Source organism: Danio rerio, chromosome 6 (genome assembly GCF_049306965.1).
Source record: "Danio rerio strain Tuebingen ecotype United States chromosome 6, GRCz12tu, whole genome shotgun sequence".
Classification (NCBI taxonomy): domain Eukaryota; kingdom Metazoa; phylum Chordata; class Actinopteri; order Cypriniformes; family Danionidae; genus Danio; species Danio rerio.
This window is the reverse complement of record NC_133181.1, coordinates 14,995,001-15,452,500: the sequence shown is the minus strand read 5'-3', so window position 1 is coordinate 15,452,500 and position 457,500 is coordinate 14,995,001. Positions and strand designations below refer to the sequence as shown.

Here is a 457,500-nt window from a genome sequence, read left to right as displayed (position 1 = left end):
ACACCATACACCAACTAATTGGTGGAGAGGGAACAAACTGATGAAGCCAATTTATGATACAGGGATGGTAAGGAGGTCATGATGGACAGAGGCCAGTGGGCAAATTTTGCAAGGATGATGGAGTTATACCCCTACTAACAGAGCGTCAGGACCTCGATATAACGTCTCATATAAAAGATGGCGCTAAATGAGCAGTATAGAGTCCCTATCAATATACTGGGGCATTAGAGCACACAGCCTGCAGGTTGAGCGCCCCCCACTGGTCTCACTAACACCTCTTCTGGCAGCAACTAAGCTTTCGCCCAGGTACTGACCGGGTGCAGGCCTGCTTACCTTCGGTGTGCGACCATGTGAGAGTTGCAGAGAGCTATCTGCCAGTAAGGTCGAAACAATTACATAATGACATGCAAAAGTAAATAAATAAATCTTCGGTTCCACCTTTTAAGGTAAGCAAAACATTGGATATAAAGCAGAGGAAAAAAGAGTAAAGTCCTTGCAAATTTGGGTGAATGTGAACATGATGCCACATCAACAATGTATTAAAAATGGGCAAAAGTAGGAAAGTATTGTACTCAGTGATGTCACTTTATAAAGAAACACACAAACAGTTCAGTTTTTTTCAGCACTTAGGCAAACCTTTAGAATAAATAAATAATAGACATGATGCCATGTATAATAATAATAATAAATCTTATTTTTTTATTTTTTTTTTTATATGAATGGAATGATATTTTGAATGTATATATATATATATATATATATATATATATATATATATATATATATATATATATATATATATATATATATATATATATATACAAAAGCTGTGTCTGGTTTTCGAATCTTCAATATCTGAACTCCTACAGCCTCTTTACTATTCTGTATTACTCCTCCCACATAGAGTGACAGCAGATTAACAAACTCACCACAGTTTGACAAATTTTGAAGCTGTTGGATAACAAAATGTACATTTGAGACTTTTTTAGGGGATAATGTAGTTGTTTAGGTTGCATCTGCACTTTATGTATAAGGAGAGTGCCTATTTTAAATATTTGTAATTTTTGAGAGACAGCAGAGCATACACGGTTCACATTGTTCATCCACAAGATGGTGACAAAGACCGAATAATAAGCCTTTAGATGAGAAAAGATTGCAGTATTTTTAAACTACAGCATAAATTGGTAAGTGACATTCTAAGTCGATCTCTCTTTTTTGTATGTTGTATTGTTGTATTTATACCACAGTAATTGCAGTGTATTGAGTGTGTGATGGAACTCACATATCAGGTGTATGTATTTTGTGTTGGCCACTCTTTGTATAAACTGGAGTTACTTTTTGGTTGACAATCTGTTTGTTTTTAATGAGTCTTCTGGTCTCCAGAAATGCCCGCATGTATTTAGTGTTTTTCCTTATCACAAACACAACAGTTATCTAGTAGTGATTGTGTTGTTTTGACTTTTTTTTTTAACTATTGATATATCCCGATTGCAACAGAGAAAAACTGTAAAATCTCTGTAGACTGATGGCATGTCATGCCATTCAGCTGTATAATCTTAAAATGTGAGCAAAATCATCTGTTTTGTCATCACTTTAGACATTACGCTAGAGAATCATTCAAATACAAGCTCTAAAGTGACGTTGGTGAAATAGTTACGGCTTTTGCTGTTCTGATGTCAGCTGCAGATGTGAATAAATGACGGAAGAAAATAGTTCCAGATACAAAAGGATTTTTAGACTTTCCGTGTTTGTCGTTGAACTGTTGTATAAACACAATAATACATTGAAGCATGGCGATATGGCTGTATATCATCACTGGTAAGACACTAAGGCACTCGTCCTGTGGCTTCGTGCCGATATACTGTATATAGAACAATAAATATATATATGTATATAATAATATATATATATATATATATATATATATATATATATATATATATATATATATATATATATATATATATATGAGCAATATCACACGAGTAGCAGTGCGATATGGCTGTATATTGGCACTGGTGGGAGCCGTTACAGGAACAGTTCAGGTTATGATTTAAATAATAATATGTAACAATATCGCAGTGGTTACATTAAAAATATCAACTTGTGTTTTTATTTGGCATGAAATTAAATTTGCAAAACGAGATGATGCAAATAGTAATGTGTGATTCCCCTGATGCCTTGTTGTCACTGTGCTTTATACAATGCTTGTATTCACAGAGTGTTTTAGCATATTGTGCAAAAAAAAAAAAAGCTTGAAAACCACACAACAGCTTTTAGGCATGTTTTTTGTTCTAAAAATACCCAAACCTATGTAGAAAGTTATTTCTCCTCTTGAGAATAAATGAGTGCCTTTAGTAAGAGGGATTTGTTTTGCCTTTAGCTTAAACACAGGATCTATGCTTTCAATAAACTTGAGCTATCACATGATTTAACTAACCAGCCAATCAGAAGAAAGCAGAAGTAGTTCCTATTGATAGCTGCATATCTGATGCATCTAGATTATGTGCAGCAACAAGATCAGCGGGTCAAGCAAAAATACAAATAATGTTGATACTTTTGTATGACATTTGACATTTAAGGAATGCTAAAGTAGGTAGGGGCATGGCCTAACTTGGCATATTGTTTTTTTTAGCTATGCTCTTGCCCCGTTACGTTTCCCTCTTTCTGAACTTTGTGAGGGATCATGAGGAAAAAGCCTGCATTTAGTTATAATGATACGCCTGTATAAATAATGTGACATGGGTAAAAGCTACACACATTTTAACTCACTCGATTCTATTGTTTTGGGTTTTTAATTTTGAGTTTTAAATAAATAAATTGTGAGGAGACCAGCAGATGTGGCCGCTTGTAACTCAGCGCAACATGATTGTTTCCAGCATGTTGCTGCTTGCTCACACACATGCTCGCACTCACACTAATGCCTCAAGACCCTTTCTCGACCCCCCATGTGTGAGACAAATTTTAACGTTAGATTGAATTTTCGTGTTTTTAAATGGCCAGACATGTCTGCGTTACAAGCCGTATGAGTGTCTGCTGACAAGAAACTCACGGTATCATCCTTAAAAAGTCTTAAACCTGCTGGAATATTGTGTTGTAGGTCTTAAATCTTATTTTTCTTTGTTCTCACTCAATATGGCCATTAAATTCGTTTTCATTCATAATGGTTTTAAAATGTCTTAAAATATCTTAAATCTCAAAAGCTAAATTTTAGGCTTTAAAAAGTCTTAAATCTACTGAAACATTGCGTAAATCTACAAAACATTGTTAAATGTTTTTTTAACAGGTCTTATTTATTCTTTCTTCGTGTATAGCTAACCAATCTGGCCATTAACACCCATACAATCACCAATAATCCCAATCTCAATAAAACTTTTGACATTTTATTTAAAAATGGCATTTAATTACTTTCCTTACAGTAGTTTGGTTAAAAAATTCTCAATTTATTTACTGCTAAAGATACTGACCAGATTTTTTATTATTAAATTATTATTATTGCATTATTAAACACATTAAATTTATAATCCTTTTTGATAGAGCAAGTGAAAATATTTTTTCAATTGGCACATTCGAATAAATATCTTTTGCATTTATTCCTGTATAAATCAAAAATTTCATTTATAATGGTTTTAAAATGTCTTAAATCTCACATTTTAGGCCCTAAAAAATCTTAAATCTACTGAACTACTACTATTAGTACTACTACTACTACCTACTGTTGTCGGTCTTACTTTTTTTTTTTTTTAACCCGTCTTAATTTTTCTTTCTTCACGTATAGCTACCTATTAACACACAAACAATCACCTACAATCCCAATCTCAATAAAACTTTTAACTCTTCACTTAAAAATAGTATTTAATTACTTTCCTTACAGTAATTTCTCCATTTATTTACTGCTGAAGATACTGAACAGATTTAATTATTATTAAGTTATTATTATTGTATTATTAATTGTATTAAATTATAATAATTTCTTGAAAGAGCAAGTGAAATCCTTTCTTACTGATATATTCGAATAAAATCCTTAGCATTTAGCCCTGTATAAGTCTAAAACTTCATTCAAAATGGTCCTAGTATGTTTTAAATTTAATCCTGAAACTGTGTCCAGTACTTCTTTTTTTTTTTTTTCCAAACATGCAATCGAACCTCAATGCTCCCGCAAGGGTAAACAATCTGTCCTTTCAAAAGCGAAGCTGTTATGCTACATTTACAGCACCTTCGGCCCCTCATTAAAAGTCATTATAGGATAAAAGGCTCTTGTGTAGTTTTACAATGTATAGCGTTATGAATGACTAGTGGTTTCATACAGAGCTGACCACTGGGATCATTACAGGCTTAGACTTTCAGCACTTAAATCTCTCTCTCCATCCCTGTTGTGCTGCTAACAGGATAATTTGCCGTAGCGCTGAAACATACGTTTCGCCGGTATAACTTTATGAGGCAGGTTAATCAGATAAAGATTTAAGCCTGAGCTCAGTTAATCAGAAACAGCACTAACCTTGTTGCCGCCACCACAGCGCAACGTGGGAATCAAAAAGCAAGTCAAAGGGTAAGTTTGAAATTAGCGTGGTTTTATTTAGTGTCGCTGACCTGCACAGGTGCTCCCTTCAGTTCACTTCCTGCGACCCTCCCTTCATATTTGACGCACTCACCCTGGCGGAATGCTTTCAGCAAATACTTTGTAGTACATATAAAAAAAAAAAACAAGTCTTTCCCATGCAGTGTGTTTGGGGTGATAGTATAAACGGAGGTCTGAGGAGCGCCGGGTGTTGTTTTGTAGGCCGCTACGCCGTGGCCCCCCACTGCTGTGCCTGTCACATGTAATTAAACATTTGGCCTCCACAATTACTCAGCAGAGTACACATGCCAGCGTTCAGCAGCCCTGAATATGCATTTCAAAGCTTCAGCGTTCCCCTAAAGTGCTGAACTGACAGGAGCAGAGAGGAGATGCCTGAAGGGAGGGACAGAAGCAGAAAACGAGAGAGCGAGACCGTAGGAAAAGGGGAACAGAGGGCATACGCTGGCAGGTTTGGAAGGAATGATTAAAAGAGGGCTGGGATTGGGAGGGCAGGATTTTTTGTGATGTCAGCAGGGTCTAGAGCGAAGCCACATGGTGGAAGAGGGAAGAGGAATCGCAACATCAAAACAATCTTTAAACTGTCACCCACCCACCCGCACGTCAACAGCTTTCTATGCGCCCGAGTCTTATACCTTAACCACTTATACCACGTACGTATAGATACACACGCTCGCGCTCTAATGAGATCCACAGACTTGTCTTGGTGCTCTGGAAAGACATGCAGTGTAAACATTCACCTCGGTATGTGTGTTAGTTTGTGTGTCCGTGGGTTATAAGGTCTTTAATTGGATGCTGCCAACAACTCAGGAATTTCACTTATTTTTCTTTAAGAAGAGTTTTACTGTCCCAAACCGGGGAGATTCTTGTAGGTGTTACCTGTAGTACGGTAAAATGGATTTATGTGCTTGTTTATTTACATTCTAGCTTCTTTTACAGAGATTTGACGTCCTCTCTCAGACAGCATTCGGGGTGTTGCTGTCACGTCGCTCCTCCTGCCCCAACCAGGTCTGTTTATCTGTGGTTTTTGCTCAATGGGTTTTCTCAGTTTAGCCTTACAAATGCAAACCTGTCACCTTCGCTCAGTGCATAAGATCTAACTGGAGGAGAATTTTCGCTGCTTCCTTGGAGATGCACACGGTGCGATTGCCCTGACTAGATAAAGGAAGAAAGCGAAAGATGGAAAAAACTGTGGACACCCACCACTTTGCTCTGATGTTTCAGCAAAGTTTTTATGACCATTCATATTTAGTTTTTTGGTTTAACCTATTTAATCCCAATTTCTTTCTTGCATTTTGAGAATTTCAACATAGGTTCATTCTGAAAATGTAGCCCTAAATACATTTCTGGAGATCATGAATTATGTAGCCAGAGCTACGTATGGCTGCATTTCATCTATAAAAGGGGGTATGACGCCGGTCCTATTCTCGTTTATCAAATGTCACAATGTCACAATTGCAATAAACTTTATAAACCCATGAACCATTGTGCTTTGGGCGCATTATAGGCATGTGTTTTTCTTGTAGCGAGCAGATTGGTAGAATATTTTCTTTACTCAAAAATAATTTTAATGTATTTTAAATGTGGGTCAAGAAAGGCCAAACGTATGGGGCCCACATGTCATTTTTTAACATCTGGACCAAATACTACATTTGACAACTGGCCCATGTATTGTGAGAGGCCTTGAAAACGATTCCACTTCTGCCAAACCTGGGCCATGTTGGGCCACATGCGATATGCAAGTGTTGAATGAATGCCTGCTGTGCCAGCTTCATGCCAAATCTGGGCCAGATTACTTTACTACCTGGCAAGTCATACAGTGCATATTTGGTAAATGTAAACTGAGAAGGGAACACATTCTGGTTTAAATCCCACTAAAGACTAACTTCAAAATATTATCCGGATGAAATTTTCCAACTTAAAATTATGTTTACATTTTATGCCACGTTAGAGGAGGATGAGTAAATATTACAATAAATTATTTCTGGGTGAATAAAAGTAATTTTAAGTCAGAATTTGTCAGGGGTATGAATGATTTCAGGCTTGACCGTATATATGTAAATTCATTCATTCATTCATTCATTCATTCATTCATTCATTCATTCATTTTCTTTTCAGCTTGGTCCCTTTATTAATCTGGGGTCCCCACAGTGGAATGAACCACCAACTTTTCCAGCATATGTTTTCTGCAGCGGATGCCCTTCCAGCTGCAACCCATCACTAAGAAATATGTCAACAAATGATGAAGAAAACAATCATAACTCTAGTTTGCTGGTCTATTTTAGACATTCTGTGTATATAAGCACCATTGCAAATACATTGTTTGTTTGTTTGTTTGTTTATTTGTTTGTTTTTTCTTAGAGTTTGACTTGTACTTGTGGAGCTGCTGAAAGCACCTGTCATTTTGCTGCACTGGGCTCTTCTATGCCACTGGGGATCCTCATACTTTAGATCTACAGAGGGTTTTGTGCTAGGTCTCGATAGCATGGTCAATGTCATGCCAGCTGGCGTGCAGGACAAAAAAAAAAACAATGCCACGCTCTGTGCACAATGGCTCACTCGGGAAAACTTTGTTGTTAAAAGACATCAATGCCAAATAAAGAACTTTGGAGGTTCACACTCACACATGCTTAAGGTTTTGTAATTTGTGAGTACTCTCCATAAGCGTAGCAAATTCATTCATTCATTCATTCATTCATTTTCTTTTGGGCTTAGTCCCTTTACTTATCAGGGGACGCCACAGCGGAATGAACCGCCAACTCATTCAGCATACCTTTTACGCAGCAGATGCCCTTGCAGCTGCAACCCAGCTCTGGGAAACACCCATACACCTTTGCAGTCACACACATACACTACAGACACTTTAGCTTATTCAATTCATCAATAGTGCATGTCTTTAAACTGTGGGGGAAACCAGAGCAGCCAGTGGAAACCCAGGCGAACATGAGGAGAACATGCAAACTGCAAACAGAAATGCCAACTGACCCAGACAGGACTTGAACCTTTTTGCTTTGAGGTGATTGTGCCACCCACTGCGCCACCTTGACATCCCTCCATTAAACAGCATTTGAGAAATATTTGAAAATAATAATAATAACATTTTCACAAGATGGCTAATGAAAATGGTATCAGTTTGACAGATCCAATGAACCTAAAATGCCCTGAAATAATGGGACTGATCAATAAGAAATTAGGTCTACATTTTGATGCTGAGGTTAGCTGATTAAAGTTGATCATGTATGTCTATGGTTACTCTCTTCATAAGTTCTGTCATGCCGTTAGTTCACACGAAGGTCAATCACTTCAGCTTCACAAGCTTCTCTTTGGTTTTGTGCTTCTCATCACTCTCTCATCACTCCTCATCTTCTTCAATGTCTTCCTCCCTCGTCTTCATTTCTGCAGGCTCAGCATCTGTCCACGCCTTTGAAGTTCTGAAACACTGCAACTAAATGAATTATTCCTACAATCAAATCTGGGTTAATTAGAGAACAGAAGAGTCCCTGCTCAGAAGCCAAGAGAATGAATGAATAAAGGTGCTGGAGTGTGAGCTTGCATGAAGAAAAACACACAAACACACATACACACATGCGCATACACCAACAAAGGCTCATTCTGAATACCTATGGCTGCGTTTCTTCTTTAAAACGAACACTATGGGGCAGTATGACGTGATTTCTTTCACGCTTACCAGCTGACTGCTTACCTCCATATGAACTGTTTTCTCGCTGTTGCTGTGCCTGTTTGTTTAGTAGCTTGCCATGTACATCGATGGACTTGAGATGCAGAGAGCAGTTGACCGTGACGATGGAATTCGTGTGGTGAAGAATGGTTCCAGAAATTGGGTAATACAAAAACAGAAGCCAAAAAATAAAATAAACAATTAAATAACAGGGTGAGAATGTGGTAAAATCTGAAAACATGGTAAAAACCAGGCGATAGCTTTTTTTTTTCTGGATAGATTTCGAAACACTGCCGGTTAGGTTTAGAGAAGTGGGTGGGCGGGTTAGTCTGTGCTTTTATAAACACTTGGTTGAGTTTAGGGAAGGAGGAGGTTGAGTCAGTCGATCAGTCAGTCAGTCAGTCGACAGTGGCCTCTGGTGGATTTACGCGAGAAAAGCAGGTGCAAGTGGCACTAGTGAGAGGAATTTGAGATCTCAAAAAGCGTACACAGCAGCCTCTGGTGGATTTACGCGAGAACAGCAGGCGTGAATGGCACTTGCGAGAGAAATTTGAGATCTCAAAAAGCGTACACAGCAGCCTCTGGTGGATTGGCGAAAATAAAAACTGCAAAAAACGTACCTCCTTGGACGTATTTGACACTCTCCAGAAATATATATAGTGGTACATTTTCAGAATGCACACACACACAAACTTGTATACGAGGACTCTCCATATGTAATGTATTTTAAACTGTAATAACTATTTGTTATATGACCTTAGGCTACCCTTACCCCTAAACTAAACCCTGACAGCAAACCTGTGCAAAATGCTAATGTCAAAAGAACTTGTTAAAGTATTATTTTAAGTGTTTTGAAAATAAAAGAACACACTTAAAAAAACGATTCATTCGATTTACAAAAAAAAAAAAATGTTTAAGGGTAATGGTAGCAAATAAATTATATGGGCTGAATTTAGACAAACAAATCTAAGTATATTACTAAATTGAGCCAATGTTGTTTAGAACCAGTTACCTTACAAAAATCTAATAAATCCAATTAATATTTTGACCATGTCATTATACAATTACATTCAATTCAACTCATCTTCATTTCTACACTAAAATAAAATTGTAACTGTATCAGTCCAGTTTTCAGAGTTTAAGTTCAGTTTAGTTCAGTACAGTGTGGTTAATTTTTCACTGCTGAAAGTTCAAACACTGAAGAGCAAATTCATCAATGCGCAGTTCCACCAATATCAAACCATGCAAGATAGTGGCGACAGTGGAACAAATAGAGAAGAAATGAGAGAAACCATCTCACTTCTTGTGCAGAGCTGCAGTCTAGGCACCTGGGTCTAGAGAACGCTGGATGTCCATCGTGGAGAAGCTACAGGTCTGAGTAGTGTACAGGCTGGCCCAAAGAATCAATGCGATGACTTGTATGTCACTGGGGTCTTTCAGGAAACAGTATCATGCTCTTCATTCTTCCGTGACCACCACAGCATCATCTCAGGTTACAGCCTAGTCCAGGGTTATGGAGATCTCTAGAAGTTCTCTATGGTTGGCATCATCTCTTCACAGGACTTGGATAACATCAGTCGCGCTGCACAATCTCTAGAGGCCTCTAGAAGGGTATCTGCAGGTGGAAATAGAGAACAATTTAAGTGCTTTCAAAATTAGTGCATTAACGCATGCAATTACTTTGAAATATTTAACACGTAAAAAAAAATGAATGCAATTAACGCAGTTGCAGGAATTTATTTTTTTTTTTTTACTTCCTGTTGTGGTGGACGTGTCTTCAACATGCAAAGAAATATGGATAAGACCAAGGAAGCACTTTTTAAAGTAAAGTTTCAGTGTAAAAAAAATTTAATGTTGCATCACCAAGCTATCCAGAGTTTTATGCAATTTCGGGTGTTTCATTTTTAGCTTTCGACTTTTTTTTAATGGAATTTGATACCGCATGGCGAACGGAAAGAAAAACCTCTGCATTTCGTGACTCAGTGGTCCTTTAAGGTAATCAAAAATCGCTGCTTACATGGTACACTCTTAGTAAAAGTATTATCTTAATCATATTAAAATCGGAGTATTAGTGTCCATGTAAATGTACTCAGAAAGTGTCAGGTGAAGTCAAGAGCTTTCAAAGACCTCCTTTCAAAGCATTCCTCTGCCTTTTAGCATGCACCCTCCAATGTTTCATTAAGTTTGATGTGTTTTCTCCAAACGAAACGAAAGCGCATGCTTCACGTTGTTGTGTCAGAATCCTTGTGAATCCCCCGTAGCCACTAAATCAAATAGTTACGAATTGCTGTGAGATTGCGTTGCACTCTCAGCTCACATCATTCAAAAGAAAAGGTCCACATTGTACCCCGATATTTGTCTGTGTTTTTATTTCTGTAATAAATATGGCTGTCAAGCCAGGATCTTGATGGTTTATTGTGGGTTTGTTATTTACATGAAGAAATCTGTGTAACAAGTTAAACAAAAATTCTACTAAATAATTATATTTTGAATTTAAATAGTTTTTCTCTTGCGTTTACATTAATTTTACATTTGAATAGTTTCAGTCTTTTAAATGTGACTAATTGCGATTAATTTTCAAAATAAGTGTGATTAATTCGTTTTTTTTTTTTTAATCGATTGACAGCACTAATATATTTGTATTATTTGTAGATAAAAGTTATATTATAGTTATATGTATGCTTGTAAAACACATAAACAAGAAGAATTAAGAAGCCACTTGAAAATAATCTTTCATTTATTCATTTTCTTGTCAGCTTAGCCCCTTTATTAATCCGGGGTCGCCACAGCGGAATGAACCGCCAACTTATCCAGCACGTTTTTTATGCAGCGGATGCCCTTCCAGCTGCAACCCATCTCTGGGAAACACACACACACACTCATTCACACACACACACACACACACACACACACACACACACTCATACACTACAGACATTTTAGCTTACTCAATTCACCTGTACCACATGTCTTTGGACTGTGGGGGACCCGGAGGAAACCCACACGAACATAGGGAGAACATGCAAACTTTACACAGAAACACCAACTGAGCTTAGGTTCGAACCAGCAACCTTCTTGCTAAGAGGCGACAGCACTACTTACTATGCCACCACGTCGCCCAAAAAAATTCTTGATTATTTAAATTATTTGGTAATTGTTAAAGGGCCATGAAACCCCCTCGTTTCAGCAGGGTGTTTTCACACCTCTACTTTGGAAAAAGTCAGAAGTCAGAAGCGTGTCCAGCTCTGTTTAGGGGGGTGTGTCGGAGGAACTAAAGTGGGAGGGTGTGGGAGTGTCTATTTGGGCATGCACGAGTTTCAGAGTCAAAATACACAGACAGGAGAAAGTGATGGTGTTTAACCTACATGGACATCTGTAGTCGAATTATTTGCCAAATTATTAAATGGTGGACTTTAACTGCAGTTTGGCTTTTTCATTCAGGGAATTCATTCATGCCCCTCGCGACAAACGAGATATTTGATTCGAGGAACTGCTCTAAGCGTGTATTTTTCATGCAATGTTTGATATCGCACGGCGAATGAGAGAAAAAAAACCTCCGCATTTCCCGGAAACTTAGATGCACACGGCAGGTAGCGTCAGAAAGCCGCGTGTGTTATTCCGGTCACTAAATGCGGTAAAAACCCTACACAAGGTTAAAGTTTGGTTGTGATGCTAACGCGTTTACACTGGGTGACTCGGTGCAATAGTTAACTTAGTTCGATACGAGCAAACTGAATAAACAAAGAGTACTGGTCGCTCACTTACCAAATCTGTAGAGACAGAACAATCACCAGTAACTAGAGCCGCGTCTTTATGAAGAGAAGACTACAAGCGAATCCAGATCTCAGCGTTTGGAGATGAGAACAGCTCTCAGGTAAACAATAATCCTCCTTAGACACGTACGTTATTGTTGTCGAGCGTCATGTACACTGTTAATCCACACGTGACGCCAGCTGCGCTCTCACAGAGAGAAAATAAAAACAAAACTTAACGGCAGCAAACTATAAAACAACACTTCATGCTTGTTTTGCCAACACAACGTGGCGTCTCTGTCGTGAAAACACTGTGACACTAATGAATATTATTGAAGTTGCACAATAGAGCGCACTGATTGGTTTGAACCAAGCCTTACTCATGCATTAATGCAACACACTGCAAGACGTAATAAGAGTCACTCTGGCACAGACGCCCAGTCTGCACGCTGGAATACAACGCTATTATGTCATGACCGTGACGCAGCTTGAAAAATTCGTTTCAAACCGGAAGTACGAATTTGCTTGAAATAACGCAAAAACAACCAATTTACACTTTTTAGTGAAATATATAGGTGTCCTAATAGTGTTTTTAGCAGTGTGGGACACATATACAACTCTCAACAGCTCAAAAAATGTGTTTTGGTGTTTGGTGACCCTTTAAATTGTTGCATTCAATCAGTTTATAACAGTCAATAAAGGATACCAAATAGTGAGAAAAATACTGTGATAGGAAAATATATTTTTAATTATATATTTAAGTTTTTGCATTCCCTCTCAAAGATGTTTTGCATTATTTCACATAGATGTTTTGCGAGGTTTTCCATAAACACTTGTTCACTTCATACATGTCAACCCTCATGTTTTTCCAGGATTCTCCCATATTTTACCATTCTATCCCGCTATTATCCATTTAGTATTTTCCAATATTTTTCAAATATTTTTAATCTTGAAAGCACGCTGACATTAATACAAAAATGTCTGCATTCACTTTCTTTCTATTAAAGCTGTGCATCGATCACCACCCTCAATATGCAACCTCTGAATAAGTGAATGCTTGTATAAGCGCTGACTGACGGACGCGATCCGTATGATAAACTGATCCCAGATTAGCTTCTGTGCGTGCAATTTAAAGTAATACCACTGTTATCAAACAAGTGAAAAGCAGCAAATAAATCTCACGTTTTGTTTTGTTTGATTACAGAGGTGTCACTGTAAGAATGCACATATCTAAAATGAAAGTATTTAATTACTTTAGTAACTGTTTGTGCTCATTTAAGAGAAACTTAGTTGTGTTTAAAATAAAACATGCAGGACGGGCATGTTTAAATATTATTAAGCAAATTTGTCTGTTTAAACACACACCTGGATCCCAAAGTGTCATGCACTTTCGTTCCTCTTTAAATGGGGTGTACAGAAGCTGATCTGGGCTCAGTTTATCATACGTCAATTGGCACTTATACAAGCATTTGCTGATTCAGAGGTTGCATAAAAAGAGTGATGATCAACTTTAATGGAACAAATGGAAAAAAAATAAGTCTTTTCAGCTAATCTTGTTAACTTACAGTATACACTCAACGGCCACTTTATTAGGTACACCTTACTAGAACTGGGTTGGACGCCCTTTTCCCTTCAGAGCTGACTTAATCCTCAGTGGAATAGATTCAACAAGGAACTGGAAATATTCCTCAGGGATATTGACATGATAGCATCACGCAGTTGCTGCAGATTTGTCAGCTGCACATCCATAATGCGAATCTTCCGTTCCACCACATCCCCAAGGTGCTCTATTGGATTGAGATCTGGTGACTGTGGAGGCCATTTGAGTACAGTGAAGTCATTGTCATGTTCAAAAATCCAGTTAGAGATGATTCGTGCTTTATGACATGGCGCGTTATCCTGCTGGAAGTAGCCATGAGGGGTACACTGTGAGGGTGTACATGGTCAGCAACAATACTCAGGTAGGCTGTGGCGTTGACACGGTGCTCAATTGGTTCTAATGGGTCCAAAGTGTGCCAAGAAAATATCACCCAGACAATAAAACCACCATCACCAGCCTAAACCTTTGAGACAAGATAGGATGGATCCATGCTTTCATGTTGTTGATGCCAAATTCTTACCCTACCATTCGAATGTCGCAGCAGAAATTGAGACTCATCAGACCAGGAAACGTTTTTCCAATCTTTTATTGCCCAATTTTGGTGAGCCTGAGCGAATTGCAGCCCTAGTTTCCTGTTACTAGCTGACAGGATTGAGACCCGGAGTGGTCTTCTGCTGCCCATTCGCCTCAAGGTTTAACGTGTTGCCTGTTCAGAGATGCTCTTCATACCTCGGTTGTAACGGGTGCTTATCTGATTTACTGTTGCCTTTCTTTCAGCTGGAACTAGTCTGGCCATTCTCCTCTGATCTTTGGCATCAACAAGGCATTTGTGCCTCACTGGATATTTTCTCCTTTTTGGACAATTCTCTGTAAACCCTAGAGATGGTTGTGCAGGAAAATCCAAGTGGATCAGCAGTTTCTAAAATATTCAGACCAGCCCATCTGGCACCAACAACCATGCCACATTCAAAGTCACTTAAATCACCTTTTTTCCTTATTCTGATGCACAGTTTGAACTGCAGCAGATTGTCTTGACCATGTTACTTGCCTAAATGCAATGATTTGCTGCCATGTGATTGGCTGATTTGAAATTAGCAAACAGTTGGACAGGTGTACCTAATAAAGTGGCCGGTAAATGTACATAAGACATGTTAAAAAATAAGTTAATAAAACATTAAATATTTTTAACCAAGATGTAATTTAATTAGCAATTATTTCATTTATGTTTACAATTTACAGATTATTCAAACAATCCTGTTAAGTTTTACCGTGTTGTGTCATTTATTAACTATTTATTTTTAAATAATACAAACACAAATACAACAAAAACATCATGTAACATTAATGAGATGATCATTTCATAATGCACGTGTATGCCTCAGTTTGCTAGGAAGTTCTGTTAATTAAAGAGGCCAAACAATTCATGTAATCTAATGATGTGATTCTACCAGAGGGGGGAGAAAACCTGCCAAAATGTGAGGGCGAGTTCCTGATCCTTAGCAGAAGCGGCAGTTTGATAAATGACACGCACTGGTAGAATTAGCATGCAAGTAATCAGGCCGTCCAAACAGGAGAGGAATATTAACTTTTGAAAGTGTTTGTTTGTCTTGCCGTCATGGCCGCCCATCTGAAGTGGCAAGTTTGTTAATGGTTCATAAGACCCTCCCGTGGGACCGCATTACTCAGAAGGAATCTCTCTGTATGCGGGCTGCGTTCAAATAAATAGAGCGCTTGACTGTGAGTAATTCACGATTTTGTGGGAGCTCGAGTTTTATTGGCTGGAAAAACAACGGGTTTAGTAATGAAACAGGATAATGAAAGCGTACTAACTAGCGCTTCTGACCACACACTGGACAGGAAAAGGAAATCACTCTTAATCAGGTGTTGCCATTAATCTTGTTTGCTTTAGACTTTCACCCTTCATTTAACTTGACCCCGGTGCGCGGTAGAAAATGAGAGCTGCAACCTGACTGCTGACACCAGCTTGATGAATGATAGAAAAACACAGACTGCCATGTGCAGCTAGCACAGCTAGCAATGCAAGCTAGCAGCTCAGACATATATAGTGTGTAGCTATATAATCACAAAATTTCATATTGTTTCTTCTTATTTTATTTTTTATTTTTTTTAGTTTGGCTAGAATAAAAGCAGTTTTAATTTATGTATTTATTTATTTATTTATTACAAAAAAGGCAATATTATTTTTTAAAACCTCTTTAAATATTCTTTTTTCATTAGCTACAGACCAACTGTGACTTAACTAACTAACCTAGTTAACCACACTAGCATTTAAATAGCACTGTATACTAGTAAATAAAGCTGTATACTAGTTTCTTGCAAATAATACATAATTTTTTTATAAATGTTTTTGTATTTTTTTACAATTAAAGAAATGAGTTATTAAAAAATATTAGCTTCAAAAATGTGAAAAACCTTCGTTCCATTAAACAGCACTTGGGAAATATATGTAAAAAAAACTAAATAATAATAATAATAATATCAATAATAATAATAATAATAATAATAATAATAATAAAACACATTTATTTTATGTAACATTTTATATAATTAAAAAAAAATTATTTACTTACTATAGTTAAAATATATGCTAAATATCTGCCTAATATTTAAAATATAAAAAAAAGATATTTGAAATAAAAAAATATGTTGAATTTTATCCTTCAAATACCAAAATATATTTCAAAATGCATTTCCAACCCAAAATTTATATGTGGATAGAGATGTGGTATAGAGTATCTATTGTTGTTGTAAATAATAATAATAATAAAATTATTTACAAGAATTCTGTTTTAAAATAGAGTAACAGTAAGAGTCATTGCTTTTTTTTTTTTTTTTTTTTTTTTACAAGAGAAATCAAGAATTTGGCAATCAAGAATATTTTTTAAATTAGTGTAATAATTTCATTGATTTTCATAAAAAAGCACCTCAAATATATTTGTGTATGTATGTATGTATATATATATATTTATATATATATATATATATATATATATATATATATATATATATATATATATATATATATATATATATATATATAAATATATAAATATATATTTATGTAATTATTATTATTATTATTATTATTATTATTATTATTATTATTATTATTACTGTTGTTGTTGTTGTCTATGTATATGTTTACCCTATTTTTGTAAAAAAAATAAATAAATAAATACTACTATAGAAATTAGTTATTAAAACATTAGCTTTAAAAATATGTTGTAAAATCTTCTCTCCATGAAAAAGCAATTGGGGCATACTGTATATAGAAAAGAAATAAATAATAATGATAACAAAAATACATAAAATAATAATAATAATAATAATAATAATATTAATAATAATAATATTAGTGTTGTTGTTGTCAATAATAATAATAAGAAGAATAATAATAATAAATAAATTAATTAATTTGTGTTAAATATCTGACAAATATTTAGATATATTAAAAAAAATATTGGAAATGATAAATATTTTACATTTTATTCTTTTAATACCAAAATATATTTCAAAATGCATTTCCAACCCAAAAATGGATGAAGATGTGGTATTAAGTATCCATTGTTGTTGTGAATAATTCTAATAGAATTATTTATAGAAATTTGTTTTAAAATAGAGTAACAATAAGAGTCATTGTTGTTTTTTACAGTGCATTTCAAGAATTTGGCAATCAAGACTATTTTTTAATTTAGTGTAATATTATCATTTCTTTTAAAAAAGAAGGCATTTTAGGCAAATATATTTGAGGTGCTCTTATACACATCCACACACACACACACACACACACACACACACACACACACACACACACACACACACACACACACACACACACACATATATATATATATATATATATATAATCACCTTAGCATTATAAAGTTCTATCTGACATTTTTGTCAAAACTGAGTTATTGACATATTCTTATTAAAGACGACTTATTTACATTATGGGATTTTTTATAAGTTATTTACATTTTAAGACTTTTTATTTAAAAGCAAATGTTACACACATAATGTTATCTATATGAAATGCAAAAACTTTTAAGTTAAATTTTTTAAAATCATTCAGAACGCAGATAGAACCTTATTATTCCAAGGTGACGTGATGTATGTATGTGTGTGTATATATATATATATATATATATATATATATATATATATATATATATATATATATATATGGGATCATCATATGGGATCATCATCACATTTTTTGTGTATTTTACATGTATTATTATTATTTTTTTTTTTAAATCTTATGGGATCTTAGGCAAAGGTGCTTTCTGAGAGACATCTGGCTGTTTTGGGGGTGAATGGAGCTGTTTCGGGGTCAGAGCTCGGGGCCTGTGAATGCCCCAGTGTGTGTCTCCATGGCTGAATATTTAGCTTTTTGTTTTCCTGTGTGGAGATTTCAGATTCTCGGGGCAGAGGCCTTCACACCTGTCAGTGTTTTGTGACTCTTTATTACCAGTGAATAGACTCTGCTAACACCCAGCACCTTTAGCCTTGACCTCGCAAGCAAACTGTCACACCATTTTCTAGGGTCAAGACTGTTCGGAAGTACGAGAAGCCTAACCCTGATGTAATCTGGTGCCTTTCATTTAAGTTAAAAATGAAACGGTTATTGGCTGTATACTTTGTAAGTACATGGATTAGAATGTGTTTCATCATGTTGTCTTTTTTATGTAATCAATTTGAAGAGTTAATTCACCCAAATAATCATGTGATTATTAACTTGTGTTGCCCCTAAAGTACTTTTGTTCATCTTCTAAAACGCATTTTGGTGTCCACATCAAATGAAATGTACAAAGGTGATTTTACATGCATAGAAAGCAGTTCTAATTCAATTAGCTTTTGAAAATAAAATGTAAAAATAAAAACATATAATAAAAAATATTGTAAAAAATGAAACATTTATTCGGAAACAAATTTCACAAAGTGATAAAGTATAAAATTTTTTAATTACGATTAATGTTTTGGGTCATCACCCCTTAAATAGACTCTTAATACTGTATGTCATCAAATGATTCTTACTATGTCTTCATGATAATATATTAAAATCATTCGTTCATTCATTTTCCTTCAGCTATATTAATCTGGGGTCACCACAGCGGGATGAACTGCCAACTATTCCAGCATATGTTTTATGCAGCAGATGCCCTTCCAGCCACAACCCAGTTCTGAAAAACATCCATACACTCTCGCATTTATTCATTCTTTTCGACTTAGTCCCTTTATTAATCTGGGTTCGCCACAGCAGAATGAACCGGCAACTATTCCAGCATATGTTTTATGCAGTGGATGCCCTTTTAGCCACAACCCAGAACTGGGAAACACCCATACCCTATCATATTTACACACATACACTACGGCCAAGTTAGTTTTCTCAATTCACCCTTAGCGCATGTCTTTCCCGAAGGAAGCCTACGCGAACACTGGGAGAACATGCAAACTCTACACAGACATGCCAACTGGTCCAGCCGGGACTTAATATGCCATCAAATTATTATAGTTTTCACATGCATGGCAAGAATTTTTGGTTGATAAACAATTGCTATACTGAATGACTTTTTAGTGATTATCTTTTGTAGTTTGAGGTAAAGGTGTATGATATGTCACAGGATTAATGTACCATGAAAAACACTGCATTACGCTTACCATTTTCACACGGGTTTTCTGCCAGATCTAAGATGGTTTGTTGCCACATGACAAACAAGTACGGATGAGCTGTTAACCTTTTTATTATGTGTTTTATGTTTAACTTTGAATTATTTGATGTTCATGTGTAAATCAGTTCATTATGTAGTTATATCAAAGACTTAGATTAAACTGCTCAGTTCAAATTAATTTGTTTTATGATGTCGTTGTGAACTTTTTTAAAGCCTTGATGGTATGGATTTTCAATGAAAAGAGAAACCTTTATGCACTTTAAAAATATTTGTTCAGTAAGTTTTTTCATTTTGTGATGCACATTTGATATTTAACAAAGTGACTTTTATTGACATAGTAGTACTTACTTTTGAAAAATTATGATGTATAAGTAATTATGTTTAGAGAAATAAGTCTGTAAAAACAAAATATGTTTTGTACAGTAATATACACCTCCAACCAAGACAATATATCACTTTAAACTCTTAGAAATGCTAATAAAAGTCACTTTTCGACCTTTTTAAGGTTAAAAGTTGTTGAAAAAAAAGCAAGGTTCAATAATGCAATTCATAAACATAAATAAATGAGGGAAAATCAAAACATTACTCACAAATACAGATTACTGCTAATTTCCGTATATTTTTACAGTGTGGTTTTCAAAAAATAGTAATAACCAAAAAAAAAAAAAAGATATTTTTTTGATTAGAATTGATTTATATTGAGAGGAACCTTTTAAAACAAATACTAGGGGGACTGTTACCCAAATATTCTGGCATTATTCACCCACCCTTTTCTTGTTCCAATTGTTATTAAGGTTCTTTCTCCTGTTCAACACAAAAGACGATGTTCTAAAGAATGTTGGCAGTTGTGGTTGCCGGAATACTGTATGTTTCACTTTCTCCACAAACAGAGAAGCATACTAATATGTAGAAGCCACCCAGAGTGCTAGAACTACTAAACGTCATGATGATAACATGCATAAAATTAAAATAATGGAATTAACATTATTTATTTTCAATAGATGTAACATAAAACTCTGAAGTACAAAATTTGAAGTGCCATGCAGGAATTTTTGGGAAAGTCAAGCAACAGTTATTCACTGTATATATTAAATAAACTTACTGTTGATTAGGTTGTGTATTTTTACTGTATCGGTTGAAATCACAGCCATTTTACAGTGTAGAAACAAGATGGCAACATAAAGTCAACTCTGTTTTATTGGTGATACTTTAGTATGGGGAACAAATTTTCACTATTAACTACGACTTTTGCACCACAAAACTCCTAATTTAGTGTTTGTTAATAGTTGGTAAGATAGTTGATGTATGGTGTAATTTTGTCAATGGATCACTGGATGTAGAATATACTGAATAAAGCAATAATATATGCTTTATAAACAACCGATTTGCCAACTAATAAGCAGCAAGTTAAAAGTTAGAGATTTTTCCCCTAAATACTGAGATACAAGAAGTTGTCGGTTTCTGAGTCCAAGAGACATAAAAGTAGTGCCAGTTTCCATTACTCACACTACACTGCCATGGACAATGGATGGCACAAATATCAGACTGCTGGATGACACAATTGATCAATCAGAATCAATGAATCCAGAGAGCCGCATAATCATTTGGAACGCCATCAGTGAGCCGATGTTTATTTTTGCTTTCCATGTACAGTTTCCATTGAAGAATGCCTAGCAAAATAACTCGGTTTACTAAACTCTGGTACCCCGCTGTCAAGAACCACATCCAGTTGGCCCAGAGGAACTCAAAATGCTTCAATTCATCGTATGATGTCCGTTCCAAAGAATGCAATGGACAGAATCATTCCCTTCAGGAATTTCTCCCACAGATCACTGTCCATATCAATGAAGCGCCAACACAAATAAAGTGCTTTTGAATTAACTATCTGCTCGCCGTCTGAATGGACGGCTTTAATCTCTTTACTTGGATTCTCCTCCCTACATCTCTTCATCATGCCTGCTTTCTTCTCTTCTCGTTTCGGTCCCTCCCTCCTCTCCTCATGCCTTTACAACCGTTAGTTTCATTGAGAAAAACTCTTTTTTTTTTTCTAAGGCTCACGACGGCGAGGCGCATCCACCGGCGGCCACCCAAACCTCTCGGTTCCTCTCGGGCTCCTCTCGAAGCGCTGTTTCTGGAGCTTAAGATTTTTTTGGCAGGTAGAAGATTAGTAAAGAGCTCTTGGCAACAAAGCATTCAATCACTTCCAAGTAGCGTGGTATCAAATGTGCCCTCCGCCCTCCTCACTTTGGGAGAGCGAGTCTTTCTTCTCGTCTTTTTTTTTTCCGTTCCTGGTTGAGCCGAGTGGCCTTTGAAAGAGTCTCCTCTGTTCCTGCGTCTCTTGTCAATCGGAGAGAGGCAGGAAATGAGCCTGCTTTGTAGGATTAATTAATAACAGAGGTTGGTCAACGCATGAGAGGGGATGTAATTGCTACTCTGTGGAAGGAGAGGAAAGGAAAAGTTTGGGTTGCAGTTTTTTTTTTTTTGAGGAGGGGGCTTCTGAGGAGGGGAAGGAGCTTTGAACTGAAGGGCCTGTGTGCTCCTGGATTAAAGCGAGATGCGAGTGGGGGGGCCTTTGAAGTCTGAAGAGAGGTCTAGGAGAAGAAATAAAGTTGGGAGGTATAAATTCTGGCTGGCAACATCAAAAGCTCTTATCACCCACTCTCACCTGTTGACACCCAGGGGTGAAGACTGGAGATACTGCACCGCAGCTGCAGGAAGCTGCACGTGGGCTACTTATGTACACCTCTCGCTCTCACCCTCTGTCTATATCTGCATTTTTTTCTTTCCATCAATCTCTCTCGAGTCTCTTCCATTGAGAGCCGTGGCTGTCCGTGTGGATCATCTCATTTGAATGCCAAGCTATTGCAGTTGAGTTCAGTTGTGTTGCTATTTATGTTACAATTGTTAAGTTCTATAAATACACAGTAAATGCTGGGTTCCACACAATCAATTTGTGTTGGAAAAACATAAAGGAATTAGGTTAACTTATTTATTTAAGGTGATTGTACGTAAGTAAGTTTCATGAAAATTTAATTTAATAAAGTATTATGTTGTTTACAGCTTTTTTTTTTTTTAAAAAAAGCAGTTTGATCAAACAGCAAATGTAATGTATTTGAGTTTACGCTATGTCTCTCATTCATTGATTCATTTTCTTTTTGTCTTAGTCCCTTTATTAACCAGGGGTCGACAAAGCCAAATGAAATGCCAACTTATCCAGCATATCTTTTACACAGTGGTTGCCCTTCCAGCTCCCATCACTGGGAAACACTCTCATTCACATGCACTACAGACAATTTAGCTTAGCCTATTTCACCTATAGCGCATGTCTTTGGACTTGAGGGGGAAACCGGAGCACCCATAGGAAATAGTCATAGTTGCCAGCCTTTTTATTAATCAACAACAAATCAGACGTGAGGTTTTATGCCAGAAAATAGACTTCATTAACACATAATAAAGCAGAGAAAGTGCAGAGCAGACCACAGAGCAATCTGAAGTCTATCCTGGGGCCTAATGTAACGACGCTGCGTACGCAAAAAAAAATGCCAGGTAGGCCAGGTTTCACGCTCACGTTTGGATTTACTAACGATGAAATTAACATGAGAATGTGCGTTGGTCTGCTCCAACTTTTCTTGTGTGTGTTTGTTTTATTTGCAGTGGCGACTCCTAGAGGCAATCATGTTAAACTGCACACTACAAAGTATCGCACCAACACGTGAAAAACATTGCTAATAATTTATAATTGATAAAATGGGTTAATTGACACAATATATATATATATATATATATATATATATATATATATATATATATATATATATATATATATATATATATATATATATATATATATATATATATATATACATACACACATATAAAAGCATTTGCAAATGTATACAACCTTAGTCTATGGCAAAGTCAGTGTTGGCCTTATTAGAGGACATTGTCAATGGTCAAATCCGAAGGCTTCAAGGTGGCAGGGTGCATGATGGGTGGACTCTTGGTAAGTGATGTATTTAAAGATATTTTAAGTTTTTATTTTATTTATTTATTTTTATTGAGGTCTTTTTGAGTAATTATTTAACTGCACATCAAGAGAACGCGGTTATCCATTAAAGACATGGCTGTTAACGTCCCTCAACAACCCACAAAATGACCAAGAGCACAGAGTTGTAGAGCGGGCAATTGGCCAGCTGCTATACTACCCTAACAAAGTGTTCCTCTAATACATCTGTGTCTTCCACAGACATGGATACTACTCCAGACAGTAAAGTGTCACCCACAATTGAGACAACTCTCTCCTCACAGGGTGTTAGTTCAGCATCCCCTGTTTCCCTGCCTGTTCGGTCCACACTGTGACGATGCGCAGCTGTTCTCCTCTTAACCTGCACCTTTACATCGGACCATTTCTTTTTTAATTCACTCACAGTGCGATGTTTAGACCCCACTACATTAATCGTTATTAATTCCGTATAGGACAAACTTGCAAAAACACAGTTCTTCTCTAGTCTACCTCCAATAGGAGCACCTCCAATTCACATTCTGTGAAGTTTCTCTTCTTGCTTGCGTTTGCCATTGCTTTTTCGTTTGGTTTTGCCAAAGTAGAGTCATTACCATATTTATACAGTCGAGGAGGTAGGGAGAGGTTTTGTGCTTGTACATGTGCGCTCAGTTTCACGTTAATTCGGATGTACAAAGAGAATATGCAAAGGATAGCGCATACGCAGTGTTTCAAACATCTGTTTTTTTACTGCGTACGCACATTTACAGCTTTGTCCGTAAGCAATGTTTTAGTATTAATTTAACGTAAATCTTTGTGCATGAGGCCCCTGGACAATTCCTAAGTGTCTGTGTTCTTCACAATCTTTACAGTTTCTTTGACCCACCCCTAGGTGTTTTTAACTCAGGTGGTCCTGTAATTTCTGGCTCTAGGTCTATGTAAGCAACTGCTTTCAAACTAGAGATGTCACTTCATAGATGCAACTTCTTATAAGTGTTTACATACATTGTCATGATGGTACATTAACTTAATAATATGTTACTCTCCTGAATACTTCTCACACACAGCTTCATATTAATGTTTAACACAAATTTGAAGTCAAAATTTTTAGCCCCCCTGAATTATTAGCCCCCCTGTTTATTTTTTCCCTGTTTTCTGTTTGTCAGAGCGCAGCTTTTTTCAACACATTTCTAAAAATAATCATTTTAATAACTCATTTCTAATAACTGATTTATTTTATCTTTGCCATGATGACAGTAAATAATATTTGACTAGCTATATTTCAAGACACTTCTATAAAGCTTAATTTGACATTAACTAGGTTAATTAGGTTAACTAGGCAGGTTAGGGTAATTAGGCAAGTTATTGTATAATGATGGTTTGTTCTGTAGATTATCGAATAAAAAAAATGGTAAAAGGGGCAAATAATTTTGTACCTAAAATGATGTTTAAAAAAATAGAAACTGCTTTTATTATAGCCGAAATAAAACAAACTAGACTTTCCCTAGAAGAAAAAATATTATCAGACATATTGTGAAAATTTCTTAGCTCTGTTAAGCATCATTTGGGAAATATTTAAAAAAGAGAAAAAAATCAATGGGGCTAATAATTCTGACTTCAACTGTATATAATCAGTGCTTTCGATATTCAGTTATTTTACATAATACAAACTGCTTTACACTTAGAGAATACTTTTAGGGAATAAAAATTTGTCCGAAACCTACGTGAACACAGGGAGAACATGCAAACTCCACACAGAAATGCCAACTGACCCAGCTGAAGCTCGAACCAGTGACCTACTTGCAGTGAGACCACAGTGCTACCCACTGCGTTTATATTCATTTTTGAACAACACAAAACACTTTTTTTAACCAATAAACAAATTAAAATTTATATATTCAGATAAAGACATTATTTATTGGTCTCAAAAAGAGTTAACAATAAAAAAATTACATCAAACTTGGAACATTAGAAAATAATACAGCAAAATAATACAGCAATGGTGTTACAATATGCATATTACATTTTAAAGGGAAATGTTATTTTTTCCCTCATAAGATATTTTTGTTGTTTTTTTATGCCCATTAAAGATCAAATATATGACTCATAGTCCACAAAAAAATAGCCAGTATTGAAGTCTTTTTCAAAAATGTACAATCATGAATAAAAAGATTAACAGTGTACTGAATGCAAGCTCTAGAATTTTAATAAATGAAAAGTACAGTATGTCAAAAGTATTTAAACAAATGTAAACACTAATCTTTTTTGAGAGATATGTACATTATTCATTCCAATCCAAAATATTTGTACATAAGTACATTCACAAAAAAGATGATCAATGGTTTCTTCCTATATATATATGTGTAATTAGAAACTAGCCACCTTGAGAAATAATTGTTTTGACTGGCTACAGAAACACCACTGTTGTGTTAACCTATAGTTAAGCCTTTAAGTTGCACTTTAAACTGAACACAATCTTGAAAAATGACCAGTAAAATGTAGCATCATCATGGCAAACACAAAAGAAATTGGTTGTTAGAAATTAGTTATTAAAACTATTCTGTTTAAAAATATGTTAAAAATTATTATCAGTGTTAAACAGCTCTTGGGAAACATTGGAAAAATAATTAAAATTACACAGAAGAATAATTTTGCCCTCAACTGTACATACACACGCACACACACACACACTCACCAGTAGTTGCAGTTAATGACAATAACTTTATTCTGTGTTTTAAAAGAGATAAACGTAAAGCCATCTAACATGGGTCAGTAGCTTGAATATGCAATATTTTAGCTATAATAGTAGGACAAAAAATAATTAAGCAATATTTAATGTCAGACCTTCTCAATAAACCCATGTAGCATCAATTAATATCTTTTATTTTTGAAGAGTAGACCTCAATTACACAACTGCACGGAGTTATACTTTGCCATCAAGGTAGCAATGTGTTGCTGGAGTGTGTAATTACAATTCGCTAAGGTTAAATAAAAATTGAAGGGGAAAAAATGTTGCATTTCTAAATACAGACAAATTATAGTTTACCTTTGACAGGTGTGCAGAGGTCAGATAATTTGTAATATGAAGATGAATTGTTTCTAATTGGACTCAGAAACGTCTTATGATTGGATGAGCGTGTGGAATTACCTAAAGCAATTGCAGGTTAAAGGCTAAAGGGTTAACTGTGGGCACAAAAAAAAGTATAAGTATCTGGACAGTATCCTTTTTTGAGTAATATTTCAAACATTTGTAACTCCATCAGCTTGTATACTTCAGTTGTTTTGTTGTTTTAATTCAAGAGTGTGTTTCCGAAAATTGGTTTTCTCGCTGACAGGATAATTATGTGAATAATCTCTCATTTGCATTTCTCGGAATGAACTTGAGTTATTTTACAGAATCAATAACTCATTCTTGCGTGCAATGTTCATTATACACAACATTTACGTGTTGGAAACTTTATATCAGATCCAGAATCTTTCATGTCTTCAAGTTTGCTCCCCAATGAAGCGCGGCACTAAGTACATTGTTTAATGAAATCTCATTTCGGATGCCACAGGCAGCCTATAGATCGCTTGCAATCCTGGGTTTGAGCGCAAATAACACATTTCACAATATTTTTACGGCCATATGAAATCTCCCCAGTCCTCAGCTGATATATCGTGTAGTTTTCTCATCACAAACTCAGAGCTCATAGCTGTGGGACAAAGGGGTCTCGGCTCTGTTATTTGTAAATGTCAGTGAGCTGTTGCGTTCCTCAGAGCAGTCATTATCCCCCTGAGCTCAGTGCGCTTTTTTTTCCCTCCACATTCTCCATCTCTCAGCTCCTCTGTCCTTCTCCTGGAGGATTTACTGTACACCGTGTCACGCCGCTCTCAATACTGATATATGGAGGTGTGTGTAAACGTGTACAGGTTTATCCCTTGTGGACATGCAGTGGGGCTTGCACAGTGCTGTCATGATGTGTTTGTGAGAGTGAGACATTTCATCTGACATATTTATAGTCATGTGCAATTTTGTACCATCAGATTACATCTCAGTGACAGCTGTTTGTAACTGTTTTAGATTTTACCACATTTTTGGCACCAATTGGTATGAATTTTTAATAATAATAATAATAATAATTCCTGACATTTATATAGCGCTTTTCTAGGCACTCAAAGCACAATGGGGGGATCTCCTCATCCACCACCAGTGTGCAACATCCACCTGGATGACGCAACGGCAGCCATTTTGCGCCAGACCGCACACCACACACCAGCTAATTGGTGGAGAGGAGACAGTGACGAAGCCAATTGGAATACGGGGATGGTTGGGAGGCCATGATGGACAGAGACCAGAGGGCAGATTTGGCCAGGATGCCGGGGTTAAACCCCTACTCTTTTCGAAGGACATCCTGGGATTTTTAACGACCATAGAGAGTCGGGACCTCAGTTTAACGTCTCATCTGAAAGACGGCGCTCACTGAGCAGTATAGCATCCCCCTCACTATACTGGGGCATTAGGACCCACACAGACCGCAGGTTGGGCGCCCCCTGCTGGCCTCACTAATACCACTTCCAGCAGCAACCTAGCTTTCCCATGTGGTCTCCCATCCAGGTACTGACCGGGCGCAGCCCTGCTTAGCTTCAGTGGGTGACCATGTGAGAGTTGCAGAGAGCTAGCTGCCGGCTAATATGCTTTTATGAGCATATTACATTTTTATTTGATCTGCTCGTGCCTCAGTGAACAATTGTAGAAATTGAGTAAATTGTATGATTTAGGGGAGACCAGGTATAGTTGAAACGCAGGGAGAGTTGTAACACTACCAGTTTCACGAATCAGGCATTAGATAGGGGTTATGTAACATTTTCAGTTTCCTCAGGTATCCTTAACAACTACAATGGAGATTTTCCAGTCAGTCTTGCAATCTCTCCAGAAGCTACAACAGAAAATCTATTAAGTAAAATAAATAGCAAGATAATATTTTGTTTAGTACCTCTACCATTGTAGATGATGTTATATGAGTTATATCAGGTCAAATTGTAGTTTCTCTAGTAAGGAATGGTGTATAAACCTCCTGCTAATTTCAAAGCACCATGCTAATACAGCTAGCTAAACAATAGATGACTGTGGTGGGGTAGGTTGAAACACTTGTTTTGAAAGTATAAAAACACTTATACACACATACATATGAATGTGCACGTACAGTACAGACATGCACACATAAACGCACATGAGCATGCTCAGTGACACACAATATGCACATACACTTGCAATATCCACATTTATTGTATTGTTGAAGTCATTTATTTATTATAGTACGCTTAGTTTTTGTGCATTTTGTCTACCTGTTACAACTTACCCTAGTATGAGTTACAACCTATCCAGTAGTGGGGTAGCTTGTAACAAATGACCACTTTGTATTTGTCATCATCTCACACAGTCTGTGATAAAGTTTAAGAAATTGATTGAAATAGTATCTCATTCCAACGTTTTCCATCGATCTTTTACACCACAATGATGCCAATTTAAATCTCTTTTTTTTTGACCACTTAGTGATTATTTTGTATTCATTTTATCAATCTACAGTTTCTGTTTTATTTGCTCATGACCTACTCTGTAAAAATGAAAAGTTCCTGGAGGCACCTTTTGGGGTTCTTCACGTTGCCACACCGGTGTAATCCTCTTTAGGACCTCTAGGGACTCTATCAAAAGGACCTTCAAGGGTTTCTGAAGGAACCCTTTTATTAAGAATGACCAGGAACCATTTTACAAGTTTACAGATTTTACAGTATCTCTTTTTTTTTTTTTTTTGGAATTTGAGTTCCGCAAATAACTTTCAAAGTGCTCCGAGGTTTCAGTGAAAGGAAACAGTGACTCCAGAACCTCAGTATTAAAAAAAGGTGCTTGAAGGATCCCAATCACAGCAAAAGGGTCCTGCAAGTACTACAAAAACTGCCAGTGTTTTTTCCAGGAACCCCTTTATGAGAGAAAGAGCTTTGAGACACTTAAAATACATTTTGAAGTTCCTTGAATGCTAAACAGGGTATTTGAAGCACCTTTATTTTTTACAGTGATTGAGATGGCGTTATATAACTTTTTACAATCTGGGAACTTGGTAGTTTATTTGAATAAATTCTTACTACATGTATCTCATTCTTATGTTTTCATACACACTGCTATTTGGTGACCTACTCATATGAATTTATTCAATATCAGTCCTACATTTTTGTTCTTATAATTTGTTTATACCCCAGTCCTGGCAATTTCGAACTATTACGAGTTTTGGCAAATTGTTGACTTATTTATATAAATCACTATGATCTTATTTTTACTGTTTCTATTGAATTGCTAATACACTAACAGTGATGGTAATTTCATTCATTCATTCATTCATTCATTCATTTTCTGCCGCTTTTCTGGGGCTGGGTCGCGGGAGCAGCAGTCTTAGGACAGAACTCCAGACTTCCCTCTCCCCAGACACTTTCTCCAGCACTTCCGGGGGAATCCGGGAGTCCCTCCAGCCTGTCCTGAGGACTCCTTCCGGTGGGACATGCCTGGAACACCTCCCTAGGTAGGCGTCCAAGAGGCATCTGAAACAGATGCCCGAGCCACCTCAGCTGACTTCTCTCAATGTGGAGGAGCAGCGGCTCTACTCCGAACTCCTCTCTGGTGTCAGAGCTCCTCACCCTATCCATAAAAGTGTGCCCTGCCACCCTTCGAAGGAAACTCATTTCGGCTGCTTGTATCTAAGATCTTGTCCTATCAGTCATGACCCAAAGCTCATGACCATAGGTGAGAGTAAGAACCTAGATTGACCCGTAAGTCGAAAGTTTTGCCATTCGGCTTAGCTCCTTCTTTATCACAACGGACCGGTACACCTGCCACTGCACCAATCCGCCAGTTAATCTCACATTCCATCATTCCCTCACTCGTGAGATACTTAAACTCCTCCACCTGGGGTAGGGACTTTCCTCCAACCAGAAGATGGCAAACCATCTTTTTCCGGTGGAGACAAACCAATAAATTGTTTTAAATTACCCTCACCTCCACCGGAAAATAGGTGATGGTGATTTGCAACAATTTATTGTTTTGTTTTTCTATAATTCCATGTGACCTACATCTGTCGCAGTTTAAAGCACATTTTTTGGCAAATTGTGGGCTAATTTATATGATTTGTGTAACATCTCATTCCTATGTGCAATCCACCGGTCCTATAGCCCTCAAACCGGTCTGAGCTGGGATTGAACTGGTGATTTTTTCTGTATGAGAGTTGGTTGCTCTAACAAGGAGGCTAAAGACTAGGGCCTCTAGCGTCTGTTGCTAGAGCACTTTTAGAGGGTAAAGTCTAGATAGGATACAGCTGCAGATACGCACATCAATATAGCATCATTTTTGTGAGACTGTATAACAATAATTAATATTTTACAGCACTGTGATAGTTGGGTTTAGGGTTGTAGGGGTAGATGTTAAAAAATACAATTTATTAGGTAATTTAATAAATAACATAAATAACAATCAGTACAACTACTGTTTTGACATTACTGTGACGGCTAAGGTTAGGGTTGGGGTAGGGGTAGACGGTAATAAAATACAATTAATGGGAAATTTATAAAATAAAATAAATAATTCTCATAAACTCCGGCCGCAACTGTATCTGATAACAACAACCCCTTTAGAGGTCAGAGAAGTGAAGTTTACTTGCATAGCATTCACTAGCTGGCCCCCTCACTACCATCCCAGCCGAGCCCCCAAATGAAACCCACTGTTCATACTGCACCCAACCCAGTCTGAGCTGGGATTGAACCAGCAATTCTTTGTCAGTTGCTCTAACAAGGAGGCTAAAGACCATGGCATCTATCATGTCACTAGAGCACCTTTAGAGGCGTGAGGAGTGGGGTTTACCTGCATAGCACTTTGCTAGCTGGCCTCCGTTACATATGTTTTTGTATAATAGTTGCTTATGACTATCATAGTCTATATAAGTATTTTTCATTTTGATTAGATGAATTCAGACTAATTTGCAACCTCATTCCTATGTTTTCTAATGATCTGTTTACATTCCAGTGATGCCAATTCAAAACAGATTGTTAATGGCTACTTTGTATGAATCTGTTCAATCCCATTCCAACATAGTTGTTTGATTTGCTTATTCCTATTGTGATGGCAATTTATTTGTGCTTTGGGAAGACTGTGGCTAATTTTTATATACTCTTATCATCTCATTCATGCAATCTGCTTATTGATGACATTCATATTATTTCAACATCATATTATTTCACATACAATATTTTGTTCACACCCCATGATGGCAGTTTCAAACTATTTAAGTTTTGTCAAATTACTGGCCAATTTGTTTCAATACTTTAAAGGTAATTTGCAACACTTTTATCTTCTGTCAAACTGGTGAGTAATTTAAATTAGACAGTTTTTACTGTTTCACGCTTTGGTTATTGTTGGTTAGCTTGTATGAGTTGTATAACATCTCGTTTCCCTGATTTGGTACAATCTGCTTATGACAAGCAATTTTAACAATTTCCAGGCAGTTTCGTATTTGGTGTTTTGATTCATTGAATTCATACCGTTTCATTCCTGCATTAGTAAATGATGAGATTTGGTCCCTAATTGGTTTCTAATTCAGATAGGTCAGTAAGATCCCATTCCCATCTGTTTACATGATCAGCTTTTCAGTTAGTTAGTGACTAATTTAAATGAATTTGTTCATTCACGTGCCTACATTTTTGTACACTTTTGGAAATTGGTGGGGCGGCTAATTTGTATGAAATATTACCATCTCATTCCTATGTTTTCATGCAAACCGCTAATTGGTGACATCTACATATTAATTCAACACCAGTACTACATTTTTGTTCAGTTTGTTTACACCCCAATGATGGCAGTTTTGGCATTACATTTTCATTTGAACTGCTAACACTTCAGTGATGGTAATTTACAACCTTTTTTATATTTTGTCTGGTGAGTAATTTGATGAATTTGGTTCTCATTGCTACATTTTCATATGGTCTGCTTATGGTGCAGTAATGGAATTCACTATTTAACATTTTGGCAAATTGTTTGCTAATTTGTATAAATTCCTATTATTTCATTCCTACATTATGAATGGTCTTTCACACCAGCAATGACAATTAAAAACTGTTGTATGCTTTGGTTAATTTTATAAACATTTCATTCATACAATCTGCATTTGTTTTATATCTGCTAATGTCCCATAATGGCAGATTATGAATATTTTATTATGATAAATCAGTTGGTAATCTGGAGGAATTTTTTGTATGATGCCTATGTCCTGGGCAATATATACAATGAAGAACTCCTTTATCATGTGGATAAGTATCTTGAGTCATCATTGTTTTTTTGTTTTTTTGTTTTTTTTTGTTAAGAAAATAATGTCTTGTCTTAACAGTAACTTCCAAAAGCCCAAGCAAAACCAAGGCAGAACATCGTAACACCAGTTACTGCTGTTTGACTTGGTTTTGGTATTGCACTGCAAACAAGCAAAGACCATAAATTGCAAGCAAAAAAATGTAAAGTTTTTTTTTTTTTTTTTTTTCATAATTCATATTTTCACTTATGCAGTCAGGGGCTAATGGTTGCACTAAGTTAGCCCACATGGAAAGAACCTACAGTATATAAACATATATGTTTTATCATAGGTTTTGATGTCGGTTTTTAATATTTGTGGCATATATAAAATTGGCAGTTTTCCTATATTATATGTACATATTTGCACATGTATATATGTACATATATAGGTATATATATGTATATATCAACATTATCTCATGGCAATTCGTAACTTTTTCATTTAGTGGCTAATTCGTACAAATTTGTACAATCTAATTCGTACATTTTAGTACGATTTGCGTATCCCCCAATGACGGTTGGGTTTAGGGGTGGGGTTAGGTGCCACGCCTCCTTTTTAAAATCGTACATTTTCTTACGACTGAACTCGTACGAATTTGTACGAATTAGCCACTAAACTGCCAAAACGTAAAATACTTACGTTTTCTCGTGAGATCAGGCTGATTTATATATATATATATATATATATATATATATATATATATATATATATATATATATATATATATATATATATATATATATATATATATGCATGTATACTGTATGTATGTGTGTATATATATATATATATATATATATATATATATATATATATACAGTATGTGTGTGTGTGTGTGTGTGTGTGTGTGTGTGTGTGTGTGTGTGTGTGTGTGTGTGTGTGTGTGTGTGTGTGTGTGCATATATGTTACACATTTATGCATGTATATACAGTTGAAGTCAGAAGTATTAGACTCCCTGTTTATTTTTTCCCCAATTTCTGTTTAACAGAGAGGAGATTTTTTTTTCAACTCATTTTTAAACATAATAGTATTAATAACTCATTTCTAATAACTGAATTATTTTGTCTTTGCCATGATGACAGTAAATAATATTTTACTAGATATTTTTCAAGACACACCTATACAACTTAAAATTACATTTAAAAGCTTAATTATGTTAATCTGGCAGGTTAGGGTAATTAGGCAAGTTATTGTATAGCGATGGTTTGTTCTGTATTGAAAAAAGATAGCTTAAAGGGGCTAATAATATTGACATTAAAATGTTTTTTAAAAAATTAAAAACTGCTTTTATTCTAGCAGAAATAAAACAAATAAAACTTTCTTATTTTTTTCTTATTTTTCTTATTTACTTATCTTAAATAAAAATATTTTCAGACATACTGTGAAAATTTCTGTGTATAAATATATTGTCATATATGTGCATATATGTTTCATATATATTAGCATATATCCTGATACGGGTTCTTTCCATGCGGGAGTTGACTGGAATTCCATGACAGTGTTAGCATGCAGCATGATCACACATAAAATCAGTACAGTTTGCAGTTAAAATCCTTCCCTACCTTTTCTTGTAACCTATCGCAATTAATGTTGACAGGGTTGTTTAATCCACAAGATATTGATCATTATTCCAACCTGCTGGCTTTCGGTCCAGTCAGGTTATTTTTGTGAATGATTTATTTATTTATTTTATTTTATTTTATTTTATTTTATTTTATTTTTTTACAGTAAATGAATTGTGTGAGTCAATTCATTGACCTATTCATAATTACAGCCATTGCTTTCTTACTGAATAAATGTCTTAGAAGTGTGCCTTACTAAGCATTTTTTTCTTTTTTCTTTTTTTATGTATCCAAATGTAATTACTAAAACATGCATTTGCCAATTTTCTAATGTCCTATGCATTACTAATTTGTCAGGGCAACAAAAAATCTTTGAAGTCATTTTTTATCTATTCAAAACTCGAGCGAATTAAAGTATTTTGCCTTTGCAGAGCAATATTGTGTATCTTCACTGTAAAATATATAGTAATTTTCACTGTGCAACTTTAAAATATAGTAACATACTGCAAAACTGTCCTACAGTAATATACCGTTCTTACTACAGTTAAATACTGTGTACAAAATCGTTAACATTATATGGGTAACACTTTACAGTAAGGTTCATTAGTTAATGCATTTACTAACATGAACTAATCATGAACAACATGTGTACAGCATTTATTAATCATAATTGAACATTTACTAATGCATTATTAACATTTAAGTCCATGCTTGTTAATATTATTTAATGCACCATGAGTTAACATGAACTAACAATGAACTACTGTATTTTCATTAACTAACGTTAACTAACATGAACAAATACAGCAGTAAATGTATTTTTCATTGTTTGTTCATGTTAGTAAATGCATTAATTAACATTAACTAACGAACCTTATTGTAAAGTGTGACCATTGTATGCTTACACTCATATGGCAATTCAGAAATATTCTACATTCTGCCAAATTGAAACTTCATTCATTCATTTTCCTTCGGCTTAGTCCCTTTATTCATCAAGGGTCGCCAAATCGGAATGAGCTGCCAACTTATCCAGCATATGTTTTACACAGCGAATGCCCTTCCAACTGCAACCCAGTAGTGAGAATGGTGGCTAATTTATACTATCCTATTCATATGTTTCCTTTCTTGGTAATTTTTTAAAGATAATCAATTGAAGTAAAATCATCTCTTTTCCATGGAATCAGGTTAGAAAAAACATCTTGTAAGCATTGTTAGCCGAATCAGAAGAGAAGTTTGTCTCCACTGTTTGTTTCAAAGCATGAATACACTCCGATTTCCTAGATGACTGTCCTCTCTCGGGACACCCAGGCAAATAAACTCTGCCAAAAGCAGCAAGCGAGAAAATCAAATGAACACCCCAGATAAAAAAAACCCGGGACCAAATTAGTGCCGCAAACATACGCAGGCTAATGAATTGTAAGTGAACGAGATAAAGAAAAGGGGGAAAAAAAATCAAAGATGAAGTGCAGACGCAGTTTCATGCATAACTATCGGAGCGAGGCGCTCACTCATGGAGATCAGCCAGATTTCTTATACGACACATCTCCGAATCGCAGAAAACCTTGATTTTATGCAACGGCAGATCAAATTCAACAATCCTTGAGGCGCTCTTGTGCAACACTTTGCCCATGTCTGGAGGCCCGTAATTGTGCACACACATCAATTATGGATCGGCCTTAGCTTTCAGCCGCTCTGCCCTCCAATCAGACGCCCACCCTGCCGGTCTCCCTGGGCGCTTTTTGGAGCGGTTTGATTACAGGTGTTGTACAGGCGGCCTTGTTAGGCCTCTTTTTCGCTGGTTGAGGGAATCCTCTCTCCTGTCCGGACGTGGGGCGAGGGGGGGACGCGGGGGGGAGGGGGACGTCTGGGGCTGACGGAGTCGGCCATCACATCCAGCTAACAATTTCTGTCAGGTCCCGAGAGGCCGGCTAATGAGGCCCGCCGACACGGCCGGAGGCAAGAGCCCCGCGCCGAGCCACTGGAGTGAGAAGCGAGATCGGCACCTAGCAGCCTTGCAATAATTAATCGGACCCTTCTCTCTCCCTTTCACCCTCACTCTCTTTTTTTCTCCCCCTTTTTCCTCTCTGTCTCTTACTCATGTCTATTCATTGGCACTCAAACGGCTCCCTCTTTTCTCTAACCGTCAGCCCTTCCCATTGTCGGCGGCTCTTTTCCTTTCAAGCCCTGGGCCTGTCTCGTCCCCCCGATCGGCCATACAGATGTGCTAATGAAGGCGGGAGAGTAGAGGTATGTCTGAATCTGAGCCATTCAGTCGGCTTTTTTTTAAAGAGACGAGATGGAGGAACAGTGGCAATGACAATGGCCGTGTGCTCTCGTGCTCACCTATCACAGCCTGTTAGAGAGACACACAAACGGGCCGACCTGGCAGACTCATAAAGAAGCCTCCCGAGCCCTTTTGCGTGCAACTGTTAAGGAGCTTCTCCCCGTTTCTCTTTCCAGTAAGTGTCTCCCAGATGCTGAGTCAGCCCGAGGCAGCGTGTGACCTGTGCACCGCAAAGGTGAGATGCTGTTTTCTCATTGGTTTAAGACAAATATGTCCAGAAGCAATATTTTCCTCCTCTTACATGTCTGTTTTTCTTGTTATGCTTTTTCTCTCTCTCTTCATCCAGCTTTATCTGTGTGTCATTCTCACAGGGTTCTTTTTTTTTTCCTGTAAGGGAATCTGCTCAGGCATCAGCTGCTTCAATCACCTCCACACGGCCACGGATCGGTCAGTTAAGATACACAGAGAGAGAGATTGGATCCTCAGGAGCCAAAAGGTCAAGGTTTAAGGTCAAGTGTGTAACCCACCAAGACAGAGCAGATGGGCCTTGACCTCAAAAAAATTGGTTTACACCAGATTAATATATCTCTTTATTCTGACACCAAAGCGCTGAGGATAAGAAACAAGTTGACAACAGGTTTAATAGATATATCAACAAAACAACTGTGTGATGGGATCTACCATCCTGTCCCTCTAGGGGCAATCTTCTCACATCAGTAAGGCTTCAGGTTTTTTTTTTTTCTCGCTCTCTCTCATGGTGTCTGTTTTTAGATGAAATAAGAATTCTAAAGCAAATATTTGCTTGCAGAGAATGTGAACTAAACTGCTTTAATCAAATATATATATTTGAAATATATATATATATATATATATATATATATATATATATATATATATATATATATATATATATATATATATATATATATACAGTTAAAGGCAAAATTATTAGCCCTTCTGTAATTTATTTTGTTTGTTTGTGTCAAATATTTCCCAGGTGATGTTTAACAGGGAAGGGAAATTTTCCCAGTATTTCCTATATATTTTTTATTATGGAGAATATATTATGTATTTTATTTTGGCTAAATTAAAAGCAGCTTTTAGATATATATAAAAATTAAGGTCAATATTATTAGCCCATATCTCACAAATAGGCTGTAACTATGATTTTTATTTAGGCAAGTTTGTAAGCATGCATTAACTTACACAAACAGTAACGGCTAAAAACATCAAACATCTTTTGTGTGGATACTCGACTGTTTTGCGTGATTGGAAATGACCCATTTATTTCAGCAAAATCATATTTGCTGTTTGTTTATTTTTAATACCTTATGTAGTTTGAGTTAGCTTTACATTTCATTATTTTATTAAACATTTAAAATAAATCGCACAAGTTGCAAACATAATGGTCTATTTTTCATGATTAAAACTATAATATTACTGTCCTACTTACTGTACATTGCGAGTCACCTCCAAACAGCCAAACCTGTATGCAGGAAAAGCTGCCATTTCAAAGTTTTCCCAATGATCAGGGTTCTGCCATTTCCAATAGCTATTTTTCCACCCACCTATTTTTATGTGCATTTTGAATATGCAAATAAAAAACTGTTGATGGAAAAAATGTATGCGCATAACTGAGTAGGACAAACTTTTTATGCGATAAGAAAATATATGCATAAACTACAATGGAACACTTTTACAGAACAAATTCCAGTATGCGCAATAACAAAAATAAAGTGATTTTGGTATTATATTATATTATATTATATTATATTATATTATATTATATTATATTATATTATATTATATTATATATTTTATCATGTGATGATAAACATGTGTGTGAATGGACTGTGCACATTGTAAAACTTCTGAAATGTTGTTTTGGTCATTCTAAAACGCCTTAACCCCTTCGGTGTTATTAAAGTATTAATTACCTCCAGAATCAAGAGCTGTGCTCCATGTCTTATGAATTCAATCACCATTGTGCAATCACTGCGTTTCAGGATTGTCTTCTGAGGCACAAGTCATTTATTAAATGAAGAAAAGATTTATGGAGCTTCTCCTACTGCAGCAAATCCTGTTTTTGCTGTTGATGTTAGTTAATCAGGAAGTGACGAAGTGGAAACGCTGCTTTATTCGCACGTCTTTTATGTGATAATCCAGTTAATTCACATTTTTAGATGGAAACAGCTATTGACATCCTGGGGATAAATCAAGGAAACAGTTAATTTTGGTGTAACATATTTATAAGACACTTTGGTAGATGTCTATGAGATATGTTGCATTTTACTGCCACATGTGTTGTCTCTTAGATTATTTTGCCTGGCTTTAGAATGTTTATAATCTTTCATATGGTATGTTCTAAAAAAACGGGTGAAGCCAAACTCTGAAAAATGGCTCCTGCATGTTTGGCATTCCAAGAAGTTTTTCCTTGTGCGCATACTTGTTTGGGCCTGACTGTTGGCATAGCCAGTACACACACTCTGTAACTTTTTGTATATCATTTAACATATACAATATTTTGTGTTTAATTTTGTATATCATTTTAATAAGCTTTATTTTTGCCACAGTTTTTATTTTTTGCTTTGCACTTAAACACCTTGGACTGAACTTATCCCTTGTCACTGGTTTTGTGCATCTGCAACCTGATACATGCACCCTACAGTATATGCACGATTTTTCAACTGGCTACAGAACAAAGTACTGGTATTTATTAACTTGCCTAGTCAATCTAATTAACTTAGTTAAGCCTTTAAATCACACTTTAAGCTGAATACTAGAATCTTGCAAAATAATTAGAAAAATATAATGTACTTTCATTATACAAAGACAAAAGAGATTAATTATTATAAATTAGGTATTAAACCTAGCTATAGAAAGTATATAGGAAAAAACAAACCTAAAGGAAATCTATGAAAAAGCAGTAGGGCTAATAATTTTGACTTTAACTACAGTATATACAGCATTTACATCTGGCAACCCTTAATTTTAAGTACTGTATAATTTTAATGAACCACTTATAGTACTGTTTGGTTAAAATTGAGGTTTGGATTACCACAATATGCACTTAACAAGTGTGTAATAAAGTGTGACTGTTTTTACATTTAATCACAGAGTGCACAAAAAAATGAGGTGAAATAACACAACAGTGTCTTGTCTCTGAATGCGCTGCTGCTAAGGGTGCTGCGTGTTTTGATTAAAGGAACTTAGAGTCTTTGATGACATCGTTTGAAAAGCAGAAAAGACACGCAATTCAAAAAAGGTTTCCCCCCGTATGAAGAAGAAGCAAAACTCTCTGAAAGGAAGCATGCAGGGAAACTTCAAAGATACAGCTAATATAGATGTTTAGTTAGCATTACATCATTAATACATATTTAAACCAATCTAGATTAAAAAGAACATTGATATTAAGTATTATCAATAGATTTTAATATACAGTTGCAATCAGAATTATTAAAGAATTATTATTTGAATTATTTTTCTTTTTTTAATATTTCCCAAATGATGTTTAACTGAGCAAGGAAATTTTCACAGTATGTCTTATAATATTTTTTCTTCTGGAAAAAGTCTTATTTGCTCTATTTCGGCTAGAATGAAAGCAGTTTTTACATTTTTAAAAACATTTTCAGGACAAAATTATTAGCTGCTTTAATCATTTTTTTTTAAGTCTACAGAACAAACCATTGTTATACAATAACTCGCCTAATTACTCTAACCTGCCTAGTTAACCTAATTAACATAGTTAAGCCTTTAAATGTCACTTTAAGCTGTATAGAAGTGTCTAGAAAAAATATCTAGTCAAATATTATTTACTGTCATCATGGCAAAGATAAAATAAATCAGTTATAAGAAATGAGTTATTAAAACTATTATGTTTAAAAATTTGTTAAAAATAAACCTTACAGATACAGAAATAAACAGAAATTGGGGGAAAAAATAAACATGTGAAAGCTAATAATTCAGGGGGTTTAATAAATCTGATTAAAATATATGTATTCATTATTAATTATAATGTTATACTCTCTTTTTTTCAAATGAATAAATTATTTAATTTAATTATATGCAGTAAATATGTAAATCTCATGTTATGCAGCATTTTTATTTCAATCAGTTTAATAATGTATAAATACTGTTAAATCTGAAATCAAATATTAACACTGGGAATTTTTTTTCTGCATGGCAAAGAGTGACAGCTCTATAATTGTGTTTGTTTACCATGGCATCGTAATAATGAGGATAGCTGCTTTTTAAACATTTAAACAGAGGTAATTGAATGTTTGGAGGGATACCTTCAACAGGCAGAAATAGCTTTTCAATTTTGTTTCTTTCTGCAGGAAATGAGAACAAAGTGATACAGCTATTGTTAAACACCTTTTGAATGGCTTTTTTCAGAACAAAAAAAAACTGCATTAAAAAAAAATAATAATAAATTAAAAAAAAAAATATATATATATATATATATATATATATATATATATATATATATATATATATATATATATATATATATATATATATATATTATTGCTGTTTGTTCAAACTACTTATGTGGAATTAGCTTAAACAACACAATTATTTATATTTTTAGGGGGGAACTTGTTTTCTGTTCAATTGTTTTATGTTCAATCCTCTTAAATTTGTTAAGTTAACTTAATCTATTCGTGCTGAATGAAAAGTGCGAACCCTGCATTTTTTACTAAAATAACTGTAGTAACAATGATTAATGTAATAACAACTCATTATGCATAATAACATTTAACTAACTTTAAACCTAACCCCCATCCTAATCCTAACCATTTACTGTTGTACACTGTAAAAAAAAATGCTGGGTTCCACATAATTCCTTCATGTTGTCCCAAAACAAATCGATTCAGTTCACTTAATTGTTGTTACACATTTAAGTGTAAAAGGATTGAACATAATACAATTAAGTTGTCCCAAAAAAACTCAAGACTTGTGTTGATTCAGCTCGTTTCAAATAAGTAGTTTGAATAAAAAGCAAAACTATTTTTTGAGTGTAAGTACATGTAGTTAATTAATATTACTCAGTACTTTAATGTATAGTGATACACGATACAGGTACAAAACTGAAAAATAAAGTGTAACCACTGATTTAAATTTAAAGATTTGTTCTAGTCGTTTGATGACATTCAGTTAATAAAAATATACATTTATAATTCGCTATCTTTTCAAAATATCAGATTTTCCCCCGCAGTGTTCAATCTTTTATTCAAATGTGTTCTTGTGTGGATTACCCAAAGAGCAAATACTGTACGTCAATAATCGAGGAGATCTTGATTTTTGGAATCTCACAAGAGTTTTGCATCTCTCCATCCATGTTTATGTTCAGCATTTATTAGCAAGCAAGGAGTGAACAAGCAGTGGTAGTTGCTCTGTATTATACAGTAAGTACATGCAACTGATCCTAAACTCATGCTAACCCCAACTATACAGTGAGTACAGTTAGTTAATTACTATTACTCATACTCAGGGCCAGACGGAATCTGCGGACGTTTCTTATTATTTACTTAATTATTTTGGGAGTATCCAGCTGAGTATCATAACTAAAACCTTAATATATTAAATAAAAAGTGATGAATTCATGAATAAAACTGAATAAATTTAGATTTACACATTTACTCAAGTAAATAAACAGAATTAATGATGGGCTAAAATTCTGCGGAATTCTGCGCGCGCAGATTCCGTGTGGGCCTACTCATACTTAAATGTATAGTTACTGCATACTGTAAACAAGTAAAACAGCTTACATATGTAAAATAAATTGTAACCACCACTTGCAATTTAAATGTTTTTTTTCTACTTTCAGAAAACATTGTTTCAATAAAAATTATGGGTCACAGTTTACACAGTTTAACTATTAGAATACTTTTAGCTCAATAAACTACTAAGCTGCTAATTAATATTTAATATTTAATGGGTTTAGGTATTGATTTCAGACGTAAAATGAGATAATACTTTATAAGTTCTAATAAACAGTTCTTATCTTAACAATAGGCAGGTAATAAACCAGTACAAATTGTTAATTATGTTAATTACTCAAACTAAAGTATAATTTACTAGATAAGTACAAAATAAAGTACAAGATATCAAATTATTTCCATGTTCATTCCTTTGTTGATGGGCACTTTTGCGTAGAATAGCCAGAGAGGAAATATGTTAATGATTTTGCATTTCTCCTTCAATGTTTACAGTCTGCATTTGTTAGTGAGCAGAGAGTGAATGCAATTAAACCTAAATCCTAACCTAATTTAATCATACACTAAGAAAAGCGTAGTTAATGAACTTTCCTCACTAATTACAATTGTAACAAAAGCGCCATAAAAACTGCACCATAAAAAATGGGTCTGTAAGATAAGCCACTAGTTTATAGTAAAAAATTGTATACTACTGTTACCATTTTCTTCTCAACATTCAATTAACGTATTTGGCAATCTTTTTATTAAAGACAAAACTATTTCCACATTTTTCCTTTATTCATTACTTTTTAAATACCCAAAAAGAAAATATATTAATAATCAGAAAGATCTATTTGAGCCTGTTACTTGGAACCTCAGAGGAGTTTTGCATTTCTCCATTAATAAATTATTACTGTTAATTAACATTACTCACTACTTAGATATATAGTTACAAAAAAGTCACCATAAAAATAACCACTGATTAACTGATTTTTTTTTATTCACACTTAATTTGAATGTATAATTCTTGCTATTCATAAATCATTAACTATGACTTTTAGCTCAATAAACTTCATATTTGCTGCTAAATAATAGTTATTAAAGTAGTAGTCACGTTTATATTGGCTGGATTAGGGATGTAGTATTAGATTGTGCAGAATATGTACTTCATAAGTTCTAATAAACAGCTAACATGTTAATAATTGGGAGGTAATTAGCCACTAATAGAAAACATTAGCATACTGAAGTGTTTGCATTTTCTTCTCGACGTTTAAATTAACGTATTTAGCAATATTTTAAACATATATATATATATATATATATATATATATATATATATATATATATATATATATATATATATATATATATATATATATATATATATATTCCATTCTTCCTTTATTCATATTTTTTTTTCAGTAAAATACCCGAAAAGAAAAGAAAATATATAAATTATCAGGAAAATCTTGATGTTGAGCCTGTTATTTGGAACCTCAGAGGAGTTTTGCATTTTTCCTTAAATAATTATTTGTTAATTAACATTACTCACTACTTAGATGTATAGTTCCAACAGTCACCATAAAATAAACACAGATTTAAATTATTATTTTTTTCATTCACACTTTATTTTAAGATATAATTTTTGCTATTACTACACTATTATGACTTTCGATTTAATAAACTCCTTATACACTGCTTAATAATAGTTACTAAAGTAGTAGTTACGTTTATATTGGCTTAGATTAGGGATGTAGATTAAGATTGTGCAGAATATGTACTCCATAAATAATAAACAGCCAATATATTAACAATGGGTTTGTAAGATAACCCACTAGTTTATAGTAAAAATTTGTATACTGTTACCATTTTCTTCTCAAAATTCGATTAACATATTTAGCAATCATTTTTTAAAGGTAAAAATATTTCCCCATTCGTCCTTTATTTATGATTTTTTTTTAAAAACCCAAAGAGAAAATATATTAATAATCAAGATCTTAATATTTAAGCCTGTTATTTGGAACCACAGATGAGTTTTGCATTTCTCCTTAATTAATTATTACTCTAACAAAGACACCATAAAATAATAAGTAATTGAAATTAGCTTATTTTAAAGTATAACTCTTGCTATTAATAAACCATAAGCTATGAATTTGGCTCAATAAACTCCATTGCTGCTTAATTAGTTACGAAAGTAGTAGTTAAATTTATATTGGCAATTATAAGGGATGTAGAGTATAAGATTGTGCAAAATATGTACTAATAAACAGCTTATATTAATAATAATTCACTAGTTAATAGCAATAATTAGTCGACTGACCAAAATGTTAAGATTATTTTCTTCTCAATTGAAGTGAAGGCATTCAGTTAAGGTATTTTGCAATTTTTTTTAAATACCGGATTATTCCCACGTTTATTTCTTTAGCCTATTCACTGATATTCTTGTGTAGATTACCCAAATAAAAGTGTATTATAATAATCAATGAGATCTTAAAATTTTGAGCCTGTTATGAGAAATCTCACATGACTACTTTTGCATTTCTCCTTTGATGTTTATGTTTAGCATGTATTAGCGAGCCACGGGTGAATTAGCGGTGGCAATAGCGCTGTACTACGTGCCCGTGGAGTTGGTGACATTGGCGGGGGAAGGGTGGTCCCGCTGGTCGGCCATACGCTCCTCTGTCTCTGAGTTTCAGCCTGAATGGACAGGGCTCATTTGCATGTGGCAGTGATTTGGCTGGAGGCCTGCGTCTCCTGCCGGGGCCGAGCATGAGGGACACCGGAGGGGGGCTGCCGGGGTAGGTGATTTACCAGAGAGGACGAGTCATATTCACAAAACACCACTAATCAGCCAGTCCGCACGACAACATGCTCATATATTTTTAGGGGGGATTACACAAAGTAGGTTTCTTCGTAGTTAACTAAACATTTTGAGAGGGAATCGGGATGTATGTGTGAACTCGTGCGTCCACAAATTGTCCTGCCGTCTAATATTCTGCAATTTAGTGAGGTACTACTGACCCCTATGGGCAAGATTTCCTCTCCAGGTCGGGGTTTACTTAAGGTGGTAGCGTTTGACAATTAATTTGAAGAATAATTGAACCAAGATTGAAAATGTAGTCTTTTCTAGATTCTGTTATGGAAAGAACTTTTTTATTTAGAAAAAAGTTTTTATAAAGTTACTTTATAGACAAAAATACGTTTATATAAAAAAAAATAATCAATCAATATATAAATTGAACACATATGTACATGCATCTAAATACTGTATATAATCAACCTTATATAATGAGTTAGAGCAGTGGCAGAAGTTTCTTCCTTGCAAACGAAAATCTGCTGCGAGGAGACATGTTTTTAATGCCTGAAATGACCTATAATAACATAGCAACTCTGACTAAAAACATGGTATTCTTGAAATGCATTAATTAATTAATTAATTAATTAATTAATTAATTAATTAATTAATTAATTAATTTATTTATTAATTTATTTATTTATTTATTAATTTATTTATTTATTTATTTATTTATTTATTTATTTATTTATTTATTTATTTATTCAGATGCAGACTGAGATATGTATGTTCTGCTTTGTTTGTGTGCCCCAAGGTTTGGATTTGCACCAAAGATTGGTAAAATCGAACCTGGTTGTACATTGCTTCAAAATGCAATAAAATGCTAATACAAATATAATGTTTTACCACTACAATGTTAAAATAAAACTGTAAGACAATATATCACTTCAAATTACTACAAAACATCAATAAATTTGCCTTGATCTTGATTTGGTTAAATCTGTATTAATTATGTAATATTAACTAAACATCTATATTGCAAATGTTGAAAAATAACTGTAAAATATAACTTTCATCTTTATTTTTAAGAACATTTTTTAAAATCCTAGTTGCAAATTGTAGTGCTTGCAGATGTGAACAACATGAGGGTGAGTAAATAATTAAATAAAACTCAATTTCAAGTAATGTTAGTCTGGCTAAAGCTTAAAGTATATTTCATTGTCTAAACATCTATTAGTCTCTAACACAAATAAATACACAACCTTTTTTTAGTGTCCACAAACTCACAACATATACATTACAGTAAGCACTATAAAGGTGATACGTTACCTTTTTATTTCCTCATACAAGCACTCATTCATGGTGGCATCTATATACTGTATTGTTTTGCCATCTTGAAGAGATGTTGTGTCTAGTTTTTTTTTTTTTTTTTTTCTACTCTAAAAAGTTTGTGGGTGAGCACCTTTCTGTAAAACAAAGTATAAAAAGCAGCTTGTACATAATTCCATTCAATGCTGTATCATCTAGAATAACTTTTATGCCAAAATTGTTCTTTATGTGAGTTTAAAGTTCTTTATTTCCCAACTTTTTTATTTAGGCACAAAAATTCACTTTTTGGGGGGTTTAACACAGCAACTATATTATATACCATCCATTTTTTTGGCCTTTATAAACAATCGTGTGCACCAAAACAAATGTAAGAGATAGTGTATCTTCAAACTCATTCGTGTATTTCAGTTTCTGTGATATCTTCTATCATCTGCATAAAGACATAATCATAAATACATACACGCATTATAGAGGATTGGGACAGGAACGTTATGTTTTTTTTCATTATGCATTAATTCATGTTCAGTATCAATAGTCATTTGTTAATGTGTTCACTTAAAAACTCTTGTATATACAGAAGCTGCACTTTTAAGACCATTCCAATAATAATAATATTATTAATAATAATAATAATAATAATAAATACTAATAACAATATTAATAGCAATAATATTAGCAATACTACTACTACTAATAATAATAATAATAATAATAAATGTAAAATAATAATAATAATAATAATAATAATAACAATAATAATAATTATTATTATTAAAACATATTAATAAATAACTTAAAAATAAACCTAATATTAATAATTATAATGTTAATAAAATTAAACATTTATAGTAATTTGTTAATGTATTCAACTAATAACTTTACATTAATGTCATTTTAGTACAAAATTATATTATAGTTCACATCAATCAAAAAATAAAAATTAAATAACTGAATAAATAAATAAAATTACTGATTACTAATAACTGATACATGCTGTTGGGTTTTTGTAATGTTTTTTATTTTATTTTTTAACATTAACAGAAGCTGCAACTTTTAGGACCAATTAAATAGTAATAATAATAATAATAATAATAATAATAATAACTATTATTATTAAAATATATTATTAAATTACTTTTAAATCTAATATGAATAATTATAATATGAATAAAATTAAACATTTTTAGTCATTTGTTAATACGTTCAACTAACAACTTTACTGCAATTTTTAGTACAAAATATATTCTACTTCATAACAATAAATAAATACATAAATAAACAAATAAAAAATAAAATTACCAAACTTATACATGCTATTGGTTTTTTGTAATGTTTTGATTTCATAATTATTTGTCATTTTTTAAACATTAACAGAAGCTGCATTTTTAAGACCAGTTAAAAAAAAAAAAAAAAAATAATAATAATAATAATAATAATAATGATGATTAATAAATATTATTATTAAAATATATTATTAAATAACTCATGCACCTAATATTGATAATCATAATATTAATAAAATTAATAATTTAAAGTAATTTTTAAATACTAATAGGTGAAGCAGTGGCGCAGTAGGTAGTGCTGTCGCCTCACAGCAAGCCTCGTTTGGCCTCGGCTCAGTTGGCGTTTCTGTGTGGAGTTTGCATGTTCTTCCTGTGCTTCGCGTGGGTTTTCTCCGGGTGCTCCGGTTTCCCCCACAGTCCAAAGACATGTGGTGGTGAATTGGGTAGGCTAAATTGTCCGTAGCGAATGAGAATGTGTGTGAATGTGTGTGTGTGTGTGTGTGTGTGTGTGTGTGTGTGTGTGTGTGTGTGTGTGTGTGTATGTTTCCCAGAGATGGGTTGCAGATGGAAGGGCTTCGGCTGTGTAAAAACCTGCTGGATAAGTTGGCGGTTCACTCCGCTGTGGCGACCCCGGATTAATAAAGGGACTAAGCTGACAAGAAAATTAATGAAGAAACTAATACTAATATTTATAAAAGTTATTATTAAAAATAATTTAAAGGTCTTACATAAGACTTCCAAAGCATGGTTCTTCATGGAAACTTGTAAAAAGAGTTCTATGTAGGACCAAAATGGTTTCTGCTATTGCTACAAGCTGAAGAAACCTAATTTATCACTTTTTAAATCCCCCTGTTTAGATGATGCGAGTACGCTCACAGCATACAGTACACTTTAAAAAAAGGTTCCAGGAAGCACCAAAAATATGTTTTCACAGTGATGCCATAGAAAAACCATTCAACTGAAAGTTCTTGAAAAGCATCTGCAATTAAAAACTTTTCCACTCAAAAGAATAAGCTTCCATAGATGTTAAAAGTTCTTCATGGCATCATTGAAAAAATACCTTTATTTAAAAAAATGTAGTGCAAAAGGAATTCATGCGGGTCGTGCGTTTATAGTATGTATCCAACACAACACACAGACCCAAGCATGAAAAGTGAAGTATACTTTGGGTATAAGTCCTCTAGTGTTAAGTCAGTTCCCCAGCAGTGCGAGAGACACAACAGCAATAGACGTTGTCTGCGGCCCAGATCCAGGCAGCTGTGCTACAGAGAAGTGTCATCAGCTGCTTTCAAAAGGCCACTGACAGCCATGGGAGAGATTCAGACAGACTCGCTGTCAGTTTCCCCCTTCTCTGCTTCCCCCTTTATTCTCTGAGCAGTGTTTTAGCACATTCTCATGGCGGGTGAAAAGGCTACAGAGAGAGAGATAGGGAAGGAGTGACAGCAATAGCATCTTTGCGGCACAGCCAAGCTCCTTACTCCATCCGCGCAGGGGTCCCCAAAGGAGCTTCAACCTGGCAACATAATCCATTTTACTGTCCACAAACAAAAGCGAGAGAGAGCCCAGGACAGCCTCTGTAACTCTGCCTGTGTGACTGCTGAAGTCCCAGAGGGTTTGAGTGACAGGCGCTGTTGTCGGGACTGTGGTGACAGCTGGCGAGGGCTCTCTGTGAAAGAGACCGGCCTGCACTCTTGTCCTCTGCACTGGGCGCCACGGTGAGGGGCATCGTGCCAGCTGGGCTCCACCGATACAAATGCGCACAAACAGGTAGCATCTCCGCGGTGCCTGCTTAACACGGCCGGGCGAACTACCATAGACTACCTGAGATCTTTTAATGTTTTTAAAAATGGTATTTGTTTTTGATAAACAATCATTTTTATAAATATTAGTATTACACTGTTAACAATTTGGACAGTATGGTGTCTTAGTGGTTAGCATTGTCACATCACAGCAAGAAGGTTGTTGGTTCTAGTCCTGGCTGGGCCGGTTGGCATTTCTGTAGATTTCCTCTGGGTGCTCCAGTTTCCCCCACAGTCCAAAGACATGCGCTAGGTGAACTGGATGAACAAAATTGGCTGTATAGTATGAGTGTGTGTGAATGCGAGAGTGCATGGGTGTTTCCCAGTACTGGGTTGTGGCTGAAAGGGCATCCGCCACGTAAAACATATGCTGGAATAGTTGGTGTTCATTCCACTGTGGCGACCCCTAATAAATATAGGACTAAGCCAAAGGTAAATTATTGAATTAATGAATTTTAACAATTTCCTGTAGAATATACAAGAACTTACCGTTAACTAGTTACAGCAAAAATACTGTATTTACATTTACAGCATCATTTATCTTGCTGTGCATTTTCAGTATTGACAGTCCGTCCGTGGATCCGTGGATCAATTGGTACCGAGCCGCACAATAAATCGTTAATTATTTCCATTTTTATCTATTATCTGAGTCTGATCGATCTTTTATTTTGAAAAATCTTTTATTTTGAAAAATGACTATTCCCTCGCCTGTGGAGCTAACAATATGCCAAAACAACTTGTACTCTCACAACGCCCTTCTCTGTTAATGCACACATATACATTGTCTTATATATGCTTTGTTCTGTACACCCATGATTTTTTTTCTCCATTTCTTTTTGTATTGTTCTAAATGCTGTTCTTGAAGCATTAATAAAAAAATTAAACACAAAATATGCCAACACAATCTGAATTTAAATTGTGTTTATTTGAATAATTGGCAATTGTAACTTAAATATTGAACATCTGAAATTTAAGACCGCTGAACGTCTCAAGGATGATTTATTTATAGACGTATTTCTATAAACGTATCGTATTTATTCGTACTTAAGGATGCACGATATATTGACGGCCATATCGTTATCGGCCGATAAATGCTATTTTTAAGATTATCGTTATCGATCCGATGTCTAAATTAGGCCGATATGTTTAAGCCGATAAATTGCGTAGTTGTACAAAACTGCCTGCCTCGTTCATACGTGGGAAGAACATGTACAGACTTGTCCTGTGCACTATAATGGATCTCAGTAAGTAACCATATTCCTTTTCATTGTATATATGTTTGAGTGTCATTGTGTTATTTGCTTTAAATGGCCTCAGGAAAAAAATTACATGTGTAAACATAACAGCAGCGATGCACACGTGCTAAACAACTTGTTGGTTTGTTTGTAATCTAATATGATTATTTGTTATTATCAACAAGCGGCTTGCCATGTGTTGCTGATGTAAGATTGTATTCAGTTTGATCAGAATATTCATATTGATTATAACGAGCGCATGCACACATACACACACACACACACACACACACACACACACACTGATCTGACAGCCTTCACAGCAGCACGGTGGAGAGGTGCACCGATCACTGAATCCAGCATAGGGGCTCTCAACTTGCCACACATTCTGTCTTTATATTAGCCTCTGTGTTTGTCTGTGTTTGTCCCAAAGTCAGCTGTGCTCAATGCTCAGGTAATGTATCAAAATCTGACTCCGAGGGCAAATCTGCGGCCGCAGTTAAGTGAAACGCACAGCGGTTTATCATAAACTTTTCATCGATAATTTTTCCCGCAATTGACAGCAAGGACGGACACAGAAGCGTTGTCTGATTGACAAGCAGCAGCTACATGTGTTCAAAAGAATCTAAAACTCCAAACAGAATGAATCTATGCCGCATTTTCTAAAGTAATACAATCTGTATCTAGCTTTTCGATTGTACGGTGGCTCAGAGCTGTCAAAACACCTCTAAAAAGGCTTTTTCTGACATTAAATTTTTGTATATATGTACATCACTGTAACACGTTTTATTCAAGAACATTTGAGCTGGTTTCAGTCCTTAGCTCTTTCATTTTCATTTTATTTAAAATATGTTTTAACTTGCTTGTTGATTAAATCCCGTTTTGTTATTTAACCTATTATTTTTTATGCAACAGTAAAGTTACATGTTAATTTGCTATGAGGAAAAGGAAATCGTTTATTGTTTGCATGCTGATTTATGTGAAATCGTGAATATAGGTCTGAATAATCACCTTTCAATTTTGAAATGATAGCTTTTTTGCTTTGAGTATTGACTATTCAGTTCATAAGAGCAGTTTAATCTTTTATGAAGTTTGCTGTATAAAAATATAACATTTTGAAATATTTATAATTATCGGCCTATATATATATATATATATATATATATATAAAAAAAAATATATATATATATATATATATATATATATATATATATATATATATATATATATATATATATATATATATATATATATCAGCTATCGGCCTCCTAAGTCTGAAAAGTTATCCGTTATTGATATCTGCCAAAAAATCCATATCGGTGCATCCCTAGTATTTATAAATGTATTTCTTCAGATTTTTTGTGTTCTGAATCCAGACTTCAGATATTTAGTTTGTAAAAATGCAGTTTCAAATTTTCAAGATGAAGAAATTCAGAACTTTAAATTCAATATACTGAAATTCAGATTGTGAAATTCAGATTCAGCAGAAAGTAGGTCAGGGGTGATCAACAGTGAAGACTAGACGATCACTGATAAGTCAAACTAAGTATTTTTGCTAATCACAAAACTGTGCGAGTTTGCTGGTGTATGTGATGCAATTCCTCTGCTAACTGACTATCTGAGGTTATTTTCAGCAGTTTGTGTAACTCAAGAAATTCAAATTCAACAATTTTAACAGCATATAAAAATTCAGATTTATGAAATTACATTAGTCAATAATTCAAATGAACACAATTTAAATTCAAATTGTTTTGGCATATTATTAGCTCCATTCTTGCCTACATGTCGGTCACTTGAGTACCCAAATTTAACCCCAAGCAGCAAAATGAGTAAGAAACAAATGTCTTTGAAAAGTTTCTTTGCTAAGAGAAAAAAGCCCTGTGAAGTTTTTGCAAACTGCTAAGGAATAGATCCTTAACCTATTTTTCAACAAATCCGTTGAATCCACCATGTCTGTTCAAGAAGATCAACTGCTGAATATTGCAAATGACGTTCACATATCGAGTCTTTTATAAAGTTCACGAAAGTTTGTTATTTCCAATGGAGGTGTGCGGCGTAACGCGCCTGCACCTTCCAGACAGATTCAGTCGAATGAATGCAGCGAGTGCAGTCACGTGACAAGAACTGATCAATCATACTTTGCATGGAATATACACATTTCAGTAGACTAATTATCTCAGACAAACACAGAACACCCAAACACTGCAGTGCTTTGTAATTCTCTCCATAAACAAAACTTGTATCAGAGTAACAGCAATGTTTTGTCAGCTTGTCATCCTCTGAGAAAACAGTTGATGGTTGCCTAGCACCACCTACAAACCCCCACTGTTTATTTTTTAAATTTCTGTTTAACGGAGAGAAGATTTGTTCAACACATTTCTAAACATAATAGTTTTAATAACTCATCTCTAATAACTGATTTATTTTATCTTGGCTACGATGACAGTACATAATATTTTAGTAGATATTTTTTAAGACACTTCTATACAGCTTAAAGTGACATTTAAAGGCTTAACTAGGTTAATGAGGTTAATTAGGCAGGTTAGGGTAATTAAGCGAGTTTTTGTTAGATGGTTTTGCTTTGTAGACTATCAAAAAATATAGCTTAAAGGGGTTAATCATATTTACCTTAAAATGATTTTAAAAAATACAAAAAACTGCTTTTATTCTAGCTGAAATAAAACAAATAAGAATTTCTCCAGAGGAAAAAAAAATGTATCAAACATACTGAAAATGTTTTTGCTCTGTTAAACATCATTTGGGAAATATTTAAAAAAGAAAAAAATCAAAGGGGGTTTAATAATTCTGATTTTTTTTTTTAATGCAGTGTTAAATTGACCCCTGATAAGGTGAAAAAAGACACATTTTCTGTGTGTATTTCTGAAGTTCAAATGAATGTGACATACTGTAGTACTAAAAATGCTAAAATTAAGGTTTAGTTTGCAGCTAAAATTAACGTATGGAACATAAAATTAACAGGTTCAAATTGACCATAAAAGGGGCAACGCGGTGGTGCAGCCGAGGTTCGACCCAGTGACCGTCTTGCTGCGAGGAGATCATGCCTCCCATTCCACCACCGTGACAGCTTATCTTGAAATAATTATTCTTAATTGTAAAATTTTCTGTAACATTGCTGCATTTTAAATCAAACAACTGCAGCTTTGCTCTGAAAAATCTTTCAAAAACATCTAAACATTCTAAATACTCCAAACTTTAAATCAGTGTTGTTTTCGGTCAGAATATTAGCATCTTGGAATGTAAATGTCTTACTAGTCCCAAAGAATTTTAAACCACAATCAACTTTTCAATCCTTGTTCAAGTACGTTCAAGTCATACTTTTGCCTTTGCAAATGTCAAGTAAGCTTGTGTGCATGCGTGTTTGCATGCGTGTGTGTGTCTATACATGCACAAATGTGTGTGTTTATGCCCCGTCTGGTGCTCCCAGTGCTCGGTGCCCATGACAGGATGTTTCCTCTTTCAGACTGGTTAACGAGGGCCAGCTCTCTGTCCCATATGTGCCCCTCATTACCACCCAGTACCATCACACACACACACGCACACACACACACACACACACACACACTCCTCTGAATACTGTCAGCACAAACCCTTTCAAGTAAAGGCTTGATCACCATCTCTTCTCCCCTCCCTCTGTCCTCCAGTTGCTGGTAGAAAACAGACGGGCGCTGGCATTATTAATGGCCCACAGTGGAAGCTCTGCTGTTGTTGGCTGGTCAGCTGCATGGACAGTTGTGCTAATAAAATGGCAAAAAAAAAAAAAGAAAAAAAAGTGAGGTGAAGAGTTAGTGTGATGAAAACAAACATTTGAAGAATTACCATTCAGACATTGCAGGTCAGATGGAGGAGGAGCTGGAGGAAGAACTGAGTTCATTTACAGTAAAAACCTGCACTGTGCCATACACAATTACAAATTCTTTTTTAAAAGAATTTTGAAAGATTTTTCTAACAAACCAATGCAATCTCAAGGCAGTTTGTATCTTTTTAAATTAGTGAATAATTTGTTTTCATTTGTACAATCTTATTTGTAAATTTTAGTTCGATTTGCTCATCCCCAAATGAGGGGTAGTGGTGGGACTTTGGGGGCACGCGTCATTTTAAAAATCATACGTTTTCATACAAATTAAATTAGACACTTTTTAAAAGTAGTTTCCACCTTTAAATTGCTAAGTGTGCAAATATACTCTGATCTATCATGGGATGCCCACGTTAAGTACATGATTTCAAAGGTGCGTCACAGTATGTACCATCATTGCGAAACCAAAAAAGCTGGTCTTCCTTGTAATGTTCTAATGCAAGTATTAGTATTTTTAATTGTCAAATATGGATTTGAGTGTGGGTTTGATGCATTTAGGGGCATTGAGCTGAAATACCCTGTCCTGAAACTAAACTAAAACTAAACTTTTTTGACAATATGTAAAATAGTTTCCTCGTTAAATAAGGCTGAACAGACATGAACTAAGAAAAGTATTCAAATTCTATTCTGTTTTTTTTAAGAGTATATAAATTTAACATTTAATTTATATTTAAATTTATTAAGCAATTAGTTTTCTTTTTATTATATTCATCTATTGATGATTTGGGAATCCTGGGCCTCAATAATAATGAACGATTAGAATAATCGATTATTGGGTAAATAAAAAAAAAATTTAAAAACACAGTGTAGATTTCTTGATTCACGATTTACCAAATTCTATACTTCCATCCACATGTAAATGATGTGTAAAACATCTGAAAATGCTCAGAAAAACTTATGATACTGCATTAACTGAACAATTGATTTACCATCATAATATAAAATAACGTCAGTAATTAAAAAATTGTTATTTATAAAAATAAAATAAACAAAAAACAATTAAAAAAGAATTTTATTGACTGAAAACATACAGTAGATTACACCAGTAGTACACTTTTAACGGTTTTTGTCAATCACACAGTATTTACAGTCAAGTCCATAAATATTAGGACATTGACACTATTCTAACATTTTGGGCTCTGTACACCAACACAGTTGATAAAATAAGTGCTTTAACTGCAGACTGTCAGCTTTAATTTTAGGGTTTTTACATTTAAATCTGGTGAGCTGTGTAGAAATTACAAAAGTTTGCATATTTGCCTCCCACTTGTTAAGGGACCAAAAGTAATGGGACAATTGGTTTCTCGTTCCCGGCCCAGGTGTGTGTTATTGCCTCATACCCCAATTACAATGAACAGATAAAATGTCCAGAGTTCATTTCCCTGTTTACTGTAATTAAAGTGGCCATAGTGTATGAGTGTGTGTGTTTGAGAATGAGTGTTTCCCAGTACTGGGTAACAGCTGGAAGGCCATCCATATGTAAAACATATGCCGAAACGGTTAGTGGTACAATCCACTGTGGCGACCCCTGATAATCAGGGACTAAGCAGAAGGAAAATGTGACCATGTTACATTCATTTATTTTCCTTCAGCTTAGTCCAAGATGAATGTTAGTTACCATGTTACTATTAATTTAACTACTGAATAATAATGACACATTACATTTACTTACTATGGTTTGGGTTAGAATGCAGATTAGGTTTAAGTTTTAATTACCGTAGTAAGTGCATGTAATACTGTATGTGTAACAAAGAGACCTTAAAAGTTAAGTCCCTGCTTGAATTCATTGTAAAATAAATAAAAACAAACAAGTTAGATGTCTGAAGCATTTTAACAGGAAAACAGATTCACTCAAAAATGAAAGTCTGCTGTTGATTTACTTGGTTAATTAAAATTTGGGTGAACTTTTTTTTTTTACAATATTATTGAATTTCAGATATATTTAATTAACTTAATTAAATTAATAAAAAAATCTGAATCTAAAACAATTCAGATGACTAAAACTGAATCAGAAATTGCTGTCAGAATGAACATTGGCTCTTCCCTCTTCTGCAAACCCCAAATCCCACTAAAACTCATTTGTCACCAATTTGCAATTCCCCTCTGAAACAAGCCACTTTACCAAAAAAAAAAAATAATAATAAAAAAAACATTATTTAAAAATCATTCATTTGTAATTTTTTAATCTGTAGTCCTCTCGTCTGCTTGCTCAACCTTGACAAAATTACACCGGTTTGAGCTGCACCCTTGGCATAAGAGCTCAATGTTTTGCATTTTTCAACCAGCAAAACAGCCCAACTCTTGAATAATAAGATTTGTCAGATCATTTTAATGACAGAACATTGCATGAATATTATAAAGATGCTTCTCCATGTGTTCTTTCCAATAACTGTTCTTTAAAAAATGCTAACTGTTTATAAGACTGTCTTTGACACATGTTATAAATGTGAATAAGATTTTATGCAGGCTGACAACTACTGTACCATTAAGTGTCATTCACTCAGTCATGACACTTTAAATACAAAGTTGACATTGCTTTTTTTATGACAACTTAACACTCAATTCAATTTAATTCACCTTTATTTTATAATGTAGATTGTGTCAAAGCAACTTCACATAAAAGATCATAGTAATTTGAAACTGACAGTAAATTGTCAGTTCAATTTTCAGAGTTTAGGTTCGGTTTAGTTTAGCTCAGTTTAGTGTGGTTTAATAATCACTACTGAGAGACCAAATAGTGAAGAGCAAATCCATCGATGTGTAGCTTTACAGATCCCGAACCATGCAAGTCAGTGGCGACAGTAGCGAGGAAAAAAAAAACTTCACCAATTGGGGAAAGTGAAGAAAAAAAACCTAGAGAGAAACCAAACTCACTTGGGCAGTTGGGCATGTCCATTTCTTCGCTGGCCAAACGTCTTGTGCAGAGCTGCAGTCTCAGGCTGAAAGCTGAACCTCAGTGAAGACTTGTCTGTCCCTGGAGCCTCACAGGAATCAGTCTCATGCTCTCCACTCCTCCATGACCACCGCAGCAGCTGCTCAGGATATGGCCTGGTCCAGGATATGGAAACCTTGGGATCATCTCATCGCTGGTCTTGGATCAAATCAGTGATGCTGCGTAGTCTGTGGCCCTCGGGGAGAGTATCCTTAAGTGAAATAGAGAATAATTAGCGTAGCTGCTGTTCATAGTGTATATAAACAATATGGTAGATTCACGAAAACAAAAGCAAATACATCCAAACATCCGAAACATAAGCAAATACATCCATCCCAGGCTCATTATTAATGCATACCTCTATCTACATTGCTGGAGATCACAAAATACATCCCAGGAGGTATGTTTTTTTTTTTTTTTTTTTGTTTCGTGAATCAACCAACGGCCATTGTGTATGTTTTGTTTTTTCAGATTTCAATTTGTTTTCTCCTGAGTGCCATTCGCACCTGCTCTTCTTGCGTAAATCCTCCAGAGGCTACTGTCGACTGACTGACTGACTGACCGACCGATATCCTCACCCACCCCCTTCCCTGAACCTTATCAACGGTGTTTTCAAAAGCAACCAGAAAAAGAAAAGCCTTCACGGCTGCCTTATTGTTACCACGTTTTCAGACCTTACCACATTCTCACCGTTATTTACTTGTTTATTTTATTTTTTGGCTTTTGTTTTACCTGCTTTCTGAAAACCATTCTTCGAATTCAAACCTTATCGTCGTGGTCAACTCCTCTCTGCTTCTAAAGTCTGCTGATGTACATGGTGAGCTACTGGGTAAGCTGGTAACAGCGGGAAAGCCGTCCACACTGAGGTAAGCGATCGGCTGGTTGCGTGAAAATAAACAGAAGCCGTCGGCAGCATCATGCCACCCCACAGCATTTGTTTTAAAGACTCTGACTACATAATTCACGGTCTCTAGAAAAGTTTATGTGGGTACATTTTTTACAATAAGCCTGTGTTGAATACATCACAACCTGTTTTTGTCTTTTTCTTGACAACTTAGCGTTGCCAATACAACAAAACTTGTTATAAATCCGTAATAAACATGATGCCATAAAGCCATATAAATGGGTTGTAAATTTTATAATAGCATCATATAAAAAATTTGAACTCAACTACAGTATTACAACCTGAATTTGTCAATAAAAAGTCATTAAATATTAATGATGCCATTAAAAAATATTTGACAGAGTAATGACACTTTAAATGAGACGTTATAAAGACAAATGCTATTTGTTCCACTGAAAAGGGGATCAGAAAAATATTTATGGATTATAATACCTCATGACAATCATTTTTATGTTTCTGTGTTTCAGCTAGCAGAATGAGTTTTGGTGACAAATCCTATTTTGACACATATTTTGAGAAAGTGCATTGAAATTTTTAAAGAAATCAGTAATACACTGTGCAAATTGACTACCCTTTTGTTATAAACTGTTGAAAACCGCTGTAAAAATGCATCATATATATATATATATATATATATATATATATATATATATATATATATATATATATATATATATATATAATTTATTTATTTATTTATTTTTTTTGATAAATCAGTTAATTAACCTCAGTCCTGACTACTAATCTACTTAGAAAAATACAGTTTTTACCCTTTAATTGCCAAATTCATAAATGATGTCACTGATTTGGTGAAAATGATGTATTTTTAATATAAAAGTCTTGGACATGTAAAACAACATTGCCTTTGATACATTGTTTTTGATTGATTCTCATTTTCTTCTCCCTAATTTACTGTTGGTGGCTTTTTTTGTCTCATTGACTTCCATTTTAACAAAATGTTTTTGATCACAAAATCATGACACCATATAATCATGCTTTTTGATTGTTGGTGGTTTTACCTGTTGGGAAGAGGTCAAATTTGTCTTTTTTTTTTTTTTCGTTGATCAACAGTTGGCACCATTGACCCTTTAGATAGGCCTGTGCATTATTTCTGGATTTTTTTATGGAGTGTAACAGCAAATTAAAGTGTGTGTATGTGTGCCTGGTGGTTGATACCGCTGTGGTGACCCCAGATTAATAAAAGGACTAAGCCGAAAAGAAAATGAATGAATGAATGTATGTGTGCCTGTGAGTGTGTGAAAGTGACCTTTACGCACTTACCTTGATGTGTCTGAAAAAATCAAAATATGCATCTCAGCTCTCAGAACTACATGGAGTAAAACAAAAACAAAGACATTCAAATGTGGTTCTAATGGAAATCAATGGGGCAAAAACAGCCACCAACAGTAAATTAGGGTAAAAAATTCTAATCTAACAATGCATCAAAGCCAATGCTGCTACTAATCGTTCACATGTCCAAGACCGTGATAAAAGCTTAAAAAAATTCAGTCTACAATAAATTTTTTATGTTGAAAATACGCGTTTTTTTCCACCAAATCAGTGACGTCATTTATAAACTTGGCAATTAAAGAGTTAAAATCCTCTAATTTTCTAAACAATTTAGTAGTTTTGATCAGGATTGAGGTTGATTGACAGATTGATGCAAAAACAAAAAAGAAAAAATATTTATCTGATGCATTTTTACAGCAGTTTAAGTCAGTGGATGTTTTCATCTTTAACATAACAAAAGGGTAGTACATTTGAACAGTGCATAAGGGTTAAGGCCCAATCCCAATTCTATTTTTGTGCCCCTACCCCATCCCCTTGGCCCTTACAACCGAGGCTTAAGGGGAAGGGCTTCAAAATGTAGCCATAAGAATTGGGACAGCTCTACAGCACCTGCAGACACCATCAGATGTCATCGTCGTCTCTTGCTTTATGTGAGATCAAACGATGGCGACTGCTGTAGTTATCCCAGTTGTGCTATTTTTTGGTATTTATCTTCAGGAAATCACTGAAGGCATATATGATGTTATCACAACGATATAATGTGGCAATAAGATCGTAACTCTACTGTTTATTTACACAGTGGCCATATTCATCTATGTAAAAACACAAAAACAGCATTAACATTATAGCAGACACTGTAGAAAAGCTCAGCCTCTAGACATTTCTGACAGGGTATTCGAGTGTCATCAAGTGTCAGAATGTTGTGGGACAGCTGTACAGAAGTTATTAAAGGGATTATAGATTGCAAAATTTAGCGTTTTTTTTTTTTTTTTTTTAATGCATGATGGTAAAACATGAACACTGTTATGAATACAGTATATAAAAAACATGTTTGTCATAAAAAATCATTAAAAGAAAAAAAATACTAATTTGTGAATCTCCTTACTTTTAGGTTTAGCAATGCTGCCGATGTGGCTGGTGTTTTCTGGGAAATGTTCTTACCCCTTGGTTTTGAGTGTGGTCCTTAAAAATCTTTGTTCTATTCACCTCTTCCCCTTAGCCCTACGCCTTCAAGCTGAAGAGAATTGGGACACCCCTACCCTTGGTGTGCAAAACTAGGGGTAGGGGTAAAAGGAAGGGCTAAGGGGTAGAATTGGGATTGGGCCTAAATGTCAGTCTTATGAATACCCCTTTAAGTATTGTGTTTCCAAAAAACATCTACAGTAAAAAGTACTATATATATATTTATATATATATATATATATATATATATATATATATATATATATATATATATATATATATATATATATATATATATATATATATATATAAAATTATCACAAAGTGATCGCAACATATATTTAATGTTAATTTAACTTATATGTATAATAAGTGAAAATATGTACGTTTCAACTTAATTTATTTTAAGCTGTTTTAATTGTAGGATTAATTAAAAAAAGTTTGACATCCTCTCATTTTTGAAAAGAAAATCAATTTCTTTATAAACAAAAATAATTCAAGTTTACTGTAAACATCTCAAAAAGAGAGGGCAAGAGTTTGTGTTTAATTAAAGCGCGTACAGTAGTTTGATCGGCACATGTGCATTAATAAACAGCATCGGATGCCTGTGTAAGGAACCGGGTGAGTGTTTGCAGCGCAAACAACTAGCTGGTTCTAGTTTGCAGTGTATAAGGTTGAGATTGATCCTGACAGCTCTTCAGGTTTCTGGGCATTAATTAGAGCGCCTGGGGCTGAGAGAAAGAGAGAGAAACAGAGGCCACCTCTACTCTCCGCACGTTTCTTTTCCGCTGGAGTAATTGCTAGCAGGTGCGTCGCCACCATATGTAAGAGAATTCTACCTCTCACTCTTTTTTGTGATCTGCATGTGGAAATACATACTGTTGTTATTACTGACAGACTCCAAACACCTCTCCAACTGGACTGATGCTCACACACACACAGAAAAAGAGAGAGATGGTTACAGTTACAATTCGCTTTCTCTCTCAATTAAGTGTTTTATTTTGAAACATTCAAAGGCACTTTATCTTAAGTAAGCTTCAGATTTATAAAGTTGGGGTCTGAGGATGCAGTGTTTAGCAAGGCTGCCAGATTCATGAAAAAAATAAAATAAAAAGGATGCATGAATATTGAATACATTAAAAATATAATAATTAACCATTTGCAGATGCTTTACTGAAATATCATATAATTTAATGCATAGTTTTATAACATGTATCTGTTTTAAAAATATATTTTATACTTACCAGTGTTGGTTAAGTAACTTTAAAAAAATACAAATTGTTGATTACTACTGGAAAATTGTAATCTGATTACATTACTAATTACTTAATGTAAAAAGAAATCAAATTACTAATTACTTTATTTTTAAGTTACTTTTAAAACTTATAAAATGTACATATAAATATACTAAATAAACTGCAGCTCTTTCAGTACTTTAATATTTACTGATAAACATTATAATGGGTTGATCACAGCAGCTTGTTGTATTCTAAGGACTTAAAGAGTTCATCCAATACTTAAAATTCTCTCATTATCCACTTTTTTAAAACTTCCAGCTTTTTAACCCTTCATCCTTGTGTATTATTCTGTTTACATACAGCAACAAGCAGAGGAAACAGTTTCTGCTGTTCTGACGTCAGCTGCAGATGAATGGCGGAAGAAAGTAGTTCCTCGTACAAAAGTTTTTTCGAGACTGTCCATGCCTGATTTTCTTTTGTATACATACGATTATGCCGCCGAACTGTTGTATAAATGCAATATCACACACGTAGCAGTGCGATGTGGCTGTATATCGTCACTGATATACAGCCACATCGCACTGCTACTCGTGTGATATTGCTCATATATATATATTTTTTTTTTATATATATATTTTTTACTCAATATTTTTTTTGAGTAGTTAGTAGTATATCCAGAGAGGCAATTGCAGATTAGGAAGTGAAGTGGAGACTAAATAGTTGAGTTTTTAGTCGTTTCTTGAAAACAGCGAGTGACTCTGACGTTCTGATGCAATTAGGGAGTTCATTCCACCAACTGGGCAGATTAAACGAGAGCGTTAGGGAAAGGGATTTTTTCCCTCTTTGGGATGGAACCACGAGGCGACATTCATTCACAGAACGCAAGTTTCTGGAGGGCACATAGATCTGCAGAAGTGAGAGCAGATAAGAAGGAGCAAAGCCAGAAGTCGGTTTGCAGGCAAACATCAGAGCTTTGAATTTGATGTGAGCAGCAACTGGCAGCCAGTGCAAACGGATGAGCAGCGGAGTGACAAGTGCTCTTTTATGTTCATTAAAGACCACTCATGCTGCTGCATTCTGAAGCAGCTGAAGAGGCTTGATAGAGTTAGCTGGGAGCCCGGCTAGTAGAGAGTTGCAGTAATCCAGTTTAGAGAGAACAAGAGCTTGTACAAGGAGTTGAGCTGCATGTTCAGATAAGAAGGGTCAGATCTTTCTGATGTTATAGAGTGCAAATCTGCACGATCGAGCAGTTCTAGAGATGTGGTCAGAGAAGTTTAGTTGGTCATCAATCGTTACTCCAAGGCTTTTCACCATTTTGGATGCAGTAATGGTTGCCCCATCCATCTGGATTGAAAAGTTATGGTTTAGAGTCGGGTTGGCAGAAACTACAAGCATTTCCTTTTTCGCGAGGTTAAGCTGAAGATGATGATCTTTCATCCAGTGTGAAATGTCCAACAGGCAGGCTGAGATGCACAATTTACAAATATATATATATATATATATATATATATATATCAAAATCCTGTTACATGGACTGTAATAAATGCTAAATTTACAAATTTAAGTGGATTGAAAGCAATTGATAAAACAATTAAACAAAACAAAAGCAAACATCTTGTTTTGAGAGTATTAGAAATGATGTTCCCACAGATAGAAGACCAGACGCTTCTGCTATTTCATAAAGTATCTTAACCTATGCATTTATACCTGCATGTATACATGCATAGATAATCAAATAAATAAAAATTTTTCAATTGAATCACATGTATGCATGATTGTTATATTCGTTTGAGAACATCTTTGAAGTATGATTTTCGAATGACACAGTTCAACAAAGACTTCTAAGGTTTCCCACCTGAACCAGACAAACGAACTGCACAGTTTCATTACAGAGAAAAAAAGATGATCCAAAACTTCCTTTCTGACACGAATAGCCCATAAATGCTGTGTGCACAAAGCAGAAAAGCCCTCACTGGTCTTCAGGATTATCTCACCCCGATTTAAACAGGATGAAGTGCCACTGCAATTTTAATTAGCGTTTTATTCTCTGTTTAATATTAGAGTCTATGAGAGAAGGCTGCGAGCTTGCATTTACAGGCACAAAGTACAGAGAAATCACACCGTCTGTCAGTGAGAGAAAGACAGAGACAAGGCCAGATGAACATGGCTGTAATTACAGGCAACAATAGCAGTCAAGCACATGTCTATAGATTCATTACCTTTAACAACCCTTCCTTCTCTTTCATGCCTCTGTTCATCACGTTTCTCTACACATCTCAGACCTGCCGCAAACTCTTCCACGAGACTGCTGGCAGATGGCGTGGAATAAAAAAGTTACAAAAGAATCAAACTGCAGCACAAATGGGCAATGAATTAAAGCTTACATGCAAAAACGTAATGTAGCACACAAATTCAAGCAGTGCCATGGCTAAAAAAAAATCACCGCGTGTGTTTTTGGGGATATTCATTTTAGTTCAAATGTGCTAATACTAATGCTAACACAGTTAATGAATGTTTTGTTGACATTCTACTCTGATAAAAAAAAACTGTGTTTAACTAACACATTTATACTGGGACTACATGAACTGTTTGCTTTTATTAAAGTGGTCACGAACTTTAAAAAAATTCCCTTGACCTTTCGACATGTAAAAACAGTCAAATCAGCAAATCACTTGGCAGCAACTCAATGCATTTAGGCATGTAGACATGATCAAGACGATTTGCTGCAGTTCAAACTGAGCATCAGAACGAGGAAGAAAGGGGATTTAGGTGATTTTGAAGGTGGCTTGGTTATTGGTGCCAGACAGGCTGGTCTGAGTATTTCAGAAACTGCTGATCTACTGGGATTTTCCTGCACAACCATCTCTAGGGTTTACAGAAAATGGTTCAAAAATTAGAAAATATCCAGTGAGAGGCATTTCTATGGGCACTAATGCTTTGCTGATGCTAGAGGTCAGTGGAGAATGACCAGACTGGTTCAAGCTGATAGAAAGTAAACAGAGTTATGCAGAAGAGCATCTCTGAACACAAAACATTGAGATGGTAGGGTCAGAATTTGGCGTCAACAACTTGAAAGCATGGACCCATCCTGCCTTGTGTCAATGGTTCAGGCTGGTGATGGTGGTGTAATGGTGTGGGGGATATTTTCTTGAAACACTTTGGGCCCATTAGTACCAACTGAGCATCATGTCAACCCCACAGCCTACCTTAGTATTGCTGCTTACAATGTCTATCTCTTTATGACCACAGTGTACTAATCTTCTGATGGCTACTTCTAACAGGATAACACGCCGTGTCATAAAGCACAAATCATCTAAGACTGATTTCTTGAACGTGACAATGAGTTCACTGTACTCAAATGGCATCACAGTCACCAGATCTTAATCCAATAGAGCACCTTTGGGATGCGGTGGAAAAGGAGATTCGCATCCTGGCTGTGCAGCAGACAAAATCTGCAACAACTGCGTGATGCTATCATGTCAATATGGACTAAAATCTCTGAGGAATAATTCCAGTACCTTGTAAAATCTATGCCATGAAGGATTAAAGCAGTTCTGAAGGCAAAAATGGGTGGAACCTGCTATTAGTAAGGTGTATCTAATAAAGTAGCTGATGAGTGTATATGGTGATAATACTCTATATGTAATTTTAATAACCTAATCTGTCATCATGATACCTGTGAACTGCACAGCTTGTGTAAACATCTCCATATCACTTTGATCAGATGCTTTCTTATCTGTTGTTTTCTTATTGCTGCCACTTTTGCTGTAATTATTTTGTTACTGAGAATAAAAATGTATCACTGCACATGTATTTCCAACTTTTCTTTTCTAAGTAGAACTTTGCCACAATATCTGGGCATGGAATCATGTTCAGTAACTTATACAAGCAAAAAGTTGTTGGCTGCATTTCACATAATGGCCACCAGTGTCTCTAAAAACTTGAGTTTTTCAATTCTGAATTCCCTTTTAAACGTATGTTAAGCTATAAACAGGCTGTCTGGGTCACCTGTGTGGGAAGAGTAAGTTCCTTGCAATGACAAAGAACATGTGGCTATTCTAAAGTACACAGAAACACTTTTAATCCAGAGCATATGCTTATATCGTATGTCACCTTCTGTCTTTAATATGATGCTGTGGACATTCAGCAGCATTATGTGAGTGTGAAGGAGGTCAGTTGTGGTCTACTTCATGTTTCTCCAAGAAGCCGCTCTATGCTAATGTATCGATCACCTCCCACTCCTGTCCTCTGTGAGTCTTTTATCCAGCTCATATCCACTAGCTCTGGGTCTGAGCTGACAGCCTCACTGGCCACAGGCTTCCAGAGCCACGCATCATAACGCCCTGTCTTGAACTCCACATGCTTTCAAATAAAAATAAAATAAAAAACTATTGCTTTAAAGCTTGTTCTGAGATGCATGTACATGTACACTGGAGCATGAAAGGAAGCATGCACAAATCTGCCCCAGGCCTTTGCTGAAGTAGGACATGCTGGTTGATTTCTATTATGCGATCAGATTTTAAAATTAGTTTTTGTTTACTACATACTGTAAAGTCTGGTCGAAAATCAGTAGCATTCCCAAATTTGTGCTAGGTAAAATATTTTAGTCAATGGCAGACTTATGGATTTAGGGGCCTTGAGCAATTACCAGGTATAAGGCCCCACCATGCCAATTATGTGTTCTTTTACCTTTGTAACCTTTAATTCAAGGGTGGTCAGATTCAGTCCTACAGAGCCGCAGGCCAGCAGAGTTGCACTTACACCCTAATCAAACACACTTGAACAATCTAGTGTAGGTAAAAAGAGCACCTATTTAACGTCCTTTTCAAGATTTAATGTAAGTCATTTGTGTCTCCAGAATGTGTCTGTAAAATGTCAGCTCAAAATACCAATCAGATAATTTATTATACATTTTTAATCCTACAAAATTTGAGCTGTTATGACATTTTAGCTGTTTTTGTTGACTGTACCTTTAATGCAAATGAGCTGTTTCTCCTCGCCCGCCATTCCCTTGTGTGTGTCAGAGTGTGTTCATGTAGATAAACAGCACAGCGACAGACAAGAATGAAGCAGATCGTCCTTACTACAGTAAGACTTTTCCAGACTGTTATTTGATATATTTGTTGTGGAGTTAATTCAAGCCTTTTTGCAACAATGAGTCTCACACAATGTCATTATTGACCTTATTCTAAAATGCGGAAGTGCGCCTGTTTTCGTGATTGTTTTAGAACTTCCGATTCAGTCGCCTATGGGAGAAATGACCAGGAATAATAAAACAACTTGCTATACAAACAAATGTTTGCATGATTATATAGACCAAGTAGAATAATATAATAAGGAAATATCAGTTTGCAACATCAAACAGCGAAACGAGCAGTTTTTAATGTCTAAAAATGAATGGAAGTGAATGAGACCGGAAGTCTCGAGCGAGAAAGATTCAAATGGCTTCGCGCCCACTCATCGGCGAAAAATAAGGTAAATAGAGGTTACACACGCACATGTTTTTGCACGGCAAATGTGACAGAATACACATTAATACACTGCTGTATGGACATTTGTTTTGTTAATGTAGAAAATAAACCTGTTTAATGTCCACAAATTGAGATTGAAGTGTCTTCTTTTATAATTGTACTGACACTATGCGGCTGAGGTGTTTAATTCTGTAGTGATTTTACTGCCTTTATTACAAACATGCACTGTTTTAAAAACGTTTTAAACTTGTGAAACTCATTCTTGATCACATTTGTTGATGATCAAAGAGAACTAAACAGATCTTTTAATACCAGTTGTCTTGTCGATATGATTATACGCATTACTACGAAGACATGTTAACACCCGGCTGTCAATCAATTTAGTGAGCGGGGAAACCCCACTCCTACGACATGTTTCGGTGGGCCTCAAAATAGAAGGAATTTGGATCCTATTTTAACATCAAGAAATTTTAAAAAAAGAGACTTGGTGTGTATTTTTATTACTTCAATATGACTGAGGACACACACAGTTCTGTTCAGACAACTTACAAAAGTTGATTTTCATCATAGGTGCCCTTTAAAGGCAGATAAGTTTTATCAAGTTTGGTTCAAAACTCTCCAGTACAGTTTCTGTGCCTCTCCAGGACATAATGTGGCCACCCTTGTCTTTTTTGCTATGACATTGTTTGTAGCTATTAGAGTTACTTGTATATTCAGTACATTAAATGGGCTATATGCACAGCTAGTGTTTTTCAGCCACCAATAAACTTCCGGTGATAGATTTATGTTACTCTTTTCAATTTCATAAGGTTCCTTTTACAGCATTGATGTAGTGTAACTGAAATATAATCTAATAATAGTTTCATAATCTATATAGATAATCTAATTAAATGTTTTGACATCACTAGAGAAACTCTTGTTGCTTAAGATAATTTAACTGAAAACCCCCTCGACCACTCATCAGCAGGAAAGACCAGACAAACTTTTGCTGAGGATGTTGGGTGGACTAAAAACCCATCAAAAAGAAGATATGTGTGAATGTGAGAATGTATGGGTGTTTCCCAGCACGGTGCTGTATTGTGGCTGAAAGGCCATACACTGCGTGGTCATTCTGCTGTGGTGCCCCATGGTAAATCAGGGACTGAGCTGAAAGAAAATGAATGAATTGCCATCAAACTGTTGAAACTGCAGATTGAACCCAGTCTGAAGTTATATAAAGTGGAGGAAGTGTCATGGCTCGGCTGAGTTTTCTGCAGCAGGAGTTTGGCCACTTGTAAAGCTACATGGCAGAATACAAATGTTATCAAAAGTTCCTTCTGCTCCTTCCCTGCATTCAATGCAGGCGATTTCCATGCAGGACAATTAGCCTCCATCACACAGCAAAACAGGTAAAGCAGTTTATTGAAGCTAAAAACATTGATTAAGTGAAATGACCAGCCCAGAGTCCTGATCTAAACCCAACTGAAATTCTCTGAAAATGTATTAGTGACAAGAGTGTGAGTAAGAAACTCCATTCAGTAAACCCTGGAAGAAACTGGAAATCATGATCAGAGCAGAGACTATGTGCTGTAAGAGACCAGTGATGCCTTGTGAGAAACTAGAGATGTCCTGTAAGAAAATAGTGAGAGACAATACTGTCGCTCATGTGGGGAGTCCAGTGATGTCCTGTGAGAGAATGCCCAGTGAGAGATTAGTGATGTACTGTGAGTGGAGACAGTAGTTATGTCTGTGAGAAACTAGTGATGTCCCATGAGAGAATGGCGATGTCCTGTGAGAGAATAGTAATGTTCTGGCTACACATGTGCCAAAGTCGTTGAAAGTAAGGGCCTTTTTACTTCTAACACATTTGTGCTGTAACCAATGGACATTTTTAGCCTAAAATGTAAGGTCTGAAAATACTTTATTAACCTATTTTCTGATATTTACTGCAAATAAATGCTAAAAAAGCTAAATTCTTATTTGAAATTTTTGTAGAGCTTCACAAATTAACGTTTCGCTCCTGTCACAAATTTTTGCCAGAGCTGTATTTTGGATCCTGTATGCTGGTACACCAGTTCAGCTCTTTGATTTCCTCACCCCACACACATTGTCTACTTCTCTATATCACACACACACACACACACACACACACACACACACACACACACACACACACACACACACATTCTAAATCTCCGACTTGTCAGTCTTTCCTATGTCTTTATCTTCACACACACCTCTCGTTCGTTCGTCTTCCTCCACCCATCTTTCCATCTGTCAGTCTGTCACTCTCCAGGTTTTATATTATGTTCTTCCCACTCTGCAGCGTGAGCAGATCGCTGTTACTGTGATTGTTTCCAGTGTCATGTCACCTGACGCTCTGAGGTAATTTAGCCACATCTGGTGTGACACGCTCGCTATTCCACTGACGCTTTCGTTTGCTACAGTACACATATAAACACACGGCGCGACGACACACACAAACACACACTGTGTCAAACCTAGCTGTCAAATAGCTGTAATTTAGACACTATACCATGAAATAATTAATTACCCAACACCAGGCTCATTTTGAAAGCTTCAGAAACAGAGGTCATTCTGAGCGCACACGGGGGGGAAAACGCGCACACAGAAGCAGGAATATATTCGCATTGATTTTGTGTCACCGGTTGGCTCTTGCGTGTGTCTGTGTGGGAGTGCTATTGAAATGCAGAACGTACGTAAAGTAATTGCATTAGACACCTCCTAACACGACGTTATACACATAATGAGCGTGTAATCAGCCTCTGTGGAAGAAGGCCGATGTGCTGAGTCATGATTATCACGTATGATGTCATGTCTGGAGGAGGAAGATGGACCACAGGGGTTTGAAAGAGGTGCTAATGCTATATGGCACTGCATGTTCGCAAGACTTATAGAAAAATGTTGGATAGGTATAGTCACAAACACACTATACACACAGTCTGCTTGCGTATATACTGAAGAATAAATGTTTAACTAATTGATTTTTAAAACCTTAATCGTCATAGTCATATAATCATGATGGCTCACATTCAGAGCCAGATCAACAATAGATTGGGGCTGAAGCCCTACGACCCGTGAAAGGAGAAGGCCTTTGATTGGCTGAAGAATTAATTTGTTCCATGATGTGGGAAACACCTCTTTGCGTTATACTTTCGCATGCTGATAATATGAAGAATTCCGTTCGGATCACTGCTGTTCAAAAACACAGGCTCGGAGTGGTCTTTTTTTCGATTAGCACTGTTTTAGGGTGTATTAACACCTGCCTTATTTAGTTGGGTTGAATTGTACAAGAGTTTGTTTTGTGAGATTCATTTGGACAGGTTTGAATGTAGCAATTGCACTGGAGTGTGCACCAAAAATGTGTATTGATATCTCCTTGAAGAGGTGGTCTTGGTACGCTTTCAAACAAACCCAAGAGCGGATCATTTGTGGTATGAATATGATCTGGACTTGAACAGACCCAACCGCAAAAAGTACCGCTTTTTCAAACTAATCCAGCTGCCATAGGGGTGTGGAGTAGGCATGGGATGATAACTGGTTTCAAGGTTTACAGAGGTATGGAATATTTAAGGTTTTAAAACTGCTAAAATGTTCTGTCATACCAGTGCTAAGGTACAGTTAGGTCCATAAATGTTGGGACATCGACAAAATTCTAACATTTTTGGCTGTATACTCCAACACAATGGATTTGAAATGAAACAAAGATTTGCTTTAACTGCAGACTGTCAGCTTTAGATTGAGGGTATTTACATCCAAATTAGGTGAACAGTGTAGGAATTACAATGGTTTGGATATGTGCCTCCCACTTGTTAAGGGACCAAAAGTAATTGGACAGAATTATAATCAAATAAATCAAATTTCACTTTTAATAATTGGTTGCAAATCCTTTGCAGTCTATTACAGTCTGAAGTCTTGAACGCATAGACATCACCAGACACTGGGTTTCATAGTTTGTTTTTTTACCCAGGCATTTAAAAAGAACTTATTGTAGAGCAGTTATCACAATACCGTGAGACCATGAAACCGTGATATTTTTATCCCAGGTTATCATCCCGTCAAAAATCTATACCAGCCCTAGTATGGGGGAAAAATGTTTGTTGACAGCGCTTTACCAACAATTTTAAACAGAGAGAGAGTGGGGAAAACATGACTTGCGATGCGCCTTTGCCATTTTCAATGCATTTAAACATTGTTTTGCAGCCGTAGCCTATACTAACTATATAGTATTCTACCAACAGGGATACAGTCAGCCAACGCAGTCTTCCCTCCATAGTAAAAGGCAAAATTTTGTGTCCGATGGTTTGTTTACTTGCGGGAGTTCCTTTGGCATTTTCCTGCATGTTAGTTCTGACCAATCGAGAAGCAGTTCAGGAAATATGTTCAATAACATCTGGTCAATGAGTGATGTGGATTTTGTCACATGACTGCATTTTGGTTCTTTTCAACTGGTTTAGACCAAAGCAATCAGTGTGGTGTGAAAAAATGCTACAGTGTATCATATGTTGCTCTTGGTCCAGACCAAATGAACCAAACCACAGATTTGAAAGCACCCTTAGTCCCAAGTAAGGGTGACCAGATGTTTTTCCCCAGAAAAGTCCCTTATTTCCTGGGACAGTTCCTTATTTAGGCTGTATCGCGAGAACGGTTCAATCAAAGGTAGGCTAACCAACTACATTGCAGAACAAAAAATTTCATTTAAACAGTGCCTATTATTAATGTGTACTAAGAAAAGTCGGGCTGGAAGAATCAGGCTGTATAATGGACTCATAACTGAAGTGCCTGCACAAACCTGCCCTCAAATAATATAACCAAGACAGTGTGTGAATAAATCAAACAGCGTACACAACAGTTATCAAAAGGTCCACATTGCATTGCATTGTATTTATCGCAAGAAAATACATGATTTTAGTCTAACTGAACCACTTAGAAAAAACTTTGAATTTAATGAATTTACCCTTTTATAAGACGACAAACGAAATATTGGCACTGACCGGCTTTCATGAGACAATATATCTGAGGGAAAAAAAAAAACATGCTAACCTTCTGTATTTAATTGACTCAAGACCACATGGGAAATAAAAAGCATGGCTTTTAAAGATATTTTAGGGATTTCTGCTGAGCTAGAGTCTAATGTAAAGTTTTTTAAAAATATACCTATTTATTGTATTCATTGATAAGGACCCATTAAGGAGGTATTGCAAATGTGTTTTGCTTATTTTGGCATTTTGGATTAATTTTTGTACGCAAACTTTAGTAAAATAGAAAACATTCATTCATCTTTCTTTTTACACAGCGGATGCCCTTCCAGCTGCAACACAGTACTAGGAAGCATCCATACACACACATACACTACAGCCAATTTAGTTTATTCAATTCACATATAGCAAATGTCTTTGGACAATGAGGGAAATAGGAGCACCCGGAGGAAACCGATCCCTGCTGAAAAATCCAGCTTAAACCAGCCTAGGCTGGTTGGCTGGCTTTAGCTGATCGACCAGCCTGGTTTTAGAGGGGTTTTGGCCATTTCCAGGCTGGTTTCCAGCCATTTCCAGCCTGGTCTTAGCTGGTCAGGGTGGAAAATGACCAGCCAAATCCAGCTAAAACCAGCTTGACCAGCCTGGTTTAAGCTGTATATAGCTGGTTTTGGCTAGGCTGGTCAAGCTGGTTTTAGCTGGTCATCTCCCAGCCAGACCAGCTAAGACCAGGCAGGAAATGGCTGGAAACCAGCCTGGAAGTGGCCAAAACCGCTCTAAAACCAGCCTGGTCGACCAGCTAAAGCCAGTCAACCAGTTTAGGCTGGTTTAAGCTGGATTTTTCAGCAGGGATGTGAACATGGGGAGAACATGCAATCTCCACACAGAAATGTCAACTGACCCAGCCAGGACTCGACTCAGTGACCTTCTTGCTGTGAGGTAACCACTGCTAACCACTGAGCCATCGTGTCGCCCTTACATCATAACATTAAAAGCATTTAAGAGTCCCAATATTTTTGAAATTCTGTGTGCAAGCCTACAAATAATGTTATTTAAACAAATAATCTACGGCGAAATTAGCATACATTGCAAACAGGCCTTTAACCTTGTCTTCTTGCCACAGATCACTACTTATTTTGAGCACTTCGGTCCGTCTTTGTCTCAGGTTTGAAGTCTGTGTCTAAAAGCCACAGGGAAGAGCCTGAAGCAAAGTGAAGGATGTCCTCGTCGTCCTCTAAAGTAAATCAGTCAGCAAATCCTCCTGTTGAAGCCTCAAGACTGAATCGAGAGCGTCTACAGGTGCAGTGGAGCTGAGCAAAGCCACTTCCCCAGGGCTGGACTGGGCTGATGGGGGTCTGAGCTGATGCCAGGTGTGATGGGACGCCCCCCTGCAGAGCGACAGGGGTCAGCGATCCGCAGTATGGGGCAAAAGCTCAGTGCGCAAGATAGAGAGAGAGAAAAAATGTGTGTTTGGTTGATGGCATGAATTATGTGCAACCAGAGTCAGTAGTGTGGGACATTAGAGGAGAGGTCAGGGCCGGTGAACCCTTAAACACGAGCCCTTAAATAAAGGCTTTCAACTTCCGCTTCACCAAATACAAACGCTGCATTCAGGGACAGAGAAATGACGAGATATTGCAGCTGTTTCAATGCGAGCGCACAGAGAGGTCAGACACCGTAAGATAGAAACAAACAAAGAAAAAGAATTCAAAAGTCAAAGCAAAGAACATAAAGAAAGGCTCCTTTCATGAAACGGCTCAAGTGTGCAGTGAATCGGTTGTACTAGAAGGAATTCAGTGAACTTAAATGTCTATGACACTATATGTCTCAAGTATCTTCAGACGGGTGATAACCAGGCCTGCACAGATTCTGCACATCCACTACTTCACAGATGATTCCTCAACAAGTAACATTTATGTTCATTTGTGTTAAATATTTGGAAATTTGATGACGTTTTTGGTTAATACTCCCTGCACAGATCCCATGTTGAAGATGATCTCACAAATTTGCCACACTGACTAATAGGAAGCTGCTTGACTGCATCTTAGGCCCTGTTTACACTGCCAGTTAAATCTGACCCAAATCCAATTTTTTGCTCATATGTGACACAGATTGGATCTGTTCTATGACCGGGTAAACATGAAAAAAAGAGCTTGCATTTGGATATTCAGAGATCGGTTTCAGGCCTCCTTCATATGTGGAAATAAATCGGATATAAATCAGATTTGTGACTGTTACATGCCAGCACGTATTGGTTATTTATGGTTGTATTACTATGTGTCTCATTGTGTTTTTCTTTTTATCACTCCAGTTCACTTCCTTGTTTTTGCTTACTGCTGTTCCTGATTGGCTGGTTAACATCCACTTGATGCAGCAAATCCTGACACTGCTTTATGCTGATTGGTTCCTCTGTGACAACTCTGTTCCAGTTTCAGCCAATTAGATTACTCCAGCTCTGTGAACCTGTGTTTATATACCCATTTTGTTAAGTTTTGTTGTGATATATTGTCCGTCTTATCCTTTATTTACACTGTGTTGTTATTTTGCTTTAGTCACTGTCTAATCTTACCTGTGTAATCATTCATTCCCTTTCCTCATGTTTCCCTACAGAGGTTTGGTAGAAAGACTGGTAGGTAAGTAGGTCACGTGACATACATTTCAACACATAGGAGTTCAACTGTCTAGAGATACACTAGGGAAGGGGGTGAGCGCTAACCCTTGTATTTTTGGTTAAGTGGATAGTTAGTGTAGTTTAGGTAAGACGTCTTAGAATGCGACTATCATGTACACAGGCAGATCGGATTTATTAAGGCATTCAGTTTTGTACATTATTAAACTTGCAAAAATAAGGTCAAGAATCTTGGTGTGATTCTGGAGATAGATCTGAGTTTCAATAGTCATTTCAAAGCAGTTAGTAAATCAGCATACTATCATCTCAAAATCATTGCAAGAATCAGATGCTTTGTTTCCAGTGAGCACCGGAAACTTGTTCATGCTTTTATCAGCAGCAGGGTTGATTACTGTAACGGCCTCCTCACTGGCCTTCCCAAAAAGACAGTCAGACAGTTACAGCTCATCCAGAATGCTGCGGCTAGAATTCTGACCAGAATCAGGAAATCAGAGCACATCACACCTGTCCTCGGGTCTTTGCATGGCTCCCAGTTACATTCAGACTGGATTTTAAAGTATTGTTTTTGGTCTATAAATCACTAAATGACACTCAGATCTTTAGGATCATATAAACTAGAAATTGTATGGTAAGTATAAACACATGAATCGAATATGGGTCACAATTAAAAGAACGTGTAAACGGACAGGCAAACAAAAAATCAGATACAGGCAAGAAATCAGAATTGGGCGACAAGACCTGACAGTGTAAACAGGGCCTAAGGGACCATATGTAAGTTTAGCCATTAGACGGCATGTATTTACAACAAACAAAGGTGTAGTTTGATGACACCGTGGAATCACGGGGGTCATCCTCATTACATCCAATGAGACTCCTCCAGAAACTATACTTGTAGGCAAGCTAAAGCAGGGTTTGTCCTAACACAGTTCCTGGAGGGTCGTAGCACCGCGGAATTTAGTTTTAACACAGTCGGTTGAACACAAAAGTTGGTTGAACACACAATATCACACTCAATCTGTGTTATTTGATTGAAAGCAACAGACAGGTGTCTTATGTCTCCATGGTTTTTTGTTTACCATCTTTTCCAGTGTTGGGAAAAAAAGAAATATATTACAATATGTAGTCAATCTGTAGTCACTAAAAACGTAAATAAATGTGTTAGTTTCTTTTTAAGGCCGCAATGTGAATATGTGCCATGTTATTTTATTGTAATTTGCATTTTTACTTTTTTTAAATAAATAAGGTAGACCTAAAATTGTTATATATTACTTTTTTTTACCCAACACAGGGAACTACAGATAACTCAATTATCTAAACCGTTTTTGACAAAAAGATAATGGTCAGATCCGAATAAATTCAATATTCTGAGCTAAGTTAAAATGACCCTGCCAGAACAATAAAAATCTGCCGAGTGGATTCAAAAAGATTCAAGTCAATTGTTTAACTCTAGACTTAAAATGAGCCTTAAAAAAAAAAAAAAAAAAAAAGGTGGAGTGTTCCTTTTAAATCCAAAGAATTCAAGACTTCTGAGGGAAAAATAAACATTTGGGTATTTTGTAACACTTGGGATAATGTGAGTACAAAAGTCAGCAAAATATAGAACACTGTTTAATTGATTTTTAGAAATTTCAATGAACAAATCTATTGTCCCTTTCAAGTTTGATCTATGATGATAACATAAGGCATGTTATTTGAATTATGTCATCTGTATCAATCTTGTTCATTTAAAATAAAATATCTACACAAATTGTAACTAGTTTACAAAACTGAAAATGTGTGAAACAATTACTGCTAACTCAATTTCACCAATCAGATGATATTTAAAGCCACTATAAATACCCTACGTTTTATATAGCAGCCATCTTCGTTTTGAAGAATCCCCCCTTCCACCCCTACTCCTCCTTTCCTAGATGGGTGGCACGGTGGCCCAGTGGTTAGCACTGTTGCCTTACCAAGCCAGCCAAAATTTCTGTGCAGAGTTTACACGTTCTCCCCGTGCTCATGTAGGTTTCCCCTGGGTTCCCCGGTTTTCTTCCACCATACAAAAACATGCAGCTGAAGTTAATTGACTAATCCAAATCAGCACCACAGACATGCCCACTAAATGGTTATCTCTTAAGTGAAATCACTAGCTTTTCATCAGTTACTACAGCAGGGGAGTTCTCGAGACCTACCTGTGCTCAAACTACCCTATCGCCTTGAAAACGGGAGGGAGCCCCGGGCTCGAGGATCTTTATAATCAATCATCAGCTAAGTGTGAACTCTTGAAATGCACTCTAAATATATTCCTCAGAATTCTGCCACAGAATGAATCATTAAATTTTTTGCAGATTCCTTCTAATGCGTAGTGGTAGCATTGTGCATGTCACAGGTCACAAGGGTTTGAAATGTAGATTGCATGAGCTGAGCATTTTTTATGCGATGCATTCAAAGGCTTGATGACTGACAGTAGTTTCTTTACAGGAGTGAAGATATGATTCTGCCGCACTGGCCTCTGCCAGCATCCAGCTGTCACTGCTGGTGACACCATCACATCATGAAAAGCCATTTTGCGTTTGAATCATCCGCATCTACTCATTAATCACTAGCTCAGGTACGGCAGAAGAGAGAAAAAGCGAGAAATGGGGCTGACTTCATCTCTGAAATATACAACCGGTTTTCACAGGGAGCTGCTCAAATGTTGTGGCGACAGAGTAAGGTGATCTGTAGACTCAACGCGCAATTGTGATTTTTGCATTCCTTTGATGGTTGTCATGATTTGTCCTTTGGGCAATCATACACTCGCACACACTCTTTCACACACTCGCTGGGAGGAATTAATCAGAACCGCATCCTACCTGTTTGCCTTGATGAGAGATGACAACGTAAAGATTTGGCAGCTTTAATCAAGGTTGTAATAATGCACGCTCTCTGATTAAAAGGACAGTCTCCTCGCCTTTTAATCACAAAGACAAACAACCGTGTCTCTATCGCTCAGATCTAAACGCTGCTGGTGGAAAAAACAGAATTAATGCTTACAAAACTGGTTAGTGACAAATTTACTGTACACATTAGATGATTACACAAGACTGTGACAGTGCCACAGAGGTCAATTCATAGAAGAGGGAGGACAAATGAAGTGCCAGAATGTTCCTCAGATTCTATTTTTGTGTCCACTCACCATGTTTTCTCAGCTTTCTTAAAAGCAAATCTATAAAAATTTTATATTATCCAGTCAGTATTTAATATGTTTAAGCTAGATTGCAGCACTTTGGGAGTCAAAGAACCAACAGGCAAAACAAAATAATACCCATGGCTCTGTGATGCTCACTCTCCAGGGAGTGTGCTCAGTGCCATCTGCCAAGGCTGTCGATTAAAAGTAATATTATTGTACATAATGTTTAGTTTATTGTATCAACGTAACATCAATGTTGACCTCAAAGTAACAACAGAAGCCACAGAAATTAATTTTGTTTTTGCTGCAAATTGATAGTTGATTATTTGGAAAAGTGGCAGAAGGTAGATTTTAGTGATGAATCATCTGTTGAGCTGTATCTCAGTCATCACAAACACCGAAAGAAGACCTATTGAAACCCACATGGACCAGAGACTCTCACAAAAATCTGTCAAAATTAGTTTAAGGAAAAATCATGGTTTGGGGTTTAACTCAGTATGGGAGCATGTAAGAGATCTGCAGAGTGGATGGTAACATCAACAGCCAGAGGTATCAAGACATTTGTGCTGCCTATTACATTAACAACCACAGGAGAGGGCAAATTCTTTAGCAGAACAGCGTTCTTTCTCATATCTCATCCTCCACAACAAAGTTCCTGAAAGCAAAGAAGATCAAGGTGCTTCAGGATTGGCCAGCCCGGTCACCAGACATGAACATTATTGAGCATTTCTGGGGTAAAATCAAGGAGGAGGCATTGAAGACGAATCCAAAGAATCTTGATGAACTCTGGGAGTCCTGCAAGAATGCTTTCTTTGCCATTCCAGATGACTTTATTAATAAGTTATTTGAGTCATTGCAGAGATGTATGGATGCAGTAGTCCAAGTTCATGGGAGTCATACACAATATTATTTTCCCACTGCACTATGACTTTATATTCCAAACTGTACATTATTTCTGTTCGTAACAAAACTTTTGTCAAAACAAACGTCAGACCTCACTGTCCGAATCAAATAATTAAAAATCAAGACATGATCATATTTTATTTTGGGAAAATCTAGAGGCCTTTGCCTTTTATATAAGCCACTTCTGATACCAAATGATTAACTAAAAGTAAAGTTATTATTATTTCTAAAACTTGGATAGGTGTCAAGACTTTTGTCAGGTAGTGTACATCTTAAGTTGCTTTTTCGGTAAACAGTTCCAGTAGTTTTTTGTTTTTTGTTTTTTTTTTTTTTTTTTGTTTTTTTTTTTACAAAAGCTTGGAATAGCACGGAATGACAAACTGTCCCCGGCCCGGAATTCTAGGCAAGGTTAAACGACTTTTCCACTATCGGGCCAAATGGTGTTGATTTCTTAACCATTCCATTCCCTTCCAATAAGATACAGTCAGCACAGAAATGGTTACATTTTCCACTGTGGTGCTGATAGAGGTACTCTTTGGAATGTCACACAAATGTGTAAGTCTTGCTTTGGTAAGTGTAATGTAAACAGTGATATGACCAATGATTACACATTCCTGTTTTTTGGGACTCCTTTTTTACTTTGTTGAATGATGAAATTAAACAAATAACTAAATAGTGCTCTGTTGCCCCACTGCCGAATTCTCCATAGCTGGCTAGGTGAAAGCGTTTTATCTGTCGGTATATTTCTTAATTGGTTGTTATTCAACAAAGTAAATATAAAAAAAAAAGTCAACAAAACAGAAATACCCTATGACAGGGGTCTCAAACTCAATTTACCTGGGGGCCGCAGGAGGCAAAGTCTGGGTGAGGCTGGGCCGCATAAGGGATTTCACAAAATAAAAGTCCTCAAATGTCATCATTAACAGTTTTAATTATTTCTTCTGAACATGAAGTGTCCTGAACATTAATAGAACATTGAGTGAAGATTATGAACAGTTCTTCTGAACATGGCATCTTTTGCATACTCCTTGCTGCCAGAGACTTGACAGCGCTTCTTCTAACAAATCTGAACCACATTTGGCTTTAGAGCGGAAGCAGTTGAGACCCTCAGTATGGCTTGAAGATGATCATCATTAAGTCTAGACCTGTACTTTGACTTATTGAAGTTCAAGGTGGAGAATAACTTCTCACAGAAAAAAGTGGGGGAACTCACTCAAACTTCCATTCCCTCACCTAAAAAAAAAGCGTATATATGTATAAATAAAACACCCCCACCCCACTCCAGTCACATCAGTCTGTACCAGTCTGTATTTACCTATAATATATACAAGATGCAGGCTGTAGCTAGGTAGGTGGCAGGCTGCAGATAGGTAGCTAAGTGGCAGGCAGGGGCGGAAACAGCTTACCTTGGTTCTGGCCGGCGCGAGTTCCCTCCTAACACTTCCCGCCCGTCACAGCATCTAACAAAGGGGCGGGGTGCGTGTGCTTTGTTTACACGGCGGGCGGGGAATGCCAGTGACCGCTGTGTACGGATAGAATCAACTGATTCTGTCAGTGTACAGCGGTCGGCGCGGGCCACAAATTATTGCACTGAGGGCCGCAAATGGCCCGCGGGCCGCGAGTTTGAGACCCCTGCCCTATGATATTGCGGTTTCATAAAACCTTCATTATGCCGCAGTCACGCTAGAGTTTGTGTATGCGAAACTCTGTCTGATGGTGCGGTAAAAAAAAGTGGCGAAGTGAAAGATTGGTACAAATTGGAACAGTAAAGCAAACAGAATAAATCAAACTTATAGTGTACGGGCAGTTCATGGCCTGGGTTAAATGAATTAAAAGTGACTTTACATTGTTGTGTGAACATCTATGTTATTTATCTACATATTCCTGGCCTCTTCTACCTTATGATATAGAGGCTGAACAAAGTTTTGACACTTTTTCCTGTCTGCAGCCATTTTTCTGGCGCAGTTTGGGTCTACTCCTATCCTTTTGGAATTCTGGGTTAAGTGAGTCCATCCGCTTCATTCGAGGCCTAACTCTTGGAGGTCTTCCTTAGGTTCTTGCCTCTAGCACCTGCTTTGGAGCCCTGTGATTTTCATCCTGTAACATGACCAAACCACCTCATCTTAGGCCTGTCAATTAGTTCAGTCAGTGATTCGACTTGTAGGTTTGTCCTGATGCTCTGGTTCCTTACCCGGTGTCTGCAAGTTTTTCCACGACTCGTCTAATATACCGCATCTTCATTGCCTAAAATATGTTGTTCTTGCTGCTAGTAAGTGCCCAACACTCCCACCTATATGTAAGAGCAGGTACATAAGTTATAAACAGCTAGCTTTGTTCCTGTGGAGATTTCTCTCTTTTCCAGAAAAGCATTTTAAAGTGTGATATAGTCTGCCAGATGCGGCGACCCTCGCGTTGAGATCCTTATCGGGTGTTTTATCCTCACTCAATGTTCCAAGGTATTTGAACACTTACACTTGCTTCAAGACAATATTGTCCAGCTTTATGGAATGTTGGACTTTTTTTTTTTTTGCTCATGACCATAGTCTCGTTTTTGGCTAGGTTAATGTTCAATCCTCGTTTTTCCTCTGAGTTCGCCATGTGTATCACATCAGCATATGCTAGAACCGTCAGCTGTACTGGGTTCATGCGGCAATTTCCTACATTGACTGGGCATTCTTTTATTTATGTTTTCATATATGTTGTAGGATTGAAATGAAGTCGACTACAAACTGAATTTTTCTTTTTGGAATAATATAGTCTAAGCATATCATGTAAAAATGACAATTTATAGCTATTTAACAGCCTTAATTATATTACTTATTTATTTGGTCTATCCCTCTTTGTCGCATTAGCAGGGTACTTACACATGGGCGCAGTGGGATCAGGTGAGTTACGGCAGACTAGCAGCAGCCGTGACTTGTCTGTGAGTCTGTCAATCAACAGCAGGTTGGCAGAGAAGCAATCAGTGCAAGATGGCAGAAGGGTTAAACATGAAGACGTCTGTGCCCCATCATCCATCACCATATTTCCCTGGATTCATTTACATCAGAACAGATTCACTCTTCCCAGAAAACGGTCACACTGATTAGGGAAAAATTATTTCATAGACAAAAGAGAGAGCGTCTCTTTAGAAGTGCTATAAAATATATTTTTATGCCAGGTTTATGAGGAGAGATAGTCGGAACAATTGATACGAAAAGATTTTGCATGGTTCTTTAGGAACAGAGCTGAGTATTACAACATAAGAAAGTCACTGCTCTCTATGATTAAAAAAAAGCTCATCTAAATAGTAAAATGTCACAATTTACTCACCCTTGTGGCTTTCCGAACCTATATAATTCTTTCTTCTGTGGAACACATGGTGAATTATAACAGCCTAATGTAAGAAACCATCCTCTGTGTAAAACATTTGCTGGATAAGTTGGCGGTTCTTTCTGCTGTGGTGACCCCCGATGAACAAAGGGACTGAGCCGAAGGAAAATTAATGATATAAGAAACCAACCAAAATTTAAGCTGTTATTTAATGTCAATTTTGACATTCACGTTAGTTTTCCGTAAAAGTAATTTCTGATTTTTGAGAGATTAATTGTTCACCAAGACATCTGGAATGATTTGTTTTACTGAACTCAATGAGTTTGAAGAGGTGGTTTATTAATGAATAACTAATTGCCTGTACATCAACAACAGCAACAACAAAAAAACTTCAGAAAGATAACCAGATGTTTTCTTCTGACAGTCCATTACAATGTACTGTATCAGCTTGATTTTTAGTGTTCCAACTTGTCACTATTATGGCCCATTTCCACTCAGTATGGTATGGTATGGTCACCTTTATCAGGCTTGTGTTTCCACTTCCAATGGTACTTTTTTGGTACCTGTAGGCATGGTGTATGACAGAAAGTTTTAGTCAAGCTGTGGGGGTCATTCACATATCACATGCAAAGCACTTCTCACAAAACATACATACTTGTGTATAAATGTTCATTACTCATAAACCGTACCATATTACTTTTTGGGTACCCTTTAAAAGGGCACAACAAAAGGGTACCAAAAGGTGGAGCTAGACACCCACCATTGGTACCCTTTTGACAGTGAAAACGAAAGCATGATAAATTTGACCTGTACCAAACCGTACCCTACCACTCAGTGGAAACGGGCCAGAAGGAACCTCAACGTACCAATGGTCAGGTCTGTACTTTTAAAAATATTAAGATTATCATTAAAGATCATAATCTTTATTTTTTGTCTGAACCCTAAATGCTAAGCTATACTCAACCACATACGCAAATCTGTGGTTTCAACCACATAAACATGGTGTCTAATAAGGTTGTACAGTATTTGACACATACAAACACACTGATCCATTAGGGGTCACCACAGTGGAATGAACCACTAATTACTCTGGCATATGCCCTTCCAGCTGCATGACACATAATGCATAGAGTATATACAATACATTTACCTCATTCAGAAATTCAAAAATTATTTATTATACAATACTCATGATTTTGAAATAAAAATAAATATAGTGAGAAGCATTTTGCTGAGACATAATCACTATTTTACATTATATTTAGCTTAACCTTTTGGGAAACAATACTGAAGAATAGTCTGCCCATTCCACATTCCAGTCTGAGAAATGTTGTTAACCTACCTTCAGAAGAACAAACAAAAAAAAGGACAAGTTGTAAGGAGTATGATACCTTTATGGTGTATATGAATGTTTTTAAGAATAGAATCTCCATTTCTATTCACTGCACACAAAAAAAAAAAAAATATGAATCTCCTTTAGTGGCTTGTGAGGTCAAAAAATTTGTTAGGTTTGGAAGGAGGATGAGTAAAGGATCTTTTGTACAATAATATTTTAAGGCATTGATTCATGAGGATTCTGCTGAGATGTACATCTCTGAGGCTTGGGCAGTACTAGAGTTAGAGCTCTCAGACTCTCTCTCTCTCTCTCTCTTTCTCTCTCTCTCGCTCTCTCCATCTCTCCGAACTGTCTCTCCTTGTTATGCATTCTCTTTGAGATGCAGTGGCTGACAGTAGGAAGGCTCCTGTTTGATATGTGGTGCACGCATTAATTTAGTCGTTGGGTTCCTGCAGATGTCAGCACAGTGGTTCATTAACAGTGTTTGTTTTATCAGAAAACTTCCACACACAAACATACCCGCACACACGCTAACACGAATGCAAATAGAAAATACAGATGAAATCCAGTAGAGAAACAGTCAGTGCTGTCCAAGGGTGGAGAAAATGACCACATGGACTTAAGTGTGAAACAGTAGCAGCAAACAGTTTAAATAAGTGGTCCCAGTAATAGGATGAAGGAAGGGGAGTGAGGGAGAGTTGCTGGATTAGGACTGAAAGGAGCAAGTGACTGTCTTGAGAAGTGGCAGAACAAGTGAGAGATGGGGGGAATGACGGAGGGAGCAGGACGAGCAACCAAGTGAGACCCGTGAGAGAAGGTGCTTGGAAAAAAAGAGGGAAGCTGAGAGAGAGGCAAAGGAAGCGGTTTCATTCCAGAAGATGTCATGCTGTCAGGCCAGCCTGAGTCTGCTGCTGGCGCCGCCACCCCCTCTGTACCCTATGCGCCATGTGTGCCAACCTTGTGCCAACCTCTTGCCAACAGGCAGGCCGGCCCTTTCCCTTTACCCAGCAGATGCCACTCAATCTAGTCTAACAGACAGCCATCACCCTGCCAGCACACACCCGGCGTGTGAAGAAGGGGTAGCAGGGCCAGATACAAGGGGCAGAAGCACACACAGAGATGCCAAATATAGCGACAATTTTCACCACCCCTGTGTAACTTACCCCCACCCCCAAGTCTCAGAGAAACAGACACACTTTCCTCTCCTGCGCTAACACCCCCGCAGGCTTCTGAAATATTCTAATTCTGCTTCCTGACTCCCATTATCCTGCGAGTGTGACATGTGAATTGTAATTAGTATCTGTGGGGTGAGCAAAGAGCGAGCCCTCCACACTCTGGGGGGCTAGATGCAAACTCCAAGAGGCTCGGGTCCGTCTCCAAATACGCTGTACGATTCAGCGGGCCCCATCCTGTGGTGCGTTCCCTCCCCAGACTCTCTGTGAAAAACACCCTTCCCTTACGGACCTCCTCCCTTTTGTTCCTCGGCTTGTTCAGGCCAAAACTGGGCCAGTCCAGAACTAGGCCAGAAAGACTCTTGGCATGCCTGCATGCACACCAAAAGGGTTAAAAAAAAAACACCGAGTTGAGCAAGCATCCTGTATTGATAACCCTGCAGTGAGGTATGTGCGCTCCGTAGTGCAGGTTGGCAGGGCTAGACTTCAGGGATTGGGGATAATGGGATGGCGCTGGTACTTAAATCTCAGTGAACCACGACAGCACAAGTAATTAGCACCGCAGATCCATACTGGAGGTGCTAATCAGAGCTAATGTAAGGGTGCTCGCAGCCACGGCCAACCCCGCAGTCCAGGGAATCCGTTCGCCATCCTTTCCTCAGTGTAGCTCGGGCAACGGTAAAGCTGCTAGGACACGCTCATCTCCCCACTGCCCTCCAGAAACAGCGAGAGAGGGAGGGAAGGAGGAAAGAAAGGAATTCTAATTTAGCCGTGGTGTCGAAGGACAAAGATGGGGCTGTGTCCTGTCATTGAAGGTTCATTAGAGGAACAATGGTGTCCTAGCGATTTCATTAGGAGAGGTTAATAAGCAGGAGCGGGGCAATTCATTACCCAGAATGCACTCTGTTGTGGGGAGAAAGGGCCAAGAGGTCTGAGGATCAGTTGCTCGTCATTTTACCTCCTGCTGCATCTACAAAAGAAAAGATCAGCAGCAAATGTTAGGAGAGGGAACGTTGCTCTTTTGTACGCAAAGAAGATGGAATTGAAAGGTACTTTTAAAGTAAGTATTTGGCAGAAGCGTCTATCCAACTTGCATTCATGGGATACACACTTTGGTGCAGCATCCAGTTTACTTTGACTGTCACAAGGAATAAATCCCTTCTTTTAAAGACCCAAGTGGGTGGGATTTGTAACCAAGCATCTTTTAAGTGAATCAAGACTATTAAACTGCGAATCATTCCTCGTCATACAAGCCTGCCTGTTTTATAGTCACAGATTGCTAAACAGAATCATAATCTGTACAACTAGCCTATCCCCCAACGGCTAATTCAGAGAGTCACTGAGATATTTTGCCAAAACCATTCCAGAATGCAGTAATGGGCCCAAATAGTTCTGTTTTACCAGAGGTCTGGCAGACACCAATTGATGAGGCAACATTAGCAGTCTGTGTCGCTTTCACGCTATATGCTAACGGTAGCCTTTATGCTCGAAACCCAGCACATTAGCACGGCTAAAACAGATTTGGCTACAGTCGCATGGGGAGCATATTTTAACGTAACTACCTGTAAAAAGCCTGTTTCATGGAGCGAGGCTCACCTAAAGCAGAGATAATGATAGACTGATTCAGCACCATGGGAAATCAAATAGCAGAAAGGTGCCGAAGTGCACGCTTGACAGCCCTGTTGTGAAAAAGAGAAATTATTAATGCTTTCAAAAAATAACAGGATAAAAAAAAAAGTGATTGCAGATTAGATCCATTTAGGTTTAGCTTACACACCTCGATGACAGGCATCAGTCCCGTTCTGCGGAGCTGGAGTTTACTGTGTATGTTATAAAAACTCAACGATCAAAACATTTTATGGGCAGAACAGAGACAAGGCGTCTTTAAACACACATGCATTAATGCAAAAACAATGAGAATTTTCATCCGTCAGGCACGTCGGCGCTGACAAGAAAAAAGAAAGTAAATATTCTTAACATGTGTATCTCAACAGGAAAATAACCAGCACTTTAATAAAAGAAGTAGAGTCATTTCCTTGTGTCACAGATGCATGCTGAAAGCTCATTGTTATACCTCAGTTGTGTTTTCTCCTTTCTCTGCTGAAATGTGTGTGTATAATGGTCTGTCATTACCACCTCTCTCGCTGCGTGCTTCTGTCCCCTGTGTTCAGACTTTGAAGAGAGCGGTTGTGAGCGCGTTATGTGATTTTCACAGTAGCCTCTGATGGTTGAGGTAATTTAGTTGTTTTAAAACAACAGAGCGACAGGACATTAGTATTCTCCTGATCTGTGCGTGTGGAAAGGTTACTACTTTAGCGGCTGAATATCACTGATGGACAAATACGCACATATATGCAGTGGTGGATGGAGCTCTGATGTCCACCTTATTTAATAAACAAATGGCGGGAAAAGCTTTGACAGGCCTAAAAAAATATGTGACTCTTACATTATCAAAGCAAATGGAGGCTCCAAGGTTACAAGGGAAGTTGAAAACTAGGCAGTTAAAACGAGTTTTTTTTTTTTTGTAAAACAATTTTTTAAGAAAAAATAAGTATATTTAAGTAATTTGAAGTCTGGCGGCATGGTGGCTCCATGGTTAGCACTAGCCGCATATCAGGCCAGTGCGAGCCAGGGCTTATATCGGGCCAGGCCGGGCCAATCGCCCGGGAGGTTGAGCAGTGAGGCCGAAATCATGTCGCGTTTCTACTGTGGGGCTAGTAGCTCGCAGCGCGTCACGTAAACCCCGCCCCCAGAACATCCCCCGAATCGAACGTCACTCAAACCGCCCACTTCAGCGAGAATCATGCAGATAAAGCACATCATCACGAAACTATTAAAATTAGGACAACCAAAACAAACAAATGACACGTTACTGTACAGCAGTACAACGCATGTCTATACGCACATGCCTGTGTGTTTTCATTCATCATATTCATTTACTCGCCGACCGACTGGCATCGAAATCCAGTGGTCTTGCCACCAACGGAGGGACCCGGAGCGCAGGGAGCGCACACATCCATAATATAACACCACATATATAAAATTCTCCGTTAATAACTCGATATAAAATGTTTTTTATAACATCCTCTAGACAGAATCTGTCCAACATTCATCCCAAATCCTCCGGAGAGAACTGAAACATGATTTCCCCCCCCCCCCTATAGGCTTTATGACACTTAATAGGTGATTCCCTTTATTTAAAGATGTTGCTTATTATATCTAAAGTAAAGGAAAGTGTTCAGTGTTTCAGCACATAAGAGCAGCACGTAATAAAATATAGCCTATATTTCGTTGCGCTCAGCAGCTATGCACTAATAAAGCTCTTTATGTATTTAAAATGTCCTTTTTTAATTTTACCACGTCATATAAAAACACACACATTTGTTTGAGGACACAGAACACATTTTGAACTTGCAGTTTTCCCCGTCAAAAAAGTGCTGCGCGGCTGCAGACAGAAAAAAAGGTCGCCTATTTCTGCTTTCACTCACCCCGAAAATGCTCAGTTTGCATGATTTGATTAATTTCATCGTATACAAATACTTTATAAATAATATTTAAAACATTTTCCGGTGTTTATTTATTTTTGTTTTTTTAGAAAATATCTAAAATCTTTTTTTCAAAGAGGCTTTTGAAAAATGAAAGTTTAATATAAATTTGAAACAGTTTGATATAGTACCTAATTGTTATAGCTATAGCTTTTGTTAGTTTTATATTGGTTTATTTATTTAATGTGATTTTATTATAGGCCTATCTAATATTTGTAATTCTTTAAATTATTTCAATATAGGGCTATTTTATCTAGATATGACACTATTGTTTTGAGCCTACAAAAGTGGGCATGAAATTTGTAAAGTTTAATGTCCTACTGTTGTATTCATATAGTGTATTATCTCCAAAATAAATTAAAACAATAAAAAGAAAAGAAAAAAGCCGCTCGCGGCATCAACAGAGCTATGAATGGAGCGCTTTTTTCGGTCTCACACACATACACAGGCATCTAAACGCGCAAAAACACACACAGTATTAAACTTGACAAAACCTCTTGAAAACTACTGTCTGCTGTGTCTTTAATATGGTGTAAAGATTATTATGCGTTATTGAAACATCAAAGATGCAGCAAAGAAAGATCATTTTATGCAACAGCCTTACATTTAAAAGAGAAACTTAAGGGCGATCATATGCAAAAAAAGACCCCAGCCTATAATTTGTTCCAGATGTTTTCTTTCCCTTATTTATTTATTTGTTTGGCGCATGTACTCGAGTGCGATCGGAAAACTGTGCCCGCCTCTCCTTTCACTCCGCCCCGAAGCCCCGGCTGGCCCTCCTTGGCCCAAGGTATTCGGCGGGCCGAAAAAGGCTGGCCGTTGGCCCCGAGAAAGCCCCGCTTTGGCCCGATTAGGCCCCGGAAGTGACAGTGGAAACGCCACTGGCCTTGGCTCGCCCTGGCTCGCTCGCTTTAGGCGCGATAGTGGAAACGCGGCTACTGTCACCTCACAGCAAGAAAGTTGCTGGTTTAGGTCCTGACTGGGCCAGTTGGCATTTCTGTGTGGAGTTTCCTCCGTTATTAACGTGAGCTAAAGAATTTTATTAATTCAGATATAATCTCTTGTGAAAGTGAAACCACTCATGCCTTAAGTGGCCATGAAAACTACAGGACATAGGGTAGATTCTGCTCTTCTTCTTGGCTTTGTGACTGTTCAGCAAGATGATGACAAGGTTTGTTTGAGCTCGAGTCAACCATGGCTTGTTATCATATGTATATATTACCATGATGTAATGTCTCGGCTGTGTATTTAAAAATGGTGCTTCCTTTGTTGTCATTCTCCTGGCTTGTACACGCAAGTCACGTATCTCTATCTCTGCCTTTTGATACTCTTTTGTTGTGTTAGGTGCTTTAAACGGTTACACAAAAAAGGTATGGTACGGTTTGGTTTTTTGTTACCTTTTGACAGTGGAAACGGACATAAAAATATACCGTACCGTACCACTCAGTGGAAACGGGCCTACAGAGGTGTCACACCAAAGGACAACAAAACTTAATTCCATAGTGATCTAAAAAAGTTTAATATAAAAAAATTCTGAGGAAAAAACAGGTGAATGACATGGGCGTCACAGGGGGCTTTAGTTAGGGCTGGGCGATTAATCAAAATAATAATCGATCAAATTTTTCAAGGCCAATTTTTTCTATTACTTTCCCTATCGCAGGTGGAGCCACGCAACCTCATTATTTTAAGCCTTTTTTATACTTCTGCAGTCACTGATCTCTGGTCATGCAGAACAATGGACCCATTCTTGAGCCTTACTTTGCACTACATTGACGATGATTGAAAGCTGCACCAGAGATGCCTTGAGACGGCATATTTTCCATTCCATTCAAATTATGCACTGTTTAAAATATTATTTTTACAGGAGTTATTTTCTACTTTTATTCTGAAAAACACTGAAAATGTAAATTTTCTATAAGAAAAAAGTGACTAGGTTTTAGGCAATGTGTGTTGTAATTTTAGTTGTTTAACGTTGATGTTCAATAAATATTCATAGATTGTAGATATTCAGTCAATTATTTTAAAAATCAATTAATGCATCCTCCAAAAATCTCTCTCTTGTAATATGTGAGCATATTTACTGTACAAAACTTGTCAGCGAACTACGAGGGCAAAAAAATACATTAAATAATCGGTCATTAATCGTATTCGAGTTAAAATTTTCAATTAATCGAGCGTCAGTCACACGATATTGAATTGGGTCCAAATAAAGTTTTCAGATTAATTGCCGATTTAAATTAGCATAGTGTCACACTAGAGACGATGGTTTTCAGTGACAAAATGCATCAAGTTTATGTGTTTTTTAGAAATAGATAGATAAAAATAGACACTTGTAAAATGAAGCCTGATATAATTTATTACAAATTTTACAATTTTTTTAAAAGAGCTGTAATTTATTAAACTATGCTTGAGACGCACCATTGAGAAATCACTCAAAAATGCAATAACAGCAGTTTTATAGATAAGAGGTGCCCAAACTCTTTCCTATAAAGATTAAATTTCATATTTGGAATCAACAATAAAATTAAACAACAACGACCTCTTTAGTTTCATTTCTAAACGTTTGAATCAAACAAAATCTGAAGAAACTCACATGTAGTCCAATCCCCTCCCCCCGAGGAATCTTCAGCCATTGCTGATTGGCTCTAGTACTTGAAGGTGGGGCTTTAGTTGCTTTATTGACCGTTACACTCCTCATTCAAAACTATACGAGTGTACTGTATATCTTGTGTATTCTTAAGTCTTTGACCAAACCGTATATATTCAATTTGCCATGGATAATTTCCAAATGTATTATTTAATATTTAAAAATAAATGGAAAATGTTGCTTTAAATCATATTAACTAATGCAGTGTCATTTGTAACATTTAATAATGAACTTATAACAGTAAAAACATAAACAATCCCACCTATAACACAATGGTGTTCAATGCAGAATATGCTAGTCGAGCTGCTCCTGCCTTCACCTTGATTTGCTCGCAGGTATATTACGTTTTAAAAGTCTTATTCAGTTACAACATTTAATTGAATCATTTAATTTTAGTTTGTAGCTTAGCATTAAAACAAAGAAAAGTTAAGAGAAATTAAAAGGTTACATTAAATTCGAAATGACCAACCACCTCCTAATGATTCTCCCTCTCTTTTCAGATGGGATGGCAGGCTAAATCAAAGGTTACCATGGGCCAACTTTGGCCCGCGGGCTCTACTTTGGGCATCCATGTTATTAATGGAAGACAAAACATTTATTTAGCTTATTTTAATTAATGTCAATACTAATTATATTTCTGTCATGTGTAAGACTGAAAATGCCACATCACGTCAATAACCAGTGTCCATTTTTTTCTAGAGAGTAAAAGTCTTTCCATATAAAGACAGACATCGTTTCTTAAGTGTTTACGATCAAATAGAAGAATTTGGTGTTCTCAGATGCTCTGAGGCAGGTTCGCTTGGCCCTTTAAACCGTGAAGAGGAAGCCAGTAACTGACACCGCTGAGATGATGCTAATCAAACAAGCTTCTCTCTTCTCCTCTCCTAGCCAAACACGTCGAGGCAACTTCCCAGTCACGTCAAAGTGACAGCGCAACAAAACACAGACTGATTCTGTCTCTATTTTCATTCTGCTGGCATTGGCACGCTAGTTTGTTGTGCATCGACATCAGAAGTTGGGAGGAAATGATGGTGTTTTGTCTGTCTTTGCAGGCTTTAGTTTGATATGCCGTGCATTCCTTTCAAGCTATTTGTTAGAGTCAATTTCCCCCCAGTCTCTCCTCTCCATGCATTTTATGCTGCGATCTCGCAAACAGAGAATGGAGCATCAGAACATTAGAAAGGGATGAGGGAAGCGAGAGAAACAAGAAAAAAAGAGAGAGGAAAGAGGAAGAAAGGCTTAGAAAGGACGAGTTGAATGCATAAGTGAACCGGGGAGCACTTCAAAATAAAAAGTTGTTTCTATTTGTTTATTAGAAGGGCTTAAAGGAATAGTGCATCAAAAGCTACCAATTCTGTCATCATTTACTCATTGTGACACTTTTTTTCTCTCTGAAACACTAGAGGAGAAATTTTGATGAATGTACTGGTCATCTACTTTCAGGCACTTACAGTGAATGGGGACTGAAGCTTTGAAAGCACCATAAAAGCATTATACAAGTAGCCCACGTGATATATTGTGATACATTTAAACGCTTAAGAATGAATACAATTTAAAAATGTATACTCTTAAAAAAAGTTCATTACTAGGATTGATGGTTGAACTTCATGAAGAACTTGGAGCCTTAGTCTGTTAGATAGTCAGTCAGTCAGTCAGTTAGTTAGTTGTTGCTTTTTTTATGATGGACACACTTTCTGTTTTTAAAATGTTATTCACACTAATAAAAAACTTGTTATTTTACTGAAAGGTTTTGTGGGGAAAAAAAATATTCTTTTATGAAATCAGTGCAAAACATTATAATAGATTAGCAGTCTTTAGTTGCCTGTAAATCGCTGTAACCAGATTCTTTTGACAGTCTTTTGAAATCTAGAGCCTGATCACTTCAATTCATCACTCAATCCTTCATTAAACTGGTTATTTAGGGATCTGACTCGACAGAAACATTTGTTGAGCTGAAATGGAGCTGATATCAAGATTCCTCAAAGATCTTGAATGAAATCAGGACATTTGGAAAACCTCAGCTAACAAAAACATGTTCTCAGAACCATCCACAGGGTTTCTGCAGGTTTTGCATCAAACTTAAGACTTTTAAAGACCCTTTTAAGACTATTAAGAGTGAAACTTTAGGCTTATGCATTGTTAAGATTGTTTCTAATGGCCTGGTATTAACATGAGAAATCATGTAAATGTTTTTTTTTTTTTTCCTGATTAGGGAATTTAATATGTAGAATTTGCTGTAAAAATTTCTCACAGCTGTTGTAAACTGTATCTCTTTGCAATAATAATATAAAAAATAAATAAATATAAAAATTGGTGATTGGATGGTTGGTGGCCCTATATTGAGTAGCTTTACTTGGACAAACAAAATTAAGGCCTGTTTAAAATGATTTAAAGCCTAAAATATTTTGGAAATTTAAGATATCTTAAGACATTTAAGACCCAGTGGACACCCTACATCCAGTTTCCTTCATGTTTCAAAAGGTATTTATTTGTTTTGGTGTGTGTGTGTGTGTGTGTGTGTGTGTGTGTGTGTGTGTGTGTGTGTGTGTGTGTGTGTGTGTGTGTGTGTGTGTGTGTGTGTAATAACACTTTTTATTTATTATCCTTAAATATTGCATTAGCTAAAATGACAACAATAAATTTTTATGATGTTTATTTAATTTTTACTAATAATAAATGAGTTAGTTCATATTAGCTTATAGTGCGTTAACTATAGCAATTATAACTCTCACTAAAAATGCCAATTGATAAAAGGTTAGAAATTTAGAAGTAAACTAATATTATGACTTGGGTATAGTAGACACTTTATATTAAATTTAAACAAATGAACTTTAGATACAAATGGTGTCGTTATTATAATATTTTTAAAAAGTTAGAGTTTAGCCAACTTTAAAAGACTAACAATTGAAAAATATTATAAATAGAGAAAATTGTTTTGTTTTGTTTAAATCAAGGGAATTAGTTAGTAAAAAACATTTTATCATGCAAAATAATAATAACAACATGTAAAGCATCTCGTAAAACTTTTTAATTTATTTTTTTTCTTAAAATGGAAAAACAACTAAAGACTTTACATAAAATATTTCATTTTTATAACTCTTTACCTTATTTGACTGCTGGACTTCTCCATGATTGAGGGATGGGAATACATTTGGACAGATGTAATAAACATTAAACTATTATTTTTTTGACACTTATCATGCAAAATATAGAAAATTATGTTATACAATTGCAATCAGAATTATTAAACCCCCTGAATTATAGCCCCGTGTTTATTTTTTCCTCAATTTCTGTTTAACAGAGATTTTTTTTCAACACATTTCTAAACATAATAGTTTTAATAACTAATTTCTAATAACTGATTTATTTTCTTTTCTTTTATCTTTGATGACAGTAAATATTATTTCTCTATATCTTTTTAAGACACTTCTATAAAGCTTAAAGTGACATTAACTAGGTTAATTAGGTTAACTAGGCAGGTTAGGGGTAACTATGCAAGTTATTGTATAACGAAGGTTTGTTCTGTAGATTATCGGGAAAAAAAAATTTGCTTAAAGGGGCTAATAATTTTGACCTTAAAATAGTTTTTAAAAACTTAAAAACTGCTTTTGTTCTAGCCAAAATAAAACAAATAAGACTTTCTCCAGAAGAAAAATATCATCAGACATACTGTGAAAATGTCCTTGCTCTGTTAAACATCATTAGGAAAATATTTGAAAATAAAGAAAAAAAAATTCAAAGGGGATTTATGAATTCTGATTGCAACTGTATATAAATTATAGGTATAAATTATACTTTTAGTTATTTATTTAAGGGCCATCAGATTTCCTGGGGCCCTAAGCGGCTGCTTAACTTGCTTATTAGTTCAATCTGCCCCTGGTTATAATTAAATAATTAACTAACAAATTAAACTGTAAAAAGTTGCGATATATATATATATATATATATATATATATATATATATATATATATATATATATATATATATATATATATATATATATATATATATATATATATAATTTTATTTTTATTTATTTTTTGTGGAACAAAAAAACAACATTTTGCAAATGACAGAAAACCAATTAAATCTGAATGAACCTTCCATTATAATTGCTAAATTAATGTTTGCTCGAAACTTTACTCAAAAATCCTGGAAACACTGGAACAAAGCATAGGCTCTTTCATGAGGCTTTTGCATCCTTTTGAAGAATAATTGTCTTAACATAATTTGTACTTCTTCACTATTTGTGTGATCATGTCATACAAATTTGGAACAATACCAGGTTGGAGGGAACTCTGTGAGTTTTCATTATAGCAAACTATGTTAGAGGGAACTATTCATGAGTGAGCTCATGCGAGCGGGACAGTGTAAGTTGTCTCTTAAGGCTCTTCAGTCTGGACTCTTCTTGGAGAGGTAAAAAAGAGAGAGAAAGCGAGGGATAAAGCGAGAGCCGGGGCTTTGTGTCAGGTGCTGCTGAAGTGGGCAGCTGCACTGTACACTCCTCCTCTACACTCATTCATTCTGACATTGGGATGATTACTGTAATCAAGACTCACTTCTTCCAGCGAGGGCTGTCAGACACACAGCTCTGAAACACCGGACTGGACACAGCATGTGTTGAAGAGAAACTCCATGCCTAGACAAAAGACTTCACAATTTCAACAACAAAAAAAAGAAGGAGGGAGGGTGGTTAAGCTAATACGGAGTACTCAAAACTCTCAAAAGCGAGATCTATAAACTGACGTGAATAGTGCGTGTTAATAGTATATGTAAATAATGGTGAATCAAAGCACATGTCCGTTGGTTTGTCTCTGAGGCCTTGTACTGTGTCTGTACACGTTGTGGCAAAGAGAACAATTTTAATCTCTACCCAAACAGAAACAATAGCCAGCACAAACCTACACCGCCATCTAGTGGATTCAACTTATTTAGATTTTCTGACCTTTACACGCGCCAAAATTCAAAACACTCTAAACGTGCTAAGTTGCTTTGATACAAATATCCTGTTAGTCAAAAATAGACAAACCCACACACTGGGTTAAAATATATTTTGAAGATTTAAGCCAGCTGTTGGGTGTATCCAGTATTTACTAACGAATTTAGGCTGAAACATAGCGTTTAAATTTACATTTAATAACTTTTCAGACACTTTTATCCAATGAGATTTACAAATGAGAACAACAGAAGCAAAACAACTAAATATATAAATTATGTAAATAATATGTTAATTCACAGTTAGTCTGATGCTAGTTATTTCAACACAATGTGGGTAAAATATGGACAAAAACAGATATTGGGATATATTTGGTCCTAAAAATGTAATAAAAATAAAATAAAATGAAATAACCGAGTGGTTGGCTTTGTCCTTGTGTTACCAAAATTATGTTTAAAACAACCCAGAATTTTTACATTATTCATTTATATACTGTTGAAGTCAGAATTATCAGCCCCCTTTTGAACAGTTTTTTTCTTTAAATATTACCCAAATGATGTTTAACAGAGCAAGGAAATTTTCACAGTATGTCTGATAACATTTTTTCTTCTAAAGAAAGTCTTATTTGTTTTATTTCAGCAAGAATAAAAGCAGTTTTTTTATTTTTATTTTTTTGCAAACCATTTTAAGGTCAAAATGATTAGCTCCTTTAAGCTATTTTTATTTATTTATTTATTTATTTATTTATTTATTTATTTATTTATTTATTTATTTATTTATTGGATAGTCTACAGAACAAACCATCGTTATATAATAACTTGCCTAATTACCCTAACCTGCCTAGTTAACCTAATTAACCTAGTTAAGCCTTTAAATTTCACTTTAAGCTGTACAGAAGTGTCTTAAAAATATCTAGTGAAATATTATTTACTTTCATCATGGCAAAGATAAAATAAAACATTTATTATAAATTAGTTATGATAACTAGTATGTTTAGAAATGTGTTGTAAAAAATCTTCTCTTCATTAAACAGAAATTGGGGAAAAAAATAAACAGAGGGGTTAATAATTCTGACTTCAACTGTAAATTATGTAAATAATATGATAGTTCCTAGTCAGTCTAATACTAGTTATTTCAACACAATTTAGGTAAAATATAGACAAAAACAGATATATTTGGTCCTAAAATGTAATTAAATAATTAACCCAGTGGTTGGCTTTGTCCCTGTGTTACCCAAATTATATTTGAAACAACCCAGCATTTTTACATTATTCAGTTATATATGTTTTTGCATTGTATTTAAAGTGGCACTGAAAAAGATGGAGAGTTGCATAGATTGAAAGAAGCTATTTTATTCCAACAAAAAATGTATAGAATTCAAATAGAGAAAGCATTGCTAGTGTTAGAAGATATTAGAAGTAATATTCATATAAAATATAATATACAAAGATTAATATATATATATAACGAAGGCAAAAACAAAAGATTAACAGATATAACAGTTTTAGCATTAGATTTATTTTATAACAAAATGATAGATTATAATTATACATTAGAAGGTGATAGTTTTAAAGAGTTGGATAAATTTATTATATGTATTTTTAAAATGGAAATAGATTAGACAATGATAGTATTATAGCACCAGATATTGTAATAAAAAGTTATAGGTTAAAAATCAACACTTTACAATAATGTTAATTTCAGTTCATGTATTTACTAACATCAATAAACAGTGTTGAATACATTTATTACACGGTTTATTCATTAGTTAACGAGAAAATAAATAAATAAAGTAATCCATTGTTAGTTCTTGTTAACTCACAGTGGATTAACCAATGTTACCATGCATAATTTTGTAATTTAATACTGCAATATTGAACTACGAATAATAAAGTATCAATCTGTCTTCTAGTATAAATGTTAGTATAATGTATAATGTATAATCTTGTTATACTGTAATGAATTCTCAGAATTTCACAACATGTTATTTTAATTTTTCACAGTAAATTACGTTAGTGTCACTTTACAGGATTTAACTGTAACATTTTACTTATTCAGAATTTTATGGTAAAATTAAGGCAGGCATCATGATTACAGCAAATTACTGTAAACTCTTTTGCAAGTTAGTTATAGGAATTCAAATACTGTTAATATTTTATTCAAGACAGAAATGAATACACATTAATTTTTATGTTAGTACAGGTTATTTATTGAAATTTTGAAATATTTACTGAATTAATTTTATTATGAAGTATACCTTACAGTAATTTACTTTAAATTTAAGGTCAAATATTTTAGATTGTAGTCTAAATACTATTAACTAACATTAACCAATGAAACTTTATTGTAAAGAGTAACTTAAAATCCTTTTTAAAGTGTGTAACATTAGAAGCTTCTTCACTTAAAATGTAAAACAATGTGTTTAAAAAGTTAAACGAGTTTTTAAATAACAAAAAAAAGACATTAGCATTATATTTGCAATAGAAATTAATAATAAATATCTAAAACTAAATGGCATAAATCTATTCAAAAGTTCTACAGGTATAAAGTGACAAGTTTGTGCACTTCATTTGTGTGTGTATCTGTGTGTCTAAATATCTGAATGGTGGGTGTTTCTAAGCATTTGTCTGTGTCTGTGCGTGAAGTGCGGCATATTTGCGTTTGTTACTATCTGTTTGTGTTTGTGGGACATGCATGTCTGTGTGACCCCTTCCACATGGCAGATGAGGCTTACAGCTCATGTGTGTGTGTGTGTGTTTATGCGCGTGTCTCACCTCTCAGTAATGAAATCATACGGGTCATTGGGAGCAGGCAAGCGCCACCGAGCAGGTCACCCAGCGGCTTGGAACTAAGCTGGTTTGACCCAGCCTGGTACTGCCTGCCAAACACACACCGATACACATACATGTACAAACACACACACACACAAGCTGAATAAAACAATGATCCCATTGTACAGCAGCAGACATGGACAGTAAGGTTCGGTTGCACTGGGAGAGTTAAATCATTTGTCTGTCAAAAATGATGGTACTATAAAACTTAAAAGAATGTCAAGTTGTTTACTTGTGTCTTCATTAATGCTGAATAGATTTAGAAACACTCTTCATTTAATTTACAACTTATTTACAACAAATTATAATTTAACATATTATTATATGTTATATTAAACATATAATTATAAAACTAAATAATTAATTATCAAACAAAATAATATATGATTATTAAACAATTTAATAATTACAAATATTCTCAAATATTTCTTAAGAAATTGAAAACAAAATTTATCATACAAAGTGTTGTTGCAAATAATTTAGCCCATTTAGTTGTTGTGTTACAATTAATAATATGGGTGTGTTATGAACATATTTGTGTAGAAGATACTGTGTAAGTATATTATTATTGTTATTCATTCATTCATTTTCCTCTGGCTTAGTCCCTTTATTCATCAGGGGTCGCCACAACGAAATGAACTGCCATTATTATTATTATTATTATTATTATTAGTAGTAGTAGTAGTAGTAGTAGAAGTAGTAGTATAGTTGTTGTTGTTGTTGTTGTTACATATTATTATTATTTTATTAGCATCATCATTTTTGTTGTTATTGTTGTTCCAAACAAATATAAATATATTTAGAGTATTACTGTTGTTTTAACATTAATAATATAGTAATACAAACATAATTATACAATGAATACTATTGCATAAGTGTAATGTTTTTTATTTGTATATTATTTGTTGTTGCTATTATTATTATTATTATTATTATTATTATTAATATGGTTAAAGTTAGGGTTAGGTTAATTTTAATAATAATAATAATAATAATAATAATAATAATAATAATAATAATAATAATAATAATAATAACACAACGAAGAAGATGAAGAATAAAATAGAAAAGAAAAAAAAAGAATGATATTCTGTATATTATTACTATTATTATTATATTTCCTTTATTATATTATGATTATCCATTAAAAATATTTCATTAACTATAATTTAACATTAATAATATGCGCTAATATTTAGACTTGTTTTAGATATTGTTGTTAATGTAAATGAATTAATTATCTGACTTTGCCAAAAGCAATTTTACTGTATATAAGAATATATTTACTGTATATATTTCTGTAAGCTATTCTTCTTCTATTATTATTATTTTTTGTATTATTATTATTATTATCATCATCATCATTTAGTAATTTTAGAGGTAGTTATGTAAAAATGAATAAAACGTTGTTGCATATTTTATAGGCAAACTTAAAATCTCCATGTTGGATTATTGTGTTGTTTGACATTATTTTGTTTGCAAGTCACTTGTGACTAAAATAATATGTAGTTTAGCACTAGTAGAACCAGTATAAAATATACTTAATGTAATAAATGCATAATTTACACATTTGCCAAGAACAAAATCCAAACATCTTGTAAAATGATTCCATCTTACAGGTTTTACAATACAATCATTAACATAAACACACAGATTTTGTATAGTCCCATCAGCATCAACAGAGTCTGTCTGTATGGCAGTGAATAAGCAGATCCTCAGCATGTGCCTATTAATAAGAGCTGAACCAGGTCTGGTGGTAAACACTCCATTCCCCCGTAAGACTGTGGGTGGGACACAGATTACGCACACAAATATTACAAATGCAATTGTCTCTAGAACACGGGCAGGCAGCGGTTCGGAAATTGACTTTTTGATTATTCAGTTAGTACGATAATTAAATATTCCATGCCCAGGGTTCCGAAAGTCACTGAACCGTGCCAACGATATTTAACAGGCCTTGACAGATGTTTTAAATAATGTTTATTTATCAATACAAATATAAAAACGCCCCAAACTGAAACTCCACACCCTCCATGCAAGCTCTGCGATATGGATTTCTATTGTTGTACTGAGAAAAGTTTGTAGAGAATAGTCAGCTATTGTATAGAGAAAGAAAGTGCACAACAAAAGTGTATTAAATTACAAATAAAGTACATTTAAAAAGCTACAACTGCTGCTGACATTAAGGTAAATGTGCAAAGGTAGTGGTTATTTGTGCATATTTAGAAGGACCAAAGAAAAAACTGAATGTCAATGGAATTAAAATATGTAAATTTATGTAATCCTGAAAATATAAGAGTAAATTATACATATACATCATTGTAATGATATTTTAAAAAATTTTGATGGAACATAACAAATCAACTGAGGTATCTATTTCCTGCACAAAAAAGTAATACATAAAATACAAAAAACTAAGCAGCAAAAATATATTCAAATGTATGAACTATAAATTAATAAATGGGCATATTTAATCATCCAAAATCATCCAAGGGAAAATGTTGTTATTCTAATTAGAGAAACTATGCATCACAACATGCAATATCTTTATGTATTCCCATCTAAAACTGCCAATGCTGTTCAAAATCAGCTCATCATTTGCAAGTCCAACAAAACGGCAGTGAATATAAGAGCAAAAACAGTGTCTTTGGCTCTAAAATTGCTCTTTGGAAATAGATGGATGCCAATACAAATGGCTAAAGAAACTATATCTGACTGGACCTGAACAGCAAAGATAACGTCCCGACACACAAGATGAAACTTCATGATGATTTGATGTATTTACTGAACTGGATGGGGAAAGTAAGCCTAGCATTGGTGAGTATCACTGAACAATGATCCTCTGAGCTCAAAAACGAAACCGTTCTTTACTGCTTCCGAACAAGTGCTGTAAGATCTGTCACAACTGTCATTGGATTAAATAATATGATACCATTTCAAATTATTGTTAAAAGATTTGCATTATATGTTAAAGTTGTATATTGTAAAATAGTATATATATATATAATATGAGGTGACTCAAAAATTGCTTTTTGATAATTAGTGATTAATAACTCAAATGTTATTTTTATTTTCAAAATCAAACAAAAAGTGCTCAGGGGCAGCTTAAATAATGTGTCGGTGCTCTTTGGGTGAGGGATTCATCAGATTAAACAGCAAAAGTCAGTCCAAGGTACTCAAAAATGTGGGAAAATATTTTTTAAATAATAATTAAAACATTTTTTTTTTCACATTTTTCGAGTGCCTTGGACTGATTTTTGCTGGATATCTTTTGTTTTTAGACAACTTTGATTAAAATTTTGATCTAGTTTCGATTTAATTAAAATGATGATTTAGAAATATTTAACAAACTTTCTCTTTTAATACTTTTGCAATTAATAGAATTGTTTTATTAAAAATATAAAGAAATGAAGCAATCAATCAATGAATATAAAAATAATAAATCATTGAATACTTAAATGAATAAAATAAAAAACAGCATTCTTATTTTTCCTTTTTTTAAGTAAATATGCTAAAATAATTGCAAGTTTATATTATATTATATTATATTATTGTTATTTATTTGTGTTATTTGTGCTCTGTTTATGTTTTTTTTTACTTTCTCTCTCTCTCTCTCTCTCTCTCTCTCTCGCTCTGTTCTATTATATTATATTATATTATATTATATTATATTATATTATATTATATTATATTATATTATATTAATTTACAACCTTTCCTGCAAAAAAAATGTGAAAGATTAAATCTCTTATAGATGTTTGACCAAATTGTTTTGAATACTTATAGTTACCAACAACATATTTTGAGAAAAATAAAATCATAAATTAAATTCCAAGGTATCATCAATTTTATTTTTCAGTCTAAAATGCTAAATAACATATAACTCAACTTAGTGGTAACAGGAAATTTTATGTAATTCATATTAGCTAAGTTATACATTATTATTATATTATATCATATTATAATACATTATATTATATTATATCATATTATATTATTTTATATTATATTATATCATATTATATTATATCATATTATAATACATTATATTATATTATATTATATTATATTATATTATATTATATTATATTATATTATATTATATTATATTATTAACAATATTTCCTACAGAAAATGCAAGAGATTTGATTTCTTATACAACATGTTTGACCATAATATTTTGAATCCTTATAGATCCCACAACACATTTAGAGGGAAATATAATCATTAATTAAAACCCAAGGTGCTTATCAATTTTATTTTTCAGTCTAAACGCTACACTTTAACCCAACTTATTGGTTACAGGAAATTATATTTAATTCATATATATATATATATATATATATATATATATATATATATATATATATATATATATATATATATATATATATATATTATTTTATATTATATTATATTTTTGAGATGTATGAAGAAATGTCTTCTTTTTTTTTTTTTTTTACAAAAGCTATTTATATAATGTCAAGTACAGTGTGTTTGGTTGTGCCTTTTTCAGTTTTTTAAATAAACACTACATAATGAAAGGTGATTCAGTAGCACTCGTGTTTGAATAAGAGCATTTGTGCTGTTAATGTCAAGCGCGGGAAGGACCGGTGGCGTGTTTTTGCGACGCTCTGTTTTCAAAAATAAACAGATCACAAACTATTAAGACTGAACTCATAGAATATTCATAACTGCTCTGTTGGCCCTGTATGACAAGCCGTCACAAAAGCCTCAGCACATTCTCCTTTTCTATTGCTCATGTCCCCAACACACGGAGTCCTGGCTGCCACTTAAATCAAATTAGTAATTAGCAAATTGAATCAACAATTAGAGCAAAAGAGCTACATGGAATTAATGTCAGCACAGTCATTTTTTGTCAGGCTGTCACTTAAAAGTCCAAAAAGCTTTTCCTGTGGTGGTGCTCGCCGTTTTTTTCCCGAACTGCTCAAAGCTAAAGCCCAAAGTCCAACAAGCCTCTGTGTTTTTGAGAGACAAACGTAAGTGTGTGTGTGTGTTTTGTGTGCGCGCGCGCGTGTTTGTTGAGCTCTGTGTGACCTACTCACACACAGAGACATTGCCCGCTGCTTTCACTCCTTTTTCTTCTCATCCCTATCGACGTTTTTCACTTTGCTCGAGCGCAGCTCCAAGTTGGAGATGTCAGAAATATCGCTAGCAGAAATGGAAGTCTCCTCATTATGCAAATTGGGGCTCCACTGATGGGCATATTCTGTTTTAGGAATTACATCCCCTTGTCACAAGTCAGATTGCATTTGAGTAACTTTACAAGGAATTGTCACCGAGATTTGAAAGTGGGTGTCCTCTACGCCAGTCTCGATTTTATCAAGGAATAAAAATAGACGAGTTTAGTTTTGTTTATTAATTCTTTTTTTTTTCTCCACAAAACAAGATCAAATGTGAGGTCGTCAGTGGGTTTGAATGGAGTGGGTTACAGTTTCAGTGTGGACATGTGAATAATCAAATAAAGAAATGTTTAGAATTTGATTAAATGTTATTAATATTATATTATATTATATTATATTATATTATATTATATTATATTATATTATATTACATTATATTATTTTATATTATATTATTATGACATTTTTACAGTCAGCGAGATAAAGAGATTTAATCTGGAAAAAAATATGTTTGGTTATGCCATATTGAATTTTGTGTAAATAATTTGTTGTTATATTATATTATATTATATTATATTTTATTATATTATATTATATTATATTATATTATATTATATTATATTATATTATATTATATTATATTATAGTAGTTCCATGCAGATTTCAACTTTGCCATGAAAAAAAAAAAAATGTTTTCACCAAAATAGCGAAAGCAACATTTTTTTAGTGTTAGCAAGTATTATTAGACAGTACTTTGAAAATACTCAACAACGCCCTGTCAATGTTTTCAAACTGTTCTTTTTGATTTGAGTCACACAAATTGTCACCTTAAAATTATAAGGTTCTGTCTGACATTTTTGTCAAAATTGAGTTATTGGGATATTCTTATTAAATGACAACTTATTTTATTTTTTTATAAGTTGCTTACATTTTAAGACTTTTTTATTTAAAATACAAATGTTACACACATACTGTTTGCTATGGAATGCAAAAACTTTAAAGCTCAATATCTCAAAATCATTCAGTGCGCAGATAGAAACTTTTAATTCCAAGGTGACGATATGGAAATTTCACATCTGTCACATCCATAACAGAGAGATATCACATCCATAACAAAGATTTTTCCACATAAATACAAAATTGTACAATTAAATAACAATTAATTATCCTTTTGATTTGCATCCATTCTTTTGGGTTGTGTAGTTTAATTCACAGAATTTCAACTAAGAGTTGTATACTGAATTCAAACTTTTTTGCTCACATCCATAATGCATGTTTATTTTCCTCATTTCAAATGAGTATTTTGGTGAGCAGTTTTGGAAAATATAAACAGATGTTTCAGTATGACGTTAACATACTTTCTCTGTGAATTTATGCTTTGAATGTTTACCGCAAATTGCTCTATATTATATTATATTATATTATATTATATTATATTATATTATATTATATTATATTATATTATATTATATTATATTAATTATAATAATTATATTATATTATATTATATTATATTATATTATATTATATTATATTATATTATATTATATTATATTAATTATATTATATTATATTATATTATATTATATTACATTATATTATATTATATTATCCGGTCTTCATTAATAGGGCTGCACGGTGGTGCAGTGGGTAGCACGTTTGCCTCACAGCAAAAAGGTCACTGGTTCGAGCCCCGGCTTGGCCAGTTGGCATTTCTGTGTGGAGTTTGCATGTTCCCACCGTGTTTGAGTGGGATTTTTCTGGTTGCCCCGGTTTCCCCCACAATCTAAAGACATGCTGTATAGGTGAATTGGGTAAGCTACATTGTCCAAAGTGTAGCTGTGTTAATGGTTGTTTCCCAGTGATGGGTTGCAGCCGGAAGAGCATCCGCTACGTGAAACATATGCTGGATAAGTTGGCGGTTCATTCCACTGTGGTGACCCCAGATCAATAAAGGGACTAAGCCGAAAAGAAAATGAATGAATGAATGTCTTCAATAATGTAAGAAATGCAAAAACTCATATATTTAAAATTTTACCCAACCCATTCTATCACACTTTGCCAACTAAGAAAAAAAATCAAAATTAACTTTAGATACTTTTGCTGATTTTTAAAACATAAAGAAAATAAAAATAATAATAATAAAAAAACAAGTTTAAAAATGTGTGTCCTTCAGCCAGTGTCAGTTTTATTACAAGGAACAAAATGAAACATGTAGTCATCGAGATGAAGTGGGTCGCAGTTGGTTGTGTCGGTGTGTGGAGTGTGGACATGTGAATAATAAAACAAAGGAATGTTTGGAATTTGAATAAATGCATTTCAATTCAACTGTTTGTAATAAAATATGGTAAAGAGCTCAATTTACTGTATATTTTAGATTCATTTCAACCTCCTCATGTGTTCAGCGTAGAGAAACATGACAGCTCCTCCTGCAAGGGAACATTAATAATCATGTTCCATTAAAAGTCACTAAACAAGGCAGCGTCAAAATGAACAATTTTTCTTCTCTTTTCTTCAAGAAGTGTGTTAGATTTCAGGTTCAAATGCACAGACAGACAATCTCAGCCTTCTAAATCATTCATATATGACTAAAAAGTCAAAACTTTTAAAATTGCTCATATGAATACAGTAAAAATCTTAAGTTCATGATTATTGAAGAGGAATCTCTGTTTAGGTGTATATGTACAATTTACAAAATGTGAAAAAAGACCCCATGTGTCTATGACATTTACAGAAAATGAGTGCTGCCAGAATTCCCTAAATTTGTTCAGGCTTATTTCAATATTCATTACATTTTCTGTGATGTTCAGTTCAGCAGTTTTGATTAAGCATTAATTAGCAGCCAGGGGGGAAACCAAACAAAATAAGTCGCTGAATTGCTAATGAATGTTATTTGGATATGGGTAAGATCCTGCATCTAGAGTTCAGGAGTTCTCCAGTCACCCTTGCTTCAACCAATGTTATTATTTATTAATTAGTATTATTGTTTTAAAACCTTTCAAATAGTTTTCAATCTAAAACTCAGAGAGTGTGCTTCGTTTAATGATTACTTAGACAATTATGCATATCACATCATGCTTCATTTCTATATTTTCCCCTTTCTCTAATTATTTTGCACTACACTCTAAAAAATTAAGATCCAAAGAGAAATACTTTTACAAATTACTTCTTAAAAGAATTATATTTCTTGACTTTTAATAATCTACATTTTAATAATCTAATTTTTAAATTTTACTCCATAAAGACCACACAAAAAAATGATTCATTGAATTTACTAATTTTTCTTTAAGGTAACTGGTTGAAATCAATTTATTTGAGCTGAAATTAATTAAACAAATTAAATTTATTAATGTTCAACTTCATTTGTTGGTTTAAATTCATTGATGTTCTATGATATTAAAGGATTTCCATGAAACCGTAACACCAGTACAAGCACCTTTATGGTCAAGACTACTATAAAAAAGAGTTCATCTGTAAAACTAAAATTTCTTCTAAGTCAATAGCGTAAGTTAAAAAGTTTGAAATTATCAGGCAATACATAACTGATATGCACTATCCAACATGAAAACAACCTAAATAATCTAAAATAAGCAAGTTACTAGACAATTAAATTTTTTGGCATTTTAATTTTAATTGCTATTATTATTAAAACATTTATAATAACATAATATTTTTAGATACCAATAATAATAATAATAATAATAAGCATAATTATTATTATTATTATTAGCATATTATAGAGCACGGCTGAAACCTTTCTGAATACTGTATTTGCCTTTAAGCTTTCATTTACATGTAACACCATTAATATGGAATATTATTCATTAGCAAAGTTCAATGCATATTCAAAACCTTTTTATACTTTCAAAAAATGATGTATTTCAAAACATATTATGGTTTTTGTAACATATAAATGCAATATGTAAATAAATACATAAACATTTGCATAATTTACCACTACCTCATGTCATGAAGAAATTAAATAAATGAATTAAAAATAAATAAATAATAAATAAATAAATAATAAACAAAATAAATAATAAACAAAATAAATAAATAAATAAATAAATCAATAAATAAATAAATAAATAAATAAATAAATAAAAGTTTAATTTAAATGATATATTTAACAAACTTAAGTATAGCAAACTTTACAAAACTTTATTTTTCCAATAATTATAAAAAAAAAGAGCACATTTTTGTTGCCTCAGCTGTAAACTAAGAAACAATACGATGGCGTTATTTGATCTGTTTCTGTTTGGTGAAAGGGTTTAGAGGCTCAGAGCCCAGTAAGACATGGATAAAGACTACAGGCAGAAAATAAATGATACTGTTACCACGGCATTAGCCTTAAGCCAGGCTACGATATTTGAATTGTATCGGTGAATTGTAATCAGGTATTTTAGCTTAGTCAAGCTCAACCTAGGCATCAGCCATCTGGTTCGGGTAGACGGGTTGACAGAGGCAGCGTGTGTGACGGCGTACGTGTGTGTGTGTTTGTATATGTATGCGTGGAGAAAGAGAGGGTGAGGGGAACGTCTCTATTCTCCTGCTGCAACTTCCTTTAAAATCTCTAAATCTGCGTATTGTGATGTGTGTCCACGCAGCCAAAATCCACAGTAAACAGCAAACGGCGGACCGACCGCTGAGCAGAGAGCCTGACTGCCCGCATCTGCTCTGTTTATTTTGTGTCTTAAGAAGAAGAAAACATATGACATTTTCATTTGGATTTTGCTTATATATATCCTACAGAATAAGAAGTATTACAAAGCAGCCTGCATAGTCCTTAATCCAGGCTATAAGGGAAAGAAGCGTGTGTGTATGTGTGTGTGTTTGTGTTGACCCAAGTGACCTCCAGCATCTGCTGTTGCCCCGTGTCCATTAAACCTGCTTCCTCCCCCACAACACAATTCCACTGGAGGTTTTTTTTTTACCACTAGAAAAGGACCTGTAACACATTTCCCATTTTAGAGCAGCACACAAATAATCTTGAGTTTTAAAACTGTTTTAAAGTTTGATGTTTTTAAAGAATTATCCATTTTTCAATTGTCCTTTGCCAACATAGACATCTGCATTATTTTCTCCAGGTCAAATATCATGTGAGGAAAATGGAAAACCTGCGCTGTAGTCTTAAACAGTAACAAACTATGGTTCTTTTGCCTTGTAACAACAGCAGAAGAGTTTCTGGTGCTAAAAAAAAACCATGGTTTAGAAGGGCTATAATAGTTTTGTTTACTTTTTGTAATACTAGTTTTATTATTATTATTATTATTGGCATAATAATATATTTATTTTACTAGAATAAGTATTATTATTATTATTAATGCTACATATAATTTATTAAATTTATCTGTTGAATATTTTATCAAATTATCGTAAAAAAATGAAACATAAATAGTCAGTATTTAAATAGTTGTATTTAATAGTTTAAATAGTTTTTTGCAAAAATGACTGTTTTAGCTACGGTTATTAGCTGAATGCATGAGAGTAAATAAATGAAACACACACACACACACACACACACACACACACACACACACAAAACAAAGTTGATGTAATGACGAACTCTAAGATGCCTTTAGGTCCAAACAGAAACCTAAAGAAGAGTAGTCAGTTTCTCTGCAGACAAGGAACTTATATGATGTGACAATAAATAAAACACCTTTTCTTAACTTAAAAATAACAGTGTGTTTCATCCTTTTGTTTATGTAAAAATAGTATGAATATGCCAAAGTAGGGGGAGAAAAGTACTTTCCAGTGAAAAAAAATTTGTGATTTAGAGTCATGGAATAGCTTTCATATTTTTTGTGATTGGCCAATGCAATATCACAGCAATTCATTAAATGTTTTATTTAGTGGCTAATTCGTATGATTTTGTATGACCTAATTTGTACAATTTAATATGATTTGCTCATCACCCAATGACGGCTGGGTTTAGGAGCAGGGTTGGGTGCCACACCTCCTTTTTGTAGGACTGAACCTGTACGAATTTGTACGAATAAGCCACTGTACTGACAAAACGTATTATTGTTACGTTTTCTCGTGAGATCAGGATAGAATGACACGTTTATGTAAAAATTCAAGTCCTAAAAATAATAATACACTCTCGAAGATAAAGGTAGACAGTTGTACCTAAAGGGCCTATATTTGTATCTCAATGGTATCAGTACCTAAAAGTATTAAGTGTACCTCCTGACATGGTTAAGTAGTAATACCTTTTCTTTACCAAATGTATACCTTTTAAAAAAATACCACCCCAGTGACATCTCTTATACCTTTATTTTTGAATGTGTATTATTTATAAATTTAATAGAAGAGAAGTATATTCAACACAAAATTATATATATATATATATATATATATATATATATATATATATATATATATATATATATATATATATATATATATAAAACATTTTAAGAAAGATCTTAAATTTCCCTGTTGAGAGTCTGTGTTTCTGTGTTGAAATCCAGAAAATGAGGCACTTTGACAGTTACAGATTTGAAACACAAAAAGGCGGGAAAAAAGAACTCTAAACTCTAACACAAACCATTTCAAGACAATAGTTTTAAGAAGAACTGTCACTATATATGAATAAAGAACCATTTATTTTTATAGAATATATTGTTAGCTTAAATAAAAGCCGAGCCATTCTCCTTCTGGCTCTCTCTTTCTTTCTCTCTACCTATCCCCTTACACCCTATCACAATCCATTACCACAAATTAGGGTTCAATAAAATTGCTATTCAGAGATAATTAGTGGCTGGTTTTGTGTAGCAGGGTCGTGAAGGGGGTGTTAGGGCCTCTGCAGCTAGGGGGGGGGGGGGGGGAGTGAAGTGTGACACAGTCAGCCACGGCAGCCTGACCCCAGCCCTGCGGTCCAGCCGGGCCCCGGAGCCCTCATACAGACCGGCCTCACCTGCTGAGACACTAAGCAGCTCCAAATTAAACAAATTATTTCAATCTCCCATCTCCCCTTTCTTTCTTTTTTTTCCCCCTTTCATTCGAAACCCCAAGCAACAGCGAACTGCCACACAATGAACTCAGTTTCACCGCTGATTAACGAGGAGAAGACGGGAGAAAATCTGCACTTAATTAGGGAAAGCTTGTCTTTCATTAATTATCACTTTTTAGCAAACACAAGTCTTTCTTCGTGTTTGCTAAGGAGTGAAATATTTTTCCAGGCTGGCAGGGTTTGTAATATTACAACAATGCATTCAATGTTCATTAAGTGGCCATTTGTCTCAAATTACACTTTTATTTATTTATTTTTGTTGTAAAAAGTAGCTTTAACAAAAATAATAGTACATTTTTTATGCTATTATAATTTTTTATCTTATACTTTATACATGTTTGAACTGCATGTATTTTGTTGTTGTTTTGCTTGTCGTTGTGCCATTAAATTAATTTCTATAATCCTCATATTACTGCATTCAGTAATTCCAGTGAATGCATTTCGTTCAGTGCATTTTAAGCAAACGACAGACAAAGCAATCACTTGTGATCTTTTGGGGGAGACATTTAAATTTCATGAACCATGATAAATAGTTTGCACTTTATTGTGCAAAGCTGTTAACTGCTCAACATTATACTTTTAACAAATTTTAAAATCGCAAGGCTTCAATATGCAAGACACATTTATGGAGTTTGACTTTACAAAGAAAAGTAATACAGTCCAAATTGCCTTTTTTTTCTCCCCCTTCATTTTTTTACGCTCAAAATTATGATTGCACTTAATTAACAGAAGAAATAGCTGCTCGGTGGTGTTATATACCTGTTAGGTTTAAATGAGCATCAGACGAGTGTCGTAAAAGTCAGATCTGATACCTATAATGTCTTTGTGTAAAAGCATCTATTAAAACACTTTGAATAATCAGCAGTATGGAGGAGACCATTAAGAGGTTTCTGTAACCAAAGTAATTTATAGTTGTGAGCCAGAGGCTGTGGACGCAGCGGTCACTATGCATCAGCAGTCAAGAGGAATGTTTACCCTAGTCAGATAGAAGGTGGAGGTGGTGCGTCTAATAAGGGCAGAGCGCCACCTTTACCCTTGTGCCCAACGGACACGCAAACCCCTGTGGGCTACCCGTCCTAGAGGTCATAAAAGGATGTGGTGCCATGCAAAGGACAGCTCTCTGCTGGAGCCAACAAAATACTGAACGCAAAAAGAATGCTAACGGAAGTGCAGTGTAACTTTCTTTCTGACAGAGATTTTCTCGCATTGGAAAAGCACCCCGATCAGCAATTATGCACTTACGAGATCTCACACACAACAGAGAGGAACTAATTCTCCAGAGAGCCAGAACAGTGCATGAACAGACTTCCCTCTGTATGAACTGGAACAGAGTCAAGCCATTAATGCACATTAGTCATACATTAAATACAAGTCAAACAATTACATGCCACGTAGCAGCATTAAAGCTTGCCGTCTGACTGACTCTTTAGGTCACTGGTACCTGTTTTCAAAAACGTGCCTTTCACTGCAGAGCTGTACTTTTTTTTTTTTTTGTATGGGAAAATGTACAAGTTTCTCCTGTCTTCACCTGAGCAGGGGTCAACCAATTTCTGCTACTTATTTTGGCACACCGTGTTGATTATTCTGCCAAATTAAAGCACATTAGATTTTAGCTAATTATGAGACCACTCCACAGTTCAAAATATGCAAATTGCTATTCATCTCTTTTAGTGATGTGCTAATTTACTGCTTTTTAAAAATGTATATTAATGTGGGCAAAAACTCTGCAAATGGCTCTGTGGACAGAGAACAGGTCAAAAAAAAAAAGCAGAGAAATCAAGAATCACCAACCTTCAAAATGTAACTCGCTTCGAAATAGTGCGCAATCAGAAGACCCGTTTAGAACATCTCGCCTGAAAGAAAAAAAAAAAAAAGAAAACACTGCAAAAGATCAACACAAACAAGAATTTATTTGATGAGCAATAGTTATGCAGTTGGCATTTCTGTGTGGAGTTGGCATGTTCTCCCAGTGTAGGCGTTCCTCTGGGTGCTCCGGTTTCCCCCACAAGTGCAAAGAAATGTGGTATACTGTATGTGAATTGAGTAAGCTAAGTTGCAGTAGTAGTAGGATTATAGACAATTAATAAAACAATTTAGGACACAGCTATAATATTAAAAGCATTATATCCATACAACATTTTTTTACTCGTTTTAAACTGAGGAAGATTAGTATTGTTATTATGTTCTTGATTCATTTTTTTACATCTGAAACCAGGGACATAATACTACACTGTCTTTAAGACTTTGTTTTTTTAATTCTTTGTTCTCCTTTCGAATGGTCCCGAGGGCTCCTCAATAGTTGGCAAAGAAATATAAACTCTCTTAGATCAAGTTCACTTTGAGTCTCTTGAGAGTCTCTTTGTGCCTCGTCTGAATACATTTGTGTATTTAATGCATGACATTTTTAAATCAAGATTTGATATAGACGTTTGTGTAAAGGTCACACTTTATAAAGTTTCATTAGTTAATGTTAGTTAATGTGTTAACATGAATGGTCCCACTTTATATTAAGTGGCCTTAACTAATATGTACTTACATAATAATTAATAGTTTGTTACAGTGTACTTATTGTACAAATACATGTATTTACTGTGTACTTGTGCTTGATTAAATACATGTATGTAATTACATCTGTAATTAACTTTTGTAATTACATTTGTAAATACACTGTTGACCATCCCTTACACCTTAACCCACCCTTAAACCTACCCATACCACCAAACCTGTCCATAACCCAACCTCTATCCCAATTCAAAAGCACCACAAGTGTTCTCAAATACATTGTAAACACAGTAAATACATTGTATTTATTTTTTTGATGTAAGTACATAGTAGTTAAGGACACTTAATATAAAGTGAGACCACATGAATTAACTATAAACAATACATGCGATTTTTTAAATCATGGTTCAACATTTACTATTGAATTATTACAATACAAATTTAAGCTTGTTAACATTAGTTAATGCACAGTTTATTAACAAGAACTAACAATGAACAGCTTTATTTTCATTAACTTTAACAAAGATGAATGAATGCGCTACCTGACAAAAGTCATGTCGTTGATCCATTAACAAATTATAACTTGACTTCTAGTTGGTCATTTGGATAAGTGGCAGTAGCTAGATTTTGCTGATGATTCATCTGCTGAACTGCATCCCAATCATCACAAACACAGCAGTAGACCTATTAGAAACCACAAGAGTCTCACAGAAATGTCAAGTTTGGTGAAGGAAAAAATATAGCTTGGGGTTACATTTAGTCAAGGCGTTCCAGGATTGGCCAGCACAGTCACTAGACCTGAACATTATTGAGCATGTCTGGGGTAAGATGGAGGAAGTATTAAAGATGAATCCAAAGAATCTTGATGAACTCTGGATGTCCTGCAAGAACACCTTCTTTGCCCTTCCAGACTTTATTAATAAGTTGAGTTATTGCAGAGATGATTGAACGCAGCCCTCCAAGCTTATAGGTGTATTCAAAGGAGCAATATTCATTCTTTTTCCACTGCACTGTGACTTTATATTTAATACTGTACATCATTTCTGTTAAGTGACAAGGTGACAAGACTTTTGTCTAAGTAAAGTCAGACCTTAATTAAAAATCAAGGCATGATCATATTTTATTTTGGCATTTGCCTTTTATATAAGCCTATTCTGATACCAAATGATCAACTAAGTCAAGTTAGTATTTGTTTTTCTCAAAACTTGGATAGGTGACAAGACTTTTGTTAGGTAGTGTACTGTAATAAATATATTTTTCATTGTTTATTTGTGTAACTATATTAGTAAATATATTAACTAACATCAACAACAGCAACCTTATTGTAAAGTGTTACCAAGGGAAAAATACACATTTTAGTAACTGTGAACTGCCATTTTAATAGGTTTAGCTATGTAAACATAACAAAAGCTGCATTTCTGCTTATTAATGAGATCATAAATAATAAAATAGGATAAAAATGTAAGTAATAACTTTCCCAAATGGCTGCCGGTTGTTTAAAAAAAACTAAAAAAACATACACACATACATAAAACAACGTAAAGTATTGTTTACTTTAAAGTAAATGTTATAATTTTGCAATTTCAGATGTGCATTGTGCAATATTGACCTTAATCTAAAATGTGGATGTGCGCCTGTTTTCGTGATTGTTTTAGAACTTCAGATTCAGTCGCCTATGGGAGAAATGACTAGGAATAATAAACAACAGAAAACGGTCAAGCTACTTGCTCTACAAACAAATGTTTGCATTACTATACCGACCAAGTAGAATAATACAATAAGAAAATATCAGTTTGCAACATCAAGCTGCGTAACGAACAGTTTTTAACGTCTAAAAATGAATGGAAGTAAATCAGACAGGAAGTCTCGAGCCAAAAATATTCAAATGGCTGCACCCACTTGTCGGCAAAGAATAAGGTGAATACAATAAAATTACCTTGATGACCTTTAAAACTACATAGTTATAATACAAAATTTTTAATTTTTTAGAAAATCTTTTAACATAGTATGTTATCAAAAACCGAGAAGAGAGTATCTAAAGTTCCCGAATACAACATGGGCACTTTCACGTCTCCAAACAGCCTCTCCGGCACATGTTCAGTCACCCAGGGCACCTTCATCAAGGAGACTCTCATAGACATGGAGATGAGTGACAGCAGACAGTCACTGCGTGCAGCAGCAGACTGTAGTGTCAAAAGCACCTGTCAAAAAATCACTCATCTGCCATTATCAAACAAACACCTCGCCCAGTTGTATCACTAGCAAAGTGCCAAAGATGCCCAGGGTTTGCCTCAGTCTCCGAGCTCTTCCTGACAGTCTCCAAACCAGGGCCTGCTCGTATTTACATAGCAAAAGGTCACAAATAGCCTCCAGGCCCTTGGTTAATTAGAGACTGCTTTTAAAAAGAACAGAGAGAGAACGAGAAAGACAAAAAAGAGAAAAGATGCAGTTATATAAGACATTTCATCTGCAGCTGATAAAGAAGCATGGCTTTCTTTGGAGGGAGAACGTGTCATGTTCTTCTGAGGGGGTGGTAAGGCGCCGAACAGAATGGCAGGGTTTGGGCGAGTGTGTGACGTTAGCACAAGGCCAAGTCAGGCTGTGAAACATCCCCAGATTTTACAGATTTTTCCGTTGTTTTTTGGGGGGGTGGGGGGTTCATTTCACAGCGTCTGTTCAACAGCGCCTTCTGCATCTCTGAAGTGTCTTCCGATGCGCTCTTCGGAAGACGTTGACCATGCAATGATATTCAGATGACCGGGCTCGTATGATCCCGCTTAGCCAGATAAGCGAATCAACCTTTATAATTCAATGTGACAAGCTGACAAGAAAAATGAGTGTAAAATTTTATACTTATATGAATTTTTGTGTCAGTTCGCCGTCTGTGCACTTGTTTTTCTCTGAGTCCATAGCCGAGGGCTTCTTTGTGCCTGGTTCGAGCGCACTTTGTTTCCAGGCCTTCAAACAGATCGCCCTTCGCCCTAGTGAATTTGCTGATTAATTTCGGATGCTCCCCTTAATTAGCACCCCAAAGGAAGAGTGCGTTTCCTCGCCTGTGTTCTGTGGATGGAAAAAAAAGTAAGTCTGAGGAAGAATGACCCTGAGGAGACAGACGTGCTGATGTCCGAAATGACATTACAGGAGCCACCTCTCGCCTTCGCTCTCTCCGAGGACGTGTAGACCTGGATCTAGGCAATGCCCGAGGAACTCCTAGGCCTTTTAATCAGTGGCTGGAAACAAGCCTCCTATTAGTCTAATTTCATTCTCATTCCCGCTGACAAAGACCAAGCCACACAAGATGCCACCCGACGCCTGAAACATGCTGCGCTTGTGCCAGAGCTAGTGCCGCTGGGCAGTAATTGGTGGCACTTTAACTTCCAGGGAAATTGGCAGATGACGGATGGGGGGTGAAGTAAAAATGTGATTCGTTTTTGAAATCAGATAGAATTTTGCTAATTGGGTTTGTAAAGCCACCATCACTTCCTCTGACAGCCAACTCAACTGCACACTGAGCTCCAGGCGAGGTCTTCAGCATCATGCCAACTTTGAAGACAGTGACATTGTACGGAAAAAAGACAGAGACGGAACAAAATCAGACAAAGGACCTGACCGACCATCCGTTGCACCTAGGGGACCATTAAGCTCACTGAGAACTAAGACATAGTCTATGTTGCTCGGTTGCCATGCTCACATTGGCTTCAGAGATACAGTAGTTGCCTTTAAGTTAAGCTAAGTAAATGAAACTTTACCATCATCAACGAGATACCATTTTATATTGATAGCTAATTGTCGGGACACTTCATAAATCAAAGACCTAATTGGAATGATTTACCTATGCAACTTCCAAGAAACCCAATGCCTAAAATGTTCAGTCAGTAGGACGCAGCACTAAATGGGCAACCTGTTTAAGTCCCACAATCCCATAATGAGCTTGCTGCACATGCTTCCACCATAATATTGTGATTTGGATTAGTTTAAATGGGAGCCGAGAAAGGAACGCAAGGAAGTAGTTGTAAAAATGACAGTTTACATAACTTTGGGCCTCTACTGGGGGCCATTGAAAGCTTTGGGCAATTATCAACACATACGATCCGCCGGCTTCCTGTAAAACAGACATGCCTGTTTGGGCCGCTGCTTGAAGTACAATCAACCCCTTTGTGGTACAGAGAGGAAAGTAAGAGAAATCCTGTTACAAAAGGACATGAAGTGCCGGTGTAATTGGGATATTTGGGAGCGTCCTGTTTCAGGGCAACGGCAAGCACTCCTGAAATAAAGCCGGTAAGAGTAGAGGGGGAGCTTGCTTGGGTTGCTCGCCCTGGTCCTGCTCCCCCCCCTCCCGAGCAACCCATCACCTTGTCGTCACAGTGACACGGCGGGACCATCCGTGACGGGGCTGCGGTGATAGCAGTCTGATCGAGAGGTATAAGTAACAAATGAGATCAATTAAAGACTCAGAGAGGGGCACCTGCCTAGAGCTCCGGTTGCACTAAAACGATCCCACCATCTTTGTTTCCTCCAGCAGGATTCCATTTGCAATCTCATCACTTCCACGGCTAACAATGCAGGTGATTGTTCCCTAATGGAGAGGGAGCTCCAGAAGGATAGCCTCTTCTCTAGACCTGAGGGTATCACTAGCATCAGGGCCCCAGGCCAGGGATGAGGGGCAAGCTCAGCTACACTCATCCAAACTACTTCAACCCTTTCTGTGGCCCCGCTCAACTCCGCAGGATCTCAACAAGCTTAATTTGTAACAAATTTGTAACTTCAACTCTCCTTAATTGAGTCGAAGAGGCCCAAACAAGAGACTGATTGAGGTGGATAATGGTGCCACAGGGGAAGAAAGGGAAAGGACCAAAAGGACTGACCTGTACCTCTCTTACTGACAACACTGCGGATGCAAAGCACACATTTTGACTTTACCTTTTAGCTGTGACTTCTAATCTTAACCAGTGTGGACATTGGCAGCAAAAGTCTAGTGGTTAAGTGTGTCGATATATAGCATTAAGGTGATCCCAGCGAGTGATTCCCGACTCGAGGTCCTCTGCTGATCCTTCCCTTCTCTCTGCTCCAGATACAATCTCTACTATATGTTAACAAGCAAGTTAATCCACTGAAATAATTTGTTAATCTTGGTCAAAGTCAGCTTGACAGGTTCATTCATAATTTTCTTAACCACAAACCTATTACCATTAGTTTGCTTTGAGAGAAAAAAAAGCCCCATCCCTACTCAATATTCCATTTCCATCAAAAGTACATCAACATACTGAAATAAAAGTCTCTGCAACCTCAGATTCACACTGACTTTAAGAAAGACCTGAGAAACATTTGTTCAGATGTTACAGGTGTCTCGTGAGCTCTAAAAATCACCATTACATCCCGATGTTCAGAAGGTCACGTCTGTCACGTAACACCAAGTCCAATGTAGGGTCAAGGCAGACGGCATTGTTGTACAACTCTACAATTACACTTCCAGTAATGTCAGACAGAAACACAATGCGCAGGGCCCCCCGGCTGCAAAATCACTGAAGTTGAATACACAATTATGAGGGATAACAGTAACTGCGACAGCCTCCACCGCATCTGAGTGCATCTGTCTGAACCACCGGGTGATTGTGATGGCCTGTCTGTTCTTCTCCTCAATTCATCCAGCGCCGTCTGACTGCTCTGTTTACCATAACCTTGCAATCAGCCCACCTGACAGTGTACCATTACCCATGGTAACAAGCCTGGCGTAATTTCAGGCACAGAGTAGGCCACGGAGGAGACCGGGGCTGATGGTGTATTGATGGTGCGCGGCTCTGTTATCTTTCCCCTTAATTTGTTTTCAAGAACTGTGATTTACATTTCAGTTGGATTAAACCTTTTAATGTATCGCCAGCGTGAAGAGGGCCTCTCTGAACATCGCCTCTCCCCCTCCATCTTCCGTCCAGATTTCAAACGGCACATTTTCAGCCCTCAAGTGGAGAGGATTACAATTACAATTAAAAATCAAAAGCCCGAGTGTCCACCTAACGACTGCCCATCACCCTTTGTGCTGCTCTAAACAGCGCGCGGCGGGAGAAGAGAGGCAGGCAGATGTACCTCCGCACTGGAGCATCAGTAGGTATTTCTGACACAGTTCATCTTGTTATTACGCAATGAGTGTTATTTTAGATGAAAGTAGGGACGGCCAATGACATGCAAATGTAAGTCATTTGGCAGCAGGTAAAAGAACATCCAGGCAGGCCTTTTTAAAACAATAGTGCACAGTTTAATACAGAGTTCAATTATCCGCCTTGATGTTCTTTAGCGCTCTGTAGATCCAGCCTGTCGTCAGTGTTAAGGGATAAATTCTGTATGTTTATGCAGGTCTTTAACTTTTGCTTGTCATTTTAGAATATGCCTTTTATAATACTGAAATAAATGTTGAGATTAAACTGATGGCTGCTTAATGTCAACCATTTTACATGATGATAAAATAACAGAGGCGTTTGACTGCTTTCTGTGCTTGTTTGTTCTCTGAAAATTAGATGTACACCAGATGTTTTTATGAACTGTCTAATCAACCTGGTGTCGAAAATTCTTTAAAAAGAAAATGTTCAATATGACATGCAATTTATAAAAGAAAGAAAGATTAAATACTAAACATCCTGTTTTCTATTTGTTATTATTAATGAAGTATACCATTATAATATGCAGTATGAAAATGATATAGGGGAGTTGAATCTAAATCCACTCTCCTCCGGTAATATAATAGAAGCAATATGCTGTGATAACCCATAATGTAAATTATGATATTTAGGCAAATCTTATCTCTTGGTTATTCATTATCATTTTGCATTTTTACTATGATTTTTCAAAAACAAAATGCCAATGCAAGAGAAACAGGCAGCATCATTTGCACATGATATTATTCAAATAAATTCATTTTCTCCAAGGCAAATGATATCAATGTATTTTGCTTCTGTGACACTTATTGTTAATTTCTGCAATCATTTATGCTCAGATGTTGATACTTAATTCTGCATTATTAAGCATATTGCTGTTTTTTTTTATCAGTGATGATGATTTTCGAATTTACAATGCATAATCACACACTGAGTGCATTATTAACTGCTGTCTAAAAGTAGGTTGGCATATTAATGTCTTTCTAGAATTATTTTTACCATAAGTCATCAACATTTCTTTTAGTGATTAATTATAGTTCCTATAAAGTGGAACATGTCTCAAAAAATACCATAAAAACTGAAGCCCTTTGCTTTTAGTCGCATAAAAAGAAAACATAATACAAGCTCCCGCATAGAACTCAAATCTCTATATAGAAAGAAATATTAACATTATGCATATTGTTCAAACATTTAATTGACTGCAAATATTGTGTGAAATTGTAGAGAAATAAAATCTTTCTTTTGGTTATAATTTTTTTCATGAATTTTAAATTAAACTGTAAAATTTACTTACCACTTTGAATAGTTTTATATTTTTAAAAACATTACCAGGGTTTCCCATATGCAACAACAAAAACAACGTGATTAACCTAGGGCCATTTAATAAATGTCTATAATTTCTGGTTTGTTAGATTTCTGTCTGTTGCAGGTGAAGAGGATTTATGTGTTTTCAATTCACCAGGGGGCGCAGTCTTTACAGACTTTGTCATACCTAAAAGAATATTCCTTCGATTTCCAGTTTATAAACAACTTTGTAAAACCCCTTTTATGGTTTAATTTCATAATATATTTTAAAGCTTATCGGGTATTTGTTGTGTCTAATAGTTACAGCTCCTTCTTCAAAATATATTTGACACAAACTGACAGGAGATCAGAAAAGTGTACAAATTTCCAGAAAGTAAACACTAGTTTAGCGTTATCAAATACTCTAGCGGCATCTAGCGGTCATGTATGTCATCGTTCACCTTTTATTCGGACCCAAACGAATGCCAAACTAGTAGTCGGGACTTAGAATCCATGATACCTCATTAATAGCCGACAGTTTAATTATTTCGGTTAAATTTACCCTTATTTCGGAAAACTTACCTAACAGATACTTTGGTAGGCTACATAAACAAATCGATAATCATATGGACATTTGACGTGTTGGTCTTTATCTTTCTTATTTTATTTTAAAAGCTGGCGAAAACATTAACTGCAAACGATTTAGTGTAACAAAGCGCCGGTTGGTAAAGGCGGTGCGGGCACTTCTCCGTGGTTTGTCTTTTATTCATTGAGCTTTTGTCGCGTGTGGTACTAGATGAGGTTCAAAGACAAGTAACAACAATGTTTCATTTGGAGATGCGGAGCTTTTGATGTGCTCCACTTGTGCAGCACCTGTAGCTTTGATAGTGAAGCTCTTGGACCACACTGAAGAGACCACACCGGTGTTTTGTTATGGTTTTGTAATAGACTACTCGCCTACTCGCTCAAATTCTTCTTTCTTCATCCACGCATGGAGACCTTCTCTGACCGCAGAGGACGCGGCACAATACGGTTTTGTTTATCTGGTATTGTGCAGTTGATGAAGAATTGGTTGCAGGCGATTTTATCTTGCTGAGAAACTAGCTCAAAGGAAAATGGTTCACGTATCAAATTAGTGTTTGATTTAATCTTTTAAATATGTCATTCACATGTTAAAATACCAATGAAAGATTTTAAGCTTGGTCTTATCTTTATCAATCTTGTTTCATCTGCTAAAAATGCCTTTCATTTCATAGCTTCATTTATATATAAATGAGCAATTCCAGCTTTATGGATGTTACATTTTCAGTAAAAACAATACACCGAGAAAGTTAACATTATATTGAAACAAACATCTGTTTATATTTTCCAAAAGAAATAACCAGAGTTACGGGGTCAGAAAACTATCAATCTGTAAACGTTTTTTATACTTTAAATGAGGAAAATAAATATGAGTTGTGGATGTGACCAAAAAAGTCTGCGAGTTTACACAACATACTTTGTAGAACTTCTGTGAATTAAACTACACAAGACAAAATTAACAATGCTAAAAAGATCAAATTTGGCTCACTATAAAACAAACATGATTTATTTTATTTTATTTGACATTTTTTTGCATTTTTGGGCAAAAAAAAGCTTGTTATGGATGTGACACCTATTTGTTATAGATGTGACTGATGTGAAAATGCCACTTTTGTGACTTTGGTAAATCAAATATTAATTCATTCATTTATTCTTTTCGGCTAAGTCCCTTTATTAATCTGCCCTTCCAGCTGCAACCAGTCACTGGAAAACATCATTCACACACATACGGACAAATTTAGCCTTCCCAATTCACCTATGCCGCATGTCTTTGGACTTTGGACATGTCTTTGATGGGTGAAACCAGAACAACTGGAGGAAACCCACATGAACATGAGGAGAACATGCCAACTCCACACAGAAATGCCAACTGACCCAGCCAAGGCACGAACCAGCGACCTTCTTGCTGTAAAAATAGAAAAATAGGAATATTAAAAAAGTACGTTTTCAGGAAAGTTAACTTTTTAATCACCAAAATTTTTCAGCAGAGAATAAGTTAGTATATATATATATATATATATATATATATATATATATATATATATATATATATATATATATATATATATATATATATATATATATATAATTTAAAAATAAATATTTAACATTTTGGAACATTTCACTAATGGTCTACAATTGATGGTCTCATATATCTCAAGAAAAAGTGACTATTAAGAGTGCTACAGAACTGTTTAAACATGGCATTTTCTCCTAAAATTTATGGTAGACTTAATGTAAACACTTAAAACAGGCAGTTAATGCTTGTCTTTCAACACTTCAGGCCAAGGTTCAGACTTTGAACAAGGTGCAATTTAAAGATCCTTCAGATCCCACATTGAAAGACAAAAGATTTGCTGATGTCTTCTTTTGGGACTCTTAAAAGCAATGGACCGCAACCATCTGAAAGACAAGACACAGCGAGACAGAGATGAACACAGGATATGCATTCTTTGGCTCTTTGACTTAGTATCAGCGTATATTACCGGTGACGCAAAATCAAAGCAGAGTTCTGCCATTGTTCTTAATGTCACTTCTCTCCAATTCACCTTGTCCTTTCTGCTTTTCTAGCTTTTGTGTAGAAAATCAAACATAGAAGCTCTGCAGAGAGAAAGAATGATCTGGAATGAAGTGCAAATCAATGATTTGTCAGGACATTCAGAAAAAGATGGAAACTCCTGTCGGCGGTGCACAACAGCATACCTCTGAGAAACGTATATGTGGCCTAATGTTGGCTAGCCTGCCTTAAGTAAGTTTGGTGGATGGTCAGTTAAAGCTGCAATGCATGCAAAAGGAAGTATTTTAAGGGGTCCTTGAGTATGACTGAACCTTTTTAACTTTAGTTTGTGTTAAATGTTGCTGATTGAATATGAACTGAATCTGCAAAGTTACAACACTTAAAGGTCAATGTAAAGAGAGATACTGTCTTTTACAGAATTTGTCCTTAGAAATGGCTGCTAGAATACAATAAGATTCTTCTTCAGTTTGTGACATCATGAAACCTAAAAATTACACAAAACCTGCCCCTATAGGGATGACGTTTTTATACACATGCACTAGGCCAGTAGTCCTCAACCACCGAGCCATGGAATGAATTGGTACCGGCACAAGAAATCATTAATTATTTTAATTTTATCTATTATCTGAATCTGAGCAATCTTTTACTTAAAAAAAATCTTTAATTTTGAAAACTGACTGTATTCTCTCGGTTACAGCTTGGTCTCTTGAGCACCCAAATTGAACCCACAAGTAGCAAAAGGAGTAAGAAAGCTTTTGGAAAGTTTCTTTTCTAAGGGGAAAAGGCCCAGTAAAGGACCCGCAAACTGCCAAGGAAATGATCTGCAACCAATTTGTCAACAAATCAGGTGAATCCACGATGTCGGTACAAAAAAATCGACTGTTGGAGTTTGCAAATGACGGTGGTCTTTTAGGGGAAATTCGCATATCGCTTTTATAGAGTTCACGCAAGTTTGTTATTTCTAATGGAAGTGTGCAGCTTGCGCGTGCAAGCGGCATGACACATTCAAACCTTCCAGACACACCCAGTTGAATGAATTGTGTAAGCGCACAACAAGTCATGTAACAATAACTGACCGCTTCATACTTTGTATGGAATATACACAATATGGTAGTCTAATTTTTTTCAGACAAACACAAAACAAGGCGAAGCAGTAGGTAGTACTGTCGCCTCTCAGCAAGAAGGCCGCTGGTTCGAGCCTCGGCTTGGTCAGTTGGCATCTCTGTGTAGAGTTTGCATGTTCTCCCTGCGTTCACGTGGGTTTCCTCCAGGTGCTAAGGTTTCTCCAACAGTCCAAAAACACACGGTACAGGTGAATTGGATAAGCTAAATTGTTCGTAGTGTACGAATGTGAATGAGGGTGTATGGATGTTTCCCAGAGATGGGTTGCAGCTGAAAGGGCATCCACTGCGTATATCATGTCTTTCTCTTGTAAAAAAAAAAAGTTATATTAAAAATTCATGGATAACAATAGCCTGATTAGTATTAAAACTAACTTTAATATTGGCCGCCTTTGGTGCCATTACCCCCCCCCCCCCCCCACCCCCCACCACCACCACCTTTTAATTGATCATTTTTTCTTTCATGAATAAGGTCCAAGATATAGAAACAAAGTTACTTGTAAATGTTTTCTATATTTAACAACAATGCAGTAGGTCAGTAGTAAAAGGTGACTTAATTTTTGTTAGATTGTATGTTTTCTTGCACAGATGTTGGACTCATGAAAAAGCATTGGGCTATTTTCACAATTTATGATGGAATAGCAGTCAAAATAGAACGAATGAGCTCCTGTATGGGACAAATTCTGGACCTTCGTCAGTGGGGGGTGGGTCTTTTGAACCACCCAAACCCCTACGGGCCTGAAAGGTGAGCATTAACAATGCCATTTTTGCTGTCATACAAGCTCATATGCATTTTTTTCCATTGGGAGAAATCGTGAAAAAAAACGCTGATGCTCTTATATGGTCTTGACTTGTACTGTTTGAGAGGAACTTATGAGCCAAGCTAGCCCACAAGCTCCCAATCCTAATTATGCATGTCAACAAAGTTTGGGAGCAGTCAGATTAAATTAAGTGAAGTGTGCAAGCTTGAACACAATCTATCTGAAGTTGACCAATCAAGATATACTTGCTGAACACAGATTTAAAAATAAAAATATATATTAATAAAGAGGTTCGAGAAGACATTAATAACATTATCATCCCTCTTAACCATATATGGTTCGCCCCTGCCTAGATCATGTGTGCTGAAATGTGTGTGGGTCTGCGGGTCTGCAGCTGGATGTTATTGCTGAAATGAATGACAGCTAGTTCACAGCGAGTGAGCAGCTAGTTCACAACGAATTCATCCAATGTTTCCTTTACAAATATTGAGAACGTTACATTTTCTACTCTTAAACATAAAATCACTTGCAAAAACTAAGACGTATTCTAATCTCATATAATTCATATAAATAAATAAATATTTAAATAAACAAATAAATAATGAGACTATTTATTAAGAAATTAAATTTAATATTTATTATTTATTAGGAAGTCAAAAAAAATCATACTTTAATAATAACAATAAAATTAATGATAATGATGATTATTATTATTTTTATTCTTGTTAAGTGGGATATTGTTTATTTATTTTGTATTTTTTTTAAGTCCAATTTTATCATTTGACACATGCAAACCACAGCAGAAATGTTCTAACCTGCAGGCCCATGTCATATACAGTACAGATACATAATATATAACCTACTCGAAATGAAACGCATTAGTGAATGCTATGCTTTTTGTTTTCACAAGATTTGGAGACGTAACATAAGTTCTGCTTTTAAATAATAGGTCACGTATAGCTTTCGTCATGAGGCTGTGTTCAAAATTACATTAATTCGTAGGAAGTTTTCAAAGTGCACTGCGAAGGGAGCGCAATTGTAAACATGAAGATCGCTAAAACTGAACTGTAAAATACTTTGGAAGCAAATTACACTTAAGAGTGTTGACTTTATTGCTTTTCTTTTTTAAATAATTCCAAGTTTAAATATTAGAATGTTCTACATGAATAGGGCATAGGGGTCTAACTGGGAATAAAACACAGCCAGGAATTATGTTTCTAAGTGAAGTTTATTCATAAACTAATTTCGAGAGGATCACGTGCTTATGATTTATCACGGCCGGTCTCGCATTTGCTAATCACTAATCTTCCAATCATATGAGCCCTAAGCCACTATAAATAGCCTCAGTTTTCAGTTCACTTTATCTTCGTTTGGAAGAAACCCCCCTCCTCCCCTATTCTCCTCCTTTACCTGTGATTGGGCGGCACGGCGGTCCAGTGGTTAGCACTGCGAGCCACACAACAAGAATACTGCCGGCCCTAGTTCCATAGGACCGGTGGGTGTTTCTGTGGGGAGTTTGTATGTCCTCCCCGTGTCCACGTGGGTTTTCCCCGGGTTCTCCGGTTTCCTCCCACCATCCAAAGACATTCAACATACATAACAATCAAGCTTGTCTAATCCGTTACGTTCCCTTAGCTACAGCAGCAGGGGAGTTCTGAGATCCACCGAGCTCGGGCTCCCTTCTTGCTCTGCCAACGGGAGGAAGCCCCGGGCTCGAGGAGCCCTTGAGCTCGGGGCTCTCTCCCGGGACAGCATGTCAAATAAGCTTTGTAAATCATCAGCTAAGTGTGAACTCTTGAAGTATATACAGCTACAGAGGTGTAGTTGCAAGCGTACAAGTTTGTGACGCAGTTTCCGAATGTTCATTGGAACGACACATTTGGTAAACGACAAATCTACAAACTATGTTTATAACGACGGAACTTGCGACCTTAGTTGGGTAACGTTGATTTTCAGAAACGCACCCCAGGCTAGTTTCCCAGCATAAGTTTCCAGAGTAACTGAGTTTAAACTATCATAATCTGGATTTATGAAACCGAATCCGCCATAAATAAACCTGACTTACCAAAATAAGCCTGGCTTTTTCTCTAAACTTGTTTTATGGAACAGCACCCTGGCATGCATAACGCACTTTATTTAATAGTCTCACAGGTCCTTGTAAACAGAGATAATTTTTTCCAGTTTATTGTTCAAATGTGAAAGTGCGGGTGATAAAGTGCTATCTATAAGTTGCTTTGCTAAGAAAATGGACATAGAAATTGTTGTATTATTTCATTTTTTTAAATAATTTTGAACCTTCTAATAAATTCAACTTGTCAAAATATTGAGTTATGACATATGCAAACTCTAAACTTTGTTGTGCAGTGTGGATTTTCAGTTTTATATTGTAATGAATCATCTGAATATTTCTCCCAAATATTTCCCTCATTGGTTAACCAAAAGATATGCAGGCAATGCAAATTCATTGGTCAAAGTTGAGCTAGATGCTTCACCACTGATAAGGCAAAATCCGTCAATGGCATTACAACAGCTGTGAAAGTGCCACAAGAGTTCAAAAAGTTGCTATTCCTAAAGCTTGACTTTGACTTTTTGCACGTGCCTGTAGACAATGTGTGTATGTTAGTGTTATGCTATGTGATATTGTAAGAGGGAAGGTGTTTGGTGTAATTAGGGCAATATCAGCGATATCGCCTTACTCTCTTCTCTCTGCGATGATGAGCTGTACTGCCGGGTCTGTTGTTGCCTAATTCCTGCTAACAGCAGCCGGTGTAATCACACACCCCAATTAGCCACCCCTGCGCCCCACTTCCTCTGCACGCCTCTCCTCACCACGCTGCGTAATGAGCTTTCATCTGTCGCTGCAGTCCTTATAGGAGAACAGCAGAAAAGAGCACCTCAGTCACAGTACAATCCGTTATTCGCGAGTTTACAGACTTGTGTTCGCTTGGCTAGACTTTTTGGCAACTTATTGCTGCATTATTATGTGTTGGATTATTGGGTTTTTAAATCTTAAAGTGAACTAAAGTTCACCCAGAAATGAAAATGTACTCACTGTTAACTTACCCTCAAGTGGTTCCAAACCTTTATTAGTTTCTTTATTTTGTTGAAGACAAAAGAATATATTCTGAAGAAAGCTGAAAACCTTTAACCATTGACTTCAATAGAAGAAAAGAAATACTATGAATTTCCAGCTTTCTATAAAATTTCTTCTTTTATGTCAAACAGTTTTGGAACAATTGAAGGGTGAGTAAATGATGACAGAATTTTCAGTTTTAGGTGAACTGGTAAATTAAATTCACAAGAAAATTGTTTTTAAAAGAAGCTACTATTGTTGTGTACAATAACAGTCAAGGTATTTACATGGACTACAAAACTCTGACATTATCCCGTGTGCACTGTTTAAATAACTACCTTTTGTTATGTTAGGAATGAAAACATCCACTGAATAAACTGGTTTAAAAAGCATCAAATATATATATATATATATATATATATATATATATATATATATATATATATATATATATATATATATATATATATATATTTTTTTTTTTTTTTTTTTTTTTTTTTTTTTTTTATTCTTTTTTCATCAATCTGTTAATTAACCTTAATCCTGATCAAAACTACTAAATTGTTTAGAAAATTACAGGATTTTAACTCTTTAATTGCCAAGTTTATAAATGATGTCACTGATTTGGTGAAAAAAAAAACACACAAAATAACATATTTCCAATATAAAAAGAAATTATGGACTGGATTTTTTTAACCATTTATCACACTCTTTAACATGTGAATGATTAATTACAACATTGGCATGATGCATTGTTAGATTTTCATTCTTTCTCCCTAATTTACGGTTGGTGGCTGTTTTTGCCCCATGCATTGACTTCCATTATAACCACATTTGATGGTGCATAAATACACAGTTTTTGTTTTTGTTTACTCCATGTAGTTCTGAGAGCTGAGATGCATATTTAGATTTTCTCAGACACATCAAGGTAAGTGCGCAAAGGTCACTCTCACACACTCACAGACAAAAAAGGGTTTAAAGGGTTAATGGTGACAACTGATGATCAACAGTAAAAATGACAAATTTGACCTCTTCCCAACAGGAAAAACCACAAACAATCAAAAATGCATGATTATATGGTGTCATGGTTTTGTGTCAAAAAAAAATATATATATATATATAATTATAATGGAAGTCATTAGAGGAAAATAGCCACCAACATTTAGGATCAACAAATAAAAATTAGTAATAGTGTGTTTTTTTTTCACCAAATCAATGAGATCATTCATGAATTTGGCAATTAAAAAGTTAAAATACTGTAATTTTAAAAGCAATTTAACAGTTTTGATCAGGACTGAGGTTGATTTAACAGATTTATGCAAAAAAAAAAAAAAATATCTGATGCATTTTTACAGCAGTTTTTTTTTTTCAGTGGATGTTTTCATCCCGAACATACAGTAAGAAAAGGTAGTAAATTTGCCCAGGGTGTATAGCCATTTTTTTTTTCTAATGCAAAGCATTTTCTCAAAATACATGTCAAAATAAGATTTATTCCCAAAAATTATTCTGCTAGCTGAAACACAGAAAAAGTCATGGCCAAATTAAGACTCAAATACACCCCAGAGTGGATGAAAACATCCCCAAAAGTACATAAGGGTTAATATGATTAAGACAATGATCTGGTTAAGAATTTTTGATTACCTTAATCTAGCTATTTAATTAAGATGAAGACGAATTAAGATGTGGAGTATTCTTATTTTAGTCGCATTGCACTGTATACATTTACACACCTTAAATCACACTCTTGTGCTGGACTTTTCTCCACATTTTGCGACAAGAGGCACAAATGGCAAACAAAAAAATGTTGCATTTAAATCTGTCTTAAAATAAAATCAAACTCCCAAATCTGTACCATATCGAAGACAAACTGTATTTTGTTCTGGATGTAAATTTGCTTAGCATATTGTGGGGACATAATGCATGCCATCAAATAACATGCAAAACGGCAACATAAAAGGAATTTTCTAAAAACAACTTACGTAGAGACCTTAATCATATTACTGTCTTACCTAAAATAATATAATTACATTATTGATGTCCATGTAAATGTACCAAGTGAAATATTTAAATTTTAGTTATCGTATTATTGTTTTTGATATTTTTTTTCCTTTTCTGCAAATAATAATTGTGAAGTATATAATATTTTGATTCTCAAATATGTGTTCCGAATAGGTATTATAATGAAAACAGCTTAATGATAAGCATATTATTTGATCTATTATTGGTAATGGACGCCGCCATGTTAGTCTGCACTTCAGTAGAGAGATTAGAGCTGCTGGATTTACAACATGATAGTTAATCAATTTAATTCATCAACTAACAAAATACACGAACGTAAATGGCTGTTTAATTAGGAGAAGGACAGTGTAAACATTCTAGTAAGCTAAACATTGTGTATCTAATATGAATAAAAAAATCATTGCTTATATTTAAAGGTGTGGCTATCTACATCGACATCGGTGTGTATTTTATAAGCCATAAATGTTGTGTTTTGCTATTACTTGTGTATTTAAATGTTTGAAACCTAAAATACATATTATTCAAAAACATTTTTGATTTCATATTTAAGTAAAGTGATGCAATCTTTATCATTATCATTGTGAGCCATTGCGAGAAAGCAAATTTGAATTTAGCAGCTGATCACATGATTGTTTGAAAATTCGAATCACACCAGTGTGATCAGCCAAGACTGATCACACCAGTGGGATGGTATGCATCAAAGCCTTAAAAAGAAAACACCCAAAAATGAGCTATTTGAATTTCTAGAGGGAACATCAGATGGCATTGTGAGTAGATGTAACAATGTGTATCATTAATAAAACTTTATTATGTAAAACAGGAACATAATTAACAGAATTAGGGATGTCAAAAGTACAAAATTATACCAATCAGTAATGTCAATTTAAAAATGTCCCGCTAACACCTAAGCATTCTTCAATATGCTTTAAAAACACTGCTGAAACACAACAGATATGACTGCGATTGTCACTTGATGCTCTTCACTTCTTACTGTTTATACACAGATACACAAACATGAGAACATTTGAAAGCTGCATACATCTATGAGCAGATGTATTAGTGATCAACTGATAGATTATCTGATAGACGTAGCTTTCAAACACTCTTGTATACGAGTAAATGTGTATGAGGTTGGTGAAGTGCATGAAGGAATGATCATTGTAGCTAATCACAGTCTTACTAGTTCAGCGTATGAACACTATAGTCAATAGGGGTGTCAAAATTAATTGTTTCTTCAGTGCACCAAGATGCAGATGCGGACAATTTGGTATAGGTTCAGTAATAATCTTCACCGGTTATTATGTACTGACATCATTTATCTCATGCACTATGTCACCGTAGCTTACTATAGCGAGGGAGGCAAGCGTGAGTATTTACAATGCTCCAACTACTTAAAAATGCAGAAACTGTGCACAATTTCACTGCGTGTGTTTGCTGGACAGTTTTTCCCTGACACTTACAGCAGAAGCTCCTATTTCCAACCCAGGCTCATTCTGAAAACGTAGTCCCGCGGACGTTTCTGGAGACCGCAGAATACGTCCCGGGAGGTACGTACGGCTGCAGTTTTTGTTTTTGCGAATGCGCGAGAGGCCGCTGTGTGCGCTTTTTCGCATCTCAAATGCCTCTCGCGAGTGCAGTTTGCGCCCGCGCTGTTCTCGCGTGAACCCACCCGAGGCCGCTGTCCAAGTGACTGGATGATTGACTGCGCGACCGGCCAATCTGCTGACCCGCCCTCCTCCTTCCCTAAACCCAACCAATTTTATTGATTGACCTGCCCGCCCGCTCACTTCCCTAAACCTGACCAACAATTTACCAAAGCCCATCCAAAAAAAGAAAAGCCCTGTTTTTTGGGGTTTTTTTTACCGTGTTTTCAGATTTCACCACATTCTCACCCTGTTATGAAACTCGTTCACTTAATTTTTTGGATTCTGTTTTTGTCTTACCTGATTTCTGGAACCGCTCTTCCCCGAACTCGAAACCGATTGTCGTAGTCAACTCCTCTCTGCATCTCAAGTCTGCCGACGTACACGATGAGCTGAGTGGACAAACGGGTTGTAGCGGGAAAGCCCTCCACAAGGAGGTAAGCGGTCGGTCGGCAAGCGCGAAAGGGAACAGCGTCACACCGCCCCGTAGCGTTCGCTTTAAAAAAATAAATGCAGCCATACGTACCTTCTGGGACGTATTCCGCTGTCTCCAGACTACGTTTTCAGAATGAGCTTGGGTTGCCTATTTCACAATGACTGAGAGAATGTAAGTAAACTCCCATCTCTCTCTCTCTCTCTCTCTCCTCTCCTTTTCCTCTCCTCTTGGCTGTTATAGCAATACTTCCGCATAGAGCTGCAGGACCCGACCAGATTTCTTGCAATGCAGGAATAAATTTTCGATTAAAGCGCAGGAGCGGTCGGTAACTGGTGTAATTTGATTGGGAGCGGGCGGTCTAACAATAACGCTCCCGAGCGAGCAAGCACGCATTTGTGTGTGCGTCTGTGTGCGTGTTTATGTGTGCGGATGAGAGAGAGTGTGATGCTGTATGCCGCTTGTCGCTCTAATAGTCAATCAGTTATGTTCAAGATTACACACAGCAGTGCTCAATTTATTTATTTTTTATTTTTTTACATTTTAGCGCCGATTGGTCCTGAAGTTGGTACTTTGGCATTCCTAAAAAAGCAACACCTTAATCACAATCGTGTCTCATACAGAATAAGGTACATTATTAGATTACTGATGTCTATGTAAATTTAGCCCGTGTGCTCGTTTTGAAGTGTAAAGCGAGTGAGTTGAGCCCTCGAGGAGGGAGAACCCCAAAGAGTGATCAATATCAGCTTGCTCATCTGTATTCCAGAACCTCCTCCCTTTTCACTGTCTGTTTGTCCTCTTATCTCAGCATGTCTTCGACAAATCAATGAGCCAGTCGTTAGTACAGAGCCTGCCTGTTCAGCACATAGAAACGTCCCATATTAGAACAAGCTTCATGAATCTTCATGATTGTGTTCTAGTGTTTTCTGGCTCATAGGTGAATGGCTGGATGGACTGACAGACAATGGCTGAAGGAGACTATTATTTATATTTTGATGTATGTATGCAGTGCTTCTGTTTGAAGTTTATTTAAAAATGTAATAAAAAACTATGTATCAAAATAACCAGTAATAAATTATTAATCTGTAAACTAAACATTACTTTATTATGAACTAATGATGAGTTAAGGCGCATACTAATCATTACTTAACTTTAACTAGAACATGATTCACAAGAGTTCATGTGTGAATAACGGCTACCTTAATTACTTGTTAGTACATGTTGTTAAAATAATGTATTAATTAAAATTTAATTTTAAGCTAAATGTAACCAACATGAACTGAGGAGCTGTTATTGTATAATTATGATGTGACTTTACTTGGAGGGGCACATCACCATTAACTCATCGTGAACTTGTGTTTTAAAACTGTTCATGTTGAAGTTGACAGAACACTTTTGTATTGTTATTCAGTGTAAATGCACTAGTACTTCGTGCAGGAGTAGTTCATGAGTAGTTAAGAATGGGTTAATGATGATGTGCCCCTCTAAGTAAAGTCATGATATAATTCTATATTAACATATCATGAGTTCACAATGGTTAAATTAAACAAACGGATGTGGTAATGAATACATTAACAAACAAGCATGTACTAACAGGTAATTTCGGTAACCGTTATTCACACATAAACTCTTGTAAATCATGCTGTAGTTAAGGTTAGTTCATGATTAGCGTATAGATTAACTCATCATTAGTTAATAATAAAGTAATGTTTAGTTTACATATTAACCCATCACTATTTATACTGTTATTGTAAAGTGTTACCAAATAATCAATACATATAGTAGATACCTCAGGATCACTAGTGAAACTGTTAAATTGCTTCTATTTTTTTTTTCTTTTGATAAAAAATGCTTCTTGAGAAATTACTCTAACTTATCAACATTATTAAATTAGATTTTCTTTTAAATTCAATTGTCAAAATAATTTCTATGTTTATGTCAAGGTTTAAATAAAATGCCCATTCAGTGCCCATGTTATATGGCGAATTGAACTTATGCTTTGATATTTTAATGAAAACTTCTGCCTAGAAAAAAAAAAAAAAACATGTGATTGGTTAACCACAGGCTGATTGTTGCTCATTCCTGATTGGCCTACAGAACTTTAAAAGCTGTGACTTCTTGTCACTCTTGCCTTTCAGTGATTTGAACAATTTGTCTTTCTAGTGCAGAGCTGTGTGTATGTGTTGAAGTTTGTAACAAGAGATTTGTGAATAATGTCTGCTTTGTGTTTGATTATTAGTTTTGATCTACCAGTTTATTTGACCTTTGCCTGTTTGACAATGATTTATGTAATGTCCTTTAAACATGTTAGCTTCTCCTTTTAAATATTGTACATACTAGATTGGGATGGTAAGAAGTCTGTTGCCAGTTTATTCGTCAAAATCTATAGATTTTTTTTGTCAGGTAATTATTGTATTTTTTTTTCTCTTTTGTTCATTTTAACGGGTTGGTTACACTCAAAAAATTATGTTTGCTGTCTAAACGTAAGCCTAAACTTATCACCTTGGTGGCATTATTAGCATTAATACATCTTCCACAATGGCTATTTATGAAATTATATTTTTGTATGTCAAGTTAGTACACATTTGCACTGAAATAACTAAATGTAATGTAATATAACTGTTCATAATTACAATGACTATAACTGTGTTCATAATTCACTATTTTATATAATGCAAATAGCCCTATTTGCATTTGTTTGCAGTGATTATATTTATAGGTGCCTGGTTTGGTTTGGAAAAAAAGTATTTTAAAGATTCTTTAGGCTTAGAGGATTTGCTTCACCTTCACCTAAATACGTTCAAACATAGAGTGGAGTGTTTTGTTTGAACATTCAGTTTGTGCTCTGCGTGCATGCTTAAAAATAATGTCATGAGTACAGTGCATGTTATAGATGGCTAAAGTACACTTTTTGCTTAACAATATCACTACTCAGTTTTTGCCCCTTTATTTTACCCTCAAAATTAAGAGTAAAAAAAGATTTGTCAAAACCTATTGATTTTTTTTTCTATTTTTTTTTCTATTTTTTTTCCCCCATTTCAAAATATGAAATTTGCTGTTAGTTTAGACTAATTATTTATGTTGTGCATCTTCCCTAACCACAAACATCTTGGCTAAAACCAAATCTATATTTGCTGTCAGTAAAAATCTAATAGTATTTCTGTAAAATTCAATAATTATCTTACTTTAAAAAAATCCTTAAAAGTGACAAGTTGACTTTACATAAAAAGTGTGCAAACACATTGTAACTTGGAATTAAGCTAACAATTTGTATGTTTATGCACAAAGTTAATTTACTTGATGTTTTTTAAAGCAACAGATTTACTAACTGTTTAAAGTCAACTAATCACATTTTAAAGTTTAATAATAGTTAAAAATAATAATAATAATTCCTTGCATTTATATAGCGCTTTTATATACACTCGTTAGCTGCGTCCCAAATTGCATACTTATGCACTATTCTACGCTATTTTGTAGTATAAATAGTGTAAGTAGTGTGTTCACACTGAAAACTCTAAAAATAATAAGTGCACTTTAATTACCCAGATGATGCACTCATTCAGCCGCTAAAATGAAGTGTGTAATGATGGACACTTTACACACTCAATGACAGGTTTGCTTACGTAGCGGAAGAGGCGGAGCTATCGGACGCACATGTTGAATAACTTTATTTATTTTGGATGGTGAAAGCAAAATTCTCCTACGAGAGTGATTATAGCGCCTCCCGATGGTGAATGCGGCAATACTCACGGCAGGTATTATTTGATAATTCGGTCGTTTATTTCACTGATTTGGCAACCGTCAAACATCATCAGGGAAACGGTTTGAATTTCCGCTTAGCAAAAAAACATTAGTGTGCCATTTGGGACGCCACTACATACATATACTATCCTGTTGAGTGTGTAAGTGCATAAGTACAAAGTGCATGAGTGTATAGTGTATAGTGTGCCATTTGAGACGCAGCTAAAGTGCTTTACACAATGGGGGATCTGCTCATCCAACACAAGTGTGCAGCATCCACCTGGAAGACGCGACGGCAGCCATATTGCTCCAGACCGCACACAACACCAGCTGATTGATGGACAGGAGACAGAGTGATGAAGTCACTTATGATATTGGGATGATTAGAAGGCCATGATGGACAGAGGCCAGTGGGCAAATTTGGCCAGAATGCCAGGGTTAAACCCCTACTATTTTTAAAGGGCATCCTGGGATTTTTAGCGACCACTTAGAGTTAGGACCTCGGTTTAACATCTCATCTGGAAGATGCCGCTCACTGAGCAGTATAGAGACCCCATAAAAATACTGGGGCATTAGGACACACACAGACTGCAGATTGAGTGCCCCTGTTGGCCTCACTAACACCACTTCCGGCAGCAACCTAGCTTTCCCATGTGGTTTCCCATCTATTGTTGGACTATTGCTATCAACGTCTATCAGATTTTCACTGAGAGCCCAAGTTTAGCCTTGTTTTAGCCAAAACTTCTATGTTTAGATGTCTATTAGGCATCTTTTAAACACAAAAGTGCTTGGTGAAAAGCATCTACACCATTAAATCTTTATGCAGGGACAGAGTTAAAAATTATTAGGTCTCCGGACAATTTTGAACCTCTTCCCAACTGTCAACTATGTATTTGTGTACTGTATGTTGGTAAAAGTGTTGCCTTATAATACCTTTTTTTTTTTTTTTTTACTTCTATGGCCAAGTTCAGTGCTGTGAAACTGTATGTTTTACATACAGTAACCACCACTACTTGAAAACGTTCAGCGATATAATAATTCTGATACTACAGCCAAGCCAAATGTTGTAGACCCTCGCACATTCACATCTGAAAATCTTCAAGCGCAACAAATGGTTATATTAAAATGATATGCAAACATTAGATGCTGAGGGCCGGGTTTTGTCATTTGTGCGAAGATTGAGTGAAATGATCCAGGAATCATTTTTCTTTGATTTGTGTCATGAATATGTATTTTCTGAAAACATTATTAATGACTCCTTGTTTACATATTCAGGCTCATATAAATGCCATTTCACTAATAACGTGTGAAAAAAAGTTTGTCTGTCAAGTTTGAGACTATGTTGTCTATCAAGGGTAATGGTGGTTAACGGATATGGATGAAGAAAACCCACATTAATCTTTGAGAACGTTTGTGGCTATTTCTACAGACAATGTAGTTGTTCTAAAATAAAAATTAGCTTAAACTAGGCACCATTTTTTATAAGTAGTGTTATTTTAATTTTGTCTTTCTCTATGGAATAACAACTTTCTCAGCAAAACTGAAAGAATAACACAACCATTTGGTTGCATAGAAGAATGAGAACAAAGAATGGGCTTACATACCTGCAGTGAAATGCAAATGAAAGCACACTTCTGTTGGTCAAGTTTATGCCCCGTTCCTTCTTAGCTTCTATCATATGTGCACACAACGACCTCTAAACATGTATACTCCACACAGCATTAAACCACATTAGGGTCATTTTAGAAGTTTAAAGCCAAACGGTCACAATCGAATGAGTGCATTAGAATGCAAAAATATATTTTGTTGTCTTGGTTGATTACTGTGTAAAGAAGAATAGTGCATTTTGTTTATATGCTTCAGCCAGTTTGATCTATGTTTCTGTGACAGAAGTGTGCAATTTCAGCTCAATTTGTGTTACTTTTTTGCCATCATTTATTCATCCTTATGTCATTCCAAACAAATAGATGAACAAGATGTCTGTTCATCTTCAGAACACTCAAAGAAGATACTTTTAAGACTAGAATGAGGCATTTCTTTTATTTGTAATTTAACAGCTTTAATTGTTCATTCTAGCTTTGTAATTTTAATAAAATTTACAGAACATCCCAATGCAAAGAAACCAACAGAAACAAATGTGAAGTAAAAAAAAAAAAGAGAAAACTTCAATGTACCACAAACTCAATTTACTGTAATATTAATCTATATTGACCTGAATGAAAACGTTAATTAAAATATGTTAAGGTAGTAAAAGATAATGATTGGCCCGGAAACAACATTTTACCAACTGTTTTATAATTTGCATTGAGTTGCATTTAAATCTATCCAAACACACTCCAAATATATTGGCTGAGAATTAAATTATTATTGAGTTAGTTTAATCGCAATAGGATTAACGTTGAATGAGGTTTCTAGAAACACTAGCTCCTAAAGACGCTATCCGTTTTTTTTTTTTTTAATTCAGCCTGTTTAACCTTTGTTTCTTTAATCTGGCTTAATGATGTTTGTCTATACTATCTTTTATATTTGAGTTTTATATTTATTCATTCATTTTCTTTTCGGCCTAGTCCCTTTATTAATCTGGGGTCACCACAGCGGAATGAACCGGCAAGTTTTTCAGCATATGTTTTATGGGAGCTGAGCAATCGCCTCTTCCCTTCTTGTATGGGAAACATCCATACACTAGACCAAGGTTCACCAACCCTGTTCCTGGAGAGCTACCTTCATGCAGAATTCAGTCCCAACCCTGATCAAACACACCTGAACCAATTAATAGTACCTAAAGCAGCACTTGATAATTATAAACGGGTGTGTTTGGTCAGGGTTGCAACTGAAATGTGTAGGAAGGTAGCTCTCCAGGAACAGAGTTGGTGACCCCTTCACTAGACAATTTAGCCTACCTTATTCACCTGTACCGCATGCTTTTGGACTGTGGGGGAAACCCACGTGAACACTGGGAGAACATCCAAACTCCACACAGGAACGCCAACTGACCCAGCCGAGGCTAGAACCAGCAACCTTCTTGCTGTGAGGCGATCGTGCTACCTACTGCACCACTGTGTGGCCCCTGAGTTTTAAATTTCAACTCAAATTCTGCATTACTACTTATCACCTTGGCTGCATTACTTAGCATTAATACATCTTTCATGCATGGCTATTTATGCAATTATATTTGTATGTCAAATTAGTACTTGGATTAGTACTTGGCGACGCGGTAGCGAAGTAGGTAGTGCAGGTTTATACAAATCTATTTTATAATGCAAATAGCCCTATTTGCATTTGTTTGCACTGACTGTGCTCACCGGTGCCTGGTTTGGTTTGAAAACGAGTATTTTAAAAAGTCTTTAGGGTTAGAGGATTTCCTTCACCTGATAAATACCTTCAAACAACTATTTTGCAAAGAGGTGACTTTGTCACATTCACAGTACCACAAAGTGAAACATCTTGTTTGAATGTTCAGTTTGCCTGGGGTGCATGAAAATTATGTCATGGGTACAGTGCACACACTGTTGCAGACTGCTGAAGTACACAATGGGCTTAACAATAATAAATAGTAATAAACTCGTTATTTCAAACCTCAATTTTACCCCCAAATAAACAGTAAAAAGTAAATTAATTAAAAATACACAGGGGCCTTAAAGCTAACAAACTTCTAACAACAATCCCTTTTTTGTTTTTGCAGGTTACGCCACAGCCAGTCATCCACCGACACCAGCTAAAGCATGCACACACAGACTCACATCCCCGCACAACACACCATCACCTCCCAGCCCTCTGCTGAGCTGTTTGTTTAGGAATCTTGGCCTGAAAATTGTATTCCATCGACCATGCTCGCTATCAACACACAATTATCTGGGTTAATCATGTGGAACAGTGGCAAATTCACCTGGGGCTTAGGAACTAATGACATTCGCGTCTGGCCTGCTTTAGTGAAATAGCCCCACACCTGCAGCAGGAGAGACGAGATTGCCAAAGAAAATTTGGTCTCATTTTGTCCCCCTCCCATCTACCACTGCACCCTCACCCCCGTTTGTGCAACTCTCTCTCTCTCTCTTTCATTTCCCTGCTCTCTTTCTTATTTTTAAATCTCCCTTTTTTTTGGCTCGTACGACTGTTTACTCTCCCACTTTCTATTCGTACCTGCTCTTTCCTTCTGAGCTTCTCACTGTTTTTATGCTGTCACCTTTCCATTTTTTTTTTGATTGTTGAATCTGCCTGTCATTCTTTCCATCTCCAACCCATTGCTTTCCCTCAGGTGTCGCCTTCTTTGTTTCCATTTTTATACAGTGAGTCCGCCGGAATACATCAGCAAAGGCGTCAGAGTTGTCATTGTCAATAGGGCGAAGAATACCATTCTGATCAGCGCGTCAAGCCTCATCAGATAGCAAATGCATAAAACACCAGAACATCAGACGAAAGCCGAGATGCTCACATGCGCGCTGGACGGCGAGATGTGCTCACACTGCATAATCATGGTGCGATTGTGAGCGGGCAGAAAGATGCTGTCACGACATCACCTCTCCCACAATCCCCCGGCTTTATGAAGTCATTTCAGCCAACTTCCAATACAGGAAGAGAGTCTCATCGCTCATAATTATTTATCGATACTGTGACATACTTTTCTCATCACAGGCCGCATCCATGTGTGAAATAGCAGCGTGCAACTGGGAGATTATTACCTGTGTGATTGTGATAGGCTCCCTGTGTGCTTGGGATAATCAGCAAGGCGCCGCCACAGACAAGGCTGCCAATCAATGCAGCACCGAATCAACTCAACTCTTTCACTCAATCATATTGCATCTAGATCTGGGTAAGTTGGCACACTGTCTTACACGCAAACTGCACTGCCAGCACCCATCGCTTCCACAAAAGAAGATGTGCATTTATGGTAATCATTACGTTGGGTGCCAAGGAAGTAAGAATGGAAAGCCATTGTATGGCGATTCAGTCCTAGAATGCGGAGTACGCCATCGAGCGCTCTTGAATGTATGCACTCAAACAAACACATAAAGACCTTACAAGTCAACTCCTCCACACCGGGCCAAGTTAATTGAAAACTAAAATAAATAATCAAATTTAAGGCTTAAAGGTGCATTTTAGCACACGCGACACCACATAGGACCGTGGTGGTGTTATCCTCCAAAGTCCATGACATGGTTTAACAGTCTCATAGAATTTATAAAACGCCCCTGAAGGCCCACATAATCTCTCCTTTTTTCCGCTTAATGGGAGATAATACAGGAGCGTACCCTGATGAATCAACACGCAACAGCAGCTTTAGTTTGATAATTAATACCGACGTTGGAAATAGATTTGTGATTTGGCAGCGCAGGTCTCTCAGTCTGATACGGCACAAGCCAAGCCCCCCGTTCCAGCCGGATCTGCATCCATTCAGCTAATCTCATTTTTTCAATAGTGTTAATTCTTCGACTAAAGCCTGTTATCTCATTAAGAGCCCTGCCATGGGATCCGATGGCACCCTGACATCTGTATTCATTCGCCTCAAAATTAGTCCTGACACAAATTTAATGAAAAAATAAAATAAAAAATTCTCCAAACACAGGAGATTAAAAGACGGGCCAGGAATATCAGAAAAATTCCTTTCTATAGAAAGGGTTGTTTTTGCTAATTTTTTTGGTTTCCCTTCAGAGGTGGTTTAATAACATTTTCATGCTGCCTCTGTATTCGGTTGTTTCATTAAAACCTTGTGTGTATTGAGGTCAGACGTAAATCCCTCCTTCTAAGATCCTTAAATCTTGGTCTTTTCTGCCACGAGTCTGGGATGCTTTATGTGAGCGCTCAGTTCTGTGATCAATGACATATTTGATTAGACTGTCGCATCACTTTCTTTATTAATCTTGTGACCAAAACAATAGAATTGGATGCTAAGTAAAATCCCTCTTCATCAGGCACCTTTACTTCCTCATTCTTCACACCTCCTCCTCTTTCTCCCATCGGTCCCTGCTGCACGAGTACCGGTGCTGATAATTCTCTGCTTGAAAAAAAAAGACATGAAAGCACTCATGGATGAAAGAAACTTGGATTTAATCTTTCTCTCGCTCACACTTTCAGTACACTGTGTCGATCATTTTTCTCAGGAAGAGTGTGGAGAGGCTGGGACGTGAAGAGGGGAGGACAGAGGAAGACAAGAGGGAATGCAAACTCAATCTGATCATTAAAGAGAAGCTAAAGATTTTCCGCCTCTAATTGTACATGGTGACAAATAATGAATGACAAATCAAGCTGGAAAAACTTAACCTTTCATTAAAATTTACTATTTGGACATGGGTTATTTCTAAGTTTTAACAATCCAACATATTTGCATTTTAAATGTAATTGTCAGTGTAACTATGCTCTTTATTTATTTTTTTTTTTTTGTGTAATTGTAATTTGCTAATTTATGGGGGAAGGGTTGGAAATGATATTTGTTTGTTTCATCCAGCAATTTTCAAAGTTAAATAAAATACTATTTGACTTAATATTGGCTTTATTTGGTTCAAATAAATGTTTATCATGTAATAATGTGTAGCTTTTTTCAAGAAATATAATAATTAAGCCGTTAAATGTCACTTTAAACTGTACAGAAGTGTCTTGAAAAATATCAAGTAAAATATTTACTGACATCATGGCAAAGATAAAATAAATCAGTTATAAGAAATAGGTTTCTAAAACTAATATGCTTAAAAATGTGCTGAAACAATCTTCCCTCCATTAAACAAAAATAAACAGGGGCGCTAATAGGTCAGGGGGGCTAATAATTCTGACTTCAACTGTATATATATATATATATATATATATATATATATATATATATATATATATATAATGACTTATAGCTGAACATTTGGTATCAGAAATAGCTTATTTGAAAGGCAAATGCCTCTATACAATTATTTTACCAAAATAAAATATGATCTTGCCTTGATTTTTAATTATTTAATAAGGACAGTATGGTCTGGCTTTGCTTAGACAAAGGTCTTGTCACTTACGGTAACAGAAATGATGTAAAGTATATAAAGTCATGCTCCATTGGAAAAATAATTAATATTGTGTATGACTCCCACGCATGAGCTTGGAATACTGCATCCATACATCTCTGCAACGACTCAAATAACTTATTAATAAAGTCAATTAAAGTCTGCAATAACTCCTCCATCTTACCCCAGACATGCCTAATAATGTTCGTGTCTGGTGACTGGGCTGGCCAATCCTGGAGCACCTTGACCTTCTTTGCTTTCAGGAACTTTAATGTAGAGGCTGAAGTATGAGAAAGAGAGCTCCTGCTGAAGAATTTGCCCTCTCCTGTGGTTTGCGATGTAATGGGCAGCACAAATGTCTTGATACATCAGGCTGTTGATGTTACTATCAACTTTGCAGATCTCTCACACACCTCCATACTAAATGTAACCCCAAACCATGATTTTTTTTTCCTTCACCAAACTTGACTGATTTCTATGTGAATCTTGGGTCCATGCAGGTTCCAATAGGTCTTCTGCAGTATTTGTGATGATTCGGATGCAGTTCAACAGATGATTCATCAGAATAAAACTACCTTGTGCCACTTTTCAAAATGATCAGCCAAAAGTCAAGTTATTATTTGCTGCTCTTACAACTGGGATATATGACAAGACTTTTATCTGGTAGTGTATATGTAACTATATATATATTTAACTTTTGTTTATTTGTAATAGACTATTTTTAAAAAAAAACAAGATTACTGGAAAACATTAAGAAAATACAATTCTATAATATAAAATAATTCAATTAAATAAATGTTTAATTCAAAATGTCAAGTATTTAATAAGGTTCTCTATTCAAGCATTACATTCTATAAATGAGACCTCCCTTCATATTTTTTAACAACTTTTCATTTAATGCTCCTCGGAAACATCTAAAACAAGTTTATTCAATAATTAAAACCATTCTATGAGTATTGAAGTCATTTTTAAATTTAATTTCCAGACGAAGACCTAGGGCCCTATCATACACCTGGCGCAGTGTGGCGCAAGGCGTGGCGCAATAGTCTTTTGGTAGTGTCAGCTTGGCACAACAGTCGTTTTGAGGCGTTGCGCTACGCCGTTTAAATAGCAAATGCATTAGCGCTCATTTGTGCGCCCATAGGCGTTCTGGTCTAAAAAGGAAGGCGTTCTGAGGCGCACTGCTGGCGCGTTGCTTATTTGAGAAACTATAATAGATTTTTCATTAGACCAAAACTAACCCGGTCTAAACTCCGGCGCAGAGTTGTGCCTCGCTTACGCACTGCTTAATACGCACAAGAGAGCAATAGGCAAATATCTTTACATATGAAAAAATTTAAATATTAAGGATATATATAGGATATAATAAGAATAGAAATATAATATAAATATAAAGGATTAAAATATTACAAAACATATTATTTTCTAGCCTACATAAATATGAAAAACCACTGCTTTTATGTCTTCTTCATCTCGGGAGGCTTTTTCAGTTCATTCATAACAATTTACTTTTGTATAATGTTATTATTATTAGCAGTATTATTTATTATATCCATATTTATATGTGTTTTATTAAAAACAAGCTTAGATTTGCCCACCTGTCAGGTTTTAGACCATATGGGGCACAGCATGTGTTTTAGGATATAACTCAGGTTTTTGAGCACATTTTGTTATTATTATTCATTTATTCGTTTGCTGGAAATTAGAACAGAATTTAGAAATAGTTTTGAAACGAATATTTGCGCTTAACAAACAAAAGTATTGATTTATAGACTAATTGATGTCTGTGCGTAAAGGTTTACCTATCCAAGAGTGAATGTGAAAGTAGATCCATTATCTCTCATTCTCACGCAGTAGATGCTCTGTTTAACAGTTTTCTGTTAAAAAACTGTTAACAGTTTGCTTTTGAAATGCTCATCTTTTCCACTTAGACTTACTTTGCATCCTGTAAATAGCGAATGCGCTCTTGGCGCGACGCAGCTGGGTCTTAAAGGGAATGGGAGATGAGACTCTAATTGGTTTATTTTCAAAACACACCTATAACTCATTAAGAAAATAAACTCAACCCTTTTAGACCATGCGCTCCGTCCTTAAATTAGCAAAAACGCGTCCTGACACGCCCTGAAAATCTCAAAATATAAGCAGAGATATGGGCAGACTTCAATTTGAATGTATCAAAGGCTCAACAAATAACAGCAAATAATAAAACCCCCAAAACAAAGACAGCACAATATGACGCTCTACATATGCAAATATTATCTCTTCTGAAAACAGTAGCGGGCAGGATTAGAGCGAGGAGGCTCTGCCAGGCTCAGTGCCAAAGATGGACAGGGGTTTGTTCAACACCTCAGTGTGTGTGACATGTCTAACAGCGGCATGCTGATCTCTCCGATCCTCATTAACCTGCCGCAGAGCAGAGAGGGGAAGCACGGGGCACAGGGGCGCACAGCAATCACAGAACTCATTATGGACCCTAAAAGAGCTGGCCAGCGCCACTGAGAAAAAGAGAGAGAGAAAGGCAGAGAATAGCCGAAGGAATGAGAGTGCTGCCTGGGCATCACTGGAAAATTAAAGAAGAAGAGTTCTCGGTAAATGAGATATAAGAGGGATTCGCACAATGCAGAAGACATGCCGATTGCGGCGGCCCAAAATTTGATTCAAATCAACTGTCTGTTTTCCTCCCTCATAATATAAAAGCAGCCATCCAATGCCCTCTCTCGGGACAAACATGTCAGGCCTCGGGCCCTTTGAGCAAAAGCCCAGACAAAGCATCATCTCAGAGTATGACCTCCGGAGGGCCGCCTCATAAACAGGCAGTGCTCAAAGGAAGGAGCGTAATTGTGGAGGGGACAGTGGTCCAACACCGGGTCCCCCTGGTTGAGAGGTCTTGAATCGAGAAACAGTCATTTTCTCTTGTTGGCGAGCATGTGTAGGAGGTAATTGTGCCCCCTGGGTGTGTCCTCTAGATGAGCAAAGTGATCCAAAAAAAACGTGAGCCATGTATACAAGCTGGTTCTGAATAAATTGTGAGCGCAGTTTCAATATAATTGTCAGAATAAATATAAAAATATATATTTACAAAGATTTCTGTTGGATGTTTTAAAAGATTATTTACTACAAACATTCATGTTTTAATTGAGTGTTACTTGCCATTAATTTGTAATAGTTTGTGAAATTTACTAGCTATTGTTTCTAAATCAAATAGGTTGCTTTCATATGATGTCATTGATGACGCGCCAGACTCAGATGAAGGGCAGGAAGTGATTCTTTTAGATAGAAATTGCGGTCCCACTTTATATTAAGTGTCCTTAACTACAATGTACTTACATCAGAAAAATAAATACAATGTACTTACTGTGTTTATAATGTATTTGAGAACACTTGTGGTGCTCTTGAGTTGGGATAGAGGTTGGGTTAGGGACAGGTTTGATGGCATGGGTAGGTTTTAGGGTGGGTTAAGGTGTAAGGGGTGGTCAACAGTGTATTTACAAATGTAACTGCAAAAGTTAATTACAGATGTAATTACATACATGTATTTAATCAAGCATACGTACACAGTAAATACATGTATTTACACAATAAGTACATTGTAACAAACTATTAACTCCTATGTAAGTACATGTTAGTTAAGGCCACTTAATATAAAGTGGGACTGAAATCGCAATCAGAGCGTCAACACGTTTCTGTTTTATGTTGTTTATAATTGTGTAAAATAAGAAACGCTGAAGAGCTTTAATGAACTTCCAAAAGTTTTTGGTCATAAAGGGGGGAAAGTTCAAGAAATTGGCTGAACAATGGAAGAAAAGGCGGCATGTAATCAACATTTATTCAATAAATCCATGTGTACAAACTTTTTTGGAATGTGATAATTCGTTTGACAGCACTAATAAAGAATATATACAGGCCTAGCTACTGTATGTGTATGGTAATGTGTTATATAAAAATCAGATACAAACATCACCACACTTTTACTAAATCCAGGAGAATATAAATAACAAACTGCCATATAATCGCAGGAGTGAAATCTACTTACTTTACTGGTGTTTGGTCGAATAAACAAACAAATAAAACTAGACTGTTAGTATTGTGGAGCACTTTTCCGCTATAAATAATAATGTAGATGCATTCAAGCTTTTGTATGCTTTCATCTGTTATTTTGTGATGACTGGAAGATATCCGCATGGGGGGAAAACTAAAGGTAATTTATAATAAACAAATCTTTGAACCACATAGTAAAGTTTATAATGTGTAGAACTCTTAAGAATGCTACAGAATACTGTAGCATAGTAAACTGATAAACTGTAATAAACACTGTAACATTAGTGTAAACTCTGCTGCGTTGTGAAAGTGTATAATTATAGCGTACAAAACTGAAGCATATTGAAAAATTTGTTTATTACTACCGTTTTGTCATACCACAGCAAAACTTTAATTACTACGACAGATTAGTAACAGTTTAATTATCTATAGTATGCTTCCAAACACTATAGTACCTATTTTTTTATGTAACGTGATAGCTTATACAGTATTTTCCGCCTCGATGACAGGCAAATATATTTAAGTTCAGAAGGAAACTCCTCCCTCTTCATAATATAATGATCACGCCGAACATATGTGGTTATTTTGTATTTATATCTCCTTTGAAATATGGACTTTCCTCTATGTCTTTTATTTTACTTCTTGCCCTCCATCTGAATTTTGCGTGTCACCAGAACCAAGTGATTGAAAACAACCTATATACGAATATTACTCCATTCATTAATTTTCCTTCGACTTAGTCTCTTATTTATCAGGAGTCGCCACAGCGGAATGAAACCACCAACTATTCCAGCATATGTTTTACGCAGCGGATGCCCTTTCGGACTCAACTCAGTACTGGGAAACACCCATACACACTCGCATTCACACACACACTCATACAATTTTGTTTTACCCATTTCACTTATACTGCATGTCCTTGGACTTTGGGGGAAACCGGAGCACCCGGAGGAAACCAACGCGAACATGAGGAGAACATGCAAACTCCACACAGAAATGCCAACTGGCCCAGCTGGAACTTAACTTATCTATCTTCTTTTTGTGAGGCAGCAGTGCTAACCACTGAGCCACCGTGCCAACCTATATTACTCCTGATATATTTCAAGCTTTTTAATTTCAACTTTGTTTGTTTACCCTAAACTGAAACGAAATACAAAAATATATAATTTACAATAAACTGAATCTATAATTAATGTACATTAATTGAAAATGTGATCAAAGGCAATGTGACAACGGGTAACTCATTGACAGATTGTTCACTCATTCAAATGAGAAACAAAATAGCTTTTTGTAAGAAAGAAGAAGCCCTCACTTGTGAGAAATGCTTCCGTTCTTTGAATAACTGTAAACGCAAGAGTCGTCAATACCATTGATCAATTCGAACAATCTCTCTTCTTCCCATCTCTTCATACCCTCCAACCATACCTTAGATCGAGCCTCTATCTCAAACTCTATTATTTCTTTAACTCTATTATTTCAAGAGATAAATTTGTGACTATATTATTTCGAAGTGTGGTAGGTGATTTAAAGGTTCAAGACACCATGGAGTACTTTTTAAAAAGAAGATTTGTACAAATTTGTGTGTCTTGAGCATCCGTTAAGACAACAGTAACACCTGTCAGCTTTAATTGTGGGGAAAACTGCATAATTTTGAGCTTTTGTCAGCTAATTTAATCTTCCGGGTTTAAAATAATTTTTGGGGCAGGATCAAAATTAGTAACGTTTCTGCTAGTGGAGTGATGACGCGTCAGTTTCTCATTAAAATTCATAGCAGAGTTTTCTTATCCAATGAAAATACCTATCTTAATTATTCATGAAAGTATGTGCTTTCTGAAGGCAAGGCAGACTCCCAAACTGTGAGACCCAATGACTGGGTGAGACAGCGTATGTGGATGGTCGTATGTATTTGTCTCCATGATCCACAGAGTTTTTTGTTGCATGTTTTCCCCTCGATTCTGTCAGAGCCGATACAGCAAAGCTGTTGGTTAGCAGCAAGCATTTTTGAAGAGAGAGCTGTATGAGAATTGTAGAATGGCAAACTTTGTCTTTTATCAGTTGAGTTTGTTACCATTCAGACACATCGCCTATATCCGTGTTGCTGTGTTCACACGTTTAAAATCCTCTAGATTACCGGCAGGGTTAATGGTTGAAATAGACAGGGCAAGAGGCCTGCTGAACTGCTATCCACTGTGTCTGCATTCAGACCCGTGGACTGAGGAGGAGAGAAGTCCTCCTCATTTATAGTGTTTATATAAACATGATTATCTTTATAATGATATAACAAATTGTGGTTGTGTATATAAAAATTACGAATAACTTGTTTAGCAGGGCATTAAATTACTTACTGTTTATTTCTTTGCATTTTAACTTTGGAAACTATAAAATCATACGTCTCCTCATGGTTTGTGTCTCATTTTGTGAGTCAACTAACAACAGTTGTTTGCTCCCCTCCTTTTTTACTGCTCTGTCGGCCACGCTCACTCCTCCGTCTTCTCTACGCCCATCTCAAAGCATTTTTTGGTAGACTTGAACAAAAAGGGGAGTTTCATGGCCCTTTAAGGCAGTAAAAGGCCATATAAAGGCCATCAGTGATCCATTCAAAGTCTCTGACTGGTCTTCAGTCTTCTTCCCATCTCTTTATACCCTCCCACCATACCAGAGATCAAGGCTGCATTCCACTTTTTTTATTCCCTTCCCTTGATAGCTTCTCTCTGTCTCATTGACTCTGATGCATAGCATTGATTATCCTGCACATGCGACATATGGGAATACCCTAAGCCCTTGATCACTTGATCTGCTGAGGATGTGCCATTTTAAATGTCTACATGCTTGCTTTGACTATTTTAAATGGGGTAAAATAAGTATTGAAGATGTCAACATTTTTCCCTGAAAAAAATTTCACCAGATGTCAGTAACAACCAAAGTAATCCATAAATACAAAGAAAACAAAACTAATTAGTTTAGAAAAATGAAGTTATGTGCAATGAAATAAAATGAATATTTCAAATAAAAAATGTATTGAATGCATGAAGAAGGGTGGGTGTAAAAAGCCATGGAAGGCCCAGACAGCAGCTGAAATATCTCAGTAGAAAGCAACCCTGCCCCTCATCAGTGTAAAAAATTATAAGCTGCTACAGTTCCAACACATTTCCAGATGATGAAGATGAAACCAGCTTGGACATTTCAGCAAGTCAGTGATCTCAAATATAGCCAACCAAACTGCTAGGAAAGCTCAGCCAATCATCTGACTTGATAGAAAATAAAAAATAAAAATAGAAAGATGAGACCACAACTGTCCAAATATGAAAACTGAAAATGATAACTAAGCAATGCGTGTGATTCTTTAACAAAAAGCTTTTCATTCAAAGTATTAAATACATTTCAGTAATTTCTCCTAGTGGTATTCCTTTGTTATCAATGGTCATTCATTCATTCATTTTCGGCTTAGCCCCCTTATTAATCTGGGGTCGCCACAGCGGAATGAACCGGTAACTTATCCAGCATTTGTTTTTATGCAGCGGATGTCCTTCCAGCTGCAACCCAACACTGGGAAACAACCATACACACTCAATTTAGCTTACCCAATTCACCTATACCACATGTCTTTGGACTTGTGGGGGAAACCGGAGCAACCGGAGGAAACCCACACAAACACGTGGAGAACATGCAGATTTCACACAGAAATGCCAACTGACCCAGCAGAAGCTCAAACCAGCAACCTTTTAGCTGTGAGGTGACAGCACAACCTACTGGCCACCACATCGCCCTGTTATGAATGGTATTTTTTTATAATTACTTATCTGTGGTGACAAAGTACCACACGTCTGGCAGCAGAGTATATTTAAATCCATTAATGCACAGCTAGCCTGGATTATCCAGCTTATACCATTTATATACAATAATGACAATTGCCAGAATTGACAAGTTAACTGTTTATGATGTTTGCAGCACATCAGTTATTTTCATCTGTTATGACAAGCTGCACCAGATTTTCACTTCGAACTGGACACAGATATGAAGTGCTCGAGAATCACGTTTGATTGAATTAATTACAGATTTATTTGATTTAATTATCTATGTCTCTCAACAAATGAAGATGCAGTGTGTTTAGCTGCAGACCCGTGAAATGCCCTAAATTTACGGACCCAATGCAGACACGAACCCGGCAAAATAACCCGGGCAGACACAGCCCCAACTGCACCTAATCATTACATATTGACAGCAAATTACTTTAAACATTATATCACTTTATTCATTATATAGTCACTTTATTATTCAGGGGTCACCACAGCAGAATGCACTGCCAACTTATCAAGCATATCTTTTACACAGCGGATGCTCTTCCAGCTGCAACCCATCACTGGGAAACACCCATTCACTCTCATTCACACACACACACTATGGACAATTTAGCTTACCCAATTCACCTATACCTACACCTACACCTAGAGGAAACCCACACCAACACGGGGAGAAAATGCAAACTCCACACAGAAATGCAACCTTCTTGCTGTGAGGCGACAGCGATAACCACTGCGCCAACACACCAAATGCACTTTTCAGTTCTGAAAACCCGAGGCACACTGCACTGCTTTTTTGTTCAATTTGTAAAAGAGCAGTGCGCTGCATTTTTTATGTTGCTAGGCAACCACTGTATCAATGGTACTGGTGCTGAGCACATGATATTGGGTGCTTTTTTGCATAGAGTTGACTTTAACTATTATTTTAACTGCAGGCGTCAAAAACACGAGGTGTAACAGGTGGATTAAGGCAGTAAACGGCCGCATAAACAAGTAGTGCGCAGAATACTCCCTGCAAGTGGAAAACTATATATTTAAAGAGCACCTATTATGTAACAGCTCTAAGTGAGGCGAAATATCCAGCTGATGTTTAAATTTGAAAGTGCACCATGTTTAAAACTATTGATTCATCTATAAAAGAGTCGACTCATAGTGGTTTGAATGAATCTTCACTTTGACAAGTCTTTAGCCGTGTCTGCATTATGCCGCAAACACTGTAGAAAAAAAAAGAAGATACCGGTTGAATTAAATCGTGTAGACTCTGTCCTCTGAAGTGTGGGAGAAAGTTTTATTTTCACTACCTTAAGATGAGGCTGTGAAGAGTCAGTGGTTAAAGTTTGTTTTTGCAAAAATACCTCCGTATTATAGCCCCAGACATGTGCTGTGTTCCTGTCATTTTTCTGATGAGTGCTTCAGCAATCTACACATTTACAACAGGGGATTCGTCAGCCGATTATTAAAGGAAGGATTAGAAAAGACTATTGATCTATAGGACTTTGTCAGAGCTTGATAGAAACTTTACAGTACACAGTTCATGGCCACTGTCAGCTGTGCGGAGGTCAGGTTTCCAAATAGTTCACCTTTTGCCACTGTGTGGATTAATACTGAATGTGTGTCACTGTTTTTACTTATGGTTAAGAGTAGAGTAATATGCTGGTGTTAAACTGCACTGCTTAAATGCACTCCAGCACTCGGCTCGCACATATACACTGCACTCTGACTACTTCAAAACTGTTTATAAGCCGGGGTGGGCATTTTTCTCTCTCTCGCGCTGAATGCAGTCGACCAATCACAACAGACTGGGTCATCGGAAGAATCAGAGCAGATTAGCATCGTGCTAAAGAGGGGTTTGGGAATAAATTAATCTCTGAACGAATCATATGGGAGTCGTTGGGATAATTAGGTAAAAATAAATGCATCTTATAAGACAATGAAAAGTGTTTTTTGACCTTGTATACATATCAACCTGTTGTTGGACTACCCAAAAACCAAAATATAACCTATTTTAATGCATAATAGGGGCTCTTTAAAAAAAAAGGCACCTCTCATCACAAAAAAAGTGCTCTGTTATTAAATGAAACTGAGCTCTCCTTCTTGTGGATCAGGACATCTCAGTGTATGTTTTTTTAACCATTGTATTTTCTGTTTACATCTCTTCCTAACTGTACAAGTTTCAAGTGACAAAGCACATGCAAAGTGCTGCCGAGTGACTACTGGTAAATGGGGTGTTGATCAACTCGGGTATCAGACACAATATATTATATAATATATTGAAACCTGACCTGGACCTGGCTGAGATGTGGCATTTGAAATATAGACCCAAACATGCATGGCTCTGGTACATTTCTGCCTTGGATCTCATTTTCAAATAACATACATCTCTAGGTCATTCCATGCAGCACATTTACAGGTCTCTTCAGGTTCAGGTATAAAATTTTGCACCATGAAAACTTCTAATATGAAGTCTTAACAGTATAAACAGTGCATTAATATAGAAATCATTAATTATTTCCGTTTTATTTATCCGATGTCGGATGGATCTTTTATTTTTAAAAATAACGCATAATCTCACTTAAATCTCAGTTAACTAAGGGCCCAAATTCAACCTACAATCAGCAAAATGAGTAAGAAACAGACGTCCTTGGAAAGTTTCTTTGCTAAAGGAAAATAGCCCAGTGAAGCACCAGGGAACTGCCAAGCAAGAGATCCGCAACCCATTTGTCAACAAATCAGGTGAATGCACCATGGCTGTGCAAGAAGACCAACTAATGGAGATTGCAAATGACAGTGGCCTTTTAGGGTGTGTCTTTTCTAGAGTTTGCACAAGTTTGTTGTTTCCAATGGAGGTACGCGTGTATGCACAAGCGGCATGACTCGATTGCGCCTTCCAGACCGGACGCACCCAGTTGAATGAATCCTGCGTGCGCACCGCAAGTCACGTGACAAGAAATGACAGATTGGCTTCAGCTTGAATGGATACACATTTCGGTAGAATAATTAATCCAGATAAAAACAGAACACCAAAACACTGCAGTGCCACCACAACACTGCATTGTCAGCTTGTCATCCTCTGAGAAAATGGTTGATGGTCGCCTAGCAACCTACAACCTATGAAACAAGTGTTGACTGATGTGTTGCCCTAACCTAACTTAACTTAAACCAAGGCTAACATATATATATATATATATATATATATATATATATATATATATATATATATATATATATATATAGAGAGAGAGAGAGAGAGAGAGAGAGAGAGAGAGAGAGAGAGAGAGAGAGAGAGAGAGAAAGAGAGAGGTGAAATCTGATCCGGCACCTCATTTTACTGATCCCCCTGCTCACCTGTCCTCCTCCCCTGTCCACTTTTACTTTGTGCCGCAACTCCCCAAAACCTCTTCACTTTTGTCCACAACAACCCACCCCTGCCCCTGATCTTAACTTACGTCCGCGACACTCCTCCGCTATCCAATGGCCCGCTATAACCCACTTCACTTTCATGCGCGACACCTCTACATCCTCAGGTAGTATGCCGCATCCGTTACCCCGATCTGTTCTGGGACCTTACAAATCACAAATTAAGCACTGATGTTAACATATTTACTGACAAACAGGAATTTCGAAGTAGCTACCTGGATGAGCCTGTGACATTTAGCAGCTGTTACCTTAGAATAACATTCCTTGGAACGTCATGACCGACCGATCAGAAACAAAGATTCTGGACAAACATGTAATAGTCCCATATATATATATATATATATATATATATATATATATATATATATATATATATATATATATATATATATATATATATATATTAGTGCTGTCAATGGATTAAAAAAAATTAACTAATTAATCGCAACTTTTTTTGAAAACTAATCGCGATTAATTATGATTAATTACATGTAAAAGACTGAAATTTGTAATTTTGCACATTCAAATGTAAAATTAATGTAAACGCAAGACAAAATCTATTTAAATTCTATTTAAATTAAATATAATTGTTTATTAGAATTTTTGTTTAACTTGTAACACAGATTTCTTCTTATGAACAACATACCCACAATAAACCATCGAGATCCTGGCTTGACAGCCATATTTCTTGCAGAAATTAAAACAATCAATGCCAATAAAGAATAAAAAGTATTTCCAAGTTGGATTTTAAGTGGACTGCAAAAAAATGACAAAATACAGGCATTGCATATATATATATATATATATATATATATATATATATATATATATATATATATATATATATATATATATATATGTGTGTGTGTGTGTGTGTGTGTGTGTGTGTGTGTGTGTGTGTGTGTGTGTGTGTGTGCGTGTGAGAAACTCATAATTCCATTTTTAGCTGTAATTTTTGACATGCCAGGTTCTTAAGTTTGAGAGAAGGCACAGATTATATTTCACAATGACAAAATCTCTTAGTCCCTGAGTTAAGCCTACTTTTACAATCTTTTTTTCACCAAAATAGTAAGAATCTTTGGTGCGAAAACAAATAATACAATTAATAAATGTGTTTAAAACATCATTTTAAACTCACATTGGGCTTTGTATTGATAGACTTACAAAGAGGTCTTTGTGCTTACCTTGCAGTAAACTTTGACACATAGTTTTGTATAGGTTGTTTTATTTATTTAATTGGAAGCCTGTAAGAGTTTACAGTCTCAGTTCGCGTCTCATCACCTCTTTTAACCGCATCTGCAAGAGAAGCTGTGAAGAGATTAAAATGCTTCACCGGCTGTCGTTAAAGCTCCTGAGGTAATTGTTTTAGACACTTCTATCTCTCTGGGACAAAGACCCTCAGTGATGAGGGGGACGAACAACTGCGCGAGCCCGTGCGGGTGACAGTCGAGCAGCGGGAAAATATCGCGCGGGGGGTTTGTGGGCAAGCACCGGTAATGAATCTGCCAACAGACGCCGCGGAAGAAAGAAAAAAATTGAATCTGAGGTGATATGACCGAATCTGACTCCCGCTTATTCATTAAAACCTACCTTAAAACATCAATTCGTGGCGGTGGTTTGACGAGGGTCGCCACTGACAGAGATGTTTAAGTTGGTCGCGGCGGCGGAAGCGGATGTGACAGGTTCAGGTGTAATTATACAGCGCCGAGCTCGCGACTCAGATTAACAGTCGCGTCAAACATTAAAGACAGATCTGCACTGATGAAGTCAAATTCCAGCATCTCTCAGGGCTCTGTTTGCCTTTTCCAATTATAAAGGTGTGACAATAGACCGAACGGATGTATTGTAATTCTTTCATGCAAGAGTGCCTGTAGAGGAAAACGAGGAACTTTGAGGTTTAGATCAAAATGTGCCAATTTGATTCATGTTTATTTCAAATGTACAGTTATTATCGGAGCTCCCGTGTCTTATTCATAAAACAGTGATTTATTTTTCAATCTCAGCACTGTTGTTTCAGCTATCTGGGATCAGCTTTTGGATGAGTCCCGCAGTTCCCTGGGGTGAGCGCTTCTTCCACGTGAGGAGATCATTAAGATCTGAAGCAACACTGCTCTCTAGTGGGGACATTTTAGAAAACACAGGTATTCTTTAACCATTATCACTGTAAAGTGCTTTAGATGTCCATCAAGATTGAATCTGTCCTATATGAACATGATTTGAAATAATGACATTCTGTTGTTTTAATATAATAGGTTAAACCTTTACACAAATGCAGGTAGAATTGTACGTGATTTTATTTATGTTTTTGTCAATGTTTGCCATATTCTTTCATTAAATGGATTTGATTTTGTCATGTCACTGGTCAGCCAACTTCAGCGAGTCTAAAAAGTGGGTAAATTAGATTAAATTAAAAAGATTTTTTCAAAATATTCTTATTGTCTTTAACAAGTTATTTGATAAAATAAGTCATGTTGAAAACTTTTATTTTGTTCTCATAATATTATTAATCATTTTGCATGTGTCCTTGAAACTGCTGTCCACCCTGTCATGATGTGGTAAATGCCCCTTTAAGAAACCCTCTGATGTACTCATTGGGATCCCCATGCCCACTTTGCCTTTCTTGAGAGGAGGTTAATACATCTGCTGTGCACACAGTAATCTACACTTATGTTTCCTATTTTTCCTCATATTGTGTTTGAAGCTGAATGTTATTAAGCTTAACCCATTCCTTACACATCCTTTTTGAAATAAAAACCTATAAATAAAATATTTAGTCAAACTTTCAAATAATAACTGGCCCTTATTGGTTAATTAAGAAATCACACAAGATGTTGCTGCAAGATTGCTGAGGTTATAAATAATTTGTTTATTTTCATAAAAGTTGAACATGATGTGGAAAACAAGACAATGGACATTGGCATGTATTTTTTCAAACAGTCAATGAGCTGCATTATATGGATTTTAAAAGGATATCCAATGTTGTAACATAAAAACATTAACTAATTAACTATAAAATATTAAATAAATAAAAATATAAAGTGTCAAAAACCATGCATATGTCGACCCTGTCAAGGAAGGAATTGTGACAGGGTGGACAATAACAGGGAGGACATTTTGGGCTAAAGATAGCATTTATTTAACACATGTACTGGTGGCAGGTAAAGTGTTTCCCTATTTAAGCTCTTTGTATACAGCTACATTTTGATTTCTGATTTTTTAAATATTAATTAATATTCCACTATGACAGGGTGGACATGTTACTACAGCAGTTTGTATTGTAGTTTTGCAGAATTCCTAAAAAAAAAAACGATATTCTAGTCCAACCATTCCTCTACAATCTTATACCAAAAATGTAAATAAGGGCAGTATTAATAGCTAAAAATGTGAGAGAGCATTGCTGTTATGTGATTGTATTGTATTGCAATACAGTGTTGATGTTAAATCAAAAGTAATTCACAAATACTTGATAATGAGATGGTTTAATGATCATAATTCTCTATGGTTACAACTGAATTAGTTACAAAATTACTGTATAAAATTATAAAATATGAAACAATAAAAACATATGATATTAATTGTGCCCAGCTTAAATGTAAAAATAAAGTTACCTGACAGAGAGAGAGACAGGGGAGGGAGAGAGAGAGAGACAAAGAGAAAAAGGGAAGCCTCAAAGAAAGCCTGAGAGCAGTAGAGCCAGAGATGATAGCCTCCAGAGCAGGAGCGGAACAGAGCAGGAGAGAAGCAGAGCAGGAAAAGAGGCAGAGCAAAGTTTACCAACTATTTTGTATCTTTCTTGACCGTGTGACCAAAGCCCAACTACTGAGACATTAAAACTGACCAATAAACATATGACCTCACCGTAAAACCCCCAAAGTCCCAGTCCCTGTAGTATCTGCCTTTAGAGTCATTGGAACCTCTTTGGTGAAAAAAAGACATGTTTTGCCATATAAACAAATGCATATGATAATTTGGAGTTTTACGATTGCATATTTTATTGAGAAATAAATGTTTTGCCCATTATTTCATTAATATAACAAGCTTTTTTACATAATCTATAGTTGGGTTGGTAAAGGGACACATTATCTTCTGAAAATATATATTTTATAATCACACCTAAATAAAAATATACTTATACTTTGAATTTGTCCATGACAGGGTTGACACAATTTGAGGTTTGTTTACTGTTTTTCTGCTTGCAGAATATTTATAAAAAGTTTAGGAGCTTAACCAACATTAATTTCTTACAGCATGATATCTAATTAATACAACAACTACGTGGTTAAATAAAAATCTCAAACTTAATTTTTTTTTAACTCTAAAAAGGCACTTTATAGTGATCATGACCCCAAATTAAATGCGCACAGCTTTTGCAAATGCACCTGTAATCTACTTTTAAAAATCTTTTTTCTCTGCAAATCATTTATTCGATAAAATGTAGTAAAATAATTATTTTAATATGATATATGTGAGATATTTTTCCAGAAAAGTACATTATCTGTGCCTGAATTAAAAACATAAATACAGGGAATAAAACAAAAATTCATCACAAAAAAAAAAAAAACTTCTAAAATGGACTCTTGGTTATTTTTTGTGAGTTGTTCTGTAACAGAATAAGTCATTAAATTGGTTCTCAGATTAAAAAAAAAAATAATAATTAAAAACACTTTATAAATTTACAAACTCTGTCATTGTCCTTGTCCTCTGCCCAATTGAACCTACAGCTTTAATAGTTTTGTTATGGTAAAAACTGTTATTTAGAGAGAAAAAAATCAAGAAATAGCAAGTTTAAGTTGTTATCATTCACATCAATTGATTTAAAACATGAGATTATAAATCAATTCTACAAATAAATATTACAAATAAATGACACAAATAAATTTACAATTGTCCCAATGTTTGTCAGTTCTGTCACATTTGCATTAAATTTACCATAACATGAGTACAATACACCATTAAGCCTATGACTCGGAAGTGACATCATTTAAAGGTGGAGAAGCTGACAGTGATCAAGGATGCGTTCTATCATTAAATTGTATGATTGTATGCTTGTTTTGTTTTTGTTTTTTTGTTTTTTGAAGACGACAAGCTTAAAGGTCAGGCCCTGTCACATTTTTCATAAGTGAAAATGTACGTGTCTGGTAGAATGTCCCATGTATTCTATTTTAATATATAATTATTGGGATTTTTTTGAGTGGTAGTGGATCGTAGAGTTCACAAAATATATATTACTAAATATGTTTCAGATTTAAAAATTCATAATAACACAGACAAACATAAGCCCATCAACATATTAAATTGTGTTCTCATTTAACATATATTAAATGTTACATGATATATATAACATTTATATAACATTATATATTACATATCTTTAGTAGACATATACTTATATATTATATTTTTAAAATATAATAATATGCAATACTACTGTAATTTTGGTTTCAAAACTGCAGCATTGGTAAGCACAGAAGAGTTGTTTAATTAAATTTATGAAAAAAAATTGTCCTGTCACTTTCAAAACTTTTTTTTTAAAACATGAAAACGCTAAAGGATTAATAATGCTGTTTTTAGTTGTCTTATCACTGGAATAAATACAAATGTACACTAATAAAATAAGTAAATAAATAGACAGCAAAATAGTGAAATAGAATTTCCATTTTTATTTGTTTATTTTATTGTTGTGTGGCTTTGGTGAGCATAAGAGACTATGATTTAAAGATATTAAACATTGTAGTGCATTTTGTACATTTACAAAAATTACATTTACAAAACTACAATCATTTACAATCAAATTTACAAATAATTACACCAACATTCACTCCACATATGTAATATCACAATAAATTCACAGTTACAGATAACATAAGTTCTCATCAGTATAGTTACTACGCAAGTCACAATTTAAGGATTTTAATAATTTATAAAGGCTTAATTTAAAGTCTAAAGTTGACCAGAGAAAAAAATAGCAATATGTTGATCGTGTGTACATTAAAACATTAAAATAAACATTTTATAAAGTCTCAGTTTTTCTGTAGATCCCCTAGCATCCTCTTGTGGCCCCTTTGTGTATAACTTTTTGGTTTAATGACAAATCAATTGCACTTTTTTTACAGTATGGGAATTAATGTGTACTTTAAGTGTCTAGATTAACTACAAGGATTAAGGCTGGGCTTAGGGTAAATTTTATGTATAGCACCTAGTATATTATATGGTAGTAGGCTACATGCACATTTGAAACACAGTAAAATAATTTGCTACAAAACAATTATATTCATTAACCCTTTGATGCACAAGCTATAAAATAGATATAGAAAAAATAAACTTATGGGTCAATTTAGACCCATGTAGTGCATCAAAGGGTCAAAGATGCAGTAAAAAATATTTGAAAAAATGCTTTTGTCTTCAGTGCAAGCTAGGCCAAATTCCAAAACCAACTTCAGCCAATTAGTATCTGATAGTTATGGAGATATTGAGGAATAAGGTTGTGGGTTATGGCTTATGCGTCTGTTTTGGTGCATTCAAATGTCATAACATTGTTTGACATTGTTTCACTTGGTGAACCCATAATTGTACTTTGTTCATTTATACTTTAAAGTCCCCATGATATCAAAACCAATATGATTCTGTTAGTTGCTAGTTTTGTGGTGAACAATTCATCTGTACATATTATTAAGAAATAAAAATTGTTTGCCCTTCTAATCTGGCGACAAAGTGGCGAAGTGGGCAGCACGTTCGCCTCACAGCAAGAAAGGTCGCTGGGTGGCTGGTTCGAGCTGTTGGCGTTTCTGTGTGGAGTTTGCATGTTCTCCCTGCGTTCGCGTGGGTTTCCTCCAAGTGCTCCGATTTACCCCACAGTCCAAAGACATGCGGTACAGGTGAATTTGGTAGGTCAAATTGTCCGTAGTGTATGAGTATGAGTGTGTGTGGATGTTTCCCAGAGATGGATTGCGGCTCTAAGGGCATCCGCTGTGTAAAAACTTGCTGGATAAGTTGGTGGTTCATTCCGCTGTGGCAACCCCAGATTATTAAAGGGACTAAGCCAACAAGAAAATGAATGAATGCCCTACTAATCTTTCATTGAAATCTGAAAATGCATTTCCTGTTGTTTTTGTTTTGTTTTTTAGTTAAATTGTCAGATTACGTATGTCTTAAGAATTGGTGGGGCTAACAAATTTAGCCACACCGCTCCAACTGTCAGTTTTGACAACAAACAGAAATGGTGGTCTGTTGGGTTGTAATAACTCTCCCCAAACCCTTTACCTGATCTTTCCGAATGAAATGATTACTTTAAAACAGCTCACAGAAGAAAAACCAAACCACACCCACTGTTTTCCTCATTCAATATTCCGTTTCCCTAGGAACTATGCTGGCCCGGATTGGCTAATCGGGAGGACTGAGAGTATTCCCGATGGGCCGGTCCGTTTTTTTGGCCAAAAGGGCCGGAGTCCCTAGCTGCCTGCACTCTGAGCAGTCACACTTTCTTTATTCATTTATTTATTTGACTATAGCCTCAATCTTTTTATTCATTATTTTGTTGCGCCCTTCTTTTTATTTATTTTCTCGCAGCCCCAGTAGCAGAATGCAGCCGGCATGTTAATGATGTCCAATAAAGAAATCTATGAAGTCCGTTTCTTGACTTTTAATCTTCACTCAGAGATACATAAACAAATTAAAATAAACTAAACAAAACATAACCTCAAATTTCAACCATGACAGATGCGGTAAAGAAAACTGTGTGACTCCGCTGTCTTCTAAGGAACGCACTGCCGTCAGATTTGACAGACGCAGTTCTTAAAGATCCCGCACACAATTTTTAACAACGCCAAATGTACAGAACATTAATCTGAACAACACATACGAGTATTCTCAAGTGCAAACAATTCAAAACAAAAATATTAAAAACTGAAATACAAACATCAATTATGAAATCCAGCATATATTCAGATATTGCAGAAAAGGACATTGTGATGTTTTAAAGAATATAGTGTTGAAGATTTAACCTTTAATGTTCTCATATTTATGATAAATATTTGAAGTTTTAAAGTGGCTGTTTCCTTGAAAAAGACATGATGGTGTCAATAGAAAATTTAATTTTACATTTAATTTTTTTCTTTTATACATGTAGCTTACTTCATATTTGTACTTATTTGATATTTTTTCATTTACATGTTTGGATATTTATGAGCACTAATTCTTACAGAAAATAGATTCTGATACTGTTAAACATTACATTGTGTTAACTGTTCAAATAAATCTTCACTGTGAAGTACTGAATTGAAAATGACGTTATTTTAGAATAGTCAGTCGTAAACTGAAGTGGGCCAGTCTAAGGCTTGAAACTGAAGAGGAGTCCCACTTCGGCCTTGGAATTACATCACAATGCGAGGGGAAAAAAAAAAGGTTGCAGCTTTCACAGACACCAAAACTTAACTTTGTGTGTTCATAATGCTGATATTAACTATCATGGTGTTTCTGAAGCTTGCAAAAGCAGAAATACGTTGTAAAACTAACCCATACACTCCCAGGGGATAGTACTGATGCGTTTTTGTAGAAAAAATATTTATAATTTTTAAATTATAAACTCAAATCACTGACCTCTGGCAGCTGTCGAATTCTTAACAATTTCTCAAACTCTTTTTTCTCTTACAATAAAATCCTTTTTTTTAAACTTTCTGTTTTTACATCTAATGTCATGCATCATGCGTCGATCAACCAAAAAGTTGTCAAGAATGTGCATGCAGCAGCTGCCGAAAGTCAGTGATTTGACTCTATAATGTATAAAAAAACTAATATTTTTGTTACAAAAATACATTACTCTACTTTATAAGACATGCATTACCCCTGGGAGTGTATGGGTTAAGGCCAGCGAAGGAAAGAGTACTGAAAAATCATAAAAGTACCATTACTTGCCTAAAAATGTAGTGCAAATAGAGTAAAAGTATCTCTTGTAACTATTACTCAAAGTATGAGTAAAAAGCAGCCCTTTTAAAAGTACTCAAAAGTAGTGTGTATTGAGTATTACACTGTTAAATCTGATGCATTTACATGTAATTTGTGCTTGTGTGTGTAAACGTAACATTCGATATCGCATTTAGTTATTGCCAAGCAGCCACACAACGTCATAGGACATTAATATTAGCTTAAGGTCTTGATGTCAGGTGACCAAAATTCAATCTATAGCCAGCCTAGCCAGTGTAAAGACAATGTTATTTTGATGCCAATAATGATGTCAAATAATTGTTAGAAAGTGACTAAAATCAAACGTCGAGCCAACATCTTAAACCAACATCATATTCACATCAAATACTGACATTTATTCATCAGGTATGGCAATCCAAATCCAACATCTGATAGACGTAATAGTGGGAAAGTCCACACAACATCAAGCTGTAACATCATTAGATGTTGAAATTTGGTTGGTTTTAGGTTGGACATTCGACATTAATGTTGGCCTGACACTGAGTTTTGACGTCAACCTGATTTTTATTTCCAAGCAAAATGTAACGTCCCCATGACGTTAGGGTACAATGTCAATCTAAAGTTATGTTAATGTCTTGTGCCTGCTGGGTGTTTAAGGCCATAATACAGTAAACATCTGCCATCTTCTCATCAGTAAAATGCATCTAAACGGTCTGTGGGTTAATGCGTGTAAAGATTTTGGACATCTTGGAGATTTTTAATGCTTCCAAACAGTTTGCAGCATATATAAACACACATGTTGTCGGTGCCAAGAGCCTAGTGGTTAAGTGCGCCAACATAAAGCACCATGGTGTTCACGGCGACCCGAGTTCGATTCCCGGCTCGAGGTCCTATGCCGATCCTTCCCCTCTCTCTGGTCCTAATACTTTCCTGTCTGTCCTCCACTATCCTATCCCCATAAAAGGTGAAAAACCCCTATAACATAATTATAAAAAAAAAAAAAAAAACGGACATGTCTTGATGTAGTTCATTCATGTGCGATTTAATTGGACAGGAATCAAAGGACTGATTTTTCTAATACCCATAGACAAGAAAAAATAAAGTAGTGACTGCAAAAGTAGTGACTTTTGAAGGAAAGTAGTGGACTAAAAGTACTGATATAGCACTAAAGATGTACTCAAGAGAAAGTAAAAGTACACATTTTTAAAACTACTTAGTAAATTACAATTCTTGAGAAAAACTACTCAATCACAGTAATTTGAGTATTTGTAATGTTACTTTACACCACTGGTTAAGGCTGAATTATACAGTACTTCTGCGACGAGTGATCCGTAATCCACAACACTTGTCTTGCATGTACAGTAGTCATGCATTTATACTGCTGTGTTCTGTTTTTGTTTTGTTTTTGCTCTGCAATAACACTTCCGAAATTGTAGCACACAGTGGGGTCTCTATGTTTCTCGGTCTTGAGATTCTTCAAAGGTGTTTTGTCTACACCAGTAATATGTGCAATTCTAATTTACTTAACAAGAAGCTCAAACTCACTCATTCAAGGCAGATAGAGGTGGACAACTTTAATCACAATGTAAACAGACAAAAGTTTTCATCTTGAGTTCCTCCGCGGAACACTTGTTAAACAATCTCGCCACCAGACTCGCTCCTCTCAGATGGCTCTCGGCCCCGCTCACACTCATAACCACAACCAATCACAGCTCTTGCGCTACACATCGTTGCTACATGTAGCAAATATTTTTGAGAGGTGTGCATTAGGGTCCACATCCAATCCAGGCTTATTCTGAAAACATACCGCTATATACATTTCTTAAGAGCGCCAAGTACATTCCAGGAGCGACGTTTTTTTTTTTTTTTTTTGTAGTTCTTGTTCTCGTGTAAATCCACCAGAGGCCACTGTCGACTCGCTGACTGACCGATCGACTTACCCACCCTCCTCCTTCCCTAAACCCAACCAACAGTTTTTTTCAAAAGCCTGATTGACCCGTCCACCCCCTTCTCTAAACACAACCGACGGGTTTATAAAGCAATCCAGAAAAAGAAAAGCCCTCATCTGATTTTTACCATGTTTTCAGATTTTACCACATTCTCACCCTGTTACCTAATTATTTATTTACATTTTTGGCTTCTGTTTTTGTCTAACCTCCTTTCTATAACCGTTCTACGCCAGACTTGAACCCTATCATCATAGTCAACTCTTCTCTCTCTCAAGTCCGTCAAAATTTTATGGCGAGCGAACTGGACAAACTGGTAAAAGTGAAAAAGCCGTCCATATCGAGGTAAGCTGTCCCCGGTTAAGCACAAAAAGGAACAGCGTCATACCGCACTGTAGCATTTGTTTTAAAGACGAAATGCAGCCATACGTACTTCTGGCTAAATAGTTTGTGATCTCCAGAAATGTATAGGGCTACGTTTTCAAAATGAGCCTATGTTGTCCGCATCAGGCTGCGAAGGGGAATGCTGTTGAGCAAAGACACTGCCAGATCATATACACACATTTGACACAGAATAATAAAGTGACCTTAGGTTTTACAATATACCTTTGGAAGCTCAATCCACATATTTAAATTCGATTTTCTAGAAAAAAAAAGCAACACTCTTGATGTACGAGCGGGTGCAGCCAATGGAATCTTTTTGAATCGAGACTTCCCCTCTTATTCACTTCCATTGATTTTTAGGCATTAAAAACGGCTTGTTATGCTGCTTCATGTTGCAAACTTATATTTTCTTATTACATTTACATTATATTACATTATTATATTTTATTATTATTAATCTACTTTTTATGTATAGTCATAAACATACTTGTTTTTTAGAGTTTGTTAGTCTGACAGTTTTCTGCCGTTTATTATTCCTAGTCATTTCTCCCATAGGCAACTGATTAGGAAATTCGAAAACAATGACAAAAACAATAAACAAGTATAAGGTCAAGACAGTAAAGTTGGTGGAGTCAGGAAAAAATGTATAAATACTATATAAAGACCGTTTTTGTATCTAAAAAAAGGTCATAAACACAGATGGTGGCTTGGGGGTGAGAGGGGATTTTTTCCATTTTTGAGTTCACTATCCGTTTAATGATGAAAGAATCTTGATTGTCATGAACATTGGAAAAGAGTCACCGTCATGTCCACGAGACAACACTACACATCGTCTTCTCTGAGTGCTGACAGCCGGATCTGTGTGTTTGTGTCTGATGCTCTGCTGGCTGAGGGAATAAGCAGGAGAAGCAGGCCGGTGAGCAGGCAGAGGAAAGCAGCGGTGGGAGCCAACATAAAAGACGGACCATAGTGAACGTGGAGCTGCAGACTAGGGCACACGAAACGCCTGCGCTGGAGGCCGTACCGCTCCAAAGAGTCCGAGACCTGTACCCACACAGCAAACAGCAGCACTACAGACATAATTAAGACACCTGTATTGTAAAAAGAGAGAGAGAGAGAGAGAGAGAGAGAGAAATCACTATGCGTGCTTGTTAAGTCTTTGATTGGTTGTGTGTCACGGTTTCCTCAAAATATATTATAAATTATATAAGTTATTCTAATAATAAGAAGAAATAGATCCTGAGCAGCAAGTCATATTAAAATAGTTTTTGCCAAATCATGTGTTACTGAAAAAGTAATGGTGCTGCTTTCAGATTTGCCATTACTTGAATAAATAAAAATGTACAATAATAAAATTTATATTTAAGTTATATTTATAGTTATATTTTATATTTAAGTTATATTTATATTTCTCTGTTTTTAACATGATTAAGAGACCTATATGACAAAATGAGAATATTTGAGATTTGTTACCTAATAAAATATGATGTCATGCAACATTTTGTGTCCAAACTCTTTATAACAGTGGTCACCAAACTTGTTCCTGGAGGGCCGGTTTCCTGCAGATTTTAGCTCCAACCCTAATCAAACACACCTGAACAAGCTAATCAAGGTCTTACTAGGTACTTGAAACATCCAGACAGGTGTGTTGAGGCAAGTTGGAGCTAAACCCTGCAGGGACACCGGCCCTCCAGGACCGAGATTGGTGACCCCTGCTCTATAAGGTGCCAAAAACAAATAACAAAAGTTATTGATATATGCTCACATGCTGTAATCAAGGATGGGCAAAAGTACATTAAAGAGCCCATATTATGGGTTTTAGAAAATTCCCCTCCATGTAGTGTGTAACACAGCTCTAAGTGAAGTGAAGTATCCAGCTAAGGCTTAAATCTGTAAGTATACAGTGTTTAAAACGGTTGATTCATCTATAAAAGAGTCGACTCATAGTGCTTCAAACGAGTCGCCTTGATACCGATTCATTAGGTGTTTCGCCATGACGTATGAATGAAACCAGGTTATTCACGTGCACGCGCAAACCCGGGAGATTTCAAACCTGAGGCCCCGCCCTCTGACGCAGAAACCCAGACACACACACACACACACACACAAACAAACATGTCGGTGTTTATATTTGTATAATATTACAAATATTTGTATTTGTGATTTGTTACTTGTAACCGCGTGTACTGTATCCGGTTAACTGGCTATATTCTCTTATCGCGTGCAAAGTCACGTTAAAAACGCGATGCGTGCTGCTTTGTTTATGGAGCTCCGTGGTAGAGTTCTGCATTCTGTCCCCGCGCCAGATTTCTGCGGCGCGGGAATAAATTTCCGAATAAATCGCGGGAGCGGTTTAATTTGGGACGGGAGCGGGCTGTCTAGCAATATCACGGATATTGCTATGCGAATGAGAAAGAGAGAGTCTGCTTGGTGCTTGTGTGTGTGTGTGTTAGTGCGCACGCGCGCGTATGAGAGAGAGAGAGAGAGAGAGAGAAAGAGAGCGAGCGAGAGCGAGCTTTGTGTGCTTGGTGCTGTGTGTGTGTTTATACAGACATCTTGGTTGTCTGGACTGTATAGCTGGGTGACTTTTGGTTGTGTTCTCCCCCGCTCTAGCGGGATGGGGCGCGGCGGGCAGAAAACGGAGCGGGTTCTCAGGCTAAAACCTGCCGGGTGCGGGCGGAAGCGGGAGCGTTGTCGTCCGTAGGTGTGTGTGTGTGTGTATTTGTGTGTGTGTGGCAGCTAAAATCCACGCCTACACTATCGAGCGTGTATGAACTGTGATTACTTTTTATATTGCTGATTAGCTATTGGCCATTTCACTCTCTGACTGAAGGCAGTCGACCAATCGCAACAGGCTGTCATTGGTCCAATCAGCGCAGATTAGCTTCGCGCTAAGGAGGGGTTTGGGAACAAATGAATCACTGGACGATTCATACAGGAGTCGCTGGGATAATTAGGTAAAAATAAATGCAGATTATAAGACCATAAAAGTGTTTTTTGACCTTGCATGCATATTAGACTGTTGTTGGAGACCCTTACAACCAAGATATGACCCTATTTCATGTATAATATGGGCTCTTTAAAATGTATTTTAAAATAAGATACCAAATACCTTAGTGTTACATTTATCAAAATAAACTACAAAATACAGAAGCCACAAATGTATCAGAATAAAATACTGTATTTTGAAAATACTAAAAAATACTTTTACAAAGGAGCAAGACATTTTTTGCAAACCTTTCATCAATAGGCATGTTTTCACCATTAAACTGATTTAGTGAAGTGAACAATGATTGATAACAACAGTGTTTCTCTGATCAAGTTTAGTCAGCTTCTCTGCACCTCATTCACTTCTACTGCACATGAGGAGTTATTCATAAAAAAAGTAACTTGTATAAGTTTTATTCAGAAAAACTTACATTATGTGTGAATAAAAATGTAAGTTTTATATATAAAACTTGTTTTTATCTTTGATTTTAGAAAATATTTTGTACAAGTTTCGTACAGAAAGAACAGGCCTTGAAGATGATCTCTTTAGTCCCTGTAAAAACTATTTAATGCAGATAATGAGTTGGAATATACTACTGTATATCTATTGATTGTGAAAATTGCTTTTAAATCTCTTAAAAGTGTTATAATTCAAATTTTTGCAATTGAAATCTTCATAACTCAATATAAAATCACAATTTCTGAAAACTACTAAAATTTTCAGTTTTAGTAATTTCCATAAATCATGTTTTTTTGCAATTGTACTCGTCAAAACACAATGTAAACACGATACCTCAAATATATTGAAAGTTTTTGACCAGTAGATTGGGATAATAATTAATATTTTTGTCTCATACTAATTAACAATGTCCAAGTTTGTAATGAACAAAAGAGCACCTGCAGATCAGCTACTGGCACTTGAAACAGCCGATTTATTTTCTGTAGGTATCACCACTGTAGGACATTATGTTGTTTGTCTTTTTTTCTTATTTTTTTTAAAGGCCACATTTTTATGATGTAATCACATAGACTTCTTACAAAGTATTTTAAAAATACAAGACACTAAAGTATTCTGATACAAATTGTTGAGCCATTTTCACAAACCCTATCAAATACAAATGACAAAATACTGTTTTGTTATTAAAATACATATTTGAAATACTTTTATCATGAATACTGCCCATGCATGGCTGTAATACTACTGAAAATCATGAGGTTAATGTCCATAATCTCAGGGTCACAGGGCGATTTTTCTTTTATACGTAATTGAAATATTGGTGTCGGAGAATCAGCAAGGCCGGATACTATATTTGCATCTTTTTTATTTACAACCCCAAATTAGAAAAAAAGTTGGGACAATTAGGAAAATGCAAATAGAAAAAGAATTTCTAAATTTACTTTGACTTGTATTTCATTGCAGAGAAAACAACAGCGCACCATTTAATGTGTTCCTTGTGATTCTATTTTTTCTTTTTTTTAAATAAACGTATTCCTATTTTGGTTCTTACAACTAATTTCAAAAATAAGTTAACAGTAAAGCATTTACCACTTTGTGATACAGACACCAAGTGATTCAGTGTTTCAGCTGTAATTTTGTCCCGTTCTTCCTGCAAACATGTTTGCATTTTGCACTTTGTTTCTGGTAACAGTCTTGGTGTTTCTTTTCTTCTTTGGTCTGGAACACACAGTGTCAATTTCTCTCCCAAAAAGAACCTGAAAATACTGATTCATCTGATCACAGTACACATTTCCACTGTGTGATGGTCCATCTCAGATGCCTCTGAGCCCAAAGAAGTCGACAGCGCTTCTGGACACTGTTAACATAGGGCTTTAGTACAGTTTTAACTGGCATTTGTGGCTGTAACTACGTTTTGTGGTACTTGACATTAAGAGTACTTGTCATTAAGGGCACCATCTAGTGTCCAGTATGAATGACACAGGAACTGGAATACAATATTTCAATGCATGCTCGAGGTCTTGAACTTTGCACACTGTCCAATAAAGTTTATTTCCTGCTTCAGCAGATCTGCTTGTATTTATGTTTTTTTTAAAACATTTTCTATACTGTCCCAACTGTTTCTTATTTGGGGTTGTACTTTTAATTATTTATTTATTTTTTAAAATGTTTCTGCATATAGTTTTCAGTTTTATATATATATATATATTATTTCCATGATATCAATAAAAATGCTGACTATCAAACTTGTTCTTGTGTTTCTTCATTAAGTATCAGGGAGTGTTTGACTTGGGAATTTGGAGAATCAGCAATTGCTACTTTATTAATTGGCAATTATTACAGTTTACATTAATGTCCTAATGAAATAAACAAGATTAAAATGCAGTATACAGAAAGTAATCACTCCGGTAATTAAAAATAATTTTCAGGTATAATTGTAATTTTCTGTAAAAAAAAAATAAAAATAAAAAAAAAAGATAGAAAAGATATTCTAATAAATGTTGGAAAGCAGCGGTCATTGACTTCCATAATAATTGTTTTGTTCCTAATATTAATGGCTAATATTGGCTGCTGGTCTCCAACATTCTTCAAAATATCTTGTTTTGTGTTCAACAGAAAAAAAGAATTCATAAAAAGTTTACAACCACTCGAGTGTGAGTGACTTTCTTTTTTTTTTTTTTAACTATCCCTTAAAGCAGATATAAAATGTGTGTCATGACAAACTTATTTCTCACCACCGGTTATAAAGAAAACCCCTCCAGCCTCATAAAGCCGGCGGCTGGTTCCTGGTGTTGCACAGATAGTGATGAAACCACCAATCATCACTAAGAAGACACCCACCACAAATATAGCACACCAGAAGGCCCTTTGCACTAAAAATGGAAAATCAGGTTATGTTACTTTGTTGACTTCATACATTGTGGCATATTGGCAACATAAACCAAAAACATATACCTGTGACAGAAACTGAGGTTTGAATGCTGTTGAGATGTCCTGAACTGGGAGCATGAGACAAGTAGGCTGGGACACAAAGTTTCTGGGATGGCAGATTAGCTGGTGGAAAATAATGCAGTATGTTTACAAAAAAGAGCAAATAATCAGGTGTTGCAGTTGCAGAAAGTTCATTTGCATTAATTTAAAAATAAGTGCCTTACTATCGGTAGAAAAGAGGAAGTAAAAGCCAGATGTGATGTGATTTGAAAGTACATTCAGAAAGCAGATTTCTTTAATTTTAAGTTTTCCATTGTATTGCCACCTCATGCTGTTTATTTTCCTGCACACAACATACAGACAAAACCAAATTATCCAAATTTTAGGAACAACAAATAGTAATGTGTCTTTTAGTTGATCATTTGGTATCAGAAGTGGCTTATATAAAAGGCAAAGGCATCTAAATTACACTTATTTTGCCAAAATAAAATATGACCATGCCTTGATTTTTAATTATTTAAACAGGACAGTAAAGTCTGACTTTGCTTGGACAAAAATCTTAACAACAGAAATAATGTACAGTATAGAAAAAAAAGTCATGGTGCAGTGGAAAAACAATTAATGTATGACTCCCATGAGCTTGCATCCATTCATCTCTGCAATGACTTAAATAACTTATTATAAAGTAATCTGGAAGGGCAAAGAAAGCGTTCTTGCAGGACTTCCAGAGTTCATCAAGATTATTTTGGGTTTATCTTCAATGCCTCCTCCATCTTATCCCAGACATGCTCAATAATGTTCATGTCTGTTGACTGGCTGGCCAATCCTGGAGCACCTTGACCTTCTTTGCTTTCAGGAATTTTGATGTAGAGGCTGAAGTATGAGAAGGAGCACTATCCTGCTGAAGAATTTGCCCTCTCCTGTGGTTTATAATGTAATTATAGACAGCACAAACATCTTGATACCTCAGGCTGTTGATGTTGCAATCCACTCTGCAGATTTCTTACATGCCCCCATACTGAATTTAACCCCAAACTAGGATTTCTCCTTCACCAAACTTGACAGATTTTTGTGAGAATCTTGGTCCATGCATTTCCTATAGGTCTTCTGCAGTATTTGTGATGGTTGTGATGCTGTTCAACAGATGATTCATCTGACAAATTTACCTTCTGTCACTTTTCCGAATGATCAACTAGAAGTCAAGTTATTATTTGTTGCTCTTACAACTGGGATCGACAACAAAACTTTTGTCAGGTAGTGTATTGTCAGGTAGTGTAAGACACTTTGTTAATTCTTGGACTTCACCAGTGGTAAATTCAGACAAATGTAGAAAACAAATATTCAAATATTTGATCATAAATCAAAAAGAATTTTAGTTAATAAATGTAAAAAAAAAAAAAGAAAAAAACATTTTAGCTCAAGAAAAAAAAATTAATTCTAAGGTACTGTCATCTGTTTTTATTATATATCTTTTTTGCTTGTTTTATTTGTTTCTCATTTGCCAAATGTATAAAAAAGAACAAAAAAAAAAAACATTTCTCAAATATCACATATCCATACTTTGTTTTTAGTCCTTATTACACTTTAAGATATTTATGTTTGATTAATTAATAAAACATTTTTGCACAGGAAAAAAAAAAGTTTAAGAAAAAGAATTCAAGCTAAACTGCCACTGATATTTTAAGTTACTATATTACAATACCATTTTGTTAAATATTTCTCTCATTTTTTTTCACTTTGCCAAATTATATATATATATATATATATATATATATATATATATATATACATATACTTATACACACGAAGACGCAGGTCGAGTGCCTTAGTGTCCTACTAGTGATGATATACAGCCAAATCGCACTGCTATGAGTGTGATATTGCGTTTTTACAACAATTTGCCGGCATAATCCTGTATATGAAAAAGAAAATTAAATAGAGAGAGTCTAAAAACCCTTTGTAAAAGGAACTACTTGGTACTTCACAAACATCACTTTAGAGCAAGATAGATTATATAAATGAATAGATGGATGGATGGATGGATGGATGGATGGATGGATGGATGGATGGATGGATGGATGGATGGATGGATGGATGGATGACAGACAGACAGACAGACAGACAGACAGACAGACAGACAGATCAAACACTGTAAAATATAAAGCATTTTATCATGCTATAATGTAGGAATCTAAATTCAATGTATATACAGTATAAACACTGCACAATTTATGGGTCACCTTTTACGAAAGAGGTTTAATTATATAAAAATTATCAAGACTATGGGAAATGTGTGTAAGAGTGTGTGTATGCAGTTGTTCATTATATGTAAGTTGCATGCATAAAATAAATAGAGTTGACCTACTGATCCACAAAGCCAACATGCTGTCCTTCTCTCCAAATACTCTGCTATGGTAAGAACATCTCCAAAAGAGACCCTCATGATAGAACAGAAGGGGGTTTTCTGTCTGTTCTTTACTGCCTGGGTATGTTTGAGAGATATCCTAAAGAAATAAAACAAAAATCTAAACAGAGAGAAAATTCTTAAATTTTTCTTTCAAATTAATCAGATTTTATAAAAGTCCTGCTGATTCGATGCTAAAAATGTCTTAGCAAGCAGTTTCAAATGAATGATGAAGCATTTTTCCTTTGGTTAAATGATGTGCTCATCCACAAACTAGACCAGCACACAAATGTTTTGACTGTTTTACTGACTTTTAACATGTTTTTTTTTTTATGTTATTCATACAGCTTTAATCTTGTTTACTGGACATTTAAGATGTTTACAAATTAAAATGTTTGTTTTTGAGCAATATTTTCAAGTTAAAGGCACGGTATGTGATTATCTTCACTAGAGGGCACATATTCATAACGAACAGACATAAGTTTGATAGCGCTCAGACTTTGTGGAATCATTGGAGTTGCAGCCTTCAAACAGAAATCAGATTCATGGATGAGCTAAAGTATCCAAAACGTAATGTCATGCTAGAATAAAGCTGAAATTAAGGCTGAAAGCTGTCGAAGCAAATCGGGAATACTGAAGCAATTGCTGATGAGAGAAGAGTGCAAAGTGAAAGAGGCAGAGCTTTTATTGTGCCACATTCAACCGCTTCTGGTTCTTCTAGTCGTGATCACATGGGGAAGAAGCAGTTTTTCTAAATAAGAGAACGTTTGTTTAAATCCGAAAACACTATCGGTTGGGTTTAGGGGAGGACGTGGGTGGGTCAGTTTGTCAGTCAACAGCAAGCTGGCCTGGAGTGCATTTTCCAAACAATGACAATTCATGGCTGAACTATCATAGTATAATGCATCGTTTGGGAAAAGAACAATGTAGTGACGAGTGTTTCCCAAAACCCGTAGTTTTTTCTGTCGCAAATCAATCGTTTGAACCATGTATAAACCGCATAAAAAGCCCTTATGCTTAGAAGATTATAACAGTCTGATTTCTAACATACCTGCCAACACTCCTGTTTTTCCTAGGAGTATCCCGTATTTTAGACCAATCTCTCGCAAACATCCCGTTTTTTATTTCTTCCAGAGAAGTCGTGTAATTTCACCCACCCCCCTCTTTGATAGTCTGTAAACACCCCTAGGTTGCCAACTTTGGTACAGTTCCCAATCGAAGCGGCTGCCCAAAACCTACTGCATCATATCCCGGTTCTCAACAGTGTCAGAGATCTCACCTCCGAACACCCCCTACCCCCAGTCTCCTGGATTTTCAGAGACATGTTAGCAGGTATACTGGTAAGTGATATTCTAAGTCGGTCTCTCTCTTTTGGATGTTGTAGTGCTGTATTTATACTAGTTTACTCGCATATCAGGAATGTGTGTTTAGCGTTTTTTCTTATCGCAAACTCAACAGCAGTCTGGTAGTGATTGCGTTGCTTTTTTCAGGGTTAATTATATTATATCCCGATTGCAACAGAGAAAAACTGTAGACTGTAACACTGTAAGAAGATATTTCTGATGGCATTTCATGTCACGTTCAGCCTTATAATCTTAAAGTGTGAGCTAAATCAGCTGTTTTGTCTTCACTTTAGACATTACACTACAGAGAGTCATTCAAACACTAGCTCTAAAATGACGTTGGTAAATTAGTAACGGCTTCTGCTGTTTTGATGTCAGCTGCAGATGTAAATGAATGGCGGAAGAAAGTAGTTCCTACTAAAAAAGGGTTTTTAGACACTCTGTGTTTGATTTGCTTATTTATAAACACGATTGTGCCATCAAACGATTGTATAAATGCAATATCACACTAGTAGCAGTGTGATATGGCTGTATATCAGCACTGGTGGGACGCTAAGGCACTCGGCCCGCAGCCTTGTGCCATGCAGGCCTCCCACCAGTGCTGATATACAGCTATATTGCACTGCTACTTGTGTAATATTGCTCATATATAAATATATATATATATATATATATATATATATATATATATATATATATATATATATATAAAGAAATGAAAAAATCTTCTTAATAATGATATTTATTGAATATTTATTATTATTATTATTAATAGTTATTATTATTAGGTAGCATATTATTTATTTATTTATTTATTTATTTATTTATTTGTGAAAACAAAAACTGCAAGTAGACATAGCTCTGAGTATGTGTTTCATGCTCTTCAGAAATGTAGACTGGGGTAAGTATCCACAATAAGCCTGGTAAGCCTGGGTTGGATTTTGCACAACATTCCCTCATAGCAAACTAAAGGTAAGAGGGGGCGTGGTTAAAAATATTGTGGCTGAAGTCATCAAACTGACATCAACAGAGAAGGACTGCCATTCCAAGTGCAGGAGCAGATCGTCAGACTTTGATTCAAGATTACCAAAACCAATTTTTATTTTCAGTGGATTAACTTGCATGAATTAATTATTCACCTAATGTTTAAAAATGGGCACTAGTAAAATAAGCATTGTTAAACTTTGTACATTTCGACTGTACAAAGACTTTTAAGGTTCTGTTAAAATGCCAATCTGTGCAACATATGAAAGCAGCTGCGGTGTTTTTATGTTTTCTGTAAAATCAAACTGAATTTTTTTTATTAAAACATGGTATCTTCTGGTATTTGGTTTCTTCAAAACATTTGGAATAACATAAATCAGCAAACTACTGTTTATATAACTCTTTTTAAGTGGTTTCTAAATATTTTAAAGAAAAAAAATGTACATATCTTGCCTTTGAATTTGTAAACATGTCGTTTCTGTGAACATTAAAGAAAATAACATTTTTTAATATTTCTGTGAACATTCAAGAAAAAAAATTAACTTTTGAATGAAACAAGTAATAAATGCTAAAATAATTACTTAATATTAATTTATTCCTTTTCTTTTTGGCTTAGTCCCTTTATTAATCTGGGGTCGTCACAGCTGCAACCCATCACTGGAAAATTGATGACTTAATAAAATGTCAAAAAATGTGCATTACCAATAAATTAATTTATAACTAACATATTTTAGGGTTAACATTTTCAGACCATGACATTAAATAAATATACTGTTAATATTACTATTACCACTTTAGCCAATATTCTGAGAAAGGTCAGATAAAAGATCTGTATTGTTTTTTTGTTTTGTTTTTTCATTAATCACTATGAGGTTAAAGTAATCAGACACATAGGCTTACCTCAGTGGCCGAATCACCACACGATTCAAACACCATAAGCCAATAATCAGACCCAAGAGACCCCAGGAGGAGCACTGAACTTAAAGCTCCAAAAAATCCAGCCAGGAAGCTTAAAACTACCAGATGCATACTGCAAACTCTAAACAGCCACTCGCTTCAAAATGCTCATTACTTTTTAGTTTGTGTTACTAACACTGTCCAGCTTTTCTTTTAACAATCGGTCTACATTATATGTATTCCTTCAGGCAAAACGCTCTACTGTATCTTCCACCAGTGTGGTCACTATGACCAAAGACTAAAAAAAAACCGGATGCCACTATTTTTAGAGTCCAGGACTTCAGGAAGTCTGACACAGTTCAACAAATTTAAAAGACAACTAATAAAATATTGTTTTAAGTGACTGAATTCATTTTTGATCTCAATTTTCTATCCTGTTACTGTAGTGATATCAGGTTACACTGTGCAGACGGAGCACATTGGATTTTCATGAACTGAATCTGGTGCGTGTACTGGTGAGGTAATGCTAGAAAATAGTATCTGTCATCGTGTGTTGCTCAGTATTTAGTTACCTTCTTTTATAAAAATAGCTGTGCGTCTACGTTTATTAACAGTAAAATAGATCTGTACATATCTTAGAATACTAACGTCTTCATTAAATCTATTCATGTTTAAATATTAGTACTGAAGTATTAATTTTTATATTTATTTAGTTTTACATATTTACAATATTATAAATAATAATAATAGGTTTCATGATGGCTCAGTGATTAGCACGATCGCCTCACAGCAAGAAGGTCGCTGGTTCAAGCCCATGTTGGCGTGGGTTTACTCCAGGTGCTCCTGTTTCCCCCAGAAGTCCAAAAACATGCAGTACAGGTGAATTGGGTAGGCTAAATTGTCCATAGTGTGGGTGTGAATGAGTGTGTGGGTGTTTCCCAGTGATGGGTTGCGGCTGGAAGGGGATCCGCTGCGTAAAACATATGCTGGATAAGTTGGTGGTTCATTCTGCTGTGACGACACCAGATTAATAAAGAGACTAAGCCGAAAAGAAAATAAATGAATGAATGAATGAATGAATGTCTCTGTCTACACTTTCTCCGGTTTTCCCCACAAGTCCAAAGACATGCTGTATAGGTGAATTGGGTAAGCTAAATTGTCCATACTGTGTGAATGAGTGTGTATGGATGTTTTCCTGTGATGGGTTGCAGCTGGAATGGCATCTGCTGCATAAAACACATTTTGGATAAGTTGGTGGTTCATTCCGCTGTGGTGACCCCAGACCCCAGGGACTAAGCCAAAAAGAAAATAAATGAAAAAATGAATGAATAAATGAATGAATAATAATAAAAATAATAATAATAAGGGAACATGGTGGCTCAGTGATTAGCACTGTAACCTTACAGCAAGAAGGTCGATGGTTCGAATCCTTGCTGGACCAGTGGGCATTTCCGTTTGGAGTTTGCTCTCCCTGTGTTCAAAGACATGTGGTACAGGTTGAATTAGCCAAATTGGCCGTAGTGTATGTGTGTGAATGAGTGCGTATGGATGTTTCCCAGTGATGGATTACAGCTGAAAGGGCATCCGCTGTGTAAAACATATGCTGGATTAGTTGGGGGTTCATTCCACTGTGGCGACCCCTGATGAATAAAGGGATTAATCCGAGGGAAAATGAATGAATGAATGAATAATAATAATAATTTATTATTATTATTATTATTATTATTATTATTATTTATTTTTATTTTTTTTATCATCATCATCTTCATTACAGTGTCTATTAAAATTAGATAATTAAAAGATTTAACTTTACTCAAAACATACACATTTTCCACGTTTATTTATTGTGCATTCCTAAAATGTTTTAATTGTTATTTTTGACAACACTGTAAATCATTTCTGACCAGGTCAGTTTCAGTGCACCACACAATTCTGATTGCAAAAAAATAAAAAACAAAAAATGCGTATAGGTGAGTGTATCTGAAACACCATACTCACTTATTTTGCACACTTTGACCTCTGCTATAGTGTATGAATTTTTCAAGATTGTTCTATGACACAACATCTGAGTCTACAACCCTCAGGTTTGTAAAAGACAGTTTGTTGAGTGCATGAAGTGTCCAACATTTTTTTTTTCTCCATTTAATTAAGTGCATCATTCAGATTTTTGAAATTGTACTTTTTTTAAAAGTGTCTATTTTAACATTTCATTTAAAATTATATAATGGTTATAAACAGTTGGAGTCAGAATTATTAGGCCCCCTTTTAATTCAAAATATTTCCCAAATAATGTTTAACAGAGCATGGAAATTTTCACAGTAAGTCTGATAATATTTTAATATATATATATATATATATATATATATATATATATATATATATATATATATATATATATATATATATATATATATATATATATATATATATATATATATTTTTTTTTTTTTTTTTTTTTTTTTGGAGGGGGAGGGGGGGGGGTAAACAAGGGGGCTAATAATTCTAACTGTATATTTAAACAAATACTTTAATTGTTATATGAATGTAATGGGAACATTTTATTCCATAAATGTTATTGTTCATTGCTTCATATCTTGCCAGAACATTAACCACAGTACTGAGAATGTTTCCTGCAGGTGCAAATTTTGTAATTTGGGGCACTAGGCAGGTCCAGCTATGGGGCCGAACAGCCCTAGAGAGTATATTTGTTTATTAATGTCTTCTGATTCTGATTAGCTGTCATTTATAAGCTAGAAAACAATTTGTTCTGAAAATGGACTGTTGTACACATACAGAAAGTTCTTGCTATTTATTGGGGCCGCTTACATTTCATATTGGTTAGGTCCACCCATGGTATGCTGTGAGCTGTGCTCATATACTATAGCTGCCATGACACATGCTATGCAAAATATGTCTCTGGTTTAGTTTTAAGCAGATTACGCTTGTTTTCTATGAACAGCCATGAAAATAGGAATTATAAACACATCCATGTTTTGCACATTTTGACAAAGACACAAAATTACATCTGTCAGTTTTATTCTAGTGATATTCCACAAAAATGTTCTGTTGTTATTATAAATGTCATTTTTACATACAGTAGCTGCACTTACAGTTAATCTGTAATATTTATAAAATGCTAAAATCACTTGATTAACATTATTATTAACATTATTTTGAGGTCTAATAATTGCTGACCCTCCTACAACATGGATATCCACCTAAAATAGGATTCATGACCCAGTTTAGGCTATTTATAGATAAAACGAGGTTGAAGTATTAATTTGATCTAGCGGCAATACGGACATTTATCTCTTCCTCCACAATCTATTATTGAGTTCATTATTGATTCACTTGTTATTTCAGATGAGGTTTGAGTTTTCTGATGTCCTTAATGAATCAGCTGCTGTTTTACATTGATAAATTTGTATTTATCAACATGCATTGTCATGAATTAAATACATTTACTATTAGCTGCATTTTTGTCAGTTAAAAATTATTTATAACATGTTTTTATTTGTTTTTATGTACTGTAATTTGATTCTTTTTGTGAATAACTTAGCAATGTGTTGTTATATTGGTAAACTAGTCAAACCAGCATTACTTAAAAGCAAAGGGTTAACAATATACAGTTGGAGACAAATGGTTTAGCCCTCCTGTGTATTTTTCATTTTTATTTTTTTCTAATATAACTTTGACAGTATTTCTTATTATACTTTCCTTTTGAGAAGGTTTTATTTCTTTTAATTTGGCTGGAATAAAAATAATATATATTTTTAATGAAGAATAGATAAGGTCAATATTATTAGCACCTGTGCCCGGTTTTTCAAAAGGTTTAATCCGGATAAAATTGATCCGGATTTAGTAATCCTGTTTTTGCGATCCGTGATCACGTAATCCAGCTAACTTTTTGAGCCAGTTTTCAAAGCAACATCGGATTGGATCAATCTGATCCGGATAGGAACTTTTCAGGATCACTAAATCTGGATTACCAGTGCTCAGTCATAATGTAGATGGATAGATAGACCTATGTAAAGAGATACAAGTAGAATAGCCAGTGTGGGGTCAATATAACTTTATTTTTATTTGAAATGAAAACTAAGAACATTTTATAAATAATAAAATAATTATAATGATAAATAATAAAAGCAAGAAAAACCCCACCCCATCCTCTTCCAGCAGTCCGCTCATCTGAGATCTACAACAGTGGTTCTCAAAGTGGGGGTCGGGACCCCTTGAGGGGTCGCGGGACAATGAAGGGGGGGTCGCCTGGTGATTTCCAAAAATCTACTTATTATTATTAGACCATAAGAATTACCATATTTTATCCATAACCAACTGTAGAGAAAAAAACAGCTGTTTATAGTTACTATAGTAGCTTATTTTACTTGTTCTATTGGATTGTGAGCTCTGGGGTAATTACATTATATTAAAGACAGCAATAGCGTCAGATGCAGCAGATTGATTTTATTACACCAGGTTAAAGTTTTTGGCCCATTTACAGCACTGAAATACATTTAAAAAATTAAACGAAGAATAGACTTTGGTCTATTGGTGTGTGTGTGTGTGTGCCATTGCATGCAAGTTTTCTGTATTTATAACCACCTCAGGGATATTGGGGGTCGCGAGTCACTGGTATTGTTATTTTAGGGGTCGCGTGCTGAAAAGTTTGGGAACCCCTGATCTACAACACTGTACATTGAGGATATTTATAATAAGTTTCAAATATAGATGTATTGAATAAAAAAAAAAGACAATGTTAAAACCTCCACAATAATGTCAGACTTCCTCATCTGATGTGGAGAGAGCAGCTTGTCTGAGCGTATTCTTTAGGAGGCAGATCTCAAGTGTGGTCTTGGTTTGCTGCAGTTTGGTCAGAGTCAGTTGTTCTTTTGCCAGATGAAGCTGAACTTCTGCCCAGTCTCTATTTAGAATTGTATATAAATATAGTAACAGAATAAAATGTATTGTTTTTGGTCAGTTTTGACAGCTGTTTGGGGGATTATTTTATGAGGCCAAACTCTTTTTTATTTTGCTGTAGGCCTATACTGAAAGGCTAAATACGTTAAAGCCTATACTCACCATAGCCTGACAGATGAACAAATAAAATTAAAACCTTATGAATAAATAGTATATCTCGTACTGCATGATCCAAATATAGTTTTATTTAATAATTTTTTTGAGTTTTCATTCCATTTTGGGCATGAAATCAATGCTAAATCTACCCTTCTGGGCCCAGTTTTTCAAAAGTAATCTACGAGGATTTTGGATAAGGGATTGGATCAAATCTTGAAAATAGTTTTTTCAAAAGAAAAAACGGATTAATCGGATTAGATCACATAATCCAATCTTGGTTTTGATCCGGATCAAACCTTTACTTTGGGTTTTTCAGACCTTTTTTGTAGGATTTGGATCACTTTGATCCAAAAAACATGGATTAAACTGATCTCATCAGAGGGGTGGATTTAGTGTGGATTTCATGCCCAAAATTTAATAAAAACTTAAAAACTGTATTAAATAATTTTATTTTTGGGTCTTACGAGATATACTATTTATTCATAAAGTTTTAATTTTATTTGTTTATCTGTCAGGCTATAGTGATTATTGGCTTTAACGTATTCAGCCTTTCAGTATAGGCCTACAGCAAAGTAGAAATAGCTTGGCCTCATAAAACAATCCCCCAAACAGCTGTCAAAATTGACCTAAAACAATACATTTTATTCAGTCAATAATTGATATATATATATATATATATATATATATATATATATATATATATATATATATATATATATATATATATATATATATATATATATATATATATATATATATATATATATATATATATTCATCACAATGGAAAATATTTTTGTTTTTAGAATATTTATTAGTGATGCATGCAATGATTACAGAATAACCAAAAAGAAAATGCAAAGAATGGCTATCACTGATTTTTGAAATCACTTTCAACAATTGCAAAAAGATACTGAAAGAGCAGAAGCGCAGCTTCATCTGGTAGAGGAACAACTGACTCTGACCAAACTGCAGCAAACCAAGGCCAGACTTGAGATTCACCTCCTAAAGGCTTTGCTCAGCAAGCTGGTCTCTCCACATCAGATGAGGAAGTCTGAACTTATTGTGGAGTTTTTGACATAAAGTCTTTTTTTATTTACATTTATATTTGAAACTTATTATAAATATCCTCAATGTACAGTGTTTGTGTTGTAGGTCTCAGATGAGCAGACTGCTGGAAGAGTATGGGGTGAGGTTTTTATTGTTTTTAGTTTTTAATTTTATTAAATTTTTTTAAATGTGCAGGTGTTTTCATCTAAAAAAAAAAAAAAGTTATAATGACCCCACACTGGCTATTCTACTTGTTGCTCTTTACATAGGTCTATCTATCCATCTACATTGTGATTGAGCACTGGTAATCCAGATTTAGTGATCCTGAAAAGTTCCTATCCGGATCAGATTGATCCAATCCAATGTTGCTTTGAAAAACTGGCTCAAAAAGTAAGATGGATTACGTGATCATGGATCGCAAAAACAGGATTACTAAATCCGGATCAATTTTATCCAGATTAAACCTTTTGAAAAACCGGGCCCTGATGAGATCAGTTTAATCCAGGTTTTTTGGATCAAAGTGATCCAGATCCTACAAAAAAGGTCTGAAAAACCCAAACTAAAGGTTTGATCCGGATCAAAACCAAGATTGGATTATGTGATCTAATCCGATTATGTAATCCGTTTTTTCTTTTGAAAAACCCAATTTCAGGATTTGATCCAATCCCTCATCCAAAATCCTAGTGGATTACTTTTGAAAAACCGGGCCCTTAAGATTATTATTTTTTGATTGGCTACAGAACAAACCATTGTTGTCCAATGACTTGCCTAATTAACCTAGTTTGCAAAATAGCTCAACAAATATTATGTACTCTTATCAAGGTGAAGACAAAAAAATATGTATTAGTTTATTAACTATTATGTCTAAAAATGTGTTGAAAAAAAATCTCTGTTAAATACATTTTCACATAGGAGGGCTAACAATGTTGCCTTCAACTGTACATGGTATAATGAAGGTCAAATTTAGCTATACTGTAATGTGTAAACGCATTGATCATATGTTTGCTTAAAGTCCCCAGTTAAATTAAAAAGTTAAAAGCAAACCAAGCTAAAATTGTTTTGACAATATATGTCTTATTCTGGAGTAATAATTGTAGACTTTGAACAAAATAGATTATCTTTTAGTATGTTGTTTTAACCCAAATTTGAGTAAATTGAAGTTCATATTTTACCCAGATTTGGGTGAATGATTTTTAGAGAGTAAATTCATCCATTTTCCTTCGGCTTAGTCGCTTTATCAGGGTTCACCACACAGCGGATGAACCGGATGCTCTTCCAGCTGAAACATCCACACTCATTCACACACATACACTACGCCAATTTAGTTTATTCAATTCACCTATACCACAATTCTTTGGAATGTAGGGGATACCCACGCGAACACAGGGAGAACATGCAAACTCCACATAGAAATACCAACTGACCCAGAATTTGAACCAGCAACCTGTGAGTCGACAGTGCTGAGCCACCGTGTCACTTAGAGAGCACATATTTATATAAAAAATAAAAAAATAAAAAAATAAAAAAATTATACGTAGGCTATTTTGTAGCGCTGAGGTCAGATGTTAAGCATAGTCCTCCAGTTTCAAAAACAACGTTTAAGGCTAGTCAATATTAAATTACATGTTTGAGCTTTCTCAAGTCTAAATAACTTGCAGTGAGATGTCTTAAAATACATCAGTGTAATTTTTTTCACCAGGTGCACACCAATAATATATTTTTCCAAGGCCATTTTTATAAATTTGGCTTAAATAGCCTAATTTAACGAAGGCCTAGTCCTGGCTTAATCTAAGCCCTGTTTGTGAAACTGGGCCAGTGTGTTTTATATGTTATGGAGGGAGGTGTCAGGAAAAAGAGGGGGAAGCGTATGAGAGGATAAAAAACAGGGAGGGGGAGAGATAGCGCGCGGTTTTCCTTGTGTTCATGAGAGGATAGGAACACCTCCCAATACTCACTGTGCTAATTTTGTAAAGAAATAAAGAAATTAAGCTGTTGGTTGAGTTTTACAGGATCACCGTCTCCTGTCTTTTCAATTTGGGCACATCTATATTATTTATTGATTGATTTATTTATATTATACTCATATTCATTCTTTTATGGTTTTAAAAAATATTTTATAAGGAATTTAACTAAGACTTTACACGTGTTTACATTTTGCTACAATTATTTTGTTACAATCTTTTGTTATTGTGCCTGAAAAAAAATCACCGCAAAATGAAAGTGAAATTAAAACTGTGCTGTATTTCTAAAACCCTCCGCATGATGGCAATATAGATCCTGCAAATTAATAATATCAAACATTAGTCGTGCTACGAAATAGACTTGACATTGCAGAAACATTACGCCATGCAACAGACGATCAAATCTACCAACACAAGGTATTAATAACATTTAATCCGATAATAATCAAAGAAACGTGCACAAACTCATTCATAGACCAAATTAGCCTATTGTTCAAATACTATGTATGCCTTTCTTAATAATTATGGAGACTTTCATTGAGGGATTAATTTTTGTGCAACTAAATTGATAAAAAGAGAGAATATTTAACCCCTTAACTACCCCAAGGAAAAAGCTCCTATATCGCTAGTTGGCACTCAATTCATTTTTTTTCAACACATCCCATAATTTCTAAAATATCAGCCTCTAATAAATGGTTGATGTCGGTTTATGATAAAAGTATCGGAATTAATACAGCTACTATAAAATATCCGAAAATATGAAGTGTAAGATTAATTTATTTAAAATCATCTAAATCATCTTTATTTTTTGAAGTATGCCATAAAAATGTCAGATTCTCATTTAACATGCTTTCTTGTTTTGTTTTGTTTTACAATAGGCTAAAACCAAAATCAATTGTAGTAGTATAACATGCTTATGTGTGTTTGATTTTTTTGTAAACCAACAATGCTGTAACCATTATTTAAAACAGTCATTTTTTAAATTAATTTAACAGTCAATATTTAAAACAGTCAAAACATGGTCAACAATTTGGTAGAGCAGGCAGTCAAAGGAGTAATATGCCCTTTTAATTCCATAACAAATAATAGCCTAAAAGGGATTTAGATCTATAAAAGTTCACACATTCACAATTAAATGAATTAGAAGCAAGTCAGTTTGTTATACTCGTATACTGTTTTATTTTCTGTGACAGCGTTGTCTTGATTAGCCTAATTATTTAATGTTTTCCCTTGCACGTGTAGTTGCGGGCAGAGCGCGTGGGGAAGGCGGGGCCAGACGCGGCGACATCACGCATCAGGGCGGGGCCACTCTATGCAGCAGCGCAGCGAGGAAAAGCGAGAGGCAGCGCACTGGAATTTGGCAACACAGATTCGCATGCACCACAACTGTGCCGATGATAATATGGATTGACACAGCGCTTTCTGAGACGTGAGTACATCTGATCTGTGAAACAATCCGAAGGATGAGTCTGGAGTTTCTTTACTGGTTGCACAACCAAGATAAAAGACCATATAAAGAAATGTGTTGTTTGGTTGGTGTGTTGTGCGCAGAAAGGCGAACTGGGGATAAGTTACATTTGCGAGCTGTTTGAATGACTTGGCTGCTATGCCATTTTATAATCGCTTTACCTTTGCGAGTTTCTGCTATGTATGTATAGAAACAAACATAACTCTGACTGTCAAATCGAAAGCTAAAGCACAAAGGTTGCTTTTTGGGAGAAAACGATGTCTTTCATTGGCAGAAGAAGGTGAAAGTATGCATATGCGGTGCGACCTGACAGGCCGGTGTTTGTTTTTCTTGCGATTATTTTGTAATTTATTATGTTGACTGAAGTTTCCGAGTTGTTCATGCTTTGCCTTACTCATCTATCCATCTAAGATTTGGCTTGTAACTTGTCAACATTCTCAATACATGTCATTAGGCTGCTTAAAGGGACAGTACACCCACAAATGAAAAATAAATAAATAAATAAATACTCTCTCTCACACACGCACACACACACACGCACACACACGCACACACACACACACACACACTTAGGCCATCAATATATATATATATATATATATATATATATATATATATATATATATATATATATATATATATATATATATATTGAATTAAAGTTGGTTTTGTATTCGCACATTCAGAATTTTCTAATATTATATTTTCAGAAAAGTATGTTCAAATTTTAAATAGAGAAATCATGTTTGCAGCCAAAGACTATCAAAGTACAACATTGTTCAGTCAATTAAATAGTGCTAATGTTGTTTTGAAGTAATTTCTGACAGAATATTCAAAGTAGCATGGTAAACAATATTGGATAGGGACCCTGTCACAAGTAGTCACAGAATGAATGTGTGAATATAAAACCAACTTGACCTCAATAACCTAATCATAATTTCTTTAGTAGAGGATTAATTGACATTTTTAGCTGATACGGTGGTCTTTAGTGGATTTAAAAAAGGAAGACTATAGCTATTGGCACTATGAGAGCAAATAAAACAAAACAAAATGAATACCTTTGGGTCTTATGAAAGATTGAGGTCTTATGAAGCAAAACAATTGTTCTGTGAAAGAAGCTGAACATTAATTACACTTTAATGCCCTTCGCAACCTTAGTAAACAGTCTTTAAACTCACACTAAGCTCACATTGTTTACAGCTTTTGTATACTGTAGGTTACAGCATCTAGGATAAACACAAGTACAATTTTAATGTACTCGAAGCAACATATGTGTCCTCCCTCTCTGTTACTAACACAGTAATCTGTTTTAATAAATCTTACAAAACACATTCTAGATTATGTAGTTCTTGAAAATCTGGTGATTTTGTTTTAGATTAATGATTTTCAATATATATTTTATTGTTGAAAGAAGAAATGAAAACATTACAAGTGTCAGTTAAAGTAAATTCTGACTGTAACATAAAGTGTCATTACAAAGAAAAAATTCTAAAAGCATAAAGCATTTATTTAAAAAATAAAAAGGCAAACAAATATCGCAAGCAGTAATTATTGGGCTAAACATATTCCTTATTTGAGTGTACATTGGTTTTACTCTTGAATCAAAATCTGATGTGTTTTGGACCAGGCTAGAACTTTTGGTGACCAACTCTGTTGTTTTATAGTGCTACAAAATTCACAGCTTTGGCATTTTTATTACAGTTGTATAGAGAAATATTGATGCAATGCAATGCAATGTCAGTTTTTGTATTTGTTACAGCTAGTGGTCTCACAGAAATGGTCTCCAATAATAAGTGTTTGATTTATTTTGCTTACACATAATAAATAACAAATTTCTCTCACTGATTAGTGTTTATTTTATTCCCAAACACCCCTTCTATAAACAAAGCAAGACCTAATAGGGTTTGGCTGATTTACTCCTGATTGGAGTTTGATATTTCATGAAGCAGGCAGGCTGTTGCATAAGCACAGTTCAAGTGCAGTGTGCTCGATCACGCATTCGTTTGGGGATTTGTGGCAGTTTCACTCAGCTGAGATGGAAACAAGGACCATGTGCAAGAACCACACAGCAGCTTGTATTAAGTGGGATTTACATTAGGACTTTGTGACTCTAATGGCCAGACTTGTTAATGTGTGTTTACAATAGAGGTGGGCGATATGAGCTAAAACTCATATCACAATATTTTTCAATGTCCACGTTTCCATCCATCTAATTTCTAATATCTAAAAGATCTAATATCCAAAATGCGCATAAAAAATTTTGGTTAATGGAAATGCCAAGATGCGCATATATTTTGAAAATTCACATAAAAAACATAACTGTGCATAACTGAGTTGGATAAACTTTTATTTGATAACAAAAGATGCGCATAAATTACGATGGAAAAACTTTTACTGAACAAACTCCAGTATGCGCATTAAAAAAGTCATGTGATTTTGTCTTAAGAGATTATGTGGTGGTAAAAATGTGTGCGAATGGACAAACCAGCTGGCTGAGCACACTGTAAAACATCTGAAATGTTGTTATGGTCTTTCTAAAATGCCTTAACCATTTCAGTATTAGTGTTATTATATTATTAATTACCTCTAGAACAGTCAAGAGCATCTGTCCTCCGTGTCTGAAGCCTTCAAATGCCACCGCGCGTTCATTGCATGTCAGCATTTTTCTTCTGAGGTGCAAGTCATTTATTAAATGAAGAAAAGATTCGCTCAGCTTCTCTTACCACATCAAATTCCATTTTTACTGTTGATAAATGGCACCAGTTAATCAGAAAGTGACGATTTTGTTCATTTTATCTCATTGGATTGACACGCTGATTTATTCGCCCATCTTTCATACCATATTCTAGTTTTGCACATAAAATTAATTTGCATTTTTGGATGGATTGATATTATATCAGCTATTGATATTATATTGCGATATGACAAAAAAACTGAATCACATTTTAGTAGCCCTTAGCAACAGGAAGTACAGTTGGCCTGTAGTAAATGCATTAAATATTACATCAAATCAAATGTTTAATGTTTAGGAGATAAAAATGAATTATATTGCTTTCTACACAGAAAACATGGAAATTACAAACTCAGACGTTGAAGAGTAGGTTTAATGATGTATGCCTATGAACGCAGATAACCTCTCTTTTGGTTCCTTAAACAGAGGTAACTCGCAGGTTAAGTAGTCATAGCAGTTTATGCACTTAAGGATCTCCAGAGTAGGTTAAGGTTTTGGTTAAGCAGGTTTGCATTTCTGAATGTCTTTAATCATTTCTTAATAAACACTATCATAAAATAATGGCACATTTTTGTAACAGAACTTTTTTTTTTTAGTAAAATGTATTGCATGTGCAATTTTATTCTAAAACATACTCCTCACCATAAAAAGTGTAGATACAATATTATTAAATATTGAATATAAAAAATAGAGTATTTTATATTTATGATTTCATTGTAACATATTAACCCTTATGCTCATGGTTTCCTCCTTCAGTGTGTAAAATAGACAAAGACAGTTAAAACGCACCCACAGAGAAGCGCTAATCTGGTCACAGTTCTAGTTAGAGTTCTGGTCACAATTGCTGACATTTTAATAACATTCGTAATTTCTGAAGACTCAACAGGGTGTTTTCAAAACATTTTGTTTTTGCTGGTCAAAGATGCAGAAGTTGTGTGACACCATGCGTTACACTTTTAAAATGAACTAGTAGCAAGCAGGGTACAGCTGTTTGTAAAGCAGACATTGTCAACTATTGGTAAAAAACTAAACACAGAATAGATTCAAGCAACGCAATCTAACGACAAATCATAACCTTTTGAATTAGTGGCTAATTCGTATGAATTTGTATGATCTAATTCGTATACTTTATCAAGATTTGCTCATCATCCAATGATGGTTGGGTTTAGGGGCAGGGTTGGGTGCCACGCCTACTTTAAAAATTGTAAATCTTCAGACGACTGAACTCATATGAATTCGTACGAATTAGCTACTAAACTACCAAAACGGAAAATACTTATGTTTTTTTTTTTTTAGATCAGGCTGATACAAGAGAGAATTACGGTGTGCTCTTGATGTAGAATTGTATCTCGATTGGATTTATTGCCTCAACTCTGATGCCGAAAGTACACTGTCTTCAGCAGAGTTGCTTATAGCTAAACTTTATTAGTTTCATAATTGACATTTTGTAGAATCTTTTCAATATTGATCTAAACTGAATCAACATTGAACTGAATATTGAACATTGCTGTCTACTATAGGTCTCTTATATACATTTACATTATTAGCCAGGTTTCCAACTTAACATGAAGCAAATCTTTTTTAAAGTTTGCAAAAATGACAAAACAAATAAAAAAACTAATGTAAATTAGGTGCATATGTTGGTTAGATTGGGTGACTGTACTATTGGTAACCTAGTAACCAACATTAAACAAGCAAAGCATAATGGAAACAGCTGATTAGTCATATGAGTGTAACATTCGCTATGTCAAAGTTGATTCACCAAATATATTTCCCTCGTTATTCCAATGCTATCTTATGCCAATTTGTAACTGTTTGTTTCAGTGCCTAATAATCCGTCTGAATTTGTATGATCCCATTTGTAAGTTTTTGTACGATTTGTTCACCCCCCAATGATGGTTGGGTTTGGTGTCACGACTCTTTAAAAATTGCTCATATGAAATTATATGAAGTTAGACAAAGTAGACACCAAACCCGGAAAATATAAAATAGTTCAGTTTCCTCATGAGATCGGGCTGCATTATTCTAATTAATCCTTCCAAAGTCCAATTCACCTTAAGTGACTGTAAAAACTTGCAAATTAAGGAATTTTTATTAAAAATTTGGCATTTCATCACTCGATTCTGATGGAAACCCTGCTATTGATTCTGTTGTTTTTAAAGGGTGCTTCTTGAAGCAACCTGAATAAATCATTATACAATACATCAAAGTGGCCTGACGAGATAAAAAATGTTTGTTTGGATCTGTTGTTTTTTCGATGGTCGGAAAAATGACATTTTCATCCTCATTATCAGCATTGCTTTGTCTCAGGTCACATAGACCTCTGCTGTTCTATCTCATGTCACAATCAGTTACAATCAGTCATGTCTGTGACTCAAACATAACACATTCCTCCGGCAGTGTGAGCTGTCTGATTATTCCCCTTCATTACCTGAAAAGGCACCTTCACAAGATTTACAGCCTGAGAGTTTCAATCACAGAGACAAGTTTTTCTCTTAAAGATTGGCAGCATTCTCAAGAAATGTTGTAGCCTTATGCCAAGATTTTAGAGCATCAATTTTTTTTTGCCTTATGTCTCCTAGAGACAGACCTAGACTATATATACATGGAAGCACTTTGTCACTGAGGTTATGTAAACAGTGTATTTCCTCATACACTGAGGAAAAAACAACAACAACTAGTTGAGTGTGGAACACATTGCCTTACTGTTAGCAAGTGAATTGCAAGTGAATTAGCTCATCATCACATCATTGAGTTAAAAACAGTAAAAATTAGCGACTGTAACTTGAGGTGGTAACATTTTAGTGGACCATTTCTCACTGTTAAGTTGCTTTTTAGCATGCTTATTATTAAGATATTGCCTGCTTATTATTACATATAAAGCACATATTCTGTATGATCTTATTAATTCATTCATTTTCCTTTGGCTCAATCCCTTATTTATCAGGGGTTGTGGAATGAACCACCCATGATCTTATTACATCCCTATAATCCTAGACAATACATCAACCCTAAATTACCTTAATAACTATTAGTAAGTAGCAAATGACTACTTTTATTGAGCTAAAAGTCTTAGTTAATTTGTTAATAAAGATGCTTGTACCTTAAAAGTTGAATAAATGTTAGAAACCTGTAACTATTAATTTTTATAGTAGTAAAACACAAATACTATGGAAGTCAATGGTTACAAGCTTTCAGATTTTTAAAAACATCTTGAACAAAAAAAAAATCAACTTAAATTGTTTGTCACATGATGGCAGTATTTTTAAATGAGTTTTGAATAAACTATTATGTAGTTGATGATTTTAGTTTTAAATGGTTACATTAAGTTATGCTGAAGAGACCTAAAGTTTTGAACAATATAAGTTCAAATAAATCCATTCACGGTTCATTGATGTTATCAGTTAGTAATCCGTATACACATTTTTTTTTTATAGAAATGTAAACAAACTTGTTAGTAAATTGAGACTAAGGATCCAAGTTGTAAAACAGAGTTACCAATACTGAACTGCGACAAATTACTATATTGAAAAAAAAATAGTTTGATGGTTTTATCAAAGCAGAAATGATGAGCTAATTTACTTAAGCCAGTCAGTTTGCAGACGTTTCCTAATTAAAGGGACAGTTCACCCTGAACTCAATATTCTGTTGTCATTTACTCAACCTTCTCTTGTTAAAAATATTTTTGAATTTTTTTCTTCTTTTGAAAACAAAAAATATTTCAAGAAAATGTGGAAACCGGTAACCATCGACTTCCATAGTTCACTCAAACAATATGGTTTGCTGTTTGTTTAAACTACTTGGGTTGGGTGATGTCAACCAATTTGGCATCATACGATGTCTAATGTGAAACATTGCAATGGACGATGGCATCATTGTCATAGGTGGTGGTGAAATAATAATTTATGAATTATTAATTCATTCATAAGGAATTATTTATTTGTAGCCAACCTAGGCCTGAGCTTTATAGGCAAAATATCATATCCCGGTATTTTTAGGTGGAATGATGGTATATGATATATATTCTGTATTTTCCCATAAATGATTACTTAAGAGTTAAAGCATTTATTAAAACTTTATTAAACATTTTTAGAGCAAAATATTATTCAAACACAGGGGTTTACGAATAAATAAGTGTTACAAAAAATAACCACTGCACAAAATCTTTGATAAATAAAACACGGTACATGAATTTCTCAGGGTCACAATACTCTGCTGTTGTGGAAATAAAAAAGTAAACAGAACTAAAGAAAACAAAGCTATATTGTCAGCTCAAAAAAAAAGGAACACACTTAAATAGTAACACAACAAAAAGTATCGAAGGATAGAAAAGAACCACATTGAATGTAAATATGAAACACACAGTATTTTGTCAAAATTACTGTGTTTTTATATGTAATCCTGTATACCACAGTTGTGCGATTTACAAACAACATCTAAATCAGCTGTATATGCTTTTTAGTTACATGTTTTTAGTTATTTCCCAGAGATGGGTTGCGGCTGGAAGGGCATCTGCTGCGTAAAAACTTGCTGGATAAATTGGCGGTTCATTCCGCTGTGGCAACCCCGGATTAATAAAGGGACTAAGCCGACAAGAAATTGAATGAATGAATGAATGTTTTTAGTTACATTTACATGTATGCATTGTGCACAATTATTAAACAGTGCACAAGTCGAAGATATCTAAAGATGAGTCTTTTACTCCATGTAAAAAATCCTACACTTTTTCTTTTGTTTTAACTAAACTTGTTGTACTAAATATTAAATAATAAGATGAAAACGAATAGACTTTAGATATGAGAAGTAACGAAATTGTTTCAAAGTACTGTGATGAAATGCTGGTTAAGCTGGTTAAGTCATTATAACAGACCAGAACACAGAGCTAAATGTGTTATAACATAAATGTAAAGAAGAGATCATTGTTTAATAAATACTGAACTTATAATCGGTGAATATGAGGTAGTTTCACTTTCATAATGCGGTACAAATTCGTCCCATTTTGGCGCTTTTAATTCTTTTGAACACATTCAGGTGCTGCTTGTCAATTTGACAAGGCTTCTACGTTCATTCTTGCTGTCAATTGCGGAAGAAATGATGGATAAAAGGTTTCTGATAAACCGCTGTGACAGCTGCAGGCACTGTGTGACATGCGTGCATGCGAGGGAGCATCAGATTCGTTCTTTTTGAACAAAGCATTTGTTTGACTTTTGTGATTTGAGTGAATCATTTATTTGCACATGCGCACATAGTGGAGTTTGCGTGCTGCTACCTTGGAGTGGTCTGTTTCATGCAGAATATGCAAGTGTGACCTCAAACCATATCGATATGAACGATATTGGATAATACCACATCGCGTTGGAGAATCATAATGATATATCCTCAGAAACCGATATACCGCCCAGCCCTAACCGTATCGTTTCAACAACCTGCATGGTCTTTGTTTTACCCATAAGTAATCAAATCATAAATAGATAAAGATATGTTACACACACAATTACCACCTGTCAATCTTTTTTTTTTTTTCCGTGGGGCTCTGGCATAAATAGGCAGAGTAATCTATGTTGTTGTAATGGTGTCGACAAACTTGGTTGGTTAAAAAAAGTGCAAATCAACAAAAACCAACTTACAGTATCTAAGGTTTTTGCTAAAATTACAAAGTACAAGCATGAAAGCGAAAGATTGAAGCAGTGTACTGACGCGATATGGGCTAAATATCAAATGTCAACACCATGGCACTTCTCGTGAAAGAGCAGGGGTTTAACCCTGGTGTCCTGGCCAAAGTCCCTCTATCTGCCCTTACGATCATGGCCTCCCAATCATCCCCTTCCACCGAATTGGCTCTATCACTGTCTCTCCACTCCACCAATAGCTGGTGTGTGGTGAGCGCACTGGCGCCGTTGTCCTGTGGCTGCCATCGTATCATCCAAGTGGATGCTGCACACTGGTGGTGGTGTGGTGAAACCCCCCCCCTTCATGATTGTGAAGCGCTTTGGGTGTATGGCCATACACAATAATTGCGCTATATAAAAACACATTACATTACATATCCCGGTATTGACGCTGTGACACGTTACATGATCGATAAAAAAGACAGAAGAGTCGTTAAAGCTACTGTAAGACGTATTAGTGTAAACAGGGCCTGAGTGTGTATTGTTCGCGAGCGGGTTGTTGCTGCGACTGGGGCGGAGGATCAGCTCTCGGCGATGGATGATGGTATAACCTATTGACCCTACCCTACAAACTACTTATTTAAAATGAGCTGAAACTACACAGTTTTTGAGATTTTTGGGGCGACAACTTAATTGTTTTATGTTCAAACCACTGAAATTTGTAAAAACTAATAAGTAAACTGAATTATTTCATGTTCCCACAACAAATTGATTGTGTGGTTGTGTGGTGAAGCCAAATATAAATTTCCACTTGTAGACAATAGGCCCTTATAAGAATCTGACGGTATGATAACCTTGGATAAAATATTTCATGGTTTCACGGTATTGTGATCACTGCTCTAAAATTTGTTCTTTTTATAAATGTCTGGGTAAAAAAACAACACCTTTTAAAACACAATATTTTATTTTCAGAAACGTTTATAATACTTTGGAGCAGTAAAAATGTCTGGCTAAATAATTCAACTGAATCATTTACTTTTGCTGTCTTCATTAGTTTCAAAAACACAAACTGCTGGAGATACTGGGCCTGTTTAAGTAAGGAGGTTTAACCAACTCAGAGTTTAAACTTGGGTTTTCGGTTTCAGAACAGCTGATCTATGTTGGGTCAATCAACTTTGAGTAGACCAACTCAGAGTTAAGCGCATTATCTATGGAGCGCAGATATAATGAGTGACCATGGCAACATCAGCATTTCTTTCTCCAGCTAAACTTGATGTGCTCATGCAAAGCAAATATGATCATATACTTAAAAAAGCAACACTGGATCAGTGAAACAGAAACAGTTAGCGTAGGAAAACATAGCTGCTCAAGATTTACATTTAAAGTATTTAAATATTTTAGTATAATAAAATAAGTAATGTCATGTGTGACATTTTTAAAAAATTATACACAATGATCAGTTTTAATAGATTTAAAGGTACACTTGTGTGTCTGCCTTTTTTATTGTCCAAGTGGTAGAGGTTGATAAGACATTTAGAATGTAAGCATAACTAAAAAATAGTTTTTAGAACGAGTAATAATCCCATTAATCTAATTACAGTATATGTCGAAGGTCAGTGAATTTAAGCAAATTATTTATTAAAAATGGACGAGCCATTTTCGTACTTTTTTGTGTGACTGAAATGTAGGCAATAGCTGTTTCCATCCAAAAATATTAATTAAATTTATGTGCAAAACTGGAATAACTCATAAAAGATGGGTGAATAAAGCAGCATTTTCATCTAACGAATCAAAGAGAACAAAATCGTCACTTCCTGATAAACTGGCGCCAAATGTCATCAGGAAAAACAGAATTTACTGCTGTAGAAGAAGCTGCGTGAATCTTTTCTTTATTTAATAAATGTACTTGCGCCTCAGAAGACAATGTTGACACACAATGAACACGTGGGTTCGTTTGAAGCTGAGACACGGAGAACAGACGCTTTTGACACTCTGGAGGTAATTAATAATATACATTAATACTGAAAAGGTTAAGGCATTTTAGAATGACCAAAACAACATTTCTGATGTTCTGCAGTGTGCTCAGCCTGCTGGTTTGTCCATTCACACACATTTTCATCATCATCATCTCTTATAACAAACCTTTTTTGAATGCACATACTGGAATTTGTTCAGTAAAAGTGTTTCCATCGCAGTTTATGCACATCTTTTCTTATTGAGTATAAAGTTTATCTTACTCAGTTTGGTGCATGTTTTTATGCATATTTAAAAAAAAAAGTTTTGTGCATCATGACATTACCATCAATTGTTTTTTTTATGCGCATAACCAAAATGAGCATTAAAATTGGATGGAAATGTAAGGCTAAGGCAAGAAATATCGATTTGTCTTTAAAAAAGAGGAGACTGACAGAAACTCAGAGTTTCCGAGTAGAGAAAAAACCTGCTCCTGACCAGGTTAGGTTCAGAGTGTAAGTTACCACGGTAACTGACTTTGAGTTAAAGTTACCTCTCTTTCAGAAACAGGCTTGACTTACCCTGCATCTTACACAAACCCTAGGAACAGTATATCAGACAATTTTGGCCGTTTTAAAACCTTGACTTTTCCAAACAGTGGTATACCTTGAAAACGGTTATCATCCCATGCCGAGTGGACAATAAAGAAAGTTAAGTTAATGGATTTAGAGTATAAATCCAACTTGGGAAGAAATCACTTTGATTTATGCTTCTAAAGATTTTAACCAAATTGATGACGTTAAGTTTGAGAAAAGAGTTCTTTTTTTCTTTATCTCTCTAAACTAGTAACATTTTATTCTATAATTCTGATGCATGATGAGCAGCACCACGCTGAGTTTAGATGCCTGATGGGATGCATGCTATGGTTCACACAGAGTGGAATTGGGATCTCTCTCATTTTTTTATAGAATGTCTCGGCTGCTTTAGCTCTGCCTTGAGGCTGAAGCAAATCACAACTGATCTGTGGAGCATTTGTATCTGAACTTATGCTTTGGTGCTTCCCAAGCCTTACCCGCTAGTTATGCAATGCAGACCTGCATTATTGATATTTTCTAGGATATAAGATATTGCGAGGCTAAAAGGTCTGTCTGCTTCTATTTCTGAACATGAAAGGTGCTCGTATGGTTGTAAACGTGACTTTGTGGAAAGGTCCTGATCCATGTGCTACAGTACAGTATGTTGAGGCAAAGATGTTATATAATTGTAAACCTGATGCAGAGTATTTCCATGGAATGTTCCTTCTCCGGTCATGTGGATGATGGAAAGCAATCTGGGATGAATAATACATGCTGCGCTAGAAAAAAAAGTGGCTGTGCTTGTAATGACCAATGATATACTATTTTAGGATAACAAATAGGGCTGCAGGATATTGAAAAATATGACATTGCAATATTTTGCTTGCTGCGGTACAAAATTTCACCGGATGATTTGAATAGCACTATTTGGAAAGATTTGAGTTAGTCATTTGTGTCATTTTCTATGCAGTACATCTGTATACATTCTAATTAATAAGCAAAAATAAATAAATAAACAGTGCTTTATGGTTTTATGCACAGTCTAACAGTAGGTGCATATATTGAACAATCAAATGTAAAATAACATAGTCATGGTATTGTATAAATATAAAAAAAAAAAAAATATATATATATATATATATATATATATATATATATATATATATATATATATATATATATATATATATATATATATATATATAAAATCTGTTAATGGTGACATGGTGGCTCATTTGTCGCCTCACAGCAAGAAGGTCGCTGGTTTAAGTCCCGGCCTGGTCAGTTGGCATTTCTGTGTGGAGTTTGCATGTTCTCTCCGTGTTTGCGTGGGTTTCCTCCGAATGCTTAGGTTTCCCCCTCAAGCCAAAGATATTCGCAATAGGAGAATTAAATGAACTACATTGTTCGTAGTGTATGTGTGTGAATGAGTGTTCATGGATGTTTTCCAGTACTGGGTTGCAGCTGGAAGGACGTCCGATGCGTAAATAAGTGCTGGATAAGTTGGTGGTTCATTCCGCTGTGGTGACCCCTGATTAATAAAGGGACTAAGCCGAATGAAAATGATTGAATGAATGAATATCATTTAATCTTTAATAAATATTCTAATCATGCTATGTGAGTATTGCATATACACATATTGCAATATTGATACTCAAATGATATATTGTTCAGCCCAAATAACAAATTAGCGAAAGGAAAGACATTGCAATTTATTTGTTTTAAATTTTGATCTGATTTCTGTAAATATAGTTAATCATCTACTTTTTTTTTTGCCCTGTTGCAGGGTTTCCGCGGGGTCTTAAAGTCTTAAAAAGTGTAATGCTGTGTTCACACCGGATGCGGAATGCGCGTCAAGCGCGAGTAATTTACATGTTAAGTCAATGCAAACACGCGAATAGACATCCTGCGGCACGATGTGCGAATGGCACAGTGCGAATGGCGCGGGGCCAATTGATCGTTTTGAAATCGCTCAAGTTTGAAAATCTAAACTTCAGCGGACATTCGTGTCACCTTAACCAATCAAGAGCTTGTTCTTGTGTGGGCATGAATATTACGTATCGCCTGTTGTAGGTGTCCCGGGGGAAATCCTTCCGCCGATACCGACAAAAAATTCATCAAACTGGGCTCGGCTCAGTCAGAAGCACTGCTGAAAGCCTTCGTCATCCAGGAACAGTTTCTGGAGAAGTTTATGAGCTCACAGAGCTGGATGCACCTCTGAAACAATCTAGTGGACTCAGACACAGCCCTAAGCGTATCGACGCTGTTTTTCAGCCTTCATAAAGCACATAAACACTGTTATTTTCCTAATAAAATCCATGTTAGCCATTTTGAAACGAAGCTAGAGTCACCGAGCAGACAGAAGCCCTGCCCATCACGCAAATCCGCGTCTGTTTTGAAGTAAATTTGACGCGCGAATAAAGCGGATTTGACGTGCGAATGAAGCAAGGTTTGACGCGCTAATGAAGCGAGTAAACTCAAATGTTTACACAGCTATTTACCGCATCTGGTATGAACGCAGCCTGAAATTAAAAAATTGACATTTTAGGCCTTAAGTCTTTAATTTGCTTTTCTAGGTCTTAAATATTTTGCACAGGTCTTATTTTTCCGATGTCCATTTTTGTTTTTGTTTTTGTTGTTTCTTGGTTTTCGTGGTGTTGTAGTTTGTTATTTCACTAGTCCTATTGTAATTTGGAACTACAATATCACATATTAATTTCAAAACTACAAATGAGACCAACATGCAATAGCCAATCAGCTTTCTGTTATTGCAAGCGGCGAGTCTGATGTCATTGATGTGTTTGCGGAGGTTCACTTTGGATGCGTGCGACATGATTTCGGCTGGCGGAGCTCACAAAATGTTTTGAGACTTCAGCTAACAGTTCACGCGGCCCCGCGTTTGATTTGAGTTGAATATGAAACACTTTGAAGAGATTTTGTCTGAAACAGGTACGACTGTACAGACATCTTTATGATCCGTCCATGCGTCAAAAAAGAGCCCATGGCAAAAGTAGATTTACAGAATGTGTTTTTCCACTACTTATAGGTTTTACACTGACGTACTGTATTACAATTTTGAATTTAAAACAGTTTACAAGTTACAAACTAAAATTAAGTAAAACATTATGTCATTGATAACTGGAAAGGAATATATGAACCTATCAGTTTACAATATATTGATGCCCAATTTCTAGGCTTTATTGGTGATAATGGTCCGCAATGTTGGACCATTATTGCCTTTTAGCTTTAAAGTAGACGACAGAAACTAGCCAGACAGTAATGTGAGAATTGTTGAATGGGCAAAAAAACAATGTCAGTATTTTTAGTAAGTGTACTATTTATTTATTTTATTTTTTTTGCTTTTATTCACGCCATAATAAAAATATATAATTGTAGCGCAATCCATGCCATGTTCCCATTAATATTTAATGTTCATAATACGTATAACTGTCCGAGATATGAACAAAAGCAAGTGATGCATCAAAGTTTGATTTAAAAAATATTGAATGGTTCTAAAAATCTTCATAATCATTATAATAAATTATAAAAATAATAAAAAACAATTTGTTTAAAAATCTTTAATTATATTAATGATATGACCTAGCTCCGGAAACATACTACTTTGTTGTTTATTCGTCTGATTTTACTGTCTTTTCTTTAGACCACCCCCTGTCATTCAAAATAATATCTCAATGGCAAACGCGTCAAGTGTAAAAGCCTCGTCCGTTTTGTGAGGTGCGCAATGAAGCGCCAGGCAAAAGTATAAATTTCCCTTAAGATGTTTGTTTGTGTGTTTTCTTCTGTAGTTCAATGGTGCATTTAACCTGTCTTTAGTACTGTTCAGTTTGACTACATTTAATATACTACTAATTTTGTGATTTTGCATTTTCTCTTTATGTGTATGCATATTTTTAATATTGTGATATAATAGGTCTTAAATTTAATACTTAATGGTCTTAAAAAGGTCTTAAAAAGTCTTATATTTGACATTATGATATCTGTAGAAACCCTGTGTTGGAACATTTAAGTCCTGCTTTAACACGTTACCATGCCATCAAATGGAATGCTGATGCAGCTGTTGACAATTTGATTATTCTGTTTTAAGAATTTCCTGTACTTTTCTAGAGTTTCCTGTACTTTTCTGTACTTTAAGTGTCATGAAACCCATGTTTCAGTACTGGTTTTAAAATATGTTTTAAAAACTTGATACTTTTAGGCTGCAAAAAGTTAAATTTTGCTCTTACTGAGTTAAAACATCGGTGTATATGCATAATGCATAATGCTGTTGATCATTGCATGCAACAAAATGAATATAAATTTTACACTAGTTTGTAAGCTCACTGTGCATACACTGACATTGTAGATGGGTCACATTTAGTAAAGGCTATGTGTATAGACAAAAATTATGCTATACAGAGAGAAATGTGCAATCTCTAAACATGTCTCTCAGTTCAATGTTTGAAGCTCATACTCATACATTTATAAATAATTAAACAAAGCGTCTTCTCATATAAGAACATTCAGCTTAATAAGCAATTGTTATAGTTATGATAGTCATTTACCATGTCACAAATTCTAACATCAACAAAATGTAGATTTTAAACCCGCCGGTCAAGGTGGGTAAAAATAAAAGCTAAAAAGCAAATCTCCTAAGATTGCTGTTAACATTGTCTTTTACGATGAGTGACATGAACACCTCAGAAAATGTGTTTTGTGTTTTATGACACTTGGATCGGATGGATCTGAATGGAACAGCATAAAACTGGAACAAATATTTGGATAACAAAGAATGTAAAGAACACAGTGTGTAAAATATAAAGTTATTAAATCACTGGTATACATTATGTGTGTGTGTGTGTGTGTGTGTGCATGTGGATTCTAGCAACAAAATCAGCAAGTACTACCTCTTTAATTTAAACAAGAAATCAGTGGTACAAACAACATTTTCCTCACTAGCTTTGTTGATTTGTTTAAATAAGGAAAATATCAGGGGCTAAATACACAAATGTTCAGAGTGATCCATTTGACAGCAGAACAGCAATCTCTACATTTCACTCAACCCCCATTTAGATGCATTTCTGTGAAATCGGAGCTCAGTATCTAACAAGCACCTGTGCACCAGTGGAGAACGATGTCATTTCCTGCTGACCTTCAGAGTCGTCGTCCTTGTCAGTCATAGAAAAACATGCTGAACAAGTGTTTTAGATTCTGGGGTTGGTAAGATCATTTAAGCTGTTTTCTTTTTCATGAGCTAGTTGGTAATATGCAAAGCCCAATAGTTTGTGAGCTTTTCTAGCTATATATATATATTTGTGTTTATGAACATCTTCGTTCAGTACCTCAATTCATCTTTATCTACTTCCTCAAATTGAGGTTTCCACTGCTAGTGAGAAACCACTTCCCTTAAGAACTCTTTAAAATTGCAAATCAGCTGTTAATGCTTGCACTTATTCGCAATACCGCCCTCTCAGTAAACACTTCTAGAGGTCGTTTTGAAAGAGTCTTTAATTGCAATTTGTTTGGCAAGTGCTAATTCTTAAGTGTATACCTCTCATTTGTGTCAACTGAAGTTTTAGCCTAAGCTTTAAGCTAAATCTCATGCTTTGTGGCAAGATTTGCAGAGAGATAAAGAGGAAACTACAGTATGTACTGTATTTTTATGACATCAGCTGATGAACTAACCAGATTTATCAGAATAGAATAGAATAGAATAGAAATTATCTTTGCATTCTCTGAATCTTTAGCTACAGGTGTCATCCAAATGAACTGCCAAACCCAAAATGTCCTTTTATTAAAAGTAACACATTTACTATGTACAGTATTAGATATTATCTATAAATAATTGTCTTTGTTTTTTAGATTTTTATCTTAGTTTTTTAATCCTTGTATACAGAGACGCAGTGCCATGAGAGGCCCCAGGGGAGAAAAAAAATAAAGAAATTGGGCCCACTGGAGTAAAAACAGAAAAGAAAGCACACAAAAATACAATTGTAATATTTAAGTGTATACATTTGTATTAACTGTTACATATTTAAACTATAATACACATGTAAAAATATTTACTCCGATTTAAACAAACAAGTTTGCAAGCCCGAAAACACTCATTTGAAAAATAAAATAAGTATGACAATCACAAATAAAACATGAATCAAATGCATTTGTTGTAAATGAATAACATACAAATATATACATAAATAACTCGAAGTGCAGGAGACATTTTAGCTTGTTTTTACACAGAGATTTACACAAATAAAACTGCATTAGATGTTGGACTGGGTAATATTAAATTGACAAAATAAGGGGGAAACCTGTTTTTTTTTTTTTTTTTTAGCAGGGTGTATTAGTGGGATAGGTGTTTCCTAGTGATGGGTTGCAGCTGAAACGGCATCCGCTGCGTAAAAACATTTGCTGGATAAGTTGTCAGTTCACTCCGCTGTGGCGACCCCAGATTATTTAAGGGACTAAGCCGAAAAGAAAATGAATGATTGAATGATTTAGTGGGATAGGTAATTAATTATTTAATGAAACATGCTGAATGTGGCCTGTTTTTTCTCACATATAACACAAGTATTTGTTTGATCATGGGCATCGTAGCGTTTAATTAGTCTTAATACTGCACTACTGAGTAATGTATTCTGCTTAGCAGAACATACCTTTAATTTGAGCTTGCTTTTCTTCCTCTGCTTTTCTTTTCTTTATTTTTCGGCTCTGGAAAGATGCCATTTGGGCACCATTTCATTTTAAATTAAAGTTGGATTAAGATCGATTAAAAATAGCAATAACACTTGTGACTAGTGATATGACGTTGTGCGCCAGGGCTTCGAAGCATGTATCAAAAAAACGATACATCTCGCAGTGAAGCAGTGTACCGGAGCTTGATTCGTTTTGCCATCATCACGTGATCAGTGACGTCCGAAGCTTCATTTTCGCCTTTACCCACGTGACTGCTTCGAATTTTGATTCAAAGGTTTAAACACCCTCATAGTAAAGTGTATAGCGAGAGAATTGGCATCTATTACATACATTTGTTTCAAAGCACTGCACCAGTCCCACACACCAGTAATTAAACTAAACTACAATAGTAGTTTTTAGTAAAAAGGTTTTGAACAATACAAAAGTGTATTAGCGTATTTTTTTTTATGACTATCTTTAAAGAAAATCAACGCATATCGTAGTATTGTGTTTAACAGAGAGCATCTGGTGAATGCTACCCTGAAACATCGTTCACATAGCATCCTCATAGAGCACTCGCCTCCCAATCAGGAATCGCTGGATCGATTCCTGCTTAGAGCGGGATTAATTGTAATATGTTAAACTTTTGAATACCTTGGATTTTACTACAATCATCAGTTGTGTAATGTAATATATCTTGTGTAAAAACTACAGTAATTGAGTAATTTGTTTATATTGCTGTTGTTGTATTACTACATGAATAAGTTGGTCAGTTGTGAACATTTGACATTATGGCAACACAGTGCTTTCCCACACTTTCACCAGAAGAGGTCCTCATCGAGCTCTGATTTAGAAAGCTTCGAGTAACGAACCTTTTTCCGATACAATTGAGTCGAGCGCTTCACTGGTTCAGAAAGCTTCATTTCACCATCACTACTTGTGACGTTATATTACTTGAGACTTTAAGAGCCTACTCGCACTATGCTATCTGATCTGTGCCCAGGTCCGTTTCCCGGATTGTTTGAGTGCTCTGAATCGGGCTCAGGCATGGTTCACTAGGCCGGGCCTGGCCTGTTTGTATAAAACGGTATAACCAAAGCAATGTCCACTGTCTGAGCAAAAGCGCTTACTGAAGAGCACAGCATCAATGATGTAAGCGTGCCCAAGCCCGAATGTAATGCATGTGCAGGCCGTCGGGGGAGACGGGAGGAGGAACAAGCATGTTTTGGCCCGGTTTAAGGCAACTGTACATAATGTGAGAACACCAGAGAAGAAAATGAATGTTATATTGAGAAAAATAGTTTGTCTTTTAAAGCAGTTTCTCAACTGGTGGATCACTGAACCGTTCTGAGTGTGTAACGGGGAGACTGACACGGAGGGATCCATTTTGCAGTATTCAATAGACACAGTTCAATCACAAACATACAACACTCACTAAAGTGCGAACTCACATCAACAGCATTCAATATAGATCATGGGGCTGGCGGCTGACAGACACAGAGTGATATACCAGGCATGGATCAGTGACAGGCGGCATGGTTCAGAGTCCGTTTAACTAGCGTGGGTCGAGGGCAGGCAGCGTGGTTCAGAGTCCGTATAACAAGCGTGGGTCGAGGGCAGGCAGAAGACAACTCAGAATCAGAAACAGTCCGGGGTTAAGCACAGGCGATCAGGCAGGGACTAACGCTCAGAAATGTTGACCGTGGCTGAACAAGACTTCGCAAAGAACTGGTGTTTGAGTGTGGCTTATATAGGGAGCGTGGGTCGTTAACGGGATTCAGTTCAGGTGTGTGCACAATCAGTTTAGGTGGATGATGTAATGCTTAGAATTCCGGGGATGGCGGCCTCTGCTGGCGAGCGAGGGGAATGACTAGGACCGAGTCGGTGACAGAGTGGTTGAGTGGACGACAGCAGGGTGTTTTTATTATGCATTAATAAACTTTAAGGGGTGTGGGAGTGAAATACACCTTTCTCATAATGACCTGCATTAATCAGAAGGGTCTAGCTATTTACCAATAAGAGAAATCTAGAAGGGGTGCGTCATAGAGGACCTACTGTAAACCCCTTCCACCATCATGAGTACTGCGCTTAAATGCAATGTATGCTGTGATTTGGTTCTCCAGGTAAACACAGCACAAATGTGTTTAATGCATAACAAAACAAAAATCTCACCAAAGAAAAGTAAACATTCCCGACCTGTCAGCTGTTCTCACATCGACTAACAAGGTAGTTACACCAATACAGTTCATTCATTTTGTCCCAACACAAACAAATTACATTAACTTATTTATTAATTTATTTTATTTTATTCTTTTCATTTTATTTGTTTATTTTTTAGATTGAACAAATCGCCTAAAATTAAACCTTAAAGCACAATAGGTTTCATAAAGATGAAAAAAACCTGTTATACATGTTACACTTACCAGAAAAAAATGTTTTGTGTGTGTGTGTGTGTGTGTGTGTGTGTGTGTGTGTGTGTGTGTGTGTGTGTGTGTGTGTGTGTGTGTGTGTGTATGAGCTCACGCTGAGGGAAGGATGGCTGTTGCTCATTTTCATCTCAAAGGGTAGCATCTGTGGTTGTCCTCTAAAGAAATTATGCAAGCTCCGATTGGATGAACAAACCATCCTAATGGAGGGGCAGTTGTTTTGTTCTCAAGCACAAAAACACATACACGCTCACACAAGGGGTCTCTCTCTCTCTCTTTTTCCCTCTCTTTATCCCTCCATCACACACAGTGCAGTGTTTGCTATGCCAACCCATAGATCAGTGTCTCCCTAATGCTAGTGAGGCCATCTGGAGAGTTTACATGCTGGAAGTTTCTCAGGACGTCACTCTGACAGAAAACATTAGGTGAGGACTATTATTATCCAATGACCTTACTGTTCCCAGTGGATATTTTTCTGGCTCTCCGACATCCATTATTACCACAAATAGTTGAACACACTGATTTGTTTTGACACCGCGCTATAAAGCTTGTGGCAATTTATGTTTTTAAGGGAGCTTCGGTGCTGGACACTAGAACGTTCTACATTTTGTCTTTTAGGGCTGCACGATAATGGGAGAAGTTGACATTTCTGCAATATATACAGTTTTCTGTAATGAATATCATTTCTGAAGATGATTATAAACTCTATTTGGGAAGAATTCATAATTTTAAAATGGTTTGAAATGTTTTTTTCTGTGGAGTAAGCAGTAATGAGGTACAGAAATTAAATAATCATACATAGCACTTTATACAGTAATCAACATTTGAAGGGGATCAAAACCGTTCATCAAAGTTGTCCTAAAATTACTGAACCACACTCATTCTTGTCTTAGGACAATTTAGAAAAACGTATTTTAACCCACTTCAAATGTAGTCATCATTGTGTGTATGGTGATTTTGCAAAAAAAAAAAATCATGTTTAATATCGTTCGATATTTATAATTATTCAATATTTTTTAACAATCCATTTAGAAATATTAGGATTTTATTTATTTAACCACTTATTTATTATTTTTATTTAATAACATTACTAAGGCAAATCGTTTTAATAGTCAAGAACAAAAATATTTAAACAAAATATTTAATTACTTTATAATAAAATGAACACAAGTGTTAAAGAGACTCTTAAACATGATAAATATTAAGGGCTCTATTTTGACGGTCCATGCGCAGAGCGCAAAACGCAGGACGCAAACGCTTTCAGGGCGTGTCAGAACGCATTTTTGTTAATTCAAGGATGGGAAAACCTGCTGTGCGCCAAGGCGCATGGGCTAAAAGGTTGAAGTTTATTTTCTTGATGAGTTATAGGTGTGTTTTGAGAATAAACCAATTAGAGTCTCATCTCCCATTCCCTTTAAGAGCCAGCTGCATCGCGGCAAGAGTGCATTCGCTATTTACAGGACGCAAAGTAAGTCTAAGTGGAAAAAATGAGCATTTCACAAGCAAACAGTTATAAGTTAACAGTTTTTTTTTAACAGAAAACTGTTAAACAGAGCATCTACTGCGTGAGAATGAGAGATAATGGAACTATTTCAACATTCGCTCTTGGATAGGGAAACCTTTACACACAGACATCAATTAGCCTATAAATAATTAATTATATTTGTTAAGCGCAAAGATTTGTTTCAAAACTATTTCTAAATTCAGTTCTAATTTCTAGCAAACGAATAAATGAACAATAATGACCAAGTGTGGTCAAAATACTGAGTTATTTCCAAATACACCTGCCATGCCCCATATGGTCTAAAACCTGACAGGTGGGCAAATCTCAGCTTGTTTTTAATAAAACAAATATAAATATGGATATATTAAATAATACTGCTTATAATGATAACATTATACAAAAGCAAATTGTTATGAATGAATTGAAAAAGCCTCCCGAGATGAAGAAGACATAAAAGCAGTGATTTTTCATATTTATTTAGGCTAGAAAATAATATGTTTTGTAATATTTTAATCCTTTATATTTATATCCTATTTCTATTCTTATTATATCCTATATATATCCTTAATATTTACATTTTTTCAAATGTAAAGATATTTGCCTATTGCTCTCTTGTGGGTATTAAGCAGTGCGTACGCGAGGCGCAACTCTGCGCCGGAGTTTAGACCGGGTTAGTTTTGGTCTAATGAAAAATCTATTATAGTTTCTCAAATAGCAACGCGCCAGCGGTCAGCCTCAGAACGCCTTCCTTTTCAGACCAGAACGCCTATGGGCGCACAAATGAGCGCTAATGCATTTGCTATTTAAACAGTGTAGCGCAACGCCTCAAAACGACTCTTGCGCCAAGCTGAAACTACCAAAAGACTATTGCGCTGCGTCTTGCGCCACACTGCGCCGGGTGTATGATAGGGCCCAAAATGTTACAAAGTGAACAAGCAAAGCAACCAGCCATTGTTAATTTCAAGGGTTAACATAATGTCAGCTTCAAATATCTATCGAAATTAACTACTACTTTATTGAACAATGTAGAAAAAGGCGTAGTAGCTTCAAATGTCTATTAGAGTAAACTACTACCTTAATTTTTTGTTTTTTATTTCATTACTTTAATATTTCATTTGTTTATTCGAGTGGTAGTTCATTGAAGCTGACAAAATGCGCTACCCCTGTTTTTACACCCTTCTTTAAGTAGGTAGTTCATTCTGATAGACATTTAAAGCTGACAAGATGTGCTAAAACTGTTTTTTAAGCTGAAATATGACCGATTGAGCTACCGGTAGCACATTCTGAGGAGGTAGCACAGATCGCCAGAACACCAGCATCATATTTTGTTCCTTTTTACATTAATGATATTTACAGGGGAATACTATCAATAAATAAAGAAGTATTTTCATAAAGTTATTTGCACAACACCAAATAAATACCACAAAACAACTTAAGGGTGTCTATGATTTGTAATCAAATATGTTTGACTTACCTATCTATCTTCATAAGGACAGGTACAGAGCAGTCGTGTTCGAGTCCAGTGAAGCACAGTTCCACAAAAAAGATACAAGCAATGTTAAATCAACAACGTATTCGCAGTGCATTTTTCTGTAACATTTGATTTTGAAAACATTAATAGTTGGGTTTAAAGAAGGCTTTAAGTCAATTCATCTTATTTCTTTTACAGTGTAGATTGTGTCAAAGCGGCTTCACATTGAAGATTATAGTAAATTGAAAGTGTCAATCTAGTTTAAGTTCAGTTTAGTTCAGTTCAGTGTGGTTTAAATTTCACTGCTGAAAGTCCAAACACTGAAGAGCAAATCCATCGATGCGCAGCTCCACAATTCCCGAACCATTCAAACCAGTGGCGGCAGTGGCGAGGAACAAACTTCGCCAATTGGTGAAAGTGAAGGATAAAAAACCTCGAGAGACATACCAGGCTCAGTTGGGCATGACCATTTCTCCTCTGGCCAAACGTCTGGTGTTGAGCAGCAGTCTAGGCGTCGGAGGCTGAAGAACGCTGGTCGTGCATTGCGGAGAAGCTGCAGATGGAAGAGGCACCGGCTGGTGTACAGGCTGGCCCTTCGCGATCAGGATCAGGATCGGGCCTACAGGAATCAGTCTCATGCTCCTCACTGATCAATGACCACAACAGTAGCTGCTCAGGATACGGCCTGGTCCAGGATTATGGAAACCTCTGGAAAAATAAAAACAGACTAACATAAGCGCAGATGCTGTTCAAATTATAATGTCTTTTGGGAAGTGTTCCTGGCTCCGGTTGCCCTGAATAATGCAGACTAACAATCCCTTAGAGGATTTGGATTTCAAAAGCATTTGTGTGCTTTAGGCCAGTGTTTCACTAGTTGATCTGTACAACAAGCTTTGCCTTCTTGTGGATGTGTACAAGGACGTGGATCTGAAACACAACAAAACCCACAATAAGTAAAGTATTTCCGATTTGCAAAAATTTAGCTAGTGCCCTCTAGTGAATTCGTCATTTGAAACATGCAACAAAACATACCCAGAGCAATGTGTATATTACGTTTCACCGCGATGCACATGAGAACTATTTGGTATCGTCTCAGTAATAATCATAACCGGTTATTGTTTACTGACATCATTTATCTCATATGCGCTCTGTCGCCGTAGCTTACTATGGCGAGGGAGACGAGCACGAGTATTTACAACGGTCCAACTACTTAAAAATGCAGAAACTGTGCACAATTTTGGGTAAGTACAAGATTGCATGTGTGTTTGCTGGACAGTCTTTCACTGACAATTACAGCAGAAGCTCCTATTTCACTGCGATTGAGAGAATGAAAGTAAATTCCATTTCTTTTTCTCTCTCTCTCTCTCTCTCTCACTGTGGCCATTTGACCTGCTAGTGTGACTTTTCCTCTCCTCTCGGCTGTTACAGCAATACTTCTGGATACAGATACGAGCGCGTGTCTGCAGAGTTTTCTCCAACGTGTCTATCATGGATCAGCCGTGATCGCCACTGCCGTTTATCATTGTCACTCATCTGTGAAGAGCGCCAGTGCATAATTAGAGCCAATCGCAGCACTTTCTGTTGAGCGCGAGACCAATCAAAGAGGGTGTAAGAACTTGGTAGACAAGACTCAGAAAGCAAGCAGGATATTTATGTTTGTTTATTTGCTATAAATACTTGTGTTGTTTAAAGGTACAGTTTACAAATCTGACTATTTGTATTAAAGGACAAAATTGTATTACAAATAGTATATAATTATAAATATATTCATACATTTTAATGCAAGAATTGCTGTGCTGTGAAGAAAATTTTAAAAAGCATCGTCAATGCACCGTGATGCATCGAGATATCGAATTGAACCGAATCGATGGCATGATACGGTGTTGGTTCACACCTCTGTCAAAAATGTTGGCAAAGATGCATATTTCTAGTAAGCCTGCACTGAAAATGAATTATAAATGTTGTAGTGGCTTATTTGATTGTCAAGTCTATTGATAAACGCAATTTTGAACAAAAAAAATCAATTGAAGTTGACAGCGCTTGAGAGTGGGTTAAAAGCAATTTTTTTTAAAGCAGAGAAAGTTTTACCTGAGTATGTGTGTAGGAGTTAGTGATGCAGCTGTAAATGAGCGGTGTGTGGGAAGAGGAGAGACACTGATGTGTTATAGAGATGATCGCATTGAGCTTGGTTTGTTATCTCTCTTTCTGTGTGGGAAGTTTAACTACTGATGCAGCAGAACATATCACCTGCTTAACTCCTTAATGTCATTATAGTGTATGTACTGTACTGTGTGTGTAAGAGGGAGCAAGAGAGAGTGAGAGAGAGAGAGAGATCTTGTCAGTGTAAATGGAGGAGGTCTACGGGTTTGAGGTTTGGCAGTCAGACAGAAAGCAAAAACTGGGAAACTAGGTTTGTCCTTTTACGGTCTGCAGACTCTGCTCTCTTTTTGACTCAGTGCCTGTGGAAAAAAGTCCTTAAAACAAACAGTTTTTTTTCCCTCACTCTTTCAGTCCATTTTTCTTGTTGGCTTGTGGATATTTTAAGAGTGGTTTTGTTTTGATGACACACTTCACTTAAGTAAAATATTTGGTCACGCTTTATAGTTTTCCTTTTAGCTGTGAACTTATATGGTAACTAGATGTGCAAGTATTACAGTGTATGTACACATTGGTACATACTCAAAAAATGACTTTTGCAGCTTGTTTAAACGACTTATTTATAATTAGTTAAAACAATAAATTTTTTTAAGGTTTTTTGGGGCAACTTAATTGTTTTATGTTCAATCCACTTAACTTAAATTTGTAACAACTATTAAGTTAACCTACAGTTAGGGTGTTTTCACACTAGTGGCTTTATTTTAACGATTTTGGCACAAAGTCCAAAGCGCAGGGCGCAAAAGCATTAAGGGCGTGTCAGAATTCACTTTTGCCATTTTAAGGATGGAAAAATCCACTTTGCGCCACGGCGCATGGTCTTACAGGGTTGCGCTTGTTCTCTTAATGAGTTATAGGTATGTTTTGAGAATAAACCAATCAGAGTCTCATCTCCATTCCCTTTAGGAGTCAGTTGCGTCATAGCGCATTTGCTATTTATATGACAGACTTTCTAAGTGGAAAAACTGAGCGCTTCACTATTATGAAAACCGTTAAACAGACCATCCGTAGCGCGAGAATGAGAAAATGAGCCTCCTCATTCTTAACTTTCACGTTTCACCTTTTCATCTTCCGTGGATTAGAAAACGCGCACAGACATCTATTAGCCTACATAATTAATTTCGTTTGTTAAGGGCAAAGATTTGTTTGAAAACTATTTCTAAATTCAGTTCTAATTTCCAGAAAACGTATAAATAAACAATAATAACAAAGTGTAGTCAAAAAAAAGGAATTTCCGAATACACATGCTGTGCCCCAAATGATCCAAAACCTGACAAGTGGACAAATCTAAGCATGTTTTCAATAAAACAAATATAAATATGCATAGAATAAAAAAAAAAAATACTAATAATAACATTAAACAAAGCAAGTTGTCATGAATAAACTGAAAAAGCCCCCCCGAGACGAAGAAGGCAGTGGTTTTTATATTTATGTAGAAAATAATCATTTTTGTAATATTTTAATCCTTTAATTATTTTTACGTTGAAGAGATATTTGCGAATTGGTGTACATCCTGTGTGTATTAAGCAATGTTTAAGCAAGGTGCACAACTGACGCGCTTTGCGCTGGACTTTAGACCTGCTCTTAGCTGGTCTATTGAGCGGTCTATTTTAGATCCTCAAAATAGCGACGCGCCAGCAATGTGCCTTAACACGCCTCCTTTTTTAGACCAGAACGCCTATGGGCGCACATATGAGCGCAAACGCATTTATATAAATATATGTATTAGGCTCATTTTAAAATTTACCTAGTCTATTAGTTTTTACTGTTTTTGAATACATTCAGATGATCTCTGGTCTTAGTTCTTCATTGATCAGTCTTTAAATAGGAACAGTATTGAAAATAATTTTAAATTTGAGTGAGATGCTAATGGTCAAATTCAGTGATTTATGCTGAGCTAAGTTAAAAGTGCTTTCACCGGACCTGAATAAATAAACAGGACCTGAATGAATAAATAAATGAATTAATAAATGAAATAAATGAATAAATAATAAAAAAAATCGTTAAACAAAGTGAAATATTCCTTTAAATGCATAGTCTCCTTTCATATTTAATTTAGAAAGTGCACTGTAAATTCTAACATGTTTAGTTTACTTAAAAAAAGTTTGGAAACCGATGGCCTTATTTTTGCAATATAAACTTACAAGGAAATCTTAAGTTAAGTTTAATTATTGCCTTAAGAAAACTAAAACTTATAAAGTAAACTAACTGTTAAAAATCAAGTAAGTTTAATAAACAATTCTAGTTAACACTTGTCATTATTTAGTAACCTTACTTAGGGTTTTATAGAAAGATTACTTTATTAACTCTATTTAAATAATACTGTTTTACCATGTTCAGTTAACATCTTGAATGTTAGTAGTCTCAGCATTGTTTTAATCCACCATTTTAAGTAATGAATCTACGTGCAATCGGTTTCCACATTTTCTTCAATTAAACTGAACATAAAATCTGTAGTTCAACTTACAAGTAATGACATAATACAGGTCTTAAATGTAAACATTTTATTTACAAAAAGAGCAGAGTTTTGCAATACACTTGTGATATTTTAGTATCACAAAACACTGGTACACAATACAGTTTTGTAAAAACCTGTTGTGAAGTGCTGTAATATACTGCAAACAGCATAAACAAGATGATCTCAAGCTTGCTGCTGCCTTTACAAGTATATCTAACAAAAAAGAAAATATCTGACTATTCAAGGGGATTTAGGGTAACCAGCTAAAGTCTGACCACCTTCCTGTGTGTTACGCACGAGAAATGCTTTAACCAGCAAGAGAGAAGTGAAGAAGTGCTTTCACTTCAACTCTTCTTGCCCTTGCAGGAAACTAACACTGCTGAAGCATCCCATAGTACTGTTTGAAACGACGCTGGACTTCTTCAGGGTTTTATACTTGCTTGGAGGAGACTGATTGAATTTGTGTGCCATTTTCAGCAGGGCACGTGAAGAAAAAGTGTGTCAGGTAGTCCTCAGGGATTATCTGAAAAAGCTCTCCCAGTCTCCCTGTTCCAGTTCATGTAACTTGTAAATCTGGTGGGGTCTTTAGGTCCTATATACTGCTCTCAGTGTTAGTGTTAATGGCTTCTTCTAGTCCACCGGTTAAGAACAAGAAGTTTCAGCGTCGGTCAAGTGTTGCCTGTTTGCATCTTCCTTCTTCCTTCAAATAACTGCAACTGTAAACATCCATCCATTTTCATAAACTTTATTTTTAAGCCTTTCTGTTCGTGGAGCACTAGAACCAGTTTGTGGATTGAGCCTCATTTTGACCCTTTTTCTGAAATGATCCATTTTTAAGGAGGTGGCTCCTTTAAGGTCTGTGCTCCTATTGGCTTACATCATTGCATAAGAAAACAGTGCTCGCTTTCTGTTGCATGACCTTGAAAAGATTGAATCTCTTTATTGTAATTGCATGTTAATGTACAATAAAATGTATTTGTCTCCTAAAAAAATAAAGAAATAAAATAATAATAATAATAATAATAATAATAATAATAATTATAATAATAATAATAACAATTATTTTCCCTGAGATGGGTTGCGGCAGGAAGGGCATCCGCTGCGTAAAAACTTGCAGGATAAGTTGGCGGTTCATTTCTCTGTGGCGACCCCGGATTAATAAAGGGACTAAGCCGACTAGAAAATGAATTAATGAATAACAATAATAACTACATTGTAGATGTATCCCACTTACAAAGGGATTATTCACACAAAAAGGAAATTCTGCCATTATTTACTCACCCCTGACTTGTTTCAAATCATTTGGAGTTTTTTTTTTTTTTTTTATGTTGAACACAAAATAGGATATTTTCAAAAATGTTGAGAACCGGGCGACACGGTGGCTCAGTGGTTAGCACTGTCACCTCACAGCAAGACAGCCGCAGGTTCAAGTCCTGGCTGGGTCAGTTGGTATTTCTGTGAGGAGTTTGCATGTTTTCCACATGTTTGCGTGAGTTTCCTACACAGTCCAAAGAAATGCAGTATAGGTGAATTGAATAAATTAAATTGGCTGTAGTGTATGTGTGTGAATGAATGTGTATGGATGTTTCCCAGTACTGTGTTGCAGCTGGAAGGGCATCTGCTGTGTAAAACATATGCTGGATAATTTGGTCGTTCATTCCGCTGTGGCGGCCCCTGATGAATAAAGGGACTAATTAATGGACGAAAATTAATGGATGAATGATTGTTAAAAACCGGTAACCATTGACTTCAATAGCATTTGTTTTCTCTACTATGGATGTCAATCTTTACAGGTTTCCATGTGAGTTTTCATTTTTGGGTGAACTATCACATTTAAGATAGTGGAACGGGCTTATCTTTGTCAAAAGACTGACATAATAGTCACAAATTATTTGAAAATGTTAAAGGTATTATTTTAATGTTGCTAAACAAAATGCAAATATGAATATTTAATTTATAGTTATATTATTATTATCATTATTATTAATTTAATAATATGCATTAAATAATATTAATTATAATTCCAAGCAAATACTTATTTGAGAAAATCATCTTTAATTTTGATGCATCACTACTTTCCTAACTTGTTTATGCAGCTTTTTGCAGACGCTCTAGAGATGGGTCACAGAGGTTTTGACAGTAGCAAGAGGAAGTTTGCACTTTGCTGCCCTCTTTAATAATACCTCATCGCAGGTCTTGTTTTTTGTATTTCTGCTGCAATGAAGGAACAGTGCTGTAGAGATTGATAAAACCATATAACCTCATCAGAGGAATAAAGTTTAGGTAATTTTCTGTCACATTTCTAAAAAAATTGTAAGGTTTATTTTTAACAGCAATAGACCATTACAAGATTATTCATTAAGACAAAAACTTATTACATTACATCATGGTCCTGATGCCTTGTATTATTAAGAAGGATGGTAAATAATGCAAAAAATGTGAGCGGGAAGCTGAACTGAACCAGGGGTTCACTCTCCTTATCATTTTCGGTGTTCTCATGTGTAAAAAGCACAGACACGTGCTTTCAGTTAACAAGCTGCCACAACATACTACAGCCAGGCACTACACACTTTCACCATTCACACGTGCCATATTACTGATGCTATTTTGCAGTATGTGGGTAATTCTATATAGATTTTTCATTGGTTTTTGTTCTAATTCAGTGCATCATTTTAAAAAATGTGCATGATTTTCAGATTGTTTTTGTTTTAGCCTTTTGTTTTTGTTCTTTTGGTAAAATAACTTCCACTTGCTCATAGGAATAAATTGTAGATAGCAAATGTAGTCTCAGACCTTTGGACCTGAATTTTGAATTGAGGTGTTTGTTGAGATTTGTCGCATCTGTGTGTTCACTTCAACGTCAGCTCTTATTGTTAATGTTTGACTCACAGAGGATGATGTGGGCAGGAGTGGTTCTGTTCACCAACCATATCATGTAAAGCTGCAAATGTCTCATAGAAGGTCTTTTGTAGCTAAATGGATATATAGATGAACAGAATCTCCCTATGCAGTATATGGATTTAATTGAATAATAAGTAGGCAGTTCATTCCGCTGTGGCGACCCCAGAATAATAAAGGGACTAGGCCGAAAATAAAAAAGAATAATAAGTATTGCCTAATAATGTTTCTAATAGTGACTGAAGGCTTAATGCACGTCTGGCCTTTTCAGTTGCAGTTAAACTCATATCTGACTCCAATATATTATGTTATATTAATTTATTAGTGAATTTAAATAAATGTTTAATCAATTTTGAGGGACCTGAACCACAAAATCAGTCATAGATGCTGGTTTTGTTTTTATTGGAAATTTATAAATCAACCTAAAGCTGCATGTATACACTTTCAAATATGTTTGTTAGGGTAGGACAATATTACATACAACTATTTGAAAATCAAAAAAACTTAAAAAAAAAAATTCAAATATGTTTGTTAGGGTAGGACAATATTATATACAACTATTTGAAAATCGAAAAAACTTAAAAAAAAAAAAACTTCAAATATGTTTGTTAGGGTAGGACAATATTACATACAACTATTTGAAAATCGAAAAAACTAAAAAAAAAAAAACTTCAAATATGTTTGTTAGGGTAGGACAATATTACATACAACTATTTGAAAATCGAAAAAACTTAAAAAAAAAAAAACTTCAAATATGTTTGTTAGGGTAGGACAATATTATATACAACTATTTGAAAATCGAAAAAACTAAAAAAAAACTTAAATATTGAAAATATTGAGTTATTTGAGGCATTGCAGAGATGTATAAATGCAGTCTTCCAAGCTCATGGGAGTCATACACAATATTCATTATTTGTCCACTGCACCATGTGTCAGGTGTCTGCCACTCTGGTCGTGTGAATTCTTGTTTTGGTGACAGAATCTGAACACTGGCCCTGTCTTGTCCTGTTTCTGTCATTGTGTGTGTCTCTGTGTGCGTGTGCGCCATTGTGGGTATGCGGAGAGCTAGTGTTTGTGTTTGTTCTGTCAGCATCACGCTGCTTCATTCTTGGCGCCTCCGTCTAGTTGGTTTCAGTTTTGGTTGGCGCTGAGATGAAGCATGCGCGTTGCATATGTGTGAGCCCACGGTAAGGTGTTTATCTATCGTGTGCTCGTGCATTGCGTCTCTTGTCAAAGCACGTGGCTCTGTGTTTACATTGTGGTCGCGTGCTTTTGTTGTGTGCTTCAGTGTTGTTTGTCTTGTCATAAGAACACGCGGTAAATGAGTTCTCTCATTGGCTGTGTGTTCAGCCTTGTTTTATGTGAGCGCATGGATTGTGTTGTCTTTGTGTCATGTGCTCTCGCGTCTATTGTCTAGTCCCACCCTCCTTGTTAACCCATTATCACACTGAAAAAAGTGTTGCATGCAGAACTGTTGCAAACTATTTATTTGTGTTGAATTTAAACAAACAAATTAAGTTTAATAATGATCAACTTAATTTGTTTGTTTAAATCCAGCCCAAATAAATTGTTTACAACCACTTAACGTAAAAAATTGAGTAAATCTAAGGAATCATCTTTGAATATTTTTTTCAGTGCAGTTTCTCATGTTCATCTGTTTGTGTCAATTTACTTCTGCTTTATAATCCCCTCATGTCTGCTGTCCTGTGCCAGTTCGTCGTCAGTATTTCCCTGTCTTGTGGTATCCAGTCCTGCTTTGTCGTGCCAGCCCAGCCAAGTTTGTCTGTTTGTTTTATAGTTACGTTTTTTGTTGTCCTTTTTGTTTTATTTTAATTAATAAATACCATCTTCTGTTGCATTTGAGTCCTCGCTCACTCATCCTTCCCGAAACCGTGACACCATGACTTTATAATCTATAATTTACATTATTTCTGTTAAGTGATAAGACTTTTGTCTAAGCAAAGTCAGACCTTACTGTTTTTATTATATAATTAAAAATCAAGGCATGATCATATTTTAATTTTTTAAGATAAACGTAAGAAGCCTTTGCCTTTCATAAAAGCCACTTTTGGTACCAAATGATCAACTTTGATAACCGACAAGACTTATGTCAGGAAGTGTATGGTAAAATAAGGCAAGGCAAGGCAAGGCAAGTTTATTTATATAGCACATTTCATACACAATGGCAATTCAAAGTGCTTTACATAAAGAAGAATAAAAGAAACAAGTAAAATAAAAATAAAAACAAATAATAAAAATGCATAAAAACAAAACAAAACATAAAAACAGGTAAAATGTGATATAAAGAATGAAGAAGAAGAGAAAAACATGATAGTGCAATCTGTCGGACGCAGCACAGTGCTCATTCAGTAAAGGCACAGCTAAACAGATGTGTTTTCAGTCTTGATTTGAATGTGCCTAATGTTGGAGCACATCTGATCATTTCTGGAAGCTGATTCCAGCAGCGAGGGGCATAGTGGCTAAAAGCCGATTCACCCTGCTTTGACTGAACTCTTGGAACTTCTAGTTTATATGATCCTAAAGATCTGAGTGATCTGTTAGGTCTGTATTCAGTGAGCATATCTGTAATGTATTTAGGTCCTAGGCCATTTAGTGATTTATAGACCAGTAATAATACTTTAAAATCTATTCTGAATGTAACTGGCAGCCAGTGTAAAGACCTGAGGACAGGTGTGATGTGCTCTGATTTTCTGGTTCTGGTTAGAATTCTGGCTGCAGCGTTCTGGATGAGCTGCAACTGTCTGACTGTCTTTTTAGGAAGACCAGTGAGGAGTCCATTACAGTAATCCACCCTGCTGCTGATAAAAGCATGAACAAGTTTCTCTAAGTCTTCACTAGAAACAAAGCATCTGATTCTTGCTATGTTTTTGAGATGATAGTATGCTGATTTACTGACTGCTTTGACATGACTGTTGAAACTCAGATCTGACTCCAGAGTCACACCAAGATTCTTGACCTTATTTTTTGTCATTTGACCTTTAGTGCCAAGGTACGCATTTACCTTGAGAACCTCATCTTTGTTTCCAAACACAATAATTTCAGTTTTCTCTTTGTTTAACTGAAGAAAGTTTTGGCACATCCAATTGCTCACTTCATCGATGCATTGGCAGAGGGTGTCAATGGCGCTGTAGTCATTAGGCTGTAAGGCTAGGTAGATCTGAGTGTCATCAGCATAGCTGTGGTAGGAGATTTGGTTCTTTCTCATTATTTGGCTCAGAGGGAGCATGTAAAGGTTGAACAGGAGAGGTGCCAGAATCGAGCCTTGTGGGACTCCACACGTCATGGGTGTCCACCTCGACCTATGGTCACCTATACTGACATGGTAACCTCTACCTTCTAGGTAAGATCTAAACCATTTTAGGACCGTGCCAGATAGCCCAACCCAGTTTTCCAGCCTATCCAGAAGTATGCTGTGATCGACAGTGTCAAATGCAGCACTGAGATCCAACAATACCAGCACTGTTATTTTACCTGAATCTGTATTTAGGCGTATATCATTGATTATCTTTATAAGAGCGCTCTCTGTACTGTGATGTGATCTGAACCCCGATTGAAAATTGTCTAAACACCCCCTGAAGTTTAAGAACTTGTTGACCTGGTTAAAAACAACTTTTTCAATGATTTTGCCAATGAAAGGGAGATTTGAGATTGGCCTGTAATTGCTCAATAGGGTGTTATCCAGGTTGCTCTTCTTCAAGAGGGGTTTAACAACTGCAGTTTTAAGTGAGGTTGGAAAAATCCCTGATAGAAGTGAAGCATTTACCACTTTTAGAAGATCCATTTCTAAACAGGTAAACACCGTTTTGAAGAATGATGTGGGGAGCGTGTCAAGACTGCAGGTTGATGTTTTCATAACTTGCACAGTCTCTTCTAAGATTTTGCTGTTAATTGCCATGAAATCAGACATAATGTCTGATTTCTTAAGTTGTGGTTGAGCTTGTTTGATATCGACACAACTTGGCTGATTGGATGAGCTGATTGCCTTTCTGATATTATTGATCTTATCAGTGAAGAAATGAGCAAACTCATTACATTTGCTTTCAGAGAGGAGCTCACTTGGAATCTGACTGGGGGGGTTTGTGAGTCTCTCTATTGTTGCAAAGAGTGTACGAGCATTATTTAAGTTGCTGTTTATAAGGCTTGAAAAGAAAGTCTGTCTAGCAGTGTTTAGTTCCATATTAAAGGCATGAAGACTGTCTTTATAGATATTATAATGGACTACTAGTTTCGTCTTTCTCCACATACGCTCAGCTTTTCTGCACTGTCTTTTCATCATTTGTACTCTCGGTGACCTTGTCCAAGATCCCTTTTGCCTGCCAGTCATCTTCTTGACTTTAACAGGAGCGATGTCATTTATGACATTCTCAATTTTAGAATTGAACAAATCAAGGAGAGAATCAACAGAATCTGCAGATATACTTGGTGCTAGCGATATGGCCTTCATAAACTGCTCACTAGTGTTCTCATTTATGCATCTCTTTCTGACAGAGACAGATCTGTCTTTAATAGCTGGAGTGATCAATATATCAAAAAAGATACAGAAATGATCAGATAGTGCCACATCCTTAACAACAGTTGATGAAATGTGTAAACCCTTAGTTATAAGTAGATCAAGAGTGTGTCCACAATTGTGTGTGGGTCCTTGAACATGCTGAGTCAGATCAAAAGTGTTAAAAACAGTCATCAGTTCTTTTACAGCATTGATTTCTGGATTATCAATGTGAATATTAAAATCCCCAGCAATACTAAAATAATCAAATTCAGAGGTTACTATTGATAACAGCTCTGTAAAATCCTCAATAAAAGCTGGAGAATATTTTGGAGGTCTGTAGATAATGATCAGTAAGATGCGTGGAGCACCTTTTAGTGCTATACTCAGATATTCAAAAGACAGATAATCACCAAATGACACTTGTTTACATTCATACACATCTTTAAACAGGGCAGCGATGCCTCCACCTCTCCTATTAGCTCTGCAAACACTCAAAAAGTCAAAGTTTAAAGGAGCTGCTTCATTCAGAACTGCTGCGCTACAACTGTCATCTAGCCAAGTTTCAGTTAAAAGCATAAAATCAAGGCAATTTGTGTTGATAAAATCATTGACTAAAAGAGACTTATTATTGAGTGATCTGATGTTTAAAAGCGCTAACTTAACAGTTTTAGCTGTTTTTTCTATAGTAGTCTCAGATCTACATTTAATAGACACCAGATTTGAATGATTTGCTAAACGGCCTGATGAAGTCTTTGGTTTTCTGTCACTTAACACAACACAAATCTGCTTAGAGAAAGCTACAGACACACTGGGTTCCTGCTTGTTCTGAAAACATTTGATAAAGACACTGTTATCTAAGCAGGTCCCCGACACACATCACAGAGAGCTCTTGTGTTCACCAGCTGAAGATGGGGCGTTGTTGTTTGGGCCCTGGCGGTGTGATCGGAGGGCTCTTCCAGGTGGGCTCATAGGTGGTTGTGGAGCAGGCCGCTTTTTGGTTGGTAACTGGGGGCTTGCGGCAATGGAGTGTGAAAGTTTAGTTCCAGCACACACCAGTTCCTCCATCTTTTTTGAAAAACCCAAGAGTGGTGAACATTGTGACAATGAGAACGTGTCCGGTGACAGAGGCTGTGCATCTGGAGATTCTGTCTGCAGAAATATGTTTTCCTGAGGATCATTTTTGAGTGACGAGACTTGATGCTGTTCTGATGCGTCACAGTCTGCCTGTGTTGAGCAGAGGGCAACTGATAGTGTCTCTATCAACATTGGGTGTTTTGGCTGCGTGGCATTATCACTGTCCTTGGGTGATTCGTCAGCCACAAGTCCACTCAGGAGCTGATTTGAGGTCCTGTGGTCATCCGGACATTTGCTAGGTGTGTGTTTGCAATTCAGTTCAGTGGCATACACAGCTGATGGATGATTGAGGGAGAAAAAAATATTGTCCTTTAGCACCTTTGCACCAAGCTTGTTTGGATGAAGGCCGTCTGATGTAAACAGCTGTCTTTGGTTCCAGAAGAGATTGAAGTTGTCGATGAAATTCAGTCCTTTCTTGTTACATGTTTTCTGTAGCCATACATTTAGACCAAGAAGCCGTGAAAACATATTTGTCCCTCTTGCAGGGAGTGGTCCACTTATGAACGCCTGAACCTTCAATCTTTCAGCTGTTTCCAAGAGCTCACAGAAATCTTTCTTGAGCAGTTCTGACTGTTCTTTCCGAATATCATTCTTCCCCACATGGATGATAATCCGTTTTGCCGACTTGTGCTTTTTCAGAATTTCCTCAAGCTCTTTGTTTACATCAGAAACTGTTGCATGAGGAAAGCAGTATGTCATTGTAGATCTGCTCCTGAAATTCTTGATTATTGAATCTCCTACGACTAGTGTTCTTATCTCCGGTGTGATCAGAGCAGAATGCCGGTGTCTAGTCGGCCTTGAGCCTCTGTTCCATGCAGAATTAGTTGCTGAATCATGCGATCTCTGTCTGACTACATTTGGGGATTCTTCACCCATATTATTCAAAACTTCATATCTGTTCTGAAGCTGTATTTGAGTCCGAGCTGTATTTGGGGTAGAAGACGCTAATGCGGCAGCGTATGATCTGACCCCTCGAGTACCCTTTGGTCTCGCACCTTGTTTATGCCAATGCTCATTTTCCACAGTTCTTTCCTGTTTTTCTGTGCTCAAAACAGTAGCAGGAACAGATTTATGGGACTCACCGGCTGTGTGCTGAGAGAATCCACAATGAAGCTGAAGTTCTGGTCGGATCGCAAGCAACTTCGTTTCAAGAACTGCAATCTTTTGTAGAAGTTTGTGGCAGTTTGTACAGCAGTGAGAATCTGAATTAATCCGATCCAGAGGCATTTTCACAGCCGTGTCTTCCCGTCTCCGGAATGTAAGCAGCTGATAGCTGGTAGCGGGAGGATTGTTTAGACGGTAATTCCTTTCTTGTTAGTAAAGCTATATTCCAGAAAGTTTGTAGAATCGATGCTGATCTTCAAGCCGTGTTGTTTGAGCACTGTGCTGATAGGCTCAAGTTAAAATTAGGGTATAAGATATAAAAGCAAGAGTGCGAAGAGCGGAGCAGTGGGCAAAGACGTCCGAACAGTAGCAAAGCAGGAAGTAGTCTGGAGACATTTCCCAAATAAGGCTATTTCTGAAAAAAAAAAGTATGTATTTGTCTAATGCCTCTTTGATTAAAAGATAAATCTGACACCATGCTTTACTTTCTTACAACTAATGATCACTTCTGTTTTTAACTGTTCTTATAGAGCTGTTAACCTTCAGTCTAGAGTTGCACAATATTGGAAAAACCTAACATAATGTTATATATCGCAATGTAATCCTGCGATTACATATTGCGATATGAAAACAATTTCACTAGATGAATTGACTATCTCTATTTGGAAAGAATTTATTATTTTCGATTGACTGAAGTGACTATAGGGGAGTGTATCTGCAGAAAATACAATAAACAATCTACAAAGGAGTCTGTAAGACTATCATTTAGGTATACAGTAATGGAATAACTGCATAGTTTTCCATGTGTAAATAATTCATTCAAATGAATCAGTATGTAAAGTTATACATACCATGAAGTTATATACAGTACAACTTTTTACACCTAAATGCTTTTAAAATATTTATACTGTCACAGGCCTCAAAAACACATGCAAAAAAGATCAGTTACAATCCAGGCTCAACATTGCATGTCCTGCAGTGTAACTATTGCAAATGATCACATTGTAATATCGATGCTGAATCGATATAATGTGCAACCCTACTACAGTATTCTCTTTCAGAGCTAGCATCTAGTTTAAAAGTGCATACAAGCCTGTCGCAAGTGCTACTGACACTAATTTTTTGACCGTACTTTAAGATTTTCTGAATTATTGTAGTAGAGAGCACTGTAATCCACTGGTTTTTTTATAGTTTGTAATAGCACCCATATAAACAATGCATGTAATAGCTGTTTGTGAAACATTAATGCTAAATTTCTGTATTTACGCCTGATCTGTTATAAAGTGGTGTGTCTCTCTGTGTATTTCAGATAACAGAGGAGGAGACGGCCACACAGGAGTGTGTCTGGCTGTGTGTGGGTTGCCACCACTCCTGTTACTCAAGCTTCAACACACACACACATTCTGCCACAATGTCACGTAGGGAGCGGCCATGGTCAGTTTACAGATCCAACACTTTAGAGCTCGCTTCAGAGATGCTCGGGCTGGCATTGGAAGGTAAAGAATACTTGTCTGTTTTGATGTTCTCTTGCATTACATTTTACTTTACATTAGGGGGTAAACAATATATCCAAATATTTCGAATATTCCAAATAAAATCAAATAAATAAGATACACAAATTAGGAATGGACGATACCAATTATTTTCCATCCAATACCAAGTATTTCAAGACAAGTATCGTCGATACCGATACAGATATTTTAATAAAATATGTCATTATGTATGTTTTATCCAATGTTTTTTTTTTAAATCCCCTTCAGTTTTATTATTAAATAAAATGCAACAGACATAATTCCTTTTTAAAATTTATTAAAAACACAGTGCATTATTGATTAAACACAAATTGGCTATATAAAACACCATACTGTATGTAAAAAAAACACACATTGCACTAACCTTTCTTCCCTTTAATCTTAAATTTGAGCCTGTTTTTCACACGTTTCACAGCGCCTCATCATTATTAGCTGGAGTGAAATAACTCCAGATTTTGTTTCTTTTTTGCTCAGTCATGACTGCCTGCGCTTGAGTTTAAAACCTGTGCTAGGTGTGTACTGCGCTTTGAAAGTGTGAGGCTGTGAGCAAACGTTGACCCAGTAGCAGAGATATTGTTGTTATGCTTGTTAAAGACTTTTTAAATGTTTTTTATTTTAAAACACAAAGGGTAGAGTATTCCTGTGTATTTCTTATTTTGTTTTATTCAAGCCAGTTATACCCTATTAGTATCATTTTGTAATGGATTGACCAAAAATGTGTGTTTTTTTTTTTTGTGCACTTCACAACACAATCACCCCACTCATTTTTACATTTAATAAATATTTTCCAAATATATTTGAGTCACCCACAACAATATATGGAAAAATAAATTAGGAGATACCTTGGAAATTATGTTTGTCTGTATTTACACTTTGCAGTAATGTGTTTGAATTAAAAATAATAATTTTTGTTTTGGTATAATGCTGATGAATATAAAAGAAAAATATTGTGTATTTAGAACATATTCATTTTCTTTTAGCTTAGTCCCCTTATTCACAGCGAAACTTATTCAGCATATGTTTTACACAGTGGATGCCTTTCCAGCTGCAACCAAGTTCTGGGAACCATCGATATACACTCATTCACACACTCATACACTACGGCCAATTTAGTTTATTCAATTCACTTATAGCACTTGTCTTTGGACTGTGGGGGAACCCGGTGCATTCAGAGGAAACCAACGCGAACACAGGGAGAACATGCAAAACCCACACAGAAATGCCATAACCGCTCACGAAGAGGTGTTTTATTTTAGATTATTTAAAAAAGCTAAATTTTTTGGAATAATAAAACTTTTCAGTCACAACAAGCTAAAATGTTTTTTGTGTAGCCTATTTAAATTTACTTGAACAATAAAACTAACAATAAGTAATAGAGATGTCCAGATCTGATCGGAAATCTGGCCTGATCACGCGATTTCAGACTTGATCGGAATCGAATGTTACCTCCCGATCAGGACTCAGATATATATACAGTTGAAGTCAGAATTATTAGCCCCCAGTTTATTTTTCCCCCTAATTTCTGTGTAGCGTAGAGCAGATTTTTTTCAACACATTTCTAAACACAATAGTTATAATAATTCATTTCTAATAACTAATTTATTTTATCTTTGCCATCATGACAGTAAATAATATTTTACTAGATATTTTTCAAGACACCTCTATACAGCTTAAAGTGACATTTTAAGGCTTAACTAGGTTACTTAGGTTAACTAGGCAGGTTAGGATAATTAGGCAAGTTATTATATAACGATTGTTTGTTTTGTAGAATATTGAAAAAACTATAGCTTAAAGGGGCTAATAATTTTGACCTTAAAATCATAAAAAAAAGACATAAAATAAAGAAATAAAACAAATAAGACTTTCTCCATAAGAAAAAAAATGTAATCAGACATCAGACGGAAATTTCCTTGCTCAGTTAAACACCATTTGGGAAATATTTTTAAAAAATAATTTAAATAGTCAAAGGGGCTAATAATTCTGAATTCAACTGTATATATGTAACGCCTTGATTTATCAAACACGTAGATTTATTTACAAACACTCACTTGGAAGGACATCAATAACACTGGAGACGCAGGAGCAACATGGGGTGACGACAAAGCACAACTGAGAATACCGTATGAAGCATATTATAAATACACTGTGGATGATTAAACTGATTGCATACAGGAGTGAGACACAGGTGGAAATAATGAACATTAACAAATGGTGGGAACTGGAACAAGGGTCACATGATGAAAACAAGCACACATGGAGCACAGGACCTGACAATATCCATTCATTCATTTTCTTTTCGGGTTAGTCCCTTTATTAATCTGGGGTCTCCACAGCGGAATGACCTGCCAACTCATCCAGCATATGTTTTAAGCAGCGGATGCCCTTCCAGCTGCAATGCACCACTGGGAAACATCCACACATGCACTATACGGACAATTTAGCTTTCCCAATTCACATGTACCGCATGTCTTTGGAAGTGGTGGAAAAACACCCAGGGGAAAACTAGGCAAACACAAGGAGAACATGCAAATTCCACAGAAACATAATCTGACCCAGTCGAGACTTGAACCAGTGACCTTGCTGTGAGGCGAATGTGCTATTCACTGCGCCACTGTGCTGCCGACCTGACAATATAAATATATATATATATATAATTGCATATATAAAATATATGCAATCCCTGTGTAAATTATATATATATATTCATGGCACAGAGTTAGACCTCTTTCTTGACTTCACAGAATCACACAGGGATTCCCTGCTGGAAATTCATGTTGAGGTGCTATTTGTTTTTATATATAATAACATCCTGGATCTGTTTCTTCACTCTTCTTTATATTTTTTATGTATTATAGAAGTATCGCATTAAGTTTCGATATTAGCAGATACTCAAAATTAAATGATTCTGACATGAAGGCAAAAAACACCTGATCGGGACATCCCTAATAATCAACAATAAACAATAAACAATATCAGACCTTTGTAGAATAAAGCAAATATGAACTTTTTACTCAAACACAAACAGAGAAACTAAGAATTTCAATGGATGTTTTTGTTTAGTTTTTTGTTCTATACATATTCAACATTTTGCTGCAACATTTCACATTTATAAGAGACCATCTCTTTCTTTCTCTTTCTCTTATCTGTAGGAAACAGTCAAGATCCAGATGAGCCAGTTCTGGAGTTCAGTCTTGGTCAGTCTTTTTTTTTCTTTCTTTATTTAAATCGATCACACACTCAAGATTTTCTAAAGCAGCAAAAATGGCAGCAGAAATGAGCTATTCTCCATTAGCAGCCAAGATTATCAGGCTATCAGGTTTGATCTTTAGACTGTAAATGACACTGAACAGTAATCTAAATATTTCAGCGAGAGCTCTGCCTCCTACTGTATGCTTATGCGAAGGTAATTGCTAATGCAGCTGCGTTTGGATTTAGTGACTGCTCCTATCTCTCATCTGCTGTAAATAAAGTGCTATAACCGTGGAGCTCTGATTATATCTCTGAGAGCCAGCAGGGTTTTAGCTAATAACACTTAAGGTACTCTGTAGCTCATTCATATATACAAAGCTTCTTGTGGAAAATTCATGACCCCGAGTGTTGGTTGTGTAGTCTGCAGTGAGCTGACCACACCGTCTCTGGACCGGAAACCCAATAGTTTTGTTGCTGTGAGCTGTACAACTCCTCCTCAGGCTTTCTGGACCAAACACGCACAGACGGAGATTATTGAGGTGAGGCGGACCAACATGATCCAGGTTTAAAGGGATAGGTCACCTCAAAAACAGAAATTGCTTTAACATTTACTCTTTATTTTTAGATTTTATTTGAAACCTGTTGAAAACAATAGATATTTCAAGTGGGTCCAAGCAACCAACATTCTTGGAAAATCTTCTTTTTGTGTTTAACAGTAGAAAGAAACTCAAATAGGTTTTGAACAAGTGAGGGATGAGTAAATGAAACGGGGGTTTGGGGGGGATGAATATCCCTTTTTTTGACTTTTACAAATAATTTGTTTGCCAAAAGAATAACAATGTGGATTAGCAAAATAACATTATAAATTTGGATTTAAAATGAACTTAAACCATATTTTAATTATTTTTTTTTGATTATAATCCAGTTATTTGAGGTGTGTTTTATTTGTCACTCTTAAATAAAGCTATAAATTATGTAGAAAACTTTCGAACTTTTTAAAAATATTGATTAAAAAGAAATTATATGAAAGTGAAACGTGAAAGATGAACTCATTGTGACCCATGCTTGGAATTTGTGCTCTGCATTTCCCCCATCCAAGTGCATACACCCAGCAGTGAACACACAAACTGTGAACACACATCTGGAGCAGTTGTTTAAATTAATAAACACTAGTAATATTAATGTATTGTGGACATAAATTAAAAACATTTTGTATACGTACACTTATACAGTGCATCCGGAAAGTATTTTATGTTACAGCCTTATTTCAAAACGGATTAAATTAATTTCTTTCCTCAACATTCTACGCACAATAACCCATAATGACAATGTGAAAAAAAGATTTTTTGAAATTGTTGCAAATTTATTAAAATTAAACCTGAATAATCACATGTACATAAGTATTCAGAGCCTTTAGCGTGAAGCTCTAAATTGAGCTCAGGTACATTCTGTTTCCACCGATTATTCTTGATATGTTTCAGCAGCTTAATTGGAGCTCACCTGTGGTAAATTCAGTTGATTGGACATGATTTGATACACCTGTCTATATAAGGTACCAGGGTTGATAGTGCATGTCAAAGCACAAACCAAGCATGAAGACAAAGAAATTGTCTGTAGACCTCCGAGACAGGAGTGTCTTGAGGCACAAGGCTGGGGAAGACTACAGAAAACTTTCTGCTGCTCTGAAAGTTCCAATGAGCACTGTGGCCTCCATCATCCATAAGGCGAAGATGTTTGGAACCAGCAGGACTCTACCCAGAGCTGGCCAGCCATCTAAACTGTGTGATCAGGGGAGAAGGGCCTTAGTCAGGGAGGTGATCAATAACCCGATGATCACTCTGATTGAGCTCCATCATTCTTCTGTGGAGAGAGGAGAACCTTACAGAAGGATAACCATTTGTGCAGCAATCCACCAATCAGGCCTGTATGGTGGAGTGCAAGACGGAAGCCGCTCTCTGCCTGGAATTTGCCTGAAGGCATCTGAAGGACTCTCAGACTATAAGAAACAAAATTCTCTGGTCTGATGAAAATAAAATTGAACTCTTTGGACTGAATGCAGGCGTTATGTTTGGAGAAAACTAGGCAACGTTCATTACCAGAGCCCTAACCCAAATCCTGTTGAACATTTCCAGAGAGATCTGAAAATGGATGTACACCATCACTTCCCATCCAACCTGATAGAGCTTGAGAGGTACTGCTAAGAGGAGTGGGCAAAAATTCCCAAAGACAGGCGTGCCAAGCTTGTGGCATCATATTCAAAAACAATTGAGGCTGTAACTGCTGCCAAAGGTGCATCAACAAAGTATTGAGCAAGGATTGAGCATACTTATGTACATGTGATTTTTCCGGTTGTTTGTTTTTAATAAATTTGCAACAATTTCAAAAACTCTTTTTTTCACATTGTCATTATATGGTATTGTGTGTAGCATTTAAAGGAAATAAATTAATTTAATCCATTTTGGAATAAGGCTGTAACATACAAAAATGTGAAAAAAGTGAAGCGCTATGAATACTTTTCCGATGCACTGTAGATATTTAAGCTTAAGTATTGATAGTATAATAAAGTTTTTGAAAGAAGCTCCCCAGCAAACACACAACATCATAAGACGTTCCTTTTAGGTTAGATTGAGGTCGCAGTGTCAATTAGTTTGTCATGGGGGCCAGTGCATGAAAAGCATCCCAAACGAGGGGCTGGAGAGATATGACTTGCAATATGAGTGATGACACAACAGCATATAAGAGCCCATATAAGGACAACGTTATTTTGACATCCAATAATGAATTGAAATGAAGTTGACATTTGGTTGATTTTAGGTTGTGTTGGAATGTGACCAAAATTCAACGCCGAGCCAACATCTTAAATCAAATCAAATACTGACATTTATTCTTCCGGTATGGCAACCAAAAACATCTGATAGATGTCCTAGTGGTAACGTCAACACAACGTCAAGCTGTAACATCATTAGACAGTGATATTTGGTTATTTTTATGTTGTGTTGGAAAGATAACCAAAATACAATGTCTGTGTGACATTGGACTTGACCGTGGCCTGACGTTGGGTTTTGACGTCAATCCCATTTTTATTTCCAAGCAAAATGCAATGTCCCACGACATTGGGGTACACATCAATCTGACGTCATGTTAACGTACTGTGCCTGCTGGGTTATGATCACCATGGCTTTAATTATTTGATCAAATATATACAGTGGTCCCTCGCTATAACGCAGTCCATCTTTCATGGCCTTACAGTTTTGCAGTTAGTTTTAGTGCAATTTGCACTTCGCATTGTGTTCTGCATCCTGATTGGCTGTAGATTGGCATTGTCAATCAATTTCCTCTGTGTCTCATGTATAGTACAGAATGCGTTCAGCTTGCCAAATTAACATAATGCTTACATTAACGCTAGCTATGTGAGTTTCAACAAGTATGCAAAAAGAGCTGTAACTGTCCGCAGCAAGACTATCGGAAAAGGGGGTCGCACACCAAATGCAGCGCCATTCAAACATAGGTTTATATCAGGGTACGCACACCAATGCCGCAAGTTGGGGGCTGTCTGTGGTGCCCAGCTACGACTCGGGACACTGTTTGTATTTCTGCCTCGCCATCTGAATTATTTCATTTAAAATAACATGCGAATATGCGCCTCCGGTGTGTGTTACTTCCAACTGTTATATACGCGGTGCATCAGGTGTGCGGCTACTTTAAGGATGGAGTCTGTTTTCACTTTGTGGATCAGTGACTGCGGGAAAAAAGAACATTAAGCTGCACAATAATATTTTCAGCACTAAAGCTAAAAAGCTTTATGAACTTTGTGCTGACAGCGATGAATGTTTACACCTGGCAACAGAACCTTTGGTTTCATTCTATAATACTGGACTTATTTTTCTACGAAGGTTTGAACTTTGAGGGTGTTTAAACAAGAGAGAAAAGTGTAAATATGTTAATGCCTGTCTGAGAAAAGTCTATAAATTGAGTAGTGATGGATTTTACAGCTCTACAACATCCGTAATAATTGTAAAAAATAAAGCTTACTACTTTGAAGATTTCGCCTATTGCATTTATTTTTAGAATGTAACTCCCGCAATAAACAAGGGACCTCTGTAGTTAAAAAGTAACACTAAAATACTATCATAACACAGTTTTTTGTTTGTTGGAGATGGCAGAATGTAGCACATCACTATCTGATGTTTGACCACAGAGGGAATGCATGTAAATGCAAATGTAAGGTGAACGCAATACTCACAGAACTGAATGTTGTTATTATTATAAAAAGTATATGACCAATTTGTATATGTGATTATATATGATATAGCACATATAATTATACAACTATAAATATATCTATTTTTAATTGATATAACTCATTGTTAAATCAGAAAATGTTAAATGACATCAACGATTGGACTTTTTTTTTTTCATTTTTCATAAAAAAAAATCAGTTATTCTGCAGCCAAGAAGGTTTTATTTAAAATATAGCATGAACCCGCATTCCAGCGGATACAATGTGGCTTATTGAACTAATAAAATATTGGGCTGTTAGAATGTTCTACAGCAAGAATTAACAGAGCTAAACCCAATACAATCAAAGCATGGTCTGATTTAATTGAGAAAATGTATTATATAATAACTAGATAATTTTCACCCAAGAGTTTTTCTTCTCCTCTTCTCCTCTGTATTGCTATTTATTTATTATTTTATTGTTCTTTATTAATTTATATATATATATATATATATATATATATATATATATATATATATATATATATATATATATATATATATATATATATATATATATATATATATATATATATATATATATATATATATATATATATATATATATATTAATTTCTTTATGTATTTTCATTTAATGAAAACGCTCTTTTATATATAGTTGTCGCTAGCAATGTATGCTGGCTTTGTTCTGCAATAAATAAATAATTACAAAAAAAAATCAGTTATTATTATGTTTCTTTTTTTTTGTTTGCTTAAACATGTACATTTTTTGTTGGATTGTATCTTTAGACTGGTTTTGGTATTCCAAGAATCATTTTCAAGATTAAGTTCAAATTAAAGACACGATTAAACTGAAAATCTGTATTTTTACACAACCCTAGTATTTAGAGCTTAACATTTGCGATCACCAAAGATTGTTGTTGATTTTTCATCATTAATTCAACAATGTGGACTGTTAGGGATGACTAAGCGAAGCAAACGTTTTGACCTCTGTTTTGCAGGGTACAAATAATCCCATGTTCCTCAGCAGCGTGGCTTTCTTCCAAGACTCCCACATTAACCAGCACACACAGGTCAAGCTCTCTGTGTATGATGTGAAAGATCGTTCACAAGGAACGGTGAGATACAAATACCACGCACAACAAAATAGACTGGCAGTAAGCTCTGAATATCAGACTTTGTTTTTCTCTTTTGATTCTTGTATTGTGTTTCTTTCTTTTGTCTTTTTCTAGATGTACCTCCTTGGCTCAGCGATGTTCCCAGTGAAGGAGCTTCTGCAGGAAAAGAACCACAGACTTAATATACCTCTCAGGTGATAGATCTGTATTCGAAGTACACTGTATTTGAAGTGTATTTGATTGTTTGGTACAGTATGTCTTCTATAGCCAGGCTCACACTTGTGTCCAGCTGCATGAAACACCCTAAGGGTAATTTTTCCTTTAAAATGCCCTTATGTTTCTGTTAAACTAAATTCTATTAAAATAAATGCTACTTAAGTGTTTCTGTCAGTGAAATGTCATAGAGCTTTTACAATTTCCCTGGATGAACTGGAAGTTGCAGAGACTTTTTTTTTCAGTACAGTATGTTAATGCAGGGGTTCTCAACTGGTTTGGCTACAGGACCCACATTTTTACATGGTCATCAAGCCGCGACACAAATTTTTAAGAACTATGAAACAATTTTAGGAATGATAACTAATTCGTATTTATTTGTTAACATACACAAGTAGTGACAGATAAATCATAAGAAATTCACCAAGACTTACAAATAAACAATATTTTACTGCTTTCGTTTAACAAAATGTATCAAATTATAAAAAATATTACAAAGTAAAAACGTCAAATACTGTAAAAAGTGGTTAGGGTAAGGAAATGTTCAGTTACCATGAACTAAACTGAACTGTTAATAAAACATGTTGTCTGGTTTCTAAATGTCGTTTTAATTCTTTTTTTGTCATCAAAATATGTAAATCCATACTTTACATATTCGTGGTTGCACTTGCGCTTCGACATATTTGTTTCTATAATTAAATGAAATTTCACATGTAAAATGGTAGGGTTGTCGCGCATGCATTTCAAAATAAAAGTCTAGTACAAGCAAAATAAGTAATGAAATAAAACTTTTGTTGTTTTTTTGACCAAACTCTCCGCGACCCACTGAAAATGTTCCCACGACCCACTTTTGGGATGCGACCCACCAGTTGAGAAACACTGTGTTATTGTACTGCCAACTAAAACGGAATAGGTGCAGGGCTTTCTTTTGCATATCATTCCCTCAAAGTAAACTTAAGGGTCCCATGAAATTAAAATAACAGATATTAGTTTAAGTCTGTTAGTTTGTGCTGTAAAACTGTGAATAAATTTGCATTTAGAAAATATAAAACTGATATAAACATGCAAGTTTTTTTCAACGTCAACTTATACTTCAGTTTGTCATCAAACCTTGACCAATCAAATGCTCTCTAATGTCTGACATGCCCCGCCCCCTTTAAGACACTATTCATTTGCTTTTCAATTGATGCTCTTGAGCTCAACCACTCTCACTGGCAGAGCTGTGATAAAACAAAACGCTATTGGTTGTGTTTTTCTTAAAGGGGAGGAGCTACTCTATCATTCACTTTTAGAACAGCATTGTGAGCTAGCAAAATAAACCTTGTCAATTTTTATTTTAAGGAGACTTTAAATGTCTATTTAAGGATGAGAAAACTCCACCTTAAGAGTTTCTAAAACAAAATTAATGATGAAAACTGTTGATAGAGAACATGCATTCAGTCAAGCTTTCGTCATGTTTAAAAGTGTGTCTGCTTGTAAACGTACACGTCCAGATGCGTGTCTGTAAGACACTAGACTGGCTGAAAGAGTGCTCGCATTATGGTACTACAAATGCGAAATGAGCAGCAGCCTCTTTGTTGCGTCTTATTTTGGAGCGTTTAAACTGCAGTGACGAGAACAGGATCACTCCTGTCTAGTGCCACACACAATAAAATCACAGCTTATTTTGACTTATGATGATTCTTTTTTGCTGTTTGCATCCAAGAGTTTTTTTTCTGTCAAGCCGCTACTGCATTAAAATAAGAGTAGGGTGTCTATGGCCACAATATATATTTTTAACAACAAACCCTGTGTCGATGTTGTGAAACACCTAATGATTTCCCTTACCTAATAGAACCAGTTAATGGGTTATATTCAAGACCTTTTAATTTATTTTCATAGCTAAGTGAAAAATACCCCCTACTGTAAGTGTCATATTTAAGAAAGATTTAAGGAGCTTCATGCAACTCGCTACAGGACTTTTAAATGTTCCCACATTTACACCTCATAAAATATTATTGTCCAGGACCATGGCCCTTTGGAATGTTTGGCCTAGTATAAACCTCTCAATTAATTTAAAAACACATAATGGACTCCCCGAATACATAAAAAAATAAATAAATAGTTCACCCAAAAATGAAAACTCTGTTAGTCTCACCCTTATGTTGCTCCAACCCCCTGAGATCTTTGTTCGTTTTCGAAATTCAATTTAAGATATTTTAAATGAAATCAGAGAGCTCCCTCATCCTCCACAAACCCGAAATCCCAAAAAGTCTAGAAAAATACAACATTAACAAAAAAACTATCTTCAAAACAAGATCATATGCCTTCAGTGGTTCAATTGGAATATTATCCACCTACAAGAATGCTTTTGTGCGTATAATTCAGTTAATACATTTGTAACAGTTTGTTCGCCTCAGTGTCAGTATATTTCGCACGTAAAAAAAAAATTCAGTTATCCTTATGTGCATGATACAAGCAGATTTCATAATTGTCAACCAATAGAAAACATGTGTGAACCCAAAAATGAAAATGTACTCACTATTAACTTTTTTTTTTAAATAGTTCCTTTACTGTGCATTCCGCCGGCGATTGTCAAAATTTGCTGCATTGATCTTGTTTTTAAAGGAGCTGTAGCAGCATATCAGCAAATCACTACCTGCGCACATAAAAAGATGCTTTCCAGCATTAAAATGTTGCGCGCCTTTTATCAAATTCATGCAATTATGGAAGATCAAGTTGTTGCATGTGGTATGGCTTTCCTCCACTCATCCAATATGTTCATATGTCTGAAATATTCTGAAGCAGCATTACTGTTTTGCTCTGTCATATATAGTTAGCATGAGATTCCCGCTTAAAAAAAAAAAAAAAAAAAAAACATATTACATTTATGCACATTAGGAACTTGTCAGTAACTTCTTTTTTTTTTACATATGTCCCTGTAAGAAAACATCGTAAATAACTGGAAATCCAGCGGCTGCAATATTCAAACCCTTGGGAGCAACTGTGATTGGAACCATAGTTCACAGGACTGTGTTCTCTGGAATCCATTGTGGACTTTTACTTTTCGACTGGTTGCCGCTGAACCACATCATAGCCATAAAGTTGGCATGATTTCAACTCTCCTCGACTCCCACACTGGCAAAGAAGTACCGCACTGCTCATAGCTGCCGGCTCCCATTGAAATTTAACAACTTTCGGCTACTTTGATGCTATCGCCGCCTATGGTGTGAACGCGCAGTAATTCTGTTGAACACTAATGAAGATATTTTGAGAAACGCCGAAAACCGGTATTCATGACATCTATAGTAAGAAAAAGAAATACTATGGAAATCAATGGTTACAGGTTTACAACTTTTTTAAGCTATCTTCTTTTGTGTTCAACAAAAGAAAAAAACACTTGAAAATATACATTTGCTACTTGTGCAAACTACTTATATAAAATTAGTTGAAACACCACAATTCTAAATTTCTTTTGGACAAATTTATTGTTTTATGTTCAATCCACATATATTTGTAAAAAATAAAAAGTAACTTAATTGCTTTGGGTTGGGACAACATGAAGGATTTGTGTGGAACTCAGAATTTTATACAGTGCACGTGTACAGTAATACATTTTAGAATTAAAATCCATACGTTTTGCTATGTTGACGCCTTCCGTCCACACTACCGCGGAGTTTTCGAGCGCCGAAAACAGAGCGTTTTGAAAATGCTGCTGCTCTGTGCCAGTGTAGATGGGGAACTTAACAAACACCAAAAATGTTAAGGTGTCGTGTAGCTGCATATTATATGAAAGTCATCTTCATTGTATGCATATTTATAACAAAACGCAGCCCACAACATTACTCTAACATCACTGCCTCCTTTCATTTTCATCGAAAATACAAAACATACCCTCTCTTTTGCTGAATATCAGTTTTAATAACCAATAATGGCCATTATAAAAGTACTGTATAACACACACTAAGCTTCTAAATTAGGAAATAAAGGCAAGCAATCAGTCAAATGTGCAGAATCAGTATATGTGATTTACATAAATTAATACATTAACTTATCTTTGCACTCAGCCAAAACATGTTACCTGAGAACAATTAATAGATTCAAAGATAGTAAGTCAGCGAGTATGTCATTAGATATTGACAACAAGATGAAGTAAAATCTTGTTTAAAAAATATAGTGAGATGAGATCCAGATGGAGATCCTTGATGAAACGTCCGATGTGCTCAGCTCTGACCTGGGGTTCTGTGGTCAAATCACCTGCTGATTGCCTGGAGCTCAGATGCGCGCATACTCTGCTGCGCATGACAGAGTGTGTGTATGGTTTTCAACGATTTAGTGTGGACGAAGAGCTGCTTAAAAACACTAGGTGAAACACCAGTGTGGAATGTGGATCGTTTTCATTCTAAAACGCCGTTTTAAAACTTAAATGTAGAACAAGTAAACGTTTCAGTCTTGGGTGAACTATCCCTTTAAGATGCAGCTTCTAGAACAGTCTGCTTTATCGCCGAAAAGGACCGCAAGCATATGCAGTTTGGATGTATTGGCATCTGTTGTCTCTTTTTTTCCCACAGGTCAGCAGAAAACAAGCATGTGGGTAGTATTACAGTCATCGCCTGGCAGCTCGAGGAGAAGAGAGATCATCACACACCCATCAAACAACTGCAAGACACCTTCAATGGCAGGGTAAGCCTGACTTTGGCACAGCATCTCAACCATTAGCACATTTGTTCACTAGTTTAACTCATTCTGACATGTGCTTGATTCGTTCTCCATGTTGATACAGACTGTCCTCCCTGTGGATGAGAGCCTGACGGAATCTGTGGGAGTCCGAGCAAAATACGCCTCTCTGTGGAAAGACTCATTTCTACGATCTGGTATGAATGTCAGCCAATAGAAGAACGACTTGTTTGGTGTGATGGAAATGCACTGTGTGGCCAAATGATGTAAGGCCGAAAACTGTAGGATTGATTTCAAAGGTGCACATTTCACTGTTTTTGGATAAGATGATTCACTGCACACGTCAAACTGGTTCACACCAATTGCAAATTGAAGTATTTGTTTATTGATTACAAATGAAGTCGATGCACACTGGGTTGCACGAATGAACCGCAATCGCATCTTTCACGCAAGTTCAAGATAAGTGTAAGTGTAAAGTTAGTACAAGGTGAAAAGGTTCCTGCAAGTGATCTAGAGTGATTGACGCGGTGCTTTATGTTTGGCCTGAGCCCAACATCATTAAGTCCATGCTGCTTTATATTGTGTTGACTACAAACTCCCATAATGTGTGTTTGTACACTACCTGACGAAAGTTTTGCCGCCCATCCAAGTTTTAGGATTAACAAATATTATCTTGACTTCTAGTTGATCATTTGGTATCAGCAGTGGCTTATATGAAAGGCAAATGCCTCTAGTTCACGCATAATTTACCAAAATGAAATAGGGGTGTCAAAATGAATTGTTTCTTCAGTGCACCCCGATGCAGATGGTGACAATTCGATATTGGTTCAGTAATAGATCATAACTGGTTATTACGTGATTATGTCGTTTATCTCCTATGCGCGATGTTCCAGTAAAATACTATGGCGATGGAGGCGAGGGCAACTAAATAAAATGCTCCTACTAAAAGGTAGATAATTATGCACGATTCAACTGCTTGTGAGTTTGCTTGAAAGTCTTTTTAATTAACAATGAAGAAGGCAAAGTGCACGAGCTGCATTTCCTTTACTAGGGAGCATTACAGCATTACAAATGCTATAAAACTCCATCCCCGCCTCTCTCTCACATTTTGGACATTTGGCCCGCTGTGCTGACCTGTTTGTGTGGTAACTTTTCCTCTTCTCTCGACTGTTAAAGCGATACTTGTGGATCCAGACATGAGCGTGCCTGAGGTGCAAGTTTTCTCCATTGTGTCTATTATGAATTACCTGTGATAACCGCGCATTATGCTCATATAAACTGTAACCGCGGCAGTTCTTCACGCGTCACTCATCGGTGAACATCGCTTTCATTTCTAAAGCCAATCGCAGCCCTTTTTGTTGAGCAGGTGAAGACAATGACCAATCATAGGGGTGCAATACGCGCTTAAAAAAGCAAGCGGGATAATATTTACATTTGTTTATTTGTTATAAATGCTCACGCTATCTTCTGTGTATGTATTAGAGTTTTGTTTTATACATTCAAAAAGAGTGTTTTCTTTGAGCAGGTCAAATTAAAGGTACAGTTCATATATCTTAATGCTGTATTAAAGGACAATATTGTATTACAAATAATACAATATGATGATTGTATTTTAATAAAACAAATTCTTGTTGTGAAGAAAAAATCTAATTATGTATGCAAAGCATCGTCAATGCACAGAGATATCGAGTTAAACCGAATCGATGGCATGATAATCGTAACTGCACTGAACTGTGAGACCAGTGTAGGTTCACAACCTTTAAATGAAATATGATCATGTAGGGATTTTTAATTATTTAATTTGCATAGTTAGGTCTGACTTTGCTTAGACAAAAGTCTTGTCATTTAACAGAAGTAATGTACTGTAAAGAATATAAAGTCATAGTGCAGTGGAAAAATAATGAATATTGTGTATGACTTCCATGAGTTTGGAATAACTAATTATCTAAGTCATCTGGAATGGCAAAGAAATCATTCCTGCAGATATTCTGGAGTTCATGAAGATTATTTGGATTCATCTTCCCATACTGAATGTAACCCTAAACCTGATTTTTGCCTTTGTCAAACTTTGATTTCTGTGTTAATCTTGGGTCCATGCGGGTTCCAATAGGTCTTCTGCAGTATTTGTGATGACTGGGATGCAGTTCAACAGATGATTCATCAGAAAAATCTACCTTCTGCCATGTTTCATATGATCAAGTAGAAGTCAAGTTATTAGTTGCTCTTACAACTGGGATCAATTACAAGAATTTCAGGTAGTGTATTGCGACGCAGCTCGAAATTAGGTTAAAACTGTGAAAGAATTTTGGAGAAGAGTGATTATTTGTGTCTGGTGATATTGATCTTTGGTATTTAGGCTACTTTAATGAGAATAATTTGGGTTTCTTTACAAAGTTGACTTTTTAATCGGGCAGCGTTACTGAAGTCATCAATGTCACTTTTCTTTAGAAATCACACTTATATGCTGGTTCATTGTTCTCAAGTTAAAAACATAGCATTTTTGATGAAACAAACAGTACATGTATTCATTTTAGAATTAATTAATTTCATTAATTTTAAATTTAAAATATATACATTTTGATTTATCAATAGCTATGTTTGCATTTAAAGATTAAATTTATGCTTTTTTATTTAAAACTGAAATATTGCATAAAAGACATGTGAATAAAGCAGGGTTTTCATCCAAGGGGTCGAAGAGAACACTTCCTGATTAACTGGCGCCAAATATCAAAAGTAAAAATGGAACTTATTGAGGTAGGAGAAGCTGCGTGAATCTGTTTGTTATTTAATAAATTACTTGCGCCTCAAAAGACAATGCTGAAACACACTGAACACGTGGTGGCGTTTGAAAGCATCAGACGTGCAGCACAGATGCTCTTGACAGTTCTGGAGGTCATTAATAATATGATATGTAGGGATTATTTACAGTTTTAACCCAAAGAATGAGCAGTCTGTCAGATGAAGAAGAGCCAGAGATTCAAATAAATAAATTAAGTTTACTGAAGATAGTTTCATCAGCAGAAGCCAGCTTCAACACTCGCAATTAGTTCCTAGGCCGCTCTGCCTACGATCACAAATCAATAACAATTATACTCTCACATAACATCATTAACTGCATCATACATATAGGTGTTTTAACCTGATTCGTTAAAACAGAGAGACTAGGAAAATTTCTATGTGGGTGCGTGCGTACAATTCTGAACAATATCTTAAGCATATAAACGTCAGGCAAGGCTGTTTAGAGCTGACTCCAGACCTGTGAAACGGATCCACAATCAAATAGAACACACATACTGTACTTACAGTGCAATCCGTTTCTTACCCAAGGCTGAGTGTACTTTCAGCAGTCTTTATCAAAACTTGGTTAAAAACCGGTATAATCTACATTTAGACAGTTATATCCTCAATACACAAAGTCTAACTTAAATAAAAAGTAGAATCACTTTAAACAGAATTAACACATAATAATAATAATATCAAAATCAATGTTAATAGGAAAACAGTTGTACAGTTGTTTTTAATCATCAAACCCTTCAGTTCCACTCGAGGTCTTCATGACCTCTGACCTAATTTGGTGGCTCCTGAAAATAGTTACAAAAAAAAACAGGCAAATGCAATGAACATTCTTATATTAAGCAATGTGTTAACTTTATGAATTATTCCAGCAATCATGTTAATAAAGTAATGAGAAAAAGGATAAATGTTGATCTATGCTGGGACGGATTGGAAGGCAGAAATCCGAATCCATTAGATCAGGGGTTCCCTTTTCAGCCCGCGACCCCCAAAATACCAATGCCAGTGACACACGACCCCCAATATCCTCTGAGGTGGTTATAAATACAGAAACCTCGCATGCAATGGCGCACACACACCAATAGACCTAAGTCTATTCTCTGCTTAATTTTTTTAAATGTATGTCAGTGCTGTAAATGTGCCAGAAAGTTTAACCTGGTATTATAAAATCAATCTGCTGCATCTGACGCTATTGCTGTGTCTTTAATATAATCCAATTACCTCAGGGGTCGCAATCCAATAGAACTAGTAACTTCTTCTTCTTCAGCCTTAGTCCCGTATGGTTTCGGGGTCGGCTCTTTGGAACAAGTCCTCGACTTGTCCATATGATAATGACTTTTTTACACCTTCCAGCCGGCCTGTCGTCTGGGCCTTTCACCCTCATACATTCACACACTCGTACACTACGGACAATTTAGCCTACCCAATTCACTTGCAGCATGTCTTTGGACTGTGGGGGAAACCGGAGCGCCCAGAGGAAACCCACGCAAAGGCAGGGAGAACATGCAAACTCCTCACAGAAATGCCAACTGAGCTGAGGTTCGAACCAGCGACCTTCTTGCTATGAGGCGACAGCACTACCTACTGCGCCATGACCTTCACTTTGAGAACCACTGCATTAACAGTAATACTGAAACGGTTAAGGCATTTTAAATGACTAAAACAACAATTCAGATGTTTTACAATGTGCTCAGCCATTTTTATCATCGCATGATCTCTTATAACAAAATCACATGATTTTTTTTTATGCTTATATTGGAATTTGTTCAGTAAAAGTGTTTCCATCATATTTTTTGCGCATCTTTTCTTATTTGATAAAAGTTTATTCTACTCAGTTATGCACACATATGTTTTTTTATGCGCATTTTTAAAAAATTGATGCACATCTTGCCAATTGAATCAAATGTTTTTTATGCGCATATCCAAAATGCCCATAAAAATAGGTGGACGGAAACATAGCTAATGTTAAAGTCTTTCCAGTCACTTTTGACAATGCATGGCTGCTAAATAAAAAAAAAAGATCAATAATCTTACATATCCTTAACTTTTGAACAGTATTTCACAGTAACTGTCTAGGTAGGAGATACATATGCAGTAGTAACTCTGTTATCATTTAGTGACATTTTAAAAGGTTTTTGTACAGTATATTACTATTTATGAATCATTCACAGCTATTTAATAATTGTTTTGAAAAAGTTTGGCAAGCAATTTATTTTGTAACAAAATTTGCACATCTTAATTATCGTTAATAAAAAGTGATGAGTAACATCTTTGCATCCTTTCTCTTAAATAAAATAGCATTGAGCATCACTTTACAATGTTTAATGACTCTATAGGAAATATTGACAGAGTCATTGCAGCTACTAAGAATAACATATGATAATTGTGTTTTATTGTTGTAATAGTGCTTTCCCCAAGCTCAATGCCACTTAGTTCCATTTTTATTGACAGAAGTGAAATCCAGAGCCTGGTCGTAATGTAGTAAAAGCACACAAATTCAGTTTTAATGCCACGGCCTGGCACAATTGATTTCTCTTCACAGTTTAATTGTGTTTTTGTGTCTCAGTGTTTGGTGGCACCATGTCACGGATGTACCGTTTTCCAACCACTGATGGGAATCATTTACGAATCCTGGAACAGATGGCTGAAAGTGTCCTGTCACTCAACGTCCCACGACAGTTCGTCAAACTCTTACTGGAAGAGGATTCAGCAAGGTGTTATTCACAATCTTAGAAATGCACACTGAGTTGCATGCACGGTGATCATTTTATTTATATGGATTTAATGGAGATTAAAGTTAGAGTATTAGAGAACCTACAATTTCCTAAACTTTGTTATATTTTAAGTTATCTTAAATGGAGTTATTTAGCAACCAAAGGTCTGTTCTAGGGGTGTAACGGTACACAGAAGTCACGGTTTGGTACACACTTCGGTTTTGAGGTCATGGTTCACTACTCGTATGGTACAACAGAAATAACAAATCTTCAGTGCTTGTTTATTTTGAACAGGCAGAAGTGTTTTGTCACAATCAACTAAAGAACTCAACAGCTACTTGTGGCTAATAGGGCTGGAAGATTTGGCCTAAAATTAAAATCTCAATTAATTAAGCATTTTAACTGTATTAGGATTAATTAACAATTATTTTATTTTTATTCATTTAAATTTAACATTTAAATGCCAACTGAACCAGCCGAGGCTCGAACTAGAGACCTCTTGCTGTGAGGTGACAGCACTACCTACTGCATCGTCCCTATTGTATTTTTATGTATATATATATTTGCCTTCATAGTTCACTGACAAGTTTTGTACAGTAAATACAGTATGCTCACATATTACAAGTCAGAGATTTTTGAATGAAGTGTGCATTAGTTGATTTTAAAATAATTAAAGGAAACACATCTACGATCTGCAGGGTTCATACGGTCTTGGAAAACCTGGAAAAGTCATGGGATTTTGACACAGCATTTTCCAGACCTGGGAGAGTTTTGGAAAAAACAGAAAAATTTACAAGGTTTTGGAAAAGTCATAGAAATTACATTTATATTTAATCGTTCATTCATTCATTCATTTTCTTTTCGGCTTAGTCCATTTATTAATCCGGGGTTGCCACAGCAGAATGAACCGCCAACTGATCCAGCACGTTTTTATGCAGCGGATGCCCTTCCAACCACAACCCATCACTGGGAAACATCCATACACACACAATCAGTGCGGAAAATTTAGCCTACCCAATTCACCTGTACCGCATGTCTTTGGACTTGTGGGGGAAACCGGAGCACCCGGAGGAAACCCACGCGAACATAGAGAGAACATGCAAACTCCACACAGAAATGCCAACTGACCCAGCCGAGGCTTGAACTAGCGACCTTCTTGCTGTGAGGCACAGCACTACCTACTGCGCAACTGTGTCTCCCTACATTTAGTCATTTAGCAGACATTTCTGTCCAAAGCGACTTGATTTGCACAATTCTGTCGTGTGGCGCTGCCAAGGGGCAAGGTTGAACTATATGATTAGACATTAATAAAAGTGAGCGATTGCTCCATATTTTTATTTTCTTATTTTAAATGATCGTCTATTAGTCTCAAACAATCACCGGATGTGATTTTGCAGGTAAGAATTCACCAAGCTTGAACTTTTCAATGCAGTGAAATGCGAAACTAGTCGTTCTGGGGCCTCATGTATCAACGCTGCTTACTCACAAAAACTTTGCGTACACCAGGTTTCACGCTCACGTTTGGATTTACTAACAATGAAATTAATGTGAGAATGTGTGTTGGTCCGCGCCAACTTCATGTCTGGTGTACGTGTATTTCTTGTGTGTGTTTTTTTTTTATTTCTATTGGCGACACCTAGAGGCAATTATGTTAAATTGCACACTACAAAGTTTGGCACCAACAATGCATCCTGGCAACTGGTTCTTTCCAAAGGGAACTGGCAGACCGCTTGGTGTTAAGCCAGTCGTCTTTGAGCCGTGCAAAGCCAGCTGTATGGGACGGGATCATCTGCATGTCTAGCAGGTATATAAAGTTTCCATACCATGCAGTTGACCAGCCAAACATAGAACTAGTAACTTCTTCTTCTTCTTCTTCTTTGGCCTTAGTTCCGTATGGTTGCGGGGTCGGCTCTTTGGAACAAGTCCTCGACTTGTCCATATGATAACGACTTTTTTACACCTTCCGGCCGGCCTGTCGTCTGGGCCTGTCACCCTCATACACTCACAAATTACGGACAATTTAGCCTACCCAATTCACCTGCAGCATGTCTTTGGACGGTGGGGGAAACGGGAGCACCCGGAGGAAACCCACGCGAACGCAAAGAGAACATGCAAACTCCTCACAGAAATTTTCTTATTTTAAATGATCATCTATTAGTCTCAAACAATCACCGGATGTGATTTCGCAGGGAAGAATTCACCAAGCTTGAACTTTCGAATGCAGTGAAATGCGAATCCAGTCGTCTTTTAGCCGTGCAATGCCAGCTGTATGGGACGGGATCATCTGCATGTCTAGCAGGTATATAAGGTTTCCATACCATGCAGTTGACCAGCCTAACATTAAACCGCAATTGGCAGTGATTGCCGGTTTTCCCAATGTGATCAGAGCGATCGACTGCACGCACGTCTGAAGATGAATTTGCATATGTGAATCGGAAATATTTCTATTCAATAATTGTGAAAATAATATGTGATGCTCAAATGCGATTGGCCAGCTAAAATGCCGGTGGCACTGCCTTAATAAGAGCAGAGGGGTGCTGCTATACCGCCCAACCAAATTGTTCCTCTAATACATCTGTGTCTCCTACAGACACGAATACTACTCCAGACAGTAAAGTGTTGCTCACAATTGAAGCAACTCTCTCCTCGAAGGGTGTTAGTTCAGCATCCCATGTTCCCCTCCACAGTTTGACGGTGCTCTTAACCTGCACCTTTACACCAGACCATTTCTTTTTTAATTCACTCACAGTGCGATGTTCAGACCTCACTGCGTTAACTGCGTCAGCTAAACTCTCCCACTCTTTTCTTTTTTTTTATTTTTTTGGTTATTAATTCCGGAGGACAAACTGCAAATAACACAGTTTTTCTCTGGTCTACCTCTGATAGGAGCACCTCCCGTTCACATTCTGTTAAGTTTCTCTTCTTACTTGCTTTTGCCATTGCTTTTTCGTTTGGTTTTGCCAAAGTGAATCATTACCATACAAACTATTGAGATTATCTAAAACTACTTTGACAAATATGTGTATATTGGAATTTAGTTTTTTTTTTTTTACTGGTCTCACATTATTAGGGCTGTGTAAGCATTATCTATTTTGCATAGATATAAAAATAAGTTGAAATTATTGCGTGTTTTATGATATGCTGTAAAAAATTTTAATGTTTCTTATGATTTACCACATATATGTAGACATTACATGAAACATTAGGTCATGAAAATTGACTTAAAAGTCCTGGAATTTTTGTTGTGAAAATGTGTAGGAACCCTGTATCTGTTATTATTTATTGAATATCAATATAGAACAACTAAAATTAAAACACACATTGCCTAAAACCAACAGTCACATTTTTCTTATAAAAAAGTGACAATTAATAATTTGTACTTTTGGATACAAAATAAATTTTTTCATTGTTTTTCATATTAAAAGAAGAAAATAAGCAGTATCTCTTTAAAATAAAATAACTCTTGCATATCCTGTAAATAATATTTTAGACAGTGCATTTCTTGCATCTTCTGTAAACAAATATATTAATGTAAGCAATAATTTGAATGTGGCGAGGCAGTGGCGCAGTAGGTAGTGCTGTCATCTCACAGCAAGAAGGTCGCTGGGTCGCTGGTTCGAACCTCGGCTCAGTTGCCGTTTCTGTGTGGAGTTTGCATGTTCTCCGTGCCTTCGCGTGAATTTTCTCCGGGTGCTCCGGTTTCCCCCACAGTCCAAAGACATGCGGTACAGGTGAATTGGGTAGGCTAAATTGTCCATAGTGTATGAGTGTGTGTGTGGATGTTTCCCAGAGATGGGTTGCGGCTGGAAGGGCATCCGCTGCATAAAAAGTTGCTGGATAAGTTAGCGGTTCATTCCACTGTGGCGACCCCGGATTAATAAAGGGACTAAGCCGAAAAAAAAAAGAATGAATGAATGAATAATTTGAATGTAATTGGAAATATGCTGTCTCAAGGCATCTCTGGCACAGTTCACAATCACATCGTCAATTTTGTGCAAAGTAAAGTTCAAGAATGGGTCCATCATCTTACTTGACCAGAGATCAGATGTGGCTACAAAGTGGTCAGCAAAAGGCTGATTTGTACATCTGCATCGAGTGATCAGCGTGACCAACAGTGCTTGCCTTGCGCGTAGCTGTGCATTGCTATACTTCAGCATGCTGTATGTGTTGCTCTGTAGTAACACTTCTAAAACACTAGCTGGCAGCAAGTTTTTATGTTCCTTTTTATGTGTCGAGTTTCTTCATGGGGGTTTAGCTTTTTCTGAATGCTGCCTTAATGTATGACATCCTAAAACTTGCTCATTCAGAGGCGGGAACAGGCAGACGTGGGAAAACTTTAATCATAAGGTAAATTAAAACAGCTCCTCTAAGTTTCAGTTTGATCAACGCTATCAAACTGACCAATCACAGAGCTTGCATTAGGCGTCTTCACCACATTTAGTTACATTTTTGAGAGGTGCATGGGTATGTGACCGTGCGAAGGTTGTGCTGGACCATACGTGTGCTCTCAATGTAAATCAGCCTTAACAGAGGGGGGTCACGTGACTCCACACAAAATAATTAATAAAATCGACCTGGGAAAATTAAATCAATTATAGGTTCTAAATTTCGATTTCGATTATTTTTCAATTAATCGCCCAGCCCTAGATACTAAAGTACAAAATATACAGAATAATGAAACAAAAAACTTTGTAACTAGGCTGCATATTAAACATTCAAAGTCTGAGCCCAGGGCGTCACAGCGGAATAGTGGGTAGCACGATGGCCTTACAGCAAGAAGGTCGCTGGTTTGTGCCTGGGCTTCGTCAGATGGCATTTCTGTGAGGAGTTTGCATGTTCTCCCAATGTTCACATGGGTTTATTGTATTAGCTAAATTAGTTATAGTGTATGTGTGTAAATGCAAGAGTGTATGGATGTTTCTCAGTGTTGGGTTGTGGCTGGAAGGGCATCCACTGCATAAAACGTATGCTGGATAAGTTGGCAGTTTATTCACCTGTGGTGACCCCTGATTATTAAAGCCGAAAAGAAAATGAATGAATGAGCCCAAACCTCTCATAACAACAAGAGAACAGTATTTGTACATAGGTTCAGTAAGCTGAAATCTGTTTTAATGAAAATGCTAACTGACTTGAGGTTCATTTATAACAGCGAGTGTAGTGGACGCTCATGTTCAACCGTATGCGTGTATGTAGAGAAAGGATTATACCAAATCGTATATTTCTATTGTTTTTCTATGTAAACGAAGTTTACGGATATGCATGACCACTTGCATCTTCTGCACTACCTCACACACAGGTACCAGGTTTTTAGATGCGAGCTTCTGTGTACCAAGTTGACAACAGCAAAATGGAGGAACTATTACTTTTAGCATTTTTTAGATGCTAAGATGTGTTCTTTGTGAACTGCTGCTAAGTTGTTGTGCTGATGTGGTCTTTTCTACCTTACTGCAGTGACTTGACTGAGTACGTTTGTCGTGGGAGTGCAAGAACCGCTACAATAGAGTATACCGTTACACCCCTAGTTTGTTCACTTCCTACTAATGTTTAATCGCTGCAACCTTTAGAAATCTAATGGTACATTTACATAACAACGATTTAGACAAAAATTAAAATGTTTTTCCCCTTGCATTTAAAAAAAGTTTCACGTTTACAAGACGTTTTCAAGACAATCTGCATTTACACCTCTGAGAAAAGGACCAAAAATACTGTATTACATATGCCAGGCCAGTATTTGATGCTGTTACCTTGTTAGTAAACAGTACCTGTTGATGTTGGTAGAATCTAAACTTTTCAAAACTTTCGAAAACCAGTTGAAGCTTCGCAATTGAATAATAGAACAATTGAACATTTGAAGTTTCGCGATTGAATAATAGAACAATTGAACAGTTAAAGCTTCACAATTGAATAATTGAACAGTTGAAGCTTTGCAATTGAATGATTGATCAATTGAACAGTTGAAGCTTCACAATTGAATAATTGAACAGTTGAAGCTTCGCAATTGAATAGTTGAACAATTGAACAGTTGAAGCTTCGCAATTGAATAGTTGAACAATTGAACAGTTGAAGCTTCGCAATTGAATAATTGAACAATTGAACAGTTGAAGCTTCACAATTGAATAAATCAACAATTGAACAGTTGAAGCTTCGCAATTGAATAATTGAACAATTGAACAATTGAACAGTTGAAGCTTCGCAAATGAATAAATGAACAATTGAACAGTTGAAGCTTTGCAACTGAATAATTGAACAATTGAACAGTTGAAGCTTCGCCAATGAATAACTGAACAATTAAACAGTTGAAGCTTTGCAATTGAATAATTAAACAGTTGAAGCTTCGCAATTGAATAATAGAACAATTGAACAGTTGAAGCTTCGCAATTGAATAAATGAACAATTGAACTGTTGAAGCTTTGCAATTGAATAATTAAACAGTTGAAGCTTCACAATTGAATAATAGAACAATTAAACAATTAAGCTTCGCAATTGAACAATTGAACAGTTGAAGATTCGCAATTGAACAATTGAACAGTTGAAGCTTTGCAATTAAATAATAGAACAATTGAAGCTTCGCAAAATGAAGCACATACTTGGCACACCAGGTAAACATACATTAGAATTGACTTGTTTAAAAATATTGCAATTTTTAAATTAAACATATAATCTATAAGTGCTTTTAGCTTATTATAAGTTTAAGTGTCTGCATAATATGCATTCTTTTATACTTTTTAAGGCTTTTATATATTGTTTGTTCCATAGTGGGCACTTCTAAAATGTCCAATAAGATACTAATCCCTATTATTAACTATTATTTCTTTTCAATTAACAAATGTCTTATTAAAACCTATACAAACTTGTAAAACTGATCTGAGATCAGGTATAAACTATGAAACCTGATTTGCCACTGGGGTGAAAATGAACAAACTAGTGTTTATAGATAGTTTTCTAATTTTGATCTCCACTGAATGTCTGATGAGAGTGTCTTGACATAATTTTGTGTTGTGATGCTGGTAGGGTATCTGAGCTGGAGGAGTTGGGAGAATTATCCCCATGTTGGGAGAATCTCAGGCGGCAGATTGTAACACAGTACCAGAGCATCCTTCTGTCCTATCAGGACACACGGTCAGACCTGCAGGACTACAAAGGTCAGTCTGTACTTTAAGTTTGCCGGAGGTGTTTCTGTTTTGTTATACATAAATCTCTTCAGAAGCTTCAGATATTCAGTACTTAAGCACAAGATCTATGAAAACAGAAACATATGATGAATGAGCTTCAAAGATGTTAGACTACATTAATTGTCTGTCTGGGATTTAAAGTTTGATTTAGGATTTCTAAACAAATTAGCTTTTTAAATAAAAAAGGGACGTAAATTCTAATTTTGCACTACTTTATTGCCAATAGTGAAATAGTTACTTGATCTAGCTTGATTGATATAATAATTATTATCATCAATACCTAAACTAATCACTACCCTAATAACTTTTAATAAACTGCAAATTATGAGTTTATTAAGGCAAAATGCATAGGTAATGGTTTGTTAATAGCAAGATGTGTGCCTTAAAAAAAGCAGAACCAACAAAAAGAATGCAAATATAAATAAGCCTAATTTGCTTGAGGTCAGTTAAGTTTATTTAAATCATGTTAACTTTAAAGCACTTCAAGGAATATAACACTCATATTACTCATTCAGTCGCTTAAAATAAACTAGAAGCTAAAGTTTGTTAACAAACTTTGATGTTGTCTTGAGAAAGCCAAGGTGACTTTGACAGGACTTCGACTTTATGTAAACATGTCTTGCCATATTTTGTTGAATATTTAATGCTTAAAGAGCCCATATTATACATGAAATAGGGTCATATCCTGGTTGTAAGGGTCTCCAACAACAGTCTAATATGCATGCAAGGTCAAAAAACACTTTCATGGTCTTATAATCTGCATTTATTTTTAGCTAATTATCCCAGCGACTCCTGTATGAATCGTCCAGTGATTCATTTGTTCCCAAACCCCTCCTTAGCGCGGAGCTAATCTGCGCTGATTGGACCGATGACAGTCTGTCGCGATTGGTCGACTGCCTTCAGTCAGAGAGGGAAATGGCCAATAGCTAATCAGCAATTTAAAAAGTAATCACAGTTCATACACGCTCGATAGTGTAGACGTGGATTTTAGCTGCCACACTATGGCGAGTGGATAGTGCCACGGATAACCGAACGAAGGAGACAGTCGTGTACTCGCCATACCACACACACACAAAAACACACACACACCTCCGGATGACAACGCTCCCGCTTCCGCCCGCACCCGCCAGGTTTTAGCCTGAGAACCCGCTCCGTTTTCTGCCCGCCGCGCCCGGTCCCGCTAGAGCGGAGAACACAACCAAAAATCACCCAGTATACAGTCCAGACAGCCAAGCTTTCTGTATAAACACACACACAGCACAAAGCTCGTTCGTTCGTTCGCTCTCTCTCTCTCTCTCTCGCTCTCTCTCATACGCGCGCGTGCGCACTAACACACACACAAGCACCACGCAGACTCTCTCTTTCTAATTCGCATAGCAATATCCGTGATATTGCTAGACAGCCCGCTCCCGTCCCAAATTAAACCCGTTACCGACCGCTCCCGCGATTTATTCGGAAATTTATTCCCGCGGCTGTCCCCGCGCCAGATTTCTGCGGCGCGGGAATAAATTTCCGAATAAATCGCGGGAGCAGAACTCTAGCACGGAGCTCCATAAACAAACAGCACGCGTCGCGTTTTTAACGTGACTTTGCACGCGATAAGATAATATATCCAGTTAACCTGATACAGTACACGCGGTTACAAGTAACAAATCACAACTAAATACATTTGCAAGCTAGAGTAAACGAGGCAACAACTTTAACCGCACGTACTTACACTTGAGAAATGGAAGAAACCCATCCTGACGTCCATCAGTTACTCTTTACTGATCCTTCCTTTAACAAACTCAGATGAAGTATTCTTTGTAGCATGTAGCTTCCAGAAGTTTCCAACTGCTGATGTTTCATCTTTGGGTAGAGACTCAATATAATGTCCATCTGCAGTGTTACTTCAATCGACCGGCATGTTTGTGTGCGTGTGTTTGTGGGTGTGCGTGTGTTTGTGGGTGTGTGTGTGTGTCTGGGTTTCTGCGTCAGAGGGCGGGGCCTCAGGTTTGAAATCTCCCGGGTTTGCGCGTGCACGTGAATAACTTGGTTTCATTCGTACGTCATGGCGAAACACCTAATGAGTCGGTATCAAGGCGACTCGTTTGAAGCACTATGAGTCGACTCTTTTATAGATGAATCAACCGTTTTAAACACTGTATTCTTACAGATTTAAGCCTTAGCTGGATACTTCACTTCACTTAGAGCTGTGTTACACACTACATGGAGGGGAATTTTCAAAAACCCATAATATGGGCTCTTTAAAATGTTTTATAGTAAAACTTTATGTCTGAAAAGATATACCAACAAACTGCAATACAGAACACAGCTCTAAGCCAAATTTTTGGCTTGCAGCATTAAAGCCCTAGTAGGAGAATACATAATAATAATAATAATAATAATAATAATAATAAATAATATTTTAGATAACAATGACAAATGAAAGTTTTATATGACCAACAACACAGTGGGTATTAAAACGGTTGGTAGCTGTTTTTGCCCCATTGACTTCCATTATAACCACATTTGATGGTGCATAAATACACAATCTTTGTTTTTATTTACTCCATGTAGTTCTGAGAGCTGAGATGCATATTTTGATTTTCTCAGACACATCAAGGTTAGTGTGCAAAAGGTCACTCTCACACATACACACACTTTAATTTGCCGTTATATTCCATATAAAATCCAGAAACTACGCTTTTTTGCACAGGCCTATCTAAATGGTTATCTGATGATCAGCATTCATTCATTTTCTTGTCGACTTAGTCCCTTTATTAATCCGCGGTCGCCAAGGTGGAATGAACCGCCAACTTATCCAGCACGGTTTTACGCAGCGGATGCCCTTTTAGCCGCAACCCATCTCTGTGAAATGATGATCAGCAGTAAAAATTTAAATTTCCCTCCAAGAAAAACTACTAACAATCAAAAAAGCATAATTAAATGGTGTCTTGTTTTTGGAACAAAAGACAGGGGTTTGGAAGTCAATGCAAGGCAAAAACAGCCACCAACAGTAAATCAGGGAGAACAAAATGAGAATCAATCAAAAACAATGCATCAAAGTCAATTTTGTTTCACATGTCCAAGACTGATCAAAGGTAAAAAGAAATCCACTTCACAATTACTTTTTCATATTGAAAATACGGCACTGTGTGTGTTTTTTTTCACCAAATCAGTGAGATTATTTATATATTTGGTTATTAATTAAATCCTGTAATTTTCTAAGCAATTTAGTAGTTTTGATCGGGATTGAGGTTGATTTAACAGATTTTTGGGAAAATTTTTTTAAAGAAATATTTATTTTATGTATTTTTACAGCAGTTTAATTTAGTGGATGTTTTCATCCCTAACATAACAAAAGGGTAGTACATTTCCATAAAAGTATTGTTGAGTTTGTTTGTTTTTAATTCAGAGTGTTTTCTCAAAATATGTGTCAAAATAAGATTTGTCACCAAAAATCATTCTGCTAGCTGAAACAAAAATAATGGCCAAATTAAGACACAAAATCATCCTAGAGTGGATAAAAACATCCCCAAGAGCATAGCAGGATAAAGTAAAATTTTTCTTTATTAATGTACACACAGCACCCCATATTGACAGACAAATACAGAATTGTTGACATTTTTGCAGATTTATTAAAAAAGAAGCACTGCAATCTATTAATATTAGTGCTGTCAATCGATTAAAAAAATAACTAATTAATCACACTTTTTTTTGCAATTAATCGCAATTAATCACATTTAAAAGAGTAAAACTTGTATTTTTGGCTTATCAAATGTAAAATTAATGTAAACCCAAGACAAAACTATTTAAATTTAAAATATAATTGTTTATTAGAATTGTTGTTTAACTTGTAACACAGATTTCTACATGTAAACAACATACCCACAATAAACCATTAATATCCTGGCTTGAAAGCCATATTTATTACAGAAATAAAAACACAGGCATTTTAGTGTCATTTGAATTTCAAAACAATTAATGCCAATTATGAAAAAAGTGATTTCTATGTTTTATTCTAAGTGGACTGCAAAAAAATAAATAAATACGGGCATTGCAAATATGAAATACGAACAATTGTACTCATTGAAAAGTTGTATTGCTGATAGCTAAGAAAATTAATTATAAAGTAGAAACAATGTTGCTTAGTCCTCCTTTACATTCAGCGAGTTGCTTAAACCGTCCAGTCTGTTGACATTATCGGGGACAATGTGGACCTTTTCTTTTGAATGATGTGAGCTGAGAGTGAGAACAGTCTCTCACAAGCAGAATCATTGAATCAGCATATGCATTTTGGTGCCTAATTTTGTTGCCACTGGTGCTACGACAAGGACGTAAGAAGCATCAAGCGGTACATCAAAGGCATCCGCAGGTTGTGTCATACCAAAGGCTAATTCTTACAGGTACTTTGGTCACACCATCTTTAAACATTTAAACAACTTTGAGGGATTTGTACGGCAATGTTTAGGCAATGTTTGTTCTTGTTGCTAGGAAGTGTGTGCACATAAACAGACACACACACATAAAACGCACACAGGACAGTGCAGCCAGTGAGCGACTGCCTCCAAGATTATTCGACACGCATGATCGGGTTCATCAAATTTGCTTAAACTAAGCATTTTAAAGTATGGCTGTATTTCACTAGGATTCTGACATGGCAACGTGAACCAGTGGCTTTACAAAAGTTGTGTTAAAGGGGGAAACACGTCAAATTTAATGAAACATTTAAGGGCGCATGGAATCATCTTAAAGGCAGTCTTTGACAGCTTGCGACATCATCTGAGTTTCACTAAGTACATTTACATGGACACCAATACTCTGCTTTTAATATGATTAAGATAATACTCTTAATAAGAGTCTACCATGTAAGCAGTGATTTTTGATTACCTTAAAGGACCAGGGAGTCACAAAATGCGGGGGTTTGGCATTTGGCATTTGGTTTCAAATTCAATTAAAACAAAAGTCGAAAGATTAAAAATGATACATACGAAATTAGATGAAACTTTGGAGGAAACGCTGGATAGCTGGTAATGTGACATTAATTGTTTATACTGAAACTTTCCTTCTAAAAGTGCTTACTTGGTCTTATCTATATTTCTTTGCATGTTGAACACACGTCGACCACAACAGAGGAAAAAAAACTGCAACTGCATTAATTGCGTTAATTTGTTTTAACGCGATACATATTTCAAATTAATCGCATGTGTTAATGTGCTAATTTTGACAGCACTAACTAATATCAATGCATAGACAACATAAAATTAATTATTTAACTTTATAGAGTTTGAGTTAAACAGGTGCTTTTACATGTACTTTAAAAACTTAAACAATTATATATCAAGATACAAAACACTTGAAATACCATATTTCATACACACCATCAATTGTCGTCGATTTCTTACTTAATTAACTGTTTCCAACAGAAAGCATGCAATTGTCCAGATTAAATCTAACCATAAGTTGAAAAATATGATTAAGTACCAAAACATATTTGTATAACAAGCAAAACAGTGCATACAGACCTGTTGAATTTATGTACAGTATTAAAGGCTAATACTTTGAGTATCTGTGAATAAATTACATAAAAGTCATCCTTTACTTTACTCTTTCAAGGCTTAGGTAGTTTAATTATAGTATCTAGTCACAGTATCTAGTTACCCAAAACTATTCTATTACTATACAATATATACAAAAAATACTGTACAATTCTATATAAGATTCACCAGTAACCTGAATGACTAATAATAATATTAATAATACTAATAATATTTTTTTTATTAAGTAGATACTTGAATAACAGTAAGTACATGGCGTGAAATATATTGTATAATAGTATAATCTGCTGGTTTTTAAACATGCAAAATAATAATGGAATACAGTTATGTGACCAACCATAACATAAGAATAGTACACCTTTTTACTCCACATGAATGATAGAGTGATGTCAAGCGATTCTTTCTATCTCTGTCTCCTACAGGTCCGTCATTTAAAGCCAGTAATTTGAAAGCAGAGAGGAAGTTGGAATTTATGCCCACCAACCTCCACGTGCAGAGGATGAGGGTTCAGGATGAGTCTGGCTGTGGTTAGATCCTTTTTTTTTTCTTCTTCTTTATTTTATTCTGTGGAATTTCATTAGTCATCCTCTGCGTTTGGACTGCTTTTGTCACTTGTCACTTTTATACCACTTATGTTCCTGTCCACTTTGGTGTATGTGAGTGAATCCTAGCCGTCCGTAGGAGGTGTTATTCAGCATTTAACAGTTAGATAAGCTCACATACAGACGTTTTCATGCATTCAACACAAAAATACATGTGGACATTAGCTGTTCTTTTAGATTTGACCCACAGTCTTGCTTTTACAATTCCTGTAGTTCTATTGGAAATAGTATAATATAATAAAATAATGATAATAATATAGGTAATACGAGATGCAATATTCTGTTTTATTGGTTAAATTACTGTAGCTTTGTGTGCTAATTATAAAAGTCTTTATAATTTTTTATACTATATATATATATATATATATATATATATATATATATATATATATATATATATATATATATATATATATATATATATATATAGTTGGAGACAAAATGATTAGCCCCCTTATATTCTTATGTTTTTTTTTTTTTGTTTTTTTTTTTTTTGATGTATCTTTCTTAATAACTTATCCAAAGAGCACCAACACATCAGTTACAACTGAAGCTCTTTTTGTTTAATTTGGAATTTTTACATTCTAAATATATTCAAATAGATAACAGTTAGGTTAAATAGTAAAAAATAGCTGTAATAGTTGCAATGTAAAGGCTCGTACACTCTGGGGCGCTTTTCGATTGCGTTTATCGTCAGCATCTCTGGAGCTCAGCCACAGTGATCTTGGGGTTCTTCTTTACCTCTCTCACCAGGACTTTTCTGCCCTTGATAGCTTAGATTGGCTGGACATTTAGGGATTGTGGAGGACACTGTGCTCTTAGGAACTTTAAGTGCAACTGAATTTTTTTGCAACCTTGGCCAGATCTGTACCTTGCCACAATTTTGTCTCTGAGCTCTTCAGGCGGTTTCTTTGACCTCATGATTCTCATTTGCTCTGACATGCATTATGATCTTGTAAGGTCTTATATAGGCAGGTGTGTGGCTTTCCTAATTAAGTTCAATCAGTATAATCAAACACAGCTGGACTCAAATGAAGCTGTACAAAGAGTAAAACATCTAAGGGGGTCTGAATACTTTCCGTACCCACTGTAGATCTGCATGTACTATTGAATAATCCCAAGAAACAAACTACTCTAAGTCAATATTAAGAACTTGCTTTTCATCAGTGTAGTTTATTGCTTACACTATGTATTCGTTATTCATTATGATTGTTTGTGGGAAGTGTGAACTGGCTATGTGTATGTGTGTGTTTGTTTGTTGATCTAGATCACACCTATGATGTGGTGACGATCGGGGCCCCTGCGGCTCACTGTCAGGGCTTCAAAAGCGGTGGTCTACGGAAACTCCTGCAGAAGTTTGAAGAGGCAAAGAAAGTGTAAGTTGGCCTGGTTTTGCAAAACGTAAACCATTTCCTGCATGTGTGTGTATGCGTCTGTATGCATGTGAAGCAAAAGCTATCATGCTATCATTATTTGTGGTGATAAGCTAAGCCATAGACAGCATTTTTTGATGCATATCTGTTTGGCTAACCAGCTGTCTGGTATTGTTTTACCTAAAAAGATTTGATCAGTTTCCGATATGCTTTAATATGTGTAATATATTTGTAATATATTTGTAGTTCACCCAAACTAAAAATTCTGTCATTATTTACTCACCTTCCACTTAGTTAAAAACTTATTTGACTTTCTTTCTTCTGTTGAACACCAGAGAATATAGTTTGGGGGAAGCTGGAGACTGGTAATCATTGGTTTCCATAGTATTTGTTTTTTCTACTATGGAAGTCAATGGTTAAAGGTTTTTAGCCTTTAATATTCAACAGAATAAAGAAAGTAAGGTAATGTTTCACTTGAAGCCGGGTTCATAAGACTGTCATTAATCATTTATAATCATGACTTGACACTTCATGAAAAACAATGAGATTTTATGCTTGACTACACTGTAAAACCCAACTGTCAACTTTATTAAATGAATTAAGTGTAGTTCAGTCAGAATTTACTGAAGGTTAAATCTACTAATTTGAAAAGAGTTTTAAACTTAGTGTTGAAGGTAATGAGGAAATTAAATATCTCATTACTTCAACTTAAATGGAGTAAGTTCACAGTACTCATATAGATTATTTTTTAACTCAAATGGTTTGAGTTGCCTTAACCTATTCGGTTTTGCAGGTCGTTAAGTGCCATTCACTCAGTTAAATCATATAAAATGCGATTTTGGATTGACAAAACTCAATACATCTTAACTTGTCATAAATCCGTCATAAACATGATTGTCATTAGGTCATTAAAACTTTCAGGAATTTTATAACTGCAATTTATTTATTTATTTATTTAGTTAGTTATTTTCAACTACAGTAATACATTTTGAATTTCTCATTAAAATGTCATTAAAAATGATTGACTTTTACTTATTAATTTTAAAGACAAATTCGATTTGTTCCACTGAAAGACAAATGTGCGGAAAAATATAACACAATTATAATAGCCTTATTACAATCATGTTTATGACAGATTTATGACAAGTTATGTTGTCTTGGTAATGTCAATGTCAAATATGATGTATTTGTTTGTCAAGTTATCATAACAAAGACATCACAACTTTTAAAATGACATAACTGAAAGAATGACACTTAAAGGTGCTGTATGTAAGTTTTTGACTCTTCTAAAGCATAAAAATACCACAATATTTTTGCAGATATTTAATAAACATGCCAAGTGACCATTCTTGTTTACCTAAAAAACAATGCTGAAGTCGGTTATTCAGCTTTGAAAATGTGCTTGTTTTGGTTTTTTTAACCTGCCCAATGCCAGGTTAGCCAAATATTACAGCACCTTAGGGTGCCCTCATTGAAAATCACATTTTTCATTAATTTATTCAATAAGGCTCTTAAAGTATTTGTCCTTAAACCGGAATGTGACCTACGGTGGACAGTAGCAGACTCTGAAATGAGATGCAGATTCAGAGTTCCACATGAGGTTATTAGTTAGCAAATAATATAAATTTCATTGTATACAATTTCTTACATTGTAACCCTGTGTCCTAACAACATGCTACGTGATGAGGTTTGCAGTGATAAACAATTTGGCTGTTTGCACCAAACGAAACACAACAAAAATTAAAATACAGCCATTCAGAAGCGAAGAATATTCACTTGCTCATGAAATGGTAAAGTTTATACTCTAATTAATACTTATTAAACCTCTTCAACATTATTAAATGTACATGCAGAATCACTTATATGTGTTGGTTGGCATTAATTCACAGTTCTACCAGACAATTTCAAACGGTTTATTTCATTTTAAAGATCTGAGATGAACTATCTGCTGCTGCTTTCAGTAGTATGGCAATAAATGTCATTCAAACTTACATTGTTAGCATTTAACACTGAGTAAAGCACATGAGGTTTACCTGAGGTGATCATTGTCAGTTTTCTGTTGTTCAGCTGCAAGAAATAGAAGCCATTTCTAATATCAATTCGAAATGTTGGTTAGACAAAAACTCCTTTTAATATGGAAAATATTCCTTCTATCGCGTGCCGTTGCTCTTATATGGAACACGATTTAAATCAGCCTTGTTGGTCCTCAATCTGGCAAACCTGCGCTTGCATTTGTTTTGATCCAGGAATGCAGTACCTAGTCCAACCACTGGTTCTCAAACTTACATACTGCTTCTTAAGTTTACATTTACATAAGCATACATAAAACGTCCTTTATATTCATGACGCGTCTTGTCATTATTATAAATGCATCATGGCATTTTTACAAACACCCCTTCAAGTAACTTATAAAGGTTTGGTACCACTTGTAAGTGAGTAAATTCTGAGTAATGTGTTATTGTTTAAGTATAAGACTATTGTATCTTTTTTAAAAATAAAAGCACATTATTTTTTTCCCCTAGCCTTATCATTTAGTAGGCTATGTTTATAATTGTATTTGCTTTTTAAAGGGAAAGTTCACCCAAAACTGAAAGTTCTGTCAATATTTACCCACCCTTCATGTGTTTCAAACTTGTTTGACTTCTTTTCTTCTGTTGAACACAAAGAAAATATTATAAAGAAAGCTGAAAATTGTCAAACCATTTACTTCAATAGTATTTGTTTTTCCTTCTATGGAAGTCAATGGTTGTTTCAGCTTTCTTCAAAATATCTTCTTTTGTTTTTAACAAATTGAAGAAACCCGTGAAGGTTTGGAACCACATGAAGGTGGGTAAATAGTGATTAAATACTTTTTTTTTATTGAAATATCCCTTTAATCTTGTTTTCTAGCTATTTTTTTCCACAAACTTTTTTAGTTAACTATATTTGCCTTTTAGTAATTTAGAATGTGTATAGTCTGTTTTGAATCATTACTCTCATTAATATTTACCACATTCTCTTGGCTGCTCTTGGTTATGTGTTGTTTGCTTGTGTTACATCAGTAGCAGTTTTTCTTTAAGATATGCTCTTCATTTATTTTTCATCCGTTTTTTAATTGCATTTTTGCTTTCTGATCAGCATTTATGAGGAGGAATGGTGAGTTAGTTTGAACTTATTTTTTGTTTGTTTGTTTGTTTTTGTGGTTTGTTCGCATTTTCTGCATGACATCTCTGATCAAAAACCTTGTGAGCAGCATTGCTGCATAGCATTGGTTGCATTAAATGAACACTCCACTTTTCTTTAATTAATTTATTTATTTATTTTTTTTATTAAATTTATTTTTTTTTTTTTGGGGGGGGGGGGGGGGGGGGGCTATTCTCATTTAAGATCTCCCTCATAGTTAAACAGTTGTTTTTACCTTTTTATATCTTTTTAGCATAGCTTAGCTTCTCATTTAAGATCTCCCTCATAGTTAAACATTTGTTTTTACCTTTTTATATCTTGTTAGCATAGCTTAGCTTAGCAAAAAATTATTGAATGGGATTAGACCATTAGCATCTTGCTCAAAAATTATAATGTAATAATCAAGGAACTTTGCTGCTGTACCATGGCTGTTGCAGGCCCAATGATATTATGCAACACTTTTACCTAGTTACTTAGTCAGGAATTAATTTCAGGTGCTGCACAATATAACTGCCCCTGCTGCAGCCATGTTAAAGCAGCAAAGTTATTAGGCAGGAATGAGAGGATAGTTCCTTGCAATATTGCTCTAGAAAATGTAAAATTAGTAATTATATCTACTGTACAGAGTCAAGCCTTAAATAGGAAAATGGTATAATAATTTATTTTGTAAATTTTGAGTGAGATGCTAATGGTCTAATTAGCTTCAATGATTTATGCTAAACTAAGCTATAAGTGCTCCTGCCAGACATGGCGATCAGCTGAATTGATTAAAAAATTGTAAAAATCAACTGTTTAACTCTGAATGTTCTAATAGGGCTGGCTTAAAATTTGGAGGCACAACTATTCTTCACACCTAATTACCCTTGATGCATAGGCTGCCTCACTATGGTTTGGATCAGAATAATAATCATTATTGCGTCTTGCTATCATCCTTTCTATGTGGTCGCTAGTAATTTGGAGTGTGTAATGCAACTGTCTTTGCTGAGCACACACATATATATGTGTTCTCTGTTTTTGATCCCTGTCATTCTCACTCTCAAGCAAATGTTTATTTTCAAGGCTGATCTACTGTTGTAATTGGGTGAAATATCCACGAAGATATAAATCAACCACTTCTTTTTGTTTTGTTACAATTGATTTAAAAAAAACAGTCTTCTCTTTTAAATTCTGTCTATTTTATTTTGTTATATGTAGCATGACAGATCATTGTATAGACATTTCAGTTCAGGCTTTGGAGCACGAGTGAACATGATTACCATTAAGTTAGTCACTGCACAAATTAAACATGAGTGAACTTCTCATGTTATTGCTCAATCATGGAAGGACATCAATAATAAAGCTTGTAAATAACATTTCACATAGCAATACATTTACCTCAGTCAAGTCATTCAGCATGGTAGTCCACTAGAGAAACACAGTTTAGAGAAGAGCATTTTTGTAAATAGGTTTATATTAATATATGCACTGTGTATGCGTATATATTAATGTATGTATTCATTTATTTTGCTTAACCTGTTAGTGATGTCTTATTTAATGTATGTTTATATAATAGGTCATAAGAAGATGGACCCAGTGTGTAAATTATTCAATTTGAGCAAGTATTTAGAATGCAAAATGTTATAATTAGGTGTACAAATAAACTAAATCTGATTAATGTGCAATTTATTTTACATTTTTCTTTGATTGTTGAGTAATCTAAAACTGAGCAATTGAATTTAAGCGTTTGGGCTCTGTTGATAGCTGCAGTCTATTATGCAATAATAATATCCAAGTAATACTACTGTACCTCTAAAGCCTACAGCATTAAGAAAACATTATTGAATTGTATTTTAATAAAAACATGTTAATATATGGTAAGTTACAGAAGTAGCAGATTTATGTCTTGTTAAAGCAAAAAGAAATTGGCAAATTAAATGTCAATAACTTTGATAAAAAGTTAGTTTTGGGCCTAGTATATATACAATATGGTCAGTGCATTTTGGCTTGTTTGTGTGGTCAAAACAACCGACGTTCATACCAAGCATTAGAATTTAGGTTTATATATGTATATTTGCAATATCATACGAGTAGCAGAGCGATATGGCTGTATATCGGCACTGGTGCGTGCGGTGGGAGGCGTGCGCTGTAGTGTCCCACCAGACGATATACAGCCACGTTGCACAGCTACTCGTGTGATATTGCACTTATACAACATTTCGATGGCATAATCATATGTATAAAAAAGAAAATCAAACACTGAGAGTCTCAAAACCCTTTTGCAAGAGGAACTACTTTCTTCCACTATTGTTTCACATCTGCAGCTGGCGTCAGAACAGCAGAAGCTGTTGTTCATTCACTTACGTCACTTTAGAGCTAGTATTTGACTGATTCTCTAGCGTAATGTCTAAAATGGTGACATAAAAGGTTATTTTGCTCACATTTTAAGATTATAAGGCTGAACGGCATAAAATGCCATCAGTCTATAGAGATTTCCCAGTATTTATCTGTTGCAATCGTGAGATCACAATATTACTGCCTGAAGTGCTATGCTAAAAAATTCAGCACTTCAACATACAAAAGAGAGAGATCGTCTTAGAAAGTCATTTACCTGTTTAATGATTTGATCAGCTGTAGTTTGAAATGATGCTGTTTTTCTCTTAGGGCTTATTATGCAGTCTCTGTCATCATCTTGTGGATGAACATCGTCAAGCGTCTGACTGGCTAATGGCCGCAAACGCGCTGTCTCTCAGAAATTTTAAATATTTAAAAATAGGCTTATAAATTCCTTATAAAAAAACTGCATAGATGCAATCTAAACAACAACATTCTCAACTAAAAAAGCCTCAAAAGAAGATCATGTTGTCCAAAAGCTCCAATGTTTATCAAACTGTTGAGTGTCATCTGCTTGTCACTGTATGTGGGCGGAATAATACACAAGGGTAAAGGGTTAAGAGGCTGGATGAGTACTTTTTTTGCAGAATATAGCATGGCTATCAGCCAATCAGATTTAAGAACCAGACAGCACTCTTGTGGATATATATATATATATATATATATATATATATATATATATATATATATATATATATATATATATATATATATATATATATATAAACCGAGGTATGTATTGAACCGAGGGCTAAATGTATTGTTACATCCCTAATATATATATATATATATATATATTAGAGATGTAACAATACATTTAGCCCTCGGTTCAATACATACCTCGATTTTTAATACGTTTTTTTTAACAAGGTGTTCGGTTCGGTTTTTAATGGCTTGACACGTGTTTTTTATTCTTTCGGCAATAGGAACAGTTAGAGGTTAAGGAAAAAAAAATGATTTATTGCAATATTAATTTTTTTTTGCTTAAAAACCAAGAAAAGAACAGTAATTCCTAGGGTATTGTATAAAAAAATGACAAAAGCCCACATCTCTTATCATCGAAAATGGCTGCAAATCATTAGCAATAAACACGCGCACTGCCTTTGTTATTTTTATGTGTCTCTCGGAACCAGTTGGGTATGTTTGCTTGAAGGATCAGCGAGGGAATGTTGCTATTTGGAGGACATTATTACCTTCTCGGCTATCCTGCCTTCAGACAGTGATATTGCTGGGTGATGGCGCTGCAGATGTGCAGTCATGGTTATACGTGTAAAACAATGCTTGAACACAGTTATTTTTTGTTCACCGTTTTTTCTTTTATTGGCATTATACTTACCAGCAAAACCGAATTGTCCTCACACCACAGATTTGAAATACGCCGGCGATTTCTCGTGCTGTTGCCTCACTTCGCCGGCGCTTCCTTGTACTGTTGCCTCAGCCTCACTTCACCACCGCTCGCAATGTTAAAGTGTGGAATGATGGTCAAGCGCCCCCTAACTTTAGAGCATAGTGATTGGATATTTACTCGCGGCGAGGAGTTTCCTCATCTCAGCTCATGGATTTAGAGGCACACACAGTCAATTCGGGGAGATATAAATTGCACATAAATTATTTAAACCAAAACGCTATTCACTAGCGCGTATTGAATCGTGGAGGTCTTATCGTACAATTCAATATTATATTGAGAACCATGGATCCCTAAAATATATTCATATATGAAATATACGCCTACCCTTGATAACCATGTGTTGTACTGTTATTTATCCAAGATGTATCCCCTACTATTGCTTTCCTATTGTCCTATTATAGTAAGAAACACTTAGGGGAACAGATCTGCCATTTAAAGAGCTAACTGCGACATTCTCCTGCAGCTCCGATGACCCCCTTTGTTCATAAAAATTTCAAGATTGATGACCTGAAGTTTCTAGAGAATCACTGAAATGCTCTGTAAAACACTCAATCATTATGTGTCTGTTAGTGTGCACTAATGTATGCTTGTGTTTATTGCTAGTATGGTGTGTGTTAAAGTAACCCAGCTCTGTCTGATCCAGCAGCAGCGCTCTGTCCAGCTCCCAGTCCATCGTCTACATCCCTCAGGATATCGTCCGTGCCAAAGAGATAATTTCCCATATCAACACGCTCAAGACTCAGGTCAGCTATTACGCAGAGCGCCTGTCTCGCGCCGCTAAAGAACGCTCCGCTAACGGCATGGAGAGAACCCTCGCCATCCTAGCGGATAAGGTGAGTTTCAGAGTAAATCTGGCTCTGGCCATATAACCTAACTATTGATAAGCTTGCCCCTCTTAGCTACTGTTGCTAACTTACATTTGTTTCATTTGTTTGCTGTTGAGTGACGTATTGATTCTTAGACTCTGATTTTAACATATGTGCATGGGCTAGCACCTGACTACATCTGTGACCTGGTAACTCTGGCCACTCCCACCCACAGTCTTCGTTTGTATGATCTGTAAATCTTGCATTTTGGATCCTGATGTGAGTTTGAACATGTCGTTGCCCAATAGGGTTGTAACAATATACCGGTATGACGGTTTACTACGATTTGAACGTGCACGATTATCATACCATGAACAATTGCATATCAACGGTTTTAACCCTTAAAGACAGAGACAGCTGCCCGCGGCTAAAAATAAGTATTGCTCTTAAATGTTTAATAACTTTTGATCCGCTGATCCGATTCATACAATTCAAAGATTGGCATAAAGAAGAGAATCTCAGCTTTCCAGTGCTGTATCACATAACATTCGCAGACTTTCAGAGGCTCCGGAATCAGTGCGGTTACGTCATCAACATTTGACAACGCTGATTTGACAAAGAAACGCTCGTCACTGTGTCTCCGGACAAATCAGACATGATACATTGATGCATTGTCCCTCCTCCATGCCCAGATTGGTTCAAACTCGCTATATCACAACCAATAAGCATAGGTTTCGCTTTTGTTTGTGGACCAAGCTTTTTGAACAACACTGAATGAGAGAAAGGCATACATTTATGCGCGGCTAAATAAAAAGCAAAAAAAAAAAAAGTTTTGCATGAAATAATTCTCATACTAAGTACTTTTGCATGCACAGCAGCACAGAAACATGACAAAACAGTGACACAGCAAAGACGAACTGCTGCTCTTGCTGTTTTCAAAAGACGCAAATGAAGGTGCGGCTGTTTGTCTGCATTGCAGACCACCATATCCAAATCCATATCCATAGACAACCATATCCATGCTGGCACATAAAACATAAGGATGTTCCATATTAAATCTAGTTTCGTTATGTAACTATTTATAGTATAGTAAATATATATATCTATTTTTTACTGAGGATTTGCACCATGTTTATTTGGACTTTATTTGGACTTTGACACATTATTTATTATTTTCTTATTTTTATTTGTTCATTGTAAGTGGTGTTGTTTATAGTAACTAAAAATATATTATTTGGAAAAAGTCAAATTTGCTTCACTGTTCTATTATTTTGTAACATTTGTAACATACCGTATACCGCGAAACCGTCAAACCGTGGTATTGTTTTAGACGATTATCATACCGTGAAAAATTCATACCGTGACAACCCTATTGCCCAATAATGCATAGTAAACAATCTGCCGTTGTGTTTTCAACATAAAAGTCCCACATTCTTAGTAAGTTAAATAGAAGCTATAAAATAACTAGTGAAGGGAAACTATCATTATTTTATCGCTAGAAAACTTTGTTGCTTATTGAAAGCAGCCCGAGTTGTGCATTTTAATGCTCTCAGAGCTACATATGAGACTGTGTTCTCTTGATGACGTCAGGCCTGGATGAACGACCTAAAGTAGTTATACATGCAAATGCGGAGGGCAAGGCTCGGAGGTCTCGTCACAGTTTGTTTTGTTCTCTGATTGGCCAGGGTTTTACACTCATCGAATTCACATGGTAACTAGTAAACAATGGTTTCTTGGGCTCACAGTATGGCCATTTTAATACACTGAAGTCTTATTCTTCTACTATGCCTTAGTATACCCAGATTTTCATTATAGGGCACCTTTAATGAAATTAGTGGGAGTGGGAACCCTGTATTTATTAAATACAATAATTTGGTAGTATCATGACACGGTTTGTGTACTGCATGGTAAAGCCTGGCTCACACACTGGGATTTTGGCAAATTTGGAAAATCCTAAAAGATTCTTGTAATTCAGAGCTGAAATATGTTGTTTTTGACAGATAATAAATGGTTGCTGTGATCAATTTTTTCTTCTGATGCAATTCAGTCTAATTCAAAATTTGAGACACTTTTCTCTTAACCTGACTTTAATTGTAACCACTATTAACATTGGCATAGGTTATGCAAGGAAAGGGGAACTGATTCCTTTAAATGTTAATATACTTGGTATGACTTTTATTGACTTTCATTTCGACTGGTGATAGAAAACTTTAGACAAAACCTTCCTGGCCAAAATCCCAGGCACATAGTTTGATTGTTTTGTGTTACATAAACATGATCAAACTTTTAGATTTTCTCTATGGTGCTGTAACCTAAAGATGCTCAAGTTCTGGTACTCATGCAACTGATAGTGAACTGCCATCTGCTCATCTGCATTCTAGGGAGAGGCTTACTGATAGCTCAATTTTGAGTTGTTTTTTTTTTTTTTTTTTTTTTTTACTTGTCCCCAGCGTGGTCTTTGGCTGAAACTATAATCTGTTTTTCTCACTCACTTTCAGACTCGACAGCTAGTGACGGTGTGTGACTGTAAACTGCTGGCGTCTGCAGTGCAGGCCCTGAACGCAGCAAGACCTGAGTACATCGCCTCGAAAAACTCACCCTCGGCTGACTCAGAGCAGGTGGTGCTGAGGAACGATCAAGACACACTGCTGGCCAAATGGAGTGGCAGCAACAGCCGTTCATCCCTCCATGTTGATTGGCATGAGGAAGAGTGGGTAAGAAAACATCTCTTAGATTTTTATTTTAATTACAATATTTTATTACTGTGACAATGTAAATTAATACAATTTAAAATCGCATATTCTATTTTATTTTATTATGTTTGTATGGTTTAAAGTGAATTTAAGAACTGTTATTGCATTATTAAAGTATTATTTCCCATCCCTGAATACATACTGTACATACATACATACATACATACATACATACATACATACATACATAAACACATACATACATACATACATAGATATTTTTTGGGGACTTCCCAATAGACAAATGTATTTTTATTCTGTATAAAGTCTATATTCTATCCCCTTCCCAAGTCGTTCACAAAGTTGGGGGTATGCTCTTTATACAAATCGTGTCTTTTCTACAGGAAAAGGTGTGGGGCAATGTGGACAAGAGTCTGGAGTGTATAATCCAGCGAGTGGACAAGCTGCTGCAGAGAGAGCGTCTGCACAGCAGCAGCAGTGAGGACATGTTCCAGTCTGACCAGCAGGGCGGCACCAGCAAGAAAGGTAATGGCAAAAGAAAAGCTTTTTGGGTCAACCCTACCTGCATGGAGAAATCGTCCTCGGCACCTGAACCACAACAGCTGTCACCTTCACCACCCTCATCATCATCATCATCATCATCATCATCATCATCATCATCATCACCTTCATCCTCACCATCCGACCTGAACCCTGCATGCCCAGACAATCCAGAAGTGCATGCCTGTAGGTGCCTTTTACTGTCTTGTTCACTTTTTTTCTCTGCTATATATTTTTGGTAATTCTTTTTATTATATAACATTTTATAACAATATATATCATCAGACAGAAAAGTACTTTCTATAGCTACTAGCCTCTATACAAGGGGTGGCCAACCCTGTTCCTGGAGAGCCACCTTCCTGCAGATTTCAGTTGCTACCCATATCAAACCAGGCCCAGATTGGCTAATCGGGAGAATTCCCGGTGGGCCGGTCCGTTTTTTGGCCGCGAGGGCCGGTGTCCCTAGTTCCAGAATCGGTTGCTCTCAGCAGTCACACTTTTTAAAAACAATTTAATTATTTACTTGACCACAGCCTTCTTATTCATTATTTTACCACAGCTCTGCTCTTTTTATCTATTTTCTCGTAGCCTCGTGAGCAGGATGCAGGTTGATGATGATATAACTAGATAAGTCACCATTAAACGTACAGCTGTTGTGGTACAGTGGTTAGTACGTTAGATTATGACGCGGCCAACCTGGGTTCGGTCCTTGTCTGAGTAACAATTTTTTTTTTCATTTTTATTGTTAAGACATAATACTGTAAGGGTTGTTGAACATTTGAAGTTCTAAAAGAGCTGTTTTCTCAAAAGAAGACGTGATAGTGTAATTAGAAACTGAATTGGAAATAACCTTATTTTGATATAGTCAGTGGTGAACTGAGGTGGGCCGGTCTGAGGCTTGAAACTCCAGGGCTGAAAAAGAGTCCCACTCCGGCCCTGTATCAAACACACCTGAACCAATTAATTAGGACCTGAACACCACTTGATAATTACAGGCAGGTGTGTTTGGTATGGGTTGCAACTGAAATCTGCAGGGAGGTGGCTCTCCAGGAACAGGGTTGGCCACCCCTGCTCTATACAGTGGGTACGAACGGTATTCAGACCCCTTAAAGTTTTCTCTTTGTTATATTGCAGTCATATTTGCTAAAATCACTTAAGTACTATTTTTTCTTCATTAATGTCCACACAGCACCCCATATTGACAGAAAACATTTTTTGACATTTTTGCAGATTTATTAAAAAAGAAAAACTGAAATATCACATCCTAAGTGTTCAGACCCTTTGCTCAGTATTTATTAGAAGCCTTTTGATCTAATACAGCCATGAGTTTTTTTGGGGAAGATGCAACAGGTTTTTTCAGACCTGGATTTAGGGATCCTTTACCATACCTTCTTGCAGATCTTCTCCAGGTTTGTCAGGTTGAATGGTAAACGTTGGTGGCCAGTCATTTTTAGATCTCTCCAGAGAGGCTCAATTAGGTTTTAGTAAGGGTTCTGGCTGGGCCCTTTCAAGAACAGTCACAGAGTTGTTGTGAAGCCACTCCTTCATTATTTTAGCTGGCTTAGGGTCATTGCAAGGTAAACCTTCGGCCCAGTCTGAGGTCCTGAGTACTCTGGAGAAGGTTTACGTTCAGGATATCACTGTACATGGCTGCATTCATCTTTCCATCTGTTGCAACCAGTCGTCCTATTCCTGCAGCTTAAAAACACCCCCACAGTATGATGCTGCCACCGCCATGCTTCACTGTTGGGACTGTATTGGACAGGTGATGAGCAGTGCCTGGTTTTCTCCACACATATCGCTTAGAATTGAGGCCAAAAAGTTCTATCTTGGACTCATCAGATAAGAGAATTGTATTTCTCACCATTTTAGCAAACTCCATGCTGCTTTCTTGTGTCTTGCACTAGAAGAGGCTTCCGTCAGGCCACTCTGCCATAAAGCCCTGACTGATAGAGGGCTGAAGTGATGGTTGACTTTTTATAACTTTCTCCCATCTCACGACTGCATCTCTGGAGATCAGCCACAGTGGTTTTTGGATTCTTCTTTACCTCTATCACTAAAGCTCTTCTCCTCCGATAGCTCACTTTGGCCAGATGGCCAGTTTTAGGAAGAGAATGTCTTCCATTTAAGGATTTGGAGGCTACATGCTCTTAGGCTACATTTGCACTGCTAGTTAAATGTGACCCAATTTTCAGATTTTTAAAAATGTCTTTTTGCTCATATTTGACACAGATCGGATCTGTTCTATGACCGTGTAAACACGAAAAAAACGCATGCATTTGGATATTTAGAGATTGGTTTTAGGCCTCCTTCATATGTGGAAATAAATCAGATATAAATCAGATATATTTGACTATGCGACTATCATGTACATTAACAGATCGGATTTATTGAGGCATTCTGTTTTGTACATCATTAAACTTGTGACAATGTGATAGTTCTCCGCGGTTTAATGACATTGAAGGAAATCTCCTCATTAAAGCCTGCCACAATTTGCCACCAGACCTGAGCTCTCTCTTGTACCCACAAATTCCTCTGAATGGTGGAGGACCATTTGTTGGAGCCATTTTTCTCTTTTATTATTTTTATGTTTGGATTTAATGGGTTGATTGGATGATATGATTATTGTTATTATTAAGTTTACATTTGATAATTATTGTATTCTGGTTTGAGTATTTGCTTTGTACACAATTCATGTTAAAGTATTTGCTTTATAATTTTTGATTTTGTGAATGAAGACTTTTATTCTGTCGAAATTGGGATTTAAGGGAGCCAGGTAGTAGGTGGACTAGTAAGGAAAGAGAAAACAATTTTCAGACCGTGAGTTTGTTTTTGGTGACGGGTGCTACTGAGGAGGGGCAATGGAGCTATTTCACTGATTTAATGGCACAAGATATGATAAAATAAAGATGAGAAAAGGATTCAAAGCGGACTCCCGTGTCATTGTTTACCCTAACCGTGATAGCAGCTTAAAGCAAAAATGCCGCTACACCATATATAAATATGAGGTGCAAGCTGCGATGATGGCCCTTTCCCTCCTCCTCCTCGTTAAAATCGTTTTAAAGTTGGGCGATCTTTGCATATTTCACAGAGCTAAAAGCAAGATAAAATCTTCCATTGTGACTAGTGTGGCGTAGATGTTAGAACTCGCCTTTACACATGCACGATGTCGTAAATTGTATGGCAAGTGTAAACACGAACCGGATATGGGTCACAATTAAAAGAACATGTATAGGACAGGCAAAAAAATCTAATATAGGCAACAAATCCAAATTGGGCATCAAGACCTGACAGTGTAAATATGGCCTTAGAAACCTCAAGTGCAGCGTTTTTTTTTTTTTTTTTTTGGCGATCTTGGCCAGATCTGTGCCTTGCCACAATTTGGTCTCTGAGCTCTTCAGGGAGTGTCTTTGATCTCTTGATTCTCATTTGTACTGACATGCAATGTGAGCTGTAAAGTCTAATATAGACAGGTGTGTGGCTCTCCTAATCAAGTCTAATCAAACACAGCTGGACTCAAATGAAGGTGTAGCACCATCTCAAGAATGATCACAAGAAATGGACAGCACTTGAGTTAAATATGTGTGTCACAGCAAAGGGTTGAACACTTGGGACCATGTGATATTTCAGTTTTTTCTTTTTTTAATAAATCAAAAATGCAAAAATGTCAATAATTCTGTGTTTTTCTGCCAATATGGGGTGCTGTGTGTACATTAATGAAGAAATAATACTTAAATAATTTTTTTAAACGGCTGTAATATATCAAAGAGTGAAAAGTTTAAGAAGGTCTGAATATTTCCCATACCCACTGTATGTCCACCATCCCTCTATCCCGTTATATGCAAACCATTAATCACAGGATAACTGCTAGTTTAGACCAAGCAATTAAATTACATTCAATTTGACATTTTTAGACGTTTGTACCTTTCTTTGCTTTGCTGTTCAGTTCATTGCGTCTCTATAACACATGCACATACTCATCTTTCGTTCTTTTTTGCCATCACCCTTTTTACCTCTGAATTTCACACATTGGTCACCTGTTCATCTTCAGACAGATTTGCATGCTGTCATAGCAACAAGCTTTACATTATTTTTATTTGCCTTTAAATAGTTCAATTTAGTCTTCCCACTGTTTCTAACAGCATCATCATCTGTATTGTTTTTAACCTACAGTTCAAGTCAGAATTATTAGCCCTTCTGAATTCTTAGCCCACCCTGTATATTTGTTTCCCCAATTTCTGTTTACCAGAAAGAAGATTTTTTTCAACACATCTCTAAACATAATTCATTCATTCATTTTCATTTCGGCTTAGTCCCCTTATTAATCCGGGGTGCCAAAGCGGAATGAATCACCAACTTATCCAGCACGTTTTACGCAGCGGATGCCCTTTCAGCTGTGACCTATCTCTGGGAAACATCCATCCACACTCATACACTACGGACATTTTAGCCTACCTAATTCACCTAAAGCGCATGTCTTTGGACTGTGGGGGAAACCGGAGCACCCGGAGGAAACCCACGCGAACGCAGGGAGAACATGCAAACTCCACACAGAAACACCAACTGACCCAGCTGAGGCTCGAGCCAGTGACCTTCTTGCTGTGAGGCGACAGCACAACCTACTGCACCACTATGTCGCCCCTTCTAAACATAATAGTTTTAATAGTTCATTTATAATAACTGATTTCTTTAAACTTTACCATGATGACAGTACATGATAATTAGGCAAGTTAGCACTGTATAATGATGGTTTGTTCTGCAGACAATCAAAAATATATATTGCTTAAGGGGGCTAATATTATTGACTTTAAAATAGTTAAAATAAAAACTGCTTTTATTCTTATTTCTAATAAAATAAATAAGACTCTCTCCAGAAGAAAAAATATTATACAGAATACTGTGAAAAATTCCTTACCATTAATGCATTAGACATTGCTTTACAATGCTCTTAATGGGTGAATATTAGCCAGTGGGGGAGTGTCTTTTGCCTCTCTAGGTGTGAATTATTCATGACCATTGTCACTTCAACGCATACAGTATGCTGACCCAAAATACAAGATGTAAATCATTGTAATGATTTCTTTGAAAAAAGGAGAACAGATTAATTACATATTCTAGCCTACAAGACTGGTTATTCAAAAGTCTTATTAGCCCCATTCAGTGTGTTTTTTTGGACCTTATTTCAGCTACATTTTGTTCTCCAAAACCTACTAACCACGCATAATTTTTTTTTCTAAAAACACAAGCATGTATATCTATATTTCTCACATATTAATGTAGCAGAGCTTGTGCTGAATAAAAAAGAAATACATGTTGGCCAATCATATGTAATAAGTAGCTGAAATAAGCATAAATGTCAGGGTATGTCACATCACCTCAGACCCCCAAAGGGTAAAATATCATTTGGGAAATATTTGAAAAAAATATAATAAATTCACTGGAGGGCTGATAATTTTGACTTCAACTGTACATATTTTTGTCACATCATGTGCATGTTGTCTTGTGTCTTTAAACATAATTTGTATATGTTTATTTATCTGTTTTATATGTGCCAAAACCAATCGTATAAATCTACGGAAGAAAAAAAAACTGACATCCAAGTGGGTTCTGTGCAACAGTTTATATTATTGAGTGTGTGTTGACTCGGTGTGACTCTCTGTTGATGTGCCATGTCTCTGGAACATGTTTCTGGAACATTCTGTTGTTTGACCCAGCATATTTGCCTACTGTGCGCATGTGACCGGGTGCTCTCATTTGATTGGCTGGCTGACTAACACGCTCACAGGCTCTCTGTCTGGTGCTGACTGTCTCTGCCAGTTAGTCACTTGGCAGCGCCAGCATGCTGCAATTTAGAGTGGTCCTTTACATTATATAAAGACTATGATATCATTAGCTCGCCAGGCAGATGTTAAAATTGCTTTATTACATCTATTTCTAGACAGACTTTTGCAACATTTCGATTTTAATATACAGTGGGGGAAATAAATATTGAACATGTCACCATTTTTCTCAGACTTGAAATTTTCACAGAGTTTTGGTACCAACCAAAAAAATCCATATATGCAAAGAAAACAAAACTAATTCGTTTACAATGTGTAGTAAAATGAAACGACATAGGGAAAAAGTATTGAACACATGAAGAAAGGGAGGTGTAGAAAGGCAGTGAAAGTCCAGACAGCAGCTGAAATCTCTCAGTAGTTATTCAGCAACTGTCTGCCTTCGTCATTGTAAATTACAGTAATATTAGCTGCTTCAGTCCAACATCAACATTACCGGGATGATGAAGATGAAACCAGGGTGGACATTTCAGCAATGATCCAAAACACAGCCAAGAAAACTCTCAAATGGTTTTAGAGAAATAAAATCAAGCTGTGGAATGGCCCAGCCAAACACCTGACATGTATCCAATAGAAAATAGAAAATTGAAGATCACACAGAACCATCAAGATTTTGACACACTGTTGAAGTCTGAAAAAATCACACCTGAGCAATTCATGTTACTTACTCCATATGAGAGGCGTTTTTAACCTGTCATCACCAAAAAAAAAACGTCTTTTCTGTAAAGTATTAAATAAATTTCAAAAGTTTCCCAGCAGGAACTTCAGTGCTATGTGGAAAACGTCCACTATGGGGATTTTGTCAGAAGCTAATCATCTGAAAGAGTAATAAAACAGACCAATGAAATGCCAATGACTTGGCAGCATCAGAGTGCACAGCTGGCAGCAATTACGATCATCTGTTGTATAAAGATGCCAGCCAGGCATCGCAAAGACACCTTTCGCTTTCAGAGCCTTTATGCTACTGAGAGAGTCTTTGGGTTCCTCCAAACCTCCTTCGAGCGGAGAGAGAGAATGAGAAAGCTGCCGGTGTTTGAACAGGCTGTTTCTCCCGGTTCCGCAGTGTGTGACATGTAGGAACCTGTAGAGCTGCAGCGACACTTAATACATTCATAAGATTTTATAGTCTTGTAGTGGAGCGGATTTCCTCACGTGTGCTGGTGAACTTTTGTGAATGAGGAAATTCAGTTTAGTGTTGTAACAAGCTTGCTGCACCTTTCTCGCTAATGCTGCTTTTACACCAGACGCAGAAGAAGCGTCAAGTGCAAGTGATTTACATGTCAATGCAAGGGGGCGTATAGACATCCTGCGGCATGATACGCGCGAATGAGGAGGTGCGATTGATGCGATTTGCGCAAATGAAGTGGCGTGAGTTGAGCGTTTTGTGCGATTAATGCGCGTTTTGCTTGTTTCACGTGAGTCGCTCGAGTTCGAAAACCTGAACTTCAGCAGACTTTCACGCTACGTTAACCTATCAGGAGCTTCCTCTTGTGGAGCGTGATAATGACGTACCACTAGAGCTGCACGATACTTGCTAAAATTAGAATCGTGTCTTTTTTTTTTTTTTTTTTTTGCCTAAAATAAAGATTTTCTCACGAGAAGGTTTTCTCACGATTCTGCAGATGTAAAATAAAGATTAATATGAGTCGGCTATTTTTTTTTCTCAAACATATGGTAAACCAACAATAATAATATTATGTGTAGGTCTATTGGTTTCTATAAATAATTCTACTCTACTTATAATAATTCTGATGTTTAATTGTTACCCAGACTTAAGTAAACGTACAAGTGCTCTATCAAAAAGTGACTTGAATAGAAGTTGAAGTGCTCTTTAAGCACCATACTTAAGTGGAAGTACTAAAGTATTCAACATTTTTTGTACTGAAGTATTACAAGTAGTATGTTTCAAAATTGACTACTCAAGTACTGAAAGTAAAAGCACATATATTGTGTAATTTTATTATTAAAGAAAGCAGTCAAAAGACATGATAATTTTTTTGTTTTGAGTCTGTTTACGCAGAAATAGCGTGATTTATGTGTACTCCCTCTTGTCAGGGTTAGTTCATATGTTTTCATGCCACCAGGTCACCCCATTGGTCAGCAGGTGGCCTCCGCTGGTTCTTCCTATCCGGACAGTTTCCCAGCGCACTGTCAGGTTTTAGAAATTCTAGAATTTAACTAGGTGTATTTTTTATGACTCCCCAAAAAATATAGATAAGCCTTTGAGCGCTTCACAGGTAAATAAGGTAAGTTAGGGTCAGGGGGCACGTTGGAGGGCTGCGTCTCCGGTGATGATAGTGCGTTCACGCTGGGAACCTGGCAAACCTCTCAGCAGGGGTGTGGTAAGGTTCAATCGCTGTGGCATTTTCCATACATTTGCCCATAGTGGAAGTTTTCCACATAGCATTGAAGTTCCCCTTCTGATGGGGAATGAAACGGTTACTATGTAACCCTAATTTTTCGAGCAGGGGAATAGAAATGCTATGTTTTTTTCGCCACATGGGTTGCCCTTAGCTGGCAGCTGTAGCTTGGCTCTTCAGCTAGAAAACATGTCTTTGCGATGCACGGCTGGCATCTTTATACAACAGATGATTGTAATTGCTGCCAGCTTTGCATGCTGACGCCGCCAACTCATTGGCATTTCATTGGCCCGTTTTATTACTCTTTCAGATGATTGGTTTCTGACGAAATCCCCAAAGTGGAAGTTTTCCACATAGCATTTCCGTTCCCCCCCTCAAGGAACGAGGGTTATGTAGTAACCGTTTCGTTTCTTCTTGTGCCATTGTTATTACACATAACAAATTTTTTGTTTTGTTTTTATGTTTGTATTATTTGTGTTTTTCCTAAAATTCCATATCAACAACTCCTTTAGAAATATTAATCTCAGGAACAAACATGACGTGTTCAATACTTATTTCCCCCATTGTAAGTGCAAAACAATTAGTTGCTAAATATGCTTGTGTATATAGTCTCAAGCTGCATTTCCACTGCACATGACATTCAGACACTACTGTCAGAACTCGCCCCTAGTGGCAGACATGCAGTATTTTCATTATGGTCATTCGTGTAGTCATAGCAGCTCATTCTTGCGGTCTCGAAAAAAAGACAATTGAAAGACATAAAAAAGCTCATTTAGCTTCGTTTTATTATATACATTATATATTAACATTCATTTGATGGCTTTGATGATTCACAGAATTCATCGTCTACATATGAGCCAAGTAGTGTTTTATCCACACTGATTTGTGTGTATACGCTTGTCCAGCACAATGAACCTAGAGCTGCTATTTTCCGTGCGTTCGCCATGGTGGAATGAATTAATGAGTGAATGCAATATAATATATAATATAATAATAATACTTGCAACAATTTTGAAGGGAACATGGAGAGAGCATTACTAATTTGTATTCATTTATGACTAAAAACAAGTTTATTTTTTTTTAAAGAAGTTAGATTTTCTGATAAAAATGAACAAAAACTAAACAATTCCCTCAAGCACAGAGACCTGATTGGACAACACTAGAACACATCGCATCCACTCGAGCAGTTGCTTACATCTAAACAACAAATATTTTAACGCAAATTGGATCCGAATTTTCTGCATACTGACATGATAGGAACTCTACGCAGCTCCCGCAGTACTCTCTTGACTTCTGCTGCTTGTCATTTGTTGTGTGCAGTGGAAACGCAGCTTCATAGTGTGTGTTTAGCTGTGTGTGCTGTGCACTCGCTAAGTTAACTGTTGCATGTTGCACCTCCATCCCCCTAGATGGCAGCAGCAGCAGTGGAGAGGAGAGTTACCCAGGTAAGAGCGCCTCCCCCTCCCTTAAGCTTATGCGCTAATGCTAAAGAGGTGTTCACTTCTCATATGTTGTCTTTCATACTTGTTTAATGGTGTCAAACTGTCATTGCTACTGTTTTGAAATCTGTCAATATTTACTTTAAAGTCCCTGAGTGATACAGAGTTGCATTCTGCTGATGTGATATTTTTGGGAAGCTGGTTGGGATATATTTATTCAAGATATTGATAGATGTTTTTAAACATATGGCCCTGCCCCAAGTGGAACACTTTATGTGAATTTGAGGTCTTGCAGACTTAAAATGGCTACCGCATACACATGTTTGGTAAAGTTAAAAATGAAACATTTCAGTTGTTTGCCTACCATCGAATCTACCCAGACTATAATATGTTGCCTTGTTATGACGATGACTGATATATGATTCAGGTATAACTGGTCATATGGTTTTTTTCATACCTTTTGTCAGTGTTTAGTTACTCTAGAATGTACATTGCCTGATTACCCAAAGATGAAAAATTGGTCCTCTGTAATTCAAGTAATGGCCCGTTTCCATTGAGTGGTACTGTACGGTACAGGTCACCTTTATCAGTCTTGCGTTTCAAATGCTAAGAGGGTACCAATGGTACTCTTGGTGGGTGTGGTGTACAACAGAAATTTTCAGTCAACGTCATTTTCGCTCGAGAAAATGTCAAAGTAAAGCTGTATAGGTCGTTGACATATCATATGAGAACTAACATATCATTACTAACTTTTCGATAAACAGAATTTGATTATAACTGCAGATCAATTATATTGCGAAATAGCCTACTGAAACGTCTACGGTTATATAAAATAAATAATAGGTACATAAAAATACAGCCTCTTACAGTCTCCGATATGTTACCACTTACGGAAAAACTACACACCGCATACATTTAGTCTTTATGTGGGTTCAAAAGAAACACACAACATATAGCTCACAGTCCGTGCAAACCTCTCATCTGTATCTTTAATCTCCACTAGCACATGTAACCTCTGTTAGAGAGTAATTCCATCATCCCCAGTTCATAACAGTCGAATTCACAAAATGAGATGATAATAGTTAGACATGGCAGTTTGTTCATATTTTAGGTTGCTGAATGAATCATTTGCTCTTTTGTTTTGTTGGGCTTCTCGTTTGATTTTTCACACGTCAGCCTCACGTTTGTCTGTTTCTGAAAGGATGGGATGTCAAAAGCACTTCAATAATCATGCCCATATTATTATCATCAGCTCAAGTTCGTTATTTCAAATATAGACACATGGCGAGTGCAAGTGAAAAAGCCAATCGTGCTTCAGACAATCTTGTAAAAAACTTCTGGGCACAGAGCAGATTCTGTTTTTCTTCTTGGTTTTGTGGCTGTTCATCAAGACAATGACAAGGTTTGTTTGAGCTCGGGTTGACCATGGCTTGTTATTTTATGTATATATTATTACAATGTAATGTCTGTATATTTAAAACATGGCGGTTATTTGTTTTCATTCTGTTTTTTTGCACGAGCGAGTGACATATCTCTGTAAACCAATAGCCTTCAGCTCCACGTCTGGCTCTGCCTTTTGGTACCCTTTTGTTTGTGCTATGTACCCTTCACAAAAGTGGTACGATACAGTTTGCTTTTTGGTACTTTTTGACAACAAAACTGCCATAAAAGCGTACTGAAACATACCGTACCACTCAGTGGAAACGGGCCATTAATGTCATTCCAATTACATAAGACTTTGATTGGTCTTAGAAACAGAGGTGAAGATATTTTGAATAAAACCTGTATGAAATTTTGGGCACTCTATTGAAATGCAATTGTACCAAATTTTTCATCGCCATTTACCAGCAAGCATTTATTGTGTGTCTAAAGGACATCTAATAGAGGTCCAGGTTCAAGATGTACCGTATATACACCAAAACCATTTTTGTACCAGGCTGTAAACACCTTTTTTCTGCTGTACATTTGGGTATTTTAGCATGCAGTCTAAGAGGATTTGCTCACTTCTGGAACCAACTTCCAGTGGCCAGTCGATGAATTGCAGTTTAGGTTACTTCCAAGCTGGTTTCCCAAGGGAGAGCGGGAGTTTGCAGCTTGGTTAAAACTTGGCTAAATTTGAAAATCTAATAGAAAACCAAATGATATATACAAGTTAAAGTCTGCATGAACTGGAAGTTGCTGAGACTTTTATTTCAGTATTGATGTACTTCCAACTGAAACAGAATATTAAGTAGGGGAGGGGCTTTCTTTTGCGCAGCATTCCCTCATACAAAATACAAGTAAGATGGGCATGGCTGAAAATAATGATATATAGTTGCTATGGAAGTCCTCAGGTTGACGTCAACAGATCGCCACTCCGAATTAGGAAGCAAATTGCCAGATTTGTATGAAAGAATACCAAAAAAAAAAAAACATTTGTTTCAGTGGATTAACTTATTCACCTTATGAACAGATAAATTATTTACCTTAAAATTACAATATAAGCTGGCAAAATAAACATTGCAAATTGTGATTTCAGATGAACTGTAAAGGTCCCGTGAAATTTAAATAAAGTGTTTTAGATGTTAGTCTCATTCTGTTAGTTTTATGGATATCTATAAGTGTGCTCCAAAACAGTGACAAAATTCACTTTTAAAAAATATAAAACTGATATAAACATCCAAAGCTAGCAGTTTGTCACTTGCACCTAAACAGCCCTTACAATCGAGGGTTAAGGGGAAGGGCTTCAAATTTTACCCCTAAGAATTGGGACAGCACAATAGCATCTGCACACGTCATCAGATGTCATCGCCATCTCTTGCTTTATATGAGATCAGACGATCGCGACTACTGTTGTGATTCCAGTTGTGTTATTTTTTGGTATTTATCTTCAGGAGATCACCGAAGGCATATTATGTCATCATAACGATCTAATGTGGCAATAAGATCGTAACTGTGCTGTGCGTTTACACAGTGGCCATATTCATTTATGTGAACACACCAAAAACAACATTCGAGTGTCATCGAGTGTCAGAATGTTGTGGGACTGATATACAGGAGTTATTATTAGGGATTATAGATCACAAAATTTAATGTTTTTTATTTTAGCGTTTTTTTAAAAAGCATAATGGTAAAACACGATCGTGGTTATGAATATATTAAAACATGTTTGTTTGTTGTAAAGAATTCTTAATAATGACAAAAAATACTAATGTGTGGATCTCCTTACTTTCGGGTGCAGCTGTGGCTAGTGTATTCTGGGAAAATTTTCTTAGCCCTTGGTTTCGAGTTTGGTTCTGAAAAATCTTCGTTTGCAGGGGTGTATACCCCTTGCCCGTAGCCCTTCGCCTTCAAGCTAAAGAGAATTGGGACACTACTACCCCTTCATGGGCACGTGCAAAACGAAGGGTAGGGGGAAGGGGAAGGGCTAAGGGGTAGAATTGGGATTGGGCCTAGCCTCTCTATAGTATCTATTTGTTTTGATGACTAGTCTATTTGTTTAGGCTGTTGTTATGTGTATTGGATTTTTACTTATTTAGCTGTGTTGTAGCCAAGATATCCATGTTTGGACCTTTTTAGATGTCTTTAAACACAAAAATGCTTGTTGGGATGCTTCAATAAGTTCATAATAACTCTGTAAAAGGAGGCCATATAACCAGTTAATTCATATTGATTACATTACCATTTATGAACATTTTAAAGCTCTGTAATATAGACTTTCAATGAAAAGTCAGAATTCTTTCAACTTTCATTTAAAACAGGAGTATGATAAATATTGTTTTTGTTAATAACACACAACTTTAAAATGAAACATGAGAATTTAAATATATGTTTTGATAAGCATGAATATATGGAGTTTGAAATTAATTTGAAATGATTGTGTGCATCAGGTGAATGGAGCGAGGCCTTGTATCCCCTCCTGACGACCCTAACGGAGTGTGTGGCCATGATGAGTGACAAAGCCAAGAAGTCAATGGTTTTCTTGCTCATGCAAGACAGCGCACCTACCATCGCAATGGACCTCAGTCTGCAGTACCGCAGAGACGTGGTTTTCTGCCAAACAGTTAGTTCTTAATCACACACATTAATAAACACCACCATAGTCTTAGTGATGGTTCACCCAAAAATAACCTCAATTATTCCATAGTCTTTTGAAAATCTTGTTTCTTATTGGCTGGAAGAAAACTGTTTAATGCACAGTTCCAGTCATTTGTCGTTACAGTTCAAAATAAACATGCTATACTGAAACATTAGTAGTAATCATAGTAACTCAGTGGCAGTTGCCTTCATTCATCTGTGTAATCCTGAGCCAATGGGGATCAATCAACTAGCAAATATGCTTAAAATATATACGATGAGGTAGCTAGCACGTTACTAAGAGCTGTTAGATATGCCATACACACTGCCTGTCTGCCGATGACTGATTCAGTGTGGGACTAGGAGATCTAAAATGTCATAACTGATATAATTGGTCAAATATTGCGCTTCAAAGAGCAAAACTAGTTTTAACTTATTTACAACAAGCAGATGACCATGGAATAAGAGGTATAATCAACAGCTTGCCGCCGTGCATTAAAGGATTTAAAATCCACTTTGCCGAGGCAATCCATTATCCTTTGCTTATCTGTCATCATTTTTCCTGTTAAAACTCATACAGTAAGTGTTTAAAGCAGCTTTGGACATATGCTTTTAAGCTTTCTAAGTGAATATACATTTGCATGTCAACTTAACCAGAGATAAAAATGTTCTGTTAGTCAATAATGATAAACATAAATTGTGTTAAAAGCAAAAATAGTCAATGTCTTGGGTGGATTATTGTTATTTCTATTGTTATCCACTAGTATATGCAATCTATATAGTATATGTAATCTATTAGGTTGTCCACTTATGTAGAGTTTTTAAATGCACAGGTTTTTTCCATGCAATGACAATTCATACAGAATTAGAATGACATATTGAATATGTAATTATAAATGTTTTGGGTGAACTATCCAAACCAATTTTCATTTAATTCTAACGTGTATTCTGTTTCTTATCTTTTTGTGTCTTTTAAGCTCACAGCGCTAATTTGTGGCTTCATTATCAAGCTGAGAAACTGTCTCCGTGATGATGGTTTTCTAAGACAGCTTTACACCATCGGCCTGCTCGCTCAGTTTGAGTGTCTATTGAGTACCTACGGTAAACCTACTCTCACAAATATGCTCATTCTTTGCTCCTGAATATGCAGTATTTACTAAATTAAACCACTTATGTTATTAAAAACATATATGTAGGACATACAGTTGAAGTCAGAAATATTACCCCCTTGATATATATATATATATATATATATATATATATATATATATATATATATATATATATATATATATATATATATATATATATATATATATATATATATATATTTCCCTATTTTCTGTTTTAACAAATTTCTAAACATAATGGTTTTAATAACTAATTTCTAATACTTTACTAGATATTTTTTCAAGAAACCAATATTCAGCTTAAAGCAGGGGTCTCAAACTGCCATTTACGGTCCACCCTCCTCCTCCCTCTGGCTGGCAACTGATGTCAAAAACATAACGACATTCGCCCCACCAAAACATATATTTTAGAACCTCGATCATTATTTTGCAGTCACATCTATCCGCTTGTGGTTTTGACCCTCCAACTAGTCGACATTTAAAGTAATGCATTCAGATTAGTTTTACTTTCATTTTCTCTCAGTGTTCAGAGTAACACACATGCGTTTTTATTCTGGGGCTGATTTAAACGTTAAAATATATGCCCGTAAAGGCTCTGTTTATACTAAAGCTTTAAGTTTGTAAATATTCAAGGGTTGTTTGATTATAATCAGATTTATACCACTTGTATTTTTAACCCAAGCTCATTCTGGAAACATAGCCCCGCGGACGTTTCTGGAGACCACGATTAACGTGGCCGGAGGTATGTACGGCCGCGTTTAGTTTTTTTCGAGCGAACGCCGCGGGGTGGTGTGGCGCCGCTCCGCTCCTCCTCTTCGCGCTCGCCGGCCGACAGCTCGCCTCCGAGTGGAGGGCTTTCCTGATGCAACCAGTTTGTCCGCTTAGCTCACAGCGTTGCGTCGGCGGAGCGGAAGCCCCGGAGGAGGAGGAGCCGGCCGCGGGCACGACGACCGGGATCGAGTCCGGGGAACAGCGGTTCCAGAAATCAGGTAAGATGAAAAACAGAATCCGAAAAATAAGGTTGAGAACGCGGCGGGATCCGAAAACGTGGTCGAAATCGAAGACGAGGGCTTTTGCTTTTTTTTTTTTTTTTTGGACGGCTTTTGCAAACCGTCGCTTGGGTTTCGGGAAGGAGGAGGAGGAGGAGGAAGAGGAGGGTGGCCGACCCGGAGGCTTTTCGCGCGAGAACAGCGCGGGCGCGAACGGCGCGAGTTCCCGAGAGGCGCCTGAGACGCGAAAAAGCCCGCACAGCGGCCTCTCGCGGATCCGCGAAAACAAAAACCTCTCGAATACGTATCTCCCTGGACGTGTCTCGCGGTCCGCAGAAACGTCCACGGGGCTACATTTCCACAGTGAGCCCGGGTTGTGTATTTTGTTGTACAAACACTTCTTAATGGCTTAATGGTGTAACAAATATGATAATTTTGCTAATATCCGATTCACATTGTCTTATTTAATAGATATTCCTCATATACTTATTAAGATTTGCACAAAAACTATGTACATTAATAAAATTGTACTGCTGGTTGAATTGAACCTGTTAAAATAATTGTGAATATGTACACACTTTTCCCCTTGTTGTAGTTTTACAAAAAAAAGAAAAGAAAAGAGAGATATTGAGAAGAACAATTGCCTGCAAAGTCACTTAAGTTACCCAAACTGCTTTCTGCTGTTCTTACGCTATTGGGACAATACAATTAGTTGGGACAGAATAATAAGTATTATGTCTATTATTTTTTTGTTTTTTTTCATAGCAAATTAAACTCCCTCTTCAATATGTACAACAAGAAACAATAAGCTGGAGTTTTGACTGCATTTACTCCATGGAAGAATGACTGAGTGTGTGTAATGCTTTACCATACACACAACAACCACAGATATATTTCAGCAGCTGATGTGTGACACGATAAACGTGCTGATTTGCATTATCATTGGTAATGCTTAAAATATAAATGTCATGTCTGTTGTCCTAAGATGCATCAAGGATGTCAGGTTTCTGCTTTTTTTGTTGTACTTGAATGTTAAAACGGCCCTCCTATGAATTGTCAGTCACTAAAATAGCCCCCGCTTATTTGAGTTTGAGACCCCTGGCCTAAAGTGACATTTCAAGGGTGAATTAGGTTCATTTGGCAAGTTAGGATAATTAGGCAAATCATTGTATAACAATAGTTTGTTCTATAGACAGTATTGCTTAAGGACTCTAATAATATTGACTTAAAATTTCATTAAAAAAATTTAAAACTGCTTTTATTTTAGCCAAAATAAAATAAATAAGACTTTCTCAAGAAGAAGAAATATTATAGGAAATACTGGGACAAATCCCTTGCTCTGTTAAACATCATTTAGGAAATATTCACAGGAAAGCAAAACTGTAATTCTAATTCATTATTTTTAATGTTCTGTCGTTTTACGGTTCATTCATTGAGTTCTGGTATGTTTTCTGTATGCATCACAGGAGAGGAGTTAGCCATGTTAGAGGACATGAGCATAGGAATAATGGACCTTCGAAACGTGACCTTCAAGGTGACTCAGGCCATCTCTACCTCGTCCCCCGACATGCTGCCGGTGATCACCGGGAATCGGGATGGGTTCAACGTTCGCATCCCTCTCCCAGGAAGCATGTTTGATGCATTGCCAAGGGAGATCCAGAACGGCATGCTGCTGCGGGTACAGCCGGTGCTGTTTAACGTGGGCATCAACGAGCAGCAAACGCTCGCCGAGAAGTGAGTCTTGATTATGTAAAACAGCCCTCAGGAGTGCTTGCATAACATCAGCAAATAACATTATTTCATAATTGTTTGTATTATCTGATCTCGTTTTCTGTTTGGTTTACGATTGTGTTCTTCATTTTTGGTTTACATTAGGGCCGCACAATAAAATTGAAAAACGGTCAGTATTGCGATAATAGTAAATACAGTATGCGTATAGGTTTGATTTGACCAGTCAGATGGGGACTGGTAAAATAGCTGCCCTTTAAATTCTAAATGCTTACCCATTCACAACATTTTTTATATATATATATATATCTATATATATATATATAATTAGATTTAAAAACATTACTGATTATTTTGGTATGATGATTACATTAGTAATTAACAATACTGCTAATAATAAGAGAAGAGTTCAGATGCCAAATCATCTAAATGCAGTTAGAATGCATTTCATTTCAAATGAGCATTTTTCTTAACCTCTTATGTTTATGTTCAGTAATTTCACTTTAAAGGCAAAGAAAAGAACCTATTCATCGCCTTATAAGTGAAATTACTGAACCTACACACAAGAGCCCGAGACAAATGTTCACTTAAGAAGAAGATTTTAAATGACATTTAGAGGTTTTTGCATCTGAACACTGCAATAGCATTTCTCTAGCAAAATGTTATATTACAAGACATATCATTATTACTTAACAACAATATCGCATATTTTTCCTCTAACATGGATCTCCAGTTTACACAGATTGACTATATCTGGAAATGTCTTGTAGGTTTGGAGACACATCACTTCAGGAGCTCATCAATGTGGAAAGTCTGGCAAGACTAAATTCTTACTACCAGCAGTTCAAGGAGGTTTTACCGGACGACTGTAAGTCAGGAAAGTTTTGCATTATTTGAGTTACACAAGTCAGGTTTTAATTTTCTGTCTCTTTCAGGTCTTCCTCACTCTCGTAGTCAGACTTGTCTCCCAGAGCTGTTGCGGTTTCTGGGTCAAAATGTTCACGCTAGGAAAAATAAAAATGTTGACATCTTGTGGCAGGCTGCTGAGGTAACTGTTCTTTGCTTATTTTGAGATAATAAAGGGTGAAACGATTAAATGCTTAATGGGGATAATTAAAGAGTGGGTTTAAGCAGTTCTCTTTGATTAAAAGAATTAAAAGAATTTTTTTTTTTTTTTTTTTTAAACCACCTGTAGTTCATGTAAAAAAACTGTTTAGGTAAAAAGAAAGATAAAAGTAAAAGGTTTAAAGAGAAATTTACAAGTAATGCGAAAACGCATACTTTTAATGATGAAAATTGGAAGCGAAAGCCAAATTTTAGGAATTTTAGGGGATTTAGAAATCCGTCACATTTATTTCAGTCGTTTTTTTCATTTCTTTTTAATTTTAGCAAGTAATCAAGGCTTGACATTAACACCAGCCAATTTCACCCACCCGTTGATTTCATCTGTGGTGGGTTAGGCAGACACTCCCACTAGCCACTTTGGCTGGTTGAAAATCATTTTTAAATTAGAGTTTTTTTAAAAACAGGCTTCGACAATAAGGATGGCCCAATATTCGTGCAAATGAGATCTTAGAATAGAGAAGCAGCATGACTGAGAAAACGAATTGTGTTTGCACAAGAAAAGCTAAGCAGGTGAATATCGAATGGGAGGATGATCACTCGGCACACAGGTGATGTGATGCACGTGACTGTTAAAAAGCGTGCTCGCTCCCGTTTACTTGCGCAAAGCAACCATGCTTAGAGGAAAGGCAACTGGTGCGTTCTCTTTGAAAATGACTGGACAAATAGCGAGGATCTTGCACCCACAGTCCTGCTGCTTTCATTATCACACACTGTATGTTTTTTACCTGCTTTTTTTGTTTATAGTTATTTTTGTTAATATGGTTTAATTATTTTTTTTTTTTATATATATAATATTGCTCCCCATTTATGTGTAGTTAACTGGTGATCTGGGACCTTTATCCAGGACAGATTACTGTGCATATTTTAGATACATGACAAGAGTTATTTTTTAAATGTGAGTTTTTTTTTAAAGAAAAGATTTGTTGAATAAAAAGTGCACGTATACAGCTCTATTTTGCTTTTTTGACACAATATTTAACATTTTTGGCTAAGAAATAATAATTTCTTTATATTTGGTGTGGTCAGAGATAAATTTGGTAAATCCTTAATTTTGAACCCTGAAAAGTCATGTGAAATAAAAATGTGACACAACCCATTAACTCAAACACATTAAGCAAGCTCATACACAACACACACAAAAAGCGAAATGAATGAGGAGGCATGTGGACATGACAAAAAATCTAAATCAAGTAATTTTAGCATGTCAAAGTCAAACTTGTGAATAAAATTCCCAACAACAAAATTGTGACTAGTAAAAATGGCGAATGGCTAGTAATGTTGGAAATCTACTAGCTGGTGATCAAAAAAGTTCATGTCAAGCCCTGCAAGTACTGGTAATTTTTCTTGAGTATGATTATTTACTACGCTTTTCACCACTGTGTAAAATCAGTGCCATGTTTTCTTGTCCTAATATGTACAATCACCGAGGGAATAAATACACTGTAAAAAAAAAAAATCCATAAATTAGCAGTTTTCCGTATGTTGTGATTCCTTTTTTATTTTTCCCTGTTTATTTAAATTGCATTATGAGACCTTGATCTTTCATCCTACGAACTTTCAAGCTTGAAATTTGAAAAAGGGACTTCCGTTAACAATTTTATTTGCTTAAAGTGATATTGTCTAGGTCGGTGTTGTACATTACGATAAAAAACCTTGTAAGAATAAACAGCCAATATATTTTCAGTAATTTTACAGACTTCTCTATATATCATTTATCATAGCTTATATTCTTTTAAACTACTAAAATGTCGATAAAAGTCACTTTGTTCAACTGTAGAGTTAAATTTTCAAGATCAAAACTCAACAGAGCACGAATCAGGGTTCCGTAATGCAATTCACAACCTGAAATGAATAGAAAACACTTGTGAAACACAAAATACAGAAACTTAATTAACAGATATGTTTTACAGTATAAATGGTACACCCATTTAATTTGCAGCATATTCTGTAAGCTGAAAAAACAATCACAGCAGACAGTGAATTACTGGGTTACTTAGTTCACACATAATAACAACATACAGGTTTAAAAATATTATTATTGTTTTTATTATTATTATTATTATTATTATTCATCACAGTAACAACTGAATTGGCATATAGGAGCATGAACAAAATTGGTTTTAAATCAATATTTGTGCCTCTACATGCTCAGATTTGCCGACGACTGAACGGAGTGCGATTCACCAGCTGCAAAAGTGCCAAGGACCGCACTGCCATGTCAGTAACCCTGGAGCAGTGTCTGATCCTGCAGCACGAGCATGGCATGGCCCCGCAGGTCTTCACACAGGCCCTCGACTGCATGCGCAGGTAAGAAACCTCAACAACTGCCTGTTTATAAGCACTGCACGCTTTGGGGATGTGCCTCTTTTTTTCATTCTCATTTAAATGCATCATCCTTCATTGCTTGCTGCTTTTTGGTGTTTTAGTAGGTTTTTATTGCTCTGTGCTTCATTCAGCCTTATAAGTTTGCTCATTTGTTTACTGGTTTCGTTTGCTCCTTCATACTTCATCCTTTCATCTCCTCTCTCCACGCTCTACTAGAGACACAAATGCAAATAAATGGCTCCTGTAGAGTGTGAGGAAGCTGCTGAAACTTGGATCCGCTGATTTTGTTTTGCTTGCCAGATGTTCTGTGCTTATAAATAAGAGTTTGAACTGTCAGGTTTTGTGCCGTAATTCTCTCCTCTCGTTTCCTGTGCAATCTGAGAACGGATTTAAGCAAAGCTTTGTTGTGAAATATATACTGAAATCTGTTTATCTGTCTCGAGGAAACTGATAAAAGAGGCAAGATGAGCACAGAAAGGTTTGGTTGATGTTTTAGTATCTGAAAGTGTTTACAATTATTAACTTTGTGATAGTATTAGCTATAATATAGTTCCAAATGCTTTTTTAGCATTTATTAATCTTGATAATGTCCATTTGTAGATGCACTACTGTTCAAAATAGATTAGGATTTAATTTTCTGATCATTTTCTGCTTATTGATAATAATTAATGTCTCTTGAGTAATAAATTGATATATTAGGTTGCTTTCTAATGGATTCAGTTACTTAAATGTTCCTTCGTCATGAGGAGAAGATAACATTTTTAAATTGAGTTAAAATAGACAAAAGTTATTTTAAAATATATTAATATTAATTTTGATTGAATAAAACCATCCTTGCTAGGGTAGTCAGTGTTGCCAAATATTTAACAACTTTTCAGACCCCTCTAGCAACAAATTTTCGAAAAAGCGAATAGCAACAAATCTAGCTACTTTTTAGGGTGTATGGGAGATTTCAACAAGAATTTCATCTAAAATTGTGGTGCTTGGTGATCCACAGCATGCAAGTCAAAGACCTAATCCCAATTCTACCCTTTAGCCCAATTCTCTTTAGCTTGAAGGTATAGGGCTAACTGTGTGTTCACACCGAAAGCGGTGAGAGTGTCCAAGGTCGCTCTGGCCGTCCTGGTGACAACGCTGTCTGCCTTCAGTTCTGGCGGCGAGAGCGTCAAAATTTGCTACATTGATCTCGTATTTAAAGGGGCCGCTGCAGCAAATCAGTTAAATTCCTGCATAAAACATGCTTTCTAGCGTGAAAATGTTGCACACTTTTTATCAAATTCATTTAACAATGGAAGATCAAGTTGCATGTGGTGTGGCTTTGCTCCACTTAATTATGCAATGTGTCCATATGTCTGAAATATCCTGAAGCAGCAATGCTGTTTTGTATTGTCGCATGAGATTCACGCTTTTTTAAAGGTAAATATATATAACATTAATGCACATCAGTAACTTGCCAGTAACTTATTTAATGCATGTTTCTGTAAGAAAATATTGTAAATAATTGAAAATCCAGCGACCGCAATAATCAAACCCTTGGGACCAACTGTGGTCAGAACCAAAGTTCACAGGTCTGTGTTCTCTGAACTCTTCTCAAGCGGTGGACTTCTACATTCTGATTGCTTGCAGACGAACCGTGTCACTGCTCATTACCATAAAGTAAACTTGATTTCAACTCTCCTCGATGCCCACACCGGGGAAGACGTGCCGCGTTGCTCCTCGCCACTTATCGCTGCCAGCTCTCATTAAAAGTGAATGACTTCCGGCTACTTTGACGCTCTCGCCGCTTTTGGTGTGAATGTACGGTAAGGAGAAGGGCTAGTAGGCCCTTGAAACAGATTTCTCAGGACCACTCTCGAAACCAAGTACTAAGAACATTTCCCAGAATACACCAGCCACAATGGTAGCAGGGCTGCACACGGACATAATGAGATACACAAAGTAGTATTTTTTTTGTCAGTAGTATTTTTTTGTTGTTATTTTTACAACAAACAAACATATATTTAATACATTCATAACCACATTCATGTTTTACTGTCTTTATACCCTAATATTAACTCCTGTATAGCAGTCCCACAACGTTATGTCACTCTATGACACTCGAAACAAGTCAGAAAAGGTCAATGGCTGGGAATGGGCTTTTTACGGTGTCTGCTATAATTTGTTTGTTTGTTTGTTTGTTTGTTTGTTTGTTTGTTTATTTATTTATTTATTTATTTATTTATTTATTTATTTATGTATTTATTTACTTGTTTGTTTGTTTCTTTGTTTCTTTGTTTGTTTGTTTTTCACATGGACATCACAACTACACTGGACATCCAAATGCATTTAAGCGTTTTAGCAAACTTGCTAATTCTCAACACCTGTCCACAGGAGGCTTGACAAAATAGAAAAATAATACATACATATACACAACATTTTAATTCTTTACATAAAATGACTGAAGGCAAAAGCAAAGGCGACATGATCCAACAAACTAACAGTAGACTATTTGTGCAAACAATGCTGATTTGCTTTTAATCATTTTTTAAAGAACGCTATTAAAAATGTTTATATTACTTTCTGATTTTCGGCTAACAGGTAAATCATTCCACAGTTTGTCTCCCTTTAAAGCTAAAACAGATCGACTAAAAGAGGTCTTACACTTTGGCACTGGACAGTCACCATTAGCTGTTGCCCGTGTGGCCGTACTCACACTAGGTACAGTTGCCTCGAACCGGGCCAAAGCACGCTTGTCCCCCCTCCCGTCTCCCCCGACGGCCCGCGCTCAGACCATATCGGGCCTCGGCACGCTTATGTCATCGCTGCTGCTCTGTTCAGTGAGAAGCGCTCTCTATGGCAAGCCTTTTAGCATTTAAATCTTTGTTCTGACTCCATAAATATATTTAGAGATATCTCTAATTATATTTTGACTAGTCATAATTATAATTCCACTGCTCAGAATGACAATTAGACATATCTGCAATTACAATTGTACTAGTACGAAATCATATTGGAGATATCTGCAAATATATTATGACTAGTCATATTCCTCCATTGACTTCCATTGAAAAATATTTGCAGATATCTCTAAATGAGTTTTGATTAGTCACAATTGTAATTAGAGATATCTCTAACTGAGTTTTTACTAGTCATAATACATTTGGAGATATCTTTATCATATTCGTCATATTTAGAGATATTTACAAATATATTAATAAGATATCTCTAATTAATTTACTAATAGTCGAATTACAGTTGTAGATATCTTGAATTGGATTTTTGACAAGTCAAAATTCATTTAAAGATATATCTAATTAAAATTGTGACTAGTCAAAACTTATTTAGAGATATCTGCAAATATTTTTCAATGGAAGTCAATGGAGGAATATGACTAGTCAGCAAATATATTTGCAGATATTTCCAATCTGACTAGTCAAATTATAATTATGACTAGTCAAAATATAATTAGAGATATCTCTAAATTTATTTATGGATAGTCAGAACAAGGTTTAAATGCTAAAACGGCTTGCCATACGCTCTCACCCAGTAGCACAGTGGAGATTTCTCTAGTTATATCCTTTCAGTCGTTTGTTATGCAGTGACATGCAGTCAAATATTTCGCCAAACAGTCTTTAGGGATGCGGTGACACGCAGTCAAATATTTTACCAGACAGATCCGCCACTTTTGGCGCATAAACAATCATAAAGCTTGTGCTGCAGGAATGAGAAGGTCTGCTGAAGGCGCGCAGCTGACATGCAGTGAGGGGTTTGCGTCTTTAATAAACTACGGCAGTTTGCGATCATTGAACAGTAAGAATGATTAATAAATCCATATGAAACAACCCCTTCAAAGTCACGTATCGCTTTCAGTTTCGGGCTTTGGCGCGTTTTGCGCTCACACACAAGCGTACCGCGCCAAAAGCCCAAGTGAACCACGCTCAGGCACACCTCTTCCAACCGGGCCAGGGCCGGCCAAGTGAACCGTGCTTGAGCCCAATTCAGCGCACTCACACAATCCGGGAAACGGGCCTGGGCACGGTACGGATGGCATAGTGTGAGTAGGCCCTGAGAGGTTTGATGCCTCTAGGAAAACAGGACTGGAACATGATTATTTAAACATTTAAAAAATAAGTTAAGATAATTACATTTAATAAAACTATCAAAACTAGAAAGGTTATGTTTACATAAAACTTCACAATGATGCCATCGCATAGGCTTTAAGTTCATAATTTTAACTGCTTGTTTATATATTGAGTCAATAGCCTTCAATTTAGTTAAAGAGGCTTGTGACCATGATGTAATGCAATACAAGTCAAGTGAGAATATCATTGTTTGCATGTATAATTTAGCAGTTTGATATGTAAAAAACCTTCTAATAAAACGAAAACAATTTAGACTTGGGTTAACTTTCTTACTTATATTTTTAACATGACTATCAAATTTTAAATTAATGTCTAGAGTTATGCCAAGATACTTAAATTCATTCACTTCTTTAATAACTTTATTTTTAATCAGCACCTCAAATGTATCCCGTACAGGCTTTTTACGGTGTCTGCTATAATGTTAATGTTGTTTTTGGTGTGTTTACATGGAAGAATATGGCCAGGGTGTAAATGTACTGTCCAGTTACAATCTTTTTACCATATTATATCGTTATGATAACATGATATTGTTGGCTTCACTGATTTCTTGAAGAAAAATACCAAAAAACAAACTTGAATAACCATAGTAGTCTCGTCGTCGATCTCATATGAAGCAAGACATCGCAATGACATATGATGACGTGTGCAGGTGCTGTAGTGCAGTCCCTTTACTTATGGGGTAAATTTTGAAACCCTTCCCCTTTACACTCTGTTTTAAGGGCCAAGGGGTAGGGGTACAAAAATAGAATTGGGATTGGGCCTAAGAAAATAGTGTCATTTGGGATGCAACTTATGCCCTAGATGGATTGAGGGGGAGTAAATTAACAGCAGACCATTATAGTTTAGTGAAGTATCTATTTATAGTTAAGGTAAAGTATTACCCAGAATGCACTGTGCATGTTATGCCACTGAGCTGCTGTCCCCTGTGTGAAAGTAAAATGATTATTATTATTATTTTAAAGATTTAAAAAAAAATTTCAAATAAAATCCTTTCCTAAAATTGTTCCTTCTTTTAGAAGTTTCGGCGTAAACAGAATCTTCTAAACGCAGGGATTGTTTTCATATTTACAGCTGTTTTGTTATGAAGGTTGGCCTGTTGCATGCTGGGAGGCCGCAGCACGCTTGATTTGCATGACCCGTTGCAGACGACAGCAGCAGCTCACATGCGCCCCCTTCTGTCCGACATGGAGAAGCCATCTCTCTTAACTTTTTACTTTCAATGGCAATGATGCAGAACATCACTCTTAATTTTCTCTTTCTTTTATTCTCTCTCCTTCTCTTCTCTTCTCTTCTCTGTGTCTGTGTTACTTTTCCCGTTTCACATGTCTGTTTTATGTCTTTCAATTTCGCATCCATGTCTGATGGATGGACTCGACAACTTTTCTCGTCATGTCTTCGTTTTTTTTACATTTCATTCTTGCTTTACATCACCGTTGGAACTTCCTCTATGTTCTCGTCACCCCATCCCTATGCATGTCATCCCATTCGGTTTGTCCTCTCTGGCCCTTGCCGTCGCCCCCCCTTGCCCCTCTTTGCAGCATTGGGACCAGGGAGGGGGTCACTCAGAAGAACCTGAGCGGCTTATTGCCTGTACGGGACTTCAGGCTGGACCCCAGTCTGCTCTACTCTCTGCCCCTTCTGGCCCTGAGCCCAAACCTGCTCATCGTCTGGGTGTTCCTCAGCATAGCCTACCTGCTGGCCAAACTCCGCTGCAGCTGAGCCCCCTCTTCCCATTTTTTATTTCTCTCTCTCTCTCTCTCCCTCGCTCCAGCTTTCTCAGCACTTCCTTTCTCTGCTCTTCTGTTTCCTCCTCCAGTTTTTTCCTCCGCTGGGAGAGGAGCTGTGTGCAGGCAATGCTGAATTCTCTTTGATTGATTCAGCTGTTCTCTCTAAAGGCCCCCATATATTTACTGCAAAATCTGTTTTTTTGGTCTTCACATAGGGGTTAAAAGAAGAGTGGATAACCACTTGCTTCGAATGTTATCACTTGATTGAATGGGTGTTATCAGTGGTTATCAGCTGATAGATATGGGCCAGTAGGGCCCTTCTGTGCCTACTGGTAGGCTCAGAAGACTGTTAACATCCATCCACATGGTTAATCAGCTATACTTATAGACAAAACTCCAGATCCAGATCTGTTTTTACATTACTGTGCTGGTTGGATTTAGGGTTGGAGTAGGGGTAGACGTTAATAAAATTAAATACAATTAATGCAAAAATTAATAAATAATATAAATAATTTTCTGTAACTTCCGGCCACAGCCATATGTGATCTATTGCTAATTAATCTTGTGGATGGATGATAACAGCCCTTGGGTCTACACTGTAAAACACAAAAAGTTAAGGTAACTCAAACCATTTGAGGAAACCGATTGCAACAAACCATTTAAGTTCAAAAACGAGTTCTAATGAGTACTGTGAACTCAATCCATTTTAGTAAATGAAGCAATTTGAGCACAGTTAGACCCAGTAAATGAAGAGAACTCAAAACATCTGAGTACTGTAAAACCCAATAAGTAAGGGCAACTCAAACCGCTTAAGGAAGTCGATTGCTACAAACCATTTGAGTTAAAATACTAATCTATATGAGAACTGTGAACTCCATTTAAGTTGAAGTAATGAGGTATTTAATTAACTCGTTACTTACAACACTGAGTTTAAAACTCTTCAAATGAGTAGAATTAGCTTCCAGTAAATTCTGACTTAACTAAACTTAATTCATTTGATAAAGTTGACTGTTGGGTTTTACAGTGTACTATTAGGCGCAGAAAGTTCCTACTGGCCCATATTGATCAACTTAAAACGTCCATTCAATCGAGTGATACCATTTGAATCTGCAGGTATAAAAAAAAATACAGTCAAATATGAAATTATACATATCCCTAGCAAATTCTGTAAATAAAAATAAAAGCTGAGAATTTTTTTTTTTTTTTTGGAAAAAGCTTGTGTCATTTCTGATCAAAAGCAACTTGCTGGTTAAATAAAGTAACTTTAGGTCAGAGTTTGCCAGGGGTATGAATAATTTCAGGCTTGACTGTAACTGAATACTTTAAAAAGTACACCATTTTTGATCATTCATTTGTACATTTTGTTTGTGAGTGCTTCACTATTTTTCTCAATAACAAATTAACCACACTCAAAAACAAAAACAAAAAAACAGGGCTGACTATCAGGCATCTGATCATCAGATTAGTTTTGCGATATGGCTTTTCAGTCAAGTTTTTTTTATAGCACAGTACAATATTATGCTTTAAAGCAAGACGCTTTAAGTTATTAAACATGAAGAATTTGTCAGTGTTGCTTAATTACAATTACAACTTCACAACTGTCAAGCAGCTCCTCAGTTTGTTCTAAATGTATAATGTCTAACCACTTCCACTCACACTTATCATGGTATTTCTGCTGACAAGTAATGGTTAAAGGTTCACTGTAAAACCCCAAAAGTCTCAACTCAAACTTGTGGAAACCGATTGCAACAAACCATTTAAGTTCAAAAACTAATCTTAAGTACTGTGAACTTAATTCATTTGAGTAAACAAAGCAATTTGAGCACAGTAAAACCCAGTAAATGAATAGTACTTAAACAGCTAAGCACTGTAAAACACAAAAAGTGAAGGCAACTCAAACTATTTGAGGAAACCGATTGCTACAAACCATTTAAGTAAAAAAAAAAAAAAACTAATCTATATGAGTACTGTGAACTTACTCCATTTAAGTTGAAGTAATGAGGTATTTAGTTAACTCATTACCTTTTCAAGCGAGTAGAATTAAACTTCAGTCAATTTTGAGTTAGCTACACTCATTTCATTTGATAAAGTTGACTGTTGAGTTTTACTGAGTAGGAATGCACCAATATGGAAATTTTAGCCAATAAGAATAACCGAGAATGGCGGTGTCTACTACACTCAACACGGTGCTGCGTCGTAACTTTTTTCACACATTTTTTCTAAACTCTTATTTTAAAAACTAGTTTTTATTTTTGGAACATTGTGGCTGGAACAACAGCATAAACTACCATGACAATGATCATCTCAGATGATGATTATGTGCTTTATTCAGTGTTAAATGTAACCAGTGTGGCGCTTTATGTGGGATTTATTGCCATACTGAAAGGAGCTGCAGATTTGACCTCAGATCTAGTCTAGAGAATAAAACAAGTAGGAAACAAAGTTTAAACACATTAGTATATGTACTCTTAATAATGTTAATGAGGTTTAATATTTATTAATTAGATTATAAACTTTTCCATTTCTTGCAGTGGACAATTCTGTGCTACATTTTACCTCTCTTTTAGCTTTGGTTCGGCAGCCATATTGCTTGTCGCTGGAATCTTTTCGTGTTGGGTGTTTTAGGATACGGTGCAAGTTTATATTTGGACATTAATAACTAATATATATGCAGATAAATAAAACCTTGATCTTAATTTGAGCCTAAAAACAAAACACAGAGTGGACAACTTATTTTGTTTTAAAATCCACAGAAAACTTTGCTTTTAATGTCATTTTGAAGTGCTTTTTTAATGGTAAAAACTTCTAAAGTGTACATCTGCTGCGACAGTTTATGGGGAAAACACCAGTCGAAACAATACAATAACATTACAAATATTCATTTATCACCCCAATATATTGTGCATCACTAGTTCAAGGGAATTTGCCAGTCAGAGCTGTTAAAAAATTACCTCTTTATTAATCTCCAATCTCTTTTAATCTCATGATAGAACTTTGTTTTGCTCTGAATTTGTGCGAGATTATGTCACCCCTATTCAAACGATTTTGCTACAAGTATATTGGGGCCTACTAAAGGTCTTGTTGTTCCTTTCTGCCTTACCTCTATCTCTTCTTAAGTAATCTTGGCTGACAAGAAAAGTTTGTACAGTCATTTGTATTCATTCTAAATTATTTTAGAGGGTATATTTAACATAGATATTCATATATATTTGAGACCTGGATCGCTAAATATTCTTATAATATCAAACTGTTTTATTTATGTTATTATAGCAAACTATTTTTTAGCAAATGCCCATATAGTTTGCTAGTGGTCCATACGATATGTATAAATAAGGGGATATTGTTTCTGTAATGTATCATGGAATTTTCTAGTGATTTTTGTGATCGATTTTGTTACGTCTTCCATGTGTTTCTATCTAAATGCAAAGCTAAGGCCTGGCCAAAGCTGATTTCAGCTATCATCGCACTTGCTTTAAAAATTTGATTGCACTTTAGGCTAATAAGTGTGTCCATGTCTTCCCATGTTTGGTAGGAAGAATACTTTTTGCTCTTTATACCAAGACTGGTCTGCACTAACCTCCAATTTGGCCATGTAGGATTGTATTTTTAGTCAGGGAAATCTATATATATGCACTTGAGAATTATTTTGAGTTGTGGTTGCTGTTAAACATCTGCAAGGATGTTTTTGGGAAGTACACGGCAATAGGTTTAATATGTATTTTGTGTAAAAGGAGTAATCCAGGTTCAGCGCAAGTTATACTACCACATCTGTCACATGTGACCGTTTACCAAAGGCAATTTGGATTTGTCATCCAATTTGTGAAACTAAATTAAAACCATCTTTACATCTATTAACAGTGAGTCAATAATGACGTTTACATGGACACCAATAATCCGATCTTAATATGATTAAGACAATACGCTGATTAAGAGTTTACAATGTAAACAGCGATTTTTGATTAATTTAATATGATTAAGTTCATAATCGAATAAACAATGATCAAATTAAGACATGTGTAGTTGATTTTAGCATTATTTAAGTTTAGTACAGACATGTAAATACTTTAATCAAACTATTGCCGTAATTTAGGACGTTTCGCCGCATTTTGGGACAGGATAATCTATACACAGATGACTGTTTGACACTATTCACTGCACCTACCGAATCAGTGGAACACAGACTTCTGCATCATGAAATGCAGAGTTTTTCCCCATACGGCGTGCTGTATCAAATTCTATTAAAACAACACTCTTCCAGCAGTTCATACTCGCATATCTCGTTTGTCAGGGGGGCATGCATGAAATGTTTCCTAATGAAAGTAAAACTGTCAAACTGCAGTTAAAGTCGACAAATTAAAAATGAAACACCCGAAATTACATGAAACTCCGGAGGAAATGTGGATAGTGTTGTGACGCAATGACGTTAATTGAACTACGTGCTATAACATGTAATATGGGATCATAATGGGAAAATTCAAAACGCAACTCATGTAAACACCTTAATCATATGTCAGATTCAGATTAAGGCTAATTATTCAATTACTGATGTCCATGTAAACGTAGCCAGTGAAACAAGGAACTGGCATTAAAATAGCATTCATTTATTTATTGTTTTTCTTGTGTTGAATCTGGAACAGTCCTTTAGAAGCGCTCCACTTTTTTGGGTTAACAATCTCCCTATAGTTAAACAGTTGAGTTTTTTTACCATTTTTGAATCCCTTCGGCTGATTTCCGTCTCTGGTGGGAGCACTTTTAGCTTAGCATAAATCATTTAATTAAATTAAATCATTAGCATCTTGTTCAATAAAAAAAAAAAAGTGTTATATTTACCATTTAAAGCTTGACTGTATATTGACCTAGAAAATTTTCAACTTTTCATTTTCCGTCAGTCTTAGTATATGATGTTACTACAGAAGTCAAGCTTTAAATAGGACAAATGTGTAAAACAAATTGTTGCTCTTTTGTTTTTTGTGGGATGCTAATGGTCTAATCTGATTCAATGATTTATGCTAAGCTAAAAGACCCTCAGATCCAGTAAGAAAACTGTACACTTTTTATTTAAATATGAGAGTGACTGTATCAGATATTTTTCAGTCCTATTATTAAAGTATTACTGTTTTTATTTTTATTTAACTTTTTTTGGGGGGTGGATCTTGGATTTGTTGTATATAGCTTAAAATCTAAATTTTACAGAAAAAAATAAAGATCCGAATGTTGGCTGTATGGATTAAAAAAAATGGGAAAAAAAACTTGACTGTTTAGCTTTAGGAGACTTGTAAAATGAGCCTATTCCAAAAATAAAAGTGGAGTGTTGCTTTAAGATGTGTATGTTTAGATAACAATGCATCCATGTGTTGCTTTAAGTGACTTATGCAGGACTGATGAATGGAATGTATTCTTTTTTTGCCAAAATCAATCACTTTAATAATGTCCTACAGGCTGCAAATGTTCTGAATTCTTCCCATGTTTATGTGTAATTGAATATTTTATATGTAAACACTTACTTTAATCATTGGATATTGCTTATTTTTATCAGACTACCAGTTTTAATCGTGCTTCCCTTTGTGCCAAATTACAAATGGCTTCTCTGTGCTTTGTAAAATGTGTCTGGCCATGTGCCACGGCCAGTACATCTGCTGTTTACAAGTTAGCACTGCTTGAGCTTTCATGCTCTGAAGAGCTGCCCATCACAAGAACTTTATATAGAAAGAATAACCTTCGCCAGGCTACAGAAAAGGTCCCAATCTCGATTGGAGATGCCGAATGGGTCCATTTACAAGGATGTTTGCGGCTCTGTGAGTCTAATTTTGCGTAGTTTGCTTCAAAATGCTCGTTATAATCATGTTGGATAAATAGAAACTGGAGAAAGATTTTAGGTTAGATGGAGAGAGTTCAGATAGTCATTGATAGAATTTAAGGATAGGCTTTAGTTTGATCAAATTAGGAGTGTGATCATTGGCTTTAATTAGGGCTGCATGATTATTATAAAATAAAAAATTGGTTAATTTATCTGTTACTACTGTACTTGCCCCTGAATTTTATTACACAAGAAAAAAAGAAAAGAGTATACAATCGAAATGCTGCACTAGACACTTGTCATAAGCAGTTGTGACAGATTTGGGATTATTTTTGCAGCCCTTAAAGATCAGTTGTAGGTTTGGAATGATAGACTCCATTGGTGAATGTTTATGTAATGAATATGTAGTTAAGGATTGGGTTGGGGAAACATATTTTAGTCTTCATTAATGATGAATTTATTGAGTTTTTATGCTCAAAGAATCATATTTTAGCTACACAATATGCAGTTTTTTATGCTTCTTTTTTAATATTCACATTTTATTTATATTATTTCAATAGTTTTATTTAGTATTTTAAAAAGTAATATTTTATTCAGATCAAAAAAGATTTCTTAGCTCTACCTTATTTTACTTATTAAAAAACATGTTCAATGAACATAAATGTGAATTTAGTCTAAAACTAAAAGGCATTTTGAAGGGAACAGTTTTGATTTGGAAGTTGCTAAAATTGAAATCCAAAAACACATTTCTTGCTAAGTTTAAAAAGATAATAATACATTAAGTGAAACTTAGAAGAAAATTAGCAGATTGCCCATGTTGCTCTTTTCCATGTATGTTTTATTACATTTTTAAAGTGAATGGCAACTAAATTCCATTAGTTTCATGAAACAAAGTTGCCGTATAGTTTTAGCACCTGAATTTACTTCAGAATTTCTCATTTCATGTTATTTGAGTTGGGAATGACTCGGATATTTAATTTCTAATTAGTTTATTTGGCAGACAGGTCAAACATAGTCGATTTTACCGTGTCACGCTAACTGATATTGTTTACCTTCACATTGCAAACTCAGTTGAATACGTTTACATTTTAATATTACTTTAATGTTATTTATGTGTGAGCACATTGATGAAAGTGTCAACAATTAAGCCTGTTGCGATTTTTATTTTTGTCGTACGATATATATTGCGATTAAACAAAATTATTGACTATTTTATGCCACTAAATATATAATGCCAGATCGATAATATATTATAAATACAGTGCTAGTACACTCTTCCAAAGAACACATATTTTATTTTTATTAAGAATTATGCATTTAATTATATTTTAACAATTTAATAATTAGGCACTGGAATCAGTATGGTAAAACGTATATATCCTAAACAAATAGATAATAATAAATGTTAACAAAAAAGGTGCAGGGTAAAAAGTAATATTTGTATAAGAAGTGTGATATCTGCTTCCAGATCTATTTAAGTTGTTAGAAACCCACATGAAAATTTACTATAGTAATTTATAGTAAATACTGTAATTTTTTTATACCATACTGACACTAGCTACGTTTCCATCCACCTATGTTTATGTGTATTTTCAATATAGATTTTATATGTATATAAAAAAACGGTTAATGGAAACACCAAGATGCACATAAATTTTGAAAATACGCATAAAAAACATATGCGCATAACTGAGTAAGATAAACTTAAGCATAAACTACGATGGAAACACTTCTACCGTACAAATTCCTGTATGCGCATTAAAAAAAGGTCATGTAATTTTGTTATAAGAGATCATGTAATGATAAAAATATGTGCAAGTGGATAAATCAGCAGGCTGATCACACTGTAAAGCACCTGAAATGTTGTTTTGGTCATTCTAAAATGCCATAATCGGTACATATAATACAGTATTTGGCCATATAATACAGTATTAGTGTTATTATTAATGACTTCCAGAATCAAGAGCATCTGTGCTCTGCATCTCATGCCTTCAAATGCCACCTCGCGTTCACTGCGTGTCAGGATTGCCTTCTGAGGTGCAAGTCATTTAATAAATGAAAAAAAGATTCACACAGCCTCACTTACCACAGCAAAATCCATATTTACTGTTGATATTTGGCGCCAGATAGTTAATAAGTTGACTCGTTAGATGGAAACGCTGCTTTATTCACACATCTTTTATGTGGTAATCTAGTTTTGCGCATAAAGTTAATTCACATTTTTGGATGGAAACTTAGCTACTGACCACTCCAATAGATATATATTTTGCGATATAAATTGCATCACCAAAAATGATTGAGGTCATGTTCATGTGTTGAACGATATATTGATTATTGTGACAGGCCTATCATCAATTCATATGTATAAAACATTTGAAAATGCACTGTTCGAATCTCAAAAAGAGGGCAGATGGTCAAAAGTAATTATTATACAGCCGATGTAGCCTGCTAATCTTATTTCTTTCTCTTTTGTCACATTTCTGTCAAATGATTTGCTTCAGAGCTTTGACTGCATCTATGCTACCCAAAAAATGCAGGACTTTTAGTGAGCCTCTTTGCTTATAGCAATGCTGCGTTAGCATTTTCAGCTTGTTTTAGCTGTGTTATGACATTGTTTGCTTGTTTGTTTGTTTACGCTTTTTTTATTTTTGAATGGTGACTGGCTTCCGCCACCCTCATACCCTGTTCACCGATGATACTCATGCTCATTACACTGCTGAAATGTCTTTTGTGGCTGTGCTAATTTTTGCCTGTGGTTTTTCTAAACATGGCTTCATGTTCTGTTTGTTTTCACTCACTCAATCCCAGCGAGGGCTGCCGTCGCGAGAATACCACGAAGAACGTTGGATGTCGCAAGTATGCCTTTAACTGTCTGCAGCTGAAGGCTTTTCCTAAACATTACAGACCTCCTGATGGCACTTTCGGAAAAGTGGAGACTTGATGAGACTGACATGATACGGAAATATTAGTAATTATGAAGCTTCTTCAAACTAAGTACAGTAAATCTGCTCAATTTGCTCTGAAGATAATCGCATATTTACACTTCAGGCGTGCGTTTGAAGTGAAAATGCTGACTGCACTGAATTGTATCAATAGATACAGTTCTATTTCATAAGCTCAGTATCACCAAACATATTTATTACATGTAATGCTGTATTTTAGCGTATTGTAGTTCACGGTGAAGGATTTAATCACTGTCAATATTGTATTTAGCAATCTTGGCCCTTTAGAGTGCAAATAGAGGGTTTAGACCTTTATGCTGAATATAATCATGCAGTATTGACTATCTATTGCAAAGATTTGTGTTTAGTATCCTAAAGAAATAGTTCACCCAACTATGAAAAATTGCTGGTTATTTATCCAGGTCATCTAAGATTTTTTGGGAGGATTTTTCTGTATCTAAAGCATACAACTTGATCATTTTAAAGCCCTTTTTCTGAAAATGACTGATTTGTTTTGCTAGAGAAGAGTCTTATTTGTTGGCTGAGCTCATGTGAATTACTTTACAGCTGCCTAAATGTGGGTTTTAGACATTCAAATAAATGGTCTAATTACAGTCTACTTAAAGTGCATCTGGAAAGTATTCATAGCGCTTCACTTTTTCCACATTTTTTAATGTTACAGCCTTATTCTAAAATGGATTAAATTCATGTATTTCCTCAAAATTCTACATAAAATACAACATAATGACAATTTGAAAAAAAGATTTTTTTAAATTGTTGCAAATTTATTAAAAATAAAACCTGGAAAATTACATGTACATAAGTATTCACAGCCTTTGCTCAATACTTTGTTGATGCACCTTTGGCAGCATTACAGCCTCTAGTCTTTTTGAATATGATGCCACAAGCTTGGCACGCCTGTCTTTGGAAACTTTTGCCCATTTCTCTTTGCAGTACCTCTCAAGCTTTATTAAGTTGAATGGGAAGTGACGGTCTACAGCCATTTTCAGATCTCTCCAGAATTGTTCAATAGGATTTAGGTCTGGGCTCTGGCTGGGCCACTCAAGGACATTTACCGAGTTGTTGTGAAGCCACTCCATTGATATTTTGGTGGTGTGCTTTGGGTCATTGTCCTGATGGAATTATAAAAATTAAGTCACCTTAACAATTCAAGGTTACAATAGCTTTACACACTTTTTTAAGGAAAGTCAACTTGTCACTTTTAAGGCAACAAATTTGCTTACTTTTTTTTAAAGTAAATTAATCAATCACTTTTTTATAGTATTTGGATGGCCTGGGAATGAGGAAATACTCCAGAATTTTTCCAGTTTGGGGTAATTATTTCTTTATGCAACATCTTCAGCATTACAGTATCATAGCTTAAAGTTCTCACAGTACTCCACAGTTTTCAAGTGTCATTTCCCATTCCTCCTATAGATCAGCGGAGGAAATTTTAGGGGAAATAAACCAGGTCTTTTAACCATAGGATTGTATGATTTATTAATTTACTTAAAGGGTTAGTTCACTCAGAAATTAAAATGATGTTATTATTTGTGTCTTTCTAAACTTCAGAACACAAGTTCACAATCCGAGAGCAAAAGCAAAGTTTCTGACTCTTTCAAAGTCCAGAAAAATGCCAAAAAAAACAACAACTTTGAAACAGTGTCTTGAGTCGTATAATTTTAATATTTATATCAAGCTTTAAGAATACTTTTGATGATGATGATGCTGATGATGATGATAATGTTAAAAAGCCTTTATGTGTCACATACACTTTTACATGTAGTGAATTTGGACCCCTTCCTGACCATACACAAACATCATAGATTTCAGGGGAAGACAGGTCAAACGAGAGGTAGCTTTAAGAAAGAATCTTATTTCCTATAAGATACATTAGAAAACAGGAAGGTGAAAAAAGCCCCTCTCAGACTATCCTTGAAGTAGGGGAAGTGTGAGATCAGGGAGGAAAAAGCCCCAGCATCAAGTACATAAACACATAGATATTAGGCATAACATCACAACTGGGGATGTGTACACACGTAAAAGCAAAAACAATGGCATCATTCAAATTCTTCTTCTTCTCAATGTCAGTATAGGGTGCGCACATTTATGTGTTTAGAATGGCATGAAGGCAAGTACTTAATAAGATCATTTTCATTTTTAAGTCAACAACCCTTTAAACTTCATACATAATTTTTGTAATGATCATGAATGCTCCATCCTCTTGGTTGTTTCAGCTCTGAGGTTGTCTATCATGAAAACAACCACATTTACAAGTAAATAAAATGACCAAGACCAAGATAGAAATTGCTAAAAGTAAAGTGAGATCAGTGTATCACTGTGTTCAGCTGGCAGCAACAACTCATTTTGTGCTGTACTTGTTTTAACCATAGGTACATTCAGATACATTGAGAGAAAACCGAACAGTGCTAACTGCTAAGCACTGGTGAAATTGACTGTGAAATGTGAATCTGTTGTGCAAATTATTCGTCAAAGGTTATTCGTTTCGTCATTTCTCGTTTTTGACACTGATGTTGTTTCGATTATTATAGGTTTATACAATGTTATTTAAGAGAGATACACTCACAGATTTTTGGATTGTTCTTGATTTGTATTTATTTCTTTTTATGGTAATGACCTTGTATCTTTTATGATGCCCTCTTAGATATATTATGTCTGTCTAGAACAGAGTTCTGCTGTATTCAAATGCTGTCATCAATATCTGATGCCATTAAAGAGAGAATATAAGAACAGTGACAACTGTGTTCTTTTATTATGATCAATCTTACCTTTTTGTGTTTGTCTTGCCATTTTATGTTGTTCTTGTGATGGTTCAGGTACATCTATTATAAGGTAATCAAAGCACATGTGTTAGTATGTGTGTACCTTGTTTTAGTTAGTTAGTTAGTTAGTTAGTTAACTTTATTTGTTTCCGTAGGGAAATTTTATTTGCAGTATACACTCACAGAGACATCTGACATTTCAGTTTTGTCATTTATATAAATAAATCATATAAAAACATAGTACCACTACTCTAAATAAATGTCTAGTCTATTAGCCATCAACTGCTACTGAGAGAGGTATATTTTCTTGAGGTATAAATGATCCTTACACATCTGGGAACACAATATTGACGATCTGATGGTAACAATTGGAAGGTGTATGATAAAGGATGCCTCTCATCATTGACAATCATGATCATTGATTGACAATCTCTCATCATTGACAATCAGCCATATTTAGTACTCTTTATTTGTATATACTCTCAATGTTTTTTTTTAGTTTTATTCCCCAGTCTTACTGTTGTTACCGCATTCCCCAGTGACCTCTTCTGGGCCTCAGCATTTCCATACCAACAGATTACACAAAATGTTGCAATACTTTTGATAAAAGCACTATAAAACATGATCAACAATGTATTGTCAACATTTAAAAGACAATAGTTTCTTTAAGAAGTACATTCTCTGTTGAAGCTTTTTCCTAATAGGTTTAGTCTATACATCCCACTTAAGTTTATTGTCCAACATCACACCCAAATATTTATAATTTGTTACTAACTGAATATGCTAGTAGCAAATTATAAATATTTGGGTGTGATCTGTGATGTGATGTAATGTAATGATAGAGATCAAATGTCCCCACAAGTATAGCAATATCAGATTTTTTTTAAAGATATTTTTCAGCATGAGAGAAAACGCCTCATAAATCACAGAGAATGAAGTATTTCGAAAATGTAAAATGCTGACTGATTCCTGTGAGGGTTGGGTTTGGATGTGTAGGGTAGAGGATATGATATAGAGTTTGTATAGTATTAAAAAATAATAAAGATAGCTAGCTGTGCATGTGTTTGTGAGTTTACGAGTGCATGATTTATGTGGTATACGAAGACACACAGTTGTATAATGACAATGGGCTAGATATAACAATGTTGATGTGGTTTATGAGGACATTTCTACCCAAAAATAAAAGGTTTATCCTTAACTCATCCTTCACTTGTTTAAAACCTATTTGAGTTTCTTTCTTCTCTTGAACACAAAATAAGATATTTAGAAAAATGCTGGTTGCCCATTGACCTACTGTATGTTGTGATCTATTTCCTACTAGGGAAATCGATGGGTCCCAGCAACCAGATTTCTTCAAAATATCTTTTATTTGTTCAACAGAATACAGCAACAAACATATGCTTAATATTTAACACTTAAGGATCAGTTCATTACGTGCTGATAATCTAAATCAGGTGTATTAAGCAATGAAGACGTACAAAATGTGCAGGGGGTGGCTGAGGATCGAAATTGAGAAGATGCACTGTCATAAAGACAGCTGTTTATGCGTCTGTGTTTGTGTATGATGCACACTGATTTGGGTGGTTTATGAGGACACAATTTTGTAAATTGACAATGGGCGTGACCTAGCTATTACAATGTTGTTGTGGTTTACGAGGACCCAAAAATGAAAGCTTTATCGTTTACTCTCTTCTCACTTGTTCAAAACATATTTGAGTTGTTCTTCTGTTGAACACAAAAGAAGATATTTAGAAAAATGCTGGTTGCTGGGACCTATTGACCTACATAGTAATCTATTTCGTACTTGGAAAGTCGATATGTACCAGCAACCAGCTTTCTTTAATATATATACCCAGCAAGTTTTTAAGCAGCGGATGCCCTTCCAGCCGCAACCCATCTCTGGGAAACGTCCACACACACATTTACACACTAGGGACAATTTAGCCTACCCAATTCATCTGTACCGCATGTCTTTGGACTGTGGGGGAAGCCGGAGCACTCTGAGGAAACCCACGCGAAGGCAGGAAGAACATGCAAACTTATACATATATATATATATATATATATATATATATATATATATATATATATATATATATATATATATATATATATATATATATATCGCTGGGTCGCTGGTTCGAACCTCGGCTCAGTTGCCGTTTCTGTGTATATTTGTTCAACAGAACACAGATACAAAACATAAAATCACACTTAATATTTGACACACAAAGCTCAGTTCATGGATCTGATGGAAGCTGATGATCTTCCTTAAGTGTCAAGTAAGGAAGTGTCAAGTAAGGAAGTCTTGCAAGGGGACCGAGGACCGGAATTGAAAACCACTGTCATAAAGACAGCTGTTTATGTGAGTGTGTTTGACGCACTCTGATTTGGGTGGTTTACGAGGACACAAACTTGTATAATGAAATGGGCTATTACAATGTTGATGTGGTTTATGAGGACATTCACCCAAGAATAAAAGCTATCATTTACTCTCCTTTCATTTGTTCAGAATCTATTTGAGTTTCTTTTTTCTGTTGAACACAAAAGAAGATCATTTTTAAAATGCTGGTTGTTGTGACCAATTGACCTAAATGGACATGGTAATCCATTTCCTACTAGGGAAATCGATGGGTCCCAGCAATCAGATTTCTTCAAAATACCTTTTATTTAGTCAACAGAAGACAGAAACAAAACTTAATTCATACTTGATGGGGTCTTCTGACGTTCAAAGTTTGCCATGGGGTTTCTCTGATGGTTGGGGTTCAGGATAAGGGTAAGAGAAAGGTGATGTAACAAGCAGTTTTTACAGCATAAAATACAATACGCCTATTAAGAGTCCTCATATACCACCAAAAACCAATGTGTGTGAGTGAAACTAATGTTTTGTTTCCTTAAAAGCCCACCAGACATAACTAAACACAGCACAATTTAAATATGTGTTCAAATATATATTTTTTTAAATATGTCACTTGGTTATCTATTATGTTTGTTTGTTTGTTTGTTTGTTTGTTTGGAAAGCCTGTGAATACCAGATTCTTCATTCCCCTCTGCCATTAGGGCATCGAACTCCTAAGTGGACTAGGCTGACCTAATTTATCTTAAAGATGTCCGGACAGTTATTATTGCAACTTGTTTGTTCACCCATCTCTTGCCACACAGTTATTTTAACTTCTGCTGTATGAATGATTTATTTGCACTACAGTTATTATACTTTTTTTACACAAAAGGTTGATCCTACTGGCAGATTTTTGCAGTCAACATTGCACTACATGCAGTTTTAGATAGTCTATAATAGATGTAGATATTCTATATGTCTATATTACATAGTCCATCCACACTTCTATTTACACATAGTTTTTCTTTATCTTATTATGTTGTTTATCATTTTTATTATTAAAATGTGTGTGTGTGTGTGTGTGTGTGTGTGTGTGTGTGTGTGTGTGTGTGTGTGTGTGTGTGTGTGTGTGTGTGTGTGTGTGTGCATATATATTTTATTGTATTTGTTTTACATACTTGTCTTACGTGAGCTTTCTATTGTGGACAGCTAGATATAGTGTATAAAATAAATAATTGTACAGAGATGCATGTTTCCACATTGTGCATGAGACAATAAATGCTGAATTCTGAATAGGGAAACTGCTTTTTGGCACCATGGAGTTGGCTAGAAAATTTACCAACAAAAACCTGTTCCCTAAGTATTGCCCAAAAGCATTTGAATGTGAATGCTCCTCTGATGAGCTACTGCTGCCCTCTTGTGTTCTGCAGACGCTGCATCTGAATATCCAAAACCTATTACCTCAGTCAGTACAGTATTGAGTATCCAGTGGAGTATACAATATCCAACTCTAATTAAACACACCTGATCAAACTAATTGAGTCCTTCAGGCTTGTTTGAAATCTACAGGTAAAGTTTGTTCATACAGGACTTTTCTCCCCATAGACTGCCGGAAACGCAAGCTTGTGCGGCAATTTCGCAGTTTGCTGCGTTGCAATGCAAAGTTCAAGCTTGGTGAACTCTGACCTGCGAAATCGCATCACTTGACTGTGTGAGACCAATCAAGGATCAAAACATGACCTCTCTGGACAGAAATTTTAAATATAGATCAGTCGCTCACTTTTTTAAATGTCTAACCATCTTGTTTACTCCCGTCCCTTTTCACAGCACCGTACAAGAGAATTTCGCAAGCTCAAACTTTAGTGACTACGGTTGACTCAGTGACTCAGTAATCAAATTATTTGCTTTAATCTAATTAAAAGAATAATAAGACTAAGGTGTTTTCAGTGAGTTGCTTTTTGAGTGTTACTTTCATGATCCCGTACATGTTATAGCACATAATTCGATTAACGTCATTGCGTCACCGCGCTATCTCTGTGACAAACGAGATATTGGATGCAACTAAAAACTGCCGGAAGTGTTATGTTTTATTGGAAGTTCATACCGCATGCTGAATGAAAACAAAAAAACTGCATTTCACAATGCAGGTGTCTGTGGTCTGCACTGACTGGGTAGAAATGAAAAAAAAATGGGTGGAAGGAAAATATATATAAGTTTTTGTATTCTCTCGCAAAGTTTTGCGTTCCCTCACAAAAATGTTTTGCGTTCCCTCGCAAAGTTTTGCGTTATCTCGCAAAGATGTTTTGCATTCTCTCGCAAAACTGTTTCTCCACAAACACTTCCTGTTCACTTCACTCACATAAACCCTCCCGTTTTTGCCGAAATTCTCCTGTATTTTACCATTCTATCCCACTTTCTTTACATTAATACTGTGCGTCGATCGTCGCCTTTCATATGCAACCTCTGAACCAGTGAATGCATGTATAAGCGCTGACTGACAGACGCGCTCCGAACAATAAACTGATCCCAGATCAGCTTCTGTACACAAAGTAGGACAAAAACAACAAGTCAATGCGTACAGGCTTCCAGTTTTCTTCTAAATATCTTCCATTGTGTTCAACAGAAAAAAGAAAGCCACAAACTGGTTTGGAAACTGGTCATGATCAAATGATGACAAAAAGTGAAAATGTGAATATAATAAACAATGAAACTTAAAAGACTCTTAAGTTAAATATGATTAAAAATAACTTTTATGAATATAAAATGAAAGTTCTATTTTTTCTATCTCCTGTTGAACACAAACAGAGACACACAAAAAAAATATTTTTGAGAAATGTTGGTTACTGTGACTCCAGAGTAATTCGACTCAGCAACAAGCTTTCTTCAAAATACCTTTTTTGTGTTCAACAGAAGACACTCACTATATATATATATATATATATATATATATATATATATATATATATATATATATATATATATATATATATATATATGACACACTCCATACATATAGACACACACAATACACCCTATACATATAAACACTATACAAATAGACACACACAGTACACCCTATACTTAATACACTCCATACAAATAGACACACCCTATACACTCCATTTTCAATACACACAATACACTCCATACATATATATATATATATATATATATATATATATATATATATATGTATATATATATATATATATATATATATATATATATATATATATATATATATATATACATACATATATATATACACGATCCACATATAAACACATGATACACACTATAACATATACACAATACACCCTATACATTTACACACTCCATACATATACACACATGATATTCCATATCATATATATACACATGAGACATTCCATCCATATATACACTCCATACATTACACTCATTACATATACACACATGATGCACTCCTGTCAGTGTCTGGGATAGAATCTGAGTCTCTTGCGTAAAAGGTGAGTGACGAATCCACTGAGCTCCTAGGAGTTGATGAAGCCAAATAACGATAACACACTCCATGATACACTCCATACATATACACACATGATACACCCCATACGTGATGCACTTTATACAAATATACACTCAAAACAGACACACTCATGATACACCCTATACATGTACACATTCCATACATATGCACACAATACACTCCATACATATACACTCCATACATATGCACATGATACACATACATAAATGATACACTATACATTTACACAGATCATATATAGACACACGTGATACACCCTAAGCATATGCACACGATACACTCCATACATATACACAATACATATGCACACGATACACTATATTTACACAGACTATACATATGCACACATGACTCACTATATGCATATCCACACATGATACACCCTATAACATATACACACTACATACATATAGACACACACAACACACCCTATACATATAAACACTATACCAGTGGTTCTCAAACTGTGGTACGCGTACCACTAGTGGTACGCGGGCTTCTTCCTAGTGGTACGCGGAGGAATCGATGAATAATGAAAGAAACAACACTTTTAATCCTTTAATGCGTAATATAACATCGATGTGATCAGCATTGGCTGTTTTGTGAAGCGTACGATCACAGTGCTGTGCTTAGAGTGTTTATTTTAGTGCATTGTGTCATAAGCTGCTGAAAATCAGTTTCCGAAGTTTAAGAATTGATTATGAAGCGTGATTTGACTGACATGAAAAGTGGCCAATCACAGTCGACCTTGTCTAGTTGCGTGAAACGTAAGGGCGGGACAAAGGCTTTCTGTGTTGCAGAGACAGAAAAAACTACTTAAAAACAAATGTTTTGTTGGAATAATGCTTCTCGGATGTTTTCACTATAGAGATGTCTAGCAGAGTAATTAAACCGCGGACATATTTCCTGCCTATTTGATGATCTTCATACACGCTTCGCTCTCCGACAGCCAGTCGACTCGCCTCTGACCTGTCACTCCTCTATACAGTCTGAATGGCGGCGCGGGAATGAAGGTATTGCGCAATTACTCATTTCTGCAAATGTGGCGAGTGCTTTATTTTAACACGAGAGCGCATTATTGTACGCAAATCGCTAAAACAGATATGCGAGCTCTTAAATAGGCTTTTTTCAAATGAACTGCAAGTCCTCTCATGATCGCGTGTGTGCTCAGATTGAATACAATCGCGATCTTTCCACTATTAAAGTAGACATTATTTATCTTTGCTCCTTAACTAAATTTAGTCAAAAGTATTCAAAGTTATCAAATATTTAGAAATAGATTGATGCATGAACGATGACAATGCTAATGGTCTTCTTATTTGGCTGTTGTGAAGTGAAACTTACTGTTAGCAAAGGTGGAACATTTTTTATTTCTTTACGACAAAATAATTATGCTGGAAATGTTTCTGGATGAGGTATTTGTGTGATTTATACATTTAGCTGTATTCTGATCTGTCCTAAAGCATACAGGTCGAAGCAATCCATTGTTAGTCTACTTATTGTTTATTTATCACATTTTACAATAAGGCTCTTAAAGCACTGCTTTGATAAATGTTGTGTTGTCATATTTCAGATACCTCAAGTAAAATGAAGTCATTTGTTTTATATTTTTACTGACAGTGTACTTGTATTTTTTTACGTTTCTATTTTAGGTTAAGATCAAGTGTAAAATAAAATCTACATGTGATGTACAGCTATTTAAGAAACAAATTTGCCAAATTGTAAAGAAAATAGTGTAAAATATGTAAATAAAAGGCTAAATTTAAATCTTTTTACCATATACTTTAATTTAACCTTTTAAAGCTAAAAAATATATATTTTTAAAAATGGGCAAAAAGTGTCTCTATGGCCTTAAAGATTATTTGGTAGTTTTACCAGTGCTATTGAAAAAGATTAATTGTCATGAAAGGAAAAATTGACTATACTTCCTTTGTTAGTGCAAATTATACATGTGGCTAGCAATCAAACCATTAAATCAGGTTTACACTTAAAAAAAGTGATTTCATAATGAAAATCAGATTTTTTTCAAAAGTAACCAACTAGTACTTTTTAAAAGAGTAATTTGTACTTTTACCTAATATTAGTATTATTTACTAAAATTTTTGTTATTTTAGCAGTGTAATAGTATTTTTACTTGAGTACAAAAAAGATTTCACAAGCATTTAGTGCAGGTTTATTATATTATTAATATATGATTAATAAATATCATTATTAATGGTTTTTATTTGTATCTATTCCTATGCAATGTTTTATGGGTTGCTGAGAATACATTTCAGGTCTTCAATACATAGCATTTCAGTCTTGAAAAAAAAAATAGGTGCTGGAATTGATTTTCATTAGGCTGTGCCTGTATGAACCCTGTCATGTACATTTACCATTTATTTCAAGATTTGTCAGAAAGTGTATGAATATGACATATAGCCTATATTTATGAGGTCCAAGCAGCATTTCCAGCTTTTGATGAATAGGAATACTTGAATACTATGAATACTTTAGATTTAAGTACAGCAGTTTTCTTTTTACTTTTTAAGAACAGCGCCATTTTTTTATGAACTTTTAAAAGCACATTTTAACTAAAACTTTTTTTTTATCTGCAAGCACAGTTAATGTTCAGACTATTTCAAATGTTTAAAGTAACTGACAATAATACATATTCTTAATAATAGGAAGTAATCTGCATCGTTTTAAAACTGTGCACACCTGTAGCTGCTTAATTAGGCTTACGACGCTATTTTTTAATACTGGTTAAAAAATAGCGCCTTAAGGTGGTACTTGGAGAGACGATTTTTTTCTAAGGTGGTACTTGGTGAAAAAAGTTTGAGAACCACTGCACTATACAAATAGACACACACAATACACCCTATACACATACACACTCCATACATATACACATATGATACACTCCATACAAATAGACACACAAGATACACATACATACTCCATGCACATGCACACATGATACACTCCATACACGATACAATCCATATATATACATTTAACATATGCACACATGATACACCCTAACATATACTCTCTATACAAATAGATACACACAATACACCTTATACGTTTACACACATGATATTCCATCTACATATACACACATTTCATACATATGCACACGATACACTCCATACATATACACTCCATACATACGCACACATGATACATATACATACATGATACACTTACACACATCATACATATAGACACACACGATACACCCTAAACATATGCACACATGATTCACTATATACATATGCACATGATACACTCCATTCATATGCACAAATGATAAACCCTATACATATACACACTCCATAAATATAGACACACACAATAGACCCTATACATATACACATCTATACATATGCACATATGATACACCCCATACAAATACACATCCTATACATATGCACACATGATTCACAATATACATATGCACGGATGATATACTCCATATATATATATACACTAAACATGCACACAAGATACACCCTATAACATATACACACTTTACAAATAGACACCTTATACATTTACACACATGATATTCCATCTATATATACACACATTCCATACATATGCACACGATACACTCTATACATTTACACACATCATACATATGCAATGCACCCTATACATATGCACACACGATATATATACACACACCCTATACAAATAGACACACACAATACATATACACACTATACATATGTACACGACTCACAATAATCATATACATACACCCAATACATTTACATACTCCATACTTGATATTCCATATCATATATACACTTTATACAAAAGCGGATATGATACACTCCATACATTACACGATGCACTCCTGTCAGTGTCTGGGATAGAACCCTAGTCTCTGGCATGAAAGGTGAGTGACGAACCCACTGAGCTACTGGGAGTTGATGAAGTCAACAACGATAACACACTCTATACATATGCACACCTATAAATACTATACAAATAGACGCACACTATGAATTTACATACATATACACACATGATATTCCATATCATATGTACACACACGATACAGTCTATCCTTATCCACTTTATACAAATATGATACACTCCATACATAACACGCATTGCATATACACACATGACGCACTCCTGTCAGTGTCTGGGATAGAACCCTAGTCTCTGGCGTGAAAGGTGAGGGACGATTCCACTGAGCTACTGGAAGTTAGTGAATTAAGCCAACAACGATTATACACTCTATACATATACACACTTACAATACACCCAATACATATAAACACTAAACAAATAGACACGCACAATACACCCTATACATATACACACTCCATACATATGCACATATGATACACTCCATACAAATAGACACACCCTATACATATGCACACATGACTCACTTTATACATATGCACACATGATACACTCCATATATATACACTAAACATATGCACACATGAAACACTCTATAACATATACACACTATACAAATAGACACACACAATACACCTTATACATTTGCACACATGATATTTCATCTATATATACACACATTCCATATATATGCACACATGATAAATATACACGATACACTTGCACAAATCATACATATAGAAACACACGATACACCCTTAACATATGCACACATGACTCACTATATACATGTGCACACAATACACTATACATATGCACACATGATACACCCTATAACATACACACACTCAATACACCCTATACATATAAACACTTTACAAATAGACACTCACAATACACCCTATACATATATACACTGCATACATATTATACACTCCATACAAATAGACACACACCATACATATACGCACATGATATTCCATATATATACACACGGCACATTCCATCTTACTTTATACAAATGCAGATATGATACACTCAATACATTACACTCTATACATATACACACATGATGGACTCATGTCAGTGTCTGGGATACACACTATACAAATAGACACACACAATACAATGATATTCCATCTATATATACACATTCCATACATATGCACACAATACACTCTATACATTTACACACATCATACATATAGACACACATGATACACCCTATTCATACGCACACATGATACACTTTATACAAAATCACGATACACCCTATACATGTACACACTCAATACATATACACACAGTCTATACAAATAGACACACAATACATACTCCATTCATATGTACACATGATACACTCCATACATATGTACACTACACATATGCACTCATGACTCACCATATACATATACACACACCCAATACATTTACATACTCCATACATATACACACATGATATTCCATGTCATATATACACACAATACATTCCATACAAATACACTTCATACAAATGCAGATATGATACACTTCATACATTACACTCATTACATATACACAAATGATGCACTCCTGTCAGTGTCTGGGATAGAACCCCGGTCTCTGGCTTGAAAGGTGAGTGACGAATAGATAGACACAATACACCTTATACATTTACACACATGCTATTCCATCTATATATACACACATTCCATACATATGCACACGATACACTCCATACATATACAGCCCATACATATGCACACGATACATCATACATATAGAGACATGATACACCCTAAACATATGCACACATGATTCACTATATACATATGCACACATGATACACTCCATTCATATACACTCGATACATATGCACAAATGATACACCCTATAACATATACACACTCCATACATATAGACACACAAAATACACCCTATACATATAAACACTATACAAATAGACACACACAATACACCCTATACATTTACACACATGACACTCCATGTCATATATACACACAATACATTACATACATATAGAGTTCATACAAATGCAGATATGATACACTATGTACATTACACTCATCTCATATACATACATGATGGACTTCTGTCAGTGTCTGGGATAGAACCCCAGTCTCTGGGTTGAAAGTTGAGTGACGAATCCACTGAGCCACATGGGAGTTGATGAAGCCAACAACAAAAACAAACTCCATCATACACTTCATACATATGCACACATATAAACACTATACAAAAAGTCACACACTATAAATGTACATACTCCATACATATATACACACATGATATTCCTTATCATATATAAACACATGATACATTAAATCCATATACACTTTGCACAAATGCAGATATGATAAACTCAGAAAATTACACATTACATATGCACTCCTGTCAGTGTCTGGGATAGAACACCAGTCTCTGGCGTGAGAGGTGAGTGACAAATCCACTGAGCTACTGGGAATTAACAAAGCCAACTACGATAACACACTCATGAAACACCCTATAAATGTACACATATCATATATATGCACACAATACACTCCATACATATACACTCCATACATATGCACACATGATACACATACATACATGATATACTCTGTACATATACACTCAATACATATGCACACGATACACTATATATATATACACACTATACATATGCACACATGACTCACTATATGCTTATGCACACACGATACATATACAGCCCATACATACATGTACAGCCCATATACAGCCCATACATACATGATACACTTACACACATCATACATATAGACACACACGATACACCCTAAACATATGCACACATATACACTCCATACATATGCACACATGATACACATACATACATGATATACTCTGTACATATACACTCAATACATATGCACACGATACACTATATATATATACACACTATACATATGCACACATGACTCACTATATGCTTATGCACACACGATACACCCTATAACATATACTGTACACACTTCATATATATAGACACACACAATACACCCTATACATATACACAGTCCATACAAATAGACACACAAGATACACATACACACTTGATACACCCTATACATATACACTCCCTGCACATGCACACATGATACACTCCATATATATACACTAAACATATGCACACTTGATACACCCTATAACATATACACACACAATACACCTTATGCATTTACACACATGCTATTCCATCTATATATACACACATTCCATACATATGCACACAATTCACTCCATACATATACAGCCCATACATACATGATACACTTACACACATCATACATATAGACACACACGATACACCCTAAACATATGCACACATGATACACTCCATTCATATACACAAATGATACACCCTCTGACATATACACACTCTATACATATAGACACACACAATACACCCTATACATATAAACACTATACAAATAGACACACACACACACAATACACCCTATACATTTACACACATGACATTCCATGTCATATATACAGACAATAAATTCCATACATGTACACTTCATACAAATGCAGATATGATACACTCCATACATTACCCTCATTACATAAACACACTTGATGGATTCCTGTCAGTATCTGGGATAGAACCCCGGTCTCTGGCTTGAAAGGTGAGTGATGAATCCACTGAGCTACTGGGAGTTGATGAAGGCTACAACAATAACACACTCCATCATACACTTCATACATATGCACACATATAAACACTATACAAAAAGTCACACACTATAAATGTACATACTCCATACATATATACACACATGATATTCCATATCATATATACACACATGATACATTAAATCCATATACACTTTGCACAAATGCAGATATGATAAACTCAGAAAATTACGCTCATTACATATGCACACATGATGCACTCCTGTCAGTGTCTGGGATAGAACACTGGTCTCTGGCATGGGAGGTGAGTGACAAATCCACTGAGCTACTGGAAATTAACGAAGCCAACTACGATAACACACTCCATCATACACTTCATAAATATGCACACATATAAACACTATACAAAAAGTCACACACTATAAATTTACATACTCCATACACACATGCTATTCCATATCATATATACACACATGATACATTAAATCCAAATACACTTTGCACAAATGCAGATATGATAAACTCAGAAAAGTACACTCATTACATATGCACACATGATGCACTCCTGTCAGTGTCTGGGATAGAACACCGGTCTCTGGCGTGAGAGGTGAGTGACAAATCCACTGAGCTACTGGAAATTAACGAAGCCAACTACGATAACACACTCATTAAACACCCTATACATGTACACATTCCATACATATGCACACAATACACTCCATACATATACACTCCATACATATGCACACATGATACACATACATACATGATACACTCTATACATATACACTCATTACATATGCACACGATACACTATATATATACACACTATAGATATGCACACATGACTCACAATATGCATATGCACACACGATACACCCTATAACATATACTGTACACACTCCATACATATAGACACACACAATACACCCTATACATATAAACACTATACAAATAGACACACATAATACACCCTATACATATACACACTACATACATATGCACATATGATACACTCCATACAAATAGACACACAAGATACACATACACACTCGATACACCCTATACATATACACACTCCATGCGCATGCACACATGATACACTCCATACACAATACACTCCATATATATACTCTAAACATATGCACACTTGATACACCCTATAACATATACACACTATACAAATAGATACACACAATACACCTTATACATTTACACACATGCTATTCCATCTATATATACACACATTTCATACATATGCACACGATACACTCCATACATATACAGCCCACACATATGCACACATGATACACATACATATATGATACACTTACACACATCATACATATAGACACACACAATACACCCTAAACATATGCACATATGATTCACTATATACATATGCACACATGATACACTCCATTCATATACAATCGATACATATGCACAAACGATACACCCTATAACATATACACACTCCATACATATAGACACACACACAATACACCCTATACATATAAACACTATACAAATAGACACACACAATACACCCTATACATTTACACACATGATATTCCATCTATATATACACACTCTATACATTTACACACATCATACATATAGACACACACAATACACCCTATACATTTACACACTAACAATATACCCTATACATGTAAACACACACCCTATACAAATAGACACACACAATACATACGCACACTTCAGAGATATATACACTATACAGATGCACACATGACTCACAATTTACATATACACACACCCAATACATTTATATAATCTATACATATACACACATGATATTCTATCATCCATATATGCACATAATACAAATGCAGATATGACACATTTCATACAATACACCCATTACATATACATGACACGTCTCTCTCAGTGTCTGGGATAGAACCCCGGTCTCTGGAGTGAAAGGTGAGTGACAAATCCACTGAGCTACTGGCAGTTAGTTGATGTAGTCTATACATACAAACACTATACAAATAGACACACACTATACACCCTATACATATATACACTCTATACATATTATTCACATGATATTCCATATTATATATACACACGGCACATTTCATCTTACTTTATACAAATGCAGATATGATATACTCAATATATTACACTCTGTACATATACACACATGATTGACTCCTGTCAGTGTCTGGGATACACACTATACAAATAGACAAAATACACCTTATATATTTACATGCATGATATTCCATCTATATATACACATTCCATACATATGCACTCGATACACTTCATACATATGCACACGATACATTTACACACATCATACTGTACATATAGACACACACGATATACCCTATACATATGCACACATGATACACTTTATACATATACACACTCACAACACACCCTATACATGTACACACTCCATTGATATGCACACATGATACACTCCATACATATTTACATTATACATATACTTACATGACTCACCATATACATATACACACACAACACGTACACATACTCTATACACATTTGATAGTCCATGTCATATATACACACATTATACATTCCATACAAATACACTTCATACATTACACTCGATCAGTCAGTCAGTGTCTGGGATAGAACCCCGGTCTCTGGTGTGAAAGGTGAGTGACAAATCCACTGAGCTACTCAATCCACATAGACACTATACAAAAAGTCACACACTATAAATTTACATACTCCATACATATACACACATGATATTCCATATCATATATACACACATGATACATTACATCCATATACACTTTGTACAAATGCAGATATGATGCCTTCAATACATTTCACTCATTACATATACACACATGAAGCACTCCTGTAAGTGTTTGGGATAGAAAATATGGGAGAATTTTGCCCAAAACGGGAGGGTTTATGTGAGTGAAGTGAACAGAAAGTGTTTGTGGAGAATAACACAAATAACACGAGATAACGCAATACATTTTTGCGAGGGAACGCAAAACTTTGCGAGAGAACTACGGAACCCGGAAGGGACGTAGTGGAGGAGAAAAAAATTGACTGTAAAAAAAAATAAAAATTATGGGTGAAAGAAAAAAAATGGGTGGAAGGAAAATATATATTTCTAAGTTTTTGCGTTCTCTCGCCAAGTTTTGCGGTCCCTCGCAAAAATGTTTTGCATTCCCTCCCAAAGTTTTGCGTTATCTCGCAAAGTAGTTTTGCGTTCTCTCGCAAAACTGTTTCTCCACAAACACTTCCTGTTCACTTCACTCACGCAAACCCTCCCATTTTTGCTAAAATTCTTCTGCATTTTACCATTCTATCCCACTTTCTTTACATTATTACTGTGTGTCGATCGTCGCCTTTCATATGCAACCTCTGAACCAGTGAATGCATGTATAAGCGCTGACTGACAGATGCGCTTCGTGAAGTGAACAGGAAGTGTTTGGGGAGAAACAGTCTCGTGAGAGAACACAAAACATCTTTGCTAGATAACGCAAAACATTTTTTTGCGAGGGAATGCAAAACTTTGCGAGAGAACGCAAAAACTTAGAAATATATATTTTCCTCCTACCCATTTTTTTCTTTCACCCATTTTTTTTTATTTCACCCAGACAATTTTTTTCTCCTCCACTACGTCCCTTCCGTGGTTCCATAGTAATGTACATCAATAATGCGACTAAAATCGGCATACTCTACACGTCTTAATTAGATTTCTCTTTAGTTCCATTATAAACTTAATCTGATTAAATTAATGATAAAAAAATCGCTTCATACATTACACTCATTACTATTACACATGATCAGTCAGTCACTGTCTGGGATAGAACCCCGGTCTCTGGTGTGAAAGGTGAGTGACGAATCCACTGAGCTACTCAATCCACATAGACACTATACAAAAAGTCACACACTATAAATTTACATTCTCCATACATATACACACATGATATTCCATATCATATATACACACATGATACATTACATCCATATACACTTTGTACAAATGCAGATATGATGCCTTCAATACATTTCACTCATTACATATACACACTAGATGCACTCCTGTAAGTGTTTGGGATAGAAAATATGGGAGAATTTTTTTTTCTGATTAAATTAATGATAAAAAAATCGCTGTTTACATGGTTAACTCTTAATAAGAGTATTGTCTCAATCGTATTAAAATCGAATTATTGGTGTCCATGTAAACATAGTAATTCAACTTAAGTGTGTTGAAGCAGAGTTGGAACTAAACTCTGCCATCCTCTAGGAACCGAGTTTGGCACCTCAGGTTTAACAACAAAAACTTAATAAAAATATAGAAAAAATTATAAATGAAATTACAATAAATCAAATTAAACACATGAAATGCTGTTATCTGTGCAAAATAATTCTCAAGATGAGTGTTGCACATTTCCTGTACATGAAGAAGAGGAGCAGATAAAGTTTCATGGTCCTGACCTGATAGTCTTGTCTGTCCTGTCAGCGTTTAATGTTTCCCTGTTTGCCCTGTGCTTGTTTACATTGCTGTGTCTTAATTTGTTTTGGCCATGTGCTCCTCTTGTCTTTCCTCCTTGTTTTAAGTTACCCTCTTGTTTAGACCTTGTTATCCTGATTGTTTTTACCTGTCTCTCATGTGCTTTGTTCTATATATTGTGCTGTGTGTTTTCATTTCTTTGCTGTTTCGTTCCATGTTGTGTCCTTAAAGAGTAGTTAGTAGTTGATTATTAGTAGATTTTTTGATTGTTTAATTTCTCTCTTTAAGATTGTAGAAGTCTTTATTGCAGTTTCAGTTTTAACAGATAGATCTAGTCAGTCGAATTCTCTTTCTACTAGGATTTATATTTGATTTCATTTTTTGTTTTTGATTTAGTTTTATTATTTTATTGTATATTAGTAGGGATGTAACGGTATCAGAATTTCACGGTACGGTAATACCTCGGTATGAATGTCACGGTACGGTATTTATTGAATCATTTACAGGAAAAAACAAAACTTATGAAAATACTCCAAAAAGTGCCAAAAGTGTCAATGACATACAAATTAGCCATCTATCTGTAAGCTTTGAAACAGGAACTTCAATTTTAATAACAAAAAATTATTAAACCATGTAAAAACAATAAAGTTTCAATTTAGTATTGTTGAAAACTCATCACATTCAACATTTAATCACACTCAGCCCATCTACCCAGATGAGAGCTCTGCTAGTCGGACTTCTCATCAAGCATCTCCCGCTGGATCTAATCTCACTATATTTATTAAACGGGATATTTCATTTATCTTGTTGTCTTTATCTAACGACATGCTCCCTGACTTTGGTCATTGGAATCTATTACTTGTTCTCAGGTAACGTGTTTTGGCTGAGCGCAAAGATAAGTTAATGATTAATGTAACCACGTACATTCTGTATATTGACTGATCGCTTGCCTTTATTTCCTATAATGTTTAAACTTATTGTATGTTATACTTTTAAAATGGCCATTATCGATTATTAAAACTGATACTCAGCAAAAGAGAGGCTGTGTTTCGTATTTTCACTGAAATTGAAAGGAGGCAGTTGTTATCGGCTCCGTTTTGTTATAAATATCCACACAGTGAAGATGACGCTCATCTTATGCAGCACGACGCCTCAACATGTCTGCAGTCTAAGTTGCTAATATTAAAATGAAAATAGGCAGTTCCTTAAATCATGTTTACATTTTATTGTTGATAAAGTGAAACAACGAAGCCAGGGTGATGTGAATGAAGTTATAAAGTACACTGTTCCCTTTGAAGATTTACCCGTGTCCTCGGTATAGTCTGCTTTTCCATATCAAACTGAGAAGAAGAGACTGCAGCCTTGATCAAACTTGCGAAGTCTGAACTTACTAGGAGAGGATGCAGGACTGAACTGTGCGTGTTAGGCTACTTAATATTCAGGAAAAGCCCCAATCAGAGAGGCGAACGTCTGCAGCCCCGCCTCCGTTTTCAGATGTCTCCGTTTTCCATTATCCACACTGAGACATTATCCACACTGAGACATTATCCACACATTTCGAAACGCTCCGTTTTCGGCGCTCGAGAGCTCTTTTCATCCCCGCTTCTAGCAGCACACTCCATTTCCGCATTACTGGATCTGTAGCGACAACAGACCGCAAGGGATGATGGTCAAGCATGGGCTGATGGGTATTGTAGTTTTCGCTACCTCCCGTTCGCTTCATTCGCCTAAGCAAATTTTCTCAGAAGACCTATAGTTTTACCGAGTCATGCGACTTCGGTAATATCGAAAAAAATTAATATTGCGGTATGACGGTATTTACAATACCGTTACATCCCTATATATTAGTGCTGCCTGTTTAATGTCCTGTCTCGTGTCTTATACTTTTCCAGTCCTATCCCGTGTCCTTACTTCCTAACCTGCCAGTCTAGAGTTTGCGTGGCTTGCTCTGGGATCTAGCTCTGTTTTGACCACCGTTACTCTACTTCTGGCTGGCTGTTCATTTTGGTGCCATCTTGTCCCTACCACTGGCTTCCCTGTGTCATTGCCCCTACTTTTTGGACCTCGTCTGTCTACTTGTACCTAATTCTGTGAATAAACACCACCGTCTGCTTTCTTTGAACCAACCATGAGATAAAGTGGTTTAAAGAGATAGTTCACCCCAAAATAAAAATGTACTTAACATTTCCTCTGCCTCAAGTGTATCTGAATCTTTATGAGTCTCATTATTTTGTTGAATATTAAAGAAGATATTTTGAAGAAAATTTAAAATCTGTAAACATTGACTTCCATAGTAGGACAAAAACAATGTCAATGCGTACAGGCTTCCAGTTTTCTTCTAAATATCTTCCATTGTGTTCAACAGAAAAAAGAAAGCCACAAACTGGTTTGGAAACTGGTCATGATCAAATGATGACAAAAAGTGAAAATGTGAATATAATAAACAATGAAACTTAAAAGACTCTTAAGTTAAATATGATTAAAAATAACTTTTATGAATATAAAATGAAAGTTCTATTGTTTCTATCTCCTGTTGAACACACACAGAGACACACAAAAAATATTGAGAAATGTTGGTTACTGTGACTCCAGAGTAATTCGACTCAGCAACAAGCTTTCTTCAAAATACCTTTTTTTGTGTTCAACAGAAGACACTCACTATATATATATATATATATATATATATATATATATATATATATATATATATATATATATATGACACACCGTACATATAGACACACGATCCACATGCATACATTTTATACATATACACACTCAATACATATAGACACACAATACACCCTATACATATAAACACTATACAAATAGACACACACAATAAACCCTATAAATAATACACCATACAAATAGACACACCCTATACACTACATTTTCAATACACACACTCCTGTCAGTGTCTGGGATAGAACCTGAATATCTTGCGTGAAAGATGAGTGTCGAGTCCACTGAGCTCCTGGGACTTCATGAAGCCAAATAACGATAACACACTCCATAATGCACTCCATACATATACACACATGATACACCCCATACGTAATGCACTTTATACAAATACACACTCAAAACAGACACACTCATGATACACCCTATACATGTACACATTCCATACATATGCACACAATACACTCCATACGTATACACTCCATACATATGCACACATGATACACTATACATTTAAACAGATCATACATATAGACACACGTGATACACCCTAAGCATATGCACACATGATACACTCAATACATATACACAATACATATGCACACAATAAACTATATATACTGTACACACACTATACATATGCACACGACTCACTATATGCATATTTACACATGATACACCCTATAACATATACACACTCTATACATATAGACACACACAATACACCCTTAACATATAAACACTATAAAAATAGACACACACAATACACATACACTCTCCTTACATATGAGCATATGATACACTCCATGCAAATAGACACACAAGATACACATACTGTAGACACTCCATACACATGCACACATGCATATAGAATACACAAACATGATACACTCTACACATATACAATACACCCTATACATGTAAACACTCAATACACCCTTGATACATATGCACACATGATACACTCCATACATATGCATACAAATTTGATACACTCCATGCATTACACTCATTACATAAACACACATGATGGACTCCTGTCAGTGTCTGGGATAGAACCCCAGTCGCTGGCTTGAAAGTTGAGTGACGAATTCACTGAGCTACTGGGAGTTGATGAAGCCAACAACAATAACACACTCCATCATACACTTCATACATATGCACACATATAAACACTATACAAAAAGTCACACACTATAAATGTACATACTCCATACATATATACACACATGATATTCCATATCATATATACACACATGATACATTAAATCCATATACACTTTGCACAAATGCAGTTATGATAAACTCAGAAAATTACACTCCATAAATGTATAGACACACACGATACACCATATACATTTACACACTCACGATATACACTATACATGTAAACACACACCCTATACAAATAGACACATACAATACATGTACACACTCCATAGATATACACTTTATACAAATACGATAAATTTCATACATTACATATACACGCATGATGCACTTCTGTCAGTGTCTGGGATCGAACCCCAGTCTTTGGCGTGAGAGATGAGTGACGAATCCACTGAGCTACTGATATATGTATTAAATATATATATATATATATATATATGCACACATGACTCACTATATACATTCTGTATACACACAGCCTATACATTTACATACTCCATACATATACACACATTATACATTCCATCCATATACACTTTATACAAATGCAGATATGATACACTCCATACATTACACTATATCATATACACACATGATGCACTCCTGTCAGTGTCTGGGATAGAACACTGGCTTCTGGTGTGAAAGGTGGATGATGAAACCAATGAGCTACTGGCAGTTGATGAAACCAAATAATAACACACTCCATAATACACTCCATAAATATGCACACATTATACACTCTATACACATACACACTCACAATACACCCTATACATGTACACATTCCATATATATGCACATGATACACTCCATACACATACACAGTCCATACACATGCACACATGATTCTCTCATGATGCCTTCCTGTCAGTGTCCAAAATAGAACCCAGGTCTCTGGCATGAAAGGTGAGCGACAAATCCACTGAGCTAATGGCAGTTGATGAAACCAAACAATAACACACTCCATAAATATGCACACATTATACACCCTATACATATGCACACATGATACACTCCATACAAATGCACATGTACACACTCAATACATATATACACTCTATACATTAGACATTATACATATACACACATGATGCACTCCTGTCAGTATCTGGGATAGAACCGGGCTCTCTGGCATGAAAGGTGAGTGATGAATCCACTGAAATCCTGGGATTTGATGAAGCCAAACAACGATAGCAAACTCCATGATACACTCTATACATATACACTCCATACATATGCACATGATACACTCTTAACATATACACACACCATACAGACACACCCTATACATGTACACACTCCATACATATGCACACGGTAACTCCATACATATGCACACATGATACACACTAATTACAGTTTTTTTTTTACTTTTTAAGAACAGTAACCTTTCATTTTTAACTTTTAAAAGCATATTTTAATTTAAACGTTGATGTTTTATTTTTATTTGTTTATGTTTCACATATAAGCACAGTACAGTGTTAATGTTCAAGCTATTTAAATTGTTTAAAGTGGCTGACAATAAACATTTTAAATAATAGGAATTATTATCTGCCTCGTTTTAGAACTGTGCAGAGCTGCAGCTGCTTTACTGGGCTTACTACGCTTCTGTATTTCAATACTGCTGCTCATTATAGTGGTTCTTGGAGAGACTATTCTTTTCTGAGGTGGTACTTTAAAGAAAAAAGTTTGAGAACCACTGTACTAGAATATTTAAGAAATAGCGCCACTGTGTGGGTGATAGCAGATAGTGATGCTGCTATTCCCATTAAATCATAAATGTATTCTTTGTAGTTTTATTAAAGTACAGCACACCTTTTTATAAAACAGCTATTTTCCCCAAGTAAACCTACTGATATAAATGTGTTGTCCGTCTTAAAAGTGCATATTTTTATATCTTAATTTCATTCTAGCCACAGAAAGGGAAAATAATCTGACTCTCACTGTGGCCACACGAGCGCGCAGTGCTTGTGCCTGTGGTGCGCGCGCACCTGACACCTGTCACACTGTGACGAGTTTCTGGCTCTTCTGATGCACGAGAGCAGAGCGGTTCTTGACGGTCGCGGGGCAGCACTCAACCCACATCACCGAAGCTGGAGCAAGCCGTCCGAAACCCTCCAAACTTCCACTGGGCCGGGCCAGCAGGCCAGCAACCCCCGATCTGGACCGATGTGCTGGCCGAGATGTCTCGACACATTTATATTAGGAATAAGATCGGCGAGGGAATCCAAGCACCTATATTTCAGGTGACTATATTTAAACTTTTAACTGTCATTTGACAACTCTTCATGATTAAAAACCCAAATATATTGTAATATTTAATTGTGATAGTATTCACTTTAGTAAGTACTATATAGTAGCCTACGCTAGTACAGAAGAAGTAGAGCGTGTTGACGAATGTTTGTAGTTTTTATTGAGGTGTGCTATTTTGTGATGTTTTAATTGTTTAGATGGGGCGTCAATGGTAGCCAACTTGAATTAAACACAAGGGTATTTAGACTTTTACCAAACTAAACTTTTACAGTTTATATTAAATATGATTCTTGAAGCAAAAGTAAATCCCTTGCAAGCGTAATTGTTTGAATTTTTGACCGTAATGATGAAGGAAACCATCACCTGACTCCATTAAAAGCACCCTAATGCTGTGAAACGAGCACACTGACCTATTTTTTGGTGGCCCTATTAAGCAAACTTTAAAAAGAACAAGCTCTCTGTCTATCCTCAACACTACTACAAACCCTAGAGGCCCCCTAGAAATAGAAACAAATCAGACCTTGCTAATTATTATCCCTTAAGTGACTATTTTTGGTCAGCCCACCCCATCTTTCTCTCTTGCTTTTCACATTTATGAAGCCCTTGCAAAATCTACAAAATTCACAATGGTTTTCCAACCTGAAGCAGTAAGGTATTTGTAAAATTGTGTACAAATTATAATTAATATTAAAATGAAGACTTTTACTATTCTAATAATACTTTTAGGGGAACTGTTTGTTGCATATACGTGGGTTATAAAAAGAAATTGTAACAAGTATGTAACTGATTCAGTCTAGATAACCTTTATTAACTCAGCATATTCAAATTATGAGATATAAATAATGTTGAGATCTGGGCGAAGCAGTGGTGCAGTAGGTAGTGCTGTCGCCTCACAGCAAGAAGGTCACTGGTTCGAACCTTGGCTCAGTTGGCATTTCTGTGAGGCGTTTGCATGTTTTTCCTGCGTTCACGTGGGTTTGCTCCGATTTTCCCCAAAGACAAGGCTAAATTGTCCGTTGTGTGTAAGGGTGACAGGCCGGCCGGAATGTGTAAAAAAGTCGTTATCATATGGACAAGTCTAAATGGAGGACTTGTTCCAAAGAGCCAACCCCGCAACCATACGGGACAAAGGCCAAAGAAGAAGAAGAAGAAGAAACAATGTTGAGATCTAAAGAAATTTAGTTGTGAGTTATGAACAGAATTTCCAGGAAATTCAAGAAGAAAAACATCTCAGTAATACAACATATAAACAAATTTGAGAAAAAAAATCATTGCAATATGTAATTTACAAGGTAAAAAGACATAATTCTGAGTTCATATCTACAAGATTTTTTTTTCTTTAGAAATGCACAATATAAACTTGCAGCAAAATTTTCAAAATAGAAAAATCATAACTTTTTTGCAAGATATAAATTGTATTTCTTATAAGTTCAAATCGAACTCGCAATAAAAAGTCACAATTGCCTTTTCTTGTTCTTCCATAATCTTGATTTTTAAAACCTCTTGATATTTTTTCAGCTGCAGACGATTATTTTCCTCTAGGTGTGAAGTAAGGGTTAATATAGCTGAAAGAACACTTGTTCTCTCCTACCTCTTATATAAATCCCTTAATAAATTGTACAGATAATTTACATTGATGCAAGTGGCTCTCATTGCCAAATGAAACCTAATTAATGGTCACTAATGCACTATGCGTAGCAAGATTTTTATTTCTCCTGCAGCGCTTGCATCCTCATCCTTATTTGGCTGACTCCCATGTTTAAAGGAACACTTCCCTTTTTCAAAAAAGGCTAATAAATTTTACATCTCCCCTGGTTTACCATTAGAAATTAGTTCAGCCACTCTCTAGCTCTGGCTGGAGCACTTTTAGCTTAGCATCAATCATTGAATCAGATTAGACCATTAGCATCTGATTTAAAATAATCCAAAAATCATGTTTGATAATTTGCCTATTTTAAACTTTAGTCTTCTCAACTTACATCATGTACTAAGACTATAAAGAAAAGTTGCTATTTTCTAGGTCTACATAGGGACTTTAATATTGTTCCGGCGTAACAATCAAGGAACTTTGCTGTACTACCATGATACTACCATTTGCTGTGGCACAATGATATTATACAGTGCTTCAAAATGGTCCCCAGCAAGGTAACAGCTTAACTTTTCAGTTTCCGTCGTCTTAGTACACAATGTAAATACAGAAGAGTCAAGCTTTAAATAGGAAAATTATCAAAACTCTTTTTGATTTTTTTGTGTGAGATGCTAATGGTCTAATCTGATTTAATGATTTATGGTAAGCTAAGCTAAAAGTGCTTCTGCCAGACACAGAGATCGGCTGAATGGATTCAAAACTGGCAAAACTCAACTGTTTAACTCTAGGGAGTTGTAAAATGAGCCTATTTCCAAAAAATAGGTCTTTTAAGTGTGCTGTTTAGTTATAGCGTACTTATTTCCAGCGGAATATTCAGTCCATGTTTATGATGTGTTGTAAGTTTTTCATAACCTTTATAGCTACTTGGCCAATATCCTCAATACTGATTCTGCTCCTTACTGTATTCTGATTCTGACCAAATATCAAAAGCAAGATTGCATTAAAACGAATGCTAATATTGTATTCTCAAAAGTAAATGATTGAGAAATGAAGACTATTCATTCATGATTTGGTCATTTCTCCCTCTACAGGTGAACAGGGGAACATATTCACGACGCAGTCGGCTGAAGAGATCTGATGGCAGCACCACCTCCACCAGTTTCATCCTCAGACAGGTAAACACATTAAAAAAGCCTGGTTCTTTAGAGACTTTAGCATTACTTTGCAGTTTTTATCCATAAAAGAAATGATTCATCCCCCTATTTGGGCTCAATTACATTATTATCCACACATTTGAAGGTCATTAAAGCAAACTTATTCTGTCATTATTTTGTTTTTGTTTTGTTCATCTGCTCTGATTCTTGCCTTCTAAAATCTTTTTTTTCCTTCGTTATGCCGTCACATATTATAATGCAGTTTTGTAACTGTCCAGAATTTAATAAAATTGCTTTATATAGTTTACATAAATATAAAATATATAAACAAACATTATTTACATCAGGCAGACATTCTTACATGAGATAACGTGAACAAATATTGTAAAGACAATGTTGACATAAGATTGGAAAATAAAAAAGTGGTAAATTAATTATCTATTAATTAATAATCAATTTTACTATAACCAATTTAATGTGTTGATATAATCAGTCACATAAGGAAAAATAACACAAAACACATACCAATACACAAGATTATGTGTATTGAAAAATCAGGCTAAATATAAAAAGAACTGTGACAACATCTCCGACTGACTTGACCTTTTTTTGTGAAAATAGAAGACTTTTGGACAGTACTGTATTTGTTTGGATTATGGTTTTATACAGTATATCCTATAATAAACAGTAATGTGTAAATGTTGGAACAACCTATGACAGTCTGATTATTCTATATCAGCACATAAAAAATGATGTGATCTTTGACAGGTCTTAAACCTCAGATGAGCAACAGCAAATAGCACTGGCAAAAAGTAAGTCAGGCACTACAAATCACATGCCTATTCACTCACCATCAAGTGATTTGAGACGTTATGTGTTTCTGTCTTCTGTTGAACACAAAAGACGACATTTCGGAGAAGGCTGAAAAACTGTAACCACTGACTTCCATAGAAAAATAAATACTATTGATTGCAGTGGTTACAGGTATCCAACAGTTTTCTAAATATCTTCTTAAAGAAAGGAACTCATAAGGGTCTGAAAGAATACGTGAATGATATTTTTTTGGCAAACTATACCTTTAACTGATCATCAAAAGATATAACAGGTCTGGATTTTTGTTAACATAATACCTCTCCAATGTCCATCTAATATGACGATCCCAAACACACCATCAAATCTACATAGATTAATGAGCATAGTTAAATAGTATAGTATAGATAAATGCAAAAGAGCAAAGATGCAAATGAAATAAACTGCTTTTCTGATTTCGGAGAATTCATATAGTATTAACACAACTTGAATAATTATATATCACCGTATAGTCTTCATCATATCAATAAATTTTAATCATCTTTGTAATATAAAGCTACAAATGTTAAAACTTTCTGTACTTTTAAGCTTTCTTGAAATGCTTTCAAGATATAATCTTGAAACAATAATAATAATCACAGATCTTGAAACATGCACATGACAAACTTTCAACTATTGTACCTGATCAAATGTAATTACGACTGGACATTGCAGGTTCTAAGATGTGACTATTGTGGATGTGTATATTGCAATATCAATGCTGAAACAAAATATTGAGCAGCTCTACTTTACAATCTTTTCTATCTTGGCTTAATTTTTGTTACATACAAATAGGGAAATAAGTGTTGAAAATGTCAAGTTTTTTTCTTTGAAATAAGATTTCTAAAGGAGCTGTTGACATGGAATTGAACCAGGTTTTGATGAAAACCCAAACAATACATAAATAAAACAAAACATAAATCTGAAAACAAAAGAGTCATGTGTAAAAACAATTGAATGACAGAAGGAGAAAGAATACTTTTATAATAGGCTTTTATGTCAACAGGGCTTGCAAAGGACCATGTAATTTTCTTAACATATTCTAAATGTCTTTATATAGCAAACTATGTAATTAAGTAGGCAGTCCTAACCTTTTTTACATGAATATATTTACCATTGGTGTCCAGTTCTACTAAACAGGATTGGACACCCCGTTGTATACTATTTTGCAGTTATAATATGCAATACAGTTGAAGTCAAAATGATTAGCTTAACTATTAAATTATTAATAAATATTTCCCAAATTATGTTTAACAGAGAGTCATTTTTCCTTTGATATCTGTTTCTTTTGGGGAAAGTCTTATTTGTTTTATATCAGCTAGAATCAAAGCAGTTTTACATTGTTTTAATCATTTAACGTCAATATTATTAAGCAAATTTTTTTTTCGAATGGCTTCAGAGCAAACAATTGTTATACAATGACTTGCCTAATAGCCCTAACATGCTTAGTTAACCTAATTAATCTAGTTAGGCCTTTAAACTGCACTTTAAGCTGAATCTTGAAATATACAGTAGGTGACACTTTAATATGAGCATTAGTTCCTGCCTTGTACTGGCGCCACTCTAAAGGAGCAAGAACGTGTTTTTTTGAAGAACGTGTAAGAAGGTGCCCCTTGGCGACTATAACGCTAGGGGGCACAAAGGGATGGAATGTGAATGGACAAAAATAGCCTGTACAGTAGCTGTAAATACTCTGCTACTTGTAAATAAAGATAAACAATCAAACAAGGCATTATAATTTCTTCATTAATCATTAAAAACTTGTCAACAAGCTTTATTATCATTGTTAACTTGTTAAGTGCAATGAGGATTCATTATGGAAAGTTGAATAAAAGAAAGAAAAGACAACTAAAATGAATAAGTAAATAAATAAAGCAGTGTTTTAGCCTAAATATTGAGAGATGTACAGTGTTATTTTAATGTGATCGGACTAAGACAGTCAATAAAAAAGCTTTTTCATTTATAGTTTTAATTTAAATTTTTGTTGTTGATTCATATTTTACTATCTCATTTTATGTCTCAATTACTGTGCATAAATAATAAATGAATAATTAAATAGGCCTAATTATTTATTTTCTCCCCACTTTATTTATAGAAATTTTAAAAAATGTACAATTATTACACAATTTAAAGACTTTACCTGCGAAACACTGAGAAACACTCCGGCGCTATTTTATATACAGTAGGCCTACTATAATTTAAAAGAAAGCTGCAAAGTGGGCTATATTATTTTATTCTAGCCTATATTATTTTTATTTGATTTCCTCTGTATCTGTCACTTGCGCTTCAATGCGCGTGCTGAGCGAGATGAGAAACAACAAGGCAATATTGACCTTTTTTATGGGCTATAGGCTACTATAGTATATAATGATTTAGTTTTTACATATAGTATTGCATTAATTTGCATAGATGTTTTATAGTTTATATAGGCCTAAAATGAACCTTGATTCTAAGTTATTATTCAAAACAAACCTGGGTTTTTAATGACGGATATGGGTGTCACAAAATACTTTTTAAACCAGTGTTTTTTATTATTATTATTTGTTGGGAACAACACTTAATAAAAATTTTAATGTATTTATTACACCCCCTCATTGGAAAAAAAAAAACTGTATCAATTACAGTGCTTCCTGCAGGTTTGAAATATAAGAGTTGCGGTGTATTTAGTAAAATATTATGTACTGTCATCATGGCAATGATAAAAGAAATTACTGTTATTAGAATTTAGTTATTAAAACTGTCACATTTAGAAATGGGATCTCTCTGTTAAACAGAAATTGGGAGAAAATTTTAAAGAATTAAAATGTATGTATTAATATATCATATTATTTATTGTATAGATACATTTTTTTTAATCATTTTTATCATTTTAGGCTCATTTTTATTAGCTCCCTTAAATCTTGTTTGATTTTTTTTTTCGATTTACTTCAAAACAAATTACTGTGTTCAATGACTTGCGTAATTACCCTAACTTTAAACTAATAAACCCAGTTAAGCCTGTAAATTGCACTTTAAGCTGCAAACTATAATACTATCTTGCAAAATAACTAGTAAAATATTATTAAAAAAAAAAAGTAGTTAATAGAAATTAATTATTAAAACTATTGTGCTTTAACAATGTTCATCTTCTCTCCATCAAACAGCACTTGGGAGTATTTGAATAAAAAAAGCATTTTGCCATCAACTTTATATCCTATTGATTCATGTTAAACTTGATGTCTTACAAAAAATTGGTTTACCTGATATGTATGTGCATTTAAGAAAACGCCATGGTTGATTTTGACTGTAAATATAAGAGGATTTTGTATTCTGAGACTATTGCAGATTAATGATTTTATTACTGCATCGTGAAAACAAGATCACTGCAAATACAATGGCTTAAAGGAAACCTGACTGTACATTCAAAAGAAACAAAGAAGGAAAAAGAGAGAATGAAAACAGCAGAGGGGAGGCTCGTTCTCTCTCTCTTTCTCATCAGCGCTCGCAGTCAAGGAGAACACACGTCAGCAGCAGCAGCTCTGACTGGAGGGTCTGCTCAGCCAATCAGCATGCAGCTGCTCAAGTGTGTCATCAGCTAGAGATTGAGGAAGGCTCTCTCTCTCTCTCTCTCTCTCTCTGATGCGGGGAGCAGCGCCGTGTGTGTTTGTGCGTGTGTGTGTGCGAGCGTGTTGCTGAGAGATGATGAAACGTCCGCGTCAGTGAGCCGTTGGGAAGCTTCTCCCTGCCTGAGGATGTGAGAGAATTGGAGGCTGAACGAGGGATCCACTCCATCCTGCAGGCCGAGCCGTCTGCACAGGCCTGCTTTCCCTCTTTCTCTCTCTCTCTCCATCCTCTCTTTCTCTCGTGAGGCATCTCTCACCCTTTTTTCCCTCCTTGTTCTTCCTCCGTGGAGCAAGGGGATCGTCATCCCCCCATCGATTCTCTCTCTTTTTTGTGTGTGTGGTGGTGGCTCCCTCCTCCTCTTCCTCCTCCTCCTCCTCCCCCCCTCTCTCCATCTCCACCACCTCCTCTCTCTCTCTTTTTTTTCTCTATTCTTCAAGAGGACCTCTTTGGAATAGCAAACCTCCATGTATGACAATTTGTACCTGCATGGATTTGAAGACTCGGAGGCGGTGAGTTATTTTTTCTCGCGATTAGAATTGACTACTGCTATATATAGTCTTTTCCCACTGGCTGTGCGTGTGTGTGTGTGTGCGTTTGTGTGTGTGTGTGTGGCTCAGCTGTGCTGCACATACAGGGCCTGCGAGACTCGGTGTACCAGGATTTTTTTTTTTTTAAGATGCAGCCCACCGATGTCCGTGGGTGTGCTTTTGGGAAATGCTCATCTGAGGCTTTGTGTGTGTGTGTTCTGTGTGTTTTAATAGCACACATTCCCATTGAACAAATTCACTCATATTCCGGTGCGTTAGGAGAACGGCTGTTGCCGAAAGAACAGCGCGTCTCTCATTCATTTTTTTTGTTCAATTGGGTTCGTGGGATGTGACTTTCTATTCATTGTAGGATTTATACCTGACGTCTTTATGGTGGAAATTGCGTAGGGTGTTATCGCGCTGGTCAAATTGTAAAGCTTCATTTGCTGTCGGGCTGTTAAAGGGGCAGAGCCGCTTCTCGCTGATGTGTAGAATGTAATGAGTCACATGGCTTAGGTGCCCCACTTGAATGCCTTAAAATGAAATCGAGCCAGAAGTCTGGAAAAGACATCAAGGATTTTGTGTGTGTGTGTGTGTGTGTGTGTGTGTGTGTGCGTGTGTGTGTGTGTGTGTGTGTGTGTGTGTTAGAGGCCCTTGAAAACTGTTCTAATTCTCATCAGATGTGTTTATATTCTGATATTCAGTATGTAATAGAAGCTATTGATCTATTTTAGCCTTTTTTTGTGGAATTTTGTGGATGAAAATTCACTCAGTTTTTAGCTGCTTGTTCAAAATACTTGAACCAACAATTCTTGAGAGTTTTTAGGGGACAACTTAATTGTTTTTTGTTCAATCAACTTAAATTCGTAAAAACATTTTATTTGTGTTGGGACAAAATTAAGGAATTGTGGAACCCTGCTTTTTTTTTTTTTTACATTGTACACACTGTAAAAAGTGATTAGTTATTTAAAGTGAGTAAATCAATTGCCCTAAAAGAAACAAGTTGACTTTATAAAATAATGCAAGTAAACCCATTGTAACTTGGAACTTTTAAGTTGACTTAATTATTATTATTATGCAAATTGTATTCACTTTAAAAAAATCAAAGTAAACTAATCACATTTTCCAATACACATTTTTTATATTTGTTTTTTTTTTCCAGCTTTTCTATATCTAGCAGAATGACAGTAACTAAAATAAATCTGCTCTTCCAGACTCCAATGTGTCTTCTAAATTCTTTACAGGATATAATTGTAGATTTTATAGACTTAATGAAGCACCAAAGATAGTTAAAGTCAGAATAATTAGCCCCCTTCAAATTTTTTTCTTCTTTTTAAAATATTTTCCATATGATGCTTAACAGAGCAAGGACTTGTTCACAGTATGTCTGATAATAATTTTTCTTCTGGAAAATGCCTTATGTTTTATTTCAGCTAAAATAAAAGCAGTTTTTACTTTTTTAAACACCATTTTAGGGACAAAATTATTAGCCCCTTTAAGCTACATTTTTTTCTCGATAATCTACAGAACAAACCGTCATTATTCAATAACTTGCCTAATTAGGCTATACCCGCCTAGTTAACCTAAGCCTTTAAATGTCACTTTAAGCTGTATAGAAGTGTCTTGAAAAATATCTAGTCAAATATTATTTACTGTCATCATGACAAAGATAAAAGAAATCAGTTATTAGACATGAGTTATTAAAACTATTATATTTAGAAATGTGTTGAAAAAATCTGCTCTCTGTTAAACAGAAATTCGGGGAAAAATAAACAAGCCATCTATTAATTCAGGGGGCTAATAATTCTGACTTTAACTGTATGTAATATTGTTATAATTACAGTAATTATTTGAAAACACTGTGAAAAAAAGGAATTAGTTGACTTAAAAAAGTGAGTACAATTAGCATAATAGTTTACTCGCTTTAAGTAACTAATCAGTTTTTACAGTGAAGAGAGACTTCTGTTGCTTGTTTAAACTATGCATTTAAAATGAGCTGAAACAACATAATTCTTACGTTTTTTGGGCATCTTAATTGTTCTATTCACTTAAATTTGTATGAACAGTTAACTTATTCAGTTTGTGTTGGGACAACATGAAGGAATTGTTTTACAGTGGGTGTTGTGTTGTTTTAATCTAGAAAAATATTTAACAGATTAAAGGTGCAGTAGGTGATTGCCTTCAGAAATGTTTTTTTTGTTGTGCTACACTGTTAAACCCAAAAAGTTAAGGTAACTCAAACCATTTGAGGAAACGGATTGCAACAAACCATTTAAGTTCAAAAACTAATCCTAATGAGTACTGTAATCCATTTGATTCCAATTTGAGCACAGTAAATCATAATAAATAAAGAGAACTCAAACCAACTGAGTACTGTAAAGCCCAATAAGTTATGTCAACTCAAACCATTTGAGAAACCCGACTGCCACAAACAATTTGAGTTAAAAAACGAATGTATATGAGTATCGTGAACTTACTCCATTTAAGTTAAAGCAATGAGGTACCTTCAACTGTGAGTTCAAAGCTCTTTTGAAACGAGTAGAATTACCTTTCAGTAAATTTTGAGTTAACTACACTCATTTCATTTGATAGAGTTGACTGTTGGAGTTTACAGTGTAGTTAAAGGTCTCTTCACATACCGATAGTAATGATTAAAGTAAATCATCTAAATGTATTTATATGTATTTTTATAATCTGGGTAAGGCATAGGACTAAAAAATGTTCGTCCAATTAAAAAATGTCAAACCAACATTAGCACTGTTTAACTGACTGTGAACAATGTTGTATTGTATACACTGTAAAACCCAACAGTTAACTTTATCAAATGAAAGGAGTGAAGTTAATTTTGTAGTTTAATGTACTGAAAGTTAATTCAACTCAGTGTTGAAGGCAATGAGTTAATTAAATACCTCATTCATTCAACTTAAATGAAGTTCACAGTACTCATATAAATTAATTTTTACATTGAAATGGATAGTAGCAATCGGGTTTTACAGTGTTGTCATTGGCTGATAATATGATTTCACTATTTAGAAATTGCAAACAATACTTTTCTGAAATTATATTATTAAGCAGAAAGTCTGAATGTGCGGATATAGAACCCCAATGTCAGTTTTGGGGAAATATAATTCCTGCACCCACTGGCCTGTCAACAACTACGCTGGACAAAGTGCATGTCTCTGTGGAGTTTTCTAACTGGTGAATGACATGATAGTGTTACATAAGGTTGTGTATCGTCATCTGTTTGGTGCACGCTTTGGACGGCAGGGGAGGGATGTATATTTTCAAAGCTGCAATGCTAATGCTAGCATTCTGGCAGATCACCTACTGCACCTTTAAATTTGTCACAAAACAATTAAAACATCAGTCGACAAGTGGTAGGGCTGTGCGTTATTGAGAAATCGTACATTGCAATTATGATTTTGTAGAGGAGTGAATTTGTATAAAATATAATAAACAATCTTCAAGCATAGAGAAATCCAATGAATAAAAAGATCAACTAAATAAACAGCGGTTCATTGTTTTTCAAGGAGTCTAACAGTATTCAGGTAAACAGTAATTGAACAATCAAATGGGACTCTTTACTGCTCAATGATCGCTGTCTTTCGGATGAGACATGAAACAGAGGTCCTCGCTCTCTGCGGTTGTTAAAAATGCCAGGATGTCCTGGCATCCTTGCCAATTTGCCCACTGGCCTCTGTCCATCATGGCTTCCTAACCATCACTATATCATAATTGGCTACATCATTCTGTCTCCTCTCCACCAATTAGCTGCTTTTATCCAGGTGGATACTGCACACTGGTGGTGGATGAGGAAATTCCCCCAAAAATGTGTAAAGCGATTTGAGTGTCCAGAAAAGCGCTATATAAATGTTAGGAATTATTATTATTATTATTATTATTATTATTATTATTATTATTATTATTCATTCATTCATTCTTTTCGCCTTAGTCCTTTTATTTATCTGGGGTCGCCACAGCGGAATGAACCTCCAACTTATCCAGCATGTTTCAGGCAGCGGATGCCCTTCCAGTTGCAACCTATCTCTGGATGACATCCATACACACTCATTCACAGTCATACACTACGGACAATTTAGCCTACCCAATTCATCTGTACCGCATGTCTTTGGACTGTGGGGGAAACCGGAGCACCCAGAGGAAACGCAGGGCGAACATGCAAACTGAACCACCAACTGTCCCAGCCGAGGCTCAAACCAGGGACCTTCTTGCTGTGAGGCGATTGATTATTATTATTATTATTATTATTATTATTATTATTATTATATTTGTTTAAAAGTCCTCCATGTATTTATAGACCTGGACAGTCTGTAGTCCAAATATTTAGTTTTAGGTGACACTTTATAATAACTACACACTATAAATCATTTATTAAGCATTAGCAAATAGTGAATTCATTATCTGTTCAGCATTAACTCTACGTTAATAAACGTTAGTAAGCAGTTTATAACTGCTGCTACAAATGCTCTATTCTTGACTTATAACCATATTTAAAATGTGCTTAATAATTGTATTTTCATACTTAGTAAATGATTTATTTTTCATTACTAAATTACTGTAAGTATCGCATTATTTACAAACCAGTTGTATTTAAGAGTAGTTGAGGGTTTTTAGGATCATTCAGCATGAGTTAGTAAATGATTAATAAACTAATAATTTTAATGTTTATATGTCTTATTATTCAGGCATATACTAATAGTCAACTAATATGTTAGTAAATGCGTTATTAACTCAACTTTAAGCATTTTTTTGACCTAATCTAAAGTGAGGACTATTCATGCTTTATAAATCCCTTATAAATGACTATTAAAGAATCAGTATCAAATGAACTATAATCTTTGCAATCTTTTTTAAAATGTAAAATTACTGTAAAGTTTAAACATTGCTGAATAACAGGAGTGTCAAAATACAACAAAACTGGATAAAACAACAATATAATAATTAAACAATGTATTAAAATGTGATGTTTAAACTCTACAGTGATTTTATTTTAGATCAGGTTGCAAAGATTTATTTTTTATTTGAAGTGCAGTTTTATTTGTGTGTCTTTAATTGAATAGGAATAAATAATGTCATTTTTCCTGTTTAGAATTTAACTGAGCCTTTATTTGTCATTTATAAAGGATTTATAAAGCATAAATAGTCCTTACTTTAGATTAGGTCACAAAACTAGGTGAAGTTGAGTTAATAAAGCATTTATTAACATACATAGTAACCATTAATATATGCCTGAATAATAAGAGATATAAATATTAATATTAATAGTTTATTAATTATTTACTAACTCATTCTGAATGATCCTAAAAACCCTCAACTACTCTTAAATACAACTGGTTTGTAAATAATGCGATACTTAACTTAGTAATGAAAAATAAATCATTTACTAAGTATGAAAACACAATTATTAAGCACATTTTAAATGTGGTTAAAAGTCAAGTATAGAGCATTTGTAGCTGCAGTTATAAACTGCTTACTAACGTTTATTAATGTAAAGTTAATGCTTAACAGATAATGAATTCACTATTTGCTAATGCTTAATAAATGATTTATAGTGTGTAGTTTTTATAAAGTGTTACCTTTTTTTTCAATATTTTCTACATGCCCAAAAAAATATTGGCGTTTAGCCCTTAAATTTCTTTTGTAATGGTTTAAAAAGCACTTAAAATGTCTTTAAATTTGACTTTGAGGTGAAATAATCTCAACTGAAAATTTAAAAGAGGGTGGGACATAGAGTGTCACCTCCCCTTTTTTATAAAACAAATGAGAACCGTCTTGAAGGGTGGCGGGGCAAGTCAGATACTAGAGGGCATTTGATTGGTCAAGATTTGATGTGAAACTAAAGGATGAGGTGATGTGGAAAAAAAACATTGATCCATTTAGATGAAAGGGACAAACTGCAAGCTTTACATGTTTATATCGGTTTTATATCACCTAAATGTGAATTGTTTCACTTTTTTGGAGCACATCTACATACAGATAACCATAAAACCTAAAACAGACTGAAACTAACATATGTAATGTTTTTATTTTAATTTCATGAGGTCTTTAAATTAGTTGATAAATGTAACTATGCTTAAATTGCTGGCTTTAATTGTCTCTCTTCATGACGTTAAAAATAAACCTTTACCAGCCTTCCAAATTCACTCTTCAGCAAAAAAAGACGGTTATCTCGTCAAAATCAAGGATGAAAGTCATTCATTTGAATTTTCGTCTTTTTATTTTTTTTGCTCACAATCATCACTTCTGCGGTGAAAGATAAGCAAACTTGTGCATTTTTTGTTTCCCGAATCAAGCGTTTTGTGATTGGACTCACCGGCCTCAATTGGGTCCCTGCTGAAGTAAGCTTGTGCGGAGCGGCTGCCTTCAGGGAAAAAGTGTTTCGCCATAGGCAGCGTGCTCAAATTTTTTTAGCCGACTGCGAGGCTTTTTCGCTCTCTCTCTGCCTCTCTCTCTAATGCGATATTGACCCGATCATTCTTTTCACTGACTTGAGCTAATGTTGTTTCCAAATTGGATTAACAGAATACAGCTTCCTAGCTTCGCTTCACTTTGAGCAGTGTCTCTCATTAATTAGAGGACTATGTACTTGATGCTGGAATCGCCTTTATTATCTTAAAGCGGGAAAAGTGTGAATACCAGCGCTGTATGGTTTTTTGATTATTATTGAGAGGAAAGATGTCAGCTGCTTCTCTCTCAAACATCTTGGAGCCGTCTGAGGATTTTCTGGAGATTTCAGGCGAAAATGTTCAGATTGTGTATTGTGAAGTTTTTCAAGGTCCTGAGAAGCCGGCGGTGAAGGTACTGTATGTACTTTAAGGGAATGATCTTGATGTTATTGCATAGGAATGCTGAGAGTATTTCATGGTTGATTGAGCATTTCTGAAGAAGTGTTTGTACTTGACTTGAGTATTTAGAGTAGTTGGTTATCAAAGGTGGAAAGTTTACAGAAACTTTCTTTTTGTCTGATGGATGAGAAAACGTGCAGCAGAAAAAGATGTTAGCTACATATTTGGGTATAAATTTAGATAGAGGTTTTGTTGTGGAAAGATAATGAGTTTCTATCTAGCAGATTTAAGATATAGGGCTGCATGCTATTGGAAAAGTCTGACATGGCGATGTTTTGTTTTTCTGCAATATATATTGTGATATGATTACAATTGTATGTATCAAATAGCTCTGTTTGGAAAAATTTATGAGTTTAGATTGATTAAGGTGTCCGGCTGGGTCAGTTGGCATTTCTGTGTGGAGTTGGCATGTTTTCCCCATGTTCTCGGGTGCTTCGGTTTCCCCCACGGTCCAAAGACATGCGATACAGATGAATTGAATACTAAATTGGCCATAGTGTATGACGGTGGGAATTAGTGTATATGGATGTTTCCCAGTACTTGTTCACAGCTGGAAGGGCATCCACTGTGTAAAACAAATGCTGGATGAGTTGGCGGTTCATTCTGCTGTGGCGACTTTTGATGAATAAAGGGACTAAGACGAAGGGAAATGAATGAATGATTGAGGTGATACTGTAAGGGTGTGATTCATATATAAAAAATAATAAACAAATTGCTAGCAATAAGTAAAATAAACAGTGCTTTATGGTTTGCAAAGAGTCAGACAGTATTCAGGTACAGAAATGTAATAATGAAAAGTAAAATAAAACTGTACAGTGTTTCCTCTAGGATTTTTTCCAGCTGTGGTGGCAGGCCTTTTACACAGATTTTCCAACTATCTATGGAGTATTTCAATGATAAATATTGTTAGCACAGTATTACAAATTACGAGTATACGTACTGTAACGCTAATGTCTTTGCTTGCACGTCGGTTTCCTCTGTTCTTGCATGCCCTCAAATATACGCCGCTCAAGCTCAGATTTTCTTCTGCGCTCTCAAATAAACACAGCTGAAGTGCGGTTTAGTGCGTTTATGTAACTAGGAGGGCTGTTTTTTTTTGGACCGATATTGCGATTTTTATTCGATTTGCGATTAAATTTTTGTAGTCAAGCTACCTTACTATAAACATGTTGAACTGAAATTAGGAGATATATTGTAGCTTATTATAAAAAAAAATACTAATTATAAAAATACAGAACACTCAGCAATCTAACATGGCTGAAACAACTCTGAAATTATACTTTGCTGTTGCTTTCTATTAGATTGAGTGTCACTGGCAATACTTTCAGTTGACTTTTTAGTTGTTGTATTTCCTGGTGCTGTGGCAGCAATTCTTACATATGACCTGTTTTTGTTTGCTGTCTGTGAATTTGAAACCAAAATATTTCCATATTACCGACATGCTGTTTTTCTTTGATATAAATTAGTCTATTAATACTTCTGAAGCAGCAAATGCCACCATCCCACTAGTAAGTGCTTTCCTGTTTGTTTCTTTTATTGCGGGCGTCCTACATTGTTCGGTTTCGCAATTCTGATTGGCTGGAACGAAAGTGTGCTCACTTAATTGGCTAGTAAGATCCCTCATTTGCTTTGGGTGGGGAAATTAAATAATAAATATACATTTCATAACGCAGCCTCTTGCAATTAGCTGATCTCAACGTTTCAAACTGCGATTTGATTCCAATTGATTGCACAGGCCTAATATATCTCCCAAATTTATTAGATTTGCTAGAAATATTTATGAATGTTTCCAATAGACCTAAAGAACTGCATTGTTGCATCCTGAAGTAAAGTGAAACAGCTATAAACTCCAACAAGATAGTCATTAGTCATTGATAATCAAGTCATTGTATGCAGAACCATAGACCGTTATCTAGAAATAAAGTGTAATTATGGAAACCGTGTTCATGATAACTGAAAGCTACGTGTTTGCTGGCCTCACGCATCGCTCAGCTCTGTCAGTCAGTCAGCATGTAACTTTAAAGGGTTAAATAGATGATGTACAGCCCTACTACCATTACACAAAAGTTTGCTCTATTATGATTCAGTTACCTTTTAATACGTTTCAGTGCGATTATAACCTGCTACTAAAACAAAAAAAACTACAACAACTGAATGTTTTGAATGAAAAAGGTAATGTAGCCATGGCAGGAATGAATTTTGGTGTGGCGTCAGAAGAATGAATGGAGGAAACCATGGTATAGTCTTCATTGTATTATTAATAATTCAGTAAAATTATTCTTCATTAAAGTTACAAATGTTGTTTGTTATTGTGCCCAAATGGTTTACACTCTCTTGAAATGCCTTTAAAACACACAGAAATGAGGAAGTCTGTTATTATACTTTGCAGTGACTCCAATAATTTCATGTATTCTCAACTAATCAATTGTTGATCAACTATTATCCCAACTCAACATTGCATATCCTGCGAAGTGACAATTTTGGACATACACTTTGCGATATTGAGGCTGTAATTATATATTGTACAGCCTTATCATAAAGTTTTATAGTCTGTTAGTCTCACAATGAAAATCGCATTCCCATTTATCGAAAGCAAGGTTGAAAAATAAAGGTGGCCGAGCCTTTTTGTCAATGCTGCAAATTTCTGGATATGAGCTTGCCCACTCCTAATAAGTGCTCAAACTGTTGATCTTTTTAATCTATGCTTAAGACACACCTGTATACTTGAGGGTTCACTTTGAATTAAGTTTTTCAGTATGACACACTGAAAAAAACAAATTCGTAAACTAGCAGTTTTCTGTATTTTGTGATTCATATTTTTATTTTTTTATTGTTTTATTTATGCTTTTTGAATTTGGAATCTTGATCTTTCTTATAATAACTTTTAACCTTAAAAAGTTTTTTAAAAAGTCACTTTTATTAATATTTTTAATAGTTTAAAGTGAGATGATTGCCCCTTTCACACATACAGACCAAGATTACCGGCAATTTTCCCGGAAATTGATCATATGTGAACAGGCCCTTTTTGAGAATACTGATAAATTCGTTCCGGCTATTTTCCAGACAGAGAAAATGCAACATTTCCGGTAATTTGCCGGAATGCTACTCTGTGTGAACGCAGAAGGAAAATTGCTGGAAATAACGTGTTCACGATTAGAATGTGCTGACGTGAGACGTCCACTCCAGCCAATCAGAACATTCAGACGCATTCACATCCGCGCTGTTTATAAAATTAAAAGCATTTTGAGTATTTTCCAGACACATTTGGCTGCTAGATGTTACTCAGATAACATTTGTATGTTCCTTCTTAATGCCAGCTGTGTAAAATAAATAAATAAATAAATGAAATGCTTATGGTAAACCGATGTTTGTTTACCTTCAAGCTCTGCTTCAGCTGCTTGACCCGTGTGCACGTGAAGCAGCTGGTGAGCGCCAGCACAAACACATATTTTGTACATCTCGACATGCGAAAGTGTTTTCATCGAAGTTGTTCACAATACTTATTCATCCACAGAATTTGTTATGTCATCAAATGTGTAAACATTTAGCTGTGGTTCACACTTCTGCCTTTGGATGTCTCACAAAGCAGCTGCATGAATGCTAAAGCTTCAAATAAAAGTGAAACCATCAACAAAAGCCTGACCACTTCTGTGTTTACAAATACAAGTGCAGATGTTTAGAGCTCATTTCTGGTAATTGATAAAGTCGTTCCGGTACTTTTCCCAAAATTCACTGGTATGTGTTAGTAACCATTCTAAATTGTGAATTTCTATTATGTAAAATGTATTTCTATATTTGCCATACTACACACTAAAAATGTGTGCCATTAATTAAAATACACACGTCAAAGTTTAATTATGAGGTAAATATAAAATGTGACGTAATGTCTAATCTGTAAACTAGCACATGCACAGTTGAAAACAAAATTATTAGCCATCCTATAAAAGTTTTATTATTTCTCAAATATTTCCCAAGGGATGTTTAACAGAGCAAAGACATCTTTAAAAGTATTTCCTATTATGTTTCAGCTTCTGAAGAAAGTTATATATTTTAGCTTGGCTGGAATAATAAAAAAATGAACGAAAAAAAATCTTGTTGAATATCTTGCCTAATCTCTTCAACTTGCGTAGTTAACCTAATTAACCTAGTTAAGCCTTTAAATTGCACTTTAAACTGAATACTAGTATTTTGCTAAATAACTAGTAAATATAATGTACTGTCATCATGGCATATACAAAAGAAGTTAGCTCCTTTTTCTCCATTACGCAGCACTTGGAAAATATTTGAAAAAGAAAACAAATTTCACGATAGGGAGGGCTAATACTTTTGCCTTCAGCTGTATCTGTTATTTGTAAGGGTGTAATGAAGAATGTGAACAAATGCAGCTAGCCTAAAGTCACCTTCAGCTCACAGGTGTATTTTTCCGTTTGCTTGAGGACCATGTATCTCTATGGCTGACAGTTGTGTCTAGTAATAGAGGTACAGGTGGTTTTTTTGCTGACCTGTGTTTCCAGCGGTCTGAATAGGCAAACATGAGAAGCACAGACCCAATGAAAATGCAGCAGACCAGACTAATGTGCAAATGATAAAAGAAGACTCAAATGCACTATTCAAAAAAAAATTATAATAATCTGTAAAATTGTTTTTTGATTAATTGCATCCAAAATAAATGTTTGCTTTGAGATAATAAACAGTACCTGACAATAGTCTTGTCATCTATCCAAGTTTTAGGAACAACAAATGACTTTTAGTTGATTATGTGGTATCAGAAGTTGATTATATTAAAGACAAAGGCCTCTAGATTACTCTTATCTTGCCAAAATAAAAAATGATCCTTGATTTTTAATTATTTAATTAGGACAGTAAGGTCTGACTTAACGTAGACAAAGGTCTTGTCACCTATTTATAATGTACAGTACAGAAAATAAAGTCATTGTGCAGTGGAGGACTGCATCCAAAAATCTCTGCAATGACTCAAATAACTTTTATATCAAGTCATCTAGAATGGCAAAGAAAGTGTTCTTGCAGGACTCCCAGAGTTCATCAAGATTCTTTGGATTCATCTTCAATGTCTCCTCCTCCATCTTACCCTGGACATGCCCGATAATGTTCATGTCTGGTGACTGGGCTGGCCAATCCTGGAGCACCTTGACCTTCTTTGCTTTCAGGAACTTTAATAAGTCTTAAGTAATAAGTAATAAGACTTCCAATAAGTCTTCTGCAGTATTTGTGATGATTCGGATGCAGTTCAACAGATGATTCATCGGAAATATCTACCTTCTGCCATTTTTCGAAATGATCAACTAGAAGTATTATTTGTTGCTTTTACAACTGAGATCGATGACAAGGCGTCAAGAATATATATAGAGTTGAAGTCAAAATTATTCCCCCTGTTTATTTTTTCCCCGATTTCACTCATAAGTGCTTTCCTGTTTGTTTGTTTTATTGTGGGCGTCCTGCATAGTTCAGTTGCACAATTTTGATTGGGTAGAATGAACGTGTGCACATTTTTGAATATAATAATTTAAATAACTCATTTCAAATAATGGATGTATTTTATGTTATGATGACAGTAAATAATATTTGACTAGGTTATTTTTTCAAGAGACTTCTATACAGCTTAAAGTGACATTTAAAGGCTTAACTAGAATAATTAGGTTAACTAGGCAGGTTAGGGGAATTAGGCAAGTTATTGTATAACGATGGTTTGTTCTGTAGACTATCGAAAAAAATTTCGCTTATAGGGGTGAATATTTTTCCTTCAAATGGTTTGTAAAAATTAAAAACTACTTTTATTCTAGCTGAAATAAAACAAATAAAACTTTCTCCAGAAGAAAAGAACATTATCAGACATACTGTGAAAAATTTCTTGGTCTGGTAAACATCATTTGGGAAATATAAAGAAAAAAATAACAGGGGGACTAATAATTCTGACTTCAATTGTATATAATAATAATAATAATAATTATATATATATATATATATATATATATATATATATATATATATATATATATATATATATATATATATATATATATGTGTGTGTGCGTGTGTGTGTGTGTGTGTGTGTACAAATATTTTTTTTTTTCTTTTTTTTATGCTTTCATTTAGTTTGGACTTTCAAAGTACTAGCCATTAGCCAAGTTTCCATCTTAAAATGCAAAACAAATTTTTTAAAAGTAAAGAAAAATAATTTTCTGAGATTTTCCAACTAAATGTAAGAGTGGCTGACTGTGGTGTTAGTAACCTAGAAACCAACAGTAAACAATAAAGCATTTAAATAAGAGACAAACTAAACAGCAACAAAAATACTATTAACACAAATGAATGGGCTAGTCGACAAAAGTGAGGAGTTTGGTGTAGAATCACGCACTCTTCCTGAAAAGTGGTGAACGCCTTTTAAATGCAGTTTCTGATTGGTTTGCTGAATGGCATCATAATGATAATTGACAGCCTTCTCGACCAGTGTTTGCACACCTGTGCAGGACAGAATACACAACGGGAAACACCACAAAACATACGTAAAAACCATCTGCAAAAACTCTTTAAATTGGCATTCTCCCTTTGTATGTGTCATTAGTGACAATCTCTCTCTCTCTCATTAGCATAAACAGCCCTAAGTGAGAAGCAGTCGCCAGCCATTGGATTTTTCACACTGTACCTGCTGAAGATCATTTTGAAAAGAGGGCTGGGTGTACAATCTCATTTGAATTTAAAGCGACAGTCACTAGAATGACACAATTTGGATCGAAGCCTAAAAGGGCAGTTTTAAAGAGTTATAAAACATTTTGAGCTGAAACTTCACATACTTGTAAAAAGGGGATTAATATGCAATTTTAGCAATTTATATGTAAATTTACTTGGTTATGATAGGTTCTTTTTGATTACATTTTTCTGACTACCACCCAATATCTGAATGCTGAATAAATATTGTCAGTGTGGTCATATGTTTATGAGCTGATGCTTTAGAAGACAGCATTCAAAGTTTCCATTAATAATCTGGTGGACTAATCGAGCCGTTTTAATGGCATGTCTCCTTTAAAGCCAGTCCTCATGCACGCATGTTATGTATTTTGTGTGGTGTGTTCACAGGGTTCAGCTGATTCCTACACTAGCAGGCCGTCTGATTCAGATGTGTCGTTGGAGGAGGAGAGGCCGGAGGGGGGCAGTCAGGGCCGGCAGGAGCGAGAACAGCAGGCTCAATTACAGCTGGAGAGGGCAAAGGTCAAAGCACACACAATACACGTACTGTATATTATCACATTATATGTATCACATACTTCTTCACACTATGTAGAGTATTAAACGGATAGTTCACTCAAAACTGTACATTTACTCATCATTTACTCAGACTTTCAAGTGTTTCTAAACATTACACTGCAAAAAGGGATTTCTTTCTTAGTTTCCTTGTCTTTTTTCTTGTCCAAATATCTTAAATATATCTTAAATTTCTTTAGTTAAGAAGCATTTTTTAGACAAGCAAAAATATTGTCGTGTTTTCAGAAATAATTTGAGTTTTTTCCTTAAAAAAGGCAAAATAATCTTATGTCGACAAGAAAAACAAGATTATTTTGATTGTTTTAAGGAAAAAACTCTTATTAAAAATTATTTCTGAAAACAAGACAATACTTTTTGCTTGTCTGGAAAATGCTTCTTGATTTAAGGATTTTTAGACATTTGGACTAGAAACAAGAGAAGAACTCTCTTTGTCTCAATCTCTTTGTTCTGGAAGGTTAGTAAATAATGACAGAAATCATAGGTATAAAGTCTTAGTCACAGATTTATAGTAAATAAATGGCAAATAGATCAACATTGTGACTTAAATGTAACCACAAATTGTACATTTGTCACAGTTTAATGTTATTTAATTGCTTCTCATAGCCATCATGTCTGAGCTACAGTTATGCAGTATTGTTCTAGTCCAAAGATGCCCAAACTAAAGCCCGCAGGCCAGAGTTAGCCCTTGATAAGATTTAATTTGGCCCGCCATCTAATCCTAAAATCTTTTGTGGTAGTTTGTTTTATTGCTGAGCTACAAAAAAGGAAACTGAAAATAACGTTTCAATTAAATGTTGTAAATGAATCAGATTATTTAAAAAAATACACTGTCACTGATGGATAGAAGACAACTCAGAAGACATTGGCAAAGTCAGGTGCAGCTTTACTAGTGTATTCGGCATTGATCTCCATTGTGTTAAATAAGGAATTGTGTTTTTATTGTAATAAGTTCAATAAAAATTCTATTGCATTATTTAATATGATTAAATATATGTATGTATTAATAATATCAAATAAATTAAATAAATGAACCATGGCAACTTTAATGTAATAAACACTGAAAAAAATATTTTGGTGCTTGTTCAACCTACTTATGTAAAATGAGCTCATACAACACAGTTCTTGAGATTTTTTTTATGACAGTTAATTAATTGTTTTATGTTTAATCCACTAATGTGTTAACTTAATCTATTTGTGTTGGGACAATCTAAATAAATTGTGTGCAACCTTACATTATTTTACAGTGCAGTTGGGTATATTTACACTGTAAAAAATGCAGGGTTCCACACAATTCATTCATGTTGTCCCAACACAAATTGATTAAGTTAACTTAACATTTTAAACAAATTCATGTGGATTGAACATAAAAAATTAAGTTGTCCCAATAAAATCTAAAGAATTGTGTTGTTTCAGCTCATTTTAAATAAGTAGTTTGAACAAGTAATAAAATATTTTTTTGAGTGTACCTTCAGTCCACAGCCCTCAATCAAGTTTGGTTTTTGGCCTTTTATAAGAAAAGGTTTGGGCACCCCTGGTCTAGACTATATTGTTATGGCCAAGAAGCACCCACTACTTCTGTCTCAACAAGTAAAGCATCCAATTGTTATTTGTTGGTTTTGATTTGTTCTGTTTATTAAAATAAAACCAGGGAAACCCCCTGTTTTTACTCACCACAGTTCTGTACAAATGTGAGCATGGTATGCTGTGATGTGGAGGAGATGACGGTCGACACAACAGTATCTTCAGATTCAGACAGTTTTGTTTTACTCTCAATGAACTGAAAAGTGTCCAAGCTGAAATATTCTACATATCATGAAATATTCTATATATCAAACTGTATGTGGAGACCCAACAAATAGTAATAATAAATGTTAACAAAGTGATGTAATACTTTCGAAAATCATGATCCTAGTGTGTATATATATATATATATATATATATATATATATATATATATATATATATATATATATATATATATATATATATATATATATATATATATACCTAATATCCGATGGCGAGAAGATAATTATTTTTTGATGAATTGGTCAAATATTAGTGTCTGTAATGCAGCAAGTCTGTTGTGTAGACCATGCTTTTATATAAAATTTACTTTAATGTAATAACAAATATTTTCTCAATTTAAATGAGAAGTGGCTTGGACCTGTAAACAGTATTCCATATGTCATGACTTAACAAGTGGATATTATAAATTCAATATAAATTCATTTTATATATATATATATATATATATATATATATATATATATATATATATATATATATATATATATATATATATATATATATATATATATATATATATATATATAATTGAAGTCAAAATTATTAGCTCCCCTTTGAATTTTTTTCTTTTTTAAATGTAAATATTTTTTTAAAAAATTTTTAACATGACTTAACAAGTGGATATTATAAATTCAACAAAGGCGACAAAAAATAATAATAAATAAATAAATAAATATATATATATATATATATATATATATATATATATATATATATATATATATATATATATATATATATATATATATATATATATATATATATATATATATATATATATATATACATAATTGAAGTCAAAATTATTAGCCCCCCTTTGAATTTTTTTCTTTTTTAAATATTTTTAAATGGCTTTTTTAAAACCATTTTAAGAACAAAATTATTAGCCTCTTTATGGTTTTTTTTCTGATAGTCTACAAAGTAAACCATCGATATGCAATGACTTGCCTAATTACCTTAGCCTGCCTAGTCAACTTAATTGACCTAGTTAAGTTTTTAAATGTCACTTTAAGCTGTATAGAAGTGTCTTGAAAAATATTTAGTACAATATTATTTACTGGCATCATGGCAAAGATAAAATAAATCTGTTTTTAAAGATGAGTTATTAAAACTATTATGTTTAGAAATGTGTTGAAAAAACTTATTTCCGTTAAACAGTAATTGAAAAAAATATATATAAACAGGGGGGCTAATAATTCTGACTTCAACTGTTTGTGTACATGTGGATATAACAAGTGGATTTAACAGAGTGGACAGCCAAAATTGTTGACATTTTAAAAAGTGTTGTTTAAAATGAATTTAAATCAAGTCACATTTATTTCTATATCACTTTATTTCTAAATTGTCAAAAGTGGCTTTAAAGACAAAAAAAAATAGTAGAAATAAATCAAAGTAACAGTGAAGTTAAATATATCATCAAGCAGTTAAGCTTCATGGCACCAGTGCAATAAATTAAAAGTGATGAATACATTTTAAAGGAGACTATTAGACATATAGGGTTGCATATGTTGTGCATTAGCTTACCTAAATTCAAAAACATTGACTTTCAGGCCAAAGCGGTGGCCTTCGCCGTGAAGACAAATGTCAGCTACTGTGGTGCGCTGGATGAAGATGTGCCTGTGCCAGGAACCGCCATCTCATTCGATGCGAAAGACTTCCTGCACATCAAAGAGGTGAAAAACTTACTACTGACTCAGATTCACTAATGCCTTCTTCAAATATAGATAAACTCTAGCCAAAATTCATTACTTAAGCGGCTATCGTTGGTCAAACGCTTTCAGGGGCTAAAGTTTTATCCTTTCTTCTCCATATGCAGAAGTTTAATAATGACTGGTGGATTGGGAGGCTGGTAAAAGAAGGCTGTGAGATTGGCTTTATCCCCAGTCCCCTGAAGCTGGAGAATATCAGAGCACAGCTGGAACAGAAGAAAAGCAGAGTACAAGGGTAAGCAGATAGAGATCATACTTAACTAGCTGATGGAGCATTTGATTTTCCGCAACCTCTTGGTTCTTGATGTTTTTTCCAGTGATACTTTTTTAAAGGTGCCATAGAATGCATTGATACAGTATGTTAGATTGTTCTCTGATATCTAAATGAAGTTGTATGTGGCTTAAGTAAGTTTAAATATATCCAGAAGCAGTTTTAGAGGCCGTTCACATATTACGTCTTTTGAGCATGCAAGTTCATTACGTCCATTGGTAACTTGTGCACAAATAGGAAGAAACGTGTTGCATTCACGTTTTCCAGACACATTTAGTTAACACAATCTCAACTTCTCAGAATGCCACAAGCTCACCACAACAAACTAATCAGCGTAATTTGTTTTAAATATACGTGTAATCCTGGTCTCATGGACTTAAAGCTGGAGCTTTTCCCAACTGAGCTAACTTCTCAACAGATGAACCCAAAAGCAGAAGATTAATAAGGAAACTTAGGTCGTTAGATTCAGAAAGAAAAAAATAAATAAATCTTTACTTGAAAAATAGATTACAAAGTACTACAAAATAACTGAAACTGATCTTGCAGAAAACAGGCAAAGCCAAACGGACACAAAGGTAAAAAAAATAAAACAACAACAATTAAGGGCCTACTCACACTATGCCATCCGTACCGTGCCCAGGCCCGTTTCCCGGATCGTTTGAGAAGTGTGAGTGCGCTGAATCGCGCTCAAGCACGGTTCACTTGGCTGGCCCTGGCCCGGTTGGAAGAGGTGTGCCTGAGCGCGGTACACTTGGGCTTTGGCGCGGTACGCTTGAGTGTGAGCGCAAAACGCGCCAAAGCCCGAAACCGAAAGCGAGACGTGACTTTTAAGGCACTGTTTGATAGGATTAATAATCATTCTTACTGTTCAGTGAACGCTAACTGCCGTAGCTTATTAAAGACGCAAACTCCTCACAGCACCACAGCTGCGCACCTTCAGCAGACCTCCTCACTCCTGCAGCACGAGAGCTTAATGATTGTTTATGAGCGCCAAAAGTGGCGGATCTGTTCGGCGAAATATCTGACTGCGTGTCACTGCATCCCTAAGGACTGTTTGGCGAAATATTTGACGGCATATCAAACGACTGAAACGATATAACTAGAGAAATCTCCACTGTGCTACTGAGTGAGAGCGTATGGCAAGCCGTTTTAGCATTTAAACCTTGTTCTGACTATCCATAAATATATTTAGAGATATCTCTAATTATATTTTGACTAGTCATAATTATAATTCGACTAGTCAGAATGACAATTAGAGATATCTGCAATTACAATTGTACTAGTACGAAATCAGATTGGAGATATCTGCAAATATATTATGACTAGTCATTCCTCCATTGACTTCCATTGAAAAAATATTTGCAGATATCTCTGAGTTTTGACTTGTCAAAAATCCAATTCAAGATATCTACAACTGTAATTCGACTATTAGTAAATTAATTAGAGATCTTCAAATATATTTGTAAATATCTCTAAATATAATAAATTAAAGACATCTCCAAATGTATTATGACTAGTAAAAACTCAGAGATATCTCTAATTACAATTGTGACTTGTCAAAACTCATTTAGAGATATCTGCAAATATTTTTCAATGGAAGTCAATAGAGGAATATGACTAGTCATAATATATTTGCAGATATCTCCAATCTGATTTCGTACTAGTAAAATTGTAATTGCAGATATCTCTAATTGACGGGCCGTCGGGGGAGACGGGAGGGGGGACAAGCGTGCTTTGGCCCGGTTCGAGGCAACTGTACCTAGTGTGAGTACGGCCTAAGTGTCACTTAGCTTCTCAAAAGAATCAGGAGATCATCAGGCAATAATGGCTCAAGACTGAGACACTAGTTAGTTACAGACAAACTTATATAGGGCAAAACACAGATGTTTGTAATCTGGCTTGAGTGGTGACACACAACAGATGGCAAGAAAGTGGTGCCATCCACTGTTTTGAAGGCTGCATAAAAATTGTACTGTATTTGAAAAGTCAGAAGAGCACCTCTTTCTGGTTAGGAGGAGAAATGCAGCTTATGGATGAATCCCTACAATACACATTTTAGCAATAATAGTATACACATATAGATAAACACAGAGCACCCAAACACTGCAGTGCTTTTTTATTTTCTCCATAAATAAAGCGTATATTAGAGCTACAGTGATGGTTTGCCATCCTCTGAGAAAACTGTTGATAGTCACCCTGCAACAATAGACGCTAAAACAAGTAATGTGCCTCGTACCTTCCACATGCTGTATGTAATATGTAAGACACAATATGTAAGTGGCCCTTTACAGGTCAATTTCCAACACTAGAAATTACACTAAGAGCTGAGTGATATGACACTATGCATAAATGTGCAATAAACTCATATATTTTGGTTTGTTGCCTCGTTTCAAAAAACAAATGTGCCAAATTTCACAATATTCATGCTGAAATACCAAAACATACATTTAACAGACCTTATGCTTATATGCGCGAGGCAGTGGCGCAGTAGGTAGTACTGTCTCCTCACAGCAAGAAGGTCGCTGGTTCGAACCTCAGCTCAGTTAGCATTTCTGTGTGAAGTTTGCATGTTCTCCCTGCCTTCGTGTGGGTTTCCCCGGGTGCTCCGGTTTCCCCCACAGTCCAAAGACATGCGGTACAGGATAAATTGTCTGTAGTGTGTGTGAATGTGTGTGTGGATGTTTCCCAAAGATGGGTTGCTGCTAGAAGGTCATCAGCTGCGTAAAAACTTGGTGGATAAGTTTGCGGTTCATTCCCCTGTGGCGACACCGGATAATAAAGGATTAATTAACTAAGCTGACAAGAAAATTAATGAATATCCGTATAACATGGCATTGTAGGGTTGACAAAATTTGGGCAGTTTTGAAATGTAAATTTTATATGCAACTTAGGGCCTGCTCACACTATGCCATCCGTACCGTGACCAGGCCCGTTTCCTGGATTGTTTGAGAAGTGTGAGTGCGCTGAATCGGGCTTAGGCATGGTTCACTTGGCAGGCCCTGGCCGGTTGGAAGAGGTGGGCCTGAGCGTGGTTCACTTGGGCTTTGGCGTGGTACGCTTGAAACTGAAAGCGAGCGACTTTATAAGGGACTGTTTCATTTGGATTTATTAATCAATCTTACTGTTCAGTGAACACAAACTGCCGTAGTTTATTAAATACGCAAACCCCTCACTGCAAGACAGCTGTGCACCTTCAGCAGACCTCCTCGTTCCTTCAGCACGAGGACTTTATGATTGTTTATGAGCGCCAAAAGTGGCGGATCTGTTCGGCTAAATATTTGACTGCATGTCACTGCATATCAAACGACTGAAACGATATAACAAGAGCAATCTCCACTGTGCTGGCACTCATTGAACAGCGCAGCATCGATGACGTAAGCGTGCCCAAGCCCGATTAGTGTGATTGGGACCTTTAAACCCTGCTCGATTTTCAAAATTAGAGTATCACATATATAAGTGTAATACAAGCTTAGATAAACTTAGAACTAAGGCAAAAATATCATTGTAATCTCAATATGAAACGTTGTGGCCAATCAAATGCTTATCCATATTAATGATCCCATGTGGAGTTCATAAGAGTCTGTATTTTATTCCGATTGGCCTATTTTTCACTGAGATTTTACACTCACAGGATTTACATGAGAATAAGGATACAATGGCAATTGGGACTCATGATATGTCATTTCCATGTTGTGAACTCTTATTATTAATCTATGCCTACAGTAGGTATATCCAGATGTTCATTATATGGCACCTTTAAATCAATCTAAAAGTGAATTCTTGTATAATTTTCCAAAAATGTGATCCACTAGAGATCTCAAGGCTCATTTAGACTGTGTGTAATTTGTTCTATTAAAGGGGCTATATGTACAAACTTTTATTTATTAATCTACTGCCAGTGGATTAAAGGCATAGTTCAACCAAAAGTGAAAATTCTATCATCATCCACACAAACTACCTATCTTCTGAACCTGTTTGAGATTCTTTCTTCTGTTAAACTCAAAAGAAGATATTTAGAAGAATGCTAGTAACCAGTAACCATTGATTTTGGATGTCAATTCTGACAATTTGGATGTCAATTCTGAGAGCATTTCTGAATTTTAAAAATAGCCCCTTTAATAAAGTGCTGCCATGTCCTATCTATAGAAAACCAAATGCTCTGGACTTACTGTTTTATAGATGCAGATTAAATATGGTTATTTGTTGATATAGGAACTAAATATTGTATACAGGTAGTCACTGCATGTCTTGCTGATTGATACAATGTAAATGTTATAAAAACACATAGTTTTTGAAAGCTTTTAAAAATAATCTGGTCAGTACACCTTAATAGAGAGGTGGTGGGTTTTGAGGCCTTTGAAAGAAAATTGACTTTTCAGTAGCATAGCATTGCTTGAAATGTGAAATTACTCAGATTAAACCCAGAGGATTCATACAAGATTTGAATATTTTACCCTCTGTATTCCCCCACCCCCGCCAAAAAAAAAAAACAGTCAACAAAAATTTGTCAACATAAATTTTTTGTTTCTTTCTTCTGTTGAACACAAAATCATTTATTCAGAAGAATTTTACAAAACATCAGCCATTGACTTTCATAGTATGTTTTTTTCACATCAGTTAATTAACCCCATAGTTTATGATTGTGAATTATGGATTATTAATTTTTTTATGTTTATTTACAGTGCTTTCAGGAAAGTATTAACAGCACTTCACTTTTTTATGTTACAGCCTTATTCCAACTTTCAGAGCAGCAGAACATTTTCTGTAACCTTCCCCAGCATTGTGCCTCGAGACAATCCTGTCTCGGAGGTCTAAAGGCAATTCCTTTGTCTTCATGCTGGGTTTGTGCTTTGACATGCACTGTCAACCCTGGGACCTTATATAGACAGGTGTATGTCTTTATGGGGTATTGTGTGTAGAATTTTGAGGAAATAAATGAATTTAATCCATTTTGGAATAAGACTGTAACATAAAAAATGTGGAGAAAGTGAAGTGCTTTGAATACTTTCCGGATGCACTGTACACTTTATGATTTATTAGAAGCCTTTGATGACTTTTGAATTGGAATTTGTAACTGGTTTAAACAAGTTACTTTACTATGAAAATTGAAAATACATTAAAAAAGCCCTATAAACTAGTTTGCTTGTAAAGTTACAATTAACAGGTAATAACATGGTCTTTAATGATATTCAACACATCCCCTACATTAAATATTTTAATTTAAAAGGATTATTCCAACCCAATAATAGAGAGTCTGGTAAAACAGCAATCCTTTGAAATAATGGTGCTGCAGTCTCTGCAAGGTTTTAGGGTAAGAATAAGCAATCCAGATTTTATTTTTGCAGAAATGAAAAACAGAATATACCATTGTGCTCAAGTTTATTCTTGTTTTAGAGTCTCAGCTGAATTTCTTTGAAACATTCAGTGCTATGAACTTTTTTCATTGCTGCATTCTGGCACTATATATAAACAAGCCTTTTTTTCCCAGGTAGACTGATAAAATGTTTGCACCATGAAAACTGCACTTAACCAAGTAGAGTATCTTGGTGTCTGGACATGTTTAACAGTGCTGGTTCTGGAAGCTAGTTTTTGCCATTCTTTTTGCCAGTTTTTATGTAAAGGTCTTCATTAAAGCATTATAACTCATGATCCAACTGACCAGCTGTGAGTTGCATTATAACATTGAAAACTTTCATTTGAAGTAAAGAAGTATATCATACTTAGAGTGACAAAGGTATAAATGTGTTTAATGGCTTAATAAAGGAAAAAAATTCAGTGCAATGAAGCATGACACAATCATATTAACCCTTTGATGCAGGTCACATGGTGGTCATACACCTGAGCAAAGACCTGTTCTGAACTGTACATCTAAACCGAGTATTTCATTTATCTGCATGTTTCCACTGGATGAAATGATTTACTATGTCACTTTGGGTACAAATACATTTAAGGATATGTAAGCAAATAACCTTAGCTTAAAAAACAAAAACCAAAAAACTTTAAAATCGTTCCATTACAACTTATGCTCTGAACATAACCTCTGCTGTGAGCAGGTTGTGCCTCAGGCTTATTATACCTTAATGTGTGTTTCTTAATATATATTTTTAATTCTCAGTAAAGCTGTATTTAAAAAAAAAAAAGTTATTATTCAATATTAATATTAAACCAACTATATATATATAATTTTCTTGTCGGCTTAGTCCCTTTATTAATCTGGGGTCGCCACAGCGTAATGAACCGCCAACTTATCCAGCAAGTTTTTACGCAGCGGATGCCCTTCCAGCTGCAACCCATCCCTGGGAAACATCCACACAAACATTCACACACACACTCATACACTACGGACAATTTAGCCTACCCAATTCACCTGTACCGCATGCTCAGTTGGCTCAGTTGGCGTTTCTGTGTGGAGTTTGCATGTTCTCCCTGCCTTCGCGTGGGTTTCCTCCGGGTGCTCCGGTTTCCTCCACAGTCCAAAGACAAGCGGTACAGGTGAATTGGGTAGGTATGAGTATCCATAGTGTATGAGTGTGAATGAGTGTCTAGGGATGTTTCCCAGAGTTGGGTTGCAGCTGGAAGGCCATCTGCTGCGTAAAACATTTGCTGGATAAGTTGCCGGTTCATTCCGCTGTGGCGACCCCGGATTAATAAAGGGACTAAGCCGACAAGAAAATGAATGAATATATATATATATATATATATATATATATATATATATATATATATATATATATGTGTGTGTGTGTACGTATGTATGTGTGTGTGTGTGTGTGTGTGTGTTTTTATATATATATATATATATATATATATATATATATATATATATATATATATATATATATATATATACATACATTTAATATTTTATGTAATTTGTAATTAGCATCTAACAAAAAAATATAGTTATTGTTTTATATTTGAGAGTGCAGATGCAAAAGCCGCTAAATGCCACTTTCGCCAAAAATGAGCTAATGACATTGAGTGAATGCTTTAGACACGTAGTACATGTTCAACAAATATTTTTGCTTCAAATCGCAGCGTCAGCACATTCAGAAATAACAGTTTGTTGGCAAAAGCCGCAACATGCCACTTGCCTTTGACAGCAAATGCTGCTATATCCCGAGAACCAATCAGAAGGCGCGAATCGAATCGTATGTTATCAATGTAGCAGACCGCTGATACGCTGGCATTTATTAGGAGACTGTTTCATTCTGTTTCCGATTTTGATTTTAAAAGACAGAGTTTGATGAACTGGATGAGGCTGTCCGACTGTCCATAAATGGCAAATGAAAACATCCCTTACCTTAAAACTCTAAGCTTTTTATATTAATGGACAATGCCCAGATATTGATGTTTCTCAATGTTTCTACACTACATTATTAGAATCTAACAGCTTTGCAATGTTTGTAATGTTTACATTTTAAATCTAAATCCCAAATATCAAAAGACAACAGATTGTTAAGATTTCATTAACGTCAATTTATTTTATGTTATTGATTAATGCACTTACTTGACAGGTTTCATTTATTCATTATCCTTTTGCTTAGTTTTCATGTTTGGTAAAATAATTTCTAATTGCATCTTTAGTGATTTTTCAACTAATTACACTGTCTTGTCCCAATAGGTGGATTTAGAGGTTTTTGCGCAAAAAAAAAAAGCAGATGTGGATTTAGCTGGTTTTGACGCAAAATAAAATCTACCTTGTTAAAATGGTCTAAAGTGACATTTTTGAAAAAAAGCTATTTTATTTACTAGCTAATAACCTTATCATTATGTATGAAATGAAACTTCTAAACATGATCAGAAAAGCCTGACAGAAAATTCACAAAAAAGAGGTCTGAGGGATTTAGAGGGTTTTGAGATGAGATGATTAGAGATGAATGAACTCTTCATATATATATATATATATATATATATATATATATATATATATATATATATATATATATATATATATATATATATATATATATATTGGAACTGACAAACTTTGAGGTTTAGGGTTAATCAACCAATTTTAGCATTAAAGTGAAAGTAAGTTAAACTTGTTTCTTAAATACACCCCTGGCCATTTTGAATGATGTTTGTGATTTTTGTAACATTCCAATTGAGTAAAACAAAAAAAAAACTGTGACAAAAAAAAATCTAACAGCATCAGAAGGTTTATTTTACAATATTATTTTATATGCAATTACTAAAATATGTTGAGAATGTATTTTTGTTTCATGGAAGTATATGGCCGTGCAATAGATGGGTTTCTGGGTGCTTTACTTACTGGTACATTCTGATTAGTGAGGCATATTTTTCGTGTTTTTAGTATGGCAGCAGCGTGATGAGACTCTCAGCATCTATTTTATCTGTTTTATCAAGCTGTGGACATAGCATTTTTTACAGTCACTCATTAAAGTCACTTTTGAACCAGCCGTCCAATCAGAGCGGAGGAGGGGCATAACCAGTACCAAACCAACTGTCACATTATTCAGCACAGGAAAGGAAAAACTGTACTGGCTGTACACAGAGCCAGTATTTTCAGATTAATTCAAACTATCAGTACTATTATTCCGTCTCAATGCAGCAGAAAAAAAAATAAATAAATAAACTCAGCTGTGTGTTTTCTGTTGCATAAAAACACTTTGGTGGACACACACCCTATAGGTACAAATTCTGCCCCAATTCTATCAAGGACAATCATTTTGAAATAAGAACAGATCAGTTTAACGAAATCATATACATGGTCACACTTTACAATAAGGTTCCATTTAGTTAATGTGTTTACTAGCATGAACTAAGAATGAGCTTGTACAGCATTTGTTAATCATCGTTTTAAAGTTACTAATCTCTTATTAAAATCCAATTTAAGCTTGTTTACATTAGTTAATGCACTGTGAGTTAACAAGAACAAACTATTAAAATGCTAAATACAGTACTGAATGTAATCTTCAATGTATAAAGTTATTATCCATGTTTCCATCCCACTATTTTTATGCACATTTTGGAAAACCTTATAAAAAGTGCTTATGAAAATGGGCAGATGTGCAAACATTTTGAAAACAATGTATGCGTATGATATACTTTATATCTGATAAGAAAAAAATGTGCATAAACTATATGTTATAAACTCATTTGTCAAATAAAATACAGTATGTGCATTAAAAAAGTCACCAGATTTTGTGACTCATGTGATAACAAAAATTTGTGCAATGGGATGAGATTAATAGAAAAACCATCAGAACGACAACATTGCACAACATCTGAAAGTTTGTTTTGGTCCATTTAAGCCAAAGTCCGTCATCAAAGTGGTTCAGTATTATCACCTCCCAGAACTGTGTTAAACTTAAACAAAATCTGCTCACCATTATTGCATTTTGGCAATAATCAGTTTATTAAATAAGAAAAAAGCCCACAATGGCTCCTTCTACCTGAGCAAATTCCATTTTTCTCTTTTGATATTTAGCATCAGTTTATAACACTGTGTCTGAATTACATGTGATGTGACAAGATTCCAGCGACAAGCAATTTGACTTAAATATCAGCCACTGCACTCCTGATGAAATGGTAAAGGTTCCAAGTAATATAGAATTAATACATTAATATATTAAATTAATAAATATTAAACCAATTTAACATAAAGTACAAAGGCTGCGTAGTGATGTTGTTGAGTCACTGACTTTCAGTTTCAAAGCGTTTGCTAGCTATTTTATTTTCAAGATCTCTGGTAAACAATCTGCTGCTTCTTTCAGTATGGCAATAAATGTCATTCATTCATTTTCCGTCTGCTTGATCCCTGGCAACCAGTGGTCACCACAGCAGAATGAACCGCCAACTATCCTGGCGTATGATTTAAGCATGATTTAAGATACCCTTCCAACTGCAGCCCAGTATTGAGAAAGCAATAAATTCATACCTGTCAACAGTGAAAATAAGGGATATGTCCACCATAATAAGAGTGAAAGCACAGAAAAGACTCACATTTAAGAGCAAGGGGCGGCCCCTGGTGGTTCGGCGGTATGGGTTGCGTAAAGGGAGGATCGGCTCTTTTATGATTATTGCCACCCTTCAGACAAAGACTGAAAATACAGAAAAATACCTTTACGGGATGATAGCAGGATAGAACTGTAAAATACGGGAGAATCCTGGGAAAAATTGAAGAGTTACCAGGTATGATAAATGTCATGTAAAATTGTATTCAAACTCACATTGGTAGCATTTAATAGTGAATAAAGCACATAATCGATACCTGAGGTAATCATTGTCTTTGTTGTTTATACTGCTGTTTTGCTGTGACGTTGTGGAAATAGAAACTTTTTCTAAAAAAGAAATTTCAAGCATCACCATCACAGATGGCTAGGACAAAAACATTTGTTTTAGCATGAAAACGATACCTTTAATTACGTGTTGCTGCAACACATCACATGTAGTTAGGACATAGTGTCGGAAAGTGACAATTATGTTCAATTTGACTCATTGGATAGAAACATTGCTTTATTCGCAAATGTTTATGTGATATTGCAGTTTAATTTGGATCTTTGGATGGAAACATGGCTATTGCTAAAAATAAATAATCCTTTAAAGATAATGAGCTTTTACTTCTGCTCCCTGAATGTTGTGGTCTAATACATTTCATTGTACAATTTTGGCGAGGTCTTGCCATTTTAAAATAACATACAGATATAAATCAGATGTTCCACTGGTAGCAGTCTGAGGACTCAGTCCAAGAGATATAAGCACTTACTATCGAATTATGGGAATTATTCTCATTACATGACACAATTGAAAACTGAAATCGATTGACTTGATTTGTTAAAACTGGAAATCAGGTTAGGTGACACCAGCTCGCAGTTTGAAATCGGATGACTGACCCTCAAAGCCAGGTGACTATTAATCACAATTCTACATGTAGGTCTCAGTACATGAACATAGAGCAAGAATCAGTTTTGGTCTTACCAGGTTTATCTAATTCATAGAAATAAGTGATCATAGCACATAGATGTAGAGAATAAGAGAGTTCGCTTGCATGTTTAAACCCAGACTAAAAATGTTCGGTCTCTGTTTCTGTTTGTCTGCTCATTTCTTTAGTAAGTCCAGTGGAAGCTCCTCCTCCAGTTTGGGGGATGTGATGTCATCAGGTGAGCCAATGATCTGTTGGGGGTGGGGCTTTAGAAGATGGGGGGTGGGGTTTCAGGAATCTCGCCGCAATTCGTCAGTGGATGATTTTACTTCAACACTGTCCTGCGTAAGGCTAAAGATCAAATGAGCAGCTTCTTGTGAGCATTGGACAGTAGACCATGAATGACTTGACTGGCTTTTTTCACATTTGAAGAACTTGACAATACTTTGTTCTGACTTTATTCTTTTCCTTCTCTTTGTACAGGCAAGCAGAAACAGAAAGTGGTAAGTTTGTCTACACGATGGAAGAATCTGTATCTACCTTTTCTGTCCAGTCATTGAAGAGATGTGTCCGTCACCACTTTCCTCAACACAAACTCTTCTGAAGTTCAGATTCAGCTCGTTGTGCTTAACCCTCTGGTGTTGTTCATTTAGAAGTCACACCTGGGTTGTTCGCAAAACTAACCAGACTTTAATCATATAATCATTTAATTTATTTTATAAATACAGGACGTGTGTTTCATTAATATGCAAATTTTGAATTAGGGTAATATTTAAGGTAAAATTAAAGCAAAAAGTTCTTAAAAACTATTGAATGGGGACAGATTAGTGCTACCCTGATGTCTGTATCTAAATATAAATATATACTAGGCTTTACCTTGCCTTCCCTATTTACTGTAATCATGAACATTATTTAGTAGCTGTTTGCGCTATGGTTCACAGAATATTTCATCCCACTTTCTATTGTGTCCTAACTACTATGTACTTATATCCAATTACAGTTGAAACCAGAAGTTTACATACACTGTATAAAAAGGCACATAACCATTTACAAAAAGTCAGATGTTAATGTGACTAAACTTTTTCTCTTTTAGGTAAGTTAGGATTATCAAATTTGTTTCTACCATGCTTAATAGCAGAATAATGAGAGAGATTTTTTGAGAAATTGTTATAAATTTTCTTGAAAGTCAAGTGTTTGCCTCTGAAAAAGCTCAGATGATCGTGTCAAGGTTTGGGAAGTTTCTGATTGGCTAATTGACAACATTTGAGTTAACTGGAGTGGCATAACTGTAGAATAGTATAATAGTATTTAAGGAAAACCTCAAACACACTGCTTCCTTGTGTGACAATATGGGAAAATCAACAAGCCGGAATTAACAAAAAAGCCAGATTACAATTTGCTAAATTACACTGGGAAAAGAATAATTTTTGGAGACATGTCTTGTGGTCTGATGGAAATAAGATTGAACTGTTTGGCCATAATGACCAGTCTTACATATGGCAGACACAGGGGAAAGCTTACAAGCCAAGGAACACCGTCCCAACTGTGAAGTATGGGGGCTGCTTTGCTGCTGAAGGGACTGGTCTACTTCACATCATGAAGAAAGAACAATATATAGAAATACTGAAGCAACATCTCAAGACATCAGCCAGGAGATTAAAACTTGGCCACAAATGGGTCTTCCAAACGGACCATGACCCTAAGCATACTGCCAAAATAGTTCAAAAATGCTTTAAAAACAACAGAGTGAATGTTTTGGAGTGGCCATCACAAAGCCCTGATCTCAATCCTATAGAAAATTTGTGGGCAGAGTTGAAAAAGCTTGTGCGAGCATGACAGCCAACAAATCTGACTCAGTTCCTCCAATTCAGTCAGGTGGAATGAGCCAAAATTCCTGCAAACTATTGTGAGAAGCTTGTGGAAGGATACCCAAAACATTTGACCAAAGATATACAGTTTAAAAGCAAAGTTAAAAAAAATACCAAGGATATGTATGTAAACTTTTGACTTTTGACTTTTGACTTTCTTTTGTCTAGAAATTAACAAAAAATCTCAAAAAAAAAAAAAAAAATCTCTCATTATTCTGGCATTTAGCAAATGTAAATCATTTAGGCATAATCCTAACGGACCTAAAATAGTAAACAATTAGTATGATTTACCATCAAAAATTGTTTTTAAAAATGGTTTTGTTTCATTTTTTTAGAGTGTATGTAAACTTCTGGTTTCAACTGTACAAATACAATATTCTTAATGTGTTTATAATGTTTTGTAGAACACTTTTAGTGCTGTTGAGGTGGGATATGCACAAGGTTAGGGAAAGGTTTAGTGTTATGGGTGAGTTTAAAGATGGGTTAAGGTGTAAGGGATGGTCAACTGTGTAATTATAAATGTAATTATAGAAATTAAATACAGATGTAATTACATGCAGGTATTTAATCAAGTATAAGTAAAATGTAAAAACCTGTATTTACACAATACTTACATTGTATCTAATTATTAATTTTATTGCAAGTACATATTAGTTAAGGCCACTTAATATAAAGTATGACAGAATATTTTGTGACCCATGATCTAATTTGAACTTTAAACTTTAATATAAACATAATTTCAATGAACAGGATAATAGTCAATGAACAGGAATGCTTTATCAGATTTATTGTATAGTTATTTTTTTGGGTGTGCAAGCAGCATGAGCATATTAATATATAGCAAGAGTGACTTAAACACTATCCCCTATAGTTTTCTGTTCTTATAAGATATAGTTAAATAATCTCACACAAGTAAGAGTGCCATTTTGCCGCCATTGTCATTTATTTATCAAACCAGTTGTATTGGTGTGTTTCTGTTACACTCTCTTGATCTTTTAGTGTCTTATTTCTGTATACTTTGTTCTGCATTATGGCTGACTTATTGAATGTGTGCACCATACAGTTCATAGCTGTGTTTTTGTGTAGATGTGTAAGTAGTTGTTGTTTTTCTGCTTCATGCCTGAATTTTAGGCTGTACATTTTCATCTTTTTTGTATCTCTTCTCTTTTTGCTATGCCATCATTTTCCAACGCAATCAACACAAGTGTGACTATTTTTTAAAACCATTTGGATTTTTTGTAATCAACTCTGTATGTTTTATTTATTGTGGAACAATGTTTATATTTATATTTATTAACAATGAATATCTATATGAATAATATATTTATTTCTATATAAAATGTCGAACAACACCAGAAGGTTAAAAAAAGTTTTGATGCATTAAACTATTATGTAAGATGGGGTCAGAAATTAACACAATGTTATGGGCAAAATTTCCCACAAATTGGAGATCAGGGGGAAAATATGCCCTAATATAAACTATTATGGCTGTCAAAATTTATCACAAAGAACATAATATGTATTATTTTAATCAAAAATAGTGCCATAATTACAATATCAAAAGTAAAAAAAATGTCCAGATAGTAAAGCTCTACCCTGTAATAAGATCCTTTTTACACAGTTTTTACAAAGTTTGCTCTTGTTTGTGACCCTGAACCACAAAACTAGTCTCACATTGCACTGACTTTCCTTTGCCAATAGCCACACATACATAATATAGGTCAAAATTATTGATTTTAAATTTGTCAAAAATGATTACAATATTAAGTTCATGCATAAAAAAATATAAATTTCCAACAGTAAATATTAAAAAGTTTAATTATTATTTTGTAAAATGTATTGCTAGGAACTTCATTTGTTTAACTTTAAAGATAATTTTCTCAGTTATTTGTTTTTGCACCCTTAGATTTCAAATTCCACCCCCATATTTTCTTGTATTTGTTTCTCAGCCAGAAATTGTCCTAAAGTGGGGGTGCCCAAACTCAGTCCTGGAGGGCTGGTGTCCTGCAGATTTTAGCTCCAGGTTGCCTTAACACACCTGCACGGATGTTTCTAGTAAGCCTAGGCTGCGTCCGAAATTGCATACCTCCATACTATATAGTAAGCTAAAATCAGTATGCGAACCGAGAAGTATGTCTGAATTCATAGAATTCGAAAAACAGTATGCGAGAAGTACGCGGATGACTTAGCACTTCCGGCGAGATTCTGAAGTGTGCATTCGGTGCACACTGCGCAATCCCATGATGCACTGTAAGAGAATTCATGAATGTGTGTAATGTAGCATGTCTGAGTTCTATTCATACGACTCACATTCATACAGTACTGTATAGAGCATACTTTTCCAACGGTCGAGTAGTACATTTGAATTCAAATGCAGTACCTACTGAGTAGTAGGCGGTTTCGGACACAGTTCTAGTAAAAGCTTGATTTCTAGCCCAGGTGTTTCTTATTGGGGTTAGAACTAAACTTTGCAGGACACCGGCTCTCCTGGATCGAGTCTGGGAACTTTTGTCCTAAAACTTGTTAATATATGTTTCATATAATTAGGGATGTCCAGATCCGATCACGTAATCGAAAAATCAGTTTCAGATTTGATCAGAATTGGATGGTACCTCCCGATCAGGAATATATATGTAAACATGTCGTTATTATTAACACATCTATAGTTATGCGGTGGCACAGAGTTAGACCTCTTTCTTGACTTCACACAGAAACAGCAACGTATGCTGCATGACATCACTTTGTTGCAGAGACACTATTGGTTACTTGGCGGCAAAGTAGAACACGGAAGCAGCTGCGGTCTGGAGGTATTATAGTTGATGATGACAACATTGCCATAGCAAACTGTGAGACATGTAAACTTGGGATTGCCTGCCGGGTATTTTAAGTTGAGGTGATATTTGTTTTTATATTAGATTTATATATATATATATATATATATATATATATATATATATATATATATATATATATATATATATATATATATATATATATATATATATTTACTGTTGCACTAAAATCCAAAAGTGAAGAATTTATGTTATTTATTACTTGATTGTTCAAGCTACCTCGCCGAAATTGTTTGTTTGTTAACAGAATTGTTGAATGCTAAAATAAGAAACATCCTGGATCTGTTTCTTTGCTCCTCTTTATTTATTATTTATGTATATTAGAAGTATCGCATCGAGTTTTGGTAATGGTAGATACTTAAAATCAATTGACTCGGACTCAAGGGCAAAAAAAAAAACATGATCGGGACATCCCTACATATAATGCATACATCTCAATTTTCAAGAATTGACACTTATGACTGGCTTTGTGGTCCAAGGTCATATTAGGCAAAAAATGTATAGTATTCTGATTGATGTAACTGATTAAATGCAAGTATTGGGCATGAAACAAAACACAATTACAGTTAATGAAGTAGCAACCAATTCATAGAGAAGTTAATTTCTGCCCCTGCTGTATGCATATACAGTCATTTACCTATGATCTCATCTGCAGACTGAACATGTGGCTCCCTATGATGTTGTGCCTTCCATGAGGCCTGTGGTTCTGGTTGGTCCATCCCTGAAAGGATATGAGGTATGTTGAGACCTATCATCGTTAGACTTGGGTACTTGTTGTTGACTGAAAGAAAATGCTTAAAAAAATCCATCAAGAGAGTTTTACAGGTGAATCAGTGAATTAATCATCAAATAACATTGAACAGGAAATTTCTCCGTCAAGGTCTTGGAGCTGGTGTTCTCCGTTCATGACTGTCCGTGTGTGCGCATTTTGGGTTATTGATACCAGCAAAATATAATATCTATTCCAGTCTCTCCATCTCTTCACGCAGAGAAAACAAAAACATACTCCTCCTCTTCGCCGATCCGTTGCCATGGCAACAACCTTCCGGGGTCCAGGAGACGTCAGTGCTAGAAAGTAGAGCACGGTTTCAAATTAGAAAGAGACAGAAAAGGGAGAGAATAACAGGGATGGTGATGGAGAGAAAGAAAGAAGGAATGCGAGAGACAGCAGGCGAGACGCTGAAGTAGAGAAAGTCTACAAGGAAAAGAAGCTCTTTGCGATTTTTAAGCCGTAACTAGATGAGGTTTTGCTTTATTTTAGAGCTGTTATTTATTCACAGAGCTGCTTGCCGTTTAAATCACAGCTTGTTTTATTAAGCTGAAGTTCATTTATGAGTTGATGAGCCAGGAGTTTTGTCCTTAAAATCAAATTGAATGGCTAGCTCAGTTCCAAAAGCTGCCTCAGTTTGGAAAGCTCACAAATAACACTTTGCACAGGAGGCAATTAATAAAGTGCAATAATTACGTTGCGAAAGTAAAAAAAAATCACATTAATTTTCTCGAAGACAATTGATTTTGATTGATAACTCATTAAAGAGCCCCTATTATAAATGAAATAGGGTCATATTTTGGTTGTAAGGGTCTTCAACAACAGTCTAATATGCATGCAAGTTCCAAAAACACTTTCATGGTCTTATAATCTGCATTTATTTTTACCTAACTATGCCAGCGACTCCCATATGAATCGTTCAATGATTCATTTGTTCCCAAACCCCTCCCTAGCGCGAAGCTAATCTGCGCTGATTGGACCGATGACAGCCTGTCGCGATTGGTCGATACTTACAGCCTTCAGCGCGAGACTGAAATACCCAGCAGCTAATCAACAATATAAAAGTAGCCACAGTGCATACACGCTTCATAGTGTAAGGCGTGGATTTTGGCTGCCAGTGAGTGAATGTAAATACAGACGATGGACATGAAAATACCGACGACTAACTGTTTTATTGAGCTAAAACTCCAACATGTGAGATCTCCTAGCACACCTCTACCTGCTCTTTTCACACACACACACACACACACACACACACACACACACACACACACACAAAACACCAAAACATTCAAAAACAGAGAATGCACTTTCAGGTTGGGAGCGGGGTGATCGTCGTTTGCCTAGAGCGCCAATTCAGCTTGCTGGTGTAATTTAGACAACTCACCTCGAACCTGAGCTAAACTATTTTGAAACTTGACCGTTGCATGTGTGTAGTAACAGCTGACGGTCCATAAACAAAGCGGCACGCGGCACATTTTTAACGTGGCTTTACACGCGATATCTGAATATAGCAAGTTAACCTGATACAGTACACGCGGTTACAAGTAACAAAACACAACTAAATACATAATTTGCAAGCTAGAGTAAACGAGGCAACAATTTTAATTGCACGTACTTACAATTGTGAAATGGAGGAAGAAAGTGATCTCTTTTGCACTGATCCATGTTCTGACAGTCTTTACTGATCCTTCCTTTAACAAACGGCCGATAAAGTCTTCTTCGTAAGCATGTAGTTTCCAGAAGCACTCGAACTGCTCAAGGCTGGGCTGTAATGCTGAGGTTTCATCTTTGGGTAGAGACTGTCAATAATATCCATCTGCACAGCATGACTTCATTCGACCGGCGTGTGTGTGTGTGGCTTTTTTTTTTCTGTGTTCGTGGGCGGGGCCGCAGATTTCAAATTCCCGGGTTTGCTCACGCAACTACTTGTGTTTCGTAGTCGCGTCAATTAAAAAAAATGAATTCACAATTATTCATTTGTCAAAGTTACAAATGGTACATTTTTTTGTGTATACTCATGATGTGACTGTTGCGAGGGATCACAGTGCGATATCGATGCTGAAATAATACATTGTGCAGCCCTTCTCCCTGCCCACTGTTCCCACGTTTCTGTCTGCTTTTCACCATGCGTTGTCAGATAAACAGTTTATTCAAGCCTTTCTGAAATGATGAGTCTCATACAAATGGTTTATATCACTTTGGTTTATATCACTTTAATATGACTGTGGACACACTATACCTCCACACAGTTCTGTACATGCTTTTAATGAACAGATCTGTTCATATTAATTCAACCTATTTTTCAAATAAAACTGGTGCATAAAAATAAAATTTGTCCAGTAAAACTACATTACCTATGATGCTGTACAGAAAGTCAAATCAAGCAAAGCACCTGGGGTTATCTGAATTTAGAAGATAAAAAAGTACAGTATACAATATGTTGTATACTGTTTTGTACCCCCAAAAATTGTCTGACTTCTCTAATAAAACACCATTTTTTAAATGCTGTTTTACTTTAAACTCTAAAAATAGAAGTCTTAAACTAATGTGTAAGGTCCAAACACACTGAAGATTACCTAATAGGTTGTTAATATTTAAAATGATAAGCTATTTCCCCAAAAAGCAGTTTATTTAGCATAGCAAAGCACTCTCTATTGACATAGATAAAATAAATTGCCTCTTGTCTCCTTAAGTGCATACTGCAAAAATGGAGCATTTGCTTTCACCATTAGGCTTTTTGGCAAAAGCTTGCAGGTCTGCCTTCCAAAGACTTTAAATGTGCACCAAATTTTTTTTAGCTCCGCCCACTCAGCAATTATATAATTGAGATGGTGCAATGCAAGCATGTTCCATTCATTTTATTTTATTAAAACGAAATGATATAAAACAAATGTATTATTAATTTAAAACAATGTAGAATTCTTAAATATGATATGTATAATTTGATTATGTTACTTATTATTGTCTACCATATTGTTAAACTTATTTTCAACTCTGTTAGTGGTTTCTAGAGTTGACATTATCCACCATTTTGTGCTGGAGCTCAAAATTCCAACCTCAAACCAGACACCACAGACAATGAGAAATTCATTGAAATATTCTAATAACAGAGTTGACAAATAATTAGCCTAATATTGGTGTATTCTAAACATTAAGTACAAATTAATAAGAATATTGACATGCCTAAATGCTTTCCTGCCAGAAGAAGTGACATCTTGGAGCAGGTCATGCTTTTTCTGTCAGTGATTTAGAGAACGGTATGACTTTTTATCACAGATGTAACAGAGTTGACCATAACTATTATTATTTATTATTATTATTATTAAAATTACAAATAATTCTGAAAATAGATGTTTTACACAAATGTAAAAATGATAAAAATAGACTTGTTTATTTTATGATATGAATTAATGAATTAAACCTGAATTTATGTTTCAGGAGACAGAGACAGTCCAAAATAGGGATGTTTTAATGGAATATATTAAAGACAAAATAATCCTAAATGTACACACAAACATTACTTTAGTGATAACATATTAGAACTGCTAAATTAAAGGCTCTGTGTGTAAGTTTTTTTTAAAAATACCATAATATGTTTGCAAATATTTAAGAAACATGCTAAGTGAACATACTTGTTAATCTGAAAAACGATACTGAAGTCAGATATTCTGCTTTGAATATAGGCGTTACGTGCTAGAATGTCTTTGTTTTGGGTTTTTTAACCCGCCCACTGCCTTTTTAGCCAATTTCAGCACTTCAAGTTGCCTTGTTGGAAAAACTTGTTTTTCATTCATTCAGTCTGGAAGACTCTCAAAGCATGCATCCATGACTGAAATGCAACCTCCGGTGGAAAGTAGCAGAATCCAAAATGAGACGCAGATTCAGAGTTCCACATGATTTTATTAATTAGCAAATAATATATATATATTACAAATTTAAACATTAAGTGAGCAGGTTACATTGTAACTGCGTGTCCTAACACACGCTATATATGTGGGGAGATTTGCAGTGATAAGCAATTTGGCTGTTTGCACAAGACGAAACACGACAGAAATTTAAATACAGCCATTCAGAAGCACAGAATATGCACTCACTGCACTATAACGTAATGGTAAGGTTTATAATCTATTTAATACATATTAAACCTCTATAACATTATTAAATGTACATGCTGAATCACTGATATGTGTTGGTTTTGGGTCACAGTTCCAAAAAATGTCATTTTCAAGAACTGCTGCTTTCAGTAGTATGGCAATACATGTCATATAAAATGGCATTCAAACTCGCATTGTTGGCATTTATTACTGAATAAAGCACATGAGTACCTTAGGTAATCTTTGCCAAAGTTTTCTGTCGTTCAGCTGCAAGAAATAGGAGCCATTTCTAAAATAGAAATTTGAGGTGTTGGTTAGAACAAAAACTACTTTTAATATGAAAAAAATTCTTCTATCATGTGCCATTGCTTTTATTTAGAACACTCCTGGGGTCCATTCTTTGTACCTCACTTAAATGATCTAAGATGAATTGGCTGATCCTGGATTTGTTCATCTTGATAACTGATCTCTTCAAACAAGTTTGCGAATCAAATTAAAATGTCTGGATAACTGATCTGACATCGCTGTGTGTGTTGTGAAGGACAGATCTATTGTTCCTCGAAATCATGATCAGCAATGCAACGATTGGCTGACGGCACAGCAGCGTAATGACATCATCTGATTAATATTCAATTATCCATGTGAGCAGATTACATCAAATTAGCAGTAAACGGTTTGTTAAATATGACACGCAATAACTTTACACTTTTGTTGTGAGCTGCAGGCTTTACTCTTTCAAGTATCAAGAGTATTCATCATGTATTTCAATGCATATCATTATTTAGTTCTACATTTAGAAAAAAAATCTTTATTAAAGTAGGCTAGGCCTACTAAAGTTCTTTTAATCAGCGTAAGGAATAACTGTATAAATTAATTTTGCATCAAAAAACATTTTGATATCGGTAAAGGTATCAATCACCAGCATATTAGCATGACTGCATAAATTATTATGCTCTTTTTAAAAAGTCGAATATTGTGCATGTACGCGTTTACTTCCAAAAAGTTAATATCAATAAATGTTCTATTTGAACCACCAGGTGACTGTCTTTTTACTTTTATTTCGGAGTGCAGATTACATACATATTAATATATATTTTTTAAATTTGTTTATTTGAAATAAAAAGTTTAAACCTGTTTATATGAAATGAACCCACTCTAACGCAGGTTTGAGCTACCAGACCTGTTACTATAACAACAAATATCAGAAGAGTTTTGAAGAACGAAACCATCCTGGGTTGTGTCAAATCGTCAATATTCAAATCCAGCTAATTGAGTAATCCACGTACATAGAACAGACCCCTGATGGTCATCAATCTGGCAACCTGCACTTGCGTGTGTTTTCATCCAAGAATGCAATACATAGTTCAACCGTTGGGTGTCAAACTTGCATACTGTACCTTTAAAGTTTTTTTAAATAATAACTTGGAGATGCAAAATGTACCTGCAGTTCTAGAATCTCCTATGTGGGTGGGTGGGTGTGTAAGTGTATAGACACAGCCAACAATTTTAATTTGTCATTCACAATACTTTTAGTATTACACAGTTTAAGTATTACATAGTATAGTAGTACATAATACTAATAGTATTTACTGTAGTACTTTAGTTTATTAGACAGGTTTTATCATATATACTAACATATTGTTGTAGTTTTTCGTTATTAAAGCTGTGATGTACAGTCTTGTAACTTTTCTTTTTGTCTAATTTCAATATCCTTCTTTAAATGAAAGTTTTTAAAATGTGGATAAACACTTATGCACCGTTGCAAGTTGTGATTAACTATAGCATGTTACTAAGCTAAAGTACAACTTTTACAAGTAAATATGCCTTTCCTATTCTAATTATAAAAGTAATATTCTATTTAAATGATATACACACATTGGTGACCAAGCTTTAATCATTGTAAATGACACTTAGAAACATTTGTTTTGTGCAGGTCACTGATATGATGCAGAAAGCTCTTTTTGACTTCTTAAAACACCGGTTTGATGGCAGGTGAGTTACATAAGGGGTTTAAATAGCTAAAAAAAAGACTCATTTGCTGTAAACAATGCTGACTACAGATGTTTTTATGTTCCTAGGATAACTATCACACGTGTGACAGCAGACATCTCACTGGCGAAGAGATCAGTGCTTAACAATCCCAGCAAGAGAGCCATTATTGAGCGCTCAAACACCAGATCCAGCCTTGGTAAGACACAGAGAGCCAGAACACCTCATAATCGCTTATTAAAGAAATAATCCTGGTTAAACTCAATTCAAGTCCTGTCAACAAAATCTGACACATGTAATCAGTTAACAGAAAATATATTTGTTGTGCAAGTAATGCAATTGAAATAGTTTTTTTATTAGCTGAATGTTAACCCTATAAACAATGTTTTTAATTGCATCTTTTTCTGATATTCTTGCACTGTAAGAAAATGCTGGGTCATTTCAGACCAAATTGGGTAAAATATGGACAGAGCCAAACTTTGTTAAAAATTTGACGCTGTACATTTAATGTAAAAAAGCAGTTGTTTCATAACTAAAATTGGGTTGAAATAGCCCAGCATTCTTAGAATGTACCAGAATATCTAGTAAAAGTCACACTGTTTTAAAAATAATAATGGTGACACCTTAAAAACAGCCTCACACTTTCATTTTCATTTAGTTTAGTACAATATTATTAAAAACAAGAACTCAGAAATAAATCTAAATATTTTTCTGTGGTAAATTATAGTGTCCATTCAGTACTGGACAGGAGCTTTTCATTAGCAATATCACCCTCGTAGCAGTGTGATGTGGCTGTATATTGGCACTAGTGGGAGACGTGCAATGTCTCTGGTGGGACATGGCTTAGTGTCCCACCGGTGACAATACACAGTCGCATCGCACGGCTACAAGTGTAATATTGCATTTATACAACAGTTCGATGGCAAAATCGTGTGTATAAAAAAGAAAATCAAACACGGAGAGTCTAAAATGGTTTTGTAAGAGGAACTACTTTCTTCCGTCATTCATTCACATCTGCAGCTGATGTCAGAACAGCAGAAACCGTTACTAATTCACCAACGTCACTTTAGAACTAGTTTTTAAATGATTCTCTAGCATAATGTCTAAAGTGATGACAAAACAGGTGATTTCAAACTGTAGTGTCTCTCTGCTTGTTTCTGGCTGTATGTGGGCGGAGTAATACACAACGGCTAAAGAGGCTGTACAGGTGCTGATATTACTTAAATATCTCACGGCTATCAGCCAATCAGATTCGAGAACCTGACAGAACTGTTGTTTATATATATATATATATATATATATATATATATATATATATATATATATATATATATATGAATAATAATAATAGACAAAAACACACACTCACAAAATTATATATATCATTTTAATTTATTTATTAGTGTTTTTTGTTGATTTTTGACAATATGTAACATTTTTAATATTTGAGAAGTTTTTATATTTTTGTAGTATTTTTGATTTATAATTAGAAATAGCATTTTCAGCTAAACAAACTAGGATGGTTTACCTCCATCCTTTTTGCTTATAAAATATACATTACATTAGATTATAGATATTTTTCATTGCAAACGTAAGCTATTTTCTGCAAGCTTGCAAAACTTTATGTTTTATCATTTGGGGATTAAATGTTACAGAAAAAAAACAATAAATTGTAAAACTACTGTTTTCCACTGCTAATAGTGTTTATTATGACAGTAAATTAATACCAGTGTGCACTCTAATGCACTGCTTCTGTACTGCTAGACAAACACTGGAAGACTCTCACATTTAAGTTGCAAGTGGGCCGCTCTTATATTAAAAATAAAGTGGACACTAACTTTAAATCATCTTTTAGTATAGCTTAGCTAATTTCTAAAAAATTTCTGCAGATAATTTTGCTGCTTAGTGAACTCTATGTTGAGTAGCATGTCCAACATATAATATATCCCTTTAACATTACCATACACAAATGTCAAGTCCTGATTGTTTTTGTTCTATTAGTGTGCTAACTGTAATCTAGTGTCTCTCACTCTCTGTTTGATATACATGTACAGCTGAGGTACAGAGTGAGATTGAGCGTATATTTGAACTAGCTCGATCGCTCCAGCTGGTAGTGTTGGACGCAGACACCATCAACCATCCTGCTCAGCTGATGAAGACTTCACTAGCACCCATTATCGTCCATGTCAAAGTGTCCTCGCCGAAGGTGCGACAGTCCTGTGTCATTGTTTTAGTGTTTCCAACTTCAGTGTTCTTGCTGTTTAACCGATGTTTCTATCCTACAGGTCCTCCAGAGGCTCATCAAGTCCAGAGGAAAGTCGCAGAGTAAACACCTCAACGTACAGCTCGTAGCGGCTGACAAACTAGCGCAGTGTCCTCCGGTGTGTCAGCACTTACAACATACATGTAGACGTATGAATCAATGAATCAATATATCACGGCCACCAATATGTACAGTATTGATTTTGTGGGAGTTTTAAAATATGGTGATTAAATCTTTTTTTTTTTATTTCAACGTTTATGGACCGTTCACATATCGCATCTTTATTGTGTGCAAGTTTGTTATTTCCAATGTTTGCGCAACATGCTTTCATTTTCCTGGCACACCTAGTTGAAAACATCTCAACTTTTCAGAATGCCTCAAATGCACCACGAGTCACGTGACAAGATCTAACCGATCAGCTTCATACTTTGTATAGAATATACACATTTCAGACACCGAACACCCAAACACTACAGTGCTTTTTATTTTTTTACATAAATAAAACTAGTATCAGAGCTGCAGCAATGGTTTGTTAGTTTGTCATCTTCCATAGTTTGTGAGCAAACGGTTGATGGTCACCTATTGCAACGACAGATGACAAAGGTAGCACAAAGTGTATTGAAAAAGGTGTAGGAAGCGATGCGCTTGCGCATTGCACATGCTTTTAGACACGATATGTGAACGGCCCCTTTGAGTGCCTTTTAAGAATAATTAGTTTGTTGTATAAGTGGTTGCTCAAAACAGTACCAAATGCGTAAATACTAGTGCAGTCAAAAGATAAATCGTACTTAATCGCATCCAAAATAAAAGCCTGTTACAGCACTAGCATTTACATTTATATACACACAATAAATGGCGACGCATTGGCGCAGTAGGTAGTGCTGTCGCCTCACAGCAAGAAGGCCGCTGTTTTAAGCCTCGGCTGGCTCAGTTGGAGTTTCTGTGTGGAGTTTGCATGTTCTCCCTGCATTCACGTGGGTTTTCTCCGGGTGCTCTGGTTTCCCCCACAGTCCAAAGACATGCAGTACAGGTGAATTGGGTTGGCTAAAATTGTCCATAGTGTATGAGTGTGAATGAGTGTTTATGGATGTTTCCCAGAGATGGGTTGCAGCTGGAAGGGCATCCACTGCGTAAAACATTTGCTGGATAAGTTGCTGGTTCATTCCGCTGTGTAACGGATTAATAAAGAGACTAACCCGAAAAGAAAATGATTGAATGAATGAATGAATGAATGAATGAATATACATAATAAATATGCAAAATACACAGAGAGTGTGTGTGAATGTGTGTGTGTGTGTGTGTGTGTGTGTATATATATATATATATATATATATATATATATATATATATATATATATATATACTATGTGCGAACGCAGTTTGACAGCATAATTGTGTATATAAAAACAAAATCAAACATGTAGAGTCTCAAAAACCCTTTTGTATGAGGAACTACTTTCTTCCGCATTGGATTCAAATCATAAGCTGACAGTTAAACAGCTGAGCAAGCATCTTTTAAACTTTAGATCTGTAGGGTCTGCTATTTGCTGGCTGTATGTGGGAGGAGTAATACACAAAGGGTAAAGAGGCTGTACGGGTGCTGATATGGCTTAAATACATCACAGCTATCAGCCAATCAGATTCGAGAACCAGACAGAACTGTTGTATAAATATTTATATATTCACACACACACACACACACTACCAGTGAAACTACCTGTTTGGGGTCAGTGGGATTTTTAAATGTTTTAAAGCTTCTCCTGCTCTCCTGCCAGCAGCTAGCTAGCAACTCTCACATGGTCGCCCACTGAAGCTAAGCAGGGCTGCGCCGGGTCAGTACCTGGATGGGAGACCAAATGGGAAAGCTAGGTTGCTGCCGGAAGTGGTGTTAGTGAGGCCAGCCGGGGGTGCCCAACCTGTGGTCTGTGTGGGTCCTAATGCCCCAGTATAATGACGGGGACTCTATACTGCTCAGTGAGCGCCGTTTTTCGGATGAGATGTTAAACCGAGGGCCTGACTCTCTGTGGTCGTTAAAAATCCCAGGATGTCATTCGAAAAGAGTAGGGGTTTAACCCCGGCATCCTGGCCAATTCTGCCTACTGGCCTCTGTCCATCATGGCCTTCTAACCCTCCCCATATCATAATTGGCTTCATCACTCTGACTCCTCTCCGCCAATCAGCTGGTGTGTGGTGTGCTGTCCGGCTCAAAATGGCTGCCGTCGTGGGGAGATTCCCCCCTATGTGTAAAGCACTTTCAGTGCCCAGAAGAGCACTATATAAATGTAAAGAAATATTATAATTTATTATTATTACCATGGCTTCATTTACTTCATCAAAAATACAGTAAAAATTGTGAAAAGTTATTGCACTATAAAATAACTGTTCAAAAACAGTTTTAAATTAATTTTATCATTTATTCAAGTGATTCTAAAAATACATTTTCAGCTTTATTACTCCAGTCTTCAGAGTCACATGATCCTTCAGAAATCACTCTAATAATAAGAATAATAATAATAATAATAATAATAATTATTATTATTATTATTATTATTCTTATTCTTATTATTCTTATTCTTATTCTTATTCTTATTCTTATTCTTATTCTTATTATTATTATTATTATTATTAATGGAAATGAAAGCAATAAATAATAAAATATAGTGACTGGAGCAATAATTTCACTTGAGTCTACAAACAATAAAAAAGCAGTTATTTAAAATTTACATAAATATATAAGAATTATTTTCATTTAAAAAAATAAATTTAATTCAATTTAATTTTAATCATTATAAATTTGACATGTTTGACGTGACTTTTTGTAGGTCTTTTGTTCGTTACCTCTACACAATACGGTTCATTTTAAGTGATGTTAATTTCGTATATAATGCAAAGCAACACATTCAAATCAAAATACATAATAATTTTATTAAATGAAGATAATAACTAATAAAAATCTGTTGTGTTAAATTAGCTTAATTTTTTTATTTTATTTTTGCCTTTGTCCCTTTATAAATCCGGTGTCACCACAACGGAATGAACCACCAACTTATCAGATTAAAGAATAAGGTTAATACTGTCTTAATTCTCCTTATTGACCTTATTCTTCAATCTGTAAGTGCGTTTGTTTTTGAGATTTCTAAAACTTCCGATTCAGTTGCCTATGGGAGAAATGAGTGGGAATATTAAACGGCAGAAAACGGTCAAACTACTTGCTCTACAAACAAGTGTTCATGACTATAAATAAAAAGTAGAATAATATAATAAGAAATTATCAGTTTGCAAGATCAAGCATCATAATGAGCCGTTATTAATGTCTAAAATTCAGTGGAAGTGAATAGTACCAGATGTCTTGAGCCAAAAAGATTTCATTTGTGCATGAAGAAGGTCAGTACCATGATAAATGCTTCATTAATTAATCGCAACAAGAAAATTTGATACCGACAGAAGCCTACAGACAAACATAAACACACATCTAGAAGGAAGTTCCAGTAATGACTCCAGTTTCATGAAGACAGTCTGTTTTTCAGTGCACTAATGGACGTCATGTCTGTGTGCATGTGTTTATTCCTCATTAACAGGAGATGTTTGATATTATCTTGGATGAGAATCAGTTGGAAGACGCCTGCGAGCATTTGGCGGAGTATCTGGAGGCATACTGGAAGGCCACACACACCTCCAGCAGTACCCCGCTCAACCCGCTGCTGGGCAGAAACCTTGGCCCAGCTGCCCTCGCCCCGTACACTACATCTGCCATATCTGGCTTGCAGGTGTGTAATCATATTAATTATTTAAACACTATCAAATATGTTTTCATGAATTTACAATGGCCTGTTTCCACATGATTGCAAAACTGCTAGCCTGACGTCTCTGGGCTATTATGTTTTCCCTTCGGGCTACCAAAAATGTATCCACCCTGCCCGTCAAGCTATGTTAATGCGAGGGGAGATTTAGCCTGTTTCAACTCTTTTGCATATTCTCATTAATTGTGTAATTTTGTTGTATGTAATTTGTATGCATTGAGGAGCCACTATCAATATATGTTTGAATTGGCGTTTGCATTAACTGATGTTGTCAACAGAGTTAGGGGTAATGCGTTACGAAAAAATATTACTTTTCCAAAGTAACGTGTAATATAACACATTACTTTTAAAAAGAATTAAAATTATTTGAGTTACTTTTTAAAAAATGTAACGCGAGTATATATTGCGGAATAAAAAACAATTTAGTCAGGTTGAATCACACACTTAATGAGAGAGCATGCTATGAGGGAATAGACAGTCGAGTCATCGTCACACTCAGGCCCGGATTAAGAACTCAGGGGCGCATTATCTACTCCGCCGCACCCATATAGTTGAATTAAAAAAAAAAAGAATAATATAATAATTTTACATTAAAATGAATCTATAAATTATATATATATATATATATATATATATATATATATATATATATATATATATATATATATATATATATATATATATATATATATATATATTTTTTTTTTTTTTTTTTTTTTTTTTTTTTTAAGGACATTTTTAATGTATAACTTTTAGAAACATTTAAAGCCTTTTAATGGCATGGCATAAAACACACAATGCCTCTCCAATCTAGTTCTATGAATCTGAGTCTTTCATAATACACACACTTATTAATGATTTACTGTCTCTCTCCCCCCTCCCTGTATTTTCTCTACTCTCCTCGCGATGAAGAGTTGGCAAACAGCATAAATCAACTTGATTATAAAACATATTGCTGTTACACATATGAAATAGGCTAACGTTAAACAGTATTAAATACCCATGAGGCACTTGTGACTTTATATCGCAATTGCATTATTTAAAAAAAAATGTTTCTTTCCTTTTAAAAATAATTATATTTATGTAATGGGGAGAGAAAAAGTAGCACGAGTTCAGCAGATGGTGTATTCGAACCACGTCAAAACATGATGCTGTGTGCTTTACGAGATACGCCACTCACGCTGTAACCTGCTACGCTCTTCACTCACGTTGTCTCTGTCAATCAGGCATTGATTGGCGTTAACCATGAATAGCTATTTCCAACTAGGTGCGCTATTTGCACACTCCGAAATTGGCGTTTTTTCCTCCCCTCACAGGGGCCCTAAGTGCGTACGGGCCCCTGGGCCTGTGCCCATAAGGCCCATTGGTTAATCTGGCCCTTGTCACACTCATCATCAGTTTTCTTTTTTCACAGCAGATGAGTCAGTGTACTGTTTTAGTAACTGAATAACTCAGGATATTGGTTTATTTCAAGTCAGAGGGGGTATATCCAATATGTTAGTACTTACTGAAGAGGCAAACCGTTTCATGACAACTCCGTTAAATTTAATGAACTGGTTTGATCGGTTTACTAAAGATCTGGTTAAATAAAACGATTCATTCGCTAATCGCTTTTTTATTTCAAATAACAAAAAATAAAATCACCAGAAATGAAAAATGAATAAAAGCTTGTTTTTTTATATATTCTGAAACCACACAGCCCGACTCATTTACAGTGACACAGTGCTGTATTATGTAGCCTATTATTTTTTCATCCTTAAGGTTATAAAAGGCATTTTGTTGTTATAACTGGATTTTGTTAAGACAAATGTTCCTCATTAAGACAACATTTCTCATATAAGGGCCAGTTATAGGCTACATATTTATTTTCATTTTGACATGCGTTGCCTTACTGAACACTTTTCTAAAAAGAAAGTTTTAATATTGTTAAAACCATAATACTTCCACTTCCCGAAGTTTTACCACGATCATAATATTTTTATTTTTATTTATTTATTTTTATTACATAACTATAACATGGAGAGATGAGCAATGATTCCAAACTATTGCCAATGTTAGTGTCACTCCTGAAGTGGAAGTGATTTTTGCAATAAACTTTGTTTTCAGAAAACTGTTCAGCATTGCAAATAATGCATATATCCTCAATTATGTTGTTCCATATAACCGGCTTCAATAAGAAAAATATGTATTAACAAAAGCCTGTTATCACAAAAAAAATATTTTAGAACATTATTAAGTGCAAAAAAATAATAGCCTGTGTGTGGCAGCATTGTGTCACCGTAAATGAGTCGGCCTGTCTGGTTTCACATTGAATTTTCATTTTTTGAAAATAAAATGAAAAAACGACTAATTTCTGTCTTTTAATATCTGTTTCTAAAATGAAAATCAAATGACAAAAAGATTCACTGACCTAGAAGCCACTAAGTTTTGTGATATAGTACGATTTTTTTCTCTTTTGGGAAACTATTTACACACTTGTTAAGGCCACGTGAAGAAATTTGTTCAATGTATAAAGCTCAAAGATTTATTTTGATTTGGGAATGATTTTTATCATCCTACTATTCATTTTGTTATTAAACATTTTAAAGGTTTAAAATCTGTTTTTGCCTTATAAATAATTTCATGTTTGTACTCTTAGGCTTTTTTTGCAGTCTTTATCTCATTGGACAGTGAGTTTACTTAACTAATAACACAAAACATACAAAAGTAACAAATGCATTACTTCACATGCTTTCATTAATCGGTATATACAGCATGTATAGCTCTGGGCTCAGAAAGTTCTCAAGATATAATTTTATCCTACACTTTTTAAAGGAAAATGAAGGTGTAGGTTCTATAGGTGGCTGTTAAATGCAGAGCTTCTCGATAAAAAAGGTGAAAAAACACCTGCAAGTTCTGAAAGAGATTAAACCTCAGTCGATTAAGGAAAAGTAACGCAAAAGTAACTCAAAAGTGATATAATGCATTACTTTCCAAAAAAAGTAACACAATTTCATTTCTATTTTTGTACCCCTACCTCTTCCCCTTCCCATTGGTCCTTAAAACCGAGTGTGAAGGGGAAGGGCTTCAAATTTTACCTCTAAGAAATGGGACAGCACTTCAACACCTGCAAACGTCCTCATATGTCATTGTGAGCACTTGCTTCATATGAGATCAGACGATCGCACTGGCTGTGGTTATTCCAGTTGTTATTTTTTGGTATTTATCTTCAGGAAATCACTGAAGGCAAATATTATGTTATCATAATGATCTAATGCTACCATCATGCTCTAAAAACCATTATGGTAAAACACGAACATGGTTAAGAATATATTAAAACATGTGCTTGTTCAATGTAAAAAAAATCCTAATAATGACAAAAAATAATAATTTGTGAATCTCCTTACTTCCGGGTTCTGCGATCCTGCTGTTGTGGCTATAGTATTCTGGGAATTTTGAGTGAGGTCCTGAAAAATATTTGTTTGAAGTTCTATCTACTCCTTCCACTTAGCCTTACGCCTTCAAGCTAAAGAGAATTGGGACACCCCTTCAGAAAATGCACAAAATGATAGTTAGGGGTAAGGGCAAGGGCTAAGGGGTAGAATTAGGATTGGGCCTTAGTTACTTTTTTGGGAGATGAACTCAGTATTGTAATGCACTACTTTTCAAAGTTACTTTCCCCAACACTGCTTGTCAAAAGATTAAAATTTGGAGAGAAAAAAAAACTATAACAGTAAGTCTCCTATAGTTAATATCATCATAACTTTTTTATTTAATAAATGTATGTAATTCATTTTATTTAATAAATATCTTTTCTTCTAAAAACTGAACTGACTTGCCCAAAAGGCTTACTTTTACACTGCACTTTTCACCCCATAGACATCCATTCATATGCAAGCAAATTGTGCAGACTGGAAACACAAGCTTGTGTTTCACATGATGCTGTGTTCAAATGTTCATGCTTGGTGAACTCTGACCTGCAAAAACCCATCATATGATTCCGTGAGACCAATAGAGGATCAAAATGTAACATCTCTGTACAGAAGTTTTAAATATGGAGCAATTGCTTTATCAACGCATAACCAACTTCATCTATGTCTTATTAACAAGCTTAAACTCTAGTGTGACTGCAGCTTAAGAATTTAGAAATTTTGTGAGCCCTGTGATTATTCATTTGACGAGAAGAGATCAGATGAAGAACCTATGACTATTTCTATCGGCTGGCCTGGGAACACCTCGGGATCTCCCTTAGGAGCTGGAAGAAGTGTCTGGCAGGAGGGAAGTCTGGGGTTCTCTCCTAAGACTGCTGCCTCCGCGAACCAGCCCCGCAAAAGCAGTAGAAAATGAATGAATGAATGAATTAATAAATGAATGAATGAAATAATTAATGATTTCTTGTGTGGCCCGGTACCAATTGATCCCAGTGGTTGAGGATCACTGGTCTAACTCAAATCCTGCTGTGTGTAAACAAAAATATTAATGTTTACTCTTATTTTCTACTTGTTCATCAGAATCAACAGGGGCAAAAAACACGGCACGCCAACCACACCGGGGACCACTCCACCCCCAATGAACGGCGCAACTTGATGACCTCAGACGAGAACTACCACAACGAACGGGCGCACAAGGGACGAAACCGGGGCTCCTCTGGCTCGCAGCACGGTGGCAGCGGTAGAGACCACCACTACATGGAGGAGCAGCAGGGCTACCAGGACCCCTACCAGGACACCTACAAGCCCCACCGCAACCGCAGTTCCCCGGGCAGCTACAGCCAGGACTCACGACACCGGCTCTGAGAAGCTCCGGCCCGTGTCCTCCTCCAAGCCTGAGCCACCGAGCCAAGATGGCTTCTGTCCAGAATTGTACACATCTTCCATTTGGTTTTCGTTTCATTAGGGTCTCCTGAGCTACAAAGCAGAAACTTTGTTTTTAACCCCTCCCGAACCTGTACCATCTGACCGAAGCCTGCACATCCACAAGCTTAACACAAGGCTCTCTGGGAAAAGGAGACCATTCGACATGCAATGCAGCAGAAACTTGACACTTGTTATGTTTTCACTTGTTAATATGCTTGTTGATTTTTGGTTTGGTCAATTCTGTTGCAAAAGGGCAGGTTTTCCTTCTACCAAGCAGCTGTTTTACTTTCAGATGGAATGGAATGATTGCTTGGCCCTAAAAAGCGAACGTTCTGTGAAGCTAGATTCAGCAGAGAATCAGAAAGTATATACTGAATAAGGAGCTCATTTAGTCTTTGTTTGCCAGCATGTTACCTGACCGCATGCTTCCCCCTGTCATTAGTGCATAACTTGAGCGGAAAGACCAGAAGATGACGCGCTGTGATCATTGCCCCAAGAAAAATGGCTGCCAAACTGGAACATTTCAATCCTAACGTAACACAAACCTACTGCCAGCTGTCTTTTGTTACAGAAATGGAATCTTAATACCTTGATCTTGGAGTTTTCCGATCTCATGCGACTGAATTTCCACATTATTTGAGCAGTAAATAGCAGGAATCCTAGATTCAGCCACTTTAGCATGATGCACTGCATTCTAGCACTCATTCGTTCTTTTTCTAGTTAGGAAGACAGCTTAAAGAGAACATTGGAATGCTGAACTAAAGTGTCGCCGTGATCTAGTCCTCAGTAGAGTTAGCAAGCGTTCACAAGATTCATTTTCATTTGAAAGCTGAAATTGGAGCATTTGGGTAATTAGTTTACTTAAAAAAAGAGCATTTTCCTAAATGTAACTCTGGGATGGACAGGTTTATTTGAATCTTTGGAAGATGACTGGCTGCCTGTGCTCCACCCTGCCAACCGAGGCCAACGCCGTCCGGTCTACTTCAGTAGATACACAGTGCCCTCCTCAGTGGCTCAAATGCTACAGACTCAACCCACCAAGTTGTCGTTCTTCTGCTCGTATGTTTTCAGCGTAAATAGGACAGTCCGAGGACAAGTAGATCCTCAAAAAGTGGAAGCTTTCAGACCCAAGGCCTTGGCACACCATGGATTTCCTCGCCTGCATATTCCTGCCTTATTGATTTATGCTAGTTTGTGCATTTTCAGAAGAATACATTTAAAAGAAAAAACAAACTGAGGACCGCATTCTGTATGCATTTGTCTATGAGCATGCTTCTCTGTTAATTATATAATGAGGATGAATGAACATGAGGAATCTGGCAGTCGATGCCCATTTGACTAAATGAAAAGAAGAAGAAAAACTCATCTCTGAATTTGCTGCCTGAGACAATCAGATGGAACTTCTCTGTAAAACCGGAACGTTGTTCATCCCTTTCCCGTCATCCCGCTCTCTTTCCCGTTTCACAGCAGCTTCATCTGAGCTCCAGATTAAAAGAATAAAAATGTGTCCATTCTTTTCCTTTTTTTGTGAAAATTAAAGATGGAAATGCAAAACTGCATGCATATCATTTTAATTTATTACAAATTTGACAGAAAACTAATGTTTTATGGAATATAATTGTGTAAAAGGCAAATCTAGCAGTATTTCAGTTCTTTTACAAAAAAGAAAAGAAGAAAAAATAAATGGTCATTTTGAAACTTGGTTGTACGTCTTCATTCATCAGAGATTTCTGGAGTCATCTGTGAATTTGGAAAAGTTAATGCATGTAAACTTCTGCAAGATTTGAAACAGAAATTTCAGTTCACATCATTTATTCATTCATTTTCGTTTTTGGCTTAGTCCCTATGTCAATCAAAGGTCACCACAACGGAATGAACCGCCAACTTATCCAGCATATGTTTACGCAGCAGATGCCCTTCCAACTGCAACCCATCACTTGGAAACACCATACACACTCATTCACACACGTACACTACAGACAATTACTCAATTCACCTACAGCGGTAGGACTGGTAGGGGAAACTGGAGCACCAGAAGGAAACCAACACAGGGAGAACATGCAACACAGAAATCCAGCCGATGCTCAAAACAGCAGCCTTCTTGCTGAGGTGACAGCGCTACCCACTGCGCCGCCACCCCTAAATAGGTGTTTAGAAAGTAAATTCAATTTGAATGTTCATTTATTCATTTTGTTGTCAGCTTACTTAACTTTATTAGTATGGGGTCGCCACAGTGGAATGAACTGGCAACTTATCCAGCATATGTTTTACGCAGCGGATGGGAAACACCCATACACTCCCATTCACACACACTGCATCAATTCACATAAACAGCATGTCTTTGGACTTGTGAGGGAAACCGGAGCACCTGGAGGAAACTTATGCAAACTCCACACAGAAATGCCAACTGACCCTGCCCAGGGTCGAAAGAGTGACCTACTTGCTGTGAGGTGATCGTGCTACCCACTGCGCCACCGTGACAGCCCTTGATTTGAATGTTAACTAAAACTACACGATCACAGTAATAGGAGTATTTGTAATTAGTTACTTTACACCACTGATCATTACTTTAAGAAATGAAGGTCAGTCAGTCCGAAAAATTGGAAAATCTTTAAAAGTGTCCTCAAGTGCACACAAAAACCATCAAGTGATACAAAGAAGCTGGCTCACATGCGGACCGCCCCAGGAAAGGAAGACCAAAAGTCACCTCTGCTGTGGAGGATAAGTTCATCCGTCACCAGCCACAGAAATCGCAGGTTAACAGTAGATCAGATTAGAGACCAGGTCAATGCCACACAGAGTTCTAGCAGCAGACACATCTCTAGAACAACTGTTAAGAGGAGACTGTGTGAATCAGGCCTTCATGGTAGAAAATCTGCTAGGAAACCACTGCAACAAGCAGAAGAGACTTTGGGCTAAAAAAACTCAAGTAATAGGCATTAGACCAGTGGAAATCTGTGCTTTGGTCTGATGAGTCCAAATTTGAGATCTTTAATTCCAACTAATCTCCAACTGTCTTTTTGCGATGCAGAAAAGGTGAACGGATGGACTCTTCACGCCTGGTTTCCACCGTAAGGCATGGAGGAGGAGGTGTGATGGTGTAGGGGTGCTTTGCTGTTGATACTGTTGGGGATTTAATCAAAATTGAAGGCATGCTGAACCAGCATGGCTACCACAGCATCTTGTAGCGGCATGTTATTCCATCTGGTTTGCATTTAGTTGGACCATCATTTATTTTTCAACAGGACAATGACCCCAAACACACCTCCAGGGTGATGGGGTGCTGCTCCAGATGGCCTGGCCTCCACAGTCACCGGACCTGAACCCAATTGAGATGATTTGGGGTGAGCTGGACTGCAGATGGAAGGCAAAAGGGCCAACATGTACTAAGCATCTCTAGGAACTCCCTCAAGACTGTTGGAAGACCATTTCAGGTAACTACCTCTTGAAGCTCATCTAGAGAATGACAAGAGTGTGCAAAGCAGTAATCGAAGCAAAAGATGGCTACTTTGAAGAACCTACAATATGACATTTTCAGTTGTTTCACACTATTTTTTGTAATAATAAATGTGTTATGAAATAAAGTTTTAACAGTTTTTCATGCGAGAATGTTGTTGTTTTAAACTCAAGTCTGTGGTTTATTTATTAAGATAATACGTATTTTAAAATGTTGTTTTGAAAATGCGGAGATATGTGACCTCTACGGTGGCCCATATGGGTGCCCAATATTCTTGAATCCGTCTAAAGCAGGTTGGTCACTCTGACATTTAAGCTGACTTTGAAATCATTTTGTGTGTTTAACAGTCTTTGGTTACGTGAATCAATTATTTTTGTTCCAATTTACGTTTTGGTTAAGCACAAAGTTATGTTTATTAAATATTATTTAATATTTCCATGTTACCTTATAAAATGAAGGTGCAGTGCACCCAAAAATGGAAAACAACGGGACAGTTTAATGCACTGAACAGTCTGAAGAAACTGGTTAGGTTATTTACTTCACAAAATAATTTGTCTAAAAATAAATAAACATAATAATCATATAGTGTGTGTGGAGTTGTTCTTGGTTAATTGCAGTACTGTATTTAGATGCACAGTAACTGATTTTTCCCCAAAATTCATTATGAAATCTACAGTAACATACTGTTAACCATGTTCACAGTATAGAAAAGTTGAAAATACATTATTATACTGTGAAAACAACAATATATACAGTAATACACTGTGCACAACTTATACAGTAAACAACTGTTGAGAAATGCAGTATAATACTGTGAAAACAACAGAACTCATTTACAGTGTATATAACTCCACATGTGTTCATTCATAGTTTTGATGCCTTCAGTGTGAATCTACAATTTTCATAGTCATGAAAATAAAGAAAACTCTTTGAAGGAGAAGGTGTGTCCAAACTTTTGGTCTGCACTGTATGTGTATATATACATATACATGACGTATAATACAGTTTACTATAGTGTGGTTCAAATGTATTTCATGTGTTTTTATGCGTATATTAAAATAATGTTTACATGTTTAGGCCTATGATAGGGAAAAAAATCTTTGTCCGAGCTTTTGACAGAAAATGTACAAGTTCTCACTAAAATGCAATTCCTGTTTCAAACAGTAGGGAGCAGTGTCGTCTTAAATCTCTCCATCCACCCGACCCTCATATTAGCAACCTTTTCTCCTCCCTCAACCTTACCCCTCCCCTTCCTCTTAAACCTTGATTAAAGGCACTTTGTAGTGTAGTGTAGTGCTGTGCGCACTTCATCTGCCTTATTTGTTGATAAATGGACACGATTTTATTCTGAGTGAAATACCTAATATAATATTAAGATCAATATTAACCCAAGATAAATCTCTAAAACAAGCTAATAAATATAATGTGTCTTTTCTTTTTTTCCAAGAGCTCTATTATCGAATTAAGAACAATATTTATTTCCTTCCCAAAACCTCCCAAAGCTAAAGGAGGATATTTTAAAATGTTCAATGATATTATACCCATCCTCAGAATTTCTTACACATAGATTTAATTTTGATCACAACAATTGTACATTCTGTGAGGTTGACATTGAAACGACTGCACATTTATGTTCTGAATGTTTATATATAGCAGAACCTTTTGGTCTGATTCATTCGAGTGGTTAAAGATTTCTCTCAAGTTGTCCTCCCAATTTTCTAAAAATTGTATTTTCTTTGGTTTATAGGGAAATATGTCAATATTCAATTTGTACTAAACAATATTCTAATTTGGGGGAAATGTAATATTCATAAATGCAAGTGACTCAAAACAAAACCACTTTTTTTTTTAGTTTTCCAAAAGGAATTTTGATTATACTGTAAATATTTAAAGTTGCTACAATTAAAATGTGGAAGAAGACTGTTTAGTTTATTGAAAAAAAATAAATTAATAGAAGACCTGGTGTAAATGTTTTTTCTTTCTTTCTTTTAGTTGTGTTTGTGTGTCTATTCTGTGGTTTAAGTGTATATTTTTGTATTACTATTTTATTGATGTCATTATTTGTGCTCTTTTCTATAAATGGGGATGAAAGTTTTTAAAATTTTGCCTTATTGAAATTGTGTTATAATGCAATAAAAAAATAATGTGTAGTGTCGAGACCTAGACATCATGTTAAACACTAAAATATAATCGCATTTTATGTCTGTGGTTCATCAGTCTGTCATTTTATCAGCCTGACTACAAAAAACACCTCATTCAAAGATGTAGAACTCACAGTTATGGAGACTACTGAGGGATGTAAACAATAACAATGGTCCTAATGCATTTCCTGAATTATCTTTTTTTAAATTTTAAACAATTGAAATTTTTTTAAAGCCTCTAAGAATCCAAAATGAGCCACATATTGAAAAATAATGGTATGGCAGCCGTTTAACATTATGATTAAATTGCCTTACAGTTACGAAATAGTTTGGCGACAAGCAGGTAATGTTCATGGGCCAATGACATCAACACATTAAAATGATCTGTCTGGCCGAATAAATGAATTAAAGATATAAGACTCCATATATTCTTCAGTAGAGTTATTCATGTGAGAAAATTTAAGTAGCACGGGTTCTATTAATCTGCTGTTTCATGCATAGCACTTGGAAATAAGTGCATTTGCTGTGCTCATTACATCAACACCTACTTTTTAAGGAAAGTGCTCTTTGTGGTTGCCAGGCAACATTCAATTTTCCCTCTTCATTGTGCCCATATTAGAAATGGCCACATGGATGGAACTGCATCATGAAAATAAAAAAGCTGCATGCTCAGCGCTAATAATAGCAGAATAATACAAAGTGGGAGAAAATTGGTGAATATCGAGAGTTATTCAAAACAGTCAAGTTTTACTAGATTCATTCACCAAAAATTACCCATTATTTTACTCATACTCATAATTATTTTACTCATCATTTACTTTATATTAGAAGTTTATAAAAAAAAATAACATAGGTAATGTTGTTGCATTTGTCGTGCCAAAACCTGCCGGTTGAAATGTCGATGCACACATTTTGATTCAGTTCTTGATTCAGTTGTAAGGCAAGGCAATTTTTTATATAGCACATTTCATACACAATGGTATTTTAAGTGCTTTACATAAACAAGAACAAAAGAGATTATACTTATATTAGGTATTATACTTGATAGGGGAATAAAAACAAAGAATAAAATGACTAATAATGTGTGAAAACAGGTTATAAAAGAATTTAAATGAAAAGAAAGACATAATAGTGTGATCTGTCGTAGTATAGTGCTCATTCAGTAAAGGCACAGCTAAACAGATGTGCTGTGAGTTTTGATTTGAATGTGCTTAATGTTGGAGCACATCTGAACAATTCTGGAAGTTTCACCCTGCTTTGACTGAACTCTTGAAAGTTCTAGTTTATATGATCCGAAAGATCTGAGTGACCTGTTAGGTTTGTGTTCAGAGAGCATTTCTGTAATGTATTGAGGTTTCAGGCCATTTCGGGATTTATATACAAGAAATAATACTTTAAAATCTATTCTGAATATAACTGGGAGCCAGTGTAAAAACCTGAGGACAGGTGTGATGTGCTTCGATTTGCTGGTTCTGGTTCCTGGCAGCCGCGTTCTGAATAAGCTGCAACTGTCTGACTGTTTTTGGGAAAGCCAGTGAGGAGGCCGTTACAGTAATCCACTCTGCTGCTGATAAAAGCATGAACAAGTTTCTCTAAGTCCTCACTGGAAACAGCATCTAATTCTTGCAATGTTTTTGAGATGATAGTATGCTGATTTAGTTACTCCTTTAACATGCTAAAACTCAGATCTGACTCCAGAGACACACCCTAACCCTAGCCAGATTCAATACAAATGTATTCATATTGCTAAAAAAGAAATAAAATAAAATAAAAAAAATAGCTTAAACATCAGTTTACAAATGGTGAATTCAAAAGAGCCACAGACCTTATGCTAATATATTACATGCCCGAATATGAAACAAATAAAACTCTACACACAAAACTTTTTAATTTAACACAGGCTCTCCAGTGTTCAAAACGTTGCATTCATTTCTTTCTAGAAGCTGTGTGTTTACAGGATCCTTGGTTCACGTAAGCCATTTATCATACAAATACTGCAGGAACATTACTTAAGTTCACCCACACACAAGATACACACTGTTTCATTTATCAATAATTAATAATTACTTATCATTTTAGCACTTGTAGCACTTAGGTTCCTTCGTTTTAATTAAATGAATACACAGATATTTCATATGTGATGTGTGACTTGCATTTTAAAACAGAGTTAATTTGATATTCATTTATTCATTCTTTTTTTTTCGGCTAAGTCCTCTTATTCATCAAGGGTCGCCAAAGCCAAATAAACCGCCAACTTATCCACCATATGTTTTACACAGGGCATGCCCTTCCAGCTGCAACCCACTTGGAAACACCCATACACACTCATTCACACATACACTACGACCAATTTAGTTTACTTTTACATTTAGTCATTTATCCAAAGCGACTTACAAATGAGGACAAGGAAGCAACTTACACAACTATAAGAGCAACAATGAATAAGTGCTATAGGCAAGTTTCAGGTCTGTAAAGTCTAAGAAGGAAAGTATTAGTAATTTTTTTTTTTTTTTTGGGTACAGTTAGTGTGATATCCAGAGAGGCAATTGCAGATTAGGAAGTGAAGTGGAGACTAAATAGTTGAGTTTTTAGTCGTTTCTTGAAAATAGCGAGTGACTCTGCTGTTCTGATGCAGTTAGGGAGTTCATTCCACCAACTAGGCAGACTGAGCGTGAGCATTCGCGAAAGTGATTTCTTCCCTCTTTGGGATGGAACCACGAGGCGACGTTCATTCACAGAACGCAAGTTTCTGGACGGCACATAAATCTGCAGAAGTGAGAGCAGATAAGAAGGAGCAAGGCCAGAAGTCACTTTGTAGGCAAACATCAGAGCTTTGAATTTGATGCGAGCAGCAACTGGCAGCCAGTGCAAACGGACTAGCAGCGGAGTGACATGTGCTCGTTTAGGTTCATTGAAGACCACTCGTGCTGCTGCATTCTGGAGCAGCTGAAGAGGCTTGATAGAGTTAGCTGGAAGCCCAGCTAGTAGAGAGTTGCAGTAATCCAGTTTGGAGAGAACAAGAGCTTAAACAAGGAGTTGAGCTGCATGTTCAGATAAGAAGGGTCGGATCTTTCTGATGTTATAGAGTGCGAATCTGCATGATCGAGCAGTTAATTTAGTTTATTCAATTCAACTATATTGCATGTCTTTGCACTGTGGGGGAAACCAGAGCACCCTGGAGGAAACCCACGCCAACACGGGGAGAACATGCAAACTCCACACTCCAACTGACCCAGCCGGGACTCGAACCAGCGACCTTCTTGCTGTAAGGCTACAGTGCTAACAACTGAGCCACTGAGTCGCCAAATCAAAAGTATCTTTGATTTGTGTATTGTACCCAAGAATTTTTAAAAAGTTGTGTAAAAATGTTTGTCAAGGGTTGTGATAAACCTAATCTCTCTGTGGTGGGGTCTTGTTTTTTGCTTTGAAATAAGATTATTTTTACTTACCCAACGCATTGGCATTTTTTTATTTATTTTTGCTTGTTTAAATGAGAAACTCTCTTAATTTTGACATTATTTCTGAAAGCAAGACCATTTTAAGCTTCTTGATTTAGAAACAAGACAGAAACTTAAGCAACTTTTTTCATTTTTGTAGTACTTTTGAATCAAGTAATATTGAAAAAGAGGACTTCTTCTATAATGAAATCAATCCTTTTATTTAGGTGTCTAATTTGTGCACTTCATCTATCGCTGCTACTTTACATACTATTTATGTATCTTTTAAGTTCAAACATGCGTAGCTTTTGAAAAGATACTATTCCAGTGACAGCTTTTCTACATTTATTTCTAATTTTTCTGAGAACTAAAATAAAAAATGACATGCAGAAATGGAGGAGTGCGCACACAGACCTGACTCTCTTGGCAAAGCAGCATAAACATTACATAAGCAGCATTGCCTCCTCTCACTGACACTGGCCCGAGGGAATGCTCATCCATCTATATTTAAAAATAAAATACATATAACCCTGTACTGTAGGCTGCAGACTGGAACATCCTTTGTGTAGATCCAGCAAAATGGGATATATTTAGCACAGAGGTCTCTAAAATAAAGTTGAAAGCAATAATCGATTTTCATGCTTATTTTTGAACATACAGTTGAAGTCAAAACTATTTGCCTTCCTGAATTATTAGCCTTCCCATATATATATATATATATATATATATATATATATATATATATATATATATATATATATATATATATATATATATACATACATATATATATATACATACATATATATATATACATATATATATATATATATATATATATATATATATATTTTTTATTTTTTTTTTATTTTGTTTTTTATATCCAATTTCTGTTTAATGTAGAGATTTTTTAGATACATTGCTAAACATAATAGTTTTGGTAACTGATTTCTTTTATCTTTGCCATGATGATAGTATATGATATTTTACTAGATTTTTTTTTAAGATAGTAGTCAGCCTAAAGGTGCAGTAAGTTTGACACCCAGTGGTTAAACTAGGTATTGCATTCCTGAATCAAAACACATGCAAGCGCAGGTTGCCAAATTGAGGACCAACCAGGCTTATTTAAATTGTGTTCTATATAAAATCAATGGCACACGATAGAAGAAATATTTTCATATTAAAAGGATTCCTAACCAATACCTCGAATTGATATATTAGAAACGGCACCAAAAAGTTTGTTGTCGACCAAACTGTACAACAGGAAGAAGAAGAAATCATCATTCTCGCCATTATATGGATTTACTGTCATTGGCTAGACACTGGCCTCACAGCTCCATGAATGTCAGCTCCGTTAATGATCTGCAATCGGTAAATGTAACTTGTGTGGATGCTACTGCGCTACTGTTACTGTGACTAAAAAAAATAGCTTTGCTACTGAAAAGCCAGGTCCGGATTGGCTAATCGGGAGGACCGGGAGAATTCCCGGTGGGCCGGTGCGTTTTTTGGCCGCGAGGGCCGTTGTCCCTAGCTCCAGAATCTGTTGCTCTCAGCAGTCACACTTTTTACATTAATTTTTTTTTTTTTTTACTTGACCACAGTCTTCTTATTAATTATTTTGTTATGATATAACTAAGACGAGTCACATATTAGTAGACAGGTGGTCCAGTGGTTAGCATGTTAGGCTATGACACTGCAGTCCCGGGTTTGATCCTCGTCTGAGTAGGGTTTTTTTTTTTTTTCATTTTTATTGTTAAGACATATAATACTGTTAGGGTTGTTGAACATTTGAAGTTCTAAAGCAGCTGTTTTCTCAAAAAATACGTGATAGTGTCATTAGAAACTGATTTGGAAATGACCTTATTTTAATATAGTCAGTCGTGAACTGAGGTGGGCCGGTCTGAGGCTTGAAACTCCAGGGCTGAAAAGGAGTCCCACTCTGGCCCTGTGAAAAGCCACTGAGAAATGCAGTTAAGCTAGTAAGGTCACTACTTGTAGGGACACTATCGTCTAACACTGTTATTTGCTAATTAATAACCTCATGTGAAACTCTGAATCTGCATCTCATTTAGTTTCGGAGTCTGCTACTGTCCACCAGAGGTCGCATTTCGGTCACAGATGCATGCTTTGAGAGCCATTCTGAATGCATGAAATACACGGTTTTCCACCAAGGCAACCAGGGGTGCTGAAATATAATTGGCTAAACTGGCATTGGGGAGTTAAAAAAAACAAAGCAAACAAGTTCCAGCACGTAACAGACATTTCAAAGCAGAATATCTGACTTCAGCATGGTTTTTCAAATACAAATATGTTCACTTAGCATGTTTCTTAAATATTTGCAAACATATTATGATATTTTTACGCTTTAGAAGAGTCAAAAACATAAACTGCACCTTTAGTAAAACAAATAAGGTTAAAAACAAATCAAATCAAATCACAAAAATAAATAAAACTACAAATAAAAATACATAAACCAAATAAAAAAAATATATTTTACAAATAAAACTACATAAAAATAAACAAATTAAACAAATCCCTTGCTCTATTAAACATTATTTGGAAAAAGAAAAAAAAAGAAAATTACAGAAGAACTAATGATTTTGACTTTATCTGTATATAATCTAGCTCTATAGTCCAACATAAAGCGGATTACACAACGCATGTGCTGTTATGAATGCAAACTATTAGAGAGATGGCAGTGCAGCAGCATAAGCACAGATGGTCACACATTTGGGCTTCACGATGAGTCCAGTCACCTCAACATGAGCGTGAAGAAACCAAGCCTGTTACCACATGTCCAGCCTCTCTCTTTCTGTCTCTGCCTGTTTACTGAAGCTCAGAGTTCCTAAAAGAAGTATGAATACTTGTCGTAAAGCCTGCATGTCAGTGCACAACACTAATGAAATGATTATTGTAGCACTTAAATGATTAGTTCACCCAAATGTAAATTTTGCCACAATTTTATGAAGCGAAACGATCATCCTGTGCTAGAAACTATATTTGCCCGCCACTCCAAACATGAAATCAAATAATCAGATTTTGAATAAACGTTCCCAAACTTTTTTCAGTGGATTAACTTGCATGGATTAACTGCTCACCAAAAGAATAACAATGTGCGCTAGCAAAAAAAAACATTGTCAATTTTGATGACAGTTCACAATGTACATTCCTGAACCCTTATGTGCATATTGGAGGCGCTAGTCATTAATTGGATGAACATGCAGCATGTGGTCTTGTTTTCATAATGGCTTTAGCATTGCACATCCTCATTTGTAGGTTTTACAGATGGTACTAGCATGTTTTTCCTCAATGGACTTTCTTTTGGACTCTCTGTCCCCTTTTGGCTGTCTATCATGGGGTCCTTCAATGGTGACGTTCATATTGAAGTGAAGTTAATCATTGTGTATTGACTACAACTACAGGAGTTTACTGCTATGTCCTTGATAAATTTAATATCTCCCTCAATTATGCAATTTTCTTATCCTACTTTTGTTATTTGCCTGTTCAACCTGGCAAAACAGGTCTCAAAAATGTATTTTAACACTATACAGTTATTCAGCTGGAATCATATGAAGCTTCAAGAACATTTTTGCGCAGCGTAACATTGTAAAATTTGCCTATTTCTTCCATGTCAGATCATTGTGAGCCTTTACTATAAGCAGTTCAATTGCATTCTGACTGGTTATTCTCCAACGAATCACAGCACGAATGCCATGCCGTATTGAAGTTACTTAGCAAGTAAACAATTCAAACCAAGAAGTATCACAAAGACGCCGGCTGCAATTTCGCTACATTTCTCAAATATTTCCAAATTAAATGGATTATTTATTTATCATCAAACATACACTACCTGACAATAGTCTTGTCACCTATAGAAGTTGTAGGTACAACAAATAATAACTTGACTTCTAGTTGATCATTTGGTATAAGAAGTGGCTTCTATAAAAGGCAAAGGCCTCTAAATTACGCTTATTTTACCAAAATAAAAATGATCATGCCTTGATTTTTAATGATTTAATTAGGAATGTAAGATCTGACTTTAAGTCTTGTCACTTAACAGAAATAATGTACAGTAAAGAATATAAAGTCATGGTGCAGTGTGAAAATAATTAATATTGTGTGACTCCCATGAGCTTGGACGACTGCATCCATTCAAATAACTTATTAAGTCATCTGGAATGGCAAAGCAAGCGTTGTTACAGGACTCCCTGAGTTCATCAAGATTCCTTGTATTCATCTTCAATGCCTCCTTTCACCCCAGACATGCTCAATAATGTTCATGTCTGGTCACTGGCCAATCCTGGAGCACATTCACCTTTTTGGCTCTTAGGAACTTTGATGTGCAGGCTGAAGTATGAGAAGGAGCGCTATCCTGCCGAAGAATTTGCCCTTTTTTTGTTGTTTGTAACGTAATGGGCAGCACAAATGTCTTGATACATCAAGCTGTTGATGTTGCCATCTACTCTGCAGATTTCTCACACACCCCATACTGAATGTAACCGCAAACCATGATTTTTCCTTCACCAAACTTGATTTGTTGGAAAAATTCTACCTTCTTCCACTTTTCCAAATTATTATTTGTTACTCTTACAACTGGGATCGACGACAAGACTTTGCCAGGAAGTGTATTTGCACAAGCGAATCCCTCCATGGTGAGTGACATTTACTGTGATAATGATATTAAATGTTGCTTTGTTTATGCCTTGTCTGTGCGTGTTGGAAGTCCGGTTTCCTTTTGTGGAATAAGAAAACAGAAACAGTCCCCAGCGAAGTGGGAAGACACATTCTGTTGTGCGGGCACAGAACGTGACTCTCATTCTAAAGGGCCATGAAAGGTATGTCGAAAAAGTAGTTGACGATACTAACCATCTTTGTCATCTGAATAAACATAAACAACTAACATTGATTGCACACTTACCAAATCCAGAGATACAGAACAATCAACATCAACTGGAACCAAGTCTTTTTTTTAAAGTGGCAAATCCGGATTTCACCATTTCCAGATTCAAAAAGCTCTCGGGTAAAAAAAAGTTCCTTACAAATATATTTTTGTCACGTGTTAGCAGACCACTGTAAACCAACTGCTTAGGTACACACGCGAGCTGTGCTCTCATTGCGGGGAAATGGAAACAAAAACGTTGTTGCGGCACATTTATGCAATAATGCAACTCTCAATGCAATGCAACTCTCTTGCAACAATGCAAGAATGATGACCCATGCCTCAAACAACTCTTGTACTACTTTTTTGAATTACGGTTGGCAACACAACGTTGTGTCTCTCTGAACACTGTAATCATACGTACACACCGAAAGAGGCGAGAGCGTCCAAGGTCGCTCTGGCCGCCCTGGCGACAACGCTGTCTGCCTTCATTCCCGGCGAGGAGAGTGTCAAAACTCGCTACATTGATCTCGTATTTAAAGGAGCCACACAGTATATCAGTAACATTCCTACATAAAACATGCTTTTTAGCGTGAAAATGTTCCTATTCATATAACAATGGACAATCAAGTTGTGTGTATTGTGGCTTTGCTCTTTTTATCCAACATGTGTCCATATGTCTGAAATATCCTGAAGCAGCTATATTGTTTTGTACTGTCACGTCGCGTGAGATTCCCGCTTTTGTTAAGATAAATAAATAAATATATATATATATATATATATATATATATATATATATATATATATATATATATAACATTGATGCACATCAGTAACTCACCAGTAAGTTATTTAATGCATGTTCCTGTAAGAAAACCTTGTAAATAATTGGAAATCCGGCGACCGCAATCATCAAACCCTTGGGAACAACTGTGGTCGGAACCAAAGTTCACAGGTCTGTGTTCTCTGAACTCCTATCAAGCAGTGGACATCTTTTTTCTGATTGCTTGCCGCCGAACCGCGTCACTGCTCTTCGCCGCTTATTGCCGCCAGCTCTCATTGAAAATGAATGACTTCCGGTTATTTTGACGCTCTCGCCGCTTTCGGTGTAAACGTACGGTAACAGTTAAAAGGAGTCTTTGAAGCTATATCATGCATATTAAAAAAGTTGCATCTCATACACAATAGAGCGTGCTGATTGGTTTGAACAAAGTTCTTATGAATTAATGAACAGATTTGCTGAAAACTCAATGACGTCACTTTGTATCAGGATGTACAGACAGCCAATCTCCACCTTGGAATTTACACAATGATCGTATCGCAGTGATGCTGCTTCAAAATTTCTTTTTAAACCAGAAGAACGGATTTGCTCTAAACGACGCAAAAACAACCAATTTTCACTTGTTTGCTAAATATATGTGTCCATATAGTGTTTTAGCAACATGGGACATATAAATAAATGACTGTCAACATCTCAAAAAATGTGTTTTGGTGTTTTATGACACTTTAGTCAGCTTTCATTCGTTTTGGTGTGTTCACGCCTACGTTTTGTTGTCCAGACACGATCCAACACAAGGTGACAACACAGTTTTGTTTTGTTGGTGCTAGTTGTTTTGGGTCGACTTGGTATATCCCGGCCCTAATGGCATTATATTGCTCTGCCTGCATATGGAGGAGAAAACAAATGTAAACTAAGTCATTTTTACAGTTTTTGGGCGGGGGGTTTGGTGCACAAAGTATTCTCAGAGCTATGTATGATTACATTTTAACCTTTTTTTAATTCCTTTTCTGGACTTTGGCATGAGAAAGCTCTCTGATTTCATCTAAAATATCTTAATTTGTGTTTGAAAGATGAGTAAAGATATTAGGGGATTGGAATTACATAAAGGTGAGTAATTAATACATTGTAAAACCCAAAAAGTTAAGGTAACTCAAACCTTTTGAGGAAACCGATTGCAACAAACCTTCAAAAGTTCAAAAACGAATCCTAATGAGTACTGTGAACTTAATCTATTTAAGTAAACAAAGTAATTTGAGCACAAAAAACATGATAAATGAAGAGAGCTCAAACCAACTGAGTACCAACTGCACTCAAAAAATATTTTGAGCTGAAACAACACAATTCTTGAGATTTCATTGGGACAACTTGATCAATTTGTGTTGAGACAATGAATGAATTGTGTGGAACCCTGCATGTTTACAGTGTGTAAAAGCCAATAAGTTAAGGCAACTCAAACTGTTTGAGGAAACTGATTGCTACAAATCATTTGAGTTTTTGAAAAAAACAAATCTATATGAGTAGGGTGAACTTGCTACAAGTTGAAGTAATGAAGTATTTAATTAACTCATTCCCTTCAACACTGAGTTCAAAACTCTTTTTAAACGAGTAGAATTACTTTCCAGTAAATTTTGAGTTAAAAACACTCATATAATTTTATAAAGTTGACAGTTGGGTTTTACAGTGTAACAGAATTGTAATTTTTAAGTAAACTCATCTTGGGAACTCAAACCATTTGATGAAAACTTATTTTCTTCACCGTTTAAAAATGAATATTTAGGAGTACTGTGAACTTAAATAAATTAAGTCCATTATATATATATATATATATATATATATATATATATATATATATATATATATATATATATATATATATAATATTTATATTATATATAAATTGAGTCCATTATATATATATATATATATATATATATATATATATATATATATATATATATATATATATATATATATATATATATATATTGTTATTGTTATTGTTATTGTTATTATTTTTTTATTATTACGATGACATTTAAGTAACAAACAAAATTTAATTCATGTGAGTTGTAGAATCTAAACTGCTGGTATTGATATTCTAGAAATCTAAAATAACAGTTCTTACTAAAGGTATATAATAAATGAAAATGTAATATGTAATTAATTGCATATGCCATTGGATGTGGTTCAGATCTTGTTTCTTCTGATCTCACATGAAGTAACATGCAAAATCAAGTGACTTGCATTGAATATGCCCAATAAATCTGACCGGATATTTCTCATTGAAAATAATATGTAAATTAAGATAAGGCATCAAGACCATTTAAATTTTTACAGCTCTGGAAAAAATGACTAGTTATTATCAGTTCCATTGATTTGTAATTAATATGTACGCTTTTAAAGCCAAATGTTCATTCATAGGTTTTATTTTAGATTTATTATTTACTTATTATGTTTATTACTTATTTCTATAAATAAACAAAAGAAGAGTAAAAAATATTTATTGTGTAATATTCAAAATTATGACACACATTTAGCTTATCTAGACAAAAACAAACTAGGTTAAAACTTGACCTGAGGCCCTGGTACAAATCACTGTGAATGAATATTACGATGGTTAAAGTTCACCTACCATATTAGAATTTGCTGGGTTAACATGTTTCACGTCTGCGTCAATAATAAGCCTATGTGCAGCGGAGCAGGTAGACACCGAGCAGGCATTTCTCCACAACACCCAATGAGAGATAAGCTTTCAGTCCAAACAGTAGAGCACCACATATGGACACAGTTGGAAATGACCACAAATCTGCAGGCCGTTCATGGTAAATCCTCATATTTGAGCACACCGTTGGCCAATAATTTTCCTTATCTTTAATAGCAGTAGCTGATAGGATTACTGAGCGTACAAGCCATCACGGTGATTGAATATTCAATGATGAAACTGAACAGGTTGATTCCCTGATCCTGGATAACCCTAATGTGTTTTGCTGAAGGCATGGTTTAAAGGTCAGTGGAAATTTGACAGCGTGCTGATGGAAGTCTGTTTTTTTTTTTAAGACAGGATGTCTTCTTTTTTTATTGTGTTTCTTGATGATTATGCACTTTAGCATCTCCTGAATGCAGCAATTTATAGTTATAGTTTCTGAGAAGCATCATTACACAACATTTGTTATACTCATTCCATTCTCAGTCAGAGATAATGTGCGAGTTGAAAATGTTTGAGACCTTTACGATCCAATCACTGACGTCCTTTATCAGAGGTGACAGTAACATCACCTCGCCACAACTTCTCGCCTCCAATGAAAAGGTCACTTAACTGTAGCCTGTATTCTTTTTTTAGCCTTTTTCTTCATCAATGATTTGTTCTTCTCCTTTCTGAACCATACCTTCATTTATTTATTTATTTTCTCTCATAGTGTGGAGAATAATGCAGAGCTGACATTTTCGGCAGGTTACTCTGTTTCTTCCACCACACTGTAATAAAAGATCAAATAGGAACATCAAAACAACTTTGCGTCAGCAGAGCAGTGGCGGGTTATTGTGAAATGCCATCTGTCATTCAGGGGTAAGCTGGCGCAGTGTGGCAAGAAACTTCTAAAAGGTGCCCAGTGCCAAGTCCTAACAGAGGCCTTATATGGCTTTCATTAGAATGAACAGTGATTAGTTGTATATAACAGTTGTTTAATTTGATTGTGAACCGACAAATCAAAGTGATAGTGTGATTTGAAAGTTCTCTCAAGGACACACGTGTTTTAAACTAGTGCTCTTCAGTTTTACAGCAAGTGTATACAGGTCTGACAGGCTTTATTTTGCCCTAGATGTACATTATCCCACTTATTACATGCCTCCTTGCTACAAAAGTAGACAATTAGACACAAAACACTGATCTGAGCTGTTTTATTATTAGTTTCAGCAGCTGTTATCTGGGATTATTACAAGGCTGTCTGCAATACTGGATTCTGATTGGTCAGTCATGACATTCCAAAGTATGATGCTCTACGATAACAAACACTAAGGTAAATAATCAGGGTACCCCCGGGATCATCCAAATGAAATTCAAGGCTTTTTAAGACCTTTTTAATACCATTTCAAATGTAACTTCGTACCCATTCCGACAGAAATATGAGGGGAAATCTGTATAAATTTTAAACCCTTGAAAATAATTATGTGACTACTGGAATTGAATATAACATTTTATTTAAATTGTCAGTTATATTTAATACATACGTAACAGCGTAACACACATTTGATTTTTAGTAAACAAATAAATTTGAACTAGGTGTTGAACACTATAGTCTTCGCAGCTCTGCCGCCTTGGCTGCAATTTTTTTCGGCCAGACTCTCAAGTCCTGTAAACTTCTGCGTGTGTCTTTTTCTCAACGCATTTGCCTTGGAGTTGGTATTGACCCATAGTAAGATAGGATGTTCCTTGGTCGCTCAGGAGCGATTTACCGACCTCTCCCGCGCTTTATTCGGAAATGTATTCCCGGGCTGCAAGAAATCTGGTTGGGTCCTGCGGGAATGCAGACCTCTATCCAAAAGTATCACTGTAAAAGCCGAGAGGAGAGGAAAAGTCACAACAGCTGGTCAAATGGCTCACAGTGAGAGAGAGAGAGAGAGAGAGAGAGAGAGAGAGAAATAGAGTTTACTTTCATTCTCTCAATGGCAGTGAAAAAGGGGCTTCTGCTGTATGTGTCGGTGAAAGACTGTCCAGAAAAAACACGCAGTGAAATTGAGCACAGTTTCTGCATTTGTAAGTAGTTGGAGCATTGTAAATACTCATGCTACGCCTCCCTCGCCATAGTAGCCTAATCTACAGCAACGCACTTTCTGCTATGACATGGAGCGCAAGAGGCATTCATAGTTACGCTGCATGAGTTTTCTATTAGCCTACATCAGTAACAGTTAATTTTGTTATGGTGTGAACTTTAATCCTACGAAAAATAAATAAATAAAATAAGACCTTTGTAACGAAATCCAAGACGTTGCATACCAAATTCAAGGCTATTAAGGCCTTAATTTGATATCATAAAATTGAAGACTTTTTCTATGCTTTTAGGACCCCGCGAGTACTCTGATAATAGATGTTTATCAGGGTACTTCGAATCATCTTGACCATCATTGAAAAGGTTCACATCCATAAATAATTGTATGTCATGTCGCTGTTTTTGACTGTTTGGCGCCATTTTGTGACTGAATGAATGATAGGTAGGTTGGCGTATGCTCCATTCAGCTATTTTTTTTCTGGCTGCTTTGCCTTTAATGAAAAAACTAATAAAATAATATGGCTCAAAACAATGTTTTATGTCTGATGATGAGTAGCCATGTAAAAAGCAGAATAAAATCCATCCAGGAGGTTGTTTTTGCTGAATTAAGCAATTCAGTCTTACATGATAAGCCTGTCTGGCTTTATTCTGCATTATTTTCTTTATTCGGCTCTATTATTTGTCCTGTCATTGAGTAATACATAGGTTAAACTATGCTTTAACCAGCCAGTTTTTTTTTTTACTGTTTGGTACAATCTTGTGACTGAATAATGCACAAGTTAGTGTTCACTCTCGGCTGTTCATGTTTTTGTCAGTGTTTCTTCGTTTAATTAAATAATTAATAAATCATTACAGCTCAAAACAAAGTTTTCTGTCTAATTTTTAAGGTTTTGTGGCAAGTAGATGTGTAATAAGTCAGGTAAAGTAAAACCCTAAATCAAAAAAAGTTGGGACTGTATGGAAAATGCAAATAAAAGAGAAAGTAGAGATTTCTAAATTTACTTTGACTTGTATTTGATTGCAATATGCATTATGAAAATTTCATGTTTTTTCTTGTCAAATAACTTCATCAAATATATATCCTTTCCCCGTCATTCAGACCTGCAACACGTTCCAAAAAAGTTGGGACAGGATCAATTTAGGGCTTGTAATCAGCTAAATAATGATGTGGTTTGAAACAGGTGATTGTAATTTGGTTCAAAAGCAGCATCTAGAAAGTTCTAGCTAGGAGCAAAGATTGGCTGAGGATTGCCAGTTTGCCAACAAATATGAGAGAAATGTTTACTTATTGAAATGTTTACAAATAATGTTCCCCAAAGTCAGTCCTGCAGGGCCAGTGTCCTGTTTAGCTATAACCTTTTACAACAAACCTGCCTGGAAGTTTCTAGTATACCTAGAAAAAACTTGATTATCTTGTTCAGGTTCAACTACAGGACCGAGTTTAGGCACACCTGAACTAGACCTTTTTTGGTTTTTGAACAAGGTCTTATTGTTAGTTTGACAAGGAAAGAGGAATTTAACAAAAATTTTATATTTTGTTTAAATTTTATATGTATGTGTATTTATATGTGTGTGTGTGTGTGTGTGTGTGCGTGCCTGTGTATGTATATGTGTGTGTGTGTGTGTGTGTATATATATATATTTATATATTTATATATATATATATATTTTTTTTTATATATATATATATATATATATATATATATATATATATATATATATATTTATATATATATTTATATATATATATATATATATATATATATATATATATATATTTATATATATATATATATATATATATTTATATATATATTTATATATATATATTTATATATATTTATATATATATATATATATATATATATATATATATATATTTATATATATATATATATTTATATATATATATTTATATATATATATATATATAGATATATATATATATATATATATATATTTATATATAGATATAGATATATATAGATATATATATATATATATATATATATATATATATATATATATATATATATATATATATATATATGAATGATCAAAGGACATAAAAGTGCCCGTAGTTGAAGAATTACCCAATTACGATCACCTGTTCTTCACCAATTACATCATCTGTTTCAAATCACATCAATATTTAACCAATTTACTTGATTGCTAGCCCTAAATTGCTCCTGTCACAACTTTTTTTGTAATGTTGCAAGAACCAAAATTGTAATACATGTTTGTTTTGAAAAAAAAACTAAACAATAAAAAAAAAGAATCATGAGGAACACAATAAATAATGTTTGTTATATTGTCTGCAATGAAATACACATCAAAGTAATTTAAAAAATCACTTCTTTTTATTTGAGTTTTCCATACTGTTCCAACTTTTTCTGATTTAGGGTTGTATTGTCCATTATTAGTTCATATTAGTTCATGCTTGTTGTCAATTATCCCTTGGGTAATCCACTTACTTGGGGAACACAGGTTTCTCTGAAAGCAAAGAAAAAGAAGACAGGACAAGTCTGGGCAAGACATTTAGTGTGTACTGTATGTTAATTTTAAAAAAGAAACACTTTTGTTCACCGTTCAGTGTTAGTGGCAACAGTAAACAGTTTTTATCTATCGCAGACTTGCTTACATACAGTAGTGCTGATACACACTCCAACATCACACGCTAGATTCCCTTCAGCTTAATAATTGTCCAATGGTAGCTCTTAACTAGGTGAAGAGGGCAATGGTTTATCTTTTGTGTATTTGACAAGAGTGAGAAAGCTAAAATGTGCGAAAATGGGATATTTGAATGCCAATTTCCTCAAAATTCAAATCAGATTGTTTCATTTGCACCCCCTTTACCTCTTTAATTCAACTTTACCATAAAAGCCATATGTGTGAGGGATGCATTGGATATCAAACAATAACATGAAAAGCTTCCCTTATCCCCGCCTACCCACATCTTTCATTCGCTCATTCATTTTCCTTCGGCTTATTCTCTGTTTCAGAGGTCTCCACAGTGGAATAAACCACCAACTATTCCAGCATATGTTTTATTCAGAGGATGCCCTTCCAGCCACAACCCATTACTGGGAAACACCCATACACACACTCGTACACTACAGCCAATTTATTTTATCTAATTTACCTACAGTGCATGTCACTGGACTGTGGGAGAAACCGGAGCACCCAGAGGAAGAGAACATGCAAACTCCACACAATAATGCCGGGACTTGAACCAGCAATCTTCTTCTAAGGCAACAGTGCTAACCACTGAGCCACCATGCCGCTTCTCTTGTCTTTCTCTATTTTATTTTCATTCATTCATTTTCTTGTTGGCTTAGTCCCTTTATTAATCCAGGGTCGCCACAGCGGAATGAACCGCCAACTTATCCAGCAAGTTTTTACGCAGCGGATGCCCTTCCAGTCGCAACCCATCTCTGGGAAACATCCACACACATATTCACACACACACACTCATACACAACGGACAATTTAGCCTACCCAATTCACCGCATGTCTTTAGACTGTGGGGGAAACCGGACCATCCGGAGGAAACCCACGCGAAGGCAGGGAGCTATTTTATTTTTGCAATTGCAATTATAAAACAATGTCTTATGATTTAACTATTGGCACAGTTTGTTGATATTTTATTTATAAGAAAAATATTGGGTTGTTTTCCACACATTTATTGGTAAAACTCTTTTAGTTTGACTTAAGTTAAATTTACTTTAAAAAGTGAGTACGTCAGCTGCCTTAATTTGATAAAGTAAATGAACTATGTGCATAAACATATTTTTTAAAAAAATCACAAAAATTTTAACTTGACAGTTCCAAGTTACAATCTGTTAATTCACTTTTTAAGTAAGGTCAGCTTTTCACCTTTACGGCAATGGGTTCATTAATTTTTGTAAGTAAATTAAATAAAACCGCCAAATATTTGGCCACAATATGGACAAACTGATGAATTGTGTAAAGATTTTAAATGACATTTTTAACCAAACAGCTTGTTTACCAATTTAGGCTAGAAACAACCCAGCATTTTTCAGAGTGTATCATGAATGCTTTAAATGGCACCTATTTTACCCAATTTTCAAGATTTAAGATAAAACTTTTGTGTCTTCAGAACATGTCTGTAACGTTTCAGCACAAAGCACCCATCAGATTATTTAATATACCTTTCAGAATATTGGAATTTTCTGTTCTGAACATGATGTAGCTGTTTTTGATGCCTGTGCCTTTAATGCTAGTTCTCCACGTCCATTGTTCCCATGTGCCTGTCAGAGTGTGTGTCCAGCACATGTTTTACGCAGCAAATACCCTTCCAGCTGCAACCCATCTCTGGGAAACATCCATACACACTCATTCACACTCACACACTATGGACAATTTAGCCTACCCAATTCACCTGTACCGCATGTCTTTAGACTGTGGGGAAAACCGGAGCACCCGGAGGAATGCGGGGAGAACATACAAACTCCACACAGAAACGCCAACTGACCCAGCTGAGGCTCGAACCAGCGACCTTCTTGCTGTGAGGCGACAGCACTACCTACTGCACCACCTTGTCGCCCGAAAAGCCTTCAGCTTTTCCATTTACAAAGTTCCCCATGTAAATAGCAAGTGTGCCATAGCGTGACGTAACTGACTCTTAAAGGGAATGGGAGATGAGACTCTGATTGGTTTAATGCACGTTATGCTCAAAACACACCCATAACTCATTAAGAGAATAAGCACAACCCTGTTAGACCATGCGCCGGGGCGCAGAGCATATTTTTCTATCCCTAAAATAACAATCAGACACGCCCTTATTGCTTTTGCGTCATGTGCTTTAGACTTTGCACCTAAATCGTTAAAATAGAGCCCCAAATGTTTGAACACAGCAAAATCCATTGACAGATATAGCTTCAGCAAAATAAAAACATTTTTTGGCACATTATTAAAAACATTCATGTATGAGCATTTTACTCTGATGATTATTGGTTCAGAACATTCTGAAAAGGAAATTTGTGACGCTCAATAATCAGGACGTGGAACCCAATTGCAAGTAAAAGTTATTTAATGAAGATCACAGACAAAAGACAGAGAAAATGGTGAGTGGCTGGAAGTACACAGTCTTTTAGCAGGAATAACAGTAGCGATCTTGGTCGGCAGCGCCGATAGAAAGTTCATGACACTCGTCAACAGAGTGAATCAAACAGTCATCATCAAAGGAACCGGAAGCATCCGAAAGTGAAACGAGGAAGCAACCGAGCCACTCACCACCAGCGAGAATCAGCGAGAGGATCCTGACAAGAGACAAAACACCGTGAGCATACAACGAACTGACAAAGTGAGACAGGAACGCTGAACATTTATAGGCACAAAAATGCGCTACACCTGTAGCGCGCTGATTAACAGCCGAGCGGTGACACGCAATAGTTCCGGTAACAAGGATCATGTGACCGCTCAGCTGATGCCACGAAAACAAACACCCACTGACAGGCACGCGAGTCCCACACAAGCACAGAGAGAGAAGCACACACACTTAGAAACACATACCATAAATAATGAACTGTCACACAACGCAGACACTTCAAATGAAGAGCAGATAGATCCACAACCGTGACAGAAATTGAGTAAACTTTTTAACGTATTTTGTCAAAAAAGTGTATAATTTGTACAAATTTATACAATTTCATTCATATGAAAAGTATGCCTTTTAAAAGGATGCATGCCCCCAAACCCCCCACCCCATCATTAGGAGATTACCAAATCATAATAAAATATACTAATGAAATCCATATGATTACGATCATACAAACTACCCACTAAATCAAAAAGAAACAAACTACAACTAGATACAAATAAAATTTCATTTAACATTTCTGAAGATGTTCACACTAGTCTAGTGCAATGCATTGGTTATGTTTAATAATTGAAGGTGCCATGAAGTGCTTTGAAATGTGATTTTTTTTTTTTTTTTTATGTAATCTCAACCTAAACACGAACAGAGGGTGGGATATAGAGTAGCTCCTCTCCTTTTAAAAAACAGCCAATAGTGTTTTCTTTCATCACCCTTCTTCTAGTGAGAGTGGTTTAGCTCAGGCGGGTCAAATTAAAGGTGTATTAAAAGGGACGGGGCATCTCAGGGGACATACTTCTATACTATATTTAGGCAGAAGTGACCAACAAGATTTACATGTTCATATCAGTTTTCTATGAATTTTGTCACTGTTTTGGAGCGCATTAGCTTATAGATGTCCTGAAAACGAACAATACTTTTACTAACAAATAAAAAATGTATTTCACAATTTCATTGGACCTTTAAACAGCACACTTTCTTATTAATTATCTTAAATGAATGGAATTGAAATGTGACAACACTGTAACATCTGATTTAGCCATATATAACAGCTTAACGTTTTATTTCATCTAATGAAAAATATACATATACAAATTAAAACAGTTTCTCCATTTAAAAAATGCGTAAAATAAAAAGTAAATTAATTTTGGAGTTTGACAGTGGGCACACAATGTGTTTAAACAGATAAAAAAACACATTCAAACGTTCCAGAAAGTAACTGGACCACTAATGTCTATAAATGTATTAAAAGAATAGCATTGTTCTAATAATAGCAGGGCACATTGTAATGTAGTATTACAATGTCTCCCATCTGTACAACTAGAAGCTACTTGTTAGCATTATAGAACTGTCTAAGCGTCCCCTAAATATCACACTGTGAATTTTAAACAAAAGCAGATTTTTCTCACTTTAAATCAAAGATGGCCAAACTAGGGCCAAAGCTGACCCATAGTAACCTTTTATTTGCCCCACCATCCCATCTGAGGCCCCGTTTACACTAGTGCGTTTTAGTTTTAAAACGGCGTTTTAGATCAAAAACGATCTGCGTCCACACTAGCATTTTACTAGCGTCTCTGAACATATCTCCATCCACACTACGCCACCAAAAACGTATATCACGTGACCATTCGCGCACTCTGGGCATGCGCGTTCTAGTATAAACAGAAAGCATGCTTCTCGCTCGGCATTTGATTATTGTTAGTCAACAAACGCCGGTTGAACATTAAACGCGATGGCAAAGAAGGCAAGAGAGGTATTTTTGTGGACAGACGACGAGGTCGAGTTGTTACTAAACGTAACAAATGAATAACTGCACAATGGCGCCTAAAACACACAATAGTGCAAACATCACTCTCATTTCTGTGCCCATGTTGTTGTTTATGGTACTGTTTTCCGGTAGCGTTAAAGCCATGTGTTATAGTCATGTGATAGAGGCTTGACGAATAAGGTAAGGATACGCAATGACACAAAAGCCCCAATCAGGTAGCGAATCGCAGCAGTCGCGCCTCCGTTTTCAGATGTCTCCGTTTTTCCTCATCCACACTAAGCAAAGCAGCAGCGTTTCAGAATGAAAACGGCCTCTCCACCGTTTTCAAAACGCTCCGTTTTCGGCATTTGAGAACTCCAGCGTAGTGTGGATGGATGGCGTAACCGTAGCAAAACTTATGCGTTTTAAAACGAAAACGCATTAGTGTAAACGGGGCCTGAGACAAGAGGAATGTGACAGGATACACATTAATATCCACTTATGTATGGATATTTGTTATTTTAATGCACAAAATAAACCTGATTTATTGTCCACAAACCAGGACTGAAGCGTCTTCTTTTATAATTGTACTGACACGTGACTGTGGTGATAAAGACGGTAAAATCGGTGTAATTCATTACAAACATGCATTGTTTTAAAAACGTTTTAAACATGTAAAACTCATTCTTCATTTCATGATGACTGATGATCACAGAGAGCCGAACAGATCTTTTAATCCCAGTTGTTTTGCGCTTGTCCTGTTTTGTTAATATGATTATGGTAGCGCTGACTACTGTGGGCGGGACCGAGAGCCGTGCGAGCCCAATGAAGCGAGCGTTTACAAGTGTAGAGTCCCATGAAGGAGATTCAGGTGGAAAGTTTTGCTTTGTGTTTACCTTATGATTAAATTTGTTGCACATCAGCTGGTTCCTGCCTCTGAATGGGCGAGTTTGAGCTACTTCTACATTACGGTATCATTCAGAAAAAACAAAACAACAGCAAAGAAACTTGACACAGAGGAACATAAAAACCTATATCCAGCTAGCATTTCGGAAGTGTTATTGAAGAGCAACTCAAACAGCTCTGAGAAGTATAAATGCACGGCAACGTGCAAAGCATGCGCCGTCCGTGGGTCATGCCGATCACTCAACGCAGAAGTGTAAATAAGGTTACATGGATTTCTACAAAGACAAGTTAATACGTGGCCGTCAATCAACTCGGTAGGCGGGGAAATCACACTCCTAAGGCCCCGTTTCACACTCTCGGGCATGCGCTGCAGCTTTTCAACCCAGATGAGAGCTGTGCTGGTCGGACTACTCATCAAACATCTCCCGTTGGATCTAATCTCACTATATTTGCTAAACATGATATTTAATCAATCTTGTCGTATATCTAACAACATATTTCCCGACTTTGGTCTTTGAATCGATTGCTTGTTCTCAGGTAACGTGTTTTGGCTGAGCGCAAAGCTAAGTTAATAATTAATGTAACCACGTACATTCTGTATATTGACTGATCGCTTACCTTTATTTCGCATAATGTATAAACTTATTGTGCGTTATACTTTCAAAAGGGCTATTATTGATTATAAAAACTGACATTCAGTAAAGCAAAGGATACGTTTCGTATTTTCAATGAAAATGAAAGGAGGCAGTGATGTTATATAGGCTCTGTTTTATTATAAATATGCTGTTTGTTAAGTTGTTAATATCAAAATGAAAATAGGCAGTTCCTAAATCATGTTTTCATTTTATTGTTGAGAAAGTGAAACAACATAGCAAGGATGATGTGATTAAGATTATAAAGTACACTGTTCCCTTTATAGATTCACCGGACATTTCCTCGAGGGTCTGTTTTCCATATCAAACTTGCGAAGTCTGAACTTACAGGGAGAGGATGCGAGACTGAACTGTGTGTGTGGGCTACTTAAAGGGCCATGAAACCCCCTTGTTTCAGCAGGGTGTTTTCACACCTCTACTTTGGAAAAAGTCAGAAAAGTGGGCGTGTCCAGCTCTGTTTAGGGGGGAGTGTCGGAGGAACTAAAGTGGGATGGTGTGGGAGTGTCTATTTGGGCACGCGCGAGTTTCAGTCAAAATACACACACATGAGAAAGTGATGGTGTTTAACCTACATGGACATCTGTAGTCGAATTATTTGCCAAATTATTAAATGTTGGACTTTAACTGCAGTTTGGCTCTTTCATTCAGGGAATTCATTCATGCCCCTCGCGACAAACGCGATATTTGATTCGAGGATCTGCTCTAAGCGTGTATTTTTTTATGCAATGTTTGATACCGCACGGCGAATGAGAGAAAAAAAACTCAGCATTTCCCGGAAACTTAGATGCACACAGCAGGTAGCGTCAGAAAGCCGCGTGTGTGATTCCGGTCACAAAATGCAGTGCTATGTTTGCACTCAGTGCAATAGTTAACTTAATTCGATACAAACAAACTGAATAAACAAAGAGCACTTGTCGCTCACTTACCAAATCTGTAGAGACAGGACAATCACCAGCAACTAGAGCCGCGTCTTTATGAAGAGGAGACTAACGTTACAAGCGAATCCGGATTTCAGCGTTTGCAGATGAGAATAGCTCTCAGTTAAACAATGTTCCTCCTTAGACACGTAAGTTATTGTTGTCGAGCGTAGCGTACACTGTTAATCCACACGTGATCCAGCTGAGCTCTCACAGAGAGAAAATGAAAACGAAACTTAATGGCAGCAAACTATAAAAGCAACACTTCACGCTTGTTTTGCCAACACAATGTGGCGTCTCTGTGGCGTAAACGCGGTGACAGTAATGAATATTAATGAAGTTGCACAATAGAGCGCGCTGATTGGTTTGAACCAAGCCTTACTCATGCATTAATGCATCACACTGTAAGACGTAATAAGACTCACTCAGGCACAGACGCCCAGTCTGCACGCTGGAATACAACGCTATTATGTCATGACCGTGACGCAGCTTCAAAAATTCGTTTCAAACAGGAAGTACGAATTTGCTTGAAATAACGCAAAAACAACCAATTTACACTTTTTAGTGAAATATAGGTGTCCTAATAGTATTTTTAGCAGTGTGGGACACATATACGACTGTCAACAGCTCAAAAAATGTGTTTTGGTGTTTCGTGACCCTTTAATATTGAGGAAAAGCCCCAATCAGAGAGGTGAATGTCTGCAGCCCCGCCTCCGTTTTCAGATGTCTCCGTTTTCCTCCATCCACACTGAGACGGAGCAGCAACGATTTAGAAGGAAAACGGCCTCTTCAGCGTTTTCGAAATGCTCCGTTTTCGGTGCTCGAAAAACGTACCAAAACTTATGCGTTTTAAAACAAAAACGCATTAGTGTAAACAGGGCCTAAGTGACGTTGCGGCGAACCTCAAAATGGGAGGGATTTGGATGCTATTTTAACGTCAGGAAATACAAAAAAAGACTCTTGTTATCTTCATATTACTCCAATATGACTGTAGATTCACAATACCTACACACAGTTGTGTACAAACAGCTTCCAAAAGATGATTTGGGTGCCCTTTAAGACAAAAATTGATGGAAACCTGTAACCATTGACTTCCATATTATTTGTTTTTCTTACTATGAAAGTCAATAGTCAGCTCTTTTCAAAATATTCTATTTTGTTTACAACAGAAGACAGAAACTCATGACGATTTAGAACCACTCAGGGATGAGTAAATAGTTTGTAAATGTACATTTTTGGGTGAAATAAAGTAAATGTTGCCATTGTGTTCCCATATAGTGTTGATATAGCAGCTAGTAAAACTGTACATGTTGTTATGCTAATGGCACGAGTGCAACGTTTCCACTTAGACAGTGTTAGTTTGTGCCCTGCTCATCCCAAACACCTATCCCGAGGTGGATGAACAATACATTTAAACCTTTTATTAAACTAAATTGATGTTTTCATCTGTCTGTGTGTGTTAAATTCCGATTTCTCTTACGCTCCAGTTACCCTGAAGCTAGCTTAAAGCAAGCAGGCACACACAGCAGCCGCTCAGACACATCAGCACGGCAGCTGGCCTACTTTGTATCAGTCTATTAGCCAAAGCCGAGGCAAGTCCCCACACACTCAATCAGCTCTTAGCTGCATTTGGGACAAAGGTTTGGGGGGAAGGGCTTGATGTTTCTAACAGAGGCTCTAACTTATTTTAGGGTGTAGCTGTTGGCCCTCAGGAGCTCCCGATCTCACTCTAAACACCGCTGGAGGCCCGAGGGCTTAATCTGTTTACTTGCATTTCCTACACCTAGCTCATACTCCTCCCCCAGGGCAGCCAACAGTCTCCCACCTCGGCCAACACGATGCCCTCCCTGGCCTCATCCGCATGCGTGAAAACCAGCAGCTCCCAGCACAAGACCATTGGAGAGGGTGTAAATGGATTCAAATAGGGGAATGACAATAGAGATGGTGTTAAGAGACCGCCTCTGGATCAGCCGTCCTACAAAGACAGAAATAGAGTGATAGACATGTGAGAGGTTGTATTTGTCACTGGAAAATATGTTTACAAGTACAACAGTGTTTAAACAGCTCCCAGATATTCCTGTCAATAGAAAGCTTTCATATATATCTATACATATTTTTCTTTCAAATATTTTCTGCACTGATGTTTGCTTTTTGTTCAAACTACTTAATTAAAATAAACTGAATCTACACAATTCTTGAGTTTTTTTGGGGGGGACAACTTAATTGGTGTATGTTCAATCAACTTAAATTTGTAAATACAAATAAGTTAACTTAATTCCTTCATGTTGTCCCAACACAAATTGATTGTGAACAGTTCCGATTGTGAACAGTTCCACACTGTTCCTTCATTCCTTCAACACAAATCGATTAAGCTAACCTAATTGTTTTTACAAATTCAAGTGGATTGAACATACAACAATTAAGTTGGCTCCAAAAAACTCAAGATTTGTGTTTATTACGCTCAATTTAAAAAAAAAAAGGTTGAACAAGCAGAAAAAATATGTTCTCTGGATGTATGTGCTGTTTAACTCGCCTAACTCATGTTGCAGCAGTAAAATCAATCAAAACTCACACAGGTCACATTCCACATCCTGCACTATTCTCCTGTCAACAGTGCCACTGTATATTACAGAAAAATAACTTCAGAGAAAAAAATAAATAAACATTGGTCCCGTACACTGCTAATAGCTACTCTGACGGCCCGTTTCCATTGAGTGGTACGGTATGGTTCGGTACGCTTTTATGGTTGTTTCCACTGTCAAAAGGCGTACCATACAACTTTTTCGGCAAAAGGCAGAGCTAGACGCGCAGCTGAAAGCTACTGGTTTACAGAGATATGTCAGCAACAAGCCAGAATGAAAACAAAGGAACCGCCATGTTTTAAATACACAGCTGAGACATTACACCGTAATAATATATACATATAATAACTAGCCAGGGTCGACTCAAGCTCAAACAAACCTTGTCGTCTTGATGAACAGCCACAAAGCCAAGAGAAACAAAACCTGCTGTGCCTTTTTGTTGTTTTACGAGCCCGTCTAAAAGTGCAAGCGGTTTCACTTTCTCCAGAGAACCTGCAATCTTGTCTATATTTGAAATAACAAACTTTTTGGGCTCATATTAACAACGAGCCCGCGAAGCCATAAAAAACAGCAGCAAATAATGTGTCAGCAACCTAAAACATAAACAAACTGCCATGTTTAACTATTATCATCACCTTCTGGACTATTATGAACTCAGAACGATAAAAGTACTTTCTAACAAGAGGCTACATGTGCTACTGAAGATTAAAGACAGATGAGAGGTTTGCACTGACTGTGGGCTATGTTGCATGTTGTTTTTGAACCTAAATAAGGACTAAATGTATGTTGTGTGCAGTTTTTCTGTAAGTGGTAACATATCAGAGACTGTAGGGGTCTTTATGTGTTCATATATGTAGCATTAATTGCAGACGTTACAGTAAGTTATATCTGCACCTTAATCTGCACTTATAATCATAGTTTTTAGAAAAAACAGTAATAAACATTTTGTGTATAAAGCATCTGTTTTGTGAGAAGTGCTTTTCATATGATGTGTGAATGACCCGTACAGCTTTACTGTGGACCATTGGTACCCTTTTAGAAGTGGAAACGCAAGCCTGATAAATGTGACCAAACGCGGGGTCATGCGTCAAGTCTCGCAGGTTGCTGCGGTGCAAAGTTCAAGCTTGGTGGACTCTGACCTGCGAAATCACATCACTTGACTGCGTGAGACCAACCGAGAATCAAAACATGACCTCTTTGGACAGAAATTTAAAACATGGACCAATCGCTCGCTTTTAAAAATTTCTAATAATCTTGTTTAATCCCGCCCCTTTTCGCAGCGCCGCACGACAGAATTTCGCACACACAAACTCTAGTGTGACCGCAGCATTACTGGTGACGTGGAGCCGAATCACAGCATATAGCTGACCAATCAGAGTCTTTTGAGGGCAGGCCCTTCAGTGGAACTAGGAAACGTTTTCATGTTAGCAGAGTAGCTGTATATAATCAAAGTAAGATTTATGAAAAAAATTATCTGATTTTCTGCACGTGAAGCATGAGCACACATTGCTTTGCATCTTATAAACACAACCAAGCCTTGAAATTACACTCTGGACCACCCCTTTAACACTATTGTGTTTACAAATGTGTTTAAAAAAATTCTCTCCATTAAAAGGCACTTTCAATTCAAAGAATTACATTTTCACATGAGGCCTAATCATTTTGACTTGAACTGTAAATTAATATAATTTGTGTATTTGTGACAGTGGATTACGCTTGAACTTATAGTGCCCTGGGAACAGCGGATGAAGAAAGCAAATGAAAGGAAACGCTTAAAGTACCGGGAGCTAGTAGAGAAGTGCCAGGAAGTGCCTTGAACCGGGCCAAAGCACGGCATGCATATGGGCCTGAGCACGCTTGCGTTATCCATGATGCACTGTTCAGTAAGAAGAGCTCTCGCTCAGCACAGTGGACATTGCTTTAGTTATACCGTTTTAGTCGTTTGATTTACAGTGACACGCTGTCAAATATTTCGCCGAACAGATCAGCCACCTTTGACGCTCGTAAACAATCATAAAGTCATTAAGAGGTTTGCTAAAGGTGCAGCTTACGTGCATTGAGGGGTTTGCGACTTTAATAAACTACGATGGTTTGTGTTCATTGAACAGTAAGAATGATGGATAAACACATGTGAAACAGTCCCTTAAAAGTCACGTCTCGTCTTCAGTTTCAGGCTCAGGTGCACTTTGCACTGACACTACAAGCGTACCGCGCCAAAGCCCAAGTGAACCGCGCTTAGGCACACCTCTTCCAACCAGGCTAGGACCTGCCAAGTAAACCGTGCCCGAGCCAGATTCAGAGCACTAACACTTCTCAAATGATCCGGGAAACGGTTCAGATAGCATAGAGTGAGTGCGGCCTTCAACCAACTAGGCCTAGCAATAGCAGGTAAAAAGAGGGCCATTAGGTCTGTTGGTGAAGCTGATCTGTTGGTGATGGCTAGTGGAATGCAAACTGGGGTTTGATCACAGAACTCCCAATCTGTGATTTCCACAGAAATACAGTAGGAAATCCCAGTTTTCCTATAAAGCTGAAAGAATGGTTGAAATCTTTACAGCAATGTGAACATTAAATATACTTCTTTCAGGTTGGTCACATTTACATTTCTCTTTATGCAGATTGACTTGCTTTTTTTGTTTGTGGCTCTGTATATATTGTACATGTTTGTTGTATTTTATTCTTGGTTGTTTTTTTTATTTTTTAATGTAAAGCCTAACCAGAGACGAGGGCTGCAAAATTAGCTTTACGCTATATGCCCTATGTACGCAACATCGGTTATCTTTGTAAAACAATGTCAAGTGTTTCGTCCCTGTTAAATAAACAAGCAAATAAAATAAAAAAAATCAACCTCAGCTGGGTCACCTGGGTGAGGGTGTCTGCTGCTGAAAGACACAAATCCCCCTATGACCCTAGGATATGTCACTGACAGTGCATCTAGATCAGGGGTCACCAACATTTTGGAAGCTGAGAGCTACTTGGGTGCCAATTAGTGTGAAGGGCTATCAGTTATTAAATAACACATTTTTCTTAATTTACTTTTAATTATATGTTATTATTAATAATTAATCATATTCATCTATGTGAAGACATTGATCATGTTAATGATTTCTCACAGTAGTTGTCAACAATGATTTAACAAGTTAGATAAATATCAATATGCAACACTTCATTTGTCTGAAATAGTTTTTAAACTTTTTTTTTTTAATATATAACAAAGTAATTTTCAAATTTACACCAATGCAAGTGTAATTTAAAAAGAATACCTATAAAAATATTAGATGCAGCTTACTCATATGTGGTGCTATGGTGAGCTATTTTTAAAACAGGCCTGCAGGCAACTCATGTGAACCTGGCGGGCTACCTGGTGCCCACGGGCACCATGTTGGTGACCCCTGATCTAGATGATGTATCTTCAACACTGTTTTGTGTTTTTTTCGTCAAAATATTTGTGTTCATTTAACATGACTTCTTGGAAGTATAAGAACTCACTGGAAGTCACTTTAAGCTGAATATTATCTTGCAAATTATCTACAAAAATATTATACAGTATAAGAAATTACAACTATTATGTGTGCAAATGTGTTGAAAAACTCTCCGTTAAAAGCACTTTTAGAGAATTACACTTTCACAGGAGGTCTAATCAATTTGACTTGAACGGTGTTATTATTTTGAGCCACGCAGTTATTTTAGGAGGTGACACAACTAGGACACGTCTCATGGAGTCTATTTTAGTAGTCGCCTACTACCAGACTCTTTTCACCGAAAGCCCACGAGTACAGTTTGTGAAATAAAGTGATATTACAATACTACAAATGGTTTTTCAAATTTTATTACAAACGATTGCTTCGAACAATTGCTATTTCTTTTGTCTTCAGAAAGTTATTTTTGCTTTGTGGATCACTCTGCCTCTTGAAAAATCTAGTAGTTCCATGAGTCAGCTCTGCTCTTTCTCTAGTCTCTCTCTTTCTCATGACCAAGGTATATCTCCATGACTACAGGATCTTCAGAGGTTCAGGTTGCAGAGGTGGGTGTGTGGGTAGGTGTGAGCTGGAGTCGTGGTAAATGAGTCTGCACAAGCACTGAAAACGCGGAAGAATGCATACATTTGCTTGATTCAGATTCTTTTACCAAATCTCTCCCTGCTGCTTTTTTTAATGAGCGTGACTGGAATGTAAAGTGCTGAATGAAGAGAATAGAGACCCAGAAAAAGTCTGGACTAATTGGGAATCAAAGACAAAGTCACTATTGGTTTCTTTGTTTTTAACATTTCGTCATTGGTAAAAGTTTGCACTTTGCAAACCATTTTGACCCCTTTAGTTGTCTCACTGCTAAATATGGTCCCCTAAACCATTTCAATGTGGTCATGTCATTGGCCTATAAACATTCCCTGCTTGTTATAAACCTATTTCGTAATTGTAACAAGAGGCAATTCAATCATAACTTATCGTTAAAACAGCTATGATAACTTTATTTATCAATTTGTAGCTCTTTATAGATTCTCTGAAGCCAAAGACATTAAAAATGTACAACAGGAAATACGTTGGACCATTGTTTTTGTTTACATACCTAAAAATGGTCTATGCAAGAATGGAAGGATTGTTTATTCAGCTTTCAGATAAAGCATAAACCCCAATTTCCAAATATATGACTGATTTTGTGGCCCAGGGTCATAATTCATTTCATTTAATTTTCTTGTCGGCTTAGTCCTTTTATTAATCTGGGGTTGCCACAGCGAAATGAACCGCCAACTTATCCAGCAAGTTTTTACGCAGCAGATGCCCTTCCAGCCGCAACCCATCTCTGGGAAACATCCACACATACACTCACACACTACGGACAATTTAGCCAACCCAATTCACCTGTACCGCATGTCTTTGGACTGTGGGGGAAACCGGAGTACCCGGAGGAAACCCACGCGAAAGCAGGGAGAACATGCAAACTCCACACAGAAACTGAGCCGAGGATCGAACCAGCGAGCTTCTTGCTGTGAGGCAAACGTGCTACCCACTGCGCCACTGCGTCGCCAGGGTCATATTTGTCAATACAATACTATTTTAATGAACATAGATTAATTAATCTCAGTTTACAAATGGGGTTATAAATATAAGAATTGTTTTTCACTTCTGGTTCTGGAATGTAGTTACTACACTGACAAAAGTCTTGTCATTAACCCCAGTAGTGAGAGCAGCAAATAATAACTTGACTTACAGTTGATCATTTGGAAAAGAGGCATATAGGGTAGAGTTTTCCTGTAAATCATCTGTTGAATTGCAATCATCACAAATACTGCAGAAGACCTATTGGAACCCGCATACAGCCAAGATTTTCACAGAAATTAGTCAAGTTTAGTGAAGAAAAAATCATGATTTGGGTTGCATTCAGAGTGGATGGCAACATCTACAGCCTGAGGTATCAAAGACATCTGTGCTGCCCATTACAAACCACAGGAGAGGGCAGATTCTTCAGCAGGATAACACCCCTTCTCAAACTTCAGCCTCCACATCAATGTTCCTGAAAGCAAAGAAGGTCAAGGTGCTCAAAGATTGGCCAGCCCAGTTACCAGACATGAACATTATTGAGCATGTCTGGGGTAAGATGGAGGAGGTATTGAAGATGAATCCAAAGAATCTTGATAAACGAGTCATACACAATATTAATTCCTTTTCCACTTCACCATGACTTTATCTTCTATACCAGGGGTGTCAAACACAATTCCTGGAGGGCCGAAGCCCTGCACAGTTTAGTTCCAACCCTGCTCCAACACACTTACCTGTAGGTTTCAAACAAGCCAGAAGGACTCAATTAGTTTGATCAGATGTGTTTAATTAGGGTTGGAACTAAACTGTTCAGAGCTGCGGCCCTTTTGGAACTGAGTTTGACACCTGTGTTCTATACTGTACAATATTCTGTTAAGTGACAAGACTTTTGTCTAAGCAAAGTCAGACCTTACTGTCCTAATTAAATAATTAAAAATCAAGACATGATCATATTTAATTTTGGTAAATAAGCATAATAGAGACTTTTGCCTTTCATATAATTAACTTCTGATATCAAATGATCAACTAGAAGACAAATTATGATTTGTTTTTCCGAAAATTTGTAGAGACGACAAGACTTTTGTCAGGTAGTGTTGATTCCTCTACTATTGTGGTGTTTCTTTTTTGATTACACCAGAAGTAAATACATATCAACTTAGTGCATGGATGGAATTCACAAGAGTGCCTAAGTTGCACATGACTGACTGAATAGAATGTAATAACCATAAATAATGGATGAAATTACAACACTGAAATAACAGCTTATGTTCGTGCATCGATCAGATGCTTGTGGATGTTGCGTTATAGCAACAGCAGGCTTTCAGGGCATTTCAGTGGTATTTCTTTCAAAAGAAGAACATAATGTGGCATTTTATCTAACAAAGAAATATGATAAAGCCCTTTGTGATGTGCATTTTGTTATTTTTGAATTCTATGAATGGTGCTCAAAATACTATAGATGACATGATTCAGTTTTGTTGTGTAAATTAAAGTGGGAAACTTTTAGAAGATATCAGTGTTTGTGACCTTGGACAACTAAATGTTGCACAGGTGTTTAGCAATAGCCAACAAATGCATAGTATAGGTGAAATCTTTTTCTTTCATGCCAAATATCATCCAAATATTAAGTAAAGAACATGTTCCATGAATATACACTCACCGGCCACTTCATTAGGTACACCTTACTAGTACCTGGTTGGACTCCTTTTTGCCTTCAGAACAGCTTTAATCGCTCCTTCTCAAACTTCAGCATCCACATTAAAGTTCCTGAAAGCAAAGAAGGTCAAGGTGCTTAAGGATTGGCCAGCCCAGTCACCAGATATGAACATTATTAAGCATGTCTGGGGTAAGATGAAGGAGGAGTCATTGAAGATGAATCCAAAGAATCTTGATGAACAAGTCCTGCAAGAATGCTTTCTTTGCCAATCCAGATGACTTTATTAATAAGTTATTTAAGCCATTGCAGGGATACATGAATGCAGTCGTCCAAGCTCATAGGAGTCACACACAATATTAATTCAAGAGTTCCCACTTAGATATGCTTAGCATTTATAGCAGGTTTGGCATGCTGTCCCGGGATCAGGGGATCCGAGATCAGGCAGGACTTGATAGCTCCCCCTTTAGAAAAGGGAGGAAAGGAGGAGATGGGGTGGAAGGGGGGATTCTTCCAAAACGAAGATAGAGCAGTAAAAAGAAAATGATCCATTTATAGTAAGCTAGGATCACGCTGATTGGATTATTACTGAGTACAGATGAGTGGCCAGCAGTGCTCAATCATATCACGTGCTCCTCTCAAAATTAGTTTATGAAACTTCACTTTTTTTTCCCCTGCATCATGACTTTATATTCTATACTGTACATTATTTCTGTTAAGTGACAAGACTTTTGTCTAACCAACGTCAGACTTTACTGTCCTAATTAAATAATTAAAAATCAAGGCATGATCACATTTCATTTTGGTAAAATAAGTGTAATCTAGAGGCCTTTGCTTTTTATATAAGCCACTTTTGATACCAAATGATCAACTAGAAGTCAAGTTATTACTTGTTGTTCCTAAAACTTGGATAGGTGACAAGACTTTTAGCAGGTAGTGTATAATGGAATGAAATGGTAAAATTAATGGTTCTTAATGGAACCACTAATGAACCTTTAATTATAGGGACAACACTGAACAGTACAAAAAGTTTACATAAAACATGGAAACCCTAAATGAATGTGTTTCCCCCCTTATTTTCAGTAAAAATAACATTTTATCGATATACTTGTGTATACTTTTGTTGATGCACTCAGACTTGATCTGTTCTACCAATGTTATTTTTACCGTTAAACTTGATGCTTTATTTGCCTAAACACTCCCGTATCCCTTTCCACACATTCACATAACCACGCTCGTCCGTCATCAATCAAAGGGAGATTTTCAAAATTACAGCTCTGAATGAAAGAGAATCGTTCCCTTCAATTACAGGGAGCACCAGGCAATCACAGGTTTGATGTATCCTGTATAGTATGACACACCAGGGACCGTGAAATGAATTTAGCTCAACCCTGAAGAAGAAAACAAACACCGTGACTCACACCCAGCACAACGGCAGATCAAGGCTCTGTAACATATTAACAGTCAATTAATAACATACTGCTTCTTCGATCGGAGACGAAAAGTTCAACCCCGGCGTGAGTCAGAGAGACGAGCGTTCATGAATAGAATGCTTATGACTCAACAGAAATGCGAAGTTGCTTTGGCTACAGCATGCAGAAGAGGCAGACACGTTCGGCAGTGCAGCACGGTGCCGTTTCAATTGAATTTAGAGCATATTGTTATATAATAGAGGCGTTGAGAGCTATATTTAGAGTGGCCTCGCAGCGAGTCGCGTGGAACACTGATGAAAGCTATGGCAACATGTTTTAATTTCAGGTTATGAGGAGCACTATCACTCAGTTTAATGAAGCTGTTCAGCAGGTTTATGGTCAGGGATATCAGCCCCCCAAAGCAAATGAGGACAGATTTTTAATTGTTTCTCTGTATTTTTAAAAGTCAATGTAATACTTTAGATTAGAAAGCACATATTCAGTAATAACTAAGAGTTTTTTTATCCACGTTTTTTTTTACCCAAAGGAACTGGGTTGGTTTATGGATCTAAAATATGGTCATGTAGAATAGCATATTAATATGTACTTTGTAAAGAACAAAAACATGCAAGCACTCTTAGAAATAAGCTGCCGTTGAGGCGGTACTTTTTCAAAATGTGCACTTGTACTTTACAGCTGCATACTAGTATTTTTAGGGTACTATGAGGTCCATATTTGTACTTTTCAGCAGGGTGCAAATTACAGGTGGATTAGGGGGGATGGACCCCCTAATTAACGCTAGATCCCCCTGAAGGAAATCAAAACAAGATGTATGGGGGATCAGCCCTTTAATGGTAAGAAATAGCTTTCTCTGATCTCTGATTTATATCTTAAATATTAATAATTAAAAATGTATAATATAAATATACATTTGACCCGTCTTTAATGGTTAATACCATTGGGAATGCATAATCATGCCAATCAATGCTAGGAAAAATATGATTCAACAGTCTAAAACTGGCATGTTCTAGAGCACCGATAGACATCTTATAGTACTCACAAAACATGCTTCTTGTAAAATAGGTGTTGATATCTGCATGTAGCCTTACAAAAAGAAAAATTAGACATAATTTCTACAGTTTGACCGACAGTAACCTCTAAAATAGTCACTAACTATCTCTCAAAACACAAAAAAAAATATTAATTTAATTATTAGTTAATTAATTCCTTACATTTATATAGCTTTTCTGGACACTCAAAGTGCTTTACACATTGGGGAGAATCTCCTCATCCACCACCACGCACAAAAACTTTGCGCACGGCAGGTTTCACGCACATATTTGGATTTACTAACAATGAAATTAACGTGAGAATGTGCGTTGGTCCACACCAACTTCATGTCTGGCGTTCGTGCATTTCTTGTGTGTGTTTATTTTATTTCCATTGACGACTCCTAGAGGTAATTATGTTAAATTGCACACTACAAAGTAGAGCACCAACACGTGAAAAACATTGCTATTTATTTATAATTGATAAAATTGGTTAATTGACTATATATATATATATATATATATATATATATATATATATATATATATATATATATATATATATATATATATATATATATATATATTTTTTTTTTTTTTTTTCACCAATTATGTGATTTAGAACATATAAAAGTATTTGCAAATGTATACAATATTGTGGCAAGGTGGCCTTGGTCAACCCATGATTCATTCATACTCACAAACGCGCGATGTGTGGCTTCTTGGTGAGTGATGTATTAAACATATTGTTTCGGTTGGGTTTTTCATTTTTATTTTATTGAGTGTAATTATTTAACTGCATATCAGGAGACTGCGGTTATCCATTAAAGATGTGGCTGTTAATTCCCCTCAACAACCCACAAACTGACCAAGAGCGCAAATACAATGATGCCCATTCGGTCAGTTGTAGAGCGGGCGATTGTGCAGATGAAATGCCGAGGGTGCTGCCTTGATAGCGTAGGGGTGCTGCTATACTGCCCTAACAAAGTGTTCCTCTAATACATCTGTGTCCCCCACATACACGAATACTACTCCAGACAGTAAAGTGTCACCCATAATTGAGGCAACTCTCTCCTCAAAGGGTGTTAGTTTACCCCCCACCCCCACCTGTTCGTTCCACACTTTGACAGACTATTTCTTTTTTAATTCACTCACAGTGCGATGTTCAAACCACACTGCGTTAACCGCATCAGCTAAACTTTCCCACTCTATTTTTTTTCTTTTGTTTTTAATTCCTGAGGACAAACTTACAAATAACACCGTTTTTCTCTGGTCTACCTCCGATAGGAGCACCTCCAATTCACATGCAGTGAAGTTTCTCTTCTTGCTTGCTTTTGCCATTGCTTTTTCGTTTGGTTTTGCCAAAGTGGAGTCATTACCATATTTATACAGGGTAGGAGCCTTCACACATCGGATTTTTTTTTACTGCTTACATACATTTACAGCTGTCTGTATGCAATGTTTTAGTATTAAATTCAACGCAAGTCTTTGAACATGAGGCCCCTGCTGATTGTTGGTGGAGAGGAGACAGAGTGATGAACCCAATTGTGATATGGTTAGGAGGCCATGATGGACAGTGGCTAGTGGGCAATTGAAATACATTCATAAATTTGATTCACTGAAGCATGCATTACCAAACTACTACCAAAAAAGAATACCCCCATTGATCGTCAATGTAATGTATAATTCACACCCTGTTTTTTAGGTATTAATATGTACCTTTAAGGACCTGTCAGGAACAAAAATGTACTATTTTGAGAAGATACTGCAATGACAGATTTTGTATCCTTTATGTATTAAAGGATATGATTGCTATTAAGCAACAAACTAATAGCGAATTTGTGCTCCCTAATCTAAAGTTTAATAATCAAAACAGTTGATTCAACATCAGGGATGTTGCAAATAACTGAAGTGATCTTATTTTACACATTGTGATGTACATCAAAGTGAAACAGGTTATTGAAAATAAGATACTTGTTTTACTGTTTGTTGATCACAAAAAAATGATCGGTAATATCTTTGTGGAGTTTGCATGTTCTCCCCGTGTTCGCTTGGGTTTCCCCCACAGTCCAAAGACATGCACTATAAGTGAATTGAATAAACTGGCCATGAGTGTGAATGCGAGAGTGTGTGGGAGTTTCCCAGTACTGGGTTGCAGCCAAAAGGGCATCCGCTGCGTAAAACATATGCTGGAATAGTTGGCGGTTCATTCCGCTTTGGTGATCTCTAATAAATTAAGGAGTAAGCTGAAGGAAAATGAATGAATGAATGAATGAATGAATGAATGAATGATCACAGGAAGCTCTGAACGCAAGCACAAAGTGAAATAAAAATGAGTGGCATTTAAATGGGAAAACATAATTGGACAACATCATCATACATCTTCAACAAAAGATTGAAATGATGATATTTCCATACAATCTCATATCTACAATAACCAACCATCTTATAAAACAGTTGCATTTTCAGTTAGGGTAAATATGTCCTGACTTCATGCTTTTCCTGTTAATTTAACTTGTGATGGTCCCATTTAGACAGTCTGTTAACTATATGTAACTTTACAGCTATGTGTCAAATAGCAGCCATTAGTGTATTAGTGGGTTGCTGATTATTATCTGTCAACGCATCATTTGAAGGTCCCCAACAGACATTTACATCTCAACATGTCACATCATTCTTAAACCTAGTTTACTATATTAATCCTATAATTATAAGTAATTGGCACGTAGTTTCAAAGTTGTTTAGTCAACAACATGTCTAAAGTAGACCCTCTTGCTGTTTAAAAATCTATTTTTTCAATGAGGAGGCCTGTGTGTGTGTGTAACAGAGAGAGAGAGAGAGAGAGAGAGAGAGAGAGAGAGAGAGAGAGAGAGAGAGGGCTAAAACATGACTCACCTATTTACAGTGGGGTGTAACATTCATGCTGCCATGCTCACAGCAGGAGTGCACAAACAACTGTTCATTTTTGCAAACATATTTTGCCTAGCAAACCAAATCAGAGAAAAAATTAAAAAACATGCGTATATGCCAACAATAACATGTATGTGGATGCCTTGGATTTAGCTTTGTTAACTGTCACTAAATGTCTGATTTTTAAAAAAGCTGATGCCATTAGCTATATACACTCACCAGCCACTTTAGATACAGCTGTCTAACTGCTCGTTAATGCAAGTTTCTAATCAGCCAATTACAAGGCAGCAACTCAATGCATTTGGCCATGTAGACAAGGTCAAGACAATCTGCTATTTTAAATTTCAAAAGAGTTAATATGAAATTTAATTTGGTTAAAATACTAAAAAAACAAGTCAGATGAGGACTGTATAGATTTTTTTTAATTCTTTTTTTAAAAATGTCTAAATTAGATAAAAGAATATAGCTGATGAAAAGGTAACAGTAACTCAAATAACCACTCGTTACAACTGAGGTATGCAGAAGAGCATCTCTGAATGCACAACACGTCGAACCTTGAGGCGGATGAGGTACAGCAGCAGAAAACCACACCGGGTGTCGCTCCTGTCAGCTAAGAACAGGAAACTGAGGCTACAATTTACACAGGCCCACCAAAATTGGACAAAAGAAGATTGGAAAAACTTCGCCTGGTCTGATGAGTCTCTATGGTGGCAAAAGTGGGTCCAACCTAGTAGGGTGTACCGAATAAAGTGAGTGTAAATCAACACAAAAATAGATTATTCTTTCTTCGAGCAGACTGTTCGTAAGTATTCATCCAAATTTGAATTTATTCGCATACAACTAGTGCTTTTGTTCTATTTCATGTCCAGTATACATCTACAGCCTTCAAATAATATAGAGGTAAAGTTGGTTTTATATTCCCACATTCGTTCATTTAGAAGTCTCTATATTGTTTACCATGTTACTTTGAATATTCTATCGGAATTCTATCGGAAGTGTGGCTTGAAAACAACATTAACACTGTTTATTGTTTATTGAACATTATTAAATGTTGTACTTTGATAGTCATTGAGTGCTAATATGATTTTGCTATTTAGAGTTTGCAAATAAAATTTAAAGAAATTATATTATTAAGGGGAAACTCTGAATGTGTGAATATAAAACCAACTTTACCTCTATTCAAATAATAGAAAGCTGCATATTTGTGATCAGACCTGACTTTCTGTGCTGTGTACCATAAATTAAATGAACTGAAATGTAATTGTAGTAATATAGTAGAAATATCAGCTTTGAGGTTTTTGAGGTTGTGACCAATAGGCAAGGGAAAGCAGCGATCAGACATCACCGTCTGATGTGCAGATGTTTCTTTGAGGAACAGGCATGAATAATAGATCAGACAACAAAGTGTTCTCTGGAGTTTCCCCAGCAGGCACCGACATAGATTTTATAATGTGTCTCTCAGCTGAGGGATACAGTTTTGGTGTTGTGATGTAGGTTCATGTTTGTTTTAAAATCTTGTTTGATCTGTGGGCTAACTTAAAGGGACAGTTTAGCGAAAAAATAAAATAAAATCTTAAGTTACTCACCCTCAGGTCATTATCTTGTGACTTTTTTATTTGGTAGAACATTATGTAAGATTATTAGCTGAAATTGTGCTCCTTATTTTGATATTAATGATCATTTTTAAGAGTCAAAAACACACATGTAGGCAAAACTAAATTAATCCCCTTGGCTCCTGTGGTCAATTAATCTGTGCAAAAAAAAAAAAAAGGAACAATATTTAAACCACTATTAATTAAAGGTTTAGTTCATTAAGAAATTACCATTATGTTATTAATTACTCGGACTTAGGTCATTCCAACCTCCTTCATTTATCTTCAAGCAAAAAATAAGATATTTTAGATTAAATCTGAGAGCTCTAATCTTAAGACGTTCAGAAAAGGAACCAAAAACACAGCCAAAGCATTTAATGTCACTTCAGTGGTTCAACTGTGACCATACAAAGCTCCAAGAAGAATTTTATGTGCAATTTTAGGGTGAACTAACCCTCAGTCTTACTTTTTTTAAGCTGCAACATCCAGAATACCAATTAGATGAAAAATACACCATGTGTCCTCCCTCAGTGTCAGCTCACATGTGATATTCCACCTGCATATATATCATTATGCGACAGAAAGCTTGTGCTCCAGGACAGTTTTGCCAAGGCTGAGGACCTCCATGGCTATATTTGAAATGAAACAAATACTGTGTTAGTAATCAGATTGATGGCTAAATCGGACCAAAAAAGGAATTTTCTGCAAGCTCCTTATTACTCAGATTGAGCTTGATCCAGATTAAATTTAACATCAGATTTTAAGGAGTGATTTAAACCTATTCTAATCATGCATACACTTGATATGACTTAAAACTGAAACTAAAAAGCTTTGCTTACGTGCAACAATATTAAACTGGTAAACTGATATATGATTCACAGAACGAGCTGCATTGTTATTTAGCATTTGATAAAAATGGGCAAAATAATATAATAATAACAATAATACAAATAATAATAATAAAATATACGCTCTTTGTCTCCAGAAATACATACATATCAAGTCTGTTTTTTAAAAATAAGTTTAATGAAGCAGGAGAGTTGGCTATGTACAACTTGAAGCTATTGTATAACATAATCTTTAGGTGCTAATTTAGTTTCACCTGTATATTTCCTAATTATTTATTTATTTATTTGACTCTCAAAGTGTGGTAGCCGTTTGCTTGCATTTCATAAATAGCCAAAAGCCACATTTTCTTTAAACATCTACAGAGGAAAAAACGTTGCTACTTCTTATATTGCACAGGCTGAGTAGCTAAAACAGCAAGTTTTCATTTTGACTGAACTGTCCCTGTAAGACAGTGAGCAAAAACAGAGATTGGTAAGAAAACTATTTTAGGAATAAGATTATCAGAGAGGATTCCAGTCATTGTTCACAGCGGCACGTCCACTACTCTGTCACCCAAAAAAGAGGTCAGTGGTTTCCAAAGCTCAGTCAATAATCACACTCAAAAGGCAATAGCTAGATTAGACTCTGCTGTAAACATGTTCTCCCTGTATTTTCATGTTGTTGTTTTATTATATTTTAATTCATAAATGGGAAAGGGACTGTTTTAACTGTTTCGGAGATGTACTGACTCTATTAACTAAAACAATTTCTAAGTTTTGATTTAGAATGAGAAGGTTATGTTGTTGATTTATTGGTAGCCTACACATTTGTACAGGGGTGCCCACATTTTTTTGTATAAAGGGCCAAAAACCAAATAGCATTGAGAGCCGTGGGCTCTACATTAAATACCAATACCAATACCAAACTACATCAAAGTTGCTATGGGTAATTTCTTCATTTATTTCATTTGTTCCTTCGTTTTCTTTTCGGTTAAGTGCCTTCATTAATCAGGGGTTGCCACAGCAGAATGAACCCCCTATTTATTTCATAATATTTAATAATAAAAAACATGACTTTAAATCTTATTAATTAATGCATTATAACATTTAAAACATTCATTCATTTTCTTTTTGGCTTAGTACCTTTATTAATCTGGGGTCGCCATAGTGGAATGAACCGCCAACTTATCCAGCATATGTTTTACGCAGTGGATGCCCTTCCAGCTGCAACCCATTACTGAAAAACATCCAAACACACTCATACACCACAGACAATTTAGCATACCCAGTTCACCTATACCAGAACACATTGGGAGGAAACCCACTCGAACACAGGGAGAACATGCACACTTCACACAGAAATGCCAACTGACCCAACAGAGGCTCGAACCAGCGACCTTCTTGCTGTGAAGCAATTGTGTTACCCACTGCGCCACCGTGACACCCCATTTAAAACATTTAAAATAATAACTTATTGCAATAAAAACATAAACCCTCATATTTATAACTCCACAGAGGAGTTCAACGCTAAATATACTAGTCAAGTAGAATCTGCCTTTGCCTTGATTTGCTCACCAAAGTCTATTGGTGACAGTGTGTACAGTTACACTCAATCTTAGTAATTTACACCATTTAATAAAATTTTTTTGTTTTAACAATAAAAAAATAAATAAATAATTACATTAGATCTGAAATGACAATCTCTAAACCATCCCCATCATTCCTCCTCTCTTCTCAGATGGAGATGTCAGGCCAAATCAAAGGTTACCATGGGCCAACTTTAGCCCTTGAGCCCTAGTTTGGGCATCTCTGCCCTCTGTTTGTATTATTTATGACACAGAAATGATTTTCAGAAATTCCACTGTATAAAATCCAGCGCGGTCCTCCATTCAGAGCCCCAGTTGAGCATTCACTCTCGTCCCGCTTCTGGCCCTTTAAAAGTCTCTTTGCGGCGGAGAACATCTGGTTGTTGAATGAAACCCAGTCATTCATAAAAACAGGAGAGGGACTTGCTCTGATTGGCTGGCTGCAGCCTCATGATCGCATAGGCAATGTATGGGAAGCGATTGGTCAATCACTTGAATGACGTGACGAACTAGCCAATGAGCGTGAGCTACAGTGTTAAGCTGATGCTCTTGGAAAAGCAGGCGATCCCATTGAGAAAATTTCAGTCGCGTCAAGCTGAGGGAGAGTGCGATACCCACTCGCAAACGCACTGTGTTTTTTCCTCTGGGATTAACCTCATCACTCATTTTGTAAAAGCAGAGGATTATACAAACGCTGGGTGAGTATATCTTGCACGCTGCTGTAGTTTTGTGTTGTTTTATAATATTCGTATGCAAGTTTTGTCTTTTGTTTTTATTTATATAAACTTGCGTTTACTTCAGCCACCGAGGTGAGTTTAGCTGGCTTGCTCGCCATTTTCTTTGTGCGCATATTTGGCAACCATTTCCCCGTTGTTTATTTTCTGAATACTCCATTAAGTCTGTTTAAAACTCAGTCGAGCTCTGCAAAATTCATATGTGGTTTGACGAAGTGCTGCTCGCGCGTTCGGTATTTTTATGAATGGAACGACTGAGGTTTTTGGGGGGTCGCGCGCACGAAGGATCAAATTTCACTTCATTGAGAAAAACAAGCAGCGGAGAGAAGGGAGGGGGGAGCGCGCGGCGATAATGGGCGCTGGGGGGAAGGGATTGAACTTCTTGAACTCGCCCTTATACTTGTTAACTCGCGGTTGTAATGCCATAATCTCGATTTACTTATTCAACAACTATAGCTTCCGTTGGCCGCCTTTATTATCGTCAATAAAATCACAAACTCTTGTTTTTAGATATGAAATGTGCACGCGCACGTTCCTCCCGTTTTATTTTTATAAAGGTCTGATAAGCTTCAGGAAGCAATAATGTTAAGCGATGGATGTTTAATTAGTTTCTGGTCCAGAGAGGGTTACGCAGTGAGCTGTGAGGTGTTTTCTTGGCCTCGCGGCTGTAATACGATTTTATGGCCTGAACACTTGCGTCAGGGAAAATAAACACACGTGTGCGACGAAGCGTGAATAGATTAAGCTTTATTTGAAGCCTGTCGTTTCACCAACTAAATGTGCTGTTTATTTATTCTTTGTGTAAGAACAGAATCTGCTTAAAATATCTACTTTTTAAATTATTGCTCTCATTTAAACTCTTAGTATGATGTCTTGGATGGTCTCATGGGCAACAGATGGCACTGTATGGTTATGTAAGGACCCCCATCTGTACCGTGAGCCTTAAATGGTGTGTGTGTGAGAGAGAGAAAGAGAGGGAGAGCTAGTGTAAGTGTCCTGCTCTAATGCAGCACACACTTCATCAGGAGCTGAGAGTGAGTGTTACACAAACAAACATGCTCGCTGAAGTTTTCCCAGATCAAAGAGACAGTTGGTCCTGGACTGTCAGAACCAGGGACGATCACTGACAGCTGCATCAGACCCTGACAGAGTGTGTGTCTTTCTCTAAGTGCCACTTTTCTCGACTCTTCTTCCGACAGGCGAGGATATCACCCCCGTTTATCCCTGTGCGTTCCCGTTTTCCCTCCTGCTGCAGCCCCTTAGGCCGCAGTGAGAAGCAAGCGACATGGATGGGTTTTATGACCAGCAAGTCCCTTTCATGGTGCCTCCAAATGTACGTCTCGTTTTTTTTTTTTTTTTTACATTTGTAGATTAAATTATCTTTCAAATCCTTTACTACAGATTATCCATTGAGGTGGATTGCTGAACGGTAAAAATAATTGCATTGATCTTCTTCTTATTTTACAGAAGTCTCACATGCAGGAACCATCGTGCAGGACTTTCAATGACCGAAAAAGGAAGTTTGTTGACACCGAGCTGGCACAGGATACAGAGGGTAAACAAATGAACATGCAATCAATCCATCCAGATCTCTTTAAACCACATCATTTAGCCCAAGCCCAAACAAATCAGCCTGTTTATTCACAAATCAATCTTTGTGTTTCCACAGAGCTCTTTCAAGACCTCAGCCAGCTACAGGAGATTTGGATAGCAGAAGGTACGACGGCAGTCCTAAACTCTAGAACAAGGGTGCCCAAACTTCTATATGAAGGGCCAAAAAACAAATATCATTGAGAGCCGTAGGTCGAAGATAAACACATTAAACTATTTAACATCAAAGTTCCCATGGGTCGTTTCCTAATATGTTTAATAATATTTAAAAATAAATAGAAAATATCACTTTGAATCTTACTGCAATAAAACAATCACATTTTTAACACTGGAGTTAAATGCTGAACACGCTAGTAAAGCAGAATCTGCCTTTGACTTGATTTGCTCACCAAAGTCTCTACATTCTCCTCTATGCGTCGGGTGACGGTATGTACTTAAATACAGCATTTAAACTGAAACATTTCATTTCCGTTAGCCTTTTTTGTAGCTTAAGAATTATCTCCCTGTCCTCTCTGTTGGGATGGCAGGCCAAGTCAAAGGTTACCATGGGCCAATTTTTGTCCGTGGGCCCTAGTTTGGGCATCTAGAATATCCTTGGCTATTTTCCATAACTCCCATTAAAATGCAACTTGGCTGTTAATGCATCATCTCGGTGAATGATCTCTGGGGCGTCATTCAAATGAGATGAGACAACAAGGCATATATAAACAAATACAAATTATTTATTTATGTCCACTTTGAATATTTCATGGCTTTATTCTCTGAATCTGAAGCCAATTTCAAGTCAGCCATTGTAAATTGTTTTCTTTCTCTGTGTGCAGCCCAGGTACCTGATGACGAACAGTTTGTTCCAGATTTCCAGTCGGATAATCGTGAGTATCTTTTGAATATTCATGTAGCAAGGAAGTTGGGTCGGCTGTAGAATAGCCTATGGAAATTGCTGTAATGAATTATTGAAACACTTTATGAATTAGAGCTGCAGTATGAAAATGAATATATTATATTGTGTTATTATTTTAAAATTATAAATCGTTAGCACTTGCTATAAAACAAAAATTCCTGTATTTATTTATTCAATTTTTTTATTTAGTAAAATTTCTCATTGAAAGCAAGAAAACCAATACGCCATATTCCAGGAGTTTCTATGCCAAACTTGGCATAGGTTTTAGATGTTTCTATGGTGTGTGTGAGTGTGTGTGCGCACATGTGAGGCCCAGTCTGCCGCTGCGGTGCTGTAACTCATGGCAGCCTCCAGCTTGGTGACATTTTAATGGGGTTGGATCCTCGGCGCGCACACACACACACACACACACTGGTTATTATGTGCTGGTGAACAGTGCTCTGGCTGTTTCCCTTGTTAGTTTTTCTTCCCATTTGGCTGTGAATAAGTCCAATTGTGTGCACTTTCTATGGTGTCAATGGTGTTTTTTTTATAGAACGTGAATGCACATGGATGTGTTTGCATAGAAATTGTGTGTGAGAGGGTTATGTGTGTGTTTGTCTGGCACAATTCCTCTTATCTGGCATCTTGCCTTAAGCTCTCACAGGCCCCTCTTTCACCACAGCTGGGCAGTGGGGCCCTTTTTCCAGGAGTGTCACGTGATAGTCTGCAAGTCCTTACTTGCATTTTAGAGGGAAAGGCTTTTTTTTTTCTCACCTCCTCATAAATGGAATACTACAAGTAGTCCAGTACCAGAGTTGGAAATTAACAGGGGCTTAAACATGGGGATGAAATTTTTTTCCCATAAATAAAAAAATAAATAAAGTAAGGGTCAAAAATTGCCCAGCATAATCAAATTAATAAACTATTATGACTTTCATAATTAATGTGAAAATGAATAGTGTCAGTTCACAGCATTATCTTTTTTACGCAGTGAGTTTGTTCGGAACAGCCAATCAAAGACATTTAGATTAACCACAGCTAAAAACAGCATCGTTTCTTGAGGCCATCCATTCAATGACTGAATTTTCTAATAATAATAAACCATTTTCTATTATTAACCAATGTAAATGATGTAAATAAGATTTTGCAGGTTCAGTGATCATACCGTCTGTGTTGAAATGTATCTGTGTAGCTGGATTGTCACGCAATAGCTTCAGGCACAAAATGTTTTCATATGTATTCTATTACTACTGCCCTAAAATTAGTGAAGTGTGTGTTTATAATGTGTGTGAATGTCATACAGGTTGTTATTATTAGTCTAAATATACTATTTGATAATGAAGTAACTGTCAAATGTACTGTTCAGACAACACTGATGATTACTAAATATTTATCATGCAACTGATACCAGAAGTGTTCTAGGTTCGGTTTTTAGGTCAAAAAAGTGTATTTTTATTGACACTTTTTTTTATTTTCTATGTCTTTTTATAGTGATGTTTCATGGACCTCCTCAAACGAAAATAAAGAGGGAGATGAGCCCAAGCAGAGAGTTTTCCCCATGTGGACAAGAGCAGAGACTCTCTCCATATGGAGAGAAGTGCCTATATAACTACAGGTATACATTTCCTTCTCCATTTCCCCATCCTTCCCTGTTGCCTATGCATCTTACGCATTCTTGATGAATAATGTTCATTTCTATTTTGTCGATTTTAGTGCCTTTGACAGGAAGCCATTCACATTCAACAAGCCACTGACTCCTCCTTCTACACCGGCATCACCTTTTGGTTCCTCCAGCACGGCAACACATCCTGTGCAAAAAAGAGCGATGCCACCAGCCCAAACACAGACACAAGGAGCACCGCTTTTACCAGGACCAAATCACAGTTCCACATCACCCCATCAGAGAGCCCAGACTCCACTCCACAGTCAAAGCCCACCGTTTGCTGTGCCCTGCACACCTGTCAATCACCCAGATGCCTCCTACAGCACAGACCACAGGTATGATAGGGTTGCTTTTATTTAGAAACAACCTACTAATACAAAAGTGTGTTATCTGTTTCCGAAACGTCATTATTTTGGCTCACGGTGATCAATTTCTAACCTCATTTCTATCTTTGACTTGAGCTTGAGCAGCCCGTGCATGTTGAAAGTGCTGTAATCAGCTCAAGTTGAGCCTTTCATTGGGTATTATCTCGTTAAAGATGCCACACTGACCTGGAAAGCAGTTCTATGTTTATCCCATTCTGTTCTCCAGGTTTAAGTAATGGAAAAGAGCTTTACCACCAGACTTATCCCTTTGACGTGAAACTCATGATCGGAGTCGTCCTTGATGTTGCAAATAATGCCATCTCTCTTTTCTTTTCTTCTTCTTAGGTTCCATCGGCAGCTTTCCGAGCCCTGTCTTCCATTCCCACAGTCTGATGGCCGCTGTCAAACACCTTATCCCCCACAGACCCGTGGCCATTTTCCCCGGCATAGCCGGCCCCCTTATCAACGCCAGATGTCAGAGCCGTTGGTGCCAATGCCTCCCCAGGGCTTTAAAAAGGAAATGGTGGATCCTCGTTACAATGAGCAGGGTGTGCAAAACATGGGGCCTCCTCGCGCACCCTTGTTCCACCAACTCTCAATCAAACAGGAGCCCAGAGATTTCGGCTTTGACTCAGGTGGGTGTAAATCTCTCAGAGATTTGGGATTGAGTCCCCATGTAGTGCTGTAATGAGAAATCCTTTTAGCTTCATCTAGGTCAAATATATACTGCTGGCTGTGAAACTCTTGTGATAGTTAAATCACAGGGGGAAAAGAGTGCATTGTAGAGCCAATAGAGAAACCGCGTATGAAGTACTGTTCATACAGAAATCTCTATGTGTTGGTCTATAGGTTCACATTACCAACTTAAAACCAAGGTTGAAATGTGTATGTATATATTTCAGAAATACAAAAGCAAACTTGACCTTTACTGTGTTATCTATTTTAATGTATTAATCCAATATTATAACAAAAAATGTCTAAACATAGTCGTCTTGGCTAAAACAAGGCTAATTTTGGGCTGTCAATGAAAATCTAATAGGCATCTAAGAATAGCCCAAAACTAGACCAGTCATCAAATGAACAGAAATAAATGACTACACATAAAGTCTGTCTATTTGATGACTAGTCTAGTTTTGGGCTATTCTTAGATGCCTATTAGATTTTCATTGACAGCCCCAGTTTATACTTGTTTTAGCCAAGCTGTCTACGTTTAGATGTCTATTAGACGTCTATTAAACACAAAATTGTTTGCTTGGAAATATTAATAAAAAACTTATATAACTGGATGTTTTTCTATTAAATATTTGATAACTCAAACTGCACTGTGATAGTTTTATTTTTTTATATGCTGCATTATAATATTTATTTAATTGTATCATTTTCTCAATTGCCTTACAGAAGTACAGAACTGCCATTCATCTTTTGGCAAATCATCTAATTTCTATGGCGGCAATGGTGAGGGTAAGCTTTTTTTATGTTCGGATTAATCTACACTTGCTTGAAGACTCCGTTCTATTATGCAACAGCTCTCCATGTGTCTTGAATCCTCAAACTATCCATTCTAAATCCTAATTTTTTAATTGGCAGGTTTTGGGTATGACGGAGAAGCCCATCTCTATTATGATGATGCATGTGTGGTCCCAGACCGTCTGGAGGGCAAGCTGAAGCAGGAGGGTGGAGTTTTTCGGGACGGCCCTCCATATCAGCGAAGGGGATCTCTGCAACTCTGGCAGTTCCTGGTCACTCTGTTGGATGACCCGTCCAACGGCCACTTCATCACTTGGACTGGCCGTGGGCTTGAGTTTAAACTCATCGAACCAGAGGAGGTCAGTATGTTATAGAAGCAAAACTCTTTATATTCCCTTTTTTGAGCCAGCAAGCACTATTAACACATGTTTTAAATAGGTTGCTCGCCGATGGGGCATACAGAAGAACAGGCCTGCCATGAATTACGACAAGCTGAGCCGATCCCTCCGTTACTACTATGAGAAGGGCATCATGCAGAAGGTAAAGGCACGTTCCCGTTCCAATCTCATTTTTTCTTCTTTCAATAGCTAAAACATTTTTAGTTTCACCTCATTATTTGTAATTAGTACAACTACCCAGTCATTTTTTTTAACAAATGTTCTTTTTTTGGTTATATTCAGGTTGCTGGAGAGCGGTACGTGTACAAGTTTGTCTGTGATCCCGATGCGCTTTTCTCAATGGCATTCCCTGATAACCAAAGGCCCAGTCTGAAAGCAGAGCCTGATAGTCTGCAGGTTCCTGAGGATGACACTGTCCCGCTCTCACACTTCGATGAGGCAAACCGTGCCCCCTATCCAGCAGATGCGAGAGATCAGTGCTTAGTAGTACCATCCTTTCCTGAAAGTTACACTTTCTGAACTGCTGCGCCACCACAGGGCGGACCAGAAGAACTCTCGAATGCATCCTCGCACTCCAAATGCAGCTCATGTCAAATTGTAATCGCTCCGATAAGGAATTTGTAGCGCCTGCTGACAAGTCTCTAGACTTTCTTGCCACACTTTGTTTATTGTTATTTACTAAACAGATTTCATGATGGGAAAATGTCTTTTTTATTTACAAAGGGACACAACAGTATTTTCAGTATAACCTTTGATTTTATATATATATATATATAAATATAAGTGTATATTTTAAAATCTGGCTTTTGTGCACTGCTTTCTTTGTGTATTGGGCCTGGTGTCTGCTTCAGTGAGATTTGTTGAACTTCTGACAATGCGTAATGATGCACCTCAGGCTGTTGTCATTATCAGAGAGTGAGTGTATGTGTGTGTGTGTGTGTGTATAGCTTTGATTATTATGATCTGGAAAAATGCACAATTTTTATTTCTCCAGCTGGCCAAGTAAAATGCTTTATAACTGTTCAGAAATAGTTTCTGCTTTTGTATTGTGATTTTTATGGACAGGGGGCTTGGCAGAATGGGTGAAAAAAGAGGGTAGGGGAAGTAAAGAAGTCAAATCTATGTATATCATGAGTATATTTTTCCAAAAGCTGAACTGAATTGCATTGTATAAGCTGTACGACAGACTTTTATCACTTCTAATCTGTTCTTTTTGTACAGTGGTATGTGTGTGAATTTGCAAACCAGCTCTTGAGATAGGGGGGAAACAGGCCTGAGCGCAGGATCAGTTACGCTTGTGTGCCCTTTAACTGTTTATCAAAGGATTATAGCAAGGTCATCTGATCTCTGTTCAGTACTAAGCAAGCATGGCAAGAAACCCGCAGCTCTCTCTCCACCTTCACTGTCAACCTTGCTTGTCTATGCTGGGTACAGCAGACCCCTAGTTCTGTTTCACTGTGGATAAAACTATCGTTTCATTGTCTTTTGAAGACAATTTCTATCATTAAAAAAAATTGCAAGTACAGTTTTGGTGTACACTTACAGATCTGTATTTTCTAAACTATAAGGTACAGGATAAATAAACATCCATAAATGGATCTGTTTCTTTTGTTATTTGTTGTGTTACATGCCTCAACCTGACGCAAGCAAAAACATTATCTACACTTTGTGTGGTACGGATTCAATCATTCATTGGCTGTTTCTCAATTTCAAGAGAATGGACTCACGGTCTTGCCAAGTTACTTTGGATGGAAGAACTCGGGAGACCGCAAGAACAGAGAACACATCTTGTGAGAAATAAGATGCCGCATTCTTCCCTGGTTCTTCCTGATGGTCACATGACCTTCAATTCAAATCAAATCATTTTTATTTTTTACATCATCAGCAGCACGTGTGCTATGTTGAGTGAAAAGCTTAGGTCCTGGCTCCAGACAGTACAGAACACAGATAGTGCAAATACAATGACACTGCAAAATACAGACAGTGCAAATACAACGACAATGTAAAATTGACAGTGATTTGTACACAGCTCAGGACCATTACAGCATTCAATAACTTTTAATGAAAAATTATTTAAATATTACAGCATTAATACAACAATTTATTGTGTTTTCCCCCTTTCAATATATATACTATGCATACAGACCTTATAAATCCAGGCTGTCGCATAATAAAAATTATTTTAATATTAGTTTCAGCAAATAACCACCCCTGATGTGTTTATGCCTTTATTAAGATTTTCATGGTAATGTTTACTGTCTTTCACCGTTTCATTTAGAGAAACTCCTGAGACAAATAAGTTATATCTCTGAACTTTAATAATAGCTACATAAAATGCTGTGCTTTCCACCTCATATACTTACTACTGCCAGACACTTCCTACATATCCTAGCCAGGCGTCAAGGAGGCATCCGAAACAGATGCCCCAGCCACCTCAGCTGACTTCGCTTAATGTGGAGGAGCAGCGGCTCTACTCTGAGCTCTTCCCGGGTGACAGAGCTCCTCACCCTCTCTATCACCTTGTAAAGAAAACTCATTTCGGTCGCTTGTTTCCGAGATCTTGTCCTTTTGGTCAAGACTAGGGCCAGACAGAATCTGCTGACATTTTTTGCTATTTCTGCGCAGAATTTTGTAAAAATGTGCAGTGGTTTTGGGAGTATCGTTACTAAAAATGAAGTATATAAAACAAAACTAACACCACTAATAATTTAATATTTACAATGCAAATCCAATTAGATCCACTTTAATTGGTAAGCAAAGCAAGTCTCTCATATAATTTATCTACTGAAAGAAAGAAAATATCACCTTACAAACTGTATTGTAAATAATTATGATCCACAGTTCATGACCATACGTGAAAGTTGGAAGTAAAAAACTTGGTCCCACTTTATATTAAGTGTCCTTAACTACTATGTACTTACATGAAAAAATAAATACAATGTACTTACTGTGTTTATAATGTATTTGAGAACACTTGTGGTGCTTTTGAGTTGGGATAGAGGTTGGGTTATGGACAGGTTTGGTGGTATGGGTAGGTTTAAGGGTGGGTTAAGGTGTATGGGATGGTCAACAGTGTATTTTACAAATGTAATTACAAAGGTTAATTACAGATGTAATTACATACATGTATTTAATCAAGCATAAGTACACAGTAAATACATGTTTTTACACAATCAGTACATTGTAACAAACTATTAGTTCCTATTTAAGTACATATTAGTTAAGGCTACTTAATATAAAGTGGGACCAAAAACTTTATATACGCCACCAAGAAAAAAAACTACTCACCCTCGTCCAAGATGTAGGTGACCCTATTTTTTCTTGAGTAGAAAGTTACGCTCCAGACTGCAGTCAGAGTTGTTTGCATGAGGCTGTAGATTAAAAATAATATTGTAAATAATGTTCAGTTCCTGCATAGACTGATCATTTCACTTCATAAGACACTGATGTGTTCTTAAGAGCCAAAAGTATTGTTTACCTTTTTTCTGTGTATTTTTATACACCTCTAAAGTGCTGCTACACATTGACTTTTATAAATAATGTTATACACCTCTAAATATCATGAATTCAATGGTTTAAAACCTTCCTTAGTGTACTATTGTGCTATTCAAGCATTTTATTTTACCATGTGATGTATGGTATCCAGCGGTGTAAAGTTACAAATTTCAAAAACTCAAACTACTGTACTCGAGTAGTTTTTCTCAGGAATTGTAATTTACTAAGTAGTTTTAAAAATGTGCACTTTTACTTTCCCTGGAGTACATTTACATTTAGTCATTTAGCAGATGCTTTTATCCAAAGCGACTTACAAATGAGGACAAGGAAGCAATTTACACAACTATAAAAGCAACAATGAATAAGTGCTGTAGGCAAGTTTCAGGTGTGTAAAGTGTAAGAAGCAAAACATTACTAATTTTTTTTGTGATACATTTAGCGGTGGAGCCAGAGAGGCAACTGCAGATTAGGAAAGGAAGTGGAGACTAAATAGTTGAGTTTTTAGTCGTTTCTTGAAGGCAGCGCAGGCCCGAATTGGCTAATCGGGAGGACCAGGAGAATTCCCGGTGGGCCGGTCCGTTTTTTGGCCGCGAGGGCCAGTGTCCCTAGTTCCAGAATCGGTTGCTCTCAGCAGTCACACTTTTTAAAAATAATTTAATTATTTACTTGACCACAGCCGTCTTATTCATTATTTTACCGCAGCTCTGCTCTTTTGATCTATTTTCTCGTAGCCTCGTGAGCAGGATGCAGGTTATTGATGATATAACTAGATAAGTCACCGTTAAATGTACAGCTGTTGTGGTACAGTGGTTAGTACGATAGATTATGACGCGGCCAACCTGGGTTCGGTCCTTGTCTGAGTAGTAATTTTTTTTTTTTTTCATTTTTATTGTTAAGACATAATACTGTAAGGGTTGTTGAACATTTGAAGTTCTAAAAGAGCTGTTTTCTCAAAAGAAGACGTGATAGTGTAATTAGAAACTGAATTGGAAATAACCTTATTTTAATATAGTCAGTGGTGAACTGAGGTGGGCCGGTCTGAGGCTTGAAACTCCAGGGCTGAAAAAGAGTCCCACTCCGGCCCTGAGGCAGCGAGTGACTCTGTCGTTCTGATGCAGTTAGGGAGTTCATTCCACCAACTGGGCAGATTGAATGTGAGAGTTTGGGAAAGTGATTTCTTCCCTCTTTGGGATGAAACCACGTACATTCACAGAACAGTTTCTGGAGGGCACATAAATCTGCAAAAGTGAGAGCAGATAAGATAAAGCAAAGCCAGAAGTCGCTTTGTAAGCAAACAACAGAGCTTTGAATTTGATGCGAGCACCAACTGGCAGCCAGTGCAAACGGATGAGCAGCGAAGTGACATGTGCTCTTTTAGGTTTATTAAAGACCACTCGTGCTGCTGTGTTCTGAAGCAGCTGAAGAGGTTTAATAGAGTTAACTGGAAGCCCGGCTAGCAGAGAGTAGTCCAGTCTGGAGAGAACAAGAGCTTGAACAAGGAGTTGAGCTGCATGAGTAAAACCATAAACTTTTAGTTTCTCTTGAGTACATTTTAATGAAGCATCTGTACTTTTATTTCACTTCTTTCCTATAACCTGCAGTCACTACTTTAATTTTCTTGTCTATGGGGATTAGAAAAATCAGTTCTGTGATTCCTGTCCAATCAAATCACACATAGAAGGTAAACCGCATCATATTGAACTACCTCAACACATGTGCGCTTTATAATTGCAGCAAACTGTCTGGAAGCATTAAAAGTGTCCAAGAAAATGTCCAAAATTGTCACATGCAATGACCCAGAGACTGTTTCGATGCATGTCACTGATGAGAAAACGACGGATGTTTACTGTATGATGACCGAAATGGCCTTAAACAGCAAGCAGGAAAAAGACATCAACATGACGTCAGAATGACGTTGTACTCTAATGTCAGTGGGATGTTGCATCTTGTTTGGAAATAAAAATAGGGTTGACGTCAGAATTCAACAACAGGACAACGTCAATGTCCATCATCCAACCTAAAATCAACACAATAGCAATGTCTAATGATGTCACAGCTTGATGTTGTGTGGACGTTACCACTATGACGTCTATCAGACATTGTCTGATGAATAAATGTCAGAATTTGCTGTCAATATAATGTTGCTTTAAGATGTTGGCTCGATGTTGGATTTTGGTCACTTTCCAACACAACCTAAAATCAACCAAATATCAACGCCATTTGACGTCGTTGTTGGACAACAAAATAATGTTTTTAGACGCTGGATAGACAATGATATTTGGTCACCTGACATCACAACCTAAATCTAAACTAATATTAACATCTTATGACGTAATGTGCCTGCTGGGCAATAACTAAATGCACTACTGCGTGGCACCACAAAGTAAATGTAAATCCCCCATAGCAAAGTTTCTCTGGCCCAGGTCTGGCCCACACCATCAGCATTTGCTTGGCCCACATGCTGCAGTAAATTATGGTACATGACTGGACCAAGTCTTGCTTCCATGCAAGAGGCAAACATGGACCAAATATGGGCCAAGTCTCAGCTTACGTGGCCCACATATACATTTTTAACATTTGGGCCAAATACTACATTTGACATCTGGCCAAGTCTTAAATGCCGCCTCTAAGGGCCTACTCACACTACGCCGTACCGTGCCCAGGCCAGTTTCCCGGATCGTTTGAGAAGTGTAAGTGCACTGAATCGGGCTTAAGCACGCTTCACTTGGCTGGCCCTGGCTCGATTGGAAGAGGTGGGCCTGAGCGCGGTTCCTTTTGGCTTATGCGCCAAAGCCTGAAACTGAAGGTGAGACATGACTTTTAAGGGACTGTTTCATATGGATTTATTAATTATTGCAGAGGCCCGATTGTGGTGTGAGTGCGGGCCGTCAGGGGAGACGGGACGGGGGACAAGCGTGCTTTGGCCCGGTTCGAGGCAACTGTACCTAGTGTGAGTACGGCCTAAGATGGTGCCACATGCTGTATGCCAGCGCCGGACGAATGCCTGCTGTGCCAGCTTTATGCCAAATCTGGGCCAGAATTCTTTGCTACCTGGGAATGCATCAGCTTTAGGCAGCGTAATACTTACTACTCCTGAGTACTTTTAAAAGGGCTAACTAAAGGGCTAGCTTTTAACTCATACTTTGAGTAATATTTACAACAGTTTTACTCTACTTGCCCTACATTTTTAGTCAAGTAATGATACTTTTACTTAAGTATGATTTTTCAGTACTCTTTCCACTGCTGGTATCAAAATCTTCTCAGTCTCTAGAAGTTGTATAAGGTACTTCAGCGTTTACATTCAGACTGTTCAGTTCATTTGGCACAATAAGGAATCTCCTTTAGCGTGCCTGTGATCTTTCCAAGAACTTCTCACTTTGACCACTAAACTGTAACCCAGCAAAGCCTGTGTAACGAGGCGAAGCAAAGTAACAGGGTATTGCGTAACCCAGTGACGCTCATTCTCTTTCTTCTCTCCTCTCTCCTTTAGCAGGGTTAGACTTAATCCTGCTTGTGACCTTGTTCTGTAGAGCCAGAGAATAAGAGTCATTAGGCTGTCATAGATTCTGATTGTCATGAAGAAGCTCGAGCTAACTGAATGCTTGAGAAAGGATGAAGAACAATATTTTTGGTGCGAAAAGTTCAAAGTTGCATGCTTCAAGGTTTGAGTGTTTTTATTTATATACAGCAGGTCCAATTGGCAACGTTGATTGGTTGATAGGCTCGCCAAGAATGTTGAGTATGTGGAAAAGAAATACAGTTAATTGTTTTTTTTTTTATCCACCTTTTGCCTCTACTCATAATGCTCTGTGTGAATTATTCATTCATTTTCCTTCGTCTTAGTCCATTTCTTCATCAGGGGTTGCCACAGCGGAATGACCTGCCAACTTATCCAGCATATGTTTTACACAGCGGATGCCCTTCCAGACACAACCCAGTGCTGGGAAATACTGCATGCACACACATACACTACGGACAATTATTTATTCATTTTCTTTTTGGCTTAGTCCCTTTATAAATCTGGGGTCGCCACAGCGGAATGAACCACCAACTTATCCAGCACATGTTTTACGCAGCGGATGCCCTTCCAGCTGCAACCCATCTCTGGGAAATACTGACAATTAAGTTTATTCAATTCACCTAGAGCGCATGTCTTTGGACTGTGGGGGAAACCGGAGCACCCGGAGGAAACCCTGTGTGGATTATATTCCATCAAATTCCTAACAATTGCTGAAATTGCTTTGTTTTTTAACTGGGTACAATGTGTCATTATTCTCCTCACAGTTGAACTTTCAAATATAAGGAAGAAAACTTATTAGAATTAAATACAAACCACAATTAACTCAATTACTATAATAAAAAGAGAAAAAAGAAATAATAGTGTGGTGGAAAAGGAAACTCATGAGGGCAAATCACAGTGTAACATTATTTTTATGCTGGATTAAAAAAGCACAGAAGAAATGTACCACTCATTCTGTTTTACTGCGGTCAGATATGGATTATTTTTTATAAGTAAGTTTAAGGAAGGTTTTTCACCCTTGTGTTGTTTTTGTAAAATGGAACCGGAAACAATTCTTCATTTATTTTTCAGTTGCAGTTACTCAAGTTTCCTTACTACTTTTTGAAGTGTTTTATAAATTAATCAGTATAACTGAGCAAATTTTTTTTTTACGGATTGCAACTCTGGATTACTGGAAATGGACAAAATAGCTAAAATTCTTATTTTATTTGGAAAGTATCACATCCACAAAACAAAATGTATGCTGACTGTACCAAATTGTAAACTATTTTTCATTGATCTAAAACTTTTTTATGATTCCCTCACTGCTATACAAAGTAATACCAAAGCTATTAAGACATCTCAACTACTGGAAAAAATACTTAATATACACGATTAATTTTTGTTGTTAATTCCATTGTATACTGTTTTATGTATAACTCTGTACACCTCTGTTTGATCAATAAAAAAACAGATATGGATTATTTACAGCAAAATTTAAACTAATTAAAAAAATAACTTTCCATTTTTTAAAACGCCTTTAGGCATGTTAAAAAAGATGGTAAAGAGTAGAGTGGAGTCAAAAGTGGTGTTTTTTTGATGTTATTTGATGTAAATATTAATTTTCTGCATTAAAAACAAAAAAAAGAAAGGTCAACATACAGAAAAATAAAAAAACAAAAGGCCAACATACAGAGAACTGTTTTTATTTTATAAACTTAAAGGGCACCTATGATCATCTTTTGTAAGCTGTTTAGACAAAACTGTGTGTAGGTATAATGTGTTCACAATCAGATTGGAGTGATAAAAACACAATAAATTAATTTTTTTAAAATTTCCTGACATTAAAATAGAATCCAAATCCCTCCCATTTTGTTGCCCACTGCAACATGACAGAGGAGTGTGTTTCCCTGACCGCCTATTTGATTGCAATCCGCGTATTAACGTGTCTCTGCAGCAAAGCGTATAATCATATTAACAGGACGTGCTGTGATTAAAAGATCTGTTCAGCTATCTGTGATCATCAAATGTGATCAGGAATGAGTTTTACAAGTTTAAAAAATTTTAAAACAGTGCATGTTTGTGATGAACTACAGCGATTTTACAACCGCGTGTCAGTACAATTATAAAATAAGACACTTCAGTCCCAGTTTGTGGACCTTAAATCTGGTTTATTTTGTAGATTAACTTAACAAATATCCATACAGCAGTGGATATTAACGTGTATCCTGTCACATTTGCCATGCTAAAGCCATGCAAAGTTAAATGCGTGCGATGTGTGTGTGTCTGGTGTGTGCGTGCATTTTGTAACAACATTGTATGTGACTCATCGTTGCAACTCCAAAACACATACATCCAATAATCATTGGGAAACAGTAGTGTTTCTCACAAAAGTCACATAAGATCTGCTTCCTTCATGTCTGTCACTGTGCTGTTTATCTGATGCAGCCGAGGCGGAGATTGAGGCACACTCTGACAGGCACGTGGCAACAATGGGCAGGGAGGCACACGCACAAAAACAGCTACATGGTTGTTTAGAGCAGCCGAGGCTGGAACCAGCGACCTTTTTGCTGTGTGTGCGGGGGGCCTTTAGGGTCCGAGTGCTCTATCAGACTATATGGGGAGGCCCAACAATTGGTACTTATAAACGCTCAGCCTGCTAAAGGGATACAAACGAACATTACCTCAAGTGATTCCAAACTTTTTTAGAAGTGTCAGTGGTCTAGGAGTGCCAACGAAGGTTCATGTAAACATTGTTTGAATTTATCTACCAAGAGTATGGCAATGATCTAATCAAAGTTATAATTTATGATATAATTTATGTTATAATTTATGTTTCAGGAACAATCCCACAGATGTGCTTGTTTTTTAATTTTTTTTCCATGTTGTTTTTTTATTTCTTAATAAATAATTCTCTTGTCTCAATCATCTGACACTGGTCACTCAATTTAACATTGGTTTGTCTTCATGTTCTCCTGCTTTAGTGATTTCATGTTATTTCTGCAATCCAGCACCAGCAGTTGATGACAGAACTACTAACGTTATTTGTATTTACACCATATTTTAAAGCTTAACTTATTGTATATTTCAATCCTTTTGCAATTCAATTAGTTTGATTTGTTTGGTTGGTTTCACGTTTGTTTTTTACTCTTTGTACTAAAGCAAAGACATTGCCTATGTCAATAGACACCTTACCATGAAAGAAATGGCAGGGTACATTATTAATATGAATCAGGTAATAGCTACAGGGGGGGGTTGATGTCCTGACTGTTTTAAGTAATAGTAGGCCCAACCGGAATCTGCTCGCGCAAAATTCCGCAGAATTCCGTAGATTTCTGCAGATTTTTAGCCTATCAATAATTCTGTTCATTTACATGAGTAAATGTATGTAAATCTATATTTATTCAGTTTTTCACTTAATTTCAGTAATAGTAATGTTTTTGACTAATATGAAAATGTTTATCTGATTTAAATACAATGCAGTTTGTAAAGTAATATTTTCTGTCTTTTAGATATATTATATAACAAACTTGCTTTGTTTACTAAATAAAGTGAAACTAATTGGATTTGCATTTTGAACATTAAATAAAAAGTTAAAAAGATATTATTTTTATTACATATTTTAAGGTTTCAGTTCTAATACTCCCAACATAATTCCGCAGACTTTTACCTAAATTCTCTGTAGAAATAGCAAAAAAAAAAAACGTTCACAGATTCCGTCTGGCCCTAGTAATAGGTTGGTTTTGTTTAAAATATCCTGTTTTTCAAAACCGTTCTACAAAAGACCTTGCTGTGTAACTTTTTTTTAAACTTTATTTTTAACATGAAAAGGATACGTTTTTTGCAAAGAGCTTCCACAGATCAGATATTTAGGACACACGAATAAGGATAAAAGACGACGAAGAATTAAACTCACAAAACATCCTAAATGGAAGGTAGAAACCCCCTTTGCGACAGTTAACTTACCTCCGAAGAGTTTGCTGGCTTGAGAGAAAGGAAC

General features: G+C 35.8%; 4 protein-coding genes and 4 long non-coding RNA genes across 58 annotated transcripts in view; 5 read left to right on the top strand and 3 right to left on the bottom strand.

Moving 5' to 3' along the window:
• The first annotated feature begins 119,694 nt into the window (after positions 1 to 119,694).
• Positions 119,695 to 142,948, top strand: LOC141386204 (uncharacterized). Its single transcript, XR_012407710.1, has 3 exons — positions 119,695 to 119,754; positions 123,734 to 123,911; positions 140,154 to 142,948. It is a non-coding gene; the product is annotated as an uncharacterized lncRNA (long non-coding RNA).
• A 13,196-nt stretch (positions 142,949 to 156,144) lies between these two features.
• On the top strand, positions 156,145 to 162,330 carry LOC137495836 (uncharacterized). Its single transcript, XR_011015834.2, has 3 exons — positions 156,145 to 156,249; positions 156,721 to 156,844; positions 162,062 to 162,330. It is a non-coding gene; the product is annotated as an uncharacterized lncRNA (long non-coding RNA).
• A 2,846-nt stretch (positions 162,331 to 165,176) lies between these two features.
• tmem182b (transmembrane protein 182b) lies at positions 165,177 to 177,920 on the bottom strand. 2 transcript variants are annotated; one of them, XM_005165868.6, is made up of 5 exons: positions 177,459 to 177,920; positions 174,193 to 174,331; positions 171,852 to 171,950; positions 171,632 to 171,769; positions 165,177 to 167,043 (listed from the first exon to the last, which is right to left on the bottom strand). In XM_005165868.6, the coding sequence occupies exons 1-5, from the start codon at positions 177,585 to 177,587 to the stop codon at positions 166,775 to 166,777; spliced, it is 774 nt and encodes a 257-aa protein (XP_005165925.1). In that variant the 5' UTR covers positions 177,588 to 177,920; the 3' UTR covers positions 165,177 to 166,774. The 2 variants fall into 2 exon arrangements, with proteins under 2 accessions (XP_005165925.1, XP_073809881.1); XM_073953780.1 differs by lacking the exons at positions 174,193 to 174,331; positions 177,459 to 177,920 and adding an exon at positions 172,052 to 172,164.
• An 8,963-nt stretch (positions 177,921 to 186,883) lies between these two features.
• inpp4ab (inositol polyphosphate-4-phosphatase type I Ab) lies at positions 186,884 to 328,776 on the top strand. Of its 42 annotated transcripts, none has more exons than XM_073953382.1 (24): positions 186,884 to 186,968; positions 225,519 to 225,705; positions 228,891 to 228,935; positions 229,351 to 229,469; positions 234,171 to 234,287; positions 234,402 to 234,481; positions 239,051 to 239,162; positions 239,263 to 239,353; positions 244,516 to 244,663; positions 251,675 to 251,805; positions 257,798 to 257,902; positions 259,245 to 259,353; positions 262,468 to 262,485; positions 266,934 to 267,123; positions 269,595 to 269,810; positions 270,194 to 270,536; positions 279,957 to 279,992; positions 283,856 to 284,028; positions 285,020 to 285,143; positions 287,628 to 287,895; positions 288,660 to 288,757; positions 288,825 to 288,937; positions 291,167 to 291,321; positions 328,482 to 328,776. In XM_073953382.1, exons 2-24 carry the CDS (start codon positions 225,621 to 225,623, stop codon positions 328,546 to 328,548), a joined length of 2,943 nt encoding a protein of 980 aa, XP_073809483.1. In that variant the 5' UTR covers positions 186,884 to 186,968; positions 225,519 to 225,620; the 3' UTR covers positions 328,549 to 328,776.
• LOC141386203 (uncharacterized) lies at positions 252,898 to 364,482 on the bottom strand. Its single transcript, XR_012407708.1, has 3 exons — positions 360,141 to 364,482; positions 358,626 to 358,961; positions 252,898 to 254,079 (listed from the first exon to the last, which is right to left on the bottom strand). It is a non-coding gene; the product is annotated as an uncharacterized lncRNA (long non-coding RNA).
• Positions 332,500 to 393,413, top strand: cacnb4b (calcium channel, voltage-dependent, beta 4b subunit). Of its 4 annotated transcripts, NM_001113516.1 has the most exon segments (14): positions 332,513 to 332,690; positions 335,377 to 335,460; positions 354,380 to 354,511; positions 357,925 to 358,047; positions 358,191 to 358,318; positions 369,431 to 369,480; positions 369,726 to 369,745; positions 374,618 to 374,698; positions 380,762 to 380,820; positions 380,907 to 381,016; positions 382,872 to 383,023; positions 383,103 to 383,198; positions 386,659 to 386,847; positions 391,371 to 393,056. In NM_001113516.1, coding segments are annotated over 14 exon segments (1,572 nt in total). In that variant the 5' UTR covers positions 332,513 to 332,627; the 3' UTR covers positions 391,656 to 393,056.
• A 20,107-nt stretch (positions 393,414 to 413,520) lies between these two features.
• The window catches only part of LOC103911185 (uncharacterized), a 44,381-nt gene continuing 401 nt past the window's right edge, over positions 413,521 to 457,500 (bottom strand). Inside the window, exons 2-7 of one of the 3 annotated variants that reach the window (XR_012407706.1) lie at positions 457,467 to 457,500; positions 449,795 to 449,877; positions 430,016 to 430,122; positions 421,395 to 422,712; positions 416,774 to 420,183; positions 414,508 to 416,164 (exon numbers count right to left, since the gene is read on the bottom strand). The exon at positions 457,467 to 457,500 is cut by the window's right edge and continues 48 nt beyond it. This is a non-coding gene — a long non-coding RNA (uncharacterized lncRNA). Of the gene's footprint in view, positions 416,165 to 416,773; positions 420,187 to 421,394; positions 422,713 to 430,015; positions 430,123 to 449,794; positions 449,878 to 457,466 lie in introns of all 3 variants that reach the window. The other 2 variants (XR_012407704.1, XR_012407705.1) reach the window with 2 other exon arrangements.
• Positions 439,962 to 448,104, top strand: etv5b (ETS variant transcription factor 5b). Of its 4 annotated transcripts, none has more exons than NM_131205.2 (12): positions 439,962 to 440,083; positions 441,319 to 441,452; positions 441,587 to 441,674; positions 441,789 to 441,836; positions 442,552 to 442,602; positions 444,105 to 444,228; positions 444,327 to 444,611; positions 444,987 to 445,276; positions 446,040 to 446,102; positions 446,229 to 446,467; positions 446,547 to 446,648; positions 446,789 to 448,104. In NM_131205.2, the coding sequence occupies exons 2-12, from the start codon at positions 441,405 to 441,407 to the stop codon at positions 447,023 to 447,025; spliced, it is 1,575 nt and encodes a 524-aa protein (NP_571280.2). In that variant the 5' UTR covers positions 439,962 to 440,083; positions 441,319 to 441,404; the 3' UTR covers positions 447,026 to 448,104. The 4 variants fall into 4 exon arrangements, with proteins under 4 accessions (NP_571280.2, NP_001296138.1, XP_005165918.1 ...); NM_001309209.1 differs by having other exon boundaries at positions 446,547 to 446,654; XM_005165861.5 differs by having other exon boundaries at positions 439,969 to 440,083; positions 446,040 to 446,096.

Excerpts from the sequence above, each read along its gene's own strand:
- etv5b (NM_001309209.1), top strand. The coding sequence starts at position 441,405 with ATGGATGGGTTTTATGACCAGCAAGTCCCTTTCATGGTGCCTCCAAAT. Across the intron at positions 444,612-444,986 it reads TCCTACAGCACAGACCACAG|GTTCCATCGGCAGCTTTCCG; the intron begins GTATGATAGGGT and ends TCTTCTTCTTAG. Across the intron at positions 445,277-446,039 it reads AGATTTCGGCTTTGACTCAG|AAGTACAGAACTGCCATTCA; the intron begins GTGGGTGTAAAT and ends ATTGCCTTACAG.
- tmem182b (XM_005165868.6), bottom strand. The coding sequence starts at position 177,587 with ATGCATCTGGTAGTTTTAAGCTTCCTGGCTGGATTTTTTGGAGCTTTA. Across the intron at positions 174,332-177,458 it reads GTGGTGATTCGGCCACTGAG|GATATCTCTCAAACATACCC; the intron begins GTAAGCCTATGT and ends TTATTTCTTTAG. Across the intron at positions 171,770-171,851 it reads AACCTCAGTTTCTGTCACAG|TGCAAAGGGCCTTCTGGTGT; the intron begins GTATATGTTTTT and ends TTCCATTTTTAG.
- cacnb4b (XM_021476925.3), top strand. The coding sequence starts at position 332,628 with ATGTCTCGACACATTTATATTAGGAATAAGATCGGCGAGGGAATCCAA. Across the intron at positions 383,024-383,102 it reads TCAAAGTGTCCTCGCCGAAG|GTCCTCCAGAGGCTCATCAA; the intron begins GTGCGACAGTCC and ends TCTATCCTACAG. Across the intron at positions 383,199-386,658 it reads AACTAGCGCAGTGTCCTCCG|GAGATGTTTGATATTATCTT; the intron begins GTGTGTCAGCAC and ends CCTCATTAACAG.
- inpp4ab (XM_073953369.1), top strand. The coding sequence starts at position 225,621 with ATGTCACGTAGGGAGCGGCCATGGTCAGTTTACAGATCCAACACTTTA. Across the intron at positions 229,470-234,170 it reads CACAGACGGAGATTATTGAG|GGTACAAATAATCCCATGTT; the intron begins GTGAGGCGGACC and ends TCTGTTTTGCAG. Across the intron at positions 234,288-234,401 it reads AAGATCGTTCACAAGGAACG|ATGTACCTCCTTGGCTCAGC; the intron begins GTGAGATACAAA and ends GTCTTTTTCTAG.